Here is a 576,716-nt window from a genome sequence, read left to right on the forward strand (position 1 = left end):
AAGATCTCAGGTGAGTTAAGACTCTACACCTCCTAAAGCTGAGTATTCACATCTGTAAAACGGGTGCAATAATAATAGCTTCCCTGATAGGGTGATTGAGATGAACAGATGACATCACAAGTTCCATGTGTCCTACTTAGCGTTCTCCTTAAGCTTATCTGTCTCTCTGATTTTAACACTAAGTTTTTGAACTTCATGTCCTGAAAAACTACTTTCAGCTTTACAGACAGGCTATAAGTATAAGGAACACTAGACATCCTGCAGATTCACTGAGTATTAGGACTGTTTCACATTTGCTTTTCTTTTTTCTCCTTCCATACACATGTATGCATTTTATCACTACATTTTTTTGTTGTTGTTGTTAAACCAGCTAAGAATTAGTGTGCAGCAATTTGCCCTAGACTGTAAAAATATGAGTGGAGGATAGGGGATTTTTTTTTTCTCTTTCTTCCTTCCTTTTCAAAATTTATCATCATCATCATGAGAGCACTCCTCAGCTCTGGCTTATGGTGGTACTGAGGATTGAACCTGAGACCTCAGAGTCTCCAGCAAGAGAGTCTTTTTGTATAGCAATTATGCTTCATTCCTACACTTTTTGTTTCAGAGACAGGCAGAAAGAGAAAGGGTGAAGGAAACCAAAGCACTGAAGTGTCTTCAGTGTGGTGGGGGGATGGACCAAGTGCGTAGCAAAACCCAAGTGAGCTATTTCACTGACTTGGGGAACCTTTTTTTTTTTTCTTGCCAAGAGCCATTTGGATATTTGTGAAATCGTTTGTGGGCCATACAAATTATCAATTTAAAAAAATTTTCACTTCATGTTGCTGTGACAAAAGCTCCTAGATTTCCTGAATTTCAAGTCATGCCTGCTGTTGCCTTGGCAAGGCCAGACCAAATGATTTGTAGGCCATATGCAGCCGGAGGGACAGATGTTCCCTACTCCTGCTCTAAGGACAAGAACATTTTCTTATAGAAATACAACATAGGGATCACACTCAGAAAATTAACATTAATAGAAAATGTAATCTGATATATAGATCATATTCATATTTCATCTATTGATCCAGCAATGTCCTTCAGAAGAATTGCTTTTTTCTCTGCTCCATTAGCCAACCCATAATCCCTCGGTGCTTTCTGTTGCCAGGTCATAATAATTCCTTCAGCCTTGCTTTGTCTTTCATGCCACATCATGTAGAATTGGCGAAAGGCTCCTCCTTTAGGCCCGTCTGATTTGTTCCTCATGGTTAGGTTCATATTATGCATGCTTGGCAGAAATGCTGCATAAGCGATATCTTCTTAGTCATCATGCCAGAGGGAACATGATGTTAATTTTAATCTGTGGAAAGATGCTCCGAGACTATAAATATCCTGTCCTCTCAAACTTGCCCCCAGCCATTTTATAATAGACTGGAAGGTCACACATGCCATGACAGAGGTCTCTAGCTTGCACTGAAGGGAAAAGATTATCCTGAAATACCAGATAATATGGAGAATGGAGGTATTCCCAAAAAAAGCATTCTCCTCTTATACCAGCCTCATTGCTTTTTAAGGTCTATGGCTGGAAGATGGGCAAAAGATTGGGGGATGATAATAGTGACCTCTCCAGAAGGTGCTTGTGCAGATGATGTGAGCCATATAAAACCTTCATCCCAGGGCCCAGAGTTCAATGTGTTAGCTCCTTTTAATTTTAAGCTTTAATCAGTTGCTGTAGTTTATCTGTTATCGAATGACCTACATTTCTGAAAGACGACTGCAGGATGGTTTTACTCATGTGATTAGTATAAAGAATTGAAACACATGAATGTGTCAAAAAAAAGAAAAAAGTAGTCAAACTGTTGCTAAGACTTTGTGAAAACTTTGGTGGTTCCAGGGAAGAGGCTTAGGGAGGGGCACAGAACTATGAGTGTGGTGTAGAGCTAGACCCCCATAATATTATGATCTTGTAAGCCAATAGAAATCACTAATAAAAATTAATTAAACACAGAAACAAAAATACTCCCTGGAAGCAAAAGAACCAAGAAGTTTGAGTAGTTGCTCTTACCCCCACTGTGAGTTTGAACAGCAGTAAATGAGCATTTTCCCTTTCCTAACAAAGCTGGTGACAGTGTCAGACTTCCTGTGGCACCAGGCATCACAGCTCTTCCGACCCTATTAGTGTTCTTCTCTTCCCAAATCTTCCAGATATCTCCCTGTGCATTGGAACCTAGCTAATAACACTGCAGTAGGCTACTGGTGGCCTTTGCCACAGTGCTTTCACTTTCAAACACAGCAGACCTTCTGGGTCAGCTTCCAGGATCAGGGGCTAGTAGAAATCAGCCTAGTGCAAACTCCACCTGGCATCTTCTCTTCTACGAACCAGAGGAAACTCCACACTGTGTTGGTGATCTCTTTGCCAAAGCTGTTGAATTGCTTGTGGTTATTTTTCAATGCACTATGCTCAAAAAAGCTTCCTTTAAAAAAAAAGAGAAAGAGAAAGAAACTTGGGATGAAATCAAATAAGTGATAAGGTAAAAAAAACCAACAAAAAACTAGTAGAGAGAGGGCAGGGGAGAGGGAGGGATATGTGTGTGTGTGTGTGTGTGTGTGTGTGTGTGTGTGTGTGTGTGTGTGTATGCATGCACGCGCTCTATCTAGGTGGTTTAGGCAAATAATTGGGCCAAAGAGCCTGGAAACCTCTACCTCTATCTCTCTTCTCTCCCTCCATCTCTCTCTCTCTCTCTCTGTGTCTGTACGTGTACATGTGTGCATGCCTGAGTGCATATGTGTGTTGTCTTATTCTATTGTTTGCTGAGTCCTGAACTCCCGTGTTATTTTAGCGTGCCTGTGCTTAACTTCCAGCCAAGGCTGAGTAGGTTAGCCCATGTTTATGCATGATGTTGGCTGGGAGCTTCGGCAGGGCCTATAAGCACTGTTTTGAAATCTACTTATCAGATGTCACCAGGTTGCAGTGTGGCAGTAATTATATGACAGCCCAGAGTTTCCCCTGACAAAGGGTGGAGCAACTCTTTGTGGTTGAGATTACAGAGCTCCACCCTGTATGTAGAGGAGAGAAGGGCCCCCTGGGAGGGAGGCGTAGGATACTTTGAAGCTGTGAGTCTCAGGCTACTGCACTTTTACCCTCAAAAACACGTTAGGGAGTGGTGGTAGTGCAGCAGGTTAAGCCCCGGCTCCCCACCTGCAGAGGAGTCGCTTCACAGGTGGTGAAGCAGGTCTGCAGGTGTCTGTCTTTCTCTCCCACTCTCTGTCTTCCCCATCTCTTTCAATTTCTCTCTGTCCTATCTAACAATGACATCAATAACAACAATAACTACAACAACAATAAAAAACAAGGGCAACAAAAGGGAAACTAACTAAATAAAAATAAATAAATAAATAAATAAACCACAAGTTAACCAGGGTAACACTTGATGTTGCCCCCACCTCAGAGGTCTATAGAAAATTGTGAGCTCCTGGCAGTCGGGGTGGGTCTCTAATTCATTTTGCTCTCCCAGGAGCTGACATGTGGCTAGATTCAATATAACAGTTCAGTTAGTGTTTGCAAAATAGAATCCAGGATCTAGGGATTCTAATTAAAGCTTAAAACTAAAAGGAGTTATCAAGTCTGGTCACATCAGATAAAATGAACACTAGCTCTTATGTAAATAACAGTGTCTTAATGGTATCATATTAGCTGTTATTATGTTTCTCCCCCTTTAACAAATAATGTAAGAGTATTTTAACTTGAATGTAGGATATGTAATGCCAGACAAGCATTTGATTCCTGCTTTTTTTTTAAAAAAAATTTTATTTATTCCCTTTTGTTGCCCTTGTTGTTTTATTGTTGTAGTTACTGTTGTTGATGTCATCGATGTTAGATAGGACAGAGAGAAATGGAGAAAGGAGGGGAAGACAAAGAGGGGAAGAGAAAGATAGACACCTGCAGACCTGCTTCACCGCCTGTGAAGCAACTCCCCTGCAGGTGGGGAGCCGGGGGCTCCAACCGGGATCCTTACGCTGGTCCTTGAATTTTGCGCAACTTGTATTTAACCCACTGCGCTATTGCCCTACTCCCCGCTTTTTAAAAAGAAATATATATATATATATATATATAAAATTTATCATTTTATTTGGGGACAGTTAATGGTCTACAGTACAGTTGTTGACACACGGGTACCATTTCTCACCTCCCCAATATAGGTGTCTTTAAAATATTTTCACCTCCAACTTAGTCCATTTCCTCCAAAGTTCACCAGGACCCCAAAGCCCTCTCAACCTGTTCCTTGCCCTCCTTCCCCAAAATCCTTTGCTTTGGTAAAATACACTAAACCCAATTAAAGTTTTACTTTTTTCACTGTTTTTTTTTCTTCTTTTCTTTTTTATTAATCAGAGCACGGCTCAGCTCTGGCTGATGATGGTGTAGGGGATTGAACCTGGGACTTTGGAGCCTCAAGCTTGAGAGTCTCTTTGCATAACCATTATGCTATCTACCCACCACCCTGAGTAAATACATTTCTTGGTACATGTGTAAAATCTCTCAGTTTCCTTCAAAACATTCTCTTAGTAAAATAAAGAAAATATTTTTAAAATGTGGTATATGTACAAATGGAATACTACTCAGGTGTTAAAAATGATGGAGTTATCTCTTTTGCCTCATCTTGGATGGAGCCTGAAGGGGTCATGTTAGGGAGATAAGCTAAAAAAAAAAAAGAAGAAGAAGAAGAAGGATGGATACTGGGTGATCTTACTTGATTCCTGTTTGATCTGTGTAGCTTTTTATGGGCCTGTAAAATGCCTCTGATGGCTCATTTTCCTCACTGATCAAAGCTAGGGGCGTTATGAGAATGGATGGGAGCAGAGAAGAGAGGTAACTTCCATCCTGCTCCCCGTGGGGTCCACTCTGTCTCTCATCTGCTGAGTCAGACATTCTGATGCATAAGGAAACAAGGAACAGAGGTTCCTTTGGTATTTGGCATCTGACCTTCCAAATTATTTCAAGGCATCTTGTTCTTTCAAGGAGCTGCTGACACACAGTAATCCATTTTAGGCATAGAGAGGATCACATGAGCCAGGGTGCTGAGCTTTGTGTCACCGGCAAACTTTTCAAACTGAATTTAACACTGACTCCTTTACGTTGTTTATTGTGAATACAACTTTTTGTTTTTAGAATGAAAACTTGTCTTTGCTACCTGAATCACATAGAACCTCTGATATATTATTATGCATGAATGCATTCCTTCAAAGACCCCTCCCCCCGTGTGTCTGAGGCAGGTGAGGATCCCCCCAAACACAGGGTTGCTTCTCTCTGTCATCACTGAATGAACTAAATCTGTCAGAGGGTGCATCTTCTTAGTCGCTTTGTGAGGTACACGATTCATGGGTTAGAATTAGTTTCATTTATTTCCCTTCAGCAAATTGAGCTCAGTTCTGAGAACAACTGACTTTTTGAAAAGCCAATGTTGCAACTCAGATCCAGCCTCGTCACAAAAAGAGGAGGCAGGTTTCATTTATCTGCAGTCAGGTTCTACTCAGAGAAGAGGATAAAGACAGTTGTTCCCACTGCTGTTTCAAAAAAGGAAACTCAGAATTTCACAAAGTGACTGTTTATTGATGAATGAAGACCATTTTTTCCGGTTTCCCATGTCCTAGAACCAGAGTCTTGAAGTCAGTTAAGGAGGAAAGAACATAAGAATTTGAAGTTGGCTTTTGTTTGTTGTGTTGTTGTGTTCTTACCATACGCATTTCCCTAGCAAAATCTAGACTCTCTCTGCACTATTCTAAGTGGGAGGTGATCTACCCAGAGAGTTAAAGTGCTGCTTCCATTCCAAGATGCCTGGGGTCAAATGTTGCCTCTATGTTTTCTTTCTGAGTACTCTGGACAGTTGGCACACCCAATAGAACACATGTCACCATGTTGCAAGGTGGTGCAAGGTGCAAGGCTTAAGTCTCCACCTCCCACCTGAAAAGGGGATGTTTCCCAAACAATAAAATAATGCTGCAGGTGTTTCTTTTCTTTAAAGCATTTTTTATTATCTCTTTATTTATTGGATAGAGACAGCCAGAAATCGAGAGGGAAGGGGGAGATAGAGAGACATCTGCGGCACTGCTTCACCACTTGCAAAGCTTTCCCCCTGCAGGTGGGGACCAGGGGCTCAAACCCGGGTCCTTGAGCACTCTAACATGTCGCTCAACCAGGTGCACCACCACCCGGCCCCACAGGTGTTTCTTTGTCTCTATTCTTCTCTATTTCCTACCCCTCAATTTCTTCCTGTCTTTATCAAAAAAGAAGAAAAAGAAGACGGGGAAAAGAGAGAGAGAGAGAGAGAGGAGAGAGAGAGAGAATAAATAAATAACTTCCAGGAGAAGTGAATTTGTAGCATGGCACTAAAACCCAGAGATCAGCCTGTTGGCAATAAAAAGAGAAAGAGGAGGGGGAGGGAGAGTAGACTAGGAGGAGGAGGAGGGGAGGAGGAGAACCCCAGCCTGGAGCCCTTTGTTCTGGAGTGTTGTACCATCTTGTGGAAGTACTATCCATCCTCCATGGCAAGAGTCAGCAGATATCTTCATAAAAGGTCACATTGCAAATATTTTCAGCTTTGCAGGCAATGTGGTCTCTGTGGCTATTACTCAGCTCTGCCATTATCACTCTCAAGTGCCTCCGACAACACCTAAACAAATGGGCATAGCTGTGTTCCAGTAAGTGTTGGGTATTTATATAAGAGTTTCAGTTTCATTTCCTTTTTACCTGTCAAAAAAAAAAGTTATTCTTTTGATATTTACCCCCCCCCCAAGAATCTAAAAATATGAAAAATCATTCATCTCACAAATTCTACAAGACTGTTTGGTGTGGCAGCTATCATTGGTCAACCTTATCAGAACCCTTTTTAAAACTGGCTATAGTCCTTTGGATCATGTTTAGCCATGCTTATTTCTTATTTCTTGCTCAAATTTTGATATCAGACTAGGGCTAGGGAGATGGCATAATGGCTATGCAAAAAGGCATTCATGCCTGATGCTCTGAGGTCCTAGTTCAACCCCCAGCACCACCATAAGCCAAAGCTCAAATAAGCAGTGCTCAAATAAGTAAATAAATAAATAGAATTTGATGTGAGACTTGACACCAGTCTTCTAGTTTTAACATGATGTGTGTGGGGACTCCCCACATTACTTGTTCACCTTGAGTAGATTTTTTAAAATGTATTTTATTTATTAAAAATGCAGAGCTTCACGGGAGGCAGAGTGAAGGAGAGTAAAAGTCTAATGCTCTTCTTGCCAGTGGAATGATTTCCCCACTTGTGAGTAGATTTGTTTTAAAATTATAATGTTTATGTATTTGTGCACCAGAATAATGGTCTATGGCATCCTTGAGCTTTTCATTTCCATTTCTGAATAATTCGTTCATTTATATTAGCATAAAGCACACAAAAGATATAAATCACTGGGGCCTGGGTGGTGGTGTACCAGGTTAAGGGCACACATTACTATGTGTGAGGATCCAGGTTCGAGCCCCTGCTCCCTACCTGCAAGGGGGAAGCTTCATGGGTGATTAAGCAAGTCTGCAGATGTCTATCTTTCTCTCTCCCCTCTCTCTTTCCTTTCCCTCTCAATTTCTCTCTGTTCTATCAAATAAAATAGAAATAGAAAAGGAAGGGGGAAATGAAAATAATGTCTGTTGGTGAGTTTGGTACCAGCACTATAAACTAAATGGTGAGTTTATAGTGCTGGTACCAAGCCCTGGCAATAATCCTCATGATGATGATGATGATGATGATGATAATAATAATAATAACAATATTATGTAAATCACAATTTCAACCATGTAAAGCAGGAATGGGGAACTTTTTTTTTTTTTGCCATGGGCCATTTGTATATTGACACCACCATTTCATAGAAAATAATTAACTTAAAAATGAATACTGAATGTTGCTACAGATATTCATTGAATTTCAGGTTCTTCCACAGGCCGAACTGCCCACCCCTGATCTAGGAAGTACACAACTCAGTACCACACCACTGTATAGTTCTCACCACTCTCTAGTTACAGCATCTTCTCTCTATCCCGATCATTCACTTATCTTTTACATATCTTTTAAATCTTTTTTTAAATATTTATTTTTCCTTTTGTTGCCCTTCTTCTTCTAGCGTTTGCCCTTCTTCCGTAGCCAATCAACAGCGTCAGGTTGAGCCTGATGTCTGCTTGTTGCTGGCTTTGAAAGTGACTGGGATCCATGTGGATTCAGTCGGCTTTGTTGCCCTCATTATTTTTTATTGTTGTTGTAGTTATTATTGTTGTTATTGATGTTGTTGTTGTTGGATAGGACAGAGAGAAATGGAGAGAGGAGGGGAAGACAGAGGGGGGAGAGAAAAATAGACACCTGCAGACCTGCTTCACCACCTGTGAAGCGACTCCCCTGAAGGTGGGGAGCCAGGGAGCTCAAACTGGGATCCTTACTCTGGTCCTTGCGCTTTGCACCAAGTGCACTTAACCCACTGCGCGACTGCCCCATATCTTTCACATTTATATGTATTTATTAGGGAGAAAGATAGGAAGAGAGAGAGAAAGAACCAGATATCACTCTGGTGCATGCACCACCAGGGATTGAAATCAGGACATCATGCTCGGGAGTCCAATGACTTATTCACTGTGCCACATCCCAGATTCATCTTATTAGAAGTTATCTACTATATGTTGCAGGCTCTTAGAAGACAACACCATTTCTTCTTTTTTTTTAAAGTATTTTATTTATTTTATTTTTGAGGGAGATGCAGAGAGAGAAAGACACAGAGAGAAACACCAGAGCACTGCTCAGCTCTGGCTTATGGTGGTGCGGGGGATTGAACCTGCGACTTCGGAGCCTCAGGCATGACAGTCTCTTTGCATAACCATTATGCTATCTACCCCTGCCCAACAACACCATTTCTTGCAAACAACTGTTCACACTTAGTAAACATGGAGACAGCCCAGTTTCATTGAGTTCACAAGCAAAGAGAAATATCTAGAAAGTAAATATCTAGACTGATTTTCAGGGGGGGGGGGATCAACTTTTATGCTTAATTTATTTCCATTTTGCTTAGTATGTGAGAGAGACCAGACTGTATCATTCTTAGTTTTTGTCCTTTTTTTTTTCTTGCTGTTGTTGTTGGTAGTGGTACCTGGACTTCACTGCTCCTGGCTGATTATTTTTCATAGAGGAAAAAAAAAAAGACCGACAGAGACAGAGAGACACACATAGTGACAGAGGGCTACAGCTCTAAAGCTTCCTTCAATGCAGCAAGGACTGGACTCAAACCCGGGTCACTGACATGGTGAAGCAGGAGCACTGCTAGGTGAGCTATTTTGCCAGTTTATCATTTATGTTTTTTATGTAGTTCCAGGGATTGACACATGGGCATTCAAGGCATGTATTCTACTTCTGATCCACCTACCCTACTCTGTTGTAATATTATTTCCTTGTTATTTAAAATAGCCATGCTGTTATTACATGCCATCAGTTTATAAAATTTGCTTTTTCAAAACTAATTAAAGAAAAAAAACTAGTTTGTCCTATAACATCTCTAACTTCAGTCACTGTTTATTGCATAAGACTGGTACCATTCAACTATGGCCACAAAGCAAGAAAATAGCTCAGCTGGTAGAGATTGGGATTTGCATGCCTAAGGCTCCTGGTTTGACCCGTGGTACCACATATTCTAGATTAGCATGTAGGCTTCTCTCTCTCTCTAATGTGAAACTCTCTTTACCACATATGAAGTAAGCAGAATAACTATTTTAAAACTGACAGTTCACCAATATCAAACATGTCTCAATGGCATAAAGAAGTAAAACAAAAACAAAAACAAAACATTCTCTTCTCCTGACTTAACTGTGCTACACCTGCATGAGTTACAGATTCTGCTGTCAGTAAAGAAACTCTTCAGTTAACACCTGCAAAGGCTAAGCAGGTGACTTTCACACTCCTCTGCTTTTGTTTTGGTATGTGATTTCTCTAATCCAGGTGTTGTCAGGTCAAATTCAAGCAGAAAATGGACTGTGACAATACCCTGGTCCCTATTTTGGAGTAAACATCTCATTAGAGTGTATACAAAAATGAGTGATTGATGATGACAGGAGAGAGAGAGCTCACCAGGTACAGCACCTGCCTTGCCACCCGTATGATCTAGGTGCCAGGGGAGGTGCTATGGCATGGAGGAGGAAGCTCTGGTGCTGTGGTCTCCTTTCCCATCTGTCTTTCTTTCTTTCTTCCTTTCTTTCTTTTTCCCTGCATGTGGGGAAGGGTTGGTTGCTTCACAAGTGGTGAAGCAGGTCTGCAGGTGTCTATCTTTCTCTCCTCCTCTTTTTATTTTGTTTTATTTATTACTAGATAGACACAGAGAGAAATTAATAGGGGAGGGGAAATAGAGAGGGAGAGAGGCAGAGAGACACTTGCAGCACTGCTTCACCATTCGTGAAGTTTTCCCCCTGCCTGTGTCCTTGCACACTGTAGTGTATGCTCTTAACCAGGGGCACCACCGCCTGCTCCCTCTGTTCCTTTCTACCTGAATGAAAATAAGGGATCCAGAGTGGCCTGATGAGAAGGTCTGATATGTGACCACAGATCTTTATCCTGATGAGGTTACCAAGGTCAGTATTTCAGATCATCTGCATTATTCCCTTCAGAAGAATGGATGACCAACTAACTGCTTGCTCAGATTCTTGTGTCTCATTGAAGAATGTATCTGCACTTGGTGAGCTAGTCTCAGGCAGGAGTGTTACAAAATCACCCCAGAAATGCAATTACCCAGTTGTTACTCCTTCTTACCTGTCGGTATTGTAGTCAGTGAGAGAAAAGATATGACCCTTCAGAACTGAAGGCATCACTCTCCCAAATCCCAAATTGTATTATAGGGCCATTGTAATAAAAACTGCTTGGTACTAGAACAGAAATAGACACACTGACCGGTGAAATAGAACTGAGAGCCCAGAAGTAAGCCCCCACACCTATGGGCATCTAATCTTTGACAAAGGTGCCCAGACTACTAAATGGGGAAAGGAAAAATCTCTTCAACAAATGGTGTTTGAAAAATTGGGCTGAAATGTGCAGAAGAATGTAACTGAACCACTATATTTCACCAAACAGAAAAATAAATCCCAAATGGATGAAGGACTTGGATATTAGACCAGAAATTATCAAATACTTAGAGGAAAATATTATCAGAACTCTTTTCCATATAAATCTTAAAGACATCTCCAATAAAATGAATCCAATTATAAAGAAGACTAAATAGAAAAAATAAATCAATGGGATTACATCAAATCAAAAAGCTTATGCACAGCAAAAGAAGCCACCATCCAAACAAAGAGATCATCAACAGAATGGGAGAAGATCTTTCCATGCCATACATCAGACAAGAGGCTAATAACCAAAATATATAAACTCAGCAACAAGAAGACAAATTATCCCATCCAAAAATAGGGAGAGGACATGAACAGAATATTCTCCATAGAAGAGATTCAAAAGACCAATAAATATATGAAAAAATTCTCCAATTCATTACTTGTCACAGAAATGCAAATAAAGATAACAGTGAGATGCCACGTCACTCCTGTGAGAATATCATACATGAGAAAAAGTAGCAGCAACAAATGCTGGAGAGGTTTTGGGGACAAAGGAACCCTCCTGCACTGCTGGTGGAGATATATATTGGTCCACCTCCCTGTGAAGAGCAGTCTGGAGACCTCTCAGTAGAATAGAAATGGACTTACCCTATGACCCTGCAACTCCTCTGTTGGGGATATAACCTAAGGAACCAAATATACCCATCCAAAAAGATTTGTGTATACCTGTGTTCATAGCAGCACAATTTGTAATAGCCAAAATCTGGAAGCAACTAAAGTGTCCAACAACAGATGAGTGGCTGAGTAAGTTATGGTATATATACACAATGGAATACTACTCAGCTATTAAAAATGGTGATTTCACCTTCTTTACCCCATCTTGTATGGAGCTTGAAGAAATCATGTTAAGTGAGATAAGTCAGAAACAGAAAGATGAATATGGGGTGATCTCACTCATAGACAGAGGTTGAAAAACAAGATCAGAAGGGAAAACATTAAGCAGAACTTGGACTGAAGTTGGTGTATTGCACCAAAGTAAAAGACTCTGGGGTGGGTAGGGGGGAGGGTTTAGATCCTGGAACATGATAGTAGAGGAGGACCTAGTGGGGGTTGTGTTGTTATGTGGAAATGTTATAGATGGGAAAACTATTGTATTTCACTGTCAACTGGAAGCCATTAATGCCCCAATAAAGACAGAAAAATAGACCCTTCAAAATGAATAAGAGGCTGTGATCTTAAATGCCAAGAATGTACAGGATACCTTAGAAAAGTGATGACCAAGGGGCTGCGTGGTGGCACACCTGGTTGAATGCCTATGTTCCAGTGCACAAGGATCCAGGTTCAAGCCCCTAGTCTTCACCTACAGGGGGAAAGCTTCGCAAGTGGTGAAGCAATGCTGCAGGTATCTCTCTGTCTCTCTTCCTATCTGCCCCTTCCCTCTCAATTTCTGCCTGTCTCTATCAAGTGAATAAATAAAAAATAAAGGAAAAAAAGAAAAGTGATGACCATGGTAAACTAAACCCCTCCTGCCATGGACTGTATATACTGTTGCAAATTACACAGTAGGGTGGTCATTTTTGACTGGGACTGGCTGAAGAATTTAGTACAGAACCTTGCTGCAATTAAATTGTCATACATGAGTCTAGGGAACTTCTACTTGTCTTTTTCACAAACTTGTCTCCTCCATGTTATACCAGCTACACAACGCTGGGTGTTTTTAGCTAGTAAAATGAGGCACTCCTAGCATGGGCATGGCTTTAGTAGGTCTATTCTGGGGTGGTTTTGGGGTGAAGGCATTATCACTGCAGTGCCAGCAGAATATTCTAACACAGAGCCCTTCCTTCCCCACCAAGCCAACACACAGAGTTGTAGAACAAGTGTGGAATTTCAGGGACCTGCTGAATCAACATTCTGAAGGGCCCACTCTGGGGAGCTGTCTTAAAGTCTTCGGTTCTGAGTAAGGAGGGCGTGTATTTTGACTTTTTAGTGAGTCTTACAAACTCTGTAGCAAAGACAAGAGTGGGGCAGCAAAGAGACTCATTGGCACGAAATTTTGGATTCAACCCCAACACTATGAGCAAAACAAGGACACAGACAAACTGCATTAACAGTGAGGAAGTACTTTGGCCTCTCTTTCAAAATACAAAAACTGAATTGGGTGGCTCAGCAGTGGAGTGTACGTGTCATTTCCCATCACCCCTCCTGACCCAACACCAGTTTTTCTGTAGCCAGTTTTTCCAGCATGCTTTAGCCACTCTCACCCAACAACCACCACCCTGTGGTCCTCTACTTGACTTCACTTCTTCTTCCACCTCAGGCTGAACCCATGAAGGTGCAGCAGTGCTTTGAGTTGATCTGCCTTGACTCCTTGGAGCTTACAGAAATGCCTAGAGCCATATCTGTACCCCAGCACAAGCTGAGTTCTTGAGATGACTATAGTGTCATGGAATGCACACTATAAGTAGTCAAGCCTAGTCTTGACTCTCAGTGTGAACTGTTGACTAAGGCTGCTATACAGAGTACCACAGATCAGGTAACTTAAAATAATAAAAGCAGGGACTAGGTGGCAGCCCAGCCACTCATCCATATGTTGTTATGACTGATAATATAGGCCAAGTGCCTCTGGTCCCCACCTGCAGGGAGGAAACATCACAAGCAGTGGAAAAGTGCTGCAGGTGTTTCTTTTCCTGTCTCCCTCTCTCCTTCTCTGTCTCTCACTATCAAAAACAGAAAGAAAAAAAAATGACCGACAGAAATTGTAGCATCGTGTAGGCATGGAGCCCCAGTGGCAACTCTGGTGGCAAAAATAATTAAAACTTTTAAATTTAAATAAAAAAATAAAAGGATATTGACTTACAGTTCTGAAGGTCAGAAATCTGAAATCAAAGGTAGTGAAGAATACATTTTATGCCTCTCTCCCAGCTTCTAGTGGCTTGCTGATCATTTCTGGCATTGTGTAGATTGGGGAAGATCTACCCTAAAATCTCTTCCTTCATCTTTATATGATTTTCTTTCTTCTTTCTCTCTCTCTCTCCCTCCATCTCTCTCTCATTCTTTCTTGTTTTGTTTATTTTTAGATAAAGACAGAGAAAAACAGAGAGAGACTACATCATTAATGCTTCCTTTAATGTGGTGGAGGCTAGGCTCAAACCTGGGTCATGTACATGGCAAAGCAGCATACTATCCAAATGAGCTATTTCACTGGCCTTTCCCATGACTTTCTGTGTGTATTGTCAGCATCTAAATCTCCCTCTTTTAATGATAACACCAAACATATTGGGTTAGGGTCTACCCTAATGACTTGACTTTGATGGCTTCTACAAAGAAACTATCTCCAAGTAAGATCACAGTCCAAGGTGCTAGAGGTTAAGTCACAACATAACCCTTCTGAAAGACGTAATGTAGCCCATAATGGCCAGCAACTGGTTATATGAGTTTAAGCAAGTAATTTAGACTCATTTAACCTCGGTTTCATCATCTATAAAACTGATATTTAAAAAAAAAATATCCAGGGACCAGGCAGTGATGCACTCATTGCAGCACACATGTTACTGTGTGCTAGGACCTATGTTCAAGCCCCTGGTCCCCACCTGCAGAGAGGAAACTTCACAAGCAGTAAAAGCAGGGCTACAGGTATCTCTCTTTCTCTCAAACGTTTTCTCTTTGTCTCTATTTTTAAAATATATTTTAAAAAAGGGAAAAAAAGAAAACCAATGGCCATCAGGAATAATAGAATCATCTTGTCATCTTGCTGGCACTGAGTCCCCATGATAACTCTGGACAAAACAAAACAAAAGAAAATAAATCTACTGCACAGGCTCTATTCCTTGATAAGTATTATCAAATTACCAAGACAAAGTACTTACATTACATTTCTTTTCTCTAAATAAAGGGAAAGAACAGAAAGAATCAGCAACTATGCTGTAGACCCTGAGAGCTTGTTTACAGGTTCTAGAAAGGACCAACGACCAGTCATTCTCTGTTCCATAAGATCAGCTGACCAAGCAGCCTCAGAAGGGACACACATGGAACAGTGAGGAAGGAAGGAGACTCCCACTTACCCAGCCAGATCAACTTAGGTGATCAATGTAGTAACAGATATCATAATCAGATCACCCTTGCATCTGTTGCTTTTAATTTGGGTTCAAAGAGGGAAGACAACTCTCCACCCAGTGTTGTATGTGGGTGCCATAGCCTGTGACTGTCTAAATATCAGACTATCAGAACATAAGCCAGACTTATGCATAGACAGCACAGGAACATGACAGTTTCAAATTTGCACTTAAATGCAAGGGTGTGTCAGCACCAAAATCAAGACCCAGGCATCTTTGGCGTGATAGAAGGGACTTTATCATTTTCTCCAGTTAACATCCTTTCCTTTAAACTTCTTGAGCAGCCCAGAGAGTCAGGAGCCAGTCATTCTGGGTGGGGCCAGAAGATCTGATAGCCTTAACTTTCCCTAACTTTAACCTTGTACCTGACTTTGAGTCCAGATCACAGAGTCCCTTCTGGTTCTGAAATGCCACCCCATTTACTCGTCTCATCATACTTGTTGACATTCTCACAAGCTCCTTGAACACCCTTTAACATCTCCTGCCAGATGGCTTCCCATCCGCAGGTGAGATGAGTGTTCTGTGCTCAGTGGATGTCAGCAAAACTAACTGGCTGAGTCACTCAGTTAAAACATGGAGGAAGAGCAACTGAGCAGGGAAACCAGCACAGGAGTAGAGAGACTTCAGCACAGCCTTTCCCCAGGAAACAGATTAGAGACTTTCCTGTTCTGTCCTCTACACTGGCCTTCCAAACTCCAGACTGTCTGGGTGTGTTGGGCTTAGTGTTTCCTTTTAACGTGGCCACTTTAGATAAAATTGGTTATGAAATGCTAACAGTAGATCCAGAGTCCTGTGGTGAGCAAATTGCTTTGATGAATTTTCTTTGGCATCTTTGGAGGAAAGAGGGAGCCCTTAATGCATTGCTGGTGGGAAGGTAAGTACTATGCTGTCTTGTTTTTGCAATTCTTGAAAATATTAAATGCATGGAAATGTTTGTCATGACTCCATAGTTCTATTCCTATGTCTTGAAGAAAAGAAAACATATTTGCACAGAAACTTGTGTGTGGATGTTTATAGCAACATTGTTCATAATAACCAAAAGATGAAAGTCACCTAAATGCCCATCAATGGGTGACTAGATAAACATTTGCCCCAATGGAATATTATTTAGCCATCAAAACGAGTACTACAACTTGGATAAACCTTGAAAATATGATGTTAAATAGAAGATACCAAACACAGGAGGTTACTGATCATATGATTCCTTTTATAAGAAATGTCCAAAATGGACAGTAAGAACAGAAAGCAAATGAATGGTTTGTGCTAGGGCTTGGAAAGAAAAGGAAATGAGAGGACAACCTCATTTCTACAAGGGGTGATGAAAAAAAGGTTTGAAGATCCAGAGAGGTGACGATTGCACAATATGGAGAACACATTAAATGCCGAGTCATGGACTTTAAAATAGTTCTTCCTGTGTAATGTGAATTTCACATCAATAAAATGAAGAGAAAAAAAAAGTAGGATGTGGTAGAGGGAAGGAAGAGAGTAGGAAGGGGAATGAGAAAGATGCAGTATTATTCCTGGTGTGAGTTTTCTGAAAAAGAGTAATGTGAACACTGTGCCACTGAACTAGAACAGAGCAGCACTCTGATTACTGTGACCACAGAGTTCCTGGGAGGAGGAGAGGGGAGCTCCATCATTTCCTCTTCACCAGAGATAGTTTTTTGATACTGAAAAGTCACAAGATGTGGTAGTCACTATTGAGTCTTTGGGTTGACTGGCTGAAAGCCCGCACGCATTCTCTCGTTCCAACCTCTCCAGCACAGAAGATTCTACTTAGAGAGGAAATCAGACAAGGTTCTTCCAGCTCCTGGGATCTGGGGGTTCAGTGGGCTTATGGGATTCCCAGGAGAAGTGAGCCTTCATACATTGCAGCTACTAACCAATTTGTAAGGACAACTCCCTTTCCACTAAGACTTCCCCCTCCCCCTTTCTCTCCCCTCTTGCCTTCTGCCTGCCACCCACCCAATTCCAATATCACTATATTGAGGAAATGTTCATTTAAAAGATTTTTTTTTTTATTGTCACAAAGGTACACTGCCATATATCCCCAAGAAAGGCATCAGCACATTAGTACATTTCACCCTCAACCAAACCACTATCTTATTCCACCATAGGGACTTAGGTCCTGAATGTGTAATTAAAAGACTAACTAATTAATTAAAGGAATCAAAGAACTAACCTGTGTTGGTGGGGGTGGGGAGGGTGGGGTCAGGGGTGAAAAAGAAAGACAAAAAAGGGGTGGCGATTAGATCCGGACAACAAAGGTAGGCTGCCTGACTGGTCATTCTAGAGAAAACCCTGGGAGAGTTTCAACCAGATTTGCTGCTAAGTTTTGAAGCCTTTATGTCACAACAGTGTGAATGAGGTCTTGGGTACAGATGACTCTGAGCAGCTGATTGTGTTTGAGTAGCTGTTTGCCTTTCTCTATTGCTGGGCATTTACCACCAACAACTTCACCCTTAACCAGTGACTGCTTTCTGGAGTAAATCTGTGTTTACTCATGTGCACTCATAAATGAAACTCTGGCATTCAGGCTCTCCAGATGGTTTTTCACTACAGCACCTCAGCTGAGAAGTTATTTGAAAAGAGACTGTTCCCCCCTCTTTATTTCTCTCACCTCTCTTTCTTTCTCTTTCTCTTCCTCCCTCTCTCTTTTTCTTTTTCAGAGAGGCAGAGAGTGAAAGAGACTACAGCACTGATGCTTCCTTCAATGTGGTGGGTGGTGCATATGGAAAAATAGTGCATTATCAAAGTGAGCTATTTCAAAGGCCAGAAAAGAGGTTGTTGTGATTCTAGGGGTATAAGTCTTGCCCCTGTCAGAGTGAGGGTCTTGTGGTGAGTTCCACATGCAATGAGGAAGTTTCCACAGCCCAGCAGATGGCTGCACCCTGCCGACCCAGGGCTCCTCTGCTGCCTCTACAATAGCAGATTCCCTGCAATGGCTCTAGGAGAGCGTTGTGACTCTAGACTTAGTAGCTGGCTTCAGTGCACCAGCTATCTGGTGCATCTTCACTGGAACCTCCTCACCAACAGAGGAAGGAATGATCCACAAAGGGAACATATCTGTAGAGATATCTTCAAAAGCTAGGGTTAGATAGTGGCTTACCTAGTTGAATGCACATGTCACCCTGCTCAAGGACCCAGGTTCAAGCCCCCAATCCTTACCTGTAGGAAGGGAGCTATGCAAATGGTGAAGTAGTGCAGCAAGTGTCTCTTTCTCTCTTTCTCCTTTGTCTGTCTCCCCTCTCAATGTCTCTCTTTCTCTGTCAAATAGATAAATAAAAATAATTAAAAATTTAAAAATAAAATTCCTCCTTACCAAGCCAATTCTTATACAAGCCTTAGATTCCTATTCTTGGCATTTATTTCTTATTTATTTATTTATTATTTTTTAATTTATTCCCTTTTGTTGCCCTTGTTGTTTTATTGTTGTAGTTACTGGATAGAACAGAGAGAAATGGAGACAGGAGGGGAAGACAGAAAGGGAGAGAAACAGACATCTGCAGACCTGCTTCACCGCCTGTGAAGCTACACCCCTGCAGGTGGGGAGCTGGGGGGCTCAAACTGAGATCCTTACACCAGTCCTTGTGCTTCACGCCATGTGCGCTTAACCGCCTGCGCTACCACCGACTCCCTCTTTTTTATTTTTTAGTGTATAATTTCACACAGTTCCCGCCACCAGAGTTCTAAATCTCCAATTCCTCCATTGTAGTCCACTGCACTTCTCCCAAGGTTGCAGACACGGCTCATCTCTACAACTGTCTGTCTACATTTGTTCATATTTGCCTCCTTTTCCTTCCAGGTCCAGTCTTCCCTTCCCCTCCAAGCCTATTAACTGCAGTAACGCTATTACTACATCCAAATATCTTTCCTTTTGTTCTCTCTTTCTGGGACCTGATGGATGCTAACCCTCTCTCTTCCTCCTATCATTACTTTCCCACTGGGAGTATGGGTCAAAATTGCTTTGGGGGTGCAGAAGGTAGGAGTTCTGGCTTCTGTAATTGCTTCTTCACTGGACTGGGGCATTGGCAGGTTGATCTATAACCCCAGCCTGTTTCTATCTTTCTCTACTGGGGTAGAGCTTTGAAGAGGCAAGTTTCCAGGACATTGGTGAGGCCGTCTGCCCAGAGAGGTCAGGATGGAATCATGGTAGCATCTGCAGCTTGGAAGGTGGCAGGACTTAAAGTGAGACAAAATGGTTAATGACCAGGAGCCAAAAATTAGTAACAGAGCAGATGATATTAGGGATTTTAGGGTGGAAGGAAGCTAGGAAGTCCATTTTAGGCATGTTTCTAGGATCCCATGCCTATGGTAGTTTTTGCTTGAGTTTGATAGATAACATGGAAGTGGATAAAAACATTGTCTCAGAAGATTGTGTCAGAGTAGAGAAATTGACATTTATTTTTCATTGGGGTATTGTAGCAAATAACTATTGTCCTCTGTCATTGTAAAGCACACTTTCTTTCAATTAGTGATTTAATAGTGAATTATAAACTATTAATAACAAGTAAAAATTATTAAAACATAGTGCATTACATGATTATAATAAAGCTATAGTTTCACACTACTCCCAACACCACAAGTTTCGATTCCTCACCCTCACCCACCTCTAATGATAACTACTTTAGTTCTCCAAAGGTCTTAAAGATGGGCTGAGTACTTTTTTCCCCCCCAAATACATGAGGCACACAACCTTGAAAAAGTCTTTTATTTATTTATTTATTTATTTTGCCTCCAGGCTTATTGCTGGAACTTGGTGCCGCACTATGAATCCACTACTCCTGGAGGCCATTTTTTTCCCAATTTGTTGCCCTTGTTGCCATTATTAGTATTGTTGTCATTGCTGTTATTGTTGATGGATAAGACAGAAATCGAGAGATGAGGGGAAGACAGAGAGGGGGAGAGAAAGATAGACACCTGCAGACCTGCTTCACTGCCTGTGAAGCGACCCCCCTGCTGGTGGGGAGCCTGGGAGTTCAAACCAGAATCCTTATGCTGTTGCTTGCACTTCGTGCCATGTGCACTTAACCTGCTGCACTACCGCCTACCTCACCCAAAATCTTTTTTTAATAACACAAAGAGAAATTGAGAGGGGATGGAGAGATGAGAGAGAGATGAGAGAGAGAGAGAAGATGCCTGTAGCACTGCTTCACCCTTTATGAAGTTTTCTCCTTGCAGGTGGGAACTGAAGGCTTGAACCTAGGTCTTTAAGCATGGTTCTTCTTCTAGCGTTTGCCCTTCTTCCATAGCCAGTCAACAGCGTCAGGTTGAAAGCTGTCAGGAACTGCTTGTTGCTGGCTTTGAAAGTGACTGGGATCCATGTGGATTCAGTCGGCTAGGAAGGATCGTCAGTTTCCCCAATGAATGGGTACTCATGGGATGCACCACGAGAAGGTTGATCCAATGCATCCCTTTAAGCATGGTAATATGGGCACTCAACCAAGTGAGCCATCGCCTGGCCTCACATGGCCTTTTAATCAAAGTGAAACTGAACAAGAAGTTGCTGTTTCGTCATTTCATCAACAAGTTTAAATTTCATTTAGAAATGAATGAGAATGGAATGCGATTTCTTTCTTTTTCTTATGCATCCTGGGTATGAGACTGGAGCTCTGACTTGCTTTTTCTGCCTCGGAAACAATGATCTTGCCTGAGTGCCATCTGCCTGCTCTGACAGTAGAATATGAGCCAGATCAGGTCTCCAGGATGCAGTTTCCTGATCACATGGGATGGCAACTCATGCTTCTTAATCAGAGCATCAGATGATTTAGTTGATGTGGTAGCTGCTATGCTTTTATTCTTACAAAGCATCTCCCTAGGGAGGCCAGCTCGGTGCTTTGGGGCCTTTTGTTGGCTCCACTCCAACCACTTGACTAATTTCCTGATCTAAGAGTCCTTGTGCCAAGGCTGCTTCACAGGAGAGGATCCATCAAAGAGCCTGAGCTCACTGCAGAGTGTTCAGACACAGACAAGGAAGGCTCTGTGAACAAAGACTGCAGGCATGGGAGGCCTTGCCCCATAGTAGCTGTGTGACCTTGTATGTGTTAATGGGTTTCCATGTGTCCATCTGCAAAATGGGAATTATGGAATGCAAAGAGAGAAATAAACTCGGGTCCTCACAATGGGACATGCATTCAAAAAGCAACTCTGCAGTTTGGTTTGTCCTTTGGGGACTTTCGCCAGTTCCTTTGCCTGGGCAACTCCCTAGACTCCCAGAGCCTCAGGTGTCAGCCTCTGAGTAGGAGAGGCTCTGGCTGCTCCTGGGAGTTCCTGTGGAAACAAAAGGGGGGAAAATGTGCCTACACTAACATATGGTAAGCATCGGAATTGTTTTTTCTTTGCCTCCAGGGTTATCTCTGGGACTCAGTGCCTAGATGGTAAATTTACCACTCCTGGTGGCCATATTTTTTCTCTTCTCTTTTTCTACTTTTTTGCTTTGCAGATTTCTGTTGCTCTATTGGAATGAACTCTGGGTTTGACACCACCTCTCAGGGGAAAACGTCATATGGGCACTTGAGCTTTTTGAGCAAAACTGTGTCCTAGATTCCTCAGACTTTCCAGAGCTCATGGTACATGGAAAGCTAAGGGAATAACTGCTTCTGGGTCACTGTGGACAGAGCCAAGCCCCTGGCTTGGATCTTCATGAGCTTGGACTTCATGAGCTGTAAAACAGTGCTACAGCTCTCTCTTTCTCTCTCTCTCTCTCTCTTTCTTTCCTTCTCTCTCTTTCTCTTTATTTCTCTCTCTCTCTCCCTCTCTCCTTCTCTCCTTTTCTATTCCCCCCATTCAATTTCTCTCTGCCTCTGTAAAATAAAGGAAAAAATAGCCAACAGGAATTAAGGATTCCTCATGCAGACACTGAGTCCCAGAGATAACCCTGGCAATGTGTGTGTGTGTGTGTGTGTGTGTGTGTGTGTGTGTGTGTGTGTGTGTGTGTGTGTGTACATACTATATAATTAGACTTACGAGGGTTGTGTCTATACTGAACACACACAGACTTTGTAGGGTAGCATTATTCCCTATCAATGTTTCATGACAACTACTTACATAGAACTTGCTTTATATTAGTTATTATAAGTATTCTAGAGGTGTTATATAAAGTATACGTGAGACTCACAAAGTGAGAGCTACTAAACAAAGCAAGGGTGGATGCAGGGTGAAACCTCAAAAGACAGTGGTCTATTATAGCAGATCCAAAGAATCAGAGGGAGGGAGGAGGGGAGTAGCAAGGTGGGGGAGAGTATTAAGGGGTGCTCCATGGAAAAGAGGGATGACAGTTTGGTGGTGGGTAACAAGAAGAGTGATGACACCTACTTTTTAAATGTTTTTTTTATACAATTTATGGGGGGGGCGGTTAATGGTTTGCATTAGTTGTTGACATGTGATACCATTCCTCATCTCCCCATGCTGACATATATATTTGCCTACAGAGTTATTGCTGGGGCTCAGTGCCTGCACTATGAATCCACTGCTCCTGGCAGTATCTTTTTCCCATTTTGTTGACTTTGTAGTTGTTGTTATTGTTATAGTTGCCATTGCTGTTGTTGTTATTGGATAGGACAGAGAGAAATTGAGAGAGGAGGGGAGACAGAGGGGGGAGAGAAAGACACCTGCAAGCCTGCTTCAACCCCTGTGAAGCAACCTGGCTGCCATGTGCGCTTAACACACTGTGCAACAACCTGGGCCCCCCTGACATATATCTTGAGGAGATGTGGTGCTGTACCCCTATATCAACACCACTCCTCTAAATCAACATTTCCCCAATAAAGTGATTTAAAAAAAAAAAAAGCCTATGTGAGGATGTGTGTGCGTTATATGCAAATGCCATGCCATTTTACATAAGAGACAAAGCAGCCATGGATTCTGGAATCTCAAGGTCCTGGAACTAAATGATCCTTTGTAGACACTAAGAGCCAATCATATTTAGAGGAAACAGGAAGTGGTTAAAGTATTAAGAGGAAGAAAAAGAAGTGAGTGGTCTGGCGAAAGAGCTGATGCATTAGAGGGAAAAATCTATGAGACTATGATAAGCAAATGTGAAGGGATGAATGCAATTGAGGCTTCAGTTCAGACCAGAGACAGGGCTGCCTCATTCTGCCCAAGGTCTAAGAGACACTGCTCTCACAGGAGTGCTGCAGGTAGACTCTGAGATTTATAAAAATAATGTGACTGGGCTAGGCAGTGGTGTATCTGATAAAGAGTTCATGTTACCATGCACAACGACCCAAGTTTTAGCCCCTGGTCCACACTAGCAGGGCAGAAGCTTCATGAGTAGTGAAGCAGTGCTGCAGGTGTCTCTCTTCTTCTCCCTCTCTTCATCTCCCCCTTCCCTCTCAAATTATTTCTGTCTTATCAAACGAAATAAATAAATACATATTTTAATGTGACATGTCCCTAATTAGAAAGTGGAAAAACGCTAAGAACAGATAAAACAAAGGAGACATACAGATCCACCACCTCAGGAAGTAAAGCATTAGGTGAGTGAAAATGAACAAGATTGTTTGAAACTGAAATCATACTCTAAAAAGAATAGGTTTTGAATTCTCTGGAACAATTGTCTGGGGTTGGGGGGGCAAGTCTCCTATGGTGGAAAGAGAGGAGACAGTTATTACCACCCACTTCTTCCTCTTGCAGGAAGAGAGCAGGAGGAAAAAGCAGCAAGAGTTGGGATAATTTGAGTCTCAGGCTTCAACCCCAGAATTATAGAAATGATCGTGTGCAGAAAGGGAAGACTAAGCCGAGGGGAGCTCAACATGTTCTGAAGTCATATTGTACAGCAAAGCAAAATTAAGCTTTTTCCGTCACATAAAATGTTGATAGGTTTTTTGCTTGTTTGTTTGTTTATCTGTTGAGTTCTGTTTTTTTTTTTCTGAAGAAGTAGCAAGAAATGGATATTTGGATATTTTCAAAATCACATTCAAGGCCCAACAAGATAGTTTCACTTGGACTGTGTACTCATCTTGTCATGTGTGTCACCCAAGTTCAAGCCAGGCTTTGATACCACCAGAAGAAGCTTTTGTGCTGTGGCATCAATCCCTTTGATTCTTTCTATATGAAAACATTCATCCAGAGCAGTGAAATCCCAGTGATAACAACAAAATCACAAGTGAGGACAGGGGTAGATAGCATAATGGCTATGCAAAGACACTCTCATGTCTGAGGCTCCATAGTCCCAGGTTCAATCCTACTGTAAGCCAGATCTGAGCAGTGCTCTGGTAAAAAATAAAAAATAAAATAAAATAAATAAAACAAAGTCATGGGAGACTTCCAGAGGTGAGGCTACAGAATAGCAGCAGCTGTGTTTATCTCCTCTCCTCTCCCAGGTCAACTAGGAATACCAAAGGAGATCATCTGGGACCACAACAAGGCAGGACTAGCACGACTTCAGGAACCCACCAAATCGCCTGTGAGTGCAAATACATGTGGCTCATGGACAGGAAGGAGCCTAGGGAGAGATTAAATGGCTGGTAACAGTCCGGCAGTTTACCAGTTGAGACACCACCTCCAGTCTGTTTCACCAACAAAAAGATGGCTGAAGGAAGGAGAGAACTCCCTTAAGACTCACCAAACGCAACTGTGAGTCTCCACTGCTACTTCCCTCAGAGGCTGGAGCAGCAGGGGGAGGCCCTGTACTGACATCTGGAAACAGAGAACTAACCAGGAAACTCAGGAGAAGATCTACACCTCAGTGGCCTAGCAGTGGGGCTGTGTGGTGGGAGCCTTTCCATGCTGTTCTCCTGATGAGAACATAGTGAATAGTTGGCTCAGAGCCTACAGACTATAAATGGGACTTGTCTAGAAAATCACAGGGCCCAGCAGTGCTGCCCAGATTGGCAGAAAAGCTAAATTGAGCCTGGAGATTTGGATTTTTGGGGTGTGAGAGTCTCTTTGCATAACCACTGTGTTATCTGTCCCCCACCCTGCTTGATCTCTTGGTCAGGAGTGAGGGATTAAGCTAAGAAACCTACCTATACTTTAAAAGCCCTCAAGCTCCCATAGCCTACAGGGAAGACAAAGAACAAAAGAGACTTTTAAGCCACTGTGCTCCTACTCAGGGATTAAAATAATATTGAAACAACTGACAATTTACACAACTGTGAATGCTTTAATTACCTTACTTAGACACAAGTCAATCCAGGCAAGAGTGATCAGTAATTTGAAAAGTACTGAGAGAGGGACCTCATAACATACTATATAGAATGGTTAAACCAACAAGAAGAAATATTGGAGAAATGACGCAAGACAAGAGTCCAGCTAAAAGCCCCCCAAAGGTTGAAGCACAAAATAGTGAGGTCAACATCCAAGGAAATGATCACAGGAGTGAGTAAAGAGTTTGAAAGAATTGTCATCAGAAATGCAGAAACAACAAATGAAACTCTGGAAGAAAACACTGATTATCTAAGGTTATTAGAGAACTGAAAGCTGAAATATCTGAGCTAAGAACAGAACTAGCTGAACAAGCTAAAACAGTTTCAGAACAGGGGAACAAAATAGTATAGTATAGCCACAGGTCTTTTGGAATATAACTAAAATATGCGTACTAGCTATCTACAAAATGGACGCCCCCCCCAACTCTTCATCTGCACTATTCCAGCCTTTAGGTCCATGACTGGTCGACAATCTGTTTGGCTTTGTATGTTAACTCAATTTTCAACCACCAGGTTCTAGATGCTAGCATGATGCTGACCAGACTTCCCTGGAAAGACAACTCCACCAATGTGTCCTGGAGCTCCGATTCCCCAGAGCCCTTCCCCACTAGGGAAAGAGAAAGACAGACTGGGAGTATGGATTGAACTGTCAACGCCCATGTTCATAGGGGAAGCAATTAAAGAAGCCAGACCTTCCACCTTCTGCATCCCACAATGACCTTGGGTCCATACTCCCAGAGGGCTAAAGAATAGGAAAGCTATCGGGGGAAGGGAGGGGATACAGAGTTCTGGTGGTGGGAATTGTATGAAATTGTACCCCTTTTATCCTATAGTTTTGTCAATGTTTCCTTTTTTTTTAACATTTAAATTTTTTTAAATATTTATTTATTTCCTTTTGTTGCCCTTGTTGTTTTACTGTTGTAGTGATTGTTATTGTTGTTATTGATATCATTGTTGCTGGATAGGACAGAAAGAAATGGAGAAAGGTGGGGAAGACAAAGAGGGGAAGAAACAAAGACACCTGCAGATGTGCTTCACTGCTTGTGAAGTGACTCCCCTGTAGGTGGGGAGCTGGGGGCTCGAACCAGGATCCTTACACGGGTCTTTGCGCTTTGCGCCATGTGCGCTTAACCCACTGTGCTACCGCCCGACTCCCTAATGTTTCCTTTTTATAAATAAAAAACTAAATAAAAACTTCAATCTTTGATATCAATAAATATCAATGGCCTGAATTCACCTATTAAAAGGCACAGAGTAGGAAGATGGATCAGAAAACACAACCCAACAATATGCTGTCTACAGGAAACCCACCTAACTCAACAAGGCAAACACAGACTCAAAGTGAAAGGATGGAAAACTATCATACAAGCCAATGGCCCACAAAAAAGGGGCAGGAACAGCTATTCTCATATCTGACACAAAAGACTTTAAAATAAATAAAATTGGGGAGCTGGGCAGTAGAGCAGCGGCTTAAGCACAGGTGGTGCAAAGCACAAGGACCTGCAGAAGGATCCCAGATTGAGCCCTCGGCTCCCCCACTTGCACAGGAGTCGCTTCACAGGCTGTGAAGCAGGTCTGCAGGCGTCTATCTTTCTCTCCCACTCTCTGTCTTCCCCTGCTCTCTCCATTTCTCTCTGTCCTATCCAACAACAACATTAGTAACAACCAGAATAAAAGGGAATAAATAAATAAATAAAATAAAATGAATAAGCAGATGACATGATAGTATACATAGAAAAACCTAAGGAATCCAGCAAGAAGCTTTTGGATACCATCAGGCAATAAAGTAAGGTGTCAGGCTACAAAATTAACATTAAAAGTCAGTGGCATTCCTCTATGCAAATACTAAGTTAGAGGAAGATGAAATCCAGAAATAAATTACTTTTACTATAGCAACAAAAACAATAAAATATCCAGGAATAAACCTAACAAAAGAAGTGAAAGACTGAAAATTATGTATACTGAAAATTATGAGTCACTACTCAAGGAAATTGAAAAAGACACAAAGAAGTGAAAAGATATTCCATGTTCGTGGGTTGGAAGAATTAACATCATCAAAATGAATATACTACCCAGAGCTATATACAAATTTAATGCTATCCCCATTAAGATCCCAACCACATTTTTTAGGAGAATAGAACAAATGCTACAAATGTTTATCTGGAACCAGAAAGGACCTAGAATTGCCAAAATAGTCTTGAGAAGAAAGAACAGAACTGGAGGCATCACACTCCCAGATGTCAAATTGTATTATAGGGCCATTGTTATCAAAACTTCTTGATACTGGAACATGAATAGACACACTGACCCATGGAATAGAATTGAGAGCCCAGAAGTAAGCCCTCACACCTATGGACATCTAATCTTTGACAAAGGTGCCCAGACTATTAAATGGGGAAAGCGGAGTTTCTTCAATAAATGGTATTGGAAAAAATGGGTTGAAACATGCAGAAGAATGAAACTGAACCACTATATTTCACCTAATACAAAAGTAAATTCCAAGTGGATCAAGGACTTGGATGTTAGACCAGGAACTATCAGATACTTAAAGGAAAATATTGGCAGAACTCTTTTCCGCATAAATTTTAAAGACATTTTCAATGAAACGAATCCAATTACAAAGAAGACTAATGCAAGAATAATCCTATAGGACTACATCAAATTAAAAAGCTTCTGCACAGCAAAAGAAACCACTACCTTAACCAAGAGAACCCTCACAGAATGGAAGAAGATCTTTATATGCCATACATCAGACAAGAGGCTAATAAACAGAATATATAAAGAGCTTGCCAAACTCAACAACAAGAAAACAAATAACCCCATCCAAAAATGGGGAGTGGACATGGACAGAATATTTATCACAGAAGAGATCCAAAAGGTCAAGAAACACATGAAAAAAATGCTCCATGTCTTCGATTCTCAGAGAAATGCAAATCAAGACAACAATGAGATATCACATATGGTCTTAGCAGCACAATTTGTAATAGCTAAAACCTGGAAGCAACTTAGGTGTCCAACAACAGATGAGTGGCTTAGCAAGTTGTGGTATATATATACACTGGAATATTACTCAGTTATTAAAAATGGTGACATCACTGTTTTCAGTCAATCTTGGATGGAGCTTGAAAAAATCATGGTAAGTGAAATAAGTCAGAAACGGAAGGATGGGTATGGGATGATCTCACTCTCATGCAGAAGTTGAGAAACAAGATCAGAAGAGAAAACACAAGTAGAACCTGAATTGGAACTGGGTTATTGCACCTAAGTATAAGACTCAGGGGTGACTGGGGTGGGGGAGAACACAGGTCCAAAAAGGATGACAGAGGACCTAGTGGGGGTTGTATTGTTATATGGAAAACTGAGAAATGTTATGTATGTACAAACTATTGTATTTACTGTCGAATGTAAAACATTAATTCCCCAATAAAGAAATTTTTTAAAAGTCACGAGTGAAATGGTAATAGCAAATAATAGTTAACACACAAACTAGATAGCCTTGTCTCAAACCTCTTCAGCACTTAATTGTTCACAAAGCAGTTTCGCTGTAGAAGAGAAAAAGAACAACAACAAAAAAAAAAAGTGAAAAAATACATCCGTAAGGGAGATAATGAAACAAGAAAAATGAAAGTGAAAATGTAAAATATTGGGGGTTGGGGGGTAGCGCCGTGGGTTAAGCACAGGTAGCACAAAGCACACTGACCTGCTAAGGATGCCGGTTGGAGCCCCCGGCTCCCCCTCTCTGTCTCCCCTCCTTTCTCGATTTCTCTGTGTCCTATCCAACAACATTATCATCAATGGCAACAAATAACGACAACAAGGGCAACAAAATGGAAAAAAAAATGGCCTCCAGGAGCCCCAGTGATAACCCTGGAGGAAATAGACAAATAAATGAATAAAACAAAAAAACAAAAAAGTCTTAAAAAATAAAATGTGAAATATTCAAATGAAAAAATGCATTGTGGGGGTTCGACTGTAGCACAGCGGGTTAAGCGCATGCCCCCGCCCCCTTTGCTTCACAAGCAGTGAAGCAGGTCTGCAGGTTGTCTTTCTTTCCCTCTCTCTGTCTCCCCTCCTCTCTCGATTTCTTTCTGTCCTGTCCAACAACAAGGACATCAATCATAACCACAACAACAATAAACAACAATGATAAACAAAAAAAAAAAAAGGGCAACAAAAGGGGAAAAAGTAGCCTCCAGGAGCAGTGGATTCATGGTGCAAGCACCGAGCCCCAGCAATAAACCTGGAGGCAAAAAAAAAAATGCATTGTGAAAACTACAAAATATCAGGTATTTAAAATGTGCATAGATTCAGAAGGTGGACATCATGCGCAAGGACAGGTTCTAGTCCCTGGTCCCCACATGCAGGAAGTAAGTTTCATGAGTAATGAAGCAGTGCTGCAAGTGTTTCTCTCCTTCCCTTTTTATCTCCTCCTTCCCTCTTAATTTCTCTTTGCCTTTATAAAAAGGACACACACAAGAAGGACATACACACACGCGTGTGTGTGCACACACACACAGGGGGGTGGCAAGTAAATGGTTAACTGAGAGTGTTAGGTTTGTTTGTAGGCACTGAACCCCAGTGATAACCCTCATGGAACTAAAAAATATATATATAAATATAAATCATATTTATAAATCATATAAATAGTTATGTGTTCAAGTCTTTCCTTTCTTCATAGTACTACATGTTGTTTTATACTTTTAAAAGATGTTTTTATTTTTAATATGGCAGAGGGAGGGAGAGAAGAGAGTGAGAGAGAGCTAGAGCATCACTGGGATACACATTGCTGGGTCTTGAATCCAGGACCTGTCCTGTATTTCAGGAGTGTCCTGTACTTCACTGCTATGCTACTTCTCTGACTGCTACTTTGTACTTCTCAATGATTAAACAACACAGAAAAGTGAAATCAGCATATAAAGTCAGACTGAATACTACTATACTAGGAAATGATAATACATCGGTTTCCAAGAAGTTGATTTCTAATCTTATCAATAAAGAAATCAAACTAAACTATCATTGAGTTCTTTCCACTTTTAGGACAAAATTGTGCTACATTCAGTTAGTTACGTGGTGAAAATATTTTTTCTGTGATGATACTTGCTTGTGATGAAACTACTGAATATGTATGTACAGTGTTGTGACTCATATTTCCTTATTTGACTTTCCCCCCATAGAATGACAGAAATCCATGAACGGTGGGAGTTGGGCGGTAGCGCAGCAGGTTAACCGCATGTGGCGCAAAGTGCAAGGACCCGAGTAAGGATCCTGGTTCTGGCTCCCTACCTGCAGGGGAGTCGCTTCACAAGGGTAAAGCAGGTCTGCAGGTGTCTATCTTTTTCTCCCCCTCTCTGTCCTCCCCTCCTCTCTCCAATTCTCTCTGTCCCATCCAACAACGACATCAATAACAACAATAACTACAACAATAAAACAAGGGCAACAAATGGGTAAATAAATATTTTTTTAAAAAAGAAATACATAAATGAACAAGCAGAGCCTTTCTGAAATACACTTAGTGTAACCATTTTTGTATGTTTTATCTTCTCATCACCATAAATCTGGAAGATAAATATGAATGAAGTCAAACATGCTCAGTGCCACCAAAAGCCAAACTCTGTCACACTAGCCTTGGTAAAAAAGGAACAAGTTTTATTGTCATCCAAACCTGCAACGGAGAAAATAATCATTAACTCAAATCGACCTCCCCACCTTTTTAATTTTTAATATCTTTTATTAGTGATTTATTAATGATCGACAAGATTGTGGGATAAGAGGGACACAATTCCATACAATTCCCACCACCAGAGTTCTGTATCCCGTCCCCTCCATTGAAAGCTTCCCTATTCTTTATCCCTCTGGGAGTATGGACCAAAGATCTTTATGGGGCACAAAATGTATGGAATTGTACCCTTCTTATCCCACAGTCCAAGTGAGTTATTGTGCTGTCCCCTCATTCTTTTCTCTTCCTTAAGAAACCTACTTTGGCCTCACTATGGGGAACTCACCATGATGTCAACTCCCTAGGAAGTGGAGTGGGGCACTGGGCCTGCCCCAGAGGCTTCTCTGTGCCCTCAAGGTCTCAGATGACAACCAGCTCTAAATTATGTGAGCAAACCAGGAAAAAGCAAGGGCCCACCATTCAGCATATCAATGCCTTCATTTTATTATTAATATCTCTTGGTTGATAATTGATTTTTCTTTACTTGTATTTTTTTTGGTGCAACGCTGTTTTATAACATTACATAAGTTTCAGATATGTGTCATTGAAAACCAGCATGCATATTGTTTACCACCAAAAGTGCAATTCTCTCATTTTTCTGCAATTATCTCCTTCTCCTCAGTGTATCCATTGATTTTATTTTATCTTTTAAAAAATATTTATTTAATTATTTATTCCCTTTTGTTACCCTTAGTTTTTTTTTGTTGTTGTTGTTATAGTTGTTGTTGTTGATGTCATTGTTGGATAGGACAGAGAGAAATGGAGAGAGGAGGGGAAGACAGAGAGGGGGAGAGAAAGATAGACACCTGCAGACCTGCTTCTTTGGCTATGAAGCGACTACCCTGCAGGTGGGGATCCAGGGGCTCGAACCGGGATGCTTATGCCAGCTCTTGCACTTAGTGCCACATATCTATTGGTTTTAAAGTAGGCCCCATCTGAGGTCCTTCCTGACTCTGATATCCTGACAAATACTGAGTTGGTCAACAGCACATAAGTCAGTTGATGACTTTTCTTTTTCATTGTTGACTACAAAGCTAAAGGTAGAGAACTATTCACTGTTAAGACATCAAAAATTATTTTAGTTGTTGAGACAGAAGCACCAAAATTGTCTAAATTCTAATTATTGGTGTGCTTAGCCTCTTTGCATCCAAAATCTTAGCCCTTTTTCTTAGCTTCTGAAAATACAGAAAATCAGATGACATCATCATTCCCCTGCTTAAAACCTGGCGGTGACTCTCTAGTCCACTCAGAGCAAATGCCAGTCCTGTTATCATGACAAAGTTCTTCATAATCCATCTGATCTTATCTCTCCACAGTTCTCACCTCTGCTTCAGCTCTGTGACAGCCTTAAGGTACCAGAATCTGGCACCCGGAAACATACTCTCCCCACCTTTCCCCTCATCCTTCACAGGGTAGAGTGAGGCTTCACACTTCTGTCTCAACTGAGATGTTATTTCATCCTAAATATCCCCCCCTCCCCCTAAAGCCTTGGGAGAAAGGCTGTCACCTTCCATACTATGTTCTCAACATCCAAACTTAGAGTCCAGTACTCCAATGGATGACCATATAGATATTTAAGATGGAAGGTTATTCATACCTATAAGATTATGCATGTAGAATACAGATGTTCATTCTTTGTGTGTCCTCTGCCACTTGCTGAAAGCAATCAAGCAACTTGCTGAGAGCAACCAAGTGTTCCAGAGGGCAGTTTTCTTTTTCTTTTCTTTCTTTTTTATTTCTTTATTGGAGGATTAATTACAGTCGACAGTAAAATACAATAGTTTGTACATGCATAACATTTCCCAGTTTTCCACATAACAATACAACCCCCACTAAGTCCCCCTCTGCCATCATGGTCCAAGACCTGAACCCCACCCCTAGTCTTTTATTTTGGTGCAATACACCAACTCCAGTCCAAGTTCTGCTTAGTGTTTTCCTTTCTGATCTTGTTTTTCAACTTCTGCCTATGAGTAAGACCAATTTTCTTCCTAACTTCTCACACTCTGAGCCAAGTGTGACAACAGTATGATAACTTGCGTATTACATGGTTGGCTTGACATTGAATCAATAAAAGGAGTCCCTGAAAATTTGGTTAAGGTGAGGTGGTTATGAAATTGCACTATAGGTCAAGATGACTATTTTTGCAAGATACAGGGAGGATTAGCAGCAAGAAAATATGAGCATAAGGAAGATCAATTAGGGAATCAGGACAAGAGTCTATATAAATCAGACTAGTGGGAGAGAAATGGAGAGGAAGTACTAGGTACAAATTGAGTGTAGGGTTTGGCAATTCACTAGGTATAGGAACAAAAGAGAAAGGTTTGAGGGTAGATGGTGGCATACTAGGTAGAGCACATGTTACCATGTATAAGGACCCAAGTTCAAGCCCTCAGCCCCCACCTGGAGGGAGGAAGCTCTACAAGTGATAAAGTATTGCTACAGGTAGTATCTATCTATCTATCTATCTATCTATCTATCTATCTATCTATCTATTTATCTATCTATCTGTCTATCTAATCTCTCAATTCCCTATAGATTCTTTCTGTATCTATCCAATAAATAAATGAAAGTTGGAGGAAAAAGGCAGAAGGGTTCAAAGTTGACTTCAAATTCTAACGGGGAAGGGATATGCTATAAGTAGCAGCAATTGGGATTACTAAAGAAGTATGTGAACATCTATATTTTTTAGAGAAGAGAGATGTATACCAAATCTGTTAACAATATATATAAGTTAGAAAGCACAGTATTGAAATAAGAATTGTAAATAACATATTAGTTGATTACTGTGTGTCAATAACTTTACAAATTCACTACTTTAGTATCTGCTGTAATATTAAGAGGTAACATCTGTTATTCTCTCCCATTTACAGATGAGGAAACTGAAGATTAGGTCACTTATCTACATTCACTCAGCTGTTCTGAGGGCCAGAAAGAGATTCAGGTAGGACTCTGTGACCCTAGCACTTTCAGAATGTGGAAACTGAGGTCTCAGAGAAGACTCAGAGCTCTCTAAAAATTTCAAGTTGGGTCTCATTAGGATTCTAATCCATAGGTGAATGAGTTAATCAAAGGAGGTAACATGCAGAGTTCAGGGCCAAGAGTGGAAATGAAGACTATGAAAGTTGGTTGTGCTAACAGACTCTCATGCCTGAGGCTCCGATGTTCCAGGTTCAATCCTCTGCACCACCTTTAGCCAGAGCTGAGCAGTGCTCTGGTTAAAAAAAAAAAAAAAAAAAAAGACTGTGAAAGCCTGTGAGGAGAGAAAGAGACGATAGAGGTAGGGACTAAGGAAGAAGAGCTGAGAGTAGAGTGAAGCACTTTAGAATAAAGTGAGAACAGATTCTATAAGAGAATAATATGGGTCAGGATGGGCAGGGTGGTGGTGTACCGGGTTAAGTGCACATAGTACTATGTGGAAGGACCCATGCAAGGATTCCAGTTAGAGCCCCCAGCTCCCCACCTGCTGGGGATCCCTTCACAAGCGGTGAAGTAGGTCTTCAGGTATCTATCTTATCTGTCTCCCCCTCCTCTCTCAATTTCTTGCTGTCTTATCCAATAAAAAGAAAAAAAAAAAACCAAAACAACAACAACAACAAAAAAAAAAAACCCACAATGACCACCAGGAGCAGTGGATTCTTACTGTAGGCACTGAGCCCCAATGATAACCCTGGAGACAAGAGAGGCAGAGGAAAAGGGAGAGGGAGAGGGAGAGGGAGAGGGGGAGGGGGAGGGGAAGGGAGAAGAAGGAGGGAGAGGGAGAGGGGAGAGGGAGACAGGAGATGGGGGAGAGAGAGAGAGATTAAGTAAGAAAAGCATTTTAAGGTCATGGTGCTTCCTCTTATTTATTGACGACTCTGGTTAATAATCACTGTGTTTTCCTGAGTGTTCCCAGACATCTGCAGTACAGAAAGCAGAGAAATGTTGAGGAGGCAATTTGGATAACATCAACAGCATTCATAGAATTTAGAATCAGCATAGAAAGGTAGAGGAATAGTTGTGCTGTGGTTTCTAGGCTTTGAAAATGCAAAGCCATGACATAATAAATAATGTCATTAGCACTGCTGGAAACCCACAGGGTTCCACTCCAGCAACGTTTAAGCCTTAGAATGGTCTGGTTTAACAAACTGGCACTTAGTTTGAACACATAATCCAAGCCAACCTTGATTTTAATATACTAAGGCCTGATGATCACTTGCCAAACATCCAGATCTGGTTTCAAGCTCTCCTTTCAGTCTCCAGCACCAGACAACACAGGATTAATATCTAGGATTCGCAGGAAGTATTTTGCATCATAACCTTTCATACTTTTCATGACAGAATTTACAAACTAAGACCATTCATTTCAACTTTACCTGATACTGAGTAATCTTTCACATTGATCTTTGGAGTTTCTGACTCAGGGGGTTTAAAATGACCCTTGTTAACACCGACCACTTTGGAAAAGGATAGGTTTCTTTCCTTTTTCCTTGGTTAAATAATAAATGAACTGACACTGAGTTTGCCAAGACTGAACCCCCATTAGGAACTAAATGGTTTCAAACTGTGCATGCTGGGAGTAGTGCTGGTATATACTGGAAGTCTTGAGAAATTGTAGGTTATTAAGAAAGAAGAACAGGAAGAGGAAACACAAAAACTTGGACTGGGTCTGCTATATTGCACCAAAGCAAGGGACTCTGGGGAAATAGGGTATGGAGAGGGCTGGGGGGTTGGGGGTTAGAGTCATGGTGCATGATGGTGGGAAAAAACCTAAGTTGGGAGTGAGAGTGTTTTGCAGACACCTTTCATGGGGAGATGAGAAATGTTGCCCATGTGTCAACAACTGTACTGTAAACAATTACCCTCCAATAAAATTATTAAAAAAAAAAAACCTAAGGAAGTGGGACTGGGTGGTGGTACACCCAGTTAAGCTCATGTAGTACTATGCACAAGGACCCGGGTTTGAGCCCCAGCTCCCCACCTACACAGGGACATTTCACAAGTAGTGAAGCAGGTCTATAGGTGTCTATCTCTCTCTCCCCCTGTCTTCCTCTTCCCTCTCAATTTCTCTTTGTCCTATCAAATAAAATAGAAGAGATGGAGGAATGGCCATTGAGAGCAGTGGGTTTGTAGTCTCAGCATTGAGCTCCACCAATAACCCTGGTGGCAATTAAAAAAAAAAAAAGCTATGGAATATCAAATAAAAAATATCTATGCCCAGCCATCATTTTGCAGATATATAAAATAACACTCAGCTGTGTGAAAAGTGTTTGCTCAGGTTTCAGTTAGTACCAGTACTAGACTAGAACCTAAATCTCGCCTTAAAAAAAATTTTTATTGGGAGTCGGGCAGTAGCACAGTGGGTTAAGCGTAGGTGGCACAAAGCACAAGGACCGGCGTAAGGATCCTTGTTCGAGCTCCCGGCTCTCCACCTGCAGGGGAGTCGCTTCACAAGTGGTGGTGAAGCAGGTCTGCAGGTGTCTATCTTTCTCTCCCCCTCCTCTCTCCATTTCTCTCTGTCCTATCCAACAATGACAACAATAATAGCTACAACAATGAAACAATAAGGGCAACAAAAGGGAGATATAATAAATAAATATTTAAAATATTTTTAAAAATTTTATTAGCGATTTATAAATTTACATGTCAACAGGGGTATAATTCCATACTGTTTCCACCACCAGAGTTCTGAATCTACAATCCCTGTATTGTAAGGTATAGCAGTTTCCTGTGGTTACAGATATGGATTAACTATTATTTCTACAACAATCTGTCTATATTTGTATATAATTGCTTTTTAGGATCTCATCTTCTCTTCCTTTCCAAGTTACACATAACCCTATTACTACATCCAAATGCCCCTTTTTCCTCTTCTCTCTCTGGGTCCTTATGGAGTTAAGAGTTCAGAGCCCTCTTTTCTTCTTCCTCCTATTACTTCTCCCTCACTGAGAGTATGGATCACAATTATTTTAGGAGTGTGGAAGGTAGGAGTTCTGGCTTCTATAACTGCTTCTCTGCTGGACATGGATGTTGGCAGGTCAATCCATACCCCCAGCCTGTTTCTGTCTTTCTCTAGTGGGGTAGAGCTCTGGAGAAGTGAGGTGCCAGGACACATTGGTGAGGTCATCTGCCCAGGGAAGTCAGGATGAAATCATGATAGTGTCTGAAACTTGGTGTTGCAGACCAAGTATATTGGTGACAGGATATAAAGTGAGAGAAAATGGTTAATGAACAGGAACCAAAAATTAGGAACAGGTTAGATGAGATCAGGGATGTTAGGTGGAAGAAAGCTAGGAAGTCCATTTTAGGCATGTTTGCAGGGGCCCAGAACCATGGTTTTTGCTTGAGTTTGATGGCTAACAAGAAGTTGGATAAAAACATTGTCAGGGCTAGGTGGTGGCACACCTGGTTGAGCGCACATGTTAAAATGCACGAGGACCCGGGTTCAAGCCCCCAGTCCCCACGTATAGGGGGAAAGCTTGCAAGTGGTGAAGCAGTGTTGCAGGTGTCTCTCTGTCTCTCCTCTCTCTCTCTGTCACCCCTTCCCTCTCGATTTCTGGCTGTCTTTATCTAATAAATAAATAAACAGTACAAAATACATATTGTCTGAGAAAATGGTGTCAGAGGTAAGAAAAGGGCTAGAAAGTTGCATTAGTGTAGAAACTTGTTCCCATTCTTGAAAAAAAATCTACTAGTAAAATTAACTATTTACCCCCATCCACACCCAAGCTAGGGCCCATGAATATATGTATATTTAGCACAAGAGCCTGTGTCATCTCTAAGTCCCTCTTGGTCTGAGCTTGCTGCTCATGGTCACAGCTGGGATCATTGCAGGCTGCACTCGTTTCAGGACCAGTCTTCCTTGACTGGCAGGGCAGGATATTCCAACCTACCTCTGGAAACTTTATGCTTTATGGTGAGGGCAGGGTCCTGGAAAGACCCACAAGAGGGTTTATGATGGTTTTCCTGATAGAAGTGACCAGTGATGGTGGAGAGAGGGATCCATTAGAAGTCTAGGCCTATCATTTTTGTGTGGGAATTTAAAGATTCCCTGACTAGGGCCTCAGATAGTGAGGCGATGTAATATTGGCCAAAAAGCTTATTATTAAGTGAGCCAGTCTCTTGCCCTTTATCCAACTTTTATAGTCCTCTCTTTACCTGTTGAGCTGGGACTTTCTCCCAGTTGTCTAAGCATTGAGTGTCATTTCTTGAACCCAACCAGAATTAAGTTTTTGGAATCTGTCTTCTTTGGGCCTTTCTGCTAGATTGCCAAGCTAGTTTGAAATCAAATCTCTTTAACCAAATTCTTATCAGTAAAGATACTTTTTACAAATATAAAATAACACTCAGAAATTCTAAGAACCAGGATGTGGGCATTTTCATGGTCCAATAAGCTGTCATCAATGAACTCTATACAGATAAGAGATAATTCTGGGGTAAAAATTTCCACCAAATAATGTAAAATTCCTTTGCTACCTCAAAATTGGATAAGGGTCTTCTCTATGTGCTCCTATAGCCATCAGGTCTCATACCTTTGCCCTTATAATATTGCATTATAATTTATTGATCATGATTGTATTTTCTACACTAGACTATACAACTCTGGAGAATAAGGATTTGTGAATCTCCTGTCTCTCACACAGTATCTGGCATATGGTAATTGCTCAATAAATAATTACTGTCATGAAGACTAAATGAGACCAAACAAAACATTCAGGGATATATGGCTTCACTAGGTGTTCAGTGAATGATGTCCCATTCAATATGGCAGGACAATTTCTGTCGGGCTGAGCTTCACTGACGGGAGACAGACGACCAGGGACTCATGGCTGGGCTGTACACAGTATCTCTTTATTCATGCGGAACGCAGCACAATCTAAGCCGAGCTAAACTAAACTAAAAAACTAAACTAAAACAAACAATGCTGTCCTTATATATACTTTCCAAGTAAGGTGTGAACAGGATGTGACGTAGAGAGGGTGGAAAATAAAGTGACTGGTGAAAATCAGGGTGTGACAAGGAGAGGGGGCAGAGCAAAAAGACATCATGAACCAGTGGGGATTAAACCAATGCCATGCAGTGGTTATGTAAATAGAATACAGTGTTAATCAGGGGAGATTAAACCAAATGAAACTGAAGGGGGTTTTAGAAGCAGAATTAGAAGCATACCAACAAATTTCTATGGATGAAATGTAAAATGTTTCCACTCCTAATAGGAAAATGCAGGATTGAATATCTTCTAGCATATAGACAAAGATTATGGGCAAGGGGGGGGTGGGCAATTAGAGCTGATATCAGAGTTCACCTTTTCTGCATTTATTATAACATTGTTTTGCTCAGAACTCAGCACACATTGACTGAAGAGTGTTCTGACAGATCTTCAGACATCAAGGGAGATAGGAGGTGAGAAGGAAGAAACCCACCACCTCCACTCTAGTTCACCCCAACTGAATAAAGTCAAAATACAAACTAGGTGTGTCTCTGCCCTCTCAACTGCTGTGAACTGGCTTCTGTCTCTTCTCTCAATGAGCCAGAATTACTTTCTCTGCTAATATTCACATTCAGTGTGGTAGAAGGAGAAGGAGACCAGCATCAATCTGGGCAGCCCAGTGGCACTGAGATCACAGTTTCTTAGACTTGCTGTCTGGCCTTGTACAAATGATTTCTTTTTCAATTTGTGCATCTATAAAATATTTGACTCATCTCACAGATGCCAAGAAACTCAAAGACTTCATGTTCCTGTCATGGGGGGGCGTTTGATTTTTTTTTTTTTAAGGAACTATAAATTTATCTATTGAACTATAATTAGAAATCAAAGCTGCAGCAAGCTTTGATTTCACTCTAAAGCTTGGAGCCAGTATTTTAAAGTGCATGTTGTTATACTACTCAGCTGTTAAAATGATGAAATCATCCCCTTGGATGGAACTTGAAGGAATAATGTTAAGTGAGATACACCCAAAAGAGACAAATATCATATGACTCTTTTTATAGGTGAAACCTAAAAATTAGGACAGGGAGCAAGGTGGGTGGCACACCTTGTCGAGAGCACATGTTAAAATGTTTAAGGACCCAAGTTCAAACCCCTGGTCTCCACCAGCAAGAATGGTGGGGGAAGTTTCATGAGTGGCGAAGCAGTGCTGTAGATATCTCTTTCTCCTTCTCTATTTCTTTTCTCCCCCTCTCAGTTTCTCTCTGTCTTTATCTAATTAAAAAATAAATTAAAATGCTAAACAATAATAAAGAATGATAGAAAGGGAAAACACAACGTGAAATCTGGACGGGTTAGGGTGTGCTGCACCAAAGCAAAAGACTCTGGAGAAGGAAAGGAAGAGAATATGTGTGGAGAGGTGGGGAAGTGGCCCACAGGAGCCTTGATGTCCTGGTGCATGACTCAGAAAAAGACCAAAGCTAAAGGTGAGAATGTTCTACAGGCATCTATCATGGGAGATGAGAAATTATACCCATGTGTCAATAACTGTACTGCAAACCCCATTAAATCCCCCAATTAAATGATAAAAAATAATAAAGATGCACGTTGTTTAAAGCCAACCTACATGTCCTGTCTTAGATTCTAATCCATTCATACGGGAGCCTTGTTGCCCTACCAAGGTAGGATTTGAACCAGCAAACCCACCTTTCCAGTCAAGCAGTAAAATGTTCTGCTTCACTATAGCCAGAGGTTGATTTGGATGAACTGTTGCATTTGCTGACAAAATGATGGCACACTATCTGCAGGAAAAAATTCAATTATTTGAGGGAGTTATTTCTATTAAAAACATAACAAAGGAACAACTGGTAACCTAAACTTAGTTTTGTGCCTAACAGGACATTCTTTTTTTGAAATAAGTTGTATAATCAGCCTACCATGAGCTCCTTGAAGACCATTGTGTTTTGTCTATTTTTAAATCTCTGTTCTTAAGATAGTTTGTGCTCAGTAAATGTTGACTGGTTAATTATTCAAACATAAGTTATACTGTCTGTTTCAGGGATAAAAAGGAACTAAGTCTATGCCATCCTTCAGAGGCAAAAGTGCAAACGTCAAAATAGTAATAATAATAATACAGCCAAAGGATTTTGTACAAGTGAAAACAAAAGCTGCTTTTGCCTGGAAATTCTGTAGTTCACTAGTCCTTGCCAAACATTTGTTTACTCTCTCACCTTTTTTTTTTTTTTAGTTTTTTTTTCTTATATTTTGTTGGGGAGTTAATGGTTTATAGTTTAGGTACTGGCACATAGGTACAACCCTTCACCTCCCCATGATAGGTATCTAGGTGTCTGCAAAACACTCACTTCCCCAACCCAGGTCCTCTTACCCCATCATACACCAGGACCACATCCTATTCCTTACCCTCTAGCCCCAATGTCCTTTGATTTGGTACAATACACCACACCAAATCTGAGGTTCACCTTATGCTTTCTATTATAGTGTTATTTCCTCCTCTTATCATTCTCTTCCTCCTCCTATTCAACTTATGAAGGTCATACAGTATTGGCTCTTCTCTCTCTCGCTTATCTCATTCAACATCTGAACTTTTAAAGATCTGCCCAAGATATTGTGATAGTCTCTCACTCTTATTATTCAACATTTTGTAACCACTTCTTAGAGAAAACAGAGTACAGGTGTAAATAGCTTTGTTGGCTAAACAGTCTGTTGATGCTTAGAGTTCTTGAGCTTTCTTTGACTTAACGGGGCACTAAGTGAACAATTGCCTGGACATTGAGTTGGATAAGTGCTGTTTCAGGGAGGCAAAGGAGATCATAGAGTTCCAGGTGGATCCCAAACACATGGATCATCCCACCAGTGAGCATCTACCTTCAGTTGTTCTGATTTTCAACAAGCAAAGCATTAAAATAAAAATAAAATAAAAGTATTCCGGAAGAATGTGTTCAATATCTCCGTCATGTTAATAGTAAGTTCAAGGCTCAAGAAATGCTGAAGATTCAGAAATATAGGTCATGTTTTCACAAACTAATTATCATAATACAAGCGACCTTTTACTTGGGATAAAGGCAACCCTACTAGCATGGGTAGCACCACTAGCCTCTGTCCAGAGGAGAGTTCTCTTCATTGTCCTTTTACCAGTTGTGGTTTCCTGAAATTCTGATCTTTCAACTGCCCAACCTCTTTTGAAACATCCCCCTCTATCCCAGTTGGGGTTCCCAAGAAGCAAAAAGCTTCTTGAGCAAGTGATTCACTATGGAAGTAGTCTTAGGAGAAAATGAGTAAGGATAGAAAGATAGGACAGAGGCTCTCAAGCAAAGATGGATCTCAGCTATATTCCACCTTCAAGGAAGCTCTGGGATTGAATCCAAGGCTCTCCTCATGCAACTCCTGCACTAGACTGGGTAAGCCACCTCTGTGCCACGGAAGTCTTGGTTCTTAAACTAGCCTCTATCAGATGCCCTTGGAGGAATTGTCAAGGCACAGAGTGCTGGAGTCAGCCCCCCATCTCTGATTCAATATGTCTGGCAGGGGATTTAAGATCTGCATTTTTACACATTTTTAATTTATTCATAAAACAAAAAATATTGACAAGACTATAGGATAAGAGGGGTACAATTCCACACAATTCACACTACAGATTTCTGTATCTCATCCCCTCCCTTGAAAGCTTTCCTTTTCTTTCCCCTTCTAGGAACATGGACCCAGGATCATTATGGGGTACAGAAGGTGGAAGATCTGGCTTCTGTAACTGCTTCTCCACTTTTTTAACAAGTTCCCAGATGCCTTGGTAGGAGACCACGTTTTGAGAAGAACTGGTCTAGGGCAGGACAGGGATGGCTAGAGGACAGGGAGGCTATGGATGTAAACAGTATATCAAGCAGGGGGTGGCGTCAGATCATCCAAGATGCAAAGTCCCTCCACTGGTGTCAAGGGCGGTGCTTGTGTCTCTGCCATGCTGAGAAGTGAAGTCGAATCAGGACAGAGAGAGTTACTCTCTAGAATTATCTTATAGGGCAACGTATCATCTCTGACAACCTCAAAAGAGCAGTTTTAGTAGAAAGGGAGGGGCCAGAATCAGATGAAGTAGGTTGAGAAGAGAAAACAAGATAAGAATGTGGACAGTTTTCCTGAGAGAGGCCCCAAAGCAATGGATCCTAAACTAGAGGAGCATGTAGGATAAACGCCCTGGAAATAGCCCATGTGCCTGTAAAACTGACAAAGGGAGGAGTTAATGGTATTGGAGAAAGAAGGCCAATCAAAGAGGGGGGAAATCTTTATTATTTTACATTTATTTATTTATTTCACTTATTTATTTATTTTGAAAAGAGAGAAATTGAGAGAGGAAAGGGAGAGGGAAAAAGAAAGAGAAAGAGAGACACCTGCACCTGCTTCACTGCTTGTGAATCTTCCCTCCTCCAGGTAGGGACTGGGGGCTTGAACCTAGATCCTTGCACATGGTAACATGTGCACTCAACCAGGTGCTCCACCACTCAGCACAAAAAAAATTTTTTAAACATAGTAAAGATGTCTGCATAGGTGTAGGTGTCTGATTTAGAGCCTCAAAAGGGATAGAATGCTCCCTGATACACTTTAAAAGATTTATGTGAAAAAAAGATTTATGTGATTGATTGATTGATTGATTGATTGATTGATTGACTGACTGACTGATTTATGAAGGGTAAAGGAGAGAGAGCAAGAGCATCACTCTGACACATACAATGTTGCGGATCAAACTCAGGACCTCATGATCAAGGGTCCAGTACCCTATCTACTAGGCCACAAGGAAGAAAATTCTTGAGCACACTAGAGACCTCTCAGAAAGAGCAGGATTCTCTATTTTGGGGCCCAGGGGGAAAAACTGGAAATGGCGGGGAGAGAGGAAGAGATTGATGTCAAATTTAGTTTAATTTCTCCTGTTGTGAATCATGAAACAAGAATTAAACAAAGAAGACATTTAAACATAAAAACACATCCTTGTGAATAAATGTGAAGCCCAGAGTGGAAACAAGGTATATTTGTGGGTGGGGAAGAAAGTTCAGTAGGAGAGTAACAGAGGAAGTATGTGACTTGTCAAAAATGGCCTCCAGGAGCAGTGGATTCATGGTGCAGGCACTGAGCCCCAGCAATAACCTTGGAGGCAATAAATAAATAAATAAATAAATAAATAAATAAATAAATAAATATTAGATAGAGGGGGTCAGGCGGTAGCGTAGTGGGTTAAGCACACATGGTGCGAACCACAGGGACCAACCAAGGATCCTGGTTGGAGGCCCGGGATTCCCCACCTGCAGGGGGTTTGCTTTACGGACTGTGAAGCAGATCTGCAGGTGTCTTTCTCTCCCCATCTCTGTCTTCCCCGTCTCTCTCAATTTCTCTCTGTCCTATCCAGCAACAACTACAGCAATAACAACAACAGCAATAAACAACAAGGACAACAAAGTAGGGAGGGAGTGGCCTCCAGGAGCAGTGGATTCGGAATACAGGCACCGAGCCCCAGCAATAACCTTGGAGGCAAAATAAATAAATAAACAAACAAACAAATGATTTTAAAAAAAAATTAAACAGAGAGTAATAATGTATATGTTTGAGGCATCAAGTTCATTCCCTGGTGCAATATAGGAATAAATAAATAAATAAATAAATAGTAAAAACAAAACCAAAATAAACAAACAACAAAAACATCTGCATGCCATAAAGATCTTTGGTCCATACTCCCAGAGGGATAAAGAATAAGGAAGCTTCCAATGGAGAAGATAGGATACAGAACTCTGGTGGTGGGAATTGTATGGAATTGTACACGTCTCATCCCACAATCTTGTCAATCATTATCAAATCAAAAATAAAATAAAATAAAATGAAAGATCAAGGCAAAAATGATACATTTTGAAACTAGTACCTGGGATAGTTCAAAATCTGTTGTATTTGATTTGTAGGTGGTAGTATATATCCTTTACCTTTCCACTTACCCATGATCTGGGCCTGCCTCCAGAGGAAGGAATTCTGGGAGTTCAGTGGCAGCATTATATCATTCACCTGTTGACCTTAAACCAATTACTTCATCAACAAAATGTTAACTGAATGCTTTCTAGGTATCAAAGTACTTACATTTTAATAAAAAAGAATCTAGGGAGAGGATGTGGAGTATATCTGAGACTTTTGTGTGTACCTGAAGAGAACGATAATGACTATCAAGTCATGAATTAGAGTTGCTTAAACTTTCAGTTGGGTAGGAGAGATATTGTGTGGAGTGATTTTCTTCTATTTTTCACTCTTTTTTATCCCCTTTTTTTGTTTGTTTATTTTACCAGAGCACTGCTCAACTCTGCCTTAATGTGGTGCCAGGGGTTAGACTAGAAGTGCTTTTTTGTTATTAATATTATGCTACAAGATTAAAGACTACATGTAGAGTTCCACACCACATCCACCGTCAAAGGTTTGTATCTCCCCCTTTCCACCTCCCAAAGATAACCTCTTTAGTTCTCATAAGTCTTAGAAACAGTTTGCTTCCTTTTTTTGGGGGGGGGGAGCAAGTGTATGTGAATCAGAGTTCTAGATTCTAGATGAGTGAAACAATCTGGTACTTGTCTTCCTTCCTTTCTTTTTTAAAATTTATTTGTTATAAATAGTTTGTCACAGGATTGTAATATTACAATGTATAGTTAGTTCCACACTACACCCACCACCAAAATTCTATATCCCCACCCTCCCAAAGATAACCACCACAGTTCTCATGAATCTTACAGTTTGCTTGCTTCTGTTTTGTTTGAACTTTTTTTTGGGGGGTGGGCAAGTTCATGTAAGTCAGATCTCTGGATTCCACATGTGAGTGAAACCATCTGGTAGTTGTCTTTCATTCCTTCTTTTGTTGTTGTTGCCTTTCATTTCTTTACTTATTTTGCTAAGCATAATCACTTCTAGTTCCATCCATTTTGTCCTGCATCCATATTGGGGGTGGTGTATGTGTGCTTCTGCCTCAAATCCTATGATACACATGATAAAATCCTATGATAAGCATGATTATAATTTCTAGGTCTGAAGCTAGTAATGTGAACTGAATTGGGCACTAGCCCCTTAAAGCATTTAAGGGGTCCTGAAAAGCTCAGTTATCAAGTTGAATTATACATATATAATTACATATACATATGAATATATAATTCTTTGGAATGTTCTGGTTCTACAAAAGCATGCATTTACAATATTTTAAAGATAGTTTATGCTATTTTAATTGCCTAAAATTTGAGGAAATGATTTCTCCTTCTTGGCTTTACTATGAGACCAACTTGGAAATAGTATCTAAGTTTCTATAGCATTCCATTTCTGTCCCAAGAGGATTTATAGATTCTGTGTTCATCCATTCTAATTGAAATATACTTGATATATAGTTTTCTATTGGTGTCAGGTGTACAGCATGAAGTGTACATATTGTGAAATGATCACTGCAGTAAGTGATCCACTATCACACTATGTATAGTAGAGACTTTTGTAGAGACTTTCCATATTTAGTCCCTTAACAACTTTCAAATATACAACATAGTGTCATTAACAATAGCCAATTTGGTACTTCTAGGAGGTGTGGTTTATGGAGTAGCTGCAATCAGACCTTAGCTCTCCCCATACAACTATTGAACACAACAAGAGATAGAATTGGACACATAATCTACAGCTGAAAAAAAAACCATAGCCTCAGGTCATGCCACCTTCTAAACACTAGGCTGCAGATGCTACTATGACTCCACCCCTACTTTTCTGGGCAGATGACCTCACCAATGTGTCCTGGACCCTCGCAACTCCAGTGCTCTGGTCCATTAGGGAAAGATAGAAACAGGCTGGGGGTATGGATTGACCTGTCAACGCCCATGCTCAGCAGAGAAGCAGCTACAGAAGCCAGAACTTCTATCTTCTGCTCCCCATAAACAACCTTGATCCATACACCCAGCATGGGAGAAGTGATAGAATGAAGATAAGAGGACTCTGCACTCCAGCTCCATCAGCTCCCAGAGAGAGAAGAAAAAGGAGAGGGACATATGGAGGTAGTTATGATGTCATGAGTGGTTTAGAGGGAAAGAGAGGATTGAATCAGGAAAAGAAGGGGCAACTATGTATAAATGTGGACAGATAGTTGTAGAGAAGATGGTTGGCCCATGTCTACAGCTTTAGGGGAACTGTGGTGGATTGCAGTGGGGAGAGTGAAGATTCAGAACTCTGGTGGTGGAAATGGTGTAGATTCAAACTCCTGTCGACATATAATTCTATAATATAAAAATATTAAAAATTAAATAAAAAAACAATAGCCAATGTGCTATACATTCTATCCGCAACACTCATGCATTGTACAACTGGATACTTCTAACATTTGATCACTGTCATGTGTCTTGCCCATCCTTCCACCCTCTGTCACTGCCAATCATCAATCTGTTCTCTATATCTATGCATTTGGGTTTTCAATATTACTGCTTTTAGATTCCCTATACAATTGAGATCATATTATACTTATATTTCTCCACTTACATATTTCACTTAGCATAATGCACTCAAGGTTCAACTATGTCAAAAGTTGCTTCTTTCTGTGATTGAATACTATTCAGCATATCAGTATATCACATTTTTTATCCATTTATTGATGAACATTTAGATTTCTTCTAAATCTTGCCTATTTTAAACAATGTTTCAATGATTATGGTGGCACATATCTTTTTTTTTTTAAAAAACTATCTTTTGAACCAATATTTTAATTATCTTCTGACAAGTACCCAAAAGTAGAATTTTTCAATCACATGGTGGTTTTTTTGTTTAGTTTCTTGAGGGACCTCCATACTGTCTTCCATAGTGGTGGTGCCAATTTATATTCTCATCGATCGTGTACAAGAGTTGCCCTTTCTCTTTCCTTGTCAACTCTCATTATTTCTTTTCCTTTTGATATCACTCTAACAAATGTGAGGCAATGCCTCGCTGTGGTTTTGAAGTGCATTTTCCTGACAATTAATAAAATTGAGCACCTTTTTTTAGGTACTGTTGTTTCTGAGGCTCAGACCCAGGCTACGTGCTTGGCAAAGTATGTGTCCTGCTGAATGAGCAATGTTTCAGCCCACATGTTTTGAGTTCATGTCTCTAGTGTTATCTGTTCAGTGAATGCATTATAGTAAATCATCACTACCCAGTTTGGGGTATAATTTTAGAAAAAAAATAAGGGTGCTGAGCAGTAGCATACCTGGTAGACTGCATACATTGCAATGAGCTTGTTTCTAGTCACCTATTGAATAGGGATACTCTGCAAATGATGAGTGCTGTGTCTCTCTTCTCTATCTCATCTCCCCCTTTCCTTGTCAATTTCTCTGTCTCCATCAAAAAAATAGAGGAAAAATGGGAAACAATGGACTGATCATGCAGGCACACAGCCTCAGTGATAACCCTTGTGACAAAAATGAATAACAGTAAATAGAAGGTGGGCAGTGGCACACTTGGTTAAACACACCATGCACAAGGATCAGATTCAAACCCTCACTCTCCACTTGCAAGGAAGACACTTCATAAATGGAAGCAAGTCTGCAGGTATCTGTCTTTCTCTCTCCCCCGCTCTCCCCCTTTCCTTCTCAATTTCTCTCTGTCCTTTCAAATAAAAATAAAGTAGAGAGAGAGAGAGAGAGAAAAAAAAAAAAAGGAAAAAATGGCCACCAGGAAGTGTGGATTCATAGTGTTGGTACCAAGTCCCAGTGATAACCCTGGTAACAATTAAAAAAAAAGTAAAAAAAAAAAAGAGAAGAGAATTAATAGTAAATATAAATAAATACACACTACCCAAGGCTTACATTATATTCCTTTTTTACTTTTTCAGTTCTTATTTGTGATAATAAGGGGTTATAAGGTTATAAGATTACAGGCTATAGTTCCATACCACACCCACCACCAAGGTTTTGTGTCCCCATTCCACCCCCCACCTCCTGAAGTTAACCACTGTAATTCTCACAAAGTCTTAGAAACAGCTTGTCTGGGGGTTGAGCGGTAGCACAGCAGGTTAAGCGCACACAACGTGCAGGACCAACAGAAGGGTCCCAGTTCGAGCCCCCGCTCTCCACCTCAGGGGGGTCGCTTCACAAGCGGTGAAGCAGGTCTGCAGGTGTCTGTCTTTCTCTCCCTCTCTCTGTCTCACCAATTATGAGTGCCAAGTGAGATGGTTTTTAAGACATGAGTTGTCGATCTCTTCAGGTTGTTGAGTGCTTGAATAAACCTTCTTTCTTGCACCAACTTCTCTTGTATACTGGCTTTCAACTGACTAGTAATTCTAACCTTGGGTTTGTTTGGGAGTTTAGCCATAAACCAAAAATGTCTTGTCTCTGTTCCCTTTGAGCTTACATGGGATGGGGAAATAGAAAATACCATAGCAAATGGAAAAATATATAACTATGTAGAGTAGTAAGAACTACGTAGGGACTAAACAGGATGCTATAGGAGAATCACAGAGAGGTCATGGAAAGTCTCTTTAGGGATGTGAATTCTAAGCTGAAGCATATATATATAAAAAAATCTGTCCAGGAAATGGGTCTGGGAACCAGGTTTTGTGAAAGAGGCTAAAATAAAAGAGGTCAGTACAGCCCTGAACAAGTGGATGAGAGAAATCAAGACCAGACAAGATTATAAGAAAGCTTGCAAAGAAGAGAGGACAGCAAGAGCTGGTAGAGACTAGTGTAAATATATTTTACATTTTTGGCTTTTTTTTTTTCCCTCCAAGGTTACTGCTAGGGCTCGGTGCCTGCACTATAAACCCACTGCTCCTGGAGGCTATTTTTCCCATTTTGTAGCACTTGTAGTTGTTATTGTAGTTGTTATTATTATCATAGCTGTTGTTGTTGCATTCCTATGACAGAGAGAAATCAAGAGAGGAAAAAAAGACAGAGAGGAGGAGAGAAAGATAGAGACCTGCAGACCTGCTTCACTACTTGCAAAGCGACCCCCTGAAGGTGGGGAGTCGGGGGCTCAAACCAGGATCCTTATGCCAGCCCTTTTACTTTGCGCCATATGCACTTAACTATTCAACCTTTTTTTTTTAAAAAAAAAAGGAAATATAACAATTTAGCCTGATTTTTTAATGCAGTTCTTGCCAAAGAGTGAACTAAGGGCCTAGAACATGCATGATGCTGCTGAGTAATCTTCCTGGTCCCATTTTCTATTAATTTTGGGGAGAGGAAGAAGTGAGAGATAGATAAAAAGAGAGGAGAGACCCCACAGCACTACTCCACCATTCATGGGGCACCCATGATTCTGGGACTTGAATCCAGGGCTGCACATATGATAAGATGTGTGTTCTGTTGAGTAAACTCCCTCTGGGTTCCAATGTACCCTTTTTACAGCAGAAGAAACTGAAATTCTGAGCTGATGTCCCAGTTTGTCCTGCCCCAGAATTGGAATTGAAAAACCTACCCGAGAAGCTTCACTTTAGCATGAGAATTATTTCTAAAATCTCCTCAATCTCATTAGAAACTTTTACCACCTCCTTAATGACCTAGAAGAATAAAAGTTGGGCAGGGGGTGTTCAGCGGTAGTGCCCGGTGTTAAGCGCAAGTGGTGCAAAACGCAAGGACCCGTGTAAGGATCCCGGTTCGAGCCCCTGGCTCCCCACCTGCAAGGGAGTCCTTTCACAGGCTGTGAAGCAGGCCTGTAAATGTCTATCTTTCTCTCCCCCTCTCTGTCTCCCCCTCCTCTCTCCATTTCTCTCTGTCCTATCCAGCAACAACGACAACAATAATAACTACAACAACAACAAAAAAAATAACAAAGGCAACAAAAAGGGAAAATAAATATTAAAAAATTTTTTTAAAAAGTTGGGCAGGGAGATAGCATAGCTGTACAATACAAGACTGAATATCTAATACTCTAGAAGTCACAGGTTCTAACAGGAAAAAAAAGGAAAAGAAATAAAAGATAAAGAATGAATTAAAAACTGGGGGTATAACACACAATTAGAATAACCTTTTAAGTCAGATAGCCTTTATCCTTCCTTTCTTCCTTCATTTTCTACTTTTTTCCTTCCTTCCATTCTTCGTCATTTTGTTCTTGTCACCATGACTTTACCACTCCTGGTAATCAACTTTCAGATAGAAAAAGAAAGAGAGACACCACAGCAGTGATGCTTCCCTCAGGACCATAGTACTCCCATGTGATGTACTGAGGGCTTGAATCTGAGTTGCACACATGGTAAAGTAGGTGTCTTCCCAAATGAGTTATCTACCTGGCCCCAGAAATAGATTTTCTATTTTAGAAACCTATCTATATGATAAGGCAAACATCTAATTACAATGCATACAGTCTTCATTATATGAGTCAACCTTTCTGTTCATGTGTATTCCCTTCCTTCCTTTCTCTCTTTGAAGCCCCAGGTTCCCATCAATTCCTGAATTCAGAATAATAGTGCCATTATTTACCTCACTGGATTCAGAATCCATAACATGTAATTCCCCATATGTATGTCATGACATTTCTTTTTTTTTTTTTCTCATGCTAACCTCTCTGATGTTAACTAGAATACCTGATCCATCAAGAAGAAGCCAGGATGATAGGGAAATTCCCTCTTTTCCCCAACAGAACCTAGACCACCTACACTGCCTCTTCTGTGGCTCTTGTGCTCAGCTACATATAAATCCCAGGCTGGCAAAGAATGAGACTTATTTTTTAACAAATCAACAGTAGAAATAGGAATTTTCATTCCTTGTAGATGAGGTTGAGCTATGAACTACCTTGCTTTACCTCAGGGATTGAGTTAAAGCAAAAATAACTGTTAAATTTTACAGCTGTGACCTCTTTTTAAAAATTTCTTTATTGAGAGATTAATAGTTTATAGTCTACAGTAAAATAAAATAGTTTGTACATAAGAGTATCTTCTTTTTTAAAATTAATTTATTTCTAAAATGGAAATATTGACAAAAACATAGGATAAGACGGGTATAACTCCACACAATTCCTACCACCAGAACTCCATGTCCTATCCCCTCCCTTGAAAGTTTTCCTATTCTTTATCCCTCTGGGGGCATGGACCCAGGATCATTATGGGGTGCAGAAGGTGGAAGGTCTGGCTTCTGTAATTGCTTCTCCACTAAACATGTACATTGATAGGTCAATCCATACTCCCAGCCTCTCTCTCTCTTTCCCTAGTGGGACAGGGCTCTGGAGACATGGGGTTTCAGGACACATTGGTAAGGCTATCTGCCTAGGGAAGTCAGGTTGGAGTCATGGCAGCATCGATCAGCAACTTGGTGGCTGTAAAAGCACTAAGATATAAATCAGAACAAATTGTTGAATAATCAAAACAAAATTTGTAGTCTACATTATGGGAAAAGCTAGTAGGTCTATTTTAGGTATATTCCAAGGGCTCATGGCTTTACTAATTTTTGCCTGAGCCCAACAGTTAGCATGCAGGTGGACCGAAGGTATTGTCTGGGGAGATGGTGTTAGAATTGGGAATAGGACTAGAAAGCTGGATCAGGGAAGAGAGTGACTCAACTGTGACCTCTTAAGTAATTCATGTAGCCATAAGTGGATCTAGGCAAGTATGATCACAGGATTTAAAAAGTGTAAGGGAGAGGCCTTCCAAGACTTAAGAAGCCATCTTGTTGTTCCAGTCATCTATTTCTCTCTTTAGTTTGAACACAAGAGACCCTACCTCTCATCATCCAAAGGCAATGGATTAATAGGTCCATCCACTCCTGAGACTCACCAAAAATGACTATCTTCACAGGTATAGGCCAGAGGCCAACTCACACCATACCTGAACAACAACACCCAACACACAAATTTCAAAAGGCACCAAATATAATGGTACAAATAGGCAAACAAGCAAAAACCACAGCAACAGTGACTCAGGACAGAAAGCCCAGAAAAAAATTCCAACAAGCCAGAAGCAAGTAAGAATGAAGAAAACATCCAAATACTAACTGATGCAACAATCAGGAGTGAGAGAATCTTTTGAGGGAAATATTATCAGAAATTCGGAAACCCAACGCAACGATTGCCACCTCAACATGCTTCACCTCAGATTGTGTCCAGAGACTTCACGTGTGGAATGACAACCCTTCAGCTTCATTACTCGGGTGAGACCTTTCCTTTTATAGTACACTCTAATTTCATCTCAGGTGGTTCACTTTCTAACAAAGTCCCAAAACCTAGATATACACCAGTTTCTGTGAGAGAGAGCTTATGTTCACACGTATCCATAAACTACTGCAAAATATATACCTGAAAGCAGAAGTACACTACAGTTTGCAGTGAGTACCCCCCTAACACTTCCTATTCACTATTCCAAGCTTTGGGTCCATGATTGCTCAACAATTTGTTTGGCTTTGTATGTTAACTCTCTTTTCAATCACCAGGTTCCAGATGCCATCAGAATGCTAGCCAGGCTTCCCTGGATTGAAGACCCCACCATTGTGTCCTGGAGCTCAGCTTCCCCAGAGACACACCCTACTAGGGAAAGAGAGAGGCAGACTGGGAGTATGGACCGACCAGTCAACGCCCATGTTCATCGGGGAAGCAATTACAGAAGCCAGACCTTCTACCTTCTGCAACCCACAATGACCCTGGATCCATGCTCCCAGAGGGATAGAGAATGGGAAAGCTATTGGGGGAGGGGGTGGGATATGGAGATTTGGTGGTGGGAATTGTGTGGAGCTGTACCCCTCCTACCCTATGGTTTTGTTAATTAATCCTTTCTTAAATAAATAAAAAAAAAAAGAAATTCGGAAACAACAAATAAGACTCTGAAACTATCTTGAAGTAATTAGCGAGCTAAAAATTGAAATAGCTGAGAGTCTAATTAGCCAATCAGATAAATAAAAAAGCTGAGGAAAGGGAGAGCAGAATGACTGAGGCAGAAAACAGAATTATCAAGATTGAAGATTAATTAGAGAAAATTAAGAAAGAAGTACAAGAACTAAAAAAGAAGTAAGAGACACTGAAAATAGCAGAGACATATGGGATGGCCTCAGGAGTAATACAGGCATTACTGACTTGCCAGTGGAAGAAAAATCAAAGCCTTGGTGATAAAAGTCCTTCTAGAGAGGGTGGGGATACAGAATTTTGGTGGTGGGTATGGTGTGGAACTATGCATTGCAATCTTACAGTCTTGTAACCTACTATTAATCACAAAAACATTTTTAAAAAAGTTCTAAGTTCTAAGTCTGGTTTTAGGAATCCAAAAAATGTAACTAACTACGGTACTGTGTATAACCTCTTTCATCCAACATTGACCTAATTCTTCCATGTAGTTGCATTAAATTGTAGTAAATTAATTTATTGCTTAAAATATTAAACCATGAGCAATTATAATTTAAGGTAATCATGAATACTTTTCATAGATACTAGTTCTAAGCATTAATATTTTCCTCATTTAATGGAAAAAGGATCTGTGGCTCAAAGGGTAATTAACATGCTCCAGTTCGTATATTCAGCTAGTAAGTATGTGGTAAATATAGAACAGGTTCATATCTAAATCCTACCTCTTTCTTCCTACCTCATAAATTAAGGGCAAAGGTAGCAGAGGATTAAGTGAAAGGAATTGTTTGTTCACCATTAGGCTCATTAGACATTGATACAATTACCTGGCAAAGTTGTGCAAATCCTTTTCTGAAAATCATTCAGAATAGAATACACAGAATCTCCTCATTTGGAAGATGCCTGTCCCCTAAATAGTCAAGCAATTTCAACATTAATCATGTCTCAAGAGACTTTCTCTTGCTTAAAATCTGTGATGCAAACATATCTAAATTAACGCTATTAGTCATAGTGCCTTCATTATTACAAAGTAAATGCAGTATGTGTCTATGTGTACTTGTCAGATGGGTTTTGTATCTGCATAGATCCACCCTCCAGATATTTGAATAACATTGGTAACAGACATTGCTAACAATGTTACTATATAGAAGTTTCACTTCTCATTCACAGATGGGAAAATTAAGAACCTCTACCAAATAACCACCTACAGGAGGATTGAGGTAGACCTCAGGCCTGTGGTCCACAGTTCATGACTTTTGAACTACACACCCTTGCCTAAAATGCTAAACTATTTTTTTTCCACTTGGAAGCATAACAATGATGGTTCCGATCGCTAATAAAATTCTGATGATTGCTGGTTTGGTTTTTCTTTTTGAAAGAAAACAGAATTGCATAGTCGGCTCTATGTGTCATAAACTTATGTATCACTACAAGATCCATACATGGCTTTTCCTTAAAACAAATTTCACAATCCCAGTCCAGTTCAGAAATGCCAAAAGAAATTAGGTGAATTAGTAGAGAAAACAAGAACATATCATCTCAAATATTTACTTAAGCACTAATACAAACATCCTTGTCTCACAGGTTATTAGAGTTGTCCAACCTCTAAAAGCATAAAGTGAGGTAACAGCAGAACTTACTCTGCTCCCCTTCGCTTCCCCATTCCTACTTCCCCTCCTTTGGACAGCCTTTTTGAGTGTTAACATTAGCTAGGAAGAAGGAGGAGGAGGAGAAGAAAGAGGAGAGGAGGAGGAGAAGAAGGAGGAGGAAGAAGAAGAAGGAAGAGGAGAAGAAGAATAGGAGAAGGAGGAGAAGGAGAAGGAGTAGGAGTAGAGGAAAAGAAATTCACATGTGTTCTCTTTTATGTCTGAATCTAGCACTTGTTACCCTGCAAGTGAGAGAATTTAAGAGGCTGTTTCTCCAGCAAGTTTATTTCCCAGGTTACCTTTTAAGGATCCAGAAGTCAAAGTTTTATTTCTGTCCAGACAAAAGAACAGTAGCTGCAGGTCAAAGTACAACAGATAATTCTGTTTATTTCCAGACATTGGTCAGGCACTTCCCCTTAACTTTTTTTGGGTGACCCTTATATAGCCTTGACCAGGTAGGTCTCAGAAACTTCCCTCCTTCTCTGCCTGATGAACTTTCTGTGAGAACCTCTGTGACACTCTATTTTCTTTTTTGTTTTTTATATTGTATTTTATTTTATTTATTTTTTCCCTTTTGTTGCCCTTGTTTTTTATTGTTGTAGTTATTATTGTTGTTGTTGTTGTTGGATAGGACAGAGAGAAATGGAGAGAGGGAGGGGAAGACAGAGAGGAGGAGAGAAAGATAGACACCTGCAGACCTGCTTCACCGCCTGTGAAGCGTCTCCCCTGCAGGTGGGGAGCTGGGGTTCGAACCGGGATCCTTATGCCGGTCTTTGTGCTTAGCGCCACCTGCGCTTAGCCTGCTGTACTACAGCCCGACTCCCTCACACTCTATTTTCATAGTGTTATGTAAAAGAAAGAAGAGAGGAAGGAAGAGAATGAAGGAGGCAAGACTAATGAAAGAAAGGGCATAAAATGGAACTCCACCAAGTTAAGCCCCACCAAGTCTCAATAGCTAATATAAATGCATTTTTTAAAAGTTTATTTAGAGGTTGGGTAGTGGTGCACCTGGTTGAGTTCACACAGTGTGAACTAGCACAATGACCTGGCTTTAAGCCCCATGGGAGTGAAGCAGTGCTACAGGTGTCTCTGTTTTCTCCCTATTTCCCCCCCTCTCAATTTCCCTCTATCTTTATCTAACAGATAAATACATACAAACAAACAAAAAGTTTATATATAATTATTTTATTTTATAAGTCAAAGAGAAATTGAAGGGGAAGAGAGACAGGCATCTATAGCATTGTTTCAGCATTAGTGAAGCTTCCCCCCACATGTGGGGACAGGGGACTTGAATGTGGGTTTTTGTGTATTGTAACATGTACGCTCATTCAGGTGCAACTCCACCCACCCCTCTAAATGCATTTTTAGTCTCTCGCCTAGTAGAAATGTATTTGTTCGTGTTCTTGCTTGTTTGTTTTTTATTGCTTCATCCTTGACTTACAATATCAAGGAAAAGTGGAAATTTAGATGAGTCGAACCAATCTGGAGTTTCTGGTTCAGCACTATTTACACAATTAATTAACATCCCTCTTCCTTTCACCTTCCATTGTTCACAAACTCTTGCAGATTTCCAATAATTTAACATAGCAAAGTTGATGATAAAAATTGATTTTGTGGGGTCCAGGCGGTATAGCGCAGTGGGTTCAGCACACATGGTGCAAAGTACAAGGACTGGCATAAGGATCCTGGTTGGAGTTCCAGTCTCCCCACCTGAAGGGGGGTTGGTGGCTTCACATGTGGTGAAGCAGGTCTATTTTTCTCTCTCCCTCTCTGTCTTCCCTTCCTCTCTCTATTTCTCTCTTTCCTATCCAACAACAACGACAGCAATAACAATGATAATAACTACAATGATAAACAACACGGGCAACAAAAGGGGAAAAAATAGCCTCCAGGAGCAGTGAATTCATAGTGCAGGCACTGAATCCCAGCGATAACCCTGGAGGCAATAAATAAATAAATAAATATAACTTTTTTAAAAAAATTGATTTTGTTTTTTAAGAAGCAAGTATCTTTTTACAAATAGACTGGGGAAAAAATTTGAATTAGTTAAATGAGGTGTTGCAGCTGTCACCCTTTCTAATTACCTTTTGACAAAAAGGATGCACCCTGACATTGAGACCAGTGAAAGGGGCCCTCAGCATCCTGACAGTCCCGTATGACAGCAAAGTATCCTGGAGGGTGTGTTGTACTCTTTGTGCACAGGTTGAGTGCTGAGTAGACATAGAACCTTCTGCACTGTCAGATGTAATTCTATCACAGAAAACATAGCATGTGGCCTGAAATACGCCTTTCTTCAGAAAATGGCTGAGCTTCAGGACTCTGGCTTACTAATCTAGAATGTACTAGACACTGACTACACTTAGAGGACATTATTCCCCTAAATTCAGCAAACAGTGTCAGGAAATGTTGAGTGTAGAGGGCAGAAGGTCAGTTCTTCCCTCATCCCACTAGGTTCTTCTGGGGTTGGCTGTATAGTCAAGATTTCATAGGAGAAAAACCAATTTTAAATATAATATGTAATATGGTGATTCTATATAAATATGGATTTCAAAGTCAATTGATCAAAATACACATCTTAAATTAAGGAATGCTTTTCTGTCTTTATGTCACTTACACATAAGAACCTCTATAGTATATAGTTGAACACTGATTCACCACAATGTAAAGGTTGTTGAGAAAGGGCCTTCACTTAGGATATTGTATTGTATTGTATCACACACAATCTGGTCCCCTACGCCTACACTGAACTTCTCTGTTCCAGACTCTTGGAAACAGAGTTGGCAGTCAGCTGAGGTAAAGAACAAACACCTCATCACAGACCCCTGCAAGCGTCAACCCGGCTTTGACCTAGCACGTTATGATTGGGCCCTCCTCAATCGCTATCGAACAGGCCATGGCCAGTGCAACGCTATGTTCCATCGCTGGGGAGCCAGAGACGACCCGAACTGCCCCTGCGGCTCCAGACAGACTATGACCCACATAGTCAATGACTGCCACCTCTCCAGATTCAAAGGAGGTCTCGAAACTTTACATCAGGCTCAACCTGATGCTGTTGACTGGCTACGGAAGAAGGGCAAACGCTAGAAGAAGAAGACACACAACTAAGAATTGAAGAGAAGGCATGATTTTCAGGAATTTTAAGCCTTATTCAGGCAAATTGAGAAAACCCACATGTTAGTACATGTGGGCCAAATGAGAACAAGAAAGCCATTCACTCTCATAGGTCTAGCTTATAAACATCCAGGCCCCACCTCCACCTCCTTTCTGAGCCACACCCATACCTGTTACCACTCCCATTTCCTGTGTAACAATTCCCTTCCTCAGGCACACAGGTGTGCCTGGGGAACATGAGCTTTGACATGGAGCAGCAGTGTCTGTGTTCCCCTAGGTACTTCCTGTCATTTCTGACCTCAGCAATATACTTAACCTTCATTTTGCTTTTTGATCAACTACATTGATTCCTTCTGACTTCTCCATTGGAATCTTGACCAGAAACTCCCAAACTATAATTTTAATGGCTTCTAGGCTCCCAGGGTCACACTTGCTTTGGGTTTCAACTCCTCCTTGCTCTTTGCTATCCCGACTACTATTCAATTAATTAATTCATGAATATATTTCAATCAGCCTCATTTGTTCTAAAAATCATAGTCGTGCAAATTCTCATTTATTTTAGAATTCATAGTAAATACATAAATAATCAAACTTGCCCTTTTTCTGCAGCTAATGTGCCTGATATGAATCTGTGTTTTGGGGCTGGGCAGTGGTGCACCTGGTTAGGCACACATCGTACTATGCACAAGGATACATGCAATGACCCAGGTTCAAGCCCCCACTCCCCACCTGTAGTGGGGATGGTCCATGAGAGATGAAGCAGGCCTGTAGGTGTCTATCTTTCTTTCCCTCTCTCTGTCTCCCCCTCCCCCTCCCCCTCTCAATTTCTCTCTATTAAGTGAAAAAAAAAAAAACCCAAAAACTCCTAAAGCAGTCAGAAGCAGTGGGTTGGTAACACTGACACTGAGCCCCAGTGACTGGGAGTAAAAAAAAAAAAAGAATTGGGTGTTCCACTAGCCAGAGAAGAAAGGAAGCCCTTCTTGCATCCCTACAACCCAGAACTGGAATTTTGTGGGAAGTAACCTTTCTATCAGAGAAAACTATACGGCAGGGCAAACTTCTAATTACAGAGCATCTGGTTTTGTCATGAGTCACCCTCTCATCAAGTACATTTCCCTCTCTCCTGGAAGCCTCAGACCTTGACCCCATTCCAGTTCAGCATATATAATCTCAATTCGCCTCATTATGATCCATATCTATGTGCATGCTCTGTATGTGTGCAATTATCTCCCATTCACGTATTTTATGTTAATTAGATTACACATTATCATATGCATGGGGCTAAAGCGTTTTCAATATGATGAAAGGGGAAAAAAAAACAAGTGGTTGGCTAGGCAGTTAGCTAGCAGTTCCTATGGGGGTCTAGGGTGGGGGCAGAGTGGGTGCACAGTTGTATTGGGATTGAGGAAGCTGCATTTTTTTCTTTTTTTTAATAATTGTTTTTTTAAAAAAAAGATTTTATTTATTTATTAGAAAGATAAAAAGAGAGAGAGAACCTGGTATCACTCTGGTACCTGTACTGCCAGGGGTTGTATTCAGGACCTCATGCTTGAGAATCCAGTACTTTATTCATTGTACCACCTCCTGGACCACACTTTTTTTTTTTCTGCATGGTGATTTTCAGAGATGAGAAATGCACTGACAGCATTTAGAGCTCTACTGCTGCCAAAGACAGGTTGATGTGCAGATTGAAAAAATGAAGAGACAGAAGAACCCAGAAATCTGGTCTGAGACTTGCAAAACATGTTTTTGGATGCAATATAAACTCTGTCAAATTTCTTTTTTCTTTAAGTTGTAAATTTTTTTTGTTTTGTTTTTCCCTCCTTTGTGGATGACCCCATTTCAGAGACTCCATTGAAGGACCAGGTGGTAGCCTCCTTTGTTCTATGGGCCTTCTTGTGTATAGATAATCATCTCTCCTTTTCTCTTGCTAATCTCTCATCTCAATTTGTTTTCCAGTCCTAAGTGTATAGGAAGGCAGAGGAAGATTAATTTCTTCCCCAATGGCTCCATTTGTAGAGTTGAGGGGGTGTGAATTTATGAGATGCAAAGAAAGGGCTCTCTGTTCAGTCCTATCAGAAAGTCTTTACAGTGTGGAGTTCTGGGATGATTTTCCAACCCTAGGGCAGAACTGAAAATTCCACTGTACTTAGGAAGGAGAGCACAACTGGGACAATGGCCCTCAGTCCACTGTCACCCTTGGACGCTGAGTAATAAATATGACCCCATTTTCTCTCTTTCTTTCTTTTTAAATTTTAATCAAATATATGCTTCAGTGACATTAAGGATTTTTTTTTTTTACATCATTGGACAACCATTACCACTATCTATTTCCAGAACTTTCCTCCTCCCAAACTGAAACACTTGACTCATCAAACAATAACTACTCACTTCCCTCACTCCCACCTCATAGAAATTAGCATTCTACTTTCTTTTTTAAAAAAAAACTTATTTATGAGAGCCAGGCTGTAGCACACAGGGTTAAGCACACATGGCTCAAAGCACAAGGACCAAGTTAAGTATCCCAGTTTGAACCCCCAGCTCCCCACTGAAGGGGGTTCGCTTCACAAGCCGCGAAGCAGGTCTGCAGGTGCCTTTCTCTTCACCTTTCTGTCTTCCCCTCCTCTCTCAATTTTTCTCTGTCCTATCCAACAACAATGACAGCAATAACAACAACAATAATAACTATAACAATGATAAACAACAAAGGCAACAAAAGAGAAAAAATAGCCTCCAGGAGCAGTGGATTCATAGTGCAAGCACTGAGTCTCAGCAATAAACCTAAAAAAATTATAATGATTTTATTTATTTATTATTGGATAGAGACAGAGAGAAATTGAGAGTGGAGGGAGTTGATCAAGAGGGAGAGAGACAGAGAGATACCTGCAGGACTGTTTCACCACTCGAGAAACTTTTCCCCTGCAAGTGGAGACCAGGGGCTTGAACATGGGTCCTTGTGCACTGTAATATGTGCTCTTAACCAGGTGCACCACTACCTGCTCTCCCCAGCTGCCCCCACCCGCCCACATTCTACTTTCTCTATAAATCTGACTGCTCTGGGTAGTACCTCACATAAGTGAAATCATACAGCATTTGTCTTTTTGCGACTAGCTACTTTCATGTAGTATAATGCCTTCAAGATTCATCAGAATTTCCTTTTTCATAAGGTTCAGTTATGAAAAATATTCCATTGTGTGGATAGATCACCTTTTTCTATTCATCCATTGACGGACACTTGAATTGCTTCCTCCTTTTCCCTACTGTGGATAGTACTACTGTGACAACTAGTGTATAAATAACTGTTTGAGTACCTGACTTCAGTCCTTTGGAATGTACACCCCAAAGCAGAATTGCTGGGCCATATGGGAATTCTGTTGACCTTTTTAACATTTTGCTTTGTTTTGTTTTAGAGACAGAGAAGGCCGAGCAAGAAAGTGTGGAAGAGATCACAGCATCAAAGCTTCTTTCAGGCTCAAACCTGGGTCACGCTCTGGCAAAGCAACACACTATGCAAGTGAGCTATTCTATAGGCCCTAACTTTTAAGAACTGCCAAATATATCCTCATTTGATAGTTATATAAAAAAAAAAGACAAAAGATTCCAGTGGTTGGGGTGGATATGGTACTTTCAAAAATCAAGAAATGGGTTGGAGAATGGGGCCAGGTGGTGGCACACCTGGTTAAGCACTCACGTTACAGTGCGTAAGGACCCAGGTTCAAGCCGTTGGTCCCCACCTGCAGGGGAAAGCTTCACGAGCGGTAAAATAGAGCTGCAGATGTCTCTCTGTCTCTCTCCCTTTTTGTCTCTCCCCCTCTCAATTTCTCTCTGTTTCTATCTAATAATAAATAAAAATATGCTTAAAAGAAAGGAATGGGTTGGAGATAGTTCACATGGTAGAGCACATACCTTGCGGGAACAAGGCTCCACGTTCAAAACCTGGTATTACATGTCATGGAAGAAGTTCCACAAATGATAGAGTGGTGCTGTAGTAACTTTTCTCTCTCTCTCTCTCTTAAATTTTTTATTATACTTATTTATTTTCCCTTTTGTTGTCTTTTTTTTAATGTTATAGTTATTGTTGTTATTGATGTTGTTGCTGTTGGATAGGACAGAGAGAAATAGAAAGGAGGGGAAGACAGAGAGAGAGGGAGAGAAAGACAGACACCTGCAGATCTGCTTCACTGCCTGTGAAGAGACTCCCCTGGGTGGGGAGACGGGGGCTCGAACCTGGATCCTTATGCAGGTACTTGCACTTCACGCCGCTTGCGCTTAACCCACTGCACCACCGCCCGACTCAGTCCCTCTCTCTCTTGTCCGTTCTGCTTTCTACACAGAATAAGAATAAAAGTGTTGCCATGGGAATAGTGGTATCTGTCATATTGTAGGCTTCACTGCAAAAAAAAAGGTATAAATAGAGTTTTTCAATTTATTCTATTTATACCTTCAAAAAAGGTATAAATAGTTTTTCAATAGTCTCTGTAAAGTATTGTACAATATGCCCATCAGCAGTTTGGTAATGCCCATATCTTTTCTATCCAACCGAAACCTTTCTAAACCTATAAAAGGCTTAGGAAAGGTAACAACATGAAGTTTTATCTACACTCCACATCTCCCTGTAACTTCTGATGTAATTTTAATGTGTTATTCTTCTATCTCTAATAATAATGCTAGACAACTTAAAATAGGAGAAATATTTAATGAGCTTTATGTTTCCCTATTAGTATCTTTTTAAATGTACAGCAACTCTTTAAGAGACAAATGGTTTATTCCTACATTAATTTAATATCATTTTATACCATTTAACAATAGCAGGTAAAACTTTTTTTTGTCTGACCTTTAGTACCCATCCTATTTCCCTTTTGGCCTATTCTGTGGGACATATTTAGAGTCTAACTATAATAATAAGCTCATTTCAAGCAACTGACTATACAGTAAGCATGTTTGCATAGCTATATATATATGATATATATTTTAATATTTTATTTATTTATTCATGAGAAAGATAGGAGGAGAGAGAGAGAGAGAGAAAGAACCAGATATCATTCTGGTACATGTGCTGCTGGGGATTGAACTCGGGACCTCATGCTTGAGAATGCAGTACTTTATTCACTGCACCACTCCTAGATCACCTTTACTATTTACTCTATTTTCATTGTGTTTAAGTTTCAAAATTATCAGTGTTCTTTCAGAATTATGATATAAATTCTAACTGATGAAAGTAATAACATGCCTTTAAAAAGTTAACTCATTCTACCTGAGTCTTGCATAATGCATTACAGTAATAAAATGGTAGGGCTGAGCAGACAGTTGTAGCTGGAACTAATTACATTAGAGAAAGTTTGGGTTACTGTTTGTGTTGCTCTAACTGACTGTTTATCTCTTGAAGAAATCAAAGCTCTGAGAAAAGATCACAGCTACTTCTTCTTCTAGCGTTTGCCATCACAGCTACTGAGAATGTGAATTAGACATTATGAATTTGCCATCAACTTTTCCAATTACTTGTTATCGCTGTGTAGCATAATGTTTAACTAAATGGTAGCAACCAGTAAAAGACACTCTTTTTTATTTATTTACTTTTTAAAGCTTTTTTTTCTTCCCCTTTTGTTGCCCTTGTTGGTTTTTTATTGTTGTTGTAGTTATTATCGTTGTTGTTATTGATGTCATCGTTGTTGGATAGGACAGAGAGAAATAGAGAGAGGAGGGGGGAAACACAGAGGGGGAGAGAAAGATAGACACCTGCAGACCTGCTTCACCACCTGTGAAACAACACCCCCCCACAGGTGGGGAGCCAGGGGTTCAAACCGGGATCCTTACACTGGTCCTTGTGCTTCATGCCACATGCGCTTAACCCACTGAACTAAGGCCCGACTCCCATAAAAGGCACTCTTTAAAAATATTTATTTATTTATTTATTTACTTATTTATTTATATTTATATTGGGTGGATTAATGGTGTATAGTAAATGCAGTTGCTACGTGTATAAAATTTCTCAGTTTTCTGCAAAACACTCTCACCTCTAGTCTAGGTGCTTCTCCACTATCATGCACTAGGTCCTGAAAACCTCCCCTCCTCTCAGAGTTTTTTACTTTGATGCAATATACTAAAACCAGTCCAAGTTCTGCTTTGTGTTTCCCTTTCTGTTCTTATTTTCAACTTTGTCCGTGAGACAGATTATACCGTATTCATCCTTCTCTTTCTGGTTTATCTCACTTAACATGGCTTCTTCAATCTCCATCCAAGATGAGGTAAAGAAGGTGAATTAATTTTTAATAGCTGAGTATAGTATTCCATTGTGTATATATACCATATTTTCTCAGCCACTCATCTATTGTTGGACACTTGGGATGTTTCCAGGTTTGAGCTATTACAAACTGTACTGCTATGAACAGAGGTACACACACATCTTTTTGGATGAGTGTGCTTGGTTCCTTAGGATATATCCGTAGGAGAAGAATTGCAGGGTCATAGGGTAGGTCCATTTCTAGAAAAGGCAATCTTCTTTTCACAGCCAGGAGGTTGCACAGTGGGTGCAATGTTGGACTTGAAAGCATGAAGTCCCAAGTTTACTTCCAGGTATTGTATGCACAAGGTTGAAGTTTAGGTTCTCTCTCCCTCTCTCATTAGTAAGTGGAAAAATCCTTTTACAAAGGTACTTTATTTTAAAAATAAACAAGTTTTACTTTACTCACTAACAAAGGTTTTTAAGTTCTTTATGGGCCCAAATAATATTTTCATCCAAAATACTTTCCAAGGGAAAAGGTAAATTGAGTACATTAATTTATGGGAGGTTATCAGGCAATGGTGGAATTAAACAAAGGGGAAATATCAATGATAAATGAAAGGGATACTTAGGGAGATAAGTCTTCACAAGAAGTCATACTTCAGAACTTTTTGTATGTTACACGAAACAGAACTTAAAACCATCATTATCTACAGCGTTCTGTCAGTTTTCCTGTTGGAAAGATAAAGAACTTTCATTCCTTTGACCTTTACATCTCTGTTGGGTGTGTGTCACCAAGTTAAACAATAGCTAACACAGGAAGGTAAATACCATCAGAATTGTACTCAGATTTCACTGAGTGTAACTAGGGGAGTCACAGACTCCCAAATAGTAGCAATCACTACAGGAAGGGATTTCTATCACTATTCATAGAAATGAACAGTGTTTGCTGAAGGCCTAATACATGCATGGCACATTCCAATAGTATATTGGACTACATTTCCAAATATTTGTTCAGGAACTAATTATCAAGACTATTCCATGTGTTTTAGTGCTCAATGAAGAATAGAAATTGAGAAATGTAATTAGTAGTTGGGAAGCTGGGGGCTTGAACCTGGATCCTTGTACAGGTCCTTACACTTCCTAGTATGTGCCCTTAACCTGATGCACCACCATCCAGCCCCCTCTTTCTCTTTCTTTTTTTTTTTTTTTTTTTTCTCCTCCAGGGTTATTGCTGGGCTCGGTGCCTGCACCATGAATCCACTGCTCCTGGAGGCCATTTTTTTCCCCCTTTTATTGCCCTTGTTGTAGCCTCATTGTGGTTATCATTATTGCCCTTGTTGACGCAATTCGTTGTTGGATAGGACAGAGAGAAATGGAGAGAGGAGGGGAAGACAGAGAAGGGGAGAGAAAGATAGACACCTGCAGACCTGCTTCACCACCTGTGAAGCGACTCCCCTGCAGGTGGGAAGCCGGGGGCTCGAACCGGGATCCTTACGCCGGTCCCTGCGCTTAGCGCCACACGCGCTTAACCCACTGCGCCACCGCCCGACCCCCTTTCTCTTTCTTTTTAATACTTTTTTTTTCTTTTAAGGTATAGAGACAAAGGAGGTAGAGAGGGAGTGAAAGAGACCAAAGCACTGAAGCTTCTTTTAATATGGGGCTGGGCTCAAACCTGGGTCATACACAGAGCAAAGCAGTACACTGAGTTATTTTGCCAACCCTTAGCACCACTTTAATAGCCATTGTTTTAGGCTCCACAGTTATGTTATAATATGAATTGGTTTAGTTGCAATATGTGTCCAGAACACAACATGATTAGCATCAATTTCTTTTTTTTTTATTTACTCCCTTTTGTTGCCCTTGTTGTTTTATTGTTGTAGTTATTATTGATGTCGTTGTTGTTGGATAGGACAGAGAGAAATGGAGAGAGGAGGGGAAGACAGAGAGGGGGAGAGAAAGACAGACACCTGCAGACCTGCTTCACCGCCTGCAGGTGGGGAGCCGGGGGCTCGAACCGGGATCCTGACGCCGGTCCTTGAGCTTAGCGCCACCTGCGCTTAACCCGCTGTGCTACAGCCCGACTCCCTTAGCATCGATTTCTAAGCATAGGAATAATCCTAAAAGTTCTAAGCAAGTACACAATAATCGCTCAATTAGTATTTCTTTTTTAGTTTTTATCTTATTTTTAAATTTTAATAAATATTGATTTACAAAATTATAAGATAACAGGTATAATTCCACACCATTCCTACCACCTGAGTTCTGTATCCCCATTCTCTCCATTGGAAACTACAGTAGTTCTCCCAAGGTTGCAGATATGGCTTGACTATTATTTTTATAACTATATTTTTACATGTTTACCCATATTTTTATGGTCCTAACTTCTTTTCTAAGTGATGCGTACACCTATTATTACTTCTGAATGTACTTCCTTTTTTCCTCTTCTCTCTCCAGGTCCTGATGTAGTTGAAGTTCAGAGCCCTCTGATCATCTTCCCCTAATACTTTCGCCCCCCCTCTGGGAGTATGGACCAAAGTTCTTTATGGGGTACAGAAGGTGGGAGTTCTGGCCTCTGTAATTGCTTCTCTGCTGGGCATGAGCATTGGTAGGTCAAAGCATATCACCAGCCTGTTTCTTTCTTTTTTTAAAAAAAATTTGTTTATTTTTGTAGTTAATACTATTGTTGTTATTGATGTCTTCATTGTTGGATAGGACAGAGAGAAATGGAGAGAGGCGGGGAAGACAGAGAGGGGGAGAGAAAGACAGACACCTGCAGATCTGCTTCACCGCTTGTGAAGCAACTCCTCTGCAGATGGGGAGGCAGGGCTGGAACTGGGATCCTTACTCTGGTCCTTGCACTTTGCACCACGTGCGCTTAACCTGCTGCACTATCGCCTGACTCCCCAGCCTGTTTCTTTCTTTCCCTAGTTGGGTAGGGCTCTGGAGAGGTGAAGTTCCAGGACACATTCGTGGGGTCATCTTCCCAGGGAAGTCAGGATGGAATCATGATAGTGTCAGCATCTTGGTGGTTGAAAGGTGATAAGATATAAGCCAGGACAAAATGATTAGTGAACAGGAACCAAAAAGTAGGAATAGAGTAGATGAGAATAGGGATGATAGGGTGGGAAGAAACTAGGAAGTCTATTTTAGGTATGTTCTAGGGGCCCATGACTTTTATAGTTTTTGACTGATTTGAGAGCTAACATGGAGGTGGACCAAAAATATTGTCTGGGAAGATGGTGTCAGAGTTGAGAATAGGACTAGAAAGTTGGATTAGTGCAGAGAGCAGATCCCAAACTTGAAGAAAGTATATAAATACAATTAAATGTTTACTGTATCAATCTGACCCAGGGACCATATATATTAACATCTTTTCCCCACTGGGCAGTTTTGGCCCCTTTGTTGTATATAAGGAGCCAATACGTGAATGGGTTTAATTCTGGCTTTCTATCCTATTCTATTGGTCTATATGTACATTTTTGTTCTAGCACCACACTGTTTTTTTCATTCCCTTTTGTTGCCCTTGTTTTTTTTTATTGTTGTAGTTATTATTGTTCTTATTGATGTCGTTGTTGTTGGATAAGACAGAGAGGAGGTGAAGACAGAGAGGGGGAGGGAAAGATGGACACCTGCAGACCTGCTTCACCGCTTGTGAAGCGACCCCCCTGCAGGGGGAGACGGGGGCTCAAACCAGGATCCATATGCCAGTGCGCTTAACCTGCAGCACCACTGCCCAACTCCTGCACCACACTGTTTTAACTAGTATTGCTTTGCATTATAACCTGAATTCAGGCATTATGATGCCTCTATTTTTCTTCTTTTTCCACAGGAGTGCTTTTGCTGTTTGTGTTTTTTTTATAGTTTCTCACAAAATTTTGAATAAGTTATTCAATTTCCTTGCTCAATAAATATTTTTTACACATTTGCCATCATTGTTGCTATAAAAAGACATGTATAACACAGACAGAACAGTCTAGTTAATAGTTAAGAGCATCAGCCTGGGTTCAAGTGTTATTGGCACCATTCATAAACAGTGTAACACTGGACAGGTCTCACATTCTTTGTGTATATGTGTATAAAATAGGAGTAAATGCCTACCTGGTAGAAATGTTGTGAGGATTAGATGCAATAATGCTTATAAATTATTAGCCAAGGACTTAATTTAAATGTTAAAGTGGGCGGGGAGGGGGCTGTTGAAATAGCTCACTTGTACAATGCACTGTTTTACCATGTACATGACCCAGGTTTGAATCTGTCCACCACTACACTGAGGGAAGCTTCAATGCTGTGGCCTCCTGCATGCCTTTCCTCTCTCTCTCTCTCTCTCTCTCTGCCTAAAAAAAATTGAGATAAGAATATACATAGATGCACATAAGCTTGTTCATAAAAACATTAATTCAGAAATCCATCACAACCATTGGATTAAAAAGTAATGGTACTAATTATTTTAAAAAAGTTTTAATAACAGCAGAAAGAAAAAAAAAGCTACACTATCACTTTGGTGAAGGTCTGTAGCCAGATGGTGAGTGGCAGGGTCATATTCTGGTGTTTTGTTCAATTCTGTGTCCTTCAAAAACTGCAGAACCCTCAAATCCTGGGTAATGACAATGCTCCGGGTGGCAAACCCAGGCCTTCTCCCCTCTGCAGAATAAGATCGATGACTCATAGAAGCGACCAAGAAATCACTAACTGGAAATCCGTGCTGCAGCTACACTGCAAAGGAATTGAACATATTTGCCAAATTCACCATGTGACCCAAATGTGGCCGCCTGCCAAAGAGCCAGAGGGAGAGAAGGCCACTTACCTTCCTGGCAACATTGTGATTTTCCAAGGCCCCTCACAGAATTGCAAAAGGAGTTTAGGGTTTACAAGAAGCAATTCCAGAGATGATTCAGCTTTGATGAGAGTGGCTGTAGTATCAGAGTTTGGTGCACTGCCTCTTTCAGCAGTCTATCCATTCTTCCTTGGGGAAGTTGTACTCTGTGGCTCTCGTGATGTATGAAGTTGTTGCTGTCACCATCTGCTCCTGTGTTTTTTTTCTGGTGACGTCAGGGAAGGCAGCAATATATGCCTTTGGTTTCTAATGGGGTTTTAGGCTGTTTGGCTCAACTGTGGATGTTTCTACAATGCCAGGAAAACGATCCTAACCCAAGGCAGCTGAACAGAATCCAGAAGGTAACTGCAAACAGGAGACTCAAGAGTGCTTCACAGCTTGGAGGAGACCAGCTTCATTGCAGCTTACAGAGTGGTAGATGTTTGCTAATTAGCCTTCAGCGAAGATGCCTACCGAGTGATCACAGAAGGGAAGAATGCCTTACTATCATGAAGAACGTAACCCCTGTGTGTGTTTATTAATATGTTGTTGAGACTTCCCTGTGGCAGCTAGAAGTTGAGTAGATTTGGTGTGCAGTCTGGTTATAGGCTGAAACCTTTACCACCACAGAGAGAGGTGATTAGCAAGTGTATTATATTTCTAGCAGCCCTGGTGTTTTCAGGAGCTGGTTCCTATATGTACAGCACGCTCAAAAGGTCAAATACTGCAGAAAGGAAAGAGAATGAAGGTGGTCCTCTGGCATGGGTTGAATTGAGATTCCCACTGGAGAGATACTGGCTTTGTTTCTTGGATGCCAGTAAACTGAGCTTGTTGGGGTCATGAAGTAGTTGCAAGGACTTGGTGAATGATGATGAGCTCCTGTGGCATGTTACCAGACAAGGTGTATCAAACCCACTATATCCAAAATGCTCTAATTCTTTCTCATCTCTCCCTACTAGTTATCACTCTAGTCACCCAGCCTGTATTAAACTCCTGATCTGTTGTCTCAAAATCCCATCTTAATCTCCTATTTTAGAGACTAGAGATGGTCTGGTCTAGATTTAGGTAATCCAGGACTGGGGTGAAGGGTTATGAGGGCATAAATAAGAAATTCCATGGCTGGGAGTGTAGGAGAAAAGGAAGTCTATAAATGAGATCTAAGGGAAGAGCTGGAATGCCTTTCAGGTAGGAAGAAAGCTGAGGATAATGTGGGAGCCAGCAGTTTAGAAATTGGGAGGTAAGAACCAGTCTAAGTAGTGTCAAATTTCAGAGGAGTTTTGAGTTCAGAGGATGTGGGTGGATCAGTCCTGGTTGAGAGGCATCACAAGTGAAGGCATAGACAACTCCATCTACTCCAAAACCAGTAGCCAGAGAGCTGTCCTCACTTCATGAGCCTTCTCATTCCTTACCTCTTTTTGGTTCACATTGGTTCGCAACCATCATCATCATCTTCCATCTGCAAAATGTTCTCCCTACACCCAGTTGAAACTCTAACCAGTAATCACTCACTCAGCAAGACACTCACTCAGCATTACCTGTCCCTTAGTTCCTGGAAACCATCATTTCACAGAAAGTTTGTCTGCAAATTCTAGGTACCTCACACATGTACAATCATCCAGTGTATGCCCTTGCAGTTGACTTGTTGCCTCTAGCATGTCTACAAGGTTGTTCCGTATAGTATAATGTGCCAGAGCTTCCTTTCTTAAGGTTTAATAATACTACATTTTATGGACACACTGCATTGTTTCCACTATTTTGATTACTGTGAACAATGTTTTCATAAACACCAGTGTTACAGAGATCTCTTTGGTTCCATGCTTTTATCTCTTTTAAAAATATTTTAATATGGGGATCAGGTGGTAGCGCCTTGGGTTAAGCGCACGTGGCACAAAGCACAAGGACTGGAGTAAGCATCCTGGTATGGTAGGAGCCCCCGGCTCCCCCCACCTGCGGGGGGGGGGTCTCTTCACAGGCGGTGAAGCAGGTCTGCAAGTGTCTTTCTCTCCCCCTCTCTGTCTCTCCTCCTCTCTTGATTTCTCTCTGTCCTATCCAACAACGACGACATCAATAACGACAACTAATAACTACAACAACAATAAAACAACAAGGGCAACAAAAGGGGGAGAAGCAAATTAGGGCTCGGGTAGTAGCGCAGCGGGTTAAGTGCACGTCAGTGATGCAAAGCGCAAGGACTAGCCTAAGGATCCCGGTTCAAGCTCCCGGCTCCCCACCTGCAGGTGGGTCGCTTCACAAGCCGTGAAGCAGGTCTGCAAGTGTCTGTCTTTCTCTTCCCCTCCCCTCACTGTCTTCCCCTCCCCTCTCCATTTCTCTCTGTCCTATCCAACAATGACAACAACAATAATAACAAAGCAATAAAACAACAAGGGCAACAAAAGGTAATAAATAAATAAATGTTTTTTTAAGGTAAATTTAAAAATTATATATATATATATATATATATTTGCCTCCAAGGTTATCGATGAGGCTTGGCATTATGAATCCACTGCTCCTGGAGGCCACTTTTCCCATTTTGTTGCTCTTGTTACCCTTGTTCTTGTCATTATTATTATTGTTGTCATTGCTGTTATTGTTGTTGGATAGGACAGAGAGAAATCCAGAGAGGAGAGAGGAGGGGAGACAAAGAGGGCGAGAGAAAGACAGACACCTGCAGACCTGCTTCATCACCTGTGAAGCGAACCCCCTGCCAGTGGGGAGCCGGGCTCGAACTCGGATCCTTCTGTGGGTCATTGTGCTTTGTGCCATGTGCTCTTAACCCGCTGCGCTACAGCCCGACCCCCGTTGTTGTTATTGTTATTGTTGTCATTGCTGTCGTTGTTGGATAGAACAGAGAAATCGAGAGAGGAGGAGAAGACAGAGAGGGGATGAGAAAGATAGATAATCTGCAGACATGCTTCACCGCTTTAATGGCATCTTTCACACTTATTCCCAGGCATCTAGTTAAGAAGCCAGTAAAAAGAGGTGTCAATTAGTGGCACATAAGATAAATGCTGTTGACACTCAACCACTTCCCGCTATATGCTTCTCCTTGACTAAGGCAGTCCCCAGTGACCAAGAATTTATCTTATCTTCAAATATAGCTATTATATGCTTACATGATTTTTTCAGGCTTCAGAATCCCTCCACACACACATACTTGCTAAAAAAAAAAAAATCTCCAGTGATGGTCTAGTACCATTTCTCTTTATTAAGAATCAGCCATGGTAGGTGGTATACTCATTACCTGACAGCTGCCTCCAATGTGCTAAGAACTCATTGGGCTGCCTGAGAGCAAGCACAGGGTTAAAAGTCAAGTTGCCAGCAATTAGCAGAAGCACAGTTGCCAGTAAATGCCATGTTGTCTGCATCCCATCAGGAAACTCTTGCTCTCTATTAGACTTAATTATCAGTCAGCAGCTGAGTTCCAGAAATGATGCGATAGGTGGAGCAGAAAACATGTCAGGAGACGTTAACGTGAGGGGTGAGTGGCCTTTACAGCACATTTCCTGGGGGATTCTATTATTTTAATTAGGTGGCTTCCAACCCTTGGCTGATGCTTTTAATGTCTGAAGCCAAAATGTGTGTATTATGAACAGTAAAGACAGAAACAGGGCTAGCATCATTATTTCTGATATCTGATACTTAGGGAGCCTGTGTCTGATAATGATGGTGAGGGAGGGTGGAACAGAAAGGGGAATGTCTTCCAGAAACTATATGGCACTCATGAGAAACTGAGTCAAGCAGTGTCTTGCATATTGGCCACAAAGTCCATCCCTGTGACCATAGTCACTTTTCACAAACCACTTTTTTTCCCCTTGTGCATGAAGACATTGCACTTTTGTAAGCCCAGTTCCTAGTATCTAGTTTCCATCCAGTTGAAGTCTGCGTTCACCTGTTCCTGTGCTGTTGGGTTTTGCCTGGGGGATCAGGCCCTGTAGGGGGATAGGTTGGGAGGGGGGGGGTTTCTGAACTGTAAAGCAGTGCCACCAGTGTCTCTCTTTCTCTCTCCTTCTCTACCCCCTTTCTCTATCAATTTATCAATTTCTCTCTGTCTCAGTCCAATAAATAAATAAAATATTAAAACAAAATTTAAATGCCTTTAAAATTTGATGCCTTTAAAATATCAGGAGCTAAAGAAGTATCTAGGAGGCTGATAGCAAATTTGGTTGCCAGATAGCTTTTGCAATCAATCACCTTTTACCTTCTGCAATCCAAATTGTATTGTTAGATAAGCATTTGTGTCAGAATCCTCCCCAGGATACTCTTCATTCACACATACAAACCAAACCCCAAGGAGGTCCCACCAGGATCCCTGAACTCCCAATAGCTGAATTCTAGAGGCGAGCATGGCTTAGGCATAACATAGGATCCACTACATTTAGTATTCAGTTCTGATTCCAAATTTGACAGCTCTGTGCTTCTCAAACTTGTTTACATAATGGAGTGGGGAAATGATTATGTAATTTTTATGATTTTACAATTTCTCTTTACATAAGACAGTACTTTATTAACAAACAGGATGTGATGACACAACTGACACAACTGAGTGCACATAGATATTTACTATTCTGATTCTAGGACTCTTTCTTTCTCTGTGTTTTCTTTGATTCTTTTCTTTTAAAAAATATTTATTTATTTATTTATTGCCTTTTGTTGCTCTTGTTTTATTGTTGTAATTATTATTGTTGTTGTTTTGATGTAGTCATTGTCGGATAGGACAGAGAGAAATGGAGAAAGGAGGGGAAGACAGAGAGGAGGAGAGAAAGATAGACACCTGCAGACCTGATTCACCGATTCTGAAGCAATCCCCCTGCAGGTGGGGAGCTGGGGGCTTGAACCGCTATCCTTATGCCGGTCCTTGTGCTTTGCGCCATGTGTGCTTAACCAGCTGCGCTACCGTTGGACTCCTTTCTTTGTTTCTTTTTCTTATTTTTTTAAACATTTTTTTCTTCATTTTAAAATTTTTATTTGTTTATTTTATTGGATAGGACAGAGAGAAATTGAGAGGGGGGAGAGAAAGAAGGACACCTGCAGACCTGCTTCATCACTTGTGAAGCTTTCCCTCTCCAAGTGGGGACTAGGGGCTTGAACCCAGGCAATGTGGGCACTTAATCAGCCACCATCCAGCTCCTTCTTTTTGCTTTGTATTCCATTAGTGTTATCACTAGAGTTTGGTGCTGCAGGGGTTCATTCCCTGTGCTCATTTCCCCTTTTTTCTTTTTGGTCAAGGGTGAGAGACAGAGATAGACAGAAAGACACCTGCAACACTGCTCCACCTCTTTATTTTTATTTATTTATTTTTTTACTTTATTTATTCCCTTTTGTTGCCCTTGTTGTTTTATTGTTGTAGTTATTATTGTTGTTGTCTTCGTTGTTGGATAGGACAGAGAGAAATGGAGAGAGGAGGGGAAGACAGAGAGGGGGAGAGAAAGATAGACACCTGCAGACCTGCTTCACCGCCTGTGAAGCGACTCCCCTGCAGGTGGGGAGCCGGGGTTCAAACCGGGATCCTTATGCCAGTCCTTGTGCTTTGCGCCACCTGCGCTTAACCCGCTGCGCTACAGCCCAACTCCCTTTTTTTTTAAAAGGAGACATTAACAAACCATAGGATAAGAGGGGTACAACTCCATACAATTCCCACCACCAGATCTCCGTATCCCATCCTCTCCCCTGATAGCTTTCCTATTCTTTAACCCTTTGGGAGTATGGACCCAAGGTCATTGTGGGTTGCAGAAGGTAGAAGGTCTAGCTCTATAATTGCTTCCCTGCTGAACATGGGTGTTGACTGGTCAATCCATACTCCCAGCCTGGCTCTCTCTTTCCCTAGTAGGGTGGGGTTCTGGGGAAGCAGAGCTCCAGGACACATTGGTAGAGTTGTCTGTCCAGGGAAGTCTGGTGGGCATCATGGTATCATCTGGAACCTGGTGGCTAAAAAAAGAGTTAACATATAGAACCAAACAAATTGTTGACCAATCATGGACCTAAAGGCTGGAATAGTGCTGATGAAGAGTTGGGGGTAGGGTGTGGAGTCCTCCATTTTGTAGATAGCTAGTAGGCATTTTTTAGTTATATTTCAAAGGGGCTGTGGCTATACTGTTTTTTTTTTTTTTTCTCTGAGCCTGAAATCTGATATGTAGGTGGATCCAAGTTATTGTCTGGGTTGGTGATGTCATGGCTGGAAAAAGGACCAGAAAGCTGGATCAGGGAATAGAGTAACTCCCTAATATGGGAAAGGGGTATAAATATTGTTGACTATAAACCCCATTGATATGATTTGGTCTGGGGCCCATATTCAGCTTAGGAGCCTATGTGACTTCTGCATCCCTATAGATCTGAGCTCACATTCTGTGGTCATGAGTAGGAACATTCCAAGCTGCCCCAATATAGACCCATCTTCCTCAGGTGTAGCATAGAGTATGTTGTCCATCCTCCCTTCAGAGGATGGAACATTCTCTACCACTATTGATCCAAGTTGAGGGTAAGGTCTTATGGGGGGCCCACAAAGGGTTTTTTTTGTTGTTCCTGATAGAGATGACCTGTAACAGTGGAGAGAGGGATTTATTTGAGGTCTAGGCCCATCATGTCTGTTTGGGAATCTCAGGTCTCCCTGAATAGGGCCCCAGCTGATGGGGTAGCCTTATAGTGACTAAAGAGTCATCATTAAAGTATGCCAGTCTCTTGCCCTTATTCACTGCTGCACCTCTTAAGAAGCTTGCACTCTGTAAGCAGGGACCAGAGGCTTGAACCTCGGTCTTCAAGCACAGTAAGAGCACACTTTACTGAATAAGACACTACCCTGCCTCTCCAGATAATTCAGAATTATTTAAATAAAACCTTCCAAAGTATAACAGGATACATAATCTCAAACAAATGCTGACCATGTGACTATCAATCATAGATAATTCCTTCTGCTAATATGGCCCAGGGAGTGGCACAGCAGGCAGAGAATTCATTCTGCTATTTTCATTCCTCTGTGTCAGTCTTCTAATTTATTCATGAGAATTTATGAAACAGCTACTCTGTCTGACACTTGGAAACAAGCAAAATAAAAGCTAAATAAAATAACAGAAGCACACCCACACAAAATACCACTGGAACCCCCTCCCAACTTAGTAAACTCAAGGTACAATGGAGAAGTCACTCAAACGACAGTGTAACAATATTTACTGGGAGGGAGGACAGGTAGGTATGTGAAATTGTGTTCTGGATTGTCTACCATGCTTTGAGATATTTTTTTAGGATATTATAGTGAAAATGAATAATTTAGTTTGAATACAGACTTATGAATATCAAAAGAACTATCCTTTATATACATTCAGTCTTATGCTGGTGAAAGATAAAGATGAATAGAGTTATCAAAGAAGCTGGGCAGAACATGGTTCCTCCCATCTCACAAGGGAGCAACAGTCTGGCTTAGGATATATCTCTTGGTGTCTGTTCTTTGTTAAAACAGACAACACCAGTCACTCTGTAGAGTCATCATAATCTGTTTACTATAGTTATGATACAATGAATTAACTAATAGCCACACAGTAGGCCCCAAATAAGATATTTACTTGTTTCACGTGAGTTTTATATTAATTTTTTTGGTGTTCTTTAACAAGGGATTGGATATTTTAAGGAGAGTGGAATGTGGTTTATCTTAAAATGATCAGAATGAAACAGGGATAAAATATCTATCTTAGGGGCATAGTGGTGGTGGCACACGAAGTTGAACACACACCATGTGCAAGGACCTGGGATTCAAGCTTCTGGCCTCCATCTACAGAAGGAAGTTTCACAGGTTCTGAAGCAGTACTGAGATTGGTCTCTCTAATGCCTCCCTCTCTAATGCCGCCTCCCCTCTTAACTTTTCTTTATCCTAGCAAATAAAAAGTAAAAGTTTAAAACAAAAATTACCTTCAGGAGGAGTGAATTTGTCATGCTAGCATCAAGCCCCAGTGATAGCTCGATGACAAGAATATATTCGACATATACTTGGAGAAAAAAGGAAAATCTTAGTCATTTTTACTCATCTTCTTCCTATCATGACTCTCGCACACCCTGAAATGTGGTCTGCATTCTTTTCTGTTTTGGATCTTCAAGGTACCGTTATGTTATTTCCTTTCCTAGAATAGTGGATTTTAACTTTCATGAGCTTATAAACCACCTGTAGCGGCTATTCCTACTCTTGCATTTAATCAAGCAACATTCTGTTGGATTAGTCTGTGGATAAGTTGAACCATTTGTGCTCTCAATTTTCTGGATATCAAGATATCCAATATCAAGAATTTAGAGACTTCTTATAATTTTTAAAACCTGCTTTGAGCCTCTGGGTTCCTGAGTTTTTAAATAGAAATGGTAACAGATGTGTATTTCTAATTATAATGTTTCTTAACTTCTTTTTTATTTCTTAGCTGTTGTGAAGGACAGACCTAAGTTTATGCTTCCAAAATAAAGAGGTCATGTAGGTTATAGTTTTCATTTAATCATAAGCTTGTTGACCACAGTTCAACAAGTTCCTGAGAACTGAGACAGATGAATACCAATTATTAAAGTTAGAAATGACAAGTAAATCATTTGCCTTAGAGTTAAGTTCCTAGTAATAATCTCAAGCCTCTCTTTTTATCAACGATGTTGATAAATAATAATAGGTAGTTATAACAATAATAATAATAGTTATAATAATAGGTGGGGGGGCAGAAGATGGCTCACCTAGTAGAGTGTATACTATATCGTGTATAATGACCTGGGTTCCAGCCCCTAGACATCACATCACATGGGAGCAGCTGCACGGGAGGAGCTTCATAAACAGTGGAGCAGTGCTGTGCTGCTTCTTTTTCTCTCTTCCTTCCTATCATTCTATCTCTGTCTTTCATGCTCTATCTTAAATAAATAGATAGATAGATAGATAGATAGATAAATGAGAACAACTAAAAGTCCAGAACTAGCAGTGAAATTGTACAGGAGCTCTAATGATAACTCTGACAACAAAACAAATAAATGAGTATATATTTATACATCTATATACCTACATGCCTATATTTATGTTTAAATATGTAGACATGGAGCATACACACACACACACACACACACGAAAGGCTTGTAAGCATGTATATTAATTTGTAGAGATTGTCTCCTTGATGATAGAATTTATTTTCTACAATGTATATTTACTTTAACATTTGAATTTATTACCACTATATCATTTTCACTTCTCAACAGAAAAGCAGTTTGAAATTTTAAATGAAAAAAAGCTTATGAGAATTAATGACACTGAAACCCACAATTATCTACATATGAAAGTAGGGCACTATAACACATTTAGCAGGAAGTTTCCACATCAAAGAAGGGAAATTTAGGCTTCTTTTTTTTTTTTTAACACTTTAGGTGGTTGTAAAGATATCTCACAAAATATTTTTGACATTTAATACTCTTTTAAAGTATCCAAACTTTGTGAGGTTTAAAATACTGCCAAGAAATCAGTAGATATATATCTATATTATTAGATAATATTATATATATCATTAAAATATATTAAATCTTAAATACTATATTATTTAATATTAAATAATGTATTTTTAAAATATATAGATATAATATATATTATTAAAGTTTAAACTGAAATTCTGCACAAAGGAATAGATATTTCTAAACAACTTAATAAGACATTAATTATGAACTGGCTTCACCAATAGTTTTAAAGTTCTACGAAACTAACTTCATACATTTATACCTTTTTAATATCACAATTACTAGTCTGTAGTGAAATGTGAGTCATCTATGCACTGATGACCTATGAAACGTTACTGAAATGACAGCCCTGTGCCTACTTTACCACTTCTCAAATCCCTTTGTGCTTCAGTACAGTGGAGTGGGCATTAAAGTTGTCACACTTCATCTGAAGCAATAATTAAAGTCACATTTGAATTTAAACATAAATTTATCTTTAAACAATTAATTTATTTATTTAGTTATCACTGGGCTTCAAATATATATATGGAGAGAGAAAGAGAGAGAGAGAGAAGAGAAGAGAAGAGAAGAGAAGGGAAGAGAAGAGAAGAGAAGAGGAGAGAGAAAGAGTGGGGGAGAGAGAGGAAGAAGGAAATGGTACCACAATGCCAATGATTTCTCCAATGCAGTGAGGGCTAGCCTGGGTCAGTTCATGGTAAAGCAGACACACTATCCAAATGAGGTATTTTGCCCATCCTAAAGAAAAACATCTTTGTTCTTTTTTAAAACAAAAAAAAATATTTAGCAATTCATTTAATAAATATCTACTCTTGGGTTGTTGAAAAAGTCATGATGCACTTTTGGTAGAAAAAAAAATGTCATGACTTTTCTTTCTTTCTTTCTTTCTTTCTTTGTCCAGGGTTATCACTGGGGCTGGGTGCCAACACTACAAATTCATGACTCCTGGTGGCCATTTTTTCCATTTTATTGGCTAGGATAGAGAGAAATTGAGAGAGGAGGGGGAAATAGAGAAGGAATGAGAAAGACACCTACAGACCTGGTTTGCTACGAAGTGTCCCCCTGCAGGTGGAGAGCTGCGAACTTGAACCAGGATCCTCACATAGGTCCTTGTACTTAGTCCTATGTGCATTGAACCAGGTGTGCTGCCTCCTGGCTCCCTGTCATGACTTTTCCAACAAATCAATATATGCTTACTATTCCTGACACTTGGAGGATACATGGTAAAAAGAACAAAGGCTTTGTGGAATTTAATCTAAATGGGGAAACAATAAAAATTATAACAATGAATGAGCAAACCATATAGTATGTTCAAAGTTGAAGGGTGCAATAAAATAAATGGTGCTTCAAATCACATCATGCAGCTTCTCCTCACCAACCCCCAAGGGACCTAGAACCTGTGTGTGCCTTAATAAAAAAATTTTAGGGGGATGTATTAGTTGACTAGGACTGCCATATTAAAAATAATTCAGACTGGGAAACTTAAGCTATAGAAGCTATTTTTCTCATAGTTTTAAAGGCTGAATTCCAGGATCATGGTACCAGTACAGACGGTTTCTTATATGTCCACTCTTCCCAGCTCACAGAGAGCTGCCTTTATTTCTTATTATTTTTAATAGCTATTTTTATTATCTTTATTTATCAGATAGAAACAGGCAGAAATTGAGAGGAAGGGAGGGGGGAAGGAAGAGAGAGAGAGAGAAAGAGAGAGAGAAAGAGAGAGAGAAAGAGAGAGCCACCTACAACCCTACTTCACCACTTGTGAAGCTTTCCCCATACAGGTGGGGACTGGGGAGCTTGAACCCAGGTCACTGTGCATTATAATGTGTGTGCTTAACCAGGTGTGCCACCAACTGGATCCCAACAGCTGCCTTTTCACTGTGTCCTCACATAGCCTCTCCTTTGCATTCATGGAAAGCTCTGGTGTGCATCCTCTTCCTATAAAAGCACTAATCCTATTGGATGATAACCCCAACCATATGAGCTCATTAAATCTTAAAGGCTCTATCTGCAGAAAGAGGGGAAAAATGTAGGTTAGGGCTTCAATATATGAAATTGGTGATGGAGGAGGGAAGACCACTTCGATCCATAGCAGAGAGCATTCGGGATTGAGATACACCCTCAAGCATGGAACCCAGGGCAAAATCCCCTTTTGAGTCAATTTAAAAGGTAGAATTCACTAAGAACTTGAAGTCTGAGCAAAATCACGAAGGTGACTAAGGAGCTATACATGTGGGTATGTAGAGGAAAAAGCTTTTTCGGCAGAGGAAAACAGTCAGTGCAAAGATCTTAAAGGAGGATTTGTTTGAAATGTTTGGTAAACAGTAAGGAAGCCAGAATGTCTGTAGGGCTGGGAGATTGTAAAAAGACAGGGTTATGGCAAGCCAGATTGTGGAGAGCTCTGTAGACCACTGTAAGAACTTTGATTTTGGCATGTGAGTGAAATGAGTAGTTAGGGCAGGTTTGTTTGTTTGTAGAAAGCATGTAATATAAAGTTACTTTTTTTTTTTGAGGAATACTAATTATGTGCATACATTAGGTAGCTAGTCTAAAACCTTTATTCTATAATCTTCTTTTAGGATAAATTTTTTTGAAGAATTCTCCATTTACAGTTTTCCAGTGTAACAGAAAAATAAGTAGGGGCTTCCTTATATGTGCCTGTTACATTTTTTTTCCTTCTGCATGTACTTGATTCCAACTTTTAAAAATTATTATTATTCATTTGAGGGCTCTGTGTGTGGAACTGGGGCTTTACACATGCATGATTCCATCATTCCAGGCCACTTTTTTCATTCAGAGAGGGACAGAGAAATGGGGAGATACCACAACACTGAAGCTTCTTCTGTTGGCATAGCACCTTCCATGTGGTTCTGGGACCTATATCTTGGATTACACACCTACCTGTTAAGCTATCTCTCTAGCCTTGAAACTCCACTAACCCAGACTTATTTATTTATTTATTTTGAGAGAGAAAGAGAGAGAGAGAATCATAGTATCACTTTAGTATACATAATGCTTAGGATTAAGCCTGAGGCCTGCTTGAGAGCCCAATGCTTTCTCTGCTGTGCCAACATCTGGGTTGCCTGAAATCTTTTAAATTAAATTTTATCTAATAAGTATAATTAATGTCTATATTACAAAATACTCTTGGACAAAAGAAATGCAGCAGTAGCTTGGCTAAAAATACTTTATGACTCAGATATACAGAGAAAAGAACATTCACAAATGGCATTACTTTGTACATCTTACAAATAAATAATGCTTTTAAGGCCAATTATATGCCATTGACATATAAACTCTCTTTCATTTCTTTAGGCTTTAGTGAAATCATGCTTGTCTACTATCTTGCATTTAAGAAAAAAAGAAACTGGGCTTTCCTTGTTGTTGTTGTCACTGGAGCCTCACCACTCTGAGTTAAAATTTTAGATAGAGACAGAGGGAAAGAAGAAAAGAGACCACACAGCACCAGAGCTTCCCCCATGTGGTGGGAACTAGCCTTGAATCTGGATTATGAGCAAGAGGCTTGTTACTTAATATTACTTTACTTCTTTTGACCATTTGTGTGGGGGGGGAGGTGTTTTTGAAATAGCATGTGAACATTTATGAGTAAACAGAAGTAGGTTTAATTCTAGGTAAAACTGTGGAAAGAAAAAGTCAAAGTAGCTTCTTCTTTCTCTTGAGTACAGGGAAATCCACCAAAGTATCTCCAGCATTAGTAAGATGCTCATTATATATCTTGAATGAGTGATGATTTCCCTAAGGCACCATTTTCACTCTTCTGTTAGGTCCATCACTTGCTCTATCTTCAGCTGCTCAACCCTGGAGTATGTGCAGCTTGCTACCAGAAGTGGGCAACCTCTGTCCAAAGACCTTCAGCTAATGGTTTGATTTTAGTCATCGGTGGGGAGATATTTTTAATGAGAAATTTTCTCTGACAGTCCTCTTAGCTACATCACTGGGCTTTGTCACTGGGTAATATGAAAGTTTGAGGTATTTCACGTTGCATAGCATATACTGCCTTAGGATATACTATCCTGAATTATTTGTTGATTTCTATGCAAATATCACTGGATTGATGACTCTAAAGTATTTCTATCCAAAAAAACACCATTTATAGTTTGTACTGTTAGGGAGTTTTGAACCCTAGATCCTCAAACCTCATAATAAGGCTGTTTCTCAAGAAACACTGTCAGGGACTGCGTGGAGAGGAGGAGTATCCTCTAAAATGGTCAACTGCCAGCAGCAACAGCCTGTGTTGTGGACCCTGTAGTGAGTGATGCAGCCTATTAAAAACCAAAAATTTTACCTTAGTAAAATTTAAAGGTCTTACTTTTATGAACATCCAATCTAGCAGACGGAAAGGAGCACCAAGGAACGGTACAAATGGGAGACAGAAGTGAGTGGTTAACAGGAATGTTACAGTAGCAATGTTAATTGGTTGTAATTGAGTCATTTTCCTCTCGAGGACTGGGGGGTCCATTAGGCAGATTACCACACTAGTGGTGATTTCTGATTGTTCATTCCTGAGGCTGAAACTTAATTTTCATGTTGGTAACACAAAACTCCGTGTAAATGACTCTATTTTGATCCCGTTGTCTCCACTTTAACAAACCCCAAACATCTGCATTATTTTAGGCCTGTTGTTTCATTTTTAACAAACTAAAACACTCTTGGCTCTCTGGCTCCCACCTTATGCTGCCATTTTCAAGACAGAAGGTACCCACAGTACACAAATGTGTTTGGAAAAGGCTGAACTGAGCAAGACATTTTTGCGCTGGATTATTATGATTTTACAGTGACTTCGTAAACCTCTTCATGTTTCTTGAAAGAGCTTACAATAAACTTGGCAAATTATATTTCCCACACACCCCTAGGGAAGCTAGAGTCACCTTGAGGATAAAACCCTCTTCCCCAAATTCCTCCCATATTCTATGCCTACTCTCCGGAGTCATAGAAAAAGGACAGAGTTCAAATTGAATCAGATGGTGATACTGCGCATATGTCGAATGCTTTTCATGCGGTGCTCGTGGCAACTCCCTGGTCCAGAAGCAGATAGTTTTAACCTAATAGCTGGGATAGCTAGCAAACCAGACAGGTTTCACCAAGGAACCCTACGGCCCAAGGCCCCACGGCTGAGACCGCCCCCTCCTTCCCCCATTGGATCGGCGACTCTATACGTCACGTCTGCGACGCCAGTACCACCCTACCAGTTGAGGGTGGGGCTAGAGACGCCGGAGGTACGCATGCGCAGGGGAGCGGGTCTGTCCCTGACGTGGGGGGGTGCGGGGGGGCGGGAGGGGGTGGTGTTCCCGGTTTCCCGGGTTACCTGAGGGGGCGGGGGTGGGGAGTTCGCGGCGACTGTAGCCGCGGCTCGGACTCTGGATTCTCCCGGTGAGGGGGAGTGCACGGCGACGGCGGCGGCGGCGACGGCGGTGGGTCCTGGAAGGTAAAGGCGGCTGCCGGGCGCTGAGGATGCCAGTGGAGGGCTTGGGGTCCAGGAGCCTGTCTGTGGCCTGGAGGGAGGCGGCTTGCGGTGGCGGCGGTCGTCCGGGTCTCAGGGTCGTTGCGGGGCTGAGGGTGCGGTGGAGTCCGGCCGCGCGCCGCCCGGTGCTTCCTCGTCCTCCGGGGCTTCGGGACGTCTCCCCGCCGCGCCGGGTCCGCCTTGGACAGCGTCTGAGCTCGGGCCAGCGCGCTGCACGGCCTTTCTGGACCTTTTCCCCGGACACTAACTTCAGTTGCCAGCCCCGGGGGTGGAGGGAGGTGTCTGGCGGCGATTTGCTGCGATCCGGGTTGTTTTTTTATCACCCGGTGCTCGTGCGCTCCCTGCACGCCCGCCGGCCGCGCCAGACTGTCAGGTTGACGGCGGGAGTTGACAGTTTCCGCGCCGCCACCTTGCGGGTCGCCCCTGCGCGCCAGCCCAGAGGTTGTAGTCCCACCTGTTATCTACACCCCGACCCCCACCCGACCCCCGAGGCTTTTCTCTTGCCCAGGACACTTTGCCCTGGAGAGACTCTCTCTCCCTAGCGGATCTTCAGAGCCATCTGCCATCTGTTCCGGGCATCGTTGGAGCCTGGCGGAGCTGTCCCTTCCCCTTTGGTGACATTAAACTGTGTGGGAAATAAACAGCCCAGGAAGACCCTTGAGACCATTGCAGGGAGCTCAGGGGTGAAGGGACAAAAGCACAGAGAAAGGCTCTTAGAACCGCTTCCTAGCCCCGATTCTAACCATCGTGCTCCCTGTGTGCCCGGCGGGCCATGCACGCCCGCGATAGCGCTAGGCGGTCAGGTTTGAGCACATAGAAAATGCTAAAGGAGTTGAATCTTAGTCTGTCTGTCAGGCGAAATGGGACCAATCTTTCCGTAAGGACTGATTTAAGCTTGCAATTTTCCTAAGATTTCTAATAGATTGATAGGACAAACTGTTTTTTTTTCCCTTCCGGATGATTTTTAGCTATTCTTTTTCTGTTACTTTAAACTTCCACACCCAGAAACCTTATTAGGTGTCAACTCTGAGGTGGGTTTTTTTTTTTTGGGGGGGGTGTATCTATTTTACAGAACGTTTCTTTTTTCATTGATAGCCCTTCGCTGACATCCAGATTGTTAATGTAAAGATTGCAGAATTTGGAGAAGGAAGGACACAGGGAAGAGCTACTATAGCTTAGATTATATCACTTATTTTGCATGAAAGTAAGTTGTGAATGATAAGGTTCTGTGTAAATTTGGTAAATATCTATTAAACACATACTGTGTGCCAGTTTTCTAGATGGAGCTTCCATGAGGTGGGGGCGTTCAGATAATAAAGGAATAAAATATGTGCTATGCCTGGTGTTCAGGGCTGTAGAGTATAAGTAGGGGTGAGGGAAGATGGGGAATGGGGAGGGAGTTGCTGTTTTGAGGAGAGGTAGTCAGGGAAAGCCTGTAGAAGATGACATTTGAGCCCAAGATCAGGAGGAAGTGAAAAGGCGATCAGGGTACCCCTGAGGGGCCGGCAGAGTGGTCAAACAGAAGCAAAGACACTTGCAAAACCTTCAAAGCAGGAGTGTACTGGGAATGGGTGAGGAGAGCAGACACAGGCTGGATTGACTGTGAGTTAAGTAAAAGTAACAGAAGTTAAGTCAGACAGGCATGTGGGAATAGGAAGTCAGGTTGGACTGGCCTCTAAGCCTTTGTAAGGATGTGGGCTTCCAAACTGAGTGGAAAAAAAGAAAGAAAGAAAACATTATTCTTTTCTTTGAATAAAGAAGGGGTTTAATGATATACCTTTTGAAAGGTTCCCTCTGATGGCCAGGTAGAGAACATATTTTGTTTGAGGAGAGGCAGGGGTTAAGAAGGAACAGAATCAGGGGTACCAGCTCTAGTAGGTAATCTTGCCACAATCCAGGCCTGTAAGTAAGAGATGGGAAAGATGGGGTAGCTTGGTCCAGAGTGGAACTGGTAGAATAGCAGAATTCTGGACAAATTTCAGGTAGTGCCCAAAAAAAAAAAAAAAAAAGACAGGAGAAAATTTTCCCTGAACAAGTAGAAAGATGGGGTAGGTAATTACTGAGACAAAAGTAGTGGTGTGGTGGGGGTAGGTCAGGCACTGGCAAGAGGATAATAAAATGAAACATCTGACTAGATAGTATTAGTTGTAGAAACTGATGATGTTATTTATGTTATCTCAATAATAACAGGGGTTTAGTAGTAATATCTCCCATAAACTATCGGTTTTTATGCTTGTTTCCTTGCTAGTTTTAAGATCAGTTTTGTTGTTTCCCTAGTCCTTTTTTTCTTTACCAAATATAGTTTTGGTTTTTTACTTTCTTAAAAATGTATTTATTTACTTATTTTGGATAGAGACAGAAAGAACTTGAGAGGGAAGGGGGAGATAGAGAAGAAGGAGGGAGGGAGGAACCTGCAGTTCCCTTCTTCAGGTGGAACCTGGGGGCTTGAACTGGAGCCCAGGTGCATTACTGGTCAGCCCCTTAGTTTTTGTTTTTATTTGCTTGTAGTCAGAGCATCTGTTTATTTCAGTTGCAGTGAAAATTGAGCAGTGTGAAATTAGAATACCTTTTGAGTTTGTTTCTCTACTTAGCTTGAACACCTTCATCTAGCTAGTCTTTATCTGAATAGTGTTTAGATGACAGTTTAAATTTTAAAAATATGTTCTTTAAGCCTTGAGGATCTTGTAATCAAATACGACTTCACTTGGCCATTTGAGAAATTATAATGGAAATCATCTATTTTTCATGCTTTACCAGTTAGTCACTTATACACAGGAATTGTCTTCATTCTTCTGTTTCATTAAAGATGGCTTGAAGTGAAAGTAGGAGTGGAACATTATCCCATTCTTTCATTCTAGTTTCCTTGGCTGACCTAATAAACAAATTGACATAAATCAGAGTACAGGAGAATAAATTTAATTTCAGCATGAGGGAGCCCAAACTTAGGAGATTCAAGGGCGAGTCTGGCAAGTGTGACTTACATTCCCTCCTGAGCTTAGAATGGAATAGAGACCTGGGCTTTCAACGGTGCAGGAGGGTAATTCACACGATGATAAGGTTTGATGTTTGGTCATTAAACGTTTACTCTGCCATATTGATAAGTCTTTTAGATAGAAAGGCATTTCTTGTAATAGCCCTCTTTTCTGGAACTGGTTTCCTATGAAGATTCTTTCACGTGGTTAAGGAGAGGCAGTTTTTGTTTGTTTGTTTTTCTTAGTGTGATGGGTCTTGATTGCTTTCATTTCAAAACATTCCACAGGCCAAAGTAGGACAGAAAGGAGAGACATCACCTTTCCCTTGTGTTACCAAGATCACATGTAAGACAAAGCATATGCCCTCCCCATTGACTTATCTTTCCAGCCCTAAGCCAATATTTTTAAAATGTAGTTTAAACACAGCATATTCTAAAACTACATAGACAGATATGTGATATTTAGAACTGTGAACTGATGATCTTGGAGTCAGTGAACACACCATATTCTCTGATATACTATGTTCTTTCCCTGTTGCTTTTCACTGTTGTAAACCTGTAAACCTCTTAATTCTCCTGGCCTTGTTTTATAGTAATTGAGAAAGATCGCATACATTTGGGGATTCTGAGTGCTTTCCAGGTTTAATTGAAGAGCAAAAATCATATCTAATAGTTTGGAAAAGTTATTTTTGTATGAGGAGTGAATTCAGGACTTTGCACATATGTAATGCCACTAAGGTGCATTTCTGATAGAACTTTTGTTATGATCTTTATAGAGACATGGAAAGGGGGAGGGGAAAGAGACATTAAAATGCAGCTTCACCGTCAATTGTTTTTCATCACTTTTATCCTTGCTGCTGTCCATGGTGCTCCCATGTGGTACCACAGGTCAAATGTAACACCTCACATATGTGTTCTGCTGCTTAATTACTTCACAGCCCCTGGAAGAGTAATTCTTAGAGTGTGATCATCTTAATTACTCAAGAAGGGAATTGAATAGTTTTTCAAATACTGGTCATTTCCCTATTCAAATGTGACTGAGTTCTTTCCAATTGAAACTCAAATGAACGAGGAAATAAAAGAGGTTCTGGTCACTTTAAACGAGTGGAAGAAGTAGACTAGTGATAAGGTAGGGTAATCCTCATACTTAAAATTTTATAGGGGGCCTGGCGGTGGTACACCCCGTTAAGTGCACATAGTGCAAAGCTCAAGGATGCTGGTTGGAGCCCCTGGCTCCCCACCTGGAGTGGGGATGCTTCATAAGCGATAAAGCAGGTTTGCAGGTATATATATTATACAGCTGTTGTCACTCATCTCTGAGAAGTAAAGTGAGGACCAGAGAAGTAGACAGCTCACTCAGTTGGGTGGGCACCTTGCTGTGCGCAAGACCTGGTTCCAGCCCTGGCAACAAATAGGAGGTGCTGTGGTACCAAAAGAATCTTTAGTGCTGTTGTGTCTCTCCTTTTCTTTGTCTCTGCTTCTTTCTCTCTTTCTTCCAAATAAAAAAGCAACACGAAGCACTAAAATCATTCATGGGTGAGGCCTCTAGCTCCACTAAAGAAACAAATAACGGGGCCAGGTGGTGGCGCACCTGGTTGAACGTACGTATTGCAATGAGCAAGGACCCAGGTTCGAGCCCCCAGTCCCCACCTTCAGGGGGAAAGCTTTGTGAGTGGTGAAGCAGTGCTGCAGGTGTCTCTCTGTCTCTCCCTCTCTGTCACCCCCTTCCCTCTTGATTTCTGGCTGTCTCTATCCAATAAATAAAGATTTAGAAATTTTTTTAAAAAATTAAAAGGAGAAACAAAACAAATAGTCCTTTTATCAAAAAACCTGAGAATTTTATGTTAAAAAAAATTTTTTTTCTTTGCCACCAGGGTGATTGCTGGGACTCAGTGACAACACAACTCCATTGTTCCCCATGCATTTTTCTTTTACTTTTTGATAAGAGAGTGAGAGGTAGAGAGAGAAAGAGACAGAAGGAGAGACATCTGCAGCAGTGTTCCACTGCTCGTGAAGCTTCTTCCCTGCAGTTGGGGACCAGAAGTGACATGGCCACTAAACCATCTGCACCGCCTTCTGCCCGCATCTCCCTCTATTTCTCTTCCCATCTTTCTTAACAGACAGAGAATAGAAAAGAGAACCAGGCAAGGTGTTCATCAGTGCCGTATATAAGCTAATGATTTTGAGTTTACTCCCTAGTCCTGCATTTAGAAAATGTAGGTAAAATAAGATAATAATGATGCATAAGTGTCCTTGGTAAACCAGTATAGCATTGACTTGTCTTCCCAAACTGGGATCTGGAAAAAAAATTAAGAGAGTGTGTGTGTGTGTGTGTGTGCCTGTGTGTGTGTGTGTGTGTGTGTGTGTCTGTGTGTGTGTGTGTGTGTGTGTGTGTGTGCGCCCGCGCGTGCATTAAGAGGAGGAGAAGTGATCCTCCCTTGTGAAGGTTAAAGATATGTGGAAGCTTATTAGCAACAGAATGAGGGTTCCAAAAGGTAGAGCATAAAGAATCTAGGCTTAGAGGAAAACTTCTTTAGTCGTGCATGAAAAACCAGTATGGATGGGTGAGTAGGTTTGGTAATCACAGTTTTTTCTTTCTTTCTTTCTTTCTTTCTTTTTTTTTTTACCAAACAGGTGCTATTTTGAAAATGAAATGAATGCTGTTAATAGTAACTCTGGGGCAACATGCATAAACTAGCACTGTCCTGAGCTAATTGAAATGGTTAGTCATACTAGTGGTCAGGAGCCAAAAGAACTTTGGGGTGGGGTTGCGGATATTGGGATAAATAAAGTGAGGCCCTAAATTAGAGAGACATGAGTGGAGTTTACTACACTATAAGTATTTTACTACACTAAAAGTATTTACTATACTAAAAGTATTCTGTGTAGTCCTGTGATACTGCCCTGAAATGTTCTGGGTACATCTTGTTGTATAAGAATTTGGAGGTTTGCTCACGGGGATATAAATTGGTCTAACCCTTGTGGAAAGTAACATGGAGATTTTTTCAGAACACTAGAAATGAATCTACTCTCTCGCTCAGCAATTTCTCTTCTAGGGATTTACCCAAATGAAAGAAAACAGAAGAGATCTGTGAACACCTGTGCTCATAGCAGCACAATTTGTAGTAGCCAAAACTTGGAGGCAACCCAGATGACCAAAGACAGATGAGTGGCTAAAAAAAAAAAAAAAAAAAAAAAAGTTGATGTATGTATATATACATAATGGAATACTATTAAGCTGTTAAAATGTTGAAGTAATCTCCTTTGCATTATCTTGGATGTATCTTGAAGACATCATGAGATAAACCAAATGAGAAGGACAAATATTGAACGATCAGGCTGGATTTAATAAATTGAGATAGGGAGGGAGAACACAAACTGAAACATGGACTAGGTATGATGTCTGGGATCAAAGCAAAGGACTATGGAGAAGGAGGGGGAGGGAAGGGCTGAAGAGAACCTTTGGGTTCTCATGCATGATGATGTAAAAGGGTAGATTGTGGGTGAGAGTGTTCTGCAGAGAGCTTCCACAGAGAGATGGAAAATTGTACTTGTGTGTCAGTGACTGCAGTTATTAGCAACCCCCATAAAAATTATTTTATAAAAATAATTTGGAGATTTGAAGACAGTTCTGGATTCATCTCTAGATTAAGATTTGGAAGCCACTGGCATAGAGGTGGTACTTGAAAGCTGTGGAGTGAATGAAATCATCAAAGAAGAAATCAAAGACAGGGAAGTGAAGAGGAATAGAGAATCTAGAGGTTCCCCAAGTTGAAGGAAATGATGAGAAAGTCAGCCCAAAGAGACTGAGTAGTGGTCAGAGGTTTGAGAAGAAAACTAACAGAGATTGGCATCTCACAAGTCAAGAGAGGAGAGATTTAAGAGATGAACGATTAAAGAATTTATTTTACTTCATATGAGAGAGGGAGAAGCCAGAGTACGACTCAGGTACTCTGCAATGCCAGGCATTGAACTAAAGGATTAGGCATGCAAGTCCTGTGCTCTACCAGCTGATCTATTTCCCTTTCTGCAGAAAAGAATAGCCTCTATGTTTCATGTTCTCTAGAGGTCAGATAAAATAAAGACTGGAAGATATCCATTGGATTGGATTTGGCAGCTAGAAGGTTATTGTTGATCTTGGCCCATATAGTTCTGGTAGAACAGAAAAGTCAGACTATAGTGCACAGAGAGTTGAAGTGAGGTGAGTGGATTATTTCCAGTATAGACTGCTATTGAGTAGTCGTGAAAGAGGAGAGTGTTAAAAGTTTATTATTTATTTATTTATTTATTTTTATTAAAACAGTGAAGAAGTCAGTGGAGATAAGTTAAAAAATAAGGGTGGAGGTTGGGAGGTGGTCATAGTAGTGCTTCCTAGTAATATCAAGCCAGTAATTTTGTTAAAATCAAAAGAGAAAGAGGAAAATAGATTGTAAATCATAGCTGGCGACAATTTGTTAGGTGATGAAATAGGTGAGGAATGTTTACTAAAGAGATAGAATTCGTAATTTGGGTGAAATATTGAAAAGTGACATTTAAGTTGTAGACTAATATTCTATCTTTCCCCCTCCATTTTTAAGTTTGGGTTTTAGAGTTACTTAACTGTGTCCTGCCTTGTTGAAATAGGTTCATTAAATATTGATACTTGTTCTTGTATTCTGTTTAAAAGTTAACAGTGCATATTTGGAAATATTTTCTTTCCTTTTTAATTTTTTGTTTAATGACCTTTTTAAATGTACTTTATTGAGAGTTAATGGTTTAGAGTCCTGTTTGTTAATACACAGATAAACCCCTCATCTCCCCACAATAGGTGTCTAGGTATCTGGAAGACCCTTGATTCCCCCAGTCTAGCTTCCTCTCTCCCACTATACACCAGGATTCCAGAGCCCCTTCTCCCTATCGCTCGCCCTCCATCCCCAGAGTCCTTTACATTGGTGCAATCCACCACACACACAGTCCAAGTTTCACCTTATGTTTTCCCTTACTGTCTTTAAGTTCTACCTGTGAGTGAGATCACTCAGTATTGGTCCTTATCTTTCTGCCTTATCTCACTCTGCATAATACCTTCAAGTTCTTTCCAAGATATTACAAAGGAGATGACTTTGTCATTTTTAAAAAATACATTTATTTATTTTCTTTTTTGTTGCCCTTGTTGTATTTTTATTGTTGTTGTAGTTATTATTGTTGTTGTTATTGATACCATCATTGTTAGGACAGAGAGAAATGGAAAGAGGAGGGAAAGACAGAGAGGGAGAGAAAGATAGACACCTGCAGACCTGCTTCACCGCTTGTAAAGGGACTCCCCTGCAGGTGGGGACCTGGGGACTCCCAACCAGAATCCTCATGCCAGTCCTTATGCTTTGCGCCACGTACACTTAACCCACCCTACTCCCAACTTTGTCATTTTTTAAAAAATATTTATTTATTTATTTATTCCCTTTTGTTGCCCTTGTTGTTTTATTGTTGTAGTTATTCTTGTTGTCGTTGTTGGATAGGACAGAGAGAAGTGGAGAGGGGAGGGGAAGACAGAGAGGAGGCGAGAAAGATAGACACCTGCAGACCTGCTTCACCGCTTGTAAAGCGACTCCCCTGCAGGTGGGGAGCCGGGGGCTCAAACCTTGATCCTTACACTGGTCTGTGCACTTTGTGCCACGCTGTGCTACCGCTGACTCCCAACTTTGTCATTTTTAACATCTCCATTATATATCACAACTTTCTTAGCCACTCATCTGTTGTTGGGCATCTGGATTGCTTCCAAGTTTTAGCTATTATAAATTGTGCTGCTATGAACACTGGTGTAGGTAGCTTTTTTCAAATAGGTGGTTTTGTTTTGTTTTCCCCTTTTGGGCATATTCTCAAGAGAAGAATTGTTGGGTCATAGGGTACATCCATTTCTAGCCTTCTGATGAATCTCTAGACTTCTTTGCCACCGGAGCTGGATCACTTTACATACCCACCAGCAGTGTAGGAGTGTCCTTTCCCCCCCACAGCCTTTCCAACAGTTAGTTGGTGTTTGTGTCTTTTCTAATGTACCTTCTCACAAGTGTAAAGTGGTGTCTTGTTTTTATTTCCTTGATCATAAGTGACTTTGAGCATTTTTAAGTTAACTAATTTGTTATTATTAGTGATTCAATATTGATTTACAAAATTACAAGATAACAGGTGTATGATTCTATACCTTTCTTCACCACCAGAGTTCTGTGTCCTTATCCCCTCCGTTGGAAACTGCAGTAGTTTTCTAAGATCACAGATATGGATTGACAGTTATTTCCATAACTATATTTATTTGCCCACATTTTCCTATGGTCTTGCCTTCTCTTTTCTAAATCACACCTATACTTATTACTGCTTCCCAATGTCCTGTCCTTCCTTTTTCCCTCTTCTCTTTCTGGGTCCTGACAGAATTAGAGTTCAGAGCCCTCAAGTAATCTTCCCCTAATATTTATCCCCCTTTGGGAGTATGGACCAAAATTCTTTATGGGATTTAGAAGGTGAGAGCTCTGGCTTCTGTAGTTGCTTCTTCTCTGGACATGGACATAGGCAGGTCAATCCATACCCCCAGCCTGACTTCGAGCTTTTTAAACATATATCTATTGGCTCTTTGGATTTCTTCTTTGGAGAAAATTCTATCCATATTCTCCCCCATTTTTCACTGTTTTTTTTTATTTTGCTAATTAGTCCTTTGCCTGATTCTAGTTAAGACTATTTAAATTTACTGTTCTGGTGACATCATTCTTGTCAGTTTTCACTGTTTTTGCTGTTTCTTTTACTAAGCATAAATAATCACAGTATATGCTGTCTTAAATTTTCAAAGAGCAATGATTATGTATGTATATTTTTCTTTCTCATTGCTCTTTAAAAATGTGATCAATGTGACTACAGTGCAATTCTTACTTTGTGGTTTGCTTATCTTGGTTCCTAAGGTGGAAAAGTAGTGGTTTTAATTGAATATATATTATTTCAATAACATGAGGGAGAAAACAAAACAGTGGTAAAGTGATTTCCTCTTTTATTATAGAAATGCTTATTTGCAATGGCAGCAAACATTTATCAGATCATTTATTGTCACCACTTCTGGGTATTCTTTTATTGAAATGCAAAATTCAGTGTGTTTTGGCTAATGGCAAAAGGATGTTTTCTGTAACTCAGACTCAACATGTTACTGTTATAATACTTTCTTATATTTGCTTGTCTAGGCTTTATTGGACTTCTAATGCATTGTGACTTAGGGCTTATTAAAGATTAAAATGCTTTGCCAACTTTTTGGATTTCCTCTTAATAATGTGTCCAAAAGCAGTAATTCTGACAACTCTTGAAGTATTTCTTCTCTGTTAACTTTATTATTTTTAATTATGCATCCCATACTTCTGAAATATGTTTATTTTGTTTTCAGATTATTTAAAATAATAAAATCTCAGAGGTAGTTTTGACAAAACCTGATGATACACAATTTTAGAATGTGTCCTCTTATTTTAAAGGTCTGTTGCTCTTCCACTGCACTATTTCTTCTGCCCTAGAATGTGTCTTTTTAATCTTAGATTCTTATAGTATTTTCTGAGAACTCACAGCCTAAAGAGTTAGTTACTTTTAATTTTTTTATTATTTATTTTCCCTTTTGTTGCCCTGGTTTTATTGTTGTTGTAGTTATTATTATTGTTGTTGTTGTTGGATAGGATAGAGAGAAATGGAGAGAGGAGGGGGAGAAAAGAGAGGGGAAAGAGAAAGACAGACACCTGCAGACCTGCTTCACTGCCTGTGAAGCGACTCGAGGGCTGGAACCAGGATCCTTATGTTAGTCCTTGTGCTTCGCACCATGTGCACTGAACCTGCTGTGCTACTGCCCAAACCCCATTTATTTTATTTTATAATGTTTTTGTAGTGGCAGGGGTTGAAACAGGGTCATACACTTTGCTAATGAAATACTTCCCTACTCACAAAGAAATTATCTAGTTTTTTTTTTTTTAAAAGAAGCCATCTAGTTTTATTTTATATATATGTACATATATATGAAAAAAACTAGTATAGTCACAGGCCCTTTGGAATATAACTAAAATATGCCTACTAGCTATCTACAAAATGGAGGACCCCCCCCCCCCAACTCTTCATCTGCACTGTTCCAGCCCTTAGGTCCATGATTGGTCAACAATTTGTTTGGCTTTGTATGTTAACTCTCTCTTCAACCACCAGTTTCCAGATGCTACCATGATGCTGACCAGAATTACCTGGACAGACAACCCCACCAGTGTGTCCTGGAACTCTGATTCCCCAGAGCCCCATCGTACTAGGGAAAGAGAGAGGCAGGCTGGAAGTGTGGATCAACCTGTCAATTCCCATGTTCAGTGATGAAGCAATTACAGAAGCCAGACCTTCCACCTTCTGCATCCCACAATGACCTTGGGTCCATACTCCCAGAGGGATAAAGAATAGGAAAGCTATCAGTTGAGTTCTGGTGGTGAGAATTGTGTGGAGTTGTATCCCTCTTATCCTATGGTTTTTGTCATTGTTTCCTTTTTATAAATGAAAAAAGTATTTATATACATGATATGGAGTTTAGAAAGGTTAAGCACATCTCTTGAAATCCTAAGGAGAGCCTGGGGCAAAACAGATAAATAAAAGTTTCTTGAGTTAGTCTGGTGTTCTTTCTACTATAATCCCCTCCTCTTCAACACTTTAATACATTTTGAGAAAATAACTTCAGAGCCAAAATGTGTCTTAGTTTCTAGTATGTAGTTTTCTTATATCTTTAAGCCCCCCTTTTTTTAAGGTGTCTTTTTTTTCATTTACTTATTTGATGGAGTCAGAGAGAAATTGAGGGGGGAGGGGGATATAGAAAGGAAAAGAGACAGAGAGACACCTGCAGTCCTGGTTCACCATTTGTGAAGTTTCCCCCTGCAGGTGGGGACCAGAGACTTGAATCTGGGTCCTTGTGCACTGTAATGTGTGTACTTAACCAGGTGTGCTGCTTCCTGGCCCCACCCCTTTTCTTTATACACAACTATATTTAGGCCATTGTGATTGAAACTAAGTTGTGAAAAAAAAATTGAAAGGCAGTGGTAGATAGCATAATGCTTATGCAAAGAGACTCTCATGCCTGAGGCTCCAAAGTCCCAGGTTCTGTCCCCCACACCGCCATAAGTTAGAGATGAGCAGTGCTCTGGTGTTTCTCTCTGTCTTTCTCTCTGCATCTCTCTCAAAAATAAAATAAATAAAATACTTTAAAAATTGAGATGTGTAGGTTGAATTAAAAAATGCATTTACTCAAAGCTGTTTAATTTTTTTTTTTTATCTCTGTTCACTATCAATCCTATCTCTATATTTTCCTCCACTATTACCTATTAGTCATGGATGGTTAGAAAGCAACAGATTTAGTAACTAGATCTCAATGTTATCTTTATTTCTTTTCTTCTTTTTTTCTTTTTTATTGGATAAGACAGAGATATTGAGAAAGGATAGGGGACAGAGAGCGAGAGAGAAAGATAAACACCTACAGACCTGCTTCACCACTTGTGAAGTGTTCCCCCCCCCCCAAGTGGGAGCCAGGGGCTTAAATCCAGACCCATTTGCTTAGTATTGTGTGTGCTTAACTAGGTGTGCCACTAGCCAGCCCCTCCCCAGTATTATCTTAATGTGAAATGTTTTGTATAAGTAGCACCTTTGTTTATAATTTGTAACCTCAAACTAAAGTTTTTCTTTTTTTAAATAATTTTTTATAACTTATTATTGGATAGAGGCAGAAAGAAATTGAGAAGGGAGGGAGAAGTAGAAAGGGAGTGACAGAGAGACACCTACAGCCTTGCTTCACCACTCTTGAAGCTTTCCCCCTACAGGTGGGGAACAGGGGCTAGAACCTGGGTCCTTGTGCACTGTAATGTCTGTGCTTAATCAGGTGTGCCACTGCTTAGCCCCAAAGTTTTTCTTTATAAGGGAAACTAGTTTTCATTTTGTCTCTAAGAATTATGAAGACAGCAACTTTTCTCTACACTTAAAAGGCATCTTTAAAATTTGTAAATATCTGTGTTCAGTGTGTCTAACATATGTTTTGCAGAATCTTTTACCTTATGTGAAATATATATTAAAAACTATTGATCATTAGGTTGTTGCCATTTGAATCATTCTTACTATTTCAATTTCACATTTCGGATACTACTCAGCTGTGTTTTTAGTGTTTCTTTAATAGATATGGAAAAACCATCATGGCTATAACTGATTTTTTAAAAATATTTTATTTATTTATTTATGTATTTATTTATTTTGGGTAGAGACACAGAGAGAATGAGATTGTGCACTGTATTGTGAGCATTTAACCAGTTGCCCCACCGCCTAGCTCCTAATTTTTTTTTTAATAAGGTTTTTAGTTGTTTCTATGGTTCTTCCCATAACATTAACTTAAATGTTTGTACTTGAATAGGGAAAAGGCTTTTGTAAGTGTGTCTTGTTTGTTTGTTAGAACTTTAGCTGTGGAATGATTTTCTAAAGGAATTTGAGTATTAAGTTGTTTATCAAAGTTAGTCTCTTTTTTTTTTTTTGTCATTGGTGAGGCTTCACTGCTTCAGGCAGACATTTCTGTGTGGGGGCAGACTGCAGCATTGATGCTTCTCTCGGTGTTATAGTACTCTCCTGTGGTGTGTGTACCTGGCTTGTGCAACATGACAAAGCAGAAACCCTCCTGGAGGAGCTATGTATGATACCATGATAGGAGTAGGGATTCAATTCTCTTGGACAGTAGGAAAGTCATTTATGATTTTAAGTATTGTGAGTAGCTTTTTTTTTTTAGCAGATGCAAGATTTAGATGGAATGAAAAGTAGATCAGAAGAATGACTAAGAAGTTGTTGGCACTGCAAGTTAGAGAAGAAATGAATGTGTAGAAATATGTAGGAATAAGGTTAGAGAGAAAGGACTAAATGAAAATTATAATGTTGATGGCTTGTACTTACTGAGCTTTCTGCAGTCTTCAGGATGCTGTGCTATGTATTTTATATGCGTTATCTAATTTACATAACAATTTTAGGTGTGAGTCTTGGAGGAAATCAAGTATCCAAAGTCATAATGTTAGGGACTGTCAAATCAAAGATGAACATCTCTCTCTCTTAAGATTTTATTTATTTATTTTCCTTTTTTTATTGCCCTTGTTGTTTTTATCATTGTTGTGGTTATTATTATTGTTGTTATTGATGTTGTTTGTTGCTGAATAGGACAGAGAGAAATGGAGAAATAAGAAGAATACAGAGATGGGGAGAGAAAGACACCTGCAGACCTGCTTCACCACTTGTGAAGTGACCCCTCTGCAGGTGGGGAGCTGGGGACTTGAACTGGGATCCTTACGCTGGTCTTTGAGTTTCATGCCATGTGAGCTTAACCCACTGCACTACAGCCTGACCCCCAAAGATGAACCTCTCAAGAAGAAATCTATCAAGAATTGATTAGGCCCCAGATTCAGTGTTACTCTAGTGTCTCTCCTGACTGGGAAAGCCTTGCTTTGACAGTATGACAGTTACTTCTTATGGGTAGAGGACATTCACTGAACTAGAAATAAGGAAGGAAGAGCTGGAAAGGAGAGGTCATTGCTTATTCTGGAGAAAAGAAATTTGTGTATAAAATATAGAGAGATTTCCTGCTCTTTTTTGTTGATTGCTTCTACTTTATCTTCTAGATCACTGATTCTATCTTTAGTATCTACCATTCTGCTGTGAAGTCCTCCATTGTATTTTTTGGGGCTGGTCACTGTATTCTTTAACTCTCTAGAATTTGTTTGGATAATTCTTGTGCTTCAGCTTACTGCTTTTTAATTTTACTTTTTTTTTTATAGCCACCAGGGTCAGCACAAAAAAATCCACTGCTCCTGTATACCACCCCTTTCTTTTCTTTTGTTAATAGATACAGAGAGAAATTGAGAGGGGCAGGGCAGATAGGAAGACAGAAAGAGACACCTGCAGCATTGCTCCACTGCTTATGGAGCTTACCTTCCTGAAACTGGGGGCCAAGAACTTGAACCCCAGCCTTTGTGCATAGTGATGTGTGTACTCTACTGGGTACACCACTGCCTAGCCCCTGACCTTGTTGATTTTTCATTCTGTTGATTGCCTCATTTTAGTGAGCATCACAAGTATTGTTGCTTTAAATTACCTGTTAGGTAATTCAAAGCTCTGTTGTATTTGAGGTATTTTCCAGGCAATTCTTTTGCCTCATTGGTGTAACTCTGTCTCCTCATTATGTCAAGTGCTGTAAGGTGACCTGAGCCTTTAGTTGGTGTTTGAGTTGACTTGGGTGGCAACATGAATTCTCAGTTGCCAGTGCCTGGCAGCATCTGTGTGTCCTGTTCATGTGGGTCTGTGCAAGACCAGGGATTTGTTGTTGGGTTCAGCTGTGACTATAGCCAGTTTGCGGTTCAGTGGATTTAGGCAGTGACCAAAAGTCTAGGGTTACAAGTAGTTTGGATAGTCCTGGGGAAAATACGAGTTAAGAGCACCCCAGGTACATGACTTTAACTACATGAAAGTAATCTAGAGACTGAGACACCAGTGCCAGGACCTTAGTCCCAGCAGGTTATGGAGAGTACACTCTGTGCTTCTCTGTCTAGTGTGCTCAACTTTTAACTGAAGAAGGGTTGAACATTCAGAAATTTGCCCCCAGTGTCTGTTAATATAGAAAATGAGAACCAGTATGCTATCCATCAATGCTTCCATCAAGGTTATGAGAGAGAGAAAAATGACATCTACCAGTAACTTCCATGGAATTCACACTGTACAGGTTTTTTGTTCCCTATTCATTGCTCCAAGTCTGGGGTTATAGGATTGGTGTTTCTTGGATCTAGCACAAATATCCCCACATTCCCCCCAAGGGAAGTTCTGCACTTTAGAAATCTCTTCCCAGTTGTAGCTGGTGTTCTGTATTAGGGTGTCTTTACTGGCATGAGTGTCTCTCCTCTCCATATGGGTGGTATCACTTTGTCTCTTGCTGTGGAAGCTATTAACACAGGTTTCAGAATAGTCTCTGTGCAAATTGTTCTCCGAATCCATTTAGTTTTGTTGTGTTCACTGAACAAGATAAACACAGTTTCTCCCTATTTGGCCATTTTACTAGAAGCCCTTCCCTCCAAAAAAATTCATTGAACATTTCTTTGTACATTGACTTATGCTAAATACAGAATACAGAATAAAAGTAAGAATTGTGCAACTAGTTTTTTTCATATTTATTAAAGATTGTTATGGTCATTTGGAGTCAATGTTTATTCCTTTTATGTTGCAACTCCAGTTAGAACTAAAAGTGTTACTTCTTATTACAGTGTAAATAGGGAGTCAGGCGGTAGCGCAGTGGGTTAAGCACAAAAGCGGAAGGAGCGATTTAAAGATCCTGGTCAAGCCCCTGCCTCCCCACCTGCAGGGGGAGTCGCTTCACAAGCAGTGAAGCAGGTCTGCAGGTGTCTATCTTTCTCTCCTCCTCTCTTGTCTTTCCCTCCTCTCTCCATTTCTCTCTGTCCTATCCAACAGTGACATCAATAATAACAATCATAACTACAACAGTAAAACAACAAGGGCAACAAAAGGGAATAAATAAATATTAAATAAAATGTAAATACATTTTTCTAGGAGAATAATTCATTTTTACTTTAATTTTTAGTTTTTTTATTTATAAAATGGAAATAACGACAAGACTACAGGATAAGAGGATACATTTCCACACAATGCCCACCCCAGAGCTCCATATCCAATCCCCTCCCATGATATCTTCCCTATTCCTTATCCCTCTGGGAGCATGGACCCAGGATCATTATGATCATTATGAAGTGCAGAAATTGGAAGGTCTGGCTTCTGTAATTGCTTCTCTGCTGAACTTGGGCATTGGCAGGTCGATCCATACTCCCAGGCTCTCTCTTTCCCTAGTGGGGCAGGGTTCTGGGGAGGTGGGGCTCCCAAGACAGATGGTGGGGGTCTTCTGCCCAAGAAAGTCAGGTTGGCTGAACCTGGTGGCTGAAAAAGAGTTAAGATATAATGCAGAACAAATTGTTGACTAATCATGAACCTAAAGGCAAGAATATTGATGGAGAATTGGGGTCTCCATTTTGGAAAAAGCTAGTAGGTCTTTTTTAGGTATATTCGAGACAGTCCATGACTTTACTAGTTTTTGCCTGAGCCTGGCATCTGATATGCGGTGGACCCAGGTTATTGTCTGGGGAGATGGTGTCATAGTTGGAAAAAGAACTAGAAAACTGGATCAGTGGAACAGTGCCTGGTTTCCTTTTGTCCTCCTCCTCTGTCTTCCCTCCTCCTCCTCCTCCTTGTTCTTCTACCCCTTTCTCCCCCCCCCCCCACAAATAAAAGAGTGAGAAAATTGGCCCAGGAAATTCAGTGTTGATACCATATGTATGAGAGAACCAGGTACTACACTGAAAAATATAGACAAATACATGGATTACTTTACAAGGAAACTTGGCAGACACAGTATTAAAAGTTTAGATTTAAGCTAATTTATCAGGATTTTTGACATTTGGTGAAAGACTAGGAATTGAATAATTCAGTGTCTTATGAAAAAATTGGTACTTTAAAAACAAAGTTTAGGGCTGGGAAAGTAGCTCTGGAGTAGAGTGCATGTCTTGCATGTGTGAGGCCCTGGGTTCAATCACCAGCATTTTATTAGAGAGAGGGAGAGGGAGGGAGGGAGGGAGGGAGAGAGAGAGAGAGAGAGAGAGAGAGGAAGAGCGAGAGAGAGAAAATATAAAGCTCGTTACTGCAACTCCCCCCTCATTGTTTTCCTTTTACTACTTTATATATAGAAGTCACAAGGTAGGGAAAATATGAAAACAAACAAACAAAAACTAGATAACCTTGCTTTTTGTTTTCAGTGCTAACTGGGAAACGACATCATCTTAAAGGACAGCAGCATTTCTTCATCAACTGTTTTGAAAGAGAAGGTTGCAGTGCTCTTTTTCTTCCTCCTGATGGCACTCTGTTGTAACATGTTCAGAAATAAGTACAACTCCAGCTTTTACCAAGCATGTTAACTGATGTTTTTATAATTCTTAGAGGTCCCCATAACAACTCCATGGGATAGACATTTTATGGAAAAGGAGCCCCATGCTCCTATTTACAAACTCTGTGACTGGCTAGCAATTGCTAGATTGCCAAACTAACTTAACTGCTTTCTTCACTGTCACAGCATGAATGCTGTCTGACTGTTGAGAACAGATTTCAGAAACTAGTGGAAATAAAATGAGGAAACTGGCTAGTAAATACTTGCTGAAATATTATTAAAGAAGTTATAAACATTGGTTGAATTAACTAAGGAGTGAAAAGGGGGCCTGATATCTTGCCTTGGCCATTGGTTATTTGGTAGTTCTTGAGGAGGAAAGTTGGTAGTCTAGGGAGCACTTCTTGCCTTAGTAATAGACAAGACATTTTATTTTCAGTGGTAAATGTAATGTTGTTGATAGCACTGAGTAAAATGTAAGAATGTAAGAATGGTAAGACTTTTTAAATGCTTAAAAGTGAATATTGTATGTTGCCATGACTTGCTATGATGGGGGGCAGATGTACAGTGTGTGTTTGTGTGTTCTTTGTGTCAGTAAGATAAGTGAGTGAAAACCCACAAGAATGAGATTGGTAGCTTCATTTTGTGATCTTTTGGATACTAAGCTGTAGAAATAAGTCACAGAACTAGATCAGAGTAAAGCTATCAAATCAGCTATCCAGGTAGCTGCAGGAACTCTCACTCAATACAAGCATGCCTCTGTTGACTTTTTGTTATTATTATTATTATTTTTATTAAACAGTCCATTGCCAGAGGTAAAGGGGAACTGAGCTGATACTCTCACCCTTCTCTTGACTTGCTCTTCAGGCATAATTAGACAGTGGACATAATGGGAATCCCAAGAGAAAGGCCAGGCCATTCCTTCAGCAAGTTATTAAATGACTGCCATGACTGGCACTATTATAGTTGCTGTAGATTAAACAGTAAATGTGACAGAGCAAAATTTATTTCATTGAGGAACTTTCATTTTAAGAGCTCAAAAATCACCAGTTGGACAGAAAACTAGCTTTGTGGTTACTTAACTGCAGTGACCTTAACTTTCACTTCTCTTCACTTTCAGTCTCCTGCCTTCAGGAGAATGTTGTTGTCATCTGGAACTATTCATTAGAGAAATTTAAGCTTTCGAGTACACTGTATTTTCACATTTTTAAGTCTTCATTCTTAGGGATACTGGTTGTCTTGATTTCTCCTGGTGTATCAAAATTTTTTCTAGCCTTTTTTTCTTCCTTACCTAGTCTATGCTCTGTAAATAATTATTTTTTTGGGGGGAAAAGGTGATTTACATGACAGTCGTGGTTATATGGGTACACTTTCTCATCTTTCCGTGAGAGGTGGCTACACACCATTCCCATCACCTCCTCAGGCTCCCTCACCACTCGGATGCTTCGCTCATCTGTACTCCTGATTTCCCATCCACTTATACTTCTGATGCCTCCACCTACATACTCCCCTAGATCTCTGATGCTACTAGAGTCAAGCAACTAAGTCCTAGAGTATAGTCCCAAATATTTGAAAAAATTGATGCCCCCAGAAATTTGTGGTTCTCACTTCTCCTGAGCTCTTAGTGCACTAGGAAGTTGTTTTATTTATCCTGACTCTCAACTCTTTATATCCTTGTTTTTCTGATTCTCAGCTCTCTTCCCACTTGCCATCCTTTACTTCACTTATTTTCTTCCATAACCTGTTCAACTTTTATTCAAAGATTGTCCCTTTTATGCAACATCTCTGACCACTCAAATTAGACTTATTACCTCTTACTAACCCACAGTGCCCCATGTGAGGGTTTGCTTTTGCAATGCGATATCCTTGGGCAGAGAGTGGGATTAATTTTGGGGGGGGGTGCTTTTCATATTTTGCCTATTTGGGTGGAGACCGCGAGAAATCAAGAAGGGAATGGGGAGATAGAGAGAGAGACACCTGCAGCATTGCTTCACTGCTTGTGAAGCTTTTGCCTTGCAGGTGGGGGGTCAGGAGATTGAACCCAGGTTTTTGCGTATTGTAGATGTGTGCTCAACCACGTGCACCACCATCTGGCCCATGGGATTACTTTTATATCTTGTATAACTAATGTTTGATACAAAGCAGATATTCAGTAAAATGCAGAGTAATATATAATAAACAGGAAGAGGAATGTGATACAAAGTTAGCATATACAGAAATGAAAATAAAAAATTCCTAAATTTCAAAGATGATATTGATAGGTAAGATGGCATGGATAAACTCTCTAGAAGGGAAAGTAGTTATCAGGTGGCCAGAGACAAGTTTATCAGGCAATTAGAAAAAAAGAAAAAAGTGGAAATAATGAATTAATGACAATAGGTATACTGTGACCCAAGAAAATATGTTGAAATTAATATTAATGTTAATCACAGAGATATCTCACTGGATGTTTTTCCTGCCATGTAGAGTCCCATTTTGAGTTCAGGAACTGGCTAGCAAGTGCTATGAAATGGGGGGGGGGGGAAGTTAGTACTATTCTCTACCTATCTATCTGAATGAAAGAGTGGTAGAGCAATAAAATTGTGCATGCCTGAGGACTCTGCTCTCCAAAAATTTAAGCAATAAAAACCTATTAACCACAGAGACTGGGGAGAAGACTCAGTGGTTAGAGTGCAAAAATTGTATAAACAAGACCCAAGGGTTATTCCATAGCATCTCATATGTTAGAGTGGTGCTCAGGGGTGTGTGTGTGTGTGTGTGTGACCTTTTTAATTGCTATATTAAAAAAATAAAGGAAAAAATAATTTCCTAAAAAAAAAAGAAAAGAAATAGTATGTGAAAAGAAGGAAGAAATCCATATAGTAGAAAGAGATGGCACCTTCTAGAGGGTGAAGTTTGCTAGCACATATTTTGGGGGGAGGTGAAGTTGTCTCTCTATGACAGCTGTTTTGGAAAGCAACATTTTCATTATTCACATAAATTAATAATAATTTCAACTAAGAAAAGTGAAAGGGAAAGTGGCCAAAGGAACTCAGATTTCAAAATAATCTGGACAGAAGAAGGAAAGAAGGCTATGAAACAAGCAAGTATGTAAACTGTGTAAAGGAGGAACACAACTCAAGGACAATGAGGAGTTGAAGTTTTGAAAAAGGTTAAGTAAGGTTGACCTTTTACATTTTATATGTAGAAGGTGGGGGCAGGCACATGGATAGAGTTCGCTTATAAACTAACTGACCTTATAATCAGAAAGAGAGAGAAAATGGAATTTCTCAGCTTCTCTTTTATTTCTGTCTTCTCTGATATGAAGAATGATCTCCACACAAGAAATAAGAGTGGAAGTAAGCAGAATAAGAGAAGATTGAAGGCCAAGATTGAAGGAGATGATGCTAGAAGTTCTGGCTGCTCTAAATGACTCTACATTTTGGGTTCAGATTCTGAGATAATGTGTTAATATCATCACTGAACTGGTAATCTTAGAGTAATTGTGATGCATATGAAAACTTTTAGAAAACTATTAATGAATAAAGTCCTAAAAAAGGGGGACATAAATATAATAGATTTTAGTGAAGTTGATGGTATCTCCACAAAAGATTCTATTATTTAAAAATACAAAAGATCCCCACCTGCAGGGGGAAAGCTTCAGGAGTGGTGAAACAGGGCTGCAGGTGTCTTCTCTGTCTCTACCCAATAATAAGTAAAAGGTTGTTTTTTTGTTTTAAATATTTACAGAAGCAAAAAGAGGAGTAGTAAAGGACATGGGGACTTTTTTTTATAAACTATTTATCTCAGACAACACAAGTTTCACTTTTGCCAGGAATACTACATATACAGATTAGGAGACTGATGCATCTATGATACATCTAGGTTCCCATAAGGCATTTGACATTATTTATCCATTTGACATTATCTAGTATGTTACTCTCTCCTTGAGGACAAGATAGAAAATTAGACTGTAGCATGGATATAGCTAGTGAATAAAATAACTTAGTATATTTATTTATCGGCTGTCCTATAGGAAGCATCTTATTCTTCACACTCAGCTGGTAGCCATCTCATTTATTTTCTTGAGAAAATAAAACCATCCACTTTTTGGTCCTCGTATTATGTGTTTTTCCTCCTACATATCTATTCATATGATCTGTCATTTATTCCGTTAGATAAACTGTCTTTTTTTTTTCTACCAGAACACTGGTTCAGCTGTGGTTTATGAGGGTGTGGGGAATTGAATCTGGGACTTTGAAGTTTCAGGCTTGAGTGTCTTTGCATAACCATTATGCTATCTATCTCCACCCTAAACTGTCATTTTTATATTCAAGTTCTTCCACTTGTGTATTGGCTTTTTTTCTCCTTATTGTGGAAGTAGGTCCTCTTATTCTAGCATTTCATCTGTCTTCCTTTCTTTATTGGCGACAGATAATATACAAACTTGCTATAAAATCTCTACCTGTCAACGCCCATGTTCAACAGGGAAACAATGACAGAAGCCAGACCTTCCACCTTCTGCACCCCATAATGACCCTAGGTCCATACTCCCAGAGGGATAAAGAATAGGAAAGCTATCAGGGGAGGGGATGGGATAGAGAGTTCTGGTGGTGGGAATTGTGTGGAGTTGTACCCCTCTTATCCTATGGGTTTGTCAATAATGTTTCCTTTTATAAATAAAAAATAAAAATAAATAATAAAAAATGAAAAATAAAATCTCTACCTGCTTATTTATTTATTTATTTATTCACATGCTCTGTCCCATGTCCCTTTCAACCTACCATTCATTTCCTCATCCTCCTTTATCACAGAACTTCTCTATGGAGGTGCCTAAAGCCTTGCCTCTGTTTTCTCACCAATCATTCCCCCTCGCCTAAGGCCACTCTGACAAGGTTGTCAGGAACTCTCAAGTTGCTAAATCTTGTGGTCAGCTCTTAGTCTTCATTTGATCCAACCTTATTGTGTCAGCAATATTTGACACATTTTTCCCAGTTTCAAAATTTTCTACACTTGGCTCCTGGGAGGAACCTCTCTTCATTTTCCTCTCATAATACTTATTGTTCAAAGGTTTTTTTGTACTGAGTTGCTTCTCCTTTCCCTGCTCATAGTGCTACCCCCAGAACTTGATTCTGGAGCATCTCCTCTTATCGGTACATATTTATTCTCTATGCCCCTCCCCACTGTTAAGTCCTGGTAACAATGCTGCAAGTTTGTTTGGACAGCAGTGTTCTAGTCCCATTAAAATGCCTCTGTATAATGATAACTCCCACATTGATTCACCAGGTGCAGCCTCCTGACCTAAATAAACTCTTTTGGCATAACTGCCTGCTTGGTATCTTTTGTGTAGTTCCTGAGAGACAGATCAAATTTAACATAACAAACTATGAGTGCCTATCCCTACTGCTCATTTTTGAATCTTACCTCTTGGTGTACACAAAGCTATTTTTCAAAAAGATCAAGAGCCCTGAAGTTTTCTTTCTCACCCTCTTCTTCCTCTTCCTCCTTCTCTTCCTCCCTCCTTTCTCTCCCCCTTCTCCTCCCCCCCCTTCTCTTTTAGGGAATATGTAGGGGAAAGGAGAGGAGGACTGGCAGGAGGAAAACTTTCATTCTGAAGGAGAAACAGTTCCAAACGGAAACTGGTTTAGGATTTCCCTTACACCTCCTATACCTGCATCTGCTTCTTCATGAGCTAATAAGTTCTTCCTCTCTTTTTTTTAGGTGTAACTATCTTCTGAGAATAATTCTTTCAACTGGAAGTTGTTGATGAGTTCAAAATAAGATTCTAAATGCTACAGAAGTATTGAAAGATTGGTAAGTATTTAACATAATAAATATAAGCAGAAACAAGATAGTTATGTGGCATTAAGCTAATCCTAAAGTAAAAACAAATGAAACTTTCCATTAGTAGAGTTAGATGTATAGTTGTAGTATATTGCACAGTGACACAAGGGAAATAAATATAATATTGAAAGGGAAAGCCAAAGTTACAAAAGGATATATATTATCCTATTTAATACTGAATATTTTATAGCTATAAACATATTAAAATGCAAGTATATGTATAGAAATACTAAATAGTATACCCATAAGGATTTAACAGTGCAGCCTTAATAATAGAAGCTGATTGTGGTCCAGGCAGTAGTAGCACAGCGGGTTAAGCACACTTGGCGCAAAGCACAAGGACTGGCATAAGGATCCCAATTCGAGCTTCCAGTTCCCCACCTGCAGGGGGGTTGCTTCACGAGCAGTGAAGCAGGTCTGCATGTGTCTATCTTTGTCTCCCCCTCTCTGTCTTCCCCTCCTCTCTCGTTTTCTCTCTGTCCTATCCAACAACAACGACAGCACTAACAACGACAATAATAATACTAATAACAATGATAAACAACGAAGGCAACAAAAAGGAAAAAATAGCCTTCAGGAGCAGGATTCATAGTGTAGGCACTGAGCCCCAGCAATAACCCTGGAGGCAAAATAATAACAATAACAATAGAAGCTGATGTCAGGATGACTCACATGTAAGTTTTCTTTTCTTCCTTCCTTTTTTTTTTGCCTCCAGTGTTATCACTGGGGCTCAGTGCCTGCAGCACGAATCCACTGCTCCTGGAGGCCACTTTTTCCCATTTTGTTTCCCTTGTTTTTGTTGTTATTATTGCCATTGGTGCTGTTGTTGACAGAGAGAAATGGCGAGAGGAGGGGAAGACAGAGGGGAGAGAAAGACACACCTGTGGACCTGCTTCACCGCTTGTGAAGCGACCCCTGTACAGGTGGGGAGCCAGGGGCTTGAACCAGGTTCCTTACTCCAATCCTTGCACTTTGTGCCATGTACACTTAACCCACTGTGCTACCGCCCGACCCCACATATAGGTTTTCTTTTCTTTTTTTTTTTTTTAATTTTTTATTTAAGAAAGGATTAGTGAACAAAAGCATAAGGTAGGAGGGGTACAACTCCACACAATTCCCAACACCCAATCCCCATAACCCACCCCCTCCCATGGTAGCTTTCCCATTCTCTATCCCTCTGGGAGCATGGACCCAGGGTCGTTGAGGGTTGCAGAAGGTAGAAGGTCTGGCTTCTGTAATTGCTTCCCCGCTGAACATGGGCGTTGACTGGTCGGTCCATACCCCCAGTCTGCCTCTCTCTTTCCCTAGTAGGGTGTGACTCTGGGGAAGCTGAGCTCCAGGACACATTGGTGGGGTCTTCAATCCAGGGAAGCCTAGCCAGCATCCTGGTGGCATCTGGAACCTGGTGATTGAAAAGAGAGTTAACATATGAAGCCAAACAATTTGTTGAGCAATCATGGATCCCAAGCTTGGAATAGTGGAGAGGAAGTGTTAGGGAGGTACTCACTGCAAACTCTAGTGTAGTCCTGCTTTCAGGTATATATTTTATAGTTTATGGATACGTGTGCACATAAGCTCTCTCTCACAGAAACTGGTGTATATCTAGGTTATGGGACTTTGTTAGAAAGTGAACTACCTGAGATGAAATTAGAGTGTACTATTAAAGGAAAGGTCTCACCCGAGTAATGAAGCTGAAGGGTTGTCATTCCACACGTGAAGTCTCTGGATACATTCTGAGGTAAAGCATGTTGAGGTAGCAATCGTTGCTTTGGTTAGGTTGTAATCGGCAGATGCAATGTTATTTGGTTTGGATTGGGAGATGCATACGGGAAAGTGGGCCCTATCCAAGGGTTCCAGGACTGGGGGAAGTAGGGGCTCTATAGTGAAGATGTGAGGTTCCTGCTGTCTTAGGGTTCAAAAAGACAATCAATAGTTAATATTATCATCACATTATTTGTTAATTGGGTTAACTTTGAAAAGTCCCTTTGTTATGGCTTGCTGGACAGTACCCAGTATCTTGTATATAGCTGTGCTGTTGGAAGCTTCTAATCTACTTGGTCTAGGCTTTTGAGAGAGTCCGCATATCAAATACATAGCCTATATATTAAAAAGATTCAGTTTGTCTTTTGAGAAACTTTGAGACATACAATTGATTTCCCCCTCTCATATTAATTAGCTACTGATTTATATGTCTACATTTTGCTAGGAGTGTACATAAACACCATTCCCACCACCAAAGGACTGTGACCCATCCCTCCCGCCCACTCCCACCCCCCACTGGCCCAGGAAGCTACATGCCTACCCCTCACCACTGGGTTTTTACTTTGGTGCCCTACTTACAATTTGATCAGGTCCTGCTTTTAGTTTCCCTTTCAGATCTTCTTAGTCAGCTTCTGTTGATGAGTGGGATCATCCCATACTCATCTTTATCTTTCTGACTTAGTTCACTTAACATAATTCCTTCTAGCTCTGTCCAAGATGGGTCAGAGAAGGTGGGTTCATTGTTCTTGATAGCTGCATAGTATTCCATTGTGTATATATACCACAGCTTTCTCAGCCACTCATCTGGTGTTGGGCACCTGGGTTGCTTCCAGGTTTTAGCTATTATGAATTGTGCTGCTATGAACAGAGGAGTACACACCTCTTTTTGGTTGGGTGTTATGGAGTCCTTGGGGTATAACCCCAGGAGAGGAATTATTGGGTCATATGGAAGGTCCATGTCTAGCCTTGTGAGAGTTTTCCAGACTGCTCTCCACAGAGGCTGTACCAATTTACATTCCCACCAGCAATGTAAAAGGGTTCCTCTGTCCCCACATCCTCTCCAGCATTTGTTGCTGCTGTCCCTTTTGATGTATGCCATTCTTACAGGAGTGAGGTGGTATCTTAGTGTTGTCTTGATTTGCATTTCTCTGATAATCAGTGACCTAGAGCAGTTTTTCATATGTTTGTTAGCCTTTTGCATCTCCTCTGTGGTGAATGTTTTGTTCATTTCCTCTGCCCATTTTTGGATGGGGTCATTTGCTTTTTTGCGGCTAAGTTTGCTGAGCTCTTTACATATTTTGGTGATTAGTTTCTTGTCTGATGTCTGGCATGTGAAGATCTTCTCCCATTCTGTGAGGGGTCTCTCTGTTTGTTTAATAGTTTCTTTGGATGTGCAGAAGCTTTTCAATTTGATGTAGTCCCATTGGTTTGTTTCTGCTTTGGTCTTCCTTGCAATTGGGTTTGATTCATCAAAGATGTCCTTGAGGTGTAGGTGGGAAAGTGTTTTACCAATGTTTTCCTCTAAGTATTTGATTGTTTCTGGTCTGACATCTAGGTCTTTGATCCATTTGGAGTTGATTTTTGTTTCTGGTGAGATAAAGTGGTTCAATTTCATTCTTCTGCATGTTTCAACCCAGTTTTCCCAGCACCATTTATTGAAGAGAGCCTCCTTTTTCCATTTAATCCTTTGGGCCCCCTTATCAAAGATTAGATGCCCATAGGTGTTGGGATTTACTTCTTGGCTTTCAATTCTGTTCCACTGGTCTGTATGCCTATTTTTGTTCCAGTACCATGCTGTTTTGATGATGATGGCTTTATAATATAGTTTAAGGTCTGGGAGTGTGATGCCTCCATTTCTGTTTCTTTTCCTTAAGATGGTTTTGGCAATTCTAGGTGTTTTCAGGTTCCAGATAAATGATTGTAGTGTTTGCTCTATTCTCTTAAAGAAGCTTGGTGGAACTTTGATGGGTATTGCATTAAATTTGTATATGGTTCTGGGGAGAATATTCATTTTGATGATATTTATTCTTCCAATCCATGAGCATGGGATATCTTTCCATTTCTTGGTATCAGTTTCTATCTCCTTGAGTAGCGACTCATAGTTTTCAGTATACAAGTCTTTCACTTCTTTGGTCAACTTTATTCCTAGGTATTTGATTGATTTTGCTGAAACAGTAAATGGGAGTGATTTCTGTATGTCTTCTTCTTCTTCAGATTTAGTGTTTGCATAAAGAAATGCCACTGATTTTTGTACATTGATTTTGTAGCCTGATACCTTGCTATATTGCCTAACAACTTCCAGTAATTTTCTACTGGATTCTTTAGGTCTTTCTATGTATACTATCATATCATCTGCAAATAGTGAGAGCTTGACTTCTTCCCTTCCAATCTGTATCCCTTTGATTTCTTTCTCTTGCCTGATTGCTATGGCAAGAACTTCCACTACTATGTTGAAGAGTAATGGTGACAGTGGACAGCCCTGTCTAGTCCCCGATCTGAGGGGGAATGCTTTCAGCTTCTCTCCATTGAGTATGATGTTGGCTGTAGGTTTGCTATATATAGACTCCACTATCTTGAGGAATTTCCCATCTATTCCCATTTTCTGTAGAGTTTTGAGCATGAATGGGTGTTGGATTTTGTCAAAGGCTTTCTCTGCATCTACTGAGATAATCATGTGGTTTTTGGCTTTGCTTTTACTGATGTGTTGAATGACATTGATTGATTTACAGCACATATAGGTTTTCTTAAGAGAAAAGACTCACGGAATCTAAGCTTTAAGCTTTATGTGGGGTTACTCCTGCTGATTGGATTTTGTCACACTTGCGATGAATGTTTCACACCCTTCTTAAGTATGTCGCGCATGGATCTTGGGATGGTACAAAGATTCCCAAAATTGTGGTTTTTATCATGTTACTTGCAGTCTGAAGAATCAGACCTCAAGCTGCTTTTTGTTCTATTTGGGGGGGAAAATGTACATGGGAGCTGGGTGATGGTGCACTGAATAGAGTACACATGCACAAAGTTACTGGTTCAAGCCCCTAGCCCCCACATGCAATAAGGTACTGCAGGTATTTTTCTTTTTCTTCCCCTGCAGGGGATGGCCAGGGGCTTTAGCGTAGGTCCTTGCACATTGTGAGATGTGCCCTTAACCAGGTGTGCCACTACCTGGCTCCCCTGTCTGTCTGTGTGTGTGTGTAAATATGTGTGCATTTCCCCCATTATTTCAGTGGTTCTGCCTGAACTGCCATTCTGATTCAGCATTACACTACTAATTCCAAGTGTCTTTCCTTTTTTCCCTTTTCTCTCTTGGGTAAGCAAATCCATGCCTGGCTTCCTTTGGTGTTCTCCAGATTCACTTCCTTTTCCTTGATGCTATAAAAACAAGATTCATGGTGACCAACACTTCTGGTCCTGGCGGAATTGGGGGGTACAGAACCCTCTTGTTTACTTTCCCTATCACATACTCCCCTGGAAGTATGGACCAAAATTCTTTATGGCGTGCAGAAGGTGAAAGGTCTGGCTTCTGTAATTGCTTCTCTCCCCCCCTTTGATATTTTTTATTATTTATTTTGAGAGACACCTGTAGTTCTGCTTCACCACTTGTGAAGCTTTCCCCCTGCAGGTGGGGACCAGGGGCTTGAATCTGGGCCCTTGCACGCTATGACATGTGCACTTAGCCAGGTGCACCACCACCTGGCCCCTGTAATTGCTTCTCCACAGGACATGGGCATTGGCAAGTTGATTCATACTCCTAGCCTGCCTCTTCCTTCCTTCCTTCCTTCCTTCCTTCCTTCCTTCCTTCCTTCCTTCCTTCCTTTTTTTTTTTTTTTTTTTTTTAAGATTTTATTGGGAGTCAGGCAGTAGCGCAGTGGGTTAAGTACACGTGGCGCGAAGTGCAAGGACCAGTGTATGGATCCGGGTTCGAGCCCCCAGCTTCCCACCTCCAGGGGAGTCGCTTCACAGGCAGGGAAGCAGGTCTACAGGTGTCTGTCTTTCTCTTCTCCTCTTTCTTCCCCTTCTCTCTCCATTTCTCTCTGTCCTATCCAACAACAATTACAGCAATAACAACAACAATAAAACAACAAGGGCAACAAAAAGGGAAAATAAATAAGTAAAAAAAGATTTTATTTATTTATTAATGAGAAAGATAGCAGGAGAGAAAGAGCCAGACATCACTCTGGTACATGTGCTGCCAAGTACTGAACTTGGGACCTTGCACTTGAGAGTCCAATGTTTTATATACTATGCCACCTCTTGGACTACCCCCAGCCTGTTTCTATCTTCCCATGGTGGGGTTAATACAGATTTCTTTTTTTTTTTTTTTTCAGCCACTCATCTGTTGTTGGGCACCTGGGTTGCTTCCAGGTTTTAGCTATTATGAATTGTGCTGCTATGAACATAGGAGTACACACCTCTTTTTGGTTGGGTGTTATGGAGTCCTTGGGGTATAACCCCAGGAGAGGAATTACTGGATCATATGGAAGGTCCATGTCTAGCCTTGTGAGAGTTTTCCAGACTGCTCTCCACAGAGGCTGTACCAATTTACATTCCCACCAGCAATGTAAAAGGGTTCCTCTGTCCCCACATCCTCTCCAGCATTTGTTGCTGCTGTCCTTCTTGATGTATGCCATTCTTACAGGAGTGAGGTGGTATCTTAGTGTTGTCTTAATTTGCATTTCTCAGATTTCTATCTTAAAACCAATTTTTTATATCTTATAGGTTCTGGTGTATTATAATGTATTATATAATATTATATAATGTATTGTATAATGTATTATAATATTGACATTATTTTTTCTCAAGAAATTAATTTCCCTTTCAATTTTTTTCTTCTATTCAGAAGAATATTGGTTAGTTTTCATATACTTATAAATTTTCCAGTATTCCTCCTATTATTGATCTCTGGTTTCATGCCTTTGTGATCCAAGAAGAGTCTTGAAGTTGATAAAACCTGCTTTGTGATCTAAAAATATTTATCCTAGATCATGCTTCACATATGCCTGGAAAAGAGTGTTCATTTTGCTATTGTTGGATTAAAATCTGCATATGCCTGGCAAGTTAAATAGTGTTAGTAAAGTTCACTGTTCCCTTATTGATTCTCTTTCTCATTGTTAAGGGTAGGTATTGAATTCCCCCAACAATTATTGTATTACTACTTATCTCTCCTTTTAGGTCTGTTAGTTTTTGCTTTATATATTTAACTATACTACTGTTGAGTGCACAAATATTTACAATTGTTATTTTCTTGAGGTATTGACCACCCTCCCATGTCATTACATAATGATGCCCTTTGTCTCCTTTGTAGCAAGTCTTTTTTAGTTCAAAGTCTAGTTTGTCTGCTGTAAATACAGCTGTCCCTACTTTCATTTGATTACCATCTGCTTGAAGTGCCTTTTTCCATCTCTTTATCCTCAATCTGTGTATCTGTGTGAGGTTAAAGTGGTCTCTTGTAGCAAGCATAGAGTGGTGGACCTGTTTCCACCCTCCCACCACCACTCCATCTTTTAATTGGAGAGTTTAATCCACATTTTAAAGTAATTATTATAGATAAAGATACTGTTGGCACATCGTTCTTTATTTTCTGGTTTTATAAATCAGTTCTGTTTCTTATTTTCTTTTATTTGTGTCTGTTTTCGTGTTTTGGGTATCAGTATTCTTTGAAGTCTTTATAATGTTCTTTTGCATACTTATTTAATTATCCCTTGTAGTTGTAGTTCTAAAAAGGCTTACAGAAAGTATCTTAAACTTGTACCATTCTATTTTAAACTGATAGGAAATTAACTTCAATAAGTCAGAAACTTTTCATTCTTCTCCCTCACATTTTAGGTTATTTTGCATAGAGGCAGAGAGAAACTGAGAGGGAAGGGGAAATAGAAAGGAAGAGAGATGAGAGAGATGCCTGAAACACTGTGTCTCCACTTGAACTCAGGTCCTTGCGCACTGCAGTGTGTGTGCTCAGCCAGGTGAGTCATGCAGAAGAGCATCTTTAAAACGAGTAAAACACTGTCTTAACTCAAGCCAGTCATACCTTAAATTCCCTAACTAAATAGTTACTGTCTTTGCTCTAAAAACTTTCAGTTCTGCCTGTTCTTCTCTGAACTCAAGGACTACTAGGTAATGCAACTTTCAGGGGTTATCACTAACCCTTCAGGTCAAATGGAACTGAAAGGTAGCTTTCCACTGGCAGTGGGGCTGTCTCAGCTCCCTTGCCAGGAGAGGGAGGGGTTACCCCAGGCACTCATCAATTTTTCAGAGTCTGGCTGGTTTAGAGGGGCGAGGGCAATGAATTAATTTCCTCATGCTTGGCAGTGAAATAACGTTCAGCCCACACGTAGCTTGGTTATGCTGACTCTTGCCTCTGTCACCACTGGGTCACCCTGCTTCCAGGTCTCCTCACTTGTCTTTGTGAGATGAGAAGTCATATAGCGAGGGGCTCTCGTGGGACTATGACTCAGCCTCTTGTTTAGTTAGGAACCAAGAGCCCAGGAGCTGGTAGAACTCCTTGAGCATCCAAATCAGGCAGATCTGCACCCCCCCCCCCCCCCCAAGTTCTTGGTTCTGCAGATGAGCCAAGCCCCTGGTTGGAGTTATTTGCAGGTAAACTGTCTGTCAAGGTCCTTCCTCTGTGATTGTTGCAAGTATATTGGTGCACAAAGGAAATCAGTTTCTCCCTGAGTTTTCCAGAGGCTGGAGAAATAAACATCAGACAGACTGATAAAGGGGAAAACCTAAAAGGAAGTATAAAAATAACACATAGGCCTCCTCTCTCTATGGAAAACATCCAATATCCAGGAAGACTGAATAACTCTCCCACCTGGTTCTAGATACCATCTTAAAAAAAAAAAAAACCTAACTAAGAAAAGAATTTTGGGGTGGTGGTTGGGAGGAAACTCAGCACATACTATGAAATCAACCTTTGCTTCCATACACACTTCCTCTCCTCCTTTTGTTCCAGTCAGAATTCCAGAGGTTGTCCCCCCCCATAAATGTGAGATCCCAATGTTATGAAATCAGAGCAAGGACTCCCACAAAGCTACCCATAGTACCTGGGCCTGGTTGGCTCCCCTGAGTTCTTTCCTTGCTTTAGGACCTGAAGCTGAGAGGAGACCTCTCTTGTGTGGCAATGCATTGGCTGGGGAAAGAGGCAGTGGTGTCAATATGTAACTGCTTTTTTTAAAAAAAAAATTACTTATAACATGGAAATATTGACAAGACCATAGGATAATTTCACACAATTCCCACCACCAGAACTCCGCATCCCATCCCCTCCCTTCAAAGCTTTCCTGTTCTTTATCCCTCTGGGAGCATGGGCCCAGTATCATTATGGGGTACAGAACTGCTCTTCTTACCCTTCTCAAACTGGCTTTTGAGGTCCAGGAGGATGCTTCAGCCGTTCACCTCATAATCTCAGTGGTGTCTTATTATTCTTGACTAGTTTCTAGGTGTCTTCAAGTGAGGAGCAGTGAAGTTAGGAATGATATATGTTACCTTCTTGGTAATACCACCTCCCTGTTTCACATTTTGAGTATTTCTGAAATTGCATTGTATTTTGAACTAATCGGTGGCATCTTATAAACACTGTCAGTAAACTGCACTGTGCTCTTGTCTGCTCATGAATGAGCTTGTTTATAACTTTTTACATTGTCAGTGTTTCACTTTAGTTAACATGTGTGGACTGCACTATAATTATTGGGTTTAATTTTCTCTGGAATTGAGTTTGGTATGTGTTTTTTTCTTTAATTCTTTTATTTATTTATTTATTTATTTGCCTCTAGGGTTATCACTAGGGCTTGGTGCCTGCACTATGAATCCACTGCTCCTGAAGGCCATTTTTCCCATTTTTTTTTGCCCTTGTTGTTTATCATTGTTGTTATTGCTGTTGTTGTTGTTATTGGGTAGGACAGAGAGAAATCGAGAGAGGAGGGGAAAACAGAGGTGGGGAGAGAAAGATAGACCCCTGCAGAACTGCTTCACTGCTTGTGAAGCAATCCCCTTGCATGTGGGGAGCCAGGGGCTCGAATCGGGATCCTTACACTGGTCCTTGCACTTTGTACCATGTGCGCTTAACCCACTGTGCTACTGCCCGACCCCTATTTTTTTTTATTAGTGATTTAATAATGATTGACAAGATTGTGGGATAAGAATGGTACAATTCCATTCCGTTTCCACTACCAGAGTTCCATATCCCATCCCCTACATCAGAAGTTTCCCTATTCTTTATCCCTTTTGGAGTATGGAACAAAGATTATGGGGAGCAGAAGGTGAAAGGTCTGGCTTCTATAATTCCTTCACCTCTAGACATGGGCATTGACAGGTCAATTCATACCCCCAGCCTGTTTCTGTCTTTCCCTAGTTGGGTAGGGCTCTGGGAAGGTGGGGTTCCAGGACACATTAGTGAAGTTGTCTGCTCAAGGAAGTCAGGTTGGCATTGTGGTAGCATCTGTGACTTGGCTGAAAAGCCCTAAGATATAAAGCAGAATAAATAGTTTAATAATCAGGAACCTAAAGGTTCTAAAGGTAAGAATATAGCAGATGAGATTGGAGCCTTCATATTGGAAGGAACTAGGAAGTCTGTTTTAGGTATATTCCAAGAGGCCCATGACTTTACTAATTTTTGCCTGAGCCTGACAGCTAACATGCAGGTGGGCTGAAAGTATTGTCTGGGAAGATGGTGGCAGAGTTGGGAATAGGACTAGAAAGCTGGATCAGGCTGAGAGTAGCTCCCAAATATGGGAAAAGTGTATAAATACCATTAACTGTAAACCCCGTCGATCAGACCTAGGGCCCATGCCTATTCATATTCAGTACAGGGTCCTGTGTAACCTCTGCATCCCTGAGCTCACATTACTTGCTGGCAACTAGGAACATTCTAGGCTACACTCATTTTAGGACTAGTCTTCCCCTGTGTTGACTCAGCCTCCCTTTGGAGAATGGGACAGTCCTTACCATTGTTCTACATTGACAAGGTCTTGTAGAGGCCCACAAGAGGGTTTATGATGTTGTTTCTGATGGAGATGACCAGTGATGGTGGAAAGAGGGATCTGTTAGAAGTCTAGGCCCATCATATCTATGTGGAAATCCAAAGATTCTCTGACTGGGGCTCTAGATGATGGGGTGGCTTGGTAGTGACCAAAAGAGCCATCATTAAAGTGTGCCCTTATCCAGATTTTGTAGTCCTTACTTTATTTGATATAATTAGTCTTAGAGTGATTGAGGGAAGTGAAATAGAAAGTAGGTGAGGCAGGTATCTAGGTCTAAGTAGAAACTATTTGATTAAGTACTTTATGGTGTCATTTTTTTAGGTCTTTCTGCTTGCTTGCTGTACTTACTGAGTCACATTAGACTATTGCACACTTTTACTTTAAGCTATATATTTTCTCCCAACTTAAGAATACATGTGTACTTGTGCCCTATCTCATGGGCCCTGGTCTGTATCTAGGTTCTGTAACTTTGTTAGGAAGTGTACCACCCAAAATGGAATTAAGGAGTCCAATGAACTAGGAAAGGTCTCACCAGAGTATTGAAGCTCGAGAGTTGATATCCCAGATCTGGCATCCCTGGACACTGTCCCAGTGAAACACTTGGCAGAGGTGGCACTGGTTGCATTGATTTGGTTGAGATCAGGAGATGCAGTATCAAATGATATGGATCAAGAGAAGCATGAAGGAAAATGAGCAGAGCCCCAGAAGTTCCAGGACTGGGAGAAATACGGGTTTATAGAGAACGAGGAAGGGTCCTTGCTGTCTTAGAGTTTAAGAAGGCAACAGATAGTTATTATTATAACCAAGTTATTAGGGAACTTGGTTTACTTTGAAAATCCCATGGTTAGGATTTACTGTAGTATGCAAGACCTTTTGGTATGTGTTTCTAATCATCTTTTTTTCTTTTATAGCTCGGTCATGAGCACGGACAGTAACTCATTGGCTCGTGAATTTCTGACCGATGTCAACCGGCTTTGCAATGCAGTGGTTCAGCGGGTGGAGGCCAGGGAGGAAGAAGAGGAGGAGACACACATGGCAGCACTTGGGCAATACCTTGTTCATGGCCGAGGATTTCTGCTACTTACCAAACTCAATTCCATTATTGATCAGGTAATATCTTCATATTAAAGAATTTGTCTCCATATTATAGCTAAGCATATGTACATACTTTCTGGGCTACTTAGTTTCTGAGAGTGTCTTTCCCCAAAGTCTTATCTTTCATATACTCCAACAGAGACAATTAAACCCATTTATGAGCATATTGTTTACTAGGATACTTTTCAAATTGCCTGTAATATCATAGATTATAGAGTGCACACACACACACACACACACAAACACACACACACACAGATATACTGACATATGTCTTGGGAAGATAGTAAACTGGGTCATTATGATAACAGCAACCCTTAGTAAAATGATTTTAAATATATCAACAGTGAGTTAATGACTCATGATTCTGTAAGTCATGCGGGTTCAACTGGGATAGCCATCTCTGCTCCTTTGTATTGCTCAGCTTACGTCTGAATTTTCAGTCAGTTGACAGAAGTTAGAGCTGTAGGTTGGACTGTTGGTCAGGACACCTCAGTTCCCATGCACATGATCCTCGTCTTTCAGTAGGATGCATTCTTTACATAGTAGTGGAAGCATTCCAAGCAGTGTGAGGGGGAAACTGGAAGAAGTTGTGAAACATCACTTCTGCTGCATCCTACTGGTCAAAGCAAGTCAACAGGCCAGGACAGATTTAAGAAATGAAAACATAGACTACATCACTAGACAGTAGGAACTTATTTGCGGCCATGCTTTATCTACCACAGTCTCCTTTTGGGCCACAACTATTGGCATTCTTCTCATACTTCTTCCCTCTCAGGACTCTCAAAATGTCATTGCATCATTGTATCAGACTCAAAGTTCATGATCTCAGGGTAGGTGAGATCACTTATTCTGGAGGCAGATGTGGCTTCCAGGTAGTTTCATTGCATCTCTTTTCTTCCGTTTCAGTAGTTTCATTTAATTTCTTTTTTTTTTAATTTTTTTATTTTATGAGAAAAATATTGTTTTACAACATTGTTGGTTTGGGGAGATAGCATAGTGGTTAGCTGAAGGCTTTCATGCCTGAGGCTTTGAGGTATCAAGCTCAATCTCCAGTACCACCATTAGCCAAATCTGAGCAGTGCTCTGGGGAAAAAAAAAAAAAAAGTTATTACAAGGGGATACAGTTTCATTCCAAAGTTGATGCCAGCACACCTCACCCATTATTAAATTTCTGTCACTCTCTGTTATACAGCATTGGGCCCCCACCCCATTTTCACACACTTTTCCTTTTTTGAATTTTTGGATTTACTAAATATATGTTTCACTTTGTATTTTCCCTTATTTTGTTTCTTAAATCTTAACCTATGAGTGAGGTCATCCAGTATTTGCCCTTCTCCTTCTGGCTTATTTCACTTAATATAATTCTTTCTAGTTCCATCTATGATGATGCATCTCTTCTTACTGACAGGGACTTGTGAGCTAACAAGACAAGTCAGCCACCCCCCACACACACACACATATTCAATATGCACTGATAAGATAGGAACAAGTTAACCACTCTGGATGTTAGTATTTAAGCATAATAATGATAAAATGTACATAGCTGCCACCAATCTAATGAAATCCAGTTCAGCATATGGTGGTGTTTCTTATTCTGAGATATGGGGATGTATTTTCTTTCTTGAGAATAACCCCCTAGTTTCCAAGACTTTTGCTTCTACTCTTTCCAATGTCTCCTCTTTTTTTATAGTAGCCCGTAGTTTGCAATTTCCTCACCTTGCTATAGAAAAAAAAAGACAACCCGACCCCACCAATGTGTCCTGGAACCCTGCCTCCCCATAACCTTTCCCCACTAAGAAAAGAGAGAGACAGGCTGGGAGTATGGATCAGCCTGCCAATGCCCATGTTCAGTAGAGAGGCAATTACAGAAGTCAGACCTTCCACCTTCTGCACTCCATAATGACCCTGGGTCCATACTCCCAGAGGGATAAAGGAAAGCTTTCAAGGGAGGGGATGGGATACAGAGTTCTGATGGTGGGAATTGTGTGGAATTGTACCCCTCTTATACTATGGTCTTGTCAATATTTCCATTTAAAAAAAAGAAAAGAAAAGAAAAATGGGGACTTACAGATCTCTTTGTCCCTTCTAGTTTAAGCTGTTTTAACATGTCAGTCATTTTTATAACAATAGTCTTTTCTTTTAGTTGTGTGGGTTTCCTCTGAGTCTTAATGTAGTTACTCCATGCTCCCCAAAGCCACATCTGTAATAGCATTTGAGGCCCATGTCTCTCTGCTTGGGGCATGTAGGGCTTATTGAAGCAATGCCTTCAAGGTTCTTAGTAGTACTTTGATCTTCCTACTTGGTTCAACTAGCTTGTACTTTGATTTTTCTGGGGTATCACAGTCCTTTAATAAATATTGGTATTGGGAGAAGGCAGAGGAAGAGGAAATGGGGAATTGTTAGAGGAACTAATGGTTTGCAGGTCCAATTCTGCTGCTACTGATCTGTTCTTTTGGTAACCCACAAACTAATAATAGCTTTTGCATTTAGAAGAATATGTGACAAGGCCATATATGATTCTGCAAAGTCTAAAATATTTGCTATCTGAGCTTTTAAAAAAAAAAGTTTATAACCAAAAAAGTTTATGGCCTAATTTAGGAAATATTATTAGCATAATGGTTACCATCTATGAGGAAAACAGTACATGTAACTATTCTGTGACATCAGAAGCATTTGACAAAATTTATTCATCACAGTAATTCTAAAAATAAATCAAGAATAGAGGGTTTCACATACAAAGACTAGAAAAACCCATTTTAATAAGAAGCTTTTGCAATAGAAGCAATGTGAGAAATGCTATTAACTATGTGCAGTATTATGTTTAAAATATGCAGTAGTAAAGTGGAATATGAAAATAAGGAGAAGTGTTAGAATGATGACAGACAGACTATGACCCACATAGTCAACGACTGCCACCTCTCCAGATTCAAAGGAGGTCTCGAAACTTTACATCAAGCTCAACCTGACGCTGTTGACTGGCTACGGAAGAAGGGCAAATGCTAGAAGAAGAAGAATGATGATGAGGCTCAAAATACTGTTTTAAAATGATGTGTACAGAAAAATGCAGGCTATCATCTGAAGAGATTCTATTTATGGTGCTATTAAGGGACTTAAGTAAATAACACACACTTATTTCTGATTACATCTGGCACATTACATTTAGTTAACGTCACAATGCTGATTTAAAACAATACAATTAATACTAATGAAAGTAATTTAGTATTCCATCAAATTCTGGATATAATTCAAGTTTCTTAGCATTATCATTCTGATTCCTATTTTATTTTATTTTATTACTTTTTCCCACCACTACCATCTTCACCCCTATACATACCCACAATAGTTCTCCCACAGTCTTGAAAGTAGGTTGACTTTTTTTTTCATATTTGTATACTCAATTGTCTATATTCTGTATGCGAGTGAAACCATTATGTAGTTGCCCTTTACCTCCTTACTTGCTTTACTGAGCATAATCTTCTCCAATCCCATCCACTTTATCCCAAAGGACAATATTATCCCTTTTTATTGCTGCATACTACTCTTGAGTATATGTCTCATAACTCATCCTGATTCCTTAACCTACGTCCATTTGTCTTAAGTATCTATCTGGTATCTCGGTCCTGCTCCCTGAACTACTTGCCTTTTCTGTCCATCTTGCTACCACGACTTTGGAGGCCACAGTAAGCAATAAAGAACCTATCTAAACAGTAGGATTGTGAAGGAGACAGTGTGTCAGACCTAGTGGGCAGCTAAAATTCGTTTCTGGGAGTTGGGTGGTAGTACAGTGGGTTAAGCACACATGCACAAGGACCAGAGTAAAGATCCTGGTTCAAGCCCCTGGTTCCCTTCCTGCAGGGGCGTTACTTCACAGGCAGTGAAGCAGGTCTGCAGGTGTCTATCTTTCTCTCCCCCTCTGTTTTCCCCACCTCTCTCCATTTCTCTGTCCTGTCTAACAACGACAGCATCAATAACTACAACAATAATAACTACAACAACAATGAAAAAAACAACAAGGGCAACAAAAGGGAAAATAAATTTTAAAAATGGTTTCTTTTTTAAGGTTCTTTTTTAAAGTTTGTTGTATTTAATATATATATATATATATATATATATATATATATATATATATATTCTTGATTTTCACTTTTACTTGGGAAGGTCTTTGGTTTCTGAAAATAAAGCTACTTGGATGGGGGCAACAGGTATGAAATCTTTTGTGGGAGGAAAAGCTTCACAGAAGAGGTATTGTGGGGGATGGGCCTTGAAAGTAGTGAGGGAGCCCTGAGCTAAGAGGAAAGAATGAGAGAAGATTCAGATCATGCGTTTAATAAGTAGAGGCCTGGAGACAGGAATGCCTGTTCACATAGCAGTGATGATTTGCCAGTGTACTGTTGTGGAATAAGGACTAAGTTAAAAGGACAGCATGTCTGTAACACTTCTTCACAGACCCTTGAGGTTTCTGCAGTCTCCATTAGAATGTTATTAGTTCACCTGTTGAACAGGTTAGAAAGAGTGCATAGGAGAAACATGCTGAAAGTTAGTTTATATTTTTAAGATTATATACATTTTGTTGGCATCTTAAAAAATTTGAGGCACAGAACAAGCAGGAGCATGGAAATGTTGTCCAGATATATTAGGTCTCTAATTTTGAAAGTATGTACATGGAAATGGCATCCTTTGACACATTGTTTATGTACATCCAGAATTTAAAGTCATTCATGCAAATAATATTTCTTGACTATCCAACTACATTGTAGGCATTATATGAAGGAGGTTATTATTTGGGTCAAGAACTCCAAAGATTATGCTCTGAGAGAAGACTGGGAAGTATGGAAAAGCTTCCATCGTATTTAGAGATAAATCCAAATTCCTTTGTATGTTATACCTTGCCACCTTAGATCTGATGCTCTCTACCTCATGTATAACTTCCAGCCTCAACTCCTCATACTCTCTCCCTTTCTATATAGTCTAGGTACTTTTGCCTGCTTGTTATTCTATGGAAATAAAAATCAAATCTATTTCCCTATTCACTGTAAACTTCCCTTGAGCCCTTATGCACCAGATTTCACATGGATGCCTTTACGTGTAATCTCTATCCTGTTGTTCAGTTTTCTCATAGCACAGTAACACTGACATTTTCTTACTTACACCCATTATTTTCTGTCTTCCTGCTACCATGTCAGCTTTAAGAGGTTGTAAATGTTGTCTTTCATGTTTCTTACTGTATCTGAAATGCCTGGCACATATAGAGACTCAATAAATACTGTTTTTTAATAAATAAGAGGAAAATGGAATTCAGACACAAACTGTTGGGCAAATTACTTACTGTACTGTAAGTGAATCAGGAACATGAAACTTAGTGACCAAGGGGCCATTAGAGAAGTCTCCCCACCAAATGTAAATTTGCCCAATCCTTTTGGATAACAGTCAGGAGAACTCTCAGAAGGCTAAAAGTGGACCTACCCTATGACCCTGCAATCTCTCTCCTGGGGATATAGCCTAAGGAACCAAACACACCCGTTCAAAAAGTTAGTGTATAGCTATGTTCATAGCAGCACTATTTGTAATAGCTCAAACCTGGAAACAACCCAAGTATCCAACAACAGATGAGTGGTTGAGTAAGTTGTGGCATATATACACAATGGAATACTATTCAGCTATTAAAAGTGGTTAATTCACCTTCTTCACCTTATCTTGGATGGAACTGGAAGGAATTATGTTAAGTGAGATAAGCCAGAAAGAGAAGGTTAAATATGGGATGATCCCACTTATAAACAGAAGTTGAAAAATATGAACAGACCTTGCCAGTGGATCCAGGAACCTCATCTCTCCAGAACCCTGTCCCACTAGGGAAAGATAGAAACAGGCTGGAGTATGGATTGACCTGCCAACTCCCATGTCCAGCAGAGAAGCAATTACAGAAGCCAGACCTCCCACCCTCTGCTCCCCACAATGATACTGGGTCCATGCTCCCAGAGGGATAAAGAATACGAAAGCTTCCAGTGGAGGAGATGGGATATGGAACTTTGGTGGTGGTAATTGTATAGAATTGTACCCCCTCTTGCCCTCCAGCCTTGTTGATCATTGTTAAATCAATAATAAGAAAAATAAAGAAAGCAAGCATGAAAGAAAAATAAGAACAGAAAAGAAAACACAAAGCAGATCTTGGACTGCAGTTGGTGCATTGCACCAACGTAAAAGACTGGGGTGGAGAGAGGGTCTTGGAATATGATGGCAGAGGAGAACCTGGAGGGGGTTAAATTGTTATGTGGAAAACTGAGAAATATTACACATATACAAACTATTGTATTTTACTGTCGACATAAACCACTAATCCTCTAATAAAGGGGAAAAAAATTTCTCCACCAAGGAATGAAGACCTGAAGAATGGGAGGGAGAGATAGCATAGTAATTATGTAAAGGCTTCTTATGCCTGAGGTTCTGAAGTCCTAGGTTCAGTCTCCCAGAGAGAAAGAGAGAGACTGAAGAATGACTTAGTACTTGGCAGTGGGAGGGTAGTGACAGAACTGCAAAAGTGAGGAACCATTTTATGAAGGGTCTTCTAACTCTGTAAAGGGGTTATATTTTACTTAATTAAAAATTGTATTTATTTCAGAAGAGAAAGACTAGAGTATCATCCAGCATAAGTGATGTCAGGAATTGAATATGGGGACCTTAGACTTGCATGTCCTAAACTTACCTAACTGAGCCATTTTCCTGGCTGTCTTCCCACTCCTCCCCAAATCAGGACATTCATGCTTGCATATTTCCACTGCTCCCAGCAGACTAAAGTTTATAGAGTGAAGAGAGGGGAGGAGGGAGGGAGGGAAGGAAAGAGAGGGAGAGAGAAGAGAGAGAGAGACAGACAGGAGAGAGATAGTACAGCACCAGTCCACCATTTCTGAAGCTTCCCCTTTGTGTGGTACTCTGATTTGGTGGCTGGGAGCTTGAACTTGGCAGTATGCACTCTATCGGGTTGAGCTATTTCTGGTCACGTGCACCTTTTCCTTAACATTCAGATCTCTGTATCCAACTGTTTACTATGTGTCCTTCTATTTGCATAGCCTACAGATATCTCAGGCTTTGTGTATTTAAAAACTGAATACATTACCTTTACTCAAACTTACTACCATCCCTAAACATCCTGTCATAGTGAGTACATTATCAGTAACCTGGTTTCTGAAACAAGAAATTTTCAGGTTCTTTCAGATCATTTCCCTCCTTACTTATGCCCAATAATCAGCTGCAAGTACTTTTTATTCTCCCTTATAGTTTAACAGCTATTTCTCCTTTTCAGTTTTACTGTAAGATACTTCACATCATTTGTCATCTGGATCCCCTGCCCCTAGCATGGATCAATCCCATCCCCTCACTGTCTTCTTCCGTACAGTGGTTAAAATGGTCTTTCTACCTTCTACCTTCTGCAACCCTCAATGACCCTGGGTCCATGCTCCCAGAGGGCTAGAGAATGGGAAAGCTATCATGGGAGGGGGTGGGTTATGGAGATTGGGTGGTGGGAATTGTGTGGAGTTGTACCCCTCCTACCTTATGTTTTTGTTCATTAATCCTTTCTTAAATAAAAAATTTTTTAAAAAAAAGAAAAAAAATGGTCTTTCTAATAAACAAATTCCATTGTATCAACCTGACCTCTCCACTAATTGATAGGAGGAATTGATACTTGATTTATCATTAATTCCTTGCCCACCCATGATCTAAGTTTAAAGATCCAGCTCTCTAGTTCTAGGTCCACTTCTGTATGTCTGATAATTTTTGCTCCTTTAAACTCTTAAACTGAGTATATGTACCATTCTTGGGTACTTACTTATACTACATGCCTTTTGTTGTTCTTTAACTGTTTGTATGTATATATTTGATGGACCAAATAAGGGGGACCCTCCAGGGATTGGACCATATCTTCCAGAAAGGGTAAGACAGTAAATGCTGTGGACATAGTGTGCAGTTGATAAATATTTATGAAATTATATCTGTTAATAATAAGTCTTCATATATTGTTTATTAATAATGCCTATTTTTCTTTTAAAAAATTGTTCTCTGAGTTTTACATTTAACTGCATGCAGACTTTGTTTTTTTCTAGTAAATTAATGTTATTGCTAACTACATAGGACTTTCATTTTCACCTACCAAGCTTTTTTCTTAGGTGAGGAATTTCTGCAATGTGCATGGTGGCATAACGAACTGTTGTGGGGAAAGAAAAAAAAAGACAACACAGATGTGCTAAATACCATCAACTACTCTCACACTCTTCTGTTACTGGAAAAGTCTATAAAGTGAAAAGAATCACAACTTTAATTGCATTTGAGATGAGTTAATTTGGTTCCTAGTTTCTTAAATGCAACCTGTAAGAATAAAGAAGTATTCGCTTCAGTTTGAAGGATTAGAAACCAGTGCCTTATGATCTAAGAACATAAAAAGCTTCTTCTGTTTCTAATCTAGGCACTGACATGTAGAGAAGAACTCCTGACTCTTCTCCTCTCACTCCTTCCATTGGTATGGAAGATACCTGTTCAGGAAACAAAGGCAGCAGGTAAGTTTTTCTTTATTATATAACTTATTTTTCAGAAAATCCTCTGGGGAAAAATGTCTCATTGAGAAGTTCTTTCTATCTTCATGGTTGATATTGATCAACCTCACAACATTTATCAGTTTGTTCAATAAAAAAATTCTTTCTTCTAAGATCTATTTTTCAACTTCGCTTATTTAATTTGATAGGACAGAGAGAAATAGAAAGGGAGGGGGATAGCGAAGGAGAGAAAGTCAGAGAAACAGCTGCAGCACTGCTTCATGCACTGTGAAGCTTCTCCCCTGAAGGTGGGAACCAGGGCTTGAACATGGTAATGTGCACTTAACCAGGTGCACCACCGCCTGGCCCTTCAATAAAAAAAAATTTTAGGCAAGTGTTTTTTTTTTTTTCTAGTAATACAAAAACCAGAGTGCTTCTTGGGGGTGGTGGGGCCTTATAGGGGTGTAATTGTGGTTAGAAAATTCATGAAGAAGTAGAATAACTGCCAAATGGAGAAAATCTAGGCATGTATCATAGTGTCTGAGGAGTGGACTGAGAAAAGTTTGAAGAAAGAGATTAAAGTACCTTTGTTTCTCATAATGATTACCTTTTTTTTTTTTTTAATTATCTTTATTGGATAGAGACAGCCAGAAATCAAGAAGGGGAGGGTGATAGGGAGAGAAACCTGCATCCCAGCTTCACCACTTGTAAAGCTTTTCCCCTGCAGATGGGGACCGGGGGCTCAAACTTGGGTCCTTGCACATTGTAATACATGCACTCAACCAGCTGCACCACCACTCGGTTTCAATGATCACCTTTTGTGACTAGTACTCTGTACCAAGACTTGCAGTATTTGTTTTAGCTTAGTTATCTGGTGTCTCTTTTAAAGGATAAATATGAAATAGTATTTTGTTCCAAGACATGGTAGAATTATTAAACTTAATGGCCAGTACTGTGTATATTTTACATATATATATATATATATAATATGAAATTCAATTAAAATGATTTAGCAGGGCTATTTATTACCATATATTTTAATTTATTTCTGATATAAAGCCCTCTTTTCAGGGAGCTAAGCTTTTATAATATTGTTTTCCTGCTAATTTGTTGATACTTTAACTCTCTGCTCTTACTTTCTTTTGCATTTGTAGAATATGTAAATTATTAATCACTTAAGAAATCTGATTATTGTTCTTTAGGAGAAATTGTCTTACTGTCTTTAAGTAGAATTTGTCACACTCATAACCTTCGCCATCCTCTCTTAATTAACACACAAATCTTTTACTTACAGATTTTTATTACTCATCCCAAATTGCAGTTATATTTTACATGTTAGCTCTTTTGTTACATATTGTTGAAAATGCAAAGACCACTTCCTGTTACACTTTTAGTTAACGAAAAGGAGTTATTCATTTGCCCAAAGAAATACATATCATATGCTGATAACATACCAGCCTTAGGTTCTAGGTACTGAATTTCATTTTTGTTTTGTTTGTTTGTTTTAAAGACAGAGCAGTAGAGAGGCAGAGAAAGAGGTAGAGAGTGAAAGAGACCACAATACCAAAGTTTCCTTCATTGCAGTGGAGGCTGGGTTTGAACCTGGGTTTGCACATGGCAAAGCGGCACACTACCCACGTGAGCTATTTCCCCTACTCTGCAGGCACTGAGTATGCAATAGTGGTCTATATTTGTGCCTAATTAAGTGCATAGCACATTCAGTACATATTTTGAGTTCTTTTAATCTTAGCCTTAGAGATTATTTAATATACATTTAATAATTTTGGAAAACCATAAACTTTTAAAGTTATATCACTATTACAGACTAAATATAATTTTAAAGAATATATCTTACAAAAATAACATATCTTTTTTTCATATTGTATTTTTTATTAGTGATTTAATAATTATTGACAAGATTTTGGGATAAGAATGGTACAATTCCATACAACTCCCAGCTCCAGAGTTCCATAGCCCATCCCCTCCATTGGAAGCTTTCCTATTCTTTATCCCTCTGGGAATATGGACCCAGTATCATTGTAGGGAGCAGAGGGTGGGAGGTCTGGCTTCTCTAATTGCTTCTCTGTTGGACATGGGCATTGATAGGTCAATCTATACTCCTAGCCTGTTTCTATCTTTCCCTAGTGGGGTAAGGCTCTGGGAAGGTTGGGTTCTAGGACACATTGGTGAGGTTGTCTGCCCAGGGAAGTCAGATTGGCATCATGGTAGCATCTGCTTCTTGGTGGCTGGAAGCATTAAGATATAAAGCAGAACAAATTGTTTAATAATTTGGAACCTAAAGGTAAGAATATAGTAGATGAGCTTTGGGGTTTCCATATTGGAAGGAGCTAAGAAGTCTATTTTAGGTATATTCCAAGGGGCCCATGACTTTACTGATTTTTGCCTGAGCCTAACAGCTAACATGCAGAGGGAGTGAAAGTATTATCTGGGTTGAGTTCCCAACTCTGACATCATCTTCCCATACAAAATAAAATAATCTTAATACTCTCTGTATCTTAGTTATTAACTGAAAGAGATTTGTAGGGGGCTAGGGAAATGGCATAGTGGTTATGCAAAAATACTTTCATACCTGAGGCATCAAAGGTCCCAGGTTCAATTCATCATACCACTATAAGCCAGAATTCACCAATAATCTGGTGAAGAAGGGAGAGAGAGAGGGGGAGAAGAGGAGGAGGAAGAAGAAGAAGGAGAAGGAGAAGAAGGAGAAAAAAGAGAAGGAGGAGAGGAAGAAAAGATAAATCATGTGATGCAAATATCAAATGATTTAGTTTCTGATGTCAGATTTTATTTATTATATTTAAAAAATTTTTTTGTTATCTCTATTTATTGGATAGAGACAGCCAGAAATTGAGAGGAAAGGGGGTGATAGAGAGGGAGAGAGACAGAGAGACACCTGCAGCACTGCTTTACCACTTGCAAATCTTTCCCCCTGCAGGTGGAGACCGGGGGCTTGAACTCAGGTCCTTGCACACTGTAATGTGTGTGCTTAACCAGATGCGCCACCACCTGGGCCCTATTTATTATTTTTAACAGAACACTACTCAGTTCCCATTTATGGTGGTGCTAGTGATCAAACTTGAGACCTTTGGTGTCTCCGGAATGAAAGTCTCTATGCTATCTCCCCAGCCCTAATGCTAATTTTTTTTTTTTTTAGGTTATGGTTAAAATCAGATTTACTTTCTGTTCTCCTTTGTTGTTTTTAAGCTATTTGTATCCTTTGATCTAATGTCACCTGGTATGAGATGGGTATCATGGGGTAAAGTAACCCAGAGGCAACAAATAACTATAGAAAATCAGCCCTACAGTGAAAATATAATGAAGCTAAGCTCCAAAAGTGGATGATAAGTAAGAGGGTAATTGAACTTTAAACATTAAGATATTCTAAACAGTCTTTCTTCATTTTGTCAGATTTTAATCTACCATTCTCAGCTGGTATAATCCTGACCAAAGAAAAGAACTCATGTTCACAACGACCTACTCAGGAAAAATTATATTTAGAAAGAAGTGCCCCATCTGGTCCAGTTTCAGCAAAAGTAAATGTTTTTAGAAAAAGCAGACAACAGCGTAAAATCGCACATCGATACTCTATAAGAGATGCAAGAAAGACACAGATTTCCACTTCAGATTCAGAAGCCAATTCAGATGAGAAAAGTGTAGGAGTGAATAAGTACAGACGGTCCCATCTGCTGCAGCATTTTGTAACACATTCTCCTAAAGAAGACCTCCTTACAGCTAAACTTGACCATACGTCCACCAAAGAGCAGACTCCTCCAGAGACAATGGCTTCAGAAAGTTCCAGAGAGATTATTCCAAGACAGGAGTCAAATACTGACATTTTAAGTGAGCCAGCTGCCTTGTCTATTATCAGTCAGATGAACAATACACCATTTGATTTATGTCATGTTTTGTTATCTTTACTAGAGAAAGTTTGCAAGTTTGACATTACCCTGAACCATAATTCTGCCCTAGCAGCCAGTGTGGTACCCACACTGACAGAATTCCTAGCAGGTGTTGGGGACTGTTGTAATCTAAGTGACAATTTAGAGAGTCAAATGGTTTCCTTAGGTTGGACTGAAGAGCCAGTGGCTTTGATTCAACGGATGCTTTTTCGAACAGTGTTGCATCTCATGTCTGTAGATATTACTACTGCAGAGATGATGCCAGAACATCTTAGAAAAAATTTAACTGACTTACTTAGAGCAGCTTTAAAAATTAGAACTTGTCTAGAAAAACAGTCTGATCCTTTTGCACCAAGACAAAAGAAAACACTACAAGAGATTCAGGAAGGTTTTGTGTTTTCCAAGTATCGTCATAGAGCCCTTCTTTTACCTGAGCTTCTGGAAGGAGTTCTACAGATCCTGATCTGTTGTCTTCAAAGTGCAGCTTCAAATCCCTTTTTCTTCAGTCAGGCCATGGACTTGGTTCAAGAATTCATTCAACATCACGGGTTTAATCTGTTTGAAACAGCAGTTCTTCAAATGGAATGGCTGGTTTTAAGAGATGGAGTTCCTGCTGAGGCCTCAGAACATTTGAAAGTTCTAATAAATAGTGTGATGAAAATAATGAGCACTGTCAAAAAAGTGAAGTCAGAGCAACTTCATCATTCAGTGTGTACAAGGAAAAGGCACAGGCGGTGTGAATATTCACATTTTATGCACCATCACAGAGATCTCTCAGGTCTTCTGGTTTCAGCTTTTAAAAATCAGGTGTCCAAAAATCCATTTGAAGAGACTGCAGATGGAGATGTTTACTATCCTGAGCGATGCTGTTGTATTGCAGTGTGTGCTCATCAGTGTTTACGACTACTGCAGCAGGCCGCCTTGAGCAGTACTTGCATCCAGATTCTGTCAGGCGTTCACAGTGTTGGAATATGCTGTTGTATGGATCCCAAATCTGTCATCATTCCTTTGCTCCATGCTTTCAAATTGCCAGCACTGAGAAACTTTCAACCGCATATCCTGAATATCCTTAGCAAACTTATTTTGGATCAGTTAGGAGGAGCTGAGATATCACAAAAAATCAAGAAAGCAGCTTGCAATATCTGTACTGTGGATTCAGATCAACTGGGCAAATTAGAAGAGACACTGCAGGTACACTCGTATGATAATGAGCCTTCCTCAAACTTATCTAGTCCTTCTTATAAATTCCAAGGGATCCTTCCCAGCAGTATATCTGAAGACTTGTTGTGGAAATGGGACGCCTTAGAAGCTTATCAGAATTTAATTTTTGAAGAAGACAGACTGCATAGTATGCAGATTGCGAATCATATTTGTAATTTAATCCAGAAAGGCAATGTAGTTGTTCAGTGGAAATTGTACAACTACATATTTAACCCTGTGCTCCAAAGAGGAGTTGAGTTAGCACATCATTGTCAACATCTTAGCATTGCTTCAGCTCGAGCTCATATATGCAGCCATCACAACCAGTGTTTGCCTCAGGAAGTGCTTCAGATTTATTTAAAAACTCTGCCTACCCTGCTTAAATCCAGGTTTGTATGTGTACACGTGTATAAATGCTTTTGAACATGTGTTTGTGCAAACACTTGAACTTTTATCCTGATAACTTACCAGTAATATAATTATCTTTACTCTTTTTTTTCTTAGTAATTTTAGTTTAACAGTAAAAAAAAACATCTATCGCAAGTACCATTTTAAGGACTCAAAGACAGATGCATTGATTTTAATTTTCAGTAAACAAAATGTACATTTTTATTTGCTTGTCTTATATCATGCCTTGTATATATAATGATGCTGCTGAGCAGCCTTCCCAATCCAGCTTTCAGTTTTTTACTACTATTTTTTGATAGAGAGAAAGAAAGACAGATAGACAGACAGACACTGGCCATGGCATCATTCCACCATACATAAAATTCCCTTGGTGCTATTTATGTGGTGCTCCCAAATGATGCCAGGGCCTCACACACTATTTACTATGTGAGCTCTCTCCTAGCCAGACCCATCCACCCCCAAGTAAAAATTCAAATATATCCCTGGGGGAAAAGCTGGACACAAATACAAATTAGCCAATAGCAGCAGCATGGTTAAAATATTGTATTATTTTTATTTTATTTTATTTACTTTTAAATATACTTATTTCTTGGCTAGAGACAGAGAAACTGAAACAGGAGAGAGAGAGAGCATTATATAAAAATTATATAAAATAATTTAGGGCTGGGTGGCAGCATGTGCATTCAACCAAGTGTGCTGCCACCCAGCCCTAAATTATTTTATATTTACTTAATAAAATATTATTAGCCATTAGAAATGGCTAATAAAGGACTGTGTTATAAAAAATGGCTTATAAAGGACTGTTGGATGATGAAAAAACATATTTCATGGATAAAATTAAAAATACCATATGCTAATTTGCAATGGTAAATATGTGTGCATATATAATAATATTCCCTGAGGCAATTTATGAAAAAGTACCATATTAAAAAGTGGTCTCCTAGAATGTTGAACTCATACAGGCACCAAACCCCAGCGTATCATTACCTGTAATTATTACCAGTATAATCATTATCTAGTATAGTTACCCTTGTGGCAAAAAAAGAAAATACATACATACATATATACATACATATGAAATAGAAAATGCCATATTCATATTTGTTATTTAAGTTATATATGTAGAAAAATGAGGAAATACAAGTAGGCGAAAAGAGGAAAATTAAAATTAATTAGAATGCCACTATGGGTTTACCAGATTTGACAATCACCAAATCTGATGCTTATAAAATAATTATTTTTATGTCTGACAACTATTCAGATTTATTTATTTATTTATTTTATTTTATTTTATTTTTTGCCTCCAGGGTTATTGCTGGGGCTTGGTGCCTACAACACGAAGCCACTGCTCCTGGAGGCCATTTTTTTCCCTTTCTGTTACCTTGTTGTTGTGGTTACTATTATTGTTGTTATTGCTGTCGTTGTTGTTGGCTAGGACAGACAGAAATGGAGAGAGGAGAGGAAGACAGAGAGGGGGAGAAAAAGATAGACACCTGCAGACCTGCTTCACTGCTTGTGAAATGACCCCCCTGCAAGTGGGGAGCTAGGGGCTTAAACCAGGATCCTTACACAGGTCCTTGTGCTTCACACCATGTGTGCTTAACACATGGCACTATCGCCAGACCCCCTGATTTTTTTAAAATCAGAGCACCTCTCAACTGTGGTTTATGGTGGTGTGGGGGATTGAACCTGGACTTTGGAGCCTCAGGCATGAAAGTCTTTTGCATAACCATTATGCTATTTACCCCGCCCTATTCTGATCTTTCTAATTAAGCCATGTTATTAAAAAACTTGTAGTAAAATATAATTTATCATCATCTTTACAGTTGTTTAAAATAGACCCTGACTTTGTTTAAAAGTGACTTTTCTTTGAAAGTGCTGTAGCTTTTTGTCTTATTTGTAGACAATATGGATCTTTTCTAAGCTGTTGTATATTGACGTTATTACTCAAATTCCTGATAACAAACCCTTTGGTCTGAGGCAGAACTGAAAATCTTGAGATCTGTAGTTTGGCTCTCTTCCTTTAGTAACAAAAAGTCCCAGGTGAATCATCAGACAGATGAGTAAATGCCTGTCTGCCTCAGATGTGATGGTGATTGTGTTATTTAAAATGTATATAGAATTTGTCATGTGGAGAAGAGTGTTCTCCCCTTGAATTACTTCCTTTAATTTGGAACACAAATAACCCTTTCTTTTTAAATGTTGCTGCATAATGCAGTGTTTAGAGAAATAATTTTAATGCGATTTAAGATTCTGGCCATATTTTAGGACATTAGCCAGGTAGCTGATGGGTTAAATTAGGCCATGCTTATATATACAGCCAGCATGACATGTTTAAATACCATTTGTACATATTTATACATGATATTTTTCTATATAAAATCCTGTATTTTTTTTGTCTCACAGGGTAATAAGAGACTTATTCCTAAGTTGTAATGGAGTAAATCAAATAATTGAATTAAATTACTTAGATGGGATTCGAAATCATTCCCTAAAAGTATTTGAAACTCTGATAATCAGCCTAGGGGAACAACAGAAAGACTCTTCAAGTCCAGGTATTGCTGGGATAGACACTGGACAGCAGGCACTGCCATCCTTAAATGTAGGTACTTGTTTTCACAACCAGCAAACTTACTCAGATTCTCCTCAGAGTCTTAGCAAATTTTATGCTGGCCTCAAAGAAGCTTATCCTAGAAAACAGAAGACTGCTAACCAGGATGTTCATATCAACACAATAAACCTCTTCCTCTGTGTGGCATTCTTATGTGTAAGTAAAGAAGCAGAACCTGACAGAGAGCCAGCCAATGATTCAGAAGATACTTCTGGCTATGACAGTACAGCAAGTGAGCCATTGCACCATATGCTGCCCTGTTTGTCTCTTGATAGCCTTGTCTTACCTTCTCCTGAACACATGCATCAAGCAGCAGATATTTGGTCCATGTGTTGTTGGCTCTACATGTTAAGTCCAGTTTTCCAGAAACAGTTTCATAGACTTGGTGGCTTTCGAGTGTGTCATAAATTAGTATTTATGATTATCCAGAAACTATTCAGAAGTCATAAAAAAGAGCAAGAAAAAATACCAGGGGATGTACTACATGTGGCTGAAAAGCAGGACTTCAACAGAACTTCTCAACCTGGCATCACAATGAAGGAGGGTTTATTATCTTTGACTCCAAAAAGTGACCCAGCCCCACTAGGGCTGGATAGTCAAAAAAAGAGTGTTGACAGTTTAGGTCAATTAGAGTCACAGCATCTTTCTCCCATAAGTGTGGAACAAATTTCAGCTACCGAAACTGCTGCTGAGGAAGCAAAGGTATTTGTGAGTCAAGAAAATAAAACCTCCCTTCAGCGCATACGACTTTTGGAAGCCCTTTTGGCCATTTGTCTTCATAGCATCAGAGCTAGTCAACAAAAGGTGGAGTTGGATTTACCTAATCAGGTAACAGTTTGTCCTTCATCCAGCTATTGTGTAATATATCTTGTTTAAAAGCTCTATGCAATACTGATGTCTTTTGTATTCCCAAAGATTCAAAAATTGGGAAGCTCACATATGCTTAGCATTGCACCAGCTATGGTGGAACACACAAAGCAGTATATGACTCATCTTTTGCCTTCAAGAAGTATGTAGTTTAGTGTGGGATCCAAAACCTACTGGTGACAGAATTACCAGTTTTGGGGGCTGAGTGGTGGCACCCCGGCTGAGCGCACATTTTACAGTGCACAAAGACCTGGGTTCAAGCCCCTAATCCCCACCTGCAGGGGGGAAGCTTTGCTAATGGTGGAGCAGGGCTACAGGTGTCTCTTTGTCTCTCCCACTCTCTCCCCCTTTCTCTTCTAGCTGTCTCTGTCCAATAAATAAAGATAATAACAGCAACATTATCAGTTTTGGAAGGTATTAGATTTGCATTGTCTAATGAATAATAATGGATATTGTGTTTAAATTTTACAATCTTGGTATGCTGCAGATGCACCCACCCACCATCTGCTGCAGGTTTGGGCTACTAAGGACTCACATCAGCAGTCATTTCCCAAGATTCCCCGCCTAGAGATGTGGGGGGGGGGGTGCTCACAGCCAGTGACTAATACAATCTCTGGTGCCATTTAGTCTCCAGAATTTCTCTTTTAACTTAGTCAAGACTAGTAATTTCTTCTAAAACCATATTATTGCCCAAATTCTTTTCTCCCTTAAAGCCTTACAGATTTCTCTCAAGAGGAATTCTTAACAAAAAAGAAATCTTCAATTTCAGTCCTTCCTTCAAAAGAACATTTGAATGTGGCAGACCAGTTTCCTCCTTTCTTCTTTTCACTCTTTCACTCTTTCACTCTTTCTTTCTTTCTTTTCTTTCCTCTTTCTTCCTTTCTCTCTCTCTCTCTCTTTTTTATTAGTGATTTAATAATGATTGACAAGATTGTGGGGATAAGAGGAGTACAATTCCATATAATTCCCATCACCAGAGTTCCGTATCCCATTCCCTCCATTGGAAGTTTCCCTACTCTTTATCCCTCTGGGAGTATGGACCAAAGATCTTTATGGGGTGCAGAAGTTAGAAGGTCTGGCTTCTGTAACTGCTTCTCCACTGAGCATGGTTATTGGCAATCTGATCCATACCCCTAGCCTGTTTCCATCTGGGACAGGGCTCTGGGGAGGTAGGGTTCCAGGACATATTGGTGAGATCGTCTTCTTTTCATCCTTTGTCATTGGGACTTTACCACTCTGGGCCAAATTTTTTTAAGATAAAGAGAGACAGAGAGAGGAAGAGACATGAATGCAGTGAAGCTTCCCCCAGTGTGGTGTGGCTCAAACATGGGTTGTAAGCATGGCAAAACAGTCATGCACATTCCCAGACTATTACCACTACCACTACCACTACCTCTCCTCCTCCTCCTCCTTCTTTCTCCTCCTCTTCCTCCTCCTCTTTCTTCTTCCTCCTCCTCCTCCTTCTTCCTCCTCCTTCTTCTTCTTTCTCCTCTTCTTCCTCTTCCTCTTTCTTTTTCCTCCTCCTCCTTCTTCCTCCTCCTTCTTCTTCTTCTTTCTCCTCCTCTTCCTCCTCCTCTTTCTTCTCCTCTTCCTCCTCCTCTTTCTTCTTCCTCCTCCTCCTTCTTCTTCCTCTTCCTCCTTCTTCTTCTTCCTCCTCCTCCTCCTCCTCCTCCTCTTCTCCTTTTTTTTTTTGTCTCCAGAGTTAACACTGGGGTTCAGTGCCTGCACTATGAATCAATCCACTGCTCCTGGAGTCTATTTTTTTCCTTTTTTGTTGCCCTTTATTTTTATTGTTATGGTTATTATTGTTATTGCTGTTGTTGTTGTTGGATAGAACAGAGAAAAATCAAGAGAGGAGGGGAAGACAGAGAAGGAGAGAGAAAGATAGACACCAGTGCTCAATCTGCTGTGCTACCACCCACCCCCACTCTGCCCCCAGATCACTTCTTTCTAATACACTGCTAGCTGTTCCCTCAGGCAATAGACTCACAATACTGCAGTTCTAAGCCCCAAATTACCTCATGTCTAAAAAAACCTTGATGTTCCCACATGTTCATAGGTAAAATCCACACTCTAGTATAGCATGTCAAACCCTTTACATTTGTACTTTTACTTCCTGGCTTAGCCTCATCCCAGCTATCCTTTACTAGGCTGTAATAATCTAACAAAGCCAGCAGATTCTCAGAATGTCATTCTTTGTTATTATTTCTATATCTATGTATACTCTGCTGTCTGACATGTTCTTTCCTTCTGTTTCTATATCTGCTACCTCCTACTTGTCCTGTGGTCCATATCATATAGCCCCTTCTCTGGGACACTTTTGACAGGTCTCAGGCACTTTCTCTCCTTGGAAAACTTTGTTTATAGCTCCAGTATGGTTGTCATTATAGCTTGTGTGGACATGTCTGTGTGACACATTGAAACAGTTCCTTAAGGAAGAAGCCAGTTTCTACCCATCTTTATAGCTTTAGCACCATATAGAAAGAATATTGCCAAGCAACAAATATTCCCTTCAAGGATAGAAGAGAAAGGATAATAAACAAAGGAGAGAAAAAGATTAGAATATAACAGTTTCTTAGAGTTCTAAGGACTCTCTTAAGAATAAGGAATTTGTATAGTCTAGAGGCAGCTAATGAAAACTGAAGTTTCAGCTAATCATTTTGTGATATAATGTATAATAGCTTTGAAATTCAAAGAGGAATGAATAAAACATTGCTAAATAAAAATGTAACAATACATTTATAAATCAAGAAATTTCATTTGTTTTACTTTCATATTAACTGCAAGTAAATGAACTGTTTTCTACTTGTTAAGTAAACAATTTATTTTGCATGTTCAGTTTTTCTTCAAGTACACTATTAATATTCTTAGTGTATATACACACACACATATATATATTCATAGTATTTGTTATTTTACCTTAGAACTTCTCTGTGGATAATATATTGTTGGAAATGAGGGACCATCTCTCCCAGTCAAAGGTGATTGAAACAGAATTAGCAAAGCCCTTACTTGATGCCCTGTTTCGAGTTGCACTGGGGAATCATTCAGCAGATTTTGAACATAATGATGCTGCGACTGAGAAGGTATGAAGAACATACAGTTCTGGTATTTGGACATAACCATTGGACGTAGTAGTGTGTGGGAGTTAGTTCAATGAATATGCTTAGAAAATGACCAGAACTTGGTCAGATGAATTCAGTGGATAATGTTTGCATCATCTGAGATTAGTAGTATTTACTTACATAACAAAAACGAGGTGAGCAGTAGGACATGCTTTTCTTCATCTACTCAAGGGGCCAGGCAGTGTTACACCTGGTTAAGTGCACATATCACAATGCTCAAGGACTCAGTTTCCCCCTGGTCCCCACCTGCAGAGGAAAAGCTTCACGAGTGGTGAAGCAGGGCTGCAGGTCTCTCTTTGTCTCTTTCCCCTCTCTATGTCCCTCTACCTTCTCAATTTTCTCTCTGACTCTATCCAATAATAAGTTAAATAGTGGTCCAAGAGGTGGTGCAGTAGATAAAGCACTGGACTCTCAAGCATGAGGTCCTGAGTTCAATCCCTGGCATCACAATGTACCAGAGTGATGTGTGGTTCTCTCTCTCCTGCTATCTTTCTCATTAATAAATAAACAGACTCTTTAAAAAATAAATTAAATTAAAAAGATTTTTTAAAATAAATAAAGCTAGCACTTTTGAAATTTTTCATGATTTGGGAATGTTCTATGATTAATCAATGAAGCACTTCATATATAAAAATCTATGGCAAAAATCCCATTGAACAAATATGTAAAAATAATATATATTTCTTTTAGAATATATTGAAACTTATTTGATAGAGAAAGAAAGAAATTGAGAGAAAAGAGGAGAAGGAGAGGGAGACAGAGAAGGAGAAGGAGAGGGAGACAGAGAAACTCCTGCAACACTATCTCACCACTACTGAACTTCTCCCTCTACAAGTGGGGACTGAGTGGTTGAGCCTGTGTCCTTGCACATTGTTATCATGTGCACTCAACTGACTGAGCCACCAGTGGACCCTAATAACATATATTTGCTAGCATTGAGTCATAAGCAGTGTAATTCTACCTTATCTTGGTTTTTAGTCATTTCTTGTTATATAATTAGTGAAACTTTTTAGAATTATTTTTTAATTGAAACTATCTATATCTTAATCTGTGAGAAAGCTTCACTTGTTTGTATGGTCTTATTCACGTTATCTAGAGTATTCTGGAAATTTTTGCTCCATGATTTTTATAACTTTCAAAGACTCCTCACCCTCTCTCTTTTCCTTCCCCTCCCTCACCATTTCCTTCTCCATCTCTCTGGTGCCAGGGGCCAAAGGACCTCAGACGTGTTATTTCACTGAGCTATGTCCCCAGATGAAGATTGTTGTCTTAAAGGAAATACTAAAGCTATCACTAAAATGGCTTTTGAGTAATCAGTGTTCTATGACTAACAATGAACAATTATTGCAATCTTTGTTTTTGAATCATACTAATATTCTAGAGCCATCAGTCTGAAGAGGAATTGTCATCCCATCCTGGTGATTTTTCAGAAGAAGCTGAGGATGCTCAGTGTTGTAGCCTTAAACTTTTGATTGAAGAAGAAGGATATGAAGCAGATAGTGAAAGCAACCCTGAGGACAGTGAGGCCCGGGATGACGGTAACTGTCAGTGAACTACTTGTGATCAGATTTACAGATCAGATTATTAGCAAATGTCTTAACAATGATAAAATTTAGAATTTTGTGTTGTCTTTAAAATTAAAAAAAAAAAATCATGCTCTTCAGGCTCCCTGTCACAGGGAGATGTGCAATTGTACCCACGTATCAGAAACCGTACTGTTGGGGGCCAGGTGGTGGCGCACCTGGTTGAGTGCACGTATTATAGTGCACAAGGACCTGAGTTTGAGCCCCCAGTCCCCACCTACTGGGGGAAAGTTTTGTGAATGATGAAGCAGTGCTGCAGGTGTCTCTCTGTCTCTTTCCCTATCTCCCCTCCTCCTCTCAATTTCTGGCTGCCTCTAGCCAATAAATAAATAAAGATAATAAAATTTTTTAATACTTAAAAAAAAGGAACCATACTATAAACCACTAACCCTCCAATAAAATGAGGAAAAGAAATCACACTACCGTTTTATTTGATCCTCATAGAAAATTGAGTTTTGCATAAACAATACAATGAGACTAATTTTGTCACTGCAAACAGTGCCTCAGTGCTTAAGTGTACAGGATGGAGGAAATCCCTATTTTCAGAATATAGTCCAATAGAAATTACAAGCAATACATATTAGAAATAAATAGTGTGAATAAGAGAAGATTGTGTGATGTGATTATGTGATCAGAGAAAGCCTTGCTGGCAAGATTGCTTACCTTGAGGCTCTTTTTTTTTTTTAAAAAAAAATCTATCTTTTCTATTGAAAAGAAGACCATTTCAAGTAGTTTATCATGAAAATTAAATGACAGAAGGAATGCAGACAACTTTATGTGATACTCAAGGGTCTTTAACATAGACTGTTTCCCGGTCTATCACTTTACAACTTGTTCTTGGGATAGAGCTCTGTTTGGGGGCCTAAAGCTTGGGTATACTGGGAATGATTTCTGGAGAGGTTCTCACTTTTATACTCTGACCTTAAGATTGCCCCAATACCATTAATCTTCACTATATTTACTGATGTTTTGTCTACTTCAAAGTCTATTTTCTCTGTTTAGTAATAAGTGGGGGTAATCACTGGTATCCTACATAAAGGGTCTCATAGATTCAATAGCAGATACTCTTTGAAAAAATATATTGGCTCCATGGTGTTAGTTTTACCATGATGATACAGACATAATAATATCTTCTTTTTCCAGGTTTGCTTATTCAATCTTAATTTAACAAATTCTGACCCAGGTAGAAGTTTATGTATTTCTTAACTATATGAATGTTTTTAAAGGGCACAACAGTAATACTTGGTAAGACAGTATATTTTTCACTTTAATGAAGACAAAGTATAGAATTTCTCCAATAGGTGGGCTATATTGCACCAAAGCAAAGGACTCTGGGGAATGAGCGGCTACAGAGGGTGTTGAGCTCCTGGTGCATGATGGTAGAGAAGGACCTAAGTTTGGGGTAAAAGTGTTTTTTGCAGATATATCTCCTATCTCTCATCTCCTATCTCAAGGAGATAGGAGATGAGAGATTGTACTTATTCCTTCAAGCATTAGCCATGCTTCACAGAAGTATCCGTAAGTAAACAAGCTACCTTGTGATTTAGATATATAGAGGTCAGAATGTTTGGCATAGTATTTTTTTCCCCATTTGTATAGAGGAATATGTTATATTTGTATCATATGTCTATAAAAATTACTGTTAGGGTATAGGTGTGACTTAGGAAGTGGAGGGAGGACTGCAGAAAAAATGCACAAAAAATATAGAGAGACATAGATAGATAGATATAGATAGATATCCAGAAATCACTCCCATTCACTATAGCAACAAAATGAATAAAATATCTACAAATAAACATAACCAAAGAAGTAAAAGGCTTGCCACTAGATCTCTTAAATGAAATTTGTTTGGAAAATAAAGACAATCTTTTCTTTTTTTTTTTCTGTACCCTTTCAGGGATAGACTTAAAGCCTGAAGCAGAAGACTTCCATGCGTCAAGCCATCCAAATGACTTTCTTGAAAACCCCACTCAAGGGGAAATAATATATCCTGAGATTTGTATGCTGGAATTGCATTTACTTTCTACTAGTAAAGTCAAACTTGATGTACTTGCTCATGTATTTGAGTATTTTTTGAAAATCATCAGGCAGAAAGAAAAGAATATTGATTTGCTCATGCAACAGGTAAAAGAATACATTTAATTTATATAACCAATATTTATCATATCCATGCCACAGTGATTCATCTCCTTATCTGAGAAGGAACTGTGGAGGAGGCTCAGTGGATAGAATGTAGGACTTATATTTAGGCGACCTGAAGTTCAGTCCTCAGCACCACAGATGCCCGAGCTGAGTAGTGCTCTAAAAAGTTGCTTGCTCTCTTCCTTTTTCTTTCTGTTCTTCCCCTTCTCGTTCTCAGTAAATAAGTAAATAACCTTTGAAATTAAATACCTTTTATAATATTTAGGTATTCTTTTACCATTAAGTGATAGTCTAATAATCTAATTTTATAATTCTCTAAGACAATAAAATTAACGTTATCAACTCGATAGCTAATACTGAACAACTCTGAGAAATAGACATTTTTAAATTGCATTTAATTTAATATATTGCTTTTAGAGGCCAGGTGGTGGCGCAACTTGTTAAGTACACACATTACATTACAGTGCGCAAGGATCCAGGTTCAAGCCCCTGGCCCCACTTGCAGGGAGAAAGATTCACAAGTGATGAAGCAGTGCTGCAGGTGTCTCTGTCTCTCTCCTTCTCTATGTTCCTTTCCCCTCTCAATTTCTCTTTGTCTCTATCCAATAATAAATAATTAAAAGTAATTTTAATTAAAATATATGTATTGGTTTTAAAATCAGAAAATGGAAGCGGTATGAAAATTTAAATGAAAACTATGTGTTTCTACACTTAGCATTCTTTCTATTTTAAAATAACATGTACATGTAGTGTACTATCAAGTAACTTATTAAATGATTATAGTTATTTCATGATTAATGAGGTAACACATTTATTTTCTTATGCTTTTTCTTAATCTTTAGGGAACTGTAAAAAATCTTTTAGGAGGATTCTTGAGTATCTTAACACAGACTGATTCTGACTTTCAGGGTAAGCTGAAACTGTGTTAAACATAATTTGAAATTATCTCTTATGTGAACAAAGAATGAATAATTAATGTTAATATTTTTGGCAAGCATGACTCAGAAGTGATGTTTTACTTTTCCATAATATCTGTATCATATTACTGGTGATACTAACTTTGACCGCTTAGCTAAAGTAGTGTGTGCTTAGTTTCTCCATTATAAAATTACTGTCTTCTCTCTATAATTAGGATTTTCTCAAAGATTAGATTGTCATCTTTTTTATTCATATTTTATTTAAGTCATTACTTTCAGGATCTATTGATTATTCTTGATGAAAACAATATTGTGGTATTTGCCAAATGGTGATTCTGTCTTTCCATCATTCCTTCTACATCTATTAACTGGTGTGTGGTACTATAAGGAAAATTTTTCCTATTTATTTATATTGTGCATGAAAAAATTTTTAATAAAATCAGTACACTAAGTTCTAGGTACTTAGTAGATCCTTTTAATCTGAAGATTTATTTTCAATTTGTCTCTGAAAAGTTTTATTTCCATTAAATTTTAGTAACAGCCTTATTGAGACCTTACTAATACATAATAAAATATGCTCATTTAAAGAGTACAGTTCAATTTTTAAAATATATTCATAGAATTTTATAACCATCTTTACTATCAATTTTAGGATATTTTAGTTACCCCATCAACTTAAGCATTTATTTCCTACTTCTCTTCAATCTTCCACAACACATAGTCCTCTACCCCTGCAATCACATCTACTTTCTATCTTTTAGTTTTTCTTTTTCTGTATATTTTATTTTAAAAAATTCACTATGTGGCTATTTTTGTGACTGGTTTCTTTCACTTCGCACTTAGTGTTCACCCATGCAGCAGCATGCATGAATATTTTATTTTTAGTTTTGATTAATACATTTTTTTACTTAATTTTAATCTTTAAGAAAGGTGGGTTTATTGTTTTTTGTTACTGTTTGGTTTGTATTTAATCACATTGCTAATCAGTAAATTTTGTTTTATCAAAGTGTCTGTGAACAGAGATTACTGGCATTCACTTTTTATATCTTTCATTGAAATTGCTTATTCAGTTTCCTTAATTGTGTATTGACTTTCGTTTTTCCTCTTTTCTCTTTAATTTAGCATGCCAGAGAGTATTGGTCGATCTCCTGGTATCTTTGATGAGTTCAAGAACATGTTCAGAAGAACTAACCCTTCTCTTAAGAATATTTCTGGAGAAATCTCCTTGTACAGTAAATATGCTATAGTTCTTTTTTTTTTTTCACTGTGTATGGGGTAATGACTCAGCAAGTGGAATGTAGAACTTAGATATGTGGGGAACTGAGTTGCATAACCTGGCACCTCATGCTGGAGTGGTACTGTTAATTAGTGACTAATTAGCTAGCTCACCTAGACAGTGGGTACAACCAAGGATTGAACCTAGCCACCACCACACTAAAGGAAGCTTCAGTGTTGTGGTCTCTCTCTCTCTCTCTCTCTCTCCCCCCCCCTCCCACTCCCCCTCTCCCTCTCCCTCCCCCTCCCTCCCTCCCCCCCCCCCACTCCCGTCTCTTGTCTTTTTATCTGGAAAAGGACAATCTGGAGTGGTGAAGTCCTGAGGGGCGGGATTACATATTAAAATAATTAAAAATAAGATAGAAAGTAATCAGGCACTTAATTTTATAAAGTAAATCATGCTAGATGCATCGCTCAGAAATATGGAGAATTTTTAAGGTAGCTACTTTTGCCCCTTATTTAATAATAATTGAGAAAGGGGCAGGCCAGTATCACAGTGGGTTAAATGCACATGGCATGAAGCACAAAGACTGGCTCAAAAATCCTGGTTTGAGCCCCCAGCTCCCTGCCTGCAGCGGGAGGTCACTTCACAAGCAGTGAAGCAGATCTGCAAGTTTCTTATTTTTCTCTTCCCCTCTCTGTCTTCCCCTCCCCTCTCAATTTCTTTCTGTCCTATCCGACAACAACAGCAATTTCAACAATAACAACAACAAGGGCAACAAAAATGGGAAAAAATTGGCCTCTAGGGTCGTGGATTTGTAATGCAGGCACTGAGCCCCAGTGATAACCCTGGAGGCAAAAGTAAATGAATAAATAAATAACTATAAAAAATGACTGAGAGATACAACTATAGATTATTTTGAAATAAGTATATTTAGTTGAATGATTCTTTATATAATTGGTGTATTTAATTTCTAATACTTAAAACTGATTCTTAACATTTTATAGTTGTACCTGTGAGCATCTAACTGTAAAACAAATTAATAACAAGTGATTGCATATGTTAAGAGTAAAATTTCTGGGGGCTGGGCGGTAGTGCAGTGGGTTAAGCGCACATGGTACCAAGTGCAAGGACTGTCATCAGGATCCCAGTTCAAGCCCCCAGTTCCCCACCTGCAGGGGAGTGAGGCAGATCTGTAGGTGTCTACCTTTCTCAACCCCCTCTGTCTTCCCCTCCTCTCTCCATTTCTCTCTGTCCTTTCCAACAATGACAACATCAATAACAACAATAATACTAACTACAACAATAAAACAACAAGGGCAACAAAAGGGGGCAGGGAAAGCAAATTAAAAAAGAATAAAACCACATTTTGTCTTAACAATACAAAAAATGCATGATATGGTAGCTAGAAAGCTATTTAAATAGGAATGCTTATTCATCTATGTGAATATGTTTATATTTTCACTTGTATCCTGATTGAAGGCTATCATGTACTTTGTAGCAGAAGTATAAAAATATCGTTTTTCTTTTTGCTCTAGGAAGTTCTTCTTCTGGGTATTCTAAAAATTGTCGAAAGTAACATTTCAACAAGTCCTTCACAATATCTAACCTTCCCTTTGCTGTACACTCCAAATTTAAGTAACGGTGTCTCATCACAAAAGTGTCCTGGGATTCTGAACAGTAAAACCATGGGACTATTAAGAAGAGCACGAATTTCTCGGAGCAAGAAAGAGGCTGACATTGAAGGTTTTCCCCAGCAGCTGCTGTCCTCTTGGCACGTAGCCCCAGTTCACCTGCCATTGCTGGGCCAAAACTGCTGGCCACACCTATCGGAGGGCTTCAGCATTTCACTATGGTTTAGTGTGGAGTATATCCATGAAGCTGAGAGCAGCACAGAGAAAGGAAAGAAGATGAAGAAAAAACTCACATCATTGATTTCACAGGATGATAGTTTTGATGGAACAGGTATGGTGTACAATTACCTGAATTGTATATGATTTCTCAGATGGCAATTTTAGCTGCATAGAAGTAGTAGAGCAGTGTTCATTAAACACCTTACTTTCTGGTGACACCTCCTGACCTACCAGAGTCTGAGTTGTCAGATAATTCTAATAATCCCGATTTTCTTCTATTAGTCTTATGTGTAGGTCAGGGATAGAATGATGAACCCACGACTTGTGGAATTGCTGCCATTGGGGTCACCAATTCCATTTCCTGCCCATCACTGATTAGGGTGGCTCCTGATGTTAGTAAAGGAAAGCATATAATCTTGGGGCCTACTCTCTTGTTACCTTTTTCTCAGGCCATATCACTCAGTCCAGATTTTATCTCCTTTCTCTCTTTTATTTCAAACTCTCTTTCACATGCTTGAAATAAACATTCCTCTCCTAGCTCCTGACACAGCATATTCTTCTAGCGTTTGCCCTTCTTCCATAGCCAGTCAACAGCGTCAGGTTGAGCCTGATGTAAAGTTTCGAGACCTCCTTTGAATCTGGAGAGGTGGCAGTCATTGACTATGTGGGTCATAGTCTGTCTGGAGCCGCAGGGGCAGTTCAGGTCGTCTCTGGCTCCCCAGCGATGGAACATAGCGGCGCCGGCCATGGCCTGTTCGATAGTGATTGAGGAGGGCCCAATCATAATGTGCTAGGTCAAAGCCGGGTTGACGCTTGCAGGGGTCTGTGATGAGGTGTTTGTTCTTGACCTCAGCTGACTGCCAACTCTGTTTCCAAGAGTCTGGAACAGAGAAGTTCAGTGTAGGTGTAGGAGACCAGATTGGGTGATGAGACATCAAGCATTGGACAGGGTGGGCGAAGATATCCACGTATATTGGCAGGTCTGGTCGAGCGTAGACGTGGGAAATGAACTTAGATGATGCCGCATCCCGACGAATATCTGGCGGGGCGATGTTGCTAAGAACTGGCAGCCATGGAACCAGGGTGGAACGGATGGTTCCAGAAATTATCCTCATGGAGGAATATAATTTCGAATCGACCAAGTGGACATGGGGGCTACGGAACCATACTGGGGCACAGTATTCTGCAGTGGAATAGCATAATGCCAGAGATGATGATCGTAGTGTGGAAGCGCTCGCACCCCATGAGGAGATGGCCAGACTTGCAATGATGTGATTCCTCGCGCCCACCTTTGCTGCAGTTTTTATGAGATGTTCGTGAAATGACAGGGTGCGATCGAGAGTAACGCCAAGATAGACTGGCTGGGCTTCATGCCGGATTCTCGTATCGCCAAGCTGCACATTAAGCTCACACAAGGCTGAGGCATGGTGTAGATGGAAAACAGATGATACCGTTTTTGCAGTGCTAGGGATTAGTCGCTATTTTTTACAGTAATCAGATATCAGAGACATGCCCTCACTAGTCCTCAAAATCAGGATAAATTTTATTCCAGTCCTTTCTACAATTGAAGAATTCTTATTATTCTGCTATCAGACTGTACCATGTTCCTCATATGACTGGGTTGAAGGAACACATTTGTTAAAAAGTAGTTTGTTGGGGTTGGGCTTTAGCACAGCAGGTTAAGCACACATGGCATGAATCACAAGGACTGGCACAAGGATCTGGGTTCAAGCCCCTGCTCCCCACCTCTAGGGGGGTTGCTTTCACTAGGGGTGAAGCAGGTCTGCAGGTGTCTATCTTTCTCTCTCCCTCTCTGTCTCCCCCCTCCTGTCTTCATTTCTCTCTGTCCTATCCAACAACACAACAACAGCAACAATAATAACAACAAGGGCAACAAAGTGGGAAAAATGGCCTCCAGAAACAGTGGATTCATAGTGCAGGCACCGAACCCCAGTGATAACCCTGGAGGCAAAAAAAAAAAAGTAATTTGTTGTGGACTGTAAAGTAGGCAGGCTCATTTTTAGGATCCTAGGAATGAATGAAATAGCTTGATGAGTAAAAAAAATCGGGAGTTACATTAGGAAGGTGTCACCTCAAAAACTTGTCAACCCACAAAGCTTACCCACTCCATTGGAGCTCCTACTTTAGGACACAAGGACTTCATTCAGGTCTGGCTTTTAGAATATGTCTTATTTACTGCCCAATAGTTGGAAAAGAAAAACATTAATGATACTGTCAGTATTTCAGAGTGAGAGTTTTTTTTTTATTGTTGTAATTATTATTGTTGTTGTTATTAATGTTGTCGTTGTTAGATAGGACAGCGAGAAATGGAGAGAGGAGGGGAAGACAGAGAGGGGGAGAGAAAGATAGACATCTGCAGACCTGCTTCACTGCCTGTGAAGTGATTCCCCTGCAGGTGGGAAGCCGGGGGCTAGAACCGGGATCCTTACACCGGTTCTTGCGTTTCACGCCATGTTTGCTTAACCCACTGTACTGCCACCCGACTCCCTATGAGAGTGTTAACTGACATCCACAAACACATTTCTTTGTTATTAGTATAGCATGTTTATGTACTTTGATGTAGATACTTTTCACAGGGAGATGAAAATTATGCCCATGTGTCAACAGCTGTACTGTAAACAACCCCTCAATAAAATTTTAAAAATTTGAAAAACAGTCAAAATATATTTCCCTCATCACTAAACCATGTATATACCACTGAGAAAAAATACTTACCCCCTTAATCCTTCAATTTTGTCACTTTTCAAAATGGGGATAATAGTAATTAGCTCATGAGATTGTTTTTTTCAGCATTAAATTATAAGAAATATAATTAAAATCAGAGAGATAGATCCTGAGGCAGGGCACACTCATTGCCTTGCTAAGCCATCCAACTCAAGTCCCATCATCAAAAGGGAGTGCTATGGCACAGAGGGTAGCTCTTATGATATCTCTCCTGCACTCCTCTCTCTTACTCTCTGTCTCTACAAAAGTGAATCAAAAACTGATTGTATTAAGAGATTGTATATTTTAAGAATGAAGTCTTTGATTCAGTTTTAAATCAGAAATGAGCTCTCTTATCTTCTTCCTCCTATCACTTCTCCCTCACTGGGAGTATGCATCAAAATGATTTTTGGGGTGCAGAAGGTAGGAGTTCAGGCTTCTGTAATTGCTTCTCTACTGGACTTGGGTGTTGGCACTTTGATCCATACCCCCAGCCTATCTCTGTCTTTCCCTAGTCAGGTAGAGCTCTGGGGAGGTGAGGTTCCAGGATACACTGGTGAAATCATCTGCCCAGAGAAGTCAGGATGAAATCATAGTAGAATCTGCAACTTAGTGTTTGGAAGGTGGTGGGACATAAAGTGAGAAAAAGTGGTTAATGAACAAGAACCAAAAAGTAGCAACAGAGTAGATGAGATTAGGAATCCTAGGGTAGAAGAAAGCTAAGAAGTCCACCCAAGACATGTTTCCAGGGGCCCATGTCCATGGTAGTTCCTGCCTGAAAAACAAAATATTTGTATCTGTAGTTCTCAGCTACACACTGATAAATGATATTATGTATAGTCTCTAAAAAGTATCAGACTTGGGATATGTATATTGATGTAATAGCATAGAAGGCTTGAGAATTCCACTCATTATATGTATTCAAGTTGTAGTGGGTATTTTAGTGGTAAGAATAAGAAGTCAGGATAAGCAGTCAGATAACCTAAGGCATATAGCATTTATCTTAGTTTGCCAGAGAGAAACATTTATATTCAGTGATTACTTATCAGCAGACAAAACAATGAATACATTCAAACACAGTTTTCTTTTTTTCTCTGTCAACCAGTTGTTGTTTTTTTTAATTTATTAGTGACTTAATATTGACTTACCAGATTATAAGATAACAGGTATAATTCCACACTGGTCCTACCCAGAGTTCTGTATCCCATTTCCTCCATTGGAAGCTCCAGTAGTTCTTCCAAGGTTGCAGATATGGGTAAACTATTATTTCTACAACTGTCCGCATATATATATATCTGTCCATTTTTTTTTAGAGTCCTACCTTCTCTTCCTTACCTTTTAAAAAAAAAGATTTTTTTTTCCTCCAGGGTTATTGCTGGGCTCGGTGCCTCCACCATGAATCCACCGCTCCTGGAGGCCATTTTTCCCCCTTTTTGTTGCCCTTGTTGTAGCCTCGTTGTGGTCATTATTATTGCCATTGTTGATGTTGTTCGTTGTTGGATAGGACAGAGAGATATGGAGAGAGGAGGGGAAGACAGAGAAGGGGAGAGAAAGATAGACACCTGCAGACCTGCTTCACCGCCTGTGAAGCGACTCTCCTGCAGGTGGGGAGCCGGGGGCTTGAACCAGGATCCTTAAACCGGTCCCTGCGCTTTGCGCCACATGCGTTTAACCCACTGCACCACCGCCCGACCCCCTTATTTATTTTTTAATGAGAGAGATAGGAGGAGAGAGAAAGAACCAGACATCACTCTGGCACATGTGTTTCTGGGGACTGGACTCAGAACCTCATGCTTGAAAGTCCAGTGCTTTATTTACTGAGCCATCTCCCAGACCATCTTTCTCTTCCTTTCTAAGTCACACCTATACCTATTCTACTTCAAAATATCCCTTTTTCCCTTTTTCCCTTTATTTCTATGGGTCCTGATGAATTGGAGTTCAAAGCCCTCTGGTCATCTTCCCCTATTATCTCTACCCCTCTGGGTATATGGACCAAAATTCTTTTTTGAGGTGCAGAAGGTGGGAATTCTGGCTTCTGTAATTACTTCTCCACTGGACAGTTTTTCCAAACAATTTTTCCAAAATAAAATTTATTTATTTATTTTTAGTTTATTTATATAACTTGATAGGACATAGAGAAACTGAGAAGAGGAGGAGAGATAGAGAGGTTTAGAGAAAGAGAGATACACGTAACTCTATTTCACGGCTCATATAGTTCCCCCCACCCTGCAGGTGGGGACTAAGGGTTTGAACTCAGTTCCTTGAACATGGTAATTGTGTGTTCAGCCAGGTGCACCACCGCATGCCCCTCAAAAAATTTTTTTAATTGATTTAATAATGGTCGACAGATCATAAGATAAGAGGGGTACAATTCCACATAATTCCCACCACCAGAGCTCCATATCCCATCCCTTCCATTGGAAGCTTTATTATTCTTTATACCTCTGGGAGCATGGGCCCAAGATCATTAAGGAGTATAGAAGGTGGAAGTTCTGGCTTCTGTAATCGCTTCTCCACTGGACTTGGGCATTGGCAGGTCGATCCATACTCCTAGCTTGTTTCTGTCCCTAGTGGGGCAGGGCTCTGGAGAGGTGGGGCTCCAGGACACTCTGGTGAGATAGTCTGCCCAGGGAAGCCAGGTTGGTGTCATGGTAGCATCTGCAACTTGGTGGTTAAAACTAATTTTAATGTGATCCATTATTTTTAAACCATTCCATCATAGTAACTGTAGGCTTATTTTTAGTAATGCAAGTCAACATGGTGACCCATGATATTGGAATAACCCAGTCCAATTAATAAAAATTGATTGCAATAACCAGAGATTATAGTTAGTCACTGCAGTGACATCAGAGTGGTATATTCATGCTCACCTTAGTTATATCTTTTAAAACACTTAATAAAATTTTCAAAACTCAATTGTTGTCATTCCTTCTGCCTTTATTTATTTATTTATTATTTATTTATTTATTTTATTTGGCCTAAAACCTAAACTTTGGAGTAAATGTTGTTTGGAACAGGCCACATTCAGACATTACAGGTAAATAATTTACTACAAATCACATTGAATCATTTTAATTAACATAACTTTACATAAAGTCATGCAGTATAGTAATAGGTATAACAGAGAAGCATAGAGTAGTACTGCTTTGTATTCTTCTTAATTCATTTTATTTATGCTCAATTTTAACTGACTGCTTTACTGATCTTTCTGATATTTTTTTTTATCATAGAAAACAGCAGACCAGAAGGTGCAGAGTACATAAATCTGGGTGAAAGACTCATAGAAGCTGGCTGTATTCATCTGATTTCACTGGGATCCAAAGCATTGATGATCCAAGTGTGGGCTGATCCTCAAAATCGCACTTTTATCTTTCGGTATTGATTATTCTCAACCCCTTTCAAATAGATGATATGTTCAGATAATTTATGTAAGACATTAATGTGAAGTCTTTGAATAAGGACTTTATATAAACACTGAAAAATCTTACTAAAAAAGAATATCCTATGGTTTCTGTCAGTGTTTCCTTTTTATAAATAAAAATTTTAAAAAAGAATATATGTCCATATAAATACTTATACCACTTACATGAAGCAGTGTATTATTCTATCTAAAATTTGCAGCTAAACTCTAAAGTAAATTATGTTCATTCTCAGTTGGTTTTGGGCCAACCACATGTTAAAAGTTTTATCTAGGGAATCATCCTGCTAGGTTGCAGGAATCTTAAAATGTTATACTATTCAACAGCTGTTTTTCATATAGCTTAGGTATTTAATGGCCATTATCTAATAAGCTTAGGTTCTCTTTGCTGTCCTATCCACTTTTGAGATATTCATTAGTACTGAAAATGACTAGAATGATAACAACTGTAAAAGAATTAAAGCTAAGCAGTAATACTTGGAAATACATGATTTATAAGCATTATAAAGACTACTAAGTACTTTATTTACATTATGTCCTAATCCTCCCAATTATCCCTCAAAATAAATTAGACTTCCAATACATTCTGACAGTCATTTATGTGAAATCACTATATATTTTTTAATTACTCAAATATTACTTTGTAGTTTCTAAAAAGGCAGTAATTATTGTTTGCAAATTGAAGTCTGAAAACGACTGCCTAAGTTATTGCCACTGGCAAATGAGCCTTATCTGCTTTAGTTCAGGAATTTTGATGACATTACAAGAAGATAATTAAGCAGGTTATGTTATAAAATAGAGATTTAATGGCTTTCCAGTTTAGTTTAAAAATAGAGCTAAGTTTATTCTCACTTAACTGTTTAGAATGATAGTTATTACACGTGTTAAATGCGAAGATTAAAAATTTATGTCTTAAGCCTTTACCTTTTCTTTGTGCAGTGTGTGCATGGATTCAAATGATGACACAAAAGCTATTTTACTAGCACAGGCTGAGTCACAGGAAAATATTTTTCTCCCAAGCAAATGGCAACATTTAGTGCTCACCTACTTGCAGCAACCCCAAGGGAAAAAGAATATTCATGGGAAAATTTCCACATGGGTCTCTGGACAGAGGTATGAGACACTTTTTGTAAATATTAACTTAAGTCACAGTTTTATGTTCAGTTCTATATGATCTCTGAAACACTACAGAAAACTATAGGTATAACTTACTACATAGTAATGCAAGGACTTATGTCAGAGTTGACTGTCTTATTTATTATGTTTATAAAAATGAATTTCCCACTGAAATAGTTGTTGAAAATTAATATTTGGATTTGGAAGAACATGCAGAAATCCAGATATTTGTATAGCTACGTATTATATATATTAGGATGTCAAACAGAACTTAGCATTCAGTCCTTTGAGTCCATTTATTAGAAAAGTAGGAATTATTTATATCAAGTGGCTAATAAGTTAAATATCTAACTTAGACATTTCAAATTGCCTCAGAATAACTAAGGAAAACATAACTGAGTGTATCAAATAATAAATCAACAGAGGGATCTAGAAATATAACAGGTGACAGATTGAGGTATTGTTATTAGTGTGTGATTTTCACTGATGAGAATTAGGGGTCAAAAAAACAGTCAGTGGAATATCTTAATGTAAAATTTAACCCTGAGAAAGCTATAAGATATCTTAAATTTTGGTTGGGTGTTACGGAGTCCTTGGGGTATATCCCTAGGAGAGGAATTACTGGGTCATATGGAAGGTCCATGTCTAGCCTTGTGAGAGTTCTCCAGACTGCTCTCCACAGAGAGGGGAGGGGAGGGGGTACGGAGTTCTGGTGGTAGGAATTGTACCCCTCTTATGCTATGGTTTTTGTCACTGTTTCCTTTTATAAATAAAAATTATATAAAAAAGAATATATGATGCATAGTAGATACTTAATATTAATTGAGTTTCTCTCTGTCTCTCTCCCTTCACCCAGATGGGAGCTTGAGCATATGTAATTTCATTGCTCTTATTGCTCTTCTTCTATCTTCTTCAGATAGAAAGAAGGTTGGTGGGGGGCAGGGGGAAACGGGTCTGTAGCGCTCCCATTCTGGGGCTAGAACCTGGGCCAGGCATATATCCTACCTTGTGAACTCTCTCTCTGGCTCTGTTCAATTCATCTTGCAGTAGGTTTTCTTTACCCTTGGAACATTATATTAATCGGAGCTCCAGGACACATTGGTGGGGTCGTCTGTCCAGGGAAGTCTGGTTGGCATCATGCTGGCATCTGGAACCTGGTAGCTGAAAAGAGAGTTAACATATAAAGCCAAACAAGTTGTTGACTAATCATGAACCTAAAGGCTGGAGTAGTGCAGGTGAAGAGCTGGGGTGGGGAAGTCCTCCATTTTGTAGATAGCTAGTAGGCATATTTTAGTTATATTCCAAAGGGCCTGTGTCTATACTAGTTTGTTTGTTTGTTTTCCCCTGAACCTGAAATCTGATATGCAGGTAGATCAAAGTTATTGTCTGGGGAGATGATGTCATGGCTGGAAAAAGGGCCAGAAAACTGGATCAGGGAAGAGAGTAGCTCCTAAATATGGGAAAGGTGTATAAATGTTGTTGAATCCTGCCCCACTAGGGAAAGAGAGAGACAGGCTGGGAGTATGGATCAGCCTGTCCACACCCATGTTCAGCAGGGAAGCAATAACAGAAGCCGGACCTTCCACCTTCTGCATCCCACAATGACCTTGGGTCCATACTCCCAGAAGGTTAAAGAATAGGAAAGCTATCAGGGGAGGGGATGCGATAGGGAGTTCTGGTGGTGGGAATTGTGTGGAGTTGTACCCCTCTTATCCTATGGTTTTGTGTTTCCTTTTTATAAATAAAATAAAAGAAAAAAAGAATGATGAAATTAAAAAATTTAAAAAATAATAAAAAAAGGAATTAGAGAATACTATGAAAGGAAAGGTCTCACCCAGTCAACCCTCATGTTCAGCGGGGAGGCAATTACAGAAGCCAGACCTTCCACCCTCTGCAACCCACACGACCCTGGATCCATACTCCCAGAGAGACAGAGAATGGGAAGGCTATCAGGGGAGGGGATGGGATATGGAGATCGGGTTATGGCAGTTGTGCGGAATTGTACCCCTCTTATTCTATGGTTTTGTTAATGTCTCCTTTCTTAAATAAAAAAAAAATTTTAAAAAAAGGAAAAGAAAAACTAGATGAGAAGAGAAAATACTAAGCAGAACTTGGATTGGAGTTAGTGTATTGCACCAAAGCAAAAGAATCTGGGGTGGGTGGGTGGGGAAAGGTTCAGGTCCTGGAACATGATGCCAGAGGACCTAGTGGGTGTTGTATGTTATGCATAAACAAACTATTGTATATTCTGTCGTTAATCCCCAATAAAGAAAATTAAAATTAAAGAAGAACATTATATTAAGTCATACTGTAGTTTTCAGTCATTTATTTCGTTCAAGAAAGATCCAAATCACACCAGTTCTCTTATATCTTTTCTTTATTAAAAAGTTTTCCTGAAGCAGAGGACATGCCTCTGTGGTAGGTCATATGGCTTACATCTCAGAAGTTCTGAATTTGATCCCTAGTATTTACAACAACAAAGGCAGAACAAATAGAGCATTAATAGTGACAGAATGGTGCCTTTGCCTCTCTCCCCCTCTAGCTCCCTGTCTCTCACACACATATTAAATAAATACAGAATTTCTCATCAAGAGCTCACTATAGTAGCTCTGTTCTAAGTCCTTCTTTTATTAACAAATTGTATTTGAACTTTACCATTAGCTTAATATGGAATTTAAATATTTCCTAAAAGTGGTTTGGGAGGTGGCACAGTGGATAAAACATTGTACTCTCAAGCATGGTCCTGAGTTCAATCCCCAGCAGCACATGTACCAGAGTGATATCTGTTTCTGTCTCTGTCTCTCTCTCTCTCTCTCTCTCTCTTTCCTTCCCTCCCTCCCTCTTTCCCTCCTTCTCCCTCTCTCTTCCTCTCTCCCTCTCTCTCTCCCCTCCTATATTTCTCATTAATAAATAAAATTGGGAGTTGGGCGGTAGCGCAATGGGTTAAGCACACATGGCGCAAAGTGCAGGGACCAGCATAAGGATCCCGGTTCGAGCCCTTGGCTCTCCACCTGCTGGAGAGTCGCTTCACAGGTGGTGAAGCAGGTCTGCAGGTGTCTTATCTCTCCCCCTCTCTGTCTTCCCCTCCTCTCTCCATTTCTCTCTGTCCTATCCAACAACAATGACAACAATAGTAATTACAACAAGGGCAACAAAAGGGAATAAATAATAAATAAATAATAAAATATTTTTAAAAAGAATAAATATATCCTAAATAAAAAGATTCTATATTTTGATAAGGGTTCCTATGTTTGTCCAGCAAGAAAAACACAAGGTTAATCAGAAACTCTACAGCTCTACTGAATACCTTCTTCCTCCCACAGAAAGAAAGAGAGAGAGATGAAAAAAAGACATACATTTCAGTGGTCAGTCAAAGAAATACCTGGAGATGTGTTATTTTTGAAATGAGCTTTTGAAAGCCTCATAGAGGAAACAAGTTGTTGGCAATTGTTTACCAAGGCCAAGTGGTGACTCACCTGATAAAAGTGCATATATCACCATGTGCAAGGGACCTGGGTTCAAGGCCGTGGTCTCCACTTGCAAGGTGAAGCAGTGCTTCAGGTGTCTTCTCTTTCTCTCTACCTCTTTATCTGTCCCACCCCTCTCAATCTCTCTCTATATTGAAAAAAAAAAAAAAAAAAAGGAAGGGAGAAACGAAGGAAGGAAGAAATTGTTTACTGAGATGTGTATCTTTTGGTAAAATTAGGGGACCGTGGTGGGGTTTTGTATATAAAATGGGAAGGGAAATGTGCAGAAGTCAAATGGCAAAGAAACTTGAAGCAAATGTCTGGCTCATGTTTCTCATAGCTTCATGTAGGATCTTCAGGCATCTCTGTTTTGTTCCCCTTGTTCTAAAGATTGTGTATCACCAGCACCTTGAACCAAGAGACAGCAGTATCTATCCTCCCCATCTCATTACCATGTATGTGATTCCAAACCATGGATATTGTTCATAAATTTGCCATTATTCAATATTCACACTTTAAAAATACTTAGTAGTACTTACTAGTCCTCACTGATATTTGAAATAATTGATTTCACTTCTTTTCTAACATAGGAAACCGGACGTTACTTTGGATTTCATGCTTCCAAGAAAAACAAGTCTGTCATCTGACAGTAATAAGACATTTTGCATGATTGGCCATTGCTTATCATCTCAAGAAGAATTTTTGCAATTGGCTGGAAAATGGGACTTAGGAAACTTACTCCTCTTCAATGGTAACACTTTCTTCCTCACAGCTTTAACAAGTTTTCCTTTTAGTTAAAAAGTAGTAAGCTAATGATCTTGAATGAATTTTCTGTTCCTTTATTTGTACTTAATTGCTAAAATAATTAAAATATGCCTCAAATTGAACATCTTTATAATTTGTGTGTTCCTTTCAATTAGTATGCACACTTAATGTACAGGTGCACATCCTGCCCCAAGTACCCACCAAAAGAAGAGCTTATATTATTAAGTCAGTATTATTTTATAACACTTAAATGGGCAGGTAAACTTAAAATGGATGTTTCTCTTATTTATAATTTTAGTATATTCTATATGTAATTACAGATATCTAGACATATGCCTAATCTTAATCATGTTTTATAAAAATACAAACTTGGGGGAATATGTGATTAAAAATATGTCACTAAATCTGGCACATAATGGCATTCAGAGAGTATTTATTGAATAGATAGGAGTAATGATTTTCAAATTAAAATTTTCAATTTTAATTTCAAAATAGAATTTACTGAGATAGCTTATGTAAAAATTTTTATTTTTACTTAAAAATAGAAGCAAAGCCAAACAAAACCTGTAGTCTAGCTAATAAAGAACAAATAAAAATTGTACTCTCTGTGCTTCACAATTAGTGTTATATATATTAATCCATCTTTTATTCACATTTGCCATTGGTTACTTGCTCACTATGCCAAGTGATGGCTTATTAAACTTACAAGAGATAGTAAGTAAGCAACTAAAACAATCTAGCAAAGAAAATAGTTCTTGGTGGCTTATTTTTTATGAAAACATCTGGTTGAGTGCTTTAATTGCATAACTTTATTTCTCTGCTATTTAGGAGCCAAGATTGGTTCACAAGAGGCCTTTTATTTATATGCTTGTGGACCCAACCACACATCTGTAATGCCATGCAAATATGGCAAGCCTGTGAATTACTACTCCAAATATATTAGTAAAGAAATTTTGCAATGTGAACAAATCAGAGAACTTTTTACGACCAAAAAAGATTTGGACATTGGTCTCTTAATTGTAAGTTTTTATTTTGTGGTTTGTAGTATCTCTGCTTTATCGTAACTGTACATATGTATTTTTTAAATTTTATTAATTTAATTTAATTTAATTTTTTATTTAAGAAAGGAGACATTAACAAAACCATAGAATAAGAGGGGTACAGTTCCACATAATTCCCACAATCCGATCTCCATATCCCACCCCACCCCCCATCCCCTTCCCATTCTCTGTCTCTCTGGGAGTATGGATCCAGGGTCATTGTGGGTTGCAGAGGGTGGAAGGTCTGGCTTCTGTAATTGCTTCCCCGCTGAACATGGGCGTTGACTGGTCGATCCATACTCCCAGTCTGCCTCTCTCTTTCCCTAGTAGGGTGGGGCACTGGGGAAGCGGAGCTCCAGTACACATTGATGGGGTCGTCTGTCCAGGGAAGTCTGGTCAGCATCTTGCTGGCATCTGGAACCTGGTGGCTGAAAAGAGAATTAACATACAAAGCCAAACAAATTGTTGAACAATCATGGACCTAAAGACTGGAATAGTGCAGATGAAGTGTTGGGGGGTATTCCCTTCATGCTCTTGTGTACTTCTGCTTTCAGGTATATATTTTTCCCTAGTTTATGTGCACGTGTGGACCTATGCATTATCTCAGGGGACCTGGACTATATCTAGGTTTGGGGACTTTATTGGGGAGTGGAACACCTGGAATGGAATTAGAGAATACTATGAAAGGAAAGGTCTCACCCGAGTGATGAAGCTAAAGGGTTATCATTCCACACCTGAAGTCTCTGGTCACAGTCTGAAGTGAAGCATGTTGGGGTGGCACTCATTGCGTTGATTAGGTTGCGATCCGCGGATGCAATATTATTTGATTTGAATTGAGAGCAGCATGCAGGTAAGTGGGCCCCACCCTAAGGTTCCAGGACTGGGGGAAATAAAGGCTCTATAGTGGAAATGTGAGGTTCCTGTTGTCTTAGGGTTCAAGAAGACAAAGGATAGTTATTGTTATCATCACATTATTTGGTGATAGGGTTAACTTTGGAAAGTCCCTTTGATAGGGTTTGGGGTATAATACCCAGCATCTTTGTATATAGCTGTGCTACTGGTTGCTTCTGTTCTCCCTGTTCTAGGCTTTTGAGAGAGTCAACATATCAAAGACAGCCTATTTTTTAATGTGCTTTTTAACTATTAGTTAATATTTTTTCTCAATATTTCCACATAAACATTTTTTAGAAAAAAATTTAATTTTTTCATCTCAGAATTTGTTTTCAGGCTTCAAGTTTTCAACCCCTTCCCATAGAACTCTGTTTTCTGTTCTAAGTATCAACTTAGTTTAGTTTAGTTGAAATTTAATAATCACTCAAAAGATTATTTATGACAGTGTAAAAATGTTTATAAGCCTAGAAAATATTGCTCATGACATTTCTTTCCCAAACTTATAAATACTAATTTTTATACATATGCTCAGATTTTAAATACATATGCTCAGATTTTAATGTTCATTTGTATCTTAGGATTTTTTAAATATTTATTTATTTATTCCCTTTTTTGCCCTTGTTGTTTTATTGTTGTAGTTATGATTATTGTTGTTATTGATGTTGTCGTTGCTGGATAGGACAGAGAGAAATGGAGAGAGGAGGGGAAGATAGAGAGGGGAGAGAAAGACACCTGCAGACCTGCTTCACCACTTGTGAAGTGACTCCCCTGCAGGTGGGGAGCCAGGGGCTCAAACCGGGATCCTTAGGCTGGTCCTTGCACTTTGCGCCACGTGCGCTTTAACCCACTGCACTACCGCCCAACTCCGTTTATCTTAGGATTTTTTTTTTTTAGTGAAAGAAGAAAGAAGTCAAAATACCATTATGTCAAATGTGATGTTGGGTATGGAGCCCAGGCCTTCACACATGCAATGAATGTACTCTTGCCCACTGAACAACCTCCTGAATCTCTAGAATATTAATTATGTAATGTCAGTAACAACTAGAAAGTATACTTATAATCTCAAATAATATGCCTGTAGGGAAAAAAAAAGGCTGATTAGCATTCACTTTTAAATGAATAAGCAGCATATGAGCTAATTAAAGAAAAATTGGGGGCACCAGACAGTGGCACACCTGATTAAGTGCACACACTACAGTGCTTCAGGACCTGGGTTCAAGCCCCTGGTCCCTACCTGCAAGGGGAAAGCTTCACAAGTGGCGAAGCAGAGCTACAGGTGTCTCTGTCTCTCTCCTCTATCTCCACTTCCCCTCTCAATTTCTCTGTCTCTATCCAATAATAAATAAAATAATTTAAAAAAAGAGAAAGAAAAAAGAAAAGTACTAAAAAAAAACTTTTAATACGATCATTGACCCAGAGTTCCCACATAATTGGGTTGTAAGGATCGGTTATTGTATAGAAGTACATAAAACAGTACTTGCTATGTAATGAGAATATGAGAGTTAACTATTGTTGGTAGTAATAGCGCAATTTCATGTTTATTGTGAAATGATTAAAGCTGGAATCTTTCCCATTTTTGATGTGGTTTATTTTGTGTTGCTGTCATTACTAAATGAAACTGCTCAGAAGCTGCCTTGCTTCTCATGTTCACCTTTGTGTACTATAGTGTTGGTCTTTTTTTGAAAACAGAAAAAGATTTGCTTTAAAATGTCTCTTTTAAACATTGAAGTATATATTTGCTAGTTGATAATACGCCTTTTAAACTTGGCTTAGTTACTGATGGCAAATATTTGTGTTTCAGGAAAGCCTTTCAGTTGTTTATACAACTAGCTGTCCTGCACAGTACACCATTTATGAACCAGTTATTCGACTTAAAGGTCACATGAAAACTCAGCTGTCTCAAAGACCCTTTAGTTCAAAAGATGTTCAGAGTATCATATTAGAGCCTCATCATCTAAAGAATCTTCAGCCTACTGAGTGTAAAACTATTCAAGGCATTCTGCATGAGATTGGTGGAACTGGTATATTTATTTTTCTCTTTGCTAGGGTAAGACTAATTATAATTTTATAACAATTTATAAAGTTATTTTAATAATTTCTTAATATTGACAAATGTTATATTTCCTTCTGATTAAAAATGGAATATATTAACTCTACTAAACTTCCAAGATAAAAATCATATATCACTTGAGATGTCATCAGTTTGCTGGTAAAGATAGTTAAATTTTCCTGTAACTTATGAAGATTTTAGAAGTGTCCTCTTACCCAGAAATGTAATTTTAGCATATAAAATATACACAATTTAAGCTTTCTGATGGAAAAAATTATATTGCCAATGAAGGGCTAAAAGATAACTCACCTGATAGAGTACACAGCTTATGCATTAGACTCTGGCTTTCAGTCCTGGTAGCATATTGAAGCACCCTGACAGCACCAGGGGAATTCCATGGGTAGTGAATCAAGTGCTAAGATGAGTCTCCTCTCTCCTTCTCTTTCTACCCCTCATCACCTCCCAAGAAAAAGAAAAAGAAAAATTTGACCAGGGAAGTTATTTAGTAGTATCATGTATAAAGCCTTGAGAAATTCATGCTTTAGTAGCATATAGAAGAACTGTGTATTTTTTCTTTCATTTATATAGTAAAGTGTGTTTGTCTTACAAATTATAGTTGTCAAAAAGCATTGGTTGAATTAAATGCAAGATATAATTCAGTTTTATATGTGTATCTTTCAGCTAGACAGTGAATCCACAACAGATAAGGCAGAGCCTGCTTGTTAATTCAGTAGTAATCAGAAATTTAAGTCATTTTGCTGATATTTTAAATCACTAGTAGAAATGCTACTCTCTTCTAAGATTGTGTCCTTTACTTCATTTATAGTATGTGTTAGAATAAACATGTTTATGTCTTTTCTATTTCATTTACAATCTAAAATAATCACAAACCATGTGCAAAAAGAAAAAATGATGGATTAATGTTACATACTGGTACATAGATATACATGCTTATTTTTTACTCTCAAATTAGAATTATGTATATATCATTTTATTTTTAGGTTGTAGAACTCAGTAGCTGTGAAGAAAGTCAAGGATTAGCATTAAGAGTTATATTATTATTAATTAAATACAACCAACAGAGAATACATGAATTAGGAAATTGTAATGGACTTTCCATGATTCATCAGGTGTTGATCAAACAAAAATGCATTGTTGGCTTTCATATTTTGAAGGTACAATTTTAATAAAACTTAATCTCATAGTTTCAAATGTATTGATACTTATCTCTACTGAAGTCTTCCAATAATAGTGTTTTGTGTTCCTGTTATTCCTGAAGAAAAATGAAAGTAATTCACATGTGTGTAGTTCATCAAAATATTCTTATGGTTTTTACCATTTAAATAAGTACACTTTATTTTTCTTTAAAGCATCTTAGGAGAGTAAGAGAAATAAATAAACTCATAGAATTTAAATTTTAATGAACCAGAGATGTGTCCAAGACTGGCCCCTCACTCTTTTGGGGTATTTTCTTTTCTCTTCTTTTCCTTTTCTTTCTTTTCTTTGACTTGCTGAAGCCTCATGTATGTGTACCTTCACCACTGCTTTGTCAGTCTATTGACTAACTTTTTCATTCAAAGAGAGAGAGGTAATAGACACTAGAATTCCCCCCAGTACCATTGTAAGTGGTGTGCCGGAACTCACCCCTGAGCCCTATTCATGATAAAGTAGGTGTCCCATCTAGTGAGCTAGTCTTCTACCACCTTCCCCCAATTATTTTAGTTATGAAGATTCATACAACTATGGCATGAATTCATAACACATTTGGGGAAAAAATTTTCAGGAGATAGCAGAAAACTTAATGCTTGACACAGCTTTAGAAATGAACAGTTGGGGTCAGGTAGTGGTATACTTGGTTGAATGTATGTGGTTCAAGCCCCTGGTCTCCACCTGCAGGGGGAAAGCATTAGGAGTAATGAAGCAGTATTGCAGGTGTCTGTCTCTCTTGCCCTTCACTCTCAGTTTCTCTCTGTTTTTACCAAATAAATAGAAATTTAAAAAGAAGAAGAAGAAGAAGAAAATAAAGGAAAAGGAAAGAAAAGAACAGTCTTCTAAAAAGTTGAATGTGGGAGTGGTACTATCAAACTCTAGTCATAGAGACAAGCTCTACTGGTGCTAGCAAATTACTGCAGTTCATCTAACAGGAAACCAACAGTCAGAAGTTCATTGGCCAAAACTCAGAAGTTCTTTGGCTTCTACCCTGAGTTTTAATGGTGTGCAGGGAAAGGTTTATTTATTTATTTATTTATTTATTTATTTATTTGGTTTATTTATTTTTGAGGTTATCATTGACTTAGCACACTATATCTGATTTAGGAGTGCAGTTTCACGACTCTTCAAATGTCTGGTACCACGCCATATCCACTACCAGTTTCAGTTGCCATCTACCTCTGTTTACTCAACCTTCTCTTCCCACTCCCTCCCTTGATTCTTTTTCCCTCTGTCAGAATCTGATGGTTAGCCTTTGTTTTGTTTATTCACTTGTAGTATATCTTCTTACTCCACATCCTGAGTGAAATCTGTCTTATTTCACTTAGCATTAACCTCCTCAAGGTCCATCCATGTTACCACATGTGGCAGAATTTCATTTCTTTAATAGTTTAGTAATATTCATTTTGTGTATTTACCATCTCTGCTTTCTCAATTCAGCAGTCACTGGGCACTTAGTTTGTTTCTATATCTTGGCCATTGTGAACATAGGGGTGCAAATTAGTGTTTTTTGTAAAAGTTACATTAGAAATGGAATTGAAGAATCATATGGAAGTTCTGTTTTTAGGATTTCCGTGCTATTTTTCATTTTGGTTACAGTGATTCATGTTCTCACAAAGGTTCCTTTCTTTCCACACACTGTCTCCAACACTTACTGTTCTTCTCTTTGTAATATGGTTATTAAGGCCTCACAGATTCATCAAATTTAACTAGTAAAAATATAATGTGGCTTTTCATGTCCTATCTTTGAGACTGAGCAGTAATTACAAATTTCTGAAAGTTTGAATTACCTATTTGAATAGCTTTGCAAAGCAAAGACACTTTAAAATGTTGCTTATATAATGTTATGACTGCTAAGATTGAAAGCTTAATGTTTTGTTGCTTTTTAAATTAATGTTTCTCTTATTGATGTTAATTTTCCATAGACTCTTCTTGAAGGTTGCTGTGGTGAGGATATTATTCATATCAATGAGAATGGAGATTTTAAGTTGGATGTAGAATCTAATGCTATAATCCAAGATGTTAAACTACTTGAGGAGTTACTGCTTGACTGGAAGATATGGAATAAAGCAGAGGCATGTGCTTTTTTTATGATGACAAACACATGACATAAGTTTACTCTAAACTATTTTTAACCATTTTTTATTGATTTTTTTTTCTGTTCTGTCGTTCTTCAGTTTTTGTGTTTTGAGTACAAGCCATGCTATACTAAATACCTTTATGACAAATGCAGTCCAGTGTAAATCCTAGGGATAGCAAGAGGAGAAAGGGAAGTAGAGAAGAGAAACACACAGAGAAAGTCCACTCTGAGTCAGATTTCTTCCCCAAAATAATTAAAAAATGAGTATCAGTGAATTCAGAAAGCAAAAGAAGGAGGAAGGAAGAAAAGAAAACAAGAACAAAAAAAAAAGTGAAAGGAAAGTTTTTTTTTTTTTAATTAGCTAGGAGGAGGGAAAAAGGAAGAGTGGTGGGAAGAGGTAGAGTGAAACAAGTTTCTCTCACAATGGATAGGACACCCAGTCACCCAGCAATGGAATAAACAATAACAGTTAATTTTCAACCTGAAGAAGGGGGGGGGAAAGGACACTTGTATATATAATAGTAATAATAAAATAGAATAGAGTATAAAACCCTAACAGTCAGTCTGCTGCTTGGACTGCTCTAGATTGCCTCAGGCAGCCTGAGCAAAGACAGCCAATTGTAAGAAGTATCCAAAAAAAAAAAAAAATTCAGGTAGTCTTTCTCCAACAGGGGTGAGGCTCTGATTGGTCAGATATTTTGTCACTCAAATAGAGCTCCAGCCAATTAGAAAAAAAAGTGAAGGAAATCAAAAAGTAAAGGATTGGAATGACACCCCTGGTGAGCCAGGAATCTTGGTAAAGAGAATAGCTCAGTGGGAAGCCAGCTAGGAGCAGCTATCCAGCCCCTATTGATTCTGGGATTCTGGAGTGGGGGGAAGGGGTGAGCTTCAGAAATAATCAAGAGATTTCCTTTCTTTTTCCTCCTGGCCTCCGTTTTCTAACCCAAAAGTGAGCTATAGGACCCCTCCTTGATGTCACATGTAGGACCCCTTATTCAGTCTCCTGCTGATGGCCCAATATCCTACCCTATCCAGAGAATCCTAGGTCACAAGCTGCTGCTTATTGGAGCTCACGCCAGCAGCTGCCTCCAAGTTGTTATCTTGGCTCCACCCCGGTTTTGACTATTTTTGAGTGTAGTACAGTATAACGTTAACTCATACACTTCATTGTACAGCATATCTGTAGAGCTTTTTCATTTAACTTGACTCTTTTTTTAAAGAATTTTTATTACACTTATTTACTTATTTATTGGATAGAGTCTGCCAGAAATCAAGAGGGAAGGGAATGATAGGGAGAAAGACAAACACCTGCAACAGTGCTTCACCACTTACAAAGCTTTCCCCCTTCAGGTAAAGACTGGAGGCTTGAACCCAGGTCCTTGCACTTTATAATATGTGTGCTAAGTCAAGTGCACCACCATCCAGCCCCTTTATTGGTCTTTTTTAATTATCTTTATTTATTGGATAGAGACAGCCAAGAGGGAAGGGGGGAGATAGAGAGGAAGAGAGACAGAGACTCACCTATAGCCCTGCTTCACTCTCAAAGCTTCCCCCTTGCAGGTGGGGACTGGGAGCTTGAACCTGGGTCCTTGGAATTGGTAACATATGCACTCAACCAGATGCATCACCACCCAGCCTCTTACTTGTCTTTTTGTTGCCCGCCCTTCCTTCCTTCCTTCCTTCCTTCCTTCCTTCCTTCCTTCCTTCCTTCCTTCTTTCCTTCCTTCCTTCCTTCCTTCCTTTTTTAAATTTTTTACCAGAGCACTGGTCAGTTCTGGGTTATGGTAGTGTAGGGGATTGAACCTGGGACTTCGGAGCCACAGGCATCAGAGTCTCTGCATAACCATTATGCTATCTACCCCCACCTAATTGTTGTTAACCTTTTCACTGTGCTTTTTGTCTGTAAGTTTATCTGTACTAGTATATGACAAGATTTTTTTCCCTCTTCAAAACTGAATATTATCCCATTGTGTTATATACTTTACTTTCTTTATTCATTCATCTGTTGGTAGACTTTTAGATAATTCTCTATTATGAACAATGCTTCAGTGAACTGGAGTGACTAAAGATCTTTATGGGATCCTCTGTTCACTTATTTCAGATATATACTCAGAAGTGATTGTTGAATCACATGGTAGTTATGTTTTTAAGGAACCTCTGTATGGTTTTCTTTAATGACTATACCACCAACAATGTACAAGGGCCCCAGTTTTTCTTCATTCTCTCCAACAACTGTTATTTTCTTTTTTTTTTTGTTAAATATACCTTTGTATGAGGTTGTATTGTATTTTCTGTTTTCATTTCCCTGGTTATTATGATGAACATCTTATATTTGTTGTTCATCATATATTTGTATGCCTTCTTTGAAAAGTACCCATTAAAGTTCTTTGCCCATTTTTAATTAAGTTATTAGGCTTGTTTTTTAAGGTAGAGGAGTTTTTTTTATAGCTTCTGAATATTAATCCCTTATCTGATGTATAATTTATAATTTTCTCCCATTCTATATAGCTTGTCATTTTACTCTCGTTTCCTTTGCTGTATATGTTTGCTTTTAAAATATTCATCTAATCATTCTTACAGAGAACAGAACTAATTTACTACTTCAGTGTAATGTTAATTTTAAATTGTTTCCTATGCAAAGTTTGAGGAGCCATGAGTAATGCTGAGCCTGTAAAGTCAGGAGAAGAACTTGAGCTGGCTGAGAACAGCTAGAGTAGTACTTGGACTAGAGACCAAACAGCTCATTTGAATTAACTGGAGACTGGCATTTGCCACCAGCTCCTAAAGGGGAGTCAGCTAAGACTCTGGAGAGAAAGAAAAGTAAGACAAGAATGAATATACTTTTGAATAGGAGGCTTAAGGTGCTCAGGGTTTTTGAGCAGTCTCAGATCATGCAGAACACATCTGTGAAGGCTTGGCTTAGTATAAGCATAGGCCGAGGAATGGTTTTATTGGAAGTCTAGGATGGATGGATAGCTGGTCTTCATGACAGGACCAGGCAGTAGCACACCTGGTTTAACTGCACTCATTACCACATGCATAGACCAGAATTCAAGCTTCTAGTGTCCACCTACAGAGGGAAAGCTTCACAAGTGGTAAAGCAGTACTACAGGTATCTCTCGCTCCCTTTCTAGCCCCCTTCTCTTACAATTTCTGCCCTATCAAATTAAATAAATAAAGTTTAAATATCTTTAAAAATAGAAAAGAAAAAGTCACGGCCATTTTTTTTCTACAAAAATGCATCATGGCAGGAGCCAGGTGATGGTGCACCTGTTTAAATGTACATTACCACGTGCAAGGACCTGGGTTCAAGCACCCACTCCCCACCTGCTGGAGGAATGTTTCACAAGTGATGAAGCTGGTTTTCAGTGTTCTCTCTCTCTCTCTCTTTCTCTCTCTCCCTCTCCCCCTCAATTTCTTTCTGTCCTTTCTAATAAAAATAGAAGGAAAAAATGTGTCATGACTTTTTCATAACCCAATTTAAAATGATAGAGCTTCTCAAAATTATGCAGTATGTTTTTCAGTTACATTGTGCTAATTGGTGTGTGCTTATTCTGTCAGCATGCTGTTTGGGAAACTTTACTCGCAGCTCTGGAAGTCCTCATCAGAGCAGATCACCAGCAGCAGATGTTTAATATTAAACAGCTATTAAAAGCTCGAGTGGTTCATCACTTCCTACTTACTTGTCAAGTTTTGCAGGTAATTACACATAATTTTGCTTACGGAACTATTTCTAGTTAATATCTCAATATTATGGACTCAAGTTTTTATGGAACTTTCAGTAGGATTTAAATTTTTTTTAGTTGTGATTAATAGTGGATATAAAACTGTAAGATTATAGGGTATATTTCACACTGCACCACTACTAAAATTCTGTGTCCCCACACTCCCACCTTCCAGTGATAATCACCATACTTCTCACAAGTCTTAGCAATAGTTTGTTTGCTTTTTTGGCAAGTTCATGTGTACCAGTTCTCTAGATTCCACACATGAGTGAAGCCATCTAGTGGTTGTCTTTCATCTCTTTACTTATTTCATTCAGCATAGTGACATCCAGTTCTATTCATTTTTGTGGCAAAGGACACAGCATCATTTCCTTTGATTGCAGAGTAATATTCTATGAACTGTATATCCCATAACTTCTTTAGCCAGTCTTCTGTTTATGGGCATTTAGCCTGCTTCTAGTCTTTGGCCATAATACAGCTACGAACATAAAGGTGCATATGTCTCTTTCAAACTAGGGTTTGCATGCCCTTTGGATAGTGCTTAAGAATGGTATTGCTGGAACATAAGGTAGTTCCACTTTTAAGGATTCTCCAAGCTTTCTCCAAAGGGGACACATCAATAGGACTTTTTCCCCATCTTCCCTGCTCTCCAGGAACTTTTCTTTCAATGAATTGTAATGATACGTAAGTTTTTCAACTCTTGCCTTTTATAGCTTGAGCTTCACACTGTCATCATTCCTAACTCAACTACAAAGGAAAACACTAAGTTTCTTTATGTTGAGATGTAATGATGTCATAGTCTCTTGAACATCAGCAACAGTGAAATTTCTGTCTGTTCCACACTCCTTATACAAGTACTAGTATTTAAGTTTTAATCAGTTGTTATACCAAAATAGCTTAAATTAAGAAATTAAACTTTATCTAATGCAATGTATGATCAAACTAGAGTAGCAATCCAACTTAATTTTAATTTTAAAATAGTATGTTTCCTAAATGAAAAATGCTAGGTGACAGTTCTCTTTAAATCTAAAGAGAGTTTGATTTTTTATTTTTTCAGGAACACAAAGAGGGGCAGCTTACATTCATGCCCCGAGAGGTTTGTAAATCCTTTGTGAAAATTATAGCAGAAGTCCTTGGATCTCCTCCAGATTTGGAATTATTGACAGTTATCTTCAATTTCCTTTTAGCAGTTCACCCTCCTACTAATACTTATGTTTGTCACAACCCCACAAGCTTCTACTTTTCTTTGCACATAGGTAGGTATAATCATTTTTGTTAGAGCTTGGCTATTTCTATTTTCATCCCCCGCCCCAGTTAATTCACTATTGTTTGGTGTACACTGAATGACCTCAGTGTGCTGGACTTGCCCTAACTACACATCAGGACTGGGATAGTGTAGAGTAATTACATACCAAGATTGGCAGAGGGTTACAAAATGAACCAGAGATAGTATCTGTCTTCGCAGAACTTAAATGCCAAGAGAAGAGAGGAGGCATATATTCAAATGGCTATAATAAGAAACAATGTTGACAAGTACCTAATAAAAGCAGAAGAACTAATTAGATTTCAGAGAAGTAAAGGTTTCATCAAATAACTATTGAGAGCAATGCTTTAATGGATTACATGATACCTAACATGAGAGAGAGAAGATTTAATAGATTACATGATATCTGACATACAGGTTGAAGAATTTAGGTAAAATTTGTTTGGTAGATAGAAGAATTAGCATTCCTGGTGAAGAAAATGGCTTAAAAGAAGAGAAAAAAAAATTGAGAGAGTAACATGTGCACTCAGACAGGTGGTGCACCACCACCCAACCTGAGAAAATGAAGAATAAGAAATTTTGCCTGGGTTAAGTGCACATAGCGCAAAGAACAAGGGCCAGCTTAAGGATCCCGGTTCAAGCCCCCGGCTCCCCACCTGCAGGGGAGTCGCTTCACAGGCAGTGAAGTAGGTCTGCAGGTATCTATCTTTCTCTCCCCCTCTCTGTCTTCCCCTCCTCTCTCCATTTCTCTCTGTCCTATCCAACAACGAATGACATCAACAACAATAATAACCACAACAAGGCTACAACAACAAGGGCAACAAAAGCAGAAAAAAAAAAAGGCTTTCAGGAGCAGTGGATTCATGATGCAGGCACTGAACCCCAGCAATAACCCTGGAGTCAAAAAAAAATTATTTTCCCTAAAGTTATATTAAATAAGCTTTTAAATGTTAGCCAGAGTTGTGTTTTTGTTTATTTTTGGTTTTTTTTGTTTAGTTTGTTGTCTCCAGTTGCTGGGGCTCAGTGCCAGCAATATGAATCCACCACTTATGGTGGCTCCCCCCCATTATTAAATAGGACAGAGAGAAATTGAAAGGAAAGGGGGAGATAGAGGGAGGGAGAGAAATATCTATAGACACCTTGCAGACCTGCTTCACCATTCATGAAGTGTTCCCCCTTTAAGTGGGTTGCAGGTGCTTGAACCCAGGTCCTAGCATGTAGTACTATGTGCATTTAATCAAGTATGCCACTGCCTGGCCCCATTAGCCAGAAAATTTTAACTTGTATTCTAGTTAAAGAGCACTAAATTTTTTATTCTGTTATATTTGTTTTTAGACAATGAAATATGCTATAAGTAAATTGTTATGGCTTAATTCAGGAAGGAGAAATGGCCCACATAAAGATACATTGAAATTTTGAGAGTAGGTGAAACCACTGGGAACAAAAAGTAAGAGGAAGCGTGGTCCAGGATAAAGCATTAGACTCTCAAGCATGAGGCTCTGAGTTTGATTCCCAGCAGCACATATGCCAAAGTGATGTCTTATTCTTTCTCTCTCTCCTATCTTTCTCATAAATAAATAAAATCTTTTTTTAAAAAAAAGAGGGAAAAGGAAGCTACAAACAGAAGTCAATAATAGTTTATAAGGTAGGATGAGAAAGATGGATCATAGTACAAGAGAAAGATGGAATAGTCAGTTTTTTAAAGAATTAGGTAAACATAATACAGTAAGATAGCATGCCAAAGAGTACCTATGAGAAAGCTCAGTAGTGAAATTAAAGGGGAAAGCTGGTTGTACAATAGCCATTTTTTTCTCCAGTATCTTTCTTTCTTTCTTTCTTTCTTTATTTATTGGACATAAACAGCCAGAAATCGAGAAGGAAGGGAGTACTAGAGAGGCAGAGAGACAGAGACACCTGCAGACCTGCTTCACCACTTGCAAAGCTTTCCCACTGCAGATGGGGACCAGGGATTCAAACTGGTGTTTGCGCACTGTAACGTGTATTCAACCAGGTGTGCCACCATCCAACCCCCACAATAGTCATCTTAGTGAATGTAATAAGTAGATAAAATGATTTAACAGCAATCAAAATCCAAAAAATATATAAATAAATAGCATCATCTTTTCTAAGGTTCAGTACAGATTTAGTGAAAAAAAAGAGTGCTTTCAAGATTCTGTGAACAGGGTATCTGCAAAAATGAATAAAATGTGGTGGTCCTTCCCCTTTAGGAACGTCTGGTCTAGTAGAGGAGAGATAGACATAAGCACAATTATGTTATGCAGAATACTGTGTGACGCAGAAGTAAATATTTAATTTTCTGCTATTATAGAGCTGGGTGAGGAGAGGTTTCCTGCTTCTGGGTCTTAATAGTTGCTTAGGAGTTGCAGGGAAGGACATTTCACACAAAGCAAATAGCTTGATAGGGGATTATTTTTTTAAAAAAATGGTTTTGCTGAAATGAAAGAACCAAGTTTAGAAAGAGCTCTAGAGATACAAATTGTGGAGATTCTCAGATGAAAAGCTTCAACTTAATTCATGATGGTTAGGAAGCAACAGATAGCCCCTGAAATATTTTAAGCAGAGATTGTCATTTGGTAGGATTCTGGCAGCTATGAGAATTTGAGAATCACCACATGCCCATTGTAGATACCATTTAGGGGCCTATGCCAAGATGAGAGTTGATAATAATCTGCATTATAGCTCAACACTATAAAGACAGAAGTTGAAGAAATAGAAGATAAAGTTAGTAGAACCTGGTAGCTTTAGGTAGGCAAAAAGAAAGATAGTTGTCAAGAGTGACCATGAATTTCAGCATGTGAAATGAGCACTTCTGCCTCACAAACCACCAGAGCGCAAAACAAGAGTGAATTTAGGGCAGAGATGATTCAGACTTATATCTGTTGTATCTGATGCATTTAACAAGTAAATTCAAATAGTTGAATTTACTAATATGAAGCTCAAAACCAAAAATTAAGCTGGAGGTATCAATTTTGTTTTACATTGGGCACTGAACAGGATATATAAAAATGTAAGACTCCTTAAGGAATGAACAAGTGAACTGTCTCCCTGGAGAGATTATATGAACATATAAAAAGTGAATAGATAAGTATTAACTATAGAGATATCTAAAAACAGTTAGAATTCAATGGAAGTAAAAGTTACTGTGGTTATTAATTATTGACAAATCTCCAATAAGAAATTTGTATAAAGGATGTAAGCTATTCTTTTCTCTTTGAACTTCTTCTAAAAATGTGTTTTGTTTCTTAAATTATGTTTTTGCCTTCCTCTTTTTAAAAGTTTGTCTCAAACACTTTTTGATCCTAGATGGCAAGATCTTTCAGGAGAAAGTACAATCAATCATGTACCTGAGGCATTCTAGCAGTGGAGGGAAGTCCATTGCTAGCCCTGGATTTATAGTAATAAGCCCATCTGCTTTTACTGCTTCACCACCTGAAGGTAAAAATAATAATAATAGCAGGTCTGCAGGTGTCAATATCTTTCTCTCCTCCCTCTAGCTTCCCCCCCTCCATTTCTCTCTGTCCTGCCCAACAATAATAATTACAATAAAACAACAAGGGCAACAAAAAGGAATAAATAAATATTTTTTTAAAAAAATAATAATACTGAAAGTATCATCCATCCTGGTTTGGATCTATAGATAAGTTGTATCTGTTTAGTAGGATAGTAAACCTGGCAAGTAAATGGAAAGTTAAGCCTAAAAACCAGGAATCTAGTTCATTCTTTATTGGCAACTCACAATGTAGCAGGAGACACTCAAGACGGTTTAGGAACGTGCAGTCTTACGTGCAGTCTTTTTTTTTTTTTGCCTCCAGGGTTACTGCTGCGGCTCAGTGCCTGCTCTGCAGATCCCCTGCTCCTGGCAGCCATTTTTTTTCTTTTTTGTTGGATAGGACAGAGAGAAATTGATCCTTGCATACTTTGCGCGCTTAACCTGGTATACCACCACATGACCCTCGGAAGGTGCCATCTTTCTCTGAGATTATTTGTCCCCTTTTATCATTACTCATTTGTCTTTTATAGAGTTTCCGAATGGTTTTTGCCATTGTTCTTCAAAAGCTTTTCTTAGATTACTTTCCTTTCTGCCTACATTCCATTTTCTAGACAACTTTGCTTTGCCATTCACTACCCACCTCACAAATCTTGACTGAGAATCGCTCTCTCTACTTTACCTAACAGTATGCATGCATTTATCTTCAACTTTATCATCACCAAGAACACTTCTTGCCTCTGAAACCCCATTATCCCACTGTCAAATAGCAACCTCCCATCTATCTGGTTGCCTTAACATCATCCCTAAATGTCCCTGCTGCCTGATCTCTACTGCTATGTTTATGAATGATTGTGTGAATAAGAAACGATCCACCATGGTGGATTTTTACATAGTATTTTTCTACCTCCTCCTACCAGGAGCCAGTTCCTCCAATACTATTTCACAACAGATGACTACCAGCATGCAACGTTCTAAAAGCCTACCAGCATTTCCTAGTGTTTCACTTTTAAGGAATCCACAAAAACTGACTAGAAGTTTGGATTATAATATCAATAAGTTGCAAGATGTTGCAGATATCTGTGTTACTTCCCATCCCGAGAAATGGAGTTCTCTGGGGAGTTGTGAGACACTGAAAAAAGGCAAGGAAGATGTATGCCTCAGTAGTTGTGAGTCTGCAAAAACTGTTTGTGAAATGGAAGCTCTTCTCTCAGCCCAAGCCCCTTTCAGTGATGTCTCAAAAGGGACTTTAAGTTTTCCAGTGGTGAAGGCTAATCAAAAAGAAACGGGAGCAGAAGCCAGATCAGAGGATGACAGTCCTGGAGATGAGTCCTGTCTACGCCGGCCTGATAACTTGAAGGGACTGGCCTCGTTCCAGCAAAGTCACAGTACCATTGCAAGCCTAGGACTAGCTTTTCCGTCACAGAATGGGTCTGCAGCCTTTGGCCTATGGCCAAGTGTTGTTGATAGGAACAGTGATGACTGGGAAAACTTTGCCTTTTCTCTTGGCTGTGGGTCAAACTACAGCAAAACTACACACACTCACAGGTATTTACGTGCTTTTGCATACTGCTTCCCCTTTTTAAATTCTTGGGAGAACTACACTTACAGAAATGTGTTCATGTGTCACTTCTTTTTTTTTTTTTCCATTTTACTTAAGACTAATTGTGGATTACATTATTTTAAGATTACAATTCCACACCACACACCTACCTCCAAAGTTCTGTGTCCCCACTCTCTCATCTCCCAAAGATAACCACCATATTTCTCACAAGTCTGAGAAACAATTTGCTTGTTTCTGTATTGTTCTTTTTTTTGCAAGTTCATGTCTTCAGTTCTCTAGGTTCCACATATGACCGAAACCATCTGGTTATTGCCTTTCATCTCTTTACTTATTTTGATAAGCATTAGTTACCTCCAGTTTCATCCATTTGTCTCAATGGATTGTGTCACTTCTTGAAATACAGCACATGTATAAACAATAAACAGAAAGCTACATTTCTCTTTATCTTGCTACTAGATAGCACTGAGTTCTACATTTAATGCTAAGCCATAAATAACTCTTCAGGAAAAAAAATATTTTCTCTCATTTAATTACTTATGGTTGTTAGAGGGAAACTCTTCTGTTCATAAAAATTATAAGATCTATTACTACTTCCAAAAGCATCCCAAAAAAGCTTTCTACAGCTATGAAAATATTTTAACTATGCTGTCCAATATAATAAGATGCAAGTCACAGGTGGTTATAGAGCACTTGGAATGAGGCTAATGCAACTGAGGAATTAAAAATTTTATCTTATCTTAAATAAACAGCACAAGTGATTAGTGACTACCTTACTGGACATTATAGGTATAAAATACAATAATATTTTATATGTTACATACCTAAAGCATTGATATAAGAAGTTATAGCAAATTTATTAGTCACGGTTAAATCAGAAAACATTCTAGTAACTTTATGACCTTTTTCACATTTTAAAATTATTACTGTTCATCATAGTTCTTAAGGTAATCATCATGTAATAGTCACACACATATTGTTGCTAAAACATTGTGATGTGCCTGGGCTATAGCTCACCCAGTAGAGAACACACGTTGCTGTGCAGGAGGTTTTGAGTTTGAACCTTGACACAAGGGAGCTTATGGAAAGGATAAGGAATAGTACTGTGATGTCCCTTCTCCCTCTCTACCTCTCCCTCTCTTCTCTGTCTCACTGTCTGTCTCTCTATGAAGGCAAAATATTTAAAAATAGGAGATATCTCAGCAGTAAAGCACTGGACTTGCATGCATGAGGTTCCTGGTTTGACCCCTAAGCAGAGCAGAAGTAGAAAAACTTTTTGGGTCTCTGTTTTAGTGTAACTGAAGACTGTTTGGTGCCTATATGTTGTGGACTATATGAACTCTTAAGTGGAATTCTTCTTATTTTGCCTGATGTTATGCTTGAAGATGTGATGGACAAGCTTATCCAAGCAGATACACTTTTAGTCCTTGTTAACCACCCATCACCTGCAATACAACAAGGAGTTATTAAGGTAACTGTATTAGGTGTATTACTTAAACTTAATTACAAGCATAGTTTAAAATGTAAGTAGACATATTAAAATAGACCTAAAGTTTTATTTATATCTAGTAATAATAAGCTAATAATCTGTTAGCTCTTACTCATAATCTGTATGCATTATCATCCACTGTTAAGTATTTCTGACATACTGACTCACTGATACATCTTTAAGGCTACCAGTTACAAGGAACACATAATTCGTTAGAAATCTCTCCTAAAGCGTAGCATCAAATCTTCAGCATTTACTTCAGGTTTCAGCTGAGATCTGATCAAAGAAGGCCTGCTCACTTCTCAAAATAACTTCCCTCCAACCCTAGCCCTTAATTATCCTATGGTATCACCCTATTATGTCACAGAATTTTAAAAAATTATTTTTGTACTTTTTTTAAATCACCCACACTGAGCTATAAATTATGTGAGATTAACCGTTTTGTATCTTGTTTAATAGCTGTTCAGTATGATGTTAAATAAATGAATACTATCTATGAATGGCTTTAATTAGAAAACAACCCAGTACTGAAATATGATCTTCTAAAGAATCTCATTTACTTTAGTTTGTTTAGGATGTTTTTTACTCACTTACAATCCAGTTCATATTTATTAAGCCTCTATTCCACTGGTCCGTTTGCTACTTGGAAGATAATATAAGCCCTCACATTTAAGCAGTTTCTAGTCAAATACAGAAAAGAGACACGAGGTCAGGCAGGTGTGCACCAGGTTCAGCACACATATTTCCATGCACAGGAACCCTGTTTAAGCCCCTGCTCCTATCAAATTAAAAAAAAAAAAAAGGAAAAAGTTGCTAGGAGTAGTATATTTGTAGTACTGGCACTGAGCTCCAGCAAAAACCCTGGTGTGAATAAATAAGTAAATAGAAGGGAGTAAAGAAAGATGGAGGGAGGTGAAGGGGGGAGGGAGGAAGGAAAGGGACACATTTTCAACAAAGTGAAACATAAGAGATTGTGTGGTGGAGAGATCCTCCTTTCTCCATTTAATAGTTTGGGCCTCCTTATCAAAAATTAGATGTCCATAGGTGTGGGGGCTTATTTCTGGGCTCTCAATTCTATTCCACTGGTCAGTATGTCTATTTATGTTCTAGTACCAAGCAGTTTTGATCAAAATGGCTCTGTAATACAATTTTAAATATGAAAGTGTGATGTTCCAGTTCTGTCCTTTTTTTTCACAAGATTGCTTGGCAATTTTAGATCTTTTCTGATTACAGATAAACATTTGTAGCTTTTGTTCTATCCTCCTAATAAAACTAGTTGGGATCTTAATGAGAATTGCATTAAATTTGTATGACTCTGAGTAGTATATTCATTTTGATGATGTTAATTCTTCCAACCCATGAACATGGACTGTTTTTCCATTCCCCTTCTTTGTGTCTTCTCCTATTTCCTTTAATAGTGACTCATAATATACAAGTCTTTCACTTCTTCGGTTAGGTCTATTCCTAGATATTTTACTGTTTTTGTTGCTATAGTAAATTGAATTGATTTCTGGATTTCTTCTGCTATCTTAATGTTTTCATAGAGAAATGCCACTAACTTTTGTATGTTAATTTTGTAGCCTGACATTTTACTATATTGCCTGATAATCTCCAAAAGCTGCCTGCCGGATTCTTTAGGTTTTTCTTATTTCTTTCTTTCTTTCTTTCTTTTTTTTTTTTGAGTTTTTGACCCATGTTTATTTGAACCAAAATCTTAGAATCAGCGTGTTTTACGGATACATTTGTGTTATATGCAAGACAAGTTTTGTGGTTACTGACATTTCTAAGAAATGAACTATACTATATTTCTTGCTAGCTAAGCATTTGTTCTATCTAATACTTTATCAGTAGTTAATAAGCAAAGCAAAAGCATACAATGTATTTCTGCTGTCTCTAGCAAAGGAAAATAATCTCTTGTTTCTATCTGGGCAGTTAACTGCATGGCCATGGCAATAGCAATAGTAAAACACTAAAATTTCTTCCTTTCTTTCTTTCTTTCTTTCTTTCTTTCTTTCTTTCTTTCTTTCTTTCTTTCTTTCTTCCTTCCTTCCTTCCTTCCTTCCTTCCTTCCTTTCTTTTTCTTTCTTTTTTTAATTTTTAATTATAAAATCAAAACACTGCCAAGACCATAGGATAAGAGTGGTACAACTCCACACAATTCCCACCACCAGATCTCCATATCCCATCCCCTCCCCTGATAGCTTTCCTATTCTTTATCCCTTTGGGAGTATGGACCCAGGGTCATTATGGGGTACAGAAGGTGGAAGGTCTGGCTTCTGTAATTGCTTCCCTGCTGAACATGGGCATTGGCAGGTCAACCCATACTCCCAGCCTATTTCTCTCTTTCCCTAGTGGGGCGGGGTTCAGGGGAACCAGGGCTCCAGGACATATTGGTGGGATCGTCTGTCCAGGGAAGTCTGGTTAGCATCATGTTAGCATCTGGAACCTGGTGGCTGAAAAAAGAGTTAACATATAAAACCAAACAAATTGTTGACTGATCATAAACCTAAAGGCTGGAATAGTTCATATGAAGAGTTGCTTGGAACATTCCTACTTATGACCACAGAATGTGAGCTCAGATCTATAGGGGTGCAGAGGTCACATAGGCTCCTAAGCTGAATATGGGCCTCAGATCAGATCAAATCGTTGGGATTTACAGTCACAATATTTATACCCCTTTCCCATATTTGGGAGCTACTCTCTTCCCTGATCCAGCTTTCTGGTCCATGACATCATCTCCCCAGACAATAACTTAGATCCACCTACATATCAGATGTCAGGCTCAGGAAAAAAAAAAAAACTAGTATAGTCATGGGTTCTTTGGAATATAACTAAAATAGTACTAATAACTATCTACAAAACAGAGACCCCTCCAACTCTTCATGTGAATCTATGTATATTCTCATATCATCTGCAAATAGTGAGAGTTTGGATTCTTCTCTTCCAATCTGTATCCCTTTAATTCCTTGCTCCTGCCTGATTGCTATGGCAAGAACTTCCAACACTATGTTGAATAGTAATGGTGATAGTGGGCAGCCCTGTCTAGTAGCTGATCTGAGGGCACATGCTTCCAGTTATTCACCATTGAGTATGATGTTGGCTATAGGTTTGCTATATATAGACTCTATATTTTGAGGAATTTTTCATCTATTTCCATTTTTGTAGCATTTTGATTATAGGATGTTGGAGAAAACAGGGGGGCTATTGGTTTTTGTTAAAGACTCGCTCTGCACCTATTGATAAAACCATGTGGTTTTTGGTCTTGCATTTATTGATGTGGTGGATCACATTGATTGATTTACATATATTAAACCAACCTTGCATCCCTGGGATAAACCCCACTTGGTCATGATGAACAGTCTTTTTAATATATTGTTGTATCCAGTTGGCTAGAATTTTGTTCAGTATTTTAGCATCTATTTTCATCAGAGATAATCAGTCTGTAGTTTTCTTTTTTCATTGTATCCCTGTCTCCTTTTGGTATCAGAGTGATATTGACTTCATCGAAGCTGAAAGGAAATATTCCTGTGTCTTCAATCATTTTAAGGAACTTTAAAAGTAGAAGTATTAACTCTTCCTTGAAGGTTTTGTAGAATTCATTTGTAAAACCGTCTGATCCAGGACTCTTATATTTGGGAAGGTTCTTGGTAACTGTTATAATTTCTTTGGCTGTGATTGGCTGTTCATATTTTTTAGTTCCTCTTTATTTAATGTTGGAAGTTTGCAGGTATCTAGGAACTCGTCCATTTCTTCCAGGTTCTATAGCTTAGTGGCATAGAAACCTCGTGGTTCATAGAAACCTCGTATGAAACTTTGGATTTCTGTGGTATCTGTTGTAATATCTCCTCTTCCATTTACAATCCTATTTATTGAGTCTTCTACCCCCCCCCCTTTTTTGTGAGTCTGACTAAGGGTTTGTCAATTTTGTTTACTCTTTCAAAGAACCAACATTTAGCTTTGTTGATCTTTTGTATGCTCCCTTTTTTTCAGTATTATTTATTTCTGCCCTAATTTTAGTTATTTCAATCCTCCTGGTTGTTTTAAGATTCCTTTGTTCCTCTTCTTCTAAGCCTTTAAGGTGTGCAACCAGGTTGTTTACTTGTGCTTTTTCTTGTTTCCTAATGTTTGTTTTTATGGCTATGCACTTCCCTCTCAATACTGCCTTATCTGTGTCCCAAATATTTGATAGCTCATGTCTTCCTTTTCATTGACTTTTCAAAATATTTTGATTTCTTCCTTAATTTCTTCATTGACCTAGTGGTTATTAAGTAGTGTACTATTCAGTTTCCATATTTTGAAACTTTTTCTAATTTTCTGTTTGTTGTTAAGTGTTAATTTTATTCCACTGTGGTCTGAGGAAGATGTTTGGGATGATTTCATTGTTCTTGAATTTATTGATACTTTCTTTATAGTCTAACATATGCTCTATCCCTCGGAGCCCCAGTGGCGCAATCGGTTAGCACACACTACTTACACATATGGTCTGTCCTTGATAATGTCCCATGTGGACTTGAATAGAATGTGTATTGCAGTTTCTTGGGGTGAATGACTCTGAAAATGTCTACTAGTTCTAGTTTATCTCTTCATTTAATTCCCTCATTTGTTTATTAATTTTCTACCTGTATGATCTCTCAGATTGAGAGAGTGCAGTGTTGAAGTCTCCTACTATTACTGTTTTTCTATTGATGTATTGCTGTAGCTCTTCCAGTAGATGTTTGATGTATTTAGGTGACCTCTCGTTGGGTGCGTAGATGTTAATAATTGTTAAGTCTTCTTGGTTGACGGATCCTCTGAGCATTAAATAATGTTCATCCCTATCTTTTATTACTTTATTTATTTTAAAAACTATTGAGTCAAATGTAAGAATAGCTGTTCCTGTCCCTTTTTTGTGGTCCATTAGCTTGTATGATAGTTTTCCATCCTTTTATTTTGAGTCTGTGTTTGTCTTGTTGAGTTTGGTGGGATTCCTGCAGACAACATGTTATTGGGTTGTGTCTTATGATTCACCTTCCTACTCTATGCCTTTTAATAGGTGAAGTCAGGCCATTGACATTTGTTAATATTATAGGTTTAAGATATTTTAGTGCCATTATTTAAAAATTTTAGAGTGTTATATATGGCATGTTTATGATGATGTTGTGATTGTTTATAGGAACCCTTTCAAAACTTCTTTCAGGGTAGGCTTGGTAATCCTGTAATTATTGCATCAATTAGTGTTTGGATGTTGTCCTCATTCTTATGTGCTTCTACATTTGGGGGGTGTTTATCTGGGCTTTTGGCCTGATTCATTCCTCCAACGTTTCTTCTTGGTTTAACGATTATATATGATGTGTTATGAGGTCCCTAATCACACTTTCCTAGATTGACTTGTGTCTAAGTATGGTATTTAATGAATTCACAGTTGTGGAATTTAACAGTTGTTTTAATGTTGTCTCAGTCCCTAAGGTGAAGCACAGTGGTTGTTAATCTCTTTTATGTTCTTTATGTTCCCTGCAGGCTATGGAGCCTGAAAGCTTTTTAATTGTAAGTTGATGTTTTAGTTTAATAATTCAGTCCTGACCAAGAGATAAAACAGGTTGGGAGAGAGATAGCATAGTGGTTATGCAAAGAGACTCCCATGCCCCAAGAGTCCAAAGCCCCAGGCCCAGTTTGCTGCACTGCTAGCAATCAGAGCCGAGCCCAACAGCAGTTGTTGGCCCTGTGAGTTTCTATACAAATTATGTTTGTACTCTGTGGGTTCTGAGGCAGTTATTCACCATGTCTCTCAATTCATCAGGAAAACAGTTTGCGAAGGTTCCCACTGTACAGCCCCACCTCTGTACCACCAGGAGTGTAGATCTTCTCCTGAGTTTCCCAGTCAGTTATGTGCCCCCTGATGTCAGCACAGGGCCTCCCTGCTGCTGCTTCATCCTCCAGGGGACAGTAGCAGTGGAGACTCACTGTTGCAGTTGGTGAGCCTTAGGGGATTCTCTCCTCTGTTCAGCAGTCTTTTTTTGTTGATAAAACTCAGACCAGAGGTGGCACCTCAACTGGCAAACTGACACACCAGCCTCTCCTGAGTAGGTACTGGGTTTTAGCCCCAGGAATATCCCTTCAATCTTCTCTGTCCACAAGCCACATGTTTGCCTTACCTACAGTTCCTGAACACCAGAATCTTGAATGAAATGAGTTTGGAAGGAAAAGTAGGGAAGTTGGCTTACATATGCAGAATTTAAGATATTAGGGATGTGCAGAAAATTAGAGCTATTCTCAAGGTTAATAATCTGTTAGGTCTATAAATAGAGGGACATATATTAATTAATTAATTTTCTTATTGCCACCAAGCTTATCTCTGGGACTTGGTGCTGGCACTACAAATCCAATGCTCCTGGTAGCCATGTATTTCTTTTTCCAATCTTTATTACATAGGAAAGAGAGAAATTGAGAGGTGGGGAAATAAAAAGAGGGAAAGAAAAATAAACATCTGCAGACCGGCTCCACCACTTGTGAAGAGGACCCCCCTGCAGGTGGGGAGAGGGGGCTCAAACCAGGTCCTTGATCTTGGTAATATGTGTGCTTAACTGGGTGTGTCACCACCCAGCCAGGCTATCTATATTTGTGTAGATACATGTTCACACAAAAAATACATTTGCAGAGAGAACATATTACAATGTCAGCTAATTTTTTCCCTTCAGAAATTTATACAGATATTTAAGTTACACACAGCTGAGGCTTCCAGTCTCCTAACTGTTCATACTCAAATCAGTTAGTTTACCTCTCACAAAATTATTAAGATCTCCAAGATAGAAGCAGCTTTGACACTGCATAGTAGTCAAAGTTCATTTTTGCTTTGCTATACAAGCAGCTTTTTTTTTTCGCTCTCTATCTATGCATATAAATCAAACAATAACAAACACAAGCATAGTGCTCTGTGTGGAATGTGTAAACTTTATAAAATTTGGTCTATTATCTAAATTCTTCATTTTTCCTTAGCTATTAGATGCATATTTTAATAGAGCATCTAAAGAGCAAAAAGATAAATTTCTGAAGAATCGTGGCTTTTCTTTGCTCGCCAACCAGTTGTACCTTCATCGTGGAACTCAGGAATTATTAGAATGCTTCATTGAAATGTTCTTTGGTCGACGTATTGGCCTTGATGAAGAGTAAGTGGGTTTTCCCTTCTGTCATAGTTAGCATTCATTTATCTAAAACATAAATTCATAAAATCTCTCTTAAAATTATTTACAAAGAGCACTGCTTACCTTTGCCTTTGGTTGTGCTGGGAATTGAACCTGAGACCTCGGAGCCCAGGCATGAAAGTGGCTTTGCATAACCATTGTTTTCTCCCCAGCCCTCCTACTTATTATTAAGTAAACCAGTTCAAACTTTGAGGAATCTACTTATTAGTTAATCTGCAATAATGCAATAAGATGTTTTATTTTCTTATAACTTTCAGACCTTTCAAGACAATTCTTCCTTATCATTTTTCACAGCAGCTTAGAGGAAAAAAAAAAAAAACAGGACATATGTGACAAATAACAAAAATGAGATATATAATGTTTAAATAACTTCCCTCTCATGACAGAGTAAACTAGCATTGGGTCAAAATATTAAATCCATTCCTTTTGCTAGACCTCTTTATACCACACCACAGCCTCTCAAGTATTATGTGAAATTATTGTTTTCATTGTTATTAACAGCTATTGTTACTTTTTTCCTGTGTACTTGTGAACTAAATGGGAGGGTTTTTTTTATACCTAAAGCATTCACAGCCAAATTAAAGTGTTACAAACCATGAAATTGTGTGTATACCTTGGGCAGACTTTTTACCTTGTTGTTGGGGAGACTTGTTAGTCAAAACAAGCTTAAGAACCTTTGATTCCTAAATTCACTTTCATATCTTCAATATCAGATTAACAAAATGGTGTATAGTGCAATAATTTTTCCTTATTCCTTGTCTAATTGTGTCTAACATGCCCTTTACTATATCTTTTTTATTACAGATATGACCTAGAAGATGTGAAAAACATGGGACTTTTTCAGAAGTGGTCTGTCATTCCTATTCTTGGACTAATAGAGACCTTTCTGTATGACAACATGCTTTTGCATAATACTCTTTTACTTCTTCTCCAAATATTAAATTCTTGTTCTAAGGTAGCAGATATGTTGTTGGATAATGGTCTACTCTACGTGTTATGTAATACAGTAGCAGCCCTGAATGGATTAGAGAAGAAGTAAGTTTTTTGATTAGCGATTTCATAATGATTAATAATATTGTAATTTGACAGGGTTACAATCCCATACAGTTCCCACCATCAGAGTTATGTGTCCCATCCCCTCCACTGGAAACATCCCTGTTTTTTTCTTTTGTTTTGTTTTGTTTTTTTGTTTGTTTGTTTTTTACCAGAGCACTGCTCAGCTCTGACTTATGGTGGTGTGGGGAATTGAACCTGGGACCTTGGAGCCTCAGGCATAAGAGTCTCTTTGTATAACCATTATGCTATATACCCCCACCCTAAACTTCCTTATTCTTTGTCCCTCTGGTATTATGAAACAAAATTCTGTATGAGGTACAGAAGGTGGAAGGTCTAAGTTCTGTAATTGCTTTTCCACTGGACATGGGCATTGGCAGGTGGATCCATACCTCCAGCATATTTCTGTCTTTCCCTAGTGGGGCAGGGCTCTGGGGAGATGAGATTCTGGGACACGTTGGTGAAGTCATCTTCCCAGAGAGGTCAGGATACCATCATAGTAGCATCTGCAACTTGGTGGCTGAATGGCAGTAAGATATAAAGTTGGACAAATTGTTTAATAAACAAGAACCCAAAGGTAGGGAGAGCGCAGATGAAATTAGGGATCTTCATGTGAAGAAGCTAGGAAGTCTATTTTAGATATGTTCCAAGGGGTCCATGACTTTAGTAATTTTTGCCTGAGTCTGATAGCTAACATGCAGTCTTCAAGACCTCTTCTGTCATGGACAGTGAAGCAATGTTTAGTTTCTTTCTCTCTCAAAAAACAAAACAAACAAGCAAAAAAGACATCTGTTAAGTGCTATCAAAAGGGAAAACTTTGTAATAGTTTATGTTCAAGCATTTAATTTTTAATGATATTTAAAGGATTCTTTTTTATACAAAACTGACTAAATTAAATTCAGAAGGAGACACATTTTCCATCATTTTGAAAAAAAGCCTGACTAAAAATAGGATGTTTACCTGACCTGCTTTTATGACCTTAAAAACAAGTAGAATAAATTTATCCACATATTTGCCAACTACTCAGTGCAGTAGACCACATAACTAGCAAATCTGTCTCACTTCAAAAGATGTTTTGAACTCACCACACTTTCCTATTTTTAATATACTATGCCATTACTTACTATCATAATTTTTATTTGTGAAGCTAGAATTTCACACACTTAGATTTTTTTTTTAATAAAATGGAAATATTGACAAGACTACAGCATAAGAAGGGTACATTCCCACACAGTGCCCACCTCCAGAGCTCCATACCCAATAACTTGATATCTTCCCTATTCTTTATCCTTCTGGGAGCATGGACCCAGGATCATTGTGGGGTGCATAAGGTGGAAGGTCTGGCTTCTGTAATTGCTTCTCCACTGGACTTGGGCATTGGCAGGTCGATCCATACTCCCATCTTGTTTCTGTCTTTCCCTAGTGGGGCAGGGATCTGGGGAGGTGGGGCCCTCTGCCCAAGAAAGTTGGGTTGGCATCATGGTATTATCTGGAACCTGGTGACTGAAAAAGAGTTAAGATATAATGAAGAACAAATTGTTGACTAATCATAAACCTAAAGGCAAGAATTTTGCAGATGAAGATTTGGGGTCTCCATTTTGGAAAAAGCTAGTAGATCTGTTTTCTCTCTTTTTCCAGAGGGCCCATGACTTTACTAGGTTTTGCCTAAGCCTGACTTCTAATATGCAGGTGGGCCCAGGTTATTGTCTGGGGAGATGGTGTTATAGTTGGAAAAAGGACTAAAAAGATGGATCAGGGAAGAGAGTAGCTCCCAAATATGGGGAAAGTTTATAAATATTGTTAACTGTAAACCCCATGGATTTAATCTAGGGCCCATATTCAGCACAGGAGCCTATATAACGTCTGCATCCCTGTGGGTCTTAGTTGGCATTCTGTGGTCATGACTAGGAACATTCCAGGCTGCACTAATTTTGGGATCCATCTTCCTCAGGTAGTTGGTAGAGTATGTTGTCCAACCTCCCCACTGAGAATGGAACAAATTGTTTAATAAACAGGAACCCAAAGGTAGGGATAGAGCAGATAAAATTATTTTTTCTTCTTTCTTCCTCTCTTCTTGATTTTTTTTTAATAGTAGAGACAAAGAAAAATTAAAAGAAATGGGGAAGATAAATAGGGAGAAAGAAAGTCACCTGAAACACTACTGCACTGCTTGAGAAGCCATGTAGGTGGGGACTGGGGGCTTGAACCTGGGTCCCTGTACATCGTAGCATACGTGCTGTACCAAATGCGCCCTTGCAAGACTATATACGTTTTGACAGGAGTTACAGCAAGCCCTGTTATTTCTATTGCAGCACGTAATCTCTATTACTTGGTATCTAATGAGTAGACATGAGTAAGTATTGGGTGGATGCATGAATGAATGAATGCTGGTAGAACAGATTGAAGTTTAACCGTTTCTGTCTTATTTTTTCTTTTTCTTTAGTATTCCTCTGAATGAATATAAATTGCTTGCTTGTGATATACAGCAACTCTTCATAGCAGTTACAATCCATGCTTGTAGTTCCTCAGGCTCCCAGTATTTTAGAGTTATTGAAGATCTTATTGTACTGCTTGGATATCTTCAAAATAGCAAGAATAAGAGGACACAGAGTAAGATTTACATTTTATGGACTGGGGGGGTGAGTTTGTAGTAGCCAAAATGTTATTTTAACCTAGTGTCTTCCTTCTCAGAAACTGTTCTATTGAACATTTATCCTTAATTTTGTGATGATACCTATCAGCCTTGATATAATTAGTAATTGACAACATATCATTAATAGATGTGCTGATTTTCTTTACAATTAGAATTAAAAATTTTATGTTGAAGAATACTATCATTGAATTTTCCATAATGGCTAATATTAAAGTGCATATGAAATGGAAAAAAAAATGTGAACAAGTTCTGGTTTAACTTTAAGATTCCTTTTAAAGACAGTTAAAAACATTTACTGCCATCAGGAGTCCATGGTAGTTAAGGAGGAGGACAGGCGATAACGTGCTTGGCAGAGCACTCACCTTGCCATGTGCGAAGAGTGGGTTTGAGCCCCTGGCCACCACATGAGAGACCTGAATGAGAGAAGCTTCATAAGCGGTTTCCCTCCTTTTCTTTGTGTGTCTCTTGGTGCCTCTCTCACTATCAAAAAGTTAAAAAACAAAAACAACAAAAAACCTCTATCATTAGCAGAGGAATCATGCAGGTGCTGCGCTCTAGAAATAACACTAGTGGCAAATAAAAATAAAAACCTGTAGATTAAAAAAATAATTTATGTCTAGTAAAACAATATTGAAAGTTTATATACTGTGTAAATAGATTGGTTCAATTTTTAAAATAATAAGCACATAGCTTGAAAACAGTCCAGTGTCTTCTATTTTTAGATATGGCTGTTGCACTTCAGTTTAGAGTTCTCCAGGCTGCTATGGAATTCATAAGGACCACTGCAAGCCATGACCCTGAAAACCTTTCTGATTCATTCCAATTACCTGCTTCTCACCATCAAGCAGCATTTCAGAAACGGAAGAGCATCACTGGTAAGTACTGAAATAATACGTTAATAGCTATCCATTAAAAGTAGCTTCACTCTTCTGTATTTTAATGTGCCAGTCACATTTCTAAATTTTGAAAGTTAAACTATAAAATTTGAAACTGTTTTCTTCCTAGAGAAAGCTATTCTACTGCTTTCTCTTCAGTGCCATTCTGATTCAGTTACCTCTTGAGTACCTGTTATGTGTCAAGCCCTGTGTTAAATATTAAAGATAATGATGGATAAATCAGACATGTATTTTGCCCACAGACAAATCAGACATGTATTTTAGCACAGTAGAAATGAATAGAGAGTATAAATAGGGACTATTACAGAGATTATGCTGTACATCATAGTTAGGGAAACCCTAAGAAACTGAGATTTCAATATAGATAGACAGATTGAGACTGAAGTCAACAAGTTCGAAAGTCAGAGGAAGCGTGTTAACTGTCAGGATGAACTGCTTATGTCCCTTGGCAGGAAGGAGCCATTTGTTCAGAGTAGGGAAAGAAACCCATTTAGCTAGTGTGTGGTGCTTGATGAGGAAGTGATAATAGATGAAGCTGTAAAGGATGATATGGGCCAGTTCATATGTAAGACTGTAGGCCATTTTAGATTAAAGCTTAATCTCTTGGAAAATTATCAAAAGTTTTGAAGTAGGTGATGTAGATTAAGCAGATCTTCTGCAACCTGTAGAGTGAATCCAAGGAGAAGAAGACAGGTAACAGTATGGTAGGAAGCGGCAGATAATGGTGACTTGGATGTAATTGAATGCCCATGCTACTTTGGCTTGCTGTAAATTTAGTTCCTGTCATCAAATGATACATAATAATATTACCTTAGATTTCTTTATTTTTCTATAAAATCCACCCTGGCCTATATACACATAATTCAGGAAAAATATAAACAGCCACACACACACACACACACACACACACACCTGTGTAAATATATGAACCCTATGTGTACATGTACCTACACATTATTTCCAAATAGTCTAGTTGGTAATTGTTTGATGTTTAATAACTCTCGCAGTCTCAAGGGGATTTTAAATCAAAATATTTTTTCTGCCTGTATTAAACTACTTGTTTTGTTTTGTCTTTTTAATTTATTTTTAATGTTTTATTATATTTATTTATTGGGTAGAGAGAGACATCCAGAAATTGAGAGGGAAGGGGGGTGATAGAGAAGGGAGAATGACAGAAAGACCACTGCTTCACCCCTACAAAGCTTTCCCCTTGCAGATGGGGACTGGGGGCTAGAACCCAGGTGCTTGTGCATTTATTGCAACATGTGTGCTCAACCAGGTGCGCCACCACCCAGCCCCCTTAAACTACTTCTTGTATTAAGTGCCATGACAAATTTTATTATTTTTTTAACTTTTTATTATTGGCTAGAGACAGAAAGAAATTGAGAGGGAATGGGGAAATAGGGAGAGAGGGAGAGAGACACCTGCTGCCCTGGTTCACTACTCATGAAGCTTTCCCCCTGCAGGTGGGGACCAGGGGCTTGAACCTAGATCCTTGTGGACTATAATATGTGCAACAGGTGCACTTCTGCCTGGCCCCCATGCCAAATTTTAAAGCCATGTGAGAAACTCATATTATTTTAGGACAGTATGTTTATATTATGTTTAATAAGATTTTATATAAATCAAACTTCTAAAATATCCATATGGCTAAACCTACTGCTCCTATATGTCCTTCCTTAATTTAATATCTGGACTCATTCTCTCCTCTTGAGTTATAATCTCAATCATCCCTCTTCTGTTACAGGTAGAATTATCTTTTAACATGACTGGCTGTAGTGTTTAGCATCCCACATACTGAAAGATGGCTTTTGGACCATCTTTCCTTAGCAAGAATCTTTATATAGGACAATATGAGATTAGGTGAATTCACCCTCTATTGATACAGAATAATATAGCACTTTCACAATTTTCTGCTGTTTTCTTATTGGTAATTTGCATTGTTTTCTGCTTTTGCATTGCATTATTTTTTTTAATTTTTAAATATTTATTTATTTCCTTTTTGTTGCCCTTGTTTCCATTGTTGTAGTTATTATTGTTGTTGATGCCGTCATTGTTGGATAGGACAGAGAGAAATGGAGAGAGGAGGGGAAGACAGAGACAGGGAGAGAAAGATAGACACCTGCAGACTTGCTTCACTGCCTCTGAAGCGACTCCCCTGTAGGTGGGGAGCAGGGAACTCGAACTGGGATCCTTAGGCCGGTGCACCATGTGCGCTTAACCTGCTGTGCTACCACCCCGACTCCCTTGCATTGCATTCTTATCTTGCTCTGCTTATATCCAAGATATGTTGTTTTTTTTTTGCCTCCAGGGGCTTGGTGCCTGCACTACAAATCCACTGCTCTTAGAGTCCATCTTTTTTCCCCCATTGTTGTTGTTGCATAGGACAGAGAGGAATTGAGAGAAGAGGTGAAGACAGAGAGGGAGAGAGAAAGACAGCTGCAGACCTGCTTTACTGCTTATGAGGCAGGGAGCCAGGAGCTCAAACCTTGATCCTTGAGTGGGTCCTTGTACTTCACTTGACACTATGTGCACTTAAAACAGTGTACTACCTCCTCGACCCTGGAATTTTTTTTTTCCTTTTGATTTGCTTCATTCTGACTCAAAGATGACTTTACATACTATAATATAACTGTTTAAAACTACTTAAAACACACAGCAACCTAAAATGCTATTAAAATAGTTCTTTTTTTTTTTTTTTTCCTCCTCCAGGGTTATTGCTGGGCTCGGTGCCTGCACCATGAATCCACCGCTCCTGGAGGCCATTTTTTTCCCCCTTTTGTTGCCCTTGTTGTAGCTTCGTTGTGATTATTATTATTGCCCTTGTTGATGCAATTCGTTGTTGGATAGGACAGAGAGAAATGGAGAGAGGAGGGGAAGACAGAGAAGGGGAGAGAAAGATAGACACCTGCAGACCTGCTTCACCGCCCGTGAAGCGACTCCCCTGCAGGTGGGGAGCCGGGGGCTCGAACCGGGATCCTTACGCCGGTTCCTGCGCTTTGCGCCACATGCGCTTAACCCACTGCGCCACCGCCCGACCCCCTAAAATAGTTCTCTTAAAGGATGAGCCATAAGATCATCATAATTACATCCAAGATGATGGGATGGAGCTTGAAGACATCATGTTCAGTGAGATAGTTGATGATCTTGCTTATAGATAGGACTTAAGAACTAAAGGCAGAGAGGGAGAACACAAAGCAAAATTTGGATTGAGCGTGGGGACTCACGCAAAGGACTCTGGCGAAGGAGGAGGGAGGGAGTGAAGAGAGCATTGGGGTCCTGATACATGTTGATGTAAAAGGACCTATGTCGTGGCTGAGAGTGTTCAGCAGAAAATTCTCACACAGGGATGAGAAATTGTACCCATGTATCAACAACTGCACTGTAAACCATTAAATCCCTCCTCCAATAAAAATGATATTTTAAAATAGATTACCTTAATTCAGTTTTGAGGGAATAATGTTTTTAGTCTATGGAAATTGATATATCTTTTCATAATTTAAAACAAGGTTCAATTCCAGTGAAGGCTTCCATTATTCCTCAACTACCAAGACGCCATTTTGGTTCCTATGGTCAACTTCCGATGCCTTTCTCCTTCAATATGTTAAGTCAAGACTTATTTCCCCAGTTTCCTCCTGGATCCACTACCTGTGTGGCACCTTGTGGAGCAGGTGTAGTAGTGGTGCAAGAATACCAGTCTTACCTGTTCAGTCTAAGGAAACATTTCTCAGGAAATGCTTTTGTGGAAATGAATTCCAAGCAAAACATTTATACAAAATCATTTTAATAGTGAGCCACTGAAATTGAGTTCGCCTTTCTGATCTCTTTACTTGCTTTGATTAATTTCAGTGATGTCACTTTATAATTTTTGATTGTTTTTGAATATAAAGAAATGAAACAGTATATGAAAAATAGTTTGTCAAAATATTCTGAGATACTTATACCCTTACAACTTTACTTTTTACAGAAGATTCAAATGTTGCCAAATGCCCATCCTACTGTCCCCAACTTCAACATTTTTATGTAGGACTTACAAATCAGAAATACTGTTTCACTTCTTCAGGGTGGAAAAAAACATTTTATCTTAATCATTGTCTTTCTTCTTTCTTATAAATTAACTCAGATTTTATAAATCAACGCAGATTCTTTTCATGGTTTGGTAATAACATTATAGCAAAAAGTAGTTACCTCAAACCTTGCTAATATGGGCACTTGATGTTTTAATTTACATACTTAAAGGGCCTCGAAATTTTCCCCTTGTTCACACTGACTCTCTTCTGATGAAAATGCGTTCAGTGGCAAGTGATGAACTTCACATGATGATGCAACGGAGAATGAGTCAGGAGAACCCTGTCCAGGCAACAGAAACAGAGCTGGCACAAAGACTGCAGAGGCTCACCATTTTAGCAGTTAACAGGATTATTTATCAAGGTAAGACAGGAAAATAAATCGAACTAATAATGCTTTTATTTTAAATAAAAAAGCTGCTTTTAAAAAAGAGTCATAGAAGACTTGGCCAAGATAGCAGCACCTAGCATCTCCTGTTTTCTCTCATTGCCACTGCCACCACAACTGCAACTTACAGGGAATAACCAGCATAGAAACAAGTTTGTGCTCAGAGAAACTAGCAGCAAAGGAAGGGGCCATTTATTTGTGTGTTTTGACAGATTGACCCCCCCACTTTGTCATAGGCAGTGCAAGGAATGGGTTGTACACATAGAGCTGACTCATGTTCCTTCCTTCCTTTCTCTCCCTCTCCCTCACCCTCTCCCTCTCCCTCTCCCTCTCCCTCTCCCTCTCCCTCTCCCTCTCCCTCTCCCTCTCCCTCTCCCTCTCCCTCGCCCTCTCCCTCGCCCTCTCCCTCTCCCTCTCCCTCTCCCTCGCCCTCTCCCTCTCCCTCTCCCTCTCCCTCTCCCTCGCCCTCGCCCTCGCCCTCGCCCTCTCCCTCTCCCTCTCCCTCTCCCTCTCCCTTTCCTTCTTCCTCTCCCTCTCCCTCTCCCTCCTCCTTCCATTTCTTTCTTTCTTTCTTTCTTTCTTTCTTTCTTTCTTTCTTTCTTTCTTTCTTTCTTTCTTTCTTTCTTTCGATTTAACCAGAACACTGCTCAGTTTTGGCTTATAGTGATCCAAGGGATTGATTTTGGGACTTCAGAGCCTCAGGCATGAAAGTCTCTTTGCATAACCATTGTGCTATCTCCCCTGCCTCTCATGCTTTTTTTTTTTTAACTTAAATTTCTTTATTGGGGATTAATGTTTTATAGTCGACAGTGAATACAATGGTTTGTACATGCATGACATTTCTCAGTTTTCCACATAACAGTTCAACCCGCACTAGGTCCTCTGCCATTCTGTTCCAGGCCCTGAACCCTCCCTCCCCCCCCCACCCACTCCAGAGTCTTTTACCTTGGTGCAATACACCACTTACAGTCCAAGTTCTTTTTTTTTTTTTTTAAATATGGAACGCTTCACGAATTTGCGTGTCATCCTTGCGCAGGGGCCATGCTAATCTTCTCTGTATCGTTCCAATTTTAGTATATGTGCTGCCGAAGCGAGCACTACAGTCCAAGTTCTACTTAGTATTTTCTCTTCTGATCTTGTTTTCAACTTCTGTCTATGAGTGAGATCACCCCATATTCATCCTTCTGTTTCTGACTTCTCTCACTGAACATGATTTCTTCAAGCTCCATCCAAGATGGGATGAAAATGATAAAATCACCATTTTTAATAGCTGAGTAGTATTCCATTGTGAATTATTTTTTTAACAGAGACAAGCAGGGAGAGTAAAAGAGACTACGTCACCAAAGCTTTATGCAACACAATGGGGACAAGGCTCAAACCTGAGTGACACAGAACTTACATGTGTTCAGATTTCTACATTACTTTAGACAAATTCGCCTTCTGTAGAACATTATATATCCTACATCTAATATACTTATTATACATTTATAGTGTAATAACTGGAGCATTAAATAAAATATCTAATTATTATTTGTAATGGCTAGGCATCAATGATTTTACTAATTTTTAATTCTTTTTTATTTCAAAGAATTTAATCCAGATATTACTGACATTTTGAGTACTCCAGAAAATACAGTTCAAAGCAAGACCTCACTTTCTCAGACTGAAATTTCAGAAGAAGATACTCATCACGAACAGCTTTCTATCTTCAATCCATTTCAGAAAGGCATATTCACATATCTGGTAGAGGGATTCAAAGTATCTATTGTAAGTAAATTAATTGCATGGAAAATGTTCATGCACACACAAGGAATAGAAGTTTTATGTGTCCGGGTGGGGAGTGGATAGCATAATGGTTATGCAAACAAGCTGTCATGCCTATGGCTCTGAAGTCCCAAGTTCAATCCCCCACATTTGTATTCTTTTTACAGAACTTTCTGAAGCTCAGACAACTTGATTTTTAATAAATGAGCACTATATATTACTAATCTTCTTTTTCTAAAAGAATAACTTCACACATCAATAGTTTTTAAGTTTGCAACCTGAAAGTCATTTTTTCAGCATTGTAGTTAAGATCAGTATCAGAGAAATCAAGAGTTCTTATGATTCCTGTAAGAATTTAAAGTAATACTTTTTTTTCTAATTCTAGTGTTGCTTTATTAGGGAATATTAATTAACAGCATTGCTGTGGTCACAAGGGTACATTTCCATTTTTCTCCCAAGATAGATGTCAATACATTTTACCCTCCACCAAACTGCCAACCAACCTGTTCCACACAGGGGATTTCAATTCCTAACATCTCCTTAGAGTTCCTCCCTCTCCCTTCTGAATTCCTAAATCTACTGTGACAGACTATAGTCCACTTTGTAGTGTCCTTTACTTTGTTCCTGAGGTCCTGTCTATGAGAGGGATCATCCAGCACTTGTCCTTCTCTGTCTGACTCATTTTGCTCAACATGAATCCCTCCAGCTCCATCCTAATCATAGCAAAGGAAAGTATACCATTATTTCTCACAACTGTGTAGTATTTCATTGCGTTTATACACCACAGCTTTTTAAACTGCTCATGTTCTTCTTACTTGGGTTGTTTCCAAATGTTACCTATTGAAAATAGCTCTGCCAGAAGCATGAGTATGCATAAATATCTCCAGATATTCTTTGAATAGATGCCTAGGAGAAGAATTGCTCGATCATATGGCAGGTCTATATTTAATGTTTTCAGCAATCTCCAAGTTGTTCCTTGAACCAATGTACATTACTGCCTACAAGGTCTAAGGGTTGCTTTCTCTCCACTTATTGCACTTGTTGGTTCTTTACTTTTTGATTTAAGCCATTCCTTACAGAAGTGAGATAATATCTTGATTAGCATCTCTCTGATAATCGGTGGGTTTGGTTTTTTTCCCATATACCTGTTGGCCATCTGAATATCTTCTTTGATAAAAAGAGTCTGTTATGTTCTTCCCCTCATTAAAAAAAACTTTATTGGGATGGATTAATGTAAACAGTAAATACAGTTATTGGTACATGTGTAAAATTTCAGTTTTCTGCAAACACTCTAAGCCCGCACCCCCCACCCCCTTCACCATCATGCACCAGGAGCGTATTCCGTCACTTTCTTTTTTTTAACTATTAGCTTAAATTTACTCAAAGGGGACAAATTCAGTTTATTCCAGTGAAATTACTTAATGAACACTTAATGGATATTACTTAATGGAGATTAGTGTCATTGCATTATATAATTATCAACTTTACAAATTCTAAATTTTAGATAAATGATGTAACTAAATAATAACTTTTTATTAAAAAAAAATAAAAACACTGACAAGACCATAAGATGAGGGGTACAATTCTACACAGTTCCCACCACCAGAGCTCCATATCACATCCCCTCCCCTGTTAGCTTTCCCATTCGTTCTCTCTGGGAGCATGGACCCAGGATCATTATTGGGTGTAGAAAGTGGAAGGTCTGTGTTCTATAATTGCTTCTCCTTTGGACATGAGCTTTGTCAAGTCAACCTATACTCCCAGCCTGTCTCTCTCTTTCTGTAGTGGGACACGGCTCTGGAGAGATGGGGCTCTAGGACACACTGGTGAAGTCATCTGCCCAGGGAAGTCAGGTTGACATAATGGCATAATCTGCAACTTGATGGCTGAAAAAGCATTAAGATATAAAGCAGAACAAATTGTTAAATAATCAAGAACCTAGAGGCAAGAATATAGTAGAGTCATTTGGTGTTTTATTTTGTTGTTGTTGGTGGTGGTGGTGGTGGTGGTGCTAAATTTTGTGAGTTTTTTTGTATGACTTGGCTATTAGCCCTTTGTCTGATGTGTGGTATGTAAAAGTCTTCTCCCATTCAGATAGGTGTTTCTCTGGGGGTTTTGTTGTTGTTGTTGTTTGTTTGTTTGTTTTTTACTTATTTATTTGGATAGAGGTAGCCAGAATTGAAATGGCAGGGGGAACTAGAGAGGGGGAAAGACAGAGAGATGCCTACAGCCCTGTTTCACCACTTGGCAAAGCTTTCCCCCTGCAGGTGGGGACCAGGGGCTCGAACCTGTGCCCTTGCACATTATAACATGTGCTCTCAACCAAGTACACTACCACCTGGCCTCATTTCTCTGTTTTGCTGTGCAGAAAATTTTCAGCTTGATATAGTCTCTTTGCTTTGTTTTTACTTTTGTCTTCCTTGCTATTGCTTTTGAGTCTCTGGAGACATCAAGTAGTATTCTGCCATTGTTTTCTTTTATGTATGTTAGTTTTTGGCCTAACATCTAAGTCCTTGGCGCATTAAAAGTTCACTTTTGTGCATGGTGGTCCTCTTTCATTCTTCTGCATATGGCCACCCAGTTTTCCCAGCATCTTTTATTATCTTTTATTACTTTTTCTGTTTAATATTCTGGGCTCCTTAGTTACAGATCAAGTATACATAAATATGAGTGCTTATTTCTGGCTTCACATGTGGTGAAGCAGTGATGCAGGTGTCTTTTTCTTTCTCTCTCTCTAGCTCCCCACCTTTCTCAATTTCACTTTTTTTCCCTTTCTGTTCTATCAAATAAAACAAACAGTAAAAAAAAAAAAAAAAAAAGAGGGGATGGCCACCATGAGATATGGATTTGTCATGCAAGCATTGAACCCCAGTGATAATCCTCTAGCAATAAAAACAAAGAAGTAACTTCCTGTGTCTAGAGGTAGCTCACCCAGTAGAAGGTCCACTTTAACGTGTGAAAAACTATGATAAAGCCCCCAGTACCACATGTTAGCACTATACAGGGCACCGGAGGAAGATCCATAGATGTTAAATTAGTGCCGTGATGTGTCTGTCTCTCTCTCTCTCCCCCCCCTCTATCTCTCTCTCTCTTTCACACACACACACACACACAAACACACTTCTTCTCTCTCTGCCTTTCTGTCTATTTGAACCTTTTTTAAATCTAGAATCAATGGAATTTAGTATGCATAAGATGGGGTGGGGGGCAAGTAACTTCAAATTTCCCCCCTTCCCCAATAATCGCTAATCTGCTTTCTATAAATGTAACTTTCTAGAAGTTCGTATGTGTCAATCAAACAATGTACCTGTTTTTGTATTGTTCACTTATTTCATTTATCATGTTTCAAAGTTCATATTTTCTACATAACAGTACAACCCCCACTAGGTCCTCCTCTGCCATCATGTTCCAGGACATGAACCCCCACCCCCGCCAGAATCTTTTACTTTGATGTAATACACCAACTCCAGTCCAAGTTCTGCTTAGTGATTTCCCTTCTGATCTTGTTTTCAACTTCTGTCTATGACTGCTACTATAGTATTATAGTATAAACTTGGTGGATACCCACCTCTTTTAAAGACTCATTTGTATGGATATGTATGTCTTTCTAATTTTAACTATTCTAGTTTTTTTATTTATATTCAGCTGTTTACATATTTATTTATTTGAAAGTAAAGGGAGAATGAGAGGATTAACCAGAACATCACTTTGGCAATGCAGTGCCAGTATTGAAACTCAAGACCTCAACTTGAAAGTCCAACACTTTTTCCTTTGTGCCACCTCTTTGCTACTTGAGCATTCTCGATTTAAGAGCAAAGGGATGCTGGTCTAGGGGGAGATGGAAGAGGGCATTGCGTATTCAGGGCATGATGGTGAAAAGGGACTTAGTTTGGTGGCACAGACACTTGTCATGAGGAGAATGAGACTGTACCATGTGTCAATAACTCTCCTGTAAATCATTACTTCCCCCAGTAAAGGGATTAAAATGTGAGATTACAAAAGAATAATGATAATAAAAATCTATAATGAAAATGTTCCATTATCTTCATGAGAGCAGTGTTGAAGTTAGTATCATTCTTTAATAAGTTCTGATCCAAATTTATTTATATTTGAAATTAAGGGTTCAAGTAAAGCCTCTGGCTCTAAGCAGCAGTGGACTAAAATCTTATGGTCTTGTAAGGAAACCTTTCGAATGCAGCTTGGGAGACTGTTGGTTCATATTTTGTCACCCACACACCCTTCAGAAGAGAGAAAGCAAATTTTTGAAATCATTCGTGAGCCAAATCATCAGGAAATACTACGAGACTGTCTCAGCCCTTCCCTGCCGGTAAGTATAATCACTTCATAAGTTAAAACCTTCATTAAAATATGAAATAATACAAGAGCTGAAATTAAACTACATTTTTTGTCTAATAGTATGATTACAGTTTTACCAAACAAAAGCCATCTGTAGTCTTTCATTAGGTGTTCCATATCAAACTCAAATTGAGCTCTATTTTTATTTCCTCTGTCTTATTTTTGATTCTTTACTAATGTCTTACTAATTTGACATTGGTCGTGTGGGGGGTTGAGCCTTGGAGCTACAATTATTTAATTGTAAATAAATAATAAATAATAATTAATAATTATTTATTTTAGAGAATTGTTCAGTAAGGAATTCCTCATAATGTTAAGTGTGCAGTTAAACTACTTTTCTACTTCATTTTCTGAGCACTTACCTAAGATACATTAAAATGCATGTCTGTTTTTAAAAGTTGCATAAGATTACCCATGGCAGCCTTTTATATGCTAGCCAAGTAGAAATAACCCTATGTCTATCAACAGGAAAATACATATAAACAAATGTTGGCTTATTTATACAATAGACTATTCTACAACAATAAAAAGGGGGTAGGGGAGAGAGTATAATGGTTATGCAAAAAGACTCTTATGCTCTGAGGTCCGAGGCTCAACCCCCATACTACCGTCAGCCAGACCTGAGCAATGTTTTAGAAAAATAAATAAATAACAATAGAAATGAGGAAATGGGCCCAGGTAGATGAATACACAGTAAAACACAGATCTTACAGTGCTCATGGACCAGGATTCAACCCCCTCTCCCCATCTGCAGGAGGAAAGCTTCATAATCGGGGAAGCAGAGCTATAGATGTGTCTCTCCTTCTGTTCCTCTCTTTCTCTCTCTTCCTTCTCATTTTCTGTCTCTACCCAATAAGTAAATATTAAAAAACTAATAAATGAAACTATCTTAAAAGAATCTGCATTTAATAGATTCAGTTTCTTAAATCACTTTAAGGCTGAAGATAAGATTTTTTTCCCCCTTCTACTGCTGTTAGCACCTGTACTAGTTCTAGGAACTATTATCAGTAAGTGATTTATAAGAGGATATTAAAATGAGATGCTAGAAGCAACTTTAGCACTTAAAACCATGTTTCTTGCAAGATTTGGTGGTTCTCAAAAATAATTTTAGACTATCACTATATACTAAAACTGAAATATTTTTGGTGTTTTCTCAAGAGCAGTATCTTTAAAAAAAAAAAACCACATATATGAAAACATTCCAGTCATCTACCATTTCTGTTTATTTGCCAACTCCTCAGGCCTTTTACTTGTAGAGCATCTGTTCATTTTTCTCATTTGGCCAGGTAACAGCTGTCTCCTGACTAATTTAAAATGTTGAATTAAAATGAGCCTTGCTATTTTGGCCATTGCATATGTTCATCTTACGCTTTTGGGAAATGGCATAGTGTGGTTTGGCATGCTAATTTAAATAACACCCCAAATGTTACAGTTTCCATATCTATTTGTTGACATTTAATACTTTTCACAGTTTAAATATCAGAAGACCAAGTATTTGTACCTATGTAAATTTTTTAAAAGTAAAATTACTGGCAGGAGAGAGAGCATGGAGGATTAGGGGCCCAGTGGTAGCATACTGGTTGAGTGTATGTGTTAGTTGCCATGTCCAAGGACTTGATTTCAAAACTACCAGCCCCTACCTGCAGGGGAGAAGCTTCTCAAGTGGTGAATAAGGCTGCAGGTGTCTCTTTCTTCTTCTGCCCTCTTAATTTCTCTCTGTCCTATCAAATAAAAAAAAGGGGAAAAAAAAGGGCAAAAATGCCCACCAGAAGCAATAGATTCATCATATAGGCACTGAGCCCGCAATAACGCTGATGAAATTTAAATTTTTTTAAAAAAACTTTTAAAATTTTAAAAATTTAAAAACAAAATAAAGTAAAATCGTGCTGCTGTGAACATAGGTATACACAGATCTTTTTGAATGAATATGTTTGACCCAGCATGTATCCTCAGGAGAGGAATTGCTGGGTCATGGGGTAGGTCCATTCCTAGCCTGGGAGAACTGGAAAGTTCTCCCAGTCTTCTCTACAGGGATTGAGCCAATTTACATCCCCACCAGTATGCAAGTGGGTTCCTTTACCCCCACAACCTTTCTAGCATTTGGTGTTACTCTCCTTTCTGATGTATAACATTCTCACAGGAGGGAAATGGTATCTCATTGTCTTTATTTGCATTTCTCTGACAATCAGTGACTTGGAGCATTTTTTCACATGTCTGTCAGTCTTTTGGATCTCTTCTTTGGTGAATATTCTGTTTATATCTTCTCAATTTTGGATGTGGTCATTTTTGTTGTTGCTGAGTTTGGTGAGCTCTTTATATATTTTGGTTATCCTGTTGCCTGATATGGCATGTAAAAATCTTCTCCCATTCTATAAGGAGTCTCTGTTTGGGTGGTGGTTTCTTTTGCTGTGCAGAAGCTTTTCAATTTGATTTAGTCCCATTGGTCTATTTAAGAATCCTTTTCTGGGAGTCGGGTGGTAGCACAGCGTGGTAAAGCGCACATGGCGCAAAGCGCAAGGACCGGTGTAAGGATCCCGGTTCAAGCCCCCGGCTCCCCACCTGCAGGGGAGTTGCTTCACAGGCAGTGAAGGAGGTCTGTAGGTGTCTATCTTTCTCTCCCCCTCTCTGTCTTCCCCTCCTCTCTCCATTTCTCTCTGTCCTAAAAGTGACGACATCAATAACAACAATAACTACAACAATAATGAAAAACAACAAGGGCAACAAAAGGGAAAATAAATATTTAAAAAAATTTTTTAATTTAAAAAAAAGAATCATTTTCTTAAGATTCTTGTATTTATTAAGAGAAAGAGACCAGAGCATCTGCTTGACACATACAGTGTCATGAATCAAACTCCAGACCTTGCACTTGCCAAGTCCTGTAATTTGTTGCTTAGCCACCTGCAGGTTATAGTAATGATGGGGGAAACGATGGCTTACAAATTGTTGTTGTCACATGTATACTGTTAGTCTTATCTCCCCATATAAGATATCAGCACACCTATTATCTACTTGTCGGGCTGGCTTAGCGAGCAGAGACAGACAACCCGGGACTCATGGCTGGGTTGTACACAGTATCTCTTTATTCATGCTGGACGCAGCACAATCTAAGCTGAGCTAAACTAAACTAAAAAAAACTAACTAAAACGAACAATCCTGTCCTTATATATACTTTCCAAGTAGGGTATGAACAGGATGTGACGTAGAGAGGGTGGAGAGAAGAGTGACTGGTGAAAATCAGGGTGTGACAAGGAGAGGGGGCAGAGCAGGCGAGAATTCTACCACTGAACCACCAATGCCCTGGAGGGAGGGTGGTGATTTATGTAAATGTAAAAGTGATTTATGTAAATAGACCGCAGCTTTGAGTGGGATCAAACCAATCCCATACAGGCATACTGGTGCTTAGTTAAGCAGAAGCCAGGGGGAGCTGGCATACTACCCAACATCTGCTTTCCACCAGTGTTTCATTTCAAGCATGTTTCCTATATTCTTTTAGCAAATCTTCCAAAATTTTCTTCTCAGAAAGTTATCTTGCGTCTATGGCCATACCACCCTGAACACGCCCAATCTCATCTGATCTCGGAAAGTTATCTTGCTCACTTTCTTCCTACTTCCTGTTCTTCCTTTTTCCTTTCCTTTTTTTCCCTTTAAAATGAAATTTCAGAGGTAGGGAGATGGCATAGCGGTAGCACACGGGACTTGTGTGAAAGAGATCCAGATTCAACCCAACACTACCAGCAGCCAGAGCTGAGTGATGCTTTGTTTTAAAATAAATTGTAAAATTAAAAAAAAAACTAAGAAAAACAGCAATAATTAGTATAATGAATACCATGAAATTATCTCCTGTGTTTAATAATTACTATTATCTTTATCATTTTGTCATCACTTCATCTTCCTCTCAGGACTTTTAAATCACTGCATATTTCAGATGACATTTTCTTATTTTATCATAACACCATTATCACGCCTAACAATCAACATATATCTTAATGTTATAAAATGTCCCAGTTGTGGTCAAACTTCTTCAGTGTGCCTGTAGTGTCTTTTTTATTTTTAATTTTTGTATTAGTAATTTAATAATGATCAACAAGATTGTCAGATAAAAGGGATATAGTTCCCACCACCACAATTCCATATACCCTCCCCTCCCCTAGAAGGGTCCTTAGTATTTATCCCTCTGGGAGTATGGACCAAAGATTTTTACGGGGAACAGAAGGTGGGAGGGAGGTCTTTAATTGCTTCTCCACTGCACATGGTGTTGACAGGTTGATCCATACCCACAGTCTGCTACTATCATTCCCTAGAGGGGTAGGGCTCTGGAGAGGTGAGGTTTTGGAACACACTGGTGAGATTGTCTGCCCAGGGAAGTCAGGTTGGCATCATGATAGCATCTGCAACTTGTTGGCTGAAAAGCATTAAGATATAAGGCAGAACAAATTGTTTAATAATCAGGAACCTAAAGGTAAAAATATAGCAGGCAAATCCATCCAACCAAATCTATAGATATAATTTAATTGATGTTAAAGTATTTAAATGTAAAAAGTAAAAAAAATTCTTTACAACTGAAAAAAAATGTTACTCTTTTTTAAAGCATGGAGCCAAGTTAGTTTTGTATTTGTCAGAGCTGATACACAATCATCAAGATGAACTGACCAAAGAAGAACTAGACTCAGCAGAACAGCTCATGAATGCTTTCAAACTATGTGGTCATAAGTGCATCCCTCCCAGTGCACCAACAAAATCAGAACTTATTAAATTGATCAAAGAGGTGAGTCAGCAAAGTCATAATTGTTTCTTAGGAGACCCCACTGAATATAATTAAAGACAGTGATGTTTTTTTATTACTGTTATAGAACGTCATTGATGATGAATTGGTAAAATGCCCTTTGTTTTTGTACCTCATATTGTTTTTCATTTGTTTTACTATGAGGCAGCAGTTAGACTTATTTTAGGGAGTGTTTTATGATAGTATTCATATTAGAGGTTTTTTTTTCTTTTTTTAATCATGGCGAGCTCTTATGGTTTATAATACAGTTGTAGACATGGGTACAGTCTCCCCATGATAGGTATCTACAAAATACTGTCACCCCCAGCTTAGGTCCATTTCTATCATCATGGAGATTTATATTTCCCTGGCCACATTACTTTGATTTTGTAACTTAGTTTGTTGAGCTGTATGACAATGGTAAATGTTAATTAATATACTACCTACATCTTTTAGGAACAAAAGAAATACGAAGCTGAAGAAGGTATGACTAAAGCCACCTGGCAGAGAACAGTTAATAGTAATCAACAAAGGTGGGATGTTATATATTCTGAAAGTCATGTCTTAGGAATCCATTTGATCTAAATGTTTAATGGTCTATATATGCTTAATTAACAATAATTTTGTTTATTCAGTCTCTTTCAACGCCTTGATTCAAAATCAAAGGATATATCTAAAATAGCTGCAGATATCACCCAAGCAGTGTCTCTCTCCCAGGGAATCGAGAGAAAAAAGGTGATCCAGCATATCAGAGGGATGTATAAAGTGGATCTGAGTGCCAGCAGACATTGGCAGGAGCTTATTCAGCAGCTGACGCATGACAGGTGAGCACAGGGGAAGGACATTTAGGGTTATTTCGCAGGGGTAGTTTATACACTGGTGCTAAACACTGTTCTCAACCTAGAATAAAGACTTACAACATGACTAATCACTTTATATGCTAATTTAGGGTGGATTTCATTTTAATTTCAATTTGAATTTATTAAAATTTTCAGTTTTGATTTATTTCAATTTAATTTATTTCACTTTAAGGTGAACTATTAAGCACTTATTATTCAGGGATTAAAGCATTATTCATTCACTTAGTCATAATTTACATTTAATTATCTGTGTTATTTTCTTAGATTTTTTTATTTATGGATAGAAACAGAGAGAGATGGAGAGAGAAGGGAGGATGATAAAGAGGGAGAGAGAAAGAAACCTGCAGTGCTGCTTCACTGCTTGTGTAGCCTCATCCCTGCAGGTGGGAACCAGGGGCTTGAATTCAGGGCCTTATACACGATAACCTATGTGGTCAACCCTGTGCATCACTGTCTAGTCCCTATGTTTCATTCTTGTGGAGAAGGAAATGAGAGGTAGCATAGTAAAAGCTATATATTTGCTTTAATATATGTTGCTAAAGATCTTTTTTAAATGTAATGGCAGTTGGGAGATAGTTCACTTGGTATAATATACTACTTCTTTTTTTTTTTTTTTGCCTCCAGGGTTATTGCTGGGGCTTGGTGCCTGCACCAGGAATCCACTGCTCCTGGAGACTAATTTTTTCCCCCTTTTGTTGCCCTTGTTGTTTTGTTGTGGTTATTATTATTAGTTGTTGTTGTTGTTGGACAGGACAGAGAAAAATTGAGAGAGGAGGGGAAGACAGAAGGGGGAGAGAAAGACAGACACCTGCAGACCTGTTTCACCACTTCCGAAGCTACCCCCCAGTAGGTGGGGAGCTAGGGGATCGAACTGGAATCCTTACGCCGGTCCTTGCATTTTGCGCCATGTGAGCTTAACCCGATGCGCTAACACCCGACCCCCTAATATACTTCTTTTTTAAAAATATTTCTCAGTTTTCCTTTATTTCTGTACATTATTTTAAATTTTCTTATTTACTAGAATGAGACAGTCAGAAATTGAGAGGGCAGGGGGCAGGTAGAGAGGAAGGGAGACAGAAAGACACCCACAGCACTAATTGGCCTCTGGCCGAGCTTTTCCCAGCAAGTGGGGACAAGGGACTCAACCCCCTAATATACTTCTTAGCCAGGCACAGAGACCTGGTTTTGAGCCCTGACACTGCATGGGATCCCTATGGAGGACACTAAAAGAAGCCCTTCACTCTCTGGCTCTCTTTCCTTTCTCTTCTCTAAAATAAAAAGAATAAAAACGTTGTCAGCCCTATATTGTCAGTGGTAATATCCCATGTATGGAAGCCCTGGTGCTACATTTAAAAAAAGTAATAAAAGTTTAATAAGGTCAGAGAGATAGCTCACAAGCTGAGATAACATAACTTACTATGAGTGTGGCCCAGGTTCCAGTCCAGTCCAAAAATTATATGGGAGGCATTGTGGCATTGGAGGAAGTTCTGATGCTGTGCATGTTTCCCCCTCCTCTCTCCTCCCCTCCTCCCAAACCCCCACCGTGTGGTGTGTGTGTGTGTGTGTGTGTGTGTGTGTGTGTGTCTGAATGAAAATGTTACCAGAACATGCACAAGGCCTTGGCTTGACAAAAAGAATTGACAGATAAAAGAAATAAATAGTAAAGCTTGCTCCAGCAAGGGATTGGGAGACTGGGATTCAGGAGCAAACACTTTTTAAAATATATAAACTATCTTTCCATATTCTGAGCATTCATGCCCTGGTCAGATTACATAAGTGGTGGGGGGTATAATTAAATAGATTGGCTTTTATTATTCAATGTATGTAATTTTTTAAAAGCTCTAAGTATTTCAGATTACCACTTAAAACTTCTTTTTATTTTAACCTACAGAGCTGTTTGGTATGACCCTATCTACTATCCAACTTCATGGCAGTTGGATCCAACAGAAGGTCCAAATAGAGAAAGGAGGCGTTTACAGAGATGCTACTTAACTATTCCAAATAAGTATCTCCTTAGAGACAGACAAAAGACAGAAGGTAATAATGGCTTTTTCATGCAATATCTAATTAGAGCAGATAACTATAGTCACCTGGCTAAGATCCTGTATATATACTTTTCCCCTCAACAGATGTAGTCAAACCACCACTTGCTTATCTATTTGAAGACAAAACTCATTCTTCTTTCTCCTCAACTGTGAAAGATAAAGCTGCAAGTGAGTCTATAAGGTAAGTTGGGATTCAAAATCCAAAAGTTGTTCTCTTTTGTTGGAATTAAAGATTTTAATAGTTTATTTTAGTACTTACATGATACTTGTTTTTAGGTAATGTTGACCATAGGACAACCCTAAATATGACTCAAAAGAATATAAGATTGAATGATCAAAATCCTAAAGGGCAAGACATTTTCATAGCAAAGATTCATTAGACTTCAATCATTATATTCTGAACCTTGTTTGAATACATATAAATTTTAGTTGGACCTTTTTTTCTGCTCTGGGAAATAGACTTGTGACAGCATAAGAAGAAATCTAGTGTAGTGACTAAAGGCTAAAATTCTAGTTCCTCCTCTTATTGTCTGATTTGGGGCAAAGTATGTAGCCTTTCTCAGTTTCCTTATCTGTTATATGAGGAAGATTAAAATACTCTAGGCATTATAGCATGGTTGAACATCATATGGGTCTATATATGTTAACTGATGGCAGTATTATCATTATTATTGTTGACAATATCGTTATTGTCATGTCCATTTTGTAGATGAAGAACTAAGATTCAAAGAAGAAAGTGGCTTAACCAAACAATAGAGGAATTTTTCTGACTCTAGATCACCTTTATTCCTAGGGTACAGAGCTTTGTTTATATATTTAAAGTTTCAAAAGCATGAGCTAGCATTTGCTTATTTACTAGAAAATATAAAAATATTGAAGTCTCTTAAGTGCATGCCTGTAATGCCTATATTCTGTATAGAGGGTATAGGGATTATTAGCTTTTTCTAAAAAAAACAAAAGTCATTTTCTACTAAAATATTTAATGAGGTAATATTTCATGTGAGATTTGGCATCTCATGCTTCTGAAACTATAGTCTTTTTTGCTGAAATCTTTTACTAGATAAAATAAGATTTATATTCTCTGAGATTCATCAGAACATTCAATTATTATGACATTGAAATGTGCTTTGACAGAGTGAATAGAAGATGTATCAGTGTTGCACCATCTAGAGAGACAGCTGGTGAACTGTTATTAGGTAAGTCACATTTTGGGGAGCTTCATCCCTACCTTTTTCCATTCTTTGATAATTTCAAGAAGTGTTTTGACATACTGTTTCAAAATCAGATAAAATGACTAAGTTATTTTTTCTTAACAGTAGATACAAGGCTTATGAAGATGAATTCATGTCTTATTTTCTGAAAAGCCCATGAATACCATTTTAAAAAACTTAATACCATCTTAATCTTTCTAAATTTGACTTGCTTCATCAAGACACATTTTTATATTTAATCATTCTTCTTATTATATTGGATTTTCAGAAATGTCATGACATATCTTTTTTGCAAAAATGTGTCATGACTTTTCCAGTTATCCAGCATATCAGTTTTACTTTTTAACATGAAAAATAGCATATGTCAACTATTGTAATCATCTTGAGGTTACTCACAGCTTTTATTCTTTTTTTAAAAAAATTTTATATTTATTTTCCCTTTTGTTGCCCTTGTTGCTTTTTATTATTGTTGTAGTTATTATTGTTGTTGTTATTGATGTCATCGTCATTAGATAGGACATAGAGAAATGGAGAGAGGAGGGGAAGACAGAGGGGGGAGAGAAAGATAGACACCTTCAGACCTGTTTCAATGCCTGTAAATCGACTCCCTTGCAGGTGGAAAGCCAGGGGCGTGAACCAGATCCTTGTGCTTTGCACGGTGTGCGCTTAACTCGCTGCACTGCTGCCCGACTCCCTCACAGCTGGTATTCTATATTGTGCTTATATTAATTGACAGTACTGTCAATTCTGGGATACCCATGTAGTTATACCTTATGAGAAGTTTTTCCAGGGTTGGGTGGTAGTGCGCCTGGTTAAGCACACATATTATCATGGGCAAGGACCTCAGGTTCAAGCCCTCACTCCCCACCTGCAGGGGAGTGCTTCACAACTGGTGAAGCAGGTCTGCAAGTGTCTGTCTTTCTCTCTCCCTCTCTGCCTCCCCACCCCCTCTCAATTTCTCTCGGTCCTATCATCTATAATATAAAAAGAAAAGAAAAAAAAATTGAAAAACTGGCCACTGGGAGCTGTGGATTCATAGTGCCAGCACAGAGCCCCAGTCATAACCCTGGTGACAATAGAAGAATAAGAAGGAGAAGGAGAAGGGGGGGGGTGGAGAAGGAAGAGGAAGAGGAAAGAAAAATTTCCTAAAGATGTAAAAGAATGAAGCTCTACTACTTGGTCTCAGTTCCTCTGTAAAGTATCCTGTATGCAAATTGTCTCCAGATTAGGATCGCCACATGGAAATTTGTTATCAATGTATATTCCCAGGGCCTAGACCTGTTGACTCCGAAATGTCAGTGTTTCAGATTGTTAATTGAGCCTAGCAATCTGTATTTTAATGAGCTCACCAGTGATTCTGACACAGCCTCAAATTTGAGGTTTACTGATGTAAACTAAGCCTACAGCTTCCATAGTCTGAGACTCAAGTTTACCAGGACTGAGTCCTCGGACCACAAAGATGAAAACAGTGCTCTTCTCTGAGCCTAGCATGCCAGTGGTCAAGGGTGACCAGCACACAGTATTGTTTGAGCCTCAGGAATCCGGCCCCACCACTTGGGTAGATACAGGGACGTTTTAACAGCCTACACAGCAAGACATTTTGGAGAATAACTTTTAAGGCATATTCTGCCTATGAGTGTTTGTGTTAGCAAAATAATTTAGGACTTCCTTTTTTTCTAAAAGATTTGGTTTGTAGCATGATAGTGATAATAGATAGACAGCATTTTAAACACAGAGTATGCCACTATGCATGCGTATTTGAATAAATACATGTGTACATAAATAATGCATACATGTTTGAATGAGACAATTTATTCCTTTTTAAATTTTTATCTTTTCTAATTTTTCTTTTTTTAGTGTTTTACTTCAATGAGAGAGAGATGGAGGGAGAAAGAGACCAGTTGAGACCAAAGCTCAGCTCTGGCTTATGGTGGTATTTGGGATTGAACCTGGGGCCTTGGAGCCTCAGGGATGAGAGTCATTTGCATTACGATTATGCTGTCTCCCCAGCCCTACTTTTTCATATATTCTAATTCTCACAGCAACCCTGTGAAACATTCCCCTCACCCCTTGTTTAAATAAAGAAACTAAGACAACTAGATGCTGAAAACTTGTTCAAAATCTTGTAAATACTATTCACAAATATTTACTGAGTGTCAGGAACTGTTTTTGAGTACTGGAATTTAATTTCAAGCCAAATCACTTTAGAGATCTTTCTTTTAACCATATGTGGTAAATATGCAAATACATTTAAAAACTCATATCCAATTACTTCCTGCAGGCAAATGTGGAATGTATTTCGTGGAAGATAATGCTTCTGATACAGTTGAAAGTTCGGTGAGTAGAGGCCAGAGTTTGCATTTTTATCACTCATTGTCACTGTGTATAGATTGGTCTGAACTCTAAAAAAGAAGTCCATACCATCTCGTCTGTTTTATAATCTGAGTCTTAATAGCAGCTAGTATTATGTGTCAACTTCTGAAGTGCTATTTTTTAATCAGAAACCTCAGTGGCAGCAGATAACTACTCTCTGCAATTCCTAGTTTATTATGAAGTACATTTAACTTCAAAAAAGTAAAATACTGTATAATTGAATAATGAAAGTAATCCTGATACTCATACAGATTGATAATTTTTATTCTTTTATTTCTTTATTAGGGAAGGAAAGAGAAAGACAGACAGCCAAAACCCTGCTACACTGCTCACAAAGCATCCTTTTTTTTTTCTTTTTTAATTTCTTTATTGGGGAATTAATGGTTTACACTCAATAGTAAATACAATAGCTTGTACATGCATAATATTTCCCAGTTTTCCACATAACAATAAAACCCCTACTAGGTCCTCTGTCATCCTCTTTGGACCTGTATTCTCCCCCCATACTCACCCCAGAGTCTTTTACTTTGTTGCAGTACGCCAATTCCAGTTGAGGTTCTACTTGTGTTTTCTTTTCTGATCTTGTTTTTCAACTTCTGCCTGAGAGTGAGATCATCCCATATTCATCCTTCTGTTTCTGACTTATTTCACTTAACATGAATTTTTCAAGGTCCATCCAGAATTGGCTGAAAACAGTGAAGTCACCATTTTTAATAGCTGAGTAGTATTCCATTGTATATATAGACCACAAGTTACGCAGCCACTCATCTGTTTTAGGACACCTGGGTTGCTTCCAGGTTTTAGTTATTACAAATTGTGCTGATAAGAACATATGTGTATACAGATCTTTTTGTATGGGTGTGTTGGTTTCCTTAGGATATATCCCCAGGAGAGGAATTATAGGATTATAGGGTAGGTCCATTTCTAGCCTTCTGAGAGTTCTCCAAACTGTTCTCCACAGAGGCTGGACCAATTGACATTCCCACCAGCAGTGCAGGAGGGTTCCTTTGACCCCACAACTTCTCCAGCATTTGTTAAAATTTTTTTTGATAATTTTTATTCTTTTGGAAATAACTGATATTAATCAGAAAATGAGAGGTGCTTAATTCAGGTTCCTGTATATTAAGAGTACAGCTTTTTGTCCATTTGAATGAACTTATATGCCATATTGGTTTTGAGCATCTGGGAGGTAGCTCATCTAGTAGAGCATATGCCTTACCATGCACCAACTCCTAGACTCAAGCCCTTAGACCATAGAAGAGTATCTTGAATGGAAACAGGAAGCAGCTCCATGGATGGTGATGTGGTACTGGAGTGTCTTTCCTTTATGTAGATCTCTCCCTCTAAATAATTGTGTGGAGTTGTACCCCTCTTATCCTATGGTTTTGTCAGTGTTTCCTTTTTATAAATAAAAAAAAGAAATTGAAAAAAATTGAGACTAGAAGCCACTTAGCATCATTATGCATACATGAAGTTCTGAGTTCATTCTCCAGTGCCACACTAAAAAGTATGTATGTATATGTGTATAAACTTTATGAAGCAATAAGTACCTATAGTAGGAGGAATAAGGCTTTTTGTTTCAGAAAATTTCTAAAACTGGGCATTTCTAATGCGGTACTTTAAGTTTTGTGTTTTACATTTATTAGAAAATGCATACTTGACTTCAAAGAAACCAAGGAGTAAAAACATTTAGTGACAAATAATGTGTTAGAACTGTGAAAATATTTAATATAGCCTCTAAAATTGTTATTCTCTATGATTTACATGTAAGCTTTTATCCTAGTACAAGCATCAGGTTTTTTCCAAGGTAAATCTATTTAGCAACCAAGGAATTTAATAGTTGATATGTAAAACTACATTTTTCTGATTCCAAAACATGACATTTCCCCCTTTAAAGTTCTCCTGAAAATACTTACATATATATTTTTTATTTTATTTTATTGTGTTTTTACCAGGCCACTGCTCAGCTCTGGTTATGGTGGTACAGGGATTGAACCTGGGGCTTTGTAGTGTCAGGCATGGGAGTCTCTATGTATAAACCATTATACTACCTACTCCTACCCCTATACTTACTTGTTTACTATTGTGAAGAAGTCTTACTTCCTTTTTATTTTGTAGCATTTATTCTTCTTTTGTGATGTTTGTATCTTACATCTTAATTTTGTACAAATACCTGTTGTCTTCTTTACCTAATACAGATTTTTTTTTCTACATAGCACACAGCAATGCTTGCTCAGAGAGGCCTAATTCATACATGTTAACTTGAATGAGTGAATTAACAAGGAGTAATCCACTTTTGATAACAATACTATTACATTTTCATTAAAATACTTAACTTTTAATATTTCCTAACTTTAATTCTAAATGGTAGTTGTCTAATAGTAAAACACACATAGAGCAAGGCAATTCAAATTTAAAATTTTGGGAGCCAGGTGGTGGAACATCTGGTTGAGCACACATATTACAATGTGCAAGGACCCAGGCTCAGCCCCCTAGCCCCCACCTGCAGAGGGAAAGCTTTTCAAGTGGTGAAGCAGTGCTGCAGGTGTCTCTCTTCCTCTCTATTTCCCCCTTCCTTCTCGATTTCTGACTGACTCAATCCAATAAATAAATAAATATAATAAAAAACAAATTTTAAATTTTAAATGAGTGACTAGGAAGATAAATAAAAATAAGATGGTTATTGGGAGTCGGCGATAGCGCATTGGGTTAAGTGCACATGGTGCAAAGTGCAAGGACTGGCGTAAGGATCCCAGTTTGAGCCCCTGGTTCCCTACCTGCAGGGGAGTCACTTCACAGGCGGTGAAGCAGGTCTGCAGGTGTCTATCTTTCTCTCCCCTTCTCTGTCTTCCCCTCCTCTCTCCATTTCTCTCTGTCCTATCTAACAGTGACATCAATAACTAATAACTACGACAACAATAGAAAACAACAAGGGCAACAAAAAGGGAAAAATAAATATAAAAAATAAAAGAAAAGAATAAGATAGTTATTATAATTGAATTCTAAATTTTGCATTACAAACCTCCTGTTAGCCACCACAAAAATCTAAGTACTTATCATTTGCCAAAAGAGAAAATTTAATGTAAGAGAAAAGAATTAGGGTTTATTTGATGGAAATAACTACTGGTTTTAACCTTTAATAGGAGTCTTTCTCTTGATTCAATGCAGCACCAGAAAAGAATACAGGATCTCATGTACTGAGGCCCAATTTTTAATTAACTATTTTTCTGAACTAGAGGGCAAAAATTAAAGAGAGATACCACAGCACCACTCCAGCATCCATGAATCTACCCAGTGCTGTCCACAGTGGTACTGGGTCTCAAATTCAAAGTTTCATACACCAAAAAGACTTGTGCTCTCCTAGACACCATGATTTTTCCACTAAATGCATTGAGTAACAGAATTTATGTATTCAATTGCAATTTTTTTAAAAAAAATCTAGATGTGGCCCAGAAAGTGATGCAGTGGATAAAGCATTGGGCTTTCAAGCATGAGGTCCTGAGTTCAATCCCCAACAGTACATGAACCAGAGTGATGTCTGGTTCTTTCTCTCTCTCCTCCTATCTTTTTCATAAATAAATAAATAATTTTTTTATTTATTCCCTTTTTTGTTGCCCTTTTTTAATTATTATAGTCATTGATGTCATCATTGTTGTATAGGACAGAGAGAAATGGAGAGAGGAGAGGAAGACAGAGAGAGAGAGAAAGATAGACACCTGCAGACTTGTGAAGCACCTGTAAAGCGACTCCCCTGCAGGTGGGGAGCCGGGGGCTCGAACCGGGATCCTTACTCTGGTCCTTGTGCTTTGCACCACCTGCGCTTAACCCACTGCACTACTGCCTGACTCCCAAATAAATTCTTTTCTTAAAAAAAAAAATCTGGATATAGTTTTTTTTTAAAGATTTTTCTTGAATTTATTCTTTAGGAGGGCCTCTTAGTAATGATGAAAAGTATAGGTCTTGGGGCCCCTAGTTTTTTACTCTAAAATGTGAAGTTTTGTTGAAGTAGTCTAGGACTAATGCTGTCAACAGACCCAATCTCCCCATAATCACTTTACTGCCTGTCTTCCTCTTGCTGACCACATATGAAGGCATGGTAACTATTTGGCTATGCTGATCTGAAAGCTTTCATTCACTGAGTCTATATACATAGAAGTGCTGGGTTGGGAGTCGGGCAGTGGCGCAGTGGGTTAAGCGCATGTGGCGCAAAGCGCAGGGACCGGCTTAAGGATCCTGGTTCGAGCCCCCGGCTCCCCACCTGCAGGGGAGTCGCTTCACAGGCGGTGAAGCAGGTCTGCAGGTGTCTGTCTTTCTCTCCCCTTCTCTGTCTTCCCCTCCTCTCTCCATTTCTCTCTGTCCTATCCAACAACGAATTGCGTCAACAAGGGCAATAATAATAGCCACAACGAAGCTACAACAAGGGCAACAAAAGGGGGGGAAATGGCCTCCAGGAGCGGTGGATTCATGGTGCAGGCACCGAGCCCAGCAATAACCCTGGAGGAGGAAAAAAAAAAAAAAAAAGAAGTGCTGGGTTAACTGCAAGAACAGCTCTTCATAGAATCTCCTTTGTCTTGGTTGAATGATTCAGAGACATGAAAATTATATTTCCTAGATTAAGAGTCCCTGGGCCACACAGATAGGTTGATTTATTATCAGATTATATTACCAAATCTATGTGAAGAAAGACCCACAGTTTGGGTTTCTCAGGGAGAATTCTCTCAGAACCTGTGCTGCAGATATCTCTGTTTCTTCCTATCTTTCTCCCTCGATATCCTTCTTTATCTCTCACTGTCCAAAAAAAAAGGAAAAGGAGAAGGAAGAGAAGGATGAAGAAATGACCACTGAGAACAGTGTAGCCAGAGAACCCCATTGATAACATAGAAGGAGAAGAAGAGACTTTAAATTATTTTTTTCTATTTCATCCAACATTTTGAAGTATTTATTAGTGGATTTTCAGAGAAACATTACCTGTCATTTTGGCACAGAATGAAGAATTTCTATATTTTCCTTTTTTTTTTTTATTGCTACCAGGGTTACTGCCAGCACTATAAATCCATTGCTTCTGGAGGCCATTTTTCCTCTTTTTTTCTTCCTTTTTTTTTACTCCTTGTTTCTCTCTTTCTTTATTCCTTCCTTTATTTGATAGAATAGATTGAAATTGAGAGGGGAGGGGAAGAGAGAAAAGGAGAAAGAAAGATACCTGCAGACCTGCTTCACCACTCATGAAGCTTCCCCCTTACAGGTGAGGAGCTTGAACCTGGGTCCTTGTGCATGGTAATGTGTGTGCCTAACTTAGTGTACATGTAAACTTAAATGTTGATTTAAATTATTACTTATAGTCATGTTGAGTAATTACTTTCATCTGTTTCCCTTGTCTTAGAGCCTTCAGGGAGAATTGGAGCCAGCATCATTTTCCTGGACATATGAAGAAATAAAAGAGGTTCACAAGCGTTGGTGGCAATTAAGGGATAACGCTGTGGAAATCTTTTTAACAAATGGCAGAACACTCCTGTTAGCATTTGATAACACCAAGGTACAGCTGACTACATTGATAAATTATCAGTTTGAAATGACTACAGGATCAGTTTATCTATGCTTTTAATGGTTATTTAAAGGCTTAACTTGTTTAAACTAACGTACTGCTTCTGAAACCAAATAAAAATACCTTGTTACTTATTCCTAATTAAGGTAATCCCTTGGTTATATTAAGACTATTTTTGTCCTCAAAAACGATATTAAATTTCAGTTCCCAGAAGTGACAGTATCTGTAAAAAAGCAAATAAATTAATGTGTAACTAACATGAAAGAGTAGTTTAAACTTGATAGTATTTTACTTTTGACAGTCCCTTTATTGATCCCCATATCCCTTCAACTATTATTTTTTCTATTACATAAAAAATTATTAAAATTATTATAAAAACTATTTTTTCTATTACATAAAACCATATGGGAAAAGCTGTGTATATTTGCTACTTCCAACTGTTTTGAATTTTTTTTAAATGCCCAACTCAATTTTTTTTATTTTAATTTTTATTAGTGATTTTACAAAATTATAAGAGACCAAAAGAGAGTAAAAGAGACCACAGCATTGAATCTTCAGTGCCATGCAGGCCAGGCTCAAATATGAGTAGTACATATAGCCAAGCCACATACTTTGCAAGTGAACTGTTTAACCAGTCCCCAAATTGTAAGATTTCAGGGCTATAATTTCACACCCATACATGGTCTGTGTAAGTCACTTCACACTTCACCAAAATCCCCCCATAACTAACGTAGTTCTCAGGCACTGAGAGATAATTTGATTCTTTTTTTTTTTTTGCAAGTTCATTTTGTTTAGTTCTCTATATTCCACATAAGTGAAACCATTCAGTAGTTGTCATTCACTTCTAATTTAGCATAATCAACTTTTGTTCTCATCATCCTACCTGATAATTTCTCTGGTCTGGGCCCCTGGTGACTTCCTTTTTGATAAACCCTATGGTCATATTTCTTAGTCCACATCTTACTTGACCTATTAGAAGCATTTGACACAGCAATTTTCTTTTGTAAAGGCAGTGTGTGTGTGTGTGTGTGTGTGTGTGTATGGGGGGGGGTAGCCAGGGGGCAAGACACAGAGATGACTCAGCAGTAGGACAACTCCTGATTTGCATGCTTGAAACTAAGTTTGATCCCTAGGACCAGTGTACATGCTCACATGTTTGTGTTCTCTCTCTCTCTCTTCCCCCCCTCTCCCCCTCTCCCTCTCTCCCTCTTTCCTCTCTTTCATATTTTTAAAAACTTCTTCACTGGGATATCATTTTCTCTTATATTTCCTTTTACCTCCAGTGAAAATAGTTGTTTCTTCTCAGTCTTGTTCACAAAACCTTTCTCTGTCTCAAACTCATTCTTCAGACCTCTTCTCTTCTTACCCAGTCATATGACTTTAAATAAATAGCATTCCCTATCATCTGACAACTGATAAGTTTATACCACAAAACAAACCTTTTCCCCTAAATGCTACAATCAAATATTTAACTGACTACTTGGTATCTCTATTTGAAGTCATAACTGGCACCTCACATTTCACATTTGATCTTCTCCCAAATAAATAATAACTCCAATCTTTCAATTGCCCAGGACGCAAACCTTTTCTAGTTTCACACTCCTCTTGTTCTCTCTACCCCTACATCTACTTTATCAATTAATCCTATTCACTCTCCCCTCAAAATACATCAAGAATATGACCACTTCCAATACTACCATTCTAGTTTAAGTTATCATTTCTTAGCCTCAGTTATTACAAGCATCCTAATTGGCTTCCTTATTTGCATACTCTCCTTTCTTTCAACTATTCTCAATGCAACAGCTAAAAAAAGTCAGATCAAGACAGTCACCTGTGCCATGCCTTCAGGTCACTTTTTGTGTCAGACTCAGTTAAAGGCAAAATCCTAACAGTAGCTTAGTAAACTGTTGAATGATCTAACACCTTGTCACCCCTCTAACCTTATCTTTTACTATTTTCTCCATCTCTCTGACTCCCCCATCTGTGGGGACTGCTGCTTCAGCACCTTGAGCACATTGATATTTAGGTTCTCAACAAATACTTGTTGCATAAACTTGAGTGCCTCCTTTGTCAAGAGTAGTTTGGGATATAGTTGGTCATAAATTCCATCCCATCATCCTTAGCTTCAGTAATTGTCATTACTCAGATTTAAGCTACAGTTCTTTTTTTTTTTTTTAATAGTTATTTATTTATTCCCTTTTGTTGCCCTTGTTGTTTTATTGTAGCTATTCTTATTGTCATCATTGTTGGATAGGACAGAGAGAAATGGAGAGAGGAGGGGAAGACAGAGAGGGGGAGAGAAAAGTAGACATCTGCAGACCTGCTTCACTATCTGTGAAGCGACTCCCCTGCAGATGGAGAGCTGGGGGCTTGAACCAGGATCCTTATGCCGGTCCTTGCGCTTTGTGCCATGTGCACTTAACCTGCTGCGCTACTGCCCAACTCCCTAAGCTACTGTTCTTAAACACCATATGATAATGCCTATTCCATTAGTTATAGTTATATTTTCTCATTCTTCTCATTTAATTTTAATCACAGTTCGGAGTATTCTTAACTATGACTCTTCTTCCTATACAGACTGTTTCTTAGGCCAGAGAGATAATTCATAGGGTAGGGCACATACACTGCCATGCACATTCTTTCCTGTGGATGCAGCCCAAGTTCAAGCCCCAGCACCATATGGCAATGGTCTTGTCTCTCCCTCTCTATCTCTCCATCTAAATGAAGGGATGGGAGGAAGCCCAGATCATCATGCGTGTATGAGGTCCTAATTCTGAAAAAGGAAAGAAACCACACTGATTTTCTTACTAGATTTCTCTAGCAGCAAAGCATAGCAGTAAAAAGAAAAATCTTGGAGGGAGACATAAAGTTGAGTCTCAGGTCCCCACCAGTTAATGATTTTCAGCTGAAATAATTTTCTTCAGATTGAGGTTTATAGCATGCCTTTGAGAGCATGAGTACTTTAGAGAACTGTCATAAGCCTAAAAATCAAATATGTTTTTCCCTACTTCTCTTATAGGTTCGAGATGATGTGTACCACAGCATACTAACAAATAACCTTCCTAATCTTCTGGAATATGGCAACATTACTGCTCTGACAAATTTATGGTATACTGGACAAATTACTAATTTTGAATATTTAACTCACTTAAACAAACATGCTGGCCGATCCTTCAATGATCTCATGCAGTATCCAGTCTTCCCATTTATACTGGCTGACTACATTAGTGAGACCCTTGATCTCAGTGATTCATCCATTTACAGGTAAGTGTAAAAAAAAAAAATAGAGGAGTCCTTGGCTAGAGAAACAGCATAATGGTTATGCAAAAAAGACTCTCATACCTGAGGCTCTGAAGTCTCAGGTTCAATCCCCAGCATCACAGTAAGAAGCTAGAGCTGAGTAATGCTCTGGTGTTTCTGTCTCAATCTCTCTCTCTCTCTCTCATTAAAAGAAAATAAATAAGGAGCCGGGGGTAGTGCAGTGGGTTAAGTGCACATGGCACATGAGCACAAGAACCAGTGTAAGGATCCTGGTTAGAGCCCACCTGTAGGGGGGGTTGCCTCACAAGTAGTGAGGCAGGTCTGCATGTGTCCTTCTTTCTCTTCCTCTCCCTGTCTTCCACTACTCTCTCAATTTTTCTCTGTCCTATCCAATAACAATAGCAGCTATGGCAACAACAAAGGCAACAAAATGGGAAAAATGACCTCCAGGGGTGGTGGGTTCATAGTGCAGGCACCAAGCTCCAGCAATAACTCTGGAGGATATGGAGATTCGGTTGTGGGAATTGTGTGGAGTTGTACCCCTCCTACCCTATGGTTTTGTCAATTTATCCTTTCTTAAACTAACATTTAACAACAAACAGAAAATTATTAAAAGTCACAGAATTTGGAAAGTAAACAACATACTCCTGAAGAACCACTGGGTCAGAGAGTCACTCAAGCAAGAGAAACAAATGAAAATGAAAACACAACCTATCAAAATATTTGGACACAGCTAAAGCAGTATTGAGAGGGAAACTTATACAATACAATCACATATTAAACAACAAGAAAAAGCTCAAATAAATGACCTTACTTTACACCTCAAGGACTTAGAGGAAGAGGAACAAAGGAACCCTAAAGCAACCAGAAGGACAGAAATCACTAAAATTAGAGCAGAAATAAACAACATCGAAAATAAGAGAACCATACAAAAGATCAGTGAGACTATTCTTATGACCAAAAGTTAAACTTCTAGAACATAATACTCATATTTGAAGAGCTATTTGGCTATACCCTTATCAAACTGCCTTCCAGATATATTGTATCTATTTATACTAGTATATAAAACAGTTGTGTACAAAAAGTACAGCTTTTAAATGACAAATACTTTAAACAGAATCTAATTTCTTGAAAACTGTCCGGTCAAGGTTTACTTTCTGGCAGTTAAACATAAATCTACATTAAGTGAATTCCAGTTTTTATTTATCAAAATATGAGAGAAAAAATAGGTATATCTTGCATATGTATAACTAAAAACTCTAATATGCCAAATAAAATATTTGGAGTACTCTTTATTTAGTTTTAAAATATAACAGCTATATAAACATCTGCCTAAGCAGAGCTGGTTTGACTTTTATTAAATCTGGGCAGATCTTGATGTTGATCAAATTATAGTACCACATGTTAAAATGGCAAGTGGTCCCAAGTCTCAGCCACAAATCTTGGATATTTCTGTTTCTCTTACTCCAATTGCCATACAAAGACTATTTGACTCTGTAGTTTATGAAAGTAAGAATTGATCCTTATGTTCTCTTACCTCCCTAATGGGGTGTGAATTAGTAGCACAGACACACCCACATGTATATATACATCCTCTACTATACCCAGTGGTGTTACTCAGCATCTATGACTTAGGTTACAAAATAACTAGGGAAGGGAGATAGCTCACCTAACTAGAGCACACACCTTATGCATGAGGCCTTGAGTTCAAGCCCCAGCTTCTTATAGGAACACCATGGATGGAACAAAGGGAGTTCTATGAATGGTGAAGTCTCTTTGTCTCTCTCCCTTTTTCTCCTCTCTCTCACTCTCTCTAAGATAAAAGAATGGGTGGAAAAAACTGACCCTGAGAGACTGCTTAGCAGTGGTATTGAACATATATGAGGTCCTAGATTCTTTCGTGATACCTCATTTTGTTTAATATCGCATGGGGTTGGGGTAGGATACTTATGTATGCATGACATCATGGCTCCAGCCAATTTTTCCATTCTTTATTTGAGAGAGAAAGGGGATGGGGAGAGACAGTACCACTCTGCTGTGCATGGAGCATCCTCAGTGCCACCCATGTGCTGCTGGGGCTTGAACACAGAACCTGGCATATGGTGAGATATACAGCCTATGGTGAATTATCTCCTGCCTCCCCTTTATTTGGTGTTCCATCTATATGTATGTAAATATAATCTATACACATAGATTTAATCACACTCCAGATCTCAACTTGTCACTTAAACACATGTTGTTTCTTTGATTTTCACTAACTAGCCTAATAATTACATAGCATCCCTTTATGATCTAATTTCCTGTCCAAACTACCCTTCACCCTTCACTACCTAAATGGATATCCAGTCAGTAAAATAAAGACAGAAATCTCCAGGACACAGTAGCAGTCACCTGCCTTTGGACAGTTTCAGTTATGATCCTGGAGGAAACAGAGGGGCAAGGAAAGGAGCAAATTTTCTTAGGTAGATACAAGACAGGAATTCCTAATTCCAGTGTGGATCTGCTTAGAAAAAAGTCTACTTAATCATTTATGAAATCATAATTTTGAGTGGTATCTGTTAGTTGCAAAGAAACATGTATAAGTACTAATCTAAGGATCAAGTATTTGATGATTTACAGGATGCAGAGACATCTCAGCTGCTTAATCCTGACAATATACTTCATATTTTTTCCATCATTTCTTTTTTGTAGAAATCTCTCTAAGCCTATAGCTGTTCAGTACAAAGAAAAAGAAGATCGGTATGTGGATACATACAAAGTAAGTTTAGTGTTTCCTCATATTTTGATAAGTGAAAACTGGAGTTTTGTAGTTTTTAGTTTTACGTGACTTTAAATTTATAGTGGTTTGTTTTGTGTTGTCTTGTTTTTCACTTCCTTGTGACTTGATTAACAGACATGTTAGGATTCTAAATAAAAAATTTTTATTTCAGTTAACTGAAAACACATCTGAAAGAAGAAAATATACTTATGCCCATAAATTAAAGACTAATAATTCACATTCATATTCAAATTTGTAATTAATATTCTTTGTAAAAATTACAGAGATTTCCAGGCACCTCCTGTCAGCCATTAGTGTTACTTACTTGACAACATCAGTGTGTTTATGATTTGCCGTAATCCCCTGTCCTTCATATGCAACAGAGCTTGTATTTTTTTTTTTTTTTAGTGACACACAAGAGAATGAACTGAGGGTCTCACACATGCACAATACTGCTTTGTGACCTCCTCAGCCCAATTTTTTTTTTTATTCTAAATATTTAGAGGCAAGAGAAGAGGGAAGGAAAGTCAAATAGGGAAGAGAACTCAGTTTCTCTCCCCATCTGTGGACCTCCCTTTGTTTTTATCCATGGTGCTCTCATGTGGTGCTGAGGAGCAAACCAGGGCCTCAAACACAGTAAGGTGTGTGCTCTACCCAGTAAGTAAGCTAGTGCCCATCGCCTGCACTGGCTTATTAACAAGAATCTACTACCAGATCTTAAACTTTAAAAATAATTGTTGTTACCTTTTCTATGAATTCATACTAACAGAATTCTATTGGAAATTTGAAGAAATGAGTGAACTAGACTGCATTCTTCACAGCAGTATCACGATAGAAACAATTGAAGCTTTTGTTTCTTTCTGTGCTACATTATTTTATGTAACGATTCCAGAAAGATACCTTTAGCGTCTGTCACTGCTTAAGTCTTCTTTTTTGTATTATTTTTAATTTTGTATTTATAAAATGGTTAACACCCACAAGACCATAGGAAAAGAGGGGTACAATTCCATACAATCCCCACCACCAGAAATCCATATCCCATCCCCTCCCTAAGTCTTCTGAAAAGGAGCCAGTGCTGTGGAAATCAAGGAGGAGCAACTCTAGAAAAGTTCATTATCTGCTGATTTTGTTATCAGAGCTAGACAAAAACTGTAGGAGATGAGAATAAGGAAGTGATATATTTTTTTTAACCTCCTAAGTTAGAGGGACATTATTACTGTGTGTTATTGTTGTTTGTTTGTTTCTGTCTTCTTGAAAGCTTCACCTCTCCAGGATGACTTTGGTTTATAGATAGGTAGATCGATGGGTAGATAATACATACAACATAATAATACATACACAGCACTGAAACTTCTTCCAATGTGGTAGTGGACAGACTCCAACTTTGAAACTCTTAAAATGCAGGCATCTCTAGTGATCAAAATAGTTCTATTTATGGAGTGTTTGATCAGCTTTTGTGTTAGTATTTATTAGTTCAGAGACAGAGAGTTGAGATGTAGGTAGCAGCATTGCTGAATCAAAGTCAAGTTGACTGTGATGCTTAGTGACTGAGGTTCAAATACAAATAGTAGGGCCAGCCATGGAGAGTAGCATTAAAGGGCTGGTAGTAGAGTAGATGGGAAAGGAAACTGGTGAGACTTTCCTAGCTCTGCCTGGAGTATACTACAGTGAATTTTTTTTTCTGTGTTTCCTGTTTCCTACAGTACTTGGAAGAAGAGTACCGCAAAGGTGCCAGGGAAGATGACCCCATGCCTCCAGTACAACCTTACCACTATGGCTCCCACTATTCTAACAGTGGCACTGTGCTTCACTTTTTGGTCCGAATGCCTCCTTTCACAAAAATGTTCTTAGCCTATCAAGGTAAGGGTTACTCTATAACTACTTAGAAAGTTATATTGTGTCATCAAAGAAAGGAAAAAAAAAAAAACACCCTGACTGACATCCCAAGAACTTGAAGTAGTCAAACCACAGGTTAAGGGATTCTATTCTTTCAACAAAATTCACTTTAAAAACCTGGTATAGGGCCAGCAAAATAGTTCAATTGGATAGAGCACTGCTTTGCCATGTGTACAACCCAGGTTCAAGCCCTACTCCCACTACATTGAAGGAAGCTTCAATGTTGTGGTCTCTTTCATTCACTATGCCTCTCTACTTCTTTCTCCCTATCAAATAAATAAATACCTGGTGTAAGTAAATCATTTTTTAATATTTTAAATTTCAACATTAAGTTAAACATCTAAATTTGTAAAAATGCAATTCACTTTTTTAAAATTAAGTTATAATTCACATATCATAAACATTATCTTTTTTTTTAAGTAACCCTTAATTCACTTTTTAAACATACTGAACTTAATTATTTCCAATTAAGTTACCTCTAAATACTAAAGGGGGTATACTGATACCTTCACCAAATAAGTTTCTAGCTAATAATTTTTTTTATAATTTTTTTATTTTATTTATTTCCTTTTGTTGCCCTTGTTGTTTTATTATTGTAGTTATTATTGTTGTTGTCGTCGTTGTTGGATAGGACAGAGAGAAACGGAGAGAGGAGGGGAAGACAGAGGGGGAGAGAAAGATAGACACCTGCAGACCTGCTTCAGCGCCTGTGAAGCGACTCCTCTGCAGGTGGGGAGCCGGGGTTCGAACCGGGATCCTTATGCCGGTCCTGTGCTTTGCGCCACCTGTGCTTAACCCGCTGCGCTACAGCCCGACTCCCTCTAGCTAATAATTTTTACCTCAATGTTTAAACCTGGCAGGTCTAAAGATAACTTAGAGGTGAATTTTCTGATTTATGTACAGATAAGGATATGCTCACTGATTGCTCCTAATGAGAGCTGTGTTATTAGCTCTGTGTTTGTTCCTCTGATACCCAGAGTGCTTTGTGGAATCATTATCTGTTCATTTACTCAACCCTTCATGAACTTCTTTATATATTTTCACTCAGATGCAACCTCATAGAAGAATAAATTGTATATTCTCTGTTATATTTGTTTCTCTGTAAGTACACAAATTTTCCACATGACAGCTGTTCAAATATTTGAAGACTGTTGCCTTATGCTATACTGCTCTTTACCCCTCTCAGTCTTATTCTTCTCCAAGCTAATTGCCCTTCGTTAATTTGACATCAGGTTGAGAGTCTCCCATATGCAAGGTTTTGTTCCAATTGTGACTAAGAATATGAAAATAAGTAAAGCAAGTCTGTACTTACTAAAGACTTTTAAAAATTAATTCTGAGGGTCAGGAGATAGAGCACCTGGTTGAGCACAAGTGTTACCATGCGCATAGGCTGGGGTTCAGGACCAGGGGCCCACCACCACGGGGGAAGTTTCACAAGCAGTGAAGCAGTACAGCAGGTGTCTCTCTCTCCCTCTCTAGCTCTTCTTTCACTCTTAATTTCTCTCTGTCCTATCAAATAAAAGAAAATGGGAAAAGAAAAAACTGGCCCAGTGCAATTCATTGTGCAGTCACTCATCCCCAGCAGTAAACCTGGTAGCAATGAAAAAAGAATTAATTGTAGAGGATTGGGGAGCTAGCTGGGCAGTAGAGTACTCAGTACTCCTGAACCCCCAGATTCAGACCTAGTATCACATATATCAGAACTGAGTAGTGATCTGGCCTGCCTTTGTCTCCCTCCCTCTTTCTCTCTAAGTCTTTGAAATATTAAATATAGGAAAAATAAAATAAAAAGTATATATAGGGGCAGGGAGATAACTCACAAGTAAAACAGTGAAGTTGCAAGCCTGAGACCTGAGTCTTGATTCCTGATACAGCATGTGCCACGACTGAGTGGCATTTGTCTCTCTGTCATTCACTTCTCTCTTTGCCCGCCCCCAATAATTAATAGATGCATCTTTAAAAATTAAACAAAATTAGAATTAATGGTTAAGCCATCTTGGTCTGGTTTCCAAACCTGCCATTATTCTGATTATCTTTCTGGACATATACTGATTTGTGAATGCCACAACTTAAAACTGACAGAAAAAAAAAAAAAGATTTCTGATGTTCTTTGGAGCCACTTCAAGTTTCTAACAGAACTGTTATGTTCTTTCTCTGAATGTGGCCCAATAATCTATTAATATAAAACTAACTATAATTTTTTTAAGTTATTAATATAAAACTAACTACTAATATTGAACTATAAAATAATATTAATATAAAACTATTATTAATATAAAACTTAATATAAAACTAACTATAAAATTTATTAATGTTGCTATTATGCTAGATTTTTCAGGGTATATTTAAGAATGATTAAAAAAAAAAGGAACAGGGGGTCGGGCGGTGGCGCAGTGGGTTAAGCGCATATGGCGCAAAGCGCAGGGACCGGCGTAAGGATCCCGGTTCGAGCCCCCGGCTCCCCACCTGCAGGGTTGTCGCTTCACAGGCAGTGAAGCAGGTCTGCAGGTGTCTATCTTTCTCTCCCCTTCTCTGTCATCCCCTCCTCTCTCCATTTCTCTCTGTCCTATCCAACAACGAATTGCGTCAACAAGGGCAATAATAATAGCCACAACGAAGCTACAACAGGGACAACAAAAGGGGGAAAAAAATGGCCTCCAGGAGCGGTGGATTCATGGTGCAGGCACCGAGCCCAGCAATAACCCTGGAGGAGGAAAAAAAAAAAAAGGAACATAGAAGGCAGCAAAGGAACTTCAGGGATGGTAGAGCAGTGCTGTGGTATCTCTCCTTTTCTGTCTTTCTCTCTTTTCCTCTGCAATTAAAAAGTTTGAAAATGTGGGTCCAGGAAGAGTTCAGTCACACATGTGCAAGGCCCTGGATATCCCCCACACACACACATACACACACTCAAATAAAGGAGGAAGGATAGAAGATAGTAGAGTACACGCCTGGCCATGGGTGTGGGCCAAGTTTGAGCCCCAGCAGCACGTGAGGGTCCTCCAGGTCTGTGGCATCTCTGTCTTTAACTGAAGTGAAAAGAATGAAAAAAATCAGCCCAGGAGCAGTAAAATTGTACATATAAGAGACTCCATACTACAAAAGTAATAATAAATACTAAGCCTTGCTTAATGCTGATATTAGTCTTTGACAATCTTCAAATAATCTTCAAGTTCGGAATGATTTTAGATTCTATATCATGGTTCCTAAGAAGTATGTGCTCTATTGATATTTTCAGGTATGGCCTTCTCATGCCATTTTGTAGTCTAGGTCTGTCCTATGACTGCAGAGCATATTTGTTGACAGAAAGGACACAGGGTTCAAAACTCTAACAAAGGCATGACTAGTCATAGTTTTATGTTACTTCATAGGAAATTTTACATTTTAGCTTAGAATGAGACCATAAAAAAAAAGGTGTTCTCTTCCCACCCACCCACCTACCTAACCCACAAAAAAATGGAAAAAATAGTCTTAGCAACTAAAGATAGTGGAATCATTTACCTTCCGGATGGGAAGGGGAAAACTTTTTGTATGTACTTGATTTTTTTTTCTTCTTTTTGCCTCAGGGCTATCTCTGGGGCTCAGTGCCAGCACTACAAACCCACTGCCCCTGGAGGACATTTTTTTCCATTTTATTAGATAAGACAGAGAGGAATTGAGAGGGGAGAGGGAGAGAGAGGGCTGAGTGGTGGCACACCTGGTTAAACACACATGTTAGAATACTCAAGGATCCAGGTTTGAGCCCCTGGTCCTGACCTGCAGAGGGAAAGCTTTGCAAGTTGTGAAGCAGTGTTGTGTCTGTCTCCCTCCCTGTCACCCCCTTCCCTCTCGGTTCCTGGCTGTCTCTATCCAATAAATAAATAAAGACAGTAAAAACAAAATTGAGAGAGAGAAAGACACCTGTAAACCTGCTTCGCTGATCCAAAAGTGGACCCACTGCAGGTGGGGAGCAGGGGCTCAAACCCGGATCAAATCTTTGCACATAGTACTATATGTGCTTAACTGGGTGTGACACTGCTCGGCCCCCATACTTAAATTTTAATGTCTTTTCTCTATTATTCATTCATTCAATAATAAATCATTATTAAGTATTTATTTATGCACTATAGGTACAACTCCAAGTCCCTACTTTTATAGAGCTTTCATTTTACTTGACAACAGTTAGATAAATAATATTAATTCATATAAATATATTATGAAAACATGATATGTGAAAAATGATATAATGTGATCTCAAATTATATATAGGAATATTTATTTTTGTGCACATCAATAATCTCTTCTAACCTATGGACCAAAAAATGACATCTTTTTAATTTTTTTAAATAGTAAAGATAAATTAATCTGACAGACTACAAATGGAATCAGGTCTTTGTGTCTTAATTGTATTATTTATATTTCTTTATAGATCAAAGTTTTGACATTCCAGACAGAACTTTTCATTCTACAAATACAACCTGGCGCCTCTCATCTTTTGAATCTATGACTGATGTGAAAGAACTTATCCCAGAGTTTTTCTATCTTCCAGAATTCTTAGTTAATCGTGAAGGTACAGAAATTAAATCATTTCTAACTTACATTTCTGAGGTATCGTAGTTATTTTATGATTTTCTAAAACTAAAAATAGCCTTTGTAAGTTCTAAAATGTTAGTCCCCAATCAAGAGATATGCCTTTATTATTTATTATGTGTATAATTTTATTTCCATATGAACATGAGGATTTTATTTATAGGACTAAATATACTTGGGAAATTATAACTTTTAACTATTAAAAGTATTTGTAAACATGTATTTTCTAATAACATAAGATATAATACACTTATTTAAAAAGTCATGAATATATTTGTTAAATGGACAAGATCTCGGCGGTTTTATGAGGAATATCTAGGTTAGAAATAAGATATACTAACCACAATGATCTAATAACAAAAATGAGGGCTAGAGGTTAAAATCAGTTTCTGTGCTACCAACTCACTAAAAATAAAAATAAATAGACTATGATAGTTCATTCAAAGAATATGTCTACCTTGTGCTAGTCTTTGTTAAACTACAGAATGCTTATATTTACCAAATCTAAACAATCTTATTAGTGTTAACTCAAAAAATTCACAAGGGCTTGTATTACAGTTTTAGTTTAATTTGATTAAATATATAGCAGTATGTATTTAAGCAGCTATTTCATTGAAGATATGATTAGCGAACTATTGGAATTAGCAGACAAATTTTCTGCTTTTTCTTTAATAAAAAAAGAAAAGAAGTTGAAAGATCTCAAATTTAATGAGGCTAATAGGAAGCAGGAAGATGAACAATAGTGTTATTATCCTCTTAGACCTCTTTCTTGTTATATAGCACACAACAACTGTTTGTGTTACATTTTTTTATTTTTTTTTAATATTTAAGATGCTTTTAAGACTTGTGGGTTAAATGAGGCATCCTTTGGGGGAGATGTTACCCAGGATGAGTGAAACTTGGTTGAAGCAAACTATAAAGTTATTTGGTGGATGTACTGAATATTATTAGTGCAGCCAGGAGACTACAGATCCAAGATGAAGCCAGGAGAATACAAATCCAAATAGCATGTCAGTTGTGGGCCCAAGTTGCCCAACATCAGAATCCCTTATGTAGGCAAAACAGACTGAGTAGTCAACATACAGGTCAACTCTATGCAAGTGATGTTTTCAGCCAGTGCAGCTCTTGAATGGTGGGAGATAATAACTGGTCAAATCAGCCTTGTGGTCTAAGACTAGTAGATTTTTATTCCATTTCTTATAGTGCATCTGAATGTTACTGAATATGCTTATGTGCCTGGTCAGACCTGGGGCCAGACTCAATAGTTTCCTAACTCTGTTTTAGTTATTCAGACTCAACTGATTTCAAAATGTTTCCTATTTCTTATCAGAAATAGTCATTAGTACTCCTCTTCTCTTTCAGGTTTTGATTTTGGTGTGCGGCAGAATGGTGAACGAGTTAACCATGTCAACCTCCCACCTTGGGCACGTAATGATCCTCGACTTTTTATCCTCATCCATCGGCAGGCTCTTGAGTCTGATTATGTGTCCCAAAACATTAGTCAGTGGATTGACTTGGTGTTTGGGTATAAGCAAAAAGGAAAGGCTTCTGTTCTAGCCATCAATGTTTTTCATCCTGCTGTGAGTAACTCTTCTATAATAATCTGCATTTATCTAACATAGTACCTGAATATTTAGAGGTTAACTGTTAGGATTCCTTTAAGATACATACTTTGCCAAGAAGAATTGACAGTAACACTAAGCTGTTGCCCAGGATTTTTCAGGTTTTATATTTCACCTCTTTAAAAATAAGTAAGATACTATCTGCCGGGAGCCCCCAATCAAATAGAGAAATGTGGTAAATAAGGTTAGGTGGGACATTAGGGGCTGCCTCCATGTAGCAGTAAAATCCTAATGAAACCCCTGACTTGACAATTTCTTGGGAAATGAAAAGTAAAAAGGCCAATTCTGAGAATACTTTTTCCTGGTATCACCTAGTGCTACTCAAAGGCAATAAGTACAGCAGATTAACCCACTGTATGAAACATTTGGCTTCTTTGTTCTCCTGACTTTAAAATTAGGAGGTGGCAGTAGATTGTTTTTAGACTTCCCCTCCAGCTATAATTTTTTGTCACTTTTATCATGAATTTATATCAAACAGTGAAAATGTACAATAAAACTTTCAAACATATTTCTATTATCTAGGCTTGTTTATGCCAGAGATCCATTCTTGAATATCAGTTTAAAAATAATAATTTCTTTATCCCATTTTGCCCAGTAATCATTACAACTATTTCTACAGTAATACAAAATTAAAAGAGGGGTATTGGGCAATGGTTCACCTGGTTGAGTAGCATGTTACAGTGCACAAGGACCCAGGTTCAATTCACCAGTCCCCACCTGCAGGGGAGAAGCTTCACAAGTAGTAAAGCAGTGCTACAGATGTCTTTCTTTCACTCTTTTGCTATCTGTCTTCCCCTTCCCTCTCAATTCCTCACTGTCTCTATCCTGTAAATAATAAACCTTTAAAAAGAAAATTAAATTCCTTAAGGTCTAGGAGAGAGATAGATTTACTAATTTACTAATAACTCTAATACAAAATAAATGTTGTGGCCAAGTATTCTAAAAGGAGGGATATAAGGACCAGTGACACACCTGGTCAGACACACACATTGCAGTGTCCAAGGACCCAGGTTCAAGCTGCTAGTCCCCACTTGCAGGAGGAAAGCTTCATGAGTAGTGAAGCAAGGCTGCAGGTGTCTCTCTGCCTCTCTCCCTCTATCTCTCCTGCTCTCCTCTGTGTCTATCCAATAATAAATAAATATTTTTAAAAAGAAAGGAAAGGGGGTATAATACAATTTGGTTAGCAATAATTTTATACATAAAACATGATATAAATATAAAGGCAGAACTTCAGTTATAAATTTTATATTTGATATAAAATACAACTTCAGGAGCAACTAAGAATTTCGATATTAATTTCAATATATTCTAAATTTTTTTTTTTTTTTTTGTCTCCAGGGTTATCACTGGGGCTCGGTGCCTACACTACGAATCCACTGCTTCTGGAGACTCTTTTTTCTTTTTTGTTGCCCTTGTTTATCGTTGTTGTTATTATTGTTATTATTATTGCTGTCATTGTTGGATAGGACAGAGAGAAATGGAGAGAGGAGGGGAAGACAGAGAGGGGGAGAGAAAGACAGACACCTGCAGACCTGCTTCACCGCCCGTGAAGCGACTCCCCTGCAGGTGGGGAGCCGGGGGCTCGAACCGGGATCCTTACGCCCGTCCCTGCGCTTTGCGCCACATGCGCTTAACCCACTGCGCCACCGCCCGACCCCCTATTCTAAATTTATTATCTCGACTCATTTCAATTATTTTTCTATAAAATTCACATTAAATTTTTTACTCAGAACTATACCTTATTCTCATCTTACTGAATATTTTTTACTAACTCTTTGGAACTTTAGAATGTGAAAAGGATAGAGTCTATGCCACTATTCTAGGAATTTAATAAAATTCAACTCATGGTGTAGTGATTATATATATAATCCTGGTTCAAAATTGAGTTCCCATGCTTTACTCTGTGATGCTGCCACTTGCTGTGTGACCTCAGACACATAACTGAGTCTCTGTGCCTAAGTGTACAAACTTACTAAGTGTGACTAACACTAGCCTCACCAACAAGGAAGGAAATCTATGTCTGCTTGTTGCACAGATAAGTGTAAATAAGTATACATTTTTAAACATGAGTGTGAAAATGCCTTTGACTTTAACTCAACATTTACTAATAATGGAGTTCGTTTAGAAACATATCACAGAATATAAAGAAGTGCTGTTTAAAAACAGTAAAGAAAATAAATCTTTGGTTAGAGCATTATTCTAATCTTCATTTGTATTAATGAATATGCTCATACAAGTAGTAGGATGAGCCCTGTATAGATAAGCATTTATAACCAGTAATTGATCCCTGTGGAGATGGTGGGGAAAGGTGATGGATGGTAAGTAGTGTTGAAGATTATTGGACTTCTGAAGAATCTTTAAAATTTTAGAAACATTGTATCTAGATATGTAAGTGAAATTTACTATGACTTGATTACATGCCAAAAGGCTAAATTGTGGATATTCACAAAACATGACAATACCCAGATACTGACTGCTAGGTTTAGAAATAAAAGCATAAAGCTACAGGACTCTCCATCTGATCCTAGTGGATAACACTAAGGGGGAAAGTGAAGGACACCCTTTAGGTTAAAGAACTTAAAATTCTCATTGCTGCTCATCCAGATTCACTTAAATTTGTGTTAGAACCTAAATATACTTTCTTGAACTACATACCCACATTGTATCTTAACCTTATATTTACCCTTTCTTATATATAACATTCGACAAATAACTTTCTAGTTGTTTAGTGTTATAGGTGGTATCTTATATGGTATTGTCTGGTGTTAATAATGAATTTTGTAAACATACCGAATTAGCATCAACTAAACATGATACATTAATTACGTTGACCTCCTCAGAAACACTGACTTCTCGTGTTCAAAAGTATTGACAATTTTTTCCATTTTCCATATTGAAAATTTTTTCCATTCCGAAGAAAAGGAAGCCATGTTCTAAAGGATAAAACAAGTCTTTCCTCTTTGATGTCACTGGCAAGTCTTACTTTTTATGTATATATCTTGTTCTCTTTTTTTATCCTTTTGATATTCAGACATATTTTGGAATGGATGTCTCTGCAGTTGAAGATCCCGTTCAGAGACGAGCACTAGAAACCATGATAAAAACGTATGGCCAAACTCCTCGTCAGTTGTTCCAGTCAGCTCATGCAGGCAGACCTGGATCCAAGCTTAACATGGAAGGAGAGCTTCCTGCTGCTGTGGGGCTATTAGTGCAGTTTGCCTTTAGGGAAACCCGAGAACAGGTCAAAGAAATCACCTATCCGGTATGTCATTTGGATTTCAGTAGAATTCAGCAACAGTAATAACAAAAAAACCTTATTCAACTTCTGATCTTTCATAAATTGTCAAAGACACTCTCCTCAAAACAAAATAAATAAATCAAAAACAGACAAAAAAGTAAAAACAGCACTGAGGGTCCAGTATCAGTGTGTACACAAGCTAGTGAACAGAGATTCTCAGTATATATGAAATGCTTTGTTAGTGATACGAAGAGAGTGCTTGGGCTGGGGAGACAGCATAATGGTTATTCAGAAGACTCTCGTGCCTGAGATTCTGAAGTTCCAGGTTTAGTCATCCCCAGCACCACCATAAAATAGAGCTGAGTAGTGCTCTGGTTGAAAGAGAAAGAAAGAGAGAGAGAAAGGAAGGGAGGGAGGGAGGGAGGGAGGAAGGAAGGAAGGATGGAAGGGAGGGAGGGAGGGAGGGAGGGAGGGAGGGAGGGAGGGAGGGAGAAAAGAGAGTGCATTAGAGGAACCCAAGTCAGAATGTGACCTCCCTGAGGATACTAAGGAAAACCCCACAAGGCAGTGACATAACAGGAATTAGCAAATGGGAAGGAAAAAAACTGCCCAGTACTAGAGAGTAGCTTTGAGCATGCGTCTGCCTGTATAAATATGTCTAATATGGTCTTGGCTATCATGTCCCACCAGGAGCATTGGCCAGAGATGTCAGCATTTGGGTTTATACTTGAAATAGGAAATCAAAGTAAACAAACCAGAATAGGAAAGCTATCAAGGGGCTGGGAGACGGAGCTCTGGGGGTGGGAATTGTGTGGAGTTGTACCCCTCTTATCCTACGGTTTTGCCGGTGTTTCCTTTTTATTAAAAAAAAAAAAAAGTAAACTGGATAGGGCTGGGGAGATAGCATAGTGTTTCACACAAAAAAACTTTCATTCCTGAAGCTCAGAGGTCCCAGGTTCAATTCCCAGCACCACCATAAGCCAGGGATGATCAGTGCTTTGGTAAAAAACAAAAAAAGTAAAATGGATGCTGGAGCCAGGCAGTGGTGCACCAGGTAAGCACACACATTACCATGCAAAAAGCCCCTGGCTCAAGCCCCTGCCCCCCCCCCCCGCAGCAGGGAGACTTCATGACCAATGAAGCAGCGCTATAGTGTCTCTCTTTTACTGTCCCTCTCTATCTCCCACTCCCTCCAAGTTTCACTTTGTACTAATAGGAAGAAACGAAAGAAGGGAAGGAAGGAAGGAAGGGGGAAACGGTTGCCCAGAACAGTGGATTCAATATGCACAACTTTCTCATCTGTTGTTGGACACCTAGGTTGCTTCCTGCTTCTGGCTATTTAAATTGTGCTGCTATGAACATAGACATACACAGATCTTTTTGGATGAGTATGTTTGAACCCTTGGGATATATTCTTAGGAGAGGAATTGCCAGGTCATAGGATAGGTCCATTTCTAGCCTTCTGAGAGTTCTCTGGGCTGCTTTCCACAGGGTTTGGACCAATTTACATTCCCACCAGCAGTGCAGAAGGATTCCTTTACCTCCACAGCCTCTCTAACATTAGTTGTTACTATCCTTTCTGATGACATTCTTATAGGAATAAAGTGGTATCTCATTGTGTTTATTTGCATTTCTCTGACAGTAACTTCATGCATTTTTTTCAATGTCTATTATCTTTCTGTTATCCTTTTTAAAAGAAAATGATCTTCACAGACCTTATTTTGACAATCATTTTTATAATATGTAACTTACATATTTCATACATTGATTCTTTATGCTCATACCTCCTCACATATATCAAAATCCATACGCAGGTAATAAAGAAATCGTCGGGGCTGGGCAGAAGGCAGCAAGGAGTTGCTTGCAGGTTGAGTGCTGGGCTTCTATGTGTGAGGCCCATAATAGGTGGTGCTCTTAATTCTCTCACACCTTCTCTTCAAATCTCTTTAAATGGTGTGTGTGTGTGTGTGTGTGTGTGTGTGTGTGTGTGGCAAAGGATTGAACCCAGGGCCTCTAAATGCAAAACTGTACTCTACCACTACATCACATCCTCAGTCAGATGCTGCTGTCAAGTCCCACTTACTCCTTTGTTCTTCACTGCCAGCTATTCATTTTTCTCCTCTAGAACTTATGTGGGTATTCCATGCTTCATAAATAATATTATTTGTTTTGCTCATGTGTTCCACAAATAAACACTTTCTCATATACTCATCAGAAATTTATTGAGAATCTATTGTGCCTAGTAAGTACTGGGTAGGTGCTATGAATATTAAGATGCATCCAAGGTGCTCCCTTTTTTTTAAGTTTTTTTAAAAATATTTATTTCTTTATTCCCTTTTGTTGCCCTTGTTTTATTGTTGTGGTTATTATTATTGTTGTTGTCATTGTTGGATAGGACAGAGAGAAATGGAGAAAGGAGGGGAAGACAGAGAGGGGGAGAGAAAGATAGACACCTGAGAGGGGGAGAGAAAGATAGACACCTGCAGACCTGCTTCACCGCCTGTGAAGCGACTCCCCTTGCAGGTGGGGAGCCAGAGCTCAAACCGGGATCCTTACTCCGGTCCTTGTGCTTTGCGCCACCTGTGCTTAACCACTGCGCTACAGCCTGACTCCCGGTGCTCCCTATCTTTAAGAGGCTCATTTTCCACTAAGTTTTTTTTGTGCTGTATATAGTCTTGTTTATGGGGCTGGTGGTGGTGCTGCAAGGACCCTCATTCAAGACCCTGGTCCCCACCTATAGGGGGAGATTCACAAGTGGTGAATCTCTCCCACTCTCTCTTTTTAAAATTTTTTATCATTTATTGAATATAGACAGCCAGAAATTGAGAGGGGGTGGGAGAGGGAGAGAGACAGAGAGACACCTGCAGCACTGTTTCACCACTTGCAAAGCTTTCCTCCTACATTTAGGGTCCGGAGGCTTGAACCTGGGTCCTTGTGCACTGTAACATATGCACTCAACCAGGTGCGCCACCACCCGGACCCTCTCCCTATCTACCCTTTCTCTGTCTCTCTACAAAGTAAATAAATATATATATTAAATGTATATATAAAATATATAGTCATAGTCCTATCTATATGGGTGAAGGAAAGTGTATAAAATAGTTCTTGTCCACTGGTTTCTCTTGTTTTGTTTAGAATTTAAATTAGGAATTATTCTATATTTGCTACTTTTTTACACTGTATTTTTCACTTTCCTTGGTTTTAAGAGCCCTTTGTCATGGATAAAAGGCTTGAAGTGGGGCGAGTATGTTGGTTCCCCCAGTGCTCCAGTACCTGTAGTCTGCTTCAGCCAGCCCCATGGAGAAAGATTTGGTTCTCTCCAGGCTCTACCCACCAGAGCAATCTGTGGTTTGTCCCGAAATTTCTGTCTCCTGATGACATACAGCAAAGAACAAGGTAAAAGAAACATAATTAAAATCATCCTTTGGCATATTTTCCAGGATATTTGAATGCTTCCAGCTCATCTGTGCTGCTATTTTATTTTATTTCTAAGTTTTCTGAGTCCTTGGTGGAAAAACTATGCTACAAAATTGTGATTTAATTCCTAACACAAAATAGGAATTAAAACATGGCATGTGGGGGCAGGAGGGAATTAAATGTTGTCTCTTTTACAATGAGAAAAATTTGAAGATGAGAGCAAATGATTATATTCTCACTTCTGAATGGAAGCATTAGGAGTTTCAAATGTATACTCTGAGGCTTTTGAATCCAGAATAGGCAGACTTATTTGAACAACAAATCTCATACCTCAGAAAATAGTCATGGGATTGAAAAAATGGAGTGGAATTATGATAGCTTTTAAAATAGGCTTTGAAACATGTATGCCTGAAAAGCAGTCCTTTTCTCATTTTGATTCACTAAAATAGCTCATGGAAAAGTGCTGTACAGCAGAAGCTCTCTTCTTATTTCTAAATATCACCTCAACACTGGGAAACTAGAGATGCTTTCCCACTCTTTCATCCATTCCAAATTAGCCATTTCACTAAATGGAAAAAAAAAAAACCTACTGTAAGCATGGTCTTTGAGACTGAAATAAGTGACTGAGGACTTGCATCTGTTCATATAGGTGCGTACAAATTTACCAGGAAACCAGAAAATGGATCAGATCCCTTTTTAGCAGTCTGTGAACTTAGTGCTTAACATGGCTGTCTATTCACCAGGCTCCCCGGGTTCTGCACAGCCTTCTTCTGTGACTAACACCATAGTGCACAGGTGTTGGTACGTGTGCCAAACAGCAGTCAACCACTTGCATGATGGCTAGGCCACAGTTCTTTTAGATTCTTTAATTCTATCATGAAATAAATGGTTGTCTTTATAGTTGGTAGAAATGAGAGGCGCAGACCAAAAGTCAGACTGAGATTTACCTCACCTGGCAGAATGTAAAGACATGAGGCCCTGGGCTTGAGCCCCAGTTCCACTAGGAGTACCACAGACAGCACCTGGGAGCTCCATGGATGGTGGAACATACTGTGAGGTCTCTTCTCTGTGTTTCTCTCTCCCTCTGTCAATATGTAATAATAAAAAAAATTTAAAAACCTATGAATATACTTGGCAGTATTATGCATTTACAAAGCCCTGACTTCATTCCCTAGTACTGCACAGATATGAGAGGCTATGAATCATTCCATCTAAGGTTATTGAACTAACAAATACAGTAAGTCTACATTACCATAGTTATCATTATGTCAGTGTGTGGTTTATCCTCACCAGCATGTCACAATTATTTGTGAGGAATGTCACAAGTAATTTACCATTCATAGGAACATTCAGAATGCATCAATAATTTGCCTTTAAATTTCAATTAAAGGGGATGGGGATATGGATCAGTGGTAGAATACAAGCCTCACATGTGTGAAGCCCTGTTTTGATCCCCAGAATAAGGGAGGGAGGGAGGAAGATAAAGAGAGAAGGAAGGAAGGAAGGAAGGAAGGAAGGAAGGAAGGAAGGAAGGAAGGAAGGAAGGAAGGAGAAGAATTACAGTATGCAAGGGCACTGGTTCAAGCCCCTGGTCCACACCTGCAGAGAGAAATATTCATGAGTGGTAAAGCAGGGCTGCAGGTGTCTCTCTGTTTCTTTCCCTCTCTGTCTCCCCCCTCTCAAAATCTCCATCTCTATCTAATAATAATAATAATAATTTTTAAGTCTGTTAATGCTTTGTGCAGTAGCACTTAAAACATGTCAAATATAGTTGTCAACCTACCTTATTTATGCTTCTGTAGTCACAAACCCATAATAACGATGTGTGCCCTTAATAGCTCTGTCCATTCAGGTTATACTTTGTTTCCTCACAAAATGTATTTGAGATATGTCAGAATCTAGGTATGTCCAGAGGGGAGTGGTATTATACAACAGTGAATTACAGCCCCGAGGGAGAAGGGCAGGTCACGGTCCCTGAGCTTGCTTCCCAGCCCTGCTAAGTAGTTGTGTGGCCCTGAGAAAATTATTTACTGGCATTGATCTATAAAATGGGAATAATAAAAGAATTTAACTCAGAAGGTAGGTAGCTAAATGAAATAAAGTAGAGAATGATTATCACCGCACCTGGCACATTCTAACTGCTTAATGTCTGTCAGCTTATAAGCAGCTGGTCCAAGGAATAATGTGTTTACTGCCACACCCAGCAGTGACAGTTCATGTGGCATTCCATTGATGCCTTGGATGTATGAAAGTTAGGTCATCTGTGAACATCTGCAAAGTGCCAAGCACTGTTCTATCAAATAAGTAGCTTTTCTCAGCTATATAGCATCATACTGTATAACAACTGAATTGAGATGTTTCTAATGATCTTAAGCACACCGTAGGGTCAGTGTATCATATTGATGTATGAGATATCTCATAAATGTCTTGCATGCATAGACCCTATGTTATATCCTCAACATTGCATTAAAAGAAATTAAAGGCCCAGTAATAGGCCAATTCCTTAAGAAATGGATGCCTCAGAATTCCCTGAGGTACTTTTCTGTCTGGATTCTGTTTGGAATGCTTGCCTTAGAATCTTTGGTACTTGAGTCCAAGCCTATATATATATATATATATATATATATATATATATATATATATATATATACACATAGTGGGTTTTCTTACAGATTTTATTGCAAATTCCAGTTTAAACTTGAGTGTTCAAATAGAAAAATTATTTTTCTTTAAAACAAAATAGTACACAACAAAAACACTGGTGCATCTTGGATTACTGAACCAAGAAACTGGGAACAGGTATCAAATATGCTTGGTTTATTAAGTATTTGACTTACTGCACACTTACCACATGCCTGGCATTGTGGTAGGTTTTGAGGGACTTATGAAATGTTCCTTCCCCTCATAGTTTATATTTCAAGATCATTTTTAGTTAATATATCCCCATTCCTTTATTGTAAAACTAAAGTCAGCATCTGGGACTATACAAAACAAAACAAACATGGATTATAATTACTGTGTTTTTGATTGATTCAGTGAACATTTCTTTGTTTTATTTCTTTGAATGCTAGATATTATGCTTGGTACTAGAATAAATAAAGTATTTCCTCCCTCCTTAAGGATCTTCAAGTATTTCATATGTCAAAAGAACATCATCTATAGCATTTGTGCTGCATTAGCTATATTCAGTGTAGCAGCAACAAGACATGGATTATGATTGGTGCTGAAAAAAGTATCAAAATGTCTACATCTTTCTCCCAAAGGACATAAGATAATGACAATAAAAAGCGACTAGAAACTCATTGAATAAGGTCTGCCAGGCAACATGCTTGCAGTTGATGAGAATAAATTATTCTCTCTCAGATCAGAAATTGCTTCCACTCTAACAATACTCCCTTCCTGGTATTAATAATTGCTGTGTTGGTTTTTTTAGTAGGATGTACCTGAGAAGTTATTTAAACAATAGCTAGGCTTAACTTTCTAAAGCGAGAAGGTTCCTCAAAATAAGACTAGTTAGTGTAAGCTTGACTGTCATTGTCTTTTACTAAAAAAAATTAATGGAAGTTTTAGTTCTTAGTCAGATAAATACCAGTTAAAATGCCATAAGTGAAAAAAGAAAATACAGTGCCATCCTCAGACTTAATTATTATGAAAGAAACAAACTAACATTAGCCAGCCATATGGCCATAATGATGATTTTTACTTTGAGTATTGTGTTCTGCTGCGTAAATTTCAACCTTTAACCTGACATTTGTTGCTGTCAAATGATAGCTGAGCAGTAGTAACAATCTAATACCCTTATTTCTCCTTCTTGAGGTGTGAGAAGCATGAACAGTACTGACATTCAGTGGTCAGCCATCCTGAGCTGGGGCTATGCCGATAACATCTTACGATTGAAGAGCAAACAGAGCGAGCCACCAATAAACTTCATACAAAGTTCACAACAGTATCAGGTAATCTTTTTTAATGAAATGCTATATGTAACAAGGAAATATAGAGCTTAAAAAGAAAAAAGCCGGTCTGACTGCAGTGAGGCTTCAATATCCTGCTGTCAATTCAATCAAGATGTTTTCCACCCACTATCTTGTTGAAAATGTGTTAGACTTTCCTACTGAGCATCAGCTGAAGGCACAGTGTTTTGTTTTGTGTTTTTTTTTTTAAAGGCCAACATTGCCTTCTTTCCTTTTCTTCTTGTTTTGTATTTTGTTTGTTTGTTTTTGCTTGTTTGTTTTTGGTGGAACTAGGACAACTCATACACAGTTTCACCGCTCCTGCATTGCTTTTTCATTCAGATAGAGAGACAAAGGGCAAAGAGAGACCCCATAGCACCAAAACTCCTCCTGATACCATAATACCTCCCATGTGGTGCTAGGGCTCAAAGCGAAGCCGTGCCCATAGCAAGGCAGGCACCCTACCCAGTGAGGTGTCTCTCTGGCTCAGTACTGCTATCGTCTTAGTCAGTCACTTTTGTCACTGTGTCATTTTCTATAACCATAATGCCTTTTTATAATTGTCGTGGCTATTCTTGAGTAGACTTGAGTATTTTAACATTGTAATATGGTGGAATAGGGTTGGGCCAGAGGGCTCTGAACCCCAGTTCCACTGGAACCCAGAACTTTTGTGACAAGGAATCTTTGAATTGCACTATCGCCAAGAGGGAAGAGATCCTGGTAGAGCAGTGCTGTGGTGTCTCTCCATCTCTCTCTGTCTCTTACCTTCTATCTGGAAAGAGGAAGGAAAATAAGAAAGAGTTGCCAAGAAGAGATGAAATCTCCCATTCATGAAGCCCCAACAAGGCCCTAGCAACACTCACACAAAAAGAAAGAAATGGAGGGAACTACTTTGGGGGAATTTTTGACAGTGAAAGAAGAGAAATTACTTATTTTATATCTAGCTTCATAGTAAAGATGAATAAAGACAATAAAAGAAAATCTTTATTTGAATTTTAATGGGGGGGGGGGGCAGTGGCATACCCAGTAGAGAGCACAAATTACTATGCATGAGGACCCAAGTTCAAACCACCAGTTCTCACCTACAAGGGAGAAACTTAACAAGTGGTGGAGCAATGATACAGATGTCTCTCTTTCTCTCTCTCTCATTCTCCCTCTCTCTCCCTTCTCTCTCTCTTTCTGTCTCTCTCTTTCAGTCTCTGTCTCTGTTAGAAAGAAAGAGGGAAAAATTATCACCAGGACTTGTCATGCAAGAATTAAGCCCCAGCAATATCCTTGGTGGCAATAAAATAGGTATCTAATAAGCATTGCAAAATTATTTGTCATGTAAATTTTAACACAAAAAAATAATGATTAGGATTATGGAGACAGCTCAATATTACATGGATTTGTATTCCTGAAGTCCTAGGTTCAGCTCAGTGCATGTATACCAGAACTCACTCATGCACATGCTGTCCACCCCCATATACACAAATTAATTGAATTAATTTGATTTGATAGGTAACTTTCTTAAAAGAATATTCTCAGGTCCAGCCAGTGATGTACTCAGTAGAGTCTACATGGTACCATGTGCAAATACCCAGGTTCAGTCCCTGGCCCCCATCTGCAAGGTAGCAACTTCCTAAGCAGAACAGTGCTTCAGGTGTGCCTTTCCTCTCTATTCCTTTCTGTCTTTATAAGTAAAATAAAGTGGAGGGAGAACCACCAGGAATGGTGGAGTCATCATACAGGAGCCAAGTCCTAGCCATTATCCTAGTGGCAAAATTAAATACATATGTACATACATACATACTTTTTAAAAAATTTTTTTTAATATTTATTTATTTATTCCCTTTTGTTGCCCTTGTTGTTTTATTGTTGTAGTTATTATTATTGTTGTTGTCATTGTTGGATAGGACAGAGAGAAATGGAGAGAGGAGGGGAAGACAGAGAGGGGGAGAGAAAGATAGACACCTGCAGACCTGCTTCACCGCCTGTGAAGCGACTCCCCTGCAGGTGGGGAGCCGGGGTTCGAACTGGGATCCTTATGCCGGTCCTTGTGCTTTGCGCCACCTGCGCTTAACCCGCTGCGCTACAGCCCGACTCCCCATACATACTTTTTTTAAATTGCCACCAAGGTCTTCACTGGGGCTCAGTGCCTGCACAATGAATCCATCATTCCCAGCAGTCAGTTTTCTCCCCCTTTTTCCTTTCTTTCTTTCTTTTTTTTTTTTTTTTTTTTAGATAGGACAGAGAAATCGAGAGGTGGGTGATAGAGAGGGAAAGAGACACCTGCAGCACAGCATCACCATTTGTGAAGCTTCACCACCAATGCTGTGGAGAGGAGTCTTAAGCCCCAGTCTCTGCACACTCTGACGTGTGCATTTGGTTGGGTGTGCCTCTGTCCAGCCACCCATACTTACTCTCTTAAGTTATTTAAACAAGACGGTATGATCCAGACAGTTGTTTTTTTTTTTTTTTTGCAAAATATTATGTGGTCAAGTGCTTTCATCAGTCATTAGATGACTAACTGAACGTTAATACTGTATTTCATTTTCATCATTAGAAACACTATTCCCACTCATAAATTCTTTAAGTTGAGAAAATTCATCTAGGATATCATCAACTGAAGACTCACTTTGAGATTTCATTTGCTTTGTTTAATTTCATGATCATCAGAACATTACTAGAATCCGACTATTTGCCTTTATCTTCTGATTAACCTCAGTAATTATGAGGTCAATTTTCTTCTCTTCTCTATTATCAGTTGAAAAAGAAAAATTATGAATTCTTATCTATGTTCAATGAAAACTCAAAGTAGGCTACAGAAATGGTGTGCCCAGACTCCTTTTATACTTGCTATCTTTCACTTTCTGATTTTTTTTTTTAGCATAGTTGGTCATCACTGATGAGTAATTCCTAGGATCATAAAGTAGCAAATGTTTCAAGATAGAGAAAATAAGTTCATTAAAATCCTGTAATGCGGGAGTCGGGCGGTAGCACAGCGGGTTAAGCGCACATGGCACAAAGCGCAAGGACCAGAATAAGGATCCCGGTTCAAGCCCTCGGCTCCCCACCTGCAGAGGAGTCACTTCACAAGCGGTGAAACAGGTCTGCAGGCATCTATCTTTCTCTCCCCTTCTCTGTGTCCCCCTCCTTTCTCCATTTCTCTCTGTCCTATCCATCAACAACATCAATAATAACTATAACAATAAAAATAAAATAAAATCCTGTAATGTAGTTTAGGTTTGTAAACGAGTTCTGTAGGCCCATATGGTAATTAAAAGACAGAATTACTTTTATTTAGCACATTATAAATAAGTACATTTACTCTTTGCTTTTTGAGAGACTTCTAAGAAATAATAAAGGCTATGAAATATCAATCCTTATAATTAGAGAGGTTCAAGCTTTTTCAATTCAATAAAGACATTCAGAGAGACCAGCTGGTGGCGCACCTGGTTAAGCGCACATGTTACAGTGCACAGGAAATTCAGAGCATAAAATTAGATCTAATAGATGACTAAAGCAGATGAACTTACAACAACAACAAAAAAATAAATAAAGACAGAATAACCAGCCTTTCTATTGTACAGTATGAGAACTGAGATGGTTGTAGGGGCTGGAAGAGGTGGGGCACAGAACTTTGACAATACTCCTGAAATCTGACCACTTTTTAAAACAATGTTAAATCATTAATTAACAACAATAATAATAGATCCAATAGACTTGGGAATGATAGTAAGAACCAGGATCAAAGAAAGTCATTTTCAAAGGTAGCAGACACTTAGCCACATGTATACGTTCAGTGGAAGATGTTGATAATAAATATTCAGAAACTCTGAGGAGGAGAAGACACAGTTTCTGTGGAACACTGGAGGAAGGGCAGGCTGGACATACAGGCTTGCTCCTCACTATCAGGAAAAGATACCAAGGTATTTTGAAGTGCAGAGGAAGGAAGAGGATGAAAACTAATGGCCTCTATCTTCTTAGTAAAGTGTGAGGGTATTGTCAACTGTGGGAAACATGGAATCAGAGACAGTAGGGATGGTAGGAAGTCATCCAGTGCCCAGAAAAAGACCTATCAGGGTGAACAGAGTTGAGCTGACTTTGAACTCTGCCTTCGTGCCTAGCGCTGACAGGTCTATAATCCCAAAGGGGCAATCCAAGACTTTCCTCCTACACTTATCTTTCCTTCTTCTAGTCAACCAACCTTAAAGTTGTTTTGAAAAAAAAGTTCTAGGGGCTGGCTCGTAGCACAGCAGGTTAAGCGCACATGGCGCGAAGCGCAAGGACTGACAGAAGTATCCTGGTTTGAGCCCCCAGCTCCCTACCTGCAGGGGGGTCACTTCACAAGTGGTGAAGCAGGTCTGCAGGTGTCTGTTTTTCTCTCCTCCTTTCTGCTTTCCCCTCCTCTCTCCATTTCTCTCTGTCCTATCCAACAACAACAGCAACAATAATAACAACAATAAGGGCAACAAAAATGGGAAAAAATGACCTCTAAGAGCAGTGGATTTGTAGTGCAGGCACCGAGCCCCAGCGATAATTCTGGAGGGAAAAAAAAAATACCTTTACTTATATGTACCCTATTTCCCTATCAACAAAGAGAAAAGAAAGTGAAGACCAAGTAGATATATGAAACACAGACTTGTAATATCTCACATGCTTTCATTCTTGGGTCTGGTCAGTCAATCCTGAATGAGAAGCTGTGTGTGTGTGTGTGTGTGTGTGTGTGTGTGTGTGTGTGTGTGTGTGTGTGTGTGTGTGTGTTATGTATGCACATAGAAAAACATAAGACCACATTCATACATTTATAACATGATAATTTGATTTGTCCTATTTCAAAGGTGACTAGCTGTGCCTGGGTACCTGACAGTTGCCAACTGTTTACGGGGAGCAAATGTGGTGTCATCACAGCCTACACTAACAGATTTACAAATGGCACGGTAGGCCCCAGGGTCTGTGGGGAGTTTGAAAGTTTCATACCTGTGAAAGGAAGAAAATCTTTTTGAAGCTTATCATATACTACATAAGTTTAATTTAAAAGTTTTGTATAATCTGGTGTACTTTGATCTTTTCTCTACATAAACACTTAAAATGTAAAATTTCACATTTAGAACACATTTTGTCATGGTTCTATCTTATACTGTACTTAATTTTTTTTAACTCCAGCCATCAGAGATAGAAATGGAGTCTCAGATACATCTCTATGGACACACAGAAGAGATTACCAGCTTATTTGTTTGCAAACCATACAGTATAATGATAAGTGTGAGCAGAGATGGAACCTGCATCATATGGGATTTAAACAGGTACAGATGAAAGATCTTCAGCTCAAACACAGCTGTTTTTTAAATTTTCAATTCTTACTGTGTTCGATGTAGTCGAACACTGTCTTTTACATTATAATAACTTTAACTATGAAAACAAACTTTGCCTTTGTAATCTTATTTAAATCAAAAGATCAGTTAAAAACCGACCAGTCAACGCCCATGTTCAGCGGGGAAGCAATTACAGAAGCCAGACCTTCTATCTTCTGCAACCCTCAATGACCCTGGGTCCATGCTCCCAGAGGGATAGAGAATGGGAAAGCTACTGGGGAGGGGGTGGGATATGGAGATTGGGCGGTGGGAATTGTATGGAGTTGTACCCCTCCTACCCTATGGTTTTGTTAATTAATCCTTTCTTAAATAAAAAAAAAAAAAAACTTTACTAAGGGGCCAAGTTGTGGTACACCTGGTTGAGGGCCCACATCACAGTGCACAAGGACCCAGGGTTAAGCCCCTGGGCCCCACCTGCATGAGGGAAGTTCCACTAGTGGTGAAGCAGTGCTGCAGGTATCTCTCTTTCTCCCTCTCTATCTCCCCTTCCCCCTCTATTTTTCTCTGTCCTATCAAATATATATATACATATATATATTCTTTATGAATATTAACCATAGGTAGGAGGAAAAGAATTAGACAAATAAGAGGATACAATTATATTTAATGATCATATACAAATCTGTGTCTTTGGTCTTTCAGATTGTGCTATGTGCAAAGTCTGGTGGGACACAAAAGCCCTGTCACTGCTGTCTCTGCCAGTGAAACCACAGGCGACATTGCCACTGTGTGTGATTCAGGTGAGCTATCAATAAGACCAAAACTCAGGGTCATTATACTAATGATGCATTAAGCCAGCTAGTTACATCATAGGTTAAGGAACTGAATTGCGTCTCTTCAGACCCTGCCTGATCTAAATGCTTTCATAAAATCATGAGAATAAAATTACTGTATTAAAATACAGTAAAGTCCAAGGTTTAAGTTCATCACTGTAGGCATCAACTTATGCCAAAGTTACTTGTATCATAACTCTTTTTTAAAATTATATTTATTTATTAGAGACAGCCAGAAATTGAGAGGAAGGGAGAGAGAAGTACCTGCTTCACCACTCGTGAAGCTTTCCCCCTGCAGGTGGGGACTGGGAGCTTGAACCTGGATCCTTGCGCACTGTGATGTGCACTTAACCAGGTGCGCCACCACCCAGCCCCCTCATAACTCTTTACCTATTACATATAAGATTACATTTGAGCACTTGTAAATGAAGTTTTTACTATATTGTTATGTAACTTTCTGATTTTAAAGATAGAAATCTGCATGCACAGATCCAGGGATCAAACTCTGGAATGTATGTAGGCAAATCTGTACTCTGCCCCTGAGGAACCTCCCAGTTGCTGGATTTTCTTGGATTCCTATTTTTCTATCTGTACTTGCTTCTGCTTCATTGTTAACGTCACTAGTACTTCACCACTTAAGCGGACTTTTTTCAGATAGACAGACAGAGAGAGTGACAAAGGGAAAGAGGGAGAGCTATCACAGCACTGAAGCCTCTTCCAGTGAGGTGGGGACTAGGCTCAAACCTGGCTCATGCACATAGCGAAACAGGAGTGTACTCTCCAGGTGATCTATCTGCCCAGTTCATTTGCTTCTGCTTTTTACCTGTTATCTTTGATGGCTTCCTCCTGACTAAATGAAATGCATGAGCAGGTAATTTTGAATATCTATCTTCCAGTTCCTGAGAAAGATCAATAATATAGAGTAACAAATGAAGGGGTAATTTGCCTTAAAATTAGCATGGCAAATATATATTATCTGTCCGAAGACCTTATTCATGGTTTTTCTTTAAATATATACATAATTTAAAAAAGAAACCTGATGCATCTAGCAGGAAAGAACTGTTAGGAAATTAATGAATTTTCAGTTTATTTCAGTTCTTAAGGATCTTAAAATTGAAAGGCTCCTTTGAAAAACTTTTTTTTTCTGTCTAGAAAATTGTTGACACACATCTAAGGTGGTCCTCTATCTTCTTTCATTTTTAATATTCATCTGCCTTTTTCTAGTATCAAATGTGTGGTGTCTTTCCAAATCCCAAAGAATTCTCCATTTCTATCACACCAACTGGGCAGTGAACAATGTAATTCAAGTCTGACACTTGAATTTAGAAATGTACTTGAAATTAGAAAGTCTGGGAGTTCTCAAACCCCCACCACTACCAGCAGGTTCCATAATTTGCTTTGGCGATTCAGAGAACTCAGACTTACTACTATAGCTTATTATAAAGAATGGAATTGAACAGCCAGGTGAAGAGGCGCATGAAGCGAGCTCCAGAGGATCTGTCCCTGGGGAGTCAGAGTGCACCACCTTCTTGGCACCTGCATGTGTCCACCAATTCAGAACCTCCACTAAGCGTGATGCTTAAGCGTTTTATTAAATCATTGGTTTTTGGTGATTGAGCTCAGTCTTTAGCTTCTTCCATCCCCAGAGATAGGAAGGTGTAAATGCTTATCCTCTTAGTCACATGCTTTGTTATCTGGTGATATCAGTCTCCATTCTGACGCTTGTTTACCTCAAGTGAATGACTTCACCACCCCCAACCCACTTTTTCATTCAGGTAGAGAGATAACAGAGAGAAAAAAAGATGGCACCACTGCACCAAAGCTTCCCCCTGTGCAGTGGTGGCACCAGGCTTCAAGCCTGATCTGTTTCCACAAGGCACACAGCCTGCCCAGTGATTTCTCTGGCCTTTCTTGTTCTTATAAAACTTTTTAAAAAATTTTTTATATTTATTTATTCCCTTTTCTTGCCCTTGTTTTATTGTTGTAGTTCTTATTGTTGTTGATGTTGTTGTTGGATAGGACAGAGAGAATTGGAGAGAGGAGGGGAAGATAGAGAGGAGAGAAACAGACACCTGCAGACCTGCTTCACCGCCTGTGAAGTGACTCCCCTGCAGGTGGGGAGCCAGGGGCTCAAACCAGGATCCTTACACCGGTCCTTGCGCTTTGCACCACGTGCACTTAACCCACTGCGCTACCACCCGACTCCCCTTATAAAACTTTTCTTCACTCTTGCATTCAAAACATAGTATCTTCAGTCATGATTAAACACTTCAGATGTGAAGTATTTGCTAAATAAAATAATGTCGTGAAAACATTTCTGTTTCCATTCACCATATCTAAGGGAAAAGATATTAAGCAGTTGGCTTTGGTAATACAAGTACAGGCAGATGACTGATCATTTTCCTAACTGCTCTCCCTTGACTTGTACATGAGCAGCTTTTGGTATGTCACATCAAAAAGGAACCTGGGGAAATAATATAATGATTATTTATATAGACTTCTGTACTTTCTTGTTTTGGCAACGTTTGGAAGTTAGGACTGATCCTGAGAGAGCTGAATTTTGTAAAGTTAATTACTTTCCTGCTGTCAGTTGTGATTTATGTCTGTGATATTATATCAGCTAGTCATATGGGAACAAGAAACAAAATTACTTTTGCTGCAATTACTAGCTCACTAGAAGAGCATTCAGGTATCCCAAGGTAATGTACAACATAATGGAATAATGGCTGGAACTTTTCTGATTTAAGCAAAAAGGCCTTCTCAACTTTTTTAAGGCCTCCTGATACATATTCAAAAGGAGTCTTGGAGAGCATTTGGTATATAGAGAATAAAAATAATGATTTTTCAGATAGGCCACATTTATTTTGAGTGACCCAGACTAAATCTTATACTCCAAGAAGGAAAGAAAGTTAACAGATGTAGTCTTAACAAAAATCCTGACCCTTCAGGGAGTACCACCCAAGTAACCTTAAGATAAAGACTAAAGGGTTGGAGACATTGATCACCAGGTAGAGCACATACCTTGCCATATGTGTGGAAGTGAATAAAAATATGTGTAACCTCAGCTATTTCTGAATTTATACCGGCAAGTTCATTCTTCCTGATCGTAATTGCCTAGTGCTTATTATGGTATATAGCTTTTCTAATGATAACGTTGGAATGTAATAAGCTAGATACATGTTCTAACAGATGCCTTCTGATCATTCTACCACCGGGTTAAAATATCATACTTTGGTGACCTTAGGGATGACATTTGTGTTTTAGCTGGTGGAGGTAGTGATCTCAGACTCTGGACAGTGAATGGGGACCTAGTTGGACATGTCCACTGCAGAGAGATCATTTGGTCTGTTGCTTTCTCTAACCAACCTGAGGGAATATCTATCAATGTGATTGCTGGAGGATTAGAAAATGGGATAGTAAGGTAAGAAAAATTTGATTCTCTTTGTTTTTGTTCATAAGGATACAGCAGCTTCAAAAAAGCTCATTTTTTAATAGCTAGGGCATACTGATAGTCAATATTTGGAGGTTTGGACTCAAGAAGAATGTATATTCTACTCTCTTGGGATTAAGAACCCTGAAGGTGTCTAATAAGTCTAACTTACCCATTTCTTCATTTAATTCCTTATTAACTTTCTGCCTGCTTACCTGTCTGCCTGAGAGAGTGGGGAGTTAAAATTCGCTACTATTATTGTACTGCTTATTGATGTGCCTTCTCAGCTCTCAGTGACTGCTTTACGTATCTTGCTACCTTTTCATTTGGAGCACAGGTGTCATTTATTATGAGCTCCTCTTAGTTGACTGATCCCCTTGAGCATTATGTAGTACCTATTCATCCTTATCTTTCATTATTTTGAAGTCAGTTGTATCAGATATGAGTATGGCTATCCCAGCTGCTTTTTTATTATTTATTTATAAAAAGGAAGCATTGACAAAGCCATAGGAGAAGAGGGGTACAACTCCACACAATTCCCACCACCAAAACGCTGTATCCCATCCCCTCCCCTGGTAGCTTTCCTATTCTTTAGTCCTCTGGGAGCATGGACCCAAGGACATTGTGGGATGCAGAAGGTGGAAGGTCTGGCTTCTGTAGTTGCTTCCCCACTGAACATTGGCATTGACAGATTGATACTCCCAGCCTGCCTCTCTCTATCCCTAGTGGGGCAGGGCTCTGGGGAAGCGGAGCTCCAGGACACATTGGTGGGGCCGTCTATCCAGGGAAGTCCGGTTGGCATCCTGCTAGCATCTGGAACCTGGTGGCTGAAAAGAGAGTTAATATATAAAGCCAAACAAATTGTTGACCAATCACGAACTTAAAGGCTGGAATAGTGCAGATGAAGAGTTGGGGGGTCCTCCATTTTGTAGATAGCTAGTAGGCATGTTTTAATTATATTCCAAAGAGCCTGTGGCTTTTTTTTTTTTTCCTTCTTCTTTTCTCCCCTGAGCCTGAAATCTGATATGCAGGTGGGTCCAAGTTATTGTCTGGGGAGATGATGTCATGGACCAGAAAGCTGGATCAGGGAAGACAGTAGCTCCCTAATATGGGTAAGGTGTATAAATATTGTTGGCTATAAACCCCATCGATTTGATGTGGTCTGAGACCCATATTCAGCTTAGGAGCCTATGTGACCTCTGCATCCCTGTACATCTGAGCTCACATTCTATGATCATAAGTAGGAACATTCCAAGCTGCCCCAATTTCAGGACCCATCTTCCTCAGGTGGAAGATAGAGTCTGTTGTCCATCCTCCTTTTGGAGGATGGAAAATTCTCTACCATTGTTGATCCAAGTTGAGGGCAAGGTCCTATGGGGGCCCACAGGGTTATCGTTGGGGCTCGGTGCCTGCACTACATATCCACTGCTCCTGGAGGCCATTTTTCCCATTTTGTTGCCCTTGTTGTGTCGTTATTACTGTTGTTGCCATTGCTGTTGTTGGATAGCACAGAGAGAAATCAAGAGAGGAGAGAGATGGGGGGGAGAGAAAGACTAACACCTGCAGACCTGCTTCAACACCTGTAAAGGGACCCCCCCTGCAGGTAGGAAGCCAGGGAGCTCGAACCAGGATCCTTATGCCGGTCCTTGCGCTTTGCGCCATGTGTGCTTAACCCACTGCACTACTACTGTCTCCCCCCCCCCTTTTAAGGCCCATTAACTTGCATGATGGTTTTCTATTCTTTCACAGCGAGCCCATTTTTGTCTCACTTGGTCAAGTGGGTATCCTGCAGACAGCATATGGTTTGGGTATTTTGGTTTCTTTTGGTTTTTTGTTTTGTTTTTTTTTACCAGAGCACTGCTCAGCTTTGGTAAGCTATCCTAGGGATTGAACCTAGGATGTTGGAGGATCAGGCATTATCTTTATGTTATCTCCCCTGCCCTTCCAGATGATTTTTTTTATAGGACAGAGAGAAATTGAGAAGGGGGAGGGGAGATAGAAAGGGGAAGAGAAAGAGAAGACACCTGCAGCACTGTTTCACCACTCATGAAACTTCCCCTCCCTCCCCCTGCAGGAGGGGGCTTGAACTTGAGAATGGTAATGTGTGTGCTCAACCAGGTGCACCACCACTTGGCCTCTCCAGATAATTTTTAACTCAAATAAAAAAATGCAGACATATATTTTTTAGTAAGGCAAACTTTAGTGTGCGTAATTAAATGATGGCTTGTTCTCTCTTTAGGTTATGGAGTACATGGGACCTAAAGCCTGTGCGGGAGATTACATTTCCTAAATCCAACAGGCCCATCATAAGGTGAAATCTCTCTCACTTATCTACTTCCTAATATACTTTCTGACTGTATTTCTGTTAGATATTAAAGTACACAGACCTCAAGAAATGTGTGATGAACGTCATAATGAAACATATAACAAATGTTTTTGATTAAGTCCTCACTTAATGTTGACAGGTCCTTGAAAACTGAGTTTAAGTAAATGATGTGTGAAGAAACCAGCTTCTCATCTCATTTGGTTCAACATTGGCTGTAATTTTTTTTTTTAACCAGCATTTATCACACTGAATTAAGCAATAAATACTTGGAGAATCTGCTGTACCAGGTCAACTAGGGCCTAGAGGCAAGGAAAAGCATAGTCTTTGTTTTGTGGAATTTATAGTCTGAGTCAAGAATTCAAAAGACTAACAGGAAGGCAGTCTGGGATTGTGTCCGGGCAAGGTCTTCTGAAGTACAGATGCTGTATTTTCCCCCCTGTATATCTGAAAAAAAAAAAAAAAATCACCAGATTTTTGACAAGACTGAATAAGCATATACTCTTGCCTTTTAAAAAAAAAATTTATTTATTTATTTCCTTTTGTTGCCCTTGTTGGTTTTTATTGTTGTAGTTGTTGTTGTTATTGATGTCGTCATTGTTGGATAGGACAGAGAGAAATTGAGAGAGGAGGGGAAGACAGAGAGGGAGAGAGAAAGATAGACACCTGCAGACCTGCTTCACCGCTTGTGAAGCGACTCCCCTGCAGGTGAGGAACCAGGGCTCAAACCAGGATCCTTCTGCCAGTACACTTAACCCGCTATGCTACCGCCCGCCTCCCATACTCTTGCCTTTGTTAACAAATTTTACTATAAACGTTCACTTGGACATAGCTGATTCAGATTTTCTTGTGGAGGGTGAGGGTGGCATTCAACAAACTAGCTCACCTGGGTGCACTTCCTCTACCAGGCATGAGCTGCAGGTTTGAACCCAGCTTACAGGTTTGAGGTGGCTTTGGTGCTATGGTATCTTCTCCTCCTGTCTGTCCCTCTCTCTCTATGTAAGTCTGAAAAGATCAACCCAGAACAGTAAAGCCTTGATAAGAAGGATATGGAGGGGGGAAAAAAGTCCAAGTTTTACTTTATTTTTAATTTTTTAAATTATTTTATTGGGGGATTAATGTTTTACAATCAACAGTAAATACAATAGTTTGTACATGCATGACACTTCTCAGCTTTCCACATAACAATACAACCCCCACTAGGTCCTCCTCTGCCATCATGTTCCAAGACCTGAACCTCCCCACACACACATACCCTAGTTTTTTCACTTTGGTGAAATATACCAACCAAGTTTTACTTTATTAAAATAATTTTTTGTAGTGTACTAAATTTAAGTTTAAGGGACCCAAATTAATGATTTATTATTATTACATTTTTACCATTCCCTCCTTAATGAAAGTATCTCCATAAAATAATGCTGATTTATTCTGTATTGCCACAGTAAATGATATTTAAATTATAATCAAAACTAACATGTTGTTTATCTCTGCCCACCCTAGTAAGAATCAACATCTTTATACTGCTTTTATTAGTTACTGAATAATGGCTTATATGATTATATGATCACAGGGCAATCTAGTTCCACACCATACCCCTACCAAAGTTTTTACACTAACTGCTATATGACCATCTATGTACTAACAGAATTTTAGAAAGTACAATGTACCAAGGGGAACTTTTTTTTTTTTTTTACAGCCTTACATTTTCCTGTGATGGTCACCATTTGTACACAGCAAATAGCGATGGGACTGTGATTGCCTGGTGTCGGAAGGACCAACAGCGCTTGAAGCAGCCCATGTTCTACTCCTTCCTTAGCAGCTATGCAGCTGGATGAATGAGAGAAAACGCCCTATTCTCTAAGGCACTGCTAACTCCAAACTAAATCTGGTGATGTCACTATGACCAAACTATTCAAATAATGACAGTCTCTTGATCTGCATAAAATTCTGCAGCCTCTCAAGGTCTTGAAAGAAAGAGTTTTGGTCTTAGTGATAATCTGGAGGTTGTGTCAGGAAGCACTAACCAACAAAATTCAAGTCTTCCATGGTAAATTAAAGTCATATTCTTAAAGATTCCCCCCCCATAAAAGGGTATTTTAAAGCATAAATTCTCTTCTTTTTCTGTTATTTCAGAGGGTCAATGGATTTAATTGGTTAGCTACTTGTTTATATAATTATATTTTAAAGGTTGTATGTCAAGATAATCCCCTAAAACATGGTAAGGGGTGAGGGGAGGAAAAGATAAAGAATTCAGAACTGTATTAATTCCTTTCACTGAGAAGTTATTTAGTAGATGCCTCTCTACCAAACATTTCCTGGAATATCTGAATACTGAAAACAAATTACTAATGCATCTCAGTGTCAGGCAGTTTTTGCCAGTTGCCATGTAGCTCAAAGTAGAACCCCAATCTTCTATAATCCATGAAAAGAATACAAATATCTTTGATTTCAGACATATTTTGTTTCATCATAAGGATCTTATTTTGACTTCTTAACACTAGATATTAAATATCCTTAGTTGAGTCACTAAGATTTAAACACAATGATAAAGCTCTTAATACCTGCCATTTATAGAGCATTGACTACTTTACAATTTATAAAAATAAAAAAACTCCTATTATGCAAAAAATTTCCGCAAATATTACAGATATGGTCTAGGTAAAGCATTTAATCTCGGGTGCGGAAAGAGTTCTCAGTTCCCAAACAGAATTCTACAATAATGGGAGACATCTTAACTTTGTTCTTAAATAGGAGGCAGAATCATTCTTTGAGGCAACAGTTTTTACTGTCCCTACTAATCTGTATCCCCTAAGAATTCTAAGGACAACAGAAAAAGTTAAGTATATGCTACTGCAAACTTACATGCTATAAAGACAAAATTCCTAAATACCTTTTATCTCTACCATGATATGTGGCTACATTCTTACTTTGGGTGCTGCGATTTTGGCTTCGAAAACACTGTAAACTAAGCTCAATAAATAACGTGCTACCATGGGATAAAAATATGTATTCCTGCCTAAGAATAACTTGGCGTGTTTGTTGTGGATACTTAATTCATATGGTGTTTACAGAACTACTTTTGTAACTTCCAGACTTTCTAAAACATTCTGCTTAAAACCTGTAGGAAACAATTCCACAGTCTCTGCTGTCAAGGTGACCACACCAGGAAGCAGGTGGCCATGTATGCTTACAGCCTTAACCGCATGCATATGGAAGAGCGCCCTGGGCTCTCAACCCTGAAGGCCAGATAGTTGCAGAGATGAGATTATTCCTATTCACGTTGAAGTGATTTGCTTTGTATTAAAAAAAAATGCAGCTATTGTCTAGCTTTCATTTTTCTACTGAGAGCTTTAAATTAGCTCCCTACTAGAATAGGGTTGCTACTCAGTCTTTTTTTTTTAAGGCCGAATTTCATCATTTATCTAATGAGAAAATATGCAAAATAATTGGTCTTGTTAAGAGTGCAATATTATATTTTTATGTAAAAATGAAATAAATTGGGGCAACTATTTATTCAGCACGTAAGTTCATATGTGTACGTTTGAAATACTTTGTAATGTGCATGTAGCAGACATTTCTGTAAATTATCACAAGCTCTTATCTTTGTATACATTGCCACTTTAAATTGGGAATAAATTTCATAAAAATCAATGTAATGATCAATATTTCACTAAGATCGCCTTATTGGAGAAATGTTGATTTACAAGACAGTTATCACTACAGGTGGACATAGCTCCCCAAGATATGTCATCACAACACACACACACACACACACACACACACACACACACACACACACCATGAGTGTCTCACCTTCCTCCATCATAAGGCGCTGGGTTTTGATCACCTTTCAGTCTTGGCCCCCATCCAGAGTCCTTGAGTTTGCTGCAATAGATCACAGCTAATTAAGGTTTCACTATGCATTTTTCCTTTCTTTGCTTCTTAAATGAGTGATGAGTGAGGTTATCTGGTATTGGTCCTTCTCCTTCGAGCTTACTTCACTTAACTCCTTCAATTTGCATGCTCCCAAGTTGTGGCAAAAGAAAAAAACGGCATCATTTCTTAAAGCTGAGTAGTTTTCATTGTGTATCTATACCACAACTTCCTTAACGATTCGTCTACCCTGTTTGTTTCCAAATTTTGGCTGTTACAGACAGCACTGCAGTGAACACAGGTGTGCACAGACCTCTTCAGATCAGTGTTTTTGTGTTCTTTAGAATTGCCGGCTCTGGATCAGATGGCAAGTCTATATTTAATGTTTATTTTTAATTTTTTTAATTTTCTTTTGTTGCCTTTGTTGTTTATTGTTGTAGTTGTCACTGATGTCATCGTTGTTGGATAGGACAGAGAGAAATGGAGAGAGGAGGGGAAGACAGAGAATGGGAGAGAAAGACAGACACCTGCAGACCTGCTTCACCGCCTGTGAAGCTACTCCCCTGCAGGTGGGGAGCTGGGGGCTCGAATCGGGATCCTTACGCCGGTCCTTGAGCTTTGTGCCACGTGCACTTAACCTGCTGCGCTACCGCCCGGCTCCATATATTTAATGTTCTAAGAAATCTCCAGACTGTTTTCCACAGAGGCCAATTTTCATTTCCACCAAAGGTATATTTATAGCAGTGTTCCTTTTTCATCATCCCCTAGCAAGTATTGTTTCTGTCTTTTAAAAAATTATTTACTTATTTATGAGAGAGGAGGGGAAGAGAGAGAATAAAAGTATTACTCTGGCATATGCAATGCTGGAGAATGAACTCAGGACCTCATGCTTGAGAGTCCAATGCTTTATCCACTGCTCCATTTCCCAAGCCATCTTTCTGTCCTTTCTAAGGCACTATGACACTCTATGACAGTCTCACTGGTATGATTCATTGTCATCTTAATTTCCATGACAAGCAGTGACTTCAGGCATTTTTCTGAATATCTTCTTTAGTGAAGAATATGTTCAGATCTTCTTCCCATTTTGTAACGGGGCCTTTTTTGTTTGCTTGCTTGTTTTGGTGTTGCTGAGTTTTATGAGTTTTCTTCTATGTTTTGTTTATTAGTCCTTTATCTAATATGTGGTGCATAAATACCACCTCCCATTCCATTGAGTGTTAAAGACCTATTCCATATGTAATTTAACTATTATGAATGTATCTTGAAAATTAGTGGCTTCTTTTGTTATATCCCACAGAAGTTCTCTAACTTTACTATAAACTTACATCACTAGGGAATGATAATTTCCATTGATTGTCACTTTGTGAGCTTGATACTTTAACCATTACTTTAAAGGGAGTTCAGACAGTAGTCCTAAATTCAAATCATTCATTTTATGGGAGGATCTGTGCCCTTTCCTCCTTCCCCACCCCCATAGCAGATCTCTATTTTGTTCTATTGTGTTCCAGGTACCACACTAAATGCTGAGGAATAATTGGGAATAAATTTCATAAAAATCACCTTATTGGAGAAATGTTTGTTTACAAGGCAGTTATCATTACAGGTGGACATGTCTCCCCAAGGTATGTCATCATACCACACCCCCATAAGCACCTCACCTTCCTCCATCATAAGGCGCTGGGTTTCAACCACCTTCAAGAATGTGCTCCTTACATTCTTGAAGGGTGCAGTCTGAGGGAGAAACACACTGACATTATATATCAGTGACATATAATGTATATAGTTTAAAGTAGGCTTAAATGTTAGGAGGTAAAAGGATCTTCTGAGAAAATACAGCAGGAAAAATCCAGCTTAAATAAAGGGGCTCAAGGAAAGCCCCTTGAGTCTAGCCGCTGTGTCCTGTGCAGGGCAACGGGGTCCCGAGAGGAGGAACTAGAGCTGGGGGTAGGGAGGGCTTGTGCCAGAGACACAGCAAAGCTTTATTTAGGATAATACATGTACATGTACTTTACATCATCAGTTAAACAGTAGGCAAGCGGTTACATAAATTCAAGCAACACCTGATGTTTATAAACTCTTACTATATGTTTGGGTTTATTTAGCAGCTAACAAAGCCAAGGCCAGGTCAGAATGTTCTGTTAATGTTTACAAACATAATTTTAAAAGTTGCAGGTTTAATCAAAGGCCATGGGGTCCTTTCCCATGCTTTATCTTTTGGCAGCCTTGATTATCAAGGGCCTAATAAAGACTTGCCTTTTGATGGTCACCTACACTTGAGAAAGTGAAGTTTTCACTGGAAACTCAGTGTATGAATAGAAACTTAACAAGTGCAAGCAGGTATGTTCCATGCAATACACGTGCAAAGGCTCAAGGCAGGAATATGAAAGAGCAAAGACCCAAGACCTATACACACCACAGATTCTCTGGTGAGTGTTACAAAAATGATGGGTAAACAAATACAAAAAGGAGCTGGGCAATCGCATACCGGGTTAAGCACTCATCCTACGAAGCTCAAGGACTCGAAAGGATCCTGGTTTGAGCCCCCGGCTCCTCCACCTGCAAGAGGTTGCTTCACAAGCAGTGAAGCCGGTCTGCAAGCGTCTGTCTTTCTCTCTCCCTATCTTCCCCTCCCCTCTCAACTTCTCTCTGTCCTATCCAAAAAAATAAAAAAAAATTGTACAAAGTTTTTAAAAATTATTAGTGATTCACAAAACAACAGGGGTACAGTGTTCACTGTTCCCACCACCAGAGCTGTGTCCTCATTCCCTCCATTGAAAACTGCAGTGATTCTCCCAAGGTCACAGATACAGGTTAACTATTAATTCTTTTTTTTTAAACAGTTTTTTCTTTATTGGGGGATTAATATTTTATAGTCAACAACAAATACAATAGTTTGTTAATAGTTAACTATTATTTCTATATCTGTATACTTGTTCCTTTTTTTTTTGTCTGCAGGGTTATCACTGGGGCTTTGTGCCTGCACTATGAATCCATTTTTCCCATTTTTTGTTGCCCTTGTTGTTATTAGGACAGAGAGAAATCGAGAAAGGAGGAGAAGACAGAGAGAGGGAGAGAAAGATAGATACCTGCAGACCAGCTTCACTTTAAAAAAAACTCTCCAATGGGAGTTGGGCAGTAGCCCAGCGGGTTAAGTGCATGTGGCACAAAGCGCAAGGACCAGCGTAAGGATCCCAGTTCGAGCCCCCGGCTCCCCACCTGCAGGGGAGTCGCTTCACAGGCAATAAAGCAGGTCTGCAGGTGTCTATCTTTCTCTCCCATTCTCTGTCTTCCCCTCCTCTCTCCATTTCTCTCTGTCCTATCCAACAACAACAACAACAATAATAATTACAACAATAAAACAAGGGCAACAAAAGGGAATAAATAAATAAAATAAATATTAAGGGCAACAAAAGGGAATAAATAAATATTAAAAAAACTCTCCAAGGCCCCTTCCAAGCACTTACTACTACCTAAATTTTCCCTTTTCTAACCTGTTACTCAACTCATTCCTCTGGTTAGAGCAAAACCCAGAGGGGTGGGGTCTTTCCTCCAAGACCCCAACACCAGATAAACTCATTATACTTCCCTTGAAATCCCACAACTGCAAACAAATGTGGCTTAAGATACCAAGGGGGTGGGAGCCGCTTCACAAGCAGTGAAGCAGGTCTGCAGGTGTGTCTGTCTTTCTCTCCCCTCTCTGTCTTCCCCTCCTCTCTCCATTTCTCTCTGTCCTATCCAACAATGACGACATCAGTAACAACAACAATAACTACAACAACAATAAAAGGGCAACAAAAGGGAAAATAAATTTAAAACAAAAATTTTTTTAAAAAAGATACCAAGGAGGAAATGCCAAGATGGCGGCAGACTAGCAAGTCCGCTTTCCCTCACCTCAACAACAGTGAAAACTCCAGCATACACGAACAAAACTTTCATAGAAACAAGCCTGGCTCTCAAAATAAGCTAACAGCAAAAGACAAAAGCTAAGAAATAAGCTGACCCCATACATGATACCTTCACGGAGGACTAAAAACAAGTTGTGTGAAAACATGCCCAAGATAGAAAGTGTGAAGGAGTAAATCCCCCAAGTTGATTCAAGTAGGAATCCCCCATATAGAAAGCTAGGTGATTTTAGCGATTAAGAGCAAACCTTTAGAGGACTAGATAATGAAGGAATTTCCTTCCCCCTTTCCCTACCTACCCAAGGAAAGCAGAGAATTTCTGATTAAGAAAATTACCGAAACCCGTCTGTCTTGTAACCTTTGTGCCATGATGGTTATCACTAACCTGCCCATTTGCTTCCTGGAGCCGCATGGTAGTTTCGGAATGTTTATTCTAGGAATGTACTCGTGTGACCCCCACCTTGAAGCCCCCCACTCCCATTCCCTTTAAAAGGAGATGAGCTCTCAGCATCTGGGTCTCTCTCCCAAACAACACGCCCCTGTTGGCACTCCGGATTGGGGGGGGAACCCCCCTCAGGTTTCCTGAGGTCCCAGTGTTCTTTGTTCTGTCTCTGTACATGTGTAAGTTTGTAATAATGGCTATTCTATGTGTTTGTGTGAATAAATACTTCAACTTCCCCTATTTCTTTTTTAATATATTGTTGTAGTTATTGTTGTTATTGATGTCGTCGCTGTTGGATAGGACAGAGAGAAATGGAGAGAGGAGGGGAAGACAGAGGGGGAGAGAAAGACAGACACCTGCAGACCTGCTTCACCGCCTGTGAAGTGACTCCCCTGCAGGTGGGGAGCTGGAGGCTCAAACCGGGATCCTTCTGCCAGTCCTTGCACTTTGCACCACGCTACCATCCAACTCCCATCTTCCCCTATTTCTTGTGTCAGCCTCGGTCTGTCTGTTTGTAATGGGTATGATCAGAAGCAAAATACTTAACAAAAGGACGATGGGGTACACGAGTTCTTTCAGTTTTAACTACACACTGAGACATGTGCTTCAATTCATCATTGTAAATAGGGTCTAGGGCAGGGGTAGATAGTATAATGGTTATGCAAAGAGACTCTCATGCCTCGGGTTCCAAAGTTCCAAAGTCCCTCGTACCACCATAATAATAATAATAATAATAAAATAATAATAATAGGGGGTTGGGCGGTGGTGCAGTGGGTTAAGCACATGTGGTGCAAAGCACAAGGACTGGTGTAAGGATCCCGGTTCGAGCCCCCGGCTCCTCATCTGCAGGGGAGTCACTTCACAGGCAGTGAAGCAGGTCTGCAGGTGTCTATCTTTCTTTCCCATTCTCTGTCTTCCCCTCTTCTCTCCATTTCTCTCTGTCCTATCGAACAACAAACAACATCAACAATGGCAGTAATAATAACCATACGAGGCTACAACCAGGGCAACAAAAGGGGGAAAAAATGGCCTCCAGGAGTGGTGGATTCATGGTGCAGGCACCGAGCCCAGCAATAACCCTGGAGGGAAAAAAATAAAAATAAATAAAAATTTAAAAATTATAATAAATAAATAGAATCTGGGGGCTGGGCGGTAGCACAGTAGATTAAGCGCACATGGTGTAAAGCGCAAGGACTGCTGTAAGGTACCTGGTTCGAGCCCCCAGCTCCCCACTTGCAGGGGGATTCGCTTCACAGGCAGTAAAGCAGGGGTCTGTCTGTCTTTCTCTCCCCCTCTCTCTGTCCTATCCAGCAATGACATCAGTAACAACTATAATAATAACCACAACAACAATAAAACAACAAAGGGCAACAACAACAACAAAAAAGAGTGGGGAATAGCCTCCAGGAGCAGTGGATTCATGATGCAGGCACTGAGTCCCAGCAATAACCCTGGAGGCAAAAATAAATAAGTAAATACATAAATAAACAATAAGTAAAATCTAATGTTTATCTAACTAGTAGCACACATGAGTAGATGTTATATGATTGATTTTTGTGATAAAACGTTATGCATGATATTATCTATGGGCATTCCTAGTGAGTAGCTGGAGAAACTGCCCAGCCACTAGAGTGCAGGGCTTTCATGTCAGAGATTCCTGGTTTCATGTCCTGCACCCCATGTTCTGGAGTGGTGTTCTGGTCTCTCTCTTTCTTGCATGTGAAACTATCTCATATGAAATTAAAAAATGAACTGGGGAGAGAGCAGAGTAGTTTTGGAAGACACTTTTGTGCCTGAGGCTCTGAGGTCCCAGGTTCAATCCCCAGTAGCACCATAAGCCAGAGCCTAGCAGTGCTCTGGTCTTTTGATCTGTGTATCTCTACTTAAAAAACCACATAAAAATGAAAAATGAATCTTTTAAAAGTATATGTATTGTCTAATGAATCACTTGTATCCTCACCACAAGCATGAAAATTATAGCTTAATTTTTTCTGAGACTTCAGAAAAAGTAATTTTTCAATGCATGAAATTAGAGTCCAAAGATTTTTTAAACAATTAAAAAATGTATTATCATTTTATTTATTGGATAGGGATAGCCAGAAGTCCAGAGGGAGGGGAGTTGATAGTGAGAGAGACAGAAGATTCCAAAAGATTCCAAAGATTTTTAAAGTTCTTTGAACAAAATTAAAATTTGAGAACAAAATAATAATAATAACACTATTGTTATCAGCATTCAGAAGTTTGGGTAAGTACAATTTCATTCACTTTGGAAATGAGCCAAATTTTGCCACAAAATAATCTTTGCTAAGATTTTTGTTTCTAGAATTGTCTTCTAACTTTGTCGGTCATTAATTTTGTTCTTGAGAGAAGACACAAGCTCAGCATTTGAACAACAATGCTATAGCCCAGTCTCAAATGATCATTTGGTCATTTTTGGCCTCAAAGGACCAATTACTTTATTTAATTTATCTTAAACAGCTGAGTTGCAACCCAGTGTCCTCAAAGCGGTGTTGTGGGGTAAGTATCAGCCCACCCGAGACCAGTTCAGTCAAATTTGAGTCTTAATTAAGCCGGCTGGTGACTACACTCAACAGCTAAAAGCACTGCTCAGAGTGTAGTCCCGAGTTCACTGTAGCACAGTCACTGATAGGAGTAAGTGCAGAAGGTAAGCTAGGTTACAGAAGCCAAACATACGGTGGTTAAGGCGCTCTGTTACTGTGGTCAGGACAACCCATTATGGAAACAATCAACAATGAAAATTTTCAGAACACTAAGAACTACTTTTTTTTTCAGATTGGAAATGAGTTTTAACTAAATGGTTAATTTCTTTTTTAAAAATTTTATGTATAAAAAGGAAACACTGGCAAAAACCATACGATAAGAGGGTACAACTCGACACAATTCCCACCACCAGAACTCCATATCCCATCCCCTCCTCCCCTGATAGCTTTCCTATTCTTTATCCCTGTAGAAGTATGGACCCAGGGTCATTATGGGGTGCAGAAAGTGGAAAGTCTGGCTTCTGTAATTGCTTCCCCGCTGAACATGGGCATTGGCAGGTCGATCCATAGGCCCAGCCTGCCTTTCTCTTTCCCTAGTGGGGCAGGGCTCTGGGGAAGCAGAGCTCCAGGACACATTGGTGGGGCTGTCTGTCCAGGGAAGTCCGGTTGGCATCATGGTAGCATCTGGAACCCGGTGGCTGAAAAAATGAGTTAACATATAAAACCGAACAAATTGTTGACTAATCATGAACCTAGGTTGGAATAGTGCAGATGAAGAGTTGGGGGGGGGTCTCTGTTTTGTAGATAGTAGTCCTATTTTAGTTATATTCCAAAGAGCCCATGACTATACTAGTTTTTTTTTTTTTCCCCTGAGCCTGACATCTGATATGCAGGTGGATCTAAGTTACTGTCTAGGGAGATGATGTCATGGCTGGAAAAATTACCAGAAAGCTAGATCAGGGAAGAGAGTAGCTCCCAAATATGGAAAAGGTGTATAAATAATGTTGACTGTAAACCCCATCGATTTGGATGGGTCCCCATAGGACCTTGCACTCAACACAGATCAACAACAGTAGAGAAAGTTCCATCCTCCGAAGGGAGGCTGGACAATATACTCTATGCTACACCTGAGGAAGATGGGTCCTGAAATTGGGGCAGCTTGGAACATTCCTACTCATAACCACAGAATGTGAGCTTAGATCTACAGGGATGCAGAGGTCACATAGGCCCCTAAGCTGAATATGGGCCCCAGATCTACTTGTTGTTGGCAAGTAAAGCAGCTGCTCAGGTTCAGGTTCAGGTCAAGATGGAGTCAGTTATGCAAAGGAAGTGTCATCCTGTCATGGTGGCAAAATTTATTTTTCTGTTCAGGTCATGTAACATACATGTAAAAATTTCCAACTCAAAGTATATTCAAGTATATATATTTTCTACTGTAATTATGATTGCATTTTGAAGTGTTTAAAACTGGACATAGAGGGGTCGCTTCACAGGCAGTGAAGCAGGTCTGCATGTGTCTGTCTTTCTCGCCCCTCTCTGTCTTCCCCTCCTCTCTCATTTTCTCTCTGTCCTATCCAACAACAACAGCAATGGCAACAATTACAATAACAATAACAACAGGGCAACGAAAATGGGGAAAATGTCCTCCAGGAGCAATGGATTCATAGTGCAGGCACCAAGGCCCAGCAATAACCCTGAAGGCGAAAAAAGAGAAAGAAAGAAAGAAACAAAGAAAGAAAGAAAGAAGAAAAAATATACAAAACAGTGATTTTCAAATAGTGGAAAAAAGCCAGCAGAGAGAGCAGAAGTCAGAGAGAGAACACAAGAAATAAGCCTACTCTATGACATAGTAATTACTCTTCTAGAGATTTTTTCCAAAAGAAGCAAAAATATCGATCGAAAGAGATCTATGTATACTTAACATTCATAGCAGCACAAACATGGAAGCAACCCAGATCCCCAAAGACAGTTAAATGGCTAAAAAATGGTGTTGTATATATTATACACAGTGGAATACTACTCAGATGTTAAAAATGATGAAGACATCTTTTCTTGTTTTTGTTTTTGTTTTTGTTTGCCTCATCTTGGAAGGAACCATGTTAGGAGAGATAAGCCAAAAAGAGAAGGACAAATACTGGGTGATCTCACTTATAGCTAAAACTTAAGAAATAAGAAAGAAAGGGAAAACACAAAGTGAAATTTGGATGGGCTGGGTGTGACACCAAAGCAAAAGACTCTGGGGAAGGAGGAGGAAGGAGAGGGTGGAGAGGACTTTGAGATTTTGAGATCCTGGTGCAAGATGGTAGAAAAGGTCCTAAGTTAGAGGTGGAAGTGTTCTGCAGAGGGGGTCAGCGGTAGCACAGCAGGTTAAGCACACATGGCGCCAAGCTCAAAGACCAGCGTAAAGATCACGGTTCAAGCCCCCAGCTTCCCACTTGTGGGGGGGGATCACTTCAAAAGCGGTGAAGTAGGCCTGCAGGTGTCTGTCTTTCTCTCCCCCTCTCTGTCTTCCCCTCCTCTCTCCATTTCTCTCTGTTCTATCCAACAACAACATCAATAACAACAATAATAATCACAACAACGATACAAAAACAAGAGCAACAAAAGAGAAAAAAAATTTTAAAGAAAAGTGTTCTGCAGACACCTATCATGAGGAAATGAGAAATGGTACCCATGTGCCAAATGTACTGTAAACCATTAACCCACCACACACACACAGGCACACACACACGGAGACAATGATTTGAAGACTATGATTTTTTTCCCATTTTAATTTTTTTTTGGGGGGGAATTAATGTTTTACATTCAATAGTAAGTACAATAGTTTGTACATGCATAACATTCCCCAGTTTCCCATATAACAATACAACCCCCACTAGGTCCTCTGTCATCCTTCTTGGACCTGTATTCTCCCCATCCACCCACCCCAGAGTCTTTTACTTTGGTGCGATATGCCAATTCCATTTCAGGTTCTACTTGTGTTTTCTTTTCTGATCTTGTTTTCCAACTTCAGCCTGAGAGTGAGATCATCCTATATTCATCCTTCTGTTTCTGACTTATTTCACTCAACATGATTTTTTCAAGGTCCATTCAAGATCAGCTGAAAACGGTGAAGTCACCATTTTTTACAGCTGAGTAGTATTCCATTGTTTATATATACCACAGCTTGCTCAGCCACTCATCTGTTGTTGGACACCTGGGTTACTTCCAGGTTTTGGCTATTACAAATTGTGCTGCCAAGAACGTATGTGTACACAGATCTTTTTAGATGGGTGTGTTGGGTTCCTTAGGATATATCCCCAGGAGAGGAATTGCAGGATCATAGGGTAGGTCCATTTCTAGCCTTCTGAGAGTTCTCCAGACTGTTCTCCACAGAGGCTGGACCAACTGACATTCCCACCAGCAGTGGAGGAGGGTTCCTTTGATCCCATAACCTCTCCAGCATTTGCTGCTGTTACCTTTTTTGATGAATGAGATTCTCACAGGAGTGAAGTGGTATCTCATTGTTGTCTTTATTTGCATTTCTCTGACAATCAGAGAGTTGGAGCATTTTTTCATGTGTTTCTCAGCCTTTTGGATCTCTCCTGTGGTGAATATTCTGCCCATGTCCTCCTCCCATTTTGGGGTGGGGTTATTTGTTGTCTTGTTATTGAGATTTGCAAGTTCTTTATATATTCTGGTTATTAGCCTCTTGTCTGATGTATGGCATGTAAAGATCTTCTCCCATTCTGTGAGGGGTCTCTTGGTTTGGGTAGTGGTTTCTTTTGCTGTGAAGAAGCTTTTTAATTTGATGTAGTCCCATAGGTTTATGCTTGCCTTAGTCTTCTTTGTAATTGGATTCGTTTCATTGAAGATGTCTTTAAAATGTATGCAGAAAAGAGTTCTGCCAATATTTTCCTCTAAGTATCTGATAGTTTCTGGTCTAACATTCAAGTCCTTGATCCACTTGTAATTTACTTTTGTATTTGGTGAGATACAGTGGTTCAGTTTCATTCTTCTGCATGTTTCAACCCATTGTTTCCAACACCATTTGTTGAAGAGACTCTGATTTCCCCATTTAATAGTCTGAGCCCCTTTGTCAAAGATTAGATGTCCATAGGTGTGGGGGCTCACTTCTGGGCTCTCAATTCTATTCCACTGGTCAGTGTGTCTGTTCATGTTCCAGTACTAAGCAGTTTTGATGACAACGGCCCTATAATACAATTTGAGATCTGGGAGTGTGATGCCTCCGGTTCTATTCTTTTTTCTCAAGATTGTTTTGGCAATTCTAGGTCTTTTCTGGTTCCAGATAAACATTTGTAGCATTTGTTCTATTCTCCTAAAAAATGTGCTTGGGATCTTGATGGGGATAGCATTAAATTTGTAGATGGCTCTGGGTAGTATATTCATTTTGATGATGTTAATTCTTCCAACCCATGAACATGGAATATCTTTCCACTTCTTTATGTCTTTTTCAATTTCCTTGAGTAATTGACTCATAATTTTCAGTATACAAGTCTTTCACTTCTTTGGTTAGGTTTACTCCTAGATATTTTATTGTTTTTATTGCTACAGTAAAAGGAATTGATTTCTGGATTTCTATTTCTTCTAGCTTAGTGTTTGCACAGAGGAATGCCACTGACTTTTGAATGTTAATTTTGTAGCCTGACACCTTACTGTATTTCCTGATGATTTCGAAAAGCTTCTTGCTGGATTCCTTAGGTTTTTCTGTGTATACTATCATGTCATTTGCAAATAGGGAGAGTTTGACTTCTTCTCTTCCAATCTGTATCCCTTTAATTCCTTGCTCCTGCCTGATTGCTATGGCAAGAACTTCCAACACTATGTTGAATTGTCATGGTGATAGTGGGCAGCCCTGATTTTTTTTTTTTTTTGAAGTCTTACTAAGCTGAGGAGACAGAACACTTTAGTAAGTGCTCAGACAAAGAGAAACTGTTCCTGGGGCCCCTGGAAGCTCTGTCTGAATAACTATGTCATGTGCAAAAGACAGAATCCAGTAGGTAAAGGCTGTCCAGAGAACTCTAAGATGAACACTTTCCAGCATTCACAGTAGGGAGAAGGAGGAGTGGATGCCTTTGCCTTTCAACAAGTCAGTGGAGAAGGGATAACTGAACACAAAGCTATTCAACTGAGCACCCAGAGGAATCCTACCATAGTGGGAAGGCTAAACTAGCATTTAAAATACCTATCAAAGGGACCCAACCGATCCAAAAGTAACTCCACTGCTGGCCAGAACAAAGTCCCTTGCCTTTTAAGACAAAATCCATATTCACAACAATAACATTTATAATTTTTAACATCCAACTTAAAAATAGCTAGGTACATTGATAAAAAAAAAATGGGACCCAAAAAAGGATGACAGAGGACCTAGTGGGGGTTGTATTGTTATATGGAAAACTGAGAAATGTTACGCATGTACAAACCATTGTATTTACTGGCAAATGTAAAACATTAATCCCCCAATAAAGATTTTTTTTTAAAAAAAGGGACCCAATGGGGGCTGGTTGGTAGCACAGTGGGTTAAGCGCATATGGCATGAAGCAAAAGGACCTGTGTAAGGATCCCAGTTCGAGCCCCCAGCTAACCATCTGCAGGGGGGTTGCTTCACAAGCGATGAAGCAGGTCTATAGTGTCTGCATTTCTCTTCTCCTCTCTGTCTTCCCTTTCTCTCTCAATTTCTCTCTGTCCTATCCAACAACAATAACAACAGCAATGGCAATAATTACATCACAAACACAACAAGGGTAACAAAATGGGAAAAATAACCTCCAGGATCAGTGGATTTGTAGTGCTGGTAGCTCATGATAACCCTGGAAGCAAAAAAAAAAAAGTGTGACCCAACACATGAGAACATTCATTTGCTAGAAACTGACCAAGAAAATGAGAGATATTGTCAAATTCACATTAAAGCACATATTAAAAATGTGTTCAGCATGCCTAAGGATTTACAGAATAACTAATAAGGAAAAAAAAAAAAACGAAGATTAAAGAGTTCAAATGGAACTTTTAGAAACATATAAACTAAAGTGGAAGTCTTGGCTTGACATTTCAGAAGAAAAAAAAAACCCTGTGAATATGATTAAAAGCAGCAGGAAGTGTCCAAACTTAAACAGAGAACAGGATTATTTTAGGACTAGGGAAGTGACGTGGCAGTCAAACACACGTGTCACACACATGAGGACCTGGTTCTATCTCATGCACCACATCGGATTGATAAAGTGTTCACTTGGTCTCTTTCTCTCTCATTCAGAAAAAAAAAAGAGTTTAAGGAATTATTTTTTGGGGTGGCAGGAGGTAGCTCAGTGGATAGAGAGCCTGCCTTAACCATATGTCAGCTCCCAGATTGGATCCCCAAAACCACATGTGAGCACCATGGACAGCACAGAGGAAGTTCCATGGTTGCTTTGTTGTCTCTCCTTCTCTTTCTCCCAAGAGAAATGGGGAATAATCAGTGGGCTGGGAATCAGCATGCATAAGGCAGTATATTTACTCCTTAGCGCACCGTGAAAAAATTACTTTAACAGCGCCTTCAGTGACTCACACTACAATTTCAAGTGGTCAATCACATATGTTATTAGAGTTCTAGAAGGAGAGGAGCAAGGAGGGGAAATATTTAAAGAAATAATAGCTGGGGATAAGGGTAAATAATATGATGGTTATGCAAAGAAGCTCTCATACCTGAGGTTCTAAAGTCCCAGGTTCAATCCCCTGCACCACCATAAGCCAGAGCTGAGTGGTGCTCTGGTTAAAAAAAAAAAAAAAAAAAAAAAAAAAGAGAGAGAGAGAGAGAGAGAAATAAAAATTAACAATAGCTGTGAATTTTCTAAAACTGATAAATACTGAGATAACTTTCCTGTGAAACTTAAGAAAAACAACTAAAAATCACCTGAAAATTCAATAAACTACAACCAGGCTTTCTTCAGAAACTCAGTAAGCCACAGGTGAGTACAGATGACCTCACCAATGTATCCTGGAACCCCACCTCTCCAGAGCCCTGCCCCACTAGGGAAAGATAGAAACAGGCTGGGAGTATGGATCGACTTGCCAACACCCATGTCCAGTGGAGAAGCAATTACAGAAGCCAGACCTTCCACCTTCTGCACCCCATAATGACCCTGGGTCCATGATCCCAGAGGGATAAAGGATAGGAAAGCTTCCCATGGAGGGGATAGGGTACATTACTCTGGTGGTGGGTATTGTGTGGAATTGTACCCCTCTTATCCTATGGACTTGTTGATCATTATTAAATCAATAATAATTTTAAAAAGACATATAAAAAAATAGGGAAAGGATCTGAACATTCTTCACCAAAGAAGAGAGTTGGAAAAATGCTTAATTCCTGGTAATAATAGAAATGCAAATCAAGACAATGAAATAACACTTTACACCGGTGAAAATGTCATACACCAAAAAAGACAGAAACAAACACTAGTGAGGATGAGGAAAAAAGGGATCATTTTTACACTGTTGTCAGGAATGTAAAATGGCCCAGCCCTTGTGGAAAGCAGTCTAGTAATTCCTAATTTAGAATTGGATCTACTGTGTAGTCCAGCAATTCTATCTATAGACATGTATTCAAAGAACATAAAAAAACTTAGTGAAGAGATCTATACATTCCTATGTTGATGGCAACACTATCTGTAATAGCTAAAGTTTGGAAACAACCCAAAGACCCAACAATAGATGAATGGTTAAGAAAGTTGTAGTATACATGAAATATATCTAAAAACTTCCCAGCTTACTCCCACACAAAGACCCTAGTTTCATTTGCTCTATTGCCACATTTGGATGACCATTTATTGAACAATTTGCTTTATATAATACCACCTTTCAGCCACCAAGTTGCAGATGCTACCACAATGCCATCCTGACTTCCCTGGGAAGACAACCTCACCAATGTGTCCTGGAACCATACCTCTCCAGAGCCCTATCTCACTAGTGAAAGAGAGACACAGGGTGGGAGTATGGATTGACGTGCCAATGCCCATGTCCAGCTGAGAAGCAATTACAGAAGCCAGGCCTTCCACTTTCTGTACTCCATAAAGAATTTTGGTTCATACTCCTAGAAGGATAAAGAATAGGGAAGTTCCCAATGGAGGGACATAGAGCTCTGATGTTGGGAACTGTGTGGAATTGTACCCCTGTTAACTTACAGTCTTGTTAATCATTATTAAATCACTAATTAAAAAATTAAATAAAGTTGTAATGTATATACACAATGAAATAAAGCTGTAAGAAATTATGAAATTTTCTCTTTTGATATAACATGGATGGAGCTGGAGAGAATTGCATTCAGTGAAGTAAACCAGAGGGAGAAGCTTGAGTAGTGGGTGATCTCACTCATAGATGGAGCCTAAGAAACAGCAATAGGTAAGGCAGAATGAAACCTGATAAATTATGGTCTTTCATGGCAAATCTGAAGACTGAGAGGAAGGAAAGCAGGAGGAAGTGGGAGCCAACAGGAGATGGGGATCCAGTGCTCTATGGTGGAACAGGATGATGTCTGAGTGGTGGGTTAGGTATGGTGACAACCATACTGAAGAAACGTGGAACTGTACCCCTGTGACAACAATCATGTAAATCAACATTTCATCAATAAAGTGATAAAGAAAAGATAAGACAGTTGAGCTGGGAAGACAGCTCAGTACAATAGCATAGGACTGGCATGCCAAGGTCACAGAAGTTTACTCCCTCCAGCCCCGTGGCCATATGCCAGAGCTGAGTAGTGCTCTAGTCCTGGACTGACTCTCTCTCTCTCTCTCTCTCTCTCTCTCTCCACAAGAAAATATGTACATACTTAAAAAATAAAAGAAGTAGGGAGTCGGGCTGTAGCGCAGCGGGTTAAAGCGCAGGTGGCGCAAAGCGCAAGGACCGGCATAAGGATCCCGGTTCAAACCCCGGCTCCCCACCTGCAAGGGAGTCGCTTCACAGGAGGTGAAGCAGGTCTGCAGGTGTCTGTCTTTCTCTCCTCCTCTCTGTCTTCCCCTCCTCTCTCCATTTCTCTCTGTCCTATCCAACAACGACAACAACAATAATAACTACAACAAGGGCAACAAAAGGAATAAATAAAAAAAATAAATGTAAAAAAATAAAAATAAAAAAAAAAATAAAAGAAGTAGATTTCCTGAAGCAAAACCAATACTGTTTTGTGAGGGTTTATTAAATATATAAGTGAAAAATGATAAAAAAAAAGAATAACAGAAATGGTAGAGGGAAAATGAAAATATATTACTGCAAAGAACTTACAGCAAATATGAAATGGCATGCCACTTGATGTTAGACTAAGATAAGTTAAATGTGCATAGTATAAACCCTAGAATAATCAAGAAAAAGAAGATTATAAGCCAACAAACACAAAGCTAAAATGGGAGCGAAAGTTCACTCAGTCTAAAAGCAGCAGGAAAGAGGAACTGGTGAGCAATAAATAAGAAAACAAATAGAAAACAAATCACATAAGAGGTAAATGATCCAAGAGGCCTGGCTGAGTGCACGTGTTACAAAGTGCAAGGACCCAAGTGCAAGCCTCTGGTCCCCACCTGGCGGGTGAAAACCTCTTGAGCAGTGAAGGAGTGCTAGCTGTCTACCTTTACATCCTGCTCTAGCTCTCCCTTCCCTCTCAATTTCTGCCTTTCATAAATAAATAAAATCCTAAAGAGAAATAAATGATCCATTTTCCCCTATTAAAAAGCACAGCTTGTCATGTTGAATATTTTTCTCTTCTGAATAAATAAATAAAGACACAGAAAGTTCAGCTGAGGGTGACACTCACTGATATTGCACTATGCATGATGTTTTAGGTTCATTCCCGGGCACTGTCTTCCCATAAAATGCAAGATCCAATCCTATGCTCTTGGCAAGAGTATAAATCCTTTCTTTAAAAATAAAGACAGAGGGAGTCGGGCTGTAGCGCAGCGGGTTAAGCGCAGGTGGCACAAAGCACAAGGACCGGCGTATGGATCCCGGTTCGAACCCCGGCTCCCCACCTGCAGGGGAGTCGCTTCACAGGCGGTGAAGCAGGTCTGCAGGTGTCTATCTTTCTCTCCCCCTCTCTGTCTTCCCCTCCTCTCTCCATTTCTCTCTGTCCTATCCAACAACGACAACAACAATAATAACTACAAAAATAAAACAACAAGGGCAACAAAAGGGAATAAATAAAATAAATATTAAAAAAAGACAGAATAAACATGAAAGAATGGAAAAGATATACCAGTATAAGAAATCTGCAGGGACTAGGATGATATCAGACATAGAAGACTTCAGAACAAGGAGTACAAACAAGGGAACTAGAAGTCCAGGTTTCTGGAGCCAAACTGTAATTGCTGTAGTCTCAGCGATGAAAGACTGATAGAATCAGCAGTCCTTAAAGGGCCCCAACTCTAGGTCACTTAGAATTTGCATTTCTTTTCCTTTTTTCTTTCTTTCTTTAATCTTTTTATATTTATTTTTCTCTTTTGTTGCCCTTTTTATTATTGTTGTTGTAGTTGATGAGTTTCTAACAAAGTCCCAAAACCTAGATATTGACCAGGTTCTGTGAGAGAGAGCATATGTTCACACGTATCCATAAACTACTGCAAAATATATACCTGAAAGCAGAAGTACACTAGAGTTTGCAGTAAGTACCCCCCCAACACTTCCTCTCCACTATTCCAACCTTTGGGTCCATGATTGCTCAACAATTTGTTTGGCTTTTTATGTTAACTCTCTTTTCAGTCACCAGGTTCCAGATGCCATCAGGATGCCGGCCAGGCTTCCCTAGACTGAAGACCCCACCAATGTGTCCTGGAGCTCTGCTTCCCCAGAGACCCACCCTACTAGGGAAAGAGAGAGGCAGACTGGGAGTATGGACCGACCAGTCAACGCCCATGTTCAGCGGGGAAGCAATTACAGAAGCCAGACCTTCTACCTTCTGCAACCCACAACGACCCTGGGTCCATGCTCCCAGAGGGATAGAGAATGGGAAAGCTATCAGGGGAGGGGATGGGATATGGAGATTGGGTGGTGGGAATTGTGTGGAGTTGTACCCCTCCTATCCTATGGTTTTGTTAATATATCCTTTCTTAAATAAAAAATAAATTTAAAAAATTGCATTTCTTTTTTTCTTTCTTTCTTTTTTAAATCTTTTTATATTTATTTTTCCCTTCTGTTGCCTTTGTTTTTTATTACTGTTGTAGTTATTGTTGTTATAGTTGATGTCATTGTTGTTAGATAGGACAGAGAGAAACAGAGAAGGGGAAGAGAGAGGGAGAGAAAGACACCTGCTGACCTGCTTCATGGCCAGTGAAGCGACTCCCCTGCAGGTGGGAAGCTGGGGGTTCAAACTGGGATCCTGATGCTGGTCCTTGCTCTTTGTGCCACATCCACTGCGCTACCACCTGACTCCCTAGAATTTGCATTTCTAACAAGTTCCTAAGTGGTGCTACTTATCTTGGGATCCACTATGGAAACACTGTATTAAACTAACCCTCTTCTTCTTTCCATATTGGACAAAACTCTACCATAAAGGACACTGTAATAATTAGAAATATAAAATAAGGAAATGAGGTACCTCATTTGTAAATATAGAGAGAAAAATAGAGACACCAGAACACTGTACTGCCCTGGCTTATGGTAGTGCTAGGAACTGAACCTGAAACCTTAGAGCCGCAAGGATGAAAGTCTTTTTGCATAACCACTGAGGTATCTCCCCAGCCTGAAATGAGGTACCCTGAAATGTTGATGCTGACTTTCCTTGTAATTGATTTAGTAGAACTGGTTCAGAGTTTGGATATTAGAAAACAAAATGGCTTAGTCAAGCACCTGGGGGAAGGGACATTGAAGGAGGCACACAGGAGAGATTTTCGGGGTGGGAATAATGAGTCAGAATTTGGATTTTTTTGGATTTGAAATGCCACAAACATTTCTCTCTCTCTTTTTTTTTTAAACCAGGGTACTGCTCAGCTCTGGCTTATGGTGGTGCGGGGGATTGAACCTGGGACTTTGGAGCCACAGGCATGAGAGTCTCTAAATAAACATTATGCTATCTACTCCTGCCCTTATATTTCTCACTTTTAAAACTAGGTGATTATTCCCTGGCGGGGAAAGCGGGGATGGGGGAAGCGGTAAGCTATTTTTTGGCTCCAAGTGGACCTTCTTCATTCTCCCACAAATGGTGCCGGCAAAGGTGCACACTTGTCTGGAGCAAACGTCCAATTATGGAGATCAAAGATCTAAAACAAATGCTCTTTGTGACATTTATGATTAGAAGATGGTAGACAAGGACTAGGAATTTTGATTTTTCAAGAAATATTTTCTAAAGGCCAGTCATCGCATCTGTTGTTTTCACGGAGAATGAACCAGGGCCTCCTTTTCCTACCAACCTTGGTAATGGTTGCTCACAATGTTTTTGCTATTTATCTCTTCCAGAGCTTTCAGGGTATCTTACCTGGAGTTGGAAAATGGACAGCGTTCCAGCTGCCTTTCCCTGAAGGTAGAGGACTGTAATTAAGAGGTTTTAAATATCTCTTTACAGAGCAAAACACTTGCAATTCAAAAGCAACCCAGGAGCTCGCCCAGGATCTCCCAGCAGCAGCAGGAATGCTGAGGACTTGTTCCCGCCTTCGTGGTCCTTGGGGGTGGGGAGGCAGCCAGCACCTTGCTCGCTCCCAAAGTGCGGGGCCGACCCGGCTGGCCCTTCCTCTCCCTTCCTCTCCCGTTACTTAGCAACAGCAGAGTTACCCTTCGCCCTGCCAGTGGAGACAATGCCCCCTGGATTTTTTTTTTTTTTTTTCGGAAATTAACCATTTCTCCGTTCACTTCCCGCCCCACCCCGGTGGGTGGGCGAGGACTGAGGGTATTTTCTGTACCTTTTGGTGGCAGATGGGATGTGGCCGCGCCCAGCCTGCCAGTCCCCGAGCAAGGATGCTCTTAGTTTCCCAGCAAGGCTAAGGGTGCTGGAGATGAGGGTTCCCGCGGGACATGACCCCGGGCCCCCACATCCCCAGCCTGCGGGCACGCGCGCCCTAGGAGCCGGGGCCTGGCGGGGGGGGGGGGCGCACGGTGCGGGCTTGGGGGCTGGGGTGGGAGGCTGGGGGCGCGGGAAGCGCGCGGAGCCCCGGCGCGGGAGCCCCGGTGACGCACCAGTGACGTCGGCGGCAGCGGGCGGGATTTCCCGGCCCCTCCCGGGCGCCAGATGAGACCCTGCTGCGGAGTGGGCGCGACCGACGAGGCCCTAGAGAGGCGGTGGTCGAGGGGTCGCTGCTGGGCACCCGGCTGCACCCGGACGCGCTCCCGTAGCCGGGCTGAGCGGAGCTGAGCAGAGCCGGCTGCGCACAGAGCTGAGCTTGGCACCCGAGTGGCTTCCCTCCCCGGCGGGGTGCGGGCTCGGCACCTGCGCCCTCACCTCCACCCCCACCCCCCAGTCTCGCGTCGTTTTTCCCCGGCCGGGGCGGGCGGGCGGGGCGGGGCTGCTTACGCGGCCCGGAGACCCCGGGGCGGGCGGGGCGCGGGCAGGTCCTTCCCTCCGCGAAGTGCGTGAAGCGAGGCGCTAGCAGAGCCCGAGCGTCCGCCCGCGGGGCGATGCCGCTGGTTCTGGCCGGTCCCCGCATGCCCCGCGCCGGAGACAAAGCCCGCGCCTGAGCCGCACCCTCAGCCTGCGCGCCCCGCTCCGGGTAAGTGGGCCCGCCCGGCCCGGCAGTGTGTCGGGGGGGCTGGAATGAGTGTGTGTGTTGGGGTGGGAGGGGGGTGCTGGCACTGCTCTGGCTCCGGCCAGCTCGGGCGGAGCTAGAAGCCGCAGGGAAACTCGAGCGGGAAAGTCTCCGGGAGGCGAGCGGCGGCTCTGGAGCCCGAGTGGTCCCGCAGCTGCGGTGCGAGCGCGCGTGTCCTGCCGTCCCCCCGCGAGCCCTGCCGCGACGAGCCCGCACAGGTGGGCGCCAGCAGCCACTCCGCGCCGCAGGTGCCGGGCTCGTCGAACCCCGGACCCCACACCGAGCCGCTGGAAAACCCGAGCGCAGGTTTGCAGAAACAGTCCGGAATACTGAGGGGTTCTCCTGGGGGGGGGGGGGGGAGGGCCGGGGGCTCCTTTCTATATGTAGGTCACGGGGCGCTCGCTGTTGCCCCGGCGGGGACGTGCCCCATTGAAGACAACCTCAAGGGAAGCGCGAGACCCTAAAGTAGCAGACTGATCCCCCCACACACCCAGGACACCTTTCTCGCCAGCAGTTTCGGTGGCCCCGAGGGATTGTCCCCTCTCTATGGCGTCTGTCCCCGAGGCTGGTGCTGAAATGGTGACCAGCGCTGGGGGAAGCTTTGGCTTATTATTATTATTATCTTTTTTTCTAATTGTCTTGGCGACTATAAACGAGACGATGAGGTGGGGACCGGGTGGTGGCTGGAGAGGACTTCTAAATCTTGGAGGATTTGCGAGTTTTCGTGTCTTTTGAGTTAAGGGATTAGGAAATCCCAAAATGGTAAAGTTTGATCAAGAGATAAACTGGGCCTGGCACCTTCTGCCCAGTGGCCCCACCGCGGCCCATTTATTCTCCTGTGTAGCTTTCTCTGACTGTACAGGGCTGGCTGGCACAGGGCCCCGGCCTTCTGCGCCGCCGGTGGTGTTCCCCATTAAAATCATTAAAATGTGTCAGTCCCAGCATCTGCTCTGGAGCCCTCGCCGGTGCTGACTCCTTCCCGCAGAAGAATGGGAAAATTCAGGGGCAGACTGCCTCAAAGCTGCAGCCTGGGACCTGGACTCTGGGTTCCAATGGGAGACCCTCTTCCTGATTTCTGCTGCACTGTGTGCGTGGGAAGGCAGGAGGGGAATGGAGGCCCAGCCAGCTAATCTGGCCCTGTTCTCTGCAAGAAGCTGCCTTGGGAACAGCTGGGTGATCAGTAGAAAGCGTTTCCCAGACCTGAGAAATAAGACTGCATACATGGAAGCTATGAATTAGGCTGGTTTTTTTTTTTTTTTTTGAAGTGTGATGTTGGCTCAGTTATTAGCCATGGTAAGAGACAAATACTGCACTTAATAAATGATAAGAGGTTAGGTCAACGTAAATACAAGGATTATGATGGTGTTGTCTAGTTAATGAGTACTCTGGCCATGAGGTTATTAGGCCGAAATGACTGTTTAGGACAGTGGATTTCCTGTTTGCTTCTCCACCTACACATGGCTCCAGTCCTCAGTCTCTTTAAAAATAAAAATTGACCTGAGGAAGCCTGGGGAAGATGTCTGGTCAGCTGAGCAAGAGCAGCAAAAGGGTTCCCAGTGATCCCACAATTAGCCAGACAGTTGCCTCTCACACAAATAGAGAGTGGAAAAACCAAGTCAAAGTCATATTCACAGTATAGATTTTTTTAATGCACAAATGTTTTTAAAATGTCATTAATTCACTATTGGTTTTTAAAATTGTTTTATTAGTAACTTAGTCATGGTGTACCAGGTTATACAGTCAGTGACATATATTCACCAGCAAATCACCTGCCTATATTTATTTTGTTCTTTGTGGTGAGGGACCCTCAGGCTTGCCCTGGGATGGGGGGAAGGGTGTTGAGGAGGTGTGGTGATCCTGGCTGCAGGGGAAAGGAGGTGGCCATGGCAGGAAAGGTGGTGTCCCTGTTGCCCAAAGTAGTGTGGACTGGGCTTCAGAGGACTGGAAGACTGGCTAGACCTAGTCTTCAACTTTTTGTGAGTCTTGCTAACTCTCTCTCCCCTCCATTGCCATCCCTAAGCCTGCAGGACCAGCCACCCACCCACCCCTCCCCACCCTCAGACCTGCCCTCCCGGAGCCACTCCCCCAGTCAGCCTGGCTTCACTTTACAATTCTTTAAAGCCAAAATGTCAAGCCCCAAAGCCCTTCCTCTCTTCTAAAGCTCAATCCACTTTTTGAAATGGTGAGAGACAGGTGGGAACTCAGCCATAGTGCCCCCCCATGGTCCCAGCAAGTCCAGAGTATCCCTGTCAGACAAACAGGGTGAGCCCTTAGGAGTAACTGCAGTCAGCCTCCCTCTCCCTCTCCCACACCCTTACTACTTACTGAGGAAGACAGCCAAGTGGCAGAAAGACTCGGATCTACAAACCAAATAATTTTCATTTACTTAACCACATCTCACTATTACATTTTCCTTACCTCGTATCATTTTGTTCTACTTGAAGAGGAGAGATGCCTAATAAAATTCAGTATGTTACTGGGTTTAAAAAGGACTGTCCTCTTTTTTTTTTTCTCATTGACTTCTAAGACAGTCTTTCAGACATTACTCGATTAGCTCTCAGAACATCTTTATGAGCATGCATTGTTATCTGGACTTACAGATTTCCTTCTTTTAATCGATGCTTTTATCTACCCCAGACATAGGCATAATGAGTGAGACATATTATTCAGGTAGTGGGAGTATTTGTTTAGTTTTCTTAAGCTAGGAGCTAAAACTTAAACACTCTCTTATACAGAAAATAGGACAAAAATATCCTTTCAACTAGAGCCAACAGAAAAGGTAATGAAAATCAGACAAGGTACATGACTGTCAGAAAAGAAAAACAGGGTAATCAGTTATAGTCTAGAAAATTGACTGGTTAAAACCTTCAGCAAAATAAACCAAATATCTTAAATAAGGGATCAGAAATGAAAACCAGTGTAGATGAAATTTCCACTTAGCAATAGAAGACAAGAAATGCTGCTAGTATTAAAAAAACAAAACAAAACAAAAAAACTGTTAAGTAGCCAGTGGGGGCGGGGTGAGCAGTTCACCAAGCTCATTGGCCTGTTCCAATGTCAACGATTGTCAAGGATTGTCAAGGAGCTCTTGTTAGGTCAAATGGCAGCTGGTGCGGGCTGACAGTGGCGCACCCAGATGAGCACACATAGTAGCATGTCCACAGACCTGTCCCCTCGAATGGGGAAAGCTTCATTAGTGGTGAAGCAGTGCTGCAGGTCTCTCTCTCTCTCTCTTCCCTCTTCCCTCTCTCTCTCCACTCCCCCCCCTTCTCAATTTCTGTCTGTCCTATCAAATAAAGTATTCCTTTTGTAGTCACCAAGTCCCAGCAACAACTGTGATGGCAAAGGAAAAAAAAAAAAATGGTCATCTGGTGCACATTCCACTTGTGTAATGAAACTGGATGGAGAAAATGGCAAAATGGCAGGTCTGTTGAACATACAGTACTTGTAGAGTGGGCCCTGGTTATTCAAGAAGTCTGCACTTACGTGTAGCTGTGGAAAAGCTCTTTGTCCCATAACTCCAGGGTTCCTGGGTATCTGCAGGCATATCACCCATGCCCCCACCTAAGAGGACCAGCCGGGATGGAGCACAGGTTGGCTCAGGCTTGGGCTGGTCGCTCTTGCTTAATCTATGCACCATCCCTACAAGGTTTCTGTTCAGCAACAATCAGTAGTGAGCACTGGTGTCTGTACTAGGAGTGTTCTGCCAGGGTCATGAGTTGGTAATGGTGATTTTTTTTTTCTCCTAACCAAGGAAAACCATTTAAATGACAAATGAGAACAGTTGATATGTGTGGAAGAGAAGAAATGGTGAACCAGTGCCTGGTGTCCCACCCCCGTGCTATCCTTTTCCCAAAGGATCCATTATTCCTCTCTGATTCTCAAACCATTTGTCCCTGGGTGGCCAGGCTGACCATCTCAGTGTGTTTCGAGGCTGAGGAAGAAAATAGAATTTATGAGTGAGAGCTGGAGAGACAACATCATGCTTATGATAAATACTTTCATGCCTAAGGCTTTAAGGTCCCAGGTCCAGTCCATAGCACCACCATAAGCCAGAGCTGAGAAGGAGAAGGGGAAGAAGAAGAGGAGGAGAAGGGAACAGAAGAAAGGAGGAGGAGAAAGAAGGATATGAAGAGGTGAAGAAGGAGGAGAAATGAAAGAAATGGCTCAAAAAGAAAGAAAGAAAGAAATGGCTTAAGCATTTTGGGCCTTGAGCCATCATTTCTCCAAATGAATACATGTACAACACAGAATAACAGCTTTTGACCTACTGATGGATTTTTTGTTGTTGTTGTTGTTAATCTCATGATCTAATTCATAGCTCTGGGACTTCTTTTTTCCCTGGGGTCGTCCAAAGGATAACTGGCAGAGTGATAGTGATAGAAGGGAAAGGTTTTGTAAGGAAAAAAACAAACTTTTTTTTTTAAAGCACCTTTTACGAGTGCAGCCAAAGGTGTTAACATGAAAAATAAATGCACTTCCACAGTCCTCCCAACCCAAACTTGACTTCACTGACTTTTCAGCGTGCCATCACACAAATATGAAAAATCAACAGATTGATTTTCACCAAAACAGTGCATGAGTATGAAACTCCAAGTAGAAGAAACAGAATTAGAAAGTAAGAAGGAGAGAGCAAGGGTGAGAGGGGAAGCAGAGCAGTGGAGGGAGGTTGCCGAAGGCCGTCTGTTGCAAGGAGGTTACTCTTGCTGATGGCCTGCTGGGTTCTGTGACCCTGGTTCTAGGCACTGGGGCACTGGGGCACTGAGGCCAGTTTGGGAGGTGACAACCGTGGGTATTTGTGCCACAGACTGGGATTTTGCCTTCCCCTGGGTTAGGCATCTGGAGGCCTGGAAACAGATCTGACAGTAATCATTCACCAACTGCCCTATTACATACTGTCTATACATGCGTACCTGCTTCACAGGCTAAACCACAAAATTAAATCCCTATGCTCAGAATTAAATCATTAATGAACCTTGAGAAGAGCTGTTTTTGTTTTTTGCCTCCAAGGTTATCACTGGGGCTCAGTGCCTGCACAATGAATCCATTGCTCCTCCAGCCACTTTTTTCTTTTTCTTTCTTTCTTTTTTTTTTTTTTTAAAACTAGTGTACTGCTCAGCTCTGGCTTATGGTGGTGCAGGGCATTCAGCCTGGGACTATGAAACCTCAGGCTTGAGAGTCTCTGCATAACCATTATGTTATCTACCCTCCACCCCATTTTTTCCATTTTTTAAAAATTATTATTAATTTTCCCTTTTGTTGCCCTTGTTTTATTGTTGTTGTAGTTATTGTTGTTATTGATATCATCATTGTTAGCTAGGACAGAGAGAAATGGAGAGAGGAGGGGAAGACAGAGAGGAGGAGAGAAAGACACCTGCAGACCTGCGTCACCACCTGTGAAGCGACCCCCTGCAGGTGGAGAGTCAGGGGCTCAAATTGGGATCCTTACGTGGGTCCTTGCACATCGAACCACGTGCGTTTAACCCACTGCACTACCCCCTAAGTCCCCATTTTTTCCATTTTTATTGGCTACGACAACTAGAGAAATTGAGAATGGAGGGGAGATAGAGAGGGAGAGAGAAAAATAGATGTCTGCAGATCTGCTTTACTGCTCATGAAGCATCCCCCTGCAGGTGGGGAGTTGGGGGGGCGCTTGAATCCAGATTCTTGCCCAGGACCTTGTGCTTGGTACTATATGTGCTAAACTGGGTGTACCACTGCCTGGCTCCCTGGAAGAGCTGTTTCACCCACTACTTTCAGGAGGTTTGGGCAGCCCAGGACCCTCACAGATAGAGTCCGCTGGACCACCTTACCTCTGGGCTCCATCTTGCTATTTTTCTTTACCTGTTTTAGAATTGAGGCATCCATGTCCTCTGGAGGCCAGCTGGACCCTGGCATCAGGTAGCCTACTATCCTGACCAGAAGGGTTGGGAGCGGAAGGAATCAGAGGACCCGGGAGTTTCCATCTGGGCCTGGGTGGAGAGGCTTCCGTGACCTGTGAGCAGGAGATGGAGAGCGAGTTGGGCAAGTGAGGAGAGAGTGTAGGACTTGGAATTGAAGTGTCATCCATGAGGAGCACTGGGAGTCTCTTGTCCCATTTACCCAGTGGCTGGATGGGGTGGACGACAGCCATGAAATAGACTGTGAAGTGTGACAGGGAGAACAGAAGTCTGGCTGAGGGACTGGGGAGTTACTGAAACCCCACTGAAGCCATGCAGTGGGCAAGATGTGATAAGATGAAGTGAAATGTGAGACAAAGCATGAATTATCCCTCAATAGGCATACTGTTTTTGAGGCAGGTTTTCATGTGCTGATGTCCCTTAAAAGGGACCTTCCTGCCTGGCAGTCCCTTAGGTAGCTTAACCCGCCAGTCTCTGTATAGCATCAGCAAGCCCGCCACCACTCTTGCCTGGATGACTCATGTCATTGTCTGAGCAGTTGAGAGATCTGCCTCTGTCTTTGTCCCCCTAATGCTAACAGACTTCATCTGGTGCTACACAAACCATCTCTTAGTGTGTGTTGATGTCAGGGATCAGTTTCTTCACCTTTGGTGAGGGCATGTCTGTCTATCTGTCTGTCTCTGTCTCTGTCTCTCTCTCCATGGTTTTTGTTTTATATTTTGCCAAACCTCCTGGTCACTCTCTGCTCCTCCCATGTGTTGATGACCAGAGGCAAAGAGGGCTGGACTCTGGATCTTCTTCACAGTCACTATGACAACTCACCTGAGACACCCCAACCTCCCTCAAACCACCTGGAAATTTTGTTCTTAGCTATAAAACACTGCTTGTCCCACCCCACCCCCAGGATGGAATTTCTCTCTCTCTCTCTCCTCACCATTCCTCACTTGATCTGTCCTGATCTTTTTCCTTTGCTGTACTTTTTTTTTTTTCCTTGCTAGAACACTGCTCAGCTCTGGCTTATGTTGATGCAGGGGATTGAACTCAGGACTTTGGCGCGCTAGCCATAAGAGTCTTGCATAACCATTATGCTATTTCCCTTGTCGAATGTTTTTGGTTTTTTTTTTAACAGACAGACATGGAGAGAGAATAAAACTCCCTCCCTTCAAAAAAGGTGATATCATGCATGAATGAGACCCTGGGTTCTTTTCTTGGTACAGTATTTAAAATAATACTAAGCATTTTAAAGATCTTGGGAAATAATTAAAACAAAGAAAGGAGATAGGAAATGTCAGGGAAAGTTGGTTAAAGATTTCAGATGAACTGTTTATCGAAGGACAAATGGACCTCTCCACAGACTATTCTGTGGTTACCCTACCAATCCAAACACTGCTCGGATGAACAGTTCCCTATCCACAAGGCATAGTTCAGAGAGAGGTAGAACACTAGTCCAGAAGAGTTGGACCCACCCCAGAGCCCCTGAAAGATTGGCTCAAAGATTCACATATCTAGAAGGTCTGAGGTTAACTTGAATTGAGACCTTCCCATCCCACTCAACCATGAACCTGATAGCTTTGTAAGAACTGTTTTGGGGTCAGACAGTGGTATGTTTTGTAGAGCACATATGTTGCTATGTATAAGGACTCAGGTTTGAGCCCCCAGTTCCCACCTGCAGGAGAGGAAGCTTCATGAGCAGTGAAGCTGTGCTTCTCCCCCTCCCCATCTCTCTCCCTCCCTCCTCCTCCCTCTCTCCCTTTCTCTAACCCCTTCCCCAATATCAAATGACAGAGAGGGAGGGAGAGAAAAAGAGAGAAAGAGTGAAGGAAAGAAAAAGAAAAAAATTGGCAGCCAGGAGCACTGGATTTAACATGCAGGCACTGAGTGCCAGCAATAACCTGGTGGCAAAATAAAATAAAAAAAGAACTGCTTCATATATTCCTGAGTGTAGCCTGGCAACATAACATCAAATCTGCTTGATGATAGACTGCACTGATGGGTCCTTCCATTTTAATGTACCTGTTTTGGGGGCTATTTCTATTATTATTATTTTAATTTTTTATTTATAAAATGGAAATATTGACTGCAGGCTAGGAGGGGTACAATTCCACACAATTCCCACCGCCAGAACTCTGTATCCAGTCCCCTTCCTTGATAGCTCCCCTATTCTTTATCCCTCTGGGATTATGGACCCAGGATCATTGTGGGATGCAGAAGGTGGAAGGTCTGGCTTCTGTAATTGCTTCTCCACTGAACATGGGCATTGATAGGTCAATCCATACTCCCAGCCTGTCTCTCTCTTTCCCTAGTGGGGCAAGGCTCTGGGGAGGCGGGGCTCCAGGACACATGGTGGGGTCGTCTGCCCAGGGAAGTTGGGTTGGCATCATGGTAGCATCTGGAACCTGGTGGCTGAAAAAGAGTAAAGATATAAAGCAGAACAAATTGTTGACTAATCATGAACCTAAAGGTAAGAATATTGTAAATGAAGATTTGGGGTCTCCGTTTTGGAGAAAGCTAGTAGGTCTATTTTAGGTATATTCCAAGGGGCCCATGACTTTACTAGATTTTGCCTGTACCTAACATCTAATTTGCAAGTGAACCCAGGTTATTGTCTGGGGAGATGGTATTATAGTTGGAAAAAGGACTAGAAAGCTGGATCAGGGAAGAGAGTAGCTCCCAAATATGGGGAAAGTTTATAAATATTGTTAACTGTAAACCTCATCAATTTGATCTGGGGCCCATATTCAGCACAGGAGCCTGTGAAATGTCAGCATCCCTGTAAGTCTGAGCTCGCATTCTATGGTTACAGCTAGGAACATTTCAAGCTGCACTAAATACAGGACCCATCTTCCTCAGGTAGTTGGTAGAGTATGTTGTTCAATCTCTCTTCGGAGAATGGAACATTCCCTACTATTGTTGATCCACATTGAGGGCAGGGTCCTATAGGGGCTTGGGGGCTATTTCTTTGTAGCACAGCCTACCTAGAAATCTCAGAGCAGGTCTATCAGTGGTTCTCAAACATGACTGCAGAGGAGAATTACTGTGTGTAGTTTTCACATTGCTACTTCTGTCCTCGCCCTGGGACATTCTGATACAGCAGGTCTGGACTGAAGCTTGGGAATCTGAGTGTTTCAAACCACCGATGAGCTGATCTGTGTGAGGCCTTCTTCCTTGCATTTCATAGCCTTCCAGCCTGCCTGAGTGTCCCTGAGCCCCGTTTGCCAATTGCCCTTTCTCACTCTTGCCTGGAAATGTGAGAAGATGACAGCCACTGAATGCCACATGGCAGAAATACCAGGTCTCCTTTCTGGACAGAATGTGTGGAGCCACTTTCACGACAGAGGTGATTAGAACATAAGACAGAGGGCAGAGGTAGATAGCATAATGGTTATGAAGAGACTCTCATGCCTGAGGCTCTAAAGTCCTAGGTTCAGTCCTCCACACCACCATAAGCTAGAGCTGATCCGTGCTTTGGTAAAAAAAACAAACAGGGAGTTGGGCGGTAGCACAGCAGGTTAAGTGCATGTGGCGCGAAACGCAGGGACCAGCGTATGGATCCCGGTTCCAGCCTCCAGCTCCCCACCTCCAGGGGAGTCACTTCACAGGCTTCAGCAGGTCTGCACCTATCTATTTTTCTCTCCCCCACTCTGTCTTCCCCTCCTCTCTCCATTTCTCTCTGTCCTATTTAACAGTGATGACATCAATAATAACTACAACAACAATTAAAACAAGGACAACAAAAGGAAAAATAAATAAAAGTTATTTAAAAAAAAAAGACATAAGACAATTAAAACAGGTCCCACATTCCCGAAGCAGGATGCTGAACTTGACAAACGTCAGGGACAGGTTCCAGGAGATCTGGCCAGGAGAAAGAATCCAGACAGAGCCAGGCTTTCTTGGCTAAGAGCTTCTGATTGAGCAAATAGCAACAGATATCAGGTGTGAGCATCTTTGGGTGGCAATGTTTTTTCTAGCACAATAGTTGTCAAGAGGTAGATAAACACTGCAGCTGGAGGTGAGAATCTTGAGAATTATCCTGGAATCTGGTGGGCCCCAAGTAATCCTAAAGCTCCTTATAAAATGCCAGGAATGTCAGAGATTAGAAGATGCTATATTACTAGCCTTGAAGATGAAGGTGGGGGCAAAGAGCTGGGGCACAAGCAAGGAATGCAAGTGGCCTCTGGAAACTAGAAAAGGCAAGGAGGCAGATTCACCCCCAAGAACCTCCACCAGGAGCAGCTATCTTAACACATGAAGTTCTAAATCCCACAACTATGAAATAATACATTTGTGTTACCTTGAACCCTGACGATGTAGTGATCTGTTGCAGCAGTAATGGGAAATGGGTACAAGAATGTCACTATTTAAAAAATTTTAATTAATTTTTTTTTTTGCCTCTAGGGTTATTGCTGGGGCTCTCTCAGTGCCTGCATTATGAATCTACTGCTCCTGGTAGCCATTTTTTCATTTTTATTTTTATAGGACAGAGAAAAATTGAGAGGGATGGGGAAGATAGACACCTGCAGACCTGCTTCACCACTTGCAAAGTGACCCCCGCCCCCGCACAGGTGGGGAGCCAGAAATTCAAAACAGGGATCCTTGTGCGGGTCCTTATGCTTTGTACTATGTGCACTTAACCAGGCACACCACCACCTGGTCCCGGATTTCCCTTTTCATTTGTAACTGAAGAAAGCTACAAGTGAAACAGTTGATTGACATTGCAATAGTAAGGAGCAGGTCTGGAGGTTCTGTCTTCAGCTGTCTGCCTCCAGATCCTGCCCTTGCCCACTCTTCATGCTCCTTCTCCTGTCTGGCAGGGCTGCTGAAAAGGAGGTATATCAGAAGATGAGCCCTGCAAGGTGGGCAGACAGGAGCCTGAATCCAGAGCCTCTTATTGGCATAGCTAAGGACTAACCTCAGAGGCCGGTATACCTTTGCTCCTTTGGGCAGCTCTGCTAAGTTCATGTCGAATTGAGTGCCCACCTGAGAGAGAGGTTAGCTTCCCCGGCTCTGCCTGGTGCCAGGTGCAGACTTGGTTGCCTGCAGATACAAACCTCTGCCTATTCTCCATCATCAAATGTGGTTTAAGCACCCTCTCAGCCAGCTAGTTTAGGAGAGAGACTGGTTTAGGGGCAGCATCGTATGCATTTTAAGCTTTCCTGTTTTCAGACATCTCCTATTTCCAAACACCTGTATCTCCCTTATAATTTCATATTCACTTTAAGTCTTTTGCTCTTTAATATAGCTTTTGCCCATTCCTTGCTCTTTGAAGAAGTCAGCCAGAGAATCTTGAAGCAGTATTTAAAGTTTTTTTTCTTAATATTAATACAGTAGCACCTGAGACCTCTACTCCAGGTATGTCTACTTCATTTATATTCTAAGTATTTTACAGATTATGCTATCATTTTTCAGAAGAGCTGTAGCTAATATATTTTTCTTTTTTATATTTATTTATTCCCTTTTGTTACCCTTGTTTTTTTTATTGTTGTAGTCATTGATGTCGTCATTGTTGGATAGGACAGAGAGAAATGGAGAGTGGAGGGGAAGATAGAGAGGGGGAGAGAAAGATAGACACCTGCAGACCTGCTTCACCGCTTGTGAGGCTCGAACCAGGATCCTTTTGCCAGTCCTTGTGCTTTGCACCACCTGCACTTAACCCGCCGCACTACCGCTCCACTCCCTGTAGCTAATATTTTCTAAAATTTTTCTTTATTGGGGGATTAATGGTTTACAGTCAACAGTAAAATACAATAGTTTGTATGTTCATAATATTTCCCAGTTTTCCACATAACAATACAAGTCCCACAAGGACCTCCTCTGCCATTATGTTCCAGGACCTGAACCCTCCACCCCCACGCACCCCAGAGTCTTTCACTTTGGTGCAGTACACCAACTCCAGTGACAGTCCAAGTTCTGCTTAGTGTTTTCCCTTCTGATCTTGTTTTTCAACTTCTGTCTATGAGTGAGATCATCACATATTCATCCTCTCTTTCTGACTTCTCACTTAACATGATTTCTTCAAGCTCCATCCAAGATAGATGAAGAAGGTACAATCACCATTTTTAATAGCTGAGTATTTATGAGTAATTCCATTATGTATATAGACCACAACTTACTCAGCCACACATCTGTTGTTGGACACACATCTGGGTTGCATCCAGGTTTTGGCTATTACAAATTGTGCTGCTATGAACATAGGTATGCACAAATCTTTTTGGATGGGTGTGTTTGGTTCCTTAGGATATATCCCCAGGAGAGGAATTGCAGGGTCATAGGGTAGGTCCATTTCTGTGTAGCTAACATTTTGTAGTTTACTTAAAAAGAAAAAAAACTTTTCATGTATCCTATCTAATCTTATTCTTATTTTTTTATTTTTTATTTATTCCTTTTTGTTGCCCTTGTTGTTTTATTGTTGTAGTTATTATTGTTGATGTCATTGTTGAATAGGACAGAGAGAAATGGAGAGAGGAGGGTGTCATTAAAGTTCGGCGCTCTAGCAGGCCGGGCTAGCTTCGTGGTGGTAGACAGAGACTCGAGGACACATGGCTGGGCAGAGAATGCAGTTTAATCTTTATTCATGAGCGGGCAAATCACCACACCATGTGCTTCTCCATCTTTCTCCCCCCGGCGGCTGCGGCGGGGACTCTGGAAGTCCGTAGGATTTTTGGGGGCAGGGAGAAGGGGGCACGAAACTAGCAGGGGCTAAACCACCACCTCCCAGAGGCGGGGAGAGGGGGGCAAGACCAAACCAATGTGAAGCATAGCAACAATTCCCCCTTTTCTTTTTAACTAAATGACCATAGTATCAGGGGTGTGGGGTGAACAGAAACCTATATCATACAGGCATTTTTAAAAAAGAAACTGGCACAAACATGGAGGAACATGTAAGTGAGCAACAAGAACCAGTGTGCTGCCAAGGGAAGGCATGAGGGGGACCTTTTTTTGCCTCTGGGGGGCGTTACTTGCCTCGACGGGCATTTTCTAGCATGGGGGCAGGGAACGGCCTAGAGTCCCAAGGCAGCTGGCTGCAGTCAGTCTTTGAGAAACCCAGCAGCATAAAGGGAAGCTGCTAGTTTTGTGCAAAGTGTCCAAGAGGTGTACCAGTGAGTCCGATAGAAATGTCAATACAAAGCAGATGTCCACGGAAGAATGCCAGGGGGTGGAACATTGTATGAGGAAGGTCAGCTGTTGGAATTCCGCTTTTCTGTAGAGAACTTGACAGCTGTAATTTACTTACTATGAAACAAAACTTGTAGCAGGTTAGAAGTTTATCACAATTGATAACTCTATTACAATTGGAAGTCTTTTTTAGTATGATTTTAAGGTTGTTTAAAGTTTAAACAATAGAATGTGGAAAGGTAAACATAAGAACCATGGGGGAAAAAAGCCTCATGCATGAGAATCATTAGCATAACCATAGCGCAATCTAACGTTTCTAATTAATAATAAATTTGAGAATTTTACATTATCAATAAGTCTATTTAACCTTTTGTTACACCCATTCAAGATGGAGACACACCCTAGGTGTGCACAGGTTTTTTTTTTTTGACCAACTTAATTAAAATATATTGATTTTTAACTAATTTTTATCTCAGACTTTAAATCTAAGTTAATTTTATCTTTATGAGAATTACGTTGAAAACCTTTTTTATTTAACTCTGTCTGGTAAGAATATAGCCTTAAAGTTACATTTTTAACCTTAAGGTTAATGTTTACCAAACTTTAAACACACACGTAAACATGGTCTTTAATACACAGGGAGAGAAACCTTTGTTACGAAGACATGTCATTTTAAACATGAATTTAGATCTGTGCTGTCTTAGCCGTTCGGGGAGTGTGTTGTCCAGCGGTGGCCTCTTGCGCAACTTCAGCTCTAGGAATTGCAGGTAGCGATCTCTGCAGGGATCTCTGCGTATTCTAGCTTTTCTGCCTTCAGAGCTGAATTGGGGATCTCAGCCAGGGGGCCCAGTTTCGGCAGGGAGCCTGCGGTCTCCAGGTGGTCCGGGATCTGCCCAGACTTCATAGCAGGAGGGCAGGCAGGCCGGCCATGCAGAAGGCGCAGGCCGAGGTGCCCCAGAGTGGCAGCCATGATGGGCTGCAGCCTTGCCCGCCATGCCTGCTGTCCTGCTCTCAGCGGCCGAGCAGCGTGGGCCCACGCCCAATGCCCTGCTCCACGCGGCGGAAAGCCAGCTCATGTGGGCTGGCCTTGGGCTCCTGTGGGCTGGCGTTGGGCGGAAACCACAAGAGTGGTCCAGAGATAAATGTTCCAGAAACAGCGAAACAGTCTCTTGAAGAAAGGGCAGAGGCCTTTGGAAACCTCTTCACAAGCAGAAAAGAAGGCCATTGTAGATAGGTAGGGAAAGTCTTCACTTATCTGGGGGGATGCGCAGGTCAGGTCCATGTGGGCGCCATTTGTCGTTAAGGTTTGGAGCTCCAGCTGGCCGGCCTAGCTTTGGCAGCGGTAGACAGAGACTCGAGGACACACAGCTGGGCAGAGAATGCAGTTTAATCTTTATTCACGAGCGGGCAAATCACCACACCATGTGCTTCTCCATCTTTCTCCCCTGGCGGCTGCTGCGGGGAGGGTTTTTGGGGGCGCTGAAACTAACGGGCTAAACCACCACCTCCCAGAGGCGGGGGGGAGGGGCGAGACCAAACCAATATGAAGCATAGCAACAGGAGGGGAAGAGGGGGAGAGAAAGATAGACACCTGCAGACCTGCTTCACTGCCTGTGAAGCGACTCCCCTGCAGGTGGGGAGCCAGGGGCTCGAACCGGGATCCTTATGCCGGGCCTCATGCTATCTTTTTCTTATTTTTAAAGAAACGCTTGGAGATAGGAATTTTATTTTCGTTCTTAACCAAGTAAATTAAGGCTCAAAGAAGTATAAATTGACCAGGGTGCACAGCAGGCCCAGGATGGAAACTCGGGGCTTTCATATTTTTCTACTGTATTATATTCCTTCTTAGATTAAAAAAAAAAGTTATCCAAGTGGTCAGGAGGTAGGCCACCCAGGAGAGCATACACTTTGGCATGCACAGGGGCTTTGGTTTGGATCCCTAGCCCCAGATGGGGTGCATCATGCAGAGGGAACCCTTCATGAGCAGTACTTTTCTTCCTTCCATTTCTCCTTCCTTGTCTCTCAGCCTCTGTATGGAACAGAGACATCATGGCCTGAGCTCCCAGGTGATGAAGACAAAGAAGGTATAGGCCTGCTTCTCAGTGTGAACCATTCTTACTCCTGATGAGGTACTTGTCCCAGGCCTCATCAGGAGGCGTTGTGTTTCCTGGTCCTGCTCACCATGCCACTCCCATGGGCTTCTGCAGACAAACCAACCCAGCTTTTCTCTGTCCTCTTGAGGTGCCTTGGGGGTCCTCCATTTCTGATAGCTTCCTCTAAATCAAAAGCTTTGTTATCTACTACTTGTTCCTGAGAGGGGCTTTCAGAGCCTACTTTGCAAATAAAAGAAAGTACTTCCTGTCTTTTGATTCCTACTTTAATCATCCCAGTTCCCCTTGAAGCAACGTGGACTCTCTGGTGAGAGAAGAGTCGAGTATAAGATACCATGAGAAGAAGCACAGATCATTATGTCAAGATTCTCTTTTATCTGAGCATGGCCAGTTCCTCCCCACAGTAACCAGGGCTCTCTTGTCCAGTGAAACAAAGACCCTTGGGAGTCCCCATGATGGTGGTGGGAGGGAAGGGCTATGACATGGACACCCCTTGGTAGTCTGGTGATACCAGATACTCCTCCACTGACGGGCTAAAGGAAGTTCCCTTCCCTCTTCTAGCTTTCAGCCTCCTCACGGTGGAGCCTGGCACCAGAAATGTCTGTGTGGACTAAATGCAGAATGTCATGCCTTCAGATTCTGCTAATTTGCACATGTGCATGGGTGCCTTTGGGACCAATAAGATAAAAGTGAGTTAAATTATCTTACTGAATGCTCTCCGTTACTCCATGTCATCAGTCAGTATCTATTAGAAGGTCCTATTTCTATTTATTTATTTTTGCAGAGTCAAGGCCTAATTCATGCATGATTTCACTGCTCCTGGGCCCCCTTTTCATCCAGAATAGAGGGGGAGACACCACAGCACCAGAGCTTTCCCTGGTGCCATGGTACCTCCTATGGCATGTACCCTACCCAGTAAGCTGCCCCTCCAACCCACACCCTTTCTGAATTTCACTTTAGAAGGAACCAACCTTCATACTTTAAAATCACTGGAACCATGATCTGCAGAATCCCTTCCATTTCCAGTGCTCTGTGCCCCATTGACAACGTCTTGTTATGGGTCATTTTCTATACGTACAATAAATATATTTGCTGCCTTTTATCTTCACTGCTTTCCTGCATAGCCAGCTGACTTTGGAACAGGAAAAGCTTCTAAGCTGCTTACTCCTTCCTCGGGGCCTAGTGTAGAGAAATTCCAGGGGCTAAGGTAGCAGGAACTCGTGAGACTGGCTGTAGGTTCTTGACCCTCCTGGCAAAGTGGAACTAGTTAAGGATGAGTGGAACTAGCAAAGGAGCCCTCTCTGGTGCTGAATCTCCCCCATGTCCTAAGTGCACTTTTCCTCAGACCAGAGCTTCATTTGATCTCCTTCTAGATTAGATACTGACTTTTACATCCTTTATTGACTTAGAGATTTTGTAGGTGAGCTAAACTGTCGGGCTGCGCCGCGGAGAAGAGAGAGAGGAGATCCGGAGTGAAGAGGGAACACAAATCTTTATTTGCACGGGCACCTCAGAGTTGGGTGAGAGTGCAGTGGTTCGGGCCACGAGGAGGTAGCAAAAATGGCCGCCTCCTGGACCACCCTCCCTTGCGTCTAATCACCAATGTGAAAAGTGGGCAAGAGAGACAAGGGCAACAACCTGGAGTGACGTGTTGGGACAGGATTGGTTGAAAAAGGCACTGCAAGAATATCACGGGAAGTGGCAAAGCCTGAGGGGACAGCTTGGCAGATGTGACTGCATCTGTATAATTCCCCAGCACTAAACCATGTGTACTTTTTCCTTGCATTACCTAGCCTCATCTTGGATGGACTTGGCCTATCTCTGGTGCCTCTTCACAATGACTTGGTTACCTCTGGTTAAAAGGAGAACTAACCAGAGCCAGCTGATTCCCACTCAGCAGTTGCTGCATGGCACTAAGGGAATTTTATCCTCTCTGGGGTGTTGGCATCAGGCAGAGCATATCCTGTCGTCTGTGACTTCCTTAACTGCTAGAAAGAAGTGGAAAATATCCCTGTTTGTCTCTAACCCCAGTCCTGTCTGACATTCACAACAAGCGCCTCTGCAACTCAGGAACAGTTCAGCATGAGAGCTGCTTTGCAGGGCTCGTCAGCAGGCTGTTGACACATTAAAGAAAAATCCACGTCAGGCTCTACAGCTTTTATTTTTTCTGGGAAAATATCCAGATCACTTTTAGGCTTATTTAATGCGTCCCGTTTTCTTTTTCTTTTCACTGCTGCTAAAATGCACAGCTCACTTGGACAACACAACTCAGTCTGTCAGCCAAGTAAGAATAATCACCTTGGAGAAAGTCTTCTAATGTGTGTAGCAAATGATCAGCAGTGCAAGTAGGCGACCTCCCCTTTCTTTCTTTCCTGCCTCCTTTCCTCCCTTCTTTCCTTCCTGTCTTTCTTTTCTTTTTCTTTTTTTTTTTTTTTGTCACTGAATACCGTCGTTAGGTCTTAGAAATTTCTTTTACCTGGAGTGAAAACTATATGTCTTTCCCTACCCTTTCTTCTAGAGCAAGCCATTAACTTGTTACCTAATCTCCCCAAAATTCAGGTGATAATGTCTTATAGTCCATGAATTTGTAGACTTGTCTGATGACTTAACTTTGTTCTCACCTGAGGCACTTTGTGTAATTCTAATATGTTAGGGGCAAGGAGATGACTGTCACCTGACTGAAGATGACAGACAAAGGGAAGACTGAAATGCGAGAGACAGAAACTTGCTTTGAGTCATATGAATAACCAGAAATAAGAATAGAATAAGACAGTTGGAAAATAGCTCAACTGGTCAGACATTGGACTTTCATATCTGAGGTTCCTGGTTCCATTCCCAGTACCACAGGTATGCTCTGACTTCCTCCCTCCCCTCCACCCCTCCCTTTCCCATTTTCTTTCATCCTTAGGTGAAACTCTTATGTGATAAATAAAATATGTATTTTTAACATTTTATTTATTTACTTATTTATTGGGTAGAGACAGAGAAAAGCTGAGATGTAAAAAGGAGATAGAAATGGGGAGAGAAAAGACGGCTGGGCAATGGCATACGTGGTTAAGCACACATAGTACTAAGTGCAAGGACCTGTGCAAGAATCCAGGTTTGAGCTCCCTGCTCCCCACCTGAGCAGTGAAGCAAGTCTGCAGGTATCTTATCTCTCTCCATATCTCTCTCCATATCCCTCTCCCTCTCCCTCTCTTCTCTCTCCTCTCTCCCTCTCCTTCCTTCCCTCCCTCCCTCTCTCTCTCTTTCTCCTCTCTCCTCTCTCCCTCTCTCCCTCTCTCTCTCCCCCTCCTCTCTTAATTTCTGTCCTAGCCAATAAAATGGGGGAAAAAAAGGCCACCAGGAGCAGTGAATTCATAGTGCCTACTGAGCCCCAGCGATAAATAATCCTGGAGGGAAAAAAAAAGGGGGGGGGGAGTGGGAGGGAAAGGAGACACTTGTGAAGATTTTTCCCTTGCAAGTGGGAACTAGAGGCTTGAACCTGGGTCCTTGCACATGGTAATGTCCATTCAACCAAGTGCACCACCACCCAGCCCAAAATGTATTTTTTATCATGTACCCTTCTTGAATGAAAAACACTTTTTCCAGTTATTTGAACTTTCAGATCCAGCGTCAGGAGCATCCTAGTGGTTCAAAGAGGGGCTTCTCCAAGTCAGTCCCGGTGGTGTGTTCCACAGTTGAGGCGCTCACTTTATACACAAAGACAAAGCATGAAAGCCGCACCCCATCCTGTAAGAGCTGTGCTCCGTGCACACACTCCTTATGGCACAGCGTAACCTGTGGCCTTTGGTGCCACCTCAGCGATTGTTTTAGACTCTCAGGTGGCATGCTTATAGAAGAAGCTTTCTTGTCAGTAAAGTGCCATCTTCTGGTTACCTGAGAATCAGTTCATATGTCCCAGCTTACAAATGATTTAGAAAATAGTGGGGCTGCGTGGTAGTGCACCGGGTTAAGCACACATAGTGTGAAGTGCAAGGACCCGTTCAAGGATCCCAATTCGAGCCCCCTGGCTCCCCTGTAGGGGGGTAGCTTCACAAGCATTAAAAGCAGGTCTGCAGGTGTCTATCTTTCTCTCCCCCTTTCTGCCTTCCCCTCCTCTCTCAATTTCTCTCTGTCCTATTCAACAACAGCAGCAGAAATAACAACAATAATAACAGCAACAACAGCAGTGGGAAAAAAAAAAAAAAGATGACTGCCAGGAGCAGTGGATTTGTAGTACAGGCACCAAGCCCCACCCAGCAATAACCCTGGAGGCCTTAAAAAAAAAAAAAAAAAAAAAGAAAGGAAATTAGAAAACAGAAAAAAAAAAAACCCCACAAAAGAATAAAAAAGCAGAAGCCACTTTAGAGTTCTTCCTGTGGGTCCGAGCACTAGTCCTCAGGATGGCATACTCCAGCAACACTGACTAATAAAAGGTTCCAGTTGAAGGACAGGATTGCTAGGCACTGTTCCTCTTCCACAGGAAACACCCAAAACGTGCACAGGCTGCACTATACCCTGGCATATGGCAGGGGGATCCAGAGAGGCCTTGGCCTGCCATCTGGGGCTGCACTAATTATCACACACACACCCATTTCTTTTCTTTTCTTTTCTTTTTCTTCTTCTTTTTTTTTTCTTTTACCAGAGCACTACTCAGCTCTGGCTTATGATTGTGCCAGCAAGAGAGCTCAGGTTTAAGTCGAGCCCTCACTGAAATGGAGAAAGCTTTGGTACTGTGGTGTTTTTTTTTTTTCTCTCTCTCTCTCTCTCTTTGTCTTCATTTGTCTGAAATATTTGGGTCAGAATGGTGAAGCTCTAGCAACAACAAAAGAAAAATAAAATAGCAATGGAAAAACTCTAGGACTTAAGAGTAAACTCAGCTTGAAAGTTGAATGAGGATGATTTGATGCTGACAAGATAGCCCACCTGGATGGAGCGTCTACTTTGTCATACTCATGACCCAGGTTTGAACTTGGCCTTCACCAAGTTCAGACTGTACTCTATACTCTTTCCGTCTCTGCCTCTGCCTTTCCTCTCTCTATCTGAAAAAGTTGGCTTAGAGCAGTGAAGCCCAGACAATCTCAATATCTAGCTCTGTCTCACACACACATTCTCTCTCTCTCTCTCTCTCACACACACACACACACACACACACGTTACCTTTTTGAAAATTGTAAGGAGAAAGTTGAGTTCTAATTACTTAAGTCTCTTGTATTTGATTCTTCACAAGAACTAATTCACCCATTACATTTTGTATGTTTGTTTGTTTGTTTGCCTCCAGGGTTACTACTGGAGCTTAGTGTCTGCACTACAAATCCACTGATCCTGGAGGCCATTTTTCCATTTTTGTTGCCCTTGTTGTTGTTATTGTTATTGTTGTTATGGCTGTTGTTGTTGTTGGGTAGGACAGAGAGAAATTGAGAGAGGAGGGGAAGATAGAGATGGGGAGAGAAAGACACCTGCAGACTAGCTTCACCCCTTGTGAAGCGACCTCTCTGCAGGTGTGGAGCCAGGGGCTCAAACAGGATCCTTATGCCAGTCCTTGCGCTTTGCACTACCTGCGCTTAACCCGCTGTGCTACCGCCAGGCCCCTCTACCCACTACCTTTTAACCATGGATGTGGGTGCAAAAATAATGCAGTAACTGGGGATCAGGTGGTGGCGGACCTGGTTGAGTTCAGTTCTTACAGTGCACAAAGACCTGGGTTCAAAGCCCCAACTCCCTAGCTGCATGGGGGAAGCTCACAAGAGGAGAAGCAGTGCTGCAGGTCTCTGCTTCTCTCTCTCCCCCTCTCTGCCTCTTCCTCCTCAATTTCTCTCTATCCAAAATAAACGAATAAATATATTTTTAAAAACAACGACTATATCTGGGCCTCCTTTTTTTCTTGCCTCATATAAACACCAGCCTCACCTGTTTACCAGTTAATACCCTGTATGAAAAATCAATCAGGTGTTTAAACTCATCACTTCCAAATAAAGCAAGTGCCAATTTTGTTCAGAAAGAGACATGCATGGCAGTCTGTCAGTCCTGCTCACTTCTGTGGAACTCTGTGGAGTAATTAACTGAGAGTGCTCAGGCTGCTGTAGGATCAGTCACACAGATTCCAAGGAAGCTAGCCTTCAAAGAGGCAGCTCCGTAATGAGCAACCAGAAAGCTACAGAGAGCAGGAGGAAGTGCAGAGACCAGAGGCCTTGACCAGGGACTTGTGGGGAAGCCCCAGAATCAAAGGAGACTGAAGGGAAACTGTTGAATGAAGCACACAGGACAGCCTTTGCTACAGGGAAGCCATCATTAACAGGAGCCTTAATATTCTGCTGTCTCTGGCGAGTCCGAGTGAATAGGGCTGGCGTAAATCTCAATTCACAAGCTGTGTGTGTGTGTGTGTGTGTGTGTGTGTGTGTGTGTGTGTGTGTTTTCCTCTAACTGAAAACATACATCCTGCTGACTAACACTGACTTTAAACTCGGTGTTCACACGGCACCCCCGATCCCTTACCTCCCAGGTGTTAACCACAGGATTCACCTAGAACTTGTAAGGGCTAGGATGTGTATCTGCCTGGTGACAGACCAGGAACCACCAGCTAAGGATGAACTTTTTTTTTTCTTTTTTAAATTCTTTATTGGGGGTTTACAGTCAACAGTAAAAATATAATAGTTTGGGGGTCGGGCGGTGGCGCAGTGGGTTAAGCGCATGTGGCGCAAAGCGCAGGGACCGGCGTAAGGATCCCGGTTCGAGCCCCCGGCTCCCCACCGGCAGGGGAGTCGCTTCACAGGCGGTGAAGCAGGTCTGCAGGTGTCTATCTTTCTCTCCCCTTCTCTGTCTTCCCCTCCTCTCTCCATTTCTCTCTGTCCTATCCAACAACGAATTGCGTCAACAAGGGCAATAATAATAGCCACAATGAAGCTACAACAAGGGCAACAAAAGGGGGGAAAAATGGCCTCCAGGAGCAGTGGATTCATGGTGCAGGCACCGAGCCCAGCAATAACCCTGGAGGAGGAAAAAAAATTATATATATATATATATATATATATATATATAATAGTTTGTACATGTGTAACATTTCTCAGTTTTCTACATAACAGTTCAACCACCACTAGGTCCTCTGCCATCTTGTTCCAAGACCTGAACCTTCCCCCTCCGCCCTCCCCCCACCCCCACCACACACACCCCAGAGTCTTTTACTTTGGTGCAATACACCAACTCCAGTCCAAATTCTGCTTAGTGTTTTCTCTCCTGATCTTGTTTTTCAACTTTTCTCTATGAGTGAGATCATCCCATATTCATCCTTCTCTTTCTGGCTGATCTCATTTAAGGGATGAACACTTGAAGCTCTTGATTGTTTAAGAACCTCCCTGGGGGGCTTTCCTGAAGGCAATCCATGACCCTCTCTGCCTCAGGGCAAAATGACCAATGAGTCATTTTGTTCCAGGGTATTGTTACACCTTCACCATGTCCTACTGATGAAAGGTGTGCAGTCCCCATCCCTAATACCTAGCCACGGTGGGAAAGGTCTCTATGGTATTAGAGGCAGTTTCATTCTTCTTTTGCTACTTGCCAAGGCATTTTATTCCTCCCATAATCTGTATTCCTGATCACCTTTGAACTTAGTAGGCTTTTGAGAACAAAAACTAGAAAGACTCTAAGGGAGTCTGTTTTCGCAACTGAACACACCCATCCCTCCATGAATGGGAAGGTTTCAGGTTGGCCTTTAAGAATGTCACCCATGGAGGTGATGGCAGCACACCTGGTGAAGTGCACATGTTGTAATGCACAAGGACCCAGGTTCATGCCCCCAGTCCCCACCTGCAGGGGGAAAGCTTTCAGGAGTGGTGAAGCAAGTCTTCAGGTGTCTTTGTCTCTCTCCCTCTCTATCTCCCCCTCCCCTCTCAATTTCTGGCTGTATCTTTCTAATAAATAAAGATATTAAAATTAAAAATAAATTAAAATGTCATCCAGTTACAGGTATTTGAAAGGAAAGGACTTGAGTTTTCTTTCAGACTTTATTATCACTCCAGGTAGTCTGGCCTTCCTGCCTGGTGAAGCTCATGCACACAAAGGGCTTGCTGTTCCTGACAGAGTTCTGGGGTGGGGGAAGGTGGTAAGTAGCAGAGAATTATGGGAGAATCTCCGTCAGTGGCAATTATTATGGTACAACCTTCCCCCATTCCCCTCCTCAAATTAACTGCCACTTATCAAGGGCCCTCCACACATTGCCAAGCAGTTTGTGTGTCCTCTGGTCACATTATCTCATTTAATCCTCAGAATTATGCCATGAAGAGTTAGCACATATATTTGCTGTAGGTGTGGTCCAGGGTCTAGCCCTGGCACCATATGGAAGGGGCCATGACATTGGGGGAAGCTCTGGTGCTGGTGTGTCTCTTCCTCTCTCTGCGCCTCTCTATATAAATTTAAATGCTGCACAGAGCGGTGAAAAGGCACATGCATAAAGTTCCCCAGCATTGAAAACCACAATAAAAAATTAGTCCATGAGAGGTACAGTTACTCCCCTTCCACAGGTGTAAAATTCCAGGCTTATAGAGATTTAAGTTTCCCAAAAGTCACACGACAAAGGAGTGACAGAACTTTCTTTTAGATCTGCCATTATTTTTAGTGCACCCTCCATACCCTTATGAATCATAATATGTCTTTCAGCCTCAAAGACAGCCCCTGATTTGGAATTCGAAACTGCGTTTATTATGGGAACTGCCATGACAAGGAAAGGTCTGGTGGGGGAGGGGGTGGTACCAGGGGCGAGTCCAGGAAGTCCAGTAAGGCCTGGACTCTGTCCACATTCAGGGGTCACGGACACTAGGCAACACAAGACATTCGTTTTTCCCTGAGAAATGGGAGTGGAGGTAGCTCTCAGTCCTAGTGCAGTCAGTCTGAATACACAGGCAGGGCCAGTTAAGAAGTTCAAGAGGTGGGCTGGGTGGTGGCACATCTGGCTGAGTGCAGATGTCACAATGCACAAGGACTTGGGTTCCAGGTCCCTGTCCCCACCTGCATGAGGAAAGCTTTGTGAGTGGTGAAGCAGTGTTGCAGGTGTCTTTCTCCCTCTCTATTATGCCCCTCCCTCTCAATTTCTGACTGCTTATATCCAATAAATAAGTAAACAAAGACAACAAAAAAGAAGTTAAGAAGACACTGGCTCTCGGGCGATACAGGCACAGTTTCAGGCTTGAACAGTACTCAGTAGCAATACCTCCTTAGAATCTGCACTCTGGGAGCTTCACTCATCAGGGCCTGCACGTTTGATTAGATCAAGAAAGGGGGCCGGGCGGTAGAGCAGCAGGTTAAGTGCACATGGCATGAGGCGCAAGGACTGGAGTAAGTATCCCGGTTCAAGCCCCGGCTCCACACCTAAAGGGGGCTTGCTTTATCACAAGTGATAAAGCAAGTCTGCCGGTGTCTATCTTTCTCTCCCCCTCTCTGTCTTCCCCTCCTTTTGACTTCTCTCTGTCCTATCCAACAACAATGACAGCACAACAACAGTAATAACAAGGACAAACTACAAGAGCAACAAAAGGGGAAAAATAGTTTCCAGGAGCAGTGGATTTGTAGTGCAGGCACTGAGCCCCAGCAGCAACCCTGGAGGCAAAAAAAAAAAATATATATATATATATATATCAAGAAAATAAGGCAAGCCACAGATAGTGACAAATATTTACAAGATGTATCTGCTAAAAGACGTTTATAAGCAGTATATAAAGAAGTTGTAAAAAAAAAAGTAGTAAGGAAGCAAACAAGTTTTTTAAATACAGGGCAAAGCTTCACCAAGAAAGATACACAGATGGCAAATAAGCATATGAAAAGATGATCCACACCATATGTTGTCAGGGAAATACCAGTGGAAACAACAGTAAGACAGTACTACACACCTCTTAGAATGTCCAACATCCGGGACTGGCTGGTGGTGCACCTGGTTGAGTGCACACATTACAGTGCACGGGGATCCAGGTTCAAGCTTCCGGTTCCCACCTGCAAGAAGAAAGCTTCACTAGCAGTGAAGCAGTGCTGCAAATTGTTTCTCCCTCTCTGTCTCCCCATCCCATCTCAACGTCCCTTAGGAAAGGGGGGGGGGGGAGAGAACATCACATACTGGTGAGAATGTGAAGCAACAGGAACTCTTTCATTGTTGATGGGAGTACAGACTGGGACTGACCCTTTCAAAGTCAGTTTGATGGTTGGTTTCTTAATCTAAGCGTACTCTTACAACACTGTCTAGCTGTTGTCCTCTTTGCTGTTTTCCCAAATGAACTGAAAATGTGCACCCACACACAGAGAACTACAGGTGGGTGCTTATAGTAGTTTTGTTCACAGTTGCCAAAACTTGGAAACAATGGAAATATCCTTCAGGGGGGTGAGTGGGTTAATAAGCAGAGGTGAATCTATTCAATAGTGAAGGTAGTATTTCAGTGCTAGAAAGCAGTGAGCTATCAACACATGGAAAGATCTGAAGAAATCTTAAGTGAATACTACTAGTAAAAGAAACTGATTTGTAGAGATTACATAAGGTATGATTCCAACTATATGACATTCTGGAAAAGGCAAAACCATAGAGACAGTGTGTGTGTGTGTGTGTGTGTGTGTGTATTATATATAATATATATATATATATTAGAGAACACAAAGAATTTAATAGATTTTTTTAAGAAAAGGTTTAGATTTATAGAACTGAGCATAAATGTGCTCACTGCCTCCACATACACAAATGTATAATGACACTTATCCACTGTGACAGTATTATACACAATTATCTTCACTGCCACAAATATCCTCTGAGGATCTATCCAGACCTATAGGATGTCCACCATGAAGACTGACTCCTAATGGAAATCAGTGGAGTTTGTTGATGGAGTGTCCATGTAGGCTCATCTGCTGACAAATGCCCCCACCTGATCAGGGATGTCTATGGTGGGAGAGACACTTCATAGAAAAGCATCAGAGAGGATGGAGCATTTCTGTTTACTGTTTAGTTTTGCTATGAACCTGAAACCTCTCAGATAAGTATCTGAGTTGTATATATAAAGAGAGTTAGAAATGTTGGCAAAAAGAGGGCTGAGAAAGTAAGAGAGAAAAGTACTATACCAAGGCAAGGGATGCCATCCCTGTGGTTCTGTGTGTATCCACAGGTCACAGTGCTAGCCTGCAAAAGACCCACTTCATTCCTACTGCCAAGGCCCCTGGTCCCTAAGCCACATGGGGTTCTCATCTGCCTGCTAGAAAGCCCTTCCTCATCAGCCTGGCATCTTCTCTGGTTCCTTCTGGGAGCTGCTGTCCAGATCATCCACTTTTCAGGATTTGAGAACACCAGTGATGATTACAGATTTTCTCAAGAGCTACACTTTATTTACAGTCCTCTCCTGGGAATTCAGGAACCAATCTGCAAGTAGCACTCTTGACTGAGATAAACAGCAGATTGCTGGAGATGAGAGGAACCAGTGATGCAGCTAGAAACAGCAAAGAAACCTTATTTGATCTGTCTTACTCCTAAAAATCTCATAGGATAAAATTAAAATTGGGAATAAATTGACATACATAACACATACACACACACACACACACACACACACACACACACACACCACTCTAGAAAGTGTTTTTCCAAGATGGATTTTGCTCTATAAGTGTTTGTAGAAAATGTGACCTCAGGGAGTTCTGGTGGTGGGGTGTGGAATTATCTCCCTCTTATCCTATGGTCTTGACAATATCTCCATTTTATAAATTAAAAAAAAATTTAAATGTGTTCTCAAATCATTCTAGGGATAAAATATGATAATAGTTTTCTTTTCTCAATTAAAATTATACTGCAGGGGAGACAGCATAATGGTTATGAAAAAAGACTTTCATATCTGAGGCTTCAAGTTTCCAAGTTCAATCCCCTGCACCACCAGTGCTCTGGTGTGCCTCTGTCTCTCATTAAAAGAAAGTTAAATAAATAAATTAGTTTTTAAGAATTCCATGGCAGACCAGGACATAGCTCACCCAGTAGAGTGTATACCTTGCCAAGCGTGAGGCCCTGGATCTAGGTCCTGGTACCACATTCAGCGCCATGGATGGCACCTAGGGAGCCCCATGGATGCTGTAGCAGTATTCTTCTTCTAGCGTTTGCCCTTCTTCCGTAGCCAGTCAACAGCGTCAGGTTGAGCCTGATGTCTGCTTGTTGCTGGCTTTGAAAGTGACTGGGATCCATGTGGATTCAGTCGGCTAGGAAGGATTGTCAGTTTCCCCAATAAATGGGTACTCACAGGATGCAACACGAGAAGGTCGATCCAATGCAGTATTGTGATGTCTTCTCTCTCCCTCTCTCTCTCTTTCAAGTAAAGAATAAAAATTCTGGCCAGGGAAGTCTCTCTAGCACATGCACATATGGTCATAGTTTTATTCCCTGATGCTAGATTTTTTTTTTTTTAATTACATGAAAACTCAAAAGTACCATTTTTCTGTGACAGTCATTCTTCACTTAGTATAAAAAGCAGCTTTCCTGTTGACTCATGTTATATGAAAATGGATTTGATGTAGTATGAAGGACTACTCTGTCTTTTTTGGTGTTTGAGTATGTGTTTACTAGTGATCTAGTAGTGGTTTATAAGACTAGGGTATAGTATTTCCACAATGCACCCACTACTCAAATTCTGTAGTAGACTCCCGTCTTCCATAACCACTGTAGTTCTCAACAGTCTTAAGGATAGTTGGACCACATTTTTTTTCTCCCCTTCCCCCCTCCTCCTCCTCCTCCTTTCTTTCTTTTTTGTTTTCCCTCCAGGGTTATCTCTGGGGCTCGGTGCCTACACTACGAATCCACTGCTCCTGGTGGCCATCTTTTTTCCATTGTTATTGTTGCTGTTGGATAAGATAGAGAGAAATTGAAAGAGGAGGGGGAGAGAAAGATAGACACCTGCAGACGTGCTTCCGTGCTTGCAAAGTGACCTCCCTGCAGGTGGGGAGCCGGGGGCTCAAACCAGGACCCTTGTGCCAGTCTCTCCTCCTCCTTTTTTCACATGCTTATATTTGGAGTAAAAATTTTACCTCAGGATGACTCATCCGTGAAGTCTTACCCACACTTGGTTTAGAGGCTTTTTAAATGGAACTTTGGGTTTAGAGTTGAGACTGGAATAGATTAGAACATTTGAGCTATTGAGGTAGGGTGTTTATTTTTTTTCTTTTTTCATTGAAGAAGGATATGAATTTTGGGTGTCTGGAGAATGGAGTGTTATGGGCTGAATTGTGTCTCTTCCCACTTCCCCAACAAGTTCAGAATGTCACAGAATGTATTTGGAGATAGGGATTAAAGAGGTAATTAATGGAGACACGAGGATGGGCTCTAAACCCATATAACCAGTTCCCTTATAAGAAAAGATTGGGGCACAGACATACTGAGAAAAACCTTATGAAGACAAAGCAAGAGGCCTACAAGATGAAGAGTAGGCTCTGAAGAAATTCTGCTGACATCTTAGTTTTGAATTTCCAGCTTCTTTAACTATAAGGGGGTAGAGTGGGGGTGTGTTGTTTAAGATCCCCAGTCTGGTACTTTGTTATGGCAGCCCAGATGACCTGATACATTTGAAGAGGGTGCATGATGAGAGGGTAATGCAGCTAAAACAGATTGCCACAGGGACAAGAGGCAGAATGGTTATGCAAAAGATGTTCATGCCTGAGGCAATCAATGTTCAGTTCTAGCACCACCAAAAATAAGAGGACTGAGCAGTACTCCATGTTAAAAAAAAAAAATTACCACAAACTTAGTGGCATAAAACAACAAGTTTATTACAGTCCACAAAGTCATCAATGAGATATTTGGTTTGTCACAGGAGATATTTGGTTTGTCAGAGAAAATCCACTGTGTGCCTTTCCCAACCTGTGGTGGCTGCAAATATTCCTTGCTGTGTGACTGCCTCCATTTCTCCATTTTCTTTTTTCTTTCTTTTCTTTTTTCTTTTTTTTTTTTTTTTACCGTCAGTGTTATTGCTGGGGCTCAGTGCTTTCGTGGCTCCATTGATGTGGCTTTTTTTTTTTTTTTTGGTTTCCTTTGTTTTTGTTTTTGTTTTTTACTAGAGGATAAAGGAAATAAGGAGATAAAGACAGACATAAGACATCTGCAGCACTGCTCCACTGTTTTTGAAACTTCCCTCTGCAGGTGGGGACCAGGGACTTGAAAGTAAGTCCTTGTATGAGGTAGTATGTGCACTCTACCAAGCGAGCCATTGCCTCTGCTTCCATTTTCTAAGCCAAAGGAGCATCTTCAGACCTCTGACACTAACTCTCCTGCCTTTCTTTCTTTCTCTTCTAAGGACCATGTGATTCAATTGCCCCATTTAAAAACTCCAGAATAATCTCATTACCTTAAAATCAGCTGATCAACACCATCAGTTCCATCTGCTATCTTAAATTTCCTTAATATAATGTAAAATGTTCTCAGGTTCTGGAGTTTAGGACATGATCACTTTGGGGAAGCCATTATTCTTCCTCCCACACCCTGGAAACAAAAGAAGATGAGATATGTCAATTACATTCTCATCTAACAGTGTTAATAGTAGATATGTTCCCTGGTTGGTAATTACATTAGAAACTGTGAATGAACATGAACTTCAAATACCTAAGGTAAATAGGGGTTTACTTTGGCTACTCCGAGTTTCAGTGATTCTTATATGGGGCATGTCTTCTGTGGGGAACTGGAATCTATGATGAAAAGATGTTCCTTCTGAAACATTGCTTTTAAAAAGTAAAAAGCCAACTTGCTGAGCAGCATCTATTTGATGTACAGTTGGAATCAGTGCTCAGTCCTTCAGAAATTGTTGGTAGACCCCAAGTCACAAACATAGGCAGCATCTACTTACTGATGTCTTACTGTCTTACTGCAGGGAGTTCCGTATTTAGGGATCACTGCCTGGTACTAACTACATTTTACTTTGATGAAGACATGTGGCCAAAGTGAAAGGAGAAAAATAACAGTTTGGTGGGAGCTTTAAAAACTGTCACCCTGGGAGTCGGGCTGTAGCGCAGCAGGTTAAGCGCAGGTGGCGCTAAGCACAAGGACCCGCATAAGGATCCTGGTTCAAGCCCTGGCTCCCCACCTGCAGGGGTGTCGCTTCACAAGCGGTGAAACAGGTCTGCAGGTGTCTATCTTTCTCTCCCTGTCTCTGTCTTCCCCCTCCCCTCTCCATTTCTCTCTGTCCTATCCAACAAAAATGACAATAATAACTACAACAATAAAACAACAAGGGCAACAAAAGGGAATAAATAAATAAAAATAAATATTTAAAAATATATTTTAAAAAAAACTGTCACCCTAGTATTCACCAAGATACAGCTGGGCCCTGGCATTGAGATCCACATCAGAGCGGATCCACGTGGGTGAGGCTAAGGGCTGGTCCCTGTGGATCAAGAGAAACCCTCCAAGGGAGAGACAGTGCACTTAGACTCGCAGTGGCTCGTTTTCACTCTGCCACTCAAACCCCAGCAAGGCTGATGGCTGACAAGGGCTCAAGTTGGAAAGGTAGATGGAGAAATTGGCGTGAACTCATTTCATTGATCAAACCCCACCCTCTGAATTTGTGCTGCTGTTAGAATGTGATGAACAGTATACGTGGTTCAGATAATTTCCAGGTTGGTATGGCTATCTCTGCAGACAGATGTTACCTTGAGAGCAAGCTTCACCTTTTCCCCAGTGGCAGTGACCAACAGCCTCATTTAAGACTGCTCCACTCCCTCCATGAGCTGTGTAATAACAGTCTGGTGACACCACCTCACTTGATGACACCTCAGATACGACCCTAGCAGTGTTGTGCCCTTGGGCCTGTAAAGACAAAGTAATTGGTTTTACTGACAGTAGAGTCTTTTACTTCTAGAAATCTGAAAATGGAAACTGGAAATAGCACTAGAGGTGAGCACGGCCCCTCTTTCCTCTGCTAACCCCATCACACTAGTGTGAGCCAAGGCTCTTACCTAGCCCTGCTTTCCAACTCATGCTTACCCTTCCCCTGTGAACCCTTCTTTCATCTGGACTCCTACAGCACCATTAAACCATAAGTTTCAAATCTCCATCTTCAGCTCTAACTCACTTCAACTCAGACTTATGTCACATCAGTCTCTCAGTCTGCTGGGCATCTCTTTTCAGTATTCTAAAGGTACTTTATGACCTTGCTGATGTGAACCCATTGCCCACTCCCTTGCAAACTCCACTTCTCTCTCTCTTTTTTAAATTGTTTATTTAAAAAAGGAGACATTAACAAAACTGTAGGATAAGAGGGGTACAACTCCACTCAATTCCCACGACCAGATCTCCATATCCCATCCCCTCCCCTGATAGCTTTCCTATTCTTTATCCCTCTGGGAGCATGGACCCAAGGTCATTGTGGGATGCAGAAGGTGGAAGGTCTGGCTTCTGTAATTGCTTCCCTGCTGAACATGGGCATTGACTGGTCGATCCATACTCCCAGCCTGCCTCTCTCTTTCCATAGTGGGGAAGGGCTCTGGGGGCTCCAGGACACATTGGTGGGGTCATCTGTCCAGGGAAGTCTGGTTTGCAATGACAGAGGACAGTAAAATCACTTTTTCATTTTAGAATCATCACTTTAATCTATCAGTAGTGTGGGGGATGAGTCACAGGTGATCAAGATAAGCAAGCAGATGAGTCAGGCAGCTAAATGGATCTAGATGAGAGACTCACTGAGTACAGAGGGAAGGGGAATAGTGGGCCGATGGAAAAGCTAGTACTAGTGTAGAACAAGGGGGGTGAGACTGGATCTGTCTGCTGGGTGAGTGAGGGAACTGAAGTTACTGTAACTCGTCATATATAAGAAAAGAGAAGAAGTGTTGGGGGGTTACTCACTAGTCTAGGGGGTACACAATAATCTGCAGTGAGTACCCCCCAACACTTCATCTGCACTATTCCAGCCTTTAGGTCCATGATTGTTCAACAATTTGTTTGGTTTTGCATGTTAACTCTCTTTTCAGCCACCAGGTTCCAGATGCCAGCATGATGCTAACCAGACTTCCCTGGACAGATGACCCCACCAATGTGCAGGGCTTCACTGATCTGGGCTGACTTTTTCAGATAGGTAGTGAGGCAGAGGGAGAGGAGGGGGGGGGATGCAAGTGAAACCACAGAACCCGTTTCCTCCAGCGCAGTGGCGGCTGGGCTAGAACCTGGGTCGCACACATGGCAAAGCCGTGCATTATCCAAGTGAGCTAATTTGTCAGATGTAGATTTTTAAAATACTTTTTCCTGTTGATTAATATTTTCAGTCTTGGGGCCAGGCGGTGGCACACCTGGTTAAGTGCACACACTACAGTGTGCGAAGAACTAGGTTCAAGCACCTGTTCCCCACCTGTAGGGGGAAAGCTTCATGAGTGGTAAAGTAGGGCTACAGATGTTTCTCTATTTCTCTTCCTTTTCTTTTTTTTTTTTTTTCCTCCAAGGTTATTGCTGGGCTCGGTGCCTGCACCATGAATCCACTGCTCCTGGAGGCCATTTTCCCCCCTTTTTTGTTGCCCTTGTTATTGTAGCCTTGTTGTGGTTATTATTATTGCCATTGTTGATGTTGTTCATTGTTGGATAGGACAGAGAGAAATGGAGAGAGGAGGGGAAGACAGAGGGGGGAGAGAAAGACAGACACCTGCAAGATCTGCTTCACTGCCTGTGAAGCGACTCCCCTACAGCTGGGGAGCCGGGGGCTGGAACCGGGATCCTTACGCCGGTCCCTGCGCTCTGCGCCACATGCGCTTAGCCCACTGCACCACTGCCCGACCCCCCTCTCTTCCTTTTTTATCTTCCCCTCCCCCCCATTTTTTTTTGCCTCCAGGATTATCACTGGGGCTCAGTGCCTGCACTATGAATCCACTGCTCCTAGTGGCCATTTTTCCCCCATTGTTGTTGTTATTGGATAAGACAGAAATTGAGAGAAGAGGGGAAGATAGAGGGGGAGAGAATTATAGACACCTGCAGACCTGCTTCACCACTTTCAAAACAACCCCCGCTGCAGGTGGGGAGCCAGGGGCTCAAACCAGGATCCTCATGCTGGTCCCTGCGCTTCACATTATGTGCTGTTAACCCAGTGCTGTACCGCCTGCCACCCCCCCCTCTATTTTTCTCTGTCTCTATCCAATAATAATTTTTTTAAATTTTTCAGACTTGATTTGGGGATGTAACTCAGTGGTAGAGTACACGCTTCACACATATGAGGTCCTCGATTCAATACCCAGCAACACACACACACACACACACACACACACACACACACTCACACACACACACACACGAAGAACTTTAACTGCAAGACTGAAGAAATAATAACAGAAGGCCTGAGGTGACCAGACAGATGAGAGAGTAGGCAGTATGAAGAGCCACAGCAAATATGTCCAGTTTCTGGATCTAGTATTTTATTCTGCAGCAGTTTATCAGAGGCCATTAAGGTCTGCCAACCTTCTCTAATATGCTTGACCTTAACAGAGGCCCAATAGGAAGGGCAGTCACCCGGTGATGGTCACTAGCAGAATCCAGCCTCATTCAGACCCACTGTGTTCTTTCTAAGAAGCCCTTGTCTCTTAAGTCCATCATGATACCTACTACGCTACAAGCTCCTCAGCCCTGAGCTTGTTGAGCCACCTGTATGGTTAAATATCAGATCAGACAGATGCTACCAGGCAACCAAGATATAAACTGAGTAATTGAAACCCAGATTGTAAAAGTACACCAACCTCCACTACCGCAGTATTTAATTTTGCAAAGCGGTTCAGGCAGAAGCGAGGCCATTCATACCCCTGCCTAGGACAGAGAACTTGACTGTCATCTCTGATGACACCCGATGGTCTGCTGCTCCTCTCATAAGTCGGGTCAGAACATTTAACTCCATCCTGAAATGACCACCAAAGAGCAAAATTTGTCACTGAAGCTAAAATACTGCTTTATGTTTCCATGTGCACATATAGGAAGTCTGCACCTTTGCATCCTAGGAGTTGGTGCAATAAGGTAAAGTGTTGGACCCACAAACATGAGGTCCTGAGTTGGATTCCTGTCGCATGTGCCAGAGTGGTGTTCTGGTTCTATCTCTTGTCAGGAAAGTAAATGTTATAAATAAAGTCTACATTCTTTGCTACTACACCTATTGGGATTTTTTGTTTTTTTAGGTAATTAGTATCTCCCTTCCTTTTGGTTCCCCTGTTTGGAAGCTAATGTGACCTCCATTTTAGAGGGATATTCCAGGTTTTCTACTCAAAATGTAAGATCTTCATGACTTTCCTAAATCAGTTTATCTTTTTTTTTAATTTTTAAATATTTATTTTCCTTTTTTGTTTCCCTTGTTGGTTTTCATTGTTGTTGTAGTAGTTGTTGTTGATGTTGTTGTTGGATAGGACAGAGAGAAATGGAGAGAGATGGGGAAGACAGAGAGGGGGAGAGAAAGACAGACACCTGCAGACCTGCTTCACCACCTGTGAAGCGACTCCCCTGCAGGTGGGGAGCTGGGGGCTCGAACTGGGATCCTTACGCCTGTCCTTGCACTTTGCGCCATGTGCGCTTAACCCGCTGCACTACTGCCTGACTCCCAAATCAGTTTATCTTAAAGTTGGGGTGAGGAATTTTTAAATTAGTGACTGCTCTGAACACTAGGAGACTTTCCCCTCAGTTTTGCCAGAAAAGCAACGCCCTCTTGTAGGCCTAACATCTAATGGAATTTTAGGATGAAAGCAGTAACTTCCTTATACTTCTTGTAATCCTGTTAGCTTGCGGGCATTGAACCAAAGACCAAAGCTGCATGATAGGTGCCATCAACAATGGAAATAGTGGCCGGAGACCAAAGTGTGACTAGTGACCCAAAGTCATGTGTCAGGCTCTCTTTCCTGAGGGCATTGGGGTTGGGAGAAGGGAGTGGTGGAGAAAGAACAGGACGGACCCGTTCTAGTCTGTGTCCAAAAATGTTAAACCCTAAAAGTGAGGGGCCAGGCAGTGGTGCACCTGGTTAAGCACATACAAGGACCCAGGTTCAAGCTACTGGGGGGTGGAGGGGGGAAGCTTCATGAGTGGTGAAGCGAGGCTGTAGGTATCTCTTGGTCTCTTTCACTCTCTATCTCCCTCCTTCCCTCTCTATCCAATAATAATAATAATACCCCTGAAAATGAGCACAGCTTTCCAAGATGGGATTTCTGCTGCAAATGATGTCGTCTTATGATTGGTTTTTCCAATTGAAAGTCTAAATTCAGTACTTTGGGTTCAAGCTTTGAATGGATTTTCAAGACAAACCTTGTTTCCTGATCACCTTATGGAGATCTTTGCTAAGATGTTTTGGCTAGGGGGAGGCAGAAAGCAGTAAAGTCACACACACACACACACACACACACACACACACACACACACACACGAGCATAGAAACAAATCTCTGGTCTGGGAACCTGGGGGCAAGTTGCTCAGGTTGTTGGGGCAGCACAGGTGCTCCTCGACTTGGTTTCTCTCCCCTGCCCTAGGACTGTGGCTCTCAGTCCCTCCTGAGCATAAGAATCTCCGCAAAAGCTTTCTAAAACAGAATGCCAATTCAGTGGCAGATGCTGCAGGCCAGGACACTGGGAAAGCCCCTGGAGAATGAGTCCAGGGGCCCAGGGTGGCCTTCCTGGAGAAGGAAGGAACAGGGCTGTTTATCTCTCTGTGGAGAGACTCAGACTTTAAAGAGCTACCTGAGGGAATCAGCTCCTGTGCTGAATGTCTTCTGGTTGGAATCAGGTCATTTCTAATGTGTGAGAATATGTATCAACATGTTACCCATCATTATCTCTGAAAAGGTTTTTGAATAGTTTCTTCTTTGCTGTAGTTTTTAAAAATTTTCTTATAATGGATATTCTAATTTTTTCATTGATTTTTTTATTGGATATTTTTATTTTTTCATTGATTTTTATTGGCTATTTTAATTTTTTCATTGATTTTTTTATTGGATATTTTAATTTTTCATTGATTTTTATTGGATATTTTATTTTTTCATTGATTTTTTTCTATTTTATTTGATAAGGTAGAGAGGAATTAAGAGGAGAGAGGTCGGTAAAGAAAGAAAAAGACAGACACCTGACTTACTGCTCATGAAATATCCCTTCTGCAGGTGGGGAGCAGGATGGGGCTCAAACTTGGGTCCTTGTGCTCAACCGTGTGTGCCATCACCCAGCCTCATTTATTATTATTATTGTTGTTGTTGTTTTTATTATTACTATTACTATTATCTCACCACCAGGGTTCTGTGGGGCTCTGTCCTATACAATTGTACCTCTCCTGGAGGATTTTTGTTTTCATAGAGAGACAGAGAAGGAGAGAGAAGAGACATCTGAGCATTGCTCCCCACTCAAAGCTTCCCCATGCAGGTGCTCCCTTGTGGTGGTCAGGGGCTCAAATCTAGGTCCCTGAGCATTATTATTTTTTCTTTTTTATTTATTTATTTTTTTATTTTTTGCCTCCAGGGTTATTTCTGGGGCTCAGTGCCTGCACCATGAATCCACGGCTCCTGGAGGCCATTTTTTCTCCCTTTTTGGTTTTTGTTGCCCTTATTGTTGTAGCCTTGTTGTGGTTATTATTACTGTTGTTGATGTCGTTTGTTGGATAGGACAGAGAGAAATGGAGAGAGGAGGGGAAGACAGAGAGGGGGAGAGAAAGACAGACACCTGCAGACCTGCTTCACCGCCTGTGAAGCGACTCCCCTGCAGGTGGGGAGCTGGGGGCTCAAACTGGGATCCTTACTCTGTTCCTTGTGCTTTGCGCCATGTACGCTTAACCGGCTGCGCTACCACCCAACCCCCATCCCTGAGCATTATTACAGTGTGCTCTCTTCTGGGTGAGACATGTCTTTGATCTGACTTTTTAAAATAATTTATCTATAAGAAAAAGAAGGAAGAGGAGAGAGAGAACCCAAGTATCACTCAGACTTGAGAGTCCAATGTTTTATCCTCTAAGAAAAAACATCTAAATCACCTGTTCAGCAGAATTCTGGCTGAGGCTTGGACAGCAAGTTGGGGAACATGCTAATTGGCCTAGAGATGACCCCAGTTGTAGACTGGGGCCTCTCTTCTGCCTTGAGCTCGCTGTGGTCTGACCTGAGAGTCTTCTAGGCTGACAGAGACAGCCGCTGAGCCACTGAGCCAAGGGAGGGTACAGTGGGGGACACCTGGTTTCTGCTGTCCCTTGTGACCTAGCTGCGTTTGTTCTTGCAGGGGAGCCTCTCAGCAGGGGAGCCCTGAATCAGCCTCTCATCTGACAGCTGTTGCCAGCTTGTCTTCTGCCTAGGCCTGTCGCTGTGTCGCCTCTCCACAGGTGAGAAGCAAAGCATCCTGGCCAGGTGCCGGTTCTCTCTGGAGAGCAGATGTTTTTGCCAGCAGGGGGTGAGGAACCACCAGGATCCTCCTGTGTGACCAGGTGCTCACACCATGTCTTTATTCCTTAAGCTATTGTCACTGAGTGTCCCCTCTCTTATCCTCTGCAGCAGATGTAGGGCTCTTATTAGATCATTTTTGCAAATTACACAACACCTTCGATTGTCTCCTTTCAGAGTGGATGGTGCCCCTATTTTGAGGGATTGGGGGGGTGGGGGAATGAGAGTTGAGCCACTAATTGGGAAATCAAACTGTGTGTTTCCCTTCAGAAAAGGTTTATCAAGCATCAGGAAGATAGCACACATGTTTACCCAACAAACTTTCTTACCTGAGGCTCTGAAATCATAGGTTCGGTCCCATACACTACCATAAGCCAAAGCCAAGCGGTGCTTTGGAAAAAACAGACAGCTCACTGGGACAGTATGACTGTGCTGTCATGTGTACAACCCAGGTTGGAGCCCAGCTCCCTCCACACTTTGGAACTCTCTCTCTCTCTTTCTCTCTCTATCTGACATAGTAAGTCTGGAGCAGTGAAGACACTGTGATGACAAAAACAGAAAATTAAAAAAGGGGAAGGTATGGGGAAGGGAAAGGAGGGGACGGGAGGGGAGGGGAGGGGAGGAAGGAGTGGAGGGAAGAACATGTCAGGCTAGAGAGGCAGCTTAGCACATGGGATGTGTGCTTAAGGGCGCAGATTTCATTCTTGGCACTGCCATAAACTAGAACTAAATAGTGCTCTGATCGCTCTCTTATATAAAAATAAATCTTAGAAGAAGGGGGGAGGGAGGAGAAGGAGAAGGAAGGAAGGGAGGGAGGGAGGGAGGGAGGGAGGGAAGGCCAGATAGCTCAATAGGTAGAGTATATACCTTGTCATGCCACATTGCCCAGGTTCAAACCCTTGCACCATGTAGGAGCACCATAGCTGGATCTCAACACCTGTCTCTCTGTCTCTCTCTCTCTTTCTCTCTATCAAAATAAAAAAGTCAATCAGATTACACATGCAGATAGCCCCATTTCCACAGTGATTGGAAGGAAGGTAGGAAAGAAGGAAGGAGAGAGAAGGAAGGAAGAGAAGGATGAAGGGGAGAGGAAATACAGAGGGAAGGAGAGATATGTCACTTGGGAAAACATTGTTAGTCACTGTGAAGGGAGAGATCCAGTAACACTTGACCCCAGTCCCATGCTCAGCTTAGGTGAGTTGGTCCCTTTGGGCCCTAAGTCAGCTCACCGGAAATAGCTATCTTCCAAGCTTCTAGCAGGTTTCAGCACTCTGCCAACAACTCGGGGAGACAAGTCCTACGGGTCCATGAGGGAAAGATGGTCTTGCTCTCCAGTGCTGGAGCCTTCAGAGCTCAGAACTCTTCGCATGCAATCCTGTGTTGTGTCCTGGAGGAAGGAGGCAGACATAGCTCAGTGGGAGCTTTTTCAGGTATTAAGCAGCCAGAGTTCTAGCTCTGTGTTGTGAACTTTAGCATGTGTCAAAAATAACCCTGTTTGTTTGAGACTAGAGGAAGAATGAGCAAATAGCTGAGGAGGATCAGGGCATTAGACCCCAGTTCTAGAAGCGAGCAGGAGGGCTGGCCCATGAGTCAGAGGAGGTGCTGCTTCTGCCGGCAGTGCTTTCTGTTCACTCACACATAGGCCCTCATACACTCACTAACTCACTTACCCTTTAAGTCTGTCACACCCCCACACATATTCCCCCCTTCTCTCTCTCTCTCTCTCTCTTCCTCTCTCTCTCTCTCTCTCACACACACACACTCTCTCTCTCCATCGCACACTCATACCACACATCCACAGAGCACCTCTGCTTTCCATTACCCTTCCTCTGTCTTCATTTTCATTCATCCTGAGTTCAACTTCCTTTTCCTCAGTCACAATTTCCCCAACTCCTGAAATCCAAAGTCAATGATGAGAGAAGGCAAAGGTAAGTTCTGGAATGGCAGGTGGAGGGGGCTAAGATCTGAAGGCAAGTATTTGGCTTTTGAGGGTTTTGTTTGTTTTTTACTTGCACCAGGCTGTCTCTTGCTTCCTTTTGTGTGGGGCACAAGGGGCTGTAGACACACTCACGCACAGAGGGATGGCCAGAGGGGCTCACACATCTAGACTGGCCCAGGGCATGCACACTGCGGGCGTGGACACAGCAGGGGCACACACTGACCTGAACACACACTAAGAAATGCAAGCACATCTATCTAAGGAAGAGGAGGAGAAGTTGACTGTTTAGGCCTGGTTTTCAAGCCCCAAATACTCCTGTAAAAGTTCCTGACCCAGACAGGAACACAAACACCTGTTAAACTCTGATTCAGGAGACTCATCTATGACTTTTTTTTTTTTTTTTTGAGCTGGGGCTCGGTGCCTGCACTACAAAGCCACTGCTCCTGGAGGCCATTTTCCCCATTTTGTTGCCCCTGTTGTTACCCTTGTTGTTGTCATTATCACTATTGTTGTCATTGCTGCCGTTGTTGCTGGATAGGACAGAGAGAAATCGAGAGAGGAGGGGAGAGAAAGATAGACACCTGCAGACCTGCTTTACCGCCTGTGAAGGGACCCCCCCTGCAGGTGGGGAGCTGGGGGCTCAAACCAGGATCCTTATGCCAGTCTTGCTCTTTGCACCATGTGTGCTGAACCTGCTGTGCTATCACTCGACCCCCTCACCTATGACCTTTAACAAGAAAGTGATTTAATCTCCTGTAGATAAATGAAGTTATTACCATCAGAATGCCAGGTTGTGGCATACCTAGTTAAGCACTCACATTATAGTGCACAAGGACCCAGGTTCAAGCCCCTGACCCCCACCTGCAGGGGGAAAGCTTCACGAGGACTGCAGGTGTCTGTCTCTCTCCCTCTCTATCTCCCCTCCCCTCTCCTCTCAGTTTCTGTGTCTTTCCAATTGAAAAAAAGTTACCATCATGCCTTGTCTGGGCCAGATATTGCACCATTCCAAGTCTCCTATGTGGCCTGTCCCCAGCTCTCGGGCTGGAATGCTGGGACTCTGTGTATGGAATTTCTCACCAGATGGTATAGCAACAGTCTGAAGCATATGCCCTCCCATGGGACAGTTGAGTGGTCTTAATCACGTATCATCATTTGTTCGCAGGTCTAGGAGAATTTCTTCCTTCTCCCTCAAAAGACAAATCTACAAGTGGTGTGTGTCTGTGCATTGTGTGTGTAAAGTTCTGTGGGTGGCATCAGATTAAAACAGATAATAAAGCAGTTTCACTCGTGGAAGATGTGTGCTTAGACCTACAGATTGCTGAGGAGACCATGTGTAGTAATGCAAAGACCCCTTAGGGAGGTTCATTTTGCTATTTTGGGCTTGGTTTGTTTTTGTTCTTGTTTTTCACCACTAGAGTTATCCCTGGCACTTGGGATAACAGTCTGACTGAACTGTTCCTACAGGCCATTTTTTCCTCCCCTCCCCCATTTTTTTGATAGAGGATGAAGGAGATTAAAAAGAAGAAGAAGAAGAAGGGAGTCAGGTGGTAGCTCAGTGGGTTAAGCACAGGTGGCGCAAGGTGCAAGGACCAGTATAAGGATCCTGGTTCAAGCCCCCGGCTCCACACCTGCATGGGAGTCGGTGTGGAGCCGGGGGCTTGAACAAGCAGTGAAGCAGGTCTGCAGGTGTCTATCTTTCTCTCCCCTCTCTGTCTTCCCCTCCTCTCTCCATTTCTCTCTGTCCTATCCAACAACGACTACATCAATAATAACTACAACAATAAAACAACAAGGGCAACAAAAAGGAATAAATAAATATTTAAGAAGAAGAAGAAGAAAAAGAAGGAGAGATAAGGGGAGAGGGAGACAGAGAGAAGAAGAGACACCTGCAGCACTGCTCCACCACTCGTGAAGCTTCCTTCCTGAAGGTGGGGACCAGGGACTTGAACCCAGTTCTCCATGCATGGTTACATGTGTGCTCTAGCAGGTCCTTCACCATCTTTAGGTTAGGTTTCAAAACTTTGAGTTTGGTTTCTGGGTCCACACATTTTGGCTCTGGGACATTTTTCTGTTGGCTTGATATCTCTGAGTTTGGTACCTGGTTTAACTTACAAGATGAAAGTTAGTATTGTTTTACCAGCTCTGTGGTCTGCTAGGAGGATGAATGAGCAGGTGTGCAAATGATATATTACTGGTAAAGCATCACACCAGTGTCAAGGTAGTCCTTTACAGCGTGAGAGTAGTGGAGTTGCTCTTACTCCCTTATCCTGTGGCTGAGAGAGTCTTTCCAAGCAGAAAGATAACATTTTGTTCCCATCACTCTAGTGAAGCAGTCCTTCCTCTCTTCCCAGGAGCGTTTACTCCCAGAGACATCTTGGCTTGAACAGAGAAAGTAGAGGGGCACTTAAGGGGAGACAGTTGACGAAACGTTCTGCCTGGCCTTTGACCAAACTTCACTTTCAGCCCATTGACTTTGGTTGTTTCAGGGGCAGCAGAATGAAAGAGGGAATGTCCAATAACAGCACCACAAGCATCTCCCAGGCCAGGAAGGCCGTGGAGCAGCTAAAGATGGAAGCCTGCATGGACAGGGTGAAGGTAAGCGCACACAACTATCCTTGCTCTCTGACCAAAAGCCAGATCCACCTACTATCCCCCACCCCCACCCTTCAGAGCAGCCTTGGGAGAGGGAGTTAACACACAACCCAGCAGAGCATTCAGCCAGCCTTAGCAGCTGTAACATTTACAAACTCGCGTTTGCCTCAGAGTTCTGAGTGTGCCCAAGGATTCAAGTGATGCAAAATACACAGCATACATGAATTCCGTAAGGAGTTGCCCAAAATAGACTCATATTCACCGTGGCTCTATTTAGCTCCGTTGTCATGCCAATAAGCGAGAAAGGGAGTTGAACAGTGAGATCAATCATTGTTTTCCTGCCTGATCCAGCAACTTTGAGGTTAGACAACAATTGGGTATTTTGACAGGGGGCACTGTTGAAAGTGAGGCATTGAACCGTGCCTGTCAAATGTTCCTTTGGGGAAAGTGAAGAGAGTTGCCAGCTACCTCCCACCGTGTGCATTTCACTGATGAACTTAGAGCTCTTCATGGTGGCTGAAGTGAAGCAAGATGAAGCCACCTTGTCTCCAGATGCCACTTAGCAGTGAGCAGGAGGCCTGGTGTGTGGCCCTGACATGCGGTTTAGGTTCACTAACTGGAACAGAGTCACAGCCCCAGGAGGACTCTGACATGGGAAACTCAGGTTCAGTGTGGCTCTGGCTTTGGGGGACACAAAGCCTGGGCTCTCACACAGGTATCTGGGATTCAAAAAAAAGACAACCCATGGGGGCTGTGGATGATTGCAAAAGCTGCCTGCTGGTAGTGAGAGCTGTGCCCATGTAACTTTCCTGTCACAGAGATCATCCCTCACACTTGTTCTGGCCATACACAGGACCTGTTCTGTCTCCATGAGGATGGCTGTTTCCTTACCTTGTGAGTTATAGGGACTGATTCTCCAAAGGGACAACCAACGTGCACAGAAAGTGACATGATGCTATAAGAAGTAAAGAAGCAGGAAGGTAGTGCTGCAGGTTAAGTGCACATGATGCAGAGCGCAAGGACCAGCTTAAGAATCCTGGTTCAAGCTCCCTGATCCCCACCTGCAGGTGGGGTCGCTTCACAGGAGGTAAAGCATCTACAAGTGTCTGTCTTTCTCTCCCCCTCTCTGTCTTCCCCTCTTCTCTCCATTTCTCTCTGTCCTATCCAACAACAACAACAGCAATAACAACAATAACATGGGCAACAAAATGGGGAAAATGGCCTCCAGGAGCAATGGATTCATAGTGCAGGCACAGAGCCCCAGTGATAACCCTGGAGGCAAAAAAAAAAAAAAAAAAAGGAATGTGGTAGGATAGAAGTTGAGGCCAGCCAAGTAGCTCACTTACAGTATGCTGCTTCACCATGCATATGACCCAGGTTCAAGCCTGGCCCCACTGCATTGGGCAGAGCTTAGTTTTATGGTCAGCCTCTGTCTCTCTGCTTCTCTGTCTCTCTCCTCTCTTTCTCTCCCTACCTCTCTGTCTCTATCCCAAAAGAAAGAAAGAAGGGAGGAAAGGAAGGGAGGAAGGGAGGAAGGAAGGAAGGAAGGAAGGAAGGAAGGAAGGAAGGAAGGAAGGAAGGAAGACAGGAAGGTTGGTATAAGTAAATTGGTAGGACTCAAGCATATATATCCTGGCCGCACTAATACTAACAATTAGACATCAGTTCTTGACCTCTAGGCTAAAGGAGGCAGTAGGGAATCAGACAGTTCTAAAACAGGACAACCCTTATAGCACAGACATGGATTTAGGATTGTGTCCTGCCAACATTCAGCAAACACCAGCTGAGAGGTGAGGACTGTGGTGAGATTGGCTCTTTTGAGAAATGCCTATCAGTGCCCAGAGATACCCGGTATGGCTCTGGGCTAGAAGCCCTAGTAGAATGGCCCCTGCTTTATTGCTCAGGCAAGATGGTTCTGAGGTGACATCAAAAAGGCAAGGGTGGCTTGAGTCAATCATGGCTTATGTCAAGCAGTTGAAGTTGGCAGACGTTCTGCTGGGCAAGCAGCTCTGACAGCAGGGCAGGACACCGTCCTCACAGGTACAGATCATAGAAACCTGTGGAGGTGAAGCCTAGGCCATGAGGACACTTCACCAGTCATCAACAGACAGGTCTCAGAGGTGGAGAGGGGAAGACAGCAGGTGTTGTGTGGAACAGATAGCACAACTGGATTAGAGAAGCACCACAAAGTGAGAGAGAGAGAGAGAGAGTAGAAAGGGGAGGAGGAATTAGAGCCTAACTGTGAAGCTACACAGCCAGAGAATGGAAAGAGAGAAGAACAGATTTGATAATACGTCAGTTGTCGTGCTGGGGTTGAAGAGAATTCTGTCAGAAAGCATTCTCCTTATTACTGTTATCTTTATTTATTGGATAGAGACAGCCAGAAATTGAGAGGGAAGGGAGCACATAGAGAGGGAGGGACAGAGAGACAGCTGCAGGGTGCTTCACCACTCACGAAACTTTACCCTTGCAGGTAAGGACCGGGGCCTTGAACCAGGTCCATGCACATTGTAACAGATGCACTCAACCATGTGCACCAAAAGCCCCTTTCAGAAAGTATTCTCACCTGTGGCCATCCCCACCACTGGTGGCAGATGAAGGGCTCTTCAGCAGTGACAAAAAGCACAGACACTGTCTAAAAAAAGGACAAGAAGTCAGAAGTTACTTCAAAGTCAAGAGCTTATTATTTTCAAGGACCCTCAGTCCAGTTTCTGTGCTGACTACGATGTGGAAATGTGACTCTTCGAGCTGGAAGAGGTATCTTCAGGCTCTGTTAAGTTCAATTTAAAGAACAGGGTGGTGAAGAAGGAAAAGGAGGAGGACATATGGAGGTAGTAATGTTGTCATGAGTGGCTTGGAGGGGAAGAGAGGATTGGATCAGTGAAAAAAAGGGGGCAGTTGTGTATAAATGTGGACAGATAGTTGTAGAGATGATAGCTGGCCCATGTCTACAGCCTTAGGGGAACTGTGGTGGATTGCAGTGGGGAGACTGAAGATTCAGAACCCTGGTGGTGGGAATGGTGTGTATTCAAACCCCTGTTGACATGTAATTTTGTAAAATTAGGAAAAAGAATTAATTAGAAAGAAAGAAAGAAAGAAAGAAAGAAAGAAAGAAAGAAAGAGAGAAAGAACAGGGTAGTGACACCCATGTCAGTGCTGGTTCAAAACTTGACAGAGTTTTGTCACTAAAGAGATAATGTAGGGCCACTTGAGAGAGGGTGGCCCTGAGGAGCCATAGCCCCATGAAGCTGCACAATTCTTTGGTTTTCTTGTTCATGCTGCCTTGGAGAATATGTGTGGAGGGCTATGTGCTATTCCACTGTTCCTAGGCCAACTCTTTTCATTTATTTTTATTTACAGTTAGAGAGACCATAGCACCACTCCACCATCTGTGGAGGTCCCCTTGTGCTCCATGTGGTGTCAGAACTCAAATCCAGAGGGGCTAGGTGGTGGCACACCAGGTTGAGTGCACATGTTGCAATGCTGAAGGACCCTGGTTCGAGTCCCCGGTCCCCACCTGCAGGGTGAAAGCTTTGCAAGTGATGAAGCCGTGCTGCAGGTGTCTCTCTGTCTCTTCCCCTCTCTGTCTCCCCCTTCCTCTTGACTTCTGGCTATCTCTGTCCAATAAAGAAAATATTTTTTAAAATTATTAAAATAAATAATTAAATAAATAAAAGAACTCAAATTCAGGTCTCACCCATAGCTAACTATCACATGAGCTATCTCTTGACCAGCATTTCTTTAAATATTTTATTTATTTTATTTTTGAGATGTACAGAGAGAGAGAGAAAAAAAAAAAAAACACCAGAGCACTCCTCAGCTGTGGCTTATGTTGGTATGGGGTATTGAACCTGGAACTTTTAGAGCCTCCGGCACCAGAGTCTGCTTGCGTAACCATTATGCTATCTACCACACCTGACCACCATTTTTTAAATCATGTTAAAATATACATAACGGGCCAGGTGGTGGTACACCTGGTTGAGCACATGTATTACAATGCACAAGGACCTGGGTTTGAGCCCCCAGTTCCCACCTGCAGGAGGAGAGCTTGGTGAGTGGTGAAGCAGTGCTGCAGGTGTCTCTCTGTCTCTCTACCTCTCTATAACCCCCTTCCCTCTTGATTTCTGGCTGTCTCTATCCAATAAATAAAGATTAAAAAATACATAAATAAAGAGGTTAAAAAAGAAAAGATACAGATAACAGAATTTGCCATTGTAACCATTTTTATTACAATGCAGTGACATTAACATTTGTGATCTTTTTTTTTAATTTTAAAAAAATATTTATTCCCTTTTGTTGTTTTATTGTTGTAGTTATTGTTGTTGTTATTGATGTCGTCATTGTTGGATAGGACAGAGAGAAATGGAGAGAGGAGGGGAAGACAGAGATGGGGAGAGAAAGATAGACACCTGCAGACCTGCTTTACCGCCTGCGAAGCAACTCCCCTGCAGGTGGGGAGCCGGGGGCTCAAACCAGGATCTTTATGCCGGTCCTTTTGCTTCATGCCACCTGCTCTTAACCTGCTGTGCTACCGCCCGACTCCTAACATTTGCCATCTTACGGAGCTATCATCACACTAGTTCCAGAACTTTTTTTTATGATCCTGAACAGAAACTACCCAGCAAACTCCTTCCCACTCTTTCTGTCCTCACTCTACTCCTGCAAGTTATATTCTAACATCTCTCTCTATGAATTTGACTTGTCATCATTGTAAGTGGAACCCAGTCTTATTTGTCTTTTTCTTTGTGGTTTATTTCACTTAACATGTCTTCAGGGTTTCTCAATGTTGCAGCATGTGTCAGAATTGTATTCCTTTTTATACCTGAACTATGTTCAATAGGCCATAAAAGCCACATTGTATATCCACCCATCTGTAAATGGACATTTGGTTATTCCTGCTTTGTTAGGGGGTGGTGGCAAAATGCTACTGGGAACAATTTTGTGTACATGTTTGAGTCCCTATTTTGATTCTTTTTTTGGATTTGTAACCAGAAGTGGAATTGCTGGTTCACATAGTAATTCAATCTACAACTTTCTTTTTCTTTCTTTCTTTTTTTCTTTTCTTTTTTTATTTGTGGTTACTAGTTGGTTATAACAATCTCCCAGCATCTTGAGGAACCAACATCACTCTGTTCCATTAGTGGCTGCACCATGCCCTGCCCCTGCCCCCATGCACAAGGGTTCCAGTTTTTCCACGTCCTCTCCAATACTTGTTTTATTCTGCGGTTTCTTTCTCTAATCATTTTAGGGGGGGGGTAATAGTTTACAATGCAGCTGCTGGCAAATGGGTATAATTTCTTCTCTCCCTGTGATAGATGTCTACAGAATACACTCACCCCAACTTAGGTCCTTTTCGACCATCATGCCTCCTCTGTCCCCTCCCACTGAGAGTCTTTCTTGCTTTGAGCAATACACTTGTTTTCTTTCATGAGCCCAATACCCTTTAAGCACTAGACAGCCTATGTCAAGGTACAGTGGAGTTTTAGAGGAAAGTCTGTTTGATGCAATTTTTTCCCACCAAGGTTATCTCTGTGGTTTTATGCCTGCACAGCTCCACTGTTCCCAGTGGTCATGTTCTCTCTCTCTCTCTCTCTCTTTCTTTCTCTCTCCCTCTCTCTCTCTCTTTCTTTCTCTCTCAGATGGAGAAAGAAAGACAGGAAGAGAGCCACCTACAGCACTGCTTGACCTCTCATGATACTTCTCCCCTATAGGTGGGGGCCAGAGGCTTGAACCCGGGTCCTCATGCATGGTGCCACCACTTAGCCCCTCAGTGCAACTTTTGGCCAAAAACAAACAAACAAAACAAAACAACTGTGTATTGATGCTGATTTGACAAACAATAAAAACAGCATGGGAAGAAAGGCAAGCCATCCAAGACATTCTAAATCTACCTCATAAGGGAGGGAGGAAGAAAGTCACCAAGGGAAACCACCAGAGAGAAAGGAGAAAAGTGGAGTCTGAACAGTAAAAAGATAGAGGGAAGCCACAAGGAAGGAGAAGAGCCATTCCTAGAATCCACTGGGCTCAGTCCAGTGGTGACGGGGCTGGCAGAGCCGAAGCAAAAAGGGCAGGCTGGCAGTGTGGTGAGAGTGGAGAAAAGTGAGTGTGTGATACTTTTGGAGGAGAGTATGTGATCACTCTTCCCAAGAGAGGGAGCAAGAGACCAGAGGGGGAACTGCTAGAGGCTCCATGGAAAAAAAATAATTGCAATTAGGAGTCCCACCAGGCCGGCGCCCAAGTGGAAGTGTGATAGATGGGGACCCAGAGGACACCAGGCTAGGACAGCTATTTTAGTAGTAGTAGTAATTTACAGAATTATAAAATAAAGGACCAGGCAGTATAATACCTAGTTAAGCACACACAGTGTGCAAGGACCCAGGTTCAAGTCCCTGGTCCCCACCTGTAGGGGAAAATCTCCATGAGTGGTGAAGCAGGGCTGCAGTGTCTCTGTCTCTTTTCCTCTCTGTTTCTCCCCTCTCCTCTCAACTTCTGTCTCTATCCAATAATAAATTAATTGATTAAAAAATATTTTAAAAGAAAGTAACAGGGGTACAATTCCCATACCATTCCCACCACCAGAGTTTCGTATCCCCATTCCCTCCATTAGAAACTGCAGTAATTTTCTGCAGGTCACAGATGTGGACTGACTGTTATTTCTGTAACTGTCTATCTGTATCTATCTACTTTTGTTTTTGCCCATTTTTTCTATGAGCCTACATTCTCTTCCATTTTAAATCAAACCTACACCTGCTTCCAAATATGCTTCTTTTTTTCCTCTTCTCTCTGTGGGTCCTGATGGAATTGGAGTTCAGAACCTTCTATTCATCTCCCCCTAACATTTCTTCCCCTCTGGGATTATGGACCAAACTTCTTTTTGGGGTGCAAAAGTTGGGGTTCTGGCATTTGTAATAGCTTCTCTGCTGGACATGGACGTTGGCAGGTTGATCCATGTTCCCAGCCTGTTTCTGTGTTTCCCTAGTGGGGTAGGGCTCTGGAGAAGTGAGGTTCTGGGGCACATTGAATGACATGGGTCATTCACCCATGTAGTCCAGGATGGAATTATAATAGCATCTGCAACTTGGTGTCAGAAAGACAATAAGTTATATATATATATATTTTTTAATTTTTTATATTTATTTTCCCTTTTGTTGCCCTTGTTTTTCATTGTTATTGATGTCGTCATTGTTAAATAGGACATAGAGGAGGGGAAGACAGAGAAGGGGAAGACAGATCCGAACTGGGATCCTTGCGCAGGTCCTTATGCTTTGTACTATGTGAGCTTAACCAGGTGTGCCACAGTGCAGCCCCCAACTTTCATTTCTTGAACTCTCTAACTGCTTTGATTTGATTGCTCATCTTGTGTCCACTTTATGGTTTTCTTAAGCTTGCTATTAATTTGGTTTCCTCTAGTATATTACAATTGTTATTTCTTTTGTTTTGCCACTAGGGCTATTGCTGGGGCATGGTATCTGCACAATTCCACCTTTGCTGGTGGTCCGTCCTTCCTTCCTTCCTTCCTTCCTTCCTTCCTTCCTTCCTTCCTTCCTTTCTTCCTTTTTTTTTTTTTTGAGGGTGAGAGATAGAGATAGAAAGTGGAAAAGAGAGACAGGAGAGACAGAATAATAGACACTTGCACTTTTCTACCACTTGTGAACTTTTGCCCTGCAGGTGGGAACAGGGGCTTGAACTTGGGTCTTAGTGCATAGTAATATGTGTACTCAACAGGTGAGCCACCACCTGGCCTCTTATCTTGATTTTTAAAAATTAATTAATTTAGTATTGAATAAAGACATAGAGAAATTGAAAAGGGGAGAGAAAGGGAAAGAGACGGACACCAGCATCTCTGTTTCACCATTTGTGAAGCTTTCCTCCTACAGGTGGGGACCACGGGTTCAAACCTGGGTCCCTGTGCACTGTAATGTGTGAGCTTAACCACGTGCATCACTGCCTGGCCCCTCCCTTATCTTGATTCTTAACTAAGAGAACAGATGGTGATGGACTACGCAGTTAAATGTAAGAAAAGAAGATAATTAAAGAATTGAAAAAATACAGATGTTTATCTAATTTTGTCATGGGTGGGCTACAAGGAAACACTGATATTGTTACCTAGAAAAGCTTGAAACACTGGTATATTAAACAATAAATTGCTAAATTAAAAGACAGACAACAAATTGGGAAAACTGTCTGTAATTTAATATGCAGCCAACTCTTATGTATCAATAAGAAAAAGAATAGTGGGGAGGGGCTGGACATTAGTGCAGTGGGTTAGGACCGGCGGAAGGATCCCGGTTCCAGCCCCCGGCTCCCCACTTGCAGGAGGGTCGCTTCACAAGCAGTGAAGCAGATCTGCAGGTATTTCTCTCGCTCTTTATCTGTCTCTCTACTTCTCTATCTCTCTATTCCCCCCCCTCTTAATTTCTCTGTGCTGTCAAAAAAAAAAAGGCCACAAGAGCAGTGGATTCATAGTGCCAGCACCGAGCACCAGCGATAACCCTGGAGGCAAAAAAAGAAAGAAAGAAAAGAAAAGACAAGAAAAAGAAATGAAGACTGAACATAACATCCCAATGTTTAGGTATTAACATTCCTGGTAGAGAGAACAGATGAAATAGAAAACACTCTCGAAGATACAGTAGATAGGAGCCAGGTGACGGTGCACCTAATTGAGCACACAATTACAATGCACAAGGACCTGAGTTCAAACCCCTGGTCCCACCTGCAAGTAGGAAGCTTCACAATCAGTAAAGCAGTGTTGCAGGTGTCTCTCTTTTTCTTTATTTCCCCTTCGCTCTTAATTTTTCTGTCTCTATCAAATAAATAAATAAAATTTTAAATAAATAGTTTAAATGATATAATATGTAAAGGTTTCAATAAATAAAAAATTTTCAGATGAAAATAATTCCTCATATTCCAGAGGGAAAAAAGTAATATAAAATTATTAACCTTGAGACACATATACTGTGTGTTTATTTCATCTCTTTCTGCCTCCCAGAGTAAAGAAATAGCCCCTTAAATATACGGAAGCAGTCATTTAGGACAAGTGTACATAGTTCATGTAAGTTAGGTGGTCAGGTCCTCACAGTAAAGAAAGGTAAAATATTGGTGCTACTAACACCCCAGTTCATAGACAGGAAAACCTACACAAAGAGCTAGGAAGGTGACTCGGTGGAGTGCATGCCTTAAATGCTTAAGGTCCTGGGTTTGATCACAGGTACCAAAAGAAAGCAACAGATCAAAAAAGTCAGAATTCTATGTATGTTGAAATAATGCTTTTTTCTCTCTCTCTTTCCATATATATATATATATATATATATATATATATATATATATATATCTCCCTCTTCCTGTGTGTGTGTGTGTGTGTGTGTGTGTGTGTGTGAGTGAAATAACCTAGGTCCAGGGTTGTTATATGTTGAAGTGGGGATGCAAAACAGTCCCAGAACACTGAATTTTTATTTGGTAAACTACCATTTCCCACCACCTACAGAGGGTGGAAATATCAGTCTGGACAGCAGTACACCTCAGTTCAAAAGAAACCAGCCTCAAATTCTCTAAATATTCTGAAATTCTTCAAGGACCCATCTATCCAGCCAAGGAGTCATTTAGGTCTAACACAACATCATTCTATTGACGGTCTTAATTATGCAAAAACTTAAACATAATGTACATGTGTGTTTTCCTTTAATAAAATCATTTCAACTTATACAATTAAATTTCACTAAAAGAGACAAGAGAGGTGTGTTATTACACCCTTTACACAGATTTGCATATGATTATACCTGATGATGTATGAAAGCAACTTTTGGGGGGTGGCTGATAATATAGCTTATAAAGGTGTTAAATTAGGGGGGCTGGGTGGTGGTGCTGCAGATTGAATACACACATTGCCTTAATGCAAGAACCCAGGTTCAAACCCCCAGTCCCCACCTGCAGGGGGAAAACTTCAGGAGTAGTGAAGCAGCAGCATGGCTGATGTCTCTTTTACTCTCTCCCTCCCCTCAATTTCTCTTTGTCCTATCAAGATAAAAAAAAATTTAATTATTACTATTATTTTGCCTCCAGGGTTATTGCTGGGGCCCAGTGCCTGCACAATGAATCCACTGCTCCTGGAAGCCTTTTTTTTTTTTCCATTTTGTTGCCCTTGTTATTGTTGTTATTGCCGTTATTGTTGGATAGGACAGAGAGAAATCAAGAGAGAAGGGGATGACAGTGGAGGAGAGAAAGATAGACACCTACAGACCTGCTTCACCACCGTGAAGCAACCCCCCCCCCAGGTGCAGAGCTGGGGGCTCAAACTGGGATCCTTATGCTGTTCATTGCACCATGTGCACTTAACCCACTGGACTACTGCCTGCCCCCCCAAAAAAATTTTTTTAAGATGTTAAGTTAACATGCTGTGTACACAAAACCTATATGATGTTATGAAACAGTGATCATCCAATAAAAATTTGTGAAGGACTATAAGAAAGTTTGATGCTTACCTAACAAGGCATATACCATGATTGTATTCTTCCCAGGACAAGGCTTATCCATTGTACTCCAGATGTGCTAACCCTACATCATAGGATTTGTTCCTGTAAACAGGCATAGGAAACCTACCCCTGCACTGGCTTAAACACTACAAATAGTAAAGCATCTCCTGCATGCACAGCTGGCTTTTAAAATTTTTTTTAATTTACTCATAAAAAATATCTACAAGACCACAGGATAAGAGAGGTACAACTCCACACAATTCCCACTACCAGAATTCCCTATCCCATCCCCTTTCTTGAAAGCTTTCCTATTTTTTATCCCTCTGGGAGCACTAGAGATAATGACCCTGCTTTTTGGTCGATGTTCAGACTCTTGTCTTGTGAGGTCTCTAACTTTGGAAAAGAGCTACTAAAACCACTTCATTGTCATCTGACCTACAAACAAGGATCAGTCTTCCAGTCAAATTTTATTCAACAAAATGCTCAGCATCATAAGGAGGTAGATTTCAGGTGAACCCTCTGAACAGCCCCTGCCAGACCCAGGGAAGCGCTTCCTCACACATCAAACGTCCCATGATTTTTTTAAAGATTTTAAAAAATATTTATTTATTTATTCCCTTTGTTGTTGTTTTTTATTGTTGTGATTATTATTGTTGTTCATGATGTCGTTGTTGGATAGGACAGAGAGAAATGGAGAGAGGAGGGGAAGACAAAGAGGGGAAAGAAAGATAGACACCTGCAGACCTGCTTCACTACCTGTGAAGCGACTCCCCTGCAGGTGGGGAGCCGGGAGGAGGGGCTCGAATGGGGATCCTTACACCAGTCCTTGCGCATTATGCCATGTGCGCTTAACCTGCTGCGCGCTACTGCCCAACTCCCTGCCATTCTTGGTTTGTTATTTTTCAATGGCTGAAATCTTCATCCACCAGCTCAGAGTCTCCTCTATCTAAGTCTTCAATGAAGTCCAGTCAGGGAGTGGGGGGGGGCAGTTCCCCCTTAGATTTCAGAGGTCTGGACAGTGACAAGTACTTGCACAGGAGAGATGGGACTAGACTGTCAGCGTTTGGTGTTAAATCTTTTTCATCATGTCCTGGCACTGAGTTGAGCACACATAGTATGAAGCTCAAGGGTCCCGGTTCAAGCTCCTGGCTCTCCACCTGCAGGGATTGCTTCACAAGTGGTGAAACGGGTCTGCAGGTGTCTTTCTCTCTCCCTTGCTATCTTCCCCTCCCCTCTCAATTTCTCTCTGTCCTGTCCAAAAAATAAAAATAAAATGGCCAACCAGGAGCAGTGGAGGCACTTGTAGTATAGGCACAGAGCCCCTGGAGGCAAAAAAAGTCTTGTTCATTACCTCATCCATCAGGCTGGCGGCTCACAAAACCCACAATAATAAATGTTGATGAAGATGCAGAGTGTTCTGTTGATAAAAAAGCAAAATGGCATAGTGGTTCTGAAAAGCAATATGGCTGTTCCTTAAAAATTAAAAGTCAGACTAAAGGGGCCAGGGATATAGCTCAGTAGCTTGCATATTTAAACCCCTGGGTTTTGTTCTTAATTCAACTTCAATCACTATAGAGCCTTCCAAGCCAGCATGTTTTTATGCATCTGGTCTGCTGTACTAGAGAAGGTTATGGTAATCAGAAATAACTATTAGTGACACCTACTGTCTGCTCAAGACTGGATTTGATATTATTTGTTGTACGCCCTGACAAAATACCCCTAAACCCCAGAGATTGAACACTGACAAGATCCCACTTCTTAATAGATAGTGCCATCATTTTGCCCAGTTTTCCTTTCCTTTCCTTTCCTTTCCTTTCCTTTCCTTTCCTTTCCTTTCCCCCACTTCCCCCTCTTCCTTCCCTTTCCTTCCTTCTTTCCTACTTCCTCCCTCCCTCCTCTCTCCCTCCCACCCTCCTTTCTCCAGCACTGAAACGTGAACTCAGGACCTTGGTCATGAGCAATGCTGCTGATCAGCCTCCCTAGTCCAGTTTTCTATTCGTTATTATGTTTGAGACATGGAGAAGTGGGAGGGAGAAGCAGAGAATGAGAGAAAAGATACCATAGCACCACTCCACTGACGCTGAAGCACCCTCTGTGCTGACCATGGTACTCCCATGTGATGCCAGAGCTCAAACACAGGGCCTTGTGCTTGGTAGATGCATGTTCTGCTGGCTGGGTCTCATGGCCTCATCTCTTTCCTATCTGGTAGATATTAATAAGAGCAAGAATACCCATGATTCCACTCACTACCGAGAAGCCAATCTGTGTCATCATTCTAAAGGTCAGCTGGTGTCCTTTGAGCATTAGCATTTTGACGCTTGTTTCACATTTATGTTTGAACTTTGAATAAGGGAGCTTCCCTTGTTGGTTTTGTAAGAGATAGGTCTTCAGTATTATCTTTCCCTAACTATTTTTCCACCATGTTTTTTTCTTAAAACAAAAAACAAACAAAAAAACACATAGTAGGGCTGTCAGCTTGTGAATTCTTTGGAAAGAACAAAATATGTTTTGTATGTTTTTTCTTCCCAGAAGATAAAACAATATGCACTGAAGTTTCCAAAGCCAAACAAGGCAATTTCAAATACTGAGGTCAAAACCAGTAGATGTTAAGACTGCAGAGAGAGAGCCAGGTGGTAGCACAGCAGGTTAAGCGCATGTGGCACAAAGTGCAAGGACCAGCATAAGGATCCCAGTTGGAGCCCCCGGCTTCCCACCTGCAGGAGAGTCGCTTCACAAGCGGTGAAGCACATCTGCAGGTGTCTGTCTTTCTCTCCCCCTCTGTCTTCCCCTCCTCTCTCCATTTCTCCCTGTCCTATCCAACAACAATGACATCAGTAATAACAGTAATAACTACAACAATAAAATAAGGGCAACAAAGAGAATAAATAAATAAATAAAATATATTTTAAAATGCAGAGTGAGGCTCAGTTACCAGGGCATTTCCTATAGAGAACTGAAAAGGAACAGAATTAGGGAAAGCACCACGTGCTGATATGTAATCAAGAGGTTATTAAAAGAAACACCCAGTAAGGTCCAGGGAAGGAAAGTAATTAAGGTAATAAATTATACTGAAGTTACACAAATGGCATTTCTAAGAGGAAATAACTTGGGAGTCAGGGCGGTAGCGTAGCAGGTTAAGTGCAGATTGTGCAAAGCGTAAGGACGGGCGTGAGGATCCTGGTTCAAGTTCCTGGCTCCCCACCTGCAGGGGAGTCGCTTCACAGGCAGTGAAGCAGGTCTGCAGGTGTCTATTTTTCTCTCCCCCCTCTGCCTTCCCCTCCTCTCTCCATTTCTCTCTGTCCTATCCAACAACAAAGACATCAATAACAACAACAAAGGCAACAAAATGGGAAAATGAATAAATATATATTTTAAAAATATTTATTTCCTTTTTGTTGTCCTGTCTTTATTGTTGTTGTAATTATTATTGTTGTTGATGTCGTTATTGTTGGATAGGACAGAGAGAAATGGAGAGAGGCGGGGAAGACAGAGGGGGAGAGAAAGACAGACACCTGCAGACCTGTTTCACCGCCTGTAAAGCAACTCCCCTGCAGGTGAGGAGCCAGGGGCTTGAACCATGTTCCTTATGGCCGTCTTTGTGCTTTGCACCACCTGTGCTTAACCGCTGTGCTACCGCCCGACTCCCATAAATAAATATTTTTTAAAAAGAGGAAATAACTATAGATTATTCTACATGATTCAGCCTGACTGTGTGACATTAAGTCCAGGTCCAATGCAGCTAGATGTATGTCTTCTGGATGTGTCGTTCAGAGCTCTGTAGTGACCCTTCTCACTCATTGTTCTGCTAATAGTTTAGATTTAGGGCTAAAGATATAGCATATGGTTATGCAAAAATATATACAGGCCTGAGGCACCAAAGGTCTTGGCTTCAACCCCCAGGACCACCATAAGTCAGAGCTGAACAGTACTCTGGTTAAAAAAAAGAAAAGAAGGACTGGGTGGTAGCGTACCTGGTTGAGCAAACATGTTACAGTGCACAAGGACCCAGTTCGAGCCCCTAGTCCCCACCTGCAGGGAGAATGCTTTGCAAGAGGTGAAGCAGTGTTGCAGGTGTTTCTCTGTCTCTCCTCTGTCACCCCCTTCCCTCTCAATTTCTGGATGTCTCTATCCAGTAAATAAAATAAAGATAATAAAAAATATTTTAAAAAAAGAAAGAAAAGATTTAATCTTTCTGCATGTTCTCCTCATCTACCAGAAACATTTGTAGCTCTTTCCCAGGACCTTAGCCTCTCAGTGGCTCCAATGATTGATTCCCCACAATCAAGTTTAGAAATAAAGTTCAAGAAAAGATGTGAATGAATGATTCTAAAGCATCTATCAGAGAAAAAGAGAAAAGCCTTTGAAGTCAAACACAGAGAAGAACATGAGAACCAGAACAGGAGGATAAAAAATTGGGCTGGGTCCAGGCTGTGGACCACCCAGTTGACCATACACATTACTATGCGAAAGAACCCAGGTTCAAGCCTCCTACCTGCAGTGGGGGCGAGGGGAGATTTACTAGCAGTAAAGCAGAGCTGCGACTGTCTCTCTTTCTCTTTCCCTCACCTCTCTCAGTTTCTCTCTGTTCTATCAAAATAAAAGAAAGAAAAAAAAAATGGTTCATGAGACTGTAGTCACTGAGCCTCATAGATAAGCCTGGTGGCAGTAAACAAAAGTTTTTTTAAGTTCACTGGAAAGGTGAAGAGAGTTTTTCTTCTACCTCAGTGTGATGCTTTAGTTAAGAGCACTGCCCATGGGGGTTGGGCGGTAGCACAGCAGGTTAAGCGCACGTGGCGCAAAGCACAAGGACTGGGTTGGGATCCCAGTTCGAACCCCTGGCTCCCCACCTGCAGGGGAGTTGCTTCACAGGCGGTGAAGCAGGTCTGCAGGTGTCTGTCTTTCTCTCCCATTCTCTGTCTTCCCCTCCTCTCTCCATTTTTCTCTGTCCTATCCGACAACAAACGACATCAACAACAACAATAATAACCACAACAAGGCTACAACAACAATGGCAACAAAAGGGGAAGAAAAAAATGGCCTCCAGGAGCAGTGGCTTCATGGTGCAGGCACTGAGCCCCAGCAATAACCCTGGAGGCAAAAAAAAAAAAAGAGCAGTGCCCATATCTATAGGCTTCCAGTTACCCTAATAATTCTGAGAAACTTTTTTTTTAAATTATCACCTTCATTTATTTATTGGATAGAGACAGCCAGGAATTGAGAGGGAAGAGGAAGATAGGAAAAGAGACAGAGAGACTCCTAAAACACTGCTTCACCACTTGCCAAAGCTTTTCCCCTGCAGGTGGGGACTGGGGCCTCAAACCTGGGTCCTTGTGTCCTTGTGCATTATATAGCATGTGCGCTCAGCCAGCTGCATCACCACCCAGCCCCAGAAACTTCCTCATGTCTACTTCTCAGACATCCTTTCCTCTTCACCAGAAAGCGGCCAAGTGCATAGTCAGCTCACAGGATGTGCATGTAGTGGCATCCATCCTGCCATTCAGCTACAGGCCAGCAGCTACTGCCCTTCCCATTTGCAGGAGCGAAAACTGAGTGCCAGAGGAATGGCCCAGAATGACAGCTCATTAGTGCAGATCACAGGGGGTTATTTATGGTTTCTTGACTGACAACCCTGTACTTCCTTTTTAAGAAATGTGGCTGACTTTGTAGAACCTACTCATTATGTTAATCTTTCACCCCTCAAGTAAGTTGCAGAAACCTTGAGTGACTCACTGGTATCTGTCACCAAACACATTAGTTTCTTGGTGAACTTGCAAAGTGGTGGGATTCTTGTTCTATATTTGGAAATTTAGATCGGATCTGGGAGGAGGTGGTCAGAGTTGTATAGCACAAGTAGCCACCAGCTGAAGGGGTCTGGCTTTGGCAAGGTCCTCACAGATCTGGATCAATCATCGTGAACAAGCTAAGTGAGAGCTTTGCTATCCCAGTGATGCATATTATGATATTATCCCAACAGTAATAGCACCTCTTACTTAGACTGCCTTGGAAATATTCAGACTCTTTCAGGCATTTTGGATGCATCTCTCAGTGTGCAATCAACATATTTATTTTTTTTTTTTTTAGCCCTGGGGACTTCATGTATACACAGTTCCATTGCTCTCTGGATGACTTTATTTCAGCCAGTGTGTGTGTGGAGGGGAGAGAGAGATGGAGAGACAGAGAGAGAGAAAAGCAGCACCATAGCACCATTCCATCCACTGCTGTGGTACTCCCTTAAAGTGCCAGGGTTCAAATCCTGGCTTCTGTGCATAGTAAGGCTGCATTCTACCAAGTGAACTATCTCCCAGCCCTGTTTTAACTGTTGATGTTAAAAAAACAAAAGCTGTATATTGATAATAGTAAACAGCAGCTAATCTACTACTGTGGACATTCAAAGTGATTAAAATTCAGAAAGGGAATCTGTTATCAATTCAGCCTACCATATCTAGTCCCCTACGGGTGCTACTGTACATGCTCTCAGTAGGTGCCATCTGGCCTAGGACACACCAGCTGAGTGAGCAGAAGCCTAACTAAACCATTAACCAGTGAAAGAGAATTGCCATTTTTGATTAGTACTCAGAGTAGTTGTTGGGGTCCAACTGAAGCTATGTCTTATTAGCTCATGCTGCTGTATTAAAAATGACAGAATGGGGAGTCGGGCTGTAGCGCAGCGGGTTAAGCGCAGGTGGCGCAAAGCACAAGGACCGGCATAAGGATCCCGGTTCGAACCCCGGCTCCCCACCTGCAGGGCAGTCGCTTCACAGGCGCTGAAGCAGGTCTGCAGGTGTCTATCTTTCTCTCCTCCTCTCTGTCTTCCCCTCCTCTCTACATTTCTCTCTGCCCTATCCAACAACGACAACAACAATAATAACTACAACAATAAAACAACAAGGGCAACAAAAGGGAATAAATAAATAAAATAAATATTTTTTTTAAAAATGACAGAATGGTTGACTTAAACAGCAAAAATTCATTTGTCACAATTCTGGAGGCTGGGTCCCAGCATAGCCAGGTTCTCACAAGAGTTTTCTTTCTGGTTCCCAAATAGCAGCCTTCTTTCTATACCCACATGCTAGAGAAAAACCCTCTCTCCTAATCTCACTTCTGAAGGAGTTTTCTTTCCCAAATAACTTCATTTAGGATACAGTGATAAACAAGACAGCTGCTACCACATAAGTACAATTTCTTTCTTTCTTTTCTTTTTTTTTTTTTTTTCTGTTTTCCCTCCAGGGTTATTGCTGGGGCTCAGTGCCTGCACTACGAATCTACGGCTCCTAGAGGCCATTTTTGTGTCCTTTGTTGTTGTTATTATTGTTGTTACTGTTGTTATTGCTGTTGTTGTTGGATAGGATAGAGAGAAACTGAGAGAGGAGGGCAAAATAGACACCTGCAGACCTGATTTACTGCTTGTGAAACAACCCCCCACTGCAGGTGGGGAGCCAGGGGCTCAAACGGATCCTCTTATCTTCCCACAATAACTATCCACTCCCACCACCAACTCACAGTCTTCCTCCTTTGTCTTTAGCAGGGTCCTTAGCACCCTTTCAACTCCTCATGCTGACACTCTTTAGAGGCATGGGCCCTGCTTTATTAAACCACAGCTAGTTTTACCCTGTGTTTGCCCTTTCTTCCTTTGTTTCTTAAGTTCCACCTGTGAGTGTGAATTTATCTGGCTCTTATCATAACACATAAAGTTTCACCTTCCCGACCTAATTGACCCTTTAAAGGCTCACTTAAATAGCATCACATGGGAGATTTAAACTTGAACAAAGGAATTGGGGAGGAGGGGAACATGTATTAAGCCTATGACATCATAAGAGGTATTTAGAGGTTGCCCTTAGAAACTGGTGTGCTGGGAAGTTGGGTGCAGCGGGTTAAGTGCACGTGGTGCAAAGCACAAGGGCCAGTGGAAGGATCCCCACCTGCAGGGGAGTCACTTCACAGGCAGTGAAGCGGGTCTGCAAGTGTCTACCTTTCTCTCCCCCTCTCTGTCTTCCCCTCCTCTCTCCATTTCTCTGTCCTATCCAACAACAACGACATCAATAATAACTACAACAATAAAATAACAAGGGCAATAAAAGGGAATAAATAAATATTAACAAAAGAAATTGTCTCTTTAAAAAAAAAAAAAGAAACTGGTGTGTTGATCTCAAATACTCCCCAATATTAGAAGAAAGGAAAAAATTCACAAGGAGAGTTCTGCAAGGGATAATTGACATATGATTTATTTTCTTTTCTCCTCTTTTTTTTTAAATTCCAGGATTATTGCTGGCGTTCAGTGCTGGCACTATGAATCCACTGCTCCTAGCGGCTATTTTTTTTCCATTTTATTGTATAAGACAGAAAATGAGAGGGGGGGAGATAGAGAGGGAAAGAGGAAGGCAGACACCTGCAGACCTTGTGTGGATTCTTGTGATTAGTACTATGTGCATTTAACCGGGTGCACCACCACCTGGCCCCCTTCTTCCTTCCCTCTCCTTCCGGGCTGGCTAGCTTCACGGGCGGTAGAGAAACGACCAGGGACTGATTTATGGCTGAGCTGGGAAGCGGTATCTCATTTATTAATCAGAAACATTGCCTTTTATGCATCTCTTCACCGGAAGTGACAAGGGAAAGGAAATGACTAGGAGAGGGGGCGGAGCAAAAAAAAAAAAAAAAAAGAACACGAACAGAACATAGAAAGCTTTCATCTAGCCAGTGGGGATTAAACCAATACCCGGGTGTTGTTAAAATTCGTGCGGCTCCAGCTGGCCGGGGTAGCTTCACGGGCGGGTAACAGAGATGCGGAGACAATGGCTGGGCAGGGAAGCTGTATTTCTTTATTCAGGAACAACGATTCATAAACTAAGACAAACTAATCACCAAACAGAACTCTGCTGTCTCTTTGCGGTGGCGCAAGCACTCTCCCTTACTCTGGAACTCAGGAACCCCTCTCGCAAGCACTCTCTCTAACTCTGCAACTCTGGAACCCTCTCGGGGTTCCTTGGGGCGGGGCCAAGCAGGCCCGCGAAAACTAACTGGACTGATCCAATTCTCTTGGCGGGGGAGAACTACCCAGTGTAAAGCATACAACACCCGGGACCCAGGTAAAACAGTGATTATGTAAATAGACCACACTGTAAGTAATACAAGCGAACCTAATGTGATGATCAAAACAGAAGGTCTTAGAAGCAGAATTTAGAAGCATACCAACACTCTCCTCTCTTCTTCTTTTTTTTTTTTCCTGATTTTACCAGGACACTTCACAATTCTGGCTTATGATGATACAGGGAATTGAACATAGGCCTTGGAGTTTCAGACATAGAAGTCTTTTGCATAACCATTATTCTGTCTCCCCCACTCCATATGATGTTGGGTTTTTTGTTTTTGTTTGTTTGTTTCCTGTTAGAGAGTGCACTGAGTTTGACCTTGTACAGTACACTACCACTTCATGGTAGCTTCATCCTTGCAGCATTCTCAGTGATAATCCTGCTTTCTTTTCCTAGGGTAGTGGGAGAACAAGCAGAGCCATCAAACATGTTTGTAATTGGTCCAAGTAGTATTGTTACATAGACCTAGACTGCTGAGAAATAAGTGTGAGTCTCTCTACTTTAGAGGCAAAAGATAAATGCAGTGGGTGTCACAGCCAGAATAGTAATTATGTCATCTATCTTGTGTGGAATGTGACTATAGTAATTGCAACATTGTCTCCCATCATTGAAGCTTGTAATTATAGTGCAACGAGCAGGATTATGTGCTAACTTGGGCTGTTTTAATCACCTCCTTTACCCTGAGATGTAATGGTAAAATTCCACAGTTGTTCCCAGGCTGCCGATGCATTTCAACATCTGTTGTCTCTTAACGCTCAACAGTTCAATATTAAGGAGAGGAAGCAGAGCTGCTCCCTGAGTGTTTCATAACACAAGACTTTAAGTCAAGCCAACTTTGGGCTTGATGAGAAAGCATAAATATTAGAGGAGTTTTCCATTTCTAGACAGAATACAATTTTTCTCTTTGAGAGCAAATCGTCTACAGTGGATGCTTCAAAAATATCAGGTGTTTTGTAGGGTTTGGCCTCACTTTTCACTTTATTCTCCCATTCATCATCATTGCACTAACAATAATTCATTTATTATTATTATTATTATTTCATATATTTTATATGAGTTAAAGGACATTGTCAACCATAAAAAAAAAAGTCAGGCTGGGGGGGGGGTAGGTAGCATAATGATTATGCAAAGAGATTCTCATGCCTGAGACTCCAACAAAGTCCCAGATTCAATCCCCCATGCCACCAAAAGCCAGAAAGAGCTGAGCAGTTCTCTGGTTTAAAAAAAAAAAAATCACACAAGTAGAACCTGAACTGGAATTGGCATATTGCACCAAAGTAAAAGGCTGGTCTAGGTGGAGGGGAGAATACAGGTCCAAGAAGGATGACAGAGGGTCTAGTGGTGGTTGTATTGTTATATGGACAACTGGGAAATGTTATGCATGTACAAACTATTGTATTTACTGTCAAATGTAAAACATTAATTCCCCAATAAATAAATTTTAAAAAAACACTAAAAAAAAGTAAAATAAAAAATCAGAGGCCAGGGGTCGTGCACCTAATTGAGTGCAAAGGTAATAATGCACAAGGACCCAGGCTCAGGCCCCCAGTCCCCACCTGCTGGGGAAAGCTTCCTGAGTGGTGAAACAGTATGCAAGTGTCTTTGTCTTTCTCCTCCTCTCTGTCTCCCCCTTTCTCTCTCAGTTTCTCTCTGTCTCTATCAACAGAAGGAAAGGGGGTGGGGAGAAGAAGGAATAGGCCACCAGAGCAGTGGATTCATCATGCAGGCACAAAGCTCCAGAAATAATTCTGGTGTGGGGCCAGGCAGTGGCACACCTGGTTAAGCGCATGTATTAAGGTGCACAAGTGTCGGCTTTCTGGCGGGGTGATCTCCAGGAGAAAGGTAATGGACTGGTTCTTTCTCACTAGCGCAAGGGATGACACGAAGTAAAGACACCAGGGAGACTGCAGCGTGCTCAGATCTCAGATCTCGTTTATTAGTAGATGGGCAAAGTTTAAGTAGAAAACCAAACAAAGAACATTATTCAAATATGTCAGAAATTACAGGTTTCTTAAAGGTCAGCTTGCCCCTATGGTAGGGGGCTGGTATGACAAGAATTGATGCAGATACATAAGGGTCAAGATAATTAGTCTCCAGATGCAGGCATTTAATTACCCAGAGGCTTTTGAGGGGAGAATAGATAGGGGTTGAACCAGTTAAGGCAAGATAGAAGATAAGCAAGGTTTGATGCAAATTGAGGACATCAAAGGGCACTGCTAGGAGTGTGTGATAAGGTGTGTTCTCCTTTGTGATCAGAAGGTGAGGTGAACTTTGAGTAAGTGAATCTTAAAGTAGGCGGCCATGTGGCCTGCAGTTAATGGAGAGAAGTATTGAGGAACTTAGTCTGAGAGACTGTTTCTCCCCTTTGCTCACCTCGGTTCAGATAGACTGACAAGAGGGTATCTTCTCAGACCTCCATCCAAGGATGGGGGGAGTTCTCCCTAAGCTCTATCAAGCTTACACATAGCCCCAAAACACAAGGACCCAGGTTCAAGCCCCTGGTCCCCGGGACTAGATACTTCTCTGTCTCTCATTTTTGCTCCTTCTCTCCTCCCAGTTTCTCTCTGTCTCTGTCCAATAATAATTAAAAATATAAAGTATTGAAAAAAAAGAAGTAACTGGTGGCAATAAAATAAAATAATCAAGAGCTGATTAAGAAAGCTCTCCCTTTCAACCTCAGGATCAGATTTAGGTTAATTTTTTAAATTATCTTTATTTGTTTTGGATAGAGACAGCCAGAATTTGAGAAGGAAGGAGGTGATAGGGAGAGAGACAGAGAAACACCTGCAACATTGCATCACCACTCATGAAACTTTCCCCCTGCAGGTGGAGACTGGGGGCTCAAAACCCAGGTCCTTGTGCTTTGTAAGGTGCTCTTAACCAGGTGTGCCACCACCCAGCCCCTAGGTTTAGATTAGCTAATGCCTGGATACTAAATTGTGCCATGTATAAAGCTCGTTAAGATGTTTATTGCAAGCCAGAAAGGTGGCTCAGCACAGTACAGCATACTTTTTTGTGCCTGAGACTCCAGAGATCCCAAATTCAATCTCCCAATCCACCCTATGCAGGAGCTAAGCAGTGCTCTGACACTCTCTCAAATACGTAAAGGAATCTGAAAAAATGTTCATTATCATTTATTTTTTATTGTTTTATTTATAAAAAGGAAACATTGACAAAACCATAGGATAAGAAGGGTACAACTCCACACAATTCCCACCACCAAATCTCTGTATCCCATCCCCTCCCCTGATAGCTTTCCTATTCTTTTTTTTTTTAAGAAAAGAGACATTGACAGAACCATAGGGTAGGAGGGGGTACAACTCCACACAATTCCCACCACCCAATCTCTATATCCCATCCCCTCCCCTCATAGCTTTCCCATCCTCTATCCCTCTGGGAGTATGGACCCAGGGTCATTGTGGGTTGCAGAAAGTGGAAGGTCTGGCTTCTGTAATTGCTTCCCTGCTGAACATGGGCGTTGACTGGTCGATCCATACTCCCAGTCTGCCTCTCTCTATCCCTAGTAGGGTGGGTCTCTGGGGAAACAGAGCTCCAGGACACATTGGTGGGGAAACTTTCCTATTTTTTAACCGTCTGGGGGCTATGAACCCAAGATCATTGTGGCTTCTGTGATTGCTTCCCTGCTGAACATGGGCATTGACAGGTCAATCCACACTCCCAGCCTGCCTCTGATATACATTTATCTTTTCAGATAACAGAACAACAAACTTCAGGGGTTGGCCGAAATATTTTGGAAGTAAAGGAATATTAGACACAAAATAAGGGTGCTAACATTTTTATTTTATTTATTTATTTATTTGCCTCCAGGGTTATTGCTGGGGCTGGGTGCAGGTGGGAAGCTGGGGGCTCGAACCAGGATCCTTATGCCAGTCCTTGCACTTACTTTGCACCATATGCACTTAACTCGCTGTGCTACCACCCAACCCCCACTAACATTTTTTATTTAGTTGCTATAAAATAATTTACATGCTTTTAGATCACACTTTCTAGTGTTGTTTCAACCATCTCAGTTTATCTAGAACACTAATGGTACATGAAACCAACCTAGATCCATACATTTAGACTGGCTACTTATATGACCAGCTTCGTTACCTTTTTTTTTTTCTTAAAAAAAAAAAAAAGGCTGGCTTCTTTGTTTGTTATTGGATGGAAAAGGAGAGAAGTTCAGAGAGGAGGGGAAGATACAGAAAGAGACAGAGAGATGTCTGCAGCTCTTCTTCATCACTCGTGAAGCTTTTCCTCTGCAGGTGGGGACAGTGGCTTGAACAGGGGTCCTTGCTCATTGGCATGTGTGCACTTAACTAGGTGCATCACAGCCTGGCCCCTTCATTATCTATTCTTCCCTGTCTCATTGAGTATGCAAACAAGACACCACAATCCAGGGAAGCATAGTTTTAACCAAATGTCTATGATCCTTAAACAACAGCAAAGGGAGATCATCTAAGAACAGCTTGTTTACTTACAAGAAAAAATGTGGCACAGAGTGCAGTATCACCTGAGATGGTGCTAGAAAAATCACTAGATTTAACCTGCTTAAAACTTACAAGGTCTTGTCAATGCCCATGCTCAGTGGAGAAGCAGCTACAGAAGCCAGAACTCCTCCTACCTTCTGCTCCCCATAAACAACCTTGATCCATACACCCAGCAGGGGAGAAGTGATAGGATGAAGATAAGAGGACTCTGCACTCCAGCTCCATCAGCACCCAGAGAGAGAGAAGGAAAAGGAGAGGGACATATGGAAGTAGCTATGATGTTATGAGTGGCTTAGAGGGAAAGAGAGGAGTGAATCAGAGAAAGAAGGGGCAACTATGTATAAATGTGGACAGATAGTTGTAGAGAAGATGGTTGGCCCATGTCTACAAATTTAGGGGAACTGTGGTGGGTTGCAGTGGGGAGAGTGAAGTTTCAGAACTCTGGTGGTGGGAATGGTGTGGATTCAAACCCCTGTCAACATGAGATTCTGTAATATAAAAAATTAAAAATAAATAAAAAATTTACAAGGTCAGACATTGCATGTAGTTTGCTAGGCTGTTGTAAACATGGGATTACGAGAGAAACAGATACGCTCACTTAATACAGGATTGTGCCCCAGCCCTGTTTTCTCCACTGGGCAGTCTCCAAAAGTTTGTTGGTGTTGTTGCTGTTGTTTTGAGCCAGTTCCCCAATACATTTAGCTGACCCTTGAGGATGTCACAACGCCTTCCCCTGAAGCACCCCCTTGTGGCTGCTCCCATGAAATTATATTAGTCAAATCTCACCATGAATAAGCATCTGAAGAAATCAAATGAAGAAGGGGAAGAAAAAAATTTTTTTTTGTCTCCAGGGTTATTGCTGGGGTTCAGTGCCTACACTATGAATCCACCGCTACTGGAGAACATTTTTCCCCCATTTTGTTGCCCTTGTTGTCGTACTGTTATTGTTGCCATTGTTCTTATTGTTGTTGGATAGGACAGAGAGAAATTGAGAGAGGAGGGGAAGACACTTGCAGACCTGCTTCACTGTTTGTGAAGCAACGCCCTGCAGGCGGAGGGGGTGAGGCTTGAACCGGGATCTTTATGCAGGTCCTTGTGCTTTGTGCCGTGTGTGTTTAACCCACTGCGCTACCACCTGACCCCCGGGAAAGAAAATTTTATTCATAGTTAAGTCAGACTACTTTAGACAAGTTGAACCATGCTATTTAAATGTAAACTGAGGTAGGAGTCCGGCGGTAGCGCAGCGGGTTAAGCGCTCGTGACACAAAGCGCAAGGACCGGCACAAAGATCCTGGCTGGAGGCCCCGGCTCCCCACCTGCAGGTGAGTCACTTCACAAGTGGTGAAGCAGGTCTGCAGGTGTCTATCTTTCTCTCCCTCTCTTTGTCTTCCCCTCCTCTGTACATTTCTCTCTGTCCTATCCAACACCGACAACAACAGTAATAACTACAACAATAAAACAAGGGTAACAAAAGGGAATAAATAAAAATTTTAAAAATGTAAACTGAGGTGCATTAAAATTTTTTTCAAGAGTTCTGTATGATGATACATCAATTCTAATGGAATAGCACCAAATCAAAGGTGGTTATGTTCATTCCACTGAGAAGAACTAGGGGCCAAGTTTTTATAAAGAAGGCAATGAGGCAGAATAAAACAGTTATCTGACTGGTTGTAACATAAAGATGCTTTATTTGTGAAAGCCTTCTTGGTTCTTTGTGATTGCTGGTTCTTTTTTAAAAATATTTATTTATTTTCCCTTTTGTTGCACTTGTTTTTTATTGTTTTGTAGTTATTATTGTTACTGATGTTGTTGTTGTTGGATAGGACAGACAGAAATGGAGAGAGATGGGGAAGATAGAGAGCGGGAGAGAAAGATAGACACCTGCAGACCTGCTTCACTGCTTGTGAAGTGACTCCCCTGCAGATGGGGAGCCAGGGGCTCTAAACTGGGATCCTTCCGCCGGTCCTTGCGCTTCGTGCCATGTGGGCTTAACCCTCTGCACTACCATTGACTCCTGATTGGTGGTTCACAAGTTCCATTTTCTGGGATGTGAGTGAGTATATTCATTCTGACTTAGGTTTTGGTTAACTTTCAGTACAGAGCAGTTATTAATAGTGATTTTATGATTTTTGAGTCTTCTCAGATCTTCATGACAGGAAAAATCTTATATTATTCTTTCTTTGTATCATTTCAATTAGCTATCAATAAAAGATAGAGAGACTTAATAAGGAGCCGGGTGATGGCACACCTGATTAAGTACACATTACAATGCAGAAGGACTCAGGTTCAAGCCCCCAGTCCTCACCTACAGGAGAGAAACTTCTCAAGTGGTGATACAGGGCTGCAGGTGTCTCTGTCTCTCTCCCTCTGTCTCCCCCTTCCCTCTCGATTTCTGGCTGTCTCTATTACAATAAATAAACATAATGAAAAATTTTTTTCTTTTCCTTTTTTTTATTGTTGTAGTAGTTGTTGTCATTTTTGGATAGGACAGAGAGAAATGGAGAGAGAAGGGGAAGACAGAGAGGGGGAGAGAAAGATAGACACCTGCAGACCTGCTTCACCGCCTGTGAAGCGACTCCCCTGCAGGTGTGGAGCTGGGGGCTCGAACCAGGATCCTTATGCCGGTCCTTGTGCTTGCCACGTGCCACTGTGCTACATACAGCTCGACTCCCTTAATGAAAATATTTTTTTAAAGAGACTTAATAATACTTCCTTGACAGTTGAGTATATATTCAGAACAGAGACATGTCAAAAAATGCAATAAATGAGGTAAATGAAAATTAAAGATTGACATAAGATACCTTTTTTTGTTCGTTTTTGTTGCTAATGATTGAACTCAGGACCTCAACAAGTAAAGTATGCATCCTATCAGTGAGCTATATCCCTGAGCCAAATAAAATGTTTGTTTGTTTGTTGTTTGGTTTTTTTTCTTTTTCCATTTTTTAGTTTGTTTGTTTGTTTGACAGCAGAGTTATCCCCGGGGCTTGGTACCTGTACTATGACTCCACCTCTCCCAAGTTTTATTTCCCTCTTTTGTTTGTTTGCTTGTCTATTTTTGAGAGAGACTAAGACACAGAGAGATAGAGAAGGAAAGAGAAAGGGAGAGACACCTGCAGCACTGCTCCACCATTTTTGAAGCTTTTTTCTTTCTATTTTTTTTGCCTCCAGAGTTATCACTGAGACACCACGAATCCACTGCCTCTGGAGGCTACTTTGCCCCCCCTTTTGTTGTCCTTGTTGTTTTATCGTTGTTGTGGTTATTATTGTTGTTGTTGGATAGGACAGAGAGAAATGAGGATAGACACCTGGGAGTCGGGTGGTAGTGCAGCGGGTTAAGCGCACGTGGTGTGAAGCTTAAGGACCAGCATAAGGATCCCAGTTCGAGCCCCCAGCTCCCCACCTTCAGGGAGGTCGCTTCACAAGCGGTGAAGCAGGTCTGCAGGTGTCTTTCTCTCCCCCTCTCTGTCTTCCCCTCCTCTCTCCAACTCTCTCTGTCCTAACAATGACAACATCAATAACAATAACTACAACAACAAAAAAAGGGCAACAAAAGAGAAAAATAAATATATTTTTTAAAAGACACCTGCAGACCTGCTTCACTGCTTGCGATCCTTATGCCAGTCTTTGCACTTTGCACCATGTGCACTTAACCTGTTGGGCTACCACCCGATCCCCAAGAAAGAGCTTCCTGATCAGAGGCAGTTCTGCTTATAAAACTGAACATCTGGGGGACTAAAGTGTGTGAGCTTACTTGTAGTGATGTAAAGTTTATATGTGGGGTACATAATGAGCTTGGAATGGGCCGGTGAAATAGTTCACTGGGATAGTGCATTGCTTAGCCATGTATGTGACTCAAATTTGAATATGCCCCCATTCATTGAAGGAAGCTTTAGTGCTATGCCCTCTCTCTCTCTCTGTCTTTCTTAAATTTTTTTTAGATCTTTATTTATTTCTTGGATAGAGACAGCCAGAAATCAAGAGAGAAGGGGGCAATAGAGAGGGAGAGAGATAGACACCTGTAGCAGTGCTTCACCACTCGCAAAGCTTTCCCCCTGCAGGTGGGGACTGGGGGCTTGAACCCGGATCCTTGTGCACCATGATATGTGTGCTCAACCAGGTGCACCACCACCCAGTCCCTCTCTCTGTCTGTCTATCTCTACCTAAAAACAAGTGTTTGTAATGTGTTTCTGTTGAGAAGAATAAAGTGGCTTTGTTGGTCATAACTGAAAGCAGTTAAGACATCTGATAATCAGAGTGAACACGGTCGCAACGGTCTGGACAGGGCCAGCATTCTGCTTTATTGGCCCAGCAGTGGCTCTAGTGGGGTAATTGAGAAGCTCCTGACTTGGAGCTATCACTCATCACTCAGCTGAAAGTAGGACATTGAAGGATGGAGCTTACTTTTAGCGTGTCAGTCCTCTTTTGATGCTGACCTGTCATCTCGGGGGCCCCCTTTCTTTCCTAACCCTTTCTTTCCTTACAGGCATGTGCCCAAGCCTATAAGCCGGCTCTCCGGGCTGGGAATGGCCTTGGCATTGGCCATGCACACAGCACAGCCTGCCCCCTGTTCATGGTGTTGCCCCCACTCTGAGCTGATCTTTAACCCAACACTTCACTGTGTCTCCACAGGTCTCCCAAGCAGCCGCGGACCTCCTGGCGTACTGTGAAGCCCACGTGCGGGAAGACCCTCTCATCATACCAGTGCCTGCCTCCGAAAACCCCTTCCGAGAGAAGAAGTTCTTTTGTACCATCCTCTGACTCTGTTAGGAAACTGTCTCTTTTCTCTGTCTGTAGTGACCTTGCATGCTCTGAGCTTTAGGGAGCTCCACCCCCACCCCCACCCCCCACTCCACCTGGGTTGCTGGAGCCAAGTTTCCTGGTCCCCCTGGTTTTCTTCACTGAATTTGAATTTCACTTCTTTTTTTCATTTGCACATTGATTCCACTGTCAGCAGGAAAACAAGACATTTTAGTAACCAAATAGCAAGTGCTGAGTCCCAAGGAAGTAAGGATCCCAGGGTGTAAATTTCTAAGCATCGATTCCCAAGGTTAAATGCATCAAAGTAATACATTTCAGTGAATAACCTATTCAAACAAAAAATTGTCCCCAAGAATTCCCCACTCACAATGACCCAGTGTCAAGTTAGAACTTTTGGGCCCACTGCATTAGATAGGGAAAAAATTCTCCTCTCCCTTCCTGAGGAAAGCAATTCTGAATTCTCTATATCCTTTTCTATCATCCTTTGAGAAAGGAAATAATCCAGTCGTGAAAGAAAGTTTTCTTTTTTTTTTTTTTTTTGAAAGAGAGTGTGTGTGTATCTTTCTAAGGGCCTGGGACCCAAACCCAAATGGGAGCCCTAGACTGTAGCAGACTCAAGTGGAAGACTATATACAGCAGCCATTTGTTTACCTGTGTCCACAGGGCCAGCCCAGAGTGCCATCTTCCCTCTCCCTGTTGTAAACAGCAGAAAAACCAGGTCTTGAGTGCAGGCAGAGTGACCCCAAGAACCCTTCCTGAACCCCTGAGCTCCACTGCCTTTAGGAACACCTCTTTGCAGAGTAGCCCCTCAAACGAACTGAACCCCTTGCTGGGGAGCCCATTTGCCATCATCCCTCTTCCCATCTTATCCGGGAAGAGTCACATGGTCCTGTATTCTGGCCACTTAATGAACAGGGATGACCCCGTGACTCAGTTCTCAGTTTTTCTGTGGCAAGCTTGCACGCCTCCCCTAAAACAGATACATGCCAGAGAATAAAGCAGAGAATAAACCATGGGTGCAGAGAGCTCTTTGTCTAAGTTTGTTCTATTTTGTTTGTTTGGAAACTGCCTCTCTCCCTAGCTCTGACAGTGGCTTGCTGTTTAATATAGGGCAAGCCATTGTGTGCTTGAAATGTTCTAACCTGCAAATTGGAGCTAATGGTAATTACTCCTGCTTTTCTGTCTGGGAGGAAGCGCAGAGGTGCTACAGAGATGAAAGCTGTGTTTACCATTAAAGCAAACAGATGCACTCAATGCCAAGCAAAAAGCTAGGGAAAGATACATGACTTCAAAGATACCATCCAGTTGGAAGAGATAGTGTAAAATTGCCTCAGAGGAAGATGAATATAACTTGCAGATCAATTAGTGGACTGGCACCCCCTTGTCTTTCTTAGGCCATTTTTGTTCTTTGCTGCTTTTGTTGAAACTTGTCCTTAGTGTCAATGTCAGTGGTGTTAGGAAGCTGTGGGTTCCAACTATAGCAGATCCGTATGCTGTGTGTGATAATAAGACTTCAAGTCCTTCTCTATTTTAGTGTGTGACCAAGATCTCTTTATTCTGTGGTCTGTGTCAACACCATTAACCTGATAAAGCAGAGCACAATCCATAAAAGCACACCAGAGGAGCTGAGAAAGTGGGACAGCTCCGAAACTGCTAAAAACAGGTCAAGAAAAAAAATATACATGCTTCTAGTCTTCCAGCAGATATTCACCCCTTCATTTTTTTTTCCTTTTTCATCATATTCTGCCCCTCCTTTGTTAAAATTCTCTTCTGCTCCTCTTTTTTTTTTTTTACCATCCCTCCATGAGAAAAAAAAAATTTTTTTTTTTGGTCCCAGGGCTGGGTGGTGTGGTGTGCCTGACTGAGCACACATGCTACAATGCACAAGGACCCAGGTTTGAGCCCTCAGTCCCCACCTGCAGGAGAAAAGTTTACAAGTGATGAAGCAGTTCTGTAGGTGTCTCTGTCTCTCTCTTCTGTCTCCCCCTTCCCTCTCAATTTCTGGCTATCTCTACCCAATAAATAATGATAATTAAAAAGAAAAAAAGGGGGCATTATTTTGGTTCCTTTACAACACTTTTTTTTAAATATTTATTTATTTATTATTAGGTAGAGACAGAGAGAAATTGAGAGGAGCTGGGGAGATAGAGAGGGAGAGGAAGACAGAGAGCACTTTTTTCTTTTCTTCTGAACCTATGGCACTGAAGTTTGTACCTGTTTTTCCCCCAAGGTTATGGCTGGGGCTCAGTGCCTGCACTACAAATCCACTGCTCCCAGAGGCCATTTGTTCCCATTTTGTTGCCCTTGTTGTTGTTATTGTTGTTGCCATTGCTGTTGTTGCTGGATAGGACAGAGAGAAATGGAGAGAGGAGGGGAAGATAGAGACGGGGAGAGAAGGATAGACACCTGCAGACCTGTTTCACCGCCTGTGAAGCGACTCCCCTGCAGGTGGGGAGCCAGAGCTCGAACCGGGATCCTTGAGCTGGTCCTTGCACTTCGTGCCATATATACTTAACCTGCTGCACTAGCGCCCAGCCCCCAAGTTTGTACCTTTTAACGTGCTCCTGAATTAAGGGCCATCTTCCTAAAGGTAAGTTCATGCCTGTGGGCTAAGAGCTACACAAACATGAACACGAGCTCCTGTCCCTGCAAGTGGTAATGGAACGTAAATGGGATGGCTGTGACCTACCACAAACAGCTATCGTTTTTTGTCTTCTTCAGTCTGGCATCTAGCATCTGACCCCTTCCCTACTGGAGACAGAGGGAAATAGCCCCTTATGTGCAAACTTAGCGGGATGTAGTGCCTCCCTCCACTGTGGGTGCTACAATGGGGAGATCTTCCCTATCTCTTACCTGCAGCCCCCCGCTTATACCAGGCCAACCAGGAAATGGCCCGTGGTGACCAGGATGCACTTCTTGAACTCATCTTGCTTGGGATTACAAACCTGGAGCAACTGGCACAGAAGTGAAGGGTTGCTAGGATTCAGTTTGTGGGAACTTGGTAGTCTGGATGTGGCAGTGATCCAACAGGCAAGGTGGGTGGGACTGACAGGGCTGCAGGGATAGTGTGTCTATTGGTGACAATATTCCAGGATGGCAGAGTCCTTGAGCAGAACATTTCCTGTACCTTAACCCTCCTTCAAGCAGTCTTGGGCCCCACCCTCCTTCCTAGGTCTTTCATCAGCCTCCTTTCTTTCTTTCTTTCTTTCTTTCTTTCTTTTTTTAAATATTTTATGTATCTATTTTTTATTTCTTTACTGAGGGATTGTTTTACAGTTGACAGTAAATACAAAGACAATAGTTTGTACATACATAACATGTTTCAGTTTTCCACACAATAGTACAAACCCCACTAGGTCCTCCTCTGCCATCCTGTTCCAGGACCTGAACTGTTCCCCACACCCCACCCCCAACCCACCCCAGAGTCTTTTGCTTTGGTGCAGTATACCAACTCTAGTCTAAGTTCTGTTTTCTCTTCTGATCTTGTTTTTCAACTTCTGCCTATGAATATTTTATTTAATGAGAGCAATACAGGGAGACCAGAGCACTGCTCACCTCTGGCTTATGATGGTGCTGGGACACTGAACCTGGGACCTCAGAGCCTCCTGCATGAAAACATAACCATCATGCTGTCTCTCCAACCTTCTCAGCCTCCTTTCTAACTTTTTCTCAATGCTTAACGTTTCAAAGTTTTGCCCATAAATTCCTCATTTTTCCCCTAAGATAGCCTAGGATGTACATTTGATGTGACCTAATAACTTTACTCCTAGGTATTTGCCCAAGAAAGATGTTTAGCATACCTAGTCATCAAAAGGAATGCACTAGATTGTTTTTAGAAGCACTTCAGAATAACCTAAAACCATAAAGCTCCAGAATAACCTAAAACCCAGATGCTCCTGTTGAATGGGTCAATGAAACAGCATCATCACACAGCGGAACTCCAGACAGTAACAAGAATGAAGGACTCTGCAGCTGCATACCTCAGCGTGGTGGGAGTCTCATGAGATAAAGCAACAAGAGGCTCTGTGCCTCCAAGGCTGAAATCTTGCAAAGCAGCATGTTGCGAGTGGCCTCTCAGTTATTCTTGAGGGGAAGGTGGCCAGATGGGGAAAGGGGAGCTCCAAGGGTATTCTAGTTCTTGATCTGGTTACCAATTACCTGGGTGTGTCCATTTTGTGGAAACTCTGAACTATAAATTTACAATCTGTGCACTTTTCTGTATGTCTTCTACTTCAATAAAAGTTGGGTTTTGTGACTAGTAATGAGGAATGCTTGATTTTTTTTTTGCCTTTCTTGCATTTTACTTAGCTTTTTAATCCCCTGCGGATGTAACATCATTCATGATGAATTCAAGAGTATATCTGACATCTCAAATAAGAAATACTAGAGGGCTGGGTGGTAGCGCACTGGGTTAAGCACAAATAGTGCAAAACACAAGAGCCTGCTCAAGGATCCCAGTTCAAGCCCCCAGCTCCCCTCCTATAGGAGGGTCGCTTCGCAAGCAGTGAAGCAGGTCTGCAGATGTCTTTCTCTCCCCCCTCTATTTTCCCCTCCTCTCAATTTCTCTCTGTCCTATACAACAGCAGCAGCAGCAACAACAACAATAAAAGCAACAACAACAACAACAGAAAAAAAGATGGCCTCCAGGAGCAGTGAATTCATAGTGCAGACACAGCCCCAGCGATAACCCTGGAGGCAAAAAAAAAAAAAAGAAGAAAGAAAGAAAGAAAAACTTTGTGGGGCCAAGTGCTAATGGACCTGGTTGAGCACATACATAATCCAGGTTCAAGCCCCAGATCCCTACCTGCAGAGGGAGGGGGGAAGTTTTCACAAGTGAAGATATGCTGCAGGTGTCTCATTTCTCTCTCCTCTATCTCCTCCCTTTTCTCTCAATTTCTCTTTGTCTCCATCCAAAATAAATAATAAAACCTTAAAAAAAAAAAAGTACTTGCAGCTATCTGAGCAGAAAATAGGCTTTCAGCACTGTGCAGACAGTTCTTGTGAGGATGTGAACATTACGCTGTGGACCTTGTGTCTTTCAGAATACTGAGTGATTGTACTGGAGTTCCTGACTTGAGTAAAAGAGGGCCTCTGCTCCTCAGATGACCCCTTGGCAAGGAGCAGGGGCACCTGCCGGCTGTGTAATGGCTCCTGAATGTAGCCCTGGTCTCCCAGGCTGCTCTGCAGAAACAGACACTGCACCCAACTTCAGCACTGCTGCCTCCCACAGGGACATGAGGCCCCCCGTTCCAGACCTCTGATGGTATCTGAAGCCCCCCCCCCCCTCCTCCACTGTGTCTTTTCTACTCTCAGCCACTATGTGGCTTCTGCCATTCCCCTTTTTGCAGCTCTGACATCTTGAATCCCAGGGTAATCACAGAGTAACTGCCTACTGGGACTCCTGCTACAGGAGTCAAAAGGGCTTTGCCTTTGATTCTGAGCTCTGTTGCCCCAGGGAACTCAATAATGAACCTACAAGTTGTTAGCTGTCTCCCTCTGAGGGATCTACCGGCAGGAGAGCAATCCAAAGGTAGGAAGGAACTTTGTTCAAATGGTTAGCCAAATCTGAGATGAAAATAGTAGGTCAGGGGCTGGGGACATAGTGTAATGGTTCTGCAAAAGACTTCCGTGCCTGAAGTTCTGAGGTCCCAAGTTTAGTCTCCAGCACAGCTGAGCAACACTCTGGTCTCTCTCTGTATCTCTCTCTCTCTCTCCCCCCTCCCTCCCACCTTCCCTCCCCATCTCTCTGTCTCTCTCTTATTAAATAAATAAAATTTTTAAAAAGAAAAGAATTTTTTTTAATATTAGGTCACTGAAATAGCTCCCCTGAATAGTGCACTGCTTTGCCATGTGTATGAGTGAGGTTCGAGCCTAGCCCCCACTACACTGAAGAAACCTTTGGTGCTATGATCTCTCTCACTCACTCTCTCTGCCTGTTTATATCTTTTAAAAAATGGACCTGTGGCCCTAGTCAGGGAGTCCTGGGATTCCCATACAGACATGATGGGCCTAGACAGCTAACAGATCCCTCTCCACTGTCACTGGTCATCTTCATCAGGAACAACATAATGGACCCTTCTGTCGGCCCCTATCGACCTGACCCTCAATGTGAATCAACAATGGTAGGGAATGTTCCATTCTCCGAAGGGAGGTTGAACAACATACTCTACCACTTTGAGGAAGAAAGATGAATCCCACAATGAGTGCAGCCTAGAATGTCCCTAGCTAATGACCACAGAATGCGAGCTCATACCTACAGGGATGCAGAGGTTACACAGGCTCCTGTGCTGAATATGGGCCCCAAATTAAACAGATGGGGTTTATAGTTAACAATTATATACTTTCCCCATATTTGGAAGCTCTACTCTCTTCCCTGATCTAGCTTTCTAGTCCTTTTTCCAACTATGACACCATCTCCCCAGACAATAACTTGGGTCCACCTGCATATTAGATGTCAGGCTCAGGTAAAAACGAGTAAAGTCATGGGCCCCTTGGAATATACCTAAAATAGACCTACTAGCTTTTTCCAAAGCAGCCCCAAATCTTCATCTGCAATATTCTTGCCTTCAGGTTCATGATTAGTCAACAACTTTTTCTGCTTTACATCTTAACTCTTTTTTTAATTAGTTAATTAATTTATTTATTTTGCCTCCAGGGTTATTGCTGGGCTTAGTGCCTGCACTATGAATCCACTACTCCTGGAGGCCATTTTTCCCATTTTGTTGCCCTTGTTGTTGTTGTTGTTGTTAGATAGGACAGAGAAAATTGAAAGAGTAGGGGAAGACAGGGGGAGAGAAGGATATACACCTGCAGACCTGCTTCACTGCCTGTGAAGCAACACCCCCTGCAGTTGGGGAGCGGGGGGGGGGGGTGGGGGGGGAGGGGGAAGCTCCAACTGGGATCCTTATGCAGATCCTTGTGCTTTGCAGGGGGTTCTGCAGGTGTCTATCTTTCTCTCCCCCCTCTGTCTTCCCCTCCTCTCTCGATTTCTCTCTGTCCTATCCAACAACAACAACAGCGATGGCAACGATAACAATAGCAACAACAACAAGGGCAACAAAATAGGAAAAATGGCCTCCAGGAGCAGTGGATTTGTAGTGTAGGCACCCAGCCCCAGCAATAACCCTGGAGGCAAATAATAATAATAGTAACAGCTAAACTTGTTTTGGCAGTTTTCTATTTATTTTTTATTGTTGCTTCTCCACTCCAGACTGCCTTTTTCAGATAGAAGGAGAGAGGCAGAGACAGAAGGAAAGACAGCACAGCGCCAAAGTGTCCTCCAGTGTAGTGGGGGCCAGGGCTTGAAGCTGAGTTGTGTGCACCACAAAGAAGGTACATTGTCCAGATGAGCTATTTTGCTGACCCACCGTTAATAATCTTGATCCAGAAAAGAATCTGAACTTTGGTGATAGATGAGATAGAATTTTATTTACCCATTCTCTTCCATCAACTTCTTGGTGGTGGTGGGGGGGGGAGGTCTGACGAGAAGTTAGTATTTGTGGAGAACTAATATGATGCTCACATGTGCCAGGCACTGAGCAGAATAGAGCATTTCTAGGGACCCAGTGGTGGTGCACCCAGCAGAGTGGATTCCCATGATTCCACTTCAAACCATCTGCCTGCAGGCAAACTAAGGAACCTAATAGGTTCTCATCTCCACCTCACATTAACTTTTTTAAGTTGCTAGAAAACTGTGAATCACACTCTTTTTAAAAAATATTTATTTATTCTCTTTTGTTGCCCTTAGTTTATTGTTGTAATCATTATTGTTGTTGTTATTGATGTCGTTGTTGTTGGATAGGACAGAGAGAAATGGAGAGAGGAGGGGAAGACAGAGGGGGAGAGAAAGATAGACACCTACAGACCTGCTTCATCACTTGTGAAGCGACTCCCGTACAGGTGGGGAACTGGGGGCTTGAACCGGGATCCTTAGGCCAGTCTTTGAGCTTTGCACCATATGCGCTTAACCCGCCGCGCTACCGCCCGACTCCCTGAATCACACTCTTGACATCATAGGATGGCACCATTCTGGTCACTAAAAACCACAAAACACCTGCGAGCTATAAATGCATCTCCACACTGCAGTTGAACACTGCTTTAATTGTGATCATTAAAGCCAGGGGAGGGCCGCTTCTCCATGAGCAGTGAAAGAACAGCCTGAAAAGGAAGGAAACATTGTCCCTCGAAACAGGAAGGTCATATTAGTTGTAGTTTCCTCCCAAATGCCTATTTTTTTGGAGTTGAGAGTATGAGAGTGTTTTCCTGGGGGGGGGGGGGGCGAGACCTATAATTTCCAGGGCTAAAGGGTGTGTACAAGTATTCTCTGACTTTTCTTTGCAAATAATTTGGCAAAATATCACTTTTGGAGTATTGCACCAAACTAAGAATCTGGGTGGATTTTCAGGTCCACCTTAAGGGTATGGGGGTGAGGACACAGATCTTTGGTGGTGGGAACAATGTTAAACTATATGATTAACTATTAATCTTGTAAATTACTGTTTATTCAGTAATTATAAATCACTGTTTATTCAGTATGTCAGGGGAAAATAGATTGGATATGTCTCAAGTTGGTTAACTGCCTAGATTTCAGTTCTGAGTATATATTCCTTTGCTCTAAGCATTTAATGTTTCACATTTGTAAACTTGTCCCTTGAAGCAGGATTTTATTCTGACACTGGGCTTAAATTGTTAAAGCATTTCTAAAAATAACTTTTTTTTTCAAATACTAAATCACCTACAACTTTAGACCAGATAGATCAGAATCAGCTGGTCCTGTCAGTATATAAGAGACAGGCAGTAGTAGATGGCATTAAATGACATAAATCGTGATGAGGTCAAGTATAGTACAGTAAATCCTAACCATGGGATTTTCAAAGTAAACCAAGCTCCCAGGTAACCTGGTTACAATAATTATTGTCTATGACCTTCCTAAACTCTAAAACTGCAAAGAACCTTCCTTGTTCCCTTTAAAATCCATATTCTCCCAGTCCTAGAACCTCTGGGATTTTGCTTGTATTTCTTGATGCCTCTTATTATGCTGCCTCTGCTGACCTCAAATAAACCAATGCAATAAGTACCACCATGTCACATTATGCTGCCACTGTCTTTTCACTTTTTTTTTTTTTACCTCCAGAATTATCGCTGGGGCTCGTGCCTGCACTACAAATCCACTGCTCCAGGTGGCCATTTTTCCCATTTTTGTTGCCCTTGTTGTTCTTATTGTTGTTGTTGTTATTATTGTTGGATAGTATAGAGAGAAATTGAGAGAAGAGGGGAAGATAGGGGAGGGACCTGTTTCACCTCCCGTGAAGCAACTCCCCTGCAGGTGGGGAGCCTGGAACTGGAACCCGGATCCTTACGCCAATCCTTGAGCTTCACGCCTGCGATTAACCTGCTGCACTACCGCCGGCCCCCCTTCACTTCTTTTTTTTAATTATCTTTATTTATTTGATAAAAACAGCCAGAAATTGGGGGTCGGGCGGTGGCGCAGTGGGTTAAGTGCATGTGGCGCAAAGCGCAGGGACCGGCGTTAAGGATCCCGGTTCGAGCCCCCAGCTCCCCACCTGCAGGGGAATCGCTTCACAGTCGGTGAAGCAGGTCTGCAGGTGTCTATCTTTCTCTCCCCTTCTCTGTCTTCCCCTCCTCTCTCCATTTCTCTCTGTCCTATCCAACAACGAATTGCGTCAACAAGGGCAATAATAATAACCACAACGAAGCTACAACAAGGGCAACAAAAGGGGGGAAAAATGGCCTCCAGGAGCGGTGGATTCATGGTGCAGGCACCGAGCCCAGCAATAACCCTGGAGGAGGAAAAGAAGAAAGAAAAAAAAAAAAAAACAGCCAGAAATCAAGAGGGAAGGGGGTGGGAGAGAGACAGAGACACCTGAAGCCCTACTTCATCACTCACAAAGCTTTCCCCCTGCAGGTGGGGACCAGGGGCTCAAACCCAGCTCTTTGCGCATTGCAACGTGCGCTCAACCAGATGTGCCACCATCTGCCCCCGCCTTCACTTTGAATTACATCTAGAGTCAACTCCAATGATCTGGTGAGACCTTTCCTAACACACAGTCCTATTTCTAATTGTGCACTCTCTAATGAAGTTACAGACCTTAAATATAGACTTAAGGCCTACGGTACTGGGCAAACATATGTATATACACATATCCATAAGTTAGAGGCAACTATGCACCTCAAAGTAGAAGTGCTTAATAGTTCTCTGTGATTAGATTAAATAAGCTCACCAAGCAAGTAAAAAAGCCTAAAGAAAGTACCATAGTCTAATCAAATATCTACTACTTAGGCCTAGACACCCTTATCTTGTACCCCCTACTTCACTTCCCTCAGTCACTATATCTATTTAACTACACAAAAGGAAGGAAGGAAGATATATCACCTAATCTCTTGTGACAGTATCGGCATTATTGTCACCCCCAATAATCTTTAGAAGAAACACTATATACAATTGGCCAAGATATATATTGACCGAAAAAAAATATATATATATATATATACATATATATATATCACCTAAAGCAGAGTTATTGTCCTTTATTATTAGAATTATCAAACAAGTAAATGCAGTAAAACTTAGGTTAACTTAGACCTCACTAAAATCCTAGCTGTGTTTCCTCCCTAACTTGAGGACAGACCCCATAAACTTAATACCAGTTTCGATACAACAAATAACATTCAACACTTTAACAACTGGGAGAAAGTGTAAGATCATCAGATAAAGAAAGGACTACAAAAGCTGGGTAAGGGCAAGAAACTGGCTCACTTAATGATGGCCTTTTTGGTCAATACCAGGCCACCCCATCACCTGGGGCCTTGGTCAAGGAATCCTGGGATTCCCACACAGATATGATGACCTAGATCACTAACAGATTCATCTTTTCACCATCACTGGTCACTTCCAATAGGAGCATCATCATAAGCCCTATTGTGGGCCTCTCCTCTTTATGGAGGAAGTTGCCCTCCATAAAGCAGCAATGGTAAGTACTGCCCCAGTCTTCTTTTGAAAGAAGAGTATTATCCTACTCTGCCACTCAAGGAAGACTGAAATGAGTGCAGCCTAGAATGTTTCTGACTGTGACCATGGACAGTGAGCTCAGGCTGACAGTGATTCAGAGGTTACACAGACTCCTGTGTCAAATGTGAATATATATGGGTCCTGGTTCAGATTGATGGGGCAAATAGTTAATTGTGTTTATATATTTTCTTTGAGTTTGATAGCTACTTTCTGCCCTGATCCAGCTTTCTAGCCCTATTCTCAACTCTGACACCGTCTTCCCAGAATATTTTTAAATCACCTGCATGTTAGCTATCAATCTCAAGCAAAAATTACTAAAGTCATGGGCCCCTTGGAACATATCTAAAATAGACTTTCTAGCTTATTATTATTATTTATTTACTTGATAGATACAGAGAGAATTTGAGAGAGGAGGAAGACAGAATTTGGGAGAGAGACAGAGAGATACCAGCAGCCCTGCTTCACCACTCATGAAGCTTTCCCTCCTGCAGGTGGGGACCAAGGGCTTGGACCTGGGTCCTTGCACACTGTAATGTGATCACTTAACCTGGTGCACCACCAGTCCCCTAGTTTTTTCTTTGTTTTTTTGTTTTGTCTCCAGGGTTACTGCTGGGGCTTAGTGTTATCCCTACAAATCCACTGCTCCTAGCAGCCATTTTTTTCCATTCTGTTGGATAGGACAGAGATAAATTGAAAGAGGAGGGGGAGATAAGGAGAGAGAAAGATAGACACCTGCAGACCTGCTTCACCAATTGTGAAACTTCACCCCTGCAGTTGGGGAGCTGGGGACTTGAACATGTGTGCTTTACCAGGTATGCCACTGCCCATTCGTTTTTTTTTTTTTTTTTTTTTACCAGAGCACTGCTCAGTTCCGGCTTTTGGTGGTGCAGGGGGTTGAACCTGGGACTTTGGAGCCTCAGGCATGAGAGTCTCTGCATAACCAATATGAATCTGTCCCCACCTAGACTTCCTAGATTCTATCCACCCTAAGATGTCTAACCTCATCTGCTATATTCCTACTTTATGGCTCCTATTTATTAAATCTTTTTTCTATTTTATATCTTACCACCTTTCAGCCACCAAATTGCAGATGCTACTTTTATTCTATCCTAATCTCCCTGGGTAGATGACCTCACCAATGTACCCTGGGACCTCACCTCTCCAGAGCCCTACTCCACTAGAGAAAGATGGATCTTTGCACAGTCTGGGGATATGGATCAGCCTGTCAACATGCATGTCCAGCAGAGAAGCAATAACAGAAACCACAGCTCCTACCTTCTGTACCCCATAAATAATTTTGGTCCATAGCCCAGAGGGGAAGAAATGATAGGGGAAGATGTCCAGAGGGCTTTGTATTCCAGGCATTAGCACAGAAGCGTGAAGCTCAAGGACCGCCAAATCCTGGTTCAAGCCCCTGGCTCCCCAGCTGTAGGGGGGTTGCTGCACAAGTGGTGTTTGCAGGTGTCTATCTTTCTCTCCCCCTCTCTATCTTCCTTTCCTCTTCAATTTCTCTCTGTGTGGGACTATGTGAAAGCTTGGTAGAGCTTAGGGAAGCTCTTCCATCCTTGGATGGAGGTCTGGAAAGACACCCCACTTGTTAGCCTCTCTCCTTAGAGATGAGCCAAGAGGGAAAAGTTTCCCAGACTCAGTTTCTCCTTGTTAAGTCTCTCAAGCTCACAGAAAGCCTACAGGCCTCTCACACTTAGTTTCCCCTGCCAGCAGTAGGCCAAATGGTTGCCTGCTTTAGGGCTCACTCAAAGTTCACACATCCACTTCACCTTTTGATCATAAAGGAGAACAGGAGAACACACTCTATCATACACCACTAACACCAGACAGTGAAAAGCCCCCAAATCTTATTTCTTGTGCCCTAAGATATCTCTGATTTACATCAAGCTTTTTCTTTTCTCTACCTCACCTTACTGGTTTAACCCCTATGCTTCTCTCAAATGCCTTTGGATAATTAAAATGCCTGCATCATGGAGATTAATTGTCTTGACCTTTATGTATCATATCAATTCTTGTCATACCAGCCCCCTACCATAAGGGTAAGCTGAACTTTAAGAAACCTGTAATTTCTGACATATTTGAAAAATGTTCTTTGTATAACTCTCTATATAAACCTTTACCTATCCCCAAATAAATGAGTGTTCATACCAGAGTACTCCCCGAGTCCTCCTTTCTGAATCCTGCGGTCCCTGAGAGCCACTGAGTGAGAATCGGTGACTTACCCCTGGATGGATCCTCTTCATGTGAGTGCCAGCGTCTCTGTCTTATCTATCAATAGTAATAACAACAATAACAATAATGGCAACAAAAATGGGAAAATATGACCTCCAGCAGCAGTGGATTCATGGTGCAGGCACCGAGCCCCAGTAATAAACTTGGAGGCAAAAATGAAAAGAAGGAAAGAAAGGAAGAGACAGCAGGACCATAGGAAAAAAAAATGGGCAGGAAGTCGGGGGGTAGTGCCAGGACCAGTGTAAGGATCCTGTTTCAAGCCCCCGGCTCCCCACCTGCAGGAGAGTCACTTCACAGGTGGTGAAGCAGGTCTGCAGGTGTCTATCTTTCTCTCCCCCTGTCTTCCCCTCCTCTCTCCATTTCTGTCCTATCCAACAATGACAACTACAACAATAAAACAACAAGGGCAACAAAAGGGAATAAATAAATATTAAAAAAAAGAAAAAATGGGCAAATGTAGAGAAATATAGTTACAGAAATAATAGTCAACCTATATCAGTGACCTTGGGAGAACAACTACAGTTTCCAGTGAAGGGAATAGGGACACAGAACTCTGGTGGTGGGAATGGTGTGAAATTATACCCCTGTTATCTCATAAGTCTGTAAATCAATATTAAATCACTAATAAAATTTAAAAATAGTATTACTTACCTGAACTTGTACATTCTTTCATTGTATTGTATTTTTCTGTTTGTTTTAAAGTTAAATTTGGCCTCATTTAACTCAGTTTTAACCAAGCCCTGGGACAGAATAAAGAAAACCATTGCTCCTGAGAAAGTCTGTGCTGTGCTTGGCAGCATAAGCCACTCTGCTATTAACTGTTTCCTGAGCAATGAGCCTCCTCATCTTTTTTATTATTATTTATTTTAGATAGAGACAGAGAGGTTGAGAAAGGATAGAGGGGGAAGAGAGAAAGAGATACCTACAGCACTGTTTTCCTACTTGTGAAGCATCCCCCCTGCAGGTGGGGGCAGGGGCTTAAACCAGCACTGTAATATGTGCACTCTACCAGGTGTTACACTCCCCTTCCTCCCTCGTCTTAGCCCTTACTGGACTCTAACACTCAGAAATCCAGCTATGCATCAGCACATCTTGGTTTAGGAAAATTCCATTGTAATATGAAAACCCAAGAAGAAAAAAGTGATCCCACCTGGTAGAAAAGTGATGATTGAGCCAGGGGGACTCAGATTCAAGTCCTGGTCCTACTGTAATGGCTTGTCCTGGGGAACTCCATCTTGGCGTCCTCGCGACCCCGCCAGTACCAATAAGCTTCAGGAAAATTCTTGGCTCACTAGAGTGCACAGTATACTTATAAAATACCCTTAAGAACGAGGGAGTGGGAGTCGGGCGGTGGCGCAGCGGGTTAAGCACACTTGGCGCAGCGCAAGGACCAGCGGAAGGATACCGGTTCCCCACCTGCAAGGGAATCACTTCACAGGCGGTGAAGCAGGTCTGCAGGTGTCTTTCTCTCCCGTCTCTGTCTTCCCCTCCTCTCTCCATTTCTGTCTGTCCTATCCAACAACGACATCATTAACAACAACAATAAAAAAAAAAGGGCAGGGGGTCGGGCGGTGGCGCAGTGGGTTAAGCGCATGTGGCGCAAAGCGCAGGGACCGGTGTTAGATTCCCGGTTCGAGGCCCCAGCTCCCCACCTGCAGGGGAGTCGCTTCACAGGCGGTGAAGCAGGTCTGCAGGTGTCTATCTTTCTCTCCCCTTCTCTGTCTTCCCCTCCTCTCTCCATTTCTCTCTGTCCTATCCAACAACAAATTGCGTCAACAAGGGCAATAATAATAACCACAACGAAGCTACAACAAGGGCAACAAAAAGGAGAAAAAATGGCCTCCAGGAGCGGTGGATTCATGGTGCAGGCACTGAGCCCAGCAATAACCCTGGAGGAGGAAAAAAAAAAAAAAAAGGGCAACAAAAGGGAATTAAAAAAAAAAAAAGAATGAGGGAGTATCAGGAGTAGATTTCTCAGAGAAGAGGTATGGAGGGGGTGATATTTTTTACTTATTTATTTATTTATTTATTTAAGAAAGGATACATTAACAAAACCGTAGGATAGGAGGGGTACAACTCCACACAATTCCCACCACCCAATCTCCATATTTCATCCCCTCCCCAATAGCTTTCTCATTCTCTATCCCTCTGGGAGCATGGACCCAGGGTCATTGTGGGTTGCAGAAGGTGGAAGGTCTGGCTTCTGTAATTGCTTCCCCACTGAACATGGGCATTGACTGGTCAGTCCATACTCCCAGTCTGCCTCTCTCTTTCCCTAGTCGGGTGGGTCTCTGGGGAAGCGGAGCTCCAGGACACATTGGTCTTCAGTCCAGGGAAGCCTGGCCAGCTTCCTGATGACATCTGGAACCTGGTGACTGAAAAGAGAGTTAACATACAAAGCCAAACAAATTGTTGAACAATCATGGACCCAAAGCTTGGAATAGGGGAGATGAAGTGTTGGGGGGTACTCACTGCAAACTTTAGTGTACTTCTGCTTTCAGGTATATATTTTGCCCTAGTTTATGGATACGTGTGAACATATGCTCTATATCACAGAACCTGGTCTATATCTAGGTTTTGGGACTTTGTTAGGAAGTGAACCTCCTGGGATGGAATTAGAGAATACTATGAAAGGAAAGGTCTCACCCGAGTAATGAAGCTGAAGGGTTGTCATTCCACACCTGAAGTCTCTGGACACAGTCTGAGCTGAAGCATGTTGAGGTGGCACTCGTTGCGTTGATTAGGTTGCAATCAGCGGAAGCAATATTATTTGATATGAATTGGGAGAAGCATGCAGGAAAGTGGGTCTTACCCTAAGGTTCCAGGACTGGGGGAAATAAAGGCTCTATAGTGGAACTGTGAGGTTCCTGCTGTTTTAGGGCTCAAGAAGACAATGGATAGTTATTGTTATCATCACATTATTTGGTAATTGGGTTAACTTTGAAAAGTCCCTTTGTTAGGGTTTGCTGTATAATACCCAGCATCTTGTATATAGCTGTGCCACTGGTTGCTTCTGATCTACCTGGTCTAGGCTTTCGAGAGAGTCCGCATATCAAAGACTCAGCCTATATATTAAAAAGACTCAGTCTGTGTTTTAAAAAGTTCAAGACATACAATCAATTTTTCCCTGGAGGGGGTGTTCTAAAATTAACAGCCTATGTTCGCTTCTGTACCCTGCTTGCTTGTGAAAGCTGTGGTTTTTGCCTTTATAACCAGCTGTGTGACAAGGGCTGACACTGCTCTCTGAACAGCAACTCACTGGGAGACAGTCCCCAGTCGGGAAATAAAAACTCTCAAAATTTGGACATTGGTCTCGAGTTGTCTTCTTTGCCTTGACCCCACATTACTAGCTCTACCAAAGCTAATAATTTCTACCTGTGAATTCCTGTCTACTAAACATTTTATGTAATGTTTATTAACAAGAAATGCTTATTAAACATTTGAAAGCTCCAAGATTTCAAATCCTCATCTAGGGAAGTGAGTTTAACACTTACTATAAAAGGCCATTGAAGAATCAAGGCAATAGACTAAGTTTCTAGTATTGCTTAGGGTATAACATATTTTTAACAAATTAGGACTAATCGCGTTTATCTTCTTAACAATTATAAAAACATGACCCGTCAAAGGCTCTAGTAGCTGGAACATTTATTTTTTTTACATTTTATTTATTGGATAAAGACAGAGAAGGGAGAAGAAAATGGAGATGTAGAGAGACAGTGTTCTATACACCTACAGCACTGCTTCACTGACTGTGAAGCTTCCCCCTTGCCAGTAAGGATCACGGTATTAAACATGGGTCTTTGAGCATTGTAACGTGTGCTGTGCGTTCAACCAGGTTTGCCACCACCAGGCCCCTAGAACTTTGTTTCGAAATACTACTAAGTTGTGCTTCCTTTTTGAGGTGAACTATCTTCTCTCTTATCTTGTTCTTCGCACAATTTTGAAGAACTACACATTGGACTTAGAAGCATCTTGGTTGGTAGGCACATTTGCTACACTGCAGGCTGGGAGGTGGGAAGAGTCATATTTAGAGGAAGCTATCTTGGATTCTGACAGGGACAAAGTGTATAGTTAGGAGGAGCCTGGCAGTGTCCAGGCACATTGCTCATTACTATTATAGCCTGAATTGTCTCCTCCTGGAGTTCATCTGTGGAGGTCCTAACCGATAGATGGGTTACCTCAGAATGTGACTAGAGCTGGACATCACTTCTTTTATTTTTCCTTAATTGCCACTAGGGTTATTGATGAAGCTCAATAATAAGTGCCTGCACAACAAATCCACCACTCTTGGCATCCATTTTTCTTTCTTTCTTTTTTCTTTTTAAAATATTTTTATTTGTTTATTATTGAATAGAGACAGAGAGAAATTGAGAAGAGAGGAGGGGATAGAGAGGAAGAGAGACAGACACCTGCAGCCCTGCTTCACCACTCTTGAAGCTTTCCCCCTGCAGGTAGGGACCAGGGGTTTGAACCTGGGTCCTTGCACACTATAATGTGTATGTTTAGCCAGGTGCACAACTGCCTGACCCCCAAGAACTTCTCAAAGGCAAGACAATTTTGCGTTTTGTAGATAAAGATTAGTCTATGAATGAACACATTGTAACTGAGCACACATTGATCATAACCCTTTATAAATACAGAGACTTAAAAAAAAAAAACACAACAGCAATCTGTTTGGTTATTAGACCTACATGTTACTATCACCTTTTTGCTCCCTCCCCCAACATACCAGTTAGCCTGATTAGCACATAATGTCACAAGGTCAAAGACAGAGGATAGAGGGAAGGTGGAAACTCTTCACCCCTACAAATATCAACCCCATTTAAGCAAAAAATAATTCACAAACTCTTACTACATAAACATGAAAAATTATAAATGTGAGTTTAATCTCTGTTATTCTGTTTTATACCCCCCCAAGACAGCAAAACGATGCTAAAAATAAAATCAAAGTAAAACATGTTTTCACAAACACTTCAATATATAAATTAAAAGCAAACAATGTGGCAACTCCACTGTGTTTAGGAAAAACTAAGCACAACAGAAGTGCATGTTTGTGTGAGAAGACTTAAGTGCCTTCTGCACTACTCATACAAGGAATTCCCTGTAACAGGCAATCAGGTGAGGTAGTTCGATATATTTGGGCATAAGGAACATTTAGCAACTGTTTTTAAAGCAACACAGAAGAAGCTATGGCTGGATTCTATTCTGTAAAATAATGAGAGGCATACATATTAGCATGTGCACATGGAGAGAATCTAGAGAAGTGAATATTGATGGTTAAGAGGTGTGGAACTGCAGGCATGATTTGCTTTCTGTAGTGCAGGTTTCTGATATGTTGGATTCCCTACAGAGGACACAATGGCTCTCTTAGAGCAAATTTTAAATGTTTACAAAATAAAAATAAATCAGGGGGAGGGGTTTCTGCTTAGGGTAGACTGATACAGGTTCTTATGGCACTCAACTAAGGAAGTTTGGGCAAGAGATATGGAGCTGGTTTGATTGTTCTTTCTCTTCTTTTTCTTTCTCCTTTCTTTCTTTTTTCTTTTTTTTTTTTTCATTTTGATAAGATAGAGAATACCTGCAGTATTTGCTGCACTGCTCATGAAGCTTCCCCCACCCCCGACCCCTGCAGGTAGGGAGCAGGGGCTCAAACCCAGGCCCTTGCACATAGTAACATGTTCACTTAACCAGATGCACCACTGTTCAGCCCCCAAGGGTATTTCTTTATAGAAGAATCAAGTTAAAATAAATTCATTGAACTGGATATCCTCCCAAGAAAGCTTAGAACATAGAGAGGGGAGATTACATGAAGACAGGGGGAGAAGTCAAAGATGGCCATCCACTAGCCAAGGAGGCCTCAGAAGGAACCAACACCACCCCCCACACCCTTGCCACTGACACTTTGATCACATTTGTCATGCAGAACTGTGAGGGGAGAAAATGTCTGTTGTTTAAACCACCTAATCTTTAGCATCCTATGATCATTCTAACAAACTAATGCAATTTTCAATTCCTGATAGGTGAGTTCACCAGGTGCAAAAACATTTTGCAAGGATCATTTTATGGATGCTGTTAAGCTCATTTTGGAAATGGCAAAATGAGACTCAAAGAGATTAAATGATTTGCCAAAGCCACCTGAATCGAAATAGACAAATCTGGGACTCAGTCTAGTGCAGAGCACATGTTGTATTTTTGTTTGTCTACTTGGGGAAGTTTTTTTTTTCTTTTTTTTTTAATGTTATTATTGGTTTAATATTGATTCACAAAATTACATGTCAATAGGCGGATAATGCCACACCGTTCCCACCACCAGAGTTCTAAATACCCATTCCTTCCATCGCCTTCCACTGCGGTTCTCCCAAGGTTGCAGACACGGGTTATCTCTACAACTATCTGTCTACATTTGTACATAATTGCTCCCTTTTTCTTCCAGGTTCTATCCCCATCCTCTCCAAGCCACATCTGATCCTAATACTATATCCAAATGCCCCTCTAATTTTTCCTCCTCTCTTTCCAGGCCCCAGTGGCTCTAGAGTTTAAAGCCCTCTTAGCCTCTTCCTCCTGTCACTTCTCCCCCCCTGGGAGTATGGATCAAAATAGTTTTGACTGACACCACCACACCGAATGAAACCAGTGCTGAGGTCTCTTTCACTCTCCCTCTCTGCTTCTCTGCCTCTTTGATCCTATCTTTAAAAAAAAATGCATTAACAACACTTTTCTTCATAGAATATAAATATAATAAAGCTACATTTAGATACACATATTCCATTAATCATGAAGGTTAATAGAAAATAAGCCTCCCCCCAACTACCGAGAATAAATGTAAAGTAAATTGAGCTCAAGCTTTCCCAGTGTAATGTTTATACATAAATATGCATAAAAGATTATTTCATTCATGATCTGCATAGCTCAGATATATATATATATATATATATATATATATATATATATGTTAAATATATTGTCATCACTCATGCAGCAGTAATTATTTCCAAGAGTTCATTTGCTCACCCAAGTCTTTACTAACTTGCATATAATTCATGTGAATTCTCAGCACGTTTTATTTCAACACAGCTATTTAAATTTTTTTAACCATATTTGTTTATTACACTAACAAATGCTGTAATAAACTAGTTTTACAGTCTGTGCTTTAACTGAGAAGAGAAAATGATGAATCACAAAGAAAAAATTTGAACAACCAGCCAAATAAAAGTGCTCATAACGTGGTCCGGGAGGTGGCGCAGTGGCTAAGGCACTAGACTCTCAAGCATGAGGTCCTGAGTTCAATCCCCAGCAGCATATGTACTGGAGTGATGTCTGGTTCTTTCTCTCTCTACTATCTTTCTCATTAATAAATAAATAAATGATCTTTTAAAAAAAGTGCACATGACAAAAGTAGTCAAAGCTAGGCTTAGAATAACTGTAATTTTTATTTTTATTTATCTTATTTGATAGAACAGAGAGAAACTGAGAGGGAAAGGGAGGTAGAGAGAGAGCAAGAGGGCTGGAAGACTCTCACACCTGGGAATCCAAAGTCCCTGGTTCAGTGCCCCATACCATAAGCCAGAGCTGAGTAGTGCACTGGTAAAAAAAAAAAAAAAAAAAAGGGGGGGGTGGACCTGGTTGAGCGCACATGTTCTAGTGCTTAAGGACACAGGTTCAAGCCCTCGGTCCCCACCTGCAGGGGGAAAGCTTCATGAGTGGTGAAGCTAGGCTGCAGGTGTCTCTCTGTCTCTCTCACTCTGTATCATCCCCTTCCCTCTTGATTTCTATCTATATCCAATAAATAAATATAAAAAAAAGTTGAGAGAGAGAGAGAGCTGTAGCACTGCTTCAATGCTCATGAAGTTTCATCATGAAGATGGGAACTGGGAGCTTGAACCCAGATCCCTGGGCATGGTAACGTGTGTGCTTAAAAAAGCTGAATAAGGACAAGAGACTGGAATACTTTAACAGTGACTCTTTAGTCACTATCAGGCCATTCCACCATCTGGGGCCCTAATCAGGGAGTCCTGAGATTCCCAAACAGACTTGATGGGCCTAGAACTCAAAAAAGTCCCTCTCTCCATTGTTACCAGTCATTTCTATCAGGAACAACAAAATAGACCCCTTTGTGGGCCCCCATAGGACCTTGCCCTCAACTTGGATCAACAATGGTAGAGAATGTTCCATCCTCCGAAGGACAACATACTCTATGCTACACTTGAGGAAGATGGGTTGATACTGAGGCAGCATGGAATGTTCCTACTCATAACCACAGAATGTGAGCTCAGATCTAGAGGGATGTAGAGGTCACACAGGCTCCTAAGCTAATTATAGGCCCCAGATCACATCAAATCGATGGGGTTTACAGTCAACAATATTTATACCCCTTTCCCATATTAGGGAGCTACTCTCTTCCCTGATTCAGCTTTCTGGTCCTTTTCCCAGCCATGACGTCATCTCCCCAGAAAATAATTAGGATCCACCTGCATATCAGATTTCAGGCTAAGACCAAAAAAAAAAAAGTATAGCTACAAGCCCTTTAAAATATAACTAAAATATACCTATTAACTATCTATTAACTACAAAATGGAAGACCCCCCAACACTTCATCTAAACTATTCCATCCTTTAGGTCCATGATTGTTCAACAATTTGTTTGGCTTTGTATGTTAACTCTCTTTTCAGCCACCAGGTTCCAGATGCTAGCAGGATGCGACCAGACTTCCCTGGACAGACAACCCCACCAATGTGCCTGGAGCTCTGCTTCCCCAGAGCCCTTCCCCCCTAGGGAAAGAGAGAGGCAGGCTGGGAGTTCAGTTGTCAATGCCCATGTTCAGCAGGGAAGCAATTACAGTAGCCAGACCTTCAACCTTCTGCATCCCACAATGATCTTGGGTCCATACTCCCAGAGGGTTAAAGAATAGGAAAGCTATCAGTGGAGGAGATGGTATACAAAGGTCTGGCGGTGGGAATTGTACGAAGCTGTACCCCTCTTATCCTATGGTTTTGTCAATGTTTACTTTTTATAAATAAAAAATTTTTAAAAAAAACATGTACTTAATGAGCTGCATCACCACCTGAAGAATTCCAATCTTACATTTGCGTGACATTAGGCCACATACTCAGTATCAATTATGAGCTAGTGGTTTTAAGGGCCTAATAATCTAAGTGATTTAATTTTTCTAAATATTTTTAATTATTTATTAGACAAGGAAAAATTGTAAGGGGAGGGGTAGATAGGGAGAGAGACAAAGAGACAACTATATCCCTGCTTCACTACACATGAAGCTTTCCCCCTGCAGGTGGGGACCAGGAGCTTGTATCTGGGTCCTTACACACTTTAATGTGAGAACTTAACCAGGGGCGCCACCACTTGGCCCATGATTTAATTTTTTTAATTTTTAAAATTTTATTTGCTCATTTAAAAATTTTTTTATATTTATTTATTTTCCCTTTTGTTGCCCTTATTGTGTTTTTTATTTTATTTACTCATTTTTAAAATTTTTTAATATTTATTTCTTTTCCCTTTTGTTGCCCTTGTTTTTTTTTTATTGTTATAGTTGTTGTTATTGATATCGTCGTTGTTAGATAGGATAGAGAGAAATGGAGAGAGGAGGAGAAGACAAAGATGGGGAGAGAAAGACAGACACCTGCGGACCTGCTTCACCATTTGTGAAGCAACTCCCCTGCAGGTGGGGACGCAGGGGCTAGAACTGGTATCCTTACGCTGGTCCTTGGGCTTCACGCCAAGTGGCTTAACCCACTGCGCTACCGCCAGACTCCCTCATTTTCTTTCTTTTTTTTTTTTTTTGTAACCAAAGCTCTTATCAGCTTTGGCTTCTGGTGGTGCGGAGAGTCTTTTTGTATAACCATTATGCTATTTACCCCTGCCCAATTTAAATTTTTTTTTTTTTAATTTAAGAAAGGATTAATTAACAAAACCATAGGGTAGGAGGGGTACAATTCCACACAATTCCCACCACCCAATCTCCATTTCCCACCCCCTCCCCTGATAGCTTTCCCATTCTCTATCCCTCTGGAGTATGGACCCAGGGTCATTGTGGGTTGCAGAAGGTAGAGGGTCTGGCTTCTGTAATTGCTTCCCCGCTGAACATGGGTGTTGACTGGTCGGTCCATACTCCCAGTCTGCCTCTCTCTTTCCCTAGTAGGGTGGGTCTCTGGGGAAGCGGAGCTCCAGGACACATTGGTGGGGTCTTCAATCCAGGGAAGCCTGGCCGGCATCCTGATGACATCTGGAACCTGGTGACTGAAAAGAGAGTTAACATACGAAGCCAAACACAATTAAAAATTTTTTAAGCTTGAAGTTAACTGGAGAGGTATATAGGGACAGGCAGTGATGCACTTGGTTAAGAGCACATAGCACCAGGCGCAAGGACCTGGGTTCCAGGTCCCACTCCCCACCTTCAGGGAGAAGTTCATGAGTGGTGAAACGGGTCTGCACATGTCTGTCTATCTATCTATGTATCTATCTCTATCTCTGTCTCTCCTCCTTTCTTAATTTCTCTCTGTCCAAATAAAAATAGAAAGAAAAAAACATGGAAAAAATGGCCTCCAGGTGCAGTGGATTTGTAGTGCAGGCACCAAACCTCAACTATAACCCTGGTAGAAGAAAAAAGAGAGAGAGGTATATGAAGTTGAAAGGCTTTGGACCATGTAAAGACAGAGAAATAATAGGAGCAACTCAGAACTACTGAGTGTTTGCAATGTGTAAGTAAGCATATTAAATAAATTAACAGAATTTCCCATTAAGCATGAATTATTATTTACTGTCACTTTATAGATGAAGAAACTGAGCAAAGGATGTGGTAATAACTGGATTACAGAAGGGAGCAGGTAAAAAGATGCAATACTTGGCAATTTCCATGGTGTAAATATACCGTTAAGACAGATTTTTTTAATATTTATTTTATTCCCTTTTGTTGCCCTTGTCGTTTTATTGTTGTTGTTATTGTTGTTGTTGTTGATATCATTTTCGTTGGATAGGACAGAGAGAAATGGAGAAATGAGGGGAAGACAGAGAAGGGGAGAGAAAGACACCTGCAAACCTGCTTCAATGCTAGTGAAGCGACCCCCCTACAAGTGGGGAGCTGGGGGTTCGAACCGGGATCCTTACTTGGGCCTTGAGCTTTGAGCCACATGAGCTTAACCTGCTGCGCTACCACCCGACTCCCAAGACAGATCTTTTAATATTTATTTTATTTTATTTTTATTTATTTTCCCTTTAGTTGCCCTTGTTTTATTGTTGTGGTTATTATTGTTGTTGTTATTGATGTCATCGTTGTCAGTTCAGAGAGAAATGGAGAAAGGAGGGGAAGACAGAGAAGGGGAGAGAAAGACACCTGCAGACCTGCTTCACCACTTGTGAAGCGGCTCCTCCTGCAGGTGGGGAGCCGGCGGCTGGAACCGGGATTCTTTTTTCTTTTTTTTTCCATTTGTGACTACTTTCTTTTATTATTATTATTATTATTTATTTAAGAAAGGAGACATTAACAAAATCATAGGATGGGGGGTACAACTCCACACAATTCCCACCACCCAATCTCCATATCCCCATCCCCTCCCCAATAGCTTTCCCATTCTCTATCCCTCTGGGAGCATGGACCCAGGGTCGTTGTAGGTTGCAGAAGGTGGGAAGTCTGGCTTCTGTAATTGCTTCCCCGCTGAACATGGGCGTTGAGTTGACTAGTCGGTCCATACTCCCAGTCTGCCTCTCTCTTTCCCTAGTAGGGTGAGTCTCTAGGGAAGCGGAGCTCCAGGACGCATTGGTGGGGTCTTCAGTCCAGGGAAGCCTGGCCAGCGTCCTGATGGCATCTGGAACCTGGTGGCTGAAAAGAGAGTTAACATACAAAGCCAAACAAATTGTTGAACAATCATGGACCCAAAGGTTGGAATCGTTGGAACCGGGATTCTTAAGCTGATCCTTGCTCTTTGGCCAACTGTGTTTAGCCGGCTGCGCTACTGGCCGACCCCCATTAAAACAGATTTAAAGCTATTAGTGTGCCATTAACGGGCCCACAAAGTTCCTGAAAATGTAATAATTGCTGTCAATTGTTCAAGTTCACATAACACAATTAAATAGTAAATAGAAGACTCTCTGTCTGAACCCAGGAAATCTGACTTCACAACCTATATTCTCAATGATCTACATCTTATTTTTAGAGAGAATAAATCACCAACGGGATCTGCACTTGAGCAAAAGTGGTGGCTGGGAATAGAAGTGTATTCGATTTCTCTAATTGACAGTCCAGTAGGAAAGGAGAATAAAAAGTAAATTGTAGAGGCTGGGTAGTGACACACCTGGTTGAACATTACACACTACTCATTACCATACATAAGGATCTGGGTTTATGTCCCCACTCGGCACCTGCAGGGAGGAAGCTTTTTTTTTTTTAATTTTTTATTTAAGAAAGGATTAATGAACAAAAACATAAGGTAGGAGGGGTACAACTCCACACAGTTCCCACCACCCAATCTCCATAACCCACCCCCTCCCATGATAGCTTTCCCATTCTCTAGCCCTCTGGGAGCATGGACCCAGGGTCGTTGAGGGTTGCAGAAGGTAGAAGGTCTGGCTTCTGTAATTGCTTCCCCGCTGAACATGGGCGTTGACTGGTCGGTCCATACTCCCAGTCTGCCTCTCTCTTTCCCTAGTAAGGTGTGTCTCTGGGGAAGCGGAGCTCCAGGACACATTGGTGGGGTCTTCAATCCAGGGAAGCCTGGCCAGCATCCTGGTGGCATCTGGAACCTGGTGATTGAAAAGAGAGTTAACATACGAAGCCAAACAATTTGTTGAGCAATCATGGATCCTAAGCTTGGAATAGTGGAGAGGAAGTGTTAGGGAGGTACTCACTGCAAACTCTAGTGTACTACTGCTTTCAGGTATATATTTTCCAGTAGTTTATGGATACGTGTGCACATAAGCTCTCTCTCACAGAAACTGGTGTATATCTAGGTTATGGGACTTTGTTAGAAAGTGAACTACCTGAGATGAAATTAGAGTGTACTATAAAAGGAAAGGTCTCACCCGAGTAATGAAGCTGAAGGGTTTTCATTCCACATGTGAAGTCTCTGGACACAGTCTGAGGTGAAGCATGTTGAGGTGGCAATCGTTGCGTTGGTTAGGTTGTGATCGGCGGATGCAATATTATTTGGTTTGGATTGGGAGAGGCATACGGGAAAGTGGGCCCTATCCAAGGGTTCCAGGACTGGGGGAAGTAGGGGCTCTATAGTGGAGATGTGAGGTTCCTGCTGTCTTAGGGTTCAAAAAGACAATCGATAGTTAATGTTATCATCACATTATTTGTTAATTGGGTTAACTTTGAAAAGTCCTTTTGTTATGGTTTGCTGTACAGTATCCAGTATCTTGTATATAGCTGTGCTATTGGATGCTTCTAATCTACTTGGTCTAGGCTTTTGAGAGAGTCCGCGTATCAAATACACAGCTTATATATTAAAAGGATTCAGTTTGTGTTTTGAGAAACTTTGAGACATACAATTGATTTTCCCCCTCTCATATTAATTAACTACTGATTTATATGTCTACATTTTGCTAGGAGTCTACATAAACACCATTCCCACCACCAAAGGACTGTGACCCATCCCTCCCGCCCACTCCCACCCCCCACTGGCCCAGGAAGCTACATGTCTACCCCTCACCACTGGGTTTTTACTTTGGTGCCCTACTTACAATTTGATCAGGTCCTGCTTTTAGTTTCCCTTTCAGATCTTCTTAATCAACTTCTGTTGATGAGTGGGATCATCCCATACTCATCTTTATCTTTCTGACTTAGTTCACTTAACATAATTCCTTCTAGCTCTGTCCAAGATGGGTCAGAGAAGGTGGGTTCATTGTTTTTGATAGCTGCATAGTATTCCATTGTGTATATATACCACAGCTTTCTCAGCCACTCATCTGTTGTTGGGCACCTGGGTTGCTTCCAGGTTTTAGCTATTATGAATTGTGCTGTTATGAACATAGGAGTACACACCTCTTTTTGGTTGGGTGTTATGGAGTCCTTGGGGTATAACCCCAGGAGAGGAATTACTGGATCATATGGAAGGTCCATGTCTAGCCTTCTGAGAGTTTTCCAGACTGCTCTCCACAGAGGCTGAACCAATTTACATTCCCACCAGCAATGTAAAAGGGTTCCTCTGTCCCCACAACCTCTCCAGCATTTGTTGCTGCTGTCCTTTTTTATGTATGCCATTCTTACAGGAGTGAGGTGGTATCTTAGTGTTGTCTTAATTTGCATTTCTCTGACAGTGACCTAGAGCAGTTTTTCATATGTTTGTTAGCCTTTTGGATCTCCTCTGAGGTGAATGTTTTGTTCATATCCTCTGCCCATTTTTGGATGGGGTCATTTGCTTTTTTGGTGCTAAGTTTGCTGAGCTCTTTATATATTTTGGTGATTAATTTCTTGTCTTATGTATGGCATGTGAAGATCTTCTCCCATTCTGTGAGGGGTCTCTCTGTTTGTTTAATAGTTTCTTTGGATGTGCAGAAGCTTTTCAATTTGATGTAGTCCCATTGGTTTGTTTCTGCTTTAGTCTTCCTTGCAATTGGGTTTGATTCATCAAAGATGTCCTTGAGGTGTAGGTGGGAAAGTGTTTTACCAATGTTTTCCTCTAAGTATTTGATTGTTTCTGGTCTGACATCTAGGTCTTTGATCCATTTGGAGTTGATTTTTGTTTCTGGTGAGATAAATGGTTCAATTTCATTCTTCTGCATGTTTCAACCCAGTTTTCCCAGCACCATTTATTGAAGAGAGCCTCCTTTTTCCATTTAATCCTTTGGGCCCCCTTATCAAAGATTAGATGCCCATAGGTGTTGGGATTTACTTCTGGGCTTTCAATTCTGTTCCACTGGTCTGTGTGCCTATTTTTTTTCCAGTACCATGCTGTTTTGATGATGATGGCTTTATAATATAGTTTGAGATCTGGGAGTGTGATGCCTCCATTTCTGTTTCTTTTCCTTAAGATGGTTTTGGCAATTCTAGGTGTTTTCAAGTTCCAGATAAATTATTGTAGTATTTGTTCTATTCTCTTAAAGAAGCTTGGTGGAACTTTGATGGGTATTGCATTAAATTTGTATATGGCTCTGGGGAGAATATTCATTTTGATGATATTTATTCTTCCAATCCATGAGCATGGGATATCTTTCCATTTCTTGATATCAGTTTCTATTTCCTTGAGTAGCAACTCATAGTTTTCAGCATACAAGTCTTTCACTTCTTTGGTCAACTTTATTCCTAGGTATTTGATTGATTTTGCTGAAACAGTAAATGGGAGTGATTTCTGGATGTCTTCTTCTTCAGATTTAGTGTTTGCATAAAGAAATGCCACTGACTTTTGTACATTGATTTTGTAGCCTGATACCTTGCTATATTGCCTAATAACTTCCAGTAATTTTCTACTGGATTCTTTAGGTCTTTCTATGTATACTATCATATCATCTGCAAATAGTGAGAGCTTGACTTCCTCCCTTCCAATCTGTATTCCTTTGATTTCTTTCTCTTGCCTGATTGCTATGGCAAGAACTTCCAATACTATGTTGAAGAGTAAAGGTGACACTGGACAGCCCTGTCTAGTCCCTGATCTGAGGGGGAATGCTTTCAGCTTCTGTCCATTGAGTATGATGTTGGCTGCAGGTTTGCTATATATAGACTCCACTATCTTGAGGAATGTCCCATCTATTCCCATTTTTGTAGAGTTTTGAGCATGAATGGGTGTTGGATTTTGTCAAAGGCTTTCTCTGCATCTATTGAGATAATCATGTGGTTTTTGGCTTTGCTTTTATTGATGTGGTGAATGACATTGATTGACTTACGGATGTTGAACCAACCTTGCATTCCTGGGATGAATCCCACTTTGTCATGATGAACAATCTTTTTGATATGTTGCTGTATCCAGTTGGCCAAGATCTTGTTTAATATTTTGGCATCTATGTTCATCAGAGATATTGGTCTGCAGTTTTCCCTTTTTGTTCTGTCCCTATCAGCTTTTGGTATCAGGGTGATGTTGGCTTCATAAAAGGTGGAAGGGAGTATTCCTGTTTCTTCAATCATATGGAATAGCTTAAGAAGTATGGGTATTAACTGTTTCCTGAAAGTTTTGTAGAATTCGTTTGTGAAGCCATCTGGTCCAGGACTTTTGTTGTTGGGGAGATTCTTAATAACGGTTTCAATTTCTTTGTCTGTGATTGGTGCATTTAGATTTTGTAGTTCTTCTTGGTTCAGTTTTGGAAGTGCATAGGTTTCTAGGAATTGTTCCATTTCTTCCAGATTCTCTAGCTTGGTGGCATATAGTTCTTTATAGAAGTTTCGCAGGACTCTTGGATTTTGTGGTGTCAGTTGTGATATCTCCTGCATAGGGAGGAAGCTTTTAACAAGTGATGTCACTCTTTTTTCCATCCTCCCAATCTCCCCCTGCCCACCCAATTTCTCTCTGTTCAATCAATCAATCAATCAATAGGGAAAGGAAAAAATGGCTACTGGGAAAGGTAGATTAGTCTTGCTGGCACAGAACCCCATTGATAACTGGTGAAAATTAAAAATTTAAAAAAGGAGTCCAGACAGTGGGTTAAGCACACAGATTACCAAGTGCAAGGAACTGGGTTCAAGCCCTGCTCCCCACCAGCAGGGGGTTCATTTCATGAGTGGTGAAGCACGTATGCAGGTGTCTATCTCGCCTCTCTCATCTTTCCATCCTCTCTCAATTTCTCTCTGCCCTAGCTAATAAAAAAATTAGAAAGAAAAAGAAAAAATGCTCATCAGGAGTGGTGGATTCATAGCGTTGGCACTGAGTCCCAGCAATAACCATGTTGGCAAGAAAGAAAGAAAGAAAGAAAGAAAGAAAGAAAGAAAGAAAGAAAGAAAGAAAGGGAAAGAAAGACTTAAAAACTAAATTGTAATGAATTTTGTAAATTAAAATATAATGAACTCAAAGGAAAAAAAATTAACAAATTTGACAGCTCTTAAGTTTAAAGAGATGTTGTATTTTTTGTTTCTCTTCTTTTTTTCAATAAAAATGCCCTGTTCTAGAGCTTTTTAGGTGATGTGGTAGACACTTAACCTACCTTTTGTGGAAGTTCTTTCAGCTTCTAAGATTGAATTAAATTCCAACAGTTGTTGTCATATAATTATTTCCCAAATAAAACAATTTTTATAAAGAAAAGGAGGGGAGGGAGGAGGGTACAGCCAGCAAGAGCAGCACTCCACAAATGAGTGCCAAGGTGGTGTTCTGGAACTTTCTTCTTATATCGTCCTCTTTCCTCTTCATTTCTGTCAGACTTTATGGAATACTTTTTTAAAAAAATTCTTTTTCTCTGTAAATTTTAATTCTGAATCTGTGGAATCTGTAGGCTAATGAGAGAATGAGCTACGGCTGTCCTGGGGGTGATAGGACCATGGAATGCATGAAAGAGATGAAAATCTCCATCTTAAAGAATCAGGAAGATGGATTGTCTACACTGAGACCCAGAAGTAGACATTAATTTTGTGGCACCTAAGATTTATACAGTTGGGGGAGGGAGACATTAAGAAAAAGCATTACATACTATGATAGTTGCATAGTTCATCAGAAAGTCCTGAAGAGATGCACTTTGTCTGATGTATCTGGGGGGAAAAAGAAAAGAAAGAAAGAAAAGCACTATTTGATTTCAAAATTAGATACAAGAACTTAGCACGGAACTTTAAACTTAAGCTTCATTAGGTTTAGGACAAATGTCCCATTTTTGTTAAGACCTGAAAACAAGTGGAATTTAACCAAGCCAGACAGCAGAAGAAAATTTTGACCAAAAGAACTGAAGTCTAGGATGAGATGGGGATTTGGGAGCCCAGACAAAAAGTGGGGAAGTGGCAAAGGGTGAGCTGGTAAGGTTAGAGATTTGGACTTCTTGCCAGGGCAATAAAAAGTCATAAAGGGTTTAGGGAAACGCTGCCAACAGGTCTAATTTGAATTTTGAACAGCTCACTGTGAGGAGAGAGAATTGAAACTCTTATATTTCCCCCTGACCCTCATTTTCTCTCTTCCCATTTTGTTTTTTAGTTTGTTGACACAACTGCTTTATTTATAAATCATTTTCTCTTAAAGTTGTCAACACATTTCAAAAGGGGCATCACTATATCAGGTGAGAAAACATTCAGCCCAGAGCACTCCTACTGTCTTGTCTCTTTCCTCCTCTCTGCGAGAAACAGCTTGCCCCCAACACAAAACGTTTGAGGAAGTGGAATACAGAAGCAGTGACTTGCTATGAAGCCCACGCAAATACTACTAGAGATTTTAAAAAGTATTCATTACTTGTTGGAGAGGTAAAGCAGATTTTATTCAAGGGGAGTCATCATTTTAGCTGTAGGAACCACTGCAGTGGGGTTGTGTCCTGAAAGAGAAAGAAGCAGCACAAATGGAAATTTATAGTAGGGTTAAGAGTTGGGATTGACTAGGAAGAGACATCAAGGGGGAGGAGAGTTTATTAAACTGAAGGCAGAACAGGGTGATGAGATACATGGGGATGTGCTGAGGATCAGATATCCAGCATGGAGAGTCCTGGTTAAACTGACTTAGCAGAATTTTTGCTGGATCCAGGGATGCAAAGACAAAAGGGCAGGCCTAGTCAGACCTAGTCGCAGAAGAGTTTAAGGGAGCCTGAGAGTCTGACCAACAACAGATTCTTTGTCAGTACTGGTAACAGGGGCCCACACAGACCCACAAGGCTGTCCAGGTTGCCATTTGCACCCCACCGCCACCCCCACACCCCCGCAAATTCAAGGAGCCTCCACAAGATGTGAAAGCACAAGGACCAGTATAAGGATCCCAGTTTGAGCCCCCCCCCCCAGCTCCCCACCTGCAGGGGAGTTGCTTCACAAGTGGTGAAACAGGTCTGCAGGTGTCTTATCCTTCCCCCTCTCTGTCCTCCCCTCCTCTCTCCATTTTTCTCTGTCCTCTCCAACAACAACGACATCAGTGACAACAACAATAACTACAACAATAAAGCAAGGGCAACAAAAGGAAATAAATAAATAAATATTTTTTAAAAGATTATGTAAAACGTGAGATATAGTGACCTTTTGGGGCCCTCAATTCCCTCCTCCATTAATAAGAATAATAATTGCTATATGTCCTGCATCTCTGGTTAGTGTTTCAACTCTAGGTATTATGCTCTGGTACACACATTTGCAATTCATATCCTCAAAGTAGATGAAAGGGGGAGATATTGGTGGAACATTGTAAAGTCTGGCTTCTCTTTTATGTTTTGTGTGGGGTTGCTCAACCTGTCAGCCATCTTGACAGAGGTCCTGGTATGCCTTGCCTTCCAACGCCTTTCAGGAACGGTCATGTGTGGCAGGCAGGGGTCCTTGTTCCTAAACTGCTTCTAACAATGTGATGCCTCCTCTATCTCTCTCTCCCTTTCCTTGTGTTGGTCCTTTTCAGATAAGGATGCCCAAACGAGAATGAGAATTTGTATGCAAATAAGAATGAGACAGCAGAAAGATGGATTTACTTAGACATTCTCAAAGACTTTGCACCAACTGCACTTAAAGTTTTTTAAAATCTATATTGTTTTGACAGTATCAGTTTTGCAATTTTTGCAAGTGTTTTAAACTGTTAGTTTAGATTGAAGTACAGAATCCCCTAAGTAATTTAGCAAACTAATGAGTCAGTTTTGTGGACTGAAATTATACAGAGGAAATGTCCAATTGCTGGATAGACTGCAGAATAGCGCATAGTTGTGCAAAAGTACATTTGTGATTGAGAAAGAAGCAATTCAGATCAGCTATTTGAGATGGGGCATTCTGTCTTCTCCCAAAGTATTTTCATAGTCTACTAATCTCCTCTCAAATGATTGCAGAGAAAGAAAAGTCTATAGTTAAGAGCGGAATAAAACAATGATGTAACTACTGAACTACTCTGGATTCTTTCAAAACCTCTAAACTGTTCTATAAAATTGTGTTGTCCCATCTAGTTAGCACTATAAAGCCTTGTCATTGGGACTGGGTGGTGGCACACTTGGTTAAGCGCACACATTACAGTCCACAAGCTCCCAGGTTCAAACCCCTGGCCCCCACCTGCAGAGAGAAAGTTTCACGAGTGGTAAGGCAGGGTTGTAGTTGTCTCTCTGTCCCTTTCCCTCTCTACTTCCTCCTTTCCTCTCAAATTATGTCTCTCTCAAGTAACAAAACATATTTAAAAAACAAAAAAAAAAAAAAGGACTGGGGAGGTAGCATAATAATTATGCAAAGACACTCTCATGCCAGAGGCTTTGAAGTCCCAGGTTAAATACCCCTCCACTACCATAAGCCAGAGCTGAGCAATGCTCTGGTAAAATAAATAATTAAATTTGTCAAAATGGAAGTTGCCATCTAACCCAACTATCCTATTTCCAGGAATAAGCCACAAAGAAACTTGATCCATATGTGTATGGCAATAGACATTAAGAATAAATATTGGGGCCAGATGGTGGTGCACCTGGTTAAGTGCACACATTATATAGAGCAAGGACCTAGGTTCAAGCCCTTGCTCCCCACCTTCAGGTGGAAAGCTTCATGAGTGGTGAAGTAGAACTGCTCTCTCTTAAACTCTCTCCTTCTCTATCTCCCCCATCTCAATTTCTCTCTTGTTTTTTTTTTTGCCTCCAGGGTTATTGCCAGGGCTCGGAGCCTGCACCACAAATCCACTGCTCCTGGAGACCATTTTATCCCACTTTTGTTGCCCTTGTTGTTTTATCATTGTTGTGGTTATTGTTGTTGTTGTTGTTGTTGTTGTTACTGTCGTTGGCTAGGACAGAGAGAAATGGAGAGAGGAGGGGAGACAGAGGGGGGGAGAGAAAGATAGACACCTACAGACCTGCTTCACTGCCTGTGAAGCGACTCCCCTGCAGGTGGGGAGCCAAGGGCTCACACCGGGATCCCTACGCCGATCTTTGAGCTTCTCGCCACATTCTCTCTGTCTTTAATAAGTAAAAATAAATAAATTTTTAAAAAGAATAAATATTGCAAGACTATACTAGGGGGAACAGCAAGGTGACATAAAGAGACAGTACAGCCCTGGGATTAGGATGAAGACTCTTGTGTGGCAGATAACCTGGATTTGAATCCTGATTCCACCACTCAATAACTGTGTGATGTTGACTCTGAGTAGACTTACTAATCATTTGTTGAGTTACATTTAAAAACAGGGTGTTTCAGCAAAACACTTGGAGTGCCAAACCATTTATTAATTCACAGTGGAATGAAGTAGAAAGTTAGGATAATCTCTGCTACTGTGTGAGAAAACCAATGAGTTAGTTCTCTGTGATGGATTAATCACCAAAGGGTAAAGAGGGCCAGAATGATGAAGAGAGTCTTGGCATACTGAATTTTTTTGTTTTTTTTATATTTATTTTATTTATTCCCTTTTGTTGCCCTTCTTTTGTTGATGTAGTTATTATTGTTGTTGTTATTGATGTTGTCATTGTTAGATAAGACAGAGAGAAATGGAGAGGGTAGGGGAAGACAGAGAGGGGGAGAGAAAGATAGACACCTGCAGACCTGCTTCACCACCTGCCCGTGAAGCGACTCCCCTGCAGGTGGGGAGCCAGGGACTCGAACCGGGATCCTTGTGCCGGTCCTTGTGCTTTGCGCCGTGTGCACTTAACCTGCTGCGCTACCGCCCAACTCCCCAGCATAATGAATTTTTAGCCATTCCAAGGGCAAGGAATGAACTTCGACTACTGAAGTGCAAAGATAAGGAAGGCAGAGTTTGGTCAAGTTTGAACCACAAATGCAAAGTCAGAGTTATATTATAAACTTAATGCATAGATGACCCAACCAGTTCTGAAGTCACAAGGTCATAGGTCCCACTCCACCCACACCTCCCAGCTTCCTAGCTTAATGCTTACTCCATCTTGGTCTTCTTCAGGGCCTCTAATACACAAGTTTCTTGCTGCCTCTTCCTCATATAACCCTTCTTCTCCCCTAATTACTCTTCTTAATCAAGTAGAAGTCTGTAATTCATCACTTCACCTCTTCCTTGCTAACTGTCCAGATTCCCTTACCCACCTTTCTTCATATCCACATGGCAGAACCATAACCCTGGGTACATCTAACTAACTATAAATATCCTTGGTGCCATCTATCCTCAGAATGCTGAACTATGGAAGAAACTAAAAACAAAACAAACAAAAAAATAAACAAAAACAATAAAACATGATGTGACAGGAACCAGGAGATAGCTTACCCTCTTTTTTTTTTTTTTTTTTGCCTCTAGGGTTATAGCTTGGGCTCAGTGCCAACACTATGAATCCACTGCTCCTGGTGGCCAATTTTTCCATTTTATTTAGGACAGAGAGAAATTGAGAGAGGAGGAGAAGATAGGGAGAGAGAAAGATAGACACCTACAGATCTGCTTCACCACTCATTAACCTTTCCCTCTGCAGATGGGAAACTGGGCTCAAACCCGGATCTTTGCTTCCTGCTACGTGCACTTAACTGGGTGCATCACCGCCTGCCCTGTTTATCCTTTATTTACCTGGTGCAGCTGACCACATGCAGGGACATGATTCAAATCCCCAGAATCACATAGGAGCACCACAGAGTGGAGAAACTTCTTGAGATATCTCTCTCTCACTCTATCTCTCTCTCCATCTCTGCCTGTGTGTATCTGTGTTCCATCCATGACTGAAAGGAAATGGGATAAAAGGTGTCTTCCAAGGGTGCTAGAATCATAGGCACAAAAGCCCTACAGAGGGCCGGGTGGTGGAGCACCTGGTTGGGCGCACTTGTTACAAAGTGTGTGGACCTGGGTTCAAGCTCCCAGTCCTCACCTACAGGGGGAAAGCCTTGCGAGTGGTGAAGCAGGGCTGCAGGTGTCTCTCTGTCTCTCTCTCTTGCTATCACCCCCTTCTCTCTCAATTTCTGTCTGTCTCTATCCAATAAATAAAGATAATGGGGGGGGAGCCCTACAGAGTCCTAGTGATGATGATGATGGTGATGATGATGAAGCTCTCAGTCCAGGGTCCCTGGTGGAGGAAAAGGTCAGGCCTTATCACCTTGACATATTTTACTTTGGACTGTGTGATGCCAGGTATGGGATGTCAACCCTTCAGCTCCATTGCTCTGCCACCAAGTTGCAGATGCTACTATGATGCCAACCTGACTTCCCTGGGCAGATGATCTCACCAATGTGTCCTGGAATCCCACCTCTCTAGAGCCCTGCCCCACTAGGGAAAGATAGAAACAGGCTGGGAGTATGGATTGACCTGCCAACGCCCATGTCCAGTGGAGAAACAATTACAAAAGCCAGGATCCCAGTTCAAACCCCTGGGCCCCACCTGCAGGGGGGTGGCTTCACAAGCAGTGAAACAGGTGTGCAGTTGTCTGTCTTTCTCTCTCCTTCTCTGTCTTCCCCTCCTCTTTCGATTTCTCTCTGTCCTATCCAACAGCAATGACAATAATAAGAACAACAATAATAAACAACAAGGGCTTCACTGCAGTGGGGGTTGCCTGCGGACACAGTTAAAATTTGAAGAAAGAGGCAATTGTCCTCTTATTTCTTAAATACTATCTATACGTGGCATCATCTGGTACTTGGCTCTCTCTAACTTTCCTCATTTAACATGATTCCTTCAATATCCCCTCCAAGATATGAAAAAAGAGATTTCATCATTTCTTTTCATTTTTAAATTCTTTCTTATTATTATCTTTATTTCTATATATTGGATAGAGACAGCCAGAAATCCAGAAGGGAGAGGGTGATAAAGAGGGCGAGAGCCAGAGAGACACCTACAACACTGCTTCACCACTCACAAAGCTTTCCTCTTGCAGATGGGGACTGGGGCTTGAACCCTGGACCTTGAACATTGTAACATGTGCACTCAATCAGGTATACCACCACATGTTCCCAGATTTCATCATTTCTTACAGCTGAGTAGTATCCATTATGTGTAAATACCACGAGTTTCTTAGACACTCATCAACCATTGGGCATCTAGGCTGCTTCCATGTTTGACTATAACAGACTGTGCTGCTATGAACAAAGGTGCAAATTGGCTGACACCAGGGGACAGATAACTAACCAGGAAACTCAGGAGAAGATATATACCTCAGTGGCCTAGCAGTGGGGCTGTGAAAGTTTCTTTGCATAACCACTGAGTTATCTCTGCCCCCCAACCCCTGCTTTATCTCTTGGTCAGCAGTCAGTTATTAAGCTAAGACACCGACTTATAGTTTAAAAGCCCTCAGGCTCCCATAGCCTACAGGGAAGAAAAAGAGAAAAAGAGGCTTTTAAGCCACTGAGCTCTAACACAGGAATTAAAATAATAGTGAAACAACAGTCAATTTCCACAACTGTGAACTCTTTAATTACCTTACTTAGACACAAGTCAATCCAGGCAAGAGTGATCAGTAATTTGGAAAGTACTGATAGAGGGACCTTATAACATGCTATATAAAATGTTTAAACCAACAAGAAGAAATATTGGAGAAAGAACCAGGACAAGAGTCCAGCTAAATGCCCCCCAAAGGTTAAAGCACAAAATAATGAGGTCAACATCCAAACACTAGTTAAGGAAATCATCACAGGAGTGAGTAAAGAGTTTGAAAGAATTGTCATCAGAAATACAGAAACAACAAATGAGACTCTGGGAGAAAACACAATTATCTAAAGGTTATTAGAGAGCTGAAAACTGAAATAGCTGAGTTAAGAACATAACTAGCTGAACAAGCTAAAACAGTATCAAAACGGGAACAAAATAGATGAACTCCAGAAAACAGTAGAGGGCAGAAAGAATAGAAAATGAGGCTGAAATAGAATTAGCAAGATTGAGGACAAATTAGAGACAACTAAAAAAGAAGTAAGAGATCTCAAAAAGAGATTAAGAGATGCTGAAAACAACAACAAAGATCTATGGGATGACTTCAAAAGAAATAATACACACATTATTGGCTTACCAGAGGAAGAAAGAGAGGGAGGGGAAGAAAGCATTCTTCAGGACATTTTGGTCTAGACAACATCAGAGACATAAAGATTCAAGAAGCCCAGAGGGTCCCAAACAGAATTAACCCAGACTTAAAGACACCAATACACATCATATTTAGAATGGAAAGGAATAAAGATAAAGAAAAGATCCTCAAGGTTGCAAGAGAAAAACAAAGAGTCACCTACAGAGGAAAACCCATAAGATTAGCAGCAGACTTCTCCATACAAACACTATAGGCCAGAAGAAAATGGCAAGATATCTATCAAGTGCTCAATGAGAAAGGCTTTCAACCAAGACTACTGTATCCTGCTAGACTGTCATTCAGACTAGAGGGAGGCATAAAAACCTTTTCAGACAAGCAACAGTTGAAAGAAACAACTATCACCAGGCCTGCCCTGAAAGAAGTTCTGAAAGTTCTCTTATAAACAGACCACCATAAATATGCCATATATCAGAACACTCTAAAACTCTACAAGAATAGCATAAAACTATCTTCAATCTTTGATATCAGTAAATGTCAATGGCCTGAATTCACCTATTAAAAGGCACAGAGTAGGAAGATGGATCAGAAAACACAACCCAATAATATGCTGTCTACAGGAAACCCACCTAACTCAACAAGACAAACACAGACTCAAAATGAAAGGATGGAAAACTATCATACAAGCCAATGGCCCACAAAAAAGGGCAGGAACAGCTATTCTCATATCTGACATGATAGACTTTAAAGTAAATAAAATTTAAAAGATAGGGATGGACACTGCTTAATGCTCAGAGGATCAGTCAACCAAGAGGATTTAACAATTATTAACATATGCACCCAATGAGAAGCCATCTAAATACATCAAATGTCTACTGAAAGAGCTACAGCAATATATTAACAGCAACACATTCATAGTAGGGGACTTCAACACCCCACTCTCTCAACTTGACAGATCATACAGGCAGAAAATCAATAAAGACATGAGGGAGCTAAATGAGGAGAAAGATAAACTAGAACTATTGGACATTTTCAGAGTCATTCACCCCAAGACTGGAATACACATTCTCCTCAAGTCCACATGGGTCATTCTCAAGGACAGACCATATGTTAGGCCACAAAGACAGCATCAGCAAATTCAAAAGCATTGAAATCATCCCAAGCAGCTTCTCAGACCACAGTGGAAATAAACTAACACTTAACAATCAACAAAATATTAATAATTGTCCCAAAATGTGGAAGCTCAACAGTACGCTCCTTAACAACTACTGGGTCCAAGAGGAAATAAAGGAAGAAATCAAAATGTTTCAAGAGTTCAATGAAAATTAAGACAAAAGCTATCAAAATATTTGGGACACAGCTAAGATAGTACTGAGAGGAAAGTTCATAGCCATAAAAGCACACATTAGGAAACAAGAAAAAGCACAAATAAACAGTCTGATTGCACATCTTAAAGACATAGAAGAAGAAGAAAGGAACCCTAAAGCAACCATAAGGACAGAAATCACTAAAGTTAGGGCAGAAATAAATAACACTGAAAATAAGAAAACCATACAAAAGATCAATGAAAGTAAATGTTGGTGCTTTGAAAGAGTGAACAAAATTGACAAACCTTTAGCCAGACTCACAAAACAAAAAAGGGAGAAGACCCAAATAAATGGGATCATAAATCAAAGAGGAGATATCACAACAGACACCGCAGAAATTCAACATACCATGAGAGGCTTCTATGAACAACTATATGCCACCAAGCTAGAGAACCTGGAAGAGATGGATGATTTCCTAGATACCTACCAACTTCCAAAACTGAGTAAAGAGGAACTAGATAACATGAACAGACCCATCACAGCTAATGAAATTGAAACAGTTATCAAAAATCTTCCCAAAAATAAAAGTCCTAGACCAGATGGCTTTACAAATGAATTCTACAAAACCTTCAAAGAAGAACTAATACCTCTACTTTTAAGAGTCTTCCAGAAGATTGAAGACACTGGAATACTCCCTTCAAGCTTCTATGAAGCCAACATCACTTTGATACCAAAAGCAGGCAGGGACACAACCAAAAAAGAAAGAACTACAAACCAATATCTCTGATGAACATAGATGCTAAAATATTGACCAAAATTCTAGCCAACTAGATACAGCAGTATATTAAAAAGATTGTTCATCATGACCAAGTGGGGTTTATCCCAGGCATGCAAGGTTGGTTTAATATACGTAAATCTTCCAGAGCCAACATGATGCCGACCAGACTTCCCTGGACAGACACCCCACCAATGTGTCCTGGAGCTCTGCTTCCCCAGAGACCCACCCTACTAGGGAAAGAGAGAGGCAGACTGGGAGTATGGATCATCCAGTCAATGCCCATGTTCAGTGGGGAAGCAATTACAGAGCCAGACCTTCCACCTTCTGCACCCCACAATGACCTTGGGTCCATGTTCCCAGAGAGATAAAGAATGGGAAAACTATCAGACCCATCACAGCTAATGAAATTGAAACAGTTATCAAAAATCTTCCCCAAAATAAAAGTCCTAGACCAGATGGCTTTACAAATGAATTCTACAAAACCTTCAAAGAAGAACTAATACCTCTACTTTTAAGAGTCTTCCAGAAGATTGAAGACACTGGAGAGGGGAGGGGATGGGATATGGAGATCGGGTGGTGGGAATTGTGTAGAGTTGGACCACTCCTATCCTACGGTTTTGTTAATGTCTCCTTTTTTAATAAATAAATAAAATAAATAATATATGTAAATCAATCAATGTGATCCACCACATTTACAAAAGCAAGACCAAAAACCACATGGTCATATCAATAGATGCAGAAAAAGCCTTTGACAAAATACAACATCCCTTTATGATCAAAACACTACAAAAAATGGGAATAGATGGAAAATTCCTGAAGATAGTGGAGTCTATATATAGCAAACCTACAGCCAACATCATACTCAATGGTGAAAAACTGGAAGCATTTCCACTCAGATCAGGTGCTAAACAGGGATGCCCACTATCACCATGACTATTCAACATAGTGTTGGAAGTTCTTGCCATAGCAATCAGGCAGGAGCAAGGAATTAAAGGCATACAGATTGGAAGAGAAGAAGTCAAACTCTCCCTATTTGCAGATGACATGATAATATACATAGAAAACCTTAGGAATCCAGCAAGAAGCTTTTGGATCTCATCAGGCAATACAATAAGGTGTCAGGCTACAAAATTAACAATCAAAAGTCAGTGGCATTCCTTTATGCAAACACTAAGTTAGAAGAAGTTGAAATTCAGAAATCTATTCCTTTTGCTATAGCAACAAAACAATAAAATATCTAGGAGTAAACCTAACCAAAGAAGTGAAAGACTTGTATACTGAAAATTATGAGTCACTACTCAAGGAAATTGAATAAAGACACAAAGAAGTGGAAAGATATTCCATGTTCACAGGATGGAAGAATTAACATCATCAAAATGCATATACTGCCCAGAGCCATCTACAAATTTAATGCTATCTCCAACCACATTTTTTAGGAGAATAGAACAAATGCTACAAATGTTTATCTGGAACCAGAAAAGACCTAGAACTGCCATAACAATCATGAAAAGAAAGAACAGAACTGGAGGCATCACACTCCCAGACCTCAAATTGTGTTATAGGGCCATTGTCATCAAAACTGCTTGGTACTGGAACATGAATAGACACACTGACCAGTGGAATAGAATTGAGAGCCCAGAAGTAAGTCCCCACACCTATGGACATCTAATCTTTGACAAAGGTGCCCAGACTATTAAAGGGGAAGGCAGAGTCTCTGCAACAAATGGTGTTGGAAACAATGGGTTGAAATATGCAGAAGAATGAAACTGAACCACTATATCTCACCAAATATAAAAGTAAATTCCAAGTGGATCAAGGACTTGAATGTTAGACCAGAAACTATCAGATACTTAGAGGAAAATATTGGCAGAACTCTTTTCTGCATACATTTTAAAGACATCTTCAATGAAACGAATCCAATTACAAAGAAGACTAAGGCAAGCATAAACCTATGGGACTACATCAAATTAAAAAGCTTCTGCACAGTTAAAAAAAACTACTACCCAAACCAAGAGACCCCTCAGAGAATGGGAGAAGATCTTTACATGCCATACATCAGACAAGAGGCTAGTAACCAGAATATATAAAGAACTTGCAAATCTCAACAACAAGACAACAAATAACCCCATCCAAAATGGGGGGGGGAAGACATGGACAGAATAGTCACCACAGAAGAGATCCAAAAGGCTGAGAAACACATGAAAAAATGCTGCATGTCAGAGAACCCGCTGCCCTACCGCCCAACTCCCAGGAGCTACTTTCTGCCCTGATCCAGCTTTCTAGTCCTATTTTCAACTCTGACACCATCTCCCCTGACAATACCTCTGGCCCACCTGCATATTAGCTGTCATGTGCTGGCAAAAATTAGTAAAGTCATAGACCCCTGGAATATACCTAAAGTAGACCTACTAGATTTTTACAAAATGGAGACCCCAAAAGTCTTGCCTTCATGTTCCTGACTATTAAACAATTTGTTCTGCTTTATATCTTAATGCTTTTCCAGCCACCAAGTTGCAGATACTACCATGATACCAACCTTCCTGGAGTCGGGTGGTAACGCAGCGGGTTAAGCGCAGGTGGCGCAAAGCGCAAGGACCAGCTTAAGGATCCTGGTTCCCACCTACAGGGGAGTTGCTTCACAGACAGTGAGGCAGGTCTTCAGGTGTCAGTCTTTCTCTCCCCCCTCTGTCTTCCCCTCCTCTCTCCATTCCTCTCTGTCCTATCCAACAACAACGACACCAATAACAACAACAATAACTACAGCAATAAAACAAGGGCAACAAAAGGGAATAAACAAAATAAATAAAAAGAAGAAGGCTTTGCCTTTTAAAAATAAAAAAAGATACCAACTTCCCTAATGTACCCTGGACCCCCACCTCTCCAGAGCCCTGCCCCACTAGGGAAAGATAGAAACAGGCTAGGAGGATGGATAGACCTGACAACACCCATGTTCAGTGGAGAAGCAATTACAGAAGCCAGACCTCTCACCTTCTGTATCCCCTAATGACCCTGGGTCCATGCTTCCAAAGAGATAAAGACTAGGAAAGCTTTCAAGGGAGGGGATGGGATATGCAACTCTGGTGGTGGAAACTGTGTAGAATTGTACCCTTCTTATCCTGTGATCTTGTTAATAATTTTTGTTTCATAAATAAGTAAATTTTTAAAAGATTCTTACTGTAAAAAAAAAGAAAGAAATATTCACCTTATGTATATAAGCCTGACAGAAAACTGCCTAGTATTGTATACAAGTTGACTCTGGCACTTATGTCATAAAGGAAACTCATCTTAATATTTATGTCAATATAAGAGTGAACCATATGAATAACTAGTGATTTGAAAAATTAAACTTTTATCTTTAAGATCAAAATATCATCCTGCACTTTGACTCAAATGTCTCTAAGATATCCTTGATGAATTAATATAATGTCATTTTTGAAATTTCAGGCCATCTTTTCTGCTAGCATTCCCAGTTAATTTCGTACAGACGAGCTCTGCAATTTTCCATGAGATTTCTCTCTATACATTTTGGACAACGAGCTTTGAAGTAATTTTAATAATGAATCCTAGGCAAATATAAAAGCAATGTTGAATTTTAAATCTAAACAAAAGACCAAAGTGTGGGAGAAGCATGTCTTTCTTTTCCTTTGATCTCCTAAGAGCAGGTTTCCTAACATATCTTCAGGTACAGAATGAACAAGGAAGAACAAGATGAAATAAAAATCACTCTAAGACAAAAAAAAAAAAAGAAAAGAAAAAAATCACTCTAAGATTATTAAGTTATGGGCTTTTGTAATTTATGGAATGTATAGTTGTGGGAGTTGGATGGTAGCACAGCGGGTTAAAAGCACGTGGCACAAAGCACAAGCACCACTGTAAGGATCCCGGTTCGACCCCCAGCTCCCTACCTACAGGGCAGTCACTTCACAGGCAGTGAAGCAGGTCTCCAGGTATCTATCTTTCTCTCCCCCTCTCTGTCTTCCCCTCCTCTCTCCATTTCTGTCTTATCCAACAACAATGACATCAACAACAACAACAATAATAACTACAACAATAAAATAACAAGGGAAACAAAAGGGAAAATAAATAAATATTAAAACATTTTAACAACAAAAAAAGAAATGTACAGTTGTAAAGGATGACTGTCAAGGATTCATCATGTTTCATACAATATGGCTAAGAGAAATTATTTTCGTTTTAGTTTTTTTTATATTTATTTATTTTCCCTTTTTGTTGCCCTTGTTTTAACATTGTTGTGGTTATTGATGTTGTTGTTGTATAGGACAGAGAGAAATGAAGAGAGGAGGGGAATACAGAGGGGGGGAGAAAAGTAGACACCTATAGACCTGCTTCACCACTTGTGAAGTGACTCCCCTGCAGGTGGGAAGCCGGGGGCTCAAACCGGGATCCTCACTCCAGACCTTGAAAAGCGCCATGTGCACTTAACCCACTGTGCTACCGCCCGACTCCCAGTTAAGAGAAATTATTAGGAGCGTATTTCAACATAGCTTTCAGATGAATTAAAGTGGGAAGGGATGGAATTTCTCATTTAATATGCACTCAACGTTGGATTTTCTTGAGTGAAGATAATTAAACACTAATGAGAAGAGACTGAATTTTATTTATATTTGTAGAACTTAAATCATTAGGACACTTTTTTCCCCCTTTATGGAACCTGTTGATTACAACATGAAAAGTCATTCTCAACCATGTCACAAGATGAGGTAAATTGCTTCAGCTATATTTTCCAGAATGTTTTGCTTCCAAGTGTCATGCCTGCCTTCTTCCATGCTGCCTGCCTAAATAATTTCTTTTTCTTCTAATTACTACCCTTTGCTTTAAACAAAATTTAATTCTTTTTACACCATTAGTCTTCCTCCTCCTCCTCTTCCTCCTACTTCTCCTTATCTGTTGCCTCCTCCTCATTCTTTCTTTTTTTAAAAAAAAAAATATTTTATTTATTTATTTATGAGAAAGAAGGAGAGAGAGAAAGAACCAGACATCACTCTGGTACATGTGGTGCCAGGGACTGAACTCAGAACCTCATGCTTGAGAATACAATGCTTTATACACTGTGTCACCTCCTGGACCACTCTTTCTTTCTTTCTTTCTTTCTTTCTTTCTTTCTTTCTTTCTTTCTTTCTCTTTTTCTTCCTTTCTTTTCAATCAGGACTATCACTGGTTCTCAGTACCTACACTATGAATTCACCACTCTTGGTTGCCATTTTTTTCTTTCTTTATTTGATATGACAGAGAGAAACTGAAAGGGAGACGAAAGAGAGGCAGGGAGGGTGGAAAGGAGGGAGAGGAAGGGGAGAAGAAGAGAGGGGAAGACAACTGTAGTATTGTTTCACTGCTAGTCAAGGCTCCCTCCTGCAGGGGGGGACCAGCTTAAACTTGGCTCCTTGCACACAGTAACTGTTGGGTGCACCACTGCCCCAAGCTGTCTTTCTTCTAATACAAAATATCTCCATTAATTTTATCACTTTGTTTTGTGTATAAATTTTTAGTCATATCTGATTTTCATATATCTTGGAGGATCTTGCTAATTAGTGGTTATATTAGACTATTAAAAATTATAGCAAATTTCTTGTTATCCAAGAGAAGAGTAGAAATAAATAGATTTTAAAAAGAAATGGATAGGGTGTCAGGTGGTGGAACAGCGGGTTAAGCACAGGTGGCGCAAAGCGCAAGGACATAAGGATCCTGGTTCCAGCCCCCGGCTCCCCACCTGCAGGGGGGTTGCTTCACAATGGGTGAAGCAGGTCTACAGGTGTCTATCTTTCTCTCCTCATCTCTGTCTTCCCCTCCTCTCTCGATTTCTCTCTGTCCTATCCAACAACAGTGATATCAACAACAACAATAATAACTACAACAATAAAACAACAAGGGCAACAAAAAGGAATAAATAAATATTTTAAAAAGTTATCTACACAGTGGAATACTACTCATCTATGAGAAAAGATGAAGTCTATGCTAAGTGAAATAATTCAGAAGACCAAGGCCAAGGACACATGCTATTGATCTCAGTTATATGTGCCATGAAGAGAAAGAGAGTAAGGGAACAAAGTCAAAGGGAAACAAAGGGGTGGTGGCACACCCGGCTGAGAGCACACATTACCATGTGCAAGGACCCAGGTTTAAGCCCCCAGCCCCCACCTGCAGGATGGCAGCTTCACAAGTGGTGAAGCTATGGATAATTTGTCCAGTTTTACAGAAAATCCCTATTGTCTCAGAACCCATCCAATTTACCATTTATCCTGTCCTCTTTTCTCTTAAAACTCTGATTTGGATGATTAATCAAATGGTTATTACTGATTCTTTCCATATATCATTCAAAATATCCAAGTTAGTCTTAACTTTTCCATATGAATGCAGAGACAATTCAGTTTGAACCTACTATCCAGATCCATTTTTTTTCCCTCTGCCTTGCATTTACAATCAAGCTTCTTTAAAAACAAAATCCATGCACTGTTTCAACTTCATGATCTCTCCTCCACCTGTCCTGGAGCCTCATGCCCGTATGCTTCCACTGCTCCAGATATTCTTTATCTTTTTCAATTTCAGTTACAAAAAAAGATAGAGATGGAAGGGGGCTGGGCACTAGTACACCTGGTTAAGCACACGTGTTACCCTGCACAAGGAGCAGAGTTCAAGCCCCTGCTCCCCACCTGCTGAGGTGAAAGCATCAAAAGCAGTGAAGCAATTACTGCAGGTGTCTCTCTGTCTCTCTCTTCTACCACCCCCTCCCCTCTCAATTTCTCCCTGTCCTATAACATAAATAATAATAAGAAGAAGAGGAAAATGGCCACCAGGATCAGTGGATTCATCATGCAAGTACCAAGCTCCAACAATAGCCCTGATGGCAATAAAAATACATAAGTAAATATATAATAGACAAATATGGAGAGAGAGAGAGAGGAGACACCATAGCACTGTTCTGTTGTTTGTAGAGCTTCCCCTTGTAGCCATATGTGATGTGCCCATGTGGCTCCGAAAACTTGAATCCAAGTCCTCACAAAATATGTGCTATGCTGGGTAAATTATTTCCTGGTCTGCTTCATGACTTTGTATTCTTTCCTTAATACAATTAATGCACTCCCTAATAACAAGGCCAGTATCAAGCTAAGTGATATAGAGTAGTGCAGGGCTAGTGTGGGGGTGCCTCTTCTTGGGTGCATACTCTCTGGGTTGGAGAGAACACAACTAGAGCCAGTATGGGCTGCTACTCATTCAGCAACTGAGGGAGATGACTCATGAACAGAGCTCGTGGTGGCAAGGCAATTCAATTCTTCAGAGAGCTTTTAAAGGTCAGACCCAGAAGTGGCAAGCAGGAAACAGAAATGGCTAGGAAAGGGGCGGAGAAAGGCAAAAGGGCTGGGAAGGTAGAAACTTCCTTAGCAACTGTTGTGAGGGTTTTAAGTGGAAGGATTAATAATACCCTGGAGGCAGGGAGGGTCTTGAGGGTAGAAAGAAGATAGATCAAAGGAATGGAATGGGTGGGGATCTTTCAGGATAAACAATGATTATGTAGATAATAAGGGAGCAGGCCATAGCATCAGGAATGCAGGGTGCTTTGTGAGGCAGGGAGTTTGATAAGATGAGCCAAGCCTTGGGGGGTTTTGTCCCTCCTTGCTCGACCTCTCAGTAGAGAGAGAGAGACTGACAGGATGGGTGTCCCCTCAAGTCAAACCCTGCCAAGCTCAACCACATCCTCACAATTTCCCGACAGAGTAGTAGAGATTTCAGATGGTAGAAGATTAGACAAGGCAGGCTTTACTGAGAAAGTCACATTTTGGGGGCTTGGTGGCACAGTGGGTTAAGTGTACATGGCACAAAGTGCAAGGACCAGCTCAAGGATCTTGGTTCAAGCCCCAGGCTCCCCTCTTGCATGGAGATCGCTTCACAGGCAATGAAGCAGATATACAGGTGCCTATCTTTCTCTCCCCCTCTCTGTCTTCCCCTCCTCTCTCAATTTCTCTCATCCTATCCAACAACAATGACAGCAATAACAATGATAATAATAACAATGATAAACAACAAGGGCAACAAGAGGGGAAAACATAGCCTCCAGGAGCAGTGGATTTTGTAGTGCAGGCACCGAGGCTAAGCAATAACCCTGGTTGCAAAAAAAAAAAAAAAAAAGTCACATTTTTAAGTGACTTGAAGGAGAAAAATGAATTAATCTTAAAATTACCAGAAGAAAAGGGGAAAAGGACAAGAAATGTAATCATCATAGTCAAGAGATGCCAAAGAGACCAGTATAAAGAGGCTCTGGAATAAAGTGAATGAGTAGTCTGGTAATATGGATGGAGGTAACAGAGGTATAGGTATCAGGTTGTATAAAGGCCACAGGCCACTGTAAAGACTTTGGCTTCCTTTTGTGTTACTTGACGAGCCTTTATGTAGGCTTAGATTGAAAAATGGCATAGCCAGACAAGAACATTTCATTGTCTGTGGATCTTCCTTTGGTGCTGCCCATGGTGCTTTTACGTTGTGCCAGAACTTTAACCTCTTGAACCTGAATTCTTGTGTAACTCTCTGTCCTGACCCTATACTTGTATTTTAACAGAATTATAGTCTTAGGTCAAATTCCCCAGTAAATAGACTGTGAAACTCAGGTTGTGCTCAAGTTTATTGGGGGAAGGTTTGGGGGGGATTTTCTGTTAGGAAATGAACAAAGGATAACTGGGCAAAAGAAAAAGATGGATTGGGGACCTGGGCAGTGGCACACCCAGTTAAGTGCACACAGGACTATGGGCAAGGACCCAGGCTCGAGCCCCCACTCCCCACCTGCATCCTGGACACTTCACAAGCGGTGAAGCAAGGCTGCAAGTGTCTATCTTTCTCTTTCCTTCTCTATTTCCTCCTCCCCTCTCAATTTCTTTCTGTCCTATCAAACAAAATGAAAAACAAATAATAAGGAAAAAATAACCTCCAGGAGGTGTGGATTTGTAACGCAGAAAAAGAAAAAAAAAAAAAGGAGATATAAGGTATTGCAAGTAAGCTTTTAAACAAAGGAAGTAGCAGAGACAGCAATGCAAGCACGTGCCAACAGAACAGACAAAATGAAATCAGGGAGTTTCCAATAACAGGTAACAGGCAGCATGAAATCAGGAGTCTCTAACACCCTTCATCATTTCAACCTGTATAAATACTGACTCCTTTTGGGGGCCAGGCAGTGATGCAGTGGGTTAAGCACACATAGTGCAAAGCAGAGACCAGCACAAGCCCAGTTCGAGCCCCTAGCTCCCCAACAGGAGGGTCACCTCACAAGCGGTGAAGCAGGTCGGCAGGTGTCTCTCTTTCTCTCTCCCTCCTCTCTCAATTTCCCTCTGTCCTATCTAAAATCAGCAGCAACAACAACAATAATAGCAACAACAACAATAATGGAAAAAAGGTGGCTGCCAGGAGCAGTGGATTCATAATGCAGGCACCAAGCCCTAGTAATAACCCTGGAGACAAATAAACAAAATTAAGGGTTTTAAAAAATATTTTTATTTATTTTCCCTTTTGTTGCCCTTTTTATTGTTGCTATAGTTATTATTGTTGTTGTTATTGTCGTTGTTGGATAGAACAGAGAGAAATGGAGAGAAAAGGGGAAGACAGAGAAGGGGAGAGAAAGATAGACACCTGCAGACCTGCTTCACTGCCTGTGAAGCGATTCCCCTGCAGGTGGGGAACCCGGGCCTCGAACTGGTATCCTTATGCTGGTCTTTGTTATTCAAGCCACGTGCACAGGATGTTGTTTTGTTTTTTTTTTTTAAATACTGACTCATTTTAAAGAATAAGAAGTTTAAATTGGTTTCCAGTTGCAGGTTTTAAGTGAAGAAAAGTTTTCTCCCTTTCAGTAAAAACAGATGTTGATTGTGGTTCTAGGAAGCCGGCTCAAGCTTGACTTCATAGGTATATAGATTAAATGCACAGATTTCATTCTTGGAAATTAAAAGGGAAGGTTGTTCACACTGCCACCAATAGAAAAGCACAGAATTGAAGAAAATTAAGGCTATAATACACAAGAATAAGTATCTGAGACAGATGTGGTTAAATCTAGAGAGAAGGACTAGGGCATGCTAAGGAAGGATTCTAACGTTTTGCTTACATTTGTACTTCTTACATTTATTATAAGTATGTATTAGTATTGTAATTAAATATACAATTCAGGAGAAGGGAAATAATTAGGGAAAATGATTATGAAATTAATCATAAATCAGTTTGAGGTATGCATTGTTTTTTTAAAATGATAAAATATCATAAAACTATAATTATTGCATCCTGAGAAATGGTGTACTGGATACTCAAGCATAAAGTCTTAAGTTCAACCCTTAGCATCACATGTGCCAGAGTGATACTCTAGTTCTCACAAATAAGCAAACAAACAATCTACCATCAATAAAATGTGATAATGCCCAGATAAGGACATTAATGCAAAAATGTAGTGCAGATGTTCTATATGTAAAGTCAACTAAGAGGTCATCACAAAGTTTCAGGGAAACTGTATTTAGGGACAATAGATAGCTGTATGGGAAAACATCTATTTAGAAGACCCTCTAAGCATACTATATCCCAAAACAAAATGCACTTGCCACTGAATTTTTTTCTCTAATTCACGGACTGGCTGGACTTGGATTTTCTGTAAAGACTTCAGTTGAGGAATAGGAATGAAGATTAGAATAGCTTTGTGACTGCCATCAACTTTGATTTCCTTGGCTTTTGTTATGTTCAGCTCTCTCAGTTGGGCACTGAGATCCTAATTCATCTCCAGTTCAAGGAGAGCCTGAGAGATGCTGGATTTGAACTCACCAGGCTTCTTACCACTGGGCTTCATTTTTTTTTGTGCTTGAACTGAACATGGTTTTCTCCTTGTTGAGCACCAGTGTAGGAAGAGGCCTAAGTCTTCTGAGGCCACATGAAATCCTGAAACTTAATTTTTGAAGACTGATATACACATTGACATAATGCCTATATGAACAAAGAAACTTAAGATAATATTTTAAAAGAAAGACATATGTAATGTGGGTAGTTCTAGGCACATAAATTCCATTACTATTGGGAGTCGGTAGCACAGCGGGTTAAGCGCACACGGTGCAAAGCGCAAGTACCAGCATAAGGATCCTGGTTTAAGGGCCCCCCTCCCCCCCCCAAGCTCCCCACCTGCTGGGGAGTCTCTTCACAGGCTGTGAAGCAGGTCTGCAGGTACCTATCTTTCTCTCCCCCTCTTTGTCTTCCCCTCCTCTCTCCATTTCCCTCTGTCCTATCCAACGACAATAATAACTACAACAATAAAACAACAAGGTCAACAAAAGGGAATAAATAAGTAAATATTTTTAAAATTCCATTATTATTGTTGTTGTTGTTGTTATTGTTATTATTATTATTGAAAGGTAGAGACCTTTATGTCTAATAATAGGGGACCAGTTAATATAATGTGGACAAGTAATTTAATGAACAAAAGTTGCATTATACTTATTTTTCCATTTTTAAATTTATGATTAATAATGAGTTTACAGGATTCTGAAATTACAAGGTATAGTTCCACACCACACCCACCACCAAAGTTCTGTTTCTTCACCATCCCAAAATAACCACCATAGTTCTCACAAAGTCTTAGAATCAGTTTGTTTGCTTCTAGTTGTTTTTGTTTTCACAAGTTCATGTACACTTGTTCCCTAGATTCCACACTTAAGTGAAACTATCTGGTTGTTGTCTTTCATCTATTTTTTGCACTTCCAGTTCCATCTGTTTTGTCCCAAAGGACACAATATCATCGTTTTTGATTGCAGAATAGTATTCCATTGAATATATATCCCATGACTTCTTTAGCCAGCCATCTGTTTGGACATTAAGGTTGCTTCCACTCTTTGGCTACTGTGAATAATGCAGCTATGAACATAGGGGTGCATATGTCCCTCTGAATTAGTGTTTTCGTGTCCTTTGGATAAATGCCAACTAGTGGTATTGCTGGATCATAAAGTAATTCTGCTTTTATTTGCATTCTAGTTAGTTAGTTGTTAATACTGGAGCATTGAGTATGTATGATCCCAAAGTCCCAGGGCCAAATTTTCCCCCATTCTTTTTACTTCATATATATAGAAGGAAAAAGAAAAGGAAGGAAGGAAAGAAGGAAGGAAGGAAGTGGGAGGAAGGGAGGAGGGAGGGAGATACTCCTGGTACCAGTGCCATGGTGCTTCCTTGTGGTATCAGGGCTCTTACCTGGGGCCTCATGCATAGTAAGGTGCATGCCCTACTAAGTGAGCTCTTTCTAGATGCCACAAAGATTTTTTTAAGTTAAAACATCAAAAATGAAAACAATATGTGATTAGTGTTTGGTGTGAATATCTCTTCATGTTTTTAATATATTTTCTGAATTACTTTTCTAGTCACATATTACCTTCATTCTTGGGAGTGGGAAGGTGGCATAGCTGGAGAGTGCAGAACTTGCAGGCTGAGTTTGACCCTCTGCACTTCAATTGCTAGAGTTAGACTTTGTTTCTATTTCTTGGCTATTAAATAAGCACATACATCTTTTTTTTAATGTATTCTTCCAGGGGTCCAGTGGTAGCGCAGCAGGTTAAGCACACGTGACGCAGAAGTGCAAGGACCAGCGTAAGGATCCCAGTTTGAGCCCGACTCCCCACCTGTAGGGGCGTCGCTTCACAGGTGGTGAAGCAGGTCTGCAGGTGTCTATCTTTCTCTCTCCCTCTCTGTCTTCCCCTCCTCTCTCCATTTCTCTCTGTCCTATCCAACAATGAACGACATTAACAACAACAACAATAACCACAACAAGGCTACAACAACGCCAACAAAAGGGGGGAAAACGGCCTCCAGGAACAGTGGATTCATGGTGCAGGCACTGAACCCCAGCAATAACCCTGGAGGCAAAAAAAATGTATTCTTCCCATTATACACATTGTATTTCTTTTTTTTTAAATTCCTTTATTGGGAAATTAATGTTTTACATTCGACAGTAAATACAATAGTTTGTACATGCATAACATTTCCCAGGTTTTCACATAACAATACAACCCCCACTAGGTCCTCTGTCATCCTTTTTGGACCTGTATTCTCCCTCCACCCACCCCAGAGTCTTTTTACATTGGTGCAATACGCCAATTCCAGTTCAGGTTCTACTTGTGTTTTCTCTTCTGATCTTGTTTTTCAGCTTCTGCCTGAGAGTGAGATCATCCCATATTCATCCTTCTGTTTCGAGTTCCCATTATTTGACATTACTGTTTTTTATCTTTTTGATTATTGTTTGTCACCAATTACCAGCTAGCAGAGTCACACGTGCTCAGTTCTCAGGAGAAGTAGACATGGCGGATGGATGCCTGGGGCACCTCCGCTGAGAGCCATCTGACCAGAAGAAGCTGCAGCCAAAAAAAAGCCACATTGGGGGGTCGGGCGGTGGCACAGTGGGTTAAGCGCATGTGGCGCAAAGCGCAGGGACCGGCGTAAGGATCCCGGTTCCAGCCCCTGGCTCCCCACCTGCAGGGGAGTCGCTTCACAGGCGGTGAAGCAGGTCTGCAGGTGTCTATCTTTCTCTCCCCTTCTCTGTCTTCCCCTCCTCTCTCCATTTCTCTCTGTCCTATCCAACAACGAATTGCGTCAACAAGGGCAATAATAATAACCACAACGAAGCTACAAGGGCAACAAAAGGGGGAAAAAAAATGGCCTCCAGGAGCGGTGGATTCATGGTGCAGGCACCGAGCCCAGCAATAACCCTGGAGGAGGAAAAAAAAAAAAAGCCACATTGTATTTCTTATGATCTTCACCCACCTTATCCTTGAGATTACTAAGAGATAGTAGACAGCAAGTAAATAGAAGGGTCATGGGTCCTAGCAATAAGTTAAGTAGGTGGTTTCCAGGGTGGCAAGATGTTAAGAAGCTTTTATATTAAAAGTTACTTCTGTTATAGGCCCTTCAGGGTTCTAGTGAAGTTTCTTCTGTAGGTTAAAACTTTTTGAGAATCGAAGGGACAACATCTAAATCTGTTAAATGTTAGAAGGGTTTTGTTTACTTCTCCCTTTAGTGTTTATTGTAGCTTTGAACAGTTGTTTAACACTACAATTTAATATTACAATCTGTTCCATTTTGGTCCCAATTCCCCTAACTTGCTCAATTTTTCATATTTTCTAGATCTTTCAGCATCTTTAACTGGTAAAATGCATTTCACAATTATATTTGTTGTCTACTGGCTACCCTACCAGCATCACCATAGGGCAAGGCTCTTTGTTCTGCTCATCTCAAGTGCTTCCAAAAAATCCTTGCACATATAGATAATTCAATGAAGTATTTGTTTAATGAGCACTTCTGCCTAAAGTAGATGATTAATATTTTGTGTTAACATACCTTATATATGTTAATGGCATACCCATTAGAGTGCATAACAAGAGTTCAAGCCTCTAGTTCCCACATGGGGGGGGAGTATGACAAGTGATGAAGCAGTCTTGTAGGTGTCCCTCTTTCTCTCTCCCTACCTTTTCCTTCCCTCTCAATTTCTGTCTCTAGCTAATAAAAAGCAAATAAATAAAATATTAAAAATAAAATTAAAATATTAAAGATATTTAAGATGATCTTAAATTAAAATTTTAAGATACTTTTAAGATGAAAAGCAGATTCATTTAGCAACAGCCAATATTACCTTCTTGGCAACTTCTTCAATTAAAAAGTAGGAGACATAAAAGCATGATTTTAAAAAAATATTTATTTATTTATTTATTCCCTTTTGTTGCCCTTGTTGTTTTGTTGTCATTATTATTGTTGACGTCGTTGTTGGATAGGACAGAGAGAAATGGAGAGAGGAGGGGAAGACAGAGAGGAGGAGAAAAAGATAGACACTTGCAGACCTGCTTCACCGTTTGTGAAGAGACTCCCCTGCAGATGGGGAGCCGGGGGGGCTCAAACTAGGATCCTTACGCAGATCCTTCCACTTTGTGCCACTTGCGCTTAACCACTGCGCTACCGCCTGACTCCTGTATAATTTCTTTTGTCTCCAGGGTTATTGCTGGGAATTGGTGCCAGTACTAAGAATCCTTTGCTCCAGCAGCCATTTTTTCCTTTTTTTTTTTTTTCCTTTTATTGACTACAACAAAGAGAAATTTAGAGAGGAAAAGGAGATAGAGAGATTAAGGAGGAAAGACATCTGCAGACTTGTTTCACCTCTTTCACTTCTTGTGAGGCGATCCCCCTACAGGTGGGGGAGCCAGGGACAAGAAACAGGATCCTTGCACTCACTGGTCCTTGCGCTTGGTGCTATGTGCACTTAACTCGGTATGCCACAGCCCGATTCCCTGTAAGAGTGGTTTCTAGTGGTCTGGGAGGTGGCGCAGTGGATAAAGCACTGGACTCCCAAGCATGAGGTCCTGAGTTCAATCCCCCGCAGCAGATGCACCAGGGTGATGCCTGGTTCCTTCTCTCTCCTCCTATGTTTCTTTTTTCTTTTAATTTATTTCTTTATTGGGGAATTAATGTTTTACATTCAACAGTAAATACAATAGTTTGTACATGCATAACAGTCCCCAGTTTCCCATTTAACAATACAACCCCCACTATGTCATTTATCATCCTTCATGGTCTCCTCCTATGTTTCTTATTAATACATAAATAAAATCTTTAAAAAAAAAAAGAGTGGTGTCTAAACTAAGAATTTATCTATTATTATCATTATTGCTGATAGACAAAGGAGCCGAGGGAGAGAGAGAAAGAAAGAGACCACAGTACCAAAGCTTTCTTCAATGTGGTAAAGACTTGGCTTGAGCCTGGATCACACACACACATACACACACACACACACACAGAGTAAATCAGCACACTATCTAAATGAGCTCTTTCACTGGTCTCTTGGATCACTTGCTTTTGGGAAAGCAATTTGTTATGGTGTAGGGTCGTTGAAGCAAGCAATTGGGGGGGGGGGGACAGACTAATTTAGGCCACAAGGCAGCACAAATTATTGTGAGTGAGCCATCTCTGAAAGAGATTCTTCAGCTCCAATAAGGCCTTCAGATGGCTCAAGTTTCTGCAGCTTTATAGATCCTGAACCACAGCTGGCTGTCAAACTACTACCTCACAGAAACTGGAAGATAAAAGAATTACTGCTGAGGAGTCGGGCGGTAGCACAGTGGGTTAAGCGCACATGGCACGAAGCACAAGGACCGGCATAAGGACCCCGGTTCGAGCCCCCGGCTCCCCATCTGCAGGAGAGTCACTTCACACATGGTGAAGCAGGTCTGCAGGTCTTTCTCTCCTCCTCTCTGTTTCCCCTCCTCTCTTCATTTCTCTCTGTTATCTAAGAATGATGACATCAATAACAACAACAATAATAACTACAATAGCAATAAAAAACAAGAGCAACAAAAGGGAAAATAAAGAAATACAGAATTAAAAAAAAAATACTGCTGTTTTAACAGTTTTGGAGGAGCTAGGCAGTGGTCCACCCAGTTAAGAGCACAGGTTAGGGCAGAGGGTAGATAGCCTAATGGTTATGCAAATAAACTCTCATGCTTGAGGCTTTAAAGTCCCAGGTACAATCCCCTGCACCACCACAAACCAGAGCTGAACAGTGCTCTGGTAAAAAAAAAAAAAAAAAGAGCACAGGTCACCGAACAAGAACCTGGATTCAAGTCCCTGGTCCTCTTACAGGGGTCAAGCTTCACAAATGGTAAAGCAGAGCGTAGATGTCTCTCTGTTTCTTTCTCAATTTCTTTCTCTCCTATCAAAAAAAAATTAAGTCATTTAAGGGGGCCGGGTGGTGGCGAAGCAGGTTAAGCGCACATGGCCCGAAGTGCAAAGACCCGGTTAAGGATCCGGGTTCCAGCCCCGGGCTTCACAAGCGGTGAAGTAGGTCTGCGGGTGTCTTTCTCTCCCCACTCTCTGTCTTCCCTTCCTCACTCGATTTCTCTCTGTCCTATCCAAGGACGACAGCAATAACAACAATAATAATAACAGCACAGCAATAAACAACAAGGGCAATAAGAGGGAAAGAAAAAAAAAGCCTCCAGGCGCAGTGAATTTGTAGTGCAGGCACCATGTCCCAGCGATAACCTTGGAGGCAAAAAAAAAAAAAAGTCATTTTAAAAAGGAGCTTTGTGGGGATGGGTGGAGCAACGGGATAAGCGCACATAGCCTGAAGAGCAGGGACCCACTACGGATCCGGGTTCAAGCTCTCCACTCCCCACCTGCAGGAGGGTCTCTTCACAAGTGGTCAAACAGGTCTGCAGCTGTCTATCTCCCCCCCTGCGTCTTCCCCTCCTCTCTCAATTTATCTCTGTCCTATCCAACAAGAACAGCAATGACAATAACAACAAGGGTAACAAAATGGGAAAAATGGCCTCCAGGAGCAGTGGGTTTGTAGTGCAGGCACTGAGCCCCAGCGATAATCCTGGAGGCAAAAAAAAAAAAAAAAAAAGAAGAAGAAAAAAAAAAAAGAAAGAAAAAGAAGAGAAAAAAGGAAAAGAAAGGAGCTTTCGAATAGTCTGTTAGGAAATGATAGCAAATAATCCATTCCCAGGCAAAAAGATCGTTTATGACAACATATTTTTATTATTGATATTTTGCTTAAGCACAAACATACAACATAAACTCCTTAGACTAACGCGTTATACAACTATTAAACTAACACAAATGTTAAAAATTAAATATAAGGGAGTCGGGCAGTAGCGCAGCAGGTTAAGCGGAGCTGGCGCGAAATGCAAGGACCGGCTTAAGCATCCGGGTTCGAGCCCCCGGCTCCCCACCTGCAGGGGGGTCGCTTCACAAGCAGTGAGGCAGGTCTGCAGGTGTCTGTCATTCTCTCCCCTTCTCTGTCTTCCTCTCCTCTCTCCATTTCTCTCTGTCCTATCCAACAATGACAACATTAACAACAACAACAATAATAACGACAACAGTTAAAAAAAATAAATATAGTGCACAAGACGGTTAGTAAAGTCACTTTGTGAGTTTTCTTGATGAAATCAAACTCCCACTTCATGAGACTATGCCTGAGATGTTTCCTCCTGGTCAACAGTTGAGTTACTTGACTAAATTATCTCTTCTTTCTTTTTTCCTTATGCCTGTTTGAACCAGATTTTCTGTAAGTTTCAAACTAAACTTTTCTCAATACAGTAACTTTTGTTTCTGCCACTTGTAGAAGCTTAAAAAAGCAAGCCCATAAGTCAGGCATTTTCATCCTCCCTTCCCTCTATGAGCAGCACCCTGACTGGTCTGTCGGCGCTGGCGGAGTGCGGGATCCGGATGCAGCCCGACGTGCTGCAGCTGCACAGCGCAAGTAGCACCGGGTTCAAGGGGAGGGCACGCCCCCCACCACACACACACACACACACACACACTCGCAGCCCGCATTCTCGCAGCTCCGGCTCGGGGAGCGCACGCGCACCTGCACCTGCACCTGCACCTGCACCTGCACCTGCGCCTGCTTCTGCTCCTCACTTCACAGAGCCTGACATCCGCGCACTTCTGCCCTCCACCGGCCCCTGGCTGCTGCGTCCCGCAGTTGGATCCCCTGGGGGCAGCCTTACTCATCCTGAGTTCCTAGAGGACAGAAGCTGGCAAAGCGCCAGGGACACCTTGCACCTTCTAGAACAAGAATAATACTTGATGGTTCACCGCCGGAGATACCGGCACTGCGCTGTCTCATCCCGCAATTCGGATCAAGGAAACTTCAGTAGGACTCAACCACCCACAGAAAGCAGCCTTCCGCCTAAAAGAGCTCTGCAATATCTTAAGTCACTCTGTTAAAGCTGAGGCAACTAGCATCCTTTATCTCAGCAGAGTCTCTCTGCGGTAGGGGTTGCATCTGAGCCTCGGTTCGCCCGGCTCTACCTCCCCTTCGCCTTCGGATGGCAGCAGGCGTCAGTAGGAATACGCATGCTCTGTGTGGCTCCCCAACGCTTGGTCTCTGCACTTCCAAGTGACGGAACGAATCCGTGGGATTATGGGAAGTGTAGTTTATGAACCTCTAGGATCAGTGCTATGCCCTCTGCCCGGATCCAGAATGGGACTTCAATTCCCGGCTGGCTCGCGTGCGCGGGAGGGCACGCGAGGAAAGGGGGGCGGAGCGAGTAAAAGGTGGGCGTGTCCGGGAAAGTGCCAGTGTTGGGCGGGGCTTCGGCGGGCTGAGTCGCCGCCACCCGCGGATCCCGGATCGGTTCAGAGCTGTAGCAGCGCGGCCGGCGCGAGGGCGGGCTTTCCCGGAGTGGTCCTGCAGACGTCGGGCTCCGCTCCACAGCCGCGCACTTGCGGGTCCCTCCCATCTCTGCCGGGACGCGGGAGAACCCGGCGCACGGCGGGGGCGCGAGGTGGTGCCGGTGGGGGCGGCCAATGCGAAACTGGCTGGTGCTGCTGTGCCCGTGTGTGCTCGGGGCCGCGCTGCACCTCTGGCTGCGGCTGCGCTCCCCGCCGCCCGCCCGCGCCTCCGGGGGTGGCCCGGCAGGTGAGCTCCTGGGGCCGGGCGGTCTGGAGGGCGGGCGGCTTCCTCCGCGGGGGCCGGACCGAACACGGCAGCCCCTTGACAGAAACAAACGGCCCTTTTCATCTCTGGGCCGCTCCTCGCGTCCCCGCCGCTTCTCACCTCCACGTTTTCTTTTGGGACCCCCAAAGCGGCGGCGGCGACCGCAAGTCCTCTGGCCGCCCGGCAGGCCTGGTCCGAGCAAAGCGCGTGTCCTTCAGCCGCTCGGGCTCCGGGGCAGATCGCCCTCCCCCGACACTTGGTCTTATTTGGTCAAGACCTTCAGCTCTCAGCTTTTGGTGCGCGTTTTTTCTGGAAGGTGTCTGGGTTTTGCTCCAGAGGAGGAACTTTGCTAGGGGGAAATTTGCTGTGTCTGGCATTCTCGGAAAAACTCCGGTGAAAGTCAGCTAAACAAAGCTAGACTCCAAAAACGGCGCGATGGCGAGGGGAGTTGTTTTCTGTGAGTTGGGTTTGCAAAGCCTGCTAATAATCGAGCAAGACGATTGCAAATCATTTGACGATCCATTCGCTCTGAAACTCATTCTCCCACGGGAATGAAATCTTAGTTCTTGGTTAGCTGACGGATTAGTAAATAGAAAGCTTTGCTCGCATTTAATACCCTGTGGATTAAATGTGGATTATTGTCAATGAACTCTTATTCTACTGAACACTAAAGTTTTCCCTGATTATTTTCTTTTCCTTTTTTTTTTTTTAGAACGTGGCCTGGGATATTTAAAGAAAGCTAGACTTTTAAAAGTTATTTAGAAGGTGATGTTAATAGTTTTTGTTTATGACTACATTGGGAACTTTTTTTAGTGACTTGTACCCAGTACAACTTTGGAAATTAAGATTTGCCATTCAGAGAAGGCTCTGTGGCATAGTTTATAAGTGGAATTTATAGAAGCGTCTCTAAACAGCCCTCGGTGCCTCATTGCTGTAATTGAAATCATTTAAAAATATTTTTTAACTAGACAAACCTCAAGCTCTTTGAAAAGCTACGTGGCTTGAATAGAATTAAAATAAAATGTAGATTATTTAATGTAGTGTGACGGTGCATTTAGTCTGCTAAAAGATTGGGATCTTTGTTTTGTTTTTGTGGTGTGACCCAAGGAGAGTGCCATGAGTATGACGCGTTTTGTAACAGCTGTTGGATTTGTGTTTTAAGTTTACTTTTTTTGTAAGTTGAAGCAGCTGTAAAGGAATTCAGTTGTGGAACATGCTTAGAATAGGACCATAACCGTCATTTGGAGTTCCATAAACAAGCTAAAACTCTGCCTTCAAGCTTAAGACTTTAGTAAGTCTACCTAGCAATATATATATTTTAGAGATAAGTTGTCTACCTCCTCTTGTGTTTGAATGAGCCTGATTTGCCATCTAGTGAAAGTGGGTGGATTAGAGAAATGAGAGTGTAGAAGCAGGGAGGGCAACGGGCCCAGAAATGAGACCAGGGCTAGATATGTAAATTAACTTTAACTTTAGATTGATACTGTACAGACTGTCAAATAATAAACAATACATAAGTCTAAATGAAACTATACAGACTCCTTTTCCTTTTTTTTTTTTTTTTCAAATTTTACTTACTTTCCCTTTTGATGCCCTTGTTGCTTGTTGTTGTAGTTATTAATGTCGTTGTTAGATAGGACAGAGAGAAATGGAGAGAGGGGGGAGAAAAAGATAGACATTTGCAGACCTGCTTCACCGCCTGTGAAGCGACTCCCCTGCAGGTGGAGAGCCGGGGCCTCGAACTGGGATCCTTACCCCCGGTGCTTGCGCTTCGTGCCACGTGTGCTTAACCCACTGCTCTACCACCGGACTCCCACTGACTTCTTTTTCAATCGTGGTACCTTCAGTGGAGATGTCTTCATTGCTAAAAATGTCCTCAGCCCATAGTTTTTTTGTTATGTGTAAACTAAAACATTTCAGCTCTTAGACCTAAAGTGAGAGAAAACTGTAGCTTTTAAGTATCCTCCCATTGAATTAACATCTGAAGATTTTGTTTTTGTTCTTCTTCCTTTGTCTTTAGTCTCTTTAATTTGTAACAGCTTTTTTTTTTTTTGAAAAGGAAGATTTACCTTCTCTGAATATTAACAAAGGCCCTTTGACTTGCAGTTGATTCTGCAAATACTTGAGAGCTCACTCTGCCAACTCCTGGTATAGGTTGGAATTATTGCATCATCAAGATGAAGTCCAAACCCTCAGGCAGTTTACAATTTAGAAGGGAAGGCAACACACAGGAATGAGTTACTGAGTATCACAATGAAAGCGTGTGAGGCAAAAATGAAGCTGTTAAAATTGTGACACCTCCTCCTATTTTTCCTTCTCTTTCTCCTTCTTTCCTTCCTTTTTTTTTTTCCTTCTTCTTCTTACCCTTTTCCTTTTTATTTCCTTTCTAGATTTATGGGGGAGGGGAGAGCACCTTCTGGAGCCTGGAGTCTCATGCCTGCAGGTTCTGTCCTCTACCCACCCAACCACTTCCAGAGTCTATTGTACTATTATTTCACATAGAGAGATCAAGGTCATTTAAAGCACAGAGACCTCAGTGAAGAAAGTGAGCCCTATTGGTATGGGTATTCTAAGGTAATAGGCCACCTTACACAGCTGACATGGGGAAAGCAAATGCTGATGAGGAAGCTGGTTCCTCATGAGGTCAGCACACCTAAGGGTGGGAGTGGAGGTAGCTATTTTACTAGAGAATATAGCTCCGGGTTATCTGGATTGTAACATCTTAGTTTTGGATAATGCTTTAGCAGAAAGTATTTAATAGTTTGTTAAAGAAAATGACGTGAGAAGAGGAGCCTTTTCTTTCAAGAATGTTGGGAAAGAAGGAAGCTAATGAGAAAGAGCTGTAGTCCCTCAACAATGTTTGAGAGTGCTCACTCACTGAGTGTGATACTAGACACACAGTTCCTGCTCTCAGGGTGTTCACACTTGGTCCAGTAGACACAGACATGAGGCAAGTAGAGCATTGCGCTTGCTTTGCAGTTGTGTCCAAGGCTCATTCTTCTAAAACTGTTCCTGTGGGGGTCCGGCGGTAGTAGCACAGCCGGGTTAAGCGCATGTGGCGCAAAGCGCAAGGACCAGCATTCAGAATCCCGGTTTGAGCCCCCTTCTCCCCACTTGCAGGGGGGTCGCTTCACGGGCGGTAAAGCAGGTCTGCAGGTGTCTTTCTCTCCCCCTCTCTGTCTCCCCTCCTCTCTTGATTTCTCTCTGTCCTATCCAACAACAACATCAATGGCAACAATAACAACAACAACAAGGGCAACAAAATGAGAAAAAAAAAAAAAAAGCCTTCTGGGCCAGTGGATTCATAGTGCAGGCACTTAGCCCCAGCAATAACCCTGGAGGCAATAAAATAGAAGAAGAGTCAGTAAAACCCAGGGCAGTCTCTGGTTTATAATAAATACGGTATGGAAAAAAATATGGTATAAATTTTAGGGCATGTTAAAAGAGTGCCTGTGCTACCTACTGTGAGGTGTTTTGTGAGGTACCTGAAATGGGTCAGAGCACTTTGGGTAGTGTATGTGATAACTGCCCTCATTAGTAGATGTTTTATGTGATCTGAAAGATAACTTACATAATCTGAAAGCATAGCCCTAAGTATTACCAACTGAACTATTTCCATGGCTTTATAAGAAGTGTAGGTTTGGGGAGTTGGGCAGTAGCACAGTGGGTTAAGCGCATGTGGCGCAAAGCGCAAGGACCATTATAAGGATCTCGGTTTGACCCCCCGGCTCCCCACCTGCAGGGGAGTCGTTTCACAAGCAGTGAAGCAGGTCTGCAGGTGTCTGTCTTTCTTTCCCCCTCTGTCTTCCCCTCCTCTCCATTTCTCTCTCTCCTATCCAACAACAATGACAACAATAATAACTACAGCAATAAAACAACAAGGGCAACAAAAGGGAATAAATAAATAATAAAAAATAAAAATAAAAAAGTGTGGGTTTGTTGTTTGGGAATTGTTTTATTTCATATGAAATAGAGTTGACACACACACAGAGAGAAGCCGTAGTACATGCAAGTGCTGTGCTTTACCAGCTGAGCTAGCTTCCCAGGCCACTGACATTTTCTTTTTCTTTTTTTTACCAGAAACTTTAAGAAAGATTTTATTTATTCATCGGAGAAATAGGAAAGAAAAGGAGAACCAGAGTATCACTCTGGTGTATATGCTGCTAAGGATAGAACCTTAGCAAGGGACCTTGTGCTTGAGAGTTCTATGCTTTATCCACTGCACCTCCTGGACCAAATGATATTTTTATATCATTTGGGGAAAAACTACTTTGTGCTTCTCCTTTCAGACGATATGGATTCTTCTCTTATTTTTGAGAGTTATTTGATGCTCCTGATCCTGTCATGAGTTACCTTTGCTGCCAGTATCATATTCATGAAGTTCCTGTAGGAACACTTAATGTCTGTGTTCATCTCAGATTCCTGGGCTGACTTCTGAGTCTCAGTTTCTCCATAGTTCTGTGGATGAGAGATCTGACTGACACCAGGCGGCTGAAAGAACTAAGTTCTGGTCTGGAGTCTTTAGGAAGAAATCCACATCCTCCATGTCTGGACAGTTGGAGGTCTGATGTCCCCGATGGCCACCCCCAGCTCCTGGAGGTCACCTGTCTTTACAGCAGACATCTGTTACTACGGACCGCTGTCACAAGCCAGCGTGGAGACAGTGAGGCTCCCTTAGGCCTTCCAACCTGTCTGCCTTCCCTCTTTGGTTCGCCATTGACATTTCTATCAGTGATTGGTAACATATAAAAAGACAGTCCCCCCCAGGCTGGGAGTGTAGATAGATTCATCTACCATCACCTACCAATGCCCACCCATGTCCAGTAGAGAAGCAATTACAGAAGCCAGAACTTCCACCTTCTGCACCCCATAATGATCCTGGGTCCATTCTCTCAAAGGGATAAAGAATAGGAAAGCTTTCAAGGGAGGGGATTGGATATGGAGTTCTGGGGGTGGGAATTATGTGGAATTGTACCCCTCTTATCCTATGATCTTGTCAGTATTTTCATTTTATAAATACATCAGTAACAGTAAATAAGGCAGTCCCCTTGTATCAACTCTGTGTGTTAAGTGAAATTGTGATGAATAGAAATCTTTTAGTGCATTATTGTTTATTTCTTTAGTGTAAGTTCTTAGCCATGGAATTGGTGAACAGAAGTTAAACTGGAGCATTCTGAGGCATTTTTCTAAGTCTTTCCAAATTGCCCTGCAGAAAACTACCAAAATAATGTTCCTGTCCAGTAGTTTAGCAGGTTGATTATTTTCCTTGATATCACTATTAACTTCTCTTATCATTAGAAAAGACATTTGGCTATTACTGTTGCTGTTGTTGGATAGGACAGAGAGAAGTTGAGAGAGGAGGGGAAGACAGAGATGGTGAGAGAAAAACACCTGCAGATCTGCTTCACCATCTGTGAAGTGATCCCCCTTGCAGGTGGTGAGCCGGGGGCTTGAACCAGGATCCTTATGCCAGTCCTTGCGCTTCTTGCCATGTGTGTTTAACCCTCTGTACCACCACCTTGCTCCCAGATTCAGGAAATTTTATGAGTTGCAGATAAAGTGAATTCAAACCAGAAATCACCAAGACACATAATGAAAATGGTAAAGATCAGGGCTAGATAGTGGTGCACCCAGTAGAGCATACATGTTTCCATATGCAAAGACCTGAGTTCAAGCCCTCAGTCCCCATATGCATAGGAGAAGCTTTACAAATGGTGGATCAGTGTTGTCACTGTCTCGCTTCCTTTCTGTCTATCTCTCACTTTCTTTTTCTCTCTCTGTCTCACCCATTATCAAGTTAAAATCAAAACAGCTGCCAAGTAGAACTGGATATGGAGCCCCAATAATAACTGTGGTGTCAAAAAGAATGGCAAAGTTCAAAGATAAAGGGAATTCTAAAAGCAAGTAGAAAAACAAAGTGATCCACATAAGGCTACCAGCTGGTTTCTCAACAAAAACTAAGGACCAGAAGTACTTGCAGGTTATATTTAAAGTTTTGAATGGAAAGCACATCCACTCAAGAGTACTCTATCCAGCTAGTTTTTCAGATCAGCTTTAAAGGCACGATGAGGTGGCCGGACGGTGGTGCACCTGGTTAAGGGCACACAGCATGAAGTGCAAGGATCTGGGTTTGAGCCAGGGCTCCCTACCTGCTACAGGGACGTTTCACAAGTGATGAAGCAGGTTTGCAGGTGTCTTTCTCTCTCCCTCTGTATCCCCCCATCCCAATCAATTTCTCTCTGTCTCTACCCAGTAAAATGGAAAAAAAAAAAAAGACCACCAGGAGCATTGGATTTGTAGTGCTGGCACTGAGCCCCAGCAGTAATCCTAGAGGCAAAAAAAAAGGCTGGATGAGAAGCTTTTCAGAGAAATCACAGTTCAAGGATTACTACCACTGAACTGACCCTATTCTTATTGAAGATATATATATAATTGTTGAACAGTTCATATGGAACAAAGAAACAAAACAGGGAAAAGTAAAGTTTAATGAAGACATATCTGTGAATTTAGACTAGAAACTGAAGTTGCGAGAAGGATTTTGGGTGTAGTGGGCTACTAAGGAGACAGGAGTCCAGTGGACTTTGATGAATAGATAATGGTACTCTGGTGGTAGGAAAAGCATGATTATATTTTGAAGAGGTGAAAAATTGAGGTTCTACATATTAAGTCTTTTAACCAAGATAACTGCAAAAAAAAAATCCTCATCCTATTTTCTACAAACACAATGTAAATTATTTTGTAGCAAATATCTTTTGTAATTTCTTTATTGGGGAATTAGTGTTTTACATTCAAAAGTAAATACAATAGTTTGTAGCATAACATTTCCCAGTTTTCCATATAACAATACAACCCCCACTGGGTCCTCTGTCATCCTTCTTAGATCTGTATTCTCCCCACCCACCCACCCACCACAGAGTCTTTTACTTTGGTGCAATATGCCAATTCCAGTTCAGGTTCTACTTGTGTTTTCTTTTCTGATCTTGTTTTTCAACTTCTGCCTGAGAGTGAGATCATCCCATATTCATCCTTCGGTTTCTGACTTATTTTATTTAACATGAGTTTTTCAAGGTCCATCCAAGATCAGCTGAAAACAGTGAAGTCACCATTTTTTACTGCTGAGTAGTATTCCATTGGATATATATATACCACAGCTTGTTCAGCTACTCATCTGTTGTTGGACACCTGGGTTGCTTCCAGGTTTTGGCTATTACAAATTGTACTGCTAAGAACATATGTGTACACAGATCTTTTTGGTTGAGTGTGTTGGGTTCCTTAGTATATATCCCCAGGAGAGGAATTGCAGGATCATAGGGTAGGTCCATTTCTAGCCTTCTGAGAGTTCTCCAGACTGTTCTCCACAGAGGTTGGAACAATTAACATTTCCACCAGCAGTGCAGGAGGGTTCCTTTGACCCCACAACCTCTCCAGCATTTGCTGCTGTTCCCTTTTCTGATGCATGACATTCTCACAGGAGTGAAGTGGTATCTCATTGTCTTTATTTGCATTTCTCTGACAGTCAGAGACTTGGAGCATTTTTTCATGTGTTTCTTGACCTTTTGGATCTCTTCTATGGTGAATATTCTGTCCATGTCCTCCCCCCATTTTTGGATGGGGTTATTTGTTGTCTTGTTGTTGAGATTTGCAAATTCTTTATATATTCTGTTTACTAGCCTCTTGTCTGACGTGTATGGCATGTAAAGATCTTCTCCCATTCTGTGAGGGGTCTCTTGGTTTGGGTAGTAGTTTTATTAGCTGTGCAGAAGCTTTTTAATTTGATATAGTTCCATAGGTTTATGCTTGCCTTAGTCTTTTTTGTAATTGGATTCGTTTCATTGAAGATGTCTTTAAAATGTATGCAGAAAAGAGTTCTGCCAATATTTTCCTCTAAGTATCTGATGGTTTCTGGTCTAACATTCAAGTCCTTGATCCACCTGGAATTTACTTTTATATTTGGTGAGATATAGTGGTTCAGTTTCATTCTTCTGCATATTTCAACCCATAGTTTCCAACACCATTTGTTGCAGAGACTCTGCTTTCCCCATTTAATGGTCTGGGCACTTTTGTCAAAGATTAGATGTCCATAGGTGTGGGGGCTTACTTCTGGGCTCTCAATTCTATTCCACTGGTCAGTGTGTCTGTTCATGTTCCAGTACCAGGCAGTTTTAATGACAATGGCCCTATAATACAATTTGAGATCTGGGAGTGTGATGCCTCCAGTTCTGTTCTTTCTTTTCAAGATTGTTTTGGCAGTTCTAGGTCTTTTCTGGTTCCAGATAAACATTTGTAGCATTTGTTCTATTCTCCTAAAAAATGTGGTTGGGACCTTGATGGAGATAGCATTAAATTTGTAGATGGCTCTGGGTAGTATATTCATTTTGATGATGTTAATTCTTCCATCCTGTGAACATGGAATATCTTTCCACTTCTTCGTGTCTTTTTCAGTTTCCTTGAGTAGTGACTCATAATTTTCAGTCTTTCACTTCTTTGGTTAGGTTTATTCCTAGATATTTTATTGTTTTTGTTGCTATAGCAAAAGGAATAGATTTCTGGATTTCAACTGCTTCTAACTTAGTGTTTGCATAGAGGAATGCCACTGACTTTTGATTGTTAATTTTGTAGCCTGACACCTTACTGTATTTCCTAATGATTTCCAAAAGCTTCTTGCTGGATTCCTAAGGTTTTTCTATGTATATTATCATATCATCTGCAAATAGGGAGAGTTTGACTTCTTCTCTTCCAATCTGTATGCCTTTAATTCCTTGCTCCTACCTGATTACTACAGCAGGAACTTCCAACACTATGTTGAATAGTCATGGTTCTTCTTCTTCTAGCATTTGCCCTTCCGTAGCCAGTCAACAGCGTCAGGTTGAGCCTGATGTAAAGTTTCGAGACCTCCTTTGAATCTGGAGAGGTGGCAGTCGTTGACTATGTGGGTCATAGTCTGTCTGGAGCCGCAGGGGCAGTTCGGGTCATCTCTGGCTCCCCAGCGATGGAACATAGCGGCGCACCGGCCATGGCCTATCGATTGAGGAGGGCCCAATCATAACGTGCTAGGTCAAAGCCGGGTTGACGCTTGCAGGGGTCTGTGATGAGGTGTTTGTTCTTTACCTCAGCTGACTACCAACTCTGTTTCCAAGAGACTGGAACAGAGAAGTTCAGTGTAGGCATAGGGGACCAGATTGGGTGACGAGACGTCAAGCGTTGAACAGGGTGGGCGAAGATATCCGCGTATATTGGCAGGTCCGGTCGAGCATAGACGTGGGAAATGAACTTAGATGATGCCGCATCCTGACGAATATCTGGCGGGGCGATGTTGCTAAGAACTGGCAGCCATGGAACCGGGGTGGAACAGATGGTTCCAGAAATTATCCTCATGGAGGAATATAATTTGGAATCGACCAAGTGGACATAGGGGCTACGGAACCATACTGGGGCACAGTATTCTGCAGTGGAATAGCATAATGCCAGAGATGATGATCGTAGTGTGGAAGCGCTCGCGCCCCATGAGGAGCTGGCCAGTCTTGCAATGATGTTATTCCTCGCGCCCACCTTTGCTGCAGTTTTTATGAGATGTTTGTGAAATGACAGAGTGCGATCTAGAGTAACGCCAAGATAGACTGGCTGGGCTTCATGCCGGATTCTCGTATCGCCAAGCTGCACATTAAGCTCATGCGAGGCCGAGGCATGGTGTAGATGGAAAACAGATGATACCGTTTTTGCAGTGCTAGGGATTAGTCGCCATTTTTTACAGTAATCAGATATCAGAGACATGTCTTTCGTGAGTGTTTCCTCGAGGATGTCGAACTTGGATGCCTGAATTGCACAGCAGATGTCATCGGCGTAGATGAACTTCCTTGAAGAAGTTTCTGTGAGGTCATTGATGTAAATATTAAATAGCGTAGGAGCCAGAACAGAGCCCTGGGGGAGGCCACTTGAGACAAGTCTCCATCTGCTAGACTTGTCACCCAGATGCACCCGGAATCTTCTGTTTTGGAGAAGAAACGATATAGTGTTGGCCACCCATGGAGGCAGGCATCTTGAGATCTTGACTAGGAGACCATGGTGCCAGACCATGTCATAGGCTGCTGTGAGATCAACAAAGACAGCACCCGTCTTTAAATTCTTCTGGAATCCATTTTCAATGTAAGTTGAGAGGGCCAAGGCTTGTTCGCAGGTAGATCTTCCTGGGCGGAAACCAGCGTGGGTGGGTGATAGGAATTTCTCTGTACAGGAGAAATACGTGACAGAAGCAGCCTCTCAAGGAGTTTGTAACACATGGAGAGGAGAGAAATTGGTCTATAGCTGGCGGCCAGTGTCGGGTCTTTCTTTGGTTTCAAAACTGCTATTATCTTCACACGATGCCAAATTTTGGGCATAGATTCAGATTCCAAGATGTGGGACAGGAATGAAGTGAGCCACTTCTTTGCCGTGGGGCCCAAGTTAAGAATGAGTTCTGGGGTGATGTTATCATAGCCAGCAGCTGTTCCCAGTTTAACCCTCTTCAAAGCGTCTTCCAGTTCAGACAGTGTAAAGGGAGAGGGTTTTGGAGATGGACAAGATAACCGGAAGTGGGATGACCACTCATGGGAAATTTCTCTTTTCCAGACTGGGTCGATCTTAGCACGTCCAACTTGAGTTAGGTGACTGGCCACTGAGTTTGGAGATACGGGAGGATGGGAGACGGGAGGGGGTTGGCTACCGGCACCCAGACTATGAAGAAGCTTCCAGGCCTTCCTACTTGAGTGGGTGAAGTTCAGACTTTCCATGAGTTGTTGCCAGCGGGCTTGGCGTGCTGCATCCAGGGAGGCAATGAGATGGTCTGCCACATCTGGGTCGCCCGACTCATCATGCTGCTTTAGTAGTTGCTCGCATTCAGCATCAAGACAAGGCGTATAGTTAGCACGTCTCCCACGAGGAATGGCTTGAGAAGCTGCTTTGAAGATGGCTTGGCGGAAGCGCCTGTAGGAATCTTCAGAGGGGATAGAGTTAATTGGAATTGCAGGAATAAATTTGTTGGTAAGATCACTGAACAGACGCCAGTTTGCTTTCTGAAAGTTCCATCTTAGTCATGGTGATAGTGGACATCCCTGTTTAGCACCTGATCTGAGTGGAAATGCTTCCAGTTTTTCACCATTGAGTATGATGTTGGCTGTAGGTTTGCTATATATAGACTCCACTATCTTCAGGAATTTTCCATCTATTCCCATTTTTTGTAGTGTTTTGATCATAAAGGGATGTTGTATTTTGTCAAAGGCTTTCTCTGCATCTATTAATATCACCATGTGGTTTTTGGTCTTGCTTTTTGTTGATATGGTGGATCACGTTGATTGATTTACGTATATTAAACCAACCTTGCATGCCTGGGATAAACCCCACTTGGTCATGATGAACAGTCTTTTTAATATACTGCTGTATCCGGTTGGCTAGAATTTTGGTCAATATTTTAGCATCTATGTTCATCAGAGATATTGGTCTGTAGTTTTCTTTTTTGGTTATGTCCCTGTCTGCTTTTGGTATCAAAGTGATGTTGGCTTCATAGAAGCTTGAAGGGAGTATTCCAGTTCCTTCAATCTTCTGGAAGACTTTTAAAAGTAGAGGTATTAGTTCTTCTTTGAAGGTTCTGTAGAATTCATTTGTAAAGCTATCTGGTCCAGGACTTTTATTTTTGGGAAGATTTTTTACAACTGTTTCAATTTCATTAGCTGTGATGGGCCTGTTCATGTTATCCACTTCCTCCTTACTTAGTTTTGGAAGTTGGTAGTATCTAGGAAATCATCCATCTCTTCCAGGTTCTCTAGCTTGGTGGCATATAGTTGTTCACAAATTTCTTCATGTTATATATGAACCTAACAGTAATTGAAACTGAAATTTCTAACTTACTTTTTTTTTTTTTTCCCTGTTTCCAGATCAGTTGTCCTTATCTCCTCAGTGGAAGTTTAGTCATTATGATGTGGTGGTTGGTGTGTTATCAGCTCGCAATAACCATGAACTTCGAAATGTAATAAGAACTACCTGGCTGAAGCATTTAACACAGCATCTGGAATTAAGTCAACGGTAGGTTTTCTGAGTTTCCACCTTGGCTGATTTTTTTTTTTTAAGGCTTTATTTATTGGTGAGAAAGATAGGAAAGAGAGAAAGATCCAGACATTCTGGTACATGTGCTGCCGGGGATTGAACTCGATATATTATGCTTGAAAGTCCAATATCTTATCTACTGTGCCATCTCCCAGACCATCACTTTGCCTGACCTATTAACAAATCTTTTTGAAGATTTCTTCTTGAACAAAGATGTTAATTCAGATGTGATCTTTTTTCTTTGGGGAGAAAAAAAATAGCTATAAATGCAACCAACAAATAAGTTGAACCAAAGTTTTAAGCTAAAAGTTGAGTTAGGGAGCTGGATGGTAGTATACCTGGTTAAGTGCACATAGTACTAAGCACAAGGACCCGGGTTTGACCCTCCCACTCCCCACCTTCAGTGGGTATACTTCATGAGCAGTAAAGCAAGTCTACAGGCATCTGTCTTTCTCCTCTATCTCCCCTTCTTCTCTCAGTTTCTGTCTTATCAAATAAAATAGAAACAAAAAAAAAAAGAAGAATGGCTACCAGGAGCAGTGGATTTGTAGTGCTGGCACCAAGCCCCAGCAATAACCCAGGTGGCAAAACAAAACAAAAAAGTTAGTTTGAATAGACTGTGTTCATTGGTCAACATACCCAATAGAGATAACTTAGTTATTGCTATTTAATTTTTGTGTGTGCAAACTATTCTAGAATAGTTTTTGGCATAGACCCATGTATGTCTATAAATATTTTGTTCTTTACTAACTTCACAGAGATATACTTGTTTTCAGTTATAGAGTGCTCTTTTTAGTTGTATAACTTGCAGTGTGTGCACCATGCCATTCATATTCCTTTCTGTGACTACCCTTTCAAAGTTGAGCTTTGGTACCAAATTTGTGTTGACATTGAAATGGCTCATCTGTTAGGTAGGAACCTTCATTTTCTGAGTAAGAGCATTCCCTCGTAGATTAAAGGCAGGGAAGACTGAACTTCTAATTTTGTAAAAGCTCTTTGTGACTCTCCATGGATTACATTAAAACTGTGTTTCTTCTGACAGAGTATCTGTCCAAGTGAATTGCAGTAAATTTTCCTGTCACTAGGAGTGTGAGCATTTATAGATTTCCTGTCTTACTCATAGCAGTAAGAATAGTTAACACCTGCAAGGGGGAAGCTTCACAAGTGGTAAAGCAGGTCTGCAGGTGTCTTTCTGTCTCCCTCTCTGTTTTCCCCTCCCCTCTCAATTTCTCATTGTCCAATGGGGAAAAAAAAAGTTGGGAGAGTAGGGGGATTTCATTGAATGTTTGTGATAGTTTTAAAAAACAGACTTGGGGTGGGAAGATCCTGCATCCACTAACTTGGTGCACACACAGAAGGTTGGCAAATATCTACAATAATGTAATTTGCAAGTTTATTCATTTGTTTATACTTTTACTCTAAATGCTAGCTATTTATGAAAGATAGTCACGTAGTAATTCATAAACGAAGGTATTGACATTTTTGTATTTATGGCTTGTTTACAATATTTCATTTCATTGAAGACCCCACACTCCACATATATTTAAGGACCTTATTTAACCACAGACCTTTGTAGGAAGTCAATAATAGTCAGTTTCTCAAGTATTTGTTAAAAATTGTTGAGGGGCTAAATTACTTAACAAGAAAATAAGGTATTTAAATAAAAAGGAGCAGTCTAGGATGATTGCTAGCTTTTTAATTTGGACAGCAATGAAATTAATAGTCAAGACAGAAAAATAAAAGCTAGATGAGAAGAGTACTTAAAAATAATTTTTTTTTTATTAGCTAGGACAGAGAGAAGTGGAGCGAGGAGGGGAAGATAGGAGGAGAGAAAGATAAACACCTGCAGACCTGTTTCACCGCTGAGGCAACTCCCTTGCAGGTGGGGAGCAAGGAGCTCAAACTGAGATCTTGGCCCGGGTCCTTGCATTTTGTATTATGTACTATATGCGCTTAACCTGGTGCGCCACTGCCTGACTCCCTTAAAATTTTTTTATTAGTGATTTAATAATGACTGACAAAATTGTAGGGTGAAAGCACTATACAATTCCATACAGTTGCCACCACCAGAGTCCCATATCCTCTCCCCTCCATTGGAAATTTCCCTGTTCTTTATCCCTCTGGGAGTATGGATCAAATTTCTTTACGAGGAGTAGAAGGTGGAATGTCTGGCTTCTGTAATTGTTTCTCTGCTGAACATGGGCATTGCCAGGTTGACCTATACCCTCAGCCTATTTCTATCTTTCCCTAGAGGAGTAGGGCTCTGGGGAGGTGGGCTTCCAGGACACATTGGTGAGGTCATCTGCCCGGGGAAGTCAGGTTGACATCATAGTAGCATTTGCAACTTGGTGGTTGAAAAGCATTAAAAATATAAAGCAAAAAAAAAAAATATATATATATATATATATATATATAGTAGAATAAATTGTTTAATAATCAGGAAGCTAAGATTAAGAATATAGCAGATGAAAATTGGGGTCTTCGAGTTGGAAGGAACTAGGAAGTCTATTTTAGGTATATTCCAAGAGGCCCATGACTTTAATAATTTTTGCCTGAGCCCAACGATTGACATGCAGGTGGGCTAGGAGTTTTGTCTGAGAAGTTGAGGATAGGACTAGAAAGTTGGATCAGGGCAGAGAGAAGCTCCCAAATATGGGGAAAGTATATACTTTTTTAATATACTTTTTTTAAATATACTTTTATTAACTGCAAACCCCATCAGTCTGACCTAGGGCCTATGTCTATTCATATTTAGCACAGGAGCTTGTGAACCTCTGCATCCCTGTAGGTCTGAGCTCACATCCCATGGTAATAGCTAGGAACATTCTAGACCACACCCATTTCAGGGCCAGTGACAGACTATGTTCACCCAGCCTCCCTTTAGAGAATACAATTTCTACCATTGTTGAGAAGAGTACTTTTCATATAAAAGAAGCTAAGTTATGTATATGTATTTGACTTTTCTGCAGGCAATTATGTGTTTTCCAACTGGCTCTTTTGGGGAAAAATATACTTATATGTACTTGTATGTTTATTATAAATTTTAGTATAAAAAGTATATAGCACTTAATAGATAGAATATGTATAGCTCTTTATTGAAAATTTCACCTACTGATTCTCAGGATGTTTTATTGCCAGACTTTTATATCTATAATAACCAACTTAAGGTTACAGAGGACAAAAGTATGTAGTTCTGACTTAAGTGTTTTCTTTAAGTTGAAGAGTAAGACTAATGTAACAAAACTTCACTTATTCCCTATAAGGACTACTGAATCAAGTAGGGTTTTTAAAAACAGAATGTTTCTTCATCTTTTAAAAAATTGTTTTAATTTGTTCGAAAAAAATTGTTTTAATTTAATTTTTTATTTATAAAAAGGAAACATTGACTTCATCTTTTTTATTCACAGTGAAATAGCCACAGATTCATTACTCACTGAAATTTAGTCTGTTCTCCACCATTTAAAAACTATCATTGGGGTCCAGGAGATGGTGAAAGGACTGGGGTCTTGAGCCCCTACTTCCCACCTATAGGTGAAGCAAGTCTGCAGGTGTTGATCTTCCTCTCTAGCTCTCTGTCTCCCTTTCCCTACTCAATTTCCCTATCATGTAAAATAAAAAGGGGCAGGGAGAGGCGAGAGGTAAATGTCTACAAAGAGCAAGTGGTTTCATCATGTTGGCACTGAGCCCCAGAGATAACCTGGTGGCAATGAAAATAATAATAATAACAACCACAACAAGGGCAACAAAATGGGGAAAATGGCCTCCAGGAGCAGTGGATTTGTAGTGCAGGCACCGAGCCCTAGCAATAACCCTGGAAATAAATAAATAATGAATAAATAAATAAATAAATAAAATAACAGAGAGGGAGAAGAAGAGAAACCATAAGGCTGCTTCCTCCTTTTTATGTTTCTGCTACCAGGCTTCCACTGGCACTTCATGCGTATGCAACCCTACCACTCTCGACAGATTCTTTTATTCCCCCTTCAAATAGTGAGAAACAGAAAGACTGAGAGTATGTGAGGGCGATCTGGCTGCGACATCTGTCACCCCTTTGATTGCCAGGGTTGATTCGGCTGATCTGGCTGGCTAGACGGGTGTCCCCTTCCTCCCTCACCACTCCATGTGCATCCCTCCCGAAGCTGCGCACTCGGTCAAAGAAGATGGCCTTCCGGGCCGGTCTTCAGTCAAGGATATACAAGTAGCTGCGCTCCCCTGCTAGAACCTTCAAACAAGCTCTCAGAAAGACTGAAAGAGAATTAGAGACAGATACCATATTACCACTCCAACACTCTTAAAGCTTCCCCTTTTGCATGGTGCTCCTATGTGGTGACCAGGGCCTTGAACTCAGGTCTTTGCACATGGTCAGATGCGTACACAACCAGGTGCGCTCTCTCCCAGCCCCTACCTTCATCGTTTTTATGAAGTTCTGAGGTGCAAATTCTGGGTGTCACACACTCTTGAATCCAGCATTTTACTACTTAGTCCCTCCATACTTTTTTAAAAAAATTATTATCTTTATTTATTGGACAGAGACAGACAGGAATTGAGAGGGAGAGAGTCAGAGAAACAGACTGGCTTTTTTTTTTTTTTTTTTTTTGGGTGAGATCTTTCCTTTTTTTTTTTTTTTTTTTTTTAATTTTTTATTTAAGAAAGGATTAATTAACAAAACCATAGGGTAGGAGGGGTACAACTCCACACAATTCCCACCGCCCAATCTCCATATCCCACCCCCTTCCCCGATAGCTTTCCCATTCTCTATCCCTCTGGGAGCATGGACCCAGGGTCATTGAGGGTTGCAGAAGGTAGAAGGTCTGGCTTCTGTAATTGCTTCCTCGCTGAACATGGGCGTTGACTGGTCGGTCCAAACTCCCAGTCTGCCTCTCTCTTTCCCTAGTAGGATGGGTCTCTGGGGAAGCTGAGCTCCAGGACACATTGGTGGTGTCTTCAATCCAGGGAAGTCTGGCCGGCATCCTGATGACACCTGGAACCTGGTGACTGAAAAGAGAGTTAACATACAAAGCCAAACAAATTGTTGTGCAATCATGGACTCAAAGCTTGGAAAAGTGGAGAGGTAGTATTAGGGAGGTACTCACTGCAAACTCTAGTATACTTCTGCTTTCTTACTTTGGTGCCATACTCCAAACTCAGTCAATTTCTGCTTTGCGTTTCTACTTCTTTTTTTTTTTTTTTACATGCATAACATTCCCCAGATTCCCATTTAGCAATACAACCCCCACTATTTAATTTTTTTTTTTTTAAGATAGAAGAAAGATACATAAAGAGAGATAAAGACACCACAGCACCAAAGCTTCCCCCAGAGCAGTGGTTCAAGCCTGGATCACTTACTAGGCAAAACCATGTTCTATGCATGTGTATAAATGAGACACAATAGCTGTAGTTTTGATTTCAAAACAGTGATTTATTAATATAGATGTATATTAAGAGGGAAAGACATAGAAATATAGCCTTAGAGGAACAGGTAGCAGCAAATATACAAGCCATCAAACTTCAGATTGGTGTACTTACAACGTCCACCATTTTTAGCTGGGTGGAGTCCCACTTGAGAATAAGCAGCACAAGTATACAAGCAGTCAGATGTCCAATCAGGTGACTTATGATATCCACTGTTTCTAGCTTGAGAAGCCTGATTTCAAAATAGCTAGGGGGAGTCCTGATTGAGAGTCTTGAGCAGAGTGTTCCCTTTCCACAGCTGAGACTCAAGCCAACCCAAGCAGAGTCTATATATATCAAACAGTTTTGTTTTGTTTTTTACCTCCAGGCCAGCACTATGAATCCACTGCTCCTGGGGGCTATAATAGTTTTCCCATTTTATTGCCCTGTGGTTGTTATTGTTACTGTTGTTATAGCTGTTGTTGTTGTTGGATAGGATAGAGAGAAATGGAGAGAGGAGGGGAAGATAGAGAGGAGGAGAGAAAGATAGACACCTGCAGACCTGCCTCACCACCTGTGAAGCGACCCCCCCCTGCAGGTGGGGAGCTGGGTGCTCGAACCAGGATCCTTACACTGGTCCTTGCGCTTTGCGCCATATACGCTTAACCCACTGCGCTATCGCCCTGCCCCCATATCAAACAGTTTTTGACTTTAGTTTGTTACTTTGGCATGTTCCTTTTCCCAGAAAGGCCTGTTTTTCTTCAAAGTTAATAACTGCTTCACAATATAATATCTATAAGTAAATGGCCAGTTTGAGAAGAGAATACCTTACTGATACTGAGAGAGGGCAGGATAGTCCTCCTCCCAAGGCCTGTTTGAATATAACCATTTAACAGTTTCTATTCCACTCAACAGTTGTAGATGTCCCAGCATGTAGGCTGCTTGCTGGTCAACTCATGGCAAAACATATTCCATCTTTGCTATAAGCAGGCTATCTAGCCATAGCTCCTGCAAACCAGTAGGAACAAGCTTTAGTACAAAGCTGCCGGTAGGTCATCTAGATGAAGATGATCAGTGGGTCTTCTACTTGGAAGACTCATCTAAATTAGGCTAATTCAGGCATCATTCTCAGCTAATTAATGCCTTGGGAATAAATATTGACCAGGGGGAGCAAGTTTTAAAAAAAATGAGTAGAGGTAATGTTCACTTTTTTTTTTTTTGCCTCCAGGGTTATTGCTAGAGCCCGGTGCCTGCACCACAAATCCACTGCTCCTGAAGGATTTTTTTCCCCATTTTTTGTTGTCCTTGTTGTTGTCGTCATTATTGTTATTGTTGCCATTGATGTTGGATAGGACAGAGAGAAATGGAGAGGGGGGGAGAGAAAGATAGACACCTGCAGACCTGCTTTACACTTGTGAAGCGACCCCCCCCCCCCCTGGAGGTGGGGAGCCGGGGGCTCAAACCAGGATCCTTACGCCGGTCCTTGTACTTTGTGCCATGTGTGCTTAACCTGCTGTGCTACTGCCTGACCCCCCCCCCATTGCCCACTCTTAACGGGCAAGCTAGGAAGAAGAGTCAGTGGTGCCTACTGAGCAGACTCTTTTAAAGGAGGGAGAAAGCATTAACAAGACAGTGCTAGGGAGCTGTAGAGAAGTCTGGGGCCAGCTGGGAGCACACCAGGTTGAGCGCACATGTTGCAAGCCTCAAGGACCCAGGTTCAAACCTGAGCTAGCTGTTGGGCCAGGAACACGAATCTTGAACCAAAGGGGTGCAAATACATAATGCAGATATAGACATATTTTAGATGTGTTATAAGATGTGGACTTTTCTGTAGTTTGCTTTTAAAAACTTTGCAGGGATTGGGCGGTAGTGCAGCAGGTTAGCGCAGCAGGTCTGCAGGTGTGTCTTTCTCTGCCCTTCTCTGTCTTCCCCTCCTCTCTCAATTTCTCTCTCATATCCAACAACGACATCAATAACAACAATAATAATAACCACAACAACAATAAAACCACAAGAGCAACAAAAGGGGAAAAAATGGCCTCCAGGGGACCAGGTGGTGGTGCACCTGGTTGAGCGCATGTATTACAATGTACAAGGACCCTGGTTTGAGCCCCTGGACCCCACCTGCAGGGGAAAACTTTGCAATTGGTGAAGCGGTGCTGCAAGTGTCTTTCTGTCTCTCTCCTTCTCTATCATCCTTTTGATTTCTGGCTGTCTCTATCCAATAAATAAAGATAATAATAAAAAAAATTTAATGGCCTCCAGGAGCATTGGATTCATAGTGCAGACACCAAGCCCCAGCAATAACCCTGGAGGCAAAAAAAAAAATTATTTGCTGGTAACCAAGCCAAGAATACTCATGCTTGCATTCATGACAGTACTATAGTAGAGGACTTGCACAGAACTCACTTGGTAGGCAGCAACTTTGGGTTTGCTTGCTCCTCCTTTTTGCTAGACTCAGAAGAGTAAAGTCAGAATTAATCCCAGTAAATACTTAACATCTCAAAGTAAAAACTCTGAAATGGGCATGAGGAAATGTGCATGTGCAAGGTGAAGACCAGTAACCGATGTTAATGCCAACACATCTCTCAGTGTGCTTGTGAAGTTCATAATAGGTGCTCATGGCTGTGACATCCCTGTGGAAGACAGAGAAGATCCTTATTCCTGCAGATTACTCAACATCACAAATCCAGGTAAGATTCTTCTGCCTCAGCCCTACAACTGCCATATGTGAGTCTGATGTTGGGAAGTTGCTAAGCTCAGTAATATGGTGGTCTGTTGTTAGCAGATGAAAATTGAATTTTCATCCAAATTTATTTCTCATCCTTAGGAGATGAACTAGTAGTCATTTTATGGTTACTGTTTGTGAAAATGCTCTATAGATGCATATATTATAAAGACCCAGTGGAGTTTAATTCTTTTCTTCCAGCATGATTCAAATGTGGCTAGAAATTCTTGTGCATAGGTAAATCTTGAATTACTGAATTTGGAAAAAAGTTGGAAAACCACTGTTTTCACCAACTTATTGACTTACAATGGCCTTGATATAAAAATTATAAATTAACTTTCTTGTTAGGGGAAAATGACAAGAGGGCCCTGAAACCCAATTTATTCAGGACCCAGAGAGAGAAGAGGAAAAAAGGAAGGACATTCAGAAGTATTAATAAGTGTAGTTGTGGCTTAAAATGGAAGAGAAGGCAGGACCATAGAAAAAATGGACAAAAGATAGATAGATAGATAGATAGATAGATAGATAGATAGATACGACTATAGAAAAAATGGGCAAAAAATAGACAGACAGATATAGAAATAATAGTCATTCCACTGGTCTCATTACTTCAGTGCATCTAGATACATGTATTGAAGATATAGATTATTTAAAAAAAAAAAAAAGATACAGATTTACCCAAATTTTGTGAAGCAAACACTTGGATAGCAAATTTTTGTGCAGCAAGCATTAGGAATATGGAAACCTAAGAATGTATGAAATCATTTTGCTATGCATCACCTCTTTTTGTGGGGTGTGTGTAATTGCACTACTGTGGCAATTGGGTGAAGTAGCTCAGTGATGGAGTGCATGATCTTGGGAGTCGGATGGTAGTGCAGCGGGTTAAGTGCAGGTGGCGCAAAGCACGAGGATCCCAGTTCAAGCCCCTGGCTCCCCTGCAGGGGAGTCAGTCGCTTCACAAGTGGTGAAGCAGGTCTGTAGGTGTCTTTCTCTCCCCCTCTCTATCTCCATTTCTCTCTGTCCTATCCAACAATGACAACATTAACAACAACAACAACAATAATAACTACAATAATAAAACAAGGGGGAGTGCATGATCTTAAGTGACAGTAGTGACAAAAATTTCCAGAAAGAGTAGATAATATGAATACAACATGTTAGTGTTATTCTAACAGAAAGATGTATACCACATAGAATAAATTTTATAAAATAAATAATAAAATAATAATAGCCATCCCATATCTGTGACCTTGAAAGAACCCCTGCAGTTTCCAGTGGAGGGAATAGGGACATAGAATTCCGGTGGTGCAGGTTCCAGATGCCAGCATGATGCCGACCAGAATTCCCTGGACTGAAGACCGCACCAATGTGTCCTGGAGCTCTGCTTCCCCAGAGACCCACCCTACTAGAGAAAGAGAGAGGCAGACTGGGAGTATGGACCGACCAGTCAATGCCCATGTTCAGCGGGGAAGCAATTACAGAAGCCAGACCTTCCACCTTCTGCAACCCACAACAACCCTAGGTCCGTCCATACTCCCAGAGAGATAGAGAATGGGAAAGCTGTCAGGAGGGGATGGGATATGGAGATCGGGTGGTGGGAATTGTGTGGAGTTGTACCCCTCCTGTCCTATGGTTTTGTTAATGTCTCCTTTCTTAAATAAATTAAAAAATAAAAATAATGTAAAAAAAAAAGAATTCTGGTGGTGGGAATGGTGTGGAAATTTGTACCCCTGTTATTTTGTAATTTTATAAATCACTGATAAAAGTAATTGATTAATTAACTTTCTCTAAGAATTAGTGCCTAAACTTCTGCAAAAGAAACAAATAGTGGAACACTAAAAGAAAAGTAATATTATTTTTCCTTACACTTAAAATTTTATGAGCATTCTAATATGGAAGAAGAAAAGCTAATCCTAACTAGGTTCTCTGTGTTACCAGGGGGGTGGCTTTAGGAATTGTTAACTCTGTAAGTACCCTTGTTTTTTCCTGTTATATTCAGCCATGGCTCTACAGGTGACTTGTCAGTCAAACCTATTTAAATATATACACTTCACTTTCAATAGGCAGCAGTAGTGTAGTAGGTAAGAATGTAGTAGTATCTGGGAGGTTGGACGATAGTGCACCAGGTTCAGCACACATAGTGTAAAGCACAGGGACCCATGCAAGGATCCCAGTTCCAGCCCCCGGCTTCTCACCTACAGGGGCATTGCTTCACAAGTGGTGAAGCAGGTTTGCAGGTGCTTTTCTCTCCCCCCTCAGTCTTCCCCTCCTCTTGCCAGGAGCAGTGAATTTGTAGTTCGGGCACCAACGCCCAGCAATAACCTTGGAGGCAAAAAAAAAAAGTAATCTTTGCAGTCAGTATCCGTAACTTTTTTTATCTAACTTTATAGTTCTGTATTTGATAATTTATTTAACTCCTCTGTGTCTCAGTCTGATCATTTTTAAAAGTGAAGATAAAGGTACTTATAGGAATCAATATAAATATAAAATAAGTTGACACACAAAAAGTACTTCGTAAGATTCCTGAAACATGGTAGGAGTTCAATATTTAACCCAATATATAGCTCATCTAACAAGTATGCATTGGAACATCTTATCAGAGCCATGGAACCTAAAGTCATAGATGAAATTTACATAAAACCAAGCAAAAATATAGAACACCATCCCAATAAACTTCACATTGACCAAGACAAAGCTATAAGTAACTATTAAGAGATAAGGCAGCGTGGTCCAGGAGGTAGTGCAGTGATAAAGCTTTGGACTCTCAAGCATGAGGTCCCGAGTTCACTCCCCAGCAGCACGTGTGCCAGAGTGATGTCTGGTTCTTTCTCTCTCCTCCTATCTTCTCATTAATAAATAAAATCTTTAAAAAAAAAAAAAAAGAGTAAGGTAGCAATGAACACTTTACTACCATATTTGAACAGTGAGGATTGGAGCATAAAGGGTTCAAATCTGAACGTTGGTTCATACAAAGAAGAGGGAATTTTTCATGTGAAATAAAGAATTAAGTATTCTCATCCTAGGGAAACATTTTATGCTTTTATGCACTTGGTGATTCTGAATGTTGTAGGGTATTGTGTTTGAGACTTTCAGAAGATTGGAAATAATAAAGCGAAAACATATAATACGTCTCTGATATCCCTGTGATTTCTGAAGCAAACCTTAATATGTTTTCTACATCCTCTCATACTTTCAACACGAGGTATTAAAAAAAAAAAAACTTCCCCACCTGCAGGGGAGTCACTACACAGGCGGTGAAGCAGGTCTGCAGGTGTCTATCTTTCTCTCCTCCTCTCTGTCTTCCCCTCCCTCTCTCCATTTCTCTCTGTCCTATCCAACAACAACAACAATAACTACAACAATAAAACAACAAGGGCAACAAAAGGGAAAAAATGAATAAAGAAAAAAAAAAAAACTTAAAAATGACCTAACAGAAGCCCTTGGACTGCTAAGGATTGTAACAGGCCCAAAAAAGGAATGGAAAAGCAATTAGATCCTGTGAGATTTCCAGGTCCAAGGGGAGAGCCTTGGCTCACACAGATAAGATAAAAGATCTTTGGAGCAGAAACCCCTTTACACACACAAACACACACCCGTTCATGTAGAGAAACAGAGAGAGACACTACATCACTATAGCTTACACACACACACACACACACACACACCCGTTCATGTAGAACAACAGAGACACTACATCACTATAGCTTACACACACACACACACACACACACACACACACACACACACACACACACACACACACACACACACACACACACACACCCGTTCATGTAGAGCAACAGAGACACTACATCACTATAGCTTCCTTTGGTGCCAGGACTCAAACTTAGGACTGTGCTCATACACACTACCTGGTAAACTATATTTTAGGCAGAACAACCTAATGTCTTCAATAGACATGTTTCTACTTTGAGTCTCTTTTATTAAATGAGCAGACTAAAGAGACAGGCTTGTCTAGGATCTTTGGAATTTGGATTCTTTGACCATTAAGTGTCCAGAATCTGAATTCTCTTTTCCCCTTTCCTGTTTATATTTGATTGGATTTGCAGTATATTTGAGTGGCAGCCATTAATCCTGTTCAGTCACATTTTATTGAGCAGCCAAAAGGGTATGAATTGCATTGTAGGGTATGCTGGGGTGCGACAGTAGGATTTCTGCTTTTCTGAAAATAAAGATGTGTGTGTGTGTGTGCGCGCGCGCAAATGCTTTTAACTGATGAGGCCATGCTATCAGCAGATCTGGAAAACTGTCGCTCTAAAATTAAATTTGAAGAATTTTGAGCTAGGAGTATAGCTCAGTGGTAGAGCACATATATTGCTTGTGTGAGAGCCTGGCCCAATCACCAACACTGCATAGAACGACAGAGTAGTACTTTGGTTTCTCTCCCACACATTAAAAAAAAAAAATACAAGATGGTTGGGAAGGTGGCTTTGCTAACAGAGAGAGTCATTTGCTTAATGTGCATGGAGATTGAGCAGAGCAGTTTCCTAGAATCTCCCTTTATTAGATGAATCTTTAGAATAAATAAAATGGGGGAGGAAGGGTTCAGGTTCTGGAACATGATGACAGAGGAGCACCTAGAGGGGGTTGAATTGTTATGTGGAAAACCAGAAATGTTACACATGTACAAACTACTATATTTTACTGTTGACTGTAAACCATTAGTGCCCTTAATAAAGAGAAAAAAAATACAATGAAAATTTATTTATCTTTAAAAGAGATTTCTCTATAATTTCTCAGAGAGAACACATACCTAGTAAAATACTCCTGATTAAATATTTTAAATTACCATCATATGTGAAATAATTACACAGTAAATATAACTAAATTTTGTTGCAGAACCTGCTTCTTGACTTCATAGTAGCAGAACAAAGAATTGTTTGTATTTATTTGATTTTGTAAAAACTCCTTCTTTCATTACTTCCTTAGTTTTGAATCAGGAAATTGAGGCTTTCAGCCTTTCTGAAGAGACTTCATCAGGCCTTTCAGACGACCACATTGTCAGTGTGAGCTTCCGAGTTCTCTACCCAATTGTAATCACCAGTCTTGGGGTGTTTTCTGATGCCGGTGATGTGGGTTTCCAGAGAAACATCACTGTCAAGCTTTATCAGGCCGAACAGGAGGTATGGACTGCTTTGTACAAAATTTTCCTTTTTCCTTTTCAAAAAACTACATTTCCGTCATAGCATATGGTAGATTGGGAAAATGACTTACTGCTATTTAGTTGGGAGACATTTTTCTTCTCTTACTGGTTGAATACATTATAATGTAATCTATTATGATGCTGGTTTGGGAAGAAAATATTAATGAATAAATTTGCTATATCTAGAAAAAGGAGTTAGCTCAGATTGTAAATTTATACCTTAAAGTCCTCTAAATTCCAAAGACTTTCAAAAATTGATTGTGAATAAAAAAAAAATTGTGTTTTTAGGTGTAAGTAAATCTTGAATTTTTAGGGACCAGGTGGTGGTGCACCTGGTTAAACACAATGTTACAATGCACAAGGACCCAGGTTCAAGCCTCCCTCCTACCCCCAGACCTCATCTGCAGGGGGAAAGCTTTGTGAGTGTTGGAGGTGTCTTTTTGTCTCTCTTTTATCACCCCCATCCCTCTCGATTTCTGGCTGTCTCTATTCAATAAATAAAGATAATATGAAATAAGTAAAAATAAAAAAATTTTATACGCTTAATTGTCCTATAGTCTCTTTTGCTCTCATGCTCTCTCTCTGTCTAGATGACATTGGTTGATAAGACTATATGTTTTGCGGAGGGTAGATAGCATAATGGATATGCAAACAGACTCTCATGCCTGAGGCTCCAAAGTCCCAGGTTCAATCCCCTGCACCACCATAAGCCAGAGCTGAACAGTGCTCTGGTAAAAAAAAAAAAAAACTATATGTTTTAAAGGTATAATTTTGTACACCTTCAAAATATGTGCTACAAACTGTGAAGCAATGCTGCAGTTGTGTCTTTCTCCCTCTCTACCGCCCCTTCTCTCTCAGTTTCTCTCTTTCTCTACCCAATAAACAAATAAAATGTCTTTTTAAAAGAAATAGACGTGATCGGTTGTGAGGGAAAAAAAGAAAGAAAGAAATAGACGTGATCTTATGATACGCATTCCTCTTTAATTCTGCTCTTCTGCACAGTCTTGATAACTTTAGTTGAAGTTTCCCATGTGGTAAGTTGATGCAAAGTAATAGGTGCAAGAGAAAGAAAATATTCTTCCCTAAAATGAAGAGGAATGAACCCAGAGAAAACAATAGACAGTGAGAATTGGTCTTTAATATTTGTTTTGTTTTTTGTCTTCTTTCTTTTTTTAAATATTTATTTATTTATTCTCTTTTGTTGCCCTTGTTGTTTTATTATTGTAGTTATTGTTGACGTCATCGTTGTTGGATAGGACAGAGAGAAATGGAGAGAGGAGGGGAAAACAGAGAGGGAGAGAGAAAGATAGACACCTGCAGACCTGTTTCACCACCTGTGAAGCGACCCCCCCTGCAGGTGGGGAGCCTGGGGCTTGAACTGGGTTCCTTAAGCCGGACGGTCCTTGTGCTTTGTGCCATATGCACTTAACCAACCCCTGTGCTACTGCCCGGCTCCCTGTTTTTTGTCTTCTAGAGTGTGTTTCCTGTGTACTTTTCTTTTATGTAGAAATCTGTAATCTTGTGGTTTATTTGTGAATTTCTGGGATTAAATCTAATAAACTGACTTTGGTTATTAATGCTTCATATTTAATGCCCTGATGCTCATTTCAAGATAGATTTTTTATTATATTTAATATTTTGGAACAGCATGACATATTTGAATTATCTTAAATATATTTAATAACCAAAATTGGGAACTATTTAGTTTGCCAAGATGTAAGATGTTTGAACATTTGTCGAACATGTGGTGTTAAACATGAGAATTTTTCTTGTCTTCCCCAACCCTCAATTTGTAGGAAGCCCTTTTTATTGCTCGCTTTAGTCCTCCAAGCTGTGGCGTACAGGTGAACAAGCTGTGGTACAAGCCTGTGGAGCAGTTTATCTTACCAGAGGTACAGTATGTATTTAGAAAGCCTATAATGCCAACGTCGTTCTTCATTGGCCTGTCTGTGTGCTTTCAGAGACAGACACTTTTACTATTTTGATGCACCAGGATGACACTACCAACTGTGGATGCATGGAAATATGTAGTACTTTGCATATGGTATGTCCAAAAAGCGTCATGATGTCTGCAGGGTCCAAAAATCACACCTTTTGAACAATGGTGCATGCTGTCATGGTTTATTTAGTGGTGTAGAGAAACACAGAGCTATTGTAGTGACAGAGGATGATACTAGGTATTAATTGACAGACCAGATAGATCCCATTGGATTAAATCAGTCATTTAACTTTCTAAATGATGGTGGGAGCAGTGCAGATCAGAAAATGGTAAAGAGATGGTCACCTTTCCAAAGGTGATATCTGAAATCATAACTGTCACCTTCTGGATGCCATTTGTGGTCTAGTCTTAACGTGTGTGCTGGAGAACACCTCACCCACCAGGTGCCCTCATCAGCCTGGAGTTAAGCCATGAACAATATGTAGAGTGTTACACAGTTGGGCATGAACAGATTATTCACTCTGTACCCTCATTGTTTCTAAGATATTCCTGAAGCTCAGTGCATTGGAACCACAGTAGTGGTAGTTTCCCAAATGAGTCTTTCTAGTTCAGATCTAGAATTCATCCTACAATATCAAAGCTCGTTTAACATATAGAAGAGGTGCAGTTGACCCACCCTAGGAGACATTTTCCTACCACCAGTCCTGAGACATGCTGTTCACATTTATACAGTAGAATCTGCTGTTGCTCTTTGACACTTAATTAATCTACCTAAGTTAATTCTGGGAATGTCAAAGTTGTATCTATTATCCAGCACTTTATAAAAAGTTAATTCTAATAATTTTGAGTCATATATTACTAAGTGATTTTTTTCAGAGCCATATATATATATATATCAGGTGATCTGAGGTGCCAGGGATATATGGTGGTTGATAAAATACTCAGTTAAATGAGAAATTATATTTTAATCAACTAACTAAGCTTAAACTTTTCTTTTATGAGTGACCATACTGGGAGGAGTACAATACTAGTGGCATTCTCATAAATTGCTAATGACCCTGTAAATTAGTATAACTTGCTTTTGAAGGGGGGGGTGGAAACAGCAATAATGGTTATGCAAAAGACTTCCATGCCTCAGGCACCAAAGGTCCCAGGTTCAATCCCCAGCACCACCATAAGCTAGAACTGAGTAGTGCTCTGGGGTGTGTCTGTGTCTTTCTCTCTCATTAAAATAGAATGTTTAAAAATAAGAGAAGAAGGAGCCGGGTGGTGGCGCACCTGGCTGAGCGTACATGTTACAGTGAGCAAGGACCCAGGTTCGAGTCCCCGGTCCCTACCTATAAGGGGAAAGTGATGAAGCAGTGCTGTAGGTGTCTCGGTCTCTCTCCCTATCACCCCCTTCCCTCTCAATTTCTGGCTGTGTCTATCCAATAAAGAAATTTTTTAAAAAAGAAGAATAGTTGGGTAATATATATTCAAATCCATGTAAAACATCTCTATTTCTTTTTTTTTTTTATTTTTATTTATTTCCTCTTGTTGCCCTTGTTGTTTTATTGTAGTTGTTGTTGTTATTGATGTCGTCGTTGTTGGATAGGACAGAGAGAAATGGAGAGAGGAGGAGAAGACAGAAAGGGGGAGAGAAAGATAGACACCTGCAGACCTGCTTCATCACCTGTGAAGCGACTCCCCTGTAGGTGGGGAGCCGGGGGCTTGAACCCAGATCCTTACGCCGGTCCTTGCACTTCGTGCCACCTGCGCTTAACCCGCTGTGCTACCGCCCAACTCCCACATCTCTATTTCTTATCCCAGTATTTTACCACTGGGAATTTATTTTAAATAAATTTCTTTTAAAAATTTTATATTTTATTTATTTATTCCCTTTTGTTGCCCTTGTTGTTTTATTGATGTTGTTGTTGTTGGATAGGACAGAGAGAAATGGAGAGAGGAGGGGAAGACAGGAGGAAAGAAAGACAGACACCTGCAGACCTCTGCAGGTGCGGATCCGGGGGGCTTGAACTGGGATCCTTACACTGATCCTTGCACTTTGCACCACGTGTGCTTAACCTGCTGTGCTACCACCCGACTCCCAATAAATTTATTTTATAGTGCTAGGGAAAAATAACCATTTACACCAAAGCCTCACATTATTTTGTGGTATTCAAATGACTGGCAGGAGAAACATGTGGGTGGATACAGGAACCAGCCACTCTGTGGCGTATCACTCACACATGAAAAGTAATGATTGTGATAGCTGCTGTGCAGCAGCATAAGGAAATGATTTGAGGAGCCTGTTTAAATGTTTAGTGGAGCACCTAGTTAAGCACACACATTACAGTATATAAGGACCCGGGTTCAAGCCCCTGGTTCCCATCCGCAGCGGGGAAAGCTTCCCAAGTGGTGAAGCAGTGTTGCACATGTCTTTCTATCTCTCTCCCTCTTTTCTCTTTGTCTCCAATCGCTGGGGCTCAGTGCTGGCACTATGAATCCACTGTACCTTTTTTTCCTTTTTCTTTTTTTTTTCCCCCACTTTTTATTCAAGAAAAATTGAGAGGGGAGAGGGAGACAGACAGGAAGAGAGAAAGACACCTGCAGATCTGCTTCACCACTTATGAAGTTCCTTGCACTTAGTACTATGTGCACTAACCTGCGCCACCACCCGCCTCCCCCACTGTCCCCATTCCCTCTAAGATTTCTCCCTGCCCTAGCAAATAAAATAGTTGTTTTTAAAAAGAAAATGTTTTGATATGATTGTGACAGGTAGCAGCATGCAAAATTGTATATACTTTTATAATTGCTTTCCAGATGTGCATGAAAAAAATGATTCAAAAACGTACATCAAGATCTTAGCTGTAGTTTAATAGTTATGCAGTAAAGATCTTAAATATGTCTTAGATTTTTTTCTCTTAAAACTTACTTAAAACATAACTGACAATAACAGAGAAATTGACTGACTGTTTTATCTTCCTACAAAAGAGCTTTGAAGGTACCATCGTGTGGGAGAGTCAAGACCTCCAGGGCCTGCTGTCAAGAAATCTCCACAAAGTGACAGTAAATGATGGAGGGGGAGTTCTCAGAGTCACTACAGTAAGTCACCCCCCCTTTTAAGGTTGTTTAATCTAATATCATTTTAAATGTATAATTTTACATTTTTTATTTACTATTACACTAGCCAAGGCAATATGGCACAACAAATACTTTTTAAATATTTATTTATTCCCCCTTTTTTATAAGTTTTTTAATATTTATTTATTTTCCCTTTTGTTGCCCTTGTTTTTTTATTGTTGTTATTGATGTTGTCATTGTTAGATAGGACAGAGAGAAATGGAGAGAAGAGGGGAAGACAGAGAGGAGGAGAGAAAGACACCTGCAGACCTGCCTCACTGCTTGTGAAGCAACTCCCCTGCAGGTGGGGGGCTCGAACTGTGATCCTTACGCCATTCCTTGCACTTCGCACCATTTGCACTTAACCTGCTGGGCTACCGTCCGATTCCCAATTTACTCCCTTTTGTTGCCCTTGTTTTTTTTTAATTATTGTTGTTATTGTTGTCATCATTGTTGGATAGGACAGAGAGAAATGGACAGAGGAGGGGGAGACAGAGATGGGGATAGAAAGATAAGACACCTGCAGACCTGCTTCACCACTTGTGAAGCGACCCCTGCAGGTGGGGAGCCAGGGGCTCAACCATGATCCTTAACGCCAGTCCTTGCACTTTGCATCACGTATGCTTAACCCGCTCCGCTACTGCCCGACCCCCAGGCACGACAAATCTTATGCATTTTAGAACATACATAGTAGAAAATGTTCAGTTACTTCAGTATAAAAAACTCAAATGTTTTATGATTTTGTAATTCTAGCAATTAACAAAATAGTTTTTCTTTTATATTAATTTTTTTAATTTTAATTTTATTTTTTTTAGCCCTAACCCTAACTACAGTTTTTCTTAAGATCAGTGCATTTGGGCTAGGGAAACAACATAATGGTTCTGCAAAAGTTTCTCTTACCTGAGGTCTGAGGCCCCAGGTTCAATCCCCAGCACCAGCATAAGCCAGAACTAAGCAGTGCTCTGGTCTTTCTCTCTTTCAATAAAATAAAGTAAGTAGGGTCCAGGTGGTAGTGTAGCTAGTTGAGCACCCATGCTTCCATACACAAGGACCCAGGTTCATGGGACCAAGAGATGACATACCTGGTAGAGTTCACATGTTACCATGGGCCTAAGTTCAAGCCTTTTGAACCTGTAGTGGGATAAGCTTCATGGGTGGCAGAACAGTACTCCCATCTATCTCTCCCTCTCTCTTCTTCCTCTCTGTTTCTATTTATTTGGGGATAGGAGAAACACTCACAAATACATCCTATGGACCAAGATCACTCTGGTCCCCAAAGCAGGAATGGGCAGTACAAAGGAAAGAAAACCATAGTTGTACTGGAAAACTATAAACCAAAATCTTGTAAATCAAATCCAGACGAACATCATGAAAATAATTCATCAAGACCAAGATCCCAGAGATGCGAAAATGGTTCAGTATACACAGACTAGTGAGTGTAATAAACCACTTCCACAAACAGAAAAATAAAGCCACATGATTATATACATAGATACTACAATATAAAAGCAGTTGAGAGGGCCAGGCAGTAGCACACAGGGTTAAGCGTGCATAGTACGAAGTGAAAGGACTGGTACAAGGATCCCAGTTTGAGCCTCCAGCTCCCCACCACCAGGGGAGTTGCTGCACAGTCGGTGAAATAGGTCTGCGAGTGTCTTTCTCTCCCCCTCTCTGTCTTCCCCTCCTCCTTCAATTTTTTTTTTCTTTTTCTTTTACCAGAGCTCTGCTCAGCTCTGGTTTATGATGGTGTGGGGGACTGAAGCTGGGACTTTAGAGTCTCTGGCATGAGAGTTATGCAAAGGTACATAACCATTATGCTATCTACCCCTACACTCCTTCCTCAATTTCCCTCTGTCCTACCCAGTAAAAAAAATGGAAAAATGGCATCCAGGAGCAATGGATTCGTAGTGCAGGCACCAAGCCCCACCGATAACCCTGAAGGCAAAATAATAATAATAATAAATAAAAGCAGTTGACAAGATTCAACACCCAGGGGCCAGGCAGTGGTGCACCAGGTTAAACTTACATAGTGTGAAGCTCAAGGACTGGTTCAAGGATCTTGGTTGGAGCCCCCAGTTCCCTACCGGGGGGGGGGGGGGTCACTTCTCTCTGTCTGAATGAATAAGTGGGGCAGGTGTGGTGAGACTGCATATGCTGGAGACCCCAGCTCTGGAAAAAAAACAAGTCTTTCGGTACCTTGACCAACATTAGTAATTACTATAACTATTGTGTATTTTGCCACATCAGTTTTAGAATATAAGAGATACATTTTTAATAATGAAATATTGAGCCCTTCCATTCTCCTTCCTTTTAGACTGGAGAGGGTGCATTGCCTCATGAGCTCATGGAAGGAGTGGAGGGAGTTGCAGGTGGTTTTATTTATACTATTCAGGGTAAGTCCGCAGGGTGAAATTCTAAAACAAACTGAATTTCAAGAACATAATCTTACTTTATAGTTTGAAAGGGGTTTTTGTTTGTCTTTTTTTTTTTTTAAAAAAAAAGTGAAACGTAACTTTGGGAGTGGTGAGCAAGATAGCTTACTCAAAAAGTGTCTTTGCTTTTTATACACAACCCAGATTCAAGCCCAGCCCCCCCCCGCCCCTGTAGAAAAAGAAGCTTTGGTACTATGGTATCTTTCTCTCCTCTCCTCTCCTCTCCTCTCCTCTCCTCTCCTCTCCTCTCCTCTCCTCTCTCTTTCTCCCTCTCTCTCTCTCTCTCTCTCTCTCTCTCTCTCTCTCTCTCATTTCTACCTTTCTATCTGACTGGACTATTTAGTCTGTACTGGTGAAGCCCCATTGACAATAACAATAATAGTAGCAATACTAATACTACTAATAATAGCAGCTTTGGGGGGCAGGGAGATGATTTACCCAGCAGAACATGAGCCTTAACCCTCTGTAAGACCCTAGGTTGAGCCTGGCACCATAATGGAAGCACCATGATGGCAGGGGAGCTCCATTGGTGGTGGGCTGGTCTCTTTGTTTGTCCCATCCCATGTTTAGGAAAAAAAAATGGCTGCCAAGAGTGGCGAATTCCTGGAGCCTCAGTGGAGATAATCCTGATTAAGTGCACACATCATAATGTGCAAGGACCCAGGTTCAAACCCCTGGTTCCCACCTGCAGGGGGAAAGCTTCATGAGTGGTGAAGCAGGCCTGCAGGTGTCTCTCTCTTGTCTCCCACACCCCTCTCAATTTCTGTCTCTATCCAATAATAAAAATAAAAAGAGCATTTGCTCTGAAGTAGTTAAAATATATTTATTTATTCACTTATTAATTGGGAGGGTGGGAGAAGAACCATTGCATCAGCCTGGCATATATAATGTTGAACTTGAACTTGGGACCCCTTACTCGAAAAGTCTTAGCAACCTATCCACTGTGCCACCTTCCTGGCCAGGGCCATTCTTTGTCAGTGAGCATTTAAATTGCTTCCATTTTTTTTCACATTTCAAACAGTGCTGCAATAGTTTAATAAACATGTAAAATCTATAATTAGGGGTATATCTATGAGTGGACTTAATGACTGATAAGGTATGCATCTTTGTGGCCTAACTAGATGATGCTATTATATTGCTCTCTAAAGTGAAGGTATCCATTTCTGTAACTAGCAGTGTAAGAAAGTTCCTGTTCTGGTGGCTGGGTGGTGGCACACCTGGTTGAGAGCACGTTACAATGCACAAGGACCCCAGTTCAAGTCCCGGTCCCCACCTGCAGAGGGGAAAGCTTCGTGAGTAGTGAAGCAGGGCTGTAGGTGTCTTTCTGTATCTCTTCCTGTATATCTCCTCCTCCCCTCTCAATTTCTGACTGTCTCTATCTAATAAATAAATAAAGATAATAAAATTTTTTTTTTAAAGTTCCTGTTTCCCTACCTTGAAGTTCCTAAAAAAGTATATTAGATTGTCTAGGGAAGAAAAGAAAAAAAATATATATATGTGTGTGTGTGTATATATATATATATATATATATTCACAAGTTCTGAGTCTTGAGTTTACAGTAGCAATTTTTTCCCTAATTTTCTGTCATTTCTTTTCAGAAGGTGATGCTCTCTTAGAAAACCTTCATTCTCGCCCTCAAAGACTTACTGATCATATAAATAATATCAGCAAGGAAGATGCCTTACTGAAGGAGGAAAGCAGAATATATGATGATATAGTTTTTGTGGATGTTGTTGACACTTACCGAAATGTCCCTGCAAAATTACTAAACTTCTATAGATGGTAAGTTGTAGAAAATGTTGGGTAGACTCTGACTTTGTTGAAGTTTTCTTCCAATAAATGTCTTCTTTCCACGAGCATTGTTAAGATCATAGTTTTATAAATAAATAAATTTTAAAAAAATCATAGTTTTGATGTCCTCTTTGGGTGTTTTATATAATGAATTTAGGGTTGTATATATTGACTTTTCTTCCAGTTACTGTTTGGTCCAATGTGGCTCAATTTCCCATCTTAATATGTTAACAGTCTGTGAGACCTGGGTCAAGGTTCTGTGTTGAACTTGGGTAATGACCAAAAACTCAAGATCAAATGTGTTCAGTAGTCACTGGCTTGCCGTGGGTGGAGATTCTGATTTAATATGCAGATGAAACTTCAGTCTAGGTAGTGAGTGCTCTGTGCATGCTCTGGAACTAGCAGAGTGCAAATTCTGACTGACAGTGAGCCCGGAATCATCCCAGCATCTGTTACTATGGAAACTGATTTCCAATATGGCATCCCCCAAAGTTCCACCAACCTTGTTCCTAGTCAAGAAGACTGCAGCCATGACTTCCCCTTCTCCCTTTTATAGTTTCCCAGCATTCAGCTTTCCATTTGTGCTTCCATAGAGTTGTAGGAATAGAACTGTGGTACTAGAGCTTCAGTATAACCCGCCCCCTGCTCACCAGCTTAGAGTCCTGGACCGTGTGGGTCTGTTCCAGTTGCAATTTGTTATTGTACAAAGGAGTTTTTATCTTCTTGGGAGAGGCCATCTTACTATGTCTTGGTATCTGAATGTTGACCTTTTGGTGCTGTGGAAAATCTGTTCTTCCAGAGTTTTGACTTTGTTGTGGATGTCAACATGCACAGGCTCACTTGATTCCCAGACTTCTAAAATCTATCTATTTAATTTTTTTAAATTATCTTTTAAATTTTTTTTTATTTTCCCTTTTGTTGCCCTTGTTGTCTTTTTATTGTTGTTATTGATGTTGTTGTTGTTGGATAGGACAGAGAGAAATGGAGAGAGGAGGGGAAGACAACGAAGGGGAGAGAAAGATAGACACCTGCAGACCTGCTTCGCCGCCTGTGAAGCAACTTTCCTGCAGGTGGGGAGCCAGGGGCTCGAACCGGGATCCTTACCAGTCCTTGTGCTTCGCGCCACGTGCGCTTAACCCGCTGCGCTACCGCCGACACCCCTAAAATCTATTTCTAAGTTTCTCTTAATTCAGATTTCTGTCATCTGACTAGGCCCCAGTAACTCCTTGGCTTTTTAACAAAGATGTGTAAGAATTGTCCATGTGACATGAAGGAATCATTTTTTATCTGTAGTTCCTGGGTTTTGTTTTGCCACTAGGGCATTGCTTGCACTTGGCACCCGTATGATAAATCCACTGCTCCTGGCAGTCATTCTGCCCCGCCCCCTTTTTTAATATAGTCAGAAATAGGAAAATTGAGAAGGGAGGAAAGACTGTGAAGGAGAAAGAGACACTGCTTCGCCATTTTTGAAACTTCTGCCCCACAGGTGGGGGCCGGGGGCTTGAACCTGGGTCCTTGTTAATGCTACCATGTATGCCCAACCAGGTGCCAACCACTGGCCCCTTCTGTTATTCTTTTTGTGATGTATAGATAAATGAATTTGCCTCCCATTGCCTTCCAAAAGATCATTTATAATAGTTTGAGTGCTGGAAATTATTGCAAAGGGAAAGTATATTCTAATACTGTAGCTCATTTTTTTTAACCATAAAATATCTGATTGTAGTAAAACTGTAGTATAGAGTACTTCCTGTTGTACAGCAGTGTTCTAAATGCTGAGGCCCCCCTCATTCTGGATATTTTTATTATGAGCACAGGGGCAGGGTTCATATGTTCAGTAGATTTGGCAGCGTGAGTAGAGCATTTATCAAAAAACAGATTCATGTAAGACCCATTTTTTTTTCATTGTATTCAATTTCCTTTACACTTTATTATATCATTTGAGTACTTATGTTGTCCATTTAGTGGCATCAAGTGAAGACTGTAGTTGGTAGCGGAAGTGCTTTGTTAAAGGGTCTTAACACTGGAGGAATAAGTCACTGGGGAAAAGCATACAGGTAATATAGAGACAGTTTTCAATTAAAATGTTAACAGTGTCACTACATTGCTGTTGCTTTGTTTTCTTGTTTTAATGTACTAAGTTTCCCTCTTTTTTTTTTCCCAACAGGACTGTACAAACAACCAGCTTTGATTTGTTGCTAAAGACAGATGATGACTGTTACATTGATTTAGAAGCTGTATTTAATAGAATCACACACAAAAATCTAGATGGACCTAATTTTTGGTGGGGAAAGTAAGTTAAATATTGTTAGTCCATTGTTATTCAGGTACCTGATTAAATGTAGTTAGTTTAGAGTGTAACATATACAGGTTGTGTTTGCATAAAGAATATGCAAATAGCTGAAATAGGCCATTTCGCTATTAGGCTCCTGGGTTTTGTTAATCTATAGTTAGGGTCACTTTTTGAAATGAAAATTCTCAGGCAAATGTAAGGAAAGAAAATGATACAGCTTTTGTCCTTGAGCCCTCTAGACATATAGTTGGTACTCAAATTAAAAGCTGCTATGTATTTTGTCATAACAAATTTGACACATTCTAAAACCATTTTCTGTGTCTTTAGAATTAGAGAATGATAAGTGGCCTGGTACTTTCCATTCATATCCTGTAAGTGTGGCATTGAGGAAGTTTAATGCACTAGTCTTTCTTTGGGCACCAGGAGATAGCTCATCCAGTAGAGCACACACTTTACGATGTGTGAGGACCCAGGTTCAAACCTGGCCACCACATAGGAGCGCCATGCAAAGAGGAAGCTTCATGAGCAGTGGATCAGTACTGTGGTGTCTCTTCTCTCTGTCCCACTCTGAAGTGTGTGTGTGTGTGTGTGTGTGTGTGTCAGGAGTGGTGCAATTGTAAAACCCTAGTAGCTATTTTTAAAAAAGTCTTTTGAGAAAGATTGTTGATCCATAACATCAGAGGGGGAACAATATTAGGGGAAGATGACCGGAGGGCTCTGAACACCAGTTCCATCAAGACCCCAGGACGCAGAGAGAGGAAAAAAGGAGGGACATTCAGAAGTTACAGTAGATAGAGGTGTGACTTAGAAAGAAAGAGAAGGCAGGACCATGAGCAAAAATGCATAAATATAGTTATAAAAGTAATAGTCAACCCATGTTATAACCTTAGGAGAACCACTGTAGTTTCCAGTGGAGGGAATGGGGACAGAGAACTCTGGTAGTGGGGGTGGTGTGAAATTATACTCCTGCTGTCTCAAAATTTTGTAAGTCAATATTAGATCACTAATTTTAAAAAAAAAAGATACAATGGGGGGGTAGGTAACAATGGTTATGTAAAGAGACTTTCATGCCTCAGGCTCCAAAGTCCCAGGTTCAGTCCCTTGCACCACCATAAGCCAGAGCTGAGCAGAGCTCTGGGGAGGAAATTAAAATAAAGTAAAATAAATCAAAGAAAGGAAAAAATGACACACGCACAAAAATTAATTTGAACTTTAAAAAAAAAAGTCAGGGAGTCAGCAGTAGCGCAGCGGGTTAAGCGCACATAGAACAAAGCACAAGGGCAGGCGTAAGGATCGCAGTTTGAGCCCCCGGCTCCCTACCTGCTGGGGAGTCGCTTCACAGGCGGTAAAGCAGGTCTGCAGGTGTCTACCTTTCTCTCCCCCTCTCTGGCTTCCCCTCCTTTCTCCATTTCTTTCTGTCCTATCCAACAACAACTACGACAACTATGACAACAATAGAAAACAACAAAGGCAACAAAAAGGGAAAAATAAATATAAATTTTTTAAAAAAGTCTTTGGGAGCCGGGTGTTGGCACACCTGTTTGACCACACATCTGGGTTCAAGCCCCCAGTCCCCTCCTGCAGGGAGGAAGTTTCTCAAGAAGTGAAGCAGTGCTACAAATGTCTTTCTGCTTTCCTGCTCTCTCAGTTTGTCTCGGTCTCTATCCAAAAAATAAAATATTTTAAAACTATTTTTTTTAAATAGTTGGATAGGACAGAGATATTGAAAGGGAAGAGAGAGAGAGAGAGGAAAAAAAGTTAGACATCTAAAGATCTGCTTCACTTTTTATGAAGTGTCCGTCCCCTTACAGGTGTGGAGCAGGAGCTCAAACCTGGTTCTTTGCACTTGGTAATGTGTCACTGCCCAGACCTCTTCAGGTATTTTATATAAAACACCAACCAGGTAAATAACTTCTTCGCTTAGAGTAAAAGATATTCTTGGGTTTTCTTTTGCTTCCATAGATTATTCTTACTGTGTTTATAAATCAGGAGTCAAGCATAGTTAGTAGTGGTAAAGATATGTGTCAGATTAGCACCAATAAACTGACTTCTTTTGAATCTCAGTTTCAGATTGAATTGGGCAGTTGACCGCACTGGGAAGTGGCAGGAGCTAGAGTACCCGAGTCCCGCTTACCCTGCCTTTGCGTGTGGGTCAGGATACGTTATCTCCAGGGACATTGTTGACTGGCTGGCCAGCAACTCTGGGAGACTAAAGACCTATCAGGTAATTCTGGATTTCTGACTGAAGAGAACACTCATCAAGCCAGGCTTCATTCATCCCAGTGTCCTGTCACTGCAAATGAGCCAGCTTACCTTGGATTTATTATTCTTTTTGAATACGAATCACTCCACAATAGTTACGGACACTCCTCTCTCTCAGATACTGGCTCTGGATTCTTTGCCTAAATATCTGGGGGATCTATTTGTATTTACTATAAAATGTATCTTATATATTGAAAATATACTTACTGAGGGGCTGGGTCATGGGTCACCCAGTTAGCACATGTTACCATGGGCAAGGACCCAGGTTCAAGCCCTTCTTCCCCTCCTGCAAGAAAGCTTCATCAGTGTTGAAGCAGTGCTACAGGTATCTCTCGCTTTCTCCCTCTCTGCCTCCTCCTTCCCTCTTGATTTTTTCTGTTTCTTCTTTTTTAAAAGAAGGGGAGCCAGGTGGTGATGCACTCGGTAAAGTGCACACATCACAATGCGCAAGGTCCTGGATTCAAGCTCCTGGTCTCCACTTGCAGACAGGAAGCTTCACAAGCAGTGAAGCAGGGCTGCAGGTGTCTGTCTCTCTTGCTCTCTATCTCCCCTTCTTTCTCAATTTCTGGCTGTCTCTATCAGATAAATAAATATCATTTTAAAAATAAAGGATAAAATCTTTAAAAAAAGGAAGGAGGGGGGTGAAGGAAGTAAAGAAAAAAGGGACAGAGAAAGAAACATAGCCACTATATTTATGAGTATAGTCCCTAGAAGAATGTAACAGTTTCATCCATAGAAAGGAAAACTTAAGAGAAGTGCTTTCTTTTTACCAATTCTGATGATGTCAGTAAGCAGCTTGGCCTAGGATGTGAAAATCTCTGTCTGTTCCATACTATTAGTGTTGGAAGTTGAAGATTCCCAAGAAGAATGAGCTGACTGTTTTGATGTGGTAGTTGGTGTCTTCCCATCTCATTGTGGTGTGTGTTCTCTAACATCTTTTTACTTTGCGTCTTGCTGTTTTACATGCTTAGCATTTCATATTAATTACAAAGCAAAGTAGAAAGCTCATCAAGGTTATTATTTAGCGTGTGCTGTTACCTTTACAAATAAAACTGCATTTAAACTTTTGCATTTAAATTTTATGGGGCATGTACAGGGTGAAGATGTGAGCATGGGCATTTGGATGGCAGCCATAGGACCTAAAAGATACCAGGTAAGCTCATATGAGGGGGTCTGACTTCAAGGTTCTAAAGAATTTAAGTGTTTTGGGACCAGCAAGAATAGCTCACTTAGAGAGTGTGCTGCTTTGTCCTGGGTGCAACCCAGGTCCAAGCCCTATCCCACCTCATTGAACGAAGCTTTGATGCTATAGTGTGTGTCTCTCTTTTTTTCCATATCTTTATTTATTTACGTTTTCACCAGAGTACTGATCAGCTCTGACCTATGGTGGTGCAGGGAATTGAACCTGGGGCTTTGAAGCCTCAGGCATGAGAGTCTGTTTGTATAATCATTATGCAATCTACCCCTGCCCTAGTCTCTCTTTCTTTCTCTGTCTCCGTGGCAGGGGGGGGGGGGGGGGAGATGGCTAGCATCATAGCTAATTTAATTCACACAACTACTAGAGCTTGACCTAATTTACAGTAATTCACCAAGATTTTTTTATAATGTTTTTCTGTGCTTAAACTATGGTTTGTTTTTTAATTTATTTATAAAATAAAAAAATATATCTACAAGACCATAGGATAAGAGTACTATTCCACACAGTTCCCACTACCAGAGTTCCGTATCCCATCCCCTCCCACTGGGAGCATGGACCCGGGAACATTATGGCATACAGAAGGTGGAAGGTATGGCTTTTGTAATTGCAAAACCATGTTTTAAGTGGATGTTTTCTCTTTTTTTGGATTTTATTTATTTATTGATGAGAAAGATAGGAGGAGAGAGAGAAAGAACCAGACATCACTCTGGTACATGTGCTGCCGGGGCTTGAACTCAGGATCTCATGCTTGAGAGTCTGATGTTTTATCCACTGTGCCACTTCCCTGGACCACTATATCTAATATTTCTGTTGTCACCAGTTTTGTTCTGTAAAAGGTCTGGTTCTGTAAACTGTTTCTTTAGACTGTTGCTCATAGTTTGTTCCCAAAGTTTATAGAGACTTTTAAAAATTATGGTATCGGGAGTAGGGCTGTAGTGCAGCGGGCTAAGCGCAGGTGGCGCAAAGCACAAGGACCAGCATAACGATCCCAGTTCGAACCCCTGCTCCCCACCTGCAGGGGAGTCGCTTCACAGGCGCTGAAGCAGGTCTGCAGGTGTCTGTCTTTCTCTCCTCCTCTCTGTCTTCCCCTCCCTCTCTCCATTTCTCTCTGTCCTATCCAACAACAACAACAATAATAACTACAACAATAAAACAACAAGGGCAATAAAAGGGAATAAATAAATAAAATAAATATAAAAAAAATTTTTTTTAAATTATGGTATCATTCCTTGGAAACTGGGGTCTGTGTTTTAAATGCATTCCTAAGAGAATTTGCTTTTTTTCTTTTTCTTCCTTTCTTCTTTTCTTTTTCTCTCTTTCTTCCCTTGCCATATACCTAAAGGCACTAGCTATCTGTGACTACTTTAAATTTATTGGCTTGGGAGCTCCACGGCCTCCAGATAATGACGCCAGCTACAGGAGATTTTGGTCAAGGTTGAGACAAACAAGGCTTCTCTCTTCCCTCCATCTCTCACTCACTCAACCCTTTGGTCTAAGGTCCACCTGTAAACAAACCACTCATGGTTTGTAGGGAAATACCTTTTCTCTTGACCATGTATGTTAGCACGGATTTCAGAAACAGCATACTGTGCATTAAGAATACAGGGAATTCTATGAAGAGAATGTTTAGAAACAACTATTGGAAAGCTTCACTATTGCTATTAGTAGGTGGCTACTTATCTATATGAACATAACTTTGAAAATATTTATTCACGGGGGTCGGGCGGTGGCGCAGTGGGTTAAGCGCATGTGGCGCAAAGCGCAGGGACCAGCGTAAGGATCCCGGTTCGAGCCCCCGGCTCCCCACCTACAGGGGAGTCTCTTCACAGGCGGTGAAGCAGGTCTGCAGGTGTCTATCTTTCTCTCCCCTTCTCTGTCTTCCCCTCCTCTCTCCATTTCTCTCTGTCCTATCTAACAACAAATTGCGTCAACAAGGGCAATAATAATAACCACAACGAAGCTACAACAAGGGCAACAAAAAGGGGGGAAAAATGGCCTCCAGGAGCGGTGGATTCATGGTGCAAGCACTGAGCCCAGCAATAACCCTGGAGGAGGGAAAAAAAAAAATTTATTCACTTATTGGATAGAAAGAAAAAAAACTGAAAGAGAGGGACAGACACCTGCAACACTGCTTCACCAACTGTGAAGCTTTCCTCTGTAGGTGGACTTCTCTTAGAAATAATTTCAACATCCTGGGAATAACTGGTTGTCTGGGGTGTGTGTGTGTGTGTTTTATAACTGGTTGTCTGTAGTGTGTGTATGTCTATAAAGTTCCACTGCTGTGTGTGTGTGTGTGGTGTGTGTGTGTGTGTGTGTGTGTGTGTGTGTAATAACTGCTTATCTGTAGTGTGTCTGTGTCTCTAAAGTTCCACTGCTGTGTGTGTGTAATAACTGGTTGTCTGTAGTGTGTGTGTGTGTGTCTCTAAAGTTCCACTGGTGTGTGTGTGTGTGTGTGTGTGTGTGTGTGTGTGTGTGTGTGTGTGTAATAACTGGTTGTCTGTAGTGTGTGTGTGTCTCTAAAGTTCCACTGCTGTGTGTGTATAATAACTGGTTGTCTGTAGTGTGTGTGTGTGTCTCTAAAGTTCCACTGCAAAAGCCAGCTTTTATTTTCTTTCTTTTTTTTTATTTATTTTTCCTTTTGTTTTCCTTGTTGTTGTAGTTATTATTACCATTGTTGATGTCATTGTTGTTGGATAGGACAGAGAGAAATGGAGAGAGGAGGGGAAGACAGAGAAGGGGAGAGGAAGACAGACACCTGCAGACCTGCTTCACCACCTGTGAAGCAACCCCCCCCCACAGGTGGGGAGCCAGGGCTCGAACCAGGATCCTTATGCCAATCCTTGCGCTTCGCGCCACCTGCGCTTAAACCGCCCGACTCCCTTTTATTTTCTTTTTAACAGGATCGCCTCTGGCTATGTGAGAAGACTTGTAAAACAGGAATGTTATCTTCCCCTCAGTATTCTCCACAGGAACTAAGAGAACTCTGGAAACGGAAGGAACTATGTGGTGATCCTTGTCAGTGTGAAGCAAGATAATAGTTAATTTGTGGTATTTAAAGATCATGGTATGCAGTATGAGGGAAGCCTAAAATTGGGCAATAGATATATTATCTGTCAGGATAGTTCTAGGCTGACACCATCACCTATAAATAATGTGGTATTAATATATTTGCACAGATTTTCCTTTTTAAAAAGCAACTGAAACCACAGCATAAGAAAACAAATTATATATTAGAGGATGATTTGAAAAATACCAAACTGTTTATAAAAGAAAAATACTTAGCAATCCTGACACATTATTTCTAGTCATTCATTACCTGTCATTTTGTTTCAAACATGACCTACTTCAGAAATCCTGAGTAGTAACTGAGGATTTGAATTCCAGCAATTAAGGCCAAGACAGAATTCACAGAATGCTGTGTGACAGTGTTAATCACTTAAACCAAAGTTTGGGGTTTCTGAAAATAATGTCAGAATTTATGGGTCTTTGAATGAAGTAAGCAAACTGAAAAGGAATCAATATAATTCTAAGTTCTGGACCTATGTTCTAAAGTTTTATTTAAGTGAACTAATAACCAAGCTTTCTGATGCCATTTCATATAAATCCTAAAGGTCACAATTAAGTATTGCTGTTAAAATGCTGAAAATAAGTACAATCAAATACTTCTCAGGGTTTTAGTGACACAGGGAAAGATATTCTTATAATGAAATGTGCAATGGTTTAAAATAATTCATTTTGATTTCTTCCTGTACCTGTTTGATGCTTTCCTAATATAAGTAATTTTCAGTCAACTGGCACTCTATGCTTAGTTTAGATAGAACTATAGGGAAAAGCATGTAATTAATTTTTACAAGTACTCTAAAAGTAGTGCAGTTGGAAAAGAGATCATAGCATATATGTTACACAGTAGAGGATGTGCCTCCCTGATTTCAAGGAACTTTTCCCCAATGACCAACCAAATCATTCTAGCAACCTTTAAAATTAGTACTATCAATAAAAAAGCTCCACTAAAACTGATTCTATGACATACATTTACTATGTTCAGATTTTATTAGACTAGCTAGATTCTATTTAATATCTAAATCTTCACATAATGATGTAGTTATGAAGTATAAGGACAAAGATCAGAAAATTGTTCATAGGTTCAATATAGTTTATTATTGCTATTATATACAAGTCTAGAAATGGCTTATTCCCAGTGAAAAATACAACCTTTTCTATACATAAAGCAAGTTGTAAAATCTCATTTAAGATTTTGACCATAGATTTGTTCTAATAACAATCGTTTATTTTCTGTGAGCCCCAGTCATGATTTAGTCTAGACTCTGAATTCTTGCAACTGGTTGTTACCATCGCACTAATAGACAGTCTCCATTTTCCACGGAATAAAACTGTAAGGACTGCTGGTTATTTTCCAGTTCAATCTCTCTGCCAGGCATCTAAAATGAAAAAAAAAAGGGGGGGGAGTATGGGGAGATGATTAAGACAAATCTGACAAAGCCTTAGTAACAATCTTCCCTTGCTATTGGAAAGTACAATGTTCCTATTTGGCATGGTTTGATAGGTATAGGGAAAATTTTAAGCACTCTAAGCACCACCCCCACCCCAATTAATCAGCCAAGTAATACCAAATGCTTCTGTTTTGGAATAGCAAGAGAAACCTATATATTATGCACCCCAAATACATAAACCAACCCAACAGACATGTATAGTTTCCATTAAGAATCAATATTGTAAAGAGACTTGATTTAATAAGGTGTCATCCTGCGGGAAACTGAGCTTGACTTCACACTTTGCTGGGCAACTTACTTTGGGACTTTCATAGGACACCTGAAGTTGTGACACAGGAACTTTGAGCAAACGTGACAGCAATCCTTTCATCTTTTGAATTGTCATGGACTCTAGCAAAGAAAAGAAAGATCGTCAGTTCTTTCAAACAGCCAACCCCCGATTGTAATGATGGCTGCAACTGTCATGCAGTATCTCTTAACCTAAGTAAATGATGATCTGTTATGTGGACCACATGGTAATAGTTTCACACCACTTACTTGAGTTATTTGGGAAGCTGTGGGAGGAAAGGAGTCAGTGTTTGACCTAAGTGCCCTTTGACAATGAGTTTTCTTGTCATTTCAGTGGTGTTTAATATTTTCTCAATTTAAATAAATCAGAAATCATATTCTCAGCACAGAGGAGTGAATGTAAGTGAAATCAAACTTTTTAAATCTTTGTAACTACTTGTGAATTACGGGGGGGGAGGGGGGAGACAAACATTAAGAGTGTGGCTCAGGCATCCAGAGGACATGTCATTCTTGCTGGGCTTAGTCCTCCTCTGTAAAGTAAGTGGTTTACTAAAGGATCTTCTGGTTCCTTCCAGTATGTAACTGTAATGTGCAATGATGTTTGGCATACACAAGTGACCGCTAGACATGGGAATGTAATTTAATGAGTAAATGCTTTGGTTTCTTCAGAAAACATTATGATCTTTCCAAAGATGGGCTGTGGTAATTATGGATAGTTTGAATATGAGAAATACAGTTTCTTTGAAGCTTTAGCTAGAGGTACAGCAATAGTATAATATCCCTACAAATATCACATGTATTCAAACAAATATTTTTCTATCAGAAATCATTTTTGTAAAAGCTGTCTGTGTTTTTAATGCAACTTGTGATAATAAATGTTATCTTTATTTTAGAATAAAATCTGGCCTTGTTGATGGAATGAATACACTTACTAGACATTTGCAGCTTTAACATAATCTGCTCTTTTATGAAAGAAGGTAATATGTCCTTTCAAAAGACCTTCATGAGGGGCCAGGCAGTGGCGCACCTGGCTAAGCGCTCACATTGCAGTGCGCAAGGATGCAGGTTCAAGCCCCTGGTCCCCACCTGCAGAGGGAAAGCTTCACGATTGGTGAAGCAGGGCTACAGGTGTCTCTTTGTCTCTTTCCCTCTCTATCTCCCCCCTCTTGATTTCTGGATGTCTCTATTCAATAATAAATAAATATATATTTTTTTAAAAAAACCTACAGGGGCCGACTTTGACTATTCAGTGGTTAGTGACAAGTCAACTCCTACAAGTTGATGTGAAATGACACACTTCTAAACTAGGCTAGAAACAAAAGTTCAGACAGCAAATAATTCTAGTAAACAATGTGCATGATCTATAGAAGTAATAGTTGGCATGTTAACCTAAATAACACAATTTAAAATATAAAAATAACATGTAGCTATTTCAGTATTTAGAGAATGTAGGCTTTATAACACAACAGTACATAATGTCATGCTGATTACTCTATACCTGGTGTGTCTAATACAGCAACTACTTGTGGCTATTTTGAGCTCCTGAAACGTGGTTAGTATTATTGCACAACTGATTTTTTTTCATTGTATGTCAATTTAATGAACTTAAAATTTAGTTCCCACATGTGGTTAGAGGCAGCTGTATTAGATCATCTCTAGATTTACTCCCTTCTCTATGCTGATACACAATATTAGGCTATATGCTCCTATCAGAACTTACTTAGCCATTCCCCTCACTGAGAGACTTGGATTTCTTTCATTTTTACTGTCAGAAGTACTGTAAAGTAGAATACTTAGTCATGGCTTTTTTTGGGGGGGGTGGATAGGGCAGAAAGTGGGCTGGGGAGACACTTGCAGCACTGCTTCACCACTTGTGAAGATTCCCTCCTGCATGTGGGAACCAGAGGCTTGAACCCATATCCTTGCACATAGGAATGCAAGAGCTCAACGAGGTGAGCTACTGTCTGGCCACCTTTAATTTTTTTTTTATACCAGTTACTACATGACTTTTCAAAAAAGGGTATACTAATTTTTCACAGCAGCACCACATATAACTTACTGTCTTTAATTTCTGCTAATCTGACCAGCAACAATAACAACAAAATGTAACATTAAGGATTTCAAATATTTGTTGGTATAACCTCTGTCCTATTCTATTATTTGGAGTGTGAGGATAAAGTTATAAAACCAGGGGGCTGGGTGGTAACGCACTAGATAAGCGCACATGATACAAAGCGCAAGGACCAGCTCAAGGATCCCAGTTCCAGCCCCAGGCTCCCTACCTGCAGGGTCACTTCACAAGTGGTAAAGCAGGTCTGCAGGTGTCTTATCTTTCTCTCCCCCTCTCTGTCTTCCCCTCCTGTCTGTTTTTCATTGAGCTCTACAACAGGGGGGGAATGGCCTTCAGGAGCAGTGGATTCATAGTACAAGTACCGAACCCTGGAGGCTAAATGAATAGTTATATAAAAGTATGCAGTAGTTGTTACTGTTTTTTAGGGGAGGGGAGTTGATGAGATTACTTCTCAGCTCTGACTTAAGGTGGTACTGGAGATTGATGCTGGGATCTCTAAGCCTCAGGAGTGAAAGTCTGTTGCATAAACAAACCACTGTGCTGTCTACACAGCACTACACTTCTTTTAAAGAATATTTATGTTAGTGGCGAGAGATTACAGTATGTGGCATAAAAATTAACAGTAAGGGAGACAAAACCTGGTGTGAGCTCTGCAAGGAAGCTGTTTTCAACCTGGGAATCTTCGGGTGAGGCCACCAGATTCCAGATGCTAGCATGATGCCAACCTGACTTTCTTCCCCAGATCTCTGGCCCACTAGGGAAAGAGGGAGACAGGCTGGGAGTATGGATCAACCTGCCAATGCCCATGTTCAGCGGGGAAGCAATTACAGAAGCCAGACCTTCCAACCTTCTGTACCCCACAATGATCCTGGGTCCATACTCCCAGAGGGTTAAAGAATAGGGATGCTGTTAAGGGAGGGGATTGAATATGGAGCTCTGGGGGTGAGCACTGTGTGGAATTGTACCCCTCTTATCCTATAGTCTTGTCAATATTTCCATTTTATAAATTTTTTTTAAAAAAAACAGTAAGAACCACTGTAATCTGGGTTACTAAATTTAATGAACACGGGACTCAGATTCTGAGTAGATTAAACTATAATTCTTTTTGTGATATATACTGATAGGTAACTTCTGTAGATGACTAATCTCAGCTAATCCTACCTATTAATGGGCATGGTGGGTGTTCCATTGAGTAACTCAGAAGTAGGACTCATTCCCACTTGGACAGTTGGAAGAGAAGAAGGGTTAATCACACCCTCATATCAGCTTATAACAGCATCCGTGAACATTCCCAACTACAGTCCTTCACTGATGAAGAAAGTTTAATACGGGTCTAACAATAACATCCTCGAGCAAATATTCCTTACTGGTTATATTCACATGAACTATTCACATAAACACATATATAGGGAAAGGAATAATGCAAAGATAGATCTGAAACTAATTTCATTAACAAAAGTAACATTCTCACGCTCTTTCATTTCTCAGCCTCCATGAGTGCCTTCACTGACAGCATTTAAGTTTGAACACAGTCATGGAAGAGGAACCACTCACTTTAATTCATCATGATGTAATAATATTAAAACTATATGTCAAAGGAATAGAAGTTGGACTGCTAATAAATAAAAACAGGATTATGGTAAACTGATACTAAATGGTGGTTATTGATCTAAAAATTACTTCTCTGAGCACAACCAAAGTCTTCCATAAGCAATGCCATGATAACCTTATTTAATTTTGTAGAAACTAAAAATATGAATTCACTAAGAAATACATGTATTTTACTATAGTCATTTTGGGTGATGTATTTTTTTTAAAGATTTTATTTATTTATTAATGAGAAAGATAGGAGAGAGAGAAAGAACCAGACATCACTCTGGTACATGTGCTGCCGGGGACTGAACTCAGGAACCTCACGCTTGAGAGTCCGATTTCCTATCCACTGCACCACCTCCCAGACCACGATGTATTTTTTTTAATTCAAATCCTCAGTGGTCTTTTATTATAACTGAATCAACTTAAGGTTCACAGTATATTATAAAGCACAAACAAAAACTTTTTTTCTTTGCCTCCAGGGTTATTGCTGGGGCTCGGTGCCTGCACCACGAATCCACTGCTCCTGGAGACCATTTTTTCCCCTTTTGTTGCCCTTGTTGTTTTATCATTGTTGTGTTTATTATTGTTGTTGTTGTTGCTGTCGTTGGATAAGACAGAGAGAAACAGAGAGGAGGGGAGACAGAGAGAAAGATAGACACCTGCAGACCAGATTCACCACTTGTGAAGTGACTCCCTTGCAGGTGGGGAGCCAGGGACTCGAACCGGGATCCTTCAGCCAGTCCTTGCGCTTCGTACCACGTGCACTTAACCTGCTACGCTACCGCCGACTCCCAGCACAAATTTTTGAGAGTTTAAGGTAGGTAACATTGATCTAACTTGTTGACACAAAAGTGCTTTCTGAATAAAATTCAGTTCTATTAACACAAATGTTCAGTTCTTGAGTAGTTTTTTTGTTTTGTTTTTTTTGTCCAGTGCACACAAGAAGACAGTGGCTGAGAACTGTTTCTGCTGGGACTCCTGATTGGTAAAGAGTATAATGTGGGAACCAGGAGCTGGCAAGGACCCTGGTTCAGGCCCCCACTCCCTACTACGTCCTCCCCTCAATTTCTCTCTCTGTCCTATCTAATAAAATAGAAAGAAAGTAGACTTCATGCCCAAGGTAACAATGTCTCTAAGCCAGTAGTCATTTGAGAACTAAAGAGCAATGGATTTGAGAAAGTTCTTTGAAAAAAGCTAAGCCAAATTCTGATGCCTTTGGCTAAAAATGTAAATCAAGGGGGCTGGGTGGTGGTGCACCTGGTTAAGCGCACATATTAAATGTGCAAGGACTCAGGTTCAAGCCCCCAGTCCACACCTGCAGGATGGAAACTCAAGAAGTGGTGAAGCAGTGTTGAAGATATCTCTCTATCTCTAGCCATCTCTATCCAATAAAGATTTAAAAAAAAATTTTTAAGATGTAAATCAAGAATATCTCCAATTTAAACAAAACTTTTCCATTTAAACTGGTAAAGTTAACAGGGGGGTTGAACTTTCTAGGGGTGAGGGAATGATGTTAAATGACTGATATTACATAAGAGTATAAAATACCGGGTGTCGAGCGGTGGCACAGCAGGTTAAGTGCAAGGACCAGCATAAGGATCCCGGCTCCCCACCTGCAGGGGAGTTGCTTCACAAGCGGTGAAGCAGGTGTGCAGGTGTCTTTCTCTCCCCCTCTCTGTCTTCCCCTCCTCTCTCCACTTCTCTGTCCTATCCAACAACAATGACATCAATAACCACAACAAGGGCAACAAAAGGGAAAATAAATATAATTTTTTTAAAAGTATAAAATACCAGTGAAAACTTTAAAATTCACATTTTGGGGGACTGACTGGTAGCACACCAGTTAAGCACACATGGTGCGAAGTGCAAGGACTGGCTCAAGGATCACAGTTCAAGCCCCTGATTCCCCGTCTACAGGTCTGCAGGTGTCTATCTTTCTTTCCCCCTGTCTTCCCCTCTCTCAGTTTCTCTCTGTCCTATCCAACAACAACAATATAATGACAACAAATGGAAAAAAATGGCCTCTAGGAGCAGTGGATTCGCAGTGCAGGCACCAAGCTCCAGTGATAACCCTGGAGGCAAAAAAAATTCACATTTTCATATCTGGACCATGTTAGATGGTTCAAGCTTACCCCATTCCTAGGCCAGCAATTCAGAAGTATAAGAAAGATAAACTTACCTTCCAAATACATCAAGACAAACACATCTTACCTGGCAGTTGCTTTTCTATGACTTTCTGATCAAGTTGATTAGGACATTTTATCTTCAGTGCTTGAAGGGAAAAAAAACAAAACAACTAACTGATACCTGCTGTAAATGAGAATTTAAACTATACATGCAAGTTTATAGGGACTATCAAGTGATACAATTGCTCAGCACAACTTGAGTCCAGTCTTAACAAAGGAATGGGTGTTAGTGAAGTTCAAAATGTGTTCTGTTACTACTCTGGGGGCAGGGAGGTGCCAGAGTTCTGCCTTGCATGTGTGAGGTTCTGGGTTCAACACTGGTGCAGAAAAGCAACAGACAATTGGCTGTATCTCCAGGGATGTCAGAGCAGCACTTTATGCTCAGGTCGGGGCGGGGAGGGGGGGGACAGCTCACCCATAATAGCCCATGCCTTCCACCATTTGGGAGGCCCAGACACCACATGGGAGCACTATCAGCACGGGGGGAGCTCCATGGATAGCAGAGTGGTGCTATGGTATCTCTCCAAATAAAGAATGAAAATTTGGGCTAGAGAGGCCACATAGCAGTATCTCTGTATTTGGGGTTCTTACTTAGTAGCTGATTTTTGAGCAAAACTGGTTGTTGGGTTTTGAATTCCCCATCTTCAGGCGCACCATACTCTGTTTAAAAAGAAAAAAAAAAATTCATCAAAATGGGGAGATCTGAACAGACCAAGATATACAGAATGTCAGCAGTCATGTGAAAATATGTTCATTATCACCAAAATGTCAATCACAGCAAGATGCCACCTCACATCTGTGAGAACAGCCTACCTCAAAAATAAGTGCCAGTGAGGATGTGGACTAAAAGAATCCTTTTACACTTAATGGGAATGTGAATTGGTCCAGCCACTATGAGAAGTAGGATGTTTATTGTGAACAATAAACAAGAGCAACAAAAGGGAAGAAACAGCCTCCAGGAGCAGTGGATTTGTAGTGCAGGCACTGAGCCCCAGCGATAACTCTGGAGGCCAAAAAAAAAGGGAGGGGGTGTGATAGGTAAACACAATAGTACTCAATTGTAATTGAGTACTTGTAATTTTACATTTTTTCAATTGTAACTGAAAAAAATGAAACCTTGTCTTCTGATATAACATAGAACTGGAAGGACTCATGCTAAGTGAAACAAACCAGGAGAAAGGCAAAAGTCAGATGATCTCACTCATGTCAGATTTAAGAAACAAAGTAAACTTGTAAGACTATCCCTAAAAACTCAAGTGTTAGGTGAGGGAGCTAGCATAATGGTTATGCAATGGGAGTCTCCTGCCTGAGGAGGCTCCAGAGTCCCAGGTTCAATTCCCTGCACCACCACAATTGAGAGCTGAACAGTGCTCTGGGAAAGAAAGAAAAGAAAGAAGGAAGAGAAAGGAAGATAGGAGGAAAGAAAGAAACCCAGTGTTAAGTGACACTGAAACTTGAATGCAAGCATGAAGCCCAGCCAGTCTATCTTGGCGTTACTCTCGATCACACTCTGTCATTTCACAAACATCTCATAAAAACTGCAGCAAAGGTGGGCGCGAGGAATAACATCATTGCAAGACTGGCCAGCTCCTCATGGGGCGCGAGCGCTTCCACACTACGATCATCATCTCTGGCATTATGCTATTCCACTGCAGAATACTGTGCCCCAGTATGGTTCCGTAGCCCCCATGTCCACTTGGTCGATTCCAAATTATATTCCTCCATGAGGATAATTTCTGGAACCATCCATTCCACCCCGGTTCCATGGCTGCCGGTTCTTAGCAACATCGCCCCGCCAGATATTCGTCGGGATGCGGCATCATCTAAGTTCATTTCCCACGTCTATGCTCGACCGGACCTGCCAATATACGCGGATATCTTCGCCCACCCTGTTCAACGCTTGACGTCTCGTCACCCAATCTGGTCCCCTACGCCTACACTGAACTTCTCTGTTCCAGTCTCTTGGAAACAGAGTTGGCAGTCAGCTGAGGTCAAGAACAAACACCTCATCACAGACCCCTGCAAGCGTCAACCCGGCTTTGACCTAGCACGTTATGATTGGGCCCTCCTCAATCGCTATCGAACAGGCCATGGCCGGGTGCGCCGCTACGTTCCATCGCTGGGGAGCCAGAGACGACCCGAACTGCCCCTGCGGCTCCAGACAGACTATGACCCACATAGTCAACGACTGCCACCTCTCCAGATTCAAAGGAGGTCTCGAAACTTTACATCAGGCTCAACCTGATGCTGTTGACTGGCTACAGAAGAAGGGCAAACGCTAGAAGAAGAAGAATGCAAGCTATAGGATGAGTTGAAATATGGAACGAATTAAAGTTACTTAACATTGTAATCCCACCTTTCACCCCATGAACCTCAAACCCTAGATGCAGTTCCATGCTTACTCACACACATGGGAACTTCTCTACAGGTTGGCTTCCTCTTTGCTAAAAACAGAAGGACAGCAGCACCTGTCAGAGTTGGCTAATCACTATAGCAAACAACTGTAATCCTAGAGACTTGACATGATAAAAGGTTATTTCCTATTCTCATATAGTCAGTCCAGTATTGGTTGAGTGGGTGACTTTGTTCATCAGCCAGGCTCCTAGACAAAATGGTGCCAACACATTCTTGATCCTTGTCCTCTGCATTTAGATGAGGAAAGACAGAAGGTGTGGAAGACTGTAAGGGTTTTGTTTAGTCCACCATACAATGGTCTCATGCCCATCCTTATCTGCAGGAAGCCTGGGAGAGAGAACCCGTGCCCTTGAATAGAGGGAAAAGGGGACTTGACCACAATACTTAATCCAGAAGTAAATTTGGATGAATTAGGTTACATATGTAAGAACTCATAAACTTTTAGAAAGTGTAACGGGCTGGAGAGACAGCACCAGTGGTAGCACAATAGTCAGGCACCAGAGCTGCCAAGTTCAATGCCTGGCACCACCATAATACAGAAATAAGGTAGGACTCTTGCTTAAATTAAAAAATAAAAATACAGAAAGCAGTGCTTCTCTGACTCTAACTTCGAGGTCAAGCCATGACAAAAAATTTTTTTTATATTTATTCCCTTTGTTGCTCTTGTTATATTGTTGTAGTTATTATTATCATCGTTGTTGGATAGGACAGAGAGAAATGGAGAGAGATGGGGAAGACAGAGATGGGGAGTGAAAGATAGACACCTGCAGACCTGCGACTCCCCTGCAGGTGGGGAGCCAGGGGCTGGAACTGGGATCCTTACACTTTGCACCACGTGCGCTTAACCCGCTGCGTTACCACCCGACTCCCGACAAAATTTTTATAAATATCTCCAAGTATCTGTGTTTTTGTCTGCTAGCATTCTGAGCAGTAAAACACTAAGCCATACCTGCAAGGTTAAGAACCTTCCCTTCCCTTCCCCACCCCCACCAGTGATTTAGAATTCACCTAAAGTGGCCATGAAATTGGGACAGCTAATGGAGTAATTTGAAAGCAATTCCCACAAGCAGCTTTTCTTCCTCAAAAGATAATGTCCCAGCCTGAAGCATTTATGCAGTGAGCTTCTTGCATGGAAATATATAAAAGAGATAATGGCATAAAAGCGCAATTTGGAACAATAATGAAGTGTAAGCAAAATGGAAAGCACATCAGGGCCAAAGAGTCATGAAGTCATAGCTACAAATCTGAGGACTCTGGCTGGAATATAGAAGGAGCACTTCGCATACCAAGTGCCAGAATTGACAAGAGTATGTGGGACAAAGATATGGTGAGCCCACGGAATACACTGTCAAGGGAAATCTAGGCATTAATTTGAATGATCCTGGACATTCAAATTACCTGGGGAATGTTAATGAATACTAGTGGTGAGCAGCACATAAAAGTGCTCTTGATTTTAAAGATTCCTTAGGTTGCAAATAGGATTTAGATAAATTAGAGAACCTCTTGAAATTGCAAGTGATGAATATACGAAGCTGAGAAGAGCTGCTTCCTCATCCCTGAATGAAAATCTCTCCCTTCAAGAGGCCAGGCGGTGGTGCACCCACTGGGTTAAGTGCACTTAGTATGAAGCTCAAGAATCCTGGTTTGAGCCCCCAGCTCTCCACCTGCACGGTGTTTGCTTCACAGGCAGTGAAGCAGGTCTGCAGGTGTCTCTCTTTCTCCCTCTCAATTCCCTTCCCCTCTCAATTTCTCTGTTCTATCCAAAAAATTAAAAAAAAAAAAATGGCCACAGGAGTAGTGGATTTGTAGTGCAGGCACTGAGTCCCAGCGATAACTCTGGAACCAAAAAAATATAAATAAATAAATAAGAAAAGCTCTGCCCTCCAGAAACCTACACAGACTTTCCAGTTTCCTTCTGCTCAGAGATGGCTCTGATTCCTCTTTTAATTAACATGGAGAAGTAGCCCTAGGAAAGCACCTCATTTAGACAAGAGCACAGAAAGTCATAAGAAAGATAATACCCAAGCCTTCCTTCGAGACCACAGGGAAAACTGTTCTAGCTGAAAGTCCTCAGCTCACAGGTACATACTAAGGCAGAGGAGCTGGTATCTAGGATGGGCTGCTGTAAACTCTTCATTTGGTCTGTTTTCCTCTGGATTCTGATGTCCACCAGCCTTTTTCCATTCATTTCCAAAAGCTTTTCGGTAATCAATTTCAGCTCCACGCCTTTCCTCTGGAAGAATCTATTTTGATACAAAATAGAAACATGTCTCTTAAAACATTTTTAAAGGAGTGTTGTGTTTTGTATTCTGATCTCCCTCCACTGCTCACAGAATAGTAGAAATGAAGGGAACAATATACTTTTTTTTATCAGTTATTATTTTGAAGATGTATTCATTTACTTGTTTATGAGAAAGGGAGAAAGAGGGAGAGAGAACCAGAGTACTGTTCTGACACATGTGATGCCAGCAATCAAACTTGAGACCTCATGCTTGAATGTTCAAGGCTTTTCTACTGTGCCACCTCCCAGGTCACTCCATTCATTTTATATATATACTTACAGGATTTAGGAGTTTCAATATTAAACTTTTATCCATGAGAGACACTTGCCAATGAACCAGTTTCTGGTCTGTCAAAGGTCTAAGGTCACCCACATGAGGGCAGCCTGAAGGAGCAGTGATTCAAAGAGGACAGCACAAACTGCCTCAATTTTAGGAGAAAAATGGCTAGGAAAGGGGGAAAAATAACACTTGTGATTCTTTTTTTTAAAAAAAAAATTATTATATTTATTTATTGGATAGAGACAGCCAGAAATTGAGAGGGAAGGGGGAAATAGAGAGGGAGAGAGACAGAGAGACACCTGCAGTCCTGCTTCACCACTTACGAAGCTTTCCCCCTGCAGGTGGGAGCTAGAGGCTTGAACCTAGGTCCTTGGACACTGTGATGTGTGCACTTAACCAGGTGCGCCACCACCCAGCTCCAAGATTTGTGATTCTCTCTGCTGACCCACACCCCCCCATATACACACACAAGAAGAAATGTCCCCAATCAGTGGAGGTTCCCCTGCACTGATCCAAGTGTAATGTTACCTCCTGAGGAGTCAGAGGAGAACTGATATCACAGAAAGAAAGGTACGAGGATGATATTTTACCATTTGGAGGAAAAACTACATCTGTTATCCTTGATGGTATTTAAATGTAGATATCATTTTTCCTTTAAAATTTTGGGGCCTGAGAAGTAATACAGTGGCTAGAGCACCAGACTTGCAAGCATGAGGTCTCAAGTTCAACCCTCAGCATCGTATATGCCAAGTTGACACTCTGGTGCTGGCTCTGTACATGCACGCTCTCTCTCTTTCTCTCTCTCTCTCTCTCTCATTAATAAACAGAAGGTATTTAAAAATCTCATATGCCATGCTAGTACTCACCACACATCTGTTCAGGGTCTTCAGCTGACCGATTTTGGCGATGATCCACTGACGTGTGGTCTCGGCTCCTGTGGCTCCTTCAGTCAAGGGGTTTCTCATGCAGGAGAGAGAGTGCAGACTCTGCAGCTTATCCAGTTCATTGATAAATGACCACTGAAATCAGTAAGAGAAACAAACATTGCCAGGCTACTTTTTCCAACTTATATGGACTAGTGACAGAAAAGCAAAAGTCTGTTTTTAATTTGAACTTTCAAATCTAGAGTTTCATCATATATCAAACCCCTACTACACAGAGAATTAGCCCTATGAAAGTACCTCATTTAGACAAGAGACACATACTCTATCATTGTGCCATGTAAAATAACTAGACATATACTTGTGTGTGAATTCAACTAATCTCTTTGTTAATACAGTGGGTTTGTATAGAGTTTCACTCTGAGGGGAAGTATATCTGTGTCAACTTAAAATATTTTAAATAAAAGGAACCAATGACTATTGTGAGAGTGAGAAGCCATTAATGGATTATACATATTTTGAAGAAACTCTTACTTGTGATATTTGATTGTCATTTACTATGAGGTATTGCAAAGAAGGAAACATTGAAGTTTTGCACCCTAGAAAAAGGAGAATTAAGTTAATAGTAGAAATGAAGTGGTAAAGTTAGCTATAGTGGGGGTGGGAGGTTGGGTGGGTAGCAGAAGGGAAATTTAATCATTTTACATACCAATTTTAGCATCTGGAAAATGTATAGAAGAAATTCCAATGTCAGAAAGAATTAGATGTTCTAGTCTGAAATTTGAAAATGATAAATCTGTTTACACAGAAGAATATAAAATGCTATTGGGCTATCCACCAGCCTAGGCTTACAAACAGTGCTACATCCTAGGTCTCCATCCCATGAGAAATGCTTAGAGACCATCAGGTCAAGTTTACAGCAGGTACAGTAATCTCCTCGTGTGATATTCTAATGATTCTGAAGCTGCCTAATAGACCTTGGGTACCAAATGCTAGGTGAGTCTCAAAGAGTTAAGTTAATCTTAGTTCTCCAAGTTTAATGAATGAAGACTTTTAACCTTAGCAGGAGGGTCATTTTTTTCTGTGATCTAGTATGCATGGCTACAAGCAAACCCTCTAAATGAATTGAAACAGAAACTTCCCAGAAGGAATTACTTAATTTGAAAATTCCATCATCACATTTCCACTGAGAAAAAAGTGTGTATATGTCTGTGTACATATAAAATTGGATCAATTCATTGAAATTTAGTAGTTAATACTACAGCAGTCATTTTAGGTGGAAATTACCTAGGCAGATAGGCTATTAGAAATAGCTGGTTTTCATCAATTAATCGATTTGAAGAAAGGTCTAGAAACTTGACCATCTGTAGAACATCAGTTGGCCTGCATGAAAAATAATAAAAAAAAAATTCACATGAATTTCATGTCTGCTTTCAAAGAAAATGCTTTAAAATAACTGCGTTTAATTTGAAGAGGGGTTGGGGAGAAGAGGCAAATGGATGTGACTCTAAGAAAGAAAAGTTGCTGTGCCAAGGTGTTAGATGAGGGAAATGGTGAAGGGTACAGTAATCTCTGGGTATTAATTCTTGCGACATGTGAACTTACAATTACATCACAATTACAATTCTGATTTCAAAAGCTGCACTTTACCAGTACAAATAAAAGGAGTCATTCTGCACAATAATATATCAATAAGTCATTTGAGAATTTGAAAGTTTTCCCATGCTTCTTTTACACAGCAGTTTAGCAATATCAACTAGGGGGTTGGGCAGTAGTGCAACAGGTTAATCGTACATGGCATGAAGTGAAGGACTGGTGAAAGGATCCTGGTTCAAGCCTCCAGCTCCCCACTTGCAGGGGGGTTGCTTCACAAGCAGTGAAGCAGGTCTGCAGGTGTCTCTCTTTCTCTTCCCCTCTCTGTCTTCCCTCCTTTCTCGATTTCTCTGTCCTATCCAACAACAACAACAGCAATGGCAACAGTAACAATAACAAAAACAGGGGCAAGAAAATGGTAAAAAATGGCTTCCAGGAGCAGTGGTTTCATAGTGCAGGCACCAAACCCCAGCGATAACACTGGAGGAAAAAAAAAATAATTAAAATATAAATTGGGGCCAGGTGGTGGAGCACCTAGTTGAGTGCACATGTTACAGTGCACAAGGACCTGGGTTCAAGCCCCTGGTCTCCACCTGCAGGGGGAAAAGCTTCACAAGTGGTAAAGCAGTGTTGCAGGTGTCTCTCTGTCTCCTTCTCTCTCTGTCTCCCCCTTCCTCTCAACTTCTGGCTGTCTCTATCAAATAAAGATTAAAAATTTTTTTAAATAAAGTATAAATTATATATATATATATATATATATATATATATAGCAGGGGCTGGGTGGTAGCGCAGAAGATTAAGCACACATGGCGCGAAACACAAGGACCAGCGTAAGGATCCCAGTTCAAGCCCCGGCTCCCCACCTGCAGGGGGGTCACTTCACGGGGTGAGGCAGGTCTGCAGGTGTCTTTCTCTCCCCCTCTCTGTCTTCTCTTCCTCTCTCCATTTCTCTCTGTCCTATCCAACAGCAACAACAGCAATAACAACAACAATACTAGCAACAGAAACAATAGAAAGAAAACAACAAGGGCAACAAAAGGGAAAAAATAGCCTCCAGGAACAGTGGATCCACAGTGCAGGCACTGAGCCCCAGCAATAACCCTGGAGGCAAATATATAGATATAGATATAGATATAGATATAGATATATAGACATAGACATAGACATAGACATAGATATAGATATATATCAACTAAACACAAGATGAAGCAAGGATGTACTTATTAAGAAAACAAGCTTTTTCCCAAAAGGAGAATATGATCTCACTCACAGGTGGGACTTAATCTTGCAGATGAGTGTGGTCTAAAACTCATACTTTGAAGAGGTGTGACATTATTTCTCCAAACATACACCACCTTGTGAGCCAATTTTATCTTAATTATTTACCTATGTATTCTATCATTTTAAAAACAACAAGAATAGCAATGGTATTTACATGTATACTGATTATATTAAATTAGCTAAGGAGCAAAAAAAAAAAAAAAAAAGAAAGAAAGGGGAGATGCAGAGTGAATCTAATTATCTGTGTTGCATTGCAACAGACCCCAGGACTCTAAAAGGGGAAAGGAACAAGAAGGCCTGAGAAGGGGTGGGGACCTGATGTCCTATGATGGGGGAATTGGACAAGCTGGTGGAGGGTGTAGTGTGCTGATACCTACCAGGGGGAGATAGGAAATTGCACACCTGTGACAACATCTTGTAAAGCATTTCCCCAATAATGTGACAGGAAAAAAAAAGGAACAGAAAGAAAATTAGAGCAAAGAAGAGAAACTTTTAATTTTTTAAGACAACACTTCTCTTTTTTTTTATTATACCTTTATTTATTGGATAGAGACAGCCAGAAATTGAGAGGAAGATAAAGAGAGAGACAAAGAGACACCTGCAATACTGCTTCACTGTTTGCAAAGCTTTCCCCCTGCAGGTGAGGGGCTGGGGTCTTGAACCCAGGTTTTTGTGCACTGTAACATGTACGCTCAACCAGGCCCACCACTGGCCCTGAAAAACTTTTACATTCCCAATTTGGTATATCAGTCTTAAAAAAGAAACTGAATATATCTATATGAAAATAATAATAGTGGCCTGGGAGGTGGTGCAATGGATAAAGTGTTGGATTCTCAAGCATAAAGTCCCAAGTTCAATCCCTGGCAGCACATGTACCAGAGTGATAACTGGTTTTTTCTCTCTCTCTCATCCTAACTTTCTCATTAATAAATAAAATATTAAATAATAATAATAATAAATTATGTCTTCAAAAATATCGAACACAGGGCTTTCACTGGGGTGGACTTTTCCTCAATTAAACTGATGAGTGGGGGCTAGGTGGCGGCACACACAATTGAGTGCGCATGTTACTATGCGCAAGGAGTGGCGTTCAAGTCTCCAGTCCACACCTACGGAAGAGACACTTCACAAGAGGTGAAGCAGAGCTGCATGAGTCTGTCTCTCTCCCTGTCCATCTCTGTCTTCCCTCTCAATTTCTCTCTGTCCTATCAAAGAAGAGGAAAAAAGAAAAGGTCACCGGGAGTGGTGGATCAACTATGCAGGCACCAAACCCCAGTGAAAGCCCTGACATAGGTGGTGAAGCAGAGCTGCAGGTGTCTGTCTCTTTCCTCTATCTCCCCTCCCCTCTCAACTTCTGTCTCTATCCAATAAGAAGTAAATAAATGAAAATTTTTTAAATAATAATAAATAAAAACCCATTAGTGTGCTTGCTTTGGCAGCACATACACTAAAATTGGAACTGTACAGAGAAGATAAGCATGGCTTCTGCACAAGGATGACACACAAATTTGGAAGGTATTAGTTAAAAAAAATAAATAAGGGCCTGGTGGTGGCACATCTGGTTGAGCACACGTTACAGTGCGCAAGGACCCAGGTTTGAACCCCCGGTCCCTACCTGCAGGTGGGAAAGCTTTGCAAGTGGTGAAGCAGGGCTGCAGGTGTCTCTCTGTCTCTCTCCCTCTCTAACCCCCCCTTCCTCCTTGATTTTTGGCTGTCTCTATCCAATAAGTAAATAAAGATAATAAATAAAAAAGTAAATTAAATAATATTAATTGATGGGGGTGGAGCAGGCAGTGGCACACCTGGCTAAGCACACACATTACAGTACGCAAGGACCTTGATTCAAGCCCCCTGTCCCCACCTGCAGGGGAAAAGCTTCACAAGTGGTGAAGTGGGCTACAGGTGTCTCTCTCACTCTCTATCTACCTCTCCCTTCTCAGCTGCTCTCTATATCAAATAAATAAATAAATAAATAAATAAAATTGGTGAGGGGGCAGAGATATCTCACAGGGTACAGAAGCAGGCCTTGGGGGCTGGGCGGTAGCGCAGCGGGTAAAGTGCACAAAGCACAGGGACCGGCAGGAGGATCCTGGTTCGAGCCCCCGGCTCCCCACTTACTGGAGAGTCGCTTCACAGGCCTGTGAAGCAGGTCTGCAGGTGTCTATGTTTCTCTCCTCCTGTCTTCCCCTCCTCTCTCCATTTCTCTCTGTTCTGTCCAACAATGATGACAACAATAATAGTAACAACAATACCGATAAACAACAAGGGCAACAAAAGGGAAAAAATGGCCTCCAGGAGCAGTGGATTCATAGTACAGGCACCAAGCCCCAGCAATAAACCCTGGAGGCAAAAAAAAAAAAAGAAAGCAGGCCTTACCATGCATGTAGCCTAGTTTCAACCCCCAGCATCACATGGGAGAACTATGGCACCAGGGAAAGCTCCATTTCTGTGATCCCCCTCTTTTCTCTCTCTCTCTTTCTCTCTCTCTCTTTCACTCTCTCTCTGACAAAGCAGCTGAAATTTTAGTATTCTAGTTTGATTAGACAACAAATCATATGCATTTTGATTTGCAAACCTTCCTGAACACAATGTTAGGTAAGCCAGAGATGCTTTACTTATTCAGAATGACAGATGCATTTAAGTCAATCCTTGTTACCTTTCTGAAATGGAGATATCATTAGCATTAAGGTACAGCTCTTCCAAGACTGGCCACCCAGAGGCACACCGAAGCACCTAGGAGGAAAACTCAGTTCAAGGGAAGGCAGCTTCTGCCGACTGTTCTTTGCACGCAGATTTCTTTCTCCATTCCAAGTACTAACCAGGCTTGACCCTGCTTGGCTTCTGAGATCAGACAAGATCGGGCGTGTTCAGGGTGGTATGGCCATAGACAGATTTCTTTCTGATACAGTTTGTAGAAATAAAGTGCCTCATAGAAATTTCATTATAAACCAAATAGTAGACTAGAAGTGCTAGTAGATTGATGGTAAAAATCAAAATGTTAAATGGTCTGGGTGAAGGGGACAGCACAATGGTTATGCAAAATTAATTCCCGGGTCGTCCCAGGTTCAATACCCAGCACCACCACAAGCCAGAGCTGAGCTGTGCTCTGAGGAAAAAGAAAGTAAAATATATCTCTGACACACTGAACCAATCAAAGCATGTTTCAGTGTATCACTTTAGTGTCTCTGAAACAGTAGTACGTACTTACAAAGTGGAAATGTAGGTGTCAACTTAGCACATTCCTATTATATGATATAGTTTGCTGAACTCAAGGAAGGAAGTTGATATTGAACAACTTTCCTCAATTCTAGATGCCATTCTGAGTGTATAACAAATATGCATGACAGATAAAATTTCCTAGCACTGTCTACATTTTTTCACTTGAACTTTAACCCCATCTCCGCTTCCTGAATTTCTGTGTACACTTCTTATTCTGATGCTAAATCTCGGCTGGAAAGAAAGGAGCTTACAAGGAAGGAGCTCTAGGAAAGAAGCTACTTGGTTGTGGCCATTGAAAGAGCACAAGTTTAGGGGTAGAATGCACATGTTATCATATGCAAGGAGCCAAGTTCAAGCCCCTGGTCCCCACCTGAGGTTGGGAAGTTTCCTGGGTGGTGGAACAGTGTTGCAGGTGTCTGTCCTTCTCACTGTCTCTCTATTTCTCTGTTTCTCACCCTCTATTGAGAGAGGTGGGGATGAGAAATGGCATCAGAACAGTGGTGTCAGAGTCACAGCAATAATGCTAATGGCAAAGCACACACACACACCACACGTGCACAATTAGTAGTGTCAGATGTATTCCAAATGCTGCCAGGCTAAGGATTCACTTTCAAACTCAGCCATAAACAATAAAGAGTGAATACTGGAGTTCAATCAGGAAAAGGACAGGAACACCTTACTGCTTCAAAGTGTCTGCCCTAAAAACTCCTGTGGGATATATCCTAAGGAACCCAACACATCCATCCAAAAAGATCTGTGTACACATATGTTCTTGGCAGCACAATTTATAATAGCCAAAACCTGGAAGCAACCCAGGTGTCCAACAACAGATGAGTGGCTGAGCAAGTTGTGGTATATATACACAATGGAATACTACTCAGCTGTAAAAAATGGTGACTTCACTGTTTTCAGCTGATCTTGGATAGACCTTGAAAAATTCATGTTAAAGTAAGTCAGAAATAAGTCAGAAACAGAAGGATGAATATGGGATGATCTCACTCTCAGGCCGAAGTTGAAAAACAAGATTAGAAAAGAAAACACAAGTAGAACCTGAACTGGAATTTGCGTATCACACCAAAGCAAAATACTCTGGGGTGGGTTTGGGGGGAGAATACAGGTCCAAGAAGGATGACAGAGGACCTAGTGGGGGTTGTATTGTTAAATGGGAAACTGGGGAATGTTATGCATGTACAAACTATTGTATTTACTGTTGAATGTAAAACATTAATTCCCCAATAAAGAAATTTAAAAAAAAACTCCTGCAGAAAACTCATAACTGAAACGTCAATAAGCAACTGACCCAATAAACGACTAATCAAGGCTTAATTTAAAGACTTAGCACATATGTACTGCATACAAGTGTCACCATTCAGAAAGACACCAGAGAGGCTGGGGAGATGACTCAGTGGTAGAAGACGTGTGAGGTTCTATGTTCAATTCCCAGCACTGCATAAAAATAAAAATGATTAGAACAGGGGCTGAGGAGTGGCGCACCTAGTTAAGCATGCCCATTATCTATCATGTATGAGGACTGGGCTCTAGTCCCTGGCCCCCACCTGCAGGAGGAAGCTTCACAGGTGGGGAGGCAGAGCTACAAGTTTTCACCTCTCAGTTTCTCTCTGTCCTATCAAATAAAAGGGGAAAAAATGGCTGCTGGGAGCAGTGAATCTGTCATGCAGCACTGAGCCCCAGCAATACCACTGGTGGCAACAAAAGGGATAAAGAATAGGAAAGCTATAAAGGGAGGGGACTGGATATGGAGTTCTGGTGGTGGTAGCTGTGTGGAATTGTACTCCTCCTATCCTATGGTCTTGTCAATATTTCTATTTTGTAAATAAACATTTTTTTTAAATTGCAAAAAAAAAAAAAGAAATAAAAAACCAAACAATGACTAGAATATCACGAATAACTAATTGAAACTCCAATATCTCCCTCTCATGCACAATAAAAAATTAAAAAGTTATCAGAACAAATCAAAATGAGCCTATAGAGAGAATATGGATTCTTAGATATAAAATTCTACTTACTACAATGAATTTGTAACTACTTTCTGTAAGGCAGTTTAAATGATCCTATTATTTGGATAATAATAACTTCATTAAAATGAAGTTATAGTTTTACTTCAATTCTCTATTAAACCAAGCATGCAAAATTGCTTACCACCAAGTAATAAACAAAAGTGATTACCTCACTCCATGTTACTCCTGTTCGGTTAAGGACTAAAGTCTTCAGTGTGGAAAAGGTTCCGGGTAGAGATTGTAAGCCAGAGGGAAATTTTAGTTTATTTTCACTGTGTAGAAAAAGAAGACACGATGTATGGTATTTATTGCTATACAGAGGGTGCAACTGAAATAGTTACTGAAAACAACAATTTGGTCATTTATGTGTGCAACATAAGGAAATAAAGCAGATGAATGGAACATAATAACAAAAATAAACCAGTGGGAAATACAACCAAGTTTATCAGAAGGGAAGGGTTGGAGTCAAGAGTGGAGGGAAAAAAAAAAGAAAAGGAAAGCAAAGAGAAGCAAAGAAAAGAAAAGAAGAGAAGAGAAAAGAAAAGAAAAGAAAAGAAAAGAAAAGAAAAGAAAAGAAAAGAAAAGAAAAGAAAAGAAAAGGAAAAAGGAGGGGCCGGCAGTGGTGTACCCAGTTAAGCACACATAGTACTAAGCATAAGGATCCCGGTTCAAGCTCCTGCAGGAAGGACGCAAGTGGCGAAGCAGATCTGCAGATGGCTTTCTCACTCTCTCAATTTCTCTCTGACCCATCTAATAAAATGGAAAAAATGGGGGCCAGGTGGTGGCGCCACACCTGGTTGAGTGCACGTAGTACAATGTGCAAGGACACGAGTTCGAGCCCCTGGTCCCCACCTGCAAGGGAAAAGCTTCATGAGTGGCGAAGCAGGGCTGCAGGTGTCTCTCTGTCTTTCTCTCCCTCTCTATCACCCCCTTCCCTCTTGATTTATGACTGTTTCTATCCAATAAATAAAGATAATTAAAAATAAAATAAAAAGGAAAAAATGGCCACCAGGAGCAGTGCATTCATAGTGCTGGTACTGAGCCCCAGCAATAATCCTCGAGGAAAAAGGGAAGTGGAAGGGGATAACTCTGGTGTCAATCAAGAACAAAAAAAGAAAAAAAAACATATTAATCAATTCATATTAAAGTATGTGTTAGAGGGAAAAGTCAGAGTACGTTAAGTTGAGGTAATTCAAGCAGATAGTCTTTGCCATCTCATTCCCACAGGTTGTTAGGGACCTCAGAGAGATTAGGGGCTATATGTTATGCAGCAATTAAATGACAAAGCCTTCATACCTGAGAGTCAGAGATTCTAAGCGTTTAAGTTGATCTGCAATATTTATCACTTCATCCCATGATGACAATAGGTTTTTTGACAAGCTTAACACTCTAATATCTAAAAGTGCATGTTAAGAAACAGTAATATACAAAGATTTATGGAAGATGTTAAATTTTTATTTATAAAATGGAAATATTGACAAGACTATAGGATAAGAGGGCTACATTTCCACACAATTCCCACCCCCAGAACTCCGTATCCCATCCCCTCCCCTGATAGCTTCCTTAATCTTTATCCCATTGGGAGCATGGACTCAGGGTCATTGTGGGATGCAGAAGGTGGAAGGTCTGGCTTCTGTAATTGCTTCCCCACTGAACATGGACATTGTCAGGTTGATCCATAATCCCAGCCTGTAGTAGTTACCTCTTAATTCAGGAGCATGAGGTCTTTAACTTTTCACTGCATACCCTCTAATCTACTAAAAATGTTTTTAATGAGTACATATTACTTTTAAGTTGTAAAAGAATCAAATTGTTCATTCAGAAACTAAAAAGCTTACCACATAAATTTCAGATGATCGTGATCTAGGAGATGGGACCATGGATAACGTATTGGACTCTCAAGCATGAGGTCCTAAGTTCAATCCCTGGCAGCACATGTACCAGAGTGATGTCTGGTTCTCTCTCTCTCTCTCCCTCTCTTCCTATCCCTCTCATTAATAAATAAATAAAATATTTTAAAAAAAATTTCAGACGATAATGCACAAATGAATAAGAACCAAATGTTATAGTGCTATAATATTTTAGCATTACTTCATTAAAAAAAAAAAAAGGAAGGGAAAAATAGTGATGGTAATCTTGATTTATTAAGCACTTAAGTGGACACATAGGTCATACCCTTGGCACTGCTTAGTAGCCAAATGTCCACACTGAACACATACCTGGATTCCCGTGGTACACCATTATAATTTGCAGGAATCTCCAAATAATTAATGTCTTCTCCAGGGGGGACAATAGGAGTTGCCTTACACAAACAAGTGGACACATAGGTCATACCCTTGGCACTGCTTAGTAGCCAAATGTCCACACTGAACACATACCTGGATTCCCGTGGTACACCATTATAATTTGCAGGAATCTCCAAATAATTAATGTCTTCTCCAGGGGGGACAATAGGAGTTGCCTTACACAAACAAGTGGACACATAGGTCATACCCTTGGCACTGCTTAGTAGCCAAATGTCCACACTGAACACATACCTGGATTCCCGTGGTACACCATTATAATTTGCAGGAATCTCCAAATAATTAATGTCTTCTCCAGGGGGGACAATAGGAGTTGCCTTACACAAACAAGTGGACACATAGGTCATACCCTTGGCACTGCTTAGTAGCCAAATGTCCACACATACCTGGATTCCCGTGGTACACCATTATAATTTGCAGGAATCTCCAAATAATTAATGTCTTCTCCAGGGGGGACAATAGGAGTTGCCTTACACAAACATTCAGAAGCACTAAATGATGTGGGAATTCAGGGAGTGATTTGCAGGTAGGACATAGTTACTGTGACACTTATTATCACTGGTACAGACATTCAAAGAAAGGTAAACTAGAAGGACAGAAAGAGAAAGACACCTAAGCTGAACCAAGGGGGAGTGGTGGCAGCACTATCAAGAAAGTCAGAATTGAGGGAAACTCCCAGGGAAAGAGACAGAAGAAAGGCTTGGAAAATGAGTGGGCCAGCTAGAGGAGTATCTTACGTGCTCTCTCCCTTCCCTCATCCTTTTTCTCATCACACATATGCACACATACATACTGGGCCAAAGAGGTACATATGCAAGGCCCTGGGTTCAAATCTCAGTAGCACATAAAAAAATAAAATAAGGGAGTCCAGTGGGTAGCACAGTGGGTTAAGCGATGTGCAAGGGCAGGAGTAAGGATCCCGGTTCGAGCCCCTGACTCCACATATGCAGGGGGGGTCATATTATAAGCAATGAAGCAGGTCTGCAGGTGTCTATCTTTCTCCTCCCGCTCTGTCTTCCCTTCCTCCCTCGATTTCTCTCTGTCCTATTCAACAATAATAACAATAATAACCACAACAAGATAAACAACAAGGGCAACAAAAGGGGAAAAAATAGCCACCAGGAGCAGTGGATTCATAGTGCAGGCACCAAGCTTATGGGGTGTGTGTGGAGGGTTCAGGTCCTGGAACATGAGGGCAGAGGAGGACCTAGTGGAGGTTTGATTTTTATGTGGAAAACTGAGAAATGTGGGCAGGGTAAATAGCATAATGGTTATGCAAAGAGACTCTCATACCTGAGGCTTCAAAGTCCCAGGTTCAAGCCCCCGCCCCACCATAAGCCACAGGTGAACAGTGCTCTGGTAAAAAAAAAAAAAAAAAAGTAAAAGAAAACTGAGAAATATTATATGTGTACAAACTACTGTATTTTACTGTCACCTGTAAACCATTAATCCTCCCAATAAAGAAAAAAAAAGTGGAGGCCAGGCAGAGGTGCTCCCCCCCTCTGTCTTTCCCTCCTCTCCTCTTTCTGTCCTACCAAACAACAACAGCAATGGCAACAATAACAATAACAACAAGGGCAACAAAATGGAAAAATTAGCCTCCAGGAGCAGTGGATTCATAGTGCAGGCACTGAGCCCCAGCAATAACCCTTGACGCAAAAAAAAAAAAAAAAAAAAAAAAAAAAAAAAAAGAGACAGAGAGAGAGAAAGAAAAGAAAAGAAAAATGTGGTCATCAAAGCAGTGGATTCATAGTGCTGGCACAGAGCTCCTGTGATAACTGTGGAGGAAACAAAAAGGTTTAAGGGGGGCCAGGCGGTGGCGCACCTGGTTGAGCACACACATTACAGTGCACAAGGACCCAGGTTAAAGCCCCTGGTCCCCACCTGCAGGGGGGAAAGAGTCACAAGCAGTGAAGCAGGGCTGCAGACAGGTCTGTCTCTCTCCCTCTCTATCTCCCCCTTCCCTCTCAATTACCCTGTTTCTCTATCCAATAATAAAGATAATGAAAGAGGAAGATTAAAGAAAAATTACTATCAAAAGAAAAAGAAATGGTTTAAGTCTAGTAGCTCTTCATTTATTCAAACTTTCCAGTGTGTAAGCTGGAATTATATTTCTTTTCTTTCTTTTTCTTTAGTCAGAGCACTTCTAAGCTCTGTTTTGTGGTGGTTGAACCCAGGAATTCTAGTGTCTCCACAGTGAAAGTCTTTTGCACTACTTATGGCACTATCTCCCAGACCTGGAATTATAAATGTTTATACCGATCAGATTTAAACAATCAGTTGTTAATGTAGTACCATTTACATGAACGCACACATACAGCGGCTTAAGGAGCATCATTGCTATTCAGTTCTTGTTCTCAGAGACCAATCCATTTCTTCCTCAAGTTTGAAGCTAGCTCATGAAGCAGGAGGCTTAGCTCTTTCCTGGTGGAGCTCTCTGACTTGACATGCTTATATGTAGGACTTTCTTTATCCCTGCCAAGTGAATGACCTTGAAGAGAATCAACCCCAAAAGCATGACTAGGTTAAACACACAAGGCAATACTTCAACTTCTGGCAAGAATTCAATCAGGAACTATAAGACATTCATCACTGTATCTACACAAATCAGCATGATTCAATTATCTCACGAAACCTCATTCATTTAAGTCTAGGGGGTCATTTTTTTCCCCAGGAAAGAGCAAGATGCTGATTCTCCAGCACCCTGCTGAAAACAGTGATCTACCAAACTACAGATCTTGTCTGATAGTCTGAAAGTAAGCCTGGAACCACTCAAACTTCTGAAATCATACAGTAGGCCAGGCGGAATGTTCCAGACATATTGTGGTACTTTGCTTCTTGCCAAACTCAGTTTTACACCTAATTCAATTCCCCACACTCCACTGCTAAAGCCATGGAGGAAATAGCCACATTTGTTCAGTATGCTGGGGCAATTGGGGAGGCTGCTCCCAAGCAAAGATGACAACAAACGTAAAAATCTGAGCAATCCCATCTCAACTAAACTCAAGGCAGCATATACTGTGGAGGGAGTTAGAAATATTCTATAAGAAAGTCACTTGTGGGAGCTGGGCGGTAGTGCAGCGGGTTAGGCGAAGGTGGCGCAAAGCACAAAGACTAGCGTAAGGATCCCAGTTCGAGCCCCCAGCTCCCCACCTGGAGGGGGAGTCGCTTCACAAGTGGTGAAGTAGGTCTGCAGGTGTCTATCTTTCTCTCCCCCTTTCTGTCTTCCCCTCCTCTCTCCATTTCTCTCTGTCCTATCCAACAAGGATGACATCAATAACAACTACAACAACAATGAAAAACAACGGCAACAAAAAGGGTAGGAAAAGTCACTCGTTCACCACATCTTCACCCAAAGAATGTAGACTGTAAACCTCTACCTTCAGTATAAATTGTTATATAGAGGGGCTGGGTGGTTGAGCAGACGTTACAATGCTCAAAGACCTTGGTTCAAGGCCCCAGCCCCTACCTGCAAAGGGAAAGCTTTGTGAGTGGTGAAGCAGGGCTACAGGTGTCTCTCTGTTTCTCTCCCTCTCAATCCTTCCTCTTAATTTCTGGTTATCTCTATCCAATAAATAAATAAAAACGATTTTAAAAAACTGCTATATAGAGACTAGGTATAGACTTACAGAATTAGAGATTTAGAGAATTGTCAATCTTTTTTTTTTTCTTAATGATCAAAGGTGGAACCCAAAACCTCATGTATGCATTTTCCCACTGAGCTAGCTCTCTGGCCCAATTTTTTTATATTGTCATGACAGGGAGAGAGGGGAAGGAACAAGGCCACCCATGGAGCTCTCTTGGTGCTGTCCATGGTGGTACCACATGGTGCTGGAGATCAAATACAGTACATCTGCTCTATCTGCAGAGTCACCTGGCCACCCTGGGTCTTTTTTTTTTTTTTAAAGTTACAGAATGTCTGTGTGCTTTGCCATTGGGCATCATTTTACATGTAATTCCTACACTATTACCTGTAGATATAAAAGCAAGGTATATGGCAAGAAAGAAAACAGTAATAAGAGGGGGCTGAGCAGTGGTGCACATAAAACCATACACAAGGGCCTGTGTTCGAGCCCCTGCTCCCCACCTGAAGGAGGGATGCTTCATGAATAGTGAAGCTGGTCTGCGGTGTCTCTCTTTCTCTTTCTCTAGCTCCCCCCCCCCAACATATCTCTGTCCTATCCAATAAAATAAGAAAAAATAGCTACCAGGAGGAGTAACTGCTTTGGAATGCCAGCGCAGAGTCCCATGAGTAACCTTGGCGGTAATGATATATATAACTCAGTAATAAGAGATGGTAGAGAACAAAGATTATAAACTTTAGAAATGTCTGTTTCTCCCCACCTGCAGGGTGGATACTTCATAAGCAACAAAGCAAATCTTCTGGTTTCTACCTTTCTTTCTCAATTTCTCAATCTGTCCTATCAATTAAATAGAAAAAAAAAGGGGGGAGGGATGCATGGTGGCACACCTGGTTGATCACATGTTGCAATGTGCAAGGACCCAGGTAAAAGTCCCTGGCCCCTACTTGCAGGGAGAAAGCCTTGGGAGTGGTGAAGCAGTGCTGAAGGACTCTCTCTTGCTTCCCTCTCAAATTCTCCCCAACTCTAACAAATAATAAATTAAAAATTATTTTTTTAATAAAATAGAAAAAAGGGGGGGGGAGTCAGGCAGTAGTGCAGCGGGTTAAGCGCACGTGGCACCAAGCACAAGGACCAGCATAAGGATCCAGGTTCAAGCCCCTGGCTCCTCACCTATAGGGGAGTCGATTCACAAGCAGTGAAGCAGGTCTGCAGGTGTCTATCTTTCTCTCCCCCTCTCTGTCTTCCCCTCCTCTCTCCAATTCTCTCTGTCCTATCCAACAATGACAACATCAACAACAACAACAATAAAACAACAAGGGCAACAAAAGGGAATAAATAAATATAGAAAAAAAGGGGGGGAATAGCTGCTGGGTATGAGGTGGATTCACAGTGCAAGCACTGAGCCCCAGCAATAACCCCAGGGGCAAAGAAAGAAAAGAAGGGACGGAAGGAAGGAGGGAGGGAGGAATGAAAGAAGGAAGGAAAGAAGGGTAAGCAAAAAAAGAAAAGCCTATTTCAAGGTACTATACCAAAATTTCATTCAGCTGCATAGAACCTAAGAAATTCCAGAAGTCCACAGGGTGGGGAGAGTGGCCTCAGCACTGTCAAAGACTAGGGCCTCCTTCTCCACCCATCTCTCTCCAGCTTCATGCCTAGAAAATGGCTACCAAGTACTGGGCTTCTCTTTCTGCTGGAGACTGGAAGCAGTATAAAGCAATGACCAGAGGCAGATACCAGCTTCATTAGTCCCCTTCCAATGAGTTCACTCCAGATGCTCCTAGTCTACATCTCATTGTCCAGGGCACGTGCTGTTGCCTCACCTGGAAGTAATGAGGTTTGGAGGGTGAGTAGCTTATCTGGGCAGCAACTGCCCCACATGAAACTGAGCGCTGTCAGGAAGGACACTGGTGAGGATGGATACTGGGAAGGCAACTAGCAGTGAGTGGCTCAAGGACCAAATCTCAAGTCATATTCCTGCCAGAAATAATTGAAAAGGATACTAGGACACAGATTGGCGATTTCTCCTTTGTCACCAGCACAACTGACTGCACAGTTCATCAGACAGATTTCTTCCAACTTGTTCAGCTGACTGCATGAAAAACACATAGTTCATTCACATGGACATGTAAATACATATGTTATCCAGGAGCCCTTTAAAAAAATTAAAACATATTTCAGATATGTAATAAAGTACCCAAAATAGAAAGTATTTGTACCCAACACCCAACTTAAGAAATGAAGAATTAGTGAAAAAAGAAAAAAAAAAAAAAAAGGAAATGCACCACAAATGTTACAAATACATATAAAGTTTTAGTGTGTTCCTACAAGTCACCTCTTCTATTCCCAAGAGGTAACAAATAGGATTTGGATGTTCACCTAATCTTAAATACATCTTAGGAATGTCTTATTTATTTGTTTATTTATTTATTTCAAGATAGAGAAGGGGGTGGGGGAAGAGAGAGAAAATAGGCCACAGCACCAGAGTTTCCTTTAATGATGTAGAGGCCTGGCTCGAACCTGGATCATGTACATGGCAAAGTTGCACATTAGCCAAGTGAGCTATTTGGCCACTCCTGGCTTTACGGTCGTCTTATGTATTTCCATATCTCTAAACAAGTATTGTTGCATATTATGAACACTGATACAAATTATTGCATACGTCCACCTGCAACTATTTTTTAATGGAAGTAGTAGGAAGTAGTGAGATTTAACTGCATCAAGCTATATCCTCCAGAACACTCGTTTTCCATCTTCTATTAATGATATGACCAGGTCACAACTTATTCCTGTTGACACATAGACAACAGTGCTTTAGTAAACACTATTGCATACTTCCTGCACTCACATATGAAGGACTTCTTAGGGATACATCCTAGAGAGTACATATACCATCACCTATACTAGTATACTATGTATACTGGCTATATATACAGGGGCCCGTTGTTCAGTACAAGATTTGTGTTTTCTATTCACTAAAAGTGCCTATCTTTTACAGGGGTGAAAGGTCTCTTACAGGGGTGAAAGCATCAAATCTGGTGCCCTAGGAGGTTGGACAGTGTGTGGCCAGAGTGCCAGACTGGTAAGCATGAGGTCCCAACTTTGATCCCTGGCATTGTATATGCCAGAGTCATGTTGTGGTTTTTGTTTTCTCTATTAAGTTTCACTTGATTTGTGAAAGACATTTATTTATTGGGGCCAGGCAGTGGCAGACCTGGGAGACCACATATACTACAATGCACAAAGACCCAGGTTCAAGCCCCCCAGTTCCCACCTACAGGGGGAAAGCTTCACAAGTGTTGAAAGCAGTGCTGCAGGTGTCTTTTTCTCTATCACTAAATCTCTCCCCCTCACTCTATCTACCCCTTCCATCTCTTGATTTATCTCTATCTCTACTCAATAAATAAATAACTAAATAAGATATTTAAAACTTCTAGGGAAAGATATTTATTTATTTATGAGAGTAGAGAGAGAACCAAAGCATCACTCTGGCACGTGCAATGCTGGGGAGAGAAGTCAGGACCTCCTCCTTGTAGGTCCATCGCTCTAGTCACTGCACTTCCTCTTGAGCCTCATTCTCTAACAAATAAATGTATAAGCTATTTAAAATATAGTTAAAAAAGAAATGCAAGGGGGGTTAGGCGGTACTGAAGTGGGTTAAGCACACATGGTGCAAAGCGCAAGGACCAGCGTAAGGATCCCAATTCGAGCCCCTGGCTCCCCACCTGCAGAGGGGTCGCTTCATGGGCAGTGAAACAGGTCTGCAGTTGTCTTTCTCTCCTCCTCTCTGTCTTCCCCTCCTCTCTCAATTTCTCTCTGTCCTATCCTATAACAACAATAATAACAATAAATAGGGCAACAAAATGGGGAAAATGGCAGAGGATCTGTAGTGCAGGCACTGAGCCCCACCAATAACCCTGGAGGCAAAAAAAAAAAACACTCTACAGCCAGAATGTGAGGGTTCAAATCCCAATCCTACCACTTCTTCTGGAGTTGCTAGGCATTTCTGTGTCAGATTCCACATCTATAAAATTCTCTGGTGTGCACTCATGTTCAGACAAACATTACAACAGTCAAGTGGTCAAAAAAAAAAAAAAAAAAAGGTCGGTGTCCACTAGGGGATGAATAGATTAATAAAGTATGGACACAGAATGAAATACTGGTTAGTCTTTCTTTCCTTCCCCACCTCTACCCCAAAGCACTGGTGCTGTGGGGGACTGAACCTGGGGCTTCAGTGCCTCAGAAATGAAAGCCTTTTCACATAACCGTTATAATATCTCCCCAACAAATGCTATTTAATCTTAAATGCAGTTTCTGACTATAGGGTTTTAGTCTAGGAAGACAGAAAATTCACAGAGATGACTAATAGAGATGCACAACAATGTCAACGTATTTGAACACTGATAAACTATGCACTTCAAAGAGGTAAATTTAGTGTTGTGCATATCATACTAAACTTTTTTTCTAAAAGAATTTATTTATGAGAAAGATAGGCAGAGAGAGAAAGAACCAGACATCACTCTGGTACATGTGCTACCAGGGACTGAACTCAGGACCTCATGGTTGAGAATCCATTGCTTTATCTACTGCGCCACCTCCCGGACCACCTTACTAAACTTTTAACGGTTATGATAATTTAGTTTGTATTGTGAAGTATTGTCTTAGAATGGCGTCCAACATGTGCTATGTAATTTTGTAAGGATTCATAAAAATAAACATAAAACTGGTGGACTCGGAGCAGCAAAATAGCTCATAGTACACTGCTTTGCTCCGTGTGTGACCCGGGTTCAAGCCCAGTCCCTACCACACTGAAAGCACCTTTGGTACTGTGGTTTCTTTTACTCTCTACATCTCTGTCTCTTCCTTAATAAAAAATAAAAAAAAAAAACTGGCATGTCACTTTAAATGCTATCAAAATGAACATTTTGTTATTATCTTACACATAAAATAAATTTAATTACTCCAATATAAAAAAACTGATAAATAATAAGACCAAAAGTGAGTTATTGTAATTATCCAGTATTTAGGAGTAATCCACAAAATTTTATAATTTTTAAAACCACTGTTGCATGGTCCCGGAGGTGATACAGTAGCTTAGGTGTTGAATAGTTGAATATTCTGCATGAAGTCTCTCTCCAGTTAAATCCTCAGCAATGTATGTGACAGAGTGATGCTCTGGTTCTTTCATTAGTTAATAAGTAAATCTTTAAAAAATAAATAAAACCCTGCTAAATCACTAATAGTGTTAATTAAAAATAGGAGAAAGGCAGCAGCAAAGTTCTATAGTAGAAGTCCCCAAATCTTCTCAGTTCTTTTATTATTGGTATATATATACATATATATACATATATGTGTGTGTATGTATATATAGATATATATTCCCTTTTTTGTTGCACTTGTTTTTTTATTATTGTAGCTATTATTGTTGTTATTGATGTCATAGTTGTTGGATAGGACAGAGAGAAATGGAGAGAGGAGGGGAAGACAAAGAAGGAGAGAGAAAGATAAGACACCTCCAGACCTGCTTCACCACTTGTGAAGCGACTCCCCTGCAGGTGGGGAGCTGGGGGCTCCAACCGGAATTCTTATGCCGGTCCTTATACTTTGCGCCACCAGCGCTTAACCCACTGGGCTACCGCCCAACTCCCTATTACTGGTTTTTCAAGGTTTTTTAAAAATATTTATTTATTTTCCCTTTCATTGCCCTTGTTTTTTATTGTTCTTATAGTTACTGTTTTTGTTGTTATTGATATCGTCGTTGTTAGGATAGAAAGAGATGGAGAGAGGAGGGGAAGACAGAGAGGGGGAGAGAAAGAGACACCTGCAGACCTGCTTCACCACTTGTGAAGCGACGCCCCTGCAGGTGGGGAGCCAGGCGCTCGAACCCGGATCCCTATGTCAGTCCTTGCAACCGTGCCACGTGCGCTTAACCTGCTACAACTACCGTGGGACTCCCTTATTGTTTTTTTTTTCCCCCCCTCCAGGGTTATTGCTGAGCTCGGTGCCTGCACCATGAATCCACCGCTCCTGGAGGCCATTTTTCCCCCTTTTATTGCCCTTGTTGTTGTAGCCTCGTTGTGGTTATTTAATTACCATTGTTGATGTTGTTCGTTGTTGGATAGGACAGAGAGAAATGGAGAGAGGAGGGAAAGACAGAAACCAGCTCTGGCTTATTGTTGGTGCCAAAGACTGAATTTGGGATCTCAGCACCTCAGACAGGAAAGTCTTTTGTATAACCACTATGCTATCTCATTGACCTCTACCTTCTCAATTTATAGGGCCTTTGGTTTTTCAGCAGTTTTCACATGGTACCTTAAATTAAAAAAAAAAAAAAAAGATCCAGTGGTGATCCACCTAGTTGAGTGCACACATTATCGTGTGCAAGGGCTCAGGCTCAAGCCCCCAAGCACCTGAAGGGAGAAAGCTGTATGAACTGTAAAGCAGTGCTGCAGCAGATCCCTCCCTCTCTTGTCTCGCTCTCTATATCCACCCCCTCAATTTCTTTCCTTCCAATCAAAAGAAAGAAGTTTTAAAAATGAGAAAGAAAAGGAAAGGAAAACAAACACCTGACTATTCCATTTAGCAAGTCACTAGGACCAAACAAGCAAGTAATTATTTCTGTCCTATTCATTTAGTATCTGTTGTCTTGTACAACTTCCCAAACCCTGGGATCAGCTTGAATACCAACACATACATTTCCTGTTCCACTGTAATTTCTGGAAGATATCTGCATTTCATCATAGCTATCTCCAAAAACCCAACTTTGCAAAAAGATGAAAATATCATCAAAAGGAAAATGTAGAGACTGTGCAACTGTGAACTTGCTTAGTCAAACTAGTAATTTTGCTCAATGTCCGACAGATGTCACTGTTTCCCTCTGAAATCAAAATTCCCCTAGAAATGCCTGGGAAAAAAAGAAAGTTTAGAGACTGGTGAAATAACTCACTTGGATAGTGTGCTTACTCTGTCATGTGAGCAACCCAGCTTCAAAAGGAGCTTTAGTGCTTTCCTTACACACATTCACACTCTTTCTCTATTTCAAAAATTTAAAAAGAAAAAAGTTGAGGGACCTAGGTCTCCATGCAGACAGACATCACTCTGGAGCCATAATCAGCTCCAAGAGAAATCATACAGACTGGTTTGTATTTGCTTTTGATTCCTTAGTGTTATGTAAGTCTTCTGTTAGTGAGTCAGCCAGCTCGCTATTACCATGGACCTAATAGGATGACCTAGAGTGGAGATTTCCATGCCTAACAATGCAAACCAGTCACTGCAGGGTCTCACCTATAATTCACAAAAGCTCTGCCAGTTTACATACTGTTTTATAAATGAGGAACTGAAACGAAAGTAAGGGAAGTGTAAATAATACCGACTTGTGTCAGAGCTAGAGGGTGGCTTAAATGATGTCTGAACCCAATCTGGCTGACTCCAAGGTTGGGTCAAAATGTCTGTCTGTCTGTCTGTCAACCCCTACCTAACATTTAAAAAAAAATTAAAAAGACCACTCTGGGCAGTGGAGTTGTTTAGGTGCAAAACCTCAGCAATAACCCTGGTGACAAAAAAATAAGTGGCCCAGGAGCAACAGAAATGTGCACATCTGAGGTCCCAGAACTAGAAAAAAATACACATAAATTTTAAAAATAAAAATTATTTTATTCTGAGTTTTATTTTAATCTTTTTAATCTTTTTTTTTTTTTGCCTCCAGGGTTATTGCTGAGGCTCAGTGCCTGCACCATGAATCCACTGCTCCTGGAGATCATTTTTCCCCCCTTTGTTGCTCTTGCTGTTGTAGCCTTGTTGTGGTTATTATTGTTATTGTTGATGTTGTTCATTGTTGGATAGGACAGAGAGAAACGGAGAGAGGAGGGGAAGATAGAGAGGGAGAAAGACAGACACCTGCAGACCTGCTTCACCGCCTGTAAAGCGACTCCCCTGCAGGTGAGGAGCCAGGGACTCAAACCCGGATCCTTATGCCAGTCCTTGCGCTTTGCACCACGTGCACTTAACCTGCTACACCACCGCCCGACCCCCCTGAGTTTTATTTTAATGCTACTCATCTATGCTAATAAAAAAGTACCAAGAAATGAACTGACACTGACACTCTCAAGTGCACCTTGAATACTGTATTATGTTAAATCTTGAAATCATAACAGAAATTTAAAAATAGAAGTGTGGGGAGTCGGGCTGTAGTGCAGCGGGTTAAGTGCAGGTGGCACAAAGCACAAGGACCGGCATAAGGATCCCGGTTCGAACCCCGGCTCCCCACCTGCAGGGGAGTCGCTTCACAGGCGGTGAAGCAGGTCTGCAGGTGTCTATCTTTCTCTCCTCCTCTCTGTCTTCCCCTCCTCTCTCCATATCTCTCTGTCCTATCCAACAACGACAACAACAATAATAATAACTACAACAATAAAACAACAAGGGCAACAAAAGGGAATAAATAAATAAAATAAATATTAAAAAAAATTTTTTTAAATAGAAGTGTGGGGCCAGGTGGTGGCGCAACTGGTTAAGCGCTCATTTTACAGTGTGCATGGTCCTGGGTTCAACCCCTGGTCCCCACTTGCAGGGGGAAAGCTTCACTAGTGGTGAAGCAGGGCTGCAGGTGTCTCTCTGCCTTTCTCCCTATCACCCCCTCCCCTCTCAATTTCTCTCTGTCTCTATCCAATAATAAAATAAATAAAAAGATTGTTAAAAAGTAAAAGTGTACTTTGAACAGGCCTGGAGAGGTAGCTCACAAGGTCAGACACTCAGCCATGTAACACAGCCCAGGCCTGAGCCCCAGTACTACATGAGAAGTGCTACAGCACGGGGGCAGGGCAGTGGTGCACCAGGTTAAGCACACAGAGTATAAAGTTCAAGGATCCTTATTCAAGTTCCCAGCTCCCCACCTGCAGAGAGGTCACTTCATAAGCAGTGAAGCTGGTGTCTCTCTCCATCTATCTCCCCCTTCCCCTCTCAATTTCTCTCTATCCTATCCAATAGAATGAAGAAAAAAAAAAAAAAGGCCTCCAGGATCAGTGGATTCATAGTGCCAGAACCAAGCCCCTGCAATAACCCTGGAGCCAAAAAAAAAAAAAAAAAAAAAGTGCTAAGGTACTAGGGCTGTTCTCTCTCTCCCTGCTCACTCTATGAATGAAAAAATCGGGGTGGAAGCAATGAAATAATGCACAGGTGAGGGGGTTGGGCCTCTTCCCCATCTCTCTCAATTTCTCTCTGTCCTATCCAACAACAACGACATCAATAGCAATGATAATAATAACAATAACAACGATAAAAACAACCAGGGTAACAAAAGGGGGAAAAAATGGCCTCCAGGAGCAATGGATTCGTGGTGCAGGCACTGAGCCTCAGCAATAACCCTGGAGGCAAAATAATAATAATAATACACAGGTGAGATCCTACCTACCCCCCAAAAATAAAATAAATGCATAAATAAATAATTTTGGAAGGCAGCTATGCTCACCACTATACCACCAATGCATAAATAACTTTGGAGTGAGGGTAGTGGCACATCCAGTTGACCTCACACATTACCAAGCACAAGTATCCGGGTTTGAGACCCTATTCCCCACTTGAGGGCAGTAAGGTGAAGTAGGTCTGCAGGTGGCTTTCTTTTTCTCTTCCTCTCTATCTTGCCCTCCCCTCTCAATTTCTCTCTGTCCTATATACTAAAAAAAGAAAGGAGGCCAGGCGATGGTGCACCCAGTTAAGTATATTATTGCCAAGCACAAGGATCTGGGTTCCAGCCCCTGCTCCTCACCTGCAGAGGGTCCATTCACAAGTGGTGAAGCAGGTCTGCAGGTGTTTATCTTTCTCTCCCTCTCTCCCCATCCTCTATGTTTTTCTCTGTCCTGTCTAATGAAAACAGAAGGGGAAGGGAGTCGGGTGGTAGCGCAGCAGGTTAAGCATAGGTGGCACAAAGCACAAGGACCAGCGTAAGGATCCCAGTTCAAGCACCCAGCTCCCCACCAGCAGGAGAGTCGCTTCACAGGTGGTGAAGCAGGTCTGCAGGTGTCTATCTTTCTCTCCCCATCTCTGTCTTCCCCTTCTCTCTCCATTTCTCTCTGTCCTATCCAACAATGATGACAATAATAATAACTACAACAATTGTGTGTACAGATTACTACAAGTGAGGACCTAAGTTTGAGCCCCAGGCCACCATGCAGGTGGCAAAAAAAAGGGGGGAGAAAAGGGAAAAAGAGGGGAGGGATGGGGAGAGGTGGAGAGGTCAGCTCTGCCATTATCAATCACACTTACCTTTGCCATTTTTTAACAGAGTCAAAACCAACATTTTCTACAGGTTTCTTTCCAATTAAAGTTTGCTCTTTTCCATCTTCCTCTGGTTCATCTTGCAACACATAGCGATTCTTAACTGCGGTAATAAAGTCTACTCCAAAATTTACCTTGTTTGGACGAATAAAAGATCCTCCTGTTGGGTGCCTGGAAAAAACGGAAATGGAAAACAATCAACGACAATCATGGGAACAAGTAAATGAGGTGATAAAAGTCCTTTGTAAACTGTCAGTGTGCCACACCTGTAAAATGTCTGTATTTGCAAAATTGACTTATAAATACTTTAGCAAATGAAGACAGCACACCACACACAGAGAAGAAAAAGAAGAAGAAGACGAAAGAGAAGAAGAAGACAAGAATGATCATAAATACAATGTTCTGAAGTGGTTCAATTTTGTTGTACGCTGAGGACTTCTAGGGGCATGGCCATATAGTAACAGCACTTGCATAACTGCTCCCCAAAACTAGCAGAAAAGTCAGTGGAGGGAGTCAGGCGGTAGCACAGTGGGTTAAGTGCACGTGGCGCAAAGCACAAGGACCGGCATAAGGATCCTGGTTTGAGCCCCAGGGTCCCCACCTGCAGGGGAGTCGCTTCACAGGCGGTGAAGCAGATCTGTAGGTGTCTATCTTTCTCTCCCCCTCTGTCTTCCCCTCCTCTCTCCATCTCTCTCTGTCCTATCTAACAACGATGACATCAACAACAACAACTACAACAATAATGAAAAACAACAAGGGCAACAAAAAAGGGAAAATAAATACAATAATAAAATAAAAAGTCAATGGAAGATCACACCAAATCTTATCAAACTACAGCTAAGACTTCGGAAGAAACATACTTAGCACCAGGTGGTTGTAGGCACAAGTGGTCAGTGAGTAGAAAAGAAGAAAGTAGGGCTGGGGAGACAGCATAATGGTTATACAAGACTTTCACACCTGAGGCTGAGAGGTCCCAGGTTCAATCTACAGCATCACCATAAATAAGAGCTGAGCAGTACTATGGTCTTTCTCTCTGTCTTCTTCTGCTTATCCCTCTTTTTCCCACACCTACACTTTCTATCTCTCATTAAAATAAAATAAAGTATAGAGAAGGACAAATTGTTTAGTAAACAGAAACCCACAGGAATAGAGCACATGAAATTAGGAGTCTATGGGTGGGAAGAAGCTAGGAAGTTTATTTTAGATATGTTCCAAAGGGGCCTATAACATTTGTAATTTTTGCCTGAGCATGATATGCAAGTGAACTAAAAATATTTCTGAGAAGAAGGTGTCAGAGTTTAGAACAAGGGCTTTATATCTTACTGGCTTTCAGCCACCAAGTTGCAGAAGCTACTATGATGCCATCCTGACTTCCCTGACTTCAATAATGTGTCCTGGAGCCCTGCCTCCCCAGAGCCCTGCCCCACTAGGGAAAGAGAGAGACAGGCTGAGGGTATGGATCAACCTGCCAACGCCCATGTTCATCAGGGGAGCAATTATAGAAGCCAGACCTTCCACCTTCTGCACCCCATAATGATCCTGGGTCAATGCATCCAAAGGGATAAAGAACAGGAAAGCTTTCAAGGGAGGGAATAGGATACGGAGCAGTTCTAGCAATAAACCTAGTAGCCAAAAAAAAAAATTATTTTATGAGAGAGAGACCAGCATACCACTTTGGCATATGTAGTGTATGTGAGAGGGAAAGAAAACCCTAGAGGCAAAAAAAAAAAAAAGGAAAAATGTACCAGGAGTGACAAATTCATTCTGCTGGCACTGAGCCTTAGCAAAACGCTCTAAAATAATAAATGACACGGAGCTAAAATAGAGCATACAAGAAGAATTCTACAAAGTCTACTCTCATAACCAAGGAGTTACACTGGAAAGTGAAGACAGCAACAGAGTGAGCAGAGTCAGCAAGACAGCTCACCTGAATGATGTGTCTACTTTAGTATGTGCAGAACCCCAGTTCCAGCCCAGCACCCATAGGACTGGGGGAAATCTCCATGCTGTATTATCTTTCCCTCTCTCCCTCTGTCTCTCTCTGAATGAGTAGGTCTAGAGCCCTGATGCTCCAGAGATAACAACAACAAAAGAACAGGGATATAACTGAAGGTGGTGGGGAGGAGAAAGTGTAAGATTTGTATGTTCATGAGACTAATCCAGTGGCAAGGAGGAAATTGATGGTGCAGGAAATTAAATTCTCTATTGTAGCAATATCAAGTTTAGAGTCTGTAGAATGTGTTATGTTATCAGAGGGATCACTCTGACTATCAGAAGCTGACTGGGAAATATTATATTTTTAACCCTAGGAAAGGTTCATATTGTAAAGGACACAATTCTCTCTCTTTTTTCTCCTTTTTTTTTTTTTTGCCTCCAGGGTTATCGCCGGGGCTCAGTGCATGCACTATGAATCTACTGCTCCTAGAGGCTATTTTTTCCCTTTTGTTGCCCTTGTTGTTATTATTATTATTGTTATTGCTGTCATTGTTGCTGGATAGGACAGACAGAAATTGAGAAAGGAGGAGAAGACAGAGAGGGGGAGAGAAAGACAGACTTGCAGACCTGATTCACTGCTTGTGAAGCAACCCCCCTGCAGATGGGGAGCCAGGAGCTAGAATCAGAATGCTTAAGACAGTCCGTGCGCTTTGCGCCATGTGCACTTAACCCACTGCGCTACCGCCCAGCCCCCTCTCCTTTTTCTAAATAAAAATGTTATCAATTTACTACTGATATAAATACCATAGAAATTTGGGGAGTGAGGGCCAAGCAGAGGCATATCTGGTAGCACACAAAAATTCCCACTAGGGTGGGGGGAGACAGCATAATGGTTATGCCAACAGACTCTCATGCCTGAGGCTCCTAAATCCCAGGTTCAATCCCCTGCACCACCATAAGCCAGAGCTGAGCAGTGCTCTAGTATTTCTCTCTCTCTGTGTCTCTCTCTCTGCATCTCTCTCAAAAATAAAATAAATAAAATATTTTTTAAAAAATTCCCACTCCTGGGCACCAAGTTCAAGTCCCTGGTCCCCACCTGCAGAGATGAAGCTTCACACGTGGTGGAATAATACTCCAGATGTCTCTTTTTCTCTCTCTCTCTCTTCCTCTCTCTCTCTGCCTCATGCATAATTAAATGGAGAAGAGAAGGGTATTAAGGGGGCGGGAGATTAGGGAGTGGAGCTTCAGACCTAGTCATCAGGAAGACTCACTGCACAGCCAAAGTTGTTCAGACACAATTGTATCACTCAGTTTAATAGACTAAATATAGCTAACATCATATTTGGAGAGTTCAACAGAATCTAATTGAAAGATTATCTAGACTAGGACTTCCCAACTGTAACCTAAAAGGCAGAAAAGTTTGTTTATTGATTGATTGGAGACCTGGTGGGGGGAAGAGCTATCACTTGGCACATGCAATGCCAAGGATCAAACTTCAGACCTCATGCTTTTAGTCTAGTATTTTATATTGTACCACCTTTAATTTTTTTTTTTCTTTAAGTTTTCTTTTTGCCAACAGACTTATCACTGTGGCTTAGTGCCAACTAATGACTCCACTATTGTTCCTGGCAGCCATTTTTTTATAAAGGACTCAAGACAGACATAGAGAGGGAAAGAGAAACAGAGGAGACACTTAAAGCACTACGCCATCTTTCATGAAGCTTTTCTCCTCCAGATGGAGACAGGGATCTTGAAACCTTATCTTCATGTACATGCGTACTCTACCAGGTGAGCCACCATGCAGTCCCCTAGAAAGTTGTTTTTTATTTTGTTTTGTTTTTGGCTCCAGGGTTATTGCTGGGGCTCAGTGCCTACACTACAAATACACTGCTCTTGTTGCTGCTGTGTTTTTGGCTAGGACTGAGAGAAATGGAAAGAGGAAGGGAAGACAGAAGGGGAGAGAAAGATAGACACCTGCAGACCTGCTTCACCACTTGTGAAGTGACCCTCCTTGCAGTTGGGGGGCTGAGGGCTCGGATCCTTCACTGGTCCTTGCACTTCACACTATGTGTGCTTAACCCGCTATGCTACCGCCCAGCCCTGCTTTTTTTTTTTAATTTATATATTGACATGAAAAATTGCACAGATGTTACCATGTGTAAGCACCCAGGTTCGAGTTCCTGCTCCCCACCTGCAGTGGGGATTTTTCATGAGCAGTGAAGTAAATCTACTGATGTCTTTCTCTCTCATTTCCCCCTTCCCTCTCAATTTCTGAACTACTCTGCCCTAATCCAGCTTTCTAGTCCAATGCTCAACTCTGATCTTCCCAGACAACACTTTTAGTTTACTTGCATGTTAGCTATCAGGCTCAGGCAAAAATTAGTAAAGTCAAGGGCCACATGGAACATACCTAAAATAGACTTCCTAGTTTCATCCCACACAAAGACCCTTATTTCATTTACTCTAACCCAACCTTTAGGGTCCTGTTTATTGAACAATTTGCTTTATATCTTACCACTTTTCAGACACCAAGTTTCAGAAGCTACCATGATGCCATCCTGAATTCCTCAGGCAGACAACCTCACCACTGTGTCCTGGAACCACACCTCTCCAGAGCCCTACCCCACTAAGGAAAGGCAGAAACAGGCTGGGGGGCATGGATTGACCTGCCAACGTCCATGTTCAGTGGTGAAACAATTACAGAAGGCAGACCATCTACCTTCTGTACCCCATAAAGAATTTTGGTCCATACTCCCAGAAGGATAAAGAATAGGGAAGCTTCCAATAAGGGGATGGTGACACAGAACTCTGGTGGTAGGAAGTATGTAGAATTATATCCCTGCTGTCTTACAATCTTGTTAACCATTATTAAATCATAATTATAAAAAAAAGAAGAGGAAAGAAAAGAAAAGAAAAGAAAAGAAAAGAAAAGAAAAGAAAAGAAAGAGTGGTCTGGTAGATGGCTCAGTGGATAAAGCACTGAACTCTCAAGCATGAGGTCCTGAGTTCAAGCCCCAGAAGCACCTATACCAGGGTGATATTTGGTTCTTTCTCCCACCTTGTATCTTTCTCATTAATAAACAAAATCTTTTAAAAAAGAAAGAAAAAAAGAAATGAAAAGAAAAAAAAGGAAAAGAAAAGAGAAGAGAAGAAAAGAAAATGGCCACCAGGAATGGTGGATTCGTAGTATGGATCGACCTGTCAACGCCCATGTTCACAGGGGAAGTAATTGCAGAAGCCAGACCTTCCACCTTCTGCATCCCACAATGACCTTGGGTTCATACTCCCAGAGGGTTAAAGAACAGGAAAGCTATCAGGGGAGGGGATGGGATACGGAGTTCTGATGATGGGAATTGTGTGGAGTTGTACCCCTCTAATCCTATGGTTTTGTCAGTGTTTCCTTTTTATAAATAAATAACAATAAATAAATAAATAAATAAATAAATAAATAAATAAAATGGTGTGTAAGTCCAAAGTTTGGGGATGGTCTGTCATATAGTAATGGCTAACTGAATAGATGAGAGAAGGAACTGTTATCTCACTAATCTAATTAAAATTCCTTATTTTCTGAAGTAATAAATCCAGGCAAAAAACCACCAATATAAAGCAGGTACTGGGGGCCAGGTGGTGGTGCAACTGGTTGAGCACACGTTACAGTGTGCAAAAGGCCTGGGTTCAACCCCCAGAGTCCCTACCTAATGATGGGAGCTTCACAAACAGTGAAGCAGTGCTGCAGATGTCTCTCTCACTCCCTCTCTATCTCCCCTTCCCTCTCAACTTCTGTCTCAATAAATATTTAAAAAGAAAACAGATCCTTTTTTAAAAAATTTCTTTATTGGGGGATTAATGTTTTACAGTCGACAGTAAATACAATAGTTTGTACATGCACAACATTTCCCAGTTTTCCACATAACAATACAACCCCTACTAGGTCCTCTGTCATACTTTTTGGACCTGTACTCTCCCCACCCACCCCAGAGTCTTTTACTTTGGTGCAATACACCAAGTAGATACTTTAAAAAAAAAAAGAAAAACCTATATAATTGGCTCAGATATTTTTAAAATTTTATTCTCATCACTACCTCAAAAATTTAGCAGCCAGCAGAACTGCCAATATAGGGGGCCAGGTGGTAGTGCAGCAGGTTAAGCACATGTGCCGCAAAGCACAAGGACCCACATAAAGATCCCAGTTCTGGAGCCCCCGGCTCCCCACCAGCAGGGAGTCGCTTCACAAGCGGTGAAGTAGGTCTGCAGGTGTCTATCTTTCTCTCCCCCTCTCTGTCTTCCCCTCCTCTCTCCATTTCTCTCTGTCCTGTCCAACAACAATGACAGCAACAGCAACACCAAAGATAATAACAACAATAGTGATGAACAACAATGGCAACAAAAGGGGAAAAAATAGCCTCCAAGAGCAGTGGATTTATATTGCAGGCACTGCTGAGCCCCAGTGATAACCCTGGAGGAAAAAAAAAACCCTGTCAATATATCTATCTTATCATTTAGTAAAGAAATAGGTATGTAACATCCAAATTGGAGAAAAATATATACATATAACTATATCTCAATCTTTTATGATTTAATGTCAGTTGAATTGATTGGGGTGATAGGGATGCACTGAGAAGAATATATGAGCTAGGTGCTGGTGGTGGCATATCTGGTTGAGCGCACTTGTTACAATGTGCAAGGATGCAGATTCAAGCCCCCAGCCCCCACCTGCAGGGGGAAAGCTTTGCGATTGGTGAAACAGGGCTGCAGGTGTCTCTCTTTCTCTCTCCCTATTTCCTCCCACCTTCCTGGTTTCTGACTGTCTCTATCCAACAAATAAAGCTTAAAAAGAATATATAAGCTGGGGTTTGATAATTACACTGTCTAATCTAGAGTTTTGTCCCAGAGATGCAGGACCTAACATTCAATAATAGCACAGTATCATCTTACCAAGCTGTGACACTGGAGAGGCTCAAGAACTGAGCTAGTCAAACACCCTACACAGTATACAGTGACAATATAAAGGATGGCAAACTTTCATTGTGTGGCAAAGCGTATGACCACACTGTTCACATCTAACACACTGTTGGCCATCTAAATAAACACATTCAGCTGTTCTTTACCACCAAGGTTTTTGGTAGGGACTCATGCCTGCATCATTCCACCACTCCTGTAAGACTTTTTTTTTTTCTTTTAAATTGAGTATGGGAGTAAGGGAAAGAAAGGAAGAGAGGGAGAAAGGGAGATAGAGGGAGAGAAGAAGGAGAGACAAGGAGAGATTCAGAAACAGAAGGGGTGGGGAGACGCACCACATCACTTCCTATATAGGTGCTTCCATGTAGTGACTAGAGACTCGAACCTCAGTCATCAGGATGATAAAATATGTGCTTTACTGAGTGCGCCATTTCCCTCCTCCACCCCTGTTAAAAATATTTTAAGTTTCCACCGGGGTTTCTGCTGGAGTTTGGTGCCTGCACAAGGAACCCACCCCTCCTGGCAGTCACATTTTTTGATTCTTCTTTATTTTTTCTTTAGTTGATAGTCAGAAATTGAGAGGGAAGGAGACAATAAAATGGAGGAGAGAGAGAACTGCTCATGAAGCTCCCCCCTATAGATGGGAACCAGGGTCCTTGCACATGGTAACATGTGCCCTAACGGGTATGTCACCTCCAAGCCCCCGCCCCTTTTAATGCAGTCCTAGAGACTGAATCCAGAATCCACACGTACTTTACCATTGAGCTATCTATTAGGCCTGTTTATTATCTTTTTAAAAGTTTATTTATTTTGGATAGAGACAGAGAAATTGAGAAGGGGGGGGGGGACAGAAAGAGAGAGACCATTATAGGTGAGGGCCAGGGGGTTGAACCCAGGTCCTCCCATACTGTAATGTGTGCACTCAACCAGGTGCACCACCATCCAGCTCTGACCCTGTTTTTTCATGAGAGAAAGAGAGTGAGCACGCCTCCACCACACATGGAGCTCTTGTTGCTCTTTGTGGTTCTGGAATCAAACCCAGGGGCTTACACATGCAAGGCAAATACTCTAAGATGAAGATTCTGTGGTCTGGGAGGTGGTGTAGTAGATAAGGCATCAGACTCTCAAGCATGACGTCCCAAGTTCAACCTTCCAGCAGCACATGTACCAGAGTGATATCTGGTTCTTTCTCTCTCCTCTTACCTTTCTCATTAATAAATAAATAAAATCTATTTAAAAAAAAAAAAAGCCCCACCTGCAGGGGAGTCGCTTCAAAGGGGGTGAAGCAGGTCTGCAGGTGTCTATCTTTTTCTCCCTCTCTGTCTTCCCCTCCTCTCTCCATTTCTCTCTGTCCTATCCAACAACAATGACATCAACAACAATAACTATAACAAGGGCAACAAAAATGGAATAACTAAATATTAAAACATTTTTTAAAAAAGATGAAGATTCTGTCTCTACTATGATGTGACAAACTCTGACTGACTTTTCTTAATTAAAATAGGCTCACCACCATTTTGCCATTTGCCTATTTCATAATCATACAATGAAAAGATTTATGAACTAACAAATTTTTAATTGCCTTGGCTTCATGAAAATAGCATCTAAACCTAAGAAAAGTATCTACTAATGCAAAATACTTATGCTATTATGACTTTCCAAGTTAGATATGAAATATAAAAAAGACTCCAATGAGTTGATCATTATTAAATCGTTAATTAAATAATCACAATAAATAAATACCCCTAGAGCCAAACACTTTTTCTTTTATAACCCCCAAAGCCCACCTTTCCAGTGTGGGGGAGGGGAGGAAAAGAAAAGGAGAAAGTAAGACCACAGCACAGTATTGTTATGCAGTGCTGGGAGTCAAACCCAGTGTCTCTTATATGCAAGGTAGTTGCTTTACCACTGAACCACGTCTCGGGTCTCCCCCCTCCCATTTATGAAACTGTTAAATGTCACTACAAATAACCATGGTTACTCATAATAATAATAATAATAATAGGAAACATTACCTGCATTTGAAATATACAGTGCCTTCATAGCTTCCATCATGCTTTCCTCTCTCAGGATTGTCCCATTCTACTCCTAACCAGAGTCCTAACAGGAAAAAGGAAAAAAAGAAAGAGCTATAAATGATGACAAAAGCAATACTCCAATTTTCTGCTAGCAAGAGTTTGCAATGGAAACCATATTATACAGATACTGCTGTGGGAGAGAGAGAAATGTTTTTGGGAAAGGACAAGTCAACCTTAGACTTGGGACAGCAATCACTAAATGCAATAATAGCATGATGGATTCAACAGCCAACAAAAACCACAACTGCAATAAACAATAGTTGAGAAATATTTACTGAGTCCTTACTAAATGCCAAAAGCTTTTCCCTGCATTATCTCACATGAGGCATTTCATATTTGTTTTTTAAAAAAGTCAAATGGGGGCAAGTGGTTATACAACAGGACTTTCATATCCAGCACCATCATAAGCCAGAGCTGAGCAGTGCTCTGATGGAAAAAAAGGGGGGGATGGATTATGATTTTTTAATAGCTCATAAACAAATGCACAAATCTTTTAAATCCTTGTCTATTAATCTGCTTGCCCAAATCACTTATCTTCAAATCCAGGTTACAACCCCAGAAGCCAAGATTTACCCACCATACTATTGTATCAGCCTACCTACAACTCACATTTTATATTCATCTGCCACTTGAAAGTTTCCAGAACATTTTCTTTACCTTTTGTCTTCCCAAACACATTTACCAAATAACCACGACAGCCCTAACCCAGGTGCAAAAACAAGATAGACAGTTTCACTTTGAGATCTATCCTCATGCTGAGAACTAAAAAAGCTACATAAAATATTTTTAATCACTTCATAGCAATTAGGATAACTAATGTCAAGAAACAAAACAAGGGTGGGGGAGATACTGTTACGGTTCTGCAAAAGAGATTCTCAGGCTTGAAGCTGTGATGTCCCAGATTCAATCCCCCATACCACAATAAGCCAAAGCATTGTTCTGAAAAAAGAAGAAGAAAAAAAAAAAAAAAAGAAAGGATATAAAAAAATAAATCAATAACAATAAAGGAAGGTAGGAAGGAAAGAAGAGGAGAGAAACGGGCAGGGAGAAAGCTTCACAAGTGACAAATGATGAAACGTCACTGCAGGTGTCTCTCCCCCCACCTCATCACCCCGTTCCCTCTCAATGTCTGACTCTATCTGAAATAAACAAATACATAAATAAATAAATAGCTTTGAGCTTTATGGGGTCGTGCGGTAGGGCAGCGGGTTAAGTGCACATGGCACAAAGCTCAAGAACCGACACAAGAATCCCGGTTTGAGACCCCAGCCCCCCACGTGCAGGGGAGTCACTTCACAGGTGGTGAAGCAGGTCTGCAGGTGTCTGTCTTTCTCTCCTCCTCTCTGTCTTCCCCTCTTCTCTCCATTTCTCTCTGTCCTATCCAACAACAACGACAGCAATGGCAAAAATAACAACAACAAGGGCAACAAAATAAGAAAAAATGGCCTTCAGGAGCAGTGAGTTCATAGTGCAGGCACTGAGCCCCAGCAATAACCCTGGAGGCAAAAAATAATGATAATAATGAATAAATAATAACAAACAAAACACAGAACATAACAAAGACTAGCAGTGATGTGGGGAGATTGAGACTCATGTACATTGCTGATGGGAATGTGAAATAATGCAGGTCCTATGGGAACAGTATGGTAAATCCTAGACATAGAATTACCATACGGGGGTTCTATTGTTATATGGGAAACTGGGGAATGTTATGCATGTACAAACTATTGTACTTACTGTTGAATGTAAAACATTAATTCCCCAATAAAAAATCAGAAAATAAAAAATAAATAAATAAAATAAATAAAAAATAAAAACAAGGGCATCAAAAAGAAATAAATATTTTTTTAAAAAGAAAGAAAAAAGAATTACCATATGATCTAGAAATTCTACAGATGGGCCATGGAAACCCAGCTAGACATTTATATACTCGTGCTTATGGCAGCATTACTCACAGCAGGCATAAGGTGGAGGCAGGCAGCACAAGTGTATGCAAGTGGATGAATGGATAGCGAAAATATGGTAGACCCACTGATAGCAAATTATTCAGCCTGAAAATGGAGGGAAATTCTGACATCAGCTATAATATGTATAAATCTTGAAGATATTGAGCTATATGAAATAGGTTAAACATGACAGGGCTGGAATAAATGAAATACAGCATGAGATTATATAGATGTAAAACCCTAGAATAATCAAATTCATAGAGATATGAATTTAGACTGGTAGTTATCAGGAACTAAGCAGGAGGGAGAATGGGCAGTTTTTTTTTTATTGCACAAAATGACAAGAATTTTGGAAATGTATGATGGTGATGACTGCACACCACATTACTGTACTTAATGTCACTGAACAGTACACTTAAAAACAACTGCAGCTGAGAAAGCCTCAGACAAAATATAGCTTCCCTTTATGATAAAACACTACAAAAATGGGAATAGATGGAAAATTCCTGAAGATAGTGGAGTCTATATATAGCAAACCTATAGCCAACATCATACTCAATGGTGAAAAACTGGAAGACTTTCCCCTCAGATCAGGTACTAGACAGGAATGCCCACTATCATCATGACTATTCAACATAGTGTTGGAAGTTCTTGCCATAGCAATCAGGCAGGAGCAAGGAATTAAAGGGATACAGATTGGAAGAGAAGAAGTCAAACTCTCCTTATTTGCAGATGACATGATAATATACACAGAAAAACCTACAGAATCCAGCAAGAAGCTTTTGGAAATCATCAGGCAATACAGTAAGGTGTCAGGCTACAAAATTAACATTCAAAAGTCAGTGGCATTCCTCTATGCAAACACTAAGTTAGAAGAAATTGAAATCCAGAAATCAATTCCTTTTGCTATAGCAAAAAAAAAAAATAAAATATCTAGGAGTAAACCTAACCAAAGAACTGAAAGACTTGTATACTGAAAATTATGAGTCACTACTCAAGGAAATTGAAAAAAGACACAAAGAAGTGGAAAGATATTCCATGTTCATGGGTTGGCAGAATTAACATCTGAATATACTACCCAGATCCACATACAGATTTAATGCTATCCCCATCAAGATCCCGAGCACATTTTTTAGGAGAATAGAACAAATGCTACAAATGTTTATCAGGAACCAGAAAAGACCTAGAATTGCCAAAACAATCTTGAAAAGAAAGAACTGGAGACATCACACTCCCAGAGCTCAAATTGTATTATAGGGTCTTTGTCATCAAAACTGCTTGGTACTGGGACATGAATAGACACACTGACCAATGGAATGGAACTGAGAGTCCCGAAGTAAGCCCCCACACCTATGGACATCTAATCTTTGACAAAGATGCCCAGTCTATTCAATGGGGAAAGCAGAGTCTCTGCAACAAATGGTGTTGGAAACAATGGGTTGAAACATGCAAAAGAATGAAACTGAACCACTATATTTCACCAAATACAAAAGTAAATTCCAAGTGGATCAAGGACTTGGATGTTAGACTACAAACTATCAGATACTTAGAGGAAAATACCGGCAAAACTCTTTTCTGCATACATTTTAAAGACATCTTCAATGAAACGAATCCAATTACAAAGAAGACTAAAGCAAGCATATTAAAAAGCTTCGCACAGCAAAAGAAACCACTACCCAAACAAAGAGACCCCTCACATAATGGGAGAAGATCTTTACATGCCATACATCAGACAAGAGGCTAATAACCAACATATATAAAGAGCTTGCCAGACTCAACAACAAGACAACAAATAATCCCATCCAAAAATGGGGAGAGGACATGGACAGAATATTCACCACAGAAGAGATCCAAAAGGCCAAGAAACACATGAAAAAATGCTCCAAATCTTTGATTTTTAGAGAAATGAAAATAAAGACAACAATGAGATACCACTTCACTCCTGTGAGAATGTCATGCAACAGAAAAGGGAACAGCAGCAAATGCTGGAGAGGTTGTGGGGTCAAAGGAACCCTCTTGCACTGCTGGTGGGAATGTCAATTGGTCCAACCTCTGTGGAGAGCAGTCTGGAGAAATCTCAGAAGGCTAGAAATGGACCTACCCTATGATCCTGCAATTCCCCTCCTGGGGATATATCCTAAGGAACCCAACACACCCAACCAAAAAGATTTGTGTACACATATGTTCTTAGCAGTACAATCTGTAATAGCCAAAACCTGGAAGCAACTCAGGTATCCAACAACAGATGAGTGGCTGAGCAAGTTGTAGTATATATACACAATGGAATACTACTCAGCTATAAAAAATGGTGACTTCACCGTTTTCAGCCGATCTTGGATGGACCTTGGAAAATTCATGTTGAGTGAAATAAGTCAGAAACAGAAGGATGAATATGGGATGATCTCACTCTCAGGTAGAAGTTGAAAAACAATATCAGAAAAGAAAACACAAGTAGAACTTGAACTGGAATTGGCGTATTGCACCAAAGTAAAATACTCTGGGGTGTGTGGGGGGGAGAATACAGGTCCAAAAAGGATGACAGAGGACCTAGTGGGGGTGGTATTGTCATATGGATAACCTGGGAAATGTTATGCATGTACAAACTGTTGTATTTACTGTTGAATGTAAAACATTAATTCCCCAATAAAGAAAATTAATCAATTAATTAAAAAAAAAACAACTGCATCAGGGCTGGCTCATGCATACTTGGGTAAATGCACACTTTATCATGTGCAAGGACCTAGGTTCAAGTCCTCCATCTCCACCTGTATGGAACAAGCTTCAAGGGCAATGAAGCAGTGTTTCAGGGATCTCTTTTTCTCTTTCCCTCATTCCCTCCCCCTCTCTGTTTTTCTCAGTCCTATCAAATATAATAAAAATAAAATAAAATAAAAACTGTAGACAGGGGAGATATCATAATGGTTCTGCAAAATTACTTTGATGCCCGATGTTCCAGAGTCCCAGGTGTAATGCCCAACACCTCTATATGCCAGAGCTGAGAAGTATTCTGATAATAAAATCAAAGACATGTCCTTTTCTTCTAGTCTCTAGTAAATATCAGTCATTTAAAAGATGAGCAAATGCAATAGAGAATTTAGCTATGTGTATTTTATAGTTCTTTCAACATGTCTGTATACATTAAAAAAAAAAAATCTCTTTGAAACCAGCAGAGAGGTGACAACCCATAGGACCTTGCCCTCAACTTGGATCAACAATGGTAGAGAATTTTCCATCCTCTGAAGGGAGGCTAGACAACATACTCCATGCTACACCCAAGGAAGATGGGTCCTGAAATTGCGGCAGCTTGGAACGTTCCTACTCATGACAACAGAATATGAGCTCATATCTACAGGGATGCAGAGGTCACACAGGCTCTTAAACTGAATATGGACCCCAGATTAGATCAAATCGATGGGGTTTACAGTCAACAATATTTATACACCTTTCCCATATTTGGGAGCTACTCTCTTCCCTGATCCAGCTTTCTGGTCCTTTTTCCAGCCATGATATCATCTCCCCAGACAATAACTTGCATCCACCTGCATAACAGATTTCAGGCTCACGAGGAAAAAAATAAATAAATAAAAAACTAGTATAGCCACAGGCCCTTTGGAATATAACTAAAATAGGCTTACTAGCTATCTACAAAATGGAGGGGCCCCCCAACTCTTCATCTGCACTATTCTAGCCTTCAGGTTCATGATTAGTCAACAACTTGTTTGGCTTTATGTTAACTCTCTTTACAGCCATCAGGTTCCAGATGCTAGCATGATGCCAACCAGACTTCCCTGGACAGACAACCCCACCAATGTGCCCTGGAGCTCCAATTCCCCAGAACCCCACCCCACTAGGGAAAGAGAAAGGCAGGCTGGGAGTATGGATCGACCTGTCAATGCCCATGTTCAGTGGGGAAATAATTGCAGAAGCCAGACCTTCCACCTTCTGCATCCCATAATGACCCTGAGTTCATACTCCCAGAGGGATAAGGAATAGGAAAGCTATTAGGGGAGGGGATGGGATGGGATACAGAGTTCTGATAGTGACAACTGTGTGGAGTTGTACCATTCTTTTTTTTTTTAATATTTATTTACTTATTCCCTTTTGTTGCCCTTGTTGTTGTTGTAGTTACTATTATTGTTGTTACCGATGTCGTTGTTGTTGGATAGGACAGAGAGAAATGGAGAGAGGAGGGGATGACAGAGAGGAGGAGAGAAAGACAGACACCTGCAGACCTGCTTCACCGCTTGTGAAGTGACTCCCCTGTAGGTAGGGAGTTGGGCTCAACCCGGGATTCTTACACAGGTCCTTGCATTTTGCACCACCTATGCAAAAACTTTCATACTTTAAGCTCCAAAGTCCCAGATTCAATGCCCAGTGCTACTGTAAGCCAAAGATGAGCAGTACCTCTGGTAAAAGAAAAGGGGGCAGAGGGTAGATAGCATAATGGTTATGCTAACAGACTCTCATGCCTGAGGCTCCAAGTCCCAGGTTCAATTCTCCCGTACCACCATAAGCCAGAGCTGAACAGTGCTCTGGTTAAAATAAATAAACAAACAAACAAACAAACAAATAAATGTTTAAAAAATAGGGGGTCGGGCGGTGGTGCAGTGGGTTAAGTGCATGTGGCGCAATGCGCAGGAACCGGTGAAAGGATCCTGGTTCGAGCCCCCGGCTCCCCACCTGCAGGGGAGTTGCTTCACAGGTGGTGAAGCAGGTCTGCAGGTGTCTATCTTTTTCTCCCCCTCTCTGTCTCCCCCTCCTCTCTCCATTTCTCTCTGTCCTCTCCAACAACGAACAACATCAACAATGGCAATAATAATAACCACAACGAGGCTACAACAACAACGGCAACAAAAAGGGGGAATAAATGGCCTCCAGGAGCGGTGGATTCATGGTGCAAGCACTGAACCCAGCAATAACCCTGGGGGAAAAAATTTTAAAAATACATAAAAAATAGAAAAGGGGGTGGGGGAGGAGGAAGAAAGACAAATTTGAATAGTTTGGGAGAGATGAGAAACTAAGAGATAAAAATTAAAAATCACAGCCTCCCAGGCAAAGCAGAGATTGCTGAGAAATTAAGTTGTGTACAAAGGCTAAAAATATCTTCATTTGGGGCCAGGTGGTGGCACACCTGGTTAACACACACATTACAGTGTGCAAAGTCCTGGGTTCAAAGCCCCTGGTCCCCACCTGCAGGGGAAAGTTTTGCTAGTGGTGAAGCAGGGCTTCAAGTGTCTCTCTATCTCTTTCCCTCTACCTCCCTCTCCCCTCTCAATTACTCTCTGTCTCTCTCCAACAAAAAACAAATACATATATTTTTAAAAAGTGGTGGGAAACGCAAGGAGCGGCATTAAGGATCCAGGTTCAAGTCCCCAGCTCCGCATCTGCAGGGGAGTCACTTCACAGCTGGTGAAGCAGGTCTGCAGGTGTCTGTCTTTCTCTCCCACTCTCTGTCTTCCCCTCCTCTCTCCATTTCTCTCTGTCCTATCTAACAATGACAATATATCAACAACAACAACAACAATAACTACAAGAACAACAAAAAACAAGGGCAATAAAAGAGAAAATAAATAAATAAATAATTTTTTAAAGAAGAAGAAAATATCTTCATTCTCAGAATGAGGAAGAACCAACTATAAATAGATTAGCCTTTATAGGGACTGAAGGTATAGTAAGATCATTCTCACATCTCTTTATAGTAATCTGAGATTGTTACTGACCCTAGCCTCATGCCAGAGTAAATTTATGTCCTCTCTGGAGAATTGGGAGGGAAAAAATCCTTTGAAAAACTCAAATTATAATTTTTTCACATTAATAGTTGGCATTTAAAAGATTGTCAAATGTGTGGTCTAGGAGATGGCGCAGTGGCTTCTCAAGCATAAGGTCCTAAATTCAATCCCTGGCAGCACATGTACCAGAGTGATGTCTAGTTCTATGTCTCTCTCTCTCTCCTATCACTCTCATGAATAAATTTTTAAAAATTTTTTTAATTTTCAAATGTAACCCAGGAGGTAGCACAGGAGATAGGGCACTGGACTCTCAGGTATGTCCCAGAGTGATGCTATGGTTCTTTCTCCTCTCACTCTTCTCCTTTCTCATTAATAAATCTTTACAAATAAATAGCCACATGTAGAAAAAGAGAAGATGATGTGACCTAAAATGATGAAACAATGGCCAACAGAAATGGATCCATCACAAATATGCATAGTGAAGTTTTAACTCCATTTAATATGTTCAGGAAAGTAGAGTGAGAATTTAGGCAAAAAAAAATTTAAGATTTATTTTATTGATTGAGAGATAAAGAATTCACATGAGAGACATAAGCCAGATCACCACTATGGTACCAGGAGCCTAAGGCTTGCAAATCTGATGCTCCCAATTGTACAATTCCTGGGCCAGGAGGTAGCACAGTGGTAAGGCCTTCACCATGTCAGCATGAGATCATTAGTTCAATCCCTGGCACCATAGATAACCAAAGTACTGCTTGGTCTCTCTATCTCATTCTATAGGCTCTATCTATCTATCTCTCACAAAATGAAATTAATCTTTCAAAAAATTACCTTTTCTTTTAACTCTGAAACTGGTCAGCAAAATAGCTCACCTGTATAGTATACCTGGTTTGCCATGTGCGTGAGTCAGGTATGAGCCCAGCCCCTACTGTGTTAGCAGAAGCTTCAGTGTTGTGATGTCTTTAATCCTCTCTTTCCATTGAAAAATGTCAACCTAGAGGGGTGGAGCCCCAGCAACAACAAAAATGGACTTTCATAAGTAAAAAATTAACCCTTCCTAAAAACTCTAAATGAAAATTCTGGAACTGAATTGAAAAAAAAATACAATAATTCAAATTTCCTAATGGATATTTATAACAGATTATATGTAATAAATTTAAAAAGCAGGGGTTGGGGGGACAAGCAGTAGCACACTGGGTTAAGTGCAAGGACCCGCAGAAGGATCCAGGTTGGAGCCCCTGGCTCCCTACCTGCATGGCGGGGTTGCTTATGCTAGCAGTGAAGTAGGTCTCCCCGTCTTCCCTTCCTCCCTCAATTTCTCTCTGTCCTATCCAATAACAACAAACAAACAAAGAAAAAATGGACACCAGGAGTACTGATTCGTAGTGCAGGCACTGAGCCCCAGCCATAACCCTGGAGGCAAAAAAAAAAAAGAAAAAAAGAAAAAAAGAGAAAAAGAAAAAGAAACTACTCAGTTTGATGTGATGTAGTCCTACTTGCATATATTTTTAAAAGGGTGGGGCGCTGAGTGGTGGTGCACCTGGTTGAGCACACATGTTACAGTGAACAAAGACCTGGTTTGAGCCCCCAGCCACCACCTGCAAGGGGAAAGCTTTGCGAGTGGTGAAGCAAGTCTGCAGGTGTCTCTCTGTCTCTCACCTCTATCTCCCTTCCTCCTCTCAATTTCTGGCTGTCTCTATCCAATAAATAAAGATGATAAAAAAATTAAAAATTAATTAATTAATTTTTTAAAAGGCAGGGGCCAGGTGTTGAACACACACATTACCATGTGCAAGAACCCAAGTTTGAACCTCCCACTTCCCACCTGCAAGAGGGACACTTCATGAGCACCAAAGCAGGTCTACAGATGTCTCTTTCTATCTTCTCCCTTCTCAATTACTTTCTGTCCTATCAAGAAAAATAGAAAGAAAAAAAAAGAAGAAGAAAATGATTGCAGAAGCAGTGGCAATCATATTGCTGGCACCTAGCCCCAGTGATAACAGTGGTGGCAATAAAAACTAACTAAATAAAAATAAGCAAACAAATTAAATTAAAAAGCAGGTCAAGGAAGTCGGGCGGTAGCGCAGCAGGTTAAGCACAGATGGCGCAAAGTGCAAGGGCCGGCATAAGAATCCCGGTTCGAGCCCCAGCTCCCCACCTGAAGGAGGTCGCTTCGTAGTTGGTGAAGCAGGTCTGCAGGTGTCTTTCTCTCTCCCTCTCTGTCTTCCCCTTCTCTCTCCATTTCTCTCTGTCTATCCAACAACAACAACAGCTATGACAACAATAACAACTGCAACAAGCACAACAACAAGGGCAACAAAATGGGAAAAATAGCCTCCAAGAGCAGTGGATTCGAAGTGCCGGCACAGAGCCCCAGCAATAACCCTGGAGGCAAAAAAAAAAAAAAGCAGGTTAAAGTGAGGAAAAACATAATATTCTAAGTGAAGCGTATAAGAAATATAAAGAGTACTGTGAAGAGGTCTTCTAGATGCACAATTTCCATGTATCCAGAAATAGTAGAGAGCAATTGCAAAAAAGAAACACTAATTTTGGGAGTCGGGCTATAGCACAGCGGGTTAAGAGCAGGTGGCGCAAAGCACAAGGACCTGCATAAGGATCCCAGTTTGAACCCCGGCTCCCCACCTGCAGGGGAGTCGCTTCACAGGCGGTGAAGCAGGTCTGCAGGTATCTGTCTTTCTCTCCTCCTCTCTGTCTTCCCCTCCTCTCTCCATTTCTCTCTGTCCTATCCAACAACAACAATAATAACTACAACAATAAAACAACAAGGGCAACAAAAGGGAAAAAATAAATAAAATAAATATTAAAAAAAAAAGAAACACTAATTTTAAAGAAAAAAAAAAGCTCAAAAGCTGACTTCAACACAGAAATAGGAAAAAAACAGAAAAAGAATGATGACTTCAAAATAATGAGAAAATATCTGGTCACCAGGAACACTGCAATTGATGAAAACATAGTCCAAGAAGTTACAGTAAGCAAGAGACCCTGAAGAACTTTGAAAAAGAACCAAGTCAGAGGTCCCACACTTTTCAATTGCAAAACTAGTTACAAAGCCACTGTAATCAAATCAGTGTTGTACTGGCATAATAATACAGATCAAAGGAATAGATATGAGCCAGAAATAAATCCATATATGCTCCATTTATTATTTGATTTTATTTTTGCCTCCAGGGTTATCACTGGGGCTCAGCGCCAGCACCACAAACCCACTGCTCCTGACGGCCATTTTTTCCATTCTCAATGGATAGGACAGAGAGAAACTGAGAGAGGAAGGGGAGATAGAGAGGAAGAAAGAAAGGTAGACAGCTGCAGACCTGCTTCACCTGCAGGTGGGGAGCCAGGGACTTGAACCTGGATCCTTGTGCTTGTCCTTGCACTTCCTACTATGTGCACTTAACCCAGTGAGCCACTGGCCACCCCTCATTTATTTTTCTCTTTTATACTGATGCCAACACCACTCAACCAGGAAAAATCATTCTCTTCAACAAATGGTGCTAAAATAAGTAGATGTCTATATATAAAAGAATGAACCTGGGCTAGAGAGACAACATAATGGTTCTGCAAAAGACTTTCATGCCTGAGGCTCCAAGTTCCTAAATTCAATCCCCAGTACCACCATAAGCCAGAGCTGAGCAGTGCTCTGGTCTCTCTCTCTAATTCTGTCTTGGTCTCTGTATCTTCCCCTCATTGAAATAAAATCTTAAAAAAAAAAAAAAAAAGAAGAAGAAGAAGGGAGTCAGGTGGCGCAGTGGCTTAAGCGCAGGTGGCACAAAGCACAAGGACGAGTGGAAGGATCCCCATTTGAGCCCCCAGCTCCCCACCTTCGGGGCGTCACTTCACAAGCAGTGAAGTAGGTCTGCATGTGTCTATCTTTCTCTCCTCTCGGTCTTCCCCTCCTCTCTCCATTTCTCGCTGTCCTATCCAACAATGAAGACAGACAACAATAATAATTACAACAATAAAGCAACAAGGGCAACAAAAGGAAATAAATAAATAATTTTTTTTAAGTTAAAAAAAAAGAATGAACCTTTTGGTTGTTATCACTTGGGATTCCTCATTTTGAGCTGACTATTTTCAGGAGAGAGAAAGAGAGAGAAACAGAGAGATACCTCACACTGCTGAGCTGGGGGAGGGTCAGGCTTTAACCCGGGTCACACACATGAGAAGTAATAACGAATTCATTGTCTTCATTTCATCTTGGACACAGCTTGAAGGCATCATGTTAAGTGAGTTAAGCCAGAAACAGAAGGATGAATTCGGGATGATCTCACTCATAGACAGAAGTTGAGAAATAAGAACAGTAAGAGAAACACAAAGTAGAACTTGAACTGAGTATGATGTATTGCACCAAAGTAAAAGACTCTGGGAGGAGGAGGGGGTGATTTTCAGACCTTAGAGGGATGGGGGTGGGGACACAGACCTTTGGTGGTGAGAGCAATATGAAACTATACTCTTATTAACTCCAAATCTTATAAATCATTATTAATTCAACATGTCAGGGGAAAAATAGACTGAAAATTTCAAGTTCTTTAACTGCCTAGATTTCAGTTCTGAGTATATATTCCTTTATGGTAAGCATTTAATGTTTCAAACTGTAAATAGGCTTAAACCGTTAAAGCATTTCTAAAACTCTTTTTTAAATACTAAGTTTCCTACATCCTTAGACCAGATTGATCAGAATCATCTGCTCCTGTCAATATCTAAGATACTGTCATTAGACACCATTAAATGACATAAAGCCCCCATAGGACCTTGCCCTCAACTTGGATCAACAATGGTAGAGACTGTTCCATCCTCTGAAGGGAGGCTGGATAACATACTCTATGCTACACCTGAGGAAGATGGGTCCTGATATTGGGGCAGCTTGGAATGTTCCTACTCATGACCACAGAATGTGAGCTCAGATCTACAGGGATGCAGAGGTTACATAGGTTCCTAAGGTGAATACGGGCCCCAGATCAGGTCCTTCTGCCAGCCATGACATCATCTCCCCAGACAATAACTTGGATCCACCTGCACATCAGATTTCAAGCTCAGAAAAAAAAAAAAAAAAAAAAAACAAAAAACACTAGTATAGCAACAGGCCCCTTGGAATATAACTAAAATATGCCTACTAGCTATCTACAAAATGGAGCCCCCCTCCAACTCTTCATCTGCACTATTCCAGCCTTCAGGTTCATGATTAGTCAGCAATTTGTTTGGCTTTGTATGTTAACTCTCTTTTCAACCACCAGCTTCCAATAAAACAACAAGGGCAACAAAAGGGAATATGTAACTAAATATTTTATATAAAAAAAAAAAAACTATCTCCCAGTCCTGAAACCTCTGGGACTTTGCTTTAATTTCTTGATGCCTCTCCTCTTAATCCCTTACTCTGTTATACTCCCTTTGATGACATCAACTAAAATCAATGCAACTATTGTCACCATGCCACATTATGCTGCCACTGCCTTCTTGCTTTGGATTGTATCCAGAGACAACAAGCCTGAGATGTCAACCTTTCAAACCCAATAGTTTAACACCATGTTGGAGATGTTAAAGTGATTCCATCCTGAACTCCCTGGGTGGACAACCTCACCAATGTGTTCCAGAATCTCACCTCTCCAGAGCTCTACCCAGCTAGGAAAGATAGAAACAGGCTGAGGGTGTGAATCAACCAGCCAACATACATGTTCAGTGGAAAAGCAATTACAGAAGCCAGAACTCCCACTTTCTACACCCCAAAAAGAATTTAGGTCCTGTGGTGTGGGAGGTGGCGCAGTGGATAAAGCACTGGACTCACAAGCATGAGGTCCTGAGTTCAATCCCCAGCAGCACATGTACCAGAGTGATGTCTGTTCTTTCTCTCTCTCCACCAATTTTTCTCATGAATAAATAAATTATTTTTAAAAGATAAAAATGGGGGTCAGACGGTAGTGCAGCAGGTTAAGCACACATGGCAGGAAGTGCAAGAACCAGTGTAAGGATCGAGTCCCTGGCTCCCCACCAGCAGGGGAGTGAAAAGCAGTGAAGCTGGCCTGCAGGTGTCTATCTTTCTCTCCTCCTCTCTATCTTCACCTCCTCTCTCCATTTCTCTGTCTTATCCAACAATGACATCAATAACAACAATAAAAAAAAAAAAAAAAAAGGGCAGTAAAAGGAGAAAAAAGAAAGCAAAATTTTTTTTTAAATTACTATAAAAAAAAAAAAGAATTTAGGTCCTGTGGTCCGGGAGGTGGCACAATGATAAAGCTTTGGATTCTCAAGCATGAGGTCCTGAGTTGAATCCCTGGGAGCACATGTACCAAAGTGCTGTCTGGTTCTTTCTCTCTTTCTCCTTTTTTTTTTTTTTTGCCTCCAGGGTTATTTCTGGGGCTTGGTGCCTGCACAATGAATCCACTGCTACTGGAGGCCATTTTTCCCATTTTGTTGCCCTTGTTGTGGTTGTTATTGCCATTGTTGTTATAGCTGTTGCTGTCGTTGGTCATTGGATAGAACAGAAAGAATTTGAGAGAGGAGGGGTGAAAAGCTCATATGGTGCAAAGCTCATTTCTTTAACGTTCTGCTTGCTGCTGCTATTGGGGATGGTCCAGGCCCTTCTCTGCTAACTCGGCCTGTGCACTAGCTGGAGGAATGTTCCTGCACATTGCTCTAGCTGATGCATTTCCGGGGATTGATGAGGTCTGCTAAGAGGACTAAAGGAAGGACTTCACCTTGGTCCCCTTTGAGAACCAGGACTTGGACTGACTGACTGGCTTTCCCCATCATGCTGGTGCTCAGGACAGATTCAGATTGAGAACTTGTGGCTAATAGCTAAGAGGGTTGAAAGTTGGGCTCTCATCTGCCCAAAGGATTCAGCATCCACAAAGTAACTTGGAAGAAGCAATTCTAGGGGCCAGGTGCTGGCATACCTAATACAGTGCATATATTACAGTACACAGGGTCCCAGGTTCAAGGACCCAGTCCCCACCTGTACAGTGGAAACATTCACAAGCACTGAAGCAGTGCTACAGGCCTCTCTCTCCTTCTCCCCCTCTCTGCCTTCCTCCTCTCTCTTTCTCTTCCCCCCACACCTCCCTTTCCCTCTCAATATCTGTCTCTATCCAAAAATAAATATTGGGTTGTCAGAAAAGTCATGGCATATTTATTCTATTTTTCTATGCAAAAAATTTAGCATCAGGATTTTTCTGACAACCCAATAAGTAAAATATAAAAAGAAGCAATTATATTACAAAACTGACAGGCTATTTTCCTGCATTCAAATGTCAGCTGTTTTTAAAATGGCCACAGTGAGCAATAGAGTCATCATGCAAGCACTCAAGCCCCAGAGATAATCCTAGTGGGCAAAAATAATAATGAATTAAAAATTAAAATAAGAGTAGGAACAGTATTGGTGATTGTCTGTAAGGCTTTCTCCTTACCTTGCCTGTTGACTTCAACAGATTTGAGAATGGACTGAAGATGGAAAGTCTCAGTTATAAACAATCAGTGAAATGTCAGGTCTGACTCTTAATAGAATTCTGATCCAGTTTTATGGAAGAACCAGTGCCTTAAATGCTGGAATCTAGGGAGTCGGGTGGTAGCGCAGCTGGTTAAGCGCAGGTGGTGCAAAGCGCAAGGACCGGCATAAAGATTCTGCTTGGAGCCCCTGGCTCCCCACCTGCAGGGGAGTCGCTTCACAGGCGGTGAAGCAGGTCTGCAGGTGTCTATCTTTCTCTCCTCCTCTCTGTCTTCCCCTCCTCTCTCCATTTCTCTCTCTCCTATCCAACAACAATAACAACTACAACAATAAAAAACAAGGGCAACAAAAGGGAATAAGTAAATAAATAATTTTTTAATGTTGGAATCTATAAATTCTTCCTTGTGTCATTATGACTGTTTGAAAATGATTCTTTGCATTTCCTATTTGATTTTTTTTTTTCAAATTGCCTTCAGGAGCTAACAAGAAATGATGCTACAAGGCCAGCAAGTTGTGTCATGCACATGACACAGTCTCAAGTTTGGCTCCCACCAAAATGGAGGAAAGAAAGAGAAAGAGAGATATGGGAAGAGACTATTCTCCATTTTGCTCCATCCAGTGGCTGCAGCACCCACTCTGATATGGCCGTCCCTGCACCCCCAGATTCTAGTAACAGCATAGTCCCCCAGCCTCATACTGGTGTCAGGTATGACAGCCTGTGCTTAAGAAAACGGGCTTCATTGGAGATGTTCAACTACATTTTTTCTAGGACAAAAAAAAACAAGCACTTGTGCCTCAAAAAAGGTGAGCGAGTTAAGCGCAGGTGGCGCAAAACACAAGGACTGGAGTAAGGATCCCAATTCTAGCCCCCGGCTCCCCACCTGCAGGGGAGTTGATTCACAGGCAGTGAAGCAGGTCTGCAGGTGTCTGTCTTTCTCTCCCCCTGTTTTCCCCTCCTCTCTGTCTTCCCCTCCTCTCTCCATTTCCCTCTGTCCTATCCAACAACAATAATTACTACAACAATAAAACAAGGGCAACAAAAGGGAATAAATATTTTTTAAAATAAATTAAATAAATAAATAAATAAAGGTGAGTGGGAAAGCAATTACAGAAGCCAGACCTTCCACCTTCTGCATCCCACAATGACCCTGGGTCCATGCTCCCAGAGGGTTAGAGAATGAGAAAGCTATTAGGGGAGGGGGTGGAATACGGAGTTCTGGTGGTGGGAATTGTGTGGAGTTGTATCCCTCTTATCCTATGGTTTTGTCAATGTTTATTTTTTATAAATAAAAAAAAAAGTTTTTAAGGTAACTAAAAAAAAAGATTAAAAAAGAGAGGGAGAGATAGAGAGAGAATGGAAGGAAAGGGACTGAGAAGGTGGCTGAGTGGTAAAGCTTTTGCCTTGCTTGCATGAGTCCTGGATGAATCCCCTGCACCACATATAAATAAGAAAGGCAAAACAAATACAAGTATAGATAACACCACAAAAATAAACAAAAGTGCTTTGGTCTTTCAGTCTCACTTTTGCTCTCATTAAAGAAATAGAAGACTATATACGTACCAAAAAATACGAATATACACAAATGGCAGAATCTGATCAGATAAAACAGCTTAAGGAATCCCTTGGAACTTAAAATAACCATACTCTTTGGGCAATGTTAAAGAATGCTACAAGAGAGTTAAACCTTGCAGAGACCATCTGTTGAGAACATCACTTATGGGTAATATTTTTAAATGATGCAAAGGATACTGAGGAGATTCCAGGAATATCACAGCCAGCAGAAAACAGCCTGGCAGCCCTCTGAGGATTCCATAGTCAGCTCTAGGAAACAAATTTTCACTAAAAGACTGCTAGTAGCAGTCCGGAAGGTGGGAAGATAGAGAAAGAGAGAAGAAGATAGACACCTGCAGACCTGCTTCACTGCATGTGAAGCTACCCGCTGCCCCACACACACACACAGGTGGAGAGCCGAGGGCTCAAACTGGGATCCTTACTTGGGTCCTTGCACTTTGTACTATGTGCACTTAACCAGGTGTGCCACTGCCTGACCCCCTCCAATGTCATTTTTTAAATATTTACTTTATTTCATGAAAGGGAGGCATATGTGGTACTGGGGACAATGACTGAGGCCTCAGGCACACAAGTCCTGCTAACCATCTACCTGGCCTCTATTGTTGTTTTCATGCCTGTTAGTCAAGCATCCATGGAAATGTTCTAGTTCACTCATTTAACAACAACAACAAAAAATCCATTCTGGGTCCAGGCAGTGGCACACCTGGTTGAGTGCACACACTACAGTGCACAAAGAATTGGGTTCAAGTCCCTGGTCCCCACCTGCAGAGAGGAAAGCTTCACGAGTGGTGAAGCAGGGCTGCAAGTGTTTCACTCCTTCTCTATCTTCCCTTCCCATCTCAATTTCTCTCTGTCTCTATCCAATAAAATAAAATTAAAATTAATAAATAAAATAAAATGAAACATCCATTCTGCAACCCATGGATGAGGAGTAACTTTTACTTTTTTTAATTTTTGGAAAATTAATGGTTTACAGTTGACAGTAAACTACAGTAGTCGGTACTGTAGTTTGCTCAGTTCTCTGCCTTTATGGTTTTGCTATGGATTGAACCTAGGATTATGAAAGTCTTTTTGAATACAGCCATTATGCTACCCACCTTTAGCAATTTAAACTGTTTAGGTACATTGGTGGCAAAATAATTTTCAAAAAAAATTATCTTTGATTTTAGGATTATGAGAATTCAAAGTTTCTTTTGCTATTATCTTAAGATTAATTATAAGATATTTAAAGTTGGCTTTATATAAAATAACAATGCTAATTAAATAAACCAGGGGTGGGGGTAAATAACATAATGGTTATGCAAAGAGACTCTCATACCTGAGGTTCCAAAGTCCCAGGTTTAATCCCCTGCACCATCATAAGCCAGAGCTGAGCAGTGCTCTGATAAATAATAATAATTAATTAATTAAGACATAGTTAGCTCAATTTTGTCACCCAAGCAACTGAACATAAAAGTCATCTACGGACTGAGTGGTGACGCACCTGGTTGAGCACACATGTTACAACACACAAGGACCTGGGTTTGAGCCCCCAGTCCCCACCTGCAGGGACAAAGCTTTGCGAGTGGTGAAGCAGGGCTACAGATGTCTCTCTGTCTCTCTCCCTATTACCCCCTTCCCTCTAGATTTCTGGCTATCTCTATCCAATAAATAAAAGATAATTTAATTTTTTTAATATAAAAAATAATAAAAGTCATCCATAAAGTGGTTGGTAGTTACCTCAAACTATGTTATAAAGCACTATTGAGAGGCATGCACAAAAATAACTAAATATAACTAATATGTACAAAGCTATAAATTACCTTCCACAGGAGGTACAATGCCAGAAAAACGCACTGTTGCACGGTGTCCATTAACTTCAACTCTTCGGCCAATGACATCTAATGCCAAAGTTTCATTCATTATCATATAGTCAGAATCCAGAGTATAAGGAAATCTAGAAAGAAAATCACAGCATTGAAAAGAATTCAATAACATTTTTTTCAAAACATGCTTTAACTTCACATAGATGTTCATGAGGTCAATGTTGCTGACCAGTTTACTCTTCCTACTTGAGTGAAGACCCTAGTAAATGCATGCACCATGCGTTCATGATTTGGGTTTACTTTATATTTGGACAATCTAATATCTTTTTTTCAAATCTTATTAAACTCCAGTCAGCTCTGATCACTTGCCTTGTCAGTCCTGTCAATTGCTAAAGAAGCAGAAGAGAGGAAGAAAAAAGTGGTAAAAGAGGGCTGGGGAGACAGCATAACGGTTATGCAAAAACCTTTCAAGCCTAAGGCTCTGAGGTCCCAGGTTCAATCCCCAGCACTACCATAAACCAGAACTGAGCAGTGTTCTGGTAAAAAGAAAAAAAAAAGTGATGAGAAAAAGGAGTCCTGGGGGCCAGTGGCAGCGGCTCCTGATTGAGTGCACGTTACAGTGCTTTGAAGAGGATTAAACCGGGAACGGCTGCTGGCTATGATAACATCACCCCAGAACTCATTCTTAACTTGGGCCCCGCGGCAAAAAAGTGGCTCACTACATTCCTGTCCCACATCTTGGAATCCGAATCTATGCCCAAAATTTGGCGTCGTGCAAAGATAATAGCAGTTTTGAAACCAAAGAAAGACCCGACACTGGCTGCCAGCTATAGACCAATTTCTCTCCTCTCCGTGTATTACAAACTCCTTGAGAGGCTGCTTCTGTCACGAATTTCTCCTCTTACAAAGAAATTCCTATCACCCGCCCAAGCTGGTTTCCGCCCAGGAAGATCTACCTGCGAACAAGCCCTGGCCCTCTCAACTTACATTGAAAATGGATTCCAGAAGAATTTAAAGACGGGTGCTGTCTTTGTTGATCTCACAGCAGCACCGTGGTCTCCTAGTCAAGATCTCAAGATGCCTGCCTCCATGGGTGGCCAACACTATATCGTTTCTTCTCCAAAACAGAAGATTCCGGATGCATCTGGGTGACAAGTCTAGCAGATGGAGGCTTGTCTCAAGTGGCCTCCCCCAGGGCTCTGTTCTGGCTCCTACGCTATTTAATATTTACATCAATGACCTCCCAGAAACTTCTTCAAGGAAGTTCATCTACGCCGATGACATCTGCTGTGCAACTCAGGCATTCAAGTTCGACATCCTCGAGGAAACACTCACGAAAGACATGTCTCTGATATCTGATTACTGTAAAAAATGGCGACTAATCCCTAGCACTGCAAAAACGGTATCATCTGTTTTCCATCTACACCATGCCTCGGCCTCGCGTGAGCTTAATGTGCAGCTTGACGATACGAGAATCCGGCATGAAGCCCAGCCAGTCTATCTTGGCGTTACTCTCGATTGCACTCTGTCATTTCACAATCATCTCATAAAAACTGCAGCAAAGGTGGGCGCGAGGAATAACATCATTGCAAGACTGGCCAGCTCCTCATGGGGTGCGAGCGCTTCCACACTACGATCATCATCTCTGGCATTAAGCTATTCCACTGCAGAATACTGTGCCCCAGTATGGTTCCGTAGCCCCTATGTCCACTTGGTCGATTCCAAATTATATTCCTCCATGAGGATAATTTCTGGAACCATCCGTTCCACCCCGGTTCCATGGCTGCCAGTTCTTAGCAACATCGCCCCACCAGATATTCGTCGGGATGCGGCATCATCTAAGTTCATTTCCCACGTCTAAGCTCGACCGGACCTGCCAATATACGCGGATATCTTCGCCCACCCTGTTCAACGCTTGACGTCTCGTCACCCAATCTGGTCCCCTACGCCTACACTGAACTTCTCTGTTCCAGACTCTTGGAAACAGAGTTGGCAGTCAGCTGAGGTAAAGAACAAACACCTCATCACAGACCCCTGCAAGCGTCAACCCGGCTTTGACCTAGCACGTTATGATTGGGTCCTCCTCAATCGCTATCGAACAGGCCATGGCCGGTGCGCCGCTATGTTCCATTGCTGGGGAGCCAGAGACGACCTGAACTGCCCCTGCGGCTCCAGACAGACTATGACCCACATGGTCAACGACTGCCACCTCTCCAGATTCAAAGGAGGTCTTGAAACTTTACATCAGGCTCAACCTGACGCTGTTAACTGGCTACGGAAGAAGGGCAAACGCTAGAAGAAGAAGTGCACCCAGTCCCACCTATAAGAGGAAAGCTTTGCAAGTGGTGAAGCAGGGACTTCACCATCAGATATCAGAGACATGTCTTTCATGAGTGTTTCCACGAGGATGTTCTCAACCATGAAGTCCCTTTTTATCTCCCTCTACCCTATTGATTTCTGGCTATCTCTATCCAATAAATAAAAATTTAAAAATCTGTTTTAATAATTAAAAAAAAGAGAGAAGGAGGGAAAGAGACGACATCTTCAGTACTACTTGACTGCTCATGAAGCTTCCTTTCTACAAGTAGGGACCTGAGGCTTGATCTCAGGTCCCTGTGCAAGGTGTTGTGTGAGCTCTAGTGAGTACACCACCACATAATAGTACTTTTATTTTATTATTATTATTATTATTGAATCCAGGGTTATTGCTGGGGCTCTGTGCCTGCACTTTGAATCCACTAATTCTAGGTCATTTTTTCCCTTTTTCTAATTTATTTATTCATTTATTTATTTTACCAGAGCACTGCTCAACTCTGGCTTATGGTGGGTGGTATGAGGGACTGAACCTGGTATTTTGGAACCTCAGGCATGAGAGTCCCTTTGCATAACCATTATAGTATCTACCCCCACCCTTAAATTTTTTTTAATTGGAAAGGACAGAGAGAAATTGAGGGGAGAGGGAGAGAGAGAGAGAGACTGATAGAAAGATAGAGAGATAGAGAGAGACCTGCTTCACCACTTGTGAAGCAACCCCCCTGCAGGTGGGGAACCAGAGGCTAGAACCAGGGTCCCTGTGCAGATCCTTGAGCATACTATGTGCGCTAAACCCGATGCACCACCGCCCAGCTCCCCAGAATAGTATTTAAATAAAGGAAGACTTGTGGTCCGGGAGGTGGCGCAGTGGATAAAGCGCTGGATTCTCAACCATGAAGTCCCGAGTTCGATCCCCAGATGGACCAGAGTTATGTCTGGTTTGTTCTCTCCTCCTATCTTTCTCATGAATAAATAAATAAATTCTTTAAAATAAATAAAGGGAGACTTTGTAATTGACTCTTAAAGTTTCAGAGAAAATAGAAAGGAAATAGAAAATGTGGTCATTGTTCTTTCCCCAAGAAAAGAGAAAAACACAAATCCTTAAGTACAGGTAGCCACACATATAATAACAAAAAATAAACTAACGAAGATACAGAACTCTAAAATTGAAGACATCTTAAAAGGAACCCCAGATAAAAGAATCATCTGGGAGTCGGGCGGTAGCACAGTGGGTTAAGCACTGGTGGCGCAAAGCACAAGGAAGTAAGGATCCCAGTTCGAGCACTTGCAGAGGCGTCACTTCACAAGCAGTGAAGCAGGTCTGCAGATGTCTTTCTCTCCTCTCTGTCTTCCCCTCCTCTCTCCATTTCTCTCTTTCCTATCCAACAACTACAACAATAAAACAACAAGAGCAACTAAAGGGAATAATCATCTCTATAGATATTACATTACAGGGTGAACTCAGTTTCTTTCTTTTCTTTTTTTTTTTTTTATTTATTTATTCACTAATGAGAGAGAGAAAACCAGATGTCACTCTGGTACATATGTGCTGCCAGGGATTGAATTTGGGACCTCATGCCTGAAAATACAAAACTTCACCCACTGCGCCACCTCTCAGACCACAGGATGAACCCAGTTGAGCGCACACATTACTATACCCAGGGACCAGGTTCAAGCCCCTAGTCCTCATCTGCAGGGGGAAAAGGGGGAAATTTCATGAGAGGTGAAGCAGTGCTAAAGGTGTCTCTCTTTCACTCACCCTCCCTCCCCCCAATTCCTCTATCCCATCAAATGTAAGGAAAAAATACCTGCCTGGAGCAGTGGCTTCATCATGCAGACACTGAACCCCAGCAATAACACTGGTGGAAAATAAATAAATAAATGTCACACCACATCCAAGACTCATTTAACCCACCCGAGTTTCACATAAGATGGAGAGAGAGGCAGAGACAAGCCAGAACTTCACTGTGGTACATGCAGTGAGGGGAATCAAACCAGGAATCTCAGGCATGTAAGGTCAAAGCTCTACTGGTTAAACCATTTCCCCAGCCACTCTCAACCCGTTTTAACCATTTTGAGAAACGGGAGGGGGCAGGCAGTGGTGCACAAGAACCTGGATTTGAACCACTGCTCCTGTTAGCTATCAGGATCAGGCAAAAACTACTAAAGTCATGGGCTCCTGGGAATATAGATAAAATAGATTTTCTAGCTTCTTCCCACATGAAGACCCATAGTTTCATCTGCTCTATTTTTATCGTTAGGTTCCTGTTTATTAAACTATTTTTCCTGCTTTGTATCTTACTGGTTTTCAGCCACCAAGTTGCAGACGCTACTGGGCATCCTGACTTCCTGGGTAGATGACCTCACCAATGTATCCTAGAACCTCACCTCCCCAGATCCCTGTTCCCCTGGGGAAGGATGGAAACAGGCTGGGGGGTATGGATTAACCTGCCAACAACCATGCTTAGTGGAGAAGCAATTACAGAAACCAGACCTTCCACCTTCTGCACCCCATGAAGATCTTTGGTCCATACTCCCAGAGGAATAAAGACATAGGCAACTTCAATAAAGAGGATGGGATACACATCTGGTGGTGGGAATTATATGGAATTGTACCCCCTCTTATTCTTTGCAGACTTATTGATTATTGTTGAATCACTAAAAAAAAAAATCTATGTACAATGAGAGAAAATAAAGAAATCTAAATACAATGTAGTGATTTTACTTGTACTCTACTGTTCTTAAACTGTAAATGATATTTTAAATATAAGAAATTATGACTTTCTCTAAATAAAAAAAAATGAGAAAATTTGGTTCAAGAACCCATTTTGATAACCTGCCATAATAAGAGGTATGCATATGTGAGATTCTGAGTCCATTCCCTAGTGATGCAATAAATAAACAAGTAAATAAATAAATGTCCCAGGAGCTTACACAGTGTGTGCTGCACTGGACTTGAAAGTCTGAGGGATCATGTTCAAACCCCAGCATCATATATGCCAGAGTGATGCTCTGGTTCTCCCTCCTCCCTTTAATAAACATTTTAAATTATTTTTAACTCTTAAAAAAATAAATTATGATAAAACTGAAAAATGTGAACATTGAGTCAGCATTTCATAGTATTAAAAGCTGTTTCTGAGAATGTAGCTTAATGGTAGAAAGCATGTGTAAGGCTCTGGTTTTGATCCTTGGCACCAAAAATAAGAACAACCATTTCCTATTAGACTAGTAAAAACAGATTTACTCTGAAAAAAACTGTTACACTGTTATCTGTAAAAATGTATAATTGTTGGGGGCTGGGCAGTAGCACTGAGGGTTAAAGCGCACATGACCCAAAGCGCAAAGACCAACCAGCTAAGGACTCTGGTTCGAGGCCCAGGCTCCTCACCTGCAGGGGGTAACTTCACAAGCAGTGAAGCAGGTCTGCAAGTGTCTGTCTTTCTCTCCTCACTCTGTCTTCCCCTTCTCTCTCGATTTCTATCTGTCCTGTCCAACAACAATTATAACAAGGGCAACAAAAATGGAAAATATGGCCTCCAGGTGCAGTGGATTCGTCGTGGAGGCACCGAGCTCCAGAGGTAACAGTATAGGCAAAAAAAAAAAAAAAAAAAAAAAAGTGAAATTATTATAATTTGACATTTATATTTCAATATATAATAAAATTATTATAATTTTATCTTTTAGAAATGCATTAAAACATTTAGAATTGTTTACAAGGTCATATATTAAATAAATCACACCATGGGAGACCAGACTCACCTGGTTGAATGCACATATTACAATGCATAGGGACCCAGATTCAAACCCGGGGTGGGGGAGCTTCATTAGTGGCGAAGCAGTGCTGCAGGTGTCTCTATCTCCCTATCTCCTTCTTCCCTCTTGATTTCTCTCTCTACAAATACATTTTTTAAGATAGTTTTTTATTATTCAAGACAAAATAGATGGAACTAGAGGTGATTATTTTGGTAAAATAAGAGGTAAAAGACAAGTACCAGATGGTTTCACTCATGTGGAATAAAAACAACTAAAGCAAATGAACTGACAAAAATAAATAGTAAACTGTTAGACTTTTTGAAAACTATGGTACTTAGCAGAGGGAGAAGTGGGGAGTGAGTACAGGAGATCTGGGGGTGAGGATGGTGAATTTCACACATGCACAAATACTCACACACAGTGAAACTATAGTGAAACTATACCCCTAAAATCTTATAATTCTGTAAATCACTGTTAAATTCCTACTAGTAAAATCATTCTACAGGGGGACCAAGCGGTAGTGCAGTGGGTTAAGCCCATATGACATGAAGCACAAGGACCAGCATAAGGATCCCGGTTCGAGCCTCCAGCTCCCTATGTGCGGGGAGTTGCTTAGCAAGCAGTGAAGCAGGTGTCTTTCTTTCTCTCACCTTCTCTTTCTTCCCCTTCTCTCTCGATTTCTCTCTGTCCTATCCAACAACAACAGCAATAACAACAACGGGACAACAAAATGGGAAAAATGACCTCCAGGAGCAGTGGATTCATAGTGCAGGCACCGAGCCCCAGCAACAACCCTGGAGGCAAAAAAAAAAAAAAAACATTCTACAGGATCAAACTCCAGGTCCCCGCTTGCAGGAGGGATGTTTCAACTGTGGTGAAGCAATGCAGCAGATGTCTCACTTTCTCTGTCATTCTCTGTCTCCTCCTGCCCTCTCAACTATTCTCCGTCCGATCAAAATAAAAGAAAGGGGAAAAAGGAATGGTCACTAGGAGAGGTGGATTCCTCATGCAAGCCAAGGGCTTGAACCCTTACTTACTGTAATAAGTAAGCTCTACCAGATACACCACCAAGTGACCCCTATTCTGTAATTTTAAATGTAAAAGGGAAAGATAAAATGTGTCCAAGGAGCCAGAGGAGAGAAAGACAGAGGGTAAAAAAAAGAAAGCCAGATTCCCAGTGTCTTTAAATCAAAGGACAGTAGGAATACTAGAGTAACAGTATTAGATGCTGAAAGAAATTCTGTGTAGTAAGCACTCAGAAACATGTTTGGTGGTCCGGGAGGCAGCACAATAGATAAAGCACTGGACTCTCAAGCATGAGGTCCCAAGTTCAATCCCTGGCAGCACATATATCACAGTGATGTCTGGTTCTCTCTCTCTCTCCTACCTTTCTCATGAATAAATAAATAAAATCTTTAAGAAAAAAAGTTATGTTTGGGCTGGGGAGACAATAATGGTTCTACAAGACTTTCATGCCTGAGCTGAGCAGTGCTCAGACGGACACTCCCCCCGCCCATATATATAATAAATTTTTTTTAAATCATGTTCCTCGACCCACTAGGGAAAGTGAGAGACAGGCTGGGAGTATGGACCGACCTGTCAACGCCCATGTTCAGCAGGGAAGCAATTACAGAAGCCAGACCTTCCACCTTCTGCATCCCACAATGACCCTGGGTCCATACTCCCAGAGGGTTAAAGAATAGGAAAGTTATCGGGGGAGGGGATGGGATACGGAGTTCTGGTGGTGTGAATTGTACCTCTCTTCTCCTATGGTCTTGTCAGTGTTTCCATTTTATAAATAAAAATTTAAAAACAAAAACAAATTATGTTCCTAAATGTTTTGCATGTACAAACTATTGTATTTACTGTCAAATGTAAAACATTAATTCCCCAATAAATAAATTTAAAAAAAAATTATGTTCCTTCTGCCAACACAACTGCAGCTTATAGCTCATACACCTCACTCATATCTAAATAAAATTTATTTTCCTTTATAAAAATTAACTCATCTTGCAAGAATAATTTAATCAGTAATTTAATAGCTATTTACAAGATCATAAGTAGTAATGTGTAAGGATAAGTGTATTATTTATAATAAAGTATAAATAATAAAGCATAAGATTACATTATAAGGTCCACACCATACCCACCTCTAACAATAACCACCACAGATCTCTCACAAAGTTCAAGGATTTTTTTTTTTAAGTGAAAGACACTTACTATATATGGCTTCAATTATATGTGGAATATAAGCAACTAAATCAAACAAACTTGCAAAGAATCAGTAACCAAGCAAGGCTCTATGAAAAAAAATGATGTTGGGAGTCGGGCGGTAGCGCAGCGGGTTAAGCACAGATGGCGCTAAGCACAAGGACCAGAGCAAGGATCCCAGTTCGAGCCCCCGGCTCCCCACCTGCAGGGGAGTCACTTCACAGGCGGTGAAGCAGGTCTGCAGGTGTCTTTCTTTCTCTCCCCCTCTCTGTCCTCCCTTCCTCTCTCCAGTTCTCTCTGTCCTATCCAACAATGACATCAATAATAACTACAACAATAAAAAAGGGAAACAAAAAGAATAAATAAATAATTTTTAAAAAAAGAATGATGTTATCAGAGGGAGGTGAGGTGGGTGATGGATGCATGAATTGTACATATGCATATATAAATGAAACTAAATCTATGAAATATTACAACTCTGTAAACTAATGTTAAATCACTAGTAATAAAAAACTTTTTAAAAAAAAAAAAAAAGGATGGGACAGCAAGATAGGTCACCTAAATAGTGTGTCTGCTTGGTCACACAACTCAGATCTGAATTTGAACTAAACTGAGGGGAGCCCTGATGTTGTGCTTTTTTTTTTAATTTAAGAAAGGAGACATTAACAAAACCACAGAATAAGAGGGGTACAATTCCGCACAATTCCCATAACCTGATCTCCATATCCCATCCCCTCCCCTGATAGCCTTCCCATTCTCTCTCTCTCTGGGAGTATGGATCCAGGGTCCTTGTGGGTTGCAGAGGGTGGAAGGTCTGGCTTCTATAATTGCTTCACCGCTGAACATGGGATGTTGTGCTATCTTTCGTGTGTGTGTGTGTCTGAGGGTAAAGGAAAGACAATTTTTTATTGTATCCTCCAGTGAACAAAATACTAACTTCATATTTTTTTTCTAACTTCATATTTTATTCAGTATTAGTTAAATATAATGAATAGATACATTTTAATCAGGAAATGAAGAGTTTTAGAAAAACCCGAACATAATGTTTTTTTTAACCCCCAGGGTTATTGCCGGGGCTCGGTGCCTGCACGAATCCATTGCGCCTGGAAACCATTTTTTCCTCTTTTTTGTTGCCCTTGTTGTTCCATCATTGTTGTGGGTATTATTATTGTTGTTGTTGTTGCTGTCGTTGGATACGACAGAGAGAAATGGAGAGAAGAGGGGAAGACAGAGAGAGGGAGAGAAAAAGAGACACCTGCAGATCTGCTTCACCACCTGTGAAGCGACTCCCCTAAAGGTGAGGAGCCAAGAGCTCTAACCGGGATCCTTACTCTGGTCCTTGCGCTTCGCGCCACGTGCGCTCAACCCGCTGCGCTACCGCCCGACTCCCATAATGTTTTTTTTTTTTTTTTTAAGATTATATTTATTTATTCAAGAGAAATGTAGGAGAGAAATAAAGAACCAGACATCACTGTGACATATGTGCTGCCGGAGATTGATCTCGGGACCTCATGCTTCAGAGTCCAGTGCTTTATCCCAGACCACCAAACATGTTTCAAAGTGCTTACTGCAAATAGATTGGGTAAAGGAATCCACTTATGCTGTCTCTCTTTCTATCTGATAAAGCCTTCAACTAAATCCAGCATCCCTCATGATCAAAACACTACAAAAAAAAAATTGGCACTGGATGGAAAATTCCTTAAGATAGTTGAGTCCATATGCAGCAAATCTATAGCCAACATATGGTGAGAAGCTGAAAGCATTCCCACTCAGCTCAAGTACTAGACAGGGCTGCCCACTATCACCATTACTCTTCAACATAGCACTGGAAGTTCTCACCATGGCAATCAGGCAAGAGAAAGGAATTAATGTGATTCAGACTGGAAGGAAAAAAAAAAAAAAAGAGAAGTCACTCTGGTACATGTGCTGCCAGGGACTGAACTCAGGGCCTCACACTTAAAGAGTCCAAGGCTTTATCCACTGTGCCACCTCCCCGACCACTTCTCTCATTCTCTATCTTCCACTCCCCCTCTCAATTTCTCTCTCTCTATCCAATAATAAGTAAATAACAATTTTTTAAAAGAAGATTTAATAAGAGCAACAACCAACAAGACACATCAACGGGTAATTTACAAAAACCTCTAGCAGTATACAGAATTAAAACTAAAAAGGTGTAACATCAAATGACAGCAGTCGTGGCTATAGTAAGATCAAACAAAGGTCAGCTTTATCTCCTCTGCCTTTAACAGTCTGGCATTTGTGAACCCGTCATCATAGTGGAAATGATTTTTTAAATATTTTATTTATTTATTAATGAGAAAGATAGAAGGGGAGAGAGAGAGAAAGAACCATACATCACTCTGGTACATGTGCTGCCAGGGACTGAACCTGGGACCTCCTGCATGAGAGTCCAGTGCTTTATCCACTGCACCACCTCCTGGACTGCAGCAATGATTTATTTGGGGCTAGGGATGTAACACCTCCATTTGGCTAGGGATATAACACCCCCACTTGGCTACATATGCTCTCACTTCAGATCAATCTTCAGTTGGCAGTAAGCACCACACATTTAAAATATAATACTTTTTTTTTTTATTTCAAATGTTGTGCACCTAATTAACGTTATTACTGCATCATAAATGTTAAGCGAGCCAGGGCTGTTTCTTAGCGTGACTCCAAGCCGTAAATGACAAGTCAGTAAGATAATTCCTGGAGCTGTCAGAGACGCTGCATGGAGGACCGGGGACCCCAGCCCACACGCTCCGACTCAGAGCTGGGGGCCTGGACTTCACTGTCAGCCTCAGGGTGCAGGCAACGCCCTGGCTCTTGCGTCCTAGGAAGTGTCAGGAAAGCTGGAGGGGTAAGGAGCGCGATCACCGCGAGGTGACACAAGGCCGACAGCCAACCAAGCCCTCTCGGCTCCCCCGCCTCCCGGGACCCTCCCAGCTCAAGCTCACCTGGAGGTGTGTAGCTCGAGCGTCTGCACCGCTCTCCCACGCACACACGCGGATCCGCGACCAGGCTTCCGGCCCTGACCGGAAGTACTTCTCCAGACCTTTCGGAAGTCCCGCCCCCGCAGGGAAAGCCATTGTCTCCAGTTGAGCAGTACCGATCAACCAACCTGGTTCTTGGTGGCCAGTTTTAGTCCTCTGGCTGCCCAAACGATTCCATGAAACCTGGGGTGATAGGACAACCCTTCCTGCATATTTCTGTTTGTCACCATAAAAGCGAGTTACAAGTCCAGTTTAAGATAAAGTACCATGTTTCCGGATTTTTTTTTTTAATTTTCCCTTTTGTTGCCCTTGTTTTTATTGTTGTTGTAGTTATTATTGTTGTCGTCGTTGTTAGGACAGAGAGAAATGGAGAGGGGAGGGGAAGACAGAGAAGGGGAGGGAAAGAGAGACACCTGCAGATCTGCTTCACCGTCTGTGAAGTGACTCCCCTGCAGATGGGGAGCCGGGGGCTCGAACCAGGCTCCTTAACGCCAGTCCTTGCGCTTCATGCCACGTGCGCATAACCCGCTGCACTAGCGCCCAACTCCCCCGATCTTTTTTTTTTATCTGATTTACAAAATTACAAAATAAGGGAGTCGGCGGTAGCGCAGCGGGTTAAGCACAGGTGGCACAAAGCACAAGGACCGGCATAAGGATCCTGATTCGAGCCCCGGCTCCCCACCTGCATGGGAGTCGCTTCACAGGCCGCGAAGGAGGGCTGTAGGTGTCTCTTTCTCTCTCCCTCTCTGACTTCCCCTCCTCACTCCATTTCTCTCTGTCCTATCTAACAACAACGACATCAATAACAACAACAATCGTAACTACAACAATAAAGCAAGGGCAACAAAAGAGAAAATAAATAAATATTTTTTTAAAATTACAAAATAACAGGCATATAACTCCACACAGTTCCCACCACCAGGGTACGCACTCCTCCATTAGAAACCACAGTGATTCTCCCAAAGTCGCAAGATATGGGTTGACTATTATTCCTCTGTCTCTCTGTTTTTTTTTCTTTGCCTCAGGTTTATTTGCCTTCAGTTTTATTTCAGGTTTATTTGCTGGGGCTCAGCACCAGGAATCCACTGCTCCTGGGGGCCATTTTTTTCCCATTCTTGTTGCCTTTATTGATGTCATTATTGTTATTGTTGCTATTGATGTTATTGGATAGGACAGAGAGAAATCGAGAGAAGAGGGGATACAGAGAAGGGGAGAGAAAGATAGACACCTGCAGACACGCTTCACCGCTTGTGAAGCGACCCCCCTGCAGGTGGAGAGCTGGGAGCTCGAACTGGGATTCTTACACCAGTCCTTGCGCCTTGCACCAAGTGCGCTTAACCAGCTATGCTACAGCCCAATTCCCCCCCCCCCCTTTTTTCTATGGTCCTGCCTTCTCTTCCATTTTAAGTCACATATACCTATCACTGCTTCCAAATGGCCTTCCTTTTTTTTCTCTTCTCTCTCTGGGTCTACATGATACTGGGTTTCAAGTAGCCCTCTAGTCATCTTTCCCTAACACTGCTCCCCTTCTGGTAGTATAGACCTAAATTCTTTTTGAGGTGCAGAAGATGGGAGTTCTGGATCCCATAATTGCTTCTTCACTGGACATGGGCATTGGCATGTTAATCTGTACCCCCAGCCTGTTTTTTTTTTAAGGTTTTATTTATTTATTAATGAGAAAGACAGGAACAGAGAGAGAAAGAATCAGACATCATCTTAGTACATGTGCTGCCAGGGATTGAACTCAGGATCTCAAGCATTAGAGTCTAATGCTTTATCCACTGCGCCACCTCCTGGACCACCCCCAGCCTGTTTCTTTCTTTCCCTAGTGGGGTAGGACTCTGGAGAGATGAGGTTCTGGGACACATTGGTGAGGTGGTCTGCCAGGGAAGTCAGGATGGAATCTTTATGGCATCTGAAATTTGATGTCTCAAAAATAGTAAGTTTCTGGTCCAGGAGATAAAGCAATGAATTCTGAAGCATGAGGTCCCAAGTTCAACCCCTGGCAGCACATGCACTAGAGTTAATGCCTGGTTCTTTTTCTCCCTCCCTCCCTATCTTTCTCATTAATAAATAAAGTCTTGGGGGTCAGGCGGCAGCACAGAGGGTTAAGTACACATGGCCACAGTGCAAGGACCTGCCTAAGGATCCCAATTGGAGCCCCCAGCTCCCCACCTGCAGGGGGTTGACTTCACAAGCAGTGAAGCAGGTCTGCAAGTGTCTATCTTTCTCTCCTCCTTTCTCCATTTCTCTCTGTCCTACCCAACAACAGCAACATCAATAACAACAATAATAACTACAACAACAGTAAAACAACAAGGGCAACAAAAGGGGAAAAAATAGCCTCCAGAAGCAGTGGAATTGTGGTGCAAGCACCAAGCCCCAGCAATAACTAAGAAGGCAAGAAAAAAAAAAGTAGTAAGTTATAAGGCAGGACAAAATGTTTAATATATCAGAACCAGAAAGTAGGAATAGAGCATGTGAGAATAAGGCTTTTAGAGTGATAAGAAGCTAGGGATTCTATTTTAGGTATGTTCCCAGGGGCCAGTGACTTTAGTGATTTTTTTTCTTAATTTTGTATTATCTTTATATATTTGATAGAGACAGCCATAAATCAAGAGGAAGGAGGATATAGAGAGGGAGAGAGACAGGCACTTGTAAGACACCTGTAGCACTGTTTCACTACTGCAAATGGAGACTGGGGGCTTGAACCTGGGTCCTTGTACACTATCACATGTGCACTCAACCAGGTGTGCCACAACCTGACCCCAACTTTAGTGATTTTTGACTGAGATTGATAGTTAACATGGCAGTGGGCTGAAAATATTGTTTGGGAAAATGTAATTAGACTTGAGAACAGAACTAGAAAGCTGGATTAGGGCAGAGAGTAACACCCAAACTTGTGGGGGAGGGGGAAGCATAAATAAGGTGGGGTAAATGGTTATGCAAAGAGACTCTCATGCCTGGGGTTCCAAAGTCCCAGCACCACCTTTAGCACATCAGTCTGGCCCAGGGCCCATATATAGGAGCCAGTATAACCTCTGAATCCCTGTCAGTCTGAGCTCACAGTTCATGGTCACAGCTGGGAACATATTAGGCTGCACTCATTTCAGGAGCAGTCTTCCTCAAGTGGCAGAGTAGGATGACACAGCTCCCTATGGAAAAGTGGTGCATTGTCTGTCTACCACTGCTACTTTATGGTGATGGCAAGGTACTGGAGAGGCCCTTGAAAGGGTTGGTTATGATGGGGGGGTCAGGTGGTAGCGCAGCGGGCTAAGTGCACATGGCCTGAAGCACAAGCACCAGCATAAGGATCCTGGTTAGAGCCCCCAGCTCCCCACCTGCAGGGTGTTGCTTCACAAGCAGTGAAGTAGGTCTGCAGGTGTCTCTCTTTCTCTCCTCCTATCTGTCTTCCCCTCCTCTCTTGATTTCTATCTGTTCTATCCAACAACAACATCAAGGGCAACAAAATGGGAAAAAATGGCCTCCAGGAGCAGTGGATTCATAGTGTGCAGGCACTTAGCCCCAGCAATAACCCTGGAGGCAAAAAGAAAGAAAGAAAGAAAGAAAGAAAGAAAGAAAGAAAGGAAGGAAGGAAGGAAGGAAGGAAGAAAGGAAGAGAAAGAAAGAAAGAAAGAAAGAAAGAAAGAAAGAAAGAAAGGGTTATGATGACATTCCTGATGGAAATGACCAATGATGGTCAAGAGAGGGGTCTGTTAGAAGTCTAGCTCCAGGAGTCAGGTGGTAGTACAGCGGGTTAAGCGCACATGGCAGGAAGCGCAAAGACTGGCACAAGGATCCCGGTTCAGGCCCCTGGCTCTCCACCTGCAGGGGAGTTGCTTCACAGGTGGTGAAGCAGGTCTGCAGGTATCTATCTTTCTCTCCCCTTCTCTGTCTTCCTCTCCTCTTTCCATTTCTCTCTGTCCTATCCAACAATGATGACATCAATAACAACAATAATAATGACAACAATAAAACAAAAAGGGCAACAAAAGGGAATAAAATAATTTTTTTTAAGTCTATGTCCATTGAAGTCTAGGTCCATTGTATCTATGGGGGACTCCTTGGATTCCCTGATTTGGGCCCCAGGTGAATGAGTGGCCTGGTAGTGACCAAAGAGGCCACCATTAAGTGAGCCAGTCTCTTGTGCTTTTCCAGATTTTGTATTTATTCTTTATCTGACAAGCTTGGATTATCTCCCAGCTGTTAAAACACTGAGTATCATCAAGTCTAGCCTCCAGAGGGGAAGGAAATACAACTAGGGTTTTAATGGGACGTAAGTATCCCACAAGTTTTACTGCATTTACTTGTTTGATGATTCTAATAAAGGTTGTTATGGGAACAATAATTGTTGTATGCTTTACATTGGGTTGTTCTAGCTCTCCCCCTGCCAAGAAAATTGGTTCAGTCCTGCTAGTTTTCACGGGCCCGCTTGTCCCTGCCCCAAGGAACCCCAAGAGAGTTCCAGAGTTGCAGAGTTCAAGAGTGTTTGGCGCCGCTGCGGGGGAAGGAGGCAGGAGAGTTCTGTTTGGTGATTAGTTTGTCTTAGTTTATAAATCGTTGATCCTAAATAAAGAAATACAGCTTCCCTGCCCAGCTGTATGTCTCTGGTCATCTCTGTTACCTGCCTGTGAAGCTAGCCCGGCCAGCTAGAGCCACCGAATTTTAACAACAAATGGCGCCCACGTGGACCTGACCTGCGCATCTCTCAGATAAGTGAAGACAATTTGGCTACCTATGTACTATAGCCTTCTCTTCTGCTTGTGAAGAGATCTCCAAAGGCTTCTGCTCTTTCTTCACGAACTGTTTTGCTGTTTCTGGAACATTTATCTCTTGACCACTCTGTGGTTTCCACGTGCTCGGGCACACTCAAAACAGCCAGAGGAGTCGGGAAGAGTCAGCGGGCAAGAGGCGAGATGCGGAGCTGCCTTTTCCACCAGGTGGAACAGCCAGCCAGCCAGCTGCGCCCAGACAACCCCGCGCACCGAGCCCGCAGCCCCACAGCCCCGCAGCCCGCAGGAGGCCAACGCCAGCACACAGGAGCCCAACGCCAGCACACAGGAGCCCGATGCCAACACGCTGGAGCCTGATGCCACCACACAGGAGCCCAATGCCAGCACGCAGGCCAGCCCACAGGAGCCGGCTCTCCACCACTTGGCGCAGGGCACTGCGAGCAGGGCATCAAATATGACAGGGCCATGGGGCAGGGCCGCAGCAGCCTATCATGGCTGCCACCCCTGGGCACCTCGGCCCGCGCATTCTACAAGGCTGGCCCGCCCACCCTCGTGCTATGAATTCTGGAACGATCCCAGACCTCCCGGACCCCCGGGCTCCCTGCCGAAACTGGACACACTGGCCAAACTGGACACACTGGCCGAGATCTCCAGCTGCCGGTCCGGTCTGAAGGCAGACAAGCTAGAGTACGCAGAGATTCGTGCAGAGATCGCAACCTGCAATTCCTTGAAGTGAAGCTGCCCAAGAGACCACCACTGGACAATGCACCCCCCCAACAACTAAGATAGTACAGATTTATATTCATGTTTAAAATGACATGTCTTCGTAACAAAGGTTTCTCTCCTTGTGTATTAATGACCATGTTTATGTGTGTGTTTAAAGTTTGGTAAACAGTAACTTTAAGGCTAAATTCTTACTAGACAAAGTTAAATGAAAAAGGTTTTCAACGTAATTCTCATAAAGATAAAATTAACTTACATTTAAAGTCTGAGGTAAAAATTAGTTAACAATCAATATATTTTGACTAAGTTGGTCTAAAGACCTGCGCACACCTAGGGTGTGTCTCCATCTTGAATGGGTATAACAAAAGGTTAAATAGACCTGTTGATATGTAAAACTCTCCATTACCTTCTCTATTAGAAATGGGAGATCGCACAATGGCTATGCTAATTATTCTCATGCCTGAGGTTTCCTTTCCTGCGCACACCTAGGGTGTGCCTCCATCTTGAATGGGTGTAACAAGGTTAAAAAGACGTTGTTGATGTGTAAAAGTCTCAAATTCCTTCTCTATTAGAAATTTTAGATTGTGCTGTGGTTATGCTAATAACAAGTTTTGTTTCATAGTAAGTAAATTGCAGCCAGCTGCCTTTGGGACTCTAGGCCGTTCCCTGCCCCCATGCAAATACCTGTCGAGGCAAGAACGCCCCCCAGAGGCAAGAAATGTTTATTTTTAAGCTGATAAAGTTTTGCCCACAGAGGCAAAAAAATGGCCCCCTCAGGCCTTCCCTTGGCAGCACACTGGTTCTTGTTACTTGCTTACATGTTTCTCCATGTTTGTGCCAGTTTTTTTTAAATGCCTGTATGATATAGGTTTCTGTTCACCCCACACCCTTGATACTGTAGTCATTTAGTTAAGAAGAAAAGGGGGAATTGTTGTATGCTTTATATTGGGTTGTTCTAGCTCTCCCCCTGCCAAGAAAATTGGTCCAGTCCTTCTAGTTTTCGTGGGCCTGCTTGTCCCCACCCCAAGGAACCCCGAGAGAGTTCCAGAGTTGCAGAGTTCAAGAGTGTTTGGCGCCGCGGAGGGGGAAGGAGGCAGGAGAGTTCTGTTTGATGATTAGTTTGTCTTAGTTTATAAATCGTTGATCCTAAACAAAGAAATACAGCTTCCCTGCCCAGCTGTATGTCTCTGGTCGTCTCTGTTACCCACCCGTGAAGCTAGCCCGGCCAGCTAGAGCCACCAAATTTTAACAACAAATAATTGTCCTATATGCGATATATAAATTTTTGCCAGTATATCTCTTGTGAAATTGTGTAATTTTTTCTTCTGAGAGCAAGAGCTCCCCATTTTGAGAGTTCCTCCATCTTAGGGACTTGCTGGGATGCATTGGATCGACCTTCTCGTGGTGCATCCCGTGAGTACCCATTCATTGGGGAAACTGACGATCCTTCCTAGCCGACTGAATCCACATGGATCCCAGTCACTTTCAAAGCCAGCAGCAAGCAGCTCCTGACAGCTTTCAACCTGACCTGTTGACTGGCTACGGAAGAAGGGCAAACGCTAGAAGAAGAAGGGACTTGCTTTACAAGTAAGACAGGAAAAATTGAGAAACAAGCTGACCTCTGCCACAGGAACACCCAGTCATTTGGGCAGCCACAGATTACTTGTTTGAACTTACAAGAATGATGTTGCCAAATAAGTGCTTATGTGACAGTTTGAAATTTTTAAATACCCACTCAACTTTACCAGCTCATTTTGCTTCTGTATACCTGTTTTGCTGAGATAAAAATTGACGTCATAGATAGAGATTAGAGTGTACTGTTTAAAGATGTAATGTTAACCCACCAGGCGGTAGCACAGTGGGTTAAGCGCACATGGCGCGAAGCGCAAGGACAGGCATACGAATCCCGGTTCTAGCCCCCAGCTCCCCACCTGTAGGGGAGTCACTTCACAGGCAGTGAAGCAGGTCTGCAGGTGTCTGTCTTTCTCTCCCCGTCTTCCCCTCCTCTCTCCATTTCTCTCTGTCCTATCCAACAACTATGACATCAATAACAACAATAATAACCACAATGATGATAAAAACAAGGGCAACAAAAGGGAAAATAAGTAAATAAATAAAGATGTAATGTGTAACTTGTGCCCTTTGCTTTGCTTAAGATATAATGTGTAACTGTTTTCCTTAGATAAAATGTACATCCTGTTTGTGCAACCCTGCTTGTGTAACCCCCATCCCTTGAGAGTATAAAACAGAGGACCCAGCATTCCTAGCCAGAGAGTGGTCCCAGCTAGTGAACCCTCAGCACTGAGTTCCCCTGTATGAGTGAGAGTCTCTGTGTGTGCTTTTGTGAATAAATATTTTAAAAAATATTTATTTATTTATTCTCTTTTGTTGCCCTTGTTGTTTTATTGTTGTAGTTATTATTCTTGTTATTGATGTCATCATTGTTAGATAGCACAGAGAGAAATAGAGAGAGGAGAGGAAGACAGAGAAGGGGAGAGAAAGATAGACACCTGCAGACCTGCTTCACCGCCTGTGAAGCGACAACCCCTGCTGGTGGGGAGCCGGAGGGCTCGAACCAGAGTCCTTACGCCCATCCTTGTGCTTTGCACCACCTGCACTTAACCCGCTGAGCTACCGTCTAACTCCCTGTGAATAACTCTTTTTGTTTGTTTGTTTAAATAAATCTTTTTGAACATTGTTACTCTGTCCATGTCTGTCTTGGTTTGCAGTTGGGCTTGGTCAGTGGCTTTCTAACACTTCTAAAGATTATCAAGGGGTGGAAGTTGGGCGGTAGCGCAGCGGGTTAAGCGCAGGTGGCGCAAAGCGCAAGAACTGGCATAAGGATCCCGGTTCCAGCCCCTGGCTCTCCACCTGCAGGGGAGTCGCTTCACAGGCGGTGAAGCAGGTCTGCAGGTGTCTATCTTTCTCTCCCATTCTCTGTCTTCCCCTCCTCTCTCCATTTCTCTCTGTCCTAACAATGAAGACATTAATAACAGCAATAATAACTACAACAATAAAAAAAAATTGAAAAAAAAAAGATTAACAAGGGGGTGACAATAGTGCTGATGCTGTCAGAAGAGATTAGGAGATATAAATTACTTTCTTTTGTGTAGGGATGTAAGGTAGGGGTAGGAAAGGAGAATGTCCAGGCCTAAGTAATAAACATTTAATTAGAGAATGTATGATGGCTTCTTTAGGTCATTCTACTAGAATGCTGAGCTTATTATGTCTAAGTCTAATCACAGAGGACAATTAAGGACTATATTTTGAGGTATCTAGTTGCCCCTAACTTATGAATACATGTATACATGTACCCAGACCCCTAGGCCCTAACCTATATCTAAGACCTGTAATTATATTAGGAAGTATGCCATCTGAAAAGAAACTGGGCAGTCCCATGTGCTAGGAAAGTTCTCACCAGATTATTGGAGATCCAGGCTTGGCATCTCTGGATACAATGTGACACAAAAGGCAGTGGCAGCATAACATGGCATGGTGACATTTGTTGTGTTGTGTTTACTGAACCATAGGAAGCTTGCAGTGGTTTTGGTGAATTAGTTTTTCTTTTTATTATTATTATTATTATTTTACCAGAGCACTACTCAGCTGTGGTTTATGGTGGTGTGGGGGATTGAACCTAGGACTTTGGAGCCTCAGGCATGAGAGTCTGTTTGCATAACCATTATGCTAGCTTCCCCCAGCCAGGAATTTAGTTTCCTCTCTCTCTTTCTTTCTTTCATTTCTTTCTTTCTCTTTCTTTCCATCTCTCTTTCTCTCTCTCTCTCTCTCATCTCTCTCTCTCTTTCTTTATTCCCAATAAAGATGGGGAATTTGAGAGGAAAGGGGAGATGGCGAGAGAGACTGCTCATGAAGCTTCCTTCCCTGAAGGTGGGGACCAGGGACTTGAACCTGGGCCCTCCTTCAGGGTAATGTGTGCACTCTACTGGGTGTGCCACCACCAGTCACCTGAATTTAGTGTTAATGCTTCAAAAACTGAAAAGCATAAACGAATGTGTGTGCTTAACCAGGTGCACCACCACCTGGCCCCTAAAACCAAACATCTCTAGACCACAAGTTTTGTCTCTAACGGTTTTTATTTAGTGGTCTTAATTACTATGGTTCCCCTCACCCCCTCCCCCTTTTTATCATGCCAGAACGTTGTTCAGCTCAAGTGTATTGTGGCATGGGAGACTGAATCTGGAACTTTTGAGTCTCCAGCTTGCAAGTCCTTTTATATAGTCATTTTGCTCTCTACGTCACCTGTTTTTTGTTTGTTTGTTGTTTTTACTGTGGTCTCTGGGATAAAACTGAGGGCCTCACGCATACACTCTGTCTGAGTCACCTCCCCAAAGCACCCCCACCACCCTTAATAGAGATTCCTTCAGTACAGTGGAGGCCAAGATCAAACCTGGGTTGCATAAATGGCAAGCACATGACCCAAACAGTCTATCTTGTCAGCCCTAAACTTTTTATTTTATGCCTTTATGAGAAGGAGAGATCTCTGGAGAAACATCATAGCATCCCTCCACAATACATTCCATCTGGCTCTCTCCTTGGTGCTCACAAGTAATTCACAGGATCAGACCCAGGACCTCACACATAGAAGGTAAGTACTCTACCAACTACACCACTCTCCCAACTTTACCACTGTTATTTTCACTAAGTTTCCTGTACCCATGAAGGAAGGGTAAATATATATAAATATATATATATAAGAAGAAGGGGCCAACTGGAGGTGTACCTGGTTAAGTGCATATTATTACCATGCACAAGCACCCAGGTTCAAGTCCTAGGTCCCCACCTGCACGGGGAATGCTTCACAAGTAGTGAAGCAGTGCTGCAGGTGTATCTGTCTTTCCCTCACCCACTCCCTTTCAATTTCTCTCTGTTCTATCAGATAAATAAAATTTAAAAAAATAATAATAGAAGAACGGAAAAGACAAGGTCTGCCTTCATGAAGAGTACAATTAAAGACTTAAAAAGAGTAGTTCGGGAAGTCGGGCAGTAGTGCAGCAAGTTAAACACAGGTGGTGTGAAGCGCAAGGGCTGGCTTAAGGATCCCAGTTCAAGCCCCCGGCTCCCTACCGGCAGGGGGTTAGCTTCACAGGCAGTGAAGCAGGTCTGCAGGTGTCTGTCTTTCTCTTTCCTTCTCTGTCTTCCCCTCCTCTCTCCATTTATCTCTTTCCTATCCAACAACAATGAAATCAATAACAACAATAACTACAACAATGAAGAATAAAAAAAAGAGTGGTCCGGGAAGTGGTGCACTGGATAGAGCACTGGACTCCCAAACAGGAGGTCCTGAGTATAATCCCCATCAGCACATGGACCAAAGTGACATCCGGCTGTCTCTCCTCCTATCTTTCTCATTAATAAATAAATAAAATATTTTTTAAAACCAAAAAATAAATAAATAATCCATTTCTGTTGAGTCTTCCCATTACAAAGTAATATTCCCTTGGCTTTTCATATTCCATATTTCCTCAGCTGTATTATTAACTACAAAAAATGTTCTGACTTATCCAAAAAGCATTTAACCATAAAAAACACTATGAGGTTTTCTTGGGGTTTTGTTTGTTTGTTTGTTGCATCCAGGGTTATTCCTGGGGCTCAGTGCCTACACTATGAATCCCCTGCTCCTGGTGGCCATCTTTTTTCCACATTGTTATTGTTGAATAGGACAGAAAGAAATTGAAACAGAAGGGTAAAATAAAGAGCAGGCGAGAAAGATACCTGCAGACTTGCTTCACAAGTCCTTGCGTTTTGCACTATGTGCGCTTAACTGGGTACACCACTACCAGGCCCCAACTATGAGTTTTTTTAACTTCAAAGAATTTAAAATAACTTTGGGCAGAGAAAGAATACTGTCATGGAATCCCTCAACTTCAGATGAGCCCCAAAGTAAAAACAGGAGACGTGAATCTCCCTCTTCTGTGTAAAATAATTTATTCTCTCCACTGAATTGTGACAATTCTGATTGCTTTTCTTTCTTTCCTTTTTTTTTTTCTTTACCAGAGCACTGCTCAGCTCTGGCTTATGGTGGTACGGGGCATTGAACCTGGGACTCTGAAGCCTAAGGCAGGAGAGTCTCTTTGCATGCCATTATGCTCTCTATCCCTGCCCCTAGCTGCTTTTCTTACACTGAAAAAAATGACTATTTTACTTTATTTTAATGACTATTTTATTATTTTATTTCAACTAGCTAGTTGGTGCCAGGGCTGCATCCAAGGCCCTGTACATGGGAAGTCAAACAGTCTACCAGATGATCTATCTTCCAGTCCTTGAGGGAGGATACCTTTAAAGGTGATGATTAGAGTGATAATAGCAAAATAAGAATATGTTGTGGGAAGGTCCGGCGGCAGTGCAGCGGGTTAAATGCACATAGTGCAAAGCGCAAGGACTGGCATAAGATCCCGGTTTGAGCCCCAGCTCGCCACCTTCAGGGGAGTCGCTTCACAGATGGTGAAGCAGGTCTACAGGTGTCTATCTTTCTCTCCCCCTGTCTTCCCCTCCTCTCTCCATTTCTCTCTGTCCTATCCAACAATGACATCAACAACAACAATAATAAAACAACAAAGGCAACAAAAGGGAAAATAAATAATAATAATAAAGAATATGTTGCAAAATGTATTTTAAAAACCCTGGGGTAGGGGGAGGCCCTGTGCTGACATGTTGGTATGCATGAGACCCCTTCTGTTTCATTTGGTTTAAATCCCCCCTGCTTAACACTATTCTATTTACATAACCACTTCATTCTATTTATATAACCGCTGTTAACAAGCACCTCCCTCCAGGGCATTGCTTCAATCCCCACTGTTTCATGATATGTTTTTGCTCCACCCCCCCTCCTTGTCACACCCTGATCCTCTCCTTGTCACACTCTGATTGTCACCAGTCACTTTTCTCTCCACCCTCTCTATGTCACACCCTGTTTCCACCCTACTTGGCAAGTATATATAAAGACAACATTGTGAGTTTTAGAGTATTGTACCTTGAGTTTAGCTTAGCTCGTCTTAGATTGTGCTGTGTCCTGCATGAATAAAGAGATACTGCCTACAGCTCAACTATGAGTCCCTGGTCGTCTGTTACCCGCCCCGTGCCCATGAAGCCAGCCCGGCGAAAACAACCTAACCCGTCGAAAACGACACTGACACCTGATGGAGAACTGACCAGGAAACTCATGAGAAGAGCTATACCTCGGTGGCCTAGCAGTGGGGCGGTATAGTGGGAGCCTTTCCACATTGTTCTCCTGATAAGAACATGGTAAATAATTGCTTCAGAACTTACAGACTATAAACAGGACTTGTTTAGAAACTCACAGGACCCAAGCAGTGCTGCTCGGCTTGACAGAGAAGCTGAATTGAGCCCAGAGCTTAGGATCCTTGGAGTGTGAGAGACTCTTTGAATAACCAGTGTATTATCTCTCCCCCATCCTGCATTATCTCTTGGTCAGGAGTGAGTGATTAAGCTAAGAAGACTACTTATAGTTTAAAAGCCTTTAGACTCCCATAGCCTACAGGGAAGAAAAAGAACAAAAGAGGCTTCAATCGCCACCGTGTTTCAACAGCCACTGTGCTCCAACTTGGATTGAAATAATATTGAAACAACTGTTAATTTCCACAACTGTGAACTTTTTAAGTACCTTACTTAGACACAAGTCAATCCAGGCGAGAGTGATCAGTAATTTGAAAAGTACTGAGAGAGGGACCTCATAACATACTATATAGAATGGTTAAACCACGGAGTCAGGCGGTAGCTCAGTGGGTTAAGCGCACATGGCACAAAGCACAAGGACTGGCATAAGGATCCCGGTTCAAGCAAATGGATGCCCCACATGCAGGGAAGTCACTTCACAGGCGGTGAAGCAGGTCTGCAGGTGTCTATCTTTCTCTCCCCCTCTGTCTTCCCCTTCTCTCTCCATTTCTCTCTGTCCTATCTAACAATGACGACATCAATAACAACAATAATAACCACAACAGTAAAAAAGGGCAACAGGGTGGTCCAGGAGGTGGTGCAATGTTAAAGCTTTGAATTCTCAAGCATAAGGTCCCGAGTTTGATCCCCAGCAGCACGTGTGTCGGAGTGTTGTCTGGTTCTTTCTCTCTCCTCCTATCTTTCTCATAAATAAATAAAATCTCAAGGTTATTAGAGAGCTGAAAGCTGAAATAGCTGAGCTAAGAACACAACTAGCTGGGAGTCAGGCGTAGCACAGCAGGTTAAGCACAGGTGGTGCAAAGTGCAAGGACCTGCATAAGGATCCAGGTTCAAGTTCCCGGCTCTGCAGTTGCTTCTCTGGAATTGCTTCTGCAGGTGTCTCTCTTTCTCTCCCCCTCTCTGTCTTCCCCTCCTCTCTCCATTTTGCTTTCTGTCCTATTCAACAACAATGACAGCAATAACATCAACAACAATAAACAACAAGGGCAGCAAAAGGGAAAATAAATAAATAAGTAAATAAATAGAACACAACTAGCTGAACAAGCTAAAACAGTATCAGAACAGGTTAACAAAATAGATGAGCTACAGAAAACAGTAGAGGGGAGAGAGAATATAATAAATGAAGCTGAAAACAGAATTAGCAAAATCAAAGATAAATTAGAGACAACTAAAAAAGAAGTTTTATAGGGCTATTGTAATCAAAACTGCTTGGTACTGGAACATGAATAGACACACTGACCAGTGGAATAGAATTGAGAGCCCATAAGTAAGTCCCCACACCTATGGACATCTAATCTTTGACAAAGGTGCCCAGACTATTAAATGGGGAAAGCAGAGTCTCAACAAATGGTGTTGGAAAAAATGAATTGAAACATGCAGAAGAATGAAACTGAACCACTATATATATATTTATTTACTCCCTTTTGTTGCCCTTGTTGTTTTATTGTTGTAGTTATTGTTGTTGTTGGATAGGACAGAGAGAAATGGAGAGAGATGGGGAGACAGAGAGGGGAGAGAAAGACAGACACCTGTAGACCTGCTTCACCACCTGTGAAGCAACTCCCCTGCAGGTGGGGAGCCATTGGCTCACACCGGGAATCCTTAATTTTTTGCTACACATGCACTTAACCCACTGCGCTACCGCCCAACTCCCCTGAACCACTATATTTTACCAAACACAAAAATAAATTCCAAGTGGATCAAGGACTTGGATGTTAGACCACAAACTATCAGATACTTAGAGGAAAATATTGGCAGAACTCTTTTCCTCATAAATTTTAAAGACATCTTCAGTGAAACAACTCCAGTTACAAATAAGACTAAGGCAAGTATAAACCTATGGGACTATATCAAACTAGAAAGCTTCTGCACAGCAAAAGAAACCACTATCTAAACAAAGAGACCCCTCAAATAATGGGAGAAGATCTTTACATGCCATATATGAGACAAGAGTTTAATAACAAAAACATATAAAGAGCTTACAAATCTCAACAACAAAAAACAAATGACCCCATCCAAAAATGGGGAGAGGACATGGACAGAATATTCATCACAGAAGAGATTCAAAAGGCTGAGAAATACATGAAAAAATGCTCCAAGTCTCTGATTGTCAGAAAAATGCAAATAAAGACAACAATGAGATAACACCTCACTCCTGTGAGAATGTCATACCTCAGAAAAGGTTGCAGCCACAAATGCTGGAGAGGTTGTGGGGTCAAAGGAACCCTCCTGCACTGCTGGTGGGAATGTAAATTGGTCCAACCTCTGTGTAGAGCAGTCTGGAGAAATCTCAGAAGGCTAGAAATGGACCTACCCTATGATCCTGCAATTCCTCTCCTGGGGATATATCCTAAGGAACCCAACACACCCATCCAAAAAGATTTGTGTATTCCTATGTTCATAGAAGAACAATTTGTATTAGCCAAAACCTGGAAGCAACCCAGGTGTGCAACAACAGCTGAGTGGTTGAACAAGTTGTGATATATATACACAATGGAATACTACTCAGTCATTAAAAATAGTGATTTCCATCAAATCATGTGCAGAGGTCACATAGGCTCCTAAACTGAATATAGGCCCCAGATTACATAAAATTGATGGGGTTTACAGTCAATAATACTTATACACCTCTCCCATATTTGGGAGCTACTCTCTTCCCTGATCCAACTTTCTGGTCCTTTTTCCAGCCATGACATCATCTCCCCAGACAATAACTTGGATTGGATCCACCTGCATATCAGATGTCAAGCTCAGAAAAAAAAAAAAAAAAGTATAGTCATGGACCTTTTGGAATGTAACTAAAATAGGCCTACTATCTACAAAACGGAGACCCCCCCCCCCAACTTATCATCTGAACTATTCCAGCCTTTAGATTCATGATCAGTCAACAATTTGTTTGGCTTCTTTCAACCATCAGTTTCAAGATGCTAAGATGATGCCAACCGGACTTCCCTGGGCAGATGACCCCACCAATGTGTCTGGAGCCCACTTCCCCAGAACTCTGCCCCACTGGGGAATGAGAGAGACAGGCTGGGACTATGGATTTACCTGTCAACGCCCATGTTCAGTGGGGAAACAATTCCAGAAGCCAGACCTTCTACTTTCTGCATCCCAGAATGACCCTGGGTCCATACTCCCAGAGGAATAAAGAACAGGAAAGCTATCAGGGGAGGGGATGGGATACAGAGTTCTAGTGGTGGGAATTGTATGGAGTTGCACTCCCCTTATCCTATGGTTTTTGTCAGAGTTTCCTTTTTATAAATAAAATTTTTTTTAAAAAGAGGCGATTTCACCATTTTCAGCCCATCTTGGCTGGAGCTTGAAGAAATCATGTTAAGTGTAATAAGTCAGAAACAGAAGGATGAATATGGGATGATCTCACTCACAGACAGAAGTTGAAAAACAAGATCAGAGGAGAAAACACAAGTTGAACCTGAACTGGAGTTGGTGTATTGCACTAAAGTAAAAGACTCTGGTGTGGGTGGGGGGCAGAGTACAGGTCCTGGAAAAGGATGACAGAGGACCTAGTGGGGACAGAGGACCTGGAGGTTGTATTGTTATGTGGAAAACTGAGAAGTGTTATGCATGTACAAACTATTGTATTTATTGTCGAACATAAAGCATTAATCCCCCAATAAAGAAATTAAAAAAGAAAAAGAAAAAGAAGCGTTCATATGAATCTGGGGGTTTAACAAACATTTATTATATAACAATACCCAAGAGAAATGACAAGTTCATCAACACAAAAAATAAGGGGCCAGGTGGTTGTGCACCTGGCTAAGTGCATACATTACAGAGTGTAAGGACCGGGATTCAAGCTCCCATTCCCCAGCTGCAGGGGGAAATCTTCACAAATAGTAAACCAGGGCTGCAGGTGTCTCTCTTTCTCCCTCTCAATTTCTGTCTGTCTCTATTCAGTATATAAATAAAATAGAAATATTTTTTAAATAGTACATCATAAGTTTATCATAACAGCAATATTCATAATAACCCCAAAGGAGAAATAATGTATATGTCTATCAAGGTAATTCTAATAGCTATGGTCCATTATAGCAGACCATAGATTCTAGAGGAATAGATCAAGAGAGTGTTGAGAGAGGAGTAGAAGAAGAGGAAAAATTAGTGAAAAGTGACATATCACCATGTGCAAGGACCCAGGTTCAAGTCCCTGATCCCCACCTGCAGGGAAGACACTTCATGCGTGGTGAAATCAGGTCTGCAGGTGTCTCTCTTTATCTCTTTCTAGCTCCTCTCCCCCCTCAATTTCTTTCTGTCCTTTCAAATAAAATCGAAAGAAAAAGATGGCTACCAAGAGCAGTGAATTGGTAGTGTAGGCACTGAGCCCCAGAGATAACCCTGGAGGCAAAAAAGAAAAAAAAAAAAAAAGAGTCCTTCAGAAGCAGTGGGATCACACTGATGTAAAACATCCCTGGTAGAAAAAAAAAAACAACAAAGTAAGCATTCTATGGAGACATAAAGTAGACTAGATACTGGTTAAAATGAGACTTAGGAAGACCAATACCTCGGTGGCATAGCTGAGGGGCTGTGAAAGTCTCTTTGCATAACCACTGGATTATCTCTGCCACACCCTGCTTTATCTCTTGGTCAGGAGTCAGTGATTAAACTAAGAAGCCTATTGATAGTTTAAAAGCCCTCAGGCTCCCATAGCCTACAGGGAAGAAAAAAAAAAGAGGCTTTTACACCACTGAGCTCCAACTCAGGGATTGAAAAGACTGTTAACTTCCACCACGGTAAACCCTTTAATTAAATTACTTAGACACAAGTCAATCCAGGCAATAGTGATCAATAATTTGAAAAGTACTGATAAAGGGAACTCATAACATAATATATAAAATGGTTAAAACAACAAGAAAAAATATTGGAGACTCGAACCAGGACAAGAGTCCAGCTAAAAGTCCTCCAGAGGGTGAAGCACAAAACAACGGGTTCAACATCCAAACATTAGCTAAGGAAATAATAACAGGAGTAAAGAATTTGAAAAAAATTGTAATTAGAAATTCAGGAACAACAAATGAGAATATGGAAGAAAATTCTAATTATCTCATGGTTATTAGAGAGCTGAAAGCTGAAATTGCTGAGCTAAGAAGGCAACTAGCTGAACAAGCTAAAACAGTATCAGAGCAGGGCAACAAAATAGATGAACTCCAGAAAGCAGTAGAGGGCAGAGAGAATAGAATCTATGAGGGTGAAGACAGAATTAGCAAGATTGAGGATGAATTAGAGACAACTAAAAAAGAAGTAAGAGATCTCAAAAAGAGATTAAGAGATGCGGAAAACAACAACAGAGTCCTATGGGATGACTTCAAAAGAAACAATATACGCATTATTGGCTTACCAGAGGAAGAAAGAGAAGGAGAGGAAGAAAGCATTCTCCAGGCCATAATAGCTGAAAATTTCTCTAGTCTAGACAACACCAAAGACATAAAGATTCAAGAAGCCCAGAGGGTCCCAAACAGAATTAACCCAGACCTAAAGACACCAAGACATGTCATACTTAGAATGGAAAGGAATAAGGATAAAGAAAGGATCCTCAAGGCTGCAAGAGAAAAACAAAGAGTCACCTACAAAGGAAAACCCATAAGATTAGCAGCAGATTTCTCCATACAAACACTATAGGCCAGAAGAGAATGGCAAGATATCTATCGAGTGCTCAATGAGAAAGGCTTTCAGCCAAGAATACTATATCCTGCTAGACTGTCATTCAGACTAGATGGAAGCATCAAAACCTTCTCAGACAAGCAACACTTGAAGGAAGCAACCATCACCAAGCCTGCCCTGAAAGAAGTTCTGAAAGGTCTCCTATAAACAACCAGACCACCACAAATAGGACATATATCAAAACACTCTAAAACTCTACAAGAATGGCATTAAAGAATGGCATCTTTGATATCAATAAATGTCAATGGCCTGAATTCACCTATTAAAAGACACAGAGTAGGAAGATGGATCAGAAAACACAACCCAACAATATGTTGTCTACAGGAAACTCACCTAACTCAACAAGACAAACACAGACTTAAAGTGAAAGGATGGAAAACTATCATACAAGCCAATGGCCCACAAAAAAGGGCAGGAACAGCTATTCTCATATCTGACATGATAGACTTTAAAATAGATAAGATTAAAAAAGATAGGAATGGATACTACTTAATGCTCAGAGGATCAGTCAATCAAAAGGACTTAACAATTATTAATATCTATGCACCCAATGAGAAGCCATCTAAATACATCAAACTTCTACTGAAAGAGCTACAGCAATATATTAACAGTAACACAATCATAGTAGGGGACTTAAACACCCCACTATCTCAACTTGACAGATCATCCAGGAAGAAAATCAGTAAAGACATAAGGGAGCTAAATGAAGAGATAGATAACTAGAACTATTGGACATTTTCAGAGTCATTCATCCCAAGAAACTGGAATACACATTTTACTCAAATCCACATGGATCATTCTCAAGGATAGACCATATGTTAGGCCACAAAGACAGCATCAGCCAATTCAAGAGCACTGAAATCATCCCAAGCATCTTCTCAGACCACAGTGGAATTAAACTAGCACTTAACAATCAACAAAAGATTAGTAACAGTCCCAAAATGTGGAAGCTCAACAGTACACTTCTTAACAACTTCTGGGTCAAAGAGGAAATCAAGGAAGAAATCAAAATGTTTCAAGAGTTCAATGAAAATGAAGACACAAGCTATCAAAATATTTGGGACACAGCTAAAGCAGTCCTAAGAGGGAAGTTCATGGCTATACAAGCACATTAGGAAACAAGAAAAGGCACAAATAAACAGCCTGATTGCACATCTTAAATACCTAGAAGAAGAACAACAAAGGAATCCTAAAGCAACCAGAAGGACAGAAATCACTAAAGTTAGAGCAGAAATAAATAACATTGAGAATAGGAAAACCATACAAAAGATCAATGAAAGTAAATGTTGGTTCTTCGAAAGAGTAAACAAAATCAACAAGCCTTTAGCCAGACTCACAAAACAAAAAAGGGAGAAGACCCAAATAAATCACATAGTAAATGAAAGAGGAGGTATCACAACAGACACTGCAGAAATTCAGCGTACCATGAGAGACTTCTATGAACAACTATATGCCACCAAGCTAGAGAACCTGGAAGAAATGAATGATTTCCTAGATACCTACCAACTTCCAAAACTAAGTAAAGAGGAAGTGGATAACATGAACAGGCCCATCACAGCTAATGAAATTGAAACAGTTATCAAAAATCTTCCCAAAAATAATAGTCCTGGACCAGATGGTTTTACAAATGAATTCTACAAAACTTTCAAAGAAGAACTAATACCTCTACTTTTAAAAGTCTTCCAGAAGATTGAAGACACTGGAATACTCCCTGCCACCTTCTATGAAGCCAGCATCACCCTGATACCAAAAGCAGACAGGGACACAACCAAAAAAGAAAACTACAGACCAATATCTCTGATGAACATAGATGCGAAAATATTGAACAAAATTCTAGCCAACCGGATACAGCAGTATATCAAAAAGATTGTTCATCATGACCAAGTGGGGTTTATCCCAGGCATGCAAGGTTGGTTTAATATACGTAAATCAATCAATGTGATCCACCACATCAACAAAAGCAAGACCAAAAACCACATGGTCATATCAATAGATGCAGAGAAAGCCTTTGACAAAATACAACATCCCTTTATGATCAAAACATTACAAAAAATGGGAATAGATGGAAAATTCCTGAAGATAGTGGAGTCTATATATAGCAAACCTATAGCCAACATCATACTCAATGGTGAAAAACTGGAAGCATTTCCCCTCAGATCAGGTACTAGACAGGAATGCCCACTATCACCATTACTGTTCAACATAGTGTTGGAAGTTCTTGCCATAGCAATCAGGCAGGAGCAAGGAATTAAAGGGATACAGATTGGAAGAGAAGAAGTCAAACTCTCCTTATTTGCAGATGACATGATAGTATACATGGAAAAACCTAAGGAATCCAGCAAGAAGCTTTTGGAAATCATCAGGCAATACAGTAAGGTGTCAGGCTATAAAATTAACATTCAAAAGTCAGTGGCATTCCTCTATGCAAACACTAAGTTAGAAGAAATTGAAATCCAGAAATCAGTTCCTTTTTCTATAGCAACAAAAACAATAAAATATCTAGGAGTAAACCTAACCAAAGAAGTGAAAGACTTGTATACTGAAAATTATGAGTCACTACTCAAAGAAATTGAAAAAGACACAAAGAAGTGGAAAGATATTCCATGTTCATGGGTTGGAAGAATTAACATCATCAAAATGAATATATTACCCAGAGCCATACACAAATTTAATGCTATCCCAATCAAGATCCCAACCACATTTTTTAGGAGAATAGAACAAATGCTACAAATGTTTATCTGGAACCAGAAAAGACCTAGAATTGCCAAAACAATCTTGAGGAAAAAGAACAGAACCGGAGGCATTACACTCCCAGATCTCAAACTGTATTATAGGGCCATTGTCATCAAAACTGCTTGGTACTGGAATATGAATAGACACACTGACCAGTGGAATAGAATTGAGAGCCCAGAAATGAGGCCCCACACCTATGGACATCTAATCTTTGACAAAGGGGCCCAGACTATTACATGGGGAAAGCAGAGTCTCTTCAACAAATGGTGTTGGAAACAATGGGTTGAAACATGCAGAAGAATGAAACTGAATCACTGTATTTCACCAAATACAAAAGTCAATTCCAAGTGGATGAAGGACTTGGATGTTAGACCACAAACTATCAGATACTTAGAGGAAAATATTGGCAGAACTCTTTTCCGCATAAATTTTAAAGACATTTTCAATGAAACGAATCCAATTACAAGGAAATCTAAGGCAAGTATAAACCTATGGGACTACATCAAATTAAAAAGCTTCTTCACAGCAAACGAAACCACTACCCAAACCAAGAGACCCCTCACAGAATGGGAGAAGATCTTTACATGCCATACATCAGATAAGAGTTTAATAACCAACATATATAAAGAGCTTGCCAGACTCAACAACAAGACAACAAATAACCCCATCCAAAAATGGGGGGAGGACTTGGACAGAATATTCACCACAGAAGAGATCCAAAAGGCCGAGAATCATATGAAAAAATGCTCCAAGTCTCTGATTGTCAGAGAAATGCAAATCAAGACAACAATAAGATATCACTTCACTCCTGTGAGAATGTCATACATCAGAAAAGGTAACAGCAGCAAATGCTGGAAAGGGTGTGGGGTCAAAGGAACCCTCCTGCACTGCTGGTGGGAATGTCAATTGGTCCAACCTCTGTGGAGAACAGTCTGGAGAACTCTCCGAAGGCTAGAAATGGACCTACCCTATGACCCTGCAATTCCCCTCTTGGGGATATATCCTAAGGAACCCAACACATCCATCCAAAAAGATCTGTGTACACATATGTTCTTGGCAGCACAATTTGTAATAGCCAAAACCTGGAAGCAACCCAGGTGTCCAACAACAGATGAGTGGCTGAGCAATTTGTGGTATATAAACACAATGGAATACTACTCAGCTGTAAAAAATGGTGACTTCACCGTTTTCAGCCGATCTTGGATGGACCTTGAAAAAATCATGTTGAGTGAAATAAGTCAGAAAAAGAAGGATGGATATGGGATGATCTCACTCTCAGGCCGAAGTTGAAAAACAAGAGCAGAAAAGAAAACACAAGTCGAACCTGAAATGGAATTGGAGTATTACACCAAAGTAAAAGACTCTGGGGTGGGTGGGTGGGTGGGGAGAATACAGGTCCATGAAAGATGATGAATGACATAGTGGGGGTTGTATTGTTAAATGGAATCTGGGGAATGTTATGCATGTACAAACTATTGTATTTACTGTTGAATGTAAAACATTAATTCCCCAATAAAGAAATAAATTATTTAAAAAAAAATGAGACTTAGAAGAAAGCTGGGGGTAATGGTGAGTGAATACTAATGTGGATGGGCATTTCTTTCTTTAAATTTATTAATTTATTTACTCATGAACGACAGAGAGAGAAAGAGGCAGGAAAGAACCAGACCATCATTCTGGCACATGTGCTGTCAGGGGTAGAACTTGGGGCCTCATACTTGAGATTGCAATATTTTATCCACTACACCACCTCCTGGGACCATAGGAATATTATTTATTTATTTATATAAAGAGGCAGAGGGGGGGAGTGTGTGTATGAGAGAGAGAGAGAGAAACTATAGCATCAAAGCTTCTTTTAATGCACTGCAGACAGAACTCAAATCTGGGGCTCAGGGCTTTATCCTGGGTCCTTATATATGGAAATATGTGTGTTCTGTTTGGTACATCACCACCAGGTCTCCGAAACCCAACTTTTCTTTTTTTAGTTATCTTTATTTATTGGTTAGAAACAACCAGAAATTGAGAGGGAATGGGGAGATATAGAGAAAGAAAGACAGAGAGACACTTGCAATACTGCTTCACTCCCAATGCCCTTCTTCTGCAGTTGGGGACTGGGGGCTTGAACCTGGGTCTTTGCATATTATAGCATGTGCGCTCAACCAGGTATGCCACCACCCAGCCCCAGGAGTCCAACTTTTTATCATATATACCACAGCCCTGCTTAACTCTGGCTTATGGGCATATTAGGGAATGAATCTGGTTATATTATTATTATTATTACTATTATTATCACTCCAAGGTTATTGCTGGGACTCGGTGCCTGCACTATGAACTCACTGCTCCTAGAGGCCATTTTTCCCACTTTGTTGCCCTTCTTGTTATTATTTTTGTTATTACTGCTGCTATTGCTGTTGTTGTTGGATAGGACAGAGAGGAGGGAAAGACGGGGAGAGTAAGAGAGACACCTGCAGACCTGCTTTACCACTTATGAAGTGACCCCCTCCTGTAGGTGGGGATACTTAATTATTTTTAAAAGTCTGGAACTCCTATCCTAAGGATAACCTATAGATATATTTTTCCTTTGTTCTATTTGCTTCACACAAATGTTAAAGACTGTACAGTCTTGGGGGCTGGGAGGTTGTTCACCCAGTAAGAGTGTACAAGCTAACATGTGTAAGAATCCAGGTCTGAGCTCCCAGCTACCACATGGGAGCAATTGTAAGGAGTAAGTTCATGGGGTATGGAGCAATGCTGCAGTGTTTCTTCTCTCTTTGTTGTCTGTCTATCTATCTATCTATCTATCTATCTATCTATCTCACCTAGTTGATAGGTCTGGGATCAGTGATGCATGAGATAACCAGATGGATGGGAGATAAAGTAGGGATAGGAGTAAATCAATATACACACATGTTTAGCCTGGAAGCTTGGGTCTGGGTGAAAGCACATAAGAAGGACTCCTTAGAACTGCTATGGAAAGGTCCATACCAAGTCATACTAACTACACCTCAAGCCCTTAAAGTTGCAGGACTGAAGCCCTGAATTCACCACACCCAGGCCAAGTTTGCTGAATGAGAAGAGTGGACTGCTGGTTTGGACCCTGCTGACCCACTGCAGCTAAGGCTGAAGTGAACCAACTCATGATAAAGAGGGATTGGCAGAGGACAAACCAGAATGCTCTTACAATGTTGCCTCACTGCAGGGCAGGGCAGTAGTGCCGTGGCTTAAGTGTAGCTGGCACGAAGCCCAAGGACCCGAGTGAGGATTCCGGTTTGAGCCCCCAGCTCCCCACCAGCATGGGAGTTGCTTCACAGGTGGTGAAGGAAGTGGTGAAGCAGGTCTGCATGTGTCTCCCCCTCTCTGTCTTCCCCTCCTCTCTTGATTTCTCTCTGTCCTACCCAACAACAACAACAGCAGTGATGACAATAATAGTAACAAGGGCAACAACATGGAAAAAATGGCCTCCAGGAGCAGTGGGTTCATAGTGCAGGAACAGAGGCCCAGCAATAAGCCTGGAGGCAAAAAAAAAAAAAAAAAAAAAAGGACTTTGTGCCTTCCTGGGAGAAGAATACTGTTACTTCATTAACCAGTCAGGAATAGTAATGGGCAAAGTTAAAGAATTCAGCGTCAGAATCCAGAACAGGAGGCTAGAACACTCCCAGGAATGGGAGAACCAGTTTTCATTTTCATTTTTGATTAGCTTGGCTACTGCCCCTGGCTGGCCCTTTGTCCTTTCTTATCGTAGTTCTTATTTTGTTTTACCTGTGTTATGAGACTGATTAGTCGAAAGATCATTGAGTAAGTACCTCCAGGCCTTCCATCTTTTTTTCCTTTTATTTATTTTTATTTATTTATTTATTTATTTTCCCTTTTGTTGCCCTTTTTTTATTGTTGTTGTAGTTACTGTTGTCGTAGTTGTTGGATAGGACAGAGAGAAATGGAGAGAGGAGGGGAAGACAGAGGGGGAAAGATAGACACCTGCAGACCTGCCTCACCGCCTGTGAAGCGACTCCCCTGCAGGTGGGGAGCCAGAGACTCGAACCGGATCCTTAGCCCGTCCTTGGTGCTTTGAGCCAAGTGCACTTAACCTCCTGCTCTACCGCCCGACTCCCCAGGCCTTCCATCTTAACCTGGTCCAAACCTCCTACATACTTTTGAGTCAGGCCCATAGAGAACTACAGGAACATGAAGAGGAGGGAATGAAATAACTAAAGAAAGGCCTGGCTGTATTCAGACAAAAGGAATGCCACCGCATTATACGGGAAAGTATGTGAAGACATGTAATTCTATGTGTAACTGTAAAAGCCAATGGCTAATAATCTATTTCTGTACTTCCTGCTTGCTATGCACCAATGACACTGTCCCAAGTAACTCAGAGACCTGTCCTATACCTCTAAGTTATAAATACCCCAGAAAACAAAGGCTGGGAACCGGTGCTCTTCTTAGAGAAATCCAACACGAAGCCCACTAATGTAATAAAGTTTCTCATTTTCTAAATATTTGGTTTGCTGCTTCATTTTGAATCATCCCCGCTGTAGGGGGAAGAACACAACTCAGGTTGTGTTCAAGTTTATTGGGGGAATGTTTGGGGGGGATTTTCTGTTAGGAAATGAACAAAGGATAACCGGGCAAAAGAAAAAGATGGATTGGGGGCCTGGGCAGTGGCACACCCAGTTAAGTGCACATAGGACTATGGGCAAGGACCCAGGCTCGAGCCCCCACTCCCCACCTGCATCCCGGACACTTCACAAGTGGTGAAGCAAGGCTGCAAGTGTCTCTCTTTCTCTTTCCTTCTCTATTTCCTCCTCCCCTCTCAATTTCTTTCTGTCCTATCAAACAAAATGAAAAAAAAAATAATAAGGGAAAAATAACCTCCAGGAGCTGTGGATTTGTAACGCAGAAAAAGAAAAAAAAAAAGGAGATACAAGGTATTGCAAGTAAGCTTTTAAACAAAGGAAGTAGCAGAGACAGCAATGCAAGCACGTGCCAACAGAACAGACAAAATGAAATCAGGGAATTTCCAATAACAAGTAACAGGCAGCATGAAATCACGAGTCTCTAACACCCTTCATCATTTCAACCTATATAAATACTGACTCCTTTTGGGGGCCAGGCAGTGATGCAGTGGGTTAAGCACACATAGTGCAAAGCAGAGACCAGCACAAGCCCAGTTGGAGCCCCTGAATCCCCACCAACAGGAGGGTCACCTCACAAGCGGTGAAGCAGGTCGGCAGGTGTCTATCTTTCTCTCTCCCTCCTCTCTCAATTTCCCTCTGTCCTATCCAAAAACAGCAGCAACAACAACAATAATAGCAACAACAACAATAGTGGGAAAAAGGTGGCTGCCAGGAGCAGTGGATTCATAGTGCAGGCACCAAGCCCTAGTAATAACCCTGGAGACAAATAAACAAAATTAAGGGTTTTTAAAAATATTTTTATTTATTTTCCCTTTTGTTGCCCTTTTTATTGTTGCTATAGTTATTATTGTTGTTGTTATTGTCGTTGTTGGATAGGACAGAGAGAAATGGAGAGAAGAGGGGAAGGCAGAGAAGGGGAGAGAAAGATAGACACCTGCAAACCTGCTTCACTGCCTGTGAAGCGACTCCCCTGCAGGTGGGGAGCCCGGGCCTCGAACTGGTATCCTTATGCTGGTCTTTGCTATTCAAGCCACGTGCATAGGATTTTTTTTTTAATACTGACTCATTTTAAAGAATAAGAAGTTTAAATTGGTTTCCAGTTGCAGGTTTTAAGTGAAGAAAAGTTTTCTCCCTTTCAGTAAAAACAGATGTTGATTGCGGTTCTAGGAAGCCGGCTCAAGCTTGACTTCATAGGTATATAGATTAAATGCACAGATTTCATTCTTGGAAATTAAAAGGGAAGGTTGTTCACACTGCCACCAATAGAAAAGCACAGAATTGAAGAAAATTAAGGCTATAATACACAAGAATGAGTATCTGAGACAGATGTGGTTAAATCTAGAGAGAAGGACTAGGGCATGCTAAGGAAGGATTCTAACGTTTTGCTTACATTTGTACTTCTTACATTTATTATAAGTATGTATTAGTATTGTAATTAAATATACAATTCAGGAGAAGGGAAATAATTAGGGAAAATGATTATGAAATTAATCATAAATCAGTTTGAGGTATGCATTGTTTTTTTAAAATGATAAAATATCATAAAACTATAATTATTGCACCCTGGGAAATGGTGTACTGGATACTCAAGCATAAAGTCTTAAGTTCAACCCTTAGCATCACATGTGCCAGAGTGATACTCTAGTTCTCACAAATAAGCAAACAAACAATCTACCATCAATAAAATGTGATAATGCCCAGATAAGGACATTAATGCAAAAATGTAGTGCAGATGTTCTATATGTAAAGTCAACTAAGGGGTCATCACAAAGTTTCAGGGAAACTGTATTTAGGGACAATAGATAGCTGTATGGGAAAACATCTATTTAGAAGATCCTCTGAGCATTTGTTCCCTAGATTCCACACTTAAGTGAAACTATCTAGTTGTTGTCTTTCATCTATTTTTTTGCACTTCCAGTTCCATCTATTTTGTCCCAAAGGACACAATATCATCATTTTTGATTGCAGAATAGTATTCCATTGAATATATATCCCATGACTTCTTTAGCTAGCCATCTGTTTGGACATTAAGGTTGCTTCCACTCTTTGGCTCTTGTGAATAATGCAGCTATGAACATAGAGGTGCACATGTCCCTCTGAATTAGTGTTTTCGTGTCCTTTGGATAAATGCCAACTAGTGGTATTGCTGGATCATAAAGTAATTCTGCTTTTGTTTGCATTCTAGTTAGTTAGTTGTTAATACTGGAGCATTGAGTATGTATGATCCCAAAGTCCCAGGGCCAAATTTTCCCCCATTCTTTTTACTTCATATATATAGAAGGAAAAAGAGAAGGAAGGAAGGAAGGAAGGAAGGAAGGAAGGAAGGAAGGAGGGAAGAGGGAGGAAGGGAGGAGGGAGGGAGATACTCCTGGTATCAGTGCCATGGTGCTTCCTTGTGGTATCAGGGCTCTTACCTGGGGCCTCATGCATAGTAAGGTGCATGCCCTACTGAGTGAGCTCTTTCTAGATGCCACAAAGATTTTTTTTAAGTTAAAACATCAAAAATGAAAACAATATGTGATTAGTGTTTGGTGTGAATATCTCTTCATGTATTTAATATATTTTCTGAATTACTTTTCTAGTCACATATTACCTTCATTCTTGGGAGTGGGAAGGTGGCATAGCTGGAGAGCGCAGAACTTGCAGGCTGAGTTTGACCCTCTGCACTTCAATTGCTAGAGTTAGACTTTGTTTCTATTTCTTACCTATTAAATAAGCACATACATCTTTTTTTAATGTATTCTTCCAGGGGTCCGGTGGTAGCGCAGCAGGTTAAGCACACGTGATGTAGAAGTGCAAGGACCAGCGCGTAAGGATCCCAGTTTGAGCCCGACTCCCCACCTGTAGGGGCGTCGCTTCACAGGTGGTGAAGCAGGTCTGCAGGTGTCTATCTTTCTCTCTCCCTCTCTGTCTTTCCCTCCTCTCTCCATTTCTCTCTGTTCTATCCAACAATGAACGACATTAACAACAACAACAATAACCACAACAAGGCTACAACAACGCCAACAAAAGGGGGGAAAATGGCCTCCAGGAACAGTGGATTCATGGTGCAGGCACTGAACCCCAGCAATAACCCTGGAGGCAAAAAAAATGTATTCTTCCCATTATACACATTGTATTTCTTTTTTTTTTAATTCCTTTATTGGGAAATTAATGTTTTACATTCGACAGTAAATACAATAGTTTGTACATGCATAACACTTCCCAGTTTTCCACATAACAATACAACCCCCACTAGGTCCTCTGTCATCCTTTTTGGACCTGTATTCTCCCTCCACCCAGCCCAGAGTCTTTTTACATTGGTGCAATACACCTCATCACAGACCCCTGCGAGCGTCAACCCGGCTTTGACCTAGCACGTTATGATTGGGCCCTCCTCAATCGCTATCGAACAGGCCATGGCCGGTGCGCCGCTATGTTCCATTGCTGGGGAGCCAGATACAACACGAACTGCCCCTGCGGCTACAGACAGACTATGACCCACATATTCAACGACTGCCACCTCTCCAGATTCAAAGGAGGTCTGGAAACTTTACATCAGGCTCAACCTGACGCTGTTGACTGGCTACGGAAGAAGGGCAAACGCTAGAAGAAGAAGGTGCAATATGCCAATTCCAGTTCAGGTTCTACTTGTGTTTTCTCTTCTGATCTTGTTTTTCAACTTCTGCCTGAGAGTGAGATCATCCCATATTCATCCTTCTGTTTCGAGTTCCCATTATTTGACATTACTGTTTTTGATCTTTTTGACTACTGTTTGTCACCAATTACCGGCTAGCAGAGTCACACGTGCTCAGTTCCCAGGAGAAGTAGACATGGCGGATGGATGCCTGGGGCACCTCCGCTGAGAGCCATCTGACCAGGAGAAGAAGCTGCAGCCAAAAAAAAGCCACATTGTATTTCTTATGATCTTCACCCACCTTATCTTTGAGATTACTAAGAGATAGTAGACAGCAAGTAAATAGAAGGGTCATGGGTCCTAGCAATAAGTTAAGTAGGTGGTTTCCAGGGTGGCAAGATGTTAAGAAGCTTTTATATTAAAAGTTACTTCTGTTATAGGCCCTTCAGGGTTCTAGTGAAGTTTCTTCTGTAGGTTAAAACTTTTTGAGAATCGAAGGGACAACATCTAAATCTGTTAAATGTTAGAAGGGTTTTGTTTACTTCTCTCTTTAGTGTTTATTGTAGCTTTGAACAGTTGTTTAACACTACAATTTAATATTACAATCTGTTCCATTTTGGTCCCAATTCCCCTAACTTGCTCAATTTTTCATATTTTCTAGATCTTTCAGCATCTTTAACTGGTAAAATGCATTTCACAATTATATTTGTTGTCTACTGGCTACCCTACCAGCATCACCATAGGGCAAGGCTCTTTGTTCTGCTCATCTCAAGTGCTTCCAAAAAATCCTTGCACATATAGATAATTCAATGAAGTATTTGTTTAATGAGCACTTCTGCCTAAAGTAGATGATTAATATTTTGTGTTAACATACCTTATATATGTTAATGGCATACCCATTAGAGTGCATAACAAGAGTTCAAGCCTCTAGTTCCCACATGGGGGGGGGAGTATGACAAGTGATGAAGCAGTCTTGTAGGTGTGGAGTTGTACCCCTCCTACCTTATGTTTTTGTTCATTAATCCTTTCTTAAATAAAAAATTTAAAAAAAATCCAATTACAAGGAAATCTAAGACAAGTATAAACCTATGGGACTACATCAAATTAAAAAGCTTCTTCGGGAGTCGGGCTGTAGCGCAACGGGTTAAGCGCAGGTGGCGCAAAGCACAAGGACCAGTATAAGGATCACGGTTCAAGCCCTGGCTCCCCACCTGCAGGGGAGTCGCTTCACAAGCGGTGAAGCAGGTCTGCTATCTCTCCCCCTCTCTTCCCCTCCTCTCTCCATTTCTCTCTGTCCTATCCAACAACAATAATGACAACAACAATAACTACAACAATAAAACAACAAGGGCAACAAAAGGGAATAAATAAAATAAATATTTTTAAAAAATAAATTAAATAAATAAATAAAAAGCTTTTTCACAGCAAAAGAAACCACTACCCAAACTAAGAGACCCCTCACAGAATGGGAGAAGATCTTTACATGCCATACATCAGAAAAGAGTTTAATAACTAACATATATAAAGAGCTTGCCAGACTCAACAACAAGACAACAAATAACCCCATCCAAAAATGGGGGAGGACTTGGACAGAATATTCACCACAGAAGAGATCCAAAAGGCCGAGAATCATATGAAAAAATGCTCCAAGTCTCTGATTGTCAGAGAAATGCAAATAAAGAACAATGAGATATCACTTCATTCCTGTGAGAATGTCATACATCAGAAAAGGTAATAGCAGCAAATGCTGGAAAGGGTGTGGGGTCAAAGGAACCCTCCTGCACTGCTGGTGGGAATGTCAATTGGTCCAACCTCTGTGGAGAACAGTCTGGAGAACTCTCCGAAGGCTAGAAATGGACCTACCCTATGACCCTGCAATTCCCCTCCTGGGGATATATCCTAAGGAACCCAACACATCCATCCAAAAAGATCTGTGTACACATATGTTCTTGGCAGCACAATTTGTAATAGCCAAAACCTGGAAGCAACCCAGGTGTCCAACAACAGATGAGTGGCTGAGCAATTTGTGGTATATAAACACAATGGAATACTACTCAGCTGTAAAAAATGGTGACCTCACCGTTTTCAGCCGATCTTGGATGGACCTTGAAAAAATCATGTTGAGTGAAATAAGTCAGAAACAGAAGGATGAATATGGGATGATCTCACTCTCAGGCAGAAGTTGAAAAACAAGAGCAGAAAAGAAAACAGAAGTAGAACCGAAATGGAATTGGCATATCGCACCAAAGTAAAAGACTCTGGGGTGGGTGGGTGGGTAGAATACAGGTCCATGAAGGATGATAAGACATAGTGGGGGTTGTATTGTTAAATGGGAAACTGGGGAATGTTATGCATGTACAAACTATTGTATTTACTGTTGAATGTAAAACATTAATTACCCAATAAAGAAATTAAAAACAAAACAAACAAAAAAAAAAAGAGAATATAGTTGGAATATTCTCATGGCAGAAAAAGAAGAGGCCCATAAACCCAGCTTGTAAAAACAATAGTATTTATTTAGGATCCATTAGATGCAAACTTCTAGTATGTATTTATTTATCTTGTATTTAAGTTTCCGTTACCAAAGCTCAAAACTCATCTGGAAGTTGAGTTTTACTTTTGTGTTCAAAAGTAAAATTAATTTCAAATTCTATACCATGAAAAAAAAATAAAAAGGACCTAGGGTAAAATGTAAGATATAGAGCTAAAAAAAAAAAAAAAAAAGTTGGATTAGGGGAGTCGGGAAGTAGTGCAGCAGGTTAAGGGCACATGGTGCAAAGTGACCGGGTTTGAGCCCCTGACTCCCCACCTGCAGGGGAGACACTTCACAAGCAGTGAAGCAGGTCTGCAGGTATCTATCTTTCTCTTCCCCTCTCTGTCTTCCCCTCCTCTCTACATTTCTCTCTGTCCTATCCAACAATGACAACATCAATAACAACAACTACATAATAACTACAACAATAAAAACAAGGGCAACAAAAAGGAAACAAATAAATAAATACTAAAAAATATTTTTAAAAAAGGAAGTTGGATTAGGGCCTGGCTAATATTTTTTTCTTTTTTTAAAATTTTTTTATTTATAAAAAGGAAACATTGACAAAACCATAGGATGAGGGGTACAACTTCACACAATTCCCACCACCAGAACTCTGTATCCCATCCCCTCCCCTGATAGCTTTCCTATTCTTTAACCCTCTGGGAGTATGGACCCAAGATCATTGTGGGATGCAGAAGGTTGAAGGTCTGGCTTCTGTAATTGCTTCCCCGCTGAACATGGGCATTGACAGGTCGATCCATACTTCCATGGTTAATATTTTAAAACATATACATTGGGGGAGGGGTCGCAGAGAGAGCTCACTGGGGAGGGTCCAGGTTTGAGCCCTGCTACCATGTGGAGTGTCATGATGACTTCAGGGGATTCTTAGGTGCTGTGTTGTGTTTCCCTCTCTGAGAGAGAATTGGCCTGGGTCATGTCCCAACCCTGGGGGGAGTGGGGGTTAGACGGAAGATCAGATTTTTGGAAAACCTTACATACTATGCCAATGTACAGGGGAACTCACTTTTGAGGATTCAAACAGAATTAAAAAATATGAGAATGAGATTTGCATTTTTACCATGTGCACTCAATCGGGTGCACTACCACATGGCCTTGTATTATTATTTTGTTTTCCAGAACACTGATCAGATCTGGCTTGTGGTGGTGTAGGGGATTGAACCTTAAACTTTGAAGCTTCAGGCATGAGTTTCTGTATAACCATTATGCTAACCCCTGCCCAAGATTTGCATTTTAGAAAAGCTATTTTAGAGTTTGGATAGATAGGAAAATATAGGAGGGGGAATTGCTTAATAGGCATTACAAAAGACCATGTCCTCCAAACTTTTTTAAAAAATATTTATTTATTCCCTTTTGTTGCTTTTGTTGTTTTATTGTTATAGTTATTGTTGTTACTGTTGCTGTTGTTGTTATTAGATAGGAAAGAAATGAAGAGAGGAGGGGAAGAAAAAGAGGGGGAGAGAAAGACACCTGCAGACCTGCTTCACCACCTGTAAAGCGACTCCCCTTCAGGTGGGGAGCCAGGGGCTCGAACCAGGATCCTTTTTTTAAAAAAATAATAATACTTACTCCCTTTTGTTGCCCTTGTTGTTATATTGTTGTAGTTATTGTTGTTGATGTCGTCGTTGTTGGATAGGACAGAGAGAAATGGAGAGAGGAGGGGAGAACAGAGAGGCGGAGACCTGCTTCACTGCCTGTGAAGTGACTCCCCTTCAGGTGAGGAGCCAAACCCAAATCTTTACTCTGGTCCTTGCTGCTTTGCGCCACGTGCTCATAACCCACTGCCTTACTGCCTGGATCCTATCGAACCAGGATCCTTACGCCAGTCCTTGCACTTTGTGTCACATGTGCTTAACCTGCTTTGCTACCACCTGACTCCCCAAACTTTCTTTTCTTTTTTCTTTTTTTGCTTCAAGAGGTATCGCTGGGGCTCCATGCCAACATTACAAATCCACTTCTCCTGGTGGCCATCTTTTCCATTTTTATTGGATAGCACAGAGAGAAATTGAGAGGGAAGAGGGAGATCTTAGAGAGGCAGAATGAAAGATACCTGCAGATCTGTTTCACTGCTTGAGGCGTCCCCCCTGCAGGTGGGGAGCTAAGGACTCAAATCTGGGTCCTTGTGCTTAGTACTATGTGCACTTAACGAGGTGCACCACTGCCGGACCCCTGCCCTCCAAACTTTTAAGCATATTTCTTTCTTTTTTTAAATATTTATTTCCTTGTTGTTGCCCTTGTTGTTTTTAATTGTTGTAGTTATTGTTGTTATTGATGTCGTCATTGTTGGAAAGGACAGAGAGAAATGGAGAGAGAAGGGGAAGACAGAGAGGAAGAGAGAAAGACAGACGCCTGCGGACCTGCTTCGCCACCTGTGAAGCGAATCCCCTGCAGGTGGGGAGCTGGGGGCTTGAACCGGGATTCACGCAGGTCCTTGCACTTTGTGCCACGTGCGCTTAACCCGCTGTGCCTGATTCCCATAAACGTATTTCTGTATGCACGTAGGATGGACACTAGTGGCTGCAGAAAAAGCTTGAATGTCTGAGGTTCCTCCTTCGACCCCCTGGACCACATGTGCCAGAGTGATATTTTGACTTGTCTCTTTTCTCTTTCTTGCATACATAATCCCAATACAAAAACCAAACAAACAAACAAACAAAAAAACATGACAAAATATGTAGAAGAGCAAGTGTTTTGGCCTCTATTCAAGGCCTTATAGTTTATTTAGTAAATAATTCAACAAAACACATAAATCTTATATCTAACAGGTACATCATAAATAATCACTTCCAGGGCTAGGTAGATCTAACAGTGGTTATGCAAACAACTTTCATGCCTGAGGCCCAGATGTTCTGGTTCAATACTAGCACCACCATAAGCCAGAGCTGAGAAGTGCTAAAACACATAACACCTACCCTTGCTTTCATTACACTCTTTAAAAAGGGGGCCAATGGAGGGCTTGGATGATACAGCACACATATTCCAGGGTTCAAGCCAGATCCCCACTTGCAGGGAAGAAAAGCCTTAGAAGCAGTAGAACAATGCTGCAGGTGTCTCTCTCTGTTTCTCTCTCCAGCTGTGTTCCCCTCATCTCTAATTCATACCCTCTATCAAAAAAAAAAAAAGAAAGGAAACAAGAGGGCAGGGGTAGATAACATAATGGTTATGCAAAGTGACTGTCATCAATGCACAAGGACATGGGTTCAAGCCCCTGGTCCCCACCTGCAGGGGGAAAGCTTCACAGGTGGTAAAGCAGTGTTGCAGGTATCTTTTTCCCGTCTACCTCCCCCTCCCCCTCAACTTCTGTCTCTATCCAATAATAATAATAATAATATTTTTTTAATTAAAAAATAAACCAAAACAAAACAAAAACAAAGTGACTGTCATGCCTAAGAATCCAAAGTCCCAGGTTTAATCCTCTGTACTACCATAAGCCAGAGCTGAGCAGTGTTCTGATAAAAAGAAAGGAAGGAAGGAAGGAAGGAAGGAAGAAAGAGAGAGAGAGAGAGAGAGAGAGAGGGGAACAGTGGAGCTGTGGAGGCACTGAGCCCCTAGTTGATAACCCTAGTCATGGGGAAAAAAGCTAATGAATAAATCCTAAGGATGTAAGGTAGGAAATGGAATAAGGCTCTCAAGAGGCATAAAAAAAGGGAGTGAGTGAAAAACAGGAGAGCTGTTTTTGATAAAGGGCAAGAGGACAAACTTTACTTTTCTTGAGATGAAAACATTAGTTGAAGATAAACCTAAAGAAATGAGAAGTTAGGGGAGTTTATATTTATGGGAGAGAAGAGGAAGATGGGGCATTATTTGATACATTTGAAATCTCCACCAGGATTAGAAGAAAAAATGCAAGGGCTATTGATTGCAACAATTCTAGAAACATTCCCCAGCAGCACCGACCAGCATGGGGGGAACAAAGTAGATGGTTGGATTCACCCAGGATTGGCAACTGGCCAGATGAGGGGGGTGGAGGGGAATAAAGGAAACAGACCATTCCACCACTTTTTTTCTTTTATTGCCCTTGTTTATCATTGTTGTTGTTGGCTAGGACGGAGGGAGAGGTGGACACCTGCAGGCCTGCTTCACTGCCTGTGTGTGGGGGGGCGGTATCCTCTCTGCAGATCGGGAGCCTGGGCTGGAACTCACGGGATCCTTGCGCCAGTCCTTATGCTTCATGCCATATGCCCTTGACCAGCTGCGCTACTGTCCAGTGCCCCCCACACACACTTTTGAAGCTTCCCTTTACCTAGTGCTTTCATGAGGTGGTGGCTTGAATCTAGGTTCTTGTCCATGGGAAAATGTGCACTCATTTTGTGAACTATCTCACTGGCCCCACTATCAGTTTTTTCAAAGCTCCATATAGGACTATAAAATGAGAATGTTTTTAAAATTACATCTTTGGGGTGGGGGAGATAGCATAATGGTTATGCAAACAGACTCTCATGCCTGAGGCTCTAAAAGTTTCAGGTTCAATCTCCTGCATCATCTTAAGCCAGAGCTGAGCAGTACTCTGGTGTTTCTGTCTCTCTGCATTTCTCTCAAAAATAAAATAAGAATAAAAAAATTAAATCTTTGGGCCAGCACTTGGGAAAGTTATGTTTGCCATATATGTGATGGAGGTTCAAGCCTGGTTTCCATCACACTGGGGGAAGCTTTCGTGCTGTGATGTCTTTCCCTCTTTCTATTTGAAAAAGCATGGAGTAGTGAAGCCCCAGTGACCACAAGAAGAACATTAAATCTAGCAGCACAAGGGGTGGCACAGTAGGTAGAGTGTCAGACTTAATTGCATGAGGTCTGAGTTCAATCCCTAGCACTGCATATGTAGGTTCCAGTATTTTTCTATTTATTTTTTTTGCTATTATTTATAGCAAAAAATATGCCTTAAATGACAAAAATCCTTTAAAAATTTTAAAATTATTATTATTTTTACCAGAGTACTGCTCAACTCTGGCTTGGTAGTGCAGGGCAACTGAACCTGGGACTTCAGAGCTTCAGACATGAGTTTCTTTGCATAGCCATTATGTCATCTACCTCTACCCCAAATCCTACTTTAAAAAAAATATTTACTTACTCCCTTTTGTTGCCCTTGTTATTTTATTGTTGTAGTTATTACTGTCGTCGTTGTTGGATAGGACAGAGAGAATGGAGAGAGGAGGGGAAGATAGACACCTGAAGACCTGCTTCACCGCTTGTGAAGTGACTCCCCTGCAGGTGGGGAGCCGAGGGCTCGAACCAGGATTCTTGCGCCAGTCCTTGCCCTTTGTGCCACCTGCACTTATCCCACTGTGCTACCACCCAACTCCCAAAATCCTACTTTTTAAGAGGAAAAAGTACTGTACCTTTAACCTGAGTAGACAAATCACAGATTGTATTTTAATTTTATTTTTGCCTCCAGCGTTATTACTGGGACTATGCCTGCACTACAAATTCACTGCTCTTGTAAGCTTTTTTTTTGTTGTTGTTGTTGTTGCTCTTGTTGTTTATCATTGTCGTTATTGCTGTCACTGCTGTTGGATAGGACAGAGAGAAATTGAGAGGAGGGGAAGACAGAGGGGAGAGAAAGATAGACACCTACAGACCTGCTTCACTGCCTGTGAAGCGGCCCCCTGCAGGTGGGGAGCCAGGGGGATCCTTGCGCTTTGTGCCATGTGCACTTAACCTGATGCACCACTGTCCAGCCCCCCAAACCATACATTTTATTAAATTTGAGCTACTCACAATATATAGTTTTTCCTGTATTATTTTTTACTATAAAAGGAGAAAAAAGGGAGTCGGGCGGTAGTGCAGCAGGTTAAGCGCACGTGGCGCAAAGTGCAAGGACTGGTGTAAGGATTCCGGTTAGAGCCCCTGGCTCCCCACCTGCAGGAGAGTCGCTTCACAGGCAGTGAAGCAGGTCTGCAGGTGTCTTTCTCCCCCCTTCTCTATCATCCCCTCCTCTCTCCATTTCTCTCTGTCCTAACAATGACGACATCAATAACAAACAATAATAACTAGAACAATAATAAAGACAACAAGGGCAACAAAAGGGAAATTAAAAAAAAAAGGACTTTTATTTATTCTATAAAGTGACTAACCCTAAGTCTCCAATCTAATGTTAAGTACTTGTCATTGACAAAGGCAAAGTAATGACAGAAAAGAATCATGATAAAGGTAACTTTTAATTTTTTGCCACCGGGGGTATTACTAGGGCTCTCTTTTTGATTGAGTAAAAGAGACTGAAAAGGGAGAGATATACTCTCAGCCCAACTACAGCTCAGGCAAAAATTTAGTAAAGTCATGGGCCCCTCGGAATATACTTAGACTTCCTAGCTTCTTCCAACATGAAGACCCCAAATCTCATCTGCTCTAGTCTTACCTTTAGGTTCACGATTAAACAATTTGTTCTGCTTTATATCTTTTTATTTATTTTTATTCCCTTTATTGGATAGAGACAGCCAGAAATCAAACAGGAGGGGGAGCTAAAGAGGGAGAGACACCTTCAGCCCTGTTTCACCACTCACGAAACTTTCCCCCTGCAGGTGGGACCTAGGGGCTTGAACCTGGATCCTTGTGCACTGTAACATGTGCATTTAACCAGGTGCGCCACCACCAGGCACCTCTGCTTTATATCTTAATGCTTTTCAGCCACCAAGTTGCAGATACTACCATGACACCAACCTGACTTCTCTGGGCAGGCGACCTCACCAATGAGTCCTGGAACCTCACCTCCCCAGAGACCTGCCCCACCAGGGAAAGACAAAGAGACAGGCTGGGGATATGGATCAACCTCTCAATGCCCATATCCAGTAGAGAAGCAATTACAGAAGCCAGACCTCCCACCTTTTGCACCCCATAAAGATTTTTGATCCAGGGCGGAGGGTAGAGAGCATAATGGTTATGCAACAGACTCACATGCCTGAGTCTCCAAACTCCCAGGTTCAATCCCTGGCACCACCATAAGCCAGAGCTGAACAGTACTCTGGTAAAAGAGAGAGAGAGAGAAAAAAAAAATCTTTGTTCTATAGAGGGAAAAAGAATAGGGAAGCTTCCAATGGAGGGGATGGGATAGGATGTGGAATTCTGGTGGCGGGAACTTTTCCCCTTATCCCACAATCTCGTCAATCATTATTAAATCACTAATAAAAAAAAGAGCTAGAGAGCAGAGACACCTGCAGCACTGCTTCACCACTCATGAAGTAGCCCCAAGTTCTCTACCAGGTTGTCACAAACCAGCTCCACCTTAACTTTTAATATAATCACTGTTTTTAATTTTAAATATTTATTTACCTTAACTTTTAATATAATCAGTTTTTTAATTTTTAAATATTTATTTCCCCTTTTGTTGCCCTTGTTTTCATTGTTGTTGTAGTTATTATTGTTGTTATTGATGTTGTTGTTAGGACAGAGAGAAATGGAGGAGGGGAAGACAGAGGGGGAAAGATAGACACCTGCAGACCTGCCTCACCGCCTGTGAAGCGACTCCCCTGCAGGTGGGGAGCCGGGGGCTCCAACCGGGATCCTTACGCAGGTCCTTGAGCTTTGCACCACATGCGCTTAACCTGCTGCGCTACCGCCCGACTCCCACTAAGTTGTTTTTTAAGTTATGGGTTCATAAATACATAATTTAAATCTCCAATGTCACGTAAATATCTTTGGTTTTAAAAGGCTTCCTTGTGTAAGTTAAAATGAAAGATTTAAATTGTATTAAAAATTAGTAAAAGGCAGTATCCAACTTTTCAGTAAGAATTAGGTGGGGTGTTTTAGTGACATATTTCTTTTTATTTTATTTTAGTAATGAGAAAGATAGGAGAGAGAGAGAGAGAGAGAGAGAGAGAGAACCAGTTATTACTCTGGTACACGTTTTGCTGGGGATCAAACTCCTGCTTGAATCAAAGGCTTTACCCACTGTGCCACTTCCCGGACCACGTGACAATTTCTCACAAGTTATGGTGATTAGATCTGAGATAATATATAAAACCAATCAAGCAGACGGCAATGTTGGTGAGCAATGCACTTTAATTTCAGATGTGAGTTACACTTCTAATATATGAAACAGAATTTTTCCCCTACTTCTTAGGACTTTGGGGCTAGAAACTACACAGAAAGGATTGTCAGGGTTAAGGCACCGTAAAGCTAATTAGTTGATTAGCACAGACTTTGGCTAACTTTTAGCTAGTTACTAGCTCTCAGGTTAAGCTTGCTCAGCTTCCTTCTTTTCCTTTGACAGACAAAGAAACAGAGAAGGAAAGAGACAACAGTACTGAAGCTTCCTTCAAAGCTTCAGTAGGTTTGGGTTTGATCCTAGGTCATACCCATGGCACAGCTGAGCACTATCCAAGTGAATTATTCTGCCAGCCTCCAGGTTGAGCTTTTGTATCATAGTTTAAGACGCCTACTTTTCTTTCTCTCCAAGCACTAATTGCCTTCAAAGGAGAGGGGAAGTTATTGATGTGGGTTGGAAGAAAAAAGGCATTTCCCTGAGCTTTTGTAGTTGATGTAAGCATCAGTTACTTCTCTCTTACTAACCAAGATGAATTATAAATGGTTGAAAAGGTCCTTCCTGAGGAGTTGGGGGTGGTGAAGCAGTGATGTAGTTCTCTCTATATCCCCGTCTCTTTTGATACCTGCCTCTAATCTATAAATAAATATTTTAAATAGAGAATGAAAGCAGGGAAGGAAAGTTCTTTCCTAGGTGATTTTTTTTTTCATGTGCCTTCCCCCCCCATCCAAATTGAAGAAGGAAAGAACTTGGTGTAGCATGGAAGTCCATTAAGTGGAGGCTCCTTGGTTAAAGAAAATTTTCTGAATAAAGAAGGGGAAAAGAAAAGGGGGGGGGGGAGTGTTTTAAAAAAAGAAGCACAGTGCTTACTGCTTATCACTGTCACCATTTCCATGGAAGACTTTAGAAAAGATGTTTCTTAGGAGGGGATTCATACAGGTTAAGTAGCAACAATCAGAAAGAAAATGGAGCTTATGTGGACTGTGGGTTAACTCGCATATAATCTGGTTCCAAGAACTTGGCTTAAAACGGGGGGAGATGAACTAGGAACTGTCCAAATGATACAGTCAGGAAGTATCTGGATAAAAATTCCTGGAAGCTGAAATCTTTTTTATTGACACCATTAGCAGAACATGTGGCAGAGCTGACGACAAGAAACCCTTCCAGGAAAAAAAAATTTAGAAACTGAAGTTAGAAATTGAAAATGTGGCTCCTTTTGATCCTTCAGCTTTGCACTATGACTACCTGTACAGAGGGTTCTAAATTGAAACAATCTCACGCACATTGTCCTTACTCAGCAGTTTTTGAGACCAATAGTTCAAATTTTTTACAGTGATAGGCTAAAAGACGAAAAAATTATCAACTAAAACAAACTACCGGACCTAACCTAATCAAGCAAGGATGGCTTAATGTTGTTCATTCTCTTCTTTGAACATTTTACTTAAGTGCTTTATTAAAGCTACTAGCTCAGGGTTCCCCCCACATGCATCGATTTGTTTATAGGCTTTAGATTCAAGCTCGTTAAGAGTATTCCGAGTGTATTCAAAAGAACCTACATTTTCAAGATAATGTACACAGTATTTTTTGATATCTATGTTTTCAGTTCTCTGGCGCAAGATATTCTGTACCTGGGTGCTTTCCGGCCTTGACCAAATAGCATGAATAGTAGGAAATGAAAACTTTCCCTCTGTTAGATCTTCACAAAAGCTTTTGTTTTCACTATATTCTTTGGAGTGTAGATTAGCATAATCATCCCTAATTTGGAAGAAAAGCCCAAGTGTATCAAGCAGTGGCTTTAAATCTTCTCTGTACTCAGAGAATAACTGCATAAGACCGACTGCTAATCCAAACAGTCCACCCGTCTTCTGTAGGACCATAGCTTTATATTCTTCTTCAGTGGGACAGGTATAATTATCCCTCCAGTAAATATCTAGACCTTGTCCCTGATGGAGTTCCAAAAGCTGTCGAGTAAAAAGTTTTACTGCATCTGGATGATTAAGAGTTAAGACTTTTTCTAGGCCAAGAAAATATACGTAATTTGCAGAATTGATGACAGATGGAATTCCATAGATGCTGTGTGCCACTGGAAATCCACGGCGGAGTTTGGAATTGTCTTCAATATCATCAATGAGTAAACTTGCATTATGCAACATTTCTGTCACTTCAATGATAATCTAACAAAAAAAGACAATTGAAAATTACATTTTAATTGAACAAATCAAAGGAGTCTATAAAATCATCTTAAAAAGCAGATTAAGTCCAGTTATGTTTTACTTTCTAGAACTATTTAGCAACCTAAATACAAAACAACACATGGGAAGTAAACTAAATGGAGAACAAGGAGTATTTTTATGTGACATCTATTAATTTCTTGGAGATGAATAACAAGGTTAGCATTAACTACCTGTAGTTTGTCTTCCGGAACTTTTAGCCAATGATTAAACGCCTGGGAAAGTTTGGTTCTCACTTGTTTACCTGAAATTAAAGAATCAAAATTGACAATAAAATTATATTTTATTTTGAAAGCATTTTAGGAACTTTCTATCTGGTAAAACTGAATAAATATTGTTCCATACATCACCCACTGCAGAAGTTGCCTTCCACTGCTGGGCTCTTCTGTTGAAAGCTAACATTCTCAAATGTACAATCTTTTAAAATTAGGAAAGAATGCGGTGGTGGTGTATTTTGTTGGGTGGCACACATTACAACGTGCAAGGACTGAGGTTCAAATCGCTAGTCCCCACCTGCAGGAAGCTTCATCAGGGGTGAAGCAATGCTGCAGTTGTCTTACTCTCTATCTCCCCTTCTTCTCTCAACTTCCCTCTATCCTATTAAATACATTACTATGTAAAAATTGTAAAAATAAGATAAAAACACATCTCATGTAACATACTTTCTCACATGTACAATTTTATCTTTTTTTTTTTTTTTCCTCCAGGGTTATTGCTGGGCTCGGTACCTGCACCATGAATCCACCGCTCCTGGAGGCCATTTTTCCCCCTTTTTGTTGCCCTAGTTGTTGCAGCCTCATAGTGGTTATTATTGCCATTGTTGACGTTGCTTTGTTGTTGGATAGGACAGAGAGAAATGGAGAGAGGAGGGGAAGACAGAGAGAGAGGGGAGAGAAAGATAGACACCTGCAGACCTGCTTCACCGCCTGTGAAGCGACTCCCCTGCAGGTGGGGAGCCGGGGGCTTGAACCGGGATCCTTATGCCGGTCCCTGCGCTTTGCGCCACGTGCGCTTAACCCACTGCGCCACCGCCCGACTCCCGAATTTTATCTTTTTAAAAATTTTTTTATATTTATTTATTTTCCCTTTTGTTGCCCTTGCTTTTTTTTTTATTATTATTTTTGTTGTAGCTCTTATTGTTGTTGTTAGGACAGAGAGAAATGGAGAGAGGAGGGGAAGACTGGGAGGGGGAGAGAAAGATAGAAACCTGCAGACTTGCTTCATTGCCTGTGAAGTGACTCTCCTGCAGGTAGGGAGCCGGGGACTCAAACCCGATCCTTATGCTGGTCCTTGCATTTCCTGCCACGTGTGTGCACTTAATCTGCTGAGCCTTTATCTTTTTTTTTTTTTTTTTTTTTAAACCAGAGCACTGCTCAGCTATGGCTTATGGTGGTGCAGGTGACTGAACCTGGGACTTTGATCTTCAGGCATGAGAACTTCTTTGCATAACCTTTATGCTATTGACACCTGTACCAATTTTATCTTTAAAAGATGAAAGAAGGGGGTCGGGCTGTAGTGCAGCGGGTTAAGGGTTAAGTGCACATGGTGCGAAACTCGAGCCCCTGGTTCCCCACATGCAGGGCGGTTGCTTCATGATTGGTGAAGCAGGTCTGCAGGTGTCTACCTTCCTCCCCCCCCCATCAATTTCTGTCTCTATCCAAATGTACTACAAGCCATAACTCCCTGTTCCATAAAATGAATAAAAAAAGGAAAAAAATAAGCAAAAACAGATCCTAATGTAATTTATTAGCTTATTGGTAAGCTCACTTCTTTTGTCTTATTGTTATTATTTTTTAATGCAATGTCAAATTTAGACCTTAAGAGTCTGATTCATCTAGGCATGCACCCTGCCACCTTCTTGATCCTCAACTTAATTTCAAGAATTATGTCTAATTCATTCCCATTTTTGAAAAAAAAAGTCTATTTAGAGACAGTAAATTAATACTGTTTATTTCAGAGCACTGTAGGTGTATTTCATAAAATGGACTAAGTATTGAATTACCTCCTAAAATTACCTACCATTCTTTTAAGGTTTTATTTATTTATTTTTAGCACTGCAAGGGCCTTATACATGTGCAATTTCATTCTTCGAGGATGAGAGAGCCTGACTGAGAGGGAGAGACGACAGCAACAAGTGGTGCACTAGAGGGAGGTGCAAATGGTAAGTAAGGCAGGCAGACTGCTAAATGAGCTCTCTAAGGTTTCAGAGACTGAAATGTGAGATTATTTTTTTTTAATTTTACCACCTTTGTTTATTGGATAGAGACAGCCAGAAATTGAGAAGGAAAGTGGGGATAGAGAGGAAGAGAGGCAGAAAGACAACTGCAGCACTGCTTCACCACTTGCAAAGCTTTCCCCCTGCAGGCGGGGAACGGGGAATCGGACCTGGGTACTTGCGCATTGTAACATGTGCGCTCAACCAGGTGTTGCCACCACTCGGCCCAAAGTGTGAGATTATTATACTCGAAAGATCCTAGATAGTGAAAAGTTAATCTTTGGGTTTTTTTTGTTTGTTTGTTTCCAAGGTTATCGCTGGGGCTTGGTGCCATCAATATGAATCCACTGCTCCTGGTGGCAATTTTCTCTTTCTTCCTTTTTTTTTTATTCTTAATCTTTATATTTTGGATAAGAGACAGCCAGAAATCAAGAGGGAAGGGGGAGACAGAAAGAGGGGGATAGAGAAACTGAGCCCCTGCAAAAACAAAAGAAAAAAATACCTTTCAGGGGGGCAAGGTGGTGGCATACCTGGTTAAACACACATGTTCTAGTGCTTAAGGTCCTAGGTTCAACACCCCAGTCCCCACCTGCAGAGGGAAAGTTTCATGAGTAGTGAAGCAGGGCTGCAGGTGTCTCTCTGTCTCTCTCCCTATCTTCCCATTCCTTTCAATTTCTGGCTGTCTCTATCCAATAAAAATAAAAAGATAATAATAATAAAAAACTTTTCAGTAAACAAAAACAGTACTTTTTTCTTTTTTAGTGGCATCAGAACCTCCAACCCCAAGAGAAGACAGAGATACCACAGAACTTCTCCACTGTCTCAGATACTCGATTTCTCTCTGTCCTATCTAACAATGACAACCACAACAAGGGCTACAAAATGGGCAAAATATCCTCCAAGAGTGGTGGATTCGTAGTGCTTGCACTGAGCCCCAGTAATAACCCTGGAGGCAAAAAAAAAAAGTTTACTAAATTCTTATCAATTTAATAATAATTACTATTATTTATATAGGATAGGACAGAGAGAAATTGAGAGGAGGGGAAGATTGAGAGGGTGAGAGAAAGATAGGCACCTGCAAGCCTGCTTGTGAAGCAACCCCCCTACAGGTGGGGAGCCGGGGGCTCTAACTGGGAAGCTTTCACAGGTCCTTTGTACTATGTGTGCTTAACCCAGTACACTACCACCCAGCCCCTATTTTAGTTATGTAGGAGAAAATGCTCAATAGCTTCTCCAGTAGTTTTCACAAATGCATTTGCTGGTTATGCACTTAAGTTTTTTCCTTTTTTAGGAATATTAAAGTTATCTTTTTCCTTTCTTTTTTATTACTGATTATATTAATGATTTAATACTGGTTTATATAATTATAAGAGGGGTATAATTCTATAATGTTTCCACCACCAGAGTTCTATATCCTCATCCCTTCCACTGGAAATTGCAGTAGTTCTCCCATGGTCACAGATATGGTTGACTTTGTAACTATCTAAAGCTATATTTCTATCTATTTATCTATCTATCTATATTTTTTGCCCATTTTTTTCAATGACTCTGCTTTTACTTCCTTCTGAAGTTACACCTACACCTATTACTACTCTGAGTGTCCTTCCTCCTCCTCCCTCTGTTAAGGAAAAAATTACTGGTTTCCTGCGGCACACCCCCCCCCCTTTTTTTTTTTCCTCCGGGGTTATTGCTGGGCTCGGTGCCTGCACCATGAATCCACCGCTCTTGGAGGCCATTTTTCCCCCTTTTGTTGCCCTTGTTGTTGTAGCCTCGTTGTGGTTATTATTATTGCCACTGTTGATGTTGTTCGTTGTTGGATAGGACAGAGAGAAATGGAGAGAGGAGGGGAAGACAGAGAGGGGGAGAGAAAGACAGACACCTGCAGACCTGCTTCACCGCCTGTGAAGCGACTCCCCTGCAGGTGGGGAGCCGGGGGCTCGAACCGGGATCCTTATGCCGGTCCTTGCGCTTTGCACCATGTGCGCTTAACCCACTGCGCCACCACCAGACCCCCTACACACACTTTTTTAACACACACACTTTTTTATATTTATTTTCCCTTTTGTTGCCCTTTTAAAAAAATTGTTGTAGTTATTGTTTTGGTGTTATTGACGTCCTCGTTGTTAGACAGGACAGAGAGAAATGGGGAAGACAAAGAAGGTGAAAGAAAGATAGACACAAAAAAAAAAGAAAAAAAAAGAAAGACACCTGCAAACCTGCTTTACCGCTTGTGAAGCAACTACCCTGCAGGTGGGGAGCTGGGGGATTGAACCCGCCCGTCCTTGCGCTTTGCGCCACATGAGCTTAAACCGCTGCGCTACCGCCTGACTCCCCCCCCACACACTTTTTTTTTTACCAGAGCACTGCTCAGCTGCTGGGGGACTGAATCTGGAACTTTGGAGCCTCAGGCATGAGAGTCTCTTTGCATAACCATTATGCTATCTACCCATCGCCCCTGCACTTATATTTCAATATTAAAAAAAAAAAAAAAAAATACCACAAAGGAGTCAGGCGAAGCAGGACTCTTTTCATGTTTGTGAGGGTCCAAGGTCCCAGCTTCAATTCTTTGCACCACCAAAAGCCAGAGCTGCACACAGTGCTATGGTGAAACACACAACCATAAACTACCAGCTACGTTCTTTTTTGTTTGTTTGTTAAGCGCAGGGGGCGTGTAAGGATCCCGGTTGGAGCCCCTGGCTCCCCACCTGCAGGGGTGGGGGGGGTGTGTGGGGGGAGGGGGGATCGCTTCACAGGCGGTGCTTCACATTAATAACAATAATTACAACAACAATAAAAAAGAAGCGCAACAAAAGGGAAAATAAATTAATATAATTAAAAAAAATTTATTTAGAAACATTTTGCTGTTGTTATTGTTGGAGTTTCACTACCCTGGGTAGACTTTTTTATTCTAGATAGAGTGACAGACA

General features: G+C 40.9%; 5 protein-coding genes, 1 long non-coding RNA gene and 3 other non-coding genes across 25 annotated transcripts in view; 5 read left to right on the top strand and 4 right to left on the bottom strand.

Moving 5' to 3' along the window:
• The first annotated feature begins 69,821 nt into the window (after nucleotides 1-69,821).
• On the top strand, nucleotides 69,822-258,101 carry LYST (lysosomal trafficking regulator). 4 transcript variants are annotated; one of them, XM_016188071.2, is made up of 54 exons: nucleotides 69,822-70,033; nucleotides 108,078-108,170; nucleotides 119,854-120,052; nucleotides 128,496-128,586; nucleotides 131,992-134,071; nucleotides 136,497-137,529; nucleotides 140,493-140,654; nucleotides 142,075-142,231; nucleotides 144,174-144,400; nucleotides 145,261-145,327; nucleotides 146,458-146,567; nucleotides 148,090-148,516; nucleotides 154,359-154,503; nucleotides 155,486-155,659; nucleotides 159,720-159,880; nucleotides 160,723-160,913; nucleotides 163,627-163,872; nucleotides 164,877-165,050; nucleotides 167,010-167,159; nucleotides 170,726-170,863; nucleotides 171,947-172,145; nucleotides 175,478-175,609; nucleotides 176,582-177,209; nucleotides 178,516-178,693; nucleotides 185,684-185,853; nucleotides 186,694-186,924; nucleotides 189,386-189,552; nucleotides 190,318-190,470; nucleotides 194,001-194,162; nucleotides 194,731-194,922; nucleotides 196,535-196,713; nucleotides 200,831-201,037; nucleotides 205,655-205,831; nucleotides 206,285-206,361; nucleotides 206,464-206,652; nucleotides 208,580-208,725; nucleotides 208,818-208,914; nucleotides 209,868-209,929; nucleotides 212,226-212,281; nucleotides 217,698-217,850; nucleotides 220,879-221,123; nucleotides 223,812-223,878; nucleotides 225,582-225,738; nucleotides 230,180-230,320; nucleotides 231,703-231,920; nucleotides 234,994-235,224; nucleotides 238,407-238,596; nucleotides 242,434-242,570; nucleotides 247,391-247,489; nucleotides 247,716-247,855; nucleotides 248,567-248,664; nucleotides 251,962-252,118; nucleotides 254,367-254,438; nucleotides 256,147-258,101. In XM_016188071.2, exons 3-54 carry the CDS (start codon nucleotides 119,861-119,863, stop codon nucleotides 256,283-256,285), a joined length of 11,571 nt encoding a protein of 3,856 aa, XP_016043557.2. In that variant the 5' UTR covers nucleotides 69,822-70,033; nucleotides 108,078-108,170; nucleotides 119,854-119,860; the 3' UTR covers nucleotides 256,286-258,101. The 4 variants fall into 4 exon arrangements, with proteins under 4 accessions (XP_016043557.2, XP_060047951.1, XP_060047949.1 ...); XM_060191966.1 differs by lacking the exon at nucleotides 69,822-70,033 and adding an exon at nucleotides 84,380-84,408; XM_060191968.1 differs by lacking the exon at nucleotides 194,001-194,162.
• Nucleotides 195,938-196,044, bottom strand: LOC132539123 (U6 spliceosomal RNA). Its single transcript, XR_009550429.1, has one exon. It is a non-coding gene; the product is annotated as a U6 spliceosomal RNA (small nuclear RNA).
• On the bottom strand, nucleotides 254,802-278,098 carry LOC132538899 (uncharacterized). Its single transcript, XR_009550202.1, has 4 exons — nucleotides 278,011-278,098; nucleotides 259,982-260,054; nucleotides 258,264-258,335; nucleotides 254,802-254,897 (listed from the first exon to the last, which is right to left on the bottom strand). It is a non-coding gene; the product is annotated as an uncharacterized LOC132538899 (long non-coding RNA).
• A 515-nt stretch (nucleotides 278,099-278,613) lies between these two features.
• GNG4 (G protein subunit gamma 4) lies at nucleotides 278,614-353,895 on the top strand. 3 transcript variants are annotated; one of them, XM_016188070.2, is made up of 5 exons: nucleotides 278,614-278,814; nucleotides 316,139-316,238; nucleotides 320,722-320,830; nucleotides 349,505-349,637; nucleotides 353,404-353,895. In XM_016188070.2, the coding sequence occupies exons 3-4, from the start codon at nucleotides 320,732-320,734 to the stop codon at nucleotides 349,631-349,633; spliced, it is 228 nt and encodes a 75-aa protein (XP_016043556.1). In that variant the 5' UTR covers nucleotides 278,614-278,814; nucleotides 316,139-316,238; nucleotides 320,722-320,731; the 3' UTR covers nucleotides 349,634-349,637; nucleotides 353,404-353,895. The 3 variants fall into 3 exon arrangements, with proteins under 3 accessions (XP_016043556.1, XP_060047955.1, XP_060047956.1); XM_060191972.1 differs by lacking the exons at nucleotides 316,139-316,238; nucleotides 353,404-353,895 and having other exon boundaries at nucleotides 278,618-278,814; nucleotides 349,505-351,712; XM_060191973.1 differs by lacking the exons at nucleotides 278,614-278,814; nucleotides 316,139-316,238; nucleotides 353,404-353,895 and adding an exon at nucleotides 320,608-320,627 and having other exon boundaries at nucleotides 349,505-351,712.
• Nucleotides 353,896-380,458: 26,563 nt separating this feature from the next.
• LOC132539194 (small nucleolar RNA SNORD77) lies at nucleotides 380,459-380,522 on the top strand. The gene has a single exon (XR_009550488.1). It is a non-coding gene; the product is annotated as a small nucleolar RNA SNORD77 (small nucleolar RNA).
• A 28,478-nt stretch (nucleotides 380,523-409,000) lies between these two features.
• On the top strand, nucleotides 409,001-454,155 carry B3GALNT2 (beta-1,3-N-acetylgalactosaminyltransferase 2). 2 transcript variants are annotated; one of them, XM_007522924.3, is made up of 12 exons: nucleotides 409,001-409,348; nucleotides 421,273-421,420; nucleotides 429,425-429,525; nucleotides 434,511-434,704; nucleotides 436,521-436,616; nucleotides 439,637-439,747; nucleotides 442,080-442,158; nucleotides 443,796-443,979; nucleotides 446,153-446,278; nucleotides 448,343-448,502; nucleotides 449,637-449,693; nucleotides 452,639-454,155. In XM_007522924.3, exons 1-12 carry the CDS (start codon nucleotides 409,237-409,239, stop codon nucleotides 452,771-452,773), a joined length of 1,503 nt encoding a protein of 500 aa, XP_007522986.1. In that variant the 5' UTR covers nucleotides 409,001-409,236; the 3' UTR covers nucleotides 452,774-454,155. The 2 variants fall into 2 exon arrangements, with proteins under 2 accessions (XP_007522986.1, XP_060047942.1); XM_060191959.1 differs by lacking the exon at nucleotides 409,001-409,348 and adding an exon at nucleotides 409,364-409,823.
• On the bottom strand, nucleotides 453,878-529,319 carry TBCE (tubulin folding cofactor E). 5 transcript variants are annotated; one of them, XM_060191958.1, is made up of 18 exons: nucleotides 529,227-529,308; nucleotides 524,065-524,197; nucleotides 517,990-518,123; nucleotides 499,421-499,505; nucleotides 490,646-490,682; nucleotides 482,246-482,334; nucleotides 475,655-475,754; nucleotides 474,528-474,630; nucleotides 471,778-471,854; nucleotides 467,535-467,630; nucleotides 466,957-467,021; nucleotides 466,782-466,846; nucleotides 466,233-466,385; nucleotides 464,895-465,048; nucleotides 460,982-461,050; nucleotides 460,416-460,475; nucleotides 454,548-454,639; nucleotides 453,878-454,177 (listed from the first exon to the last, which is right to left on the bottom strand). In XM_060191958.1, the coding sequence occupies exons 4-18, from the start codon at nucleotides 499,458-499,460 to the stop codon at nucleotides 454,085-454,087; spliced, it is 1,293 nt and encodes a 430-aa protein (XP_060047941.1). In that variant the 5' UTR covers nucleotides 499,461-499,505; nucleotides 517,990-518,123; nucleotides 524,065-524,197; nucleotides 529,227-529,308; the 3' UTR covers nucleotides 453,878-454,084. The 5 variants fall into 5 exon arrangements, with proteins under 5 accessions (XP_060047941.1, XP_060047938.1, XP_007522985.2 ...); XM_060191955.1 differs by having other exon boundaries at nucleotides 490,500-490,682; XM_007522923.3 differs by lacking the exon at nucleotides 524,065-524,197 and having other exon boundaries at nucleotides 490,500-490,682; nucleotides 529,227-529,319.
• On the top strand, nucleotides 470,545-470,651 carry LOC132539143 (U6 spliceosomal RNA). The gene has a single exon (XR_009550449.1). It is a non-coding gene; the product is annotated as a U6 spliceosomal RNA (small nuclear RNA).
• A 40,021-nt stretch (nucleotides 529,320-569,340) lies between the features above and the next one.
• Nucleotides 569,341-576,716, bottom strand: part of GGPS1 (geranylgeranyl diphosphate synthase 1) — an 18,133-nt gene continuing 10,757 nt past the window's right edge. For 5 of the 7 annotated variants that reach the window (XM_060191962.1, XM_007522921.3, XM_007522920.3 and 2 more), the window contains 2 exons: nucleotides 571,748-571,818; nucleotides 569,341-571,517 (listed from right to left, as the gene is read on the bottom strand). In XM_060191962.1, the coding sequence (XP_060047945.1) occupies nucleotides 570,750-571,517; nucleotides 571,748-571,818 (839 nt within the window). In that variant the 3' untranslated portion in view covers nucleotides 569,341-570,749. Of the gene's footprint in view, nucleotides 571,518-571,747; nucleotides 571,819-574,319; nucleotides 574,379-576,716 lie in introns of all 7 variants that reach the window. The other 2 variants (XM_060191964.1, XM_060191965.1) reach the window with 1 other exon arrangement.

This window comes from Erinaceus europaeus, chromosome 6 (genome assembly GCF_950295315.1).
Source record: "Erinaceus europaeus chromosome 6, mEriEur2.1, whole genome shotgun sequence".
Classification (NCBI taxonomy): Eukaryota; Metazoa; Chordata; class Mammalia; order Eulipotyphla; family Erinaceidae; genus Erinaceus; species Erinaceus europaeus.

Bases quoted from the DNA above. Each gene is read 5' to 3' on its own strand.
- GNG4 (XM_016188070.2), top strand. From the start codon at position 320,732: ATGAAAGAGGGAATGTCCAATAACAGCACCACAAGCATCTCCCAGGCC. The intron at 320,831-349,504 runs GTAAGCGCACAC...GTGTCTCCACAG, and splicing joins CCTGCATGGACAGGGTGAAG to GTCTCCCAAGCAGCCGCGGA.
- B3GALNT2 (XM_007522924.3), top strand. From the start codon at position 409,237: ATGCGAAACTGGCTGGTGCTGCTGTGCCCGTGTGTGCTCGGGGCCGCG. The intron at 442,159-443,795 runs GTAAGTCCGCAG...ATTTCTTTTCAG, and splicing joins TTTTATTTATACTATTCAGG to AAGGTGATGCTCTCTTAGAA. The intron at 446,279-448,342 runs GTAAGTTAAATA...TTTGAATCTCAG, and splicing joins CCTAATTTTTGGTGGGGAAA to TTTCAGATTGAATTGGGCAG.
- LYST (XM_016188071.2), top strand. From the start codon at position 119,861: ATGAGCACGGACAGTAACTCATTGGCTCGTGAATTTCTGACCGATGTC. The intron at 142,232-144,173 runs GTAACTGTCAGT...GTACCCTTTCAG, and splicing joins CAGTGAGGCCCGGGATGACG to GGATAGACTTAAAGCCTGAA. The intron at 172,146-175,477 runs GTAGGTATAATC...TTTTGATCCTAG, and splicing joins CTACTTTTCTTTGCACATAG to ATGGCAAGATCTTTCAGGAG.
- TBCE (XM_007522923.3), bottom strand. From the start codon at position 518,095: ATGATAATGAATGAAACTTTGGCATTAGATGTCATTGGCCGAAGAGTT. The intron at 490,683-499,420 runs GTAATGTTTCCT...CGTTTTTTCCAG, and splicing joins ACTGTATATTTCAAATGCAG to GCACCCAACAGGAGGATCTT. The intron at 475,755-482,245 runs GTATCCTTTTCA...ATGCACTTTTAG, and splicing joins AATCGCCAATCTGTGTCCTA to ATATTAGAGTGTTAAGCTTG.